Here is a 484,093-nt window from a genome sequence, read left to right on the forward strand (position 1 = left end):
ACGATTGATTTCACTCCTGAGAAAGGGAGGGAGCAGACCCTGTTAATCCTCTAAACTCCTTACCAAACCTGTTGCCTTCGAGTCGATGCTGATTCATAGTGACCCTATAGGACAGAACAGAACTGCTCCATAGGGTTTCCAAGGAGCGCCTGGTGGATTGAAACTGCCAACCTTTTGGTTAGCAGCAGTAGCACTTAACCACTTAGCCACCAGGGTTTCCATTAGGTAGTCCTTTGAGTTAGCAGCCAAGCGCTTAATTGTTTGCTCCACCAGGGTTTCTTTAAAACTCTTTACCAAGCCAAAAACCAAACCCATTGCCGTCAAGTCGATTCCAGCTCCTATCGGACAGAGCAGAACTGCCCCACAGGGTTTCCAAGGAGAGGGTGGTAGATTCGAACTGCCAGCCTTTGGGTTGGCAGCTGAGCTCTTAACCACTGCTCCGCCAGGGCTCCTTAGAACTCTCTGGAGGGCAATAAATAGAAAGCAAATAGCTAACATAAGTAGGAAGTATTATAGGATTACAGCCAGATTCTGGAAGCCCCAGAATCAAGACCTGGAGGACCAGGGGCAACCTAAGCTGCAGTCTTTTTTAAATTCTGCATTAGGTTTACAGCGTAAATTAGTTTCCCATTGGATAGTTTGTACATAAAGTGTTCCATGACATTGTTTTCACTCCCTGTAATGTGTCAGCATTCTCCTCGTTTCCATTCTAGTTATCCCGTTTCTTTTTTTACTGATTTTCTAACCCTTCCCACCTTCTTATCTTTGCTTTTGGGCAAATGTTATCCTTTTGATCTCCTACAGTTGGTTCTTCTAAAGAGCACATTACTCTCGGGTGTTATTGTTTATTTTATGTGCCTCTCTTTTTTTTTTTTTTTTCTCTATGCTTGGAACCCTGGAGACACAATGGTTAAGAGCTCAGCTGCTAACCAAAAGTTCAGCAGGTCAAATCCACCAGCAGCTCCTTGGAAACCCTCTGGGGCAGTTCTACTCTGTCCTATAGGGTTGCTGTGAGTCAGACTCGACTCAGTGGCAACGAGTTGGGTTTTTTAGGTTTGTCTGTGGTTGGTTGAAATGTAGTCTCCAGGAATGCCTTCAGTTCCAGTTCAGAAGGGCATCTCAGGGCTATACTCTCGGGGGCTCCTCCACTCTCTGTCAAACCAGTAAATCTGGCCTTTTTTGTGAGATTGGTTTTCTATTCTACAATTTTTCTCTCTCAGAGTGTTTGGTAGTGGTAACCAGGCACCATCTAGTTCTTCTGGTCTCAGGGTCATGTAGGCTGTGGTTCATGTGGTCCATTAGTCCTTTTAACTAATTACTCCTTTGACTCTTTGGTTTTCTTCACACTCCTTTGCTCCAGACAGTAAGAGACCAATAGTTGTATCTTAGATGGCCACTCACAAGCTTTTAAGACCACAGATTTTGCTTACCAAAGTAGGATGCAGAACTTTGTCTTTGTGAACTATCTTCGTGTCAATTGATGTAGATGTCCCCCAAGTATATGGTCCTTTGTCTTCGAGCCTAGGAACTTCGTCCAACAAAATGTTTCGTTATGTCTAAGAAGTTGCCCTGGCTGTGACCCTTGTGTGCTCTATTGTCTACATTAATATATAAGTAGCACCTGCAGTTATATATTTAGAAATATCCACTGCCAAGCCTATATCTGCAGGCGAGTGTGTTCCTTTACACCCTCGCACACCCCTTGGCATATCTATCTATGTATCCTTTCATAAATTAGTGTTTGTTAATACTATTGTTGCAGGACTGTCTATGCTATAGTAATTATGGTCACTGCCTTTTGTTCTTGCCTTTTTCTCAGTGTCCTACCATGCCTTGGTCATGTTTTGCCAACTTCCCCCATGTTGTCTATTGCTTTCCTTTCACCAATATTAACAAGTGTCTTCTATCTATTTGGTAATTTTCCTTCCTTCCCCCTCCCATTCTTGGGGACCATCAAATAATTTTTTTTTTCTATGTGTAAACCTTTTCTTGTTTCTTTATAATAGTGGTTTCACACAGTATTTGTCCTTCTGTGATTGACTTATTTCACTCAGTATAACGTCCTCCAAATTCACCCATGTTGTGAGCTGTTTCATGGATTCACCATTGTTCTTTGTTTTTGCGTTGTTTTCCATTCTGTGTATGCACCATAGTTTGTTAATCCATTTATCTGTTGCTGGGCGCTTTGTTGTTTCCATCTTTTTGCTATTGTGAATAATGCTGCAATGGACATGTGTGTGTATATGTCTAGGCTCTTATGTCTTTACTGTATACACCTAGGAGTGGGATTGCTGAGTCATATGGTATTTCTATTTCTAGCTTTCTAAGGAAGCACCATACCATTTTCCACAGTGGTTGTACCATTTTACATTCCCATCGGCAGTGTATAAGAGTTCCAATCTCCCCATGGCCTCTCCAGCATTTGTTATTTTTGGGTTTTTTTCTTTTTTTTTTTTTTGATTAGTACCAGTAATGTCAGGATAAGATGGTATCTCATAGGTTTGATTTGCATCTCTTTGAATGGTTAATGATCATGAGCATTTCTTCATGTGTTCGTTTTCTTTGTTTGAAGTGTCTGAATGTTTTCTTTGATGAAGTGTCTGTTCATTTTGTTTGCCTGTTTTTTAATTGGATTGTCTTTCTTTTTGTTGTTGACATGGTGAAGTTTTCTATAAATTTTAGAGATTAGAACTTTATCAGATATGTCGTAGCTAAAAACTTTTTCCCAGTCTGTAGGTTCTCTTTTACTCTTTTGTAGAAATCTTTTAATAAGAATAAATGTTTAATTTTGGGGAGCTCCCATTTATCTAGTTCATCTTCTGCTGTTTATGCATTTTGAATTATGTTTGGTATTCTATTTATGCCATATATTAAAGCCCTTAACATTGTCCCTATTTTTTTCTTTCATGATCTTTATTGTTTTAGGTTTTATATTTAGGTCTTTGAATCATTTTGAGTTATATTTTGTGTATGATGTGAGGTAAGGGTCCTGTTTCATTTTTTTTCTTACAAATGAAGACCCAGTTTTTCCAACACCATTTATTAAAGAGACTGTCTTTTCCCAATTTAACCGACTTTGGCCCTTTGTCAAAGATCAGCTGTCCATAGGTGAATAGATTTACATCTGGGCTCTCAATTCTGTTTCATTGGTCTATGTGTTTATCATTTGTTTTGACGACCATGACTAAGGTAGGTTCTGAGATCGGGGAATGTGAGGCCTAGCACTTTGTTCTTCTTCTTCAATAATGCTTTACTTATCTGGGGCCTCTTTCCTTTCCATATAAAATTGATGATTAGTTTTTCCATCTCCTTAAAGAATGCTGTTGGTATTTGAGTCGGGGTTATATCTGTAGATTGCTTTGGGTAGGACTGATACTTTCACAATGTTGAGTCTTCCTATTCATGAGCATGGTATGTTTTTCCATTTATGTAGTTCTCTTTGGGTTTCTTGCAGAAGCATTTTGTAGTTTTCTTTGTATAGGTCCTGGTTAGATTTATTCCTTTTTTTTTTTTATTTCTTTTTTGGGGGGCTATTATAAATGGTATTGTTTTACTGATTTCCATTTTGAAGTTCTCTTTGTTGGTGTAGAGGAATCCAACTGAATATTTATGTTGAACTTGTATCTTGCTACTTTGTTGAATCCTGTTAGTTCCAATAGCTTTCTTGTGGAATCTTGGAGTTTTCTATGTATAAGATCATATCGTCTGTGAATAGGATATTTTTACTTCTTTCTTACCAATTTGGATGCCCTTTATTTCTTTTTCTTGCCTTATTGCTGTAGCTAGGACTTCCAGCACAATCATGAATAAGAGTGGTGATAAAGGACATCCTTCTCTGGTTCCTGTTCTCAAGGGTAATGCTTTCAGCCTTTCTCTATGAGAATAATGTTGGCTGTTGGTTTTGTGTAAATGCCTGTTATTAAGTTCAGGAATTTCCCTCCTATTCCTATTTTGCTGAGAGTTTTTATCAGGAATGGGTGTTGGACTTTATCAAATGCCTTTTCTGTGGTGATTGAGATGATCATGTGATTGTTTTCATTTGTTTTATTTATGTGGTAGATTATGCTGATTGATTTTCTAATGATGAATCATCTTTGCATACCTAGTACGAATTTCACTTGGTCGTAGTGTATTATTATTATTTTTTGATGTGATGCTCAATTCTCTTGGCTAGAGTATTGTTAAGAATTTTTGCATCTGTATTCATGAGATATTCATCTGTAATTTTCTTTTTTTGTAGTATCTTTGCCTGGTTTTTGTATCAGGGTTATACTGGCTTCATAGAATAAATTTGGGAGCATTCCTTCCTTTCCTGTGCTCTGAAATAGTTTGAGTAGTGCTGGTGTGATCTCTTCTCTGAATGTTTGGTAGAATCCTCCAGTGACGCCACCTGGGCCAGGGCTTCTTATTGTTGGGAGTTTATTATTATTATCATTCCCTCTTTAACCTCTTCTTTTGTTATGGGTCTATTCAACTTTTCTACCTCCGTTTGTGTTAGTTTAGGTAGGTAGTCTGTTTCTGGAAATTTGTCCATTTCCTCTAGGTTTTCAAATTTGTTGGAGTACAATTTTTTCATAGAATTCTGTTATGAGCCTTAATTTTTCAGTTGGCTCTGTTGTAATGTGACCCATCTCATTTCTTACTTGTTCGGGTTGTTTGCTTCCTCTCTTGCTTTTCTTTTGTGAATTTGGCCAATGGTTTATCAACTTTATTGGCCCTTTCAAAGAAACAACTTCCGGTCTTGTTGATTCTATTGTTTTTCTGTTCTTTATTTCAATTATTTCTGCTCTAATCTTTATTATTTTCTTTCTTGTGGTGACTGTGGGCTTCTTTTGCTGCTCCCTTTCTATTTGTTCAAGTTGTAGGGTTAACTTCTTGATTTTGGTCTGTTCTTTTTTGTTGTGTGTGACTGTTGCTCTAAATTGACCTCTGAGCACAGCCTTTACCATGTCCCAAAGGTTTTGGTATGATGTGTGTCATGGAGTGGATTATGTGCCTCCAAAAATGTGTGTGTCAACTTGGTTAAGCCATGATTCCCAGTATTGTATGGTTGTCCTCCATTTTATGACTGTAATTTTATGTTGAGAGATTAGGGTGGGTTTGTAACACCATCCCCACTCAAGTCACCTCCCTGACCCAAGGTAAAGGGAGTTTCCCTGGGGTGTGGCCTGCACCACATTTTATCTCTCAAGAGATAAAAGGAAAGGGAAACAAGCAGAGAGCGGGGGACCTCATACCACCAAGTATGCAGTACCGGGGGCAGAATGTGTCCTTTAGACCTGGGACCCCTGTGCTGAGAATTCCCTAGACCAGGGGAAGATTGGGGACAAGGACCTTCCTCCAGAGCTGACAGAGAGAGAAAGCCTTTCCCTGGAGCTGACACCCTGAATTTGGACTTGTAACCTATTCAACTGTGAGAGAATAAATTTCTCTTTGTTAAAGCCATCCACTTGTGGTATTTCTGTTATGGCAGCACTAGATGACTAAGACAATGTGTTTTCATTCTCATTTAATTCTAGATTTTTTTTAATTCCATCTTTGATTTCTTCTATTATCCAGTGGTATTTAAGCAAGATATTATTCAGTTTCCAAAATATTTGATTTTTTCCTTGCTATTCCTGTTACTAATTTCTACTTTTATGGCCTTGTGATCAGAGAAAATGCTTTGTATTATTTCGATGTTTTGGATTTTGTTAAGGCTTGCTTTGTGGCCTAAAATGTGGTCTATTCTGGAGAATGTGCCTGGTTGGAGGGTGTGTCCTATCTGCTACACCATGTTGCAGGAGAGGCTGTGCAGCTGGTCCTCGGGCCCCCAGTGCAGGTGGCTATAGGGAATAGGAGGTGCTGCCAGTTCTTGGGTCCCTGGACTGCCAGCCCTCAGGCTCCTGTGTGGACGGTCAGAGGGTATAGGGAGTACTGCCAGTCTTCAGGCCACTGGTGCTGGTAGCCGGAGGGAGTGGGAGGCTGTTTTAGTACTGTCTTTCTTTCCGCTTGGTGCTCAGTTTGGTTCTTCAGCCTTGTCTTCGATGCTCAGGATTCCACAGTTGTCCTCTATATCTGATTCTCTTGTTTTCCTGGGTCTTTGTTGTAAGAGGGACTTTATGAAATGTCTGACGACTCCGCCATCTTGGACCACCTCCCCAAGCAGCAGTCTTATCTCTGCATCTCTTGTTTTTACTTTTCCTAGCACCTTTTTCTCTTTTCTACCCCTTCCCTGAGCCCCCTCCCCCAGCTTAGTCCACCCTCACCTCAACCAAATTTCTCTACTCCTCAGTGTACGTGCAGGAGCATGGTCTGGTGGAGGGATGCAGGGTAAAAAGGGGGAGTGGATGGGAGAATAGAATGGGGAGCTAGATAAAGGTTGCATGGAAAAGAGTCTGGATGTCCAAGCTGAGAACTCCTGCTCTAGGATGGGACCTCACGGAAGCCAGGCCATGAGAGCTTTCTCAGGAAGCACAATGGGGTTGACCCGCCACGCAGAACAGTGTGTCATGGCAGGCATAAGGCCAGATATGTCCAAATGAGGAGAAAGGGAAAAGGTACCTGACCTCCAGGAGGGAAGAAGATTCCAGCTGGAGAGGCCATCTGACAGGAGGAATGTTTCACAAGGCTAAGTGAAGGAGTGTGCCCTTACACCAGAAGGATGAAAAGAAGCAGAAGGTAAGCACCCCTTTTCAGAGCATCTACCTGTCACAAGCCAGTGAGTCTGGCTCAGAATGAACTACAACAGAAAAAAAAAGAAGGAAGTCCTCTGAGTATGATTTTTACAACCGTCAGCCTTGTTTTCCCAAAATCCTAGGCCCCATGGACTCTGGAGTCAAAGATTAATGGAAGGAGTCTCGTCAGCAGTCCCCTGGAGCTGCCCACGTGGGAGGGAGCTCGCTGCAGTCACCATTCCAGTTCCCAAGTGGTGGCAAAGTGTGGGCGTATCAGTGACACATAATGAACTTGTGTTAGGGGAAGGCTCGCCTTTTCTCTGGATTCCCCAAGCCAGAGGTCTGGAGGAGGATCCCAAGGGAGGTGACATCTCTGGGGTCTTTTCCACTGGGATGTCACCCCTGTCTCAATTTGTTTTACTGGTGGCCTGGATTCTGAAATCACTACCGTATCTCACATATCTCCCTCTCTCTCACACACATGCACACATACACACACGTGCGTACATGTTTCAGCCGTAGCACTTACCGGCTGATTCTCCATAATCAGGCCGAGCAAATCCACACGGTGTTCCGGAAGTTAGGAGGGCTCCCAGAGATCACTGCTGCCATCTCTTCCTACCTGAATGCTGGGGCAGGGAAAATGCTTATTCACTCTCTAGATTAGTCCAACCTCAAGGCACAGCGTTCAACTGGTTATTCAGATTTTAGTTTATTTTTGTATTTGCTTTGCAAAAGTCTTTCCATCTCTATTTGACTAGAGCAAGGGGTTGGGTAATATGGGATGGAAGAAGGTGGGATGTAAGACTACCTGGTTTCAAGAGGCTCTGAGACTACCCCACTCTCCTTTGGGGTATGTTTCTGGGAAGGTGCACTCATTTCATTTTGCCTACATATTGCATTGGCTTTGCTCTGCTCTACCACATCCCTTGGTATGGGGGAACCAAGTTTCTGATAATACCCAAAAAAAACAAACCAAACCTGTTGCTGTTGAGTCGATTTCTACTCATAGCAACACTATAGGACAGGCTAGAACAGCACCATAGGGTTTCCAAAGAACGCCTGGTGGATTTGAACTGCCGACCTTTTGGTAAGCAGCCAAGCTCTTAACCACTGCACCACCAAGTCTCCTCTGATAACTCAAGAGGAGATAAACCATCTAGAAATAGAAGACTGTGGAGCTGGTGAACTTTGAAATGAGATGTATTCAGCAGCCTTTTTCCTTTTCTTCAAGCCTGGGCTTTTGAAGGCACATGCTGGAAGCTCAGCACTCCTGAGATCCATTTGGAGAGGCAAACCCAAAGAAACCCAACATTATGGAAATTTCAAACATCTGGAAGAGGGATCAAAGCCCTGGTGGCACAATAGTTAAGCATTTGGCTGTTAACGAAAAGGTCAGTGGTTCGAATCTACCAGCTGCTCTTTGGAAACCCTACGAAGCAGCTCTATTCTGTCCTATAGGGTCATTATGAGTCAGAATCAACTCAGCAGCAATGTTTTTTTTTTGGTTTGGAAGGAGGATCTGGGTGCAGATCAGGCTAAAAAATGATTTATTGAGCACATACTTTGTGCCAGACACTGTGCTAAGCACTTTGCATGGCTTATGTCATTTAATCCTAACCCATCCATCCTGACAAATAGGAGGTATTAAAAAAACTTACCCTCATTTAAAGAAGAGCAAGCTGACGTTCGGAAAGACTAATAACCCACCCAGCGTCACATAGAATGCAAACCCAAGCAGTTTGAATTCAGGAGCAATACTTCACACTGTCTTACCACTTAGTAGCTGTGTGTTTGGGAAAAATTACTTGTCAAAGCCTCAAAATCCTTATCTAAAATATATATATATATATATATATATACATGCTTATAATAACAGTACCTACCACTCAAGGTTGCTGAGAACATTTGATGGAATAACAAGTCTGAAGCAGCCAGCACACAGTGAACAGCCCATTAGAACAATCATTACGGGATAATTTGCAAAGGACAGGTATCCCAGATATTCAACTGAATGAAATTTTCTCAAGCTCTGAGCTGGTGTCCAGGGCTGTGTGGTCCTCAGCCCTCAGGTCTCTCCAGGGAGGGTGACTCAGGATGGACCTTCACTTAGGAAGGCCTTGAATGGTGAAAACTAAAAAACCAAACCTGTTGCATTCGACTTGAATCCGACTCATAGCAACCCTATAGTACTGAGTAGAATTGCCCCATAGGGTTTCCAAGGAGCAGCTGGTGGATTCGAACTGCTGACCCTTTGGTTAGGGGAGAGCTCTTAACCACTGTGCCACCAGGGCTTCTTACTAGAAACACTGTGGGGTAGGCAGCCCTTAGTCCAGGCGGGTATCTGGATACTCCTGCTCCTTGCTCCTCCAAGCCAAGCCCTGCTGGGTTCAGAGTCTGGAGCCTCCTCTGCCCGGCATTCCGGGGAGGGCCTCATCAGATGGCCAGTGCACTGCCGGCAGCTGTGGGTGGTGGGTGGTCATTCTAGCTGGAAAGCTCCTGAGAACAGATGGTGCTTTCCGAGCTGTTTGAATGTGGCAGCTTGATACGTATTAACTGGCAGACTGTTCATTGCAGAAGGGCGGTTGGGAAGGGGGCCTGCAGTTGTGAGTGGGTGGAGGGGACCACGGGAGAAGCTGGCAAGTGGGGAGCCTTGGTGGAGGCGCAGGCAAGGGCAGAGCTGTGGGCGAGTGTTCCCTGGAGGTGCGGAGGTGAACTAGCTTGTCTCAGAGCCTGCTTGGCCCCAAGTCCTCACCAAGGAAAGCATATTGGGTAGCATTTGCTTTACTTGTCTCATAGAAACAGCGCCGTGGGAGCCTGAAATCTGAGTTTGGGGCTGTAAGAATCCTTGCAGCTTTTCCGGTCCAACCTGCAGACAAGGAGACCGAGGCCCAGAGACAGGAAGGGACTTGTCTGAGTTGCACGGTAACCTGCTTTCATCCTGGTGGACAGGTAAAGGCAGTCTCTCATAAATCCAAGTCTACTTCTTTTTATTTATTTATTAAAAAAGTTTTTCTTTTTAAATATGATGATCAACATGAGAGGAGTTTTGAAGGAAAAGGAAAAAAATCACCAAATTCCCTAATGATGATCATTTTTGTGTTTTCCTTTTCAGGCTTTTAAAAATGCCTATTTTTATGCAGTCATAGAGGAGAGACGGTTTTGTATTCTGTTTTTTCATTTAATAGTAGGATGTTTTCTCATGCTACAGTCTTCAGAGTTGTCGCAAAATGCCAGCTGAGCCACCAGCAAGTGAGTGTGCCTCAGTTTACCCAAACATACCACTTTTGGGGCAGTAGATCAGTGTTCGATGAGACAGAATTGAACTCATGGGATATGACTGGGTCTGAATTTTTTTTTTGATAATTTATTTTATTTTTGTTGTTGCCGTTGAGAATACACATAGCAGAACGTACACTAATTCAACAATTTCTCCACCTACAGTTCAGAGATGTTGATTACATTCTTTGAGTTGTGCAGCCATTCTCACCCTCCTTTTCCAGGTTGTTCCTCCCCCATTAACTCTCTGCCCCCTACCTAAGCTTTCAAGTTTCTGTTGTCAATTTGATCCCATATAAACAGATCTTAAAAGAGCTCAATGCTCAAGACATTCTTTACTAGTTATGTTAAACTATTGCTTCGTTTTAAGAAGACTTCAGGGGACATTTTTGCTTTAAGATTTAAAGATTATCTCAGGGCAAAAGTTTCAGTGGTTCATCCAGCCTCAATGGCTCCAGAAAATCTGGATTCCGTGAGAATGTGAAATTCTATTCTGCATTTTCTTGACTGGGTCTGAATTTAGTTAAGCTTCCCTGGAGACAGCTTGATACCCTGGTATCCCTCTTGTCCCATCAAAGTTGACTATATTTTACAAAAAGATAATTTGTGCCCAAAATGAGAAATAGGACATGGCAAGAAACTGCATGAGTTTGCCAGGAACCCCCAGGTGTTTGCCTGGAACCCCAGATGTTACCAGTGTTTTTGTCTTACTAGAAAAATGATTCTCTTCTCTGGTGCACATTCAAATCACCTGGGAAGCTTCTTAAGAATACTAACACCTAGACCCAATGCCCAGAGGTTCTGGTTTAATTGTTCTAGGATGAGACTCATGCAGAGGTATTTTTTTCAAAGCTTTCCAGAATCCTAACAGACAACTGGAAACCCTGGTGGTGCAGTGGTTAAGTGTTACAGCTGCTAAACAAAGGGTTGGCAGTTTGAATCCACCAGAAGCTCCTTGGAAACTTGATGGGGCAGTTCTACTCTGTCCTATAGGGTTGCTATGAATTCAAATTTGGTTTGGCTTTTGGGTTTTTAATATACAGCCAAGATGGAGAACCACTGGCCTAAACTAGGCCAAATCCTTAGAAAGATCCTCATCACATATCACACAAAGAATAAGGGAAGATTAATTAGAATCCTGGCCTATTAGAACAGAGATTTTTGTCATCTGTATAGTGTGTCATCTGCAATTTGCATAAAACTTACTTAAAATTATTTGGCAGAATACAGCTAAACACAATGGGATGGTTGTTTAATGGGAAGAGAACTAAGGTGATTAGCGTGGGGTCTGGCAGTGTTTTAAAATGGGGCAAGTGATACAGAAGACTTGTTCATGACCTACAGAGTGCCTTGTGTGGTTTTCTGACTCTGAGGATCAGCAATATTTAAAAGACCTCGGTTGGCATTGTCTGGTGAACTAAGTGTGTGCGGTATCCATCTCAGCCAAGTTTGATGCCCTGAACTAATCTCATGGACAAGAGTCCTCCAGCCCAGAACCTGCACAAGCCTTTTGGAGAGCTGGGGAAGTACGATCTTGGCAGAGAAGGCATCAGTCCACACACGTGTCTGTTGTCAGTGGGCAGGGAATGATGGTCACCTCTAGCCTCCTCCATCTCGCTTCAAATCTTGTTTTAGTTTTTCAAAATTGTCTTGAAGGTTTTCTTTCCTTCTGTTCTGGGAAGCTTTGCCAAGACTGATTTGGCACATTCAATCTCATGAGTCAATACTGTGCTCTCTGGGGTTTCCTTGATTCTCTGTGTCTTGGTCTTCTCAAGGCTGCCTGTCTGCCTGGAGGGACTGGAGAAGGGAAAGGAAATGAATTCAACTCAGCAAACATTGTCGAGCATCTACTCTGTGCCTTGAACAGTAATTGGCACTAGTGCCATATAGATGGATAAGACAAAAGCTTTGCCCTTCCTGACTATGCCGTAAGGCTGCAACAAGTTTGTCTGATAGACACAAAGAGCTGAGCAGCAAAGGGGGAGAATAATTCATTCCACCCAATGTTTAAGGATCTCTTTGCTGAGGAGGAGGTATCTGAGCTGTACTTAGAAGGAAGCTGTTCTGATGAGGTGCAATGAATTATTTAATATGGCCCTTCTAGCCATAGTCTTTGTGACTCACACACAATGATTGAGTGGAACTATGCAAATAAGGTATGTGGAACTCTAATGAAGGGATTAGTCAGCTTTGTGATTCTGCTGGGCCTAAAATGAGCCATCCCAGAAGCAGGAAGAGAGGATCTCACCACCACCAAAACAAAAAGCCAGGAGTGGAGTGTATCTTTTGGACTCAGGATCCCTGTGCTAAGAAGTTCTTAGAACCAGGAGATTGAGAGAGGAGGAGTAACATGGAAGACTGAGAGGGAGAGAGCTGTTACACTGGAGATGGTGAGAAGCAATAGCAGAGAAACGGCGGCAACAGAGCCAGGAGACTGGCAGGAAACCACAAGAGACCGCAGGAGACAGTGCAGTGGGCTAGGTTTGCCGGCCCACATAGCTGGGGCTGAGTGCCTTTGGGCCGAGGCTTACTGGCTGGAGTGGGGTGCCTCTGGGTATTTATCAGCAGAGCTAAAAAAGCTTTGTAACACTTGCCCAAGCAGGGCAAAGGTCAGGCTGAAGGGCCAAGGGGACAAGGGCCAGGGAAAGACCTGACTACTGGCATGGCTGGGGAGAGGCTGTACTGATCGAAGAACCACATATTGAGCATTTCTGAACCTGAATTGTAACCTGTTACTTCCCTAATAAACCCGGTAATCGTGGATATTGTCTATGAGTTCTGTGTGGCCATTGCAATGAATTATGGAACTCAGCAGAGAAGTAGAGTGCACTGTGGGAGGGATGGTTGGTGTCAGGATTGGTAAAAAGGGCTGGCAAGGGAGGTATGTCTGACCTCTGCCTCATAGGAATCAGCCTTGGGCTGTTGATCTTGATTCTCCTTCCCCCTTGTAAAGTTAGAGAACAGACACCTCCGCCACGCCTCCACCACGTCGTTTTTACATCTAGAAATCTACTGCTGTGTAACAAACCACTCTAAAACTTAGTGTTAAACAACAATTTGTTATATTCTCTTATAGTTCTGTGGGTTGACTGAGCTCCCTGGGTGATTCTTATTTGAGGGTCTCCCATGGGGTTGCAGTCAAGTTGCACATATGGCTAAAGTCATTCAAAGGCTCAACAGGGTTGGGCTGGACACCCAAAATGGCTTCTTTACTCACATGTTATGGCACCTCATGGGGATGCCTGGAACAACTTGACTGACCAGGCATCTTTCTTTCTACGTGGCCTCTCCACTTGGCTAGCTGAGCTTCCTCACAGCATGGCTGACTCAGGGTAGCTTGAACTTTTTACATGGTAGACGATTTTTGGCAAAGCATGTATTGCAAGAGACCAAGGTGGAAGCTGCAAGACTTTTTATGACCTAACCTTGGGAGTCATGCTACGTCACTTCTGCCACATTCTATTGGTCAACCCAGATTCAGAGTGGGAGGTGATTACACAAGGGCTTGATGACTGGGAAGTATGGTTCACTGGTGAGCCTCTTTGGAGACTAGCTACCACAGATGGATAGGACTTCAACATCCAAGATGGGAGGAGGAAAACATCCTTGGCAGAAGAGACTTCATGAGGAAACAACAGGTAGAGAACAAAAATAAGTTTGGTTTGGATTTTTAGTTTTGATAATTTTAGATCTAAATGGAAGATAATACTGGAAGAGTAGGTGGAGGTCAGATCATGGAAGAATGTGGATTTTATTCTGTAAGCAATGGGGAACCAGTGCATGCTGTGGGGTCAGGAAATCCACACACTTATATCGGTGTTTTGTTTTCAGCATTGGAGCAGCAATGTGGAGAATGACGTGGTAGGTTGGGGAGCCTAGGGGCAAAGGAACCTCCCAGAAAACTAATGCAATAGGCCAGGTGAGAGAGGAAGAGGGTTCAGCCTGGGGCATACCAGTGGGATTAAGGAGACAGGTTGGCAGCCAAAGGGAAATGATGGACACAAAGAATGGTCCAGACACAAAATTGACAAGGTTAAGCTATTGATCACATGTGGGAAATTAGGAAGAGGATGGAGTAGAAGATAAGACTGGGTGACTGGTAAGACAGTCAAGTATTCAGGACATGAGGCCTGAAAGCTGTAATAAATCTGTAGCTTTCAGACTCATCAGCCTGCAGGTGGCAAGTGGAAGCCTTGGAAGGAATGTGCCACCAGAAAAGCATTGTTGCTTTAGGAATGTAAGAACTTCCCAGAGAACTTATTAAAAACGAGGATTTCAGACTTGAGAGTCTGATTCAGCAGGTCAGGAATGGGGTCCTGGGACCTGAATTTTTAACATATACCAAAGTGATCCTGATATTGGTCTTAGAGACCCAATTTGAGAAATTATTATGTAGGTGATGAAGATTATACTGCTTAATACACTGGGAACAATCTACATTAAGTTTGTAGAAGGAAGAAGAGAAGCCAGAAGAGACAGGGAAGTTATCAGGAGAATCCAGTCTTTGACAGGTCAACAGGAGAGACGGCTCTAAGAAGGAAGGAGCAGGCAAGTGGGTCAAGTGCTGCAGGGGGGTTAAATGAGGCTAAGAAAGTTCTCCAGGTTTTATTCATGAGGTCTTTTGTGAGCTTGGAGTGGTAGAAGCCAGATTGCAAGGGACTAAGGAATAACGGTATGAAGATGAGTAGGAAGGTAAGTGTAGATGACTCTTTCCGGCAGTATAGGGAAGGAAAGAGAAGGAGAAAGAAAGCTACAAAATGCTACAAAAAGTTTGAAGGGGAGTATTATTGATCAAATTGTGTTCCCTCCAAAATATGTGCTGGAATCTTAACCTCTGGAATCTATATCTGTGGATGTAATCCTGCTTGAAAGTACAGTTTTCTTTATTATGTTAATTCGATTATACCTGAGTTGGGTGGATTCTAAATCTAATCATTCCTGACTTATAAAAAGAGCAGATTAGACAGAGATATGCACGCACTGGGGGAAGACAGACACCATGTGAAGATTGTCTACAAACTAAAGAACCAAGGAAAGCTCGGGACTACCTATAAAGAAGGAATCAACATGGCTGAGACCCTGATTTGGACTTTTAGCCTCCAGAACTGTAAGAAAATAGATTTCTGTTCTTTAAAGCCACCCACTCATGTTTGTGTGACAGGGGTACTATGAAACTAAGACAGGGAGTGTCTTTTTAAGATGAAGTGAGCCTGAAAGAGTCAGAGATGATGGAGAGGAAGAGAAAGATGAGAGAGAGACAGAGAGTAAGAGGGAACATAATAGTACAGTTTAAGATTAAGACCAAGGGCTTTTATACCTGACTTCCAGCCCTGGTGGTGTAGTGATTAAGAGCTGTGGCTGCTAACAAAATGGTCAGCAGTTCGAATCCACCAGCTGCTCCTTGGAAACTCTATGGGGCAGTTCTACTCTGTTCTGCAGGGTCTCTATGAGTTGGAATCAACTCAACAGCAATGGGTTTTAATCCTAACTGCCTTTTACTATGTGACTTTAAGCAAGTGACTTAATCTCTCCAAACTCTGGTTTTCTCATTTGTACAATGAAGACAACATCACAGACCTTACTGAATTGTAGTAAGAATTACAGCACCCAGCAGAGTTCTTGATCTCACTCAACTAGCACTAATGATACTGCTGCTGCTGATGATTGTAATGACGATGGAACCTAAGAAAATATGTAATAATACAAATAGCAATACTATTTCTGATGCAGGAAAAGCAAAGGGGTTCCTTTCCATATGTTTACTTTTTTTATAAGATTTTCAAACATACACAAAAGTAGAGAAACTAACACAATAAACACACATTTAAAAAAAAAAAACAGTTGCAGTCAAGTCGATTCTGACCCATAGTGACCCTATAGGACAGAGTAGGACTGCCCCATAGGGTTTCCAAGGAGCACCTGTTGGATATGAACTGTCGACCTTTTGGTTAGCAGCCAAATGCTTAACCACTGTGCCACCAGGACTCCATAAACACACATACATCCATGTAAAAATGGTGTAGGGGCGGCATCTGATCTCCTTTAACTTTACAAGGTGGAAGGAGAATCAAAATCAACAGTCCAAGACTGATTCCTATGAGGTGGAGGTCAGACATACCTCCACCCTCCAACCTCCTCTCTCCAACCTTTTTACTAACTCTGACACCAACCATCCCTCCCACAGCACTCTTTACTTCTCTTCTGGGTTCGATGATTTGTTGCAATGGCAACACGGAATTCACAGACAATACTCACGATTATGGGATTTATTAGGGAAGTAACAGGTTACAGTTCAGGATCAGAAACACTCAGGATACAGTTCTTCTATCAGTACAGCCTCTTCTCAGCTGTGCACACCTCTCTCTGGCCCTCGGCTTATTGACCCCGCTGCCCCCTCAGCCTCTGTCCTGCTCTGTCCTGCTCAGGCAAGTGTTACAAAGCTCTTTAGCTTTGCCAGTAAGTGCCTGGAGTCACCTCACTCTGCCAGCAAATCTCCTGCCTGAAGGTGTTCAGCTTTCTCTCTCCATGGGCCAGGAAGCCCACTGCGCCATCTCCTGCTGGTCCCCTGGTTCTGCTGCCTCTGCCACTGACATTTCTCTGCTACCGCTTCTCACCGTCTCTCGTTGTCTCCAGTGCTACAGTGCTCGCTCTCTCTTTCTCTCGTTGGTCTAGGAGGTCCTCAGAACAAGGATCTCAGGTCCAAAGGGTGCACTCTACTGCTAACTCTTCTTTTTGATGGTCATGAGGTCCCCTCTCCTGCCTCCGGGATGGCTCACTTTAACTCTAGCAGGATGGCAATTCCACTGTGCAGGGAAAGTGCCCTCTACTGCATATTTCATCTCGTCTGAAGGTCCATAATATTATTTATCCCATTCTTGGTGATCAGACTAAGACTGACTGGTGAGTTCAGGTGGTGACAACTTTATCTCTCCAAGTAGAGTCCCCATCTTTTTATTTCAGCCACTGCCAATCTTCACCTGAATCGAATGGGATTGCAAAAATATGATTTTCTCGTTCTGCATCACTTCCACATTTATTAAGTGGGGTTCTTCTATGCAAAAGAGCTTTCCTTTATCTAACTGGAATATTTGGTGACCCTGAAATATAACCCATCTAGGCCAAAAAAAAGGCCAGGCAAGATAAATGCTTAATTTTTTCCAAGAGGGTAATCTTAATCAAGAAGAATAACCACATCTTTTTCTGAGGTCATTTGAAGGAGACAAAGATTGATGATGCAAATATTCTTTGAGGTGGAGATCAGAAGAGGAAGGAGGAGGCGTGGAAGTTCACACCGGCTGGTCTTTGTTTTCTTAGGAGGTCAGGTCACCCTCAGTGAGCAGGGAGGCAGGAAGAGAAGTCTGGATTATGCGCTGTTGAGAATGTGTCAGGCAGTTAATTATCAGGGAACAAAGGATTGCTAAGTGGCCAAGGGTCCGGCTAAGAGTGCAGTGTGAATTTGTGTTGGTCTCAAATCCATTGCCTCATGGGAGCATCCAGCCTGTCCAGTGAAGTGGCCACAGGGTGGCCCCATGTCTCCAGAATAAGCCAGGGCCACTTGCAGGCTGACTGTGATTTATTAAGAAAGAAATACAATTCACTGGAGCTAGAGAAGACATTAATTTCATTCTGTGGGCTGTATGAGTCATTCGAGAACAAAACAAGAGATGTAAGTACACTTTTTCACAGCCCTCTGCATGTCACATGGCATCTGCCCAGGATTGGCCATTATTTCAGGCAGCACACGTTTTTCTCCGAGGAAATGTCGAGTTCTGGGCCCCTTTGAGCTGGAAAAGCTGAGTCCTAGGCCTTCTGGTCCATACCGATCCCAACCCCACTTTTGTAAGCCCAGAAAGGGGTGAATGGGAAAAATACACCCGCCCCCATCCATGCTGTGGTAGGATTTTGGAGACTGGCAGGTGTGCATTCTCATCTTGGTTATGTCTCTTGTCGTGTGACCTTGGGTAAGTCACATGACTTCTCAGCTCCTCAGGTTCCTCATGTGAAAATGGGGTGCAGGCACTCTAATGAGGGTGAAACGAGACAGCACAACACCCAGGATAAATACCTACAGAAAATGTGCTCAGTTAATCTCAGTTCTGTCCTTCTCAGTAGATGTGGAGTGTGGAGAAGACAGCTCTCTCCTGTTGTCCTTGCTGGAAGCCTCAAGCCAGCCCCTTCCCCTCTCTGAACTTCAGTATGGGATCTATAAGAAGAGGTGCTTGAACTTGATTATCTGTCATCCAGCACTGAGGACCTAAAGTTCTGTGATAAAGGCAAGAACACACTTGCCTTGAGGAAATGTAAGGAAAGCGTTTGTGCCCAGCTAAGTCAGAGAGTTGAATGGGTTATTAATGGTGCGTAACAGAGTAATGGTTCCCAGCAGGTGCTAAATTAATCCGGGTTATTGGTTCCGGTGGACAGGCAGAATGGTTATTTATTTAGAGTTGAATCACAGGTGGAGGCTGGAGAGGAACTAAGGTGGCCCTTCCCCCATCAGGTTCATCAGCCCCTGGAAAGAAGACAAGAGGATGTTAGCTGTGACTCCAAGCAGGCTGTTTGTTCCTGTCTAGAACTGGGGAAGCTGAAGTAATGTCCTACCCCTCAGAGCTGCCTGACAAAATATCAGCCATCTTTCAGGCTCAGGTCAGGCCCAGCCTTCTCTAAGAAGGAGGCAGCCTGGCCTCCTTGAAAAATCACACGTTTTGGACTCAGAATCTTATTCTGGTTCTATCTCTTACTGGTTATGTAACCTTGGTCAGATTATTTAACCTTTTAGAATCTCAGTTCCTTCATCTGTAAAATGGGGGTGATCATAATTCCATTCCTCACAGAATTTTTAGGCCCCATCGGTTGGAAAGATCCTTCTCTGCACTTCTATAGCAGTTGCTCAGTGCCATAGTAGAGGCTTACAACTATTTGTGGACTTGCCTTCACTGCTGAACCGTAAGTTTTGGTGTGTGTTGGCGGTGAGGTGGAGGTCCTGGGGACTGCTTCAAATTCTCATCTAATTCCCTAGTGTGCTTGGCACCAAGTAGGTGCTCTATTAAAGCACCTCCCATCAACTGGAAGACAAGCTCCGAGAGAAGAGACAGCCCATTTCTTTCCTTGCCAACCTTCCTCCCAGTCTGTCTTCTTGGTTCCTGCAGGCCTGTGGGTGCTGGAGAGTGCGTGTGAGAGTGTAGACCTGGCCCTCAGGACCAAATGTGCCACCAGGGCCCAGGCTGAAGGACTGTCTTAGTTACCTAGTGCTGCTGTAACAGAAATACCACAAGTCGATGGCTTTAACAAAGAGATATTTATTTTCCCATAGTCTAGCAGGCTCGAAGTCTAAATTCAGGGCTTCATCTCCAGGGGATAGCTTTCTCTCTCTGTCAGCTGGAGGAAGGTCCTTGTCATCAATCTTCCCCTGGACTAGGAGCTTCTCCATGTAGGAACCTCAGGTCCAAAGGACTCGCTCTGCTCCTGGTGCTTCTTTCTTGGTGGTATGAGGTCCCCCTTCCTGCTAGCTTCCCTTTCCTTTTATTTCTTGAGAGATAAAAGGTAGTGCAGGCCACACCCCAGGGAAACTCCCTTTATATTGGATCAGGGACGTAAAGGTGTTACAATCCCACCCCAGTCCTCTTTAACATAAAATGACAATCACAAAATGGAGGACAACCATAGACTACTGGGAATCATGGCCTAACCAAGTTGATACACACATTTTTGGGGGGACGTAATTCAATCCATGACAGGGACAGACTGGGCAGACGGAGGGAGGCAGACCAGCCATGACCTGCCCAGGGGCCCATCTTCCATCTCCTTGACAGTAAATTGAGAGATGGAACAATCCCGTCTGCCAGAACCTGTTTGGACCAAAGTGGCTGTTCTCATCATTTATAATGGAAGCCTCCAGCAGAACATAACGATTAATTGCAAAGAAGGGTGAGTCATGGACAGCAGCCTGAAAGAAGAGGACACTCATCGCAAAAGTAGAAAAAGACCAGAAGGCTGCGGAAAACCAGCTCTGGTGTCCAGGGAGCCACAGGCCCTTTAGGGAGGAGGGAGGGGATCATACCTACTCAGCCCCCATTATATGCTAGGGGCCATACTTAGCTGATCGTTCTTTAAATATCTTTTATTATTATTCTGATATTTAAAAAAATAGAAAGGTACAAAGAATAATAAAGCAGACATGATCATTGAATCCTTGTGACAGCACTATGGAATAAGAGTTGTAAGCCCTGTTTGCAGACATGAACACTGAGACCTAGAGATTTTGCTATTTTCCCATGGTCACAGTGTAGCTGTGTAATGTGAAACCAGAGCCATCTGCCACCAAAGCCTGTGCTCTGGGTTCTATACCGTGGTCTGGCACAATCTCCCTCCCAGCATAGGAAGGGTCTCTAGCATCCCCGACACTCGTCTTGTTGCCAAGGTTTGACCAGTTCCTACCACAAGGTGCTCACCACCTCACCATAATAATCCTAATTGATACCTAGTGCTTACGTACTAAGTGTATATAACATGCACTGTTTAATACCCTTCCCATAAATTAACTCAATTAACCCACCCACCGACACTAGTAGGTAGGTAGGTGGATGGATGGATAGATGGACTGGCCGGTTGATAGCTGCCATTGAGTTGACTCTGACTCACAGGTACCTTATATACTTCTTCAGGAGAAAGATGTGGCGGTCTGCTTCTGTAAAGATTACAGCCTTGGAAACCCTATAGGGCAGTTCTACTCTGTCCTATAGGATCGCTATGAGTAGGAATCAACTCAGCGGCAATGGGTTTGGTTTTGGGTTTGAACCTTTTGGAAGTAGGTCACCAGGCCTTTCTTCCAAGGTCCCTCTGGGTGGGTTCAAACTGCTGACCTGTTGGTTAGTAATTAAGCACTTAGCCGACTGTACTCCTCAGGAAATCTACCCTGCTCAAAATATTGAAGAGGGCTCACGAGGCCACCTGGTGGCTCCCTAACTGGTGTAATGCCTACCAACACATCTTCATTTGGGGCATCTCTCTTCTAACTTCAAAGAGATCATCCCTCTAAAGGCCTCAATACAATGCGTGCTCCATCGGCAGCTGCTCTGGCTGATAGAAAGCTCTCTCTGTACCTTCTAGCCTCTAACTCTACTTCAGCCCTGAGATGTCCCTTGATTATGGTAAATTCCTCCCTCACAGTTGGACCCTCACACAGGTAAACCCAGGTGCCCCTGAAGTTTCTTCCTTCCTGCAAAGCACCCTCTGTGCCTTAGTTAACTCCTCATAGGCAAGTTTCCCGACCCTTGAGCAGACCCTGGCCACCGCCCACAGGCCATGGCCCAGGCAGGACATGCTTAACCCTCACTGTGTCAGCAACAGTGGCCTGTCTGGCTCAGAAGCATTTGGGGTTAGAGGATCTTAGCCTTTCTTCAAGGTCCCTGGGTGGAGCAAATGGTTTGAGCTCAACTACTAACCTGAATCCACCCAGCAGTAGCACCACAGAAGAAAGGCCTGGCAATCTGGCTCTGTGTAGATTTCAGCCAAGAAAACCTTCTGGAGCACTTGTTGTCTGTAACACATGGCGTTGCCATGAGCTGTAGCAACGCGATGGCAGTGGGTTTTGTCTTCCTCCGGGGGCAGTGGTGGTTCAGCGGTAGAGTTTTCACAACCACCACCATGGCTACCACCCATCTGTCAGTGGGGGCTTGCATGTTGCTGTGATGCTGAACAGGTTTCAGCAGAGCCTCCAGACTAAGACAGACAGGGAAGAAAGGCCTGGCCATCGACTTCCAAAATGCAGCTATTGAAAGCCCTGTGGATCACAACGTTCAGATCCCAACCCATCACGGGGATGGGCCAGGACCAGGCAGCATTTCAATCAGTTGTGCACGGGGCTGCTGTGAGTGGGGGTGCGGAGTGACTGCAGCGGCTACACAGCCTTCCTTCAGTCTTAGGGAGCTGCAGGCCAGTGGTTTGACTGGCCCTGCCCTTGAGGTAGTGGCTGGACAGGACCTGCCTTGCAAGCCCCACCCTCTCAGGGCTGAGCATGGCTGGTGGGCTCCAGGATCGTCCCACTGATGGCAAACTGCTGCTGCTTGCTTTCTCCATCCTTTGATGTGCCCAGCGGCCCGCGCTGCACGACCTGGCCCAGATGCAGAAAAGGCAAGGGCGGCGTTAGCCTCTTAATCCTGTTGTTTGCCCCACACCCACCTGAGTGGGAAGGAGTCTCCCCTGAGCCCCGAGGGTGTCCTGAGGGGCTTTGCGCAGCCTCGTGCAGCTCGGCGCGGGCAGGGCTGCGGTTCTCTTTTGTCAGCGCCCCAGCAGGCCAGGAGGTGGGTAGGGGAGCCCTGTGCGTGGGGCCGGAAGCCCTGCCAAGCTGACGGGGCGAGTGTTCTTGGAGCTTAATAGGCACTTCCCACTCTCCTCTGGGCTGAGAACACAGCCCGAGGCAGAAGAAGCCCCCGGGAGGGACGGGCTTCGTTTTTCAGCTTGGGACAGCCCTCCGCTCCCACGGGCCCATTGTCCCTGGGAACCCTGGGGGGTTATCAGAGACGCTTGGAGGAGCTGCAATCTGCCTTTCATTGTATGGGTTTATATTTGCTTTGTTCATTTCCCTTTGTTTCCCCAGAGTTGCTTTTGGTGTCAATGTTTCTTTTGAATATTTTTCAATAAAAGAGAGAGGAGTCCTCCCCCACCCCTGTTCTATCTTGATAACTCCTAAGGCTCAAGAGACTAGATGGCAATACCTTCCCCCAAGCAGAGGGTAGCTGGAGCTGGGAAGGGAAGGGCTAGGATTATCAAGCCTCGTCCCTGTGCCAGGTGCTCTTGGACGCAATGCGACTGAATTCGTGCCACACCCCTCCAGGTAAAATGGGTTAGTTCTGCTTTGTTTGTTCAGATGAGGAAAACTGAGGCTCAGGGGAGTTAAGTACCTTGAATCCCCTCCAGCGGTAAATGGCAGAGCTGGTCTCAGAACAGAGGTTTGACTTCAAAGTCTTTCTCCCCTCTGTGGTGCCTCAAGGCTTAAAGGGGAAAAGCAGAGCTGATTCCCCAGTGATCTTTTCCTACATCTTGGAGGAGCACGAATTTTGTGTCTAGGGCTGATCCCTGCCCAGCTGTGGAAATGAACATCCTTGGAAGCAAGACAAGACGGTGGGAGAAAGAAGACGGTGCAAGATGTCTGAATCTGAGGGACCTGACCCACTGAGACAAACAGGCCCCTTGGCCAGGCCCCAGGCCTCTGGAAAGGCATCGTTTGGAATGGGTGCTCCCCCTGGGCCAGGGACCCAGCTCCAGGCTTGTCTGCAGGGAGAGCAGTGATGTCCAAGGAGCCGTGTGCAGGTCAGCTTGTGTGGCCCATGCCCCATCACTGTGGCTCTCAGCTCAGTCAAGCCAAGGGTGCTGAATGCATGGAACTCATCAAATGACGACACGTGGTTAGCCTGGCCACCTCTGGTTTCTGAGTCTCTCAGTGACCAACCCAGTGCTCTATCCTCTTCACAGTGGCTTCCACTGCTCCTGGGATCCGCCACTGTGAGCCTGGGCCCCCTTCTTTAGTAACATGGTTCTGCCAGGGGTCAGACAGAATCATCTGCTTCTGTTTTAGAGTCCCTAGTGTGGGCCCAGTATTAAACAAGAGACCCTCCCTAGGTAATTTTCAAGGAGTCCTGGTGCTGCAGTGGTTAAGCACTCAGCTGCTAACTGAAAGGTCAGTGGCTTGAACTCACCAGCAACTCTGGAGGAGAAAGATGTGGCAGCCTGCTTCCGTAAAGATTTCTGCCTTGGAAACCCTATGGAGCAGTTCTACTCTGTCCTATAGGGTCGCTATCAGTCAGAATTGACTCAGTGGAACGGGTTTTAGGTAATTCTCACACATTGGTGGTTTAGTGGTAGAATTCTCACCTTCTATACAAGAGATAGGAAACCTGGTGGCGTGGTAGATAAGAGCTATGGCTGCTAACTAAAAGGTCAGCAGTTCAAACCCACAAGGCGCTCCTTGGAAACCCAATTGGGCAGTTCTACTCTTTACTCTGTCCTTTAGGGTCGCTAAGAGTCGGAATGGACTCGACAGCAATAGGTTTGGGTGTTTTTTGGTTATACAAGAGATACAGGTTCAATTCCTCGCCAATGATCCTCAAAGCACAGCCACCACCCGTTTGTCAGTGGAAGCTTGTGTGGAAACTATGATGCTGAACAGATTTCGACAGACAGATAGACTAGGAAGAAAGGCCTGGCGATCTGCTTTCAAAAATCAGCCAGAGAAAATCTGTGGATCAAAACAGTCTGATCCACAACTGATCATGACACAACCAATCATGGGGATAGGGCGGGAGTGGGCAGCGTTTCCTTCAGTTGTGCTTGGGGTTGCCATGAGTCCGAGACTGACTTGATGGCAGTTAACAACAACAACAATTTTCATACACATTAAAGTTGAGCACCTTGGCTCAACCGTGCAAGTAAGGTTAAAATTCCCTAAGGAAAAAAAAAAAAGGTGCCATCAAGTCAGTTCCTACTTGCAGTGACCCTGTGTGTTTGCAGAGTAGAACTGCGCTCCAAAAGGTTTTCAAGACTGTGATCTTTTGGGAAGCAGATCACCAGACCTTTCTCTGGAGGCACCTCTGGGTAGGTTCAAACCACCAACCCTTCCATTAGTAGCCCAGTGCTTAATCATTTGCCCCATCCATGGACTCCACAAGTGAGGTTAAACACATTTCAATTACTAGGGTGTTTAAGGCAACCGAACCGAGTATAGCTAAGGGGCTGAACTTAGCCTGACTTTATCCACCCTTCTCTGGCCTCACTTGTGGGGTGCTGAGTATACAGGGAGAGTCCTGGTGGTGGATGGGCTGAGGCTGCCTGGAAGCGGCTCTCATTCCAGTCACCTGCTGCTCTGAGACCTCCAGAGCCTGGGGCAGGTAGACATTACCCTGTGAGATCTCCAGAGCCTGGGGCAGGTAGACATTACCCTGCAGACTATCTGCTTGGATCCAGAAAGTGAGGAAAGAGTGAGTAGCGGTGCTCTGGTGATCCTCAGCTGGCTGCCAGGAAAGTGTTCCTTCCCAGAAGTCTTGGAGCAAAGCAGTGGCTCTTTCCAGCTCTGTCCTTTCCCATTGCAGGAAGGGGCAAGAGGACCTGTCCAGGAGTCTGTGAGGCTCCAGTGGTGACCAGTGGAGGCCTTCCTACCCCTGGAGATCTGCACATAGAGTTGGGCTTTGGCATGACTAAGCCTGTTCCCAAAGAAGAGAGCCTAAGATCACAGTGTCTCTAACAAAGTCGTTTCCAGAGACAGGTGAGGGAGTTATCTATATCTACATCTTCTCTCCACTATACATACATGAGTACACACAGACATCTACACAAACCACTGGACCCCCTCAGGCCCACTCGACTCTCAGACCACCCTCACAATCCCTGGGCAAATGGCTAACGTCCATTTAAAGTGTAAACTTTTGTCAGGTGGCACTGGATCTGCAAGTCTCAGGTGTGAAGGGAGACCATCTGTCCCTTACTGACCCTTACTATATAAGGCTAGTGAGCACAGCAGCCCCACAAAGCCATTATTGCTACTGTTGTTGTGATTATTGACAATTGTTTTGATGAGGAAACTAAGGCTCAGAGAGATGGAGTAAGTGGTTAAACGTCATAAACCTCCATCTCTTCAATTCCCATGACTCCTCTCATCAGAGTGGGGCAGCGGGGGGGACACTGAGTGGGCATCAGTGGGGCTGAGGGCCAACCCTGTCCCTTCCTCCCTACGTGACCTTGAGTACATTCCTTAACCTCTCAGAGCCCCAGTTCTTCATCTGAAAAAGGGCGACCATGGATGATAATATGTTCGTACTGCCTGTGGCACAGGGCTGTTGACCTGGTTCAGAGCAGAGTGACGGGTTGGGCTCTCGTGAAGGTAAAGTGCATTGCAGAACACTGTTCCAGTGAATTCCTGCCTCCCCCGACCCAACCACATGGAGGGCAGTGCTGGGTCCTGTGGACCCCACCTCTGTGAGGACCCGTCTCTGTCCACAAACACCTCTGCCTTTACCCCTAAGGAATACCCACACCCAGTGAAAGATGTGGCAGCACTCCAAGACACAGCCTGTCTTTTGAGGGGAAGTAGAAGCGTGTGCACGAGGGAAGGCTGGATGAACTTTTCTTCTCGGGAACCCCAATAGCACCGAATCAGCACCTTTCTGCCTACAGTTAACCCTCCCGGCCTGGTAGCACCAACCTTTAAATGCTTGTCTCCATTCTCCCTACAACCTCTCAGGGAGAGGTTACCAAAACTCGTTGGCCAGATCTTCTCCATAGACATATTCTGTTTGGACTGCGTGACTTTTATTTATTTATTTATTTTCTAAATTTGAATTTGGTCCAAAATTTAAAGATGGAAGGATTCCTGGTTTCTCTTGCTAAAGATGCGAAGCCCTGGAAACCCCTGGCAGTGATCAGCAAGGTTTCGAAGTAGGGATCGCCTTCAGAGGGGCCTGCCCTCTCCAGTTCAACACAGCCCCTACTCAGCCCACTTTACACCTTTAGGTTACCTGGCTGGTGACCTACAGTTTGCCCCTCTGCTCTAGGTACTCTTCATGATGGGAAGGCAAAGGTCTGGTTGAAAGGGTCTGAAGAATCAGGCTCTAGGTCCAATTCGGATGCTAACTCTGGAACCCTGGAGAAACAAGACATGTCCCCACAAGGGGCCTCAGTTTCCTACCTTGTATAATGAGGGATTGGACCCCATGGTCTCCTGCCTCCTCCTGCTCTAACGTTCTGGAGCCTTATGACTTCTTGATGGTAGACACCGTCTCAATCACTAGTTGTCCTCCATCGCACCCGCGCAGGACCTGGTATGTGGTCCAAACCCAAACCTGTTACTGCCAAGTCGATTCCAACTCATAACAACCCTATAGGACAGAGTAGAACTGCCCATGGGGTTTCCAAGGAGCAGCCGGTGGATTTGAACTGCCGACCTTTTGTTTAGCAGCCTGAGTTCTTAACCACTTGGCGACCAGAGAGATTTAAGTGGGACTTGTGGGAGTTTGTTTTGGCTGGAGACTGACTCAGTATGTAGGCGTGTAGGAAAGGAAAAATGGTGTCCTGGGAGATGCGCCACACGAGTGGCCTGTTTAAAGCAGTGTCTCCTAACCTTGTTTCACCATGTGACACTTGTGCACATGTGGTGAACCAGCCAACCTGACAGGTGCTCTTGGAGCTGGGAGCGGGAGGGTGGCAAGAGGAGGTCCTCGGGGCTCCCTACGAGAATGTGGGGAGAGATGCCACAGAAGTGAGAGCTGGGAGGGAGGGACAAGGGCCGTCCAGACATAGAATTGGGGGTGGTAACTTGCCCTGAGACACACACATACACACACACACATAAACACATACACACAATACACCATACACACACGCACACAATACACACATACACACACAACACACACACGTACACACATCCATATACACAATCACACATATACACACATGCACAAATACACATATGTACACAAACACACACACAGATACACACGCATGCATGTGCTCTCACACACGGGCCAGTCCAATGTAAAAGTAGCCATTGACTTGGGGAGGGGAATAGGGTGTGAGACAACGCGCAAGGAATTATTAATTATAGCTGCTTGTGGGGAAGGGAGAGATGGCGTCCTGAAAGGATAGTTTTGATTTAAGGCAATGTTAGAAGGGAAGTTAGGGATTAATCTGGCGGCTGAGTCAGCTCTGGAGTTTTCCAAGAGAAGATAATTATTTCCTCCAGGAATGGGAGCTAATATTCCAGAGTTAGGAGCAGACCCTGGCTACATGAGAGACACTGCTAGGTAGTCAAAGGATAACCTGAGTCCCTGGAGCCTTCCCTTGGAGCGAGCGGCTGGCTCTGAGGGAAAAGAATTCCTGTTTGGTTTTAGCTAAGACTGGCTCTACATCCCCAGCTCCAGGACTGAACTGAGAGGAATCCACAAATGGCCCAATGCTACAAGGAGCTTTTCAGCTATGTTTTTGTTGTTAGTTGCCATCAAGTCGTCTCCAACTAATGGCGACCCGAAATATAACGGAAGTGTTGCTGGGACCTGTGCCACCTTCATGATCATTGATACATTTGAGTCCATGGTTGAGGCTGTTGGATCAATCCACCTCACCGAGGGCTTCCCCCATTTTCACTGATCGTCCACTTGACCAAACTTGATGTCCTTTTCTAGTGATTGATCTTTCCTGATGACTAAAGCATCTAAAGTAAACCAGACAAGGTCTCGCTATCACTTCTAAGGAGCATTCTGGTTGTATTTCTTCTAAGACTGATTTATTTTTTCTTAACACTAATGTCTATTTTCTTGTTCTTTTTTTTTTTCTTTGATGTTTCTCCAAATTCTCTACACTGAAAGTCAAGTTACCTTAGATTCAGAGAATAATCTGAATTTTAAAAAATTGAGAGTTTTTAAATGCAAAAGACCCAACTCAGGTACACCAGGTGGTTTGCCATCTATGTGATTATGGCAAATGTCAAAACAAAACAAAAAAGAATTTTCCTCCTTCCTCAGATAACCATGTTCCTTACTCCAACTATTGATTTTAAATTTGACCATAAGAAGCTCCCCACTGATGAGGCCAGCCAAGGGGCCAGCACAAGGGACCCTGCTCTCACCCTCACCCAGGCTGTGAGCCAGGCCTCACATGTCCCAGCTGTAGCACCTGTAACTAGAATGTGAAGCTAAGACCTCGCTGCCCACTGCGATCCATGGCTCCTGTCCAGAGCACCTGCAAGTGAGTGATAACAAACTGCAATCCCCTGGAGCTCACACACATCTCTGAACCCAAAGCCTTGCCAAAGCCAGGTTTCTAAAGATCCCTGTGCATAGTACAGGGAGAGCCTTGGGGTGGCACCAGCATTAAACCAGTAAGGTAGCAGTGCTGCAAACTGGTAATGATACGGGCCGAAAATCCATGATGGTTGTTAATGAAGGATTGCTCTGTGATCGAAAGCCCTGACAGTCACAGGCTCAACCAGACCAGTGCTTAAAACACTCCACATTCCCATTAAACCCATTGAGGTCAAGTCGATTTCGACTGATGGCAACTGCAAGTGTTACAGAGTAGAACCGGGCTCCGTAGGGTTTTCTTGGCTATAATCATTACCGAAGCAGATCGCTGGGCCTATCTAATGTGGTGCCACTGGGTAGGTTCAAACTGCCAAACTTTAGGTTAGTAGCTGAGTGCTACTACCCAGGGACCTGTATACTTCCTTAGAAACAAAAACAAAACAACCAAACCCATTGCCCTCAAGCTGATTCTGACTCATAGTGACCCCAGAGGACAGAGTAGAACTGCCCCATAGGGTTTCCAAGGAGCAGCCGGTGGATTCAAACTGCAGACCTTTGGGTTAGCAGCTGGACTGTTAACCACTGTGCCACCAGGGCTCCACACTTCTGGTAAATAGCCACTGCCCAGAGCCCTTGAAGTGTCCCTACAACCTACTGCCCCAGCTGCCCTGGGGCTGTCCCTTGGGACCCCTTCCACAATTCAGCAACTAGTGGGTTAACACTAGACACAGGATGGGGCCTCCCAGGCCCAGACCCTGTGCTGGGGTGAAGTCCATTCTCATTGGTTGTGTGGATCAGCTTCTTGAAAGTCCTGCTGGACATCACTTTTAGCTTCCCCAGGTATCTGGAGAATCAATCTCCCTCTTGCTTACACCTGGCCTCATGTAGCCCAAGATATGCCCCTCATGGAAGGTACTTTGGATTTCCCATGAGTCAGCAGCAGCTCTCATCCCTGTGTCACCCCTGACAAAATGGGCTGACCTGGCTCCCGGTGTCTAGCTGGTCCCTGAGGTGGGGCCGCCCAATGACAAGCCAGCGTTCCCTAGAATCCTCCTTGGGTGGCAGTTCATTCTACTGTTAGGGTTAGGGTTAGGGCTAGGGTTAGGGTTAGGCATCTGAGAGACTTGAGCTCTAAGGGAGCAGGGAAGGGGATGGGAGAGTTTTAGTTATTACCCTTGTATGTATGGGGGGCTTTTTCTATTGCAAGGCCAGAACTCAGTGAAGAGGCATTTCAACCTCCTTTTCTGAGATAGCACTTTCTTCTCCTTCTCTCCTGCCATTCCTTCCCCTCCCCTCTTCCTTTTTCCCTCATTCTTCTCTTTTCTTTTTCTTCTCCCTCTTCTTTTCTTCTTCTTCCCATAATTCCTTGCATTTCTCCTAGTCTCCATACCAAACCGGCAAATTGGTTTCCTTGCCTACTGGTGATAACAACGATAAAAATAATTTAAACTCTGTTTCTCTCTTGAAAGAGGTTTTCTCCTGTCAGCTGGAGGAAAAATGAAAGAAAACAGGTCAGCATTTCCAGCTTCTCAGGCAGCTTTTCAACGAGAAAAGAGGCAAAGAAAACTCCACAGCTGGACATGAAATGCTGTGAAGGTATTTTCTTGGAGAAAGTGGTCACTGCTTCTCTTCCTTTATTTAACCTGTTTGCTGGAGCATCTTCTCCAGTAAAAGGTTTTGAGTTACGGTGGCCCTGAAGATGGGGTCTGTGGCTTAGGGACTGGCTGTGCTAATGACAACAACGATGACGCTGAAACTTTTTACACGTGTGCACCTTGTCTTTTATGGTTTAAAGGGCAGCTTCTCATGCATTGTTGGTATGCTCCTTTTCACTCCAGGATTTCACACTTGCCCAAATGTCCTGTCTGAGTTTCCTGAGGGCATGCTGAGGGAAATCTCTGGCACCTCTGGGAGGGAAAGGATGGTGCATTCCTGATTCATCAGGATTCCTAGAATTTGAGAGACACCTGGAACCTCTACCCAGTCCCTTTGTTTTACAGATGAGGAAACTGAGGCCCGGGGAGTGGACATGCCAATATGTGCTGACCGGAAGGCGTACCTCAGGAATAACTGTCCTTTCTTTCCTGTAAAACTCTCCCCTCAGGGCTACTTTGGGGCTGACAGAGGGACATGCCTTCGATCTCCAGGGGCGGGCAGCAAGACTCTATAAAAAGAATGATCTGTGTATTTATTCTGCCTCCTGTTATCTTTGGCATGGCTTTGCATTCCAATCCTTAACCCCTCAAAGAGCTCTGGGCAGCATCTCCTCAGTGGTCAAGGGTCTTGTCGTTAGGAAAAGGGCAAGGGCGAGCTCTCAGAAGAACAGGATTTATGGAAAGTTCCTGAGTATAGAGAAGGAAACGAGCTAGAGAGGACTGTGGAGAAGGACTCGGTGGAAGGATAAGGGACCCCCCCCCAAAAGAAAACCAGTCTTTCAGGGCTCCCTCGCCAGCAGAATAGCACTTTTGAGAGATTTTCCTTATTTGTCTGTGAGGGGGATTTCAGATCATTCAAGATGGACTCAAGTGGTTGCCAAGGCAACAGTGCTACAGTCATCACTGCCATGGAAACCCTTTCTGTGGCACAATATAAATATTTTCCTTTAAGAATGAGATGGGGGCTGAGTGGATAACAAGTTGTTTTCTAACGCTCACGGGCTGTGGCCTGAGTCTGCCATGGATGGAAGGAGGGGAGGGCCAGAGTACCTCAGATTGCATATAGTTCTTGGAACAGGCTGTTTTTATTTATGTGCTTTTAGATATACAAACCAAAAACTGGAGGAAGGAGGGGAACAAAAACGTCGACTATCATAGTCAATAGTTCTGAAGTAGAAAGAAGTAAGAATTTCCCATTTTCTCTTGTTTTTTCCAGGGTTGGCCTGTGTGTTAGTTATCTAGTGCTGTTGTAACAGAAATACCACAATGGATGGCTTTAACAAAGAGAAATTTACTCTCTCACAGTCTGGGAGGCTAGAAGTCAGGATTCAGGGTGCCAGCTCCAGGGGAAGGCTTTCTCTCTCTGTTGGATCTGGGGAAAGGTCCTTGTCATCAATCTTCCCCAGTCAAAGAGCTTTTCAGCACAGGGACCCCAGGTCCAAAGGACGTGCTATTCTGCTGGCTCTGGTTTCTTAGTGGTAGGAGATCCCCATGTCTCTCAGCTGGCTTCTCTCTTTTATATCTCAGAAGATATTGGCTTAAAACAAAACCTCATCTTGTAGATTGAGTCCTACCTCATTAACATAACTGCCTCAATCCTGCCTCATTAACATCATAGAGGTAGGATTTATAACGCACAGGAAAATCATATCAGATGACAAAATGGTGGATAGTCACACAATACTGGGAATCATGGCCCAGCCAAGTTGACAGATGTTTTGGGGGACACAATTCAATCCATGACAGTATGTAAGGCTGGAGCCTCAGAAGCAGTGGTGAAAGCCTGTGAAGGCATTTTCAAAGCCTCTCCTTCCTCCTCAAACCCTCTGCAAAGGAGAGTGATGCTCCAAGAGTGTACAAGGTACCAGAGACTTCCAGATATGAGTAGGTTGCGTAGTGACCCAGAGAAGGGCTATATTTTGCCTCATGTATTACATCAGAATGGGGGCGGTGGTGGCTCAGTGGCAGAATTTTCACCTTCCATGTGGGAGACTCAGGTGTGATTTCTGGCCAGTGTACTTTATGCACAGCCACCACCCATCTCTCCGTGGAGACTTGCATGTTGCTGCGATGCTGACTATGTTTCAGTGGAGCTTCCAGACTAAGACAGACTAGGAAGAAAGGCCTGGCGAACTACTTCTGAAAATGAGCCAGTGAAAATTCCATGGATCAGGGTGATTTGATTCACAACTGATCATAGGGATGGTGCAGGACCAGGCAGCATTTCATTCTGGGGGTCAACCCCATGGCAGCAGCTGATGACAACTGTTTCATAAAGCTTCTTAGTTTTGCCACTTTGGACATGTCCATAAGGTGTTGGTGGTCACAGCACCACTGCAGTCAGCTTCCTCAGAAGAAAATACCTGTTGCTCAGGTGTGGAAACAGGACTAGGTAACCTCTGAGTTATCTTCCAATGCAGAGATTCTAGCATTCCATAGTTTCTGAGCTCAAGAGTTTATGACTCCGAGAGTTAGGGGTTCTATCTCCAGAGATGCTCTGATTTTATTCTCCGAAGACCCTGATGTTTTAATCAGGTGGCAAAACGAGGCCGGAGGGTAGTGACTGTGGGTGGCTGGGGGGCCAGGCAGTGCTTTGCTGCTGGGTCGGCCCCTGTGTCATCCCTCCCAGGGCCTGGAACCCTGATGTCAAGGCCTCTGCCTGGCTCTTCTCCAGATGGTTTTCTATTTTGGGAATTTTGCTGGCTGAGGTCACTTGTCTGGGGAGCTTATGATGAAAGAGACTCACAGAAGGCACAGGTGGGCTATAGTGATGCCTGGGGCCTGAAAACAGCCATCATCATCACTCTTGAAAGCTTGCTGACTGGCTGAGTGGCCTGCGTTTGTTTTCATGGGCTGGTGGAAGGAGAGTAATAGTGGCTCTCTGGTCAAGGGGCATTTGTGGTAGTGCCTTGTATTGGTGGAGGGGACTTGCCCTTGCAGCCCTGCTCCAGAGAAGGGCAGAGGGACAGGGTGGCATTGCGTTAATGCTTGCGCTATAGCAAGATGAAGACATTGGCCTGGGAGACTAAGAAGATTGAGAATGTTCATTCCAGTTTATCTACCAGCTCCCCGGGGCGGTGTCTGAGGGGGCTCTTGATTGTGTGAGGCTGGTAGGTGCTTTAATTTCTATCTGCCCTAGTTTCCTGCTCTGCACTGGGAGAATTGCACAATTGATGGGACAGCCAATGACCAAATCCACAAAAGGATTTCAGGTTTAGCAATGGGCAGCATTTATTTAACAATTCTCAGAGTGCCAAGTGACCCTTCTCACAGCAAGAGAGAGGGAGTGTTTGAACAGAAAAAAGAAATTCTACCACCTCCATGACATAGTGGAACGCTGGTGGCTCAGTGGTTAAGAACTCAGCTGCTAACCAAAAGGCTGGCAGTTCAAATTCACTAGCTGCTCCTAGGAAACCCTATGGGGCAGTTCTCTGTTCTATAGGGTCGCTATGAGTCGTTTTTTTTTTTAGTTCATCACATAGGAAAATAAAGGAACATGTCTGCTCCAGGACAAAGTTGGTTACTGTTTTGTTTTTAAGAAACCGGATCATCAGGTAGATTCATGGACGATGGATCCTTGACAAGTTTTTTTTTTCCTCACTGTGAGAACAGCTTTATTGTTGTTTCCATTTTATATAATCAACACATACTCTTTGGAATAATTTGAGCAATGCACAGAAGTGTAAGAAAGAACTTTAATAACCACTTAAAATCCCACCACTGTGAGAAGATCCCATCAACCATTTATTAAGAGCAATTTGCGTACACATGTTTCTGGACATATAAATACAACATATATCCTTCTGACAGCAATGAGATTATTTCATCCATGCTGTTTTTCTTTTGGGATATCTTCTCTAAGATGTAGTCTTTGTAACCTCACTTCCTTGCTTCCTTTTTACATACCTCTGCACCCGCATCAACTCTTCTTTCTATTCCAGGTAACCCATGATACCACCTTGTGGACCAGGCCAGGAGGTCAGAAATAAAAGTATATATTTCATCATATAGCTTCACGAAAAAAACACACTTGGGAATTGCCCCCAAGTCTGCTGGAATAGATCTAATTCCTTCTTTTACTGATTTGTTGTCTTTTTTTTTTTTATTTCATTTTCCTTTTGTTGGATTTTGATCGCGGTTTTGGTTGGCCACTTGGAACAAGGCTGCCATAAATATCGCCGAATATATGATCATAGTATGCCCATGGACTCTAATTTCAATTTCTATTAGATAGATTCCAAGAAGAGAGACTAATGGGTAGTAGAGTTTGTGGACTTTTAATTTTAAAAGATAGAGCTAAGTTGATCTCCAAAAGCATTACTATTCACAGTCCTCTGTACAATGAAAGAGAACATTTGGGGAAAACCTCACCCCAACATTCTCCCAAGCAGTAGCTGTTTTCATTCTCTTAAACCTTTTGCCATTCTGGTGGGGCTAAAGTGATAGCTCATAATTTTTAAATTTGCAGTTCTCTTGTTATTAGGGATGCTGGACATACCTTCATATGTTTTGGGGCCAGTTTCTTCTCTAAATTGTCTATTTATAGCTTTTGCCTTTTTTAAACTTTTCATTTTGAAATAATTTTAGACTTACAAGAAATAGCCACATGGTATCACTGAGGATGTTACCTTGGTTAAGGTGGTGTCTGCCAGCTTTCTGCATTGCAAAGTTACTATTTCCACCCCAAGTTAAGGGTTTCTCTTGACCTTGACTGAGCCATAGCACCCAGCTCTTAAGCCAAAACTAAGAATTGCAGCTGACATATGAGAATTCCTGCCAGTTGTGAACAAAGGGCAGTCATGGACAGGCAATGATTTTGCAAAGTCTGCTGGCTTCTTTGCTCATTGTTGTAATAATAATAACCATTGCCATTTGAGTGCTTACTCTGTGCCCAAGGGAGCCTATGATGTCTTTTCTGTTCTGTTTTGTTTTTGTTATTCATTGATTCCAAGCAAGTCTGTCTCAATCCTTAGCAATATCCTTTTAATTAATAATTCATTTTTTAAAAAATCCAACTAACACATGTTCAAGGTTGAGAGTCAAATGGTACTAAAAAGCCCATATTGAAAAACACCAGTCGCTTACCACATTCTGCAACCTTCCCATCCTCAAGTCCTGCTTCCTGGAAGTAACTACCCACACCTCTCTTTTCTAGTTCTTCTGGTAGTTACTTCCATATTCTGAATAGTATATTTACACTGCTAATTCTTAACCTACTGATTTTAGCTCTTTTCTATTAAGTTCCTACTGTGGTAGATAAGAACCTACTCTTATAAACCAACCTTCCATCTCATTTTCCCTCCCCCATCTCCCAAACATAGTTATATCACAATGTCTGGTTAAATCAACAATCCACATTTTATTATTTTGACTGCAAATAATATTTCACCATTGAGCCGAGTAGTGAGTTAGATCATGCTTCCATTCCTATATGATCCTTGTTTTTTCCTGGAGTTAGTAATTGTTTTGTGTTATGTTTTTCTACAATTTATTATTATTATTATTCTCCTAAATGCTCCAGCATCTCTGACTTATTCCTATCTACCAAATTTCCCATGTGCTTAGCCACATCAGTCCCGTTTATTTTTTCCTGGAGACTATTTCTTGTTCTATTATTGGTCCTTTCTCATAGCACCATGTTCTTGTTTTATGATGCAGAATAATTTCATATAGGGTTCTGGTGATGCAGAACCTCCAAATCAGCAGAGCCTCCAAATCCCAAGCTGTGGAAGAAAGACCTGTCAATCTGTTTCTGTAACGATTACAGCCAATATCATAAAAACTCATGAAAAGTTTACACACAGAAAGAAAAAATCCTTGATGGTTACAAGAGAGGGGAGGGGAGGGGTGGGGAGGGAAAAAGGCTAATTAGACAATAGATAAAAGGTAACTTTGGTGAAGGCTAAGACAGTACACAATACTGGGGAAGTCACCACGACTTGACCAAGGCAAAATCATAGACATGTCCAAACTCCCTGAGAGACCAAGTTACTGGGTTGAGGGCTGGGGACTATGGTCTCAGGGGACATCTAGCTCAACTGACATAACATAGTTTCTAAAGAAAATGTTCCATATTCTACTTTGGTGAGTAGCGACTGGGGTCTTAAAAGCTTGTGAGTAGCCACCTAAGATACATCTACTGGTCCTACCCCATCTGGAGCAAGGAAGGATGAAGAAAACCAAAGAAACAAGGGAAAGATTAGCCCAAAGGGTTAATGGGCCACAACTACCACAGCTTCCACCAGACTGAGTCCAGTACAACTAGATGGTGCCCAGCTACCACCACCGACTGCTCTGACAGGGATCACAATAGAGGGTCCCTGACAGAGCTGGAGAAAAATGTAGAACAAAATTCTAACTCACAAAAAAAAAAAAAAAAAACACAGACTTACTTGTCTAACAGAGACTGGAGAAACCCAGAGAGTATAGCCCCCAGACATCCTTTTAACTCAGTACTGAAGTCACACCTGAGGTTCACCCTTCAGCCAAAGATTAGGCAGGCCTATAAAACAAACAATGTAGTTCAACCATGTATAGGAGACTAAATGAGCACACCAGCCCAGGGGCAAGGATGAGAAGGCAGGAGGGGACAGGAAAGCCAGGCGAATGGAAATGGGAACCCAAGGTGGAGAAGGGGAGAGTGTTGACTCGTCATGGGGTTGGCAACCAATGTCAAAAAACAGTATGTGTATTAATTGCTTAACGAGAAACTAATTTGCTCTGTTTAGGAGAAACTTTCACCTAAAGCACAATAAAATAATAATAAAAAGATTATAGTCAAGAAAACCCTGTGCGGCAGTGCTACTCTGTCACATGGGGTTGCTATGAGTTGGAATCTACTTGAGAGCATCCAACAACAGCATCATTTCTTATGCTCCCTGTGTTGTCTGTTTCTTCCAGTCTCCTTTTTCTTTTTGAGACTTTTTTCTCTTTCATATTGGAAGTTTTCCTCATATGTCATATCATTAGCTATTCGTCTTAAGAGTGAGGCAACAAAAAGCTACTAGGAAGCTCTGGAGTGTGTGGATAGAGCCTGTTAACTGGTTGACTTTCTTTGGGGTTTTCAAATACTGAGCCAGCATTTCCCCTGACAGAGACCCAAGTAGGTGTTTCCTGGTTATGTGGGGTGGGGTGAGATTCCCTGCACACGATATACAGACCTTCAACCAATGGCTGTTGTTTTCAGACCAGAGTCTCATCTCTGCTTCTCAGCAGAGCCTCCAAATCCCAAGCCTTTCTGGAGGTTCTATGGGTTCTGCTTCATGCCAGAATCTTCAACTACAGACCCTTACATTATAATTTGTTCCTTTTGCAAAGTCAGCAGCCACTTCTCGGTCTACTTTCTATCCTTTTAAAATTCATTTCAATGGCTTGTCTGCGGTTGCTCTCCTGTTCCCTTTGTCCTTGTGGGTTGATGCTATCTTTTACCACCATTTTCAAAAAGTTTTGATAGGTCACGGAGATTAACACCTGTGACTACTCAACTTTTTAAAATGGAAACTTATCAGGCGAGTTCCAAAAACACTGAGCCTTAAAAAAGAAAGCCAATGGAAACCTTGATTCTATTTCTCCCGGAAAATTCCTTGCCACCTACACAATTTTTGTCCACTTCCTGGAGGAACTCACCAGGCAAGATGGGGTCTGTGGCCACACTACGTCCTGCGAGCAGCTCAGACCCCAGGGTGGCACTGCCAGCAGTGCAGCTGGTCCTGCACTCTAGCCAGCAGGGGGAGTAGCATGTAGCAGAGGGTCCCTACCAAGAAGGAGAAAGGCAAGAACATTGACTTGTTTGTTCAAATCGTTTGAGGCAGGATAATTGTGTGAGAACTTATCGTGCCTTTAGACAAAGCCACATTTCTGCCATCCCACGCAGGGGAAAGCTTCTCTTTCTTTTAATCTCTCAGAAAGAAAATGCACAGCATGTTTTGATAAAGCAGTCCAGGGTGAAATGCTAAGCTAATCAATCCTCAGTGTGTTAGAATAAATGGAGCTTTAGAGGTAAGAGCTGAGGAAATAACAAGACACAGGGAATAAGTCCAGAGACTTGCCTGAGGTAAAACCATGGATGAGTGGGGACTTCTTTTCCTGTCATTGTCTGCTCTTCCTCTCCATCAGCCTAGATCCTTCTGCCTGACATTTTTTCTTTATTAAGAGTATCTGGTCACCATTCATGTGACCTGCAATGTGCCTAGGCATTGGAATGGGGTGGGGACTGGAATAAAATCAATATCATGCACACATCCTGCTCTCAAAAGCTTTAAAATTGGGAGAGCAAGATGCAGCGGGGCGGAGCCGGGGGGGGGCATTAAGAATCAGCTCAGCACAGTGGGTGACAAAGGGCTCCCTTAGGTGGCATGGGAAAGTCTTTGAATAGAAGTCACCTTGTGGCCTGCCGTAGACAGAAAAGCAATCACTCATTTCAATTTCAGGTGTGTTATTTGGCTCCTGAAATCAAGGCCAGACTATTCCCCTAAGACATTCTCCGACACATTTCTAAAATATCAGGCCACCTCACAGAGGCCCTCAGGGCAAACCCTGGGCGTTTCTAGGGCAAGTACAGGGTCTAGAATGCAGCAAAATTCTGTGCTTCATGGTGTGTGACCGGGTGGTGTCTTAGTCATCTAGCGCTGCTTTAACAGAAATGCCACAAGTAGGTGGCTTCAACGAACAAATTCATTCTCTCACAATTTAGGAGGCTAAAAGTCCAAATTCAGGGTGTCAGCTCTAGGGAAAGGCTTTTTTTTTTTTTCTGTTGGCTCTGGAGGAAGGTCCCGTCTCTCCTGAGCTTCTGCTCCTGGGACATCTTCATGTGGTTTGACATGTGTCTTTCTCAGTCTCTACTTGCTAGCTTGCATTTAATCTCTTTTATATCTCAAAAGAGATTGACTCAAGATATACCCTACAGGAATCCTGCCTCATTAACATAGCAAAGACAACCCATTCCTAAATGGGATTACAACCATAGGTTGAGGTTAGAATTTACAACACATATCTTGGGGGACACAGTTCAAGCCATAATATTTCACCCTCTGCCCCCCCAATTCCTGTCCTTCCCATCCCAAAAGTCTTAATTCCAAATCCAAAAATCTCATCTTCTGAATCATCTAAATCAAACATGGGTGAGACTTTAGGCAAAATTCTTCTTCATCAGAGAACCTGTGAAATCTGGAATATAAGTCATCTGTTTTCAAAGTACAATGGTGGAACAGGCACAAAGTAGACATTACCATTACAAATGGGAGAAATCGGAGGAAAAAAAGGGTCAACGGGCACCAAGCAAGTCCAAAACCCAGCGGAACACATTACATTATCTTTCAAAGCTTGAAAATAATCCTCTCTTCTCTGAGAACACCTAGGAAATGGCTCTGCACTCCAGACTCGGGGTGTTTGCCTTGCTCTCTGGATTCTGAGTGGAGGCCCATCAGCCCTGGGCTTCAGCTCTGCCTTCCAGGACCAATGGAACAGCAAATCTGCTCCCTTAGCTTTGGGAAGCCCCATTCTCCTAGTCCATCTGAGTGGTAACCCCACCCCCTCAGCCCCCACTGCCCGCATTCTTCTGCCCCTTGAGCTTTGGGCAGAGGCCTCATCCTCTTGGGCAAACTGAATGGTAGCCCCACAGTCTAGAACTGAGTTGGTGAAGATCTGACTTTTTCAAACCTAGGAGGCCTTGGCTCTACCCTTTGAGACCCCAGAGGCCCTGGCCCCACTGTTTGAGACCGAGGCAGTTCTGTTTCCCATGCTCCTTCCAACAGGTCAGTTGATCTTCTAGCTGCTTCAGAGGTGGTTCTTTTCTTTTCTTGGAAGACAACAGATACAGCTCCTTTGGCTTGTTTCCTGCTTGTAGAATTCCAAGAGGCAGACAGCATTCTCTTCTTTTGCTCTTTCTCTGTCCCCTTCATTCTAAGCTGATAGGTTTTCTGCTGTGGTGGTTGGTTAGATCCATCAGTTATAGAAAAGAACTGCCCCATAGGATTTCCAAGGAGCAGCTAGTGGATTCGAACTGCTGATCTTTTGGTTAGCAGCCATAGCTCTTAACCACTATGCCATCAGGGCTCCTTACCACCCAGGGATGCCTGAAATGTAGAATAGAGCTCACCATACCTACTTCCCAGGGCAGGTGTGTGAGGGAATGGAGATGATGAATGTAAATGGGGTTGGCCAGGGTGAGGTGTATGGTAAGCAGTGGTTCTTATGAAGTAATCAGGGCCTGGGGAACCATGTGTGGGGAAAGCTAATCAATCACATCTTATTTTTATTTATTTATTTATTATTTTTTTCAATCACATTTTAAATAAAACCTCTGAACAACTGTTTAGGAAGAAAAAAAGAAGAGAAAAATTAAAAGAATATTTTTGAGCAGAGTGCAGGGGGAGGAGAAAACAAACATAATAGCTGCCCCCCGCCTGACAAGTGGTCGGTTTTGGACACTTTGCACCTTAAAAATAGGCAGTTTCATGCCCTGTGAGGGCCAGGTGGGAGCAGCAGGTGAGAGAACCACAGTGGCTAGATCTGAAGAACAACAAATGGTGCAAATCTTTGATGAGGCTGGGGACGAGAGATGGGAGGTGGCAAAGTCCTGGGGAGAAATACACAGAGATGCTTTAAAAGCCAACTTTTCTCTTGAAGATCAAAAAGCCATGGGGTTTGGGAAGGGTTTTAGAAATCACTTATCCCAACCCTCTTTGCAGAGGACACATCTGCCTGGGGGAGAGAGGGATCTTGCTCTGATTCCACAGCTGGTTAGTACAAAGGCATACAGTGTCCTAGGCTCCCCCACGGCTCGCAAGGCAAATGGAGAGAAGCAGATCTGGAGGGAAACGTTGTTTAATACCACAGACCAGGAGTTATCCTGGTTGTATCCTTCCTACTCTGCTGATCCGGATCCCACCACAGCCTGGGCGGCCTGCCTCAGGCAGGTTCCAGTCACTCTGGGTCTGCAGGGGATAGAGCCTCCAGGGAGGGTCAAGTCTACACCTCATTCCAGTCACCTGAAACCCTGGGATCTCCATGGGCCTGTGGCAAACACAGCCCCAACAGACCAACCCAGAAAATTTCCCTAGATGTTTTGGAGGTGGTCTTTAGTCTGCTGTTAGAATGTTGCCTCACTCAGACCATCTTCTTAGCAAAAGTTCAGGGGTAAGTCATTTCCCATTCCACCTCAACATGAGGAGAACAGCATCGGGTTCTTCCTGTACCTCCAGGAGGCTGTGGGATGCTGAATGTCGCTTGGTAATGTGGCCTCTGTCATATCTCCTGACCCCAGGGAATCTGTAGGCAAAGTGGGACACCTTTCCCCACCCCATTTATTCCATTTCATTCTATCAACTTTTACTGTGACACCCACCGGTGGAAGAGATAAATTAGAAATGGTCCCTGCTCTTGAGAATCATAATTCAACCAGGGGGACATGCACACCTAGATAAGCCTAGTTGTATAGCCTTTATAGACTACACAATTTCCTCTTCTGTCCTGCCATTCCATCATCCAATTCTCCACCTCTCAAACAGCAGCCCCTCCTAACCCTTCAATTCTGTAGAGACTCCCAAGTGATACCCTGGTTAGTACCCAAAGGTTCCATGTGGAGCACGAAAATGGCGAGCTGATTACAATAACAAAACATGATATGGTTGGTCCACATAGGGTGTTATTAGTTTGCCTTTTTTTTTCAATTGCAAAAGTTTTTTCGTTGTTGTTGAAAATATACACAGAAAAACACACACAAATTACACGTACAATTCAGTGACATTGATTACAGCCTTCCAGTTGTGCAACCATTCTCATCCCATTAACATAAACACATTGCTCCCCAAGCTTCTTATCTAACCTTTCCAGTTACTACTGTCAGTTTTATCCCATACAGATAGTTCTTTAAAAGAGCACTATGCTCAGGGTAGGAATTCTTTGCTAATTAAGCTTACCTAGTTTTTTTTTTTTTTTTATTGTTTGGTTTAAAGATGACTTCACGGGATACTTTTGGTTTAAGGTTTAAAGATCATCTCAGGGCAATAGTTTTGGGGATTCATCCAACCTCAATGTCTCCAGAAAGTCTGGATTCCATGAGAGTTTGAAACTCTGTTCTGAATTTTCCCCCTTTTGATCAGGATTCTTCTATAGAATCTTTGATCAAAAAGTTCAGTAATGGTAGTCAGGTACCATCTAGTTCTTCTGGTCTCATGGCAAAGTAAGCAGTTGTTCATGGAGCCAATTAGCCATGCATTCCATTTAGTTTGCTTTTAATTTGAGCTAACTTTTAAAAATTTGAGTTCCATACTCTTTCATGGCAACAATGGACTGGAGCTGAAAGAAACTTCACCCTTGGTGAAAAAACTAGCCCCTCCTGTGGGTCAGGAGTTCAAGAAAGAAAGTTTGTCTCAACAAGTTGATAGGTCTTCAACCTGCATGAACCCTGTGACCCCTTTCAAATGTATTTTATCAACAGCAGTTTCAAAGGCCCTTTGGAAGTTTGCTAACCATTGATCCCAAGGTCCCTCTAGTCTTTTCCTGAGTGTCAGGAGGTCCCTTATGATCACCTGGTGATCATCAGGCATTTCTGGGAGGAGTGATGATTTGTGTTTGTTATAAAACCTGTAATTTTGGCACATTAGGGAAATGGGATATCATGGCTGCCCCACTACTGGCTGGTGAATGCATCCTACCATCCTTCCTGGAATCCAATTCTTCTTTTTTTTTTTTAATCCAATTCTTGGACTTATTTTAAAGACTTATTTTAAATTTTGAGTCTATGGTCTTATTTTCACAACACCCTTTGGATAGGAAATAGACTTTTCAGCTTGACACCATCCCTACCTCTGTTTATTGCCTCCTCAACACTGGAGCTGAATGTAGTTTGCTTTCTATTATCATCCTTGTATTGTTAAACAATTGTAAACACTATTTTTATGATAGTGAAATGTTGTTCTTTATTCATATTGCCATAAAGGCGGTAAACAGGAAAGTTAAACTGAGAGGGCCATGTACTTAAAGAGAATTAAAACATATTTCTTTGTGGGATAAAAACTATTTTTATATGTTCATTATACTAGCGGATTTATGTTAATTTTTCTAACTGCATAATTCATTCATTTACATAATCTGCCTGACCCTCACAGACATTTGCATTTGCACTCCTAGCTAATAGCATCTTGTTTTGACCTAAGAAGATCTACTTATCTGTGAGGCAGAAAGGGAGCTACCAACTCATAAAGTTCTGTTGATGCCAGAAAAAAGGTGGGAGTGTTCCCTGCCGAGTGCACTGGGAATAGTCCAGGATTTAAACTGGTCTTTGACTTGAATCCTGGCTGTATTACTTACTATGGGATTTTAAGCAATTCCCTAACGTCTGAGCCTCAGTCTATCATCTGCAATTTATGGATGATATTGTTGTTGTTATGGAAACCCTGGTGGCATAGTGGTTAAGAGCTACAGCTGCTAACCAAAAAGTCAGCAGTTCGAATCTACCAGGTGCTCCTCTGAAACTCTACAGGATATTCTACTCTGTCCCATAGGGTGGATATGAGTTAGAATTGACTCAACAGCAACCCTCAAGGAATCTGCAGACCACACTTAAGAGAACTGCTTGTCTAAAGGGAGTTTGTGAGATGCCCCCTGAGGATTTTATGGATGCTACCGCCTATTTCTGATCACCTATTTCTTGGGTTGATGTGCAGACTAGACACAACATATGCAAAAAGTGGAGTAGAGAGTCATTTGATGGGTGAAAGTGGCTGTTCCACATTTAGTGCTGAATTGGCAGTGGTACCTCAGGCCCATGCATGCTGTCCTAGTCCGACACCTGTACATGGAGAGTCTTCTTTGACAAGTGCTCTGAGATTAGTAAGAAATTAGAACCAACAGTGAACCTTATTCTCAACAGAGAGAGATTGAAAGCATTGCCCTTGAGAACAAGAACAAGACAAAGATGCCTATTACCACTACTCTTATTCAATATTGTACTGGAAGTCCTAACCAGGGCAATAAGGCAAGAAAGAGAAATAAAGGGTATCTAAATTGGTAAAGAAGAAGTAAAACTATTCCTATTCACAGATGATAAGATCCTATACATAGAAAACCCCAGAAATTCCACAAAAAAGTTGCTGGAACTAATAGACGGGTTCAGCAAAGTGGCAGGGTACAAGATCAATGCACAGAAATCAGTTGGGTTCTTCTATACTAACAAGGAGAATTCTAAAAAGGAAATAAAAAAAAAATACCATTTACAAACTTCAACAGCTCAATCCAATTAAAAAATGGGCAAAGGACATGAACAGACGCTTCACCAAAGGGGATATTGAGGCAGCCAACAAACACATGAAGAGCTGGTCACGATCATTAGCCATTAGAGGGATGATTCATATACATATATATAATAAAGCACTTAGGGGGTACAGTTATGGATACTTTCTAGACTTATCCAAACACCTTGTAGGATTGATTTATGGGGCTTGAAGGCTCAGGGCCATAGTTTCATGGGACAACTAGGTCAATTGACATAACTTAGCTCATAACATAATGTTCTATATCCTAGTTTGGTGAGTAGTGACTGGGGTTTTAAAAGCTTGTAAGCGGCCATCTAAGTAACATACAAACATTGGTCTCTTTTCATCTGGAGCAAAGGAAAGTGAAAGACACCAAAGACTCAAGGAAGAAATTAGTCCACAGGTCTAATGGCCCACATGAACCATAGCTTCTTCTAGCCTGAAACTAGGAGAGCTAGATGGTGCCCTGCTACCACTACCAACCGTTCTGACCAAGGACACAATAGAAGGTCCTGGTTAAAATGGGAGAAAAATGTAGAACAAAACTCAAATTCACAAAAAAGACTAGACTTACTGGGCTAATAGAGACTAGAGGAACCACCAAGACAATTTCCCCAAGATACCCTGGAACTGAAGCCACTCCCAGAGGTCACCTTTCAGCCAAATAATGGATTGGCCTATAAAATAAACAACAACTGTTAGGCATGTGTTCCTTTAAACTATCAACTATACAGGACCAATTGGTCAACATTTATTCAAAAGCAAAGAGACGGAAAGAAGGGGCAGGGAAACTGGATGGATGGAACCGGGGCAGATGAGGTGGAGATGGTGAGAGTGCTGACATATTAAAAACAAACAAACTTGTTGCTGTCAAGTCAATTCCAACTTATAGCGACCCTATAAGTAGAGTAGAACTGCTTCATAGGGTTTCCAAGGAGCGGCTGGTGGATTCGAACTGCCCACCTTTTGGTTAGTAGCCAAACACTTAACCACTGGGGTTAAGTAACCAACGTAACCAACGTCGTGGAACAATTTGTGTAAGAATTATTGAATGGGAATCTAATTTGTTGTGTACACTTTCACTTAAAACACAATAAAATATTTTTTAAAAAAAAGAAATTAGAGACTTACACCGTGTCCTGCTTTTTTTCTAATATTTAGTGTTCGGGAGCAGGAGTTCTGAGTGGGTTACAGACTCAGGGATTCTCTCTGAAATAATTATTGGGGTTATTGCAGGGACAGGAAGAACAATGCTGGGATGTAGAGGCATCAAGTTTTACAGCTGCAAAGACTTTACTACAGTGGTCCTCAAACCGTAACGCACATTAGAATTGTCAGGGGAATCTGTCAGAGAAGTAGATTCCCAGGCCATACCCAGACCGACTAAATTAGAATTTCAGGGAGGGGCCAGGAATCTGCATTTTAACCCCGCTGTTTTTTTTTTTTTTTTAGGGTTTGGGTAGGTGGTTCTGAAGCAGGTGATCCTCTAGCAGCATTTTGAAAACATTCCCCTTGAGAGGACCTATTCCCATCCCCTTCCTGCATCTTCTACCCAAGGTTCTTGACCCAGAGTCATGCAATCTGTTGGAACTGATTCCGGGGCAGGGGGCTTGCTGCCTCACGAGGCGGTCCACCCCTGCTCTAGATATCTCTGACGGTTAAGGTTCTTGTTTTTCACATGGGGTAAAAGCTGTCTACCCAGTATTTACACAACTAAATATCTTCATGGGAGCTGGTCCATCTTTTCCCACCTGACGGGACTCTAATACTCAAAACAGAGATCTCATCTGCTCCCCCTAGGCCTCAGCAGCCTATGGCTACAAACAGAATCCTATGAATAATTCTAATCCAGTTTTACTGGCTCTCGCCCCTTTGTGGAGTCCCTGGGTGGTGCGGAAGGTTAAGTGCTCAGCTACTAACTGAGAGGTTAGTAATCCACCCAGAGATATGTGAGTAGAAAGGCTTGTTTATCTGCTTTTGAAAGTCACAGTCTTGGAAACCCTATGGAGCAGTTCTACTCTGCAACGTATAGTGTAGTTGTAAGTTGGAATTGACTTGATGGCAGTGGTTTAGGTTTTTGATTTTGCCTCTTTGCAGGGCGTGTCCCACACAAGCTCACAAATAGTCCTACATTGCCTTGGGCTTCTGCAGATCTTGCTCTTCTCCTGTCTGGTTCTGTCAGTGCAACCCAGGGTACCCCTCTTTGCCCACTTTTTGATTGAGTTGTCTTTTTGTTGTTGAGTTATAGGAATTTTTATGTATTCTGGATATTAACTCATTACCAGGTATATGATATGTAAATAGTTTCTCTCATTCTGTAGGTTGTCTTTTCACTTGATGATAATATCCTTTGATGCACAAAAGTTTTTTTGGGGGGGTGTGGTCCAATTTATCTATTTTTTTTTCTTTTGTTGCTCATACTTTGGGTGTAGTACCTAAGAATCCATTGCTAAATCCAAGGTCATGAAAATGTACCCCAATGTTTTCTTCTAAGAGTTTTATGTTTTAGCTCTTATATTTAGGTCATTAATCCATTTTGAGCTAATTTTTGTATATGGTGTGAGGTAGGGGTCATGTATCATGGTTTTGGAATTCTGCTACCATTCTACTACAGCTTCCACATTTGCTGTCTCTCTTTTGTGGAAGCCCTTCCTAAAGGACAGGACCTAGAACTGCCTATAAAACCCTCATGGTGTTCTGGCCAGATATGTGGACTGCTAATTCCCAACCTAAGCAGCACACTTCCATTAATGTAGCCAGACACCACATTAGCTTGTTGATAGCCTTCTCTCACTGCTGCCCCATGCTAAGTTTGCAGCCAATTAAAAAGTCTAGAAGATTTTCACCTACTCTGCTTACTGCCAAGACATGTCTCTTCCATTATTCATATGTGAGACCGTGCTTTTTGAACCCTAGTGAAGACTCCTACGTTTATCTGTTTAAGTTCTAATTTTTTTTTCTATCTTTCTGAGATTATTTTACATCCAAATTCTGTTCTATAATGCATTAGCTTTTCCTTGCAACTCTGTGGTTTCTCAGATTCATCAGTGTGCCTCCTCTGTCTTCATCTTGGTCACCAATAAAAATGGACTTGCTGGAGGAAGCTGCCTAATACGGGAGAGAGCACAGTGTCTATGCAGTATGTTGACTTGGCTGGGGCTCCTTGTTTCTGCTCCTGTCTCTCCAACCCGCTCCTGCTCCCATTAACCCAAATATGCACTTATGCCTCTCAAAGCCTTATCTTTAATCATCTTGCCCCTATTAGGCATGCTGCTCAGGATGCCTGTACTCAGGACCAGCTCTGTGCAAAACGGTGAAGTGGGCAGAGTTTGCTTTGGGCCACTGTCTCTCTTACTGTTTCTCTGATTTTCGATATTTCAAGGCTATGGGCAGGAAAGGCCACCGCAGTCTGCCGTTCCTCATTGTAGAGGATCTGAGTCTTTCCAAAACTAATGCATTGTTTTCCAAATCTGCAATGTTCCCACAGCAGGAAAAAAAAGGCAAGCCAATTGCTGAAGTCCTGGGGATTTAATTTCCCTCCTGGAAGATCTTTCTTCAGTTCAATAATGTGAGATGACAAGGCTTAGGAAAGCATTTTATCTCCCTTTTGGACCCCTGACAAGATGGCTACACACCTCACTCAGGTAATGAGAGTTACATAAAGAAAAGGTTTTGCCACTGTAGATAGACAGGGAGACTGCAGAGAGTAAGATTTAATTTCCTGGTCTTTGGACTGTATGCCCCCACCTCTTCCAAATATAAACCATTTCAAGTGAATCTCTGCTCCCAGCCTTATCTCTGGCTCACAGGACCCTCCCAGATGTGGCTCACCTATCCTACACACCTGCAGGCACTGGAGTTCCTGGGCTGGAGCTGATGAGCTTCCCCAGTTTTCACGTTACCTGTAACTCTGGTTTCTGGACCTCTGCCTGAAGCCTCAGGTCCTGTGGGCCCCTTGGCTCTTCACTGACCTCAGAACCACAGCTTTGTTTTTATGCTTTGGTTCATGGATTTCCTGGGTCTTAACTGCCTGTATGGTTCCTGCCTCAAGACCACCCTCCAGGTTCGAGCGCCGTCTCCATCTTCACAAAGGGCCTGCTTCAGGTGTCCTTGTCCTGGCTTCTCCTCCAGCCCTGCCACCCTCCGTCACCTTCGATGCCAGTATGACAGAATATCTCCTCTAGATCGTTTTATTTTTTTTTTCCTCATCTTTTTAGCCACCAACTATATTGTCATAGTTGTGATTCACTGGGACAATCTCTAAGAAAATATACTCTCTCTCTGAGAATCTCAAGGTGTCCCTAGATGGTACAAATGGTTAACACGCTCAGCTGCTAACCCAAAGGTTGGAGGTTCGAGTCCACCTACAGGCATCTCAGAAGAAAAACCTGCCAATCTAGTTCTGAAAAATCAGCCATTGAAAACCCTATGGATCACAGTTCTACTCTGACACAATTGGGGTCACCGTGAGTTGGAACCGACTTGATGGCAACTAGCCTCAGAATCTCAGGAAAACTGCTCACTCGAGTCAAAGAAACATTGTCCTTGTCATTCTCATATGAGTAGTGTAGCCAAACCAACCACTCTGCTATGACAAACATCATATGTTGTGAGCAGATGGGCTTTTTATAAATCAGGCTATATTGTAAGTAGGGGCGGATTATCCAATAGGCAAGGTAAGCACGGTCGGTACTGTGTACTTCAGAAGAAGAAATCTGAGTGTTGGCATGTACCATGCTAACATGCTGCTGTTGAGTTGCTTCCAACTCATGGCTACCCCATAGGTTTCAGAGCAGAATTGTGCTCCACAGGGTTTTCGATGTCTGATCTTTAGGAAGTAGATTACCAGGCCTTTCTTTCAAGGAGCCTCTGGGTGTATTTGAACCACCAACTTTTCAGTTGGCAGCCCAGTGCTTAACCATTTGCACCTCCCAGGCACTCCTTAGCATTCACCAAACCGAACTCCTTCCTGTCAAGTCGAATCCAACTCATAATAATAGTGGCTTCTCTACAGAATTGTTGTGAGGATTAAATGAGATAATTTGGGGAAAAGCTGTTCAGCCCAGGTATTACACATCGTAACAGTAGAACTGCCCCATGGGGTTTCCAAGGAGTGCCTGGTGGATTCGAACTGCCAACTTCTTGGTTAACAGCAGTAGCTCTTAACCACCACTCCAACACGCACAGAGGCCCTCTGTTTCTAGTCCACCTCTATTTCGGGTCTACCTTTCTATGTCTCTGCAGCAGGCAGGTTACCTGGGGAGGAGGGGGACTTTGCTGTCACCAAGCTGAGCTGCTGTGTCTGCTCTCAGACCCTGCTCTCTCTTGGGGCCTCAGACATGAGAGGAGGCTACCATAATGTAACATTCAGACAACAAAGGAGGAATTATGGAATATACCTTTTGTGGAAAATGTTGGTTTCCCCAGCAACTTTCTACCCAACTTAATGAAGCCTGGTCAAGTATTACCTTCTCTGTCGGAGGCCCGCCCATTCACTTCCATATTACTAGACTCGGATGCTCAGAGGGAAAATTAATTTGCCCAAGAAAAACAGCTAATACCCGGCAAAACCAAATTCCAACACTGATCTGCCTCCTTCTGGACCGGGCTTGGTATTCAGGGCAATCAAGGACCTTTGAAGCTGGAGTGGGAAGGGGGAACAGGGAGGTCCCTCTCTGCTTACATAGATTTGCTGAAGTTTATTTACTTACAAATTCAGAGGAAAGAAGCAGAGAAAAGACTGAGCTGGTAGCTCCTCTCCTGTACTCTCCGGGTATGCATTTCTTTCCTATTTGAGGGGGATCAGAGCTATGGCAGAGGGTGTTGGATTTCCAAAATAAAAACTGAGGGCCTCCATCCCTACAAGGTCTTTCAGGAAACCACACTGAGTTCTCCCACATATTGTAATTTTCCAGATAGGATAGCAGACCTCTTCCTTACCCCATCGCAACACACACAATACTCACGTCTCTCTTTTCCTTCTAACTCAGGCACTGTGAGCACTTGAGGGAGAGGAGGACTGGTCTACCCTGGCACTGGGCAGCCTCATTGGTGCTGTTCTTACTCCAAGAGCGAAGAATGCATGAGGTTCCAGGGAAATCCAAGCCATCAGCTACTAACTTATAGGGCAGCAAAGACCTAGGTTTCACCACTTACAAGCCCTTGACCCTGGGCAATTTACTGACATAAAAGAGGGAGAATAAAAATAATAATAGCTGCCAGGTATTAATCTCTTAAGATGTGTAATACCTGGGCTGAACAGCTTTCCCTAAATTATCTCATTTAATCCTCACAACAATTCTGTAGAGAAACCACTATTATTACTATCACTTGCTTTAAAAAAAAAATAACATTTTATTGTATTTTTGGTGGAGGTGTACACAGCAAAACAGGTTCCCATTCAATAATTTCTACATGTACTTTTTAATGGTGGTAAATGTTAAGAAATAAAAGTATATTGTAAGAGACATAAAGTATATCAATTATTGTTTTGAAATATTATTTCACCGCACATAAGTACAAATTCTATTCATGATAGTTCCCTATCCATCCTTCCTTCCATCCATCCATCTGTCTGTCCATCTGTCTACAAGCCATCCACTTAGGCTTCAAAGCCTATTGCTGCTCTGCTGCAATGCTGACCCTACCAATTAAAACCTGTTGCCATCAAGTCAATTCCAACTTACAGTGACCCTATAGGACAGAGTAGAACTGCCCCATAGGGTTTCCAAGGAGTGCTGGTGGATTCCAACTGCTGACCTTTTGGTTAGCAGCTGAGCACTTAACCACTACACCATCAGGGATCCTCCTCACCAATTCTCTTGAATTCTAGGATTTCAGGTTAATGAATAGGATCGAATGATCCAGAGACAAATTTGACATTTGCGTGGTGGCCAGGCCAATTTATGGACACAATAGTTCTCAGAGAGGGCCACGGAGAGCACTAGAGTGGCAGCTCCCCCCACATTCCACCTGATGGGCAGGAGCCATAGGAATTTGTCCACGTGCTAAGGAAAGCCACCCCTCCTGCCCTCACACAGGCCAGAGGAGCCTCCTAAGTCCTAGCCTCTATCTGTATGGTGAGCTAATTTAAAAATCACTCTGATTTTTATCTTCATCTCCCCTTAAATCTCTGGTAGGAATAGAATCAAGGTAGGCTTCAGCTAACAGCCTCACACCCTTAATTTTATTTATCTCACAAGTTTGACTCTGGGGATGCCAGCTATAAGCTTAAGCAAAAAAGCATGGAAATTACTAACTTCTCTGCCAAGAGTCCTGCTACTTTCAAAACAGACTTGCAGGGCTGATTGTAACAAAGCTGTCCTCAAGACTTTTGGGAAAAAACTCACGCAAGCCCTGCACAAGAGGCTGCCAGGGAGAACTGTGAGTTGAAATTGAATTTCCTAGAGAGGTTTTCTCCTTGGGCTTTGTTGTTGCTGTTAGGTGCCATTGAGTCAGTTCCGACTCATAGAGACCCTTGTACAACAGAACAAAACGCTGCCTGGTCTTGCACCATCCTCATAATCGCTGCTATGTTTGAGCCCATTATGGCAGCCACTGTGTCAATCCATCTCGTTGAGGGTCTCCCTCTCTTTTGTGGGCCCTCTACTTTACAAAACATGACGTCCTTCTCCAGGAACTAGCTCCTCCTGATAACATTTCCAAAGTAAGCAAGACAAAGTCTCGCCATCCTCACTTCTAAGGAGCATTCTGGCTGTATTTCTTCCAACACAGATTTATTGGTGCCCGTTCCAAAGAAAGGTGATTCAACAGAATGCGGAAATTATCAAACAATATCATTAACGCCACACATAAGCAAAATTTTGCTGAAGATAAATCACAAACAGCTGCAGCAGTACATCAACAGGGAACTGCCAGAAAGTCAAGCCTGATTGAGAAGAGGACGTGGGACAAGGGATGTCATTGCTGATGTCCGATAGGTCTTGGCTGAAAGCAGAGAATACCAGAAAGAGGCTCACCTGTGTTTTATTGACTCTGCAAAGGCTTTTGGCTGTGTGGATCACAACAAATTATGGATAGCAGGCTTTGTAGTTCTGTTTTTTTCTGACCAAAGCAGCAGCAGCCAGTGAGTTAGAGCAGGAGAAAATATCTCTTGTGTCAGTTGTGGGGGGAATGCTTACTCTGCTATTTATTAGACTTTCTGTTCTCTCCTCTGAAGCAGGAAGCAACTAGAGATGAAACTTAAATATATATATATATATATATGTATTTATATACACGGAGTTGTTGTCGTTAGTTGCCATCGAGTTAATTCTGACTCATGGCGACCCAGGTGTGAGCCATAGGGTTTTCAATGGCTGTGACCTCTTGAAACCAGGTGGCTTGTCTTGTGAGGAGCCTCTGGGTGGGTGGGAACCACCAGCCTTTCAGCAAGTGCTTAACCGTTTGTGGCACCCAAGGACTCCTGGGTGAGCGAGGGAGGGATCCTAATAGCAATAAGCAGATTCCCGTTTCCTGGGCAGGATGAAGTGCCTAGATATGAAAATGAGTGAGCCCATTATGATAGGATATTAAAGGAGCTTGGGCTTGAGACACTGATACTGACCGGGCAGGGAAGGGTTAACTACCAAAGAAGGCAAGGTGAACTAGGTGCTGGGGGAAGGGGAAGTGGGGGTGGAAGAGAAGGCAGTCAGACTCTCCCAGAGCTAGAGAGAATATGCGTCAGCAAGGGGGTGGCAGTGGGTAGGGGGAATAGTAAGTTTGTATCTTAGGAGGAGGAAGGGCCTGGTAAGAGGCCACGGGTACCTCAACAGATGGGAGGAAGGGTTGTTATGGTTAGTGGTAGCGGCCTTTGAGTCAGACCCCAACCCACGGGGACCCCAGGCACAAAAGAATGAAACGCTGCCCAGTTCCATCCCCTTAATGATTGTAGACAGTTGAGGTTGTCAGAAGTAAATCACCAGGTCTTTCTTCCTAGCCACACACAACAGATGTGGCAGCTGCACATGAGGTGCACTTGCCGGGAATTAAACCCAGATCTCCCACATGGAGGGGGAGAATTCTACCACTGAACCACCAACACCTCACGGGAGAAAGGGTAGACTAGTAGTCCCATAACAGGGGCTTGCAGCGGAGACAGGGGGATAAATGGGGCCTGGCAATGGGAGGAGCTGGGGCTGGGAAAGGAAACTGTCAAAAACCAAGACAGATGCAGGGATAAAGATGCTGGGCAGATTCCCAGAACAGAAATTCACAGGACATTCGTTAAATGTTTGTTGGATGACTTAGGCGCAGAGGACAATCCAAAATGAAGGTAGAATCAGAAGATGGTTCGCCAGAGCCAGACCACAAGGTCAGAGTGGGACCAGCAGCCAAGGACTGGATACTGGGCCATAGATGCTGCCCACAGCTCCCCAACCCAACTTTTCTTGACTGGCTCATTGGCCCAGAGCTTGGGGCCAGGGCTGAGCTAGCAGGGCGGAGGTGAGGGGGTATGGGAGTGAGCAGGTTATCGAAAGCCTTCAGCTGGGTTGGGAGTGGATGGACTTCAGGCCTGTTACCATGCCCATTTTGAAGACTTTGGGTGCAAACTACTTAGAGCTGTGGTTCTCAGCCCTCATGATGCCCTATGAAGAATAATCCTGAAGATGGCACAGGACTGGACAACGTTTCGGTGTCATTTGTTAGGTCATTGTTAGTCAGAGCAGAGTTGATGGCACTACCAATCCTGGCGGCGCAGTGGTTAAGAGCTTGGCTGCTAACCAAAAGCCTGAAGTTTGGATCCACCAGTCACTCCGTGGAAGCACTATAGGGCAGTTCTACTCTGTCCTATAGGGTTGCCATGAATTGGAATCAACTCAATGGCAACAGGTACCAACAACTATAGCAGCAACGCTTGAGAAGCTTTAAAAAATACTAATACCTACGCAAACCCAAGCCCTCCCCTCAACCACCACACACCCCAATTAAACAAGAATCTATGATGGTGGAGCTTCCAGGTAATTGCCATTTTATCCCACGTTGGAAACCACTGCCTTCCAGGCAAGAGTTGGACTATCGCTACTCGCTAAAGGAGTGCTGTGCAATACAAAAGCCACTAGCCACGTGTGACTATCAAGCACTGGAAATGTAACTGGTTAGAACTGAGATGGGCTGTAAGCATAAAATGCACTGTGAATTTTGATTACTTCATCCAAGAAAAAGTATCCACAATATCTCATTATTAATTTGCTTATGTTAATTATATGTTGAAATGATAGTATTTTTAGATATATAATAATGGATTAAATAAAGTGTATGATTAAATTGGGAGCCCTGGTGGCACAGCAGTTAAGAGCTCAGCTGCTAACCAAAAGTTGGCAGTTGGAACCCACCAGCTGTTCCTTGGAAACCCTATGGGGCAGTTCTGCTCTATTCACTAGGGTCGCTGTGAGTCAGGAATTGACTTGATGGCAGTGGGTTTGGGTTTTTGGTTGATGATTAAATTGATTTCACCTGTTTGTTTTTATCTTTCTAATGTGGCTGCTAGAAAATTTAGACTTGCATACGTGGTTTGCGTTCTGTGTCTCTCAGACAGTGCTGTGAAAGAGGCTCTGTTCCGATCCACAAACCACACAACTGATTTTCTTTTCCAGTTTTGCTGCCGCAGACGGTAATGGACTTTGGAAAAAAGCACTTACCACAGTTTGTATTTATGTATTTATTTGTGTGTTTACTTGTTTACTGTCTGATTTCCCCAGTAGGTTACTTGTTTTGTTTACCTCTATTTTCAGCACCCAGCTCAGTGTCTGGGACATAGTAACAGCTCAATAAATGTTTGTTAAATGAGTGGATTGAGGAATGAATGAATGAGTAAATGAACAGATGATGAAAATAGATCTCTTACCTGTTGCTGCAGCACCTGGACGCACAGGTGTTCATCGCGGCAGGTTGCTGCTTGGGCCTTCACAGCTCCTGCTTGAAGACTCACATGTTGCTATGATGCTGAAGAAGTTTCAGTGGAGCTTACAGACTAAGATAATATAGGAGGAAAGGCGTGGTGATCTGCTTCCAACAATCAGCCAGTGAAAACATTATGGTTCACAACACTCTGATCCCATTGTACACAGAGCCACTGTGAGTCGGCCATCTCGAAAAGCAGCCTTTTTTTGGTTCATTTGTTTTTTATTGTACTTTAAATGAAAGTTTGCAGAGCAAATTAGTTTCTCATTAAACTATTAATGCACATATTGTTTTGTGACATTGACTGCCAAACCCATGACATATCAACACTCTCCCCGACTCGGCCTTGGGTTCCCCGTTACGAGCTTTCCTGTCCCTCCTGCCTTCTTATCCTTGCCCCTGGGGTAGTGCGCCCAGTTAGTCTCGTTTAGTTTTATGGGCCTGTCTGTTCTTTGGCTGAAGGGTGAACCTCAGGAGTGGCTTCATTATTGAGCTGAAAGGGTGGGTGTCCAGGGGCCATACCCCCAGGGTTTCTCCTGTCTCTGTCAGATCGGCAAGTCTGGTCTTTCTGGTTTTTTTTTTTTTTGTAAGTTACAATTTTGTTCTACATTTTTCTCCAGCTCTGTCCAGGACCTTCTCTTGTGATCCCTGTCAGAGCAGTCGGTACTAGTAGCTGGACACCATCTAGTTTTGCTGAACTCAGTCTGGTGAAGGCTGTGGTAGAAGTGGTCCATTAGTCCTTGGGACTAATCTTTCCCTTGTGTTTTTGGTTTTCTTCATTCTCTCTTACTTCAGATGGGGTGATACCAGTAGGTGGCCACTCACAAGCTTTTAAGACCCCAGACGCTGCTCACCAAAGTAGGATGTAGAACATTTTCTTTGTAAAAAACATCATGCCAATTAAGCTAGATGTCTCCTGAGACCATGGTTCCCAGCCCTCAGCCCAGTAATTCGGTCCCTTGAGGAGTTTGGATGTGTCTATGAAGCTTCCATGAGCTTGCCTTGGTCAAGTTGTGCTGACTTCCCCAGAACTACGTACTATCTTGGAAAAGGGGCTGTTCTGCACAAACCAATTACTGTTCTGCCAACTCCGACTCATAGTGACACTATGTGTGTCAGAGTAGAACTGTGCTCCACTGAATTTTCCAATGGCTGATCTTTCGGAAATATATGTTCAGGCCTTTCTTCCAAGACGCCTCTGGGTGGACTCGAATCTCCAACTTTTCAGTTAGCTGCCAGGTGCATTAACTATTTTCAGCACCCAGGATTCCTTTGCGTAGAAGAGAAGGGCTGTAGTAGAGAGGTGAAGTGCAAGGGCTTTGGAGGCAGATAAACGTGGGTTCAAACCCAGGCTCTGCCACTGCAACTTACTTAGCCTCTTGGGCTCTGTGATTTCTCTCATAAAAAAAAAAAAAATTTTTTTTTTTTTTTTTGTAAGACAGAGATAGTATGATCTCGCAGTTCCGTTGTGTTGTGAAGTGTTTAGCACATTGTAAGGCAATCACTGGTTTAAGAGAAGAGCTGAGTGTGACTAACCTCTGGGATGAAATCTGTTCTCCATCAGAGGAGCAGCAGTTCTTTGCCTCCTGGCAAACCTGCTGCCTTCACCTTAGCTGCGTACACTTAGTTCTTCAAATCTGACTCTCAATATGCCTCTGGAAAGTTTGTGACAATGGAGGGTGTTATGAATTGAATTGTGTCTACCAAAAATATGTATCAACTTGGCTAGGCTGTGATTCCCAGTATTGTGTGGTTGTCCACCATTTTGTGATCTGACGTGATTTTCCTACGTGTTATAAATCCTGCCTCTATGATGTTAATGAAGCAGGATTAGAAGCAGTTATGTTAATGATGCAGGACCCAATCTATGAGATTAGGTTGCATTTTGAGTCAATCTCTTTTGACATCTAGAAGAGAGAATGGAGCAGAGAGGAGGGGAACTCATGCCACCAAGAAAGAAGTGCCAGGAGCAGAATGTGTCCTTTGAACCCAAGGTCCCTGTGCTGAGAAGCTCCTAGACAAGAGGAAGATTGATGACGAGGACCTTCCCCCAGAGCTGACAGAGAGAGAAAGCCTTCCCCTGGAGCTGGTACCCTGAATTCAGACTCCAAGCCCCCTAGCCTCTCAGAGAATAAATTTCTGTTTGTTAAGGCCATCTACTTGAGGAATTTCTGTTTTAGCAGCACTAGACAATTAAGACAGTGGGATTTCTGGAGAAACTAAAATTTCTAGTGAGTTTATGCTATAAGAAGATGTCAATTTTTGTCTAAAGCACAGCCAAGGTCATTGACTGTTCTCAGACTTCATCTTTCTTCTTACCTCTTCCTAAACAGTCTAAGATTTAGATCCGAACCTTTGAAGATAGGTAGGGTGTCTCTTGCACCCAGATCTTGTTTGGCACCAAAGAAATTGCCTCCTTGCCTTGCTCATGTAGCCAATGACACAGTTTGCATCAACCAAGATAGATGGGATGTTAGGAATCAGGAGGCTTGACTACTCTCCAAAATTCTCTAGTCTGGTCAAATGGTACAATAGCTGCCTTATTTATCAGGCTGAGGACAGTGGTGGTTCAGTGGTAGAATTCTCGCCTTCCACGCAGGGGAACCAAGTTAAATCCAGTCAATACACCTCACGTGTAGCCACCAACTGTCTATCAGTGAAGGCTCGATTGTTGCTCTGACGCTGAACAGGTTTCAGTGGAGCTTACAGACTAAGACAAGCTAGGAAGAAAATCCTGGTGATCTCGTCCAAAAGTCAGCCGATGAAAACCTTATGGTTCACAACACTCCAATCCCATTGTACACAGAGACGCTATGAGTCGTGGGCCAACTTGACAGCAGCTAACAGTAGTGGCAACGACAATATTTATCAGGCTCACAATTGAGGGGAGAGTGTAGGGGATTGTCAAGAAAACGAGCAACTTACTGTGTCCCTTGGGGGTTGTTTGTAATTACGATTCAAGTGAAGTTTATCCAGATAAATGAAATGGTCTCCATATGAACATGTTCTAGTAATTTATGCATCTCTTCAAGATGAGTAGAAGTATATCTATGCATTGAGGACAACACAGTGGTGACCACCAAAACACTTCTAAAAAAACACCTTCTTCTGAGATTTGGAATACCCTACAAACATGGGAATATACACTTGATAGGTCAGGTCTCAAAGAAAGCTGTAAAGCCTACAGATTCATTGTTTGCAGTCAATAGATATAGTGGAATATCAAAACAGGATTAAAAGCAATAAGCTGGTCAAAATATGTGCAGAAACTGGGTTGAAGAGGCCAGATACACTGCCCAATGGCCCTTTGGTGTATAACCATTGACTGTTGCCACAGAGTAGATTCTGAGGACTAGAACTGCCACATAGGGTTTCCAAAGAGTGGCTGGTGGATTCAAACTACTGACCTTTTGATTAGCAGCCAAGCTCTTAACCACTGCTCCACCAGGGTTCATTAGGTATATGAGATTGTCTAATAAGGAATTTGGATGAACTTTTTCCCCAATTTCTGGGAGGTAACCTCAATTTCCTGAGTAATTGGAGGGCCTTTGTTATTTCTGGTGATCTTCTGGAACCACACCTGATATTTTATAGGAGAGGACTGCCTCACCAGAAAGATTAACCATGTGATTAACGGTTAGAGCTTTGAGTCATGTGATGCTGACCTGACCTCCAAGGTGGGGAGGGGAGCTGGAGATTGAATGCAATCATGTAACTAATGATTCTATCAATCGTGTCTGCATAATGCAATAAAACTCTGGACACGGAGGCTTGGTCGAGCTTCCCCAACTAATAACATTCTGTGTTTTATCATGCATCATTATGCCAGGAGGTTGATGCATCTTGACCGCAAGGGGAGACAATAATGGAAGCTTTGAGTCTGGGACTTCCCCTATACATATCTCTCTTTGGCTGGTTCTGGTTTGTACCCTTATGCTCTAATATAACTGTAATCAAGGAATCGATTCAATGGCAACTAACAACAGCAACAATAAGTATGGCACTTTCAGTGAGTTCTGGGAGTCATTCTAGCAAATTAGCAAACCTGAGGGGGTAGCTGTTTTTGTTGATTGGTGCCGTCCAGTTGGTTCTGACTCATAATGACCCTACGTACAACAGAACGAAACGCTGCCCAGTTCCTGTGCCATCCTCACAATCACTGCTTTGTTTGAGCTCGTTGTTGCAGTCACTGAGTCAATCCATCTCATTGAGGGTCTTCCTCTCCTTTGCTGACCCTCTATATTCCCAAGCGTGATGTCCTTCTCCAGGGACTGGTCCCTCCTGATAACGTGTCCAAAGTATGTCAGACAAAGTCTCTCCATCCTTGCGTTTAAGGGGTATTCTGGCCATACTTCTTCCAAGACAGATTTGTTCATTCTTCTGGCAGTCTATAATAGTATATTCAGTATTCTTTGCCAAGACTATAATTCAAATGCATCAATTCTTTCTCCTTCCTTATGCATTGTACAGTTTCCCATACATATGAGATGATTGAAAACAACAAGACTTAGGTGAGGTTCACCTTAGTGTTCAAGGTGACACCTTTGCTTTTTTTAAACACATTTTAAAGAGGTCTTTTGCAGCAGAAAGCAGCCCTGGTGGTGTAGTGGTTAAGCACTCAGCTGCTCACCAAGATGTCTTTGGTTCCAACCCACCAGCTGCTTAACGGGAGAAAGTTGTGGCAGTCTGCTAAGGTGAAGATACACAGCCTTGGAAACACTATAGAGCAATTCTACTCTGTCCTATAGGTTCGTTATGAATCAGAATTGACTTGACAGCAACATGTTTGGGGGTGGGGGCGGGGGTTTGCAGCAGATTAGCCCAAAGCAATAAGTCACTTGATTTCTTGACTGCTGCTTCCATGGGCATTGATTGTGGATCCAAGTAAAATGAAATCCTTGACAACTTCAATATTTTCTCTGTTTATCAGGATGTTGCTTATCGGTTCAGTTGTGAGGATTTTTGTTTTCTTTATGTTAAGGTGTAATTCATACTGAAGGCTGTGGTCTTTGATCTTCATCAGTAAGTGCTTTAAGTCCTCTTACTTTCAACAAGCAAGGTTGTGTCATCTTCATATCGCAAGTCGTTAATGAGTCTTTCTCCAATCCTGATGCCGAGTTCTTCTTCATGTAGTCCAGGTTTTCGGTTTATTTGCTCAGCATACAGATTAAATAAGTATGGTGAAGGGATACAACCCTGGCACACATCTTTCCTGAATTTAAACCACACACCATCCCCTCACTCTGTTCAAACAACTGCCTCTTTGTCTATGTACAGGTTCTTCACAAGCACAATTAAGTGTTCTGGAATTCCCATTCTTCTCAATGTTATCCGTAATTTGTTATGATTTGTACAGTCCAATGCCTTTGGGTAGTCAATAAAATGCAGGTAAACATCCTTCTGATATTCTCTGCTTTCAGCCAAGATTCATCTTACATTAGCAATGATATCCCTCCTTCCACATCCTCTTCTGAATCTGGCTTGAATTTCTGGCCATTCCCTGCCTATGTACTGCTACCACCATTTCTGAATTATCTTCAGCAAAATTTGGGAACCCCAAATTTGTAACAAGTTGGTCAGAAGTGAGGGTGGCCTGAGGATCCCTGAGCTTCTGACTTATGTCTGAAGTTAGGGCAGCCTTGTGGAGGACAATGCTGTTGACCTCTGAAGTTTAGCCTTACTCTAGTAAGGCTGGTGTCAGTTAGTAGTTGGTGTCAGTTCCTGAGACTTTATTCTCATGAGATGTTAATGGATAGACCTATGGTAATCTGCTTTCTCCCTCAGCAGCTTTGACCAGCAGAACATTCCTGAGCCAAATAGCATTATGTTGTAGTCCAGGGCACTGACAAGGATGCCAAAGACCCATCCAGGGGCTCAAGAAATTCTACCATCAACCTGAAAAGATAGGACCATAATGTAAAGCCTCATGCCTGGCCAAGCCTCATGTCTGGCCAAATTTCCTCAGCAAAAATCATTGCTTAAATCTTCTTGGAAGGAGCCTTAACAAGTTCTACAAATGCAATGTCTAATGCCAAAACTTTTGTTTTGGATCCATGCCTTCCACTAAAAGAAGACATTGAACACAACCCCAAATTAGTAAACCTAATTTTTCTCAGAGATACAGAGACTGATGACTCATTTTCCAGTTGAGCCCAGACCCATCTACATTACCCACAAGGAGCTCTTGGCAGTGACCTGAAACCACGTGGGCAGCTGGCTGACCAATTCTAACCATGACCTGCTGACTAATAATTCATCCCCATGTTCCAGACTTGCCTAACAACACCAGTCAACTCTGAATTTCATCCTGCAACTCTAGAAAGTTCTAGAAAAGTTCCAATGAGACAGCATTTAGCCTCTTTGTCTGATTCCATTTCTCTCTTCCAAGTTTATTATAATTTGTTATACCATCTTAGTTACCATATTTTTTGCAAATAACACCCCCTTGTAAATAAAACACACAAGCTGATAGCTTGCTTAGGAAAATGGAGAGGAGGGTGCGAGGTTTTAACTTATAACGTGCACGTTATTTGCGTAAAAATATGGTATCTAGGGCTGCTAGAACAGAAATACCACAAGTGGGTAACTTCAACAAAGAGAAATTTATTTTATCACAGTTTAGGAGTCTACAAGTTCGAATTCAGGGTGCCAGCTTTAGGGGAAATCTTTCTGTATCTGTTGGTTCCAGAGGAACGTCCTTGTCTCTTCTGAGTTTCTGATCCTGGGCAATCTTCAGGTGGCTTGGCATCTCTCTTCCTGCCTCTCGGCTTGCTAGCTTGCATTTAATCTCTTTTATATCTCAAAAGAATTGACTCAAGATACACCTCACACTAACCTTGCCTCATTAACATAATAAAGACAACCCATTCCCAAATGGGATTATAACCACAGGCATAGAAGTTAGGATTTACAACACATATTTTGGGATTTACAACACATACATAAATGTAGACCTACATTTGTCTCAAAAAATGGTGTTTGGCCTTGATCCTCCCTTGAAGCCATAAATTTTAAAGGCAGAATCACTGTGTACTGATTTTGTATCAATCAGGGTGGGTTAGATTATGCCATAGTAATAAATAATCATTAAATCTTAATGACTTAAAACAACAAAGGTTTCCTTGCTCGTCCTATATGTCTCTGAAGGGTTAATAGGGGCTCTACTTCACATCATCCTCACCAGCACCTTTGCTAGTAAAGGTGTCTAACTTGATGAGATGACCCAGATCATCACCCTTCAGCTTCTGGTCACTAGCTTGTTCTCAGGCCATGGCTGCTGCACTTGTCGATTTATCATCAAAAGTAGACAGGAGGGTACCAAGAGATGCCCCAGTAGACCACCTGGGCATCAACCTTACTCTAACCTCCTCTTATTGTGTAACTGCAGTTCTATCTCTTCCTGAACACCAGGGTCAATCACCCCTACTAGTATGGGGACTCCTTTCCTTGCCTTCTGGTAGAAGGAGCTCAAGGTGACTGGAGCAACCAAGGCTTAGAGTTTAATTGGACACTAATTATGTTTCCCTGTGTTTCTCTTCTGGCGGTCATGACCTCTAGACCCACAGAGCCTAAAAATGCTGAGATAAAAAGTCCTAATTCCCAAAGCGGCATGCTGGCAATGATGGTTGTAAGGCCTTTCCTACTTCTGCCCCTTGGTTCCTGAACTCATATGTTCTAGCTACTGGGGATACCAAATCATACAATGGTCTTTGATTTAGGGTGTTCACTGCATCTTAGAGGATGGCACCCCATCTTCATGGGGCTTAGTATCTCTTCTATGGTGGATGTTCTCTAGTGGGAATAAACATGAAATAAAAGGTTTTCACACCATGTGCCCAGTCCCATAGGACTATCTATAGTCTCTTCCCCCAGACCTCTGCCTCATAATCTTTTTCCTTTCAGGTCCCTGGCCAACCAGCCAAGCCAATTGCCATAGTCCTGAGTCCATATATATTTATACTTCAGGCCACTTCTCTTTCCACACAAAGTGAATGACCATGTGCTCAGCCCAATGAGAGAATTTCTCCTCATCATTGTTTTTCGAGACAGGCCCTTAAGAGTACTGCAGCAGTCCATGTTTTGGTTAGCACACCAAAACCAAGCCAACGTATCCTTGAACCAATCTCAAATCATCGCTCAAGGTTTTTTCTTCCTCCATCAGCATGATTATAAGGGATCCCCCTTATGGCTACCAGTTCTATATAAGGGAGAATCACTGATACAGCAGTGATGGATGATAGTCTGGGCCATTGACTGGTGCAGTGTACATTTGCCTTCTGACTCTGCTCATACTCCTGGAGGTACCACCTCCATTATACATGGATTGCTGCTGGGTCTGCCAACCTTATGACCTGGTAGGTTAGACACAACCTAGCTCATGATGGGTAGCTCTGGCCACATGGTCACTTGTCGGGTGTTCCATCTCTATCAGGGCCAGTAGCATGCCAGGAGCTGTTTTTCAAATGGTGTATAGTTCTTCTCTGCAGATGGCATGGTCTTGCTTCAGAACCCTAGGGATTTATATTGTTAATCTCCTATTGGGGCTCACCATATATAGCTCCACATAGTGTTTTTTTTCCACCACAGATAACTCTAATACCAACAGGGTCTGTTAAATCATTTAGCCCAAACAGTGTGGTTTCTTGCATTGCATCCTAGACCTGCTGTGACTCAAAGATGACAGATTTTCATGTCAGCCAGTAAATGGGTCAGAACACTGTTACTACGTGTGGACTATGCTACCTTCCAAGAACCAAGCATTGGGCTTCTTTTTTAGGGGTGGGAGGTGTGAGATGCAATAATTTGTCCTTTATTTGCCCCTGCATTTCTAAGACCACTAGACCCCTAAATATTTCACTGATGCAACAGTGATGTTGTATTCTTCTCAGTGAATTGTATCAGGAGGTGGGTGGTATTGATATGTCTCATTACTGGGGACGTCAAATTAGACCACTTAGTTAAGGTAGAGCCTGACAGATTTCTCCTTTGTAAAGTCTGATTTTTTCCCTTGTAATTAATAAGCACATTGTAAAGAGATACTTTGAGGCTATGCAAATATCATGTTTTACATCATACTTTCACCTGCTGATTTCAGCATCCACTGATGATTCTTACAACAATCGTTACTGTGGTATTTGCCAAAAGGTGATTTTCTTTTTCCTTCCACATTTATTAATTGGTTATTAATTGGAAATCTTCCATAAGGAAGAACCATTCCTTCCGCTTCATTTATTTATGTAATCAATTATTTTATTTATATTAGTATGGATTATTGGATGTTTCCTTTTTCTATTGGTTGCAATCCATTATTGTCATTATTTACTTTGCTGTTCAGATTATCCAAATTTGGCCATTGGGAGCTCTTTCAAGTTGGTTCCTATGTCCAGTCCACATATCCCTACCATTTTCTAAGACGTTCCTTAAAAATAAAAAATTTTAAATTTATTTATTGTGCTTTAAGTGAAAGTTTACAAATCAAGTCAGTCTCTCATACAAAAACTTATTCACATCTTCCTATGTACTCCTAGCTGCTCTCCCCCAATGAGACAGCACATTCCTCCTCTCCACCTGTATTCCCCATGTCCATTCAGCCAGCTCCTGTCCCCTCTTCTTTTTCATCTCACCTCCATGTGTCTACTTGAGCCAAGAAGCTCACTCCTTACCAGTATCATTTACTTTCTTATAGTCCAGTCCAATCCCTGTCTGAAGAGTTGGCTTCGGGAATGGCTCCAGTCTTGGGCTAACGAAGGGTCCGGGACTGTGATCTCCAGGTTCCCTCTAGTCTCAGTCAGACCATTAAGTCTGGTCTAAAAGCTTTTTATTGATTGTAACTGGCTAAGTCCATTTTCACTTTCCACACAAATTTTTCCCCTATCATACCCCCACCCCTCAAGCCAGGTAGTTCTGTAGCGCCCACGCAGGTTGTGGGTATTTGACTAAGAGGAAGTTGAGTTGCGGATAGTTAATTTATTTAGTGGGAAATAATTGTGGGGTTTTAAATCACTTCCAAGGATATTAGAAATATAGGATTATTTTGCCAATATTTACTGGGAAATGATAATGTGGTTTTAAATCTCTTCCAAGTATAAACGAGTTAGCTGTCTGGTGAAGAAATGGCTTTCAGGAATACTTTGCCCAATATGTGCAGGACCAGAGGTTTTATCTCAATGTGGATTTGTCCTACAGCATGCAACACTGGATATGTTTATGTAGATAAAGCTTGGTCTGCCATTACAAAGCTGTTCAAGTTTTGCAACACGGATATACCTTTAAAAAACTAAAATATATTTTTGAAGACGCAAGAGAAGCTCAAGTACAAACAAGATACAAAATGTTTATTTAAATGTTCACAGAGCTCAATATGCCATTTTAATTCAGTCTGGGAAGACAGTTCTTGAAACATTTAGATAAACAGATGAGATAGAACAGACTCCCAGTTTTGGCATATAGGAAGGGTATGTTCTTTTGTTGTCTTTAAATATACTAACTTGAGAATTGCGAAAATTCAGAAAAAAATTAGTGAAGCAAAAAGGAGACACAATGGAATAAATAGAAATTATTCTGACATCAAGGATAGAATTATAACCAAAAAATGCTTAATTATATCAAGAGCATTAATTCAGTAAGAGGAAGAGATAACTTTCCAATAGTACAGTAGCGAATAGACCCTTGGATTGTTTGATGAGCTAGTTAATGAAGAGAAGTGAATCATATGAACACACTGGAGAAAGATTTACATTTCTTACTGATTTAATATGAAAACTGACGCCTCTGAGGGTAATATGCAACCCATGATAGCCCTCTACAATGAAGACATGGATGACTAACTGGTTAATGAATCCATGAGTAATTCTCAACTCAAAGAGTATTTAAGATTAGTCCCTGCAGAAGAAAACTTGATGTACCTTGAAGTCTTGCAATCTTATAGGAAAGAGATTTTGTCTGAAGTTTTCCCCAAACTGACAAAATCCTAAACCTTTACATGACATTTCCAATAATGAGTTGTGAAGTTGAAAGATCCTTTTCAAAACTGTGAAAAAGTAAGACAAAAAATTGGTCAGACATGCTAAGTAAAGACTGACTTCTCTCCACAGAAACTATTATAAATTTTTTGCCATTTGAAGAAGTGCTCTAAAGAGTATGTAGCCCAAAAAGAAGGAAAAAAATATCTTAGTAGAGTGTCAGGCAGTTAATTACAGGCAGTCCCTGGGTTATGAACGTCTGAATTCCGTATACGACTTGTAGTTATGAACCAACCCCCGTGAAGCTGATTACATTAAAATTTCGAAATACATGCAGTGGGTCATAACAAATGGACACTACTTTGGGATGTGCATCAAAACATTATTATTATTGTTATTACTGTATTATTATATTAAAGATGTTTTAGTGTATCTGAAGAGTTTCTTTAATTTCTTCATGCATAGAAACTACACTATATACTGTATACTAAGACGAATGTCTGACTAACTGATGTTAGATACAAGCTGTAGCTAACTGTTGTGATTCACATACAAACTCGAGGTAAAGACAGACTTAGGAACGGAACTCTTTCGTAATCCAGGGGCTGCCTGTAATCCAATATTACATTATTATTTTTCCTGGATTTTTGTGATGTTTAGGTATTTGCTTTTTTAACATTTGAAATTTGTTGTGGCTTCTTTTCTCCTTCTAAACGGTCACTTTCAAATTTCATTTTGTATTCATGATGTAGCATTATTTTTCTTAAAAAAGAAACTAAAAAAAGGACAAACCTGTTGCCGTCAAATCGATTCCAACTCGTGGTGGCCTCATTTGTTACAGAGTAGAATTGCTGCATAGAAATCCATGGGTTTTCTAAGCTGTACTCTTTATAGAAGCATATCGCCAGGATTTTCTTCCATGGCACCTCTGGGTGGGTTTGAACTGCCAACATTTAGGTTAGTAGCCAACTGCAAACCGTTTGCTCCACCAGGTGGGTGCCATATTGTATGAGTTTCAAGCCTCACAAAATCTGAATCCGCTTCTTCCATAACTGAGATCTCAGAAAGATCAGGCTCACAATTGAAGAGGGAGCACAGGAGGTGAGGGAACAATTAAGAAAAAACAGCAACTTATTCTCCACCCACTCCTTACCCCCCTTGGAGAGAGCCTTCCCCACCTGGACCAGAGTCCCAAACTTGGCTCTGATGCCCCAGGCATATCACCCGTAAAATGGAAGGAGGCAGCACACCTTGCTCACTGCTGCCAGGCCCAGGGGAGAGAGAATCTCCTGCAGTGCAGTTGCTGCCTTCACACCCTACTCATTAGGTGTGAAATGATGGCCCTGAGTGTTTTTGTGTGTTTATCCAACAGGTCTGCAGGAAGCTTGAAGCTCCGTTTGCTGCCAGCTTTATTCTTTGAATGGAAACCAGAGGTGGGGTTGATGACAGGAAATTGTACCAGGCAGAAAGATTTATTAATGCCAATATTCCTCACCATGATAAATGCATGTTCTGAGGGCTCTGCGGATCTGGCAGACTGCATTGGCTGCAGATGAAGGCCTCACAGGACTTCTGCCTTTACAGCCTGGGATGGAGTCATGGATTATGTCCCCCCAAAAATGTGTGCATCAATTTGGCTGGGCTATGATTCCCAGTATTGTGTGATTTTCCCATATGTTGTAAATCCGGCCTCTATGATGTTAATGAGGCGGGATGGGCAGCAGTTGTGTTAGTGAGGCAGGATTCAGTCTACAAGACTGGATTGTGTCTTGAGCCAGTTTCTTTTGGGACATAAAAGAGAGAAGCTAGCAGAGAGACAGGGGACCTCGTACCACCAAGAAAGCAGTGCCGGGAGCAGAGCGTGTCCTTTGGACCTGGGGTCCCTGAGCAGAGAAGCTCCTAGTCTGGGGGAAGACTGATGAGAAGGCCCACAGAGAGAGGAAGGCTTCCCCTGGAGCTGATGCCCTGAATTTGGACTTTTAGCCTACTTTACTGTGAGGAAATAAATTTCTCTTTGTTAAAGCCATCCACTTGGGGGATTTCTGTTATAGTAGCATTAGATGACTAAAACAGATGGATTTGCCACAATCACAGGCTAAGGAAGGCCTCTACAATCACGTGGTAGACATGGGATTAGACTAAACATTCCCCAGTGCGTTTCCATCTTTCCACCCCAATTGTTCTGTCTTCTATCAGGGTGAAGCCTCTTTAGTCTCATCCTAACTGTTGTGCTAGTTCTCTTCCACTAATGCTCTTCTCCCATCTCTACCTCCCCCAGTCCGACCACCCTTCACGAACCAGTTCAATCTTTGCTTATACAAAAACCCTACTCTGTTCCGCCCAGGCCCCATCTCTCTCTGTATGCCATTGCTCTATTTTTAACTCTACAAGAGGACAATTCTTATTCTCCATCTCAAAGTATAGTTGTTTATATGCCTGGATCATTCCTCCAGGACTGAAAAATTCTTGAGGGCAGAACCCAAGCCTGTTACTGCTATATCCCCATAGAGGTACCCTGGTGGGGCAGTGGTTAAAGTGCTCAGCTGCTGACCAAAAGGTCAGCAGTTGAGTCTCACCAGCCACACCACTGGAGAAAGATGTGGCAGTCTGCATCCACACAGATTATAGTCTTGGGAACCCTATGAGGCAGTTCTGCTCTGTTTTATAGGGTGGCTATGAGTTGGAATCGACTGGAACGGAAATGGGTAAACAGGTATCCCCATACCAAAAACCAAACCAAACCCGTTGCCATCGAGTTCATTCCGACTCACAGCGACCCTATGTGAAACCTTGGTGGCACAGTGATTAAGAGTTTGGCTGCTAACCAAAGTTCCACAGTTTGAATTCACCAGGCACTCCTTGAAACATGTGGGGCAATTCTACTCTGTCCTCTAGGGTTGCTATGAGTCCAGTATCCCCATAAAAAAAAAAAAAAATAGAGACCAGTAAAGTGTCTGCATTTGATAGTCAAATGTTGAATGAAAGGTCCCATTGACCACGAGCATTACATTTTCGAGTGCATGCAAAGCGCTCAGCCCAGATCCTGACACATAGCAGGTGCTCAGCAAATGGTAGCTATTATTTTTGTTTCCATAGACACTTTCAGTGCAGCCCTGAGATGAGCTAGACCCAGTAGGGAAGGCAGTGCTGCGTGGTGGTTGGGAGTATGGACTCTGATGCCAGGCTCCCTGGCTTTAAATCCTCCTGTGCCCCTTCTGGAAACACTGGTGGCACAGCGGTTAAGTGCTACAGCTGCTAACCAAGAGGTCGGCAGTTCAAATCCACCAGGCACTCCTTGGAAAATCTATGGGGCAGTAGTTCTACTCTGTCCTATGGGGTCGCTATGAGTCGGAATCGACTCGACAGCAGTGGGTTTGGTTTTTGGTTTGGTGCCCTTTACTGGAGCCCTGGTGATGCAGAGGTTAAGGGCTCAGTGGCTAATGAAAAGGTCAGCAGTTCGAATCTACCAACTAACTCCTTGGAAACCCTGTGGGGCAGTTTTACTCTGTCTTATAGAGCTGCTACGGGTTGGAATTGACTTGACAGCAACGGGTGCCCCTTGCTAGCTGTGTGACCTTGGGCAAGTTGTAACCTTTGCACCTAAGTTTTCTCATCTGTGAAAAGGGGCAATAGTAGAGAGCTCTTGTGAGGATTAAATGACTTAGCACATATAAAACACGTAGACTAGGACCTGGCACACAGAAAGTGCTATGTTAGTATTAATAATTATTATTATATTATATAATACAATTATCATATTATATTAATAATTACTATAATACAATATAATATAATTATACTATATAATATGTTGGTGTTATATGCTATTATATATAATTATTACTATATTATAGCAATAATTACTATAATACAATATAATATTATAATATGTTATAATACAATTATTAATGAGTCTAAATCACTTGATGGTGCCTAACAACAACAACAACATTATATAATCATTATTATTACCAGTACAGTTGCTGCTGAGTCCCTTCTGACTCATGGAGACCCCATGTGTGTCAGAGTAGAACTGTGCTCCATAGGCTGATATTTTGGAAGTAGGTCACCAGGCCTTTCTCCTGAGGCATCTCTGGGTAGACTTGAACCTCCAACTGTTAGGTTAGCAGCTGCTTGTGTTAACCTTTTGTACTATCCAGGGACTCTGTTATTACTATTACTGGTATTATCATTATTATCTAGTGGTGTTATCTATTTCCCAAGGCCATTCAGAATCTAGTCCCTCTTGGGCTGGTGCAGAAGAAGGACTGTGGTTTAATTCCAGACTATGTCTCTTTTCCTATGCCCCTCAAATTGTATGGCCTCCTTTCCCTTATCCCTTTAGCTAGTGGAAGAGAATACAGGTGATAATCTGAAGGGCAGTCACATGGAAGAGATGACTCACCTTTGCTTCCTAGGACACACCTTGGAACAAGAATGGGAGTTATAGGGAAGCCAAAATCAGGGCAGTGAGAGCAACACTTGATAATACAGTCATCCCTTGGTATCTGCGGAGGATTGGTTCCAGAACCCACCTTGAATACAAAAATCTGCGGACGCTGAAGTTCATTATATATATAAAAGCATAGTCTTTGCATGTAACCTACGCACATCTTCCTGCATACTTTAAATCATTTCTAGATTATTTATAATATCTAACACGATGTAAGTGGTTATGTTATATTGTTTAGGGAGTAACAACAAGACTCGAGACGAACTTCTCAAACTAGTGCTGGATAGAGGCTGAGGATCTGTGAGATGGCGTGAGGATCTGTGATATGGCAGGAGGCTACAGCAGGGTATGCCTACACATTATTTCACCCTCGTGAATTCAGCGTAGTATCTGGGGTGGCAAATTCAAGTTTTGCTTTTTGGAACTTTTTTTTTAATCGTATATTTTCTATCTGTGGTTTGTTGAATCCACGGATGTGGAATGCTCGGTATGGAGGGCTGACTGTACTCATGAGTGGTCAAGCAATGGAGAGGGCTGCCCTGTGAGGAAGCAAGCACTTCATCATGGGAGTGTTCACTCTCTGGATTATTTTTGTCAGGGTTGCTATGGAGAAGATTAACAGCCCTGTAACCACTGCAAAATACCACACAATTTAGCAGCATAAACAATGAATTTTTATTGTCTCACAAATGTTTGTGGGCCATGAATTCCAGAAAAACTTAGCTAGGTGGTTTTAGCTCAGGGTCGTTCTTGAAGCTGTAGCCAAATCTCAGCTGGAGGTGCAGTCATCTTTTAGATTGACCAGGAGTAAAGGATCTGCTTCCAAGATGGCTCCCTCCATTGGTGTTGGTAAGAGTCCTCAGTTTAAAGGTTGGTTTTGTTTAAGAGTCACATTATTGTCAACCATGGGACTGTTGGGGGAGACAGCTCAGGATGAGCCCTGGGGAGGACATGTGTATGCCGTGCAATGGCATTTGTTCATCTTACAGTCATCTTTCTCAATCTGGTGAAAGAGTGAGTATACTGCTGCTATTCTCAGGACAGGGTCAGTAGGTAGTAGAGAAAGAACTAGTAACAGAAAGTACTTCCTTAAATGACATTCAAGGATTATTGGTGTGTGTGTGCATGTGAGTGTTTTGGGGAAGGGAGAACTCGCTAATGCATATTGAGTTAGCAACAGTGTTGCCCTTCTCATATGATATCTCTAAAATTAACGCTTATAACAACTGTATAAGGTGAATATTATTACTATTTTCAGTTTACATTGATGGAACTCTGGGGATCAGCTGAAAAGAACCTACATTGCAGGTAATTATGAAGTAAATAAACAGAAGTAGTCCCCAACACCTGACTTAGACACTGCCCATCCTGCAGGTAAATTCCTCATTCTTTTTGCTGAGAACAGCTGAGGGGGAACAAAAACCTCAGAGCTTTCAAAGAACTGGAAGGTGGCAGCACAATGCATGCAAAAAGGAAGTGCTGACCAGTGAAGAAGCTTTGGTTTTCCTCCCGGTTCTGGCACAAACAGTGTGACCTACGGCATGTGGATTTCCCACTCTGGGTCACTGGGTCCTCACCTATAAAAGGAAGGTATGTGGGGTGGTGTTGGCTGAGCACAGGAGCTACCTGGGGAGCATTATAAACACACAATGTATCTATCCACCCCACCTGGGTCTGCCCTTTGACTCAGAATCTGTGGAAAGGGGGTCTGTTCTGGAAAGCAGCTCTCCAAGAGGTAGCAGTCAGCCCTCAGCACAAACCAGTGTTTGGGAACCACGGACCTGATAACCTCAAATTCCCTTCAAGCTCCAGCATTTAATTCCATTTTAGGATAGGGAAGAAGGAAGAAGCTGTGAAAAGTTGGAACAGTTTGGGGAGTGTGGATGCAGCAAAGGCTATTCTGTTCACCATCATCTCCTGGCACGTTGCCTGACCTTTCCTCTTTAGTTTCTCTAAAAACCTCAATCATGCTATTCGGAGGCATGTTTGAATTGAAAATCGACCTCACCTCTCTTTTTTTTTTTTTAATTTAATTTTTTTATTTTTGTGAAAGTATACACAGCCAAAGACACACCATTTCAACAATCTCTACATGTACAACTCAGTGACACTGGTTACATTCTTCAAGTTGTACTGCTATTCTCGCTTCCTTTTCTGCGTTATTCCACCACCGTTGCCTTAAATTAACTTCCCTTTAAGCTGCCCATACAATATTTTGTCGTCAGTTTGACCTTACATAGATAATTCCTTAAGACAGTACAATGCCTATCTTAGTTATCTAGCGCTGCTATAACAGAAATATCACAAGTGGATGGCTTCAGCAAACAGAAATTTATTCTCACAGTCTAGCAGGATGGGAGTCTGGATTCAGGGCACCAGCTCCAGGGAAATGCTTTCTTTCTTTGTCAGCTCTGGGGGAAGGCCCTTGTCATCAATCTTCTCCTGGTCTAGGAGCTTCTCAGCACAGGGACACTGGGTCCAAAGGATGCACTCTGTTCCTGGCACCACTTTTTGGTGGTATGAAGTCCTTCTGTCTCTCTGCTTGCTTCTCTCTTTCATATCTCTAAAGAGTTTGACTCAAAATACAACCTAATATTGTAGATTGAGTCCTGCCTCATTAACATAACTGCTGCTAATCCTTCCTCATTAACATCATAGAGGTAGGATTTACAACAGGTAGGAAAAGCACATCAGATGACAAAATGGTAGACAAACACACAATACTGGGAATCATGGCCTAGCTAAGTTGACACACATTTTGGGGGGGGCACAATTCAATTCATAACAATGCTCAAAGCAGACATACTTTACTAATTAAAATAAACTATTTTTTTTTTTGACTGCACCTCTTTTAGAAGTCAAATATCCCAGCCAGGTTGGAGGGGTTCTCACTGGCCAACTCTAAAATAATTTGGGCGTGAAAAGAAATAATGATACTAGTTTATTACAACCTATTGAATGAAACGGGAATCCATGAGTTCTTGTTTCTATAAGTGAATAAATAGACAAGCAAAGGAGAAGAAAAAGGTCTTCCTTACAATGGAAGGCCAACTAATAGGTATAAAAGAAATGGTAAAATTAGAAATCAGCACTTGGCGATCATAGATTCAGGCAAGGATCAGCAACAGATGCTAGAAGAAATAGGTGAAAGTTTGGTGAGGAACAGGATATGACATGGTCTCACATTGTATTGCCATAAAAATCATATTAATTTACTATCAAAATACTTACTACCTTTACAGAGAAACCTGGCAGAAACCATCTTAACCCAGCAAGAGAAGTTAGCATCACCTTTTATGGGACAAATGGACAATGTGTGCCTCCTGATGCTGAGAAGAACACACATCACTTCCATGAGGTTCCTGACGAAGATGTGGAATCTAAATCTAATTGTGAGAAAACACCAGACAAACCCAAAAGAAGTACATTCTACGAAGGAACTGGCTTGTGCTTTTTAAAAACATCAAGATAGTGAAAAGCAAGGAAAGACTGAAGAACGGTTCCAGTATGAAGCAGACTGAAGAGGCATAAGAAATGAATGCAATACGTCATCATGGATTGCACCTTGGACCAGAAAGGAAGTGGGTAAAGGAAAGATGCTGCTGTGTTTCTAAAAAAGTTATTACAGGAATAAAACAAACAAACAAAAAAAACATTGCTGTCGAGTCGATTCTAACTCATAGTGACCCTATAGGACAGAGCAGAACTGCCCAATGGGGTTTCCAAGGAGTAGCTGGTGGATTTGAACTGCCGACCTCTTGGTTAGCAGCCAAGCTCTTAACCACTGTGCCACCAGGGCTCCATTACTGGGATAACCTGAAAAATTTAAGAGGAGTATGTGGAGTAAAAAAAAAGTAAAATTTTTACTTTGGTAGTATTTATCCATGTTAATTTACTGATATCAGCCTGTGCCCTTTGGCTGTGGGTCCTTGTTCTTAGGAGATGCATACTGAAGAATTTGAGGATATGCTAAATGGTTCAGAAAAAGAAATGTGTGTACGTAGAGAGAGGGATAGAATAAAGCAAATTTAGTAAAAAAAAAAAAAAAGGACTTATCGAAAAACTTTTTACTTTTTCTTGCAACTTTTCTGTAAGTGAAATTATTTTTTTTTAAACAAGGTTAGAAAACTAAAAAAATACCCTTAGGTGAGTTAAAGGGTCATCAATCACTCACATCTTCCTGCGAATTAGTCCAATCAGGTGGCTTTGTTCTTAGTATCTATTTAACAGCAGCTGCCCTGAGGAAATGGAAGCTTATTGGGTCAGGGGAGAAAATCAGCAGTTTAAGAGCTTGAAACACTTTGGAGGATAGAATAGACAGACAAGATAGGGGTTCTCCTGGGAGGAGCCTTAAAAATAATAAAAACACGAAGAATAAGGGACAGTGACCCACAGAGGTAGAAAGGAATTCAGAAAATGAGGCAAGAGGGATCAATCATTGAAAGTTTTGCGTGGAGCTGAAAAAACATCACCCTAACTTCTCTTTCCTGGTCAGCTTCACAGTGCTTCTCTCAACTGGGGCTGAGAATTCGGATCACTTGTGGTGCCTAAACCCACTCCAGAACAATTAGGCCAGAACCTCTGTGGGGTGAGGCCTGGGCATCAGTAAGCTTTAGGAAGCATCGAGGTGACTCCAGCGTGGAGCCAGGATGGTGTCTCTGAGCTGCAGGTGGGGCAAGCAGGGCACCTGTTTATTTCAGCAGTCTTCTATCCGGCCATCCCATGTCTGGCCTCTTTCCCACTAACCCAGTCTTCACACTAGCATTAGGCTGATCTTTCTAGGGCATAGATATAACCATGTCATTCTCCCGGGTTTCTCACATCCTGAGCCCACCAGACAAGGACAAGCCTTGACCAGCCTTCTCTTCTCCTATGATCTCCCTGGTGCATAATTCCACACCTCTCTTTTCTTTTTATAATTTACAGTTACGCTATTTTAATTGTCTTTAATGATGGTCTGTGTTCGCAGTTCCCCAGACACACAAATGTACTTTCTCATGCCTCTGTGCGACCTTGAACTTGCCCCCTTCACCTGGCTTGTCCTTCTTTCTTGCTTCTAATCTCAGACCTTTAAAATCCTGCCATTCCTCAAGCTCGTCTCAAATGCCACTTCCTTCATGAAGTACCCCCTCTGTCCCCCAGATGGACTTAATTTCCTTCCCTGGTACTTTTTATATCCTTATTATACCCATTGCCATTGAGTCGATTCTGACTCATAGCGACCCTATAGGACAGAGTAGAATCGCCCCATAGGGTTTCCAAGGAGAGGCTGGTGGATTTGAACTGCAGACCTTTTGGTTAGCAGCCAAACTCTTAACCACTGTGCCAGCAGATCTCCATCCTTATTATAGCACACAATTATATTCTGCTTCGTTTTATAACGAATTGTTTTTAAGACTATGTCATCCATTAAATCATTCTATTACCAAGCGTGAAGATAGAGCCTAGAATGATGGAAAGGGTCAGGGCTTTGGAAGCCACCAGACCTGGATTTGCCACTGTGGTCTGTTTAAAATATGTCCACAGATGCGTGGGGACTCCTTCCTTCAAGAGGTGGAGCTTCGCTTCTCTCCCCTTGAGTGGGTTGGACTTGGTGGCTCGCTTCTTTCTGATAAGTAGAATCAGGCAGGAGTGTAGTTGGACTCTGAGGAGAAGTCATAAAAAATCACTGGGGCTTTCTCATTGCTCTTTCTCTTGGACATTTGGCTGTAGGCGAACCCAGCTGTCACATAATGAGGAGACTTAGGCTGCCCGGATACCCGCATGGTATGGTCTCTGGTTAACAGCTAGGGAGCAACTCCCAACAGTGCATGAATGAGCCATCTTGCAGTGGGGCCTTCATCTCCTGTAAGACTGGGACCCTGTGAACCAGGAACCAGGCCAATTTTTCTGGGAAGATTTTATAGGCATTGGCCCCCCAAGTGCCATTAAATGAGCATCACTCTCAAATACGACATTCTAGGCAAAGCCTTGGTTGCATCGTGAATTTTCCCAATTGCGTTCTGGCAAAATAGAAAAAGACAGATTTTTGTTGAAACTATATAAATAACTATACTGCCATGAAAAGTAAAACCAGTTATGTTCTAGTCAATTCTGCCTTATGGCAACCCATGTGTGTATCAGGGTATGACTGTGCTCCGTAGAGTTTTCAATGGCTGGTGTTTTGGAAGTAGATACCAGGCCTTTCTTCTGAGGCACCTGTAGGGGACTCAAATTGCCAACCTTTCATTTAGCAGCCGAGTGCTTAACTGTTGCACCACCCAGGGTCTCTGCCATGAAAAAGTAAGAAGAGCTAATGAGTTTCTGAATTCAGGGGAGATCAGTGAAAATCAGATATCACTTTAAAAATGTTTCGCTTCAGTGTATAAAAGCAGAATCTACCAAATTGTTGTGAGTTATAGAGAGCTTGATAAAGTAGAGGGTGAGTAAAGAAGAGGAAGACCCTCAGCAGGATGGATTGACACAGTGGCTGCAACAATGGGCTCAAGCATAACAACAATTGTGAGGATGGCACAGGACCCAGCAATGTTTTATTCCTTTGTCCATAGGGTCACTATCAGTTGGACTGCCTCGATGGCACCTAACGACAACAACAGTACAGAGCTTAAGAAGAAAGAGAAAGGGCTTACTTTTACAGCTGAGAAATAGAACATTTAAACATCGAAAATATTCTAAACCAATAATCACAATAAAATCCCCCTTATCAGTTCGTTCAGTCCTATGTAATTAATTCCTGCTCCACTGGGTCTTCATCTAGGAGTCTCATGAACGCATATGCTTTTCAACTGAACTGAGCTCTGGAAATCCTGACTCAACCCCCTGCTATGGTCTGAAAATTGTCTAAATAAAACATTAGCAGCCAGTACCCAAGGGTCTATTTTTTGAAGTGTCTATAGTTTGTGAGTACCTGGTTTGGTCCTTTTGTACAGGGCTCTGAGGTGGTCCTTCTTTGCTGAAAACACAAATTCAGGTCTGTGGCTAGTAACAGAGTTCAAGCAGACATCAGAATAAACAAAAACTATCTTAGATGATAGGAGAAACTGGCTGTGGTTAATTTACCACTGATAATTTAAAAATGTAAAAGATCTGATGAGAGTTCATAATAAGAATAATACAAAGGACGATGAAATCTGATCGCTTCTGTGGCGTACACCACAAGATAATAAAGCCACTCCAAAACAAATGTTTAGACAACCTGTCTCTAAGAATAAAAACTAATCCTATTGTCAGAGAAGTCATTAAACATTACATCTGATTTATAAAAATAGGTGGAAGTAATATCATGGAGAAAAAACCTTGAGGTATAACATAATAATCCTGAGACATAATATACACAATATAACAATATTAAACCAATCATATACTAAGAATGTACCAAGAATATAAAGGAAAGAGATTCAGTAAATCTGGCAGAGGTCCTGAACATCTGTGTTTCTGTAAAACTCCGCAGATAAGTCCGATGTACATCCTCAATTGAAAAGCACTGGTGTAGAAGATACTAGATGCAAATTAAAGAAGTAAGGCTGTGAAGAAGTTAACAATTTTAAGAACAACTGAAATTATGGCTAGCATCAAACCGTTCTGTGTTATATCATCAGGCTGAGCACCTCCAGAATGCTAACAGGTATAAGAAAACCCCACAAAGTTTTGATGTCAGCCTCTGAAGTTAAAAACGTACTATGAAAATGAGGGTCTCGGACTTCCCATGAAACATAATTTCTGAAATATTTATATTAATATTTTGCTTATCCAAATTTAACCTAGGGTAGGCTGAGCATCTCTTCTGTTTGACAATTCTTCCTATGAAACCTTATAATAGTAACATCAAAAAACACCAAAACTCGTTGCCGTTGAGTCAATTCCCACTCACAACGACCCTATAGGACAGAGCAGAGCTGTCCCATAGGGCTTCCAAGGAGCAGCTGGCGGATTCAACTGCCGACCTTTTGGTTAGCGGCTGAACTATGAACCACCGTGCCACCAGGGCTCCAATGTATCAAAAGATGCTAATTATTTTTAGCATGTCTCTTTTTATAAGGTGAAAGAACAAATCTGTGAGATTTTCCAGGGGCCATTTGGGAAATCTCAAAATAGTTCAGGTGTAAAAGTTATCCTTAAACATCTATTTTATTTTTTCTATATTTGGGATCCAATTCTGGGAAGGCAAAAAACAAGAAGTTGTCAGAGGAGATTTGAACACTTGATTAAGATAGAGTCATGCGTGCCTGAGAAATGATATTTAGTTATCTATTTAATCAAAGTAGCAATAAAAATTTTTAAATGGAAGATAACAGGGTTGTTAAAAAAAAATCTTGTTCTTTCATAATCAAGAAATCTTTTTTTCCCACTTAAATAATCAAGGACATAATAAAGTCAACATAATGCACAGAAAAATTGTTCTGATAAGACAGAAAATATTTTCTACCTAAGCAGATTACACAGAAAGTGAAGAATAACCGTTCAAATGGTTGACAAAGGCATTAATCAGTAAATCAAAGAAGCAAGCCCATTCAAGATGTCACAACTTTACTAAAATTTTAACACACTTTATGGCTTCCTTTAACATTCAGGTATTAAGAACCAAGGCAAGTGAAATTCATGCACCAAGCTTTGTCCTTTATTATACTCTTCCATCTTCTTGGACAAACTGATACTTTTGGATGGAGCTCAGGGTTCCATGGGATCAAAACTAATTTCGTAATTATTATGCTAAAATGTTATTTCTGTGAACATGCAGTGCGTTCCTCATTGGTATCTTTAAATGAAAGGAAGTATTTTTAAATTAAAATTCTCTCAGTTTTCCTTTCTAGTAAAGTAGGTATTTGTCTTAGTTACCTAGTGCTCCTATAACAGAAACACCACAAGTGGGTGGCTTTCATAAACAGAAATTTATTTTCTCACAGTTTAGAAGGCTGAAGTCCAAATTCAGAACACTGGCTCTAGGCGAAGGTTCTCACTCTCTGTCCAAACTGGGGGAAGGTCCTTGTCTTTTTTTAGCTTCTATTTCTAAAGGTTCCTTGGTGATCGTGTGGTATCTTCCCATTTGTGCTCACTTGCTTACTTAATCTGCTCTTTTATATCTCAAAAGAAATTGACTTATAATACAACCTACACTAATACATAACAAAGACAATCCATTCCCAAGTGGGATTATAATCACAGGTATAGGAATTAGGATTTACAACACATATTTTTGGGAGACATGATTCAATACATAACAGTTTTGATAGTGATCACCTAGATAAACAAAGGCTTTTGAGGGATCCTCAATGATTTTTAAGAGTGTGAAGGAGTCCTGAAATCAAAATTTAAAGAACATAGTTCTAAATCAACTACCATGACATGGGGCTGTTTCCTCAACAGGTAGAATTCATGGGTCCAGAAACCAAGGAAAAGAACTAGGAATTTCCCCATTTGCCATCACTCCTGTCAACCAAACCACTTACGGAATCTGTGTCTCCCATCCCTGAGCTTAATGGGTTTAGAAGTTCTGGTTCTCAAAGAAGAAATGCTTCCACCAGAGAAACCACCAAGGTTCCCATTAAATCTTTAACTATGGCTGTTCGTGGGCTACTTTTGACTCCTTGTGCCAAGGGAATAGTAGGCAAGAAAAGGAATCACCATCCTGGAAGAGGTTAATTGACTCAATTATCAGGAGGAGGTAGGACTACCGTTACACAATGGAAGCAGGGCAGAAAATGTTAAGCACCCAATTTTGAAGGTAAATGAAAGTGCAACGGTCATGGCCTGAGAGAGGCATGGTGACCAGGGCTTAGACCCCTCAGAAATAAAAGTCTGGTCACCACATAAACTAAACCCCAAGACCAACAGAGGGGCTAGTGTGAGGGTGAGTGGAATCTAGGATGAGTAGCAGAAGATGAGTATCAACTGCAATTTCTACACGAGCTGCAGTGGTAGAGTCTGTAGCTCCTCCCATTTCTTTTCTCTGGTAAGTTTCTCCAAGAAAGATGACCAACCAGGATGCTGGAAGAGCTGTTCCCAGAACTTACAAATGGATCCAAATGGCACGAAGAGTGGACTGTAGTGGATGCTGTGGTGTTCCCCCAGATTCCGCCTTTAGGATTGAGGCGCTCAACCTCCCAACTACTGATAGCTGTCTCCAATAATTGCCCTCCATTGGAGAGAGCTGCCCAGGCCAAAGTTACTTGCCATTCCTGAAGGGAGCCTGGTGATGAGGGGTATATTTGGTAAATGCCTGGTTCCATTGCCCCAAGGAAGACAACTCTGAAGAGCCACTCCAGCTCTTCACATTCACCTGTGATACAGAATGCCTTTGTCATGACTACATCACATTTCAACTTCTCCCTCTGCCCAATCCTATGTCTTAACTCCCTCACAGGTGTTGATCTTGAGGACACCGCCTAGCAAACTTCCCCCACACAAATCTCTATTTCAGACTCTGTTTCCTGGGGCCCTGATGAAGGCAGGGCATATATACTGTCTTGTTCCATTTCAGTTTTACACATTTAAAAAAATTATACATTTGACCTAAAATATACATAGATCAGGATACCCAAAAACTAGGATTTGGGAATGTATGAGGCAAAAACAAAAGCTTATCTGTGTTCATGTAAATTGGGGAAATGTTGGGTTCACTAAAATTCAAACAAATTTCTTTACAATGAAACTTGTGGGCTCTTTAAATATGCTAATTGGAGAGTGAATCTCCAAGAGGAGGCCCCTGTAGTAAACAAACTCTTCCCAAATTGTTTTGACCAGGCATTTAAAATTTCCCATTTACTTATTTATTTTTACTGTGTACCTGTTAATATTTCCTAGAAGCAGTTCCATACAGGGCACAGCTTGGGAAATACTGGTCCACATTAATAGGCACTTAATAAGCAATAATTCTGTTTGGCGATGTAAAAAGTTAGCATGGTTTCAGGGGATGCTCTTTATAAGCTTTATAACTGGTTCGAGGAAGTTAGAGCTGATGCTTGTGTTTGCTCTCAATACATTTCTCAGGAGCAGACAGAAATATTGAAAATCAATTCACTGAATTTGGAACTGCCTCAAAGTTGGAGTCATTATTTTGGAAAAGCTAGCCTCACTGAGGACTTTAGCTGTGAGGTTTTGTAGAAAAGCCCCTCAGAATGATTGTACTGAACAGGTTGAGGGGAAATTCATGAAGACTCTGTGCACCCCTGATCTGAATAGGCTCCTTCTTGCCAAGTGAATTGAGTGGCACAACCTTGATGACCTCACCCCAAATGACAGGCCATGGGTTGACTGGATACAAGCAGGGCTAAACCCTATAGGGGGATTGACATGTTGGGTGGTGGTCACCAGACCCAGTCAACATCTCTAGGTTAATATAAATGCCATGGCAGATCTCTCAAGCTAAAGTTGTAACCAGGGCTTCGAACTGGTCTGAAACATTCAGGAACAGTCCGGTGACTGCCAACGTAAACAAGGGCAGCATACATGTTGCATAGCAACCAAACCTGTTACCAGTTGATTTTAACCCGAGTAGGAAACAAACGAAGCCCTGGTGGCCAGCTGTTAAGTGAACCAAAAGGTTGGCAGTTTGAATCCACCAGCTGCTCCTTGGAAACCCTACGGGGCAGCTCTACTCTGTCCTTTAGGGTCGCTATGAGTCAGAACCAACTCGATGAACAGGTTTAATGCTGACAGCTAGTGGTGGGTATAATGCTTGCTTGTCTGGCTGACAGTAACAAGGACCCAGTTCTGCTGACACAGCACAGTATGGGAGAGCCAGGCAGCTCCCGGCTTAAGGTAGAGTAACTTTTATCAAACTGGAGTCCCTGGTTGTCTAATGCCGTGATTTAGACATCTCTTAAAATTTCTTGAGGATCCCAAAGAGCTTCTGTTTATGTGAATTATACGTATTGATATTTACCATACTAGAAATTAAAACTACGAAAAACTTTTAAATACTGATTTGTTAATTCATTTGAAATAATAATAATAAACCCATTACTTGTTAACATATATAACAAATAATAAACTCATTACTTGTTAACATAAATAACACAAATAACACGTTAACCTAAATAACAAATGCCTGTATTTTCCAGAACAAACACTCAGTGAAAAGAATGACGTTGTTTTACATTTTTGCAAATCTCTTTAATATCGGGCTTGGATCAAAGACAGGTGGATTCTCGTATCTGCTTTTTTCATTCAATTTGTACAATATGTTGCTAAGTTGACGAATGCAGAGAAAATTCAGTGGGAAAAAAGAAAAGTGTTTTAAGAGACTTTCAGATAATTTTGAATGTTCTTTGATACTACATCAAAACTCAATAAACGCCCTGATGGTCATGGTCCCCAGGTCCTTTGATAGCCCGAGATGGGAACCATTCCCAAAGCCAACTATAAGACTATAAGACTATAAGTGATGCTGGTGAGCAGTGAACTTCGTGGCTCAAGTAGACACATGAGGCTATGTGGGCAACTCCTGTCTGGTGGCGGGATGAGAAGGAAGAGGGGACAGGAGCTGGCTGAATGGACACAGGGAATACAGGGTGGAGAGGAGGAATGTGCTGTCTCATTAGGGGGAGAGCAGCTGGGAGGGCATGGTGGTGTGTGTATGGCTTTTTGTATGAGAGACTGACTTGATTTGTAAACTTTCACCTAAAGCACAATAAATAAATTAAAAAAAAAAAAAACCTCAATAAGTGGTAGTTTCTTAAAAGTTACAATATGGAGTCTGAAACCATGTCAATAATTTTTATATCCTGTTGTTGTTGGGTGCCATTACATCGATTCTGATTTATAGCCACTCCATGTGACAGAGTAGAACTGCCCCACAGGGCTTCCTTTACTGTAATTTTTACAGAAGCAGGTTGTCAGTTCTTTCTTCCACAGAGCCGCTGGGTGGGTCTGAACCCAGGGGCCCATCTGCAATTAGTTTTAAATTGCTGAATGACCTCTCACAGTTGGTGATGGAAACCGCAATGGCCAATAAACCTGCCCGTTAGCACCCGCCCTCAGGCAGCACCCAGGGCCGCGCCCTACCTGCCACCCCTTGGTTACGCCTCTGTTTGAGCCACCAGCCTTGAGGTTAGCAGTCGAGGGTTTAACAATTGCACCATCAGGGCCTTCGTTTATATTCCGCTACATTAGAATCTGTTAGTCTGTCCTGCACTTTGATAGATCTTTTACTGATGCATGATTTTATAACAAAATGCAATGGCCGTTAAAAAAAATATTCATATACTGAGTTATGCAGCTCTCCCAAATAGTGATATTCCATGAAAACAGCAGCTAGTTCAGCTCGCAACTCAATCTCACAAGTGCTTTTCCACAGGACGACATCTTCCTCCAGTATGTCACAGAAGCAGTTCACATGAGCGTCCCATTTTGTCACTGAGAATATGAAAAAGATGTGTATTTTTACTGCTTCATCATAGTAATTCTTGAGTGAAACTGCTCCTCCCGCCCTTTTACTGCAAGTACATGATGACGGAGAATATGATGCTTACTAGGACCGTTTGTTCCCAGGTTTAGACTCCATTAGTTTGACCCACTATTGGCTTTACACTCTCAGTGCAAATGTCAACACAGTGAAAAAAGCAAATAACATCTTAGTATTACGGTGACTATAGTTTCAACCTCATAGACCCCCATGGAAACCCAGGTGGCATAGTGGTTAAAAGCTACAGCTGCTAAGGGAAAGGTCGGCAGTTCAAATCCACCAAGTGCTCCTTGGAATCTCTATGGGGCAGTTCTCCTCTGTCCTATGGGGTTGCTATGAGTCGGAATCGACTCAATGGCAACAGGTTATAATGAGTCTCAGGGTCACTCAGGGGATCTGCAGGCCACACTTAGGGAACTGCTTGTCTAAGCGGAGTTCCTGAGATACCCCCTCAAGATTTATAAATTCTGCATATTCATTTTCTTTATGTATTAGAATTAAAAAAATTTTTTTTTGGTAAAAGTATACACAGCCAAAGATACACCATTTCAACAACAGCTACATGTACATTTCAGCGATATTGGTCACATTCTTCAAGTTGTGCTACCACATTATTCCACCACCCCACCATTATCTTAAACTCACTGCCCCCTAAGCTGTCCGCTCAACCTTTCTCATACAGATAATTCTTCGAAAGATCATAATGCTCAAAGCAGACATACTTTACTAATTAAAATAAACTATTTTTTGGTTCAGAGAAGACTTCAGGGAATAGTTTTGGCTTAAGGTCTAAAGTTGAAAGACGATCTCAAAGCAATAGTTTCAGGGGCTTATCTAGCCCCTGTGGCTCCAGAAAGTCTAGATTCCATTGAAAATTTGAAATTCTGTTCTGCATTTCTTTTTCACATAATATTTGATCAAAACATTCAGTAATGGTAGCTGGGCAGCATCTAGTTCTTCTGGTCTCATGGCAAAGGAGGCAGTTGTTCATGGAGGCAACCAGACACGTATTCAATTTCCTCTGCTGCTTCCTAATTCTCCTTCTTCCTCTGTCACTTCAGGTGAATGGAGAGCAGTTGTTGCGCCTTGAATGGCCGCTCGCTAGCTTTTCAGGCTCCAGTCATTACACAGAGAACTAGGAGGTATTAAGCTAGTTGATTGGGATGCGCCTCAATACAATGACTCTAAACCTCCAAACCAAAAAAACAAATTTGGTGAAGTGTTTGGTTGTGAATGCGTAGTTTTAACAGTTGCCTTTTTTGTGTGTGTAAATATATATATATAGTATTTATTTTTTTGATAACTGAAATGTGTGTGTATACAAACCCACAGTGAGTCTTCAAAAGGGCCACCACACAGTTGAGTAGTGTCACATACCTTGGGGCCCACATTTACATTGTGTCTGGTCATGCTGGCATCAGGTGTGTAGTAGTTCAAGCAGAGGAGTATGATTATAGAACTGAATCATTGCAGGCTGTAGGGAAGTATGGGCAGGTGGAATTAGCAAGAACCTGGGCCATGGCAATCAGGACCATGTTCATGACTGGGAGGGGATTTATTGCACGGATCCCAATTTATTAACCGTGAGCCTACAGCTACTAACCAAAAGGTCAGCAGTTCAAATCTACCACGTGCTCCTTGGAAACCCTATGCGACAGTTCTATTCTGTCCTATAGGGTCGCTATGAGTCAGAATTGACTCGATGGCAACGGGCTTGGAAGGGTTTCAAAAATAGTCAATAAAAAAATTTGTTTCTGAATCCAGAAATCTAATGGAATTATATGCCCATTTCCCATAGCAATGATATTGTAACATAGGCAGCACTTACCTACATATAGCCAGATAGCTAACGGAACGGGTGAGAAGCACCTCATTAAAACTGTTGCTCAAGGGCAGAGCATTAGCTAAATATGAGTTCTGATTCTCCTGAAGGAGAAACAAAGTCTATTTTAAAATAGTTTTTCACAGGGCATTCTCTGTATTAAAAAAAAAAAAAACCCAGTGCCGTCGAGTCGATTCCGACTCCTAGTGACCCTATAGGACAGAGTAGAACTGCCCCTTAGAGTTTCCAAGAAGCACCTGGCAGATTCGAACTGCTGACCCTTTGATTAGCAGCTGTAGCACTTAACCACTACACCACCAGGGTTTCTCTGTATAAAAAAAAAGAAAAAAAAATTTTTTTTTAATTTAATAATACTTATTCTCTGTATAAGTATTATTAAATTTAAAATACAGGAACACAATAAATAAAAAACTGACACTGAGAGATAGCTTCCTACTGTAAAACTCAACGTTGGCAATTTGGTTTCCACAAAATATTATCACATTAAAATAATGTTGCTGGTTTTATTTTGACTATTTTTACAATTCTATTTGTGTTCAATTTAGAAAGCTTATTGAGTCTTCTAGTTGAATAAGAACTACAGCCATAAGGAGTCAATTTTTTTTTTTTTTTGTACATATGCAAGATTACATGTAGAATAATTTAAGTCAATACTGGTAGTCTTTGGGAACTTTTTACCTTCTAAAATGGGTGCAAGGAGCCCTGGTGGCACAGTGGGTAAGAGCTCGGCTGTTAACCAAAAGATTGGCAATTCAAACCCACCAGCTGCTTCGGGGAGAAAGATGTGGCAGTCTGCTTCCATAAAGATTTACAGCCTTGGAAACCCTATGGGGCAGTTCTACTGTGTCCTGTAGTGTTACTATGGTCAAAATCGACTCAACGCCAGTGGGGGTGATAGGGCTGCGCACGTTACTCAAGTGACGTGGAGGAGATAATTAAAAGTTTGGTGGAAAAAGGAAGGGTGGTTTTAGTTACTTTGGGGATCAGCATGCTGCACTGTTGAATTCTGTTCCCTGACAGTGCCTCAGGGAGTTTCCCCTTTCACTGACAGCAAATACTCCACAGATTAAACGGTCCCCTGCCAGGTTTAAAGGTCCAGCCCATAGCTAGAAACTGGCAGCACAGGTGGTGCTTGTCAATAGGAGACATCAAGTGTGGTGGTAATCTAGAGCTTGAGGCCAGCGACCAATGTGGGGTGTCTCCACTCTCACAGGTGGACAGCTCAGGTCTGGGCAGGCCTAAGTCCAATGTTTGTGAGGCCTAGCCCAACAGTTCAAATGGAGGTCCACATATCGTACGTCTACATTTAAGAGTTATAAATCACAGATGGTTGAACAACAATCTATCCTTCCTTACAAATGTATCTTCATAACGATTAAATAAAAAAAAAAAAATATGCAAAGCTGAAGGCTTTTCATTGACTAAAAATTAACAAGATATCAAAGATGACTGGACGTAATTGTTATTATGTTTGCTGGGAGTTCTGTTGATGGGTTGGCGGTGTTTGGATGAGTAATAAATAAAGACATTTGTTTATTTATTACTTTTCCATAATATTCATGTTTTTGCTTTTCTCCAACAAAACCACAAAGAATGTAGTTGTGATGGTTAAGGTTATGTGTCAATTTGGCTAGGCCATGATTCACAGTGGTTTGGTGGATATTATATAATCATCCTCCTTTTTGTGACCTGAAGTGAGTAGCCAGTCAGTAGAAAGAGAAGTATCCTTGGGGGTGTGGCCTGATATAGAAGTTCTTTAAAGCTGCACACTTGTGGAATTTGTGTTATGGCAGTACTGAAGGAGTAGTGGTTAAGTGCGACAGCTGCTAGCCAAAAGGTAAGCAGTTTGAATCCACCAGGTACGACTTAAAGCCAATGGGCTAATGGGACTTGTCTTAGTTACCTCCGACTGACCCGTTGCTGCTGAGTCAATTCCAACTCATAGTAACCCTATAGGACAGAGTAGAACTGCCCCATAGGTTTTTCAAAACTGTAAATCTTTACAGAAGCAGATTACCACATCTTTATTCCGTGAAGTGGCTGGTGGGTTCAAACAATCAAACTTTTGGTTAGCAGCCAAGCGCTTAACCACTGTACCACCAGAGCTCCTCACTAAGACCGGTAGGTACTATTAGTATCATAATTTTACACTGAGGAAACGGAGGCACAACAAGATTAAGTAACTTGCCCCAGATCAATCAAATTGCATGTGGAGAACCCAAAATTGAAACCCAAGTAGCTCTGTTCCAGAGTTCATAATATTAACCACATTATCAATTTGTTCCTTTTTCTACAAAAAGTATCTTTCATTCTCACTTTAAAAAATTACTTTTATAAATTTTGGTAGATAATATATTTCTATAGTTTAAAAAATTCAAAATGATAAAAAAAAACTCAAAATTCATTGTATGCTGGAACAACTGTATAATCACATGCAAAAGAATGAAGTTGGACCCCTACCTCACTTTAAAATGGATACAAAAATTAACTCAAAATGGATCAAAGACCTACATATAAGAGCTAAAACTCTTAGAAGAAAACATCAGAGTAGATCTTCATGACCTTGGATTTGGCAGTGGGTTCTTAGATATGGCACCAAAAGCATAATCGACAAAAGAAAAGAAAAAAAAAGATAAATTGGAGTCCATCTAAATTAAAAACTTTTGTGCTTCAAAGGGCCTTATCAAAAAAAGTGAAGAGACAGCCTACAGAAAGGGAGAAAATATTTGAAAGTCATATATCTGATAAGGATTTAATCTCTAAAATATATTTAAAAATTCCTACAACTAAACAACTAAAATCAACAACCCAATCAAACAATAACTACAACCAACAACCCCATCAAAAAGTGGGCAATGGACTTGAATAGACATTTCTCCAAAGAATATCTACAAATGGCCAACAAGCACTTGAAAGATACTCAAATTCATTAATCATTAAAACCCAGTGCAAAATGCAAATTAAAGCCACCATGAGATTGCTGTTGTTGTTAGCTGTCACTGAGTTGGTCCTGACTCACAGTGACCTTATATACAACAGAACAAAATGCTGGTCCTGCCACATTACCACAATCATTGTTATGCTTGGGCCCATTGTTGCAGCCACTGTGTCAATCCATCTCATTGAGGGTCTTACTCTTTTTCAATGACCCTCTACTTTACAAACATGATGTTCTTCTCCAGAGACAGATCCCTCCAGATAACATGTCCAAAGTATGTGAGATGTAGTCTTGCCATCCTTGCTTCTAAGGAGCATTCTGGTTGTACTTCTTCCAAGACAGATTTGTTTATTCTTTTGGCAGTCCATGGTGTATTCACTACTCTTCATCAACACCACAATTCAAAGGCGTGGATTCTCCTTCAGTTTTCCTTATTCATTGTCCAGCTTTCACATGCATATGAGGCGATTGAAAACACCATGGTTTGGGTCAGGTGCTTTTTTTTTTTTTTGGGTCAGGTGCACCTTAGTCTTCAGGGTGACATCTTTGCTTTTTAACAAGTTAAAGAGGTCTTTTGCAGCAGATTTGCCCAATGTAATGGGTCTTTTGATTTCTTGACTGCTGCTTCCATAGGTGTTGATTGTGGATCCAAGTAAAAAGAAATCCGTGACAACTTCAATCTTTTCTCCGTTTATTATTATGTCACTTATTGCTCCAATTATGAGGACTTTTGTTTTCTTTATGTTGAGGTGCAATTCATGGTCATTTTAATAAACAAATAAATAACCGTTAGTGAGGATATGGAGAAACTAGAACCCTCGTCCATTGCTGACGGGAATGAAAAATGGTGCAACTGCCATGGAAATTACTTGACAGTTTCTCAAGAAGTTAAAGATGAAATTATCATAGGAACAAGCAATTCCACTCCTAGGTAAATACCCAAAGTTATTGAAAACAGGCACTCAAACAAATATGTGCACAGCGATGTCTATAGCAGCAGTACTCATAATAACCAAAAGGTAGAAACAATCCAAATGTCCATCCACAGATGTATGGACAAACAAAACGTGACACATATATACACACAATAGAATAGTATTGAGCCATAAAAAAATGAAGTACTGATACATGCTACAATGTAGATAAACCTTGGAACATTATGCTAAGTGATAGAAGCCAAACACAAAAGGTCATGTATTGTATGATTCAATTTATATGAAATATCCACAATAGGTAAATCCATAGAGAAGGAAAGAAGATTGGTGGTTGCCAGGGGCTAGGGAAGAGGGAATGGGGAATGACTGGTTAACGCGCATGGGTTTTCTTTTGGTATGGGATGGAAATATTTTGGAACTAGATAACTAGATAAGCAAACCATTTTCAGTACACTAAATGCCACTGAATCGTACACTCTAAAATGGTTAATTTTATGTTATGTGAATTTCACCTCATTTTTTTATTATGCATTGAGATGTAATGCTCCCACTCTTGTCCCTCATTCCTTTTCAAGGCTGGGGATGGAAAAGCATTCTTCCTTCAGGGAGAAGGGCAGGCAAAACCCCAGCAAGGGGTCCACCAAAGCCTGGCCAAGCAGGGTGAGAGTCAGGGCAAGGCTAGACAGAGAGGTCTGTCGCACTCTGTTTTAGAGTTCGCAGAATACAAAATAGTACACAAGATGGGACTCTACCAAACAGTTAAGATAGAACACCAATTCTATACAAATTATTCCAGAAGATTGGAGAAATTGTTCCCAAGTCATTCTATGAGGTCGGCATCACCCTGACACCAGAACTAAAGACATTATAAGAAAACAACTAACCAGTATCAAAATTTCTAAACAAAATTTTAGCAAATCAAACCCAACAATATAAAGAAAAGGACAACATATCATGACCAAGTGGGATTTACGCTCAGAATGTGAGACTGGCTTAACATTTAAAAAATCAAGCAGGAGGCGGGGCCACGATGGTGGACTAGGTGGACGCTACCGCGGATCCCTCTTGCAACAAAGACTCGTGAATCGATCACATACATAACAATCTACGAACTCTGAACAACAAACACAGACTTATAGACGGAAAACGAACAAATACGGGCAGACAGCAACTGTTTTCAGAACTAGGAGCCAGCGTACCAGGCAGGTGACCTTTGGAGCCCGAACGGGGGCAGAGCCCAGGGGGGCAGACGGCACAGACAAGGGGCCCAGCCCTACCCCCCCCCGAACCCATCCCGGGAGGAAGTCTAGCTGGTTGGCGCGGGCGGCGTAGCGGCACAGTCAGTGGGAGAAGCACCCGGGAGGCAGTGACTGATCTTGGAGCGGGGAGAGCAGGGTCCCAGCCGGGGAGCCGTCCCACCGGGAGTTTGGCGGGAAGCGGGCGTGGCGCGAGCGGGGGGATCAGATATATTTCCCTAAAGCTACCCCGGGGCGGGGCCCACACGTTCGTGCAGGCGACGCCCACCCAGTTCGCGCTAGCGATGCGGCACACCGAAGGGAGAAGTCCCCGGGAGGAAGTGACTGGTCTGGGAGCAGGGAAAGCAGCGTCCCAGCCAGGGAGCCGTCCCGCTGGGATTCTGCCGCCCGCGGGCAGGGCATGAGCGTGAGGTCCAGTTATATTCCTCTGAATAGACCCCGGGGCGGGGCCCACACGTTCGTGCGGGGGACGCCCACCCAGTTCGCGCGTGCGGCGTGGCGCACCGGAGGGAGAAGTCCCCGGGAGGAAGTGACTGGTCTTGGAGCGGGGAGAGCAGCGTCCCAGCCGGGAAGCCGTCCCGCTGGGATTTTGGCGGAAGGGGGCGGAGTGTGAACGCGGGGATCAGCTCTATATTCTGTGGTGCTACACTCCTAGCTCTCTGATCCCTCCCCCACCCTCCCCAGGCAGCTCCATTAACATCCGAATACCCTGAGCCAGAGGGAGAATTCAGATAGGGATCTGACTGCAGTTTTTTTTTAGCTGATTACCTGGAAAATCCAGTTTCCCAGTGATGGCTCGGAGACAGCAGTCCATATCAAACCACATAAAGAAACAGACCATGACAGCTTATCCAACCCCCCAAACAAAAGAATCAAAATCTTTCCCAAACGAAGATACAATCCTGGAATTATCGGATACAGAATATAAAAAACTAATTTACATAATGCTTAAAGATATCACAAATGAAATTAGGATAACTGCAGAAAAAGCCAAGGAACACACTGATAAAACTGTTGAAGAACTCAAAAAGATTATTCAAGAACATAGTGGAAAAATTAATAAGTTGCAAGAATCCATAGAGAGACAGCATGTAGAAATCCAAAAGATTAACAATAAAATTACAGAATTAGACAATGCAATAGAAAGTCAGAGGAGCAGACTCGAGCAATTAGAATGTAGACTGGGACATCTGGAGGACCAGGGAATCAACACCAACATAGGTGAAAAAAAAATCAGATAAAAGAATTTAAAAAAATGAAGAAACCCTAAGAATCATGTGGGGCTCTATCAAGAAGGATAACTTGCGGGTGATTGGAGTCCCAGAACAGGGAGGGGGGACAGAAAACACAGAGAAAATAGTTGAAGAACTCCTGACACAAAACTTCCTTGACATCATGAAAGACGAAAGGATATCTATCCAAGAAGCTCATCGAACCCCATTTAAGATTGATCCAAAAAGAAAAACACCAAGACATATTATCATCAAACTTGCCAAAACCAAAGACAAACAGAAAATTTTAAAAGCAGCCAGGGAGAAAAGAAAGGTTTCCTTCAAGGGAGAATCAATAAGTTCAGACTACTCAGCAGAAACCATGCAGGCAAGAAGGGAATGGGACGACGTATACAGAGCACTGAAGGAGAAAAACTGCCAACCAAGGATCATATATCCAGCAAAACTCTCTCTGAAATATGAAGGAGAAATTAAGATATTTACAGACAAACACAAGTTTAGAGAATTTGCAAAAACTAAACCAAGACTGCAAGAAATGCTAAAGGAGATTGTTTGGCCTGATGACCAATAACATCAGGCACCAGCACAATACAAGGTCACAAAACAGACCGTCCTGATATCAACGCAAATCAAATAGGGAAAGCACAAAAACAAACAAATTAAGATTAATTCTAAAAAATAAATAAACAAAATAATTCACATAACAGGAAAACATGGAAATCAATAGATAAACGATCACAATAATCAAAAAGAGGGACTAAATATAGGAGGCATTGAACTGCCAGATGGAGAGTGATACAAGGCGATATAGAATGATACAAGTTAAGTTTTTACTTAGAGAAATAGGGGTAAATAATAAGGTACCACAAAAAAGAATATCAATTTCATAACTCGAGAAAAAAGCCAAGAAAAACGTAACGACTCAACAAACATAAAGTTAAACATTATGAAAATGAGGATCTCACAAGCTACCAAGGAAAACGTCTCAGCACAAAAAAGCATGTGGAAAAATGAAATGGCCAACAACACACATGAAAAGGCATCAAAATGACAACACTAAAAACTTATTTATCTATAATTACGCTGAATGTAAATGGACTAAATGCACCAATAAAGAGACAGAGAGTCACGGACTGGATAAAGAAACACGATCCATCTATATGCTGCCTGCAAGAGACACACCTTAGACTTAGAGACACAAACAAACTAAAACTCAAAGGATGGAAAAAAATATATCAAGCAAATAATAAGCAAAAAAGAAGAGGAGTAGCAATATTAATTTCTGACAAAATAGACTTTAAACTCAAATCCGCCACAAAGGATAAAGAAAGACACTATATAATGATAAAAGGGACAATTGATCAGGAAGACATAACCATATTAAATATTTACGCACCCAATGACAGGGCGGCAAGATACATAAATCAAATTTTAACAGAATTGAAAAGTGAGATAGACACCTCCACATTTATAGTAGGAGACTTCAACACACCACTTTCGGAGAAGGACAGGACATCCAGTAAGAAGCTCAATAGAGACACGGAAGACCTACTTACAACAATCAACCAACTTGACCTCATTGACTTATACAGAACTCTCCACCCAACTGCTGCAAAATATACTTTTTTTTCTAGTGCACATGGAACATTCTCTAGAATAGACCACATATTAGGTCATAAAACAAATCTTTGCAGAATCCAAAACATCGAAATATTACAAAGCATCTTCTCAGATCACAAGGCAATGAAGCTAGAAATCAATAACAGAAAAACTAGGGAAAAGAAATCAAATACTTGGAAAATGAACAATACCCTCCTGAAAAAAGACTGGGTTATAGAAGACATCAAGGAGGGAATAAGGAAATTCTTAGAAAGCAACGAGAATGAAAATACTTCCTATCAAAACCTCTGGGACACAGCAAAAGCAGTGCTCAGAGGCCAATTTATATCGATAAATGCACACATACAAAAAGAAGAAAGAGCCAAAATCAGAGAACTGTCCCGACAACTTGAACAACTAGAAAGTGAGCAACAAAAGAACCCATCAGGCACCAGAAGAAAACAAATAATAAAAATTAGAGCTGAACTAAATGAATTAGAGAACAGAAAAACAATTGAAAGAATTAACAAAGCCAAAAGCTGGTTCTTTGAAAAAATTAACAAAATTGATAAACCATTGGCTAGACTGACTAAAGAAATACAGGAAAGGAAACAAATAACCCGAACAGGAAACGAGAAGGACCACATCACAACAGAGCCAAATGAAATTAAAAGAATCATTTCAGATTACTACGTGAAATTGTACTCTAACAAATTTGAAAACCTAGAAGAAATGGACAAATTCTTGGAAAAATACTACCTACCTAAACTAACACATTCAGAAGTAGAACAACGAAATAGACCCATAACAAAAAAAGAGATTGAAACGGTAATCAAAAAAATTCCAACAAAAAAAAAGTCCTGGCCCGGACGGCTTCACTGCAGAGTTCTACCAAACCTTCAGAGAAGACTTAACACCATTACTACTGAAGGTATTTCAAAGCATAGAAAAAGACGGAATACTACCCAACTCATTCTATGAAGCTACCATCTCCCTGATACCAAAACCAGGTAAAGACATTACAAAAAAAGAGAATTTTAGACCTATATCCCTCATGAACATAGATGCAAAAATCCTCAACAAAATTCTAGCCAATAGAATCCAACAACACATCAAAAAAATAATTCACCCTGATCAAGTGGGATTTATACCAGGTATGCAAGGCTGGTTTAATATCAGAAAAACCATTAATGTAATCCATCACATAAATAAAACAAAAGATAAAAACCACATGATCTTATCAATAGATGCAGAAAAGGCATTTGACAAAGTTCAACACCCATTTATGATAAAAACTCTCACCAAAGTAGGGATAGAAGGAAAATTCCTCAACATAATAAAGGGCATCTATGCAAAGCCAACAGCCAATATCACTCTAAATGGAGAAAACCTGAAAGCATTTCCCTTGAGAACGGGAACCAGACAAGGATGCCCTTTATCACCGCTCCTATTCAACATCGTACTTGAAGTCCTAGCCAGGGCAATTAGGCTAGACAAAGAAATAAAGGGTATCCAGATTGGCAAGGAGGAAGTAAAGCTATCACTATTTGCAGATGACATGATCGTATACATGGAAAACCCTAAGGAATCCTCCAGAAAACTACTGAAACTAATAGAAGAGTTTGGCAGAGTCTCAGGTTATAAAATAAACATACAAAAATCACTTGGATTCCTCTACATTAACAAAAAGAACACCGAAGAGGAAATAACCAAATCAATACCATTCACAGTAGCCCCCAAGAAGATAAATACTTAGGAATAAATCTTACCAAGGATGTAAAAGACCTATACAAAGAAAACTATAAAACTCTGCTACAAGAAATTCAAAAGGACATACTTAAGTGGAAAAACATACCTTACTCATGGATAGGAAGACTTAACATAGTAAAAATGTCCCTTCTACCAAAAGCCATCTATACATATAACACACTTCCAATCCAAATACCAATGTCATATTTTAAGGGGATAGAGAAACAAATCACTAATTTCATATGGAAGGGAAAGAAGCCCCGGATAAGCAAAGCATTACTGAAAAAGAAGAAGAAAGTGGGAGGCCTCACTCTACCTGATTTCAGAACCTATTATACAGCAACAGTAGTCAAAACAGCCTGGTACTGGTACAACAACAGGCACATAGACCAATGGAACAGAATTGAGAACCCAGATATAAATCCATCCACGTATGAGCAGCTGATATTTGACAAAGGACCAGTGTCAGTTAATTGGGGAAATGATAGTCTTTTTAACAAATGGTGCTGGCATAACTGGATATCCTTTTGCAAAAGAATGAAACAGGACCCATACCTCACACCATGCACAAAAACTAACTCCAAGTGGATCAAAGACCTAAACATAAAGACTAAACGATAAAGATCATGGAAGAAAAAATAGGGACAACCCTAGGAGCCCTAATACAGGGCATAAACAGAATACAAAACATTACCAAAAATGATGAAGAGAAACCAGATAACTGGGAGCTCCTAAAAATCAAACACCTATGCTCATCTAAAGACTTCACCAAAAGAGTAAAAAGACCACCTACAGACTGGGAAAGAATATTCAGCTATGACATCTCAGACCAGCGCCTGATCTCTAAAATCTACATGATTCTGTCAAAACTCAACCACAAAAAGACAAACAACCCAATCAAGAAGTGGGCAAAGGATATGAACACACATTTCACTAAAGAAGATATTCAGGCAGCCAACAGATACATGAGAAAATGCTCTCGATCATTAGCCATTAGAGAAATGCAAATTAAAACTACAATGAGATTTCATCTCACACCAACTAGACTGGCATTAATCCAAAACACACAAAATAATAAATGTTGGAGAGGCTGTGGAGAGATTGGAACTCTCATACACTGCTGGTGGGATTGTAAAATGGTACAACCACTTTGGAAATCCATCTGGCGTTATCTTAAACAGTTAGAAATAGAACTACCATACAACCCAGAAATCCCACTCCTTGGAATATACCCTAGAGATACAAGAGCCCTCACACAAACAGATATATGCACACCCATGTTTATTGCAGCTCTGTTTACAATAGCAAAAGGCTGGAAGCAACCAAGATGTCTGTCAACGGATGAATGGGTAAATAAATTGTGGTACATTCACACAATGGAATACTACGCATCGATAAAGAACAGTGAGGAATCTGTGAAACATTTCATAACGTGGAGGAATCTGGAAGGCATTATGCTGAGCGAAATGAGTCAGAGGCAAAAGGACAAATATTGTATAAGACCACTATTATAAGATCTCGAGAAATAGAAAAAACGGAGAAGAACACATACTTTTGTGGTTACAAAGGGGGGAGGGAGGGAGGGAGGGAGAGGGCTTTTTATTGATCAATCAGTAGATAAGAACTGCTTCGGGTGAAGGGAAAGACAACACTCAATACAAGGAAGGTCAGCCTAATTGGACTGGACTAAAAGCAAAGAGGTTTCCGGGATAAAATGAAAGCTTCAAAGGTCAGCGGAGCAGGGGCTGGGGTCTGGGGAACTTGGTTTGAGGGGACTTCTAAGTCAATGGGCGAAATAATTCTATTATGAAAACATTCTGCATCCCACTTTGAATTGTGGCGCCTGGGGTCCTAAAAGCCAACAAGCGGCCATCTAAGATAGATCAATTGGTCTCAACCCACCTGGAGCAAAGGCAAAGGAAGAACACCAAGATCACACGACAACTAAGAACTCAAGAGACAGAAAGGGCCACATGAACCAGAGACCTACATTATCCTGAGACCAGAAGAACTAGTTGGTGCCCAGCCACAATCGATGTCTGCCCTGTCAGGGAGCACAACAGACAACTCCTGAGGGAGCAGGAGACCAATGGGATACAGACCCCAAATTCTCATGAAAAGACCATACCTAATGGTATGACTGCGACTAGAGGAATCCCGGAGACAATGCTCCCCAGACCCTCTGATGGCACAGGACAGGAACCATCCCCGAAGACAACTCATCAGGCATGAAAAGGACTGGTCAGTGGCGGGGGGGGCGGGGGGAGATGCTGATGAAGAGTGAGCTAATTAAATCAGGTGGACACTGGAGAGTGTGTTGGCAACTCTTGACTGGAGGGGGGATGGGAAGATAGAGAGAGAGAGGGAAGATGGCAAAATTGGCACGAAACGAGGGACTGAAAGGGCTGACTCAATAGAGGGAGAGCAAGTGGGAGAAGGGAGTAAGATGTATGTAAACCTACATGTGACAGACTGATTGGAATGGTAAATGTTCACTTGAAGCTTAATAAAAATTAATTAAAAAAAAATCAAGCAATATAATTCATCTTAACAAATTAAAACAACCACCATAACAATAACATAGGATTATCTCGATAGATGCAGAAAAATCCTTTCGCAAAACTCAACATCCATTCCTGATTAAAAAAACTGTCACAAAGCTGACAGTAGAAGGGAACTTCCTCAACCTGATAAAGGGCATCTAAAAAAAACCTTACAACTATCATCATACTTAATGGTGAAAAACTGCATGTTTCCCCCCTAACATCAGGACCAAGAAAAGGATGTCATCTCTCCCAACTCCTATTCGACATTGTGTTGGAGGTTCTATCCAGAGCCATAGGGCAAGAATGGAAAGGGAGAAGTGAAACTCTTTTTATTTTGAGATTATATGATCATCCATGTAGAAATAATGGAAGCTCCAAAAGCCTATTAGAACTAATAAGTGAGTTTAGCAAGGTTGCAGGATACAACATTAACATATGAAAATTAATTTTATTTCTATATTCTAGCAATGAAAATCAGGAATTGAAATAAAAATCCCATTTATAACAGAATGAAAATATAAGAAACACTGAAGAATAAATCTGACAAAAGTTGTGCAAGACCAGTACATTGAAAACCACAAAATATTTTTGGGTGAAATTAAAGAAGACCTACCTAAATGAGAGCACTTCATGAGGAGAAGGAGCTTGGCTGCACTGGTAGTTGGGTGTCCTGGCCTCCAGGAGGCTTGCTTAATTAAATGGCAATAGCTAATCTAGTCGACCTGTCACAAACCAGGAGAAGTAGACAGATAGAGTCTTGGGAAATGAGTTTAGGCTGACGTGTTCTTCCCTTTTTATCTTGCTGATCACAGAGGGTGCTTATGAACTGATCGTATTGTTGTTGTTGCTGTTAGATGCCATGGAGTTGGTTCCGACTCATAGCAACCTTATGTACAACAGAATGAAACACTGTTCGGTCCTGCACCATCCTCACAATCATTGTTCTGCTTGAGTCCATTGTTGCGGCTACTGTGTCAATCCATCTCATTTAGGGGCATCCTCTCTTTCACTGACCCTCTACTTTACTAAGCATGATGTCATTCTCCAGGGACTGATCCTTCCTGATAACATGTCCAAAGTATGTGAGATTGTATAGGATGAGATATAGTGGAAAGAACATGGCTTTGGAGCCTGGCACATCTAAGTTCAATCCCAACTGCTGCCACTTTAGCTGTATGATTCTTAAGTTATTAACCTCTTTGAGCTTTAGTTTCTTTGTCATTAAAGAGGCTAGACTACAATAACATAGGCAGAGATTGGCCAGATGTCACTGATCTCTGCTTGGCATCAAGGAAGACTATATTTTCAACCTCCCTTGCAGTTAGGTTGGGGCCATATGACTAGTTTCAGCTAATATAATTTCAGGCCTGGCCATAAAGCCGCTATGTGATCATTCAGGTACTTTCTTCCCCTGATTGCATGGCTAGAAGTGAAGGCTTCTGAGATAGTGTAGCCATATGATGGAAGGAACCTGAATTCCTGAGTCACCATCTGGAGGAAAGCTGCTCAGGAGAGCTTCTTGACCCACAGTGGACTGTGTGACTTGAGCAAGAATTAAACCTTAATTGTGTGGTATCACTGAGACTTTGGGATTGTTTGTTGCAGCAGTTAGCGTAACAATCCACTTACCTCATAGGGTTGATGTGAGGATTGTTTACGACCTTGTCGGTCAGTTTCTTCTGGCTTTGAATGGGGCCTGGCCCATAATGATGTTCATGTGGCAATGATTACTGCTTCTACCAGTTCCCATAAGAGCTACCTCCTTCTCCCCAACCTGCTGTTGATTTCCTAATGTATTACCCAGTACGAGCATCACAGGTACTTTGCTTAAAAATCTGTTTGACATCACTTAAGAAGGTAAAGTGCAAAACGAGAGTAAAGGAGGTGATTACTGAGATAGAGCTGACTTTTTACACAGTGCAATCTCAAATGAGCAGATATATGTACAGCAGTAGAAGTTAGGGACCACCTGCAGTCACTTACAAATTTCTCCTGACAGCCTATAACCTCTTTCTCCCTGGTCTGGCTACAACAGTTTTTGCTGTAAGTAGCTCACAATCGGGACCAATAAACAACATCATAAAAAATGGAGAAAAAATTAAAATTGTCAATAATTTCATTCTTGGATCAACAATCAATGCCCATGGAAGCAGCAGTCAAGAAATCAAAGTATTGCTTTAGGCAAATCTTCTGCACGAATTTAAAGTTTTGAAAAGCAAAGGTGTCCATTTGATGACTAAGCTGTGCCTGGTCCGAGCCCTGGTCTTCTTGATCACTTCATATGTGTGAGAAAGCTGGACAATGAAAAAGGAAGACAGAAGAAGAAGTGACTCATTCAAATTGTGGTGTTGATGAAGAACATTGACCGTACTGTGGGCGGCCCGAAGAGTGACGGTCTTGAAGAAATACAGCCAAAATGCTCCTCAGAAGGGAGGATGGTGGCTTCATGCACTTACTTTGGGTACATCATCAGGAAAGACCAAATCCTTAGAGGCTGGTAGAGAATAATTCGTGGTTGGTAGAGGGTAAATGGAAAGGAAGGAAACCCTCCAGGAGAAGAATTGACACAATAGCAACAACAATGGACGCAAACATACCAATGAACGTAAAGATGGCCCCGGGCTGGGCAACGTTTCATTTTGTTATGCATAAGGTCGCCATGAGTTGAAGCCGATGCAATGGCAACCAACAACAACAACACCTCAAAACATTTTTGCTGTGATGCGTCGAGCTTTGTCATGAAAAAAACCATCGCCACTGGTTTTTTTTTTTTTAGATTGTTTTAATAAAAACAATAAATACGATGACCATAAATACCACTTTTCCTGGGACAGTTCCAATTTGTGCCTATACTGCAGTTCCAGGGTTCTGTCCTGTTTCATTCTCCAAGAGTCCTGGTTTGGATGATAAGTTATACGGTTACCCAGTTTCTAAGTAAAATATGTGCGATATATTATTTTCCTCAAGTTATTTGCTTTAAGTTAATTGGCTGTTTTTGACTTACCCTTTGAACCGTCTAATTTACTCTATAGAATGTTTTCACTTTGACCAAAGAAAAATCATGAGGGGAATAGAAATATTAAAGAAGTAGAGGCTTAATGATAAATAGGCACTGCTGAGAGCAGAGATAAGGAGTAGATTAGTACACACTGACTTCTCACCTCTCAGCATGTCTCTAGAAGCTGCCATGTCTGTATTTATTGGCAGCTTATCCAAATCCAAAAAGACAGATGAGGATTCTGTCTTTGGATGGTTGGCCCCTTCAAAAAAAAAAAAAAAAAAATGCCCTTGTGTTTTAAACTGAGTGTCAAAAGTGATATGTGAAGGGAGCCTGGAATCCCTTTTCTGTCTCTGTGGTGATAATCTGCCAAGTTCTCTCCCAAGTGAGAAGTTGGACTAAGCCAAGCCTCCTCAGACACAGTGGGGGGATATATCAGGGTTGGAAATAAGGCCGCATCAGAGGAGAGCCAGTGTCCTTGTGAGAAAGGGTGAGGTTCACAGTAAACCCCAAAGATGGGAGCTGACTGACTGTGTACCAAACCTTTTATTTTAGGATGCTGGAAACCATGTGACTTCATTCAACAAATGTTTATTGAGGATCTTCTGGGTGTACTTACTGAGGTAAGCTTTGTGGGCAACATAAAGGTGATCTCTGCCCCTCAAGGGGCTTTTGTTAGTTCAAAATTTGTCAACTCAGAACCTTGCAAGGGACGAAGCAGGTAATATGAATAAATGGAGAAGGGCTGATGTAAGACCAATGATCATGGCAACTGCCATTCAGCGTCAGAGTCCAAGAGACAGTAGGGAATGGTGGGGACTGTGGATAACTAGAGAAACCATGTCTCTTTCCAAAGGAGCAGCCACCACTCAGATCCAGCAGGCTATTGCCATGAGGGCCCAGTGTTGCCAGATTTTAGGATTTTTAAGAAAATCCAGAAATACGTACTTTTATTCAAAATGTCCCTATTTTTAAATATTGGCTAGTGAATTGATCTTTTTTTTCTTCTTTTTTTTAATTCTATGCCCTCGCAACACTGTGAGCCAAACAAAACCTCTCTGAGAGCAGGATTCAGCCCTTGGGCCTCCAGCAAGTGACCACTGGCTGGATCCTAGACGTGTAGCTGATACCACTTCAAGGTTGCAAAAGGCAGATGGGGTTTCAGGATGTGCAAACATGTTAGAAGCAGCTGTTTACATCCAACCAACTGTTATCAATCATCGAGCCAGGAGGAGCCTTGCTGTTCATCCAGCTCAGCCCTCTCGTTTTCCAGACGAGGAAGCTGAAGTCCAGACATAGAAAGTAGATAACTAAGACCTGGCACAAGGTGAGAATTTGTTAACTGGGTTAGAGCTACCATACATCATTGGGAAACACAAAATGTAGTGGAAGCACTCACAGGGCCGTCCACCTTCTCCTTGTTATGTGTTAGGGAGGCCACAGCCCAGTCCCCTTGAACGTAGTGTGTGTGCCTGGCCTGTATCTAGGTGATTCCCTGGCTCTGGGCTCTTCTCAGTCATCTTCTTCTTGTGCCTCTTACTCATCCCTGAGCCCACTAGCAATGCTTTTGCAGGCCAAGGTTAAAGGGTTTCAGTTAAAGGTGAGAAAGAAGATTTTGAGTGAAGACAAGACTGGACTATGGAGAAGGTTATGAAGGCCCTGAACAGCTCCCTCTGGAAAGTTACAGAGTTACGAAGTTATTATGTTAATATGTGTAATATATCATAATGTACTTTATAAACATATATTTCATAATTTGAAAAATTGAGGTTACCTACATATTCTTCGGTAATCCGTCTTTCACTTTGCTGTGAACATTTTTACACGTCTTGACCCTTCTATGATATATTTTTAATGGCTTTACACTATTCCATGAGAAGGAGTACCATAATTTATCTTGGTGGCTTATTCGTGGGATCGAAAACCACTTGGTAAGGAAGTTTCTCACCCTGTTTCGTTGCAAAGGTTTTGAATTTTTTCTTGACAAAAGGACTGCTTTTGATTTCCCCCAAACCTGGTTATGGTGAGTGATCTCTTAAGTTGAGAGGGGAGAGATGCAGAGAGATTTAGACCATAGCTACTTCCTGGGACACCCACCAAATAATTCTCAAAATCAATTGGGTTGGCTTATTGGGACACCTGGCCTCGAGCACTCGAAATACTCCTGGAAAATGTCTTAATCTCAGATGGCATCTCCCTGGGGCTCTGGCTTCCTCCCGCCCTGCCTGGCATGACCGTACATGGGACACTGGCCTGTTTATGTCGACACCAAAAGTGGGAATTCCCAACTCGAAAAGTCGAGGAGGATGCGCTGGTCTCGTACCCAGCAGATCCCAAGCACGCACCTCTCCCTGTGCACAGCTCCTCCCACCCCATAGCACTGCTGTGTCCAGAGGTCTAATTGGCAAAGCCCAGCTCTCTTTGTGCAGGAAAACAGTGATTATGAACCTGAGCACGGAGTGTTTCTCTTCCAACGCAGAGGCAGCCGCGTCCTCCTGGCTGCTGGTCAAAGGAGCGCACGGGGCCTTCTCCTTGAGCAGCTGGTCCTTCCCAGAAAGACCCCACCAGACCCAGACCAGAAAGGTTGTCCTCAGGCAAGAAGCATAAACCCCTCTCAGTAAACACAAGAGACCCTCCTGATTGGATTCAGACAAGACAGGATTCATTGCCTATAGTTTTCTTGCAAAAGGCCACTCATCTTCCCTTCTTCCCCTACCCCCTTCCCTGGCTGCAGAGGCTATTTTTAAATCACCCTAGCAACCTGAGGACACAGGCCCAGGCCTCCTGTGATGCTGCAGTCCAGACTGAGCACATAGGCTGCTCTGCCAGGGCAGCTGCCTGCTTCTCTCCCCTCACTCTGGCAGGAGTGATGGTCTCATCCAACAAAGATCCAAGTTCTCCGTGCTTCCTCTGCCCCCTTCCCCAACTTGGCCATCATTGGTTTGTTCTGAGACAACTTTTCAGACTTTGTTGTTGTTGTTAGGAGCCGTCAAGTCAGTTCCAACTCATAGCGACCCCAGGAACAATAAAACAAAACACTGCCCTGTCCTGCTCCATCCTCACAGGCGTTGCTGTTTGAGCCCATTGTTGCAGCCACTGCATCAATTCATCTCATTGAGGGTCTTCCTCTCTTTTGCTGACCTTCTAATTTACCAAGCACGGTCTCCTTTTCCGGGGACTGGTTCTTCCTGACAGCTTGTCCACAGTACATGAGATGAAGTCTCGCCATCCTTCCTTCTAAAGAGCATTCTGGCTGTAGTTTTTCCAAAACAGATTTGTTCATTCTTCTGGCAGTCCATGGTATATTCAATATTCTTTGCCAATGCCATAATTCAAAGGCATTAATCCTTCTTCTGTCTCCCTTATTCGTTGTCCAACTTTCACATGCATATGAGGCAATTGAAAACACCATGGCTTGTGAAAGTTGGACAACGAATAGTCCTTAAGGTGACATCTTTGCTTTTTAACACCTTAAAGAGATCTCTTGCAGCCGATTTGCCCAATGCAATATGTCGTTTGATTTCTTGACTGCTGCTTCCGTGGATGTTGATTGTGGATCCAAATATAGTGAAATTGTTAACAGCTTCAGTATTTTCTCCACATGGCAGGAAATACCGGAGGAAAGCTAATTAACGACCTGTGATACATAGATGACACAACCTTGCTCAGTGAAAGTGAAGAGGACTTGAAGCACTTATTGATGAAGATGAAAGACTACAGCCTTCAGTATGGATTACACCTCAACATAATGAAAACAAAAGTCCTCACAACTGGACCAATAAGCAACATCACGTTAAATGGAGAAAATATTGAAGTTGTCTCAGACTTTGTTGTTGTTAGGTGCTGGCAAGTTGCTTCTGACTCACACTGAGTCTACAGGACAGAGTATAACTGCTCCATAGAGTTTCCAAGGAGCGCCTAGTGAATTTGAACTGCTGACTTTTAACTCCCAGGAAAAACTGTAGTAGTTGTTTAGACAATTGAGGTAGAACTGCCCCCTCTGGTGCAGGGTGCACTGGGCCAGGGTGGGGTTGGCTGTGGGAGTAGCCCAGCCTTGGTACAATAAATGCAGCCACTGTCTGCAGAGAATTTAAAATCAGTGCTGAAACCGACTTAAAGCTGATCTGATTTTTATTATCTCAATGCCCGGCAATTCTTTTGTCAGTGATAAATACTCTTCCACGTTCCCCACTTCATTGTGCACTCAGAGGCTCTGATGCCTCTCCTTCCGCCAGTTGTTGTCAGCTGCCGTGGAGCTGGCTCCAACTCATGGCAATTCCCCGCACAACAGAACAAAACACTGCACTTACTGCGCCATCTTCGTGAGTCCATTGTGTACTGCCTTCTAACCTAGAGGCTCATCTTCCAACATTGTATCAGACAATATTCTAGTGTGATCCATAGGGTTTGCACTGGCTAATTTTAGAAATAAATCATCAGGACTTTCTTCTGAGTCTGTCTTAGTCTGGCAGGTTTGCTGAAGCCTGCCTGCCATGAGTGACCCTACTGGTATTTGAAATACTGGTGGCATAGCTTCCAGCATCATAGCAACAGGAAAGCCACCACAATATGACAAACTGACAGATGGGTGGTGGCTTTCTGCCAGTATTCCCCCTTTAATCACACCCTAAGACGACTTAGCTCCGTCAGCTCCCACTGCCAAGCATCTGGGAAGCTAAGACATTCCTCAGCTCAAATCCTATCACGACACTTGTGTGGGTGTTTGACTATGAGTAAACCCTGGTGGCGCAGTGGTTAAGAGCTACAGCTGCTAACCAAAAGTTTGGCAGTTCGACTCCACCAGCCACTGCTAGGGAACTCTATTGGGCAGTTCTACTCTGTCCTATAGGGTCACTATGAGTTGGAGTTGACTCGAGGGTAATGGGTTTGGTGTTTTTTTTGGGGGGGGGAGCTAATAGAGACCCACTGGCTGTGTGGACAACCATAACCACATTCCTGAAATGTAAAGTGCCCTTTGTCTGAGGAACCCTTCCTTCCAAGCCCAGGAGAAATAAACTACAGGGAGCTACTACCCCACCCCTGTTAATGGTGCCCCAAAACTTGCTGGAATAGATCACTTCTTTCGGTCCTGAATAGAGTTGGAACTTCAAAATTTTTCTGTAAAAGGGATTACCATTTAAGCAAAAGACCCTTGCCCCTCAGAGGGGTTAGGCTGACTTCAGGAGAACAGAGAGGTAGAAAGAGGATGTACAAAGTGGTCACAATACATTTTTATTCACTTGAAAGTTTTGCCTGGGACCTCCCTCTGCATTTTTTCAGTTCTACTTTAGACCAAATTTGTAAACACAATAAATATATGCTAAAAATTTTTTTGAAGTTGTCAAGGATTTCATGTTACTTGGATCCACAATCAACAGCCATGGAAGCAGAGATCAAAAGACACATTGCATTGGGTAAATCTGCTGCAAAGGGCCTCTTTAAACTGTTGAAAAGCAAAGATGTCACCTTGAAGACTTAAAGTGCGCCTGACCCAATCCAAGGTATTTTCAATCGCATCATATGCATGTGAAAGCTAGACAATGAATAAGGAAGACTGAAGAAGAATTGATGCCTTTGAATTGTGGTGTTGACGAAGAATATTGAATATACCACGGACTGTCAAAAGAATGAACAAATCTGTCTTGGAAGAAGCACAACCAGAATGCTCCTTAGAAGCAAGGATGGAGAGACTGCGTCTTACATACTTTGGACAAGATGTCAGGAGGGGTCAGTCCCTGGAGAAGGACATCATGTTTGGCAAAGTACAGGGTCAGTGGAAAAGAGGAAGACCCTCAACAAGATGGATTGACACAGTGGCTGCAACATGAGCTCAAGCATAACAATGATTGTAAGGATGGCAAAGGACCAGGCAGTGTTTCGTTCTGTTGTGCGTGGGGTCGCTATGAGTCAGAACCGACTTGACAGCACCTAACAACAACAACAACAAATGAATGAATGAAATCTTATTTCATGATCAAATCTCATGCCATATCCCACAGGGACATTTTGTAAGTGCGGTGAGATGAGGGCACACGCACGGGCTAAACTGGGTCTTTGGTGCATTTAATCTTTAAAGGAATTATATGTCCTTTCTACATTTTTACACTCTCCCATCTGGAACTTTTTCCTTAACTGTCCTTATATATCCCTCAATTGAGCTGAATTCCCTCTAAATCTGGCACAAGCACCATGCACATCGAGGTACGTAGGAAGTCATTCAGGACCTTGGCAATCTGAAAATACACTTGTGGTTTGGATTAATTTTTCCTTTTTCTATTTTTAACGCTCTTGCATATTTACACAGGAATTTTCTCCTCTGGGGTTCCTATTGCTCCTCAGCGGTGACCTATTCTTCCCAGCATCTCCTAGAAGCAGCAAATGGTTACTGCTTTGTCAGTCAGGACCAAGGAGAAGCCCTTCTTCATATAATCTGCCCAACGTCCCTCAGAACTAAGAGCCCCTTAGTACCCCATCTAGAGTGCTGCTCCCCACCCCCAGGGCAACCTTGGCTAGTCTCTTTTCTATCTCTACCTATATCCCTTGTCATCCTGCACGTGTGACTGTCGCAGTCACGTAGTGCTGCTGTAACAAAAAGTACCTCACGTGAATGGCTTTAAAGAACAGATATTTATTTCCCTACTGTTCTGCAGGCTAGAAGTCCTAATTCAGGGCATCAGCAGGATGTGGCTCTCTCTCTGTTGACTCTAGGGAAAGATTCTTGTCTCTCTCAGCTTCTGTAGCCCCTGGTATGTCTTAGTGTTCTTTGGTAGCTTATAGATGTATTTTTACATGGTCCCTGCCTTTCCCCTGTGTGTGTTTCTCTTGTCTGTACTCCCCTTTAAAAGACACCACTCAGAAAGGATTAAGTTTAGGACCAACCCTACTCTGGTATGACCTCCTTCGAGCCAATTAAAAACAAAAGAAAAACTATTTTCAAACAGGCTCATATTTACAGGTACAGGAGTTAGAGCTTCAACATATCATTTTTGGAGACACAATTCAACCCGTAAGAGTTACTTTTTATAACTTCCTGGTTGGGTTACCAATGTCACTTATGACCATTGCCTGAGAACAGACAGGGTAGTTGAAACATTTAACCATCAGTACAAGACAGGCATTGATCAGTCAGAATGGGCACTGCAAGACAGAGCATGGTCCTTCAGGGCCAGTCATTCATTCTTTAGGTGCTGGATTGGGCAGAGGTCTGGGGGTTCCAGTGGAGGAACTGCGCTAATGAGGCGGCTGATGGCACCCGAGACAGCTCATGGCAGAAGTTCTTTTCCAAAAGGTAAAGAAATAGTTCAATATTTTTGACAACTGGGCAGCTTTGCCTGTGTGTGTTGATTGAATATCTGCCCTGCCAAAGAATAAAGCCTGGAATTCTTATTAGATATCCTTTGAGTGAGAACCAAGATAATGAAGTCAATTGAATTCGCTGAGTTGATCCAGGTTATGAGTAAGTCAAAAGCAGTTTTGTACATTTCCCATGCAAAGAGGTTCAGAGCAGCCATTCTGCTTTCTCTGTAGCTGGGCCCCCAAATTATGCCAGTCTTCGCTGTGTTTCCTTTAGCTGCTTCCAATTTTCTGAACTCAGGTGGTATCCGCTGCCCCTGTATTTTCCTTCTCTTTTCTGGGAGCACAAGTCTCCAACTGAAGCTTAGCCTTAGAGTACAATGGTGAGGACAGACCTGGGTCTGTTATTTTGTACATACTCTGTATTTTTAGTACAGGTCAAGGATGAAGCTTCACTCCAGAAATACCCTTTGCTTCCAGAAACTTTAATTTTAGAGGAAGAAATTACATAAAAACAGCTCCCAGGATAGCTGTGTGTCTGGGTGTTGTGGTTAGCTGCCGTCGAGTCAGCCCCCGACTCGTGGAAACCCCAGGCACAATGGGATGAAATGCTGCCCAGTCCTGCACCATCCCCATGACTGGTTACAGATTGGACCACTGTGACCCACACGGTTTTCTTTGGCTGATTTGCAGAAGTAGATTCCAGGCCTTTCTTCCTAGTCTGGAAGCTCTGCCAAAACTCCTCAGCATCGTAGTAACACAGAGTCCACCGATGACATGGGTGGTGGTTACACCGGAGGTGCACTGGCCAGGAATTGAACCCGTGTCTCCTGCGTGGAAGGTGAGAACTCTACCACTGAACCAGCATTGCCTCATGTGTTCCCAGGTATTTTTTTCCAGGTATAGCACTACATAAAATCAGTGCAGTAGAGTCACAGGGCTATAACCCACCTTAGAGTGAGTTCTGCTGCCTTCTCTGCAGCCACCATCACCACTGACCACACACGGCCTGCCTTCTTCTTCCTTAAGCACTTCTGGGACCAACAGGTCTTTCATAAAAATATTCCAAAAATATTTACTATGAGCACTTAATTTTTGACTGCTCATTCTGTGGGCCTAGTTACATTAGGCACAGTTACCTTGCAAGAGCCTAAATATGTAGCAGGTTAATGTTATAAGTTTCCAGTGATTATACCACCAAACTGTTTGCATCTGGTGTTTTCTATTGTCCATGTAGCCTCACCATTCCCTCACAGTGTTTTCAAATGGTGAAATTTCAAATTTTTATTTTTTTAGTGTAACAATATATTCATTGTGAGTTGATAAGATTCAAATCAGGCAGCATCATCCAAACATGTCAGGAAGGTGCTCCAAAGAGGGGAGAGTGAAAGCAGGTATATAGGTCATTATTATATTAATTTCTCAGAAGATAACATCAAAGCACAGAGCAGATTAAACAGTCACCAAGGACATGCCATACATCCTAGAACAGCGTCCAGTCAGGCCCTGGAGTTCCCACTTCTCGAAGCTGGCTGCACATACATAATTTTCCAAAAGAATGCAATGCTTCCCCAAGCTGCTCTTACTAAGCTGTTGTTTGACCTGAAGGTGACTCCAAGGTTCCATCAAGGTTCAAAAGGGCATCTAAAGGCAGATGGCCTGTATGGGTCAATTTCATGAACCCAGAAATCTAGATTCCAGGAGAATCAAAACAATTTTGTCAGCAGTAAATTGGTGTTTCAATTTCAGATTTTGAGTGGGGGTTTCATCATCCTTTTGACAGCACGTTTGGTTTTAGCCCTGACTAAGTTTTCCAAGAGAGTTCTACTACCAATTTACAGTTCTGCCGCTAGTGTATAAGGGTTCCAGTTGCTCCACATCCTTGCCAACACTTAGTATTGTCTGTCTTTTTCATTTTAGACATTCAGGTGGTAGTCAGTGGTATTGTCTCGCGGTTTTATTCAGTCTTGAAACTTTAAAAATGTAATTGTTCTTAAAGCTGACTACCTGCATAGGTTCCCTCAGGAGTGAGTCAAGGGCAGTGGGTAGAGAGGAACTTGGGTTTAAATCCTTGCCCTGCCATTTATCCACAAGAAGATGTTGGATAAACTACTTAATCTCCCTAAGATTACTAGCGTCTGCCTCGAAGAGCTGCTCTGAGGATCAAATTAAAATAGCACAATGCCTGGCACATGCCAGGAACTCACTAAGTGGTTCCATTGTTTCTGCGATTTTTGCTTCTGCTGATGCTTCTGCCGGTTTTGCTTCTACTTCTCCTTTTCCTTCTGTTTCTTTTGGTCAGCTTCTGCTTTTTGTTTTTTTTTTTTTTACTTCTTGTTCTCATTCTGTTTTTGCTTTTACTTCTGTCTCTGCTTTCGCTTCTCCATTTGCTCCTACTGCTTCTGGTCTGCTTCTGCTTTAACTTCTGTTTCTACTTTTTCCTCTCCTTTTGTTTCTCCTTTTGGTTCTGCTTCTTTTGGTCTACTTCTGCTTTTACTTCTGCTTCTCCTTTTGCTTCTGCTTTTACTTCTGCTTCTCCTTTTACTTCTGCTTCTGCTTTTACTTCTGCTTCTCCTTTTGCTTCTACTTTTACTTCTGCTTCTGCTTTTACTTCTGCTTCTCCTTTTACTTCCGCTTCCCCTTTTACTTCCGCTTCTCCTTTTACTTCCGCTTCTGCTTTTACTTCTGCTTCTGCTCCTTCTGCTTTTGCCCATTCTTCTTCTGCTGCTTGAGCTTCTGCTTCTGCTGATTTTGCTCTTGCTGCTTCTGCTTTCTTTCTGTTTCTGCTGTAGCTTTTGTTTTTGTCCCTGCTTCTGATTTTGCTACTTCTGCTTTTGGTTTTGCCTCTTCTAAACCCACTTCTCTGGCTACTCCTGCTGCTGCTACTACCTTGGGCTCTGCTTCTGCTGCTTCTTCTGCAGCTGCTTCTTTTGTTTCTGCCTCTGTTTTGTTGCTATGGTTACTTCTCATTCCTAATACGGTGGGGACGCCACTGTGTCCCACTCAAAATCACTTCTCCCCCATACTGAGCAGCCACTGCTTGTTTACAGAGCAGATTCACCCTGATACTCACCTCAGAGTGAGTTCCTTTCCTGTCTGGGGCACCGTTGTAGAAGTTTAAGGGTCAGCCTTTGTTCTTTATCTTGACCCCTCACACCTTGTTCAAAACTCTGAGAGCTTAGGCTTAGAATAACCTACTTATACTTGATTCCTTTTCGAAGGCCCTCCAAAATCTGTCTGAACTACAGCTGTAAAGGCACCAAACCGAACCAAAACAAACTCCAAACCCGTTGCTGCTGAGTCAATTCCAATTCATAGGAAGCCTATAGGACAGAGTAGAATGCCACATGAGGTTTCCAGGGCTGTAAATCTTTATGGAAGCAGACGGCCACGTCCTTCTCCCATAGAGCAGCTGGTGGGTTCGAACTGTCAATCTTTTTGTTAGCAGCTGAGCACTTAACACTGTGCCACCAGGGCTCCTTCAGTAAAGGCACAGAAGAGGCTAATTCCATGATCTTCCGAGCCTTGGTGGCACAGTGGTTAAGAGCTCAGCTGCTAACCAAAATGTCGATAGCTTGAATCCACCAACCGCTTCTTGGAAACCCTACAGGGCAGTCTACTCTGTCCTATAGGGTCACTATGAGTCAGAATTGACTTGATGGCAATGGGCAAAGTGGGTCCTTACCTAAACAAACAAACAAACAAAAAGCTACCCAAAGCCCCCAAAGTTGCAAGACACTAGTAGCAGGCCTGTGGGTAATGAGTAGTAAGGACAGATCTGAAAGGTGTGGTAGAGAGGAAATCATTTTCAATCAGGGTGTCAGGGAAGCCTTCCTAGAGGAGGGAAGGTGTGTCCTGAGCCTCAGCTTTTTCTTCAAAATTCTATTTATTTTCTTGTTGTTGTTGTTGGGAACATACACTAAAACACACACACCAATTCAACAGTTTCTACATGTAAAATTTAGTGACATTGATTACATTCATTCAGTTGTGCAACCACTCCCACCCTCCTTTTTTGAGTTGTTCCTCCCTCATTAACATAAACTCACTACCACCTAAGGTTCCTATCTAATCTTTCGAGTTGCTGTTGTCAGTTTGATCCCATATAGATAGTTCTTAACAGAGCATAACGCTCAAGGTGGACCTTTTTTTTTTTTTTTTCACTAATTAAGCTAAACTATTGTTCAGTTTTTTTTTTTTTTTTCCCCAGGGGATATTTTTGGTTTAAGGTTAAGGATTATCTCAGGGCAATAGTTTCAGGGATTCATCTATCCTCCATGGCTCCAGAAAGTCTAGAGTTCATGAGGATTTGAGGTTCTGTTCTACATTTTCCCCCTTTCGATCAGGGTTCTTTTATGAAATCTTTGATCAAAATGTTCAGTAATGGTAGCTGGGCACCATCCAGTTCAACTGGCAAAGGAGGCAGTTGTTCACCAAGCCAATTAGCCACACATTCCATATCCTCTTTGTATTCCTGACTCTCGTTCCTCCTCTGTTTCTCCTGGTGAATATAGACCAATTGTGCCTTGGATGAGTGTTGTCAAGTTTTTAAGACCCCAGGAACTACACAACAAACTAGGAGGTAAAACAGAAGTGCTAAACACGTTATTAAGCCAATTACCTGGGATGTCGCATGAAACCATGACTCTAAACCTCCAAACCAAGGAGCAAAGTCCCATGAGGTATTTGGTTATACATAAGCAGCCTCAGCAGCTACTCTCCTTTTTTTTTTGGTCATTGTTGTAAATATGTCTAGAACACAACTTTTGCCATTTCAACCTTTTGCAGGTGTACAACTTATTGACAGCAATTATAATAATTGGCTGTGCCACCCTACCCTTAATTAATGTGATTTTTCCTTCACTGTTAACTGTCCCCTCCCTCCCTTCCCTGCTAACCACTAATAAACCTTTTTCTCTATCCATTTGCCTTTTCTTGTCTTTTTATATAAGTGAGGTAACTTTTCCCTTTTCCCTTCCATCTACAGAACTCCTACTAGTATTTTTTTGCAGGGCTCATCTGGTGAATATGAACTCTCTCAGTTTCTATTTATCTGGGAATGTTTTTATTTCACTCTCATTCTTGAAGGATAGTTTCACTGGGCACGGTATTTTTTTTTTTTAATGATTTTTATTGTGCTTTAAGTGAAAGTTTACAAATCAAGTCACTCTCTCACACAAAAACCCATATACACCTTGCTACACACTCCCTATTACTCTCCCCCTAAGCAGACAGCTTGCTCTCTCCCTCCACTGTCTCTTTTCGTGACCTTTTTGCCAGCTTCTAACCCCCTCCACCCTCATCTCCCCTCCAGGCAGGAGATGCCAACATAGCCTGCAGTGTCCACCTGATCCAAAAAGCTCAATTCTTACCAGCATCCCTCTCCAACCCATTGTCCAGTCCAATCCCTGTCTGAAGAGCTGGCTTTGGGAATGGTTCCTGTCCTGGGCCAAAAGAAGGTCTGGGGGCCACGACCACCTGGGTCCTTCTAGTCTCAGTCAGACCATTAAGTCTGGTCTTTTTATGAGAATTTGGGGTCTGCATCCCACTGCTCTCCTGCTCCCTCAGGGGTTCTCTGTTGTGCTCCCTGTCAGGGCAGTAATCAGTTGTAGCTGGGCACTATCTAATTCTTCTGGTCTCAGGATGATGTAGTCGCTGGTTCATGTGGCCCCTTCTGTCTCTTGGGCTCATAATCACCTTGTGTCCTTGGTGTTCTTCATTCTCCTTTGATCCAGGTGGGTTGAGACCAATTGATGCATCTTAGATGGCCCTTTTTTAGCATTTAAGACCCCAGACGCCACTCTTCAAAGTGGGATGCACAATATTTTCTTAATAGATTTTATTATGCCAATTCACTTAGATGTCCCCCTGAAACCATGATCCCCAGGCCCCTGCCCCTGCTACGCTGGCCTTCGAAGCATTCAGTTTATTCAGGAAACTTCATTGCTTTTGGTTTAGTCCAATTGTGCTGACCTCCCCTGTACTGTGTGCTGTCTTTCCCTTCACCTAAACTAGTTCTTATCTACTATCTAATTAGTGAATACCCCTCTCCCACCCTCCCTCCCCCATCTCGTAACCACAAAAGAACATATTCTTCTCAGTTTAAACTATTTTTCAAGTTCTTATAATAGTGGTCTTATACAATATTTGTCCTTTTGCAACTGACTAATTTCAATCGGCATAATGCCTTCCAGGTTCCTCCATGTTATAAAATGTTTGACAGATTCCTCTGTTCTTCATCGATGCATAGTATTCCATTGTGTGAATATACCATAATTTATCCATTCATCCGTTGACGAGCACCTTGCTTGCTTCCACGTTTTTGCTATTGTAAACAGTGCTGCAATAAACATGGGTGTGCACATATCTGTTCATGTAAAGGCTCTTATTTCTCTAGGATATATCCCAAGGAGTGGGATTGCTGGATTGTATGGTAGTTCTATTTCTAGCTTTTTTTAAAAAAACTAGAAGCACCAAACTGATTTCCAAAGTGGTTGTACCATTTGACATTCCCACCAGCAGTGTAGAAGTGCTCCAGTCTCTCCACAGCCTCTCCAACATTTATTCTTTTGTGTTTTTTGGGTTAATGCCAGCCTTGTTGGAGTGAGATGAAATCTCATTGTAGTTTTGATCTGCATTTCTCTAATGGCTAATGATCGAGAGCATTTTCTCATATATCTGTTAGCTACCTGAATGCCTTCTTTAGTGAAGTGTCTATTCATATCTTTTGCCCATTTTTTAATTGGGTTATTTGTCTTTTTGCAGTTGAGTTTTTGCAGTATCATGTAGATTTTAGAGATCAGGCCCTGATCAGAAATGTCATAGCTAAAAACTTTTTCCCAGTCCATAGGTAGTCTTTTTACTCTTTTGGTGAAGTCTTTGGATGAGCATAAGTGTTTGATTTGTAGGAGCTCCCAGTTATCTCGTTTTTCTTCTACGTTCTTTATAATGTTTTTTATACTGTTTAAGCTATGTATTAGGGCTCCTAACTTTGTCCCTATTTTTTCTTCCATGATCTTTATCGTTTTAGATTTTATATTTAGGTCTTTGATCCATTTTAAGTTAGTTTTTGTGCATGGAGTGAGGTATGGGTCTTGTTCCATTTTTTTGCAGATGGATATCCAGGTATGCCAGCACCATTTGTTAAAAAGACTGTCTTTTTCCCATTTAACTGTTTTGGGGCCTTTGTCAAATATCAGCTGCTCGTATGTGGATGGATTTATGTCTGGATTCTCAATTCTGTTCCATTGGTCCATGTATCTGTTGTTGTACCAGTACTAGGCTGTTTTGACTACTGTGGTGGTATAATAGGTTCTAAAATCAGGTAAAGTAAGGCCTCCTACTTTGTTCTTCTTTTTCAGTAATGCCTTATTTATCCAGGGCCTCTTTCCCTTCCGTATGAAATTGGTGGTTTGTTTCTCCATCTCATTAAAGGATGTCGTTGGGATTTGGATTGGAATTGCATTAAATGTATAGATCGCTTTTGGTAGAATAGACATTTTTATAATGTTAAGTCTTCCTATCCATTAGCAAGGTATGTTCTTCCATTTATGTAAGTATCTTTTGGTTCCTCGCAGAAGCGTACTGTAGTTTTCTTTCTATAAGTCTTTTACATCTCTGGTAAGATTTATTCCTAAGTATTTTATCTTCTTGAAATGAGGGTTACTGTAAATGGCATTGTGGGCACAGTATTCTTGGTTGACAGTTTTTTTTTCTTTCAGCACTTTAAATATATCATTCCATTGCCGTCTGGCCTCCAATCTTTCTGAGGAACGATTGGCACTTAATCTTATTGAGGATCTTTTGTATATGACTTCTTGATTCTCTCTCAGTGCTTTCAAGATTCTCTCTTTATCTTTAATTTTTGAGAGCCTAACTACGATGTGTCTTGGTGCAGATCTCTTTGAGTTTATCCTCCGTGGGGCTCTTTGAGCTTCTTGGATTCGTAGATTCATGTTCTTCATTAGATTGAGGAAATTTTCTGTCATTGTTTCTTCAAATATTCTTTCTGTCTCACGTCTCCTTCCGGAATTCCCATGATGAATATATTGGGTCTTTTGTTGTTATCCTATAATTTCATTAAACTGTATTCAGCTTTCTTGAGCCTGCATTCCTGTTGCTTTTCAGGATCTGTAATTTTAACTATTTTATCCTCTAATTTGCTGATTATTTCTTCTGTCTGATTAAATCTGTTGGTAAGTCCCTCTGTTACATTTCTCATTTCTCTTATTGCCCCTTTCAGTTTCAATATCTCTTTTTTTAGATCCTCATTTTGTTCTTGCATTGTTTTCCTTATTTGTCTTATCTCTATGTCCCTTAGATCTTTAATTATGTTTAATGTTGTTGTATTATATTATTTCATTTTTTTAATTATTTGATCATCCCTAGATGCACTTTCACCCTCTCTGTCATGTTAATTTGGATGGGTCATTGTTTCTCTGTTCTTTCTGTGTCTTGTGATTTTTTGTTGGGCCATTAGTATTTTCAAAAGTGCTAACTTTCTCAGTTTTCCCAGTATTTGGTGTTTTTGCCCACACTACTTTCTGCAAGAAACTCTTAGGTGGTCAGATCCTTCAGCCTTTGCTTATCTCCTTCTCCATCCCTGGTTTAATTGGGATTTGAAAGTTCCAGGTGTCATTTTTCACCTCTCAAGCTCTCCAGAACACACCAGAGAACACACTGTGGTCAGTCTGTCCACCAGTGGGCACCGCCACTCAGGCAAGATATCATGTACTAATCAATCTGTTTACCAGCAGGTGCAGTCCCCTTTCTCTTGTTATGACTCCCTTCCCTTTTCTTTCTGCAATCATGTTTTTAGTCAGAAAACCCACACCCAGTGAGCCCCGTTTGGGCTACGTGTTGCCTACAATTGTGCCTGAGTCTTCTTTCCCTGCTCTGTGGGGGCTGCTTATATCTGAGCTGGTATTCAGGGGAGGCAGAGGAAGGCTTTCATCCATTTCTGAAGGAGGAGGGGCTGGCACTCCCCAGAAGGACACCCAAGAGATCTGTGTTCGTTTCAGAGCCCCAGTGGCCATGTGGTGGTCAGTCCAGCAGTTGACAGTTACCGGTTAGGGGAGGGGTTGTCACACTCTGAATGAATCCCCAAGGAGGTCTGCTTTGTTGCTATCAGAGCCCTCTCCCCCCATTGTATGTTGGCTGTGGGGATAACCTCCACTAAAGATGCCTGCCTCCTTGTACAGAGCAGCCTCAGTCAGTTGTTCTCAGTGACAACTGGAAGGGGGAGTAGACAGACCTAAACTGATCCTGAGGGAGGTCTCTCCTGGTAGTTTCAGAGGCCTGAGCTATAGGGTGCACAGGGAGGCAGGTCGAGTGCTGACTATGGGAGCAGACTCCACTTCAGAGATCTTCTGTAGCAGTTTGCAGCAGCCTGGCAACCAACAATTACCAGATTGAGGAAGGGATGTCACATTCTGGTCAGATCCCCATGGAGGTCTGCCTTGGTGTTCTCAGAGTCCCCCTGGTAGATTGTTGGCTGTGAATGCAGCCTCCACTCAAGACTCCTGTTTCCTAGCACACAGCAGCCTCCATCAGCAGTCCTCAGTGTCAACCAGAAGTGGGGACAGACTAACACTAACTGACCCCCAGGGAGGTTTGTTCTGTTGGTTTCAGAGGCCAGAGCTTGGGGTGCACAGGGAGGCAGATGGAGTATTGACTATGGGAGCTGACTCCACTGCAGGAGCCTTCTGTATCAATTCACAGGCAGCTAGCAGGTGACAGTGTCTGGATAGGGGAGGGGCCGTTATGCTCCAAACAGACCCCCAGGGAGGTCTGCCTTTTTGTTATCAGAGATCCCTCACCCCTGTAGTATGTTGGCTGTGGGTGTAGCCCTCACTAACAATGCCTGCTTCTTAGTACACAGCAGCCTCAGACAGCAGTCCTTGGCACTAACCAAAAGCAAGAGCAGACAGACTCCCTGACTTCCTGGGAGGTCTGTCCTGTTGATTTCAGAGGCCTAAGCTATGGGGTGCACAGAAAGGCAGGTAGAGTGTTGACTGTGAGAGAAGACTCCACTGCATAGTTCTTCTGTAGCAAATCACAGTAGGCTTGCAGCTGACAGTGTCTGAGTGTGGGAGGTGTTGGCACACTCCAGACAGACCCCTCAGGGAGGTCTGCCTTGTTGACTTCAGAGCAGAAGTTGGGGTCCTGTCTCTTTGTATAGGCAGGGGCTGTGGTGCTTAGGGAAACAGGTTCCTTTTCTACAACCACTTTCCCAGTTCACAGCAGCTGGAGGCCCGCATGGCGGGGGGAGGCTGGTATGGTGGGAGAAGAGATTTTCCTACTGTATGCCACTCATTGTTGATTTGTTGATTCTTACCTTTTTGCAGTTCTCTGCTGCTTTCCTTTGCTTTCTGATTCAGAGTCTCTCAAAGTCGACAGTTTTCTTGTTGTATTTGTGAAAGAGGGTTGGAATGATGGCTTGTTGCACCGCCATCTTCCCAGAATCCAAATTTTACTTTCATTGTTAGTTGTCTCATGTATGACGTTCACTTAGATTCTGAGTGATACTACGATACTTCACTAGTGTGCTCGTAGCAACAATCTAAATATTTCAGTGAGGCCAAGAGGGTGATTAACACAGCAATATCCAATTAATGAACAAGACACATAAGGTTGCCCTCTTTGCACAGATAGCCAGAACCACTGCTGCAAGAGGCCAGCACCCCTTGGGAGTGGATGGCTCACTTTTTTAAGAAGTTGGCATGGGAAGAGTAAATTTGCAGAAATCCATTTCCTCCAAATGTAAATTCTAGACTTGACAAACTATAGCTGCTTTGACAGTACGAGATTACTCAGAACTCAACATAAATGTTACTATTTTCTATGATCTGGTAGAACGTGAAAGAAAATTTCTTTGGCTATTGGCTTCCTGAGACCAATATAGCAAACATCCCTTCCATGACATAATCCCGAAAACATTTTGATTCCTTTCAGTCATTGAAGGATTGAGTCCAAAAGTTTATTAGCTAATGCTCACGTGAAATTGTTTAAATTATCATTCTTTATCTTTCCTTGGGGTAAGGAGACTCATAACTTAAGAATCTATTGTGTATGCACTTTTAAACTTCACTGTATCTTCCTCTAGCTTCTGGCATTTGGCAAACAAACGCGCTCATTCTCTGCAGAATGTTAATATTTTAATAACTGATAATATTCCTTGTCAAGCCTTTTTATTTATAGATTGAGTCTTCTCCTCCCCCCCTTTTTTCTCCCTTCATCCGACCTCATGTGGCAGCATTTCACCCCCTGTATAAATCCTTCAGCTCAACTATTTTTCCTTAACATTCAGCAACCAGGATTTGGTTCATGGTTTCCTACAGGAGGCATCCATGGCTTTTATAACAAGAAGGATAATGTTTCTGGTCCATATTCCACGACCAAGGTAATCTGCATTCCATTAAGTGTAATTGATGTTGCCCAGTCTGTTTCATTCTATTTGATCATGTAAGCTCTTTAGAGTCTAGGGAGTACTATTTTTTGGGTATTCAACGACTCCTAAGTCACGGTCCCTGAACTTAAATGGCCCCTCAGCTCCGCATCACATTATAAATATAATTTGAGTTACCTAAAACACATAGCTTTATAAGATCATATAAGAGTTCTTTCCCACTGAATTGACATTCACCAATCTGAGATGTTTAATACCAGTTTGACTCTTTTCCACATGATATAAATATGTGAACTAAGGCCGAGACCTTGTTTTGGGTCCTTGCTCTTTCCAGTTCATTATATTAGATTCCTGTGAAGCATCTGGCTGCTAACCAAAAGGTCAGCAGTTCGATTCTACCAGCTGCTCCTTGGAAACCCTATGGGACAGTTCTACTCTGTCCTATAGGATTACTATGAGTCAGAATTGACTTGATGGCAACAGGTTTGGGTTTTCTTTTCTTTCTCTTTTTTTTTTTTTTTTTTTTTAGGGCTGCTGTAACAAAATAACACAAACTGGGTGGCTTGTAAAAACAGAAATGTATTGTTCTGGGGGCTAAGAGTTCAAATTCAGGATGCCGGCAGGACAATGTTCTCTCCAAAGGCTCTAGGAGACGGATGTCTCTTATCTCTTCCTGCTCTGGTGGTCCCAGGTGCTCCTTGGTTTGCTGCTGCAATGTAACTTCATGATCATATGGCTTTCTTTCTTATCTGTCTCTCTGTGTCTATTCTCCTCTTTTATAAGGACAGCACTCAGATGGGATTAAGACCCATGCTTCTCTGGTATGACCTCATGTTAACTGATAGTATCTTCAAAGAACCTATTTCCAAACAAGGTAACATTCACAGGTGTGGGGATTAGGGCTTCAGCAAACCTTTTTGAGAGACACAGTTTAATCAAGAGTGCTCATCATCCATCAAAGTGACTTTTTTGTTCATACCTTTTACTTCTTGTCTCTTGTCTGTGGACATAATGGGGAGAAACTGAATTATCAATGATGTGGGGAAATATTGTAAAATATCTATAACGTCTACTAACTTATTTTCTCACCAATGTTCTTTATCTGCCCTCCCCCAAATAAGGTGTTTAAATCTGGCTTATTTTTACTTTGTGGGTAATATTCTTTTTTTTTTTTAATAACTTTTATTAAGCTTCAAGTGAACGTTTACAAATCCAATCAGTCTGTCACATATAAGTTTACATACATCTCACTCCCTACTCCCACTTACTCTCCCCCTCTTGAGTCAGCCCTTTCAGTCTCTCCTTTCTTGACAATTTTGCCGGCTTCCCTCTCTCTCTATCCTCCCATCTCCCCTCCAGACAAGAGTTGCCAACACAATCTCAAGTGTCCACCTGATATAATTAGCTCACTCTTCATCAGCGTCTCTCTCCCACCCGCTGACCAGTCCCTTTCATTTCTGATGAGTTGTCTTCGGGGATGGTTCCTGTCCTGTGTCAACTGAAGGTCTGGGGAGCATGGCCGCCCGGATTCCTCCAGTCTCAGTCAGACCATTAAGTTTGGTCTTTTTATGAGAATTTGGGATCTGTATCCCACTGATCTCCTGCTCCCTCAGGGGTCCTCTGCTGTGCTCCCTGTCAGGGCAGTCATCGATTGTGGCCGGGCACCAACTAGTTCTTCTGGTCTCAGGATGATGTAGGTCTCTGGTTCATGTGGCCCTTTCTGTCTCTTGGGCTCTTAGTTGTCGTGTGGCCTTGGTGTTCTTCATTTTCCTTTGCTCCAGGTGGATTGAGACCAATTGCTGCATCTTAGATGGCTGCTTGTTAGCATTTAAGACCCCAGACGCCACATTTCAAAGTGGGATGCAGAATGATTTCATAATAGAATTATTTTGCCAATTGACTTAGAAGTCCCTGCAAACCATGTTCCCCAGACCCCCGCGCTTGCTCCGCTGACCTTTGAAGCATTCATTTTATCCCGGAAACTTCTTTGCTTTTGGTCCAGTCCAATTGAGCTGACCTTCCATGTATTGAGTGTTGTCTTTCCCTTCACCTAAAGCAGTTCTTATCTACTGATTAATCAATAAAAAACCCTCTCCCACCCTCCCTCCCTCCCCGCCTCGTAACCACAAAAGTATGTGTTCTTCTCAGGTTTACTATTTCTCAAGATCTTATAATAGTGGTCTTATACAATATTTGTCCTTTTGCCTCTGACTCATTTCGCTCAGCATAATGCCTTCCAGGTTCCTCCATGTTATGAAATGTTTCAGAGATTCCTCACTGTTCTTTATCGATGCATAGTATTCCATTGTGTGAATATACCACAATTTATTTACCCATTCATCCGTTGATGGACACCTTGGTTGCTTCCAGCTTTTTGCTATTGTAAACAGAGCTGCAATAAACATGGGTGTGCATATATCTGTTTGTATGAAGGCTCTTGTATCTCTAGGGTATATTCCTAGAAGTGGGATTTCTGGATTGTATGGTAGTTCTATTTCTAACTGTTTAAGATAACGCCAGATAGATTTCCAAAGTGGTTGTACCATTTTACATTCCCACCAGCAGTGTATGAGAGTTCCAATCTCTCCGCAGCCTCTCCAACATTTATTATTTTGTGTTTTTTGGATTAATGTCAGCCTTGCTGGTGTGAGATGGAATCTCATCGTAGTTTTAATTTGTATTTCTCTAATGGCTAATGATCGAGAGCATTTTCTCATGTATCTGTTGGCTGCCTGAATATCTTCTTTAGTGAAATGTGTGTTCATATCCTTTGCCCACTTCTTGATTGGGTTGTTTGTCTTTTTGTGGTTGAGTTTTGACAGAATCATGTAGATTTTAGAGATCAGGCGCTGGTCGGAGATGTCATAGCTGAATATTCTTTCCCAGTCTGTAGGTGGTCTTTTTACTCTTTTGGAGAAGTTCTAGATGAGCATAGGTGTTTGATTTTTAGGAGCTCCCAGTTATCTGGTTTCTCTTCATCATTTTTGGTAATGTTTTGTATTCTGTTTATACTTTGTATTAGGGCTCCTAGGGTTGTCCCAATTTTTTCTTCCATGATCTTTATCGTTTTAGTCTTTATGTTTAGGTCTTTGATCCACTTGGAGTTAGTTTTTGTGCATGGTGTGAGGTATGGGTCCTGTTTCATTTTTTTGCAAATGGATATCCAGTTATGCCAGCACCATTTGTTAAAAAGACTATCTTTTCCCCAGTTAATTGACACTGGTCCTTTGTCAAATATCAGCTGCTCATACGTGGATGGATCTATGTCTGGGTTCTCAGTTCTGTTCCATTGGTCTATGTGTCTGTTGTTGTACCAATAACAGGCTGTTTTGACTACTGTGGCTGTATAATAGGTTCTGAAGTCAGGTAAGGTGAGGCCTCCCACTTTCTTCTTCTTTTTCAGTAGTGCTTTGCTTATCCGGGGCTTCTTTCCCTTCCATATGAAATTGGTGATTTGTTTCTCTATCCCCTTAAAATATGACATTGGAATTTGGATTGGAAGTGCATTAAATGTATAGATGGCTTTTGGTAGAATAGACATTTTTACTATGTTAAGTCTTCCTATCCATGAGCAGGGTATGTTTTTCCACTTAAGTATGTCCTTTTGAATTTCTTGTAGTAGAGCTTTGTAGTTTTCTTTGTATAGGTCTTTTACATCCTTGGTAAGATTTATTCCTAAGTATCTTATCTTCTTGGGGGCTACTGTGAATGGTATTGATTTGGTTATTTCCTCTTCGGTGTTCTTTTTGTTGATGTAGAGGAATCCAAGTGATTTTTGTATGTTTATTTTATAACCTGAGACTCTGCCAAACTCTTCTATTAGTTTCAGTAGTTTTCTGGAGGATTCCTTAGGGTTTTCTGTGTATATAATCATGTCATCTGCAAATAGTGATAACTTTACTTCTTCCTTGCCAATCCGGATACCTTTTATTTCTTTGTCTAGCCTAATTGCCCTGGCTAAGACTTCCAACACGATGTTGAATAAGAGCGGTGATAAAGGGCATCCTTGTCTGGTTCCCGTTCTCAAGGGAAATGCTTTCAGGTTCTCTCCGTTTAGAGTGATATTGGCTGTTGGCTTTGCATAGATGCCCTTTATTATGTTGAGGAATTTTCCTTCAATTCCTATTTTGGTGAGAGTTTTTATCATGAATGGGTGTTGGACTTTGTCAAATGCCTTTTCTGCATCAATTGATAAGATCATGTGGTTTTTGTCTTTTGTTTTATTTGTGTGATGGATTACATTAATGGTTTTTCTGATATTAAACCAGCCTTGCATACCTGGTATAAATCCCACTTGATCAGGGTGAATTATTTTTTTGATGTGTTGTTGGATTCTATTGGCTAGAATTTTGTTGAGGATTTTTGCATCAATGTTCATGAGGGATATAGGTCTATAATTTTCTTTTTTTGTAATGTCTTTACCTGGTTTTGGTATCAGGGAGATGGTAGCTTCATAGAATGAGTTGGGTAGTATTCCGTCTTTTTCTATGCTTTGGAATACCTTTAGTAGTAGTGGTGTTAACTCTTCTCTGAAAGTTTGGTAGAACTCTGCAGTGAAGCCGTCCGGGCCAGGACTTTTTTTTGTTGGGAGTTTTTTGATTACCGTTTCAATCTCTTTTTTTGTTATGGGTCTATTTAGTTGTTCTACTTCTGAATGTGTTAGTTTAGGTAGGTAGTGTTTTTCCAGGAATTCATCCATTTCTTCTAGGTTTTCAAATTTGTTAGAGTACAATTTTTCATAATAATCTGAAATGATTCTTTTAATTTCATTTGGCTCTGTTGTGATGTGGTCCTTCTCATTTCTTATTCGGGTTATTTGTTTCCTTTCCTGTATTTCTTTAGTCAGTCTAGCCAATGGTTTATCAATTTTGTTAATTTTTTCCAAGAACCAGCTTTTGGCTTTGTTAATTCTTTCAATTGTTTTTCTGTTCTCTAATTCATTTAGTTCAGCTCTAATTTTTATTATTTGTTTTCTTCTGGTCCCTGATGGATTCTTTTGTTGCTCAGTTTCTATTTGTTCAAGTTGTCGGGACAGTTCTCTGATTTTGGCTCTTTCTTCTTTTTGTATGTGTGCATTTATTGATATAAATTGGCCTCTGAGCACTGCTTTTGCTGTGTCCCAGAGGTTTTGATAGGAAGTATTTTCATTCTCTTTGCTTTCTATGAATTTCCTTATTCCCTCCTTGATGTTTTCTATAACCCAGTCTTTTTTCAGGAGGGTATTGTTCAGTTTCCAAGTATTTGATTTCTTTTCCCTGGTTTTTCTGTTATTGATCTCTAGTTTTATTGCCTTGTGGTCTGAGAAGATGCTTTGTAATATTTCGATGTTTTGGACTCTGCAAAGGTTTGTTTTATGACCTAATATGTGGTCTATTCTAGAGAATGTTCCATGTGTGCTAGAAAAAAAAGTATATTTTGCAGCAGTTGGGTGGAGAGTTCTGTATAAGTCAATGAGGTCAAGTTGGTTGATTGTTGTAATTAGATCTTCCGTGTCTCTGTTGAGCTTCCTACTGGATGTCCTGTCCTTCTCCGAAAGTGGTGTGTTGAAGTCTCCTACTATAATTGTGGAGGTATCTATCTCGCTTTTCAATTCTGTTAAAATTTGATTTATGTATCTTGCAGCCCTGTCATTGGGTGCATAAATATTTAATATGGTTATGTCTTCCTGGTCAATTGTCCCTTTTATCATTATATAGTGTCCTTCTTTATCCTTTGTGGTGGATTTAAGTCTAAAGTCTATTTTGTCAGAAATTAATATTGCTACTCCTCTTCTTTTTTGCTTATTGTTTGCTTGATATATTTTTTTCCATCCTTTGAGTTTTAGTTTGTTTGTGTCTCTAAGTCTAAGGTGTGTCTCTTGCAGGCAGCATATAGATGGATCGTGTTTCTTTATCCAGTCCGAGACTCTCTGTCTCTTTATTGGTGCATTTAGTCCATTTACATTCAGGGTAATTATAGATAAATAAGTTTTTAGTGCTGTCATTTTGATGCCTTTTTATGTGTGTTGTTGACAATTTCATTTTTCCACATACTTTTTTGTGCTGAGGCATTTTTCTTAGTAAATTGTGAGATCCTCATTTTCATAGTGCTTGACTTTATGTTAGTTGAGTCGTTACGTTTTTCTTGGTTTTTATCTTGAGTTATAGAGTTGTTATACCTTTTTGTGGTTACCTTATTATTTACCCCTATTTTTCTAAGTAAAAACCTAACTTGTATTGTTCTATATCGCCTTGTATCACTCTCCATATGGCAGTTCAATGCCTCCTGTATTTAGTCCCTCTTTTTGATTATTGTGATCTTTTACCTATTGACTTCCATGATTCCCTGTTATGTGTATTTTTTTTTAATTAATCTTCATTTGTTTGTTTTTGTGATTTCCCTATTTGAGTTGATATCAGGACATTCTGTTTTGTGACCTTGTGTTGTGCTGATATCTGATATTATTGGTTCTCTGACCAAACAATATCCTTTAGTATTTTTTGTAGCTTTGGTTTGGTTTTTGTAAATTCTCTAAACTTGTGTTTGTCTGTAAGTATCTTAATTTCGCCTTCATATTTCAGAGAGAGTTTTGCTGGATATATGATCCTTGGCTGGCAGTTCTTCTCCTTCAGTATTCTGTATATGTCGTCCCATTCCCTTCTTGCCTGCATGGTTTCTGCTGAGTAGTCTGAACTTATTCTTATTGATTCTCCCTTGAAGGAAACCTTTCTTTTCTCCCTGGCTGCTTTTAAAATTTTCTGTTTATCTTTGGTTTTGGTGAGTTTGATGATAATATGTCTTGGTGTTTTTCTTTTTGGATCAGTCTTAAATGGGGTTCGATGAGCATCTTGGATAGATATCCTTTCGTCTTTCATGATGTCAGGGAAGTTTTGTGTCAGGAGTTCTTCAACTATTTTCTCTGTGTTTTCTGTCCCCCCTCCCTGTTCTGGGACTCCAATCACCCGCAGGTTATCCTTCTTGATAGAGTCCCACGTGATTCTTAGGGTTTCTTCATTTTTTTTAATTCTTTTATCTGATTTTTTTTTTCAGCTATGTTGGTGTTGATTCCCTGGTCCTCCAGATGTCCCAGTCTGCATTCTAATTGCTCAAGTCTGCTCCTCTGACTTCCTAGTGCGTTGTCTAATTCTGTTATTTTATTGTTAATCTTTTGGATTTCTACATGTTGTCTCTCTATGGATTCTTGCAACTTATTAATTTTTCCACTATGTTCTTGAATAATCTTTTTGAGTTCTTCAACAGTTTTATCAGTGTGTTCCTTGGCTTTTTCTGCAGTTATCCTAAGTTTATTTGTGATATCATTAAGCATTCTGTAAATTAGTTTTTTATATTCTGTATCTGATAATTCCAAGATTGTATCTTCATTTGGGAAAGATTTTGATTCTTTTGTTTGGGGGGTTGGAGAAGCTGTCATGGTCTGCTTCTTTAAGTGGTTTGATATGGATTGTTGTCTCCGAGCCATCACTGGGAAACTAGTTTTTCCAGAAAATCCGCTAAAAAAAAAAATACAGTCAGATCCCTATCAGAGTTCTCCCTCTGGCTCAGGCTATTCAGATGTTAACGAAGCCGCCTGGGGAGGGTGGGGGAGGGAACAGAGAGATAGGAGAGTAGCACCTCAGAATATAGCCAGAGTTGCTTGTCTTGCTTGGAATGACTATTATATCTGAGATTCCCGGGGGCGCGTCGCCTATGTGTGCTGGCTGTGTGGAGATTGCCCCCGGGGGGTCTGGCCCGCTGGAGTCACGGTCAGATCCTCCGCTTCCAGCCCCACGCCCAGTGTCAAGGCTCCCCTACTGGGACGGTGCACTCTCGACTTCAAAATCAGTCGCTGCCTCCTGGGGACTTCTCATCCCTCCAGCTGCATGGCCGTGCCGCCCCCGAAAACCAGTTGGGCCTCCTCCCGGGGTTAGTTCAGATGGGTGGAGCAGCTCCCCGTGCTTGTGCCGTGACCGAGTGTCCCGGCTGGGACGCTGTTCTCCCCGCTCCAATACCAGTTGCTGCCTCCCGGGGACTTCTCCTACTGGCTGCGTTCCACGCCGCCCGCGCGACCCGGCTGGGCCCCTTCCCGGGGTTAGTTCAGGGGGGTGGAGCAACTCTCCATGTTTATGCCGTACCTGCGTCCAGTCCAAATCCCTGCGGGACGGTTCCCCGGCTCGGACGCTGCTCTTTCTGCTCCAAGACCAGTCACTGCCTCCCGGGGACTTCTCCTACCGGCTGCGTCCCACGTCGCCCGTGGAATTGGCTGGTCCCCCTCCCGGGGTTAGTTCAGGGGGGTGGGGCAGCTCTCTGTGCTTGTGCCGTACCTGACTGGTACGCTGGCTCCAGGCTCTGGAAACAATCGCTGCTTCCCCGTATTAGTTCGTTCTCTGTCTCTAAATCTGTGTTTGTTGTTCAGGGTTCGTAGATTGTTATGTATGTGATCGATTCACTTGTTTTTCCGTGTCTTTGTTGTAAGAGGGATCCGAGGTAGCGTCTGCCTAGTCCGCCATCTTGGCTCCGCCCCCTTCTCTTTATGGGTAATATTCTTTTATCACTCAGATTATATTTGTCTAAGGGTTCAATAGGGAGCAGTGGCTATGAGCTTGGCTGCTAATCAAAAGGTCAGCAGTTCGAGTCTACCAGCTGCTCCTTGGAAGCCCTATGGGGCAGTTCTACGCTGTCTTATAGGGCCACTCTGAGTTGGAATCAACTCCACTGCAGCGGGTTTGGGTTTTTTTTTTGTCTTTTCTTTTTAGCACTACTTGTCTTCCTGCCAGGACTTTGAACTGGTTTGCTCTAGTTTTGGCTTGGTAAGGGTTCAGTAATTATATCTTTTAATCTGACATGTGTCAACTCATCTAAGGTGACTATAACTTGCCATGTTTCAGTGCTGTATCACCAAACTTCCAAATTTTTGCACTTTTCTTACAGAAAGGAACACATAGAGTACCTGGTCCAAGTTTCTCACTTTATAGATATGGAAACTGAGGCCCAGAATGCTGAAGCAATCTGAGCAAAGCCACAAAACCAGTTGTCTCTGAGATCAAGATTCTTGCTAGCTCTTCAGCATTTCAATTTGTTCATTTAGATCTTCAGGTACCTGCCATTTATAAGGAGCCCTGGTGGCACAGTGGTTAAAACCTCACCTGTTAACCAAAAGGGCCTCCGTTAGAATCCACCAGCTGCTCCTTAGGAACCCTGTGGGCAGTTCTTGCCTACTATAGGTCGCTATGAGTCAAAATCAACTCAACGGCAACAAGTTTTTCAGGTCATTTATAAGGAAACACTCAAACAAGAGAAATGAAAACTTGTGTCCACTAGGTAATCTGTACTCAAATGTTTATAGCCCCTTCATGGTCCAGCAGTTAAGAGCTTGGCTGATAACCAAAAGTTTGATTCTACCAGTGGCCCCTTGGAAACTCCATGAGGCAGTTCTACTCTGTCCTATAGGGTCATTATAAGTTGGACTCAACTCGACAGCAACAGGTTTGGTTTGGTTTTATTCATAATCGCTGCAAACTGGAAACAAGTCATATGTTCTTTTCTTGGTGAGTGAACGGATAAACAAACTGTGGTACATTCACACAATGGAACAGCCCTTAGCAATCAAAAATTACGAGCTACTGATACCTGTAACGACACTGATGAATCTCAAATGCATTATGGTAAGTGAAAGCAACATCCGGGCTCAAAATCCAAAACTCATTGACAGAAAAATGGTCAGCGGTTGACAAGACTGGGAATGGAGAGAGAGGTTGACTAGAATGGGACGTAAAGGCACATTTTGGGGTGATAGGAAAGTTATGTATCTTGATGTTGTGGTGGTTACAAGACTGTGTATAGTTGTCAAAATTCACTGAAGTGTGTACAAATTATATCTCCAAGCTTTGGTGGGACCCTGTACTGAGTCTTCCAGGTTCATGGTTATTCAAACACCTGCTAAATAATTAACACCCAGAATTTGTTTATGGTTTAGATAAGACCAGATAATCTAGTCTTATAACCAAGAATATAATAATTTTCTTAAAAACACGTATATTTTGGGAGTACTAGACCCTAAAGCAATTTCAGACCACACAGCATGCTTAGATTATAAAAACAAACCTACTGAAGTTACTCACAAAAGATGTGCTAACTTTACCCAAAGATTTTGATCTTTGTCTTTGGTTCCTGAGAGATAGCCTCTAAATTCTTGGAATTTCCTGAGTAATTGAAGTGTCTTTGCCATCCATGAGGGCGCCAGACCTCCCAGGTTATGCTAATGAGGTGACTCAGGTTGCCGCTGGCCGGGCCAGAAGGACTGAGGGCATGATAGCAGCTGACCCCAGGGACGGGGGCATGATTCAACCAATCGTGCCTACATAATGAGGCTGCAATACTGGCTCTGAACGCGTGAGAGACATGGATGCACGTGGGAGGGTACCGTGTCCTTTTTTGGAGCATGGAAACTTCACACTGGGAACCCTACCAGCCCTCATTCTATGGGTCTTTTCATTTGTGTCCTTTTTCTTATGATGAAACTGTAATCATAAGTACAGTTAGTCCCCAACTTGCGATGTATTTGAGTTATGTCCAGCTGCACTCAAGACTGCCATTTTTTGTTTGTTTGTTCCTTGTTTGTATATCTTATTGTTGGTACATCTTCCACAGAGGGCGTCATGGGAAATTGCATGCTGGAGATATGGAAAAAATTGCTGAGTTATATGAACACACTCCAAGCATTTGATCAGGATAATATAATGGAAAAGATTGGTGGAAAAATTGTCCATATGGCAATGACGCTGAATTTAGAACAGGATATCACTGGTGGCATAGTGGTTAAGTGCTATGGATGCTAACCAAAAGGTTGACTGTTCGAGTCCACCAGGAACTCCTTGGAAACTCTATGGGGCAGTTCTACTCTGTCCCACAGGGTCACCATGAGTCGGAATCCACTTGAAGGCAACTGGTTTGGCTTTTTTTTTTTTTATCACCAATGTGGAACATTTCGTAGATCAAGAAGAAGGGGAATTGATAAATCCAGGCTTAATGGTGTTTGAAGAGGAAAGAAATGCTGAAGAAGAAAGAAATAATGAGGAAGAGGAAGGGGAGAAGTTGTCAAAAAATTTTACTGTGAATGGATTAGCTGGAGCTTTTTCAAAACTAAATCAAGGGCTTCCGTTGCTTGGAAACATGGACCCAAACACTGATCACTTTGCAAAAGTCAACTGGCAGATTTGGGAGCAGTGAGATGTTACCGCGAAATGTGTGAAGAAAAAAAGAAAAGGACCATACAGACAACTCTCACTAATTTTCTGACTGGAAACATCATCTTCATTTCCAGGGATAATCCAGATGATCCAGAACCTTCCATAAGTGGAGTCATTACTGCAACTGACAAAACGCCAAAGTCGTCCAACTCTTCATCATCAGAGCAAATTCTCATGATTTATGTATTTTTATGTATGTATGTATTAAAATATCTTTAAGTTTATACGTCATGTTTCCAAACCCCCAAAGACAAAGATTGGATTTGTAAAGATGCTGTAATAAAAGGCAATAATGATGAAAAATAAAACACAAAAATGAGGTATTCAACTTACATCAGAACTGACTTTTGACGAAATTGTTGGAAGGGAACCCTATTGTTAATTGGGGGCTATACTTTCTGTGAGTTCTCTGAGCTATTCTAGAGAATCATCAAACCTGAGGGAGAAGTAGGAACCAGCAGGTCAGGAGTGAGGGGGCTGGAAACCCCTGAGTATGCAGCTGGCATCTTGAAGGAGTGATGGGAAAACCCCAAATCTGTATCCAGCAGGTTAGAAGTGATGGTATCACGGGAACACCCAAGTTTGTGACCGGCACCTGAGGTCCTGGGCAGACGTGGCAGTCTGAAGGACTGTGTCGTTTAACTTGTGAGGTCTGACCTAGCCTCAGGTGGTCAGAACCAGAGGAATACGTGCAGAAGGCAACAGAATTGATAATAAGTTGATGTAGACTGATCAACACAGTTTGATGTCAGAGAAGTGAGAAGTGGGGATTTGATGTCCCCAGCACCAGATTTGTTTAATAAGCTTTTAAAATCTGGTACGAATTTATGTTAATATATAACCAAAATCCAAAACCCATTGCCGTCAAGTTGATTCCGACTCTTAGCGACACTGTAGGCCAGAGTAGAACTGCCCCGTAGGGCTTCCAAGGAGCAGCTGGTGGATTAGAACTGTGGACCTTTTGGTTAGCAGCCCAGCTCTTAACCACTGTGCCCCCAGGACTCCCTGTTAATAAATGAGTAGGAATATTAAGCAATATCAAGATATTAATAATGTTTGTCAAAGTGTTAGAATCCAGATAATTTTTTAAACTTACAAAAAGTTTACTAGCTGCTGTTGAGCTGACTCCAACTCATGGTGACCCCATGTGTGTCAGAGTAGAACTGTGGGCCATAGGATTTTCAACAAGTGATTTTTGAGAAGTAGTTCACCAGTCCTTTCTTCCAAGGCACCTCTGGGTGGACTTGAACCTCCAACCTTTCAGTTGGCAGTCAAGTGTGTTAACCATTTGCATCACCCAGGGACGTGAAAAGTTTAAAAATACATGAAATTGTATAACGAAACTGCTAAAGCCACAAGGTCACACTTTCTGTTTTGGTCCCTTTTATTACTTTTAATTTCTAAAAAGGTGTTTTTACTTGTTTCTGAAAATAATACACATTGATCATAAAAATATGATAAAACACTGAAAAGCCCACGTGGGCACACAAGTATCACCACGTTAAACACGTGTTGCACCTAGTTGTGCTCTTTTAAAAGGCACAGTATATAAATACTATGCATGCTTGTTTACAAATACGAGCTGTTCTGAAACAAGCTCTTTTCCATTTAACAATATTTCATTACCTGAGATGCCTCCTGGTCTGCACCCGCTGAAATGAATACGGCTGCATGAGACTAAGGTTGATGCTTCAGCCTGATTTGATAAGCGGCTTGCAGGCTATGCAGACTCTTTTTCCAGTGAAAGTTTTTCAGGCTGATGCAGGGAAAATGTGTAATTGAGATGAAGGCCCTCCACTGTTCTCTCAGTGTCATCAAACTTCCCAGAGGCCTGTGGGTCTGTGCCTGGTAGGCAGGGGGAACGGCTCTTTCCCCCACAGCCTCTGACTTACCTTTGCTGGCACTGCTTGGAGCTTTGGTGGCACAGTGGTTAAGAGCTTGGCTGCTAACCAAAAGGTTGGCAGTTCGAGTCTACCAGCGGCTCCTTGGAAACCCTATGGAGCAGCTCTACTCTGTTCAATAGGGTTGCTATGAATTGGAATTGGCTCCAAGGCAATGGGTTTTTGCTTTTAGTGCTGCTTGGCTTCCTGCCAGGACTTCAAACCGGTTTGTTCCAGTTAGAACCCCCGCTGAGAATTTGCATTTCTAACAAGTTCCCAGGCCTTGCTAAAGATGCTGGTTAGGGACCAAGTCTGAGAACCACTAGTACAGCCAAACCCAAAACCAAACCCATTGCCTTTGAGTCGATTCCGACTCAAAGAGACCCTTTAGGATGAAGTAGAACTGCTCCATAAGATTTCCAAGGAGTAGTTGGTGGATTCGAACTGCCGAACTTTTGGTTAATAGCCGAGCTCTTAACCACTTCAACATCAGGGCTCCATTAGTAGAGCAGTGGTTATCAAAATTTATTATCCATAAGAATCACCTGGGGATCTTGTGAAAATGTGATTCTGATTCAGTTTATCTAAGGTGAAAATGCAAATTCTCAGCAGGGGTTTGAATCAGAATGAACAGGTTGGAAGCCCTGCTTCCTGCAGACACACAGGGGCTGATACATTTCATGTCATTTGGGAACCACCTGGGGAAGTTCAGTGTCATGAAGTGCTCCCAGGCTGTTCTCCTCTAGATCCATAACCCACTTCGGGGGCCCTGAGGTGATATGTTTGGCTCTGCTGACTGTAGTCCAAAGGAAGCTATTCATACAGCTGCCACCCTGTTGCAGCTACCCTAGGCTACAGGGCTCCTTGGTCCTCTGTCCCAGCTGCAAACTCGAGAGAGCTATTGGACAGTGACTATGGAAACCACACAGCATTCACACACCTGCCCTGGGGATTCCTGAGCTCTCCTACCTGAGAAGTGTGCCTGCTATTGTGACCAGGGAGAGTTGACTGCTTAGTTAGGAGCTGCTTCGAGCAGCTACATCATCGGATGGTCTTTTGAGCAAGCTCAAGATCTGAGCTGTGTCTTAACCTGACAGGATACATTAGAGCCAAGAGGGCTTTGAGGAAGGAGACCCTTAGGCAGCCACCAAATAGCCCAGTCATAGAATTACTACAGTGGTGGCCTGGGGAGGGAGGGAAAGAAAAGAGCCAGAAAAAAGAAATACAGAAAGGGGCCAGGGGGAGATTTATTTTTTAGAGGACCAGAAGGACAAAAGCTTAGAAATTACTTTGATTATTTTGTAGTTTTAAAAATGTAATATGTTTTCACTGGGAAAAAGGATCTAGAAAATATACACAAGAAAAGATGGAAAAGAAAAATCATTCCTAACTCTACTATTCAGACTTAAGCTCTGTTAATAGGTGTTGTTGTTGTTGTTGCTAGGTGCCGTCAAGTCATTTATGACTCACAGAGACCGTATGCACAACAGACTGAAATACTGCTCGGTCCTGCACCATCTTCACAATCATTGTCACGTTTGAGCCAATTGTTGCGGCCACTGTGTCAATCCCTATCTTCGAGGTTCTTCCTCTTTTCCTCTGACTCTATACTTTTTTTCTATACTTACCAAGCATGACGTCCTTCTGCACTGGTCCTTCCTGATCACATGTCCAAAGTACGTGAGACAAAGTCTCACCATCCTTGCTTCCAAGGAGCACTTTGGCTGTATATCTTCCAAGACAGACTTGTTCCTTCTTTTGGTAGTCCCTGGTAAATTCAATATTCTTCGCCAACACCATAATTCCAAGGCATCAATTCTTCTTCAGTCTTCTTTATTCACTGTCTAGCTTTTGCATGCACGTGAGGTGACTGAAAATATCATGGGTTAATAGGTGTTTGTTAATCTTCCTTTTCATACGGAAAAATGGTCATACTGTGTATACTATGTTACAACCTGCTTTTATTTACTTCATTATAGTGAGAATATCCTTTTGTGTCCTTAAACATCCTACCTAACTAAGGTTGGAAAAATGGATGAGTGTTGCCTTCAGCTCTTCAACAACACTCTTCTCCTCTACTCTATCTGGGTCCTACTCCCTAGGCCCCCACACTTAAACAACAGTCAGCTAGTCTCTGATAAAGCGCTACCCTTCTCACAGATGTCCATCATTTACAAAAAAAAAAAACTCTTAAAAGCAGAATAATCTTCACATACCCCAAATTAGTCACAAAGGCAGAATATCAGGGTGGGGAGATATTTTGGGTTTCTCAAAACTGTCTACTCTGTCTATCCCTGGTGGAGCAGTGATGTGAAGGTAATGTGAACACCCCATGCCTTTGGTGAGATGGGTGTAGAGGTCTCTGAACTCGTCATAGCCTAGCAAGATGGTAAAACCTAACCTATTAGTGTATTAAGATCTGCTGATTATGGAGGAAAAGCATTGGGGAGGGATTCATCCATAGTTTACCCGTTACCTACCCGTTGCTGTCAAGTTGATTCTGACTCGTAGCAGTCCTGTAGAACACAGCAGAACTGCCCCATAGCATTTCCAAGGAGCAGCTGGTGGATTCGAACTGCCTACCTTTTGGTTAGCAGCTGAGCTCTTAACCACTACACCACGAGGGTGCCGTTCAGAGTTTGGTGTAAGAGTAATAACCTACACAACACACACACCACCACAACAACAACACAGCCATGGGTTAAAATTCTGGCCCTATAAATTACTAGCTGTGTGGCCTAGGGCAAGTTACTTAACAACACTATGTCCTAGTTTCCTCATCTCCCTCACAGAGTTATTATAAGAATTAAAATGGGATAATACATGTAAAGTGTTTAAGTGGTTGCTGAGCACTCAATAAATGGTAGATGTTAATTATAAAGCAACAAAAGTAACAGTTTTTGGAAAGGTTTTGACCAGCAGAGAGCTATACATAAGAAGAAATTTTGATATATGAACATCTGAACTTGCATAACAGAGTAAGACTTGATTGTTTACACAATATAGTATAATTTGCTTTGCAAAGATAGTTAGTTAACAAATATTTATGGGGTGTCTACTACATGTGTGTGCCAGGCACAGTACTAGGTCTTAGTACACAGAGGTGAACAAGTCACAGTCTCTGTCTACAAGCTCCTCGCATTTTAGTGAGGAAGACAGATAATTAACTCATACATTCATACTTGTAGGCATAGATACAGTCATAGATATTGATAGATGTAGGCATAGATATAGATGAAGACACAGACATGAACATAGACATAGACGAAGATGTTTGCCCCCCAGTGACAAGTGCAACGAAGAAGATAAATTAGAATAGTCTAGTAGAGAATAACTGGCCTGGGGATGCTTTAGCTAGAATGCGAACATCCGAGGAGGTGACATTTGAGCTGAGACTTGAATGAGGAAGAAGTAGCCACGGAAGATCTGGGGGGAGGACAAATCATGCGATAACTACAAGTGCAAAGATGCTACAGAAGGACAGAGGTTAGTGTAGGCAAGGAAGAGAAAACAGGCCAGTGCGAGGGCAGCATTGGGAATGAGGCAGGGAGACACGGTCAGGGAAAAGGGCTGCACCCGGATCATTTAGAGCAGATGTTGAAGAATATTTTCTGCAAAGGGCCAGACAGTAAGTATTTTGGGCTTCACGGGCTGTATAGTCTCTCTGCCCTTATAGTGCGAAAGCAGTCATAGTGTAGATGTGTTCCAATAAAATTTTATTTACAAAAACAAGTAGGGGGCCAGATTTGGCCTAAGGGCCACAGTTTGTGAACCCTTGATTTAGAGTCTTGAAGGCATAGATGAGGAACCAGGACTTTATTCTAAGTATGAGATTTTAGCAAGGGAGTAGGAATCAACTTGACTGCAGTGGGTAATGATCTAAATCACTGTGAAAGGATTGCTCTGTTCTATGGAGGGTGGACCAGTGATCCAAACGTGGAAGCAGGGACCTGGGAAGGAGGCAGCTGAGCTAGCCCAGTGAGAGATGATGTTTGTCCAAAATCAGAGCAGCAAAAGTGTTGACAAGGGACCAGGTTCTGATTATATATTGGATTAGAAGCAACAAGGTTTACAGATGAATTGGATGTGGGGATGAGGAAAAGAGGAATCAAGGATGCTTCCTGGCTTTTGTCTTTAGCAACTGGATTGATGTGCTACTTACACTGAGATGGGAAGCATTAGGGAAGAAGGATATTTTGAAGGAAAAAAGCAACACTTCAATTTTGCCTGTGTTACATTTGAGACACCTGTCAGATATGCAGGTGGAGGAACCAGCACGTATCCCTGGGACTCATGGAGAAATCCAGCCAGAGACAAAAATTTGGAAGTCGTTGGGGTACAAGGACGGCGTATCCTCCAGATAATCCAGTGCAGGTCTGGCAAGTTCCGAAGACCATCCTCAGGTTCAATAATCCACTAGAAGGGCTCACAGACCTCAGAAACGCCATCACACTCATGGTTAAGGTTATGACAGCTACACACGTAGAGCACGCCAACCGGGAAACTCACCCAAGCCTTGGCGTTCAGAATTTTTGTTGAGGATGGGCCACGTAAGCACTGCTGTCCACCAGTGTGGCTGACCTTGGTCTCCAGCCCCTTCAGAGGTTGAACTGACACTGTGTGGCCCAAGGCCCCCATCATAAATCACATTGTTAGCGTAAACTATCTGGAGTGGCCCAAGGCCCCCAGATTAACAAAGACATTTTTGTCAAGCAGGACATTCCAAGGGCTTAGATGTTACCCTCTAGCAGCCGGAGGCAAAAGGTCAGATCTCTCTTTGGTTCATCCTTTACTGCACATCTAGGAAGAGGGAATTGAAGACAGGAAGACTAATGGTAGAGCAGACCCCTCTAATGCATTGAGGTCTGGTGGAGGCAACGAAGACGGCAGAGCAGGCTGAGAAGGCACGGTCAGTGATCTGGAAGGGAAGCCCAGTGAGTGTGGGGTCAGGAGTCCTGAGACTGTTTAAAGAGGTGGCCGTGGCTGATCTCACTAAATGCTGCTGAGTAATTCAGGTATCCGTTGCCATCGAGCGGACTCCGACTCATAGCGGCCCTATAGGACAGAGTAGAACTGCCCCATAGGGTTTCCAAGGCTGTAATCTTTACAGAAGCAGACTGCCACATCTTTCTCCTGCAGAGCAGCTTGTGGGTTTGTCAACATTCAGTTAGCAGCCGAGTGCTTCATCACTGAGCCACTAGGGTGCCTAGCAATTCAGGTAAGAGGAGGCTTCTTCACAGGATTCACTGGAGGAGTCCTGTAACTACTGAGCTGTCTAGGAATTTTAAACTATGGTTCAACTTACAAAAATACAAAAATTCAATTTATATACCACCCGCTATGAGTTGGAATCGACTCGACGGCACTGGGTTTTCTGGGGCTTGGTAACCTAAGGAGACCTGGGGGTACCGTGGTTAAAGTGGTCCAAACCCACCATCCGATCTGTGGAAGAAAGATGTGGCTGTCTGTTTCCATAAAGATTTAGAGTCGGAATTGATTCCATGGGGATGAGTTTGGCTGGGCTTGGTAACATAAATCAAGGTGCGCAGGTATCAAATTACTACCATGACTCACCTATTTGCTTAGAAATCATTGGAACAAAGGCAATTTCGCAAAATAAGTTAAGCACCCTACATTTTGGGAAGCAAGAAAATAATTTTTCCTTACTTCCAGAGCTATAGAGGTTAAAAAAAAAAAAAAAAAAAGCCAGCTTTTGATTATCAGTGCTAATCAGAAACAGTAGGAATAACTGGATTCAGCAACAATTCACAAAATCCGCAGGTGATCTCTTGTTAGGCAATAGTTGTCTTCTCTTCCCCCGTCTAGATCCGTCTTTAGAGAAGACTCACAGCGACCCTGTGAGACAGCGTAGAAAGGCCCCAGAGAGTTGGAATCGACTGGACGGCAACGGCTTTGGTTTTTTGGTTTTAGAGTCGACAAGAAGAAGGTGACTTCTCCGTCCTCTTTTTTCCTTACTGCTTTTAGAAGGGGGTGATAACAACAAATAAAACGGACAAAGGGCACAGGCAAGGAAAGGCAGCCAGAGGGCTTCTAGAGGGCCATCATGTCTGGTCTCCGGAGTGGACCGTGGGTACAGGCACCATCGATGCTGTGGGGGTTGGGACAGCAACCATAGGCAGCACCTGGCCTTGCCAAGGCAATTATCCACCTTTCCTGATTTGCATTCAAAGGGTTGCTCTTTCTGACCCAGTTTGGCCATTGGCACAGAGACTGGGCTGCCTCTTGCCAATCTCGACTTCCCTTTCTCGCTTCAGTTTCTCCCTCCCTCCCTGTTCCCGCTCTCCTTTTTCCTGCCCGGTGAAAAGCAGTTTGGCAGCCCAGAGTTCCTGCTCTATGAAAAGAATCATAAAGCTTTCCCCTCAAACCCTGAGCTCCGCAAGGCCCCCCGGGGAGCCATCAGCTAAAAATAACTCAGAGCTTGTAAATGAACTGGAACCATTTCTGTGGCATTCTTAGTCCTTCACAGCCCTATGTGCGGGACAGAGAGAAGGTGCAAATTCAAGCGCTGTTTATTTTTCCAGCCAAGTCTGTCAGAGGCCAGCGCGCCCACCCCCTGCTGCTTGGTGGATTAATGATGCCATTTCCATCTTCTGGCTTCCAGGCCTCTTGTGAAGGTACAACGTGTCCTGTTCTGGGAGGACACTTGGCATCCCTCCTGGAGGAAGTGGATATGGAGCTGCATTTCAAAAGAAATACAAGGCCACACTGATACACTCCAAAGTCACAGTCCGCCCAGCTGTTACCATCCGTGCCATTCCCTACAGCGTCGGCCTTCTCCCTGGGGTCTTTCTGCCCCGTAGGCATGGTGCCCCCAGGAAATAGGATTCCATCCTTCTCTCTGTCTAGTATTATTTGAACCCCTGCTAGTTGCTATGTTGTCGTTGTGTGCCATCAAGTTAATTCCGACTCATAGTGATCCTATAGGACAAAGTAGAACTGTCCCATAGGGTCTCCAAGGCTGTAACCTTTGCAGGAGCAGATCACCAGGTATCTTCTCCCTCAGAGAGGCTGGTGGGTTTGAACCGCTGATCTTTAGGTTAGCAGCCAAGCACATAAACATTGCATCACCAAGGCTCCTTATGTGCCATGTACTATGTAAAATACTGCTGGGTACTATGCCGACTGCTCAGAATTCAGACATGATGTGGTGATTTGTAATTCTTCATTTGCCCTGGGAGATGTAGAGCAGTAAAAGTGTGTCCCCAGGGTCTGTGCTCAGCCCAAGAGTAGGCAAGGTCAAGGGCACAGTGAAGAGGAAGCTGCCAAGGCCATCTCCAGGGGCTGGGAGTGGGAGAGGGTATTTTCCTTTGGGTCCAAAGCCCCTAGGGATGGCCTTGGCTGTTTCTATTTTATGCTATGTTTTGGCACCTAGTAGGCACTCAGTATAGGGATAGTGATGGTTCAGTGGAACCCTGGTGGTGCAGTGGTTAAGAGTTTGGCTGCTAACCAAAGGGTCATCAGTTCAAATCCACCAGCCACTCTTTGGAAACCCTGTGGGGCAGTTCTACTCTGTCCTATATGGTCACTATGAGTCAGAATTGACTGGACAGCAACGGGTTTGGTTTTTTGGTGGTTCACTGGTAGATTTCTCGTCTTCTATGTGGGAGATCTGGGTTCAATTCCTGACCAGTGGACCTCATACGAAGCCACCCGCCAGTGGAGACTTGCATGTTGCTATGATGCTGAGCAGGTTTCAGCAGAGCTTCCAGGCTAAGATGAACTAGGAAGCAAGGCCTGGTGATCTATTTCCAAAAATAAGCCATTGAAAACCCTATGGATCACAACAGCCTGATCCCCAACTGATCATGGGGATGCTGCAGGACAAAGCAGCGATTTGTTCCATTGTGCATGGAGTCACCATGAGTTGAGGGTTGTCATGAGTCGGGGACCAGTGTGACTCGCAGCTACCAACAACAGGTACTCAGTGAATGGTAATAGAGTATAATGGCTAAGAGTCTGGGAATCAGACCTGGGTTCAGATCCTGCCTTATGCCACTTACAGGTGATACCTGTTGGATAGGAAAATTAGTAACAGATATCTTCCTTTGATTTTCAGGTTTGTCTTATCCAAGAAACCAAATATTAACCATAAAAGGCCTGACCCAAACTGCAAATGCCTGCCAGAAACTGCTCTAAAGCGACGTAAACTTGTCGTATCCTGCTAGAAAGGATAGTTGTCAAACCATTGTCTCCTAATGTAAACCTCAAAAAGCCTCGTGTCAGCAGAAGGGCCAAATTATTAGAACACAGGCCAGAAGTAACCTGGAAGCAGTTGATTTCAGTGAAGAGGGGAAGGCAGGGCTGAATCGATCATGTTAAGACTAGCCAATGGTGATCTTCTATATTTCTACTTCCTCTCTTCTTCATAAGGAGCCCTGGTGGTGCAGTGGTTACAGCAACTGACTACTAACCAAAAGATCGGCAGTTCGAAACCACCAGCGGCCTCGTGGGAGAAAGATGTGCTAGCCTGGCTCTGTTAGAGATTTATAGCCTTGGAAACACCATGGGGTCTCTATGAGTCAGAATCGACTTGATGGCATTGGGTTTTGGGTTTTCTGTTTATAAACCTCACTATATTTAGCTTCTTGGAGCCATTTGCTTTTTCTGAAATCAAAATGGTCTCCCTATAGGCATATGGAGCCCTGGTGGCTCAGTGATTAAGAACTATGGTTGCTAACCAAAAGGTCAGCAGTTCAAACATACCAGCCGCTCCCTGGAAACCCTATGGGGCAGTTTTACTCTGTCCTATAGGGCCACTATGAGTTGGAATTGACTCGATGAGAGTGGGTTTGTTCTGTTTGTTTTTATGTGCATATAGAATAACTGCTCAGAATAAACCCAATGTTCAAATTTCAGTGAGTTTTGGTTATCTTTAACACACCTAGCCTCTCTAGAAGGATCCTTGGTTGCACAGTGGTTAAGTGCTCTGCTGCTAACCAAAAAGTCTGTGGTTTGAACCCACCAGCTGTTCTTTGGGAGAAAGATGTGGCAATCTGCCTTGGAAACCCTATGAGGCAGTTCTACTCCGTCCTAAGGGGTTTCTATGAGTTGGAATCGACTCGACCACAATGAATTTGGTTTTGGGAAACATCTCTAGGCCTCAGTTTCCCCCCATCTGTAAAACAAAGTTAATGGTAGAATCTTGCTCATAGGCTTATAAATTGCCCAGTGGCCTTTGCCAGCCATGCCTGGCCCCTCCCTTTCCTACCTCCTCTGGTGAAAACTGAATGAGACACTGTGTCTAAATTGTTGTCTTCCTGTCTGGCATAGGGTAAAAAAGCAACAAATGATATGTAGTATTTTCATGGAGTCTCTGGGTGGTGCTAACAGTTAACATACTTGGCTGCTAACCAAAAAGTCCACCCAGAGGCATCTCGGAAGAAAGGCTTGGTGATCTACTTCCGAAAAATCAGCCATTAAAACACACAGAGTGTCCATGACTCAGAATCCACTTGACAGCAACCGGTTTTTGATTGGTATTTATATGTACAGAATACGAAGCTTACTTCACAAGCTTGAGAAGTAGGGAAAGTCAGGTTTCTTTTCCTCTAAATTAAATTAAATCTGACGTGGAGACTTTGCTGGGCTGCAGAAATTTACTCTCAATTTGCATTGGGCCTCTCTCATATTGTATACATTGGATTAAATAAAGTATGTTATTAAATTGGGAGCTAGGGTATCACAGCAGTTAAGAGATTGGCTGCTAACCAAAAGGTCAACAGTTCAAATCCACCAGCTGCTCCTTGGAAACCCTACAAGGCAGATCAACTCCGTCCCATATGGTCATTATGAGTCGGAATCGACTCAACGGCAATGGGTTTTTTGGTTTTTCTTACCGCCCAAACCCCACCTCTGGGGCATACAACAATGGCTTTTGGATTCTTAAACAGACCAAATAATTCTGAGAGGCCCCCTAGCCTTCAAACCACAGTAGTTACTGCTGAGATGGCCACTGTGCAGGCCCTCTTGGTTCCTCAGGGCTGGAAAGTTCAACGGTGCTGCTGCTTCCATTTCACTTGGATGTGTGTACCACAACGACCCACAACGACCCCCACACCCATGTGAAATGGAAGCAGCAGCACCGTTGAACTTTCCAGCCCTGAGGAACCAAGAGGGCCTGCACAGTGGCCATCTCAGCAGTAACTACTGTGGTTTGAAGGCTAGGGGGCCTCTCAGAATTATTTGGTCTGTTTAAGAATCCAGAAGCCATTGTTGTATGCCCCAGAGGTGGGGTTTGGGCGGTAAGAAAAACCTAAAAACCCCACACAACCACTTCTCCAAGGCCAGGGAAACCCTATGAGGCAGTTCTACTCTGTCCTACCTGGGCTGCTGGCTGATAGGAAGCTCTCTCGAAGCAGAACTTAGATGTGGACACAAGTTCAACTCCAGACCCCATTACTCCACAATACCACCCCCCTGCTCCCATGGCCCACCCCTACTTTTTGACTTCCTCTACAGCTCCCATAGCCACTCCTCATTGTTGTTGTTTTTAGGTGCCAGCAAGTCAGTTCCGACTCACAGCGACCCTATGTACAACAGAACGAAACACTGCCCGGTTCTGTGCCATCCTCACGATTGTTATGCTTGAGACCATTGTTGCAGCCACTGTGTCAATCCAGCTCACTGAGGATCTTCCTCTTTTTCACTGGCCCTCTACTTTACCAAGCATGATGCCTTCTCCAGGGACTGGTCGTTCCTGATAACATGTCCAAAGTATATGGGACGAAGTCTCGCCATCCTCACTTCTAGGGGGCATTCTGGCTGTATTTATTCCAAGATAAATTTGCTCATTCTTCTATAGTCAGTATTCTATGCCTACACCATAATTCAAAGGCATCAATTCTTCTTCATTCTTCCGTATTCATTGTCCAGCTTTTGCATGCATATGAGGTGATTGAAAATACCTTCGCTTGGGTCAGGTGCACCTTAGTCCTCAAAGTGACATCTTTGCTTTTCAGCACTTTAAAGAGGTCTTTTGCAGCAGATTTGCCCAGTGAAATGCACCCTTTGATTTCTTGACTGTTCCTTCTATGGACGTTGATTGCAGATCCAAGTAAAATGAAATCCTTTACAACTTTGGTATTTTCTCCATTTATCACGACGTTGCTTATTGGACCAGTTGTGAGGCTTTTTGTTTTCCATACTGAAGGCTGTCGACTTTGATCTTCATCAGTAAGCGGTTCAAGTTCTCTTTGCTTTTAGCAAGCAAGTTGTGCCGTCTGCATATTGCAGGTTGTAAACGAGTCTTCCTCCAATCCTACGCGTTTTTCTTCATATAGTTCAGCTTCTCAGATTACCCATTCAGCATACAGATTGAATAAGTCACATACCTTTCCTGACTTTAAACTATGCAATATCCCTTGTTCTGTTTGAACAACTGCCTCTTGATCTATGTACAAGCTCCTCATGAGCACGATTAAGTGTTCTGGAATTCCCATTCTTCACAATGTTATCAATAATTTGTTATGATCCACACAGTCGAATGCCTTTGCAGTCAATAAAACACAGGTAAACATCTTTCTGGTATTCTCTGCTACAGCCAGGATCCATCTGTCATCAGCAAGTATATCCCTGGTTCCACGTCCTTTTCTGAATCTGGCTTGACTTTCTGGCAGTTCCCTGTTGCTGTACTGCTGCAACTGCTTTTTAATTATCTTCAGCAAAATTTTACTTGCGTGTGATATTAATGATAAAAACTCACTGCTGTCGAGTCAATTCCAACTCATAGCAACTCTACAGGACAGAGTAGAACTGCCCCATAGGGTTTCCAAGGAGGAGCTGGTGGATTTGAACTGCCGGCCTGTTGGTTAGCAGCCGATCTCTTTACTGCACCACCAGGGCTCCGATATTAATGATATTGTTTAATAATTTCCGCATTCTGTTGGATCACCTTTCTTCGGAATGGGCACATATATGGCTCTCTTCCAGTTGATTGACCAGGTAGCTGTCTTCCAAATTTCTTGGCATAGATGAGTGAGCGCTTCCAGCACTGCATCCATTTGTTGAAACATCTCAGTTGGTATTCTGCCAATTCCTCAAGCCTTGTTTTTCGTCATGCCTTTAGTTGGACTTCTTCCTTCAGTACCATCGATTCTTGATCACATGCTACCGTCTGAAATGACTGAACATTGACCAGTTCTTTTGGGGACAGTTGCTCCGTGCATTCGGTCCATCTTCTTTATTTTGCCCATAGAATCCTTCAATATTGCAACTTGAAGCATGAGTTTTTTCTTTAGTTCTTTCAGCTTGAGAAATGCCAAACGTGTTCTTCCCTTTTGGTTTTCTATCTCCAGGTCTTTACGCATTTAATTATAATACTATATTTTGTCCTCTTGTGTTGCCCTTTGAAATCTGTTCAGCTCTTTTCCATCATCATTTTTTCTGTTCAATTTAGCTACTCTCCGTTCTGATTATTAATGGACATTTGTAGCTGTTTTTTCTCATTTTCAGCCATGCCGCATCAGCAAATGAAGGATTCCAAAAGCTTGACTCCATCCACCTCGTTAAGGTCTACTGTACTTCCTCAGTCGTACCTTGAGTGTCTTTCAACCTGAGGGGCTCGTCTTTCGGCACTATATCAAGACAATGCTCTGCTGCTATTCATAAGGTTTCACTGGCTAATTTTTTTAGAAGTAGACTGCCAGGTCCTTCTTCCTAGTCTGACTTAGTCTGGAATCTCTGCTAAAACCTGTCCACCATGGATGATCCTGCTGGTATTTGAAATACTGGTGGCATGGCTTCCAGCATCACAGCAACACCCAAGCCACCACAGTATGGCAAACTGACAGATGAGTGGTGGCTCCTCATTCTAGCCCTCCTCAGTTCTTTTACCTTTCTGGGTGGCAATGATTCTTTAGCCCAGCTTGCTGTTTGCTCTCTTTGCCTATAACTCACTTTTCTCTCTTCTTTGCCCATCTAACTTGCATTCACACTTAACTAACATTTATTGAAAATTGACTAGGAGCCAGATGGCCTATGCAACTCACTTCACCTGTGTTAGCGCTATTAATTTTTACAATAACCCTACAAAATAGTGTATCCTATTGAGATCCATTTTACAAATGAGGAAAACAAGACTCAGGAACATTAAGTAATTTACTCATGGTTGTACAGCTAGCACACCCCAGCTCTATCTGGCTACAAAACTGCTATTCTGAACTAGCATTCCAGACAGCCTCAGTGCCAGCATCACCTCCTCCAAGAAGCTGCCCCAGATTTCTTCTCCAACTTTGAACTAAGAGCCTATGGAAAATGGCCAAATAGTTGCTCACCGAGTATGTTTCTTCTTTTACCTGTGTACATAGCTAAACAACATTTCCCAGCCTCCCTTGCAGTTAGATGTGGACAGGTGACTGGGTTCTAGCTAATGGAATTTTAGAACATTAGTGAAAGCATGAGACTTGGCTCATTAAAATCTCCCATATTCCTCTTTCCACATCTGCTGGCAGTATGCCTCTTGCCCAGGGCAACCTTAGGGCCCCATGTTGATGATGGCAGAGCCACTGGCAGCCTGGGCCACAGATGACCGTGAGGATACGCACACATATCTACATACATACGTACATACATATTACACTGTTATATGAGTGTAAAGCCACTGAATTTGGAGGTTTTCTCTGCTAGAGAAGGTAGTATTACCTTAACTAATATCGTTTCGTTTGACGTTTTCCTTTATCAAAATGCTTCATAATGGTTTGTTTCCATGTTCATCTCCTATGTGAGACACCAAGACACTACCATCCCTGACCTACACACACACACACACAAAAAAAAAAAAAAAACCACATAAGAGTGAACTAAATTAAGTTCCACTGAATACTAAAGGCAGATTTGAAGGGGAAAAAATCACAAAAGTCAGCCTGTAGGATATATATGGCAAGAGAAAGAGAGAGTGGAGTTTATCAGTGACTCAAACTGGTACTCTACCAACATTTGGCTTACTAATGGCCCCGTGGCCTTTGCCAGCCATAGCCTGGGCCCCTCCCATTCTCATCCTTGGTCTGCTTTGGGGGCTGTCAAGTCACTAAAATAGTAGTCTTCAAACCACTCATCTGTCAGTTTGCCATACTGTGGTGGCTTGGGTGTTGCTGTGACGCTGGAAGCCATGCCACCAGTATTTCAAATACCAGCAGGATCCCCCACGGTGGACAGGTTTTAGCAGAGATTCCAGACTAATTTTCAAATAAAATTACCTGGGCACCTTGTTACAAAACAGATTCCTGGGGTCTCCCTTCTCCCGAGATTCTAACTTTATTTCATGTACAGGGCCAGGCAGCAACATTTTTAACAATCCTTCCCCACGATCTTGAGGCAAGTGGCTCACGCATGCACAGACCGCACACTTGGGTAAACATTTCTCTGATGCCACCTCTGAGCCTCAATTCTCCATCTCCTGCCAACAAGCCTGGGGTGGCAGTCAGGGCACCCAAGGCAGAGGTTCATGGGACTCAGGGGCCTTAGACAACCATTAGGGATCTAGACAACTACTTCACGGGTGATATGGCATTTTGTGTACTGGCCTGGAATTTAATTACTGGGTATTTAAGTGTTTCTATGGGAAAATTAATTCCAAACAGTTTAATTGCAAGCTTACTCTGGAAACAAAAGCTACTCTTAGGAGTAACTACCCACAGCAATGGAGAATGTAGTTGCTGGGACCTGGAGCCTGGTGTGACATTTCCCTCAAGAACCCAAAACGTGGCAAATAAGAGGTTCCTCTGAGTGGTCACCCTAAATCAGCACACGAGAGATGGTCAGGTGGGCAACAAGAAAATCCACCTTTACGAGGCAGCCCAGCACTCGGGTCTGGAGCACTTGACTGGTAACCTAAAGGGGTGTATTAATTCACTTTTTTCACTGCTCCCCAAGCTTCCACCCTTGTCCCATCTTCTTAATTCTTGAAATACCTGCCTACCCATGTACCATTATTTACTTAATATTTCCCTTTAAATTGACTCCTTTAAAAAAAAAATTAAAACCTTGGAAAAGGAAATTCCTGTACAAGGGAGAAAATTGCATGTATGAAAATTAGTAAGGATTCTGGGCACAGAAAGAAAGTGATGCTCCCAAAGTAAGAGGGCATAAAGACCCAGAACAGGGAGGGTTGGAGCTGGTAGTTCAACAGGAGAGTGGGAAGAGGTGAGGGGGGATGGGGCAGCCTGGAGAGAAACAAAGAGCTGCAGCAGGGAAGGAAAGCTTGGTGGGAGGTCAAGGAGAAAGGCAGAGGGGCTGATGCAGGGGAGAGAGCTGAAAAGGTTATGGGTCAGCAAGGCTGCACCTGAGAAAGAGCCATGGGGCTGGAGGGTAGTGGGAGTCTGCAGGAGGGAGCGGAAGGAGGAGAGCTGTGGGCCCCCTTCACCCACCACAGCAGCACCCACCTCTGCCCCCATTCGCCCAACTCTTGTTCCTGCTAAACCTTGCTTCCCTGTGGTAGCCAAGGCCAGAGGAGGCATAGAATTAACTGAAGGCTAAGAGTTTTTTTCTTTTTTTTAAGAGTTAGGCAGGTGTGGGGTTTAGAGACTACCACTCATCTATCAGTCTGTTGCTGTGATCCTGGAAGCTATGCCACCAGTATTTCAAATACCAGCTGGGTCATTCATGGTGGACAGGTTTCCGCAGAACTTTCAGACTAAGACAGACTAGGAAGAAAGGCCTTGTGATCTCCTTCTGAGAATTAGCCAGTGAAAGCCCTATGGATCACAACAGAATAATGTCTGATAACGTGCTGGACAATGAGCCTCCTAGGTGGGAAGGCACTACACAACAGCCACAACAATGGACTCAAATACACCAGCGTCATGAAGATGGTGCAGAACTGGGCAACATCTCCTTCTGTTATACGTAACGTCGCCATGAGTTGGGTTTAGGGAAGGCGGAATAGGATGGAGTGCAGGGCTAGTTGAGGTTCAGAATAGGATGTGGCGGTGGTTGCGAAAAGGGAGGCTGAGGTGGGAGGGATGCAGAAATGAGAGGTGAGGAGGGGCTGCAGCAGGGGGAAGTGTCGTGCAGGTACAGGCGGTGTGTCCCTCACAAGTGGGGGGGCAGGGGCTGTCTTCCTGGGACTGGCCTGGATGGGGCGGTGCTACCAGCGGCCAGGGAGAGAAGACAAGGTGCGCTCATTTCATCCTCAGGGAAACACAGCATTGACATATCCAGACAAGGAATCTGTGTCACCAGAAGGAAGGCGCTGGGCATAAGCAAAGGAGAGCGAGGGGCAAATGCCAGCCTTGATCAGTTCCAAAACCATCGGGGGGAACCACCCTGTTTGACCCTAAAAAGTAGGGTCCAGGAAGGCAGGAGCCTGTCTGTCTTGTTTTCTACCGAATTGCCATTGCTAGGGCAGTGCCGAGTACCTAAAACAAAAGCCAAACTCGATTCCAACTCAAAGCACCCTACTAGGACAAAGTAGAACTGCCCCGTAGGGTTTCCAAGGAGTGCCTGGTAGATTCGAACTGCTGACCTTTGTGTTAGCAGCCCAGCTCTTAACCACTGTACCACCAAGGCTCCAGGGCTCCATACTGGGAGCTAAAGACTGTGTGTTGAATGAGTGAGTGCACGTGTGAGTGGGTGAAGACCGACACTTATCCATTCTGTGAAGATGGCTGAATCAGACAACTTCAGCTGAGGTCAACAACCTTTGGGTTCTAACTCGGAGCCTGCCTGCTTAGGGGCAAAACTTAGGAGCCAGCATTGTGTAGAACGTCGATTTCAATCTGCAGGGCGAAGCAGAGGTCACCTTGTAAAGTGCACTTCTGCGTTCTGACTTTAAATATCAGTCTTGGCTGCAGACAAATTCATTCTCAGTATCTCGGCAAACCTGGGCATTTGAGTCTGCTCAAATGACTGGTGGATGCTATACTCGGGACCATGAAAATAATAGTGATAAAATAGCTAAAATTACTGAATGTTTATTCTATACCAAGCTGTGTGCTACAGGAGTAACATATATTATATGATGTAGTTCAGACAGTCGTGGGAAATGTGTTCTATGATGACACCCTTTCAAAGGGGTTGAGCTCTTTTCCAAGGTCACAGATTAGCACTTCGCACAATGAATTCCACCCCGAGACACTTCCCCTGCAATCTGGGCTCCCCCATTAAAACTTCTGCAAGGCAATGAAGGAGCCCTGGTGGCACAGTGGTTAAGACCTACAGCTGCTAACCAAAAGGTCAGCAGTATGAATCCACCAGCTGCTCCCTGGAAACCCTATGGGGCCGTTCTACTCTGTCCTATAGCATCACTATGAGTTGGAATCAACTTGACAGCAACAGGTTTGGTTTCTGGTAGTTTTTAAGGTAATGAAGGAGTACTGGAGTGGGAGGCAGAGACCTGGGTTTGACTTTTCTTTCTAAAATTTGCTAACTGTATAGCTTTGAGCAAGTCACCCAGCTTCTCTGAGCCTCAGTTTACTCAGCTAGGAAATAGAAGTGGCGTTATTTGCTCAATAATGAATTAGCCCTCCACAGCACCCTCTTTGCCGTAGTTAAAAAGATCAAATAGATAGTGCAGACAGCAGCCCGCTACAAAATACAAACTGCCGTATTCCAGGGATTATGATTATGTAGCCTCAAGTTATTGTGATTGTTTTGGTCCAAGGTGACAGCATGGCCTCTTTTTCACTGAAGCTCTGAGCCCTAACTCAGAGTTTGCCTTTCAGAGGAGTCCCCAGGGTAGTAGCTCTGTATCAATAGGGACTCCAGGAGGGGTCTGAGCCAAGCTGCCCCAAAGAGACCAGAGAAGGGAAGCGAGGAGGAATAAGAGGTCCACCTCAGGTCATCATAGAGAAATTGAAAGTCCTCCAAGAGAAGGGAACTCCCTAATAATGCTTCAAAAGCTGAGTGTTCCTGTGGGGCCTCTCCCTCTCCTGACCTGTGGGTGTTGGCTGCCCCCAAGTCAGCCCCAACTCGTGGCATCCTCACGCACAAGGGATCGAAATGCTGCCTGGTGCTGCGCCATCCCCATGATTACTTTGGGGTCAGACGGTTGTGATGCATAGAGTTTTCACTGGCTGATGTTTAGAAGTAGACCACCAGGTCTTAGCCAGGAAGCCCCACTGAAACCTGTTCAGCATCATAGCAACATGCAAAGGGGCACTGGCTGGGAATCGAACCCAGGTCTCCCGCATGGAAGGTGAGAATTCTTCCACTGAACCACCACTGCCTCCATTCATCCGACTCTAGTTCCTGATAAACCCCACTGCCTTGTAGTGGGGCCCCTTTTCCTAGGGACAATGGGACATTCTGACTCTGACCTGCTGGGGTTACTGGCTGAATAAGAGGCCCGGGGTTGCTGCTTCCCAAATACTTCAAAGCCATCCTTGCCAGTACCATTCTCCACTGGGTTAACTATGGCTCAGAGCACCACTCTGCTCCATAGAAGTAGATTGCCAGGCCCTTTCTTTTAAGGCATCTCTGGGTGGACTCGAGCCACCAAACTTTCGGTTAGTGGTCAAGCACATTAACGGTTTGCACCACCCAGGGACCTCAGGGCTGGATCTCTGAGCCTGGCACCTTCACCCAGGTGGGGCCCAGTCCTCCCTCTAATGCCTCAAACTCCTGTCCAGCCTCTGATCACCTCCCCACTGATAATGTTGGACTTTACCTGAGCCCTGTGTTCCTGGAAACCAGCAAAGATTAATTTAAGAAATTCTCCCCACCCTTTGTGTTCCAGGAAATGGCTTTCTGCAAAGAAATAGCCTTCGCTATATGACTAGATAAGACTAATGGATGCCCCTGGAGGTCTGCTGGTTCAGTGGTTAAAGCACTTGGCTGCTTTCCCAAAGGTCCTTGGTTTGAACCCACCAGCCACTCTGCAGAACAAAGATGTGGCAGTCTGCTTCCATAAAGATTTACAGCCTTGGAACCCCTATGGGACAATTCTACTCTGTCCTATAGGGTCACTAGTCAGACTCGACGGCAATGGGTATAACGGATGCCCCTTGTTTTTCCTATGACAAGGCCAGATGACCATTCTTTGCCTCATAAGTGATTAGCTGAGCTGCTTTGTTTCCACAGATCAATCGGAGCAAAATGCTTGGCTTGGCCAAACCTTGGTCAAGCTTCTCTCCTTGCCCCAGGCCCCTGGACCTTGGCCGAGTCTCAGTCTAAGCCAGTGTTCTGCCCCTCTTGAAGGGCCACCTCCAAAACAGGCTGGCCTCAGGCAAACTTCTGTGGTCTACTATCTGATGATGTCACTCTTTCATCCCACTTCCCCAAGCCTGTTCTTTCTAGCCTTGTTTACTCCTCTCTACAAAAGAAAACCCCTTTTGCTTAATTCTTTAGATCTTATGGTCAAAGCCTTCTCCCGACCACAATAGGCACTCTCACCCTATTGTGATAGCCCTTCCCTCCTCTCCCCTCCCCTTGCAATTATCCTGGGGAATGAAGTCAGGATTTGTTTTTATTTGATGCCACACACCCATAGAGCTAGGAGAGCCAGTGCCACTCCCTGAAAAATGCCAGGTCTTGGCCCTATTCTCCAGGGAGACCATTGTCTCATGGGAGTAGACCCAGCCATCACCCCAGAGTGACACCCTATCTGCTTGGGCAGAAACTTCAGACTTCTTAGAAGCTTCATTTCAGCTCTTAACCTCTTTGATTGTTTTTCTTTTTCCACTTAAAGGGCAAAAATCTATGACCAGTCTATTTTAGGTGAACTCACTAAAAAAAAAATAAAGGCGGGGGGCACGGGGAGAAAATCAACGCTGGGACATCACAGCTATTTTTAGCTGGCTGTGCTCTCCCTCTGGGATTCAGGTTCTGTTTGGGAACCTGGAGTCTTGGTGGGCAGCCAGCCTTTTGCTTTTTCACAGAGTAATCCCTTGGCATATGGCAGGGGCTCCTGGACCTTCTCATTGTTTTTATGGAGCAGAGTCCATCAGTGACAGCCTGACCGATGTTCTGGCTCCTTGCTCACAGGCCGGGCCTCCTGCAGTTCAGCATCTTTCATACTTGGCAAAGCACTTCACAGTCGGGACCACCGTTCCACCTCTCCAGACTTCAGACACGTCACAACAGAGCAACTTCTAGCAAGATAATGAGTCTGTATCCAGGTCACATGTTGTTAGGAAGAATCATTCATTATTTGCTAGCCTAAGAGTCCTTGTTAACCTAAGAACTGAAATTGGGTGAAAATGTTGTCTGATCTGGGATCTTCGCTTTCAAATTAAAAAAAAAAAAAAACTGCTGCCGTCTGATTGTTGATTCTGACTCATAGTGACCCTATAGGGCAGACTACAACTGTCCCATTGGGTTTCCTAGGGTGTAAGTTTTACGGGGGAGCCCTGGTGGTGCAGTGGTTAAGAGCTTGGATGCTAACCAAAAGATCAGGAGTTCAAATCCACCACTGCTTGGAAACCCTATGGGGCAGTTCTACTCTGTCCTATAGGGTCGCTATGCATTACGATCAACTCCAGGGCAATTGGTTTGGTTTTTTAGTCTCACTTACTACTAAAAAGAGCTATCAAGAATGGTGATGTCCTGCTTCTCAATTCCTAGTTGGAAGCTGGTGGTGGATCTGATCTCTCTTAACCATGCGTGGGGGTCACAGATCAGAGTACTCAAGATGGTGAGTTTTTGGCCAAAAGGGAAAAGGTTTCTTGGGATATATAGACAGCTTATTTTTCTATACCAAAATGGAAGTGGCTTTTTGCTCTGAGTAACTTGTAAAGAGAGTGAAAACCATCCCAAACCCCACCACCCAGAGATAATCACTGTTACCATTTCAGGGGATAACATCCAGGTATACACTTGTTGTTAGGGGCCATCAAGTTGGTTCCTATTCATAGTTACCCTATGTCCAACAGAACAAAGCACTGCCGAGGCCTGCGCCATCCTCACAATCATTGTTATGCTTGAGCCCATTGTTGCAGCCACCGTGTCAATCCCTCTCACTGAGGGGCTTCCTTTGCTGACCGTCTACTTTACCAAGCATGATATCCTTCTCCAGGAACAGGTCCCTCCTGGTAACACGTCCAAAGTATGTGAAACGAAGTATTTCTATCCTTGCTTCTAAGAAGCATTCTGGCTGTGCTTCTTCCAAAACAGATTTGTTCTTTCTTCTGGCAGTTCACAGAATACTCAATATTCTTTGCCAACACTTAATATATAGAAATACAATTACATCTAAATAAGTTCATGCTATTCTTGGTGTATGGCCTTGTTTGACTGTGGGAAGAGCCAGTTATCTGTTTTTAGTAAAATAAGGCAGGTTGAAGGGGTCTCAGTAACCAGCAAAGCACAGGGGAATAAGTTTGTTTCTCTTGACCCCACTTACCACAGCACAGTCATGGGGAGACAAGCCTGTTCATCTGAGGGGGAGGCCACTATCCTTTGGAAAACAGTAATCCTGACTCAGGTCCCCTCTCAGTCCTGTCTTAAATGAGACCCTGCTCTTTAGCCAGATGGAAGGGGAACTTTTATCTAACTTCTTCCAATTGTAGTTTTGAAACCCACCCTTACTCAGATGCTTTAACACAACATGGGTGCCACCCCAGACCTAGCCTGAAGGGGTCAAAGTGCCACGGGCAGATGTGGGGAGAGTCTCAGTAAGAGAGGACCAGGGCTTGACCTGCAGTGGTGTGAAAGGAACATTCAAGATGAAGTCAAAAACCAACTCAAAGGTAGAAGGGACAGGTTTGGTGAGTGACCAGTTGCGGGGCATGAAGAAAGAGAAGAGTCTGAGGTGGCAGCTGGGTGGTTGGAAGAAAATGTGGAAAGGCTGTTAATCAACATGGGCACAGCAGGAGAGGAGCAGATGTCAAAGAAGAAAGCTCTGTTTTTAACCTGTCGAGTTTGAAGATGGTCAGAAATGTGAGTCTGGAATGTAAGAGCTTGGAGTTATCCGTTGCTGTCCATCAAGTTGATTCCTACTCATAGTGACCCTATACGACAGAGTGGAACTGCCCCGTAGGGTTTACCAGGCTGTAATCTTTATGGAAGCAGACTGCCATGTTTTTTTCCAGTGGAGCAGCTGGTAGGTTTGAACCACTGACCTTTCAGTTAGTAGCCAACGGCTTTAACCACTGCACCACCAAGGCTCCTGAGTTTGGAGCTAGAAAGAAAGCTTGAGGATTAGCAGTGCATTGGTGTTGAATGGAAGCTATGGACATGACTGTGATTGTCCACGTCACTAGACACCCTCCCCACTACTTCACAGGCTAGGGAGCAATGGCATGGTTCACCAGAAGGCACTCTCTTCGGTAACGGTGCGTTACAGCCTGCTGAACAGCACTGTGCAAAGAGTATCCATTCTAATACCCACTTACTATTGTAGAAACTGAGGCTCAGGAAGACAAAGTGAATTTCTTAAATTCATGTTGTAGGAATGGAAGATTAGACTGAAAACACCTTCTAGACGCAATCCCGTAGTCCTGACCAGTACAGATAACCCAAACTTCATACCCCCTGACCCTTATGTCTTCCCCTCTATTAATGAACCCAGTAAGGGCAGTGCTGAACGTAGAATGACTTGCCTGCCCTATTTTGCCCCTCTTCAGCCCTGATATCCCCCCCATTATTCTTGTTTAATTTTTTTCCATTTGAACTTCACAGTTTGTCTACATTAAAAAAAAAAACCACCAACTATTGGTATTCATACTGAGATTAAGAATTGACATCTTTAAGCTGCTGAGACTTCCTACCAAAAACTTGAAATATTTTCCTATTATTTCAAATCTACTTCTGTGACTTTTAGGATTCATCAGCTCTAATGTAAAAGCACTGCAGAAATCAGGGCTGAACCCAGAGTTGTTGGTTCAAATGAGACAGTGAGAACAAATGAGAAGAAACGCTATCAAATATTTAAAAATTAAAAAAATTATGAAACAGTAATGTTATACTATAAACCCACAGCAAGGACATTGAGAAATAGATCCAAATATATATGGAAATTTAGAATATGACAAAAGTAGCCTCTCAAACTAGTTGGGAAAGTAGTATCTATTCAATAAATGATGTTGGGATTAAAGATGTCAACTGTTAGCTATTTAGGAAAAAATGAAGTTTAATTCATATCATATAATGTATACCAGGATACATTCTAAATGGATTATGGATTTAAATTTATACATTAAAGTCATTCAAATACCAGAACAAAGTCTGGGAAAAGTCCTTTAAAACTTTGGAGTGGTGAAAGTCTTTATGATTCAAAATCCAGAAGCTATAAAAGAACAGAATGATAAGTTCAGCACCTTATGAAAACAATGACAACAAACAACAACAACAAAAATTTGCTTGGCAACAAACACCAAAGGCATATTTTTTTTAATGGAAAACTAGAAAAAGTAAATGCAACTTATATCACAAACAAAGATCTAGTCATCCTAGACAAAGTTCTAATATGCTAGAAATCAGTAAAAAGGTCAACGATTCAATAGAAAAATAAGCAAAGTTTCTAGAAAATAGTTTACGTGAAAAGAACAAACGAAGACATACTTAACTTCACTCAAACAAAGAGAAATGCAATTAAAACTACCCTGAGATATCACTTTTCACCTAATCAGTTTGATAGTACACTCTGTAGGTAAGGCTGTGGGAAAGAACTCTCAAGCATTCGTGATAGAAATGGGAGTTGTTGTGACCACTGTTGAAGACAACTTGGCAATATCTACCAAAATAAAATATTGGAGCCAGCAATTCTACATCTAAAAATTTATCTGTGGGTATACTTACACAACTGCAAAATAACATATGCACAAGGTTATTCATCACATGGATGCTTGTAATGCAAAATTTTGGAAATAAGCCAAATGTTCATCAATAGGGGATCTAGCTAAATAAATTATGATTTTAAAAGAATGACGAATTTCTCTGTGTTCTGATATAGAACAGACCTTGTGTTTGGTGCTTTATATTTGATTCTCATAATCTCAATATATATTAGGTAAAAACAATAAAACCAGAGCTTTAAGTATACTCTAAAACCTTCTATGTAAAAATGGGGAGAGAAAATAGAATTTATATTGTTTTTTGTTCATACATGCTAAGGAAACTCTGGAAGGCCATATAAGAAATTGATGACAGTGGTTATCTGGCATGGCAACTGTGTATCTGAGGGTTAGAAGCGTAAGAGACTTTTTGCTGGATACATTTCACATTCAAAAATAAATTAAATAAAATAGAAAAGAAGTAAATTAAGAAGTTAAAAAATAGAAATCCAACCCAGATTCATTCCTGGTAATTCCTCATCATTGCCAGTCTCCAGTGGAAGATAATGAGTGAAAACACTGACCTTGACAAGCAAGGGGTGATGAGCCATACAAATATAATTAAAAAAAACCAGAAAAAAAAAAAAGTTCATTGTTGTCAGCTTGATTCTGACTCATAGAGACCAAATAGGACTGAGTTGAACTGCCCCATAGGGTTTCCAAGGAGTGGCTGGTGGATTCAAACTACCAACCTTTTTGGTTAGCAGTTGTAGCTCTTAACCACTGTGCCACCAGGGTTCCATTACATATAACTAACAGAAATAAATTGTTTGTGGAAAATAATAACATAATTAAGAATTTGGGGAACCTGAGGCAGGTTTTTGCAAGGGCATGTCATAAACTCATTAATTTTCACAAGTCATTAGAGTGTTAATTAAATATCCTCCCATTGAAATACAGTTTATTTTTAATTTTGTTTTAATAATTTTTATTGAGCTTTAAATGAACGTTTACAAATCATGTCAGTCTGACACACCCAAGCTTATATACACCTTACTCCACACTCCCACTTACTCTCCCCCTAATGAGTCAGCCCTTCCAGTCTCTCCTTTCATGACAATTTTGCCTGTTTCTAACCCTCTCTATCCTCCCATCTCTCCTCCAGACAGGAGATGCCAACACAGTCTCAAGTGTCCACCTAATACAAGTAGCTCACTCTTCATCAGCATCTCTCTCCTACCCCTTGTCCAGTCCCTTCCATGTCTGATGAATTGTCTTCAGGAATGGTTCCTGTCCTGGGCCAACAGAAGGTTTGGGGACCATGACCGCCGGATTCCTCTAGTCTCAGTCAGACCATTAAGTCTGGTCTTTTTATGAGAATTTGGGGTCTGCATCCCACTGATCTCCTGCTCCCTCAGGGGTTCTCCATTGTGCTCCCAGTCAGGGCAGTCATCGGTTGTGGCTGGGCACCATCTAGTTCTTCTGGTCTCAGGATGATGTAAGTCTCTGGTTCCTGTGGCCCTTTATATCTCTTGGGCTCATAGTTATCATGTGACCTTGGTGTTCTTCATTGAAATACAGTTTATTTTTTGAAAGAAAATTGCCAAGAGGCGAATGGGAAATAGTGTTAGCCTGTGATTCCTCTCACTGAACACACTCTGTGACGAATTTCCTTTACTTTCTTGATTTCCTCCTACATTCTGATGTGCGCCAGGTAAGCCTCCAAGCCGCCCCCCTCCCCCATGGGTCAGACTCACAACAAATAGCCTACTGGACATCTCCCCCAGATAACCCACAGGCATTTCAAACTGAACTCTCCAAAGCTAAACTCAATACTCGTCTCCAAAACTTGCTCTATATGTCAGGGAGTGGCACCATCATCTACCCAGTCCCCTAATTAGGAACCTGAGTGACATCATTTATTCTTCCCTACCTCCCTCTCAATCGATCATAGAATCCTAAAGATCTTTCCTCCTCAGTGTTTCTCCACTCCTTGATAAGCTTCCTTCTTCTTCTCTTTATCCCCACCCTATCACCTCCACCCCGTTCCATCTCTCTCTTGTGCTCTTGCAACAGCCTCTTAAGTGGTCTTCCTGCCTTGAGTCTGTCCCCCTTCCAATTCATCCTGTGCATCGGGGTTTGAATGACCATTCAAAAAGCTAAGTCTATAGGTCATAGTCTCATGGAACAACTGGGTCAATTGGCATAATATAGTTCGTAAAATTTATGTTCTATATCCTAGTTTGGTGAGTAGTGTCTGGCATCTTAAAAGATTGCAAGTGGTCATCTAAGATACAACTATTAGTCTCTATTCATCTGGAGCAAAAGAGAAAGAAGGAAATTCAAGAATCAGGGAAGGAACCAGTCTACAGTTCTAATGGTCTTCATGAACCACAGCCTCCTCTATCTTGAGACCAGAAGAACTAGATGGTGCCCAGATAATACTACTGAATGGTCTATCAGGGACATAACAGATAAATCCTGATAGAATGGGAGAAAAACGTGGAAGAGAACTTCAAAATCTCAAAAAATTCAGACTTACTGGACCCGTTGAGACTGTAGCAATCCCCAAGATTATTGCCAGATGAATAGAGACTTATAGTTGTATCTTAGAGGACTGCTCTTAAGCTTTTAAGACCCCAGACACTGCTCACCAAACTAGATACAGAACATAAATTTTATGAACTTTATTATGCCAATTAATCCAGTTGTCCCATGAGACTATGACCTTATAGACATAGGCCTTTAAACCTTGAACCAAAACTATTCCCTGAAGTTACCTTTTCAACTAAATAGCAAGCTAACTTTAAGAGTAAAGAATGTCACTCTTGAGTATTAAAAAAAAAAAAAACCCATTGCCATCGCGTGAATTCTGACTCATACCCACCCTACAGTACAGAGCAGAACTGCCCCACAGGGATTCCAAGGAGCACCTGGTGGATTCCAACTCCACTTAACCACTACACCACCAGGGTTTCCTCTTGAATATTACGCTCTTTAAAAAAATTACCTACATGAGTCCAAATGGTCAGCACTTATTCTAAAGCATGGATAAGAAGGTTAGGGGGCAGTGAGACTAAATTAATGGGAATGGAACAACTAGAATGGAAATAATGAGAAAGCTGACATGATATGAAGAATGTAACCACTGTCATTGAACAATATGTGTAGAAATTGCTGAATGGGAACCTATTTTGTTGTGTATACTTTCACCAAAAATGCAATAAAATACATATTTTTTGAAAAGTTAAGTCTCATTTTGCTATCCATTCCACGTCCCCATTTAATACATTTCAGTTGCTCCCCATGGTGCATAGGCTCAAGTTTCTTAGTATGGACTCTAGCTATGAGTGACCACATATCCCAACTTCCCCAGGAGAGTTCTGGTTTATGCCCGTGGCCTTGGTGTTCCAGCTGCTAGTGCCCTCTCTCACTCTCAAGCTTCCTGGTTTGGACAATAAGTTGGTCGGTCTCTCCGCCCATAGAGTTGTTCACAGTGTAACTCTTGTCTACCTCTTCAACTGCATCTCCTACCGCTTTATGTTCCAGCAACACCAAGCTGCAGATTGCCCACTTCCTAGATACCCACTGCTTCTCACCTTTGGGCTTTTCCTGATATTATGCCCTTTGCCTGAAATGTTCTATGACCTTCCCTTACCCACACACTTGTTCTTGTTCATACCTGCTTGCTCTTTAAGACTTAGCTCAGCATCATTTATCATTAAAGTCTTCCTTGACACACGCACGCACAGTTTATTTTTCTGTCTTAGTGCCATCTTTAGTTATAATTGAATATGAGTCTGAATTGGCTCGACAGCTGTGGTTTTTTTTTTTTAATTATTGAATTTAGTAGATTGCTTTATAATTATCTATTTGTGAGTCTGCCCCCATCACTAGATGATAAATTTCTTAAGGGCTAGGCTGTGTCTTATATATCTTTACATCCACAGAACTCGAGAAGTTCCTAGCATTCCTGGCAGAGTAGACCACAAGAGAAAAAGGACAGAGGCAGAAAGAAGCTGAGCACACTTGAGGAACGGGGCAAATGTCCGCGTGGCTGAAGCATAGTCAGAGGAGAGCAAAGCACAGGATGAGGTCAGAGTGGGAAGCAATAGCCAGACCACGTAAGAAACTTAAAGAGTTGGAGGAGACGCTCTATTCACCCAGACTATCGAGCAGTATAGTAGGGTGTAGGGTGGAGTGAACGAGAGATTTGAAACCCAACAGATTTTGTTTGACAACTGGCTCTGTGAGTTACTAGTTGGGGTAACATGGAGAATTTGTTAACGTCTCAGTTTCTTCCTCTATAAAATGTACATAATGAAATCGGAAGAGGAGTAAATGAGATACGTATGTCGACCAGCTAGCCCAGTGTCTGGCGTGTCAGAGTTGTTTGCTAAATCAGAGAGTATGATTATTTTCCTGCAGAAATAGAGGGAAGGGAGACAAGTTCCAGAAGTTCTGGTGTGGAGTCAATATCCCCCAGGACTGGAGAACTTCCTATGCTCTGAGGGCTGAGAGATGGCAGCAGATGGGAGGTTAGTGAAGTGTTGTTGCAAGTTCACAAAGTCCTGCAAAAATGGTCAGCATTCCAATGCTTCAGGCACGGCCACCATCTCAAGCCCTGCCAGATCAGAGATGTGTCCTTCTGTCCATCAGCAAGCAGCTGCCTGTGGGAGTCTAATTCTGATTTTTATCATGGGAGTCAGTAAGCAAACAGGGCTTGTTTGGCAATTTCACCCTGTGGCTCTTCTTGCAGGCACACATCTTCTCTGTATAGTGAGGAACCCTTGAGCAAACCTTCACTGGTGCTGACTACCCCTCACGCTGGGAAGATACCTCATTACCCAAGAGTTATCTCTGGAAGCAGGGTGTTTTCTTACACCAGAACCCAGTGAGGCATTTCAGATACTGCTCAGCTTCCAAGAGCCTCCATTCCACAAGTTTCATTAGGCCAGGCAGCTGGTATAGCATGGGCACAGACCAATCTGAGTGGACAATTACCATAGCACTGGGGCAAGGTTCTGAGGCCCATGGTGGCCAAGGCAATACCCCTTTGGTTGCTGGATTGTGAGGAGATCCTGGCGGAGTGGCCACGGTGGCTGGGGTGCTGCAACAACACTTTTTTTTTTTAATGCCAGTTAATGTCCAATCAATTCTGACTCACAGCGACCCCATGTATGTTAGATAGAACTGTGCTCCATAGGGTTTCCAATGGCTGATTTTTTGGAAGTAGATTGCCAGACCTTTCTTCTGAGGTACCTCTGGGTGGATTTGAACTTCTAACCTTTCGGTTAGCAGTCGAGTGAGTGCATTAACCATTTGCATTAGCCAGGGACTCCTGCAAAGACACTAGAGTGGAAATGTACTAATCAGTCAACATTTTAACAGTGAGTTCACCTTGACCATTATGTATCTGCTGCACACCAGCTGGGGACAAGTTAGTTTGTTCACCTGCAGGAACTATTCAGCAGCTATCATTGGTTAATTTCCCACACACCCATGCCCTCGCCACTCAGAATGGGCAAAATGAGCCCCCAGAGCAATAGGTATGGCTGGAAGGGCTCCAGACAGAAAAGCAGGACCAGAGACCCTCTGGTCATGTGCCAGGCTTTGCTTCTTAAAGCACGTGTGACACTGGGCAGGTTACATCCTTTCATGGATTGAACTGTGTCCCCCAAACATAAGTGTTAACTTGGCTAGGCCACAATTCCCAGTATTGTGTGATTGTCCACCATTATATCATCTGATGTGATTATCCTATGTGTTGTAAATCCTACCTCTATGATGTGAATGAGGCAGGATTAGAGGCAGTTATGTTAATAAGGCAGAACTCAATCAACAAGGTTAGGTTGTATCTTAAGTCAATTTCTTTTGTGATATAAAAGAAAGAAGTGAGTAGAGAGACATGGGGACTTCATACCACCAAGAACAAGAGCCAGAAGCAGAGTGCGTCCTTTGGACTGGGGGTCCCTGCGCTGAAAAGCTTCTCAACCAGGGAAGGTTGATGACAAGGACTTTCCCCAGGTCCGACAGAGAGAAAGCCTTCCTCTGGAGCTGATACCCTGAACTCGTATTTCTAGCCTCCTAGACTATGAGAAAGTGAATTTCTGTTTGTTAAAGCCATCCACTTGTGGTATTTCTGTTATAGTAGCACTAGATGACCAAGGTACATCCTCATCTGTAAAATGGGCATGGTCATGCTCACCTAGCAGAAAGATTGTGAGAATGAATTATAAAACACTAACCACAAGGTCTGCTTTACAGTAGCTGCTCAACACTTGGAGGTGTTTATCATTATTCCTGCCAACAGCCTCAGAGAAGCTTTTCTTGAGTGACATCCACCCTCCAGAGGGAAGTGGATGCAAGGAAGCAGCCCTCAGTGACTTGCATTCTGAAAGGTTGAGTGCCATCTACCCTACAGTTGATTGCTGGGTTGTTGGTCCCAGGAGGGGACTACAGCAGCCTCCTGTGTCCTGCCCTGCCAAGACAGTGGAGGCACCCACAAGGTCTTGCTTTTGCAGTCTATTCTGAAGAGGATTTGCTAAGCAGCCGGGCAAGGGTGTCAAGGCAGCCCCAAGAGAAAGGAGGGAGAGACCGCTTGATGACTCACTGCCAAGACCAGGAGATGCTTGGAAAGCAAGGGGAGGGCTTGGGGCAGTTGGTGCCTGCCTTTCTCCCTCTTGGGTTTCTTTCTCTCCTGCTCACCACAGTGTTTAGGCAGTTTAATAAGGTTGCCATGGAAACAACCTGCGCAGTGGAAAGAACAGAAACAAGCCTTCTGAAGACCTGGGTTTGAATCCTGGCTGTGTTCATAAACATTATGGCTCATGGCCTTGGCCATGCTGCTTAACGCCCACATCCCTCCCCCTGCAACCTTTGCTCCCTGAATATTAGGATCCTGTGCCCTCCTCACCTACCTCGTAGAGTTGTTGTGAGCTTTGCAAAATATGGGCATGAAAGCAATTTATATAATGTACTATCCAAACACGATGTTCCATAATATGGTTGTGTTTGCTTTAATGGAATCTGAATTTCCCTAGACCTACCAGTCAGCCATTAGCAGCGACCATCCATGCTTTGCAGGCTGCTACCCTTGCCCATTTGTGCTGGGTCCTGACACCTGTAAGGAACCCCTTAAGGACTTCTCACTCTCCCTCGGGGCCTCCAGCAGGTACCTGGCGTGCATCTGATTGCAACAGGCACAGCTCTGCACCTCAATTTCTGCTGGGCACCCCTTGTTGCTTGCCTGCTCCAGAGCTGCCCCTGTGGGTATGCTGACAATGCCCAAGGACCTTCTCAGTTCCAGGAAGTGCTGCACCCTCCTCGCCATCCTCTCCTCACTATCTGCACCCCATATGACATACTGTCCCTTAGGTGCCAACAGAGCCCTCCATAGCAAGAGCTTCTGGAGCCCCTCTCTGCCTAGGGCTTGGATACCAGTCCTCCGGGCCAGATAGGCAACAGACGTCCATCTGCCCTCTTCATCACTGCTCTGCCTACATCAGAGCCTGCAGCGCAAACCTTTCTCCTCATCCAGCTAAAACCAAATGTTCTCAGGCAAGTTAATTCACAAAACTCAACTCTTCTCTGTCCACACATTTAACCAGACATACTTGGATAAGTTTGGATTTCATTTGGGGCTAAAGGTGCTATGCTTGCTATTGTAATATTTATTGAGTCACCATTTTAATTCTTGCAAGTGGGAGCACTCCTTCTTATTTAGTTGGAGTAGTGCTTGTGATGTGCTCCCCATGTGCTCCATGCCCAGATGTGACCAAGGAGGCAGTACTTCTTAGACAGCTCTGTAGCCAATCCAGGCCAGATAAGCTCTGGCTGAAATGAAGATGAAGGATATCTGTGTCTGATAATTTACCACAAGCAGATTTAAACTGAAATTAAACAGACTGGGATAAAAACTCACAAGAGACACACTTACCAGTATGGTTCAGTATAGGGCAGGGTTTTTCAAACTGCAGGTCACAGTTCATTAGCGTGTCATGAAATCATTTTAAAAGATGAAGTAGAAGAGAATAGAAATATTACAGGGCATTATGCCTAATAAGGGTGAGTATTGTTTCATGACATTTTTGGCTCTGTTATGCATTGTATAGGAAGTGAACTATATGAAATTGCCATTTTTTAGGTTAAAACAGACAAATAGCTGCAATTTCTTACTAACGGGATATGTGTGTACTTGGCCATAATGTAAAAATGTATTTCTATCTGTGACTCACAATAAAAAAAAAAAATGGAAAATGATGATTGAATTTGGAGTAAAACAATTTGCGTTTAGGTTCCAGCAGAGCTATTTCCTAGCTGTGTGTTCATTCAGCCTCATTCTCCAATAGGGATGATCAGCCTAGTTGATGGGATTGATGTTGAGAGAATTGTAGGAGAAGATGCATGTGCTGGCACATGGTAGGTACCCACTAAGTGTCCGTTAAGTCTGGGGAGAACAGTAGACACAAAGTGTGTTTTTGTCAGGACTCTTCAGCCACTTGTGATAATCCCAATTCAGACCAGTGCAAGCAAAAAGCAGAAGTCCAGGAGTGGGGTGGCCACAGGCATAGCTGCACGCAGGGACTCAAATGATGTCATCAGGTCTTTCTGTCTCTGTCTCCCCTGAGCCCCTCAGCTCCATTCCGCTTTAAAGATGAGGTTCTCTTATACAGCAGGAGAGGTGAGCATTGTTATCCACATCAAGGGATCTACATCACCCCACTAGTGACCTCAGAGATGCTCCCAGGGGAGGCCTCTGCTCCAGGCTGAGCCACATGCTCTCCCATAGGCCTGTCTCTGTGATGGGGAGATGGGGTGAAACTGCCTGGGTGGCTCATGCTCCCCTGCGGCTAGAGCATGCGATGTTGCAATGGATAGTCCCAGCAGAGACATGGGGGAGGGAGGTGGGCAGTTCCCAAAGGAAGAGGAAGTTGTTATGACCAGCAGCAGGAGGAGGGAAGGAACTCTGGGCAAAGCAAGCAACAGACGTGCACCACAACAAGATGACTAAGGAAATCCGCTACCCCTCCATAAAAACCAAAAACCCACTGTCACACAGTTGATTCCAACTCATCCCAGTCCTCCCAATGCCATCGAGTCAATTCCGACTCATAGCAACCCTATAGGACAGAGTAGAACTACCCCATAGAGTTTCCAAGGAATTCCTAGTGGATTCGAACTGCCAACCCTTTGGTTAGCAGCCGTAGCACTTAACCACTACACCATAGTGACCCTATAAGGCAGAGTAGAACTGCCCCATAGGGTTTCTAAGGCATGTGATCAAAAACTGATTGTACTGGAGGAAGAAGTCCAAGCTGCACTGAAGGCATTAGCAAAAAACAAGCCTCCAGGAACTGACAGAATACCAACTGAGATGTTTCCACAAACAGATGCAGTCCTGAAGGTGCTCACTATGCCAAGAAATTTGGAAGACAGTTACCTGGCCAACTGACTGGAAAAGATCTATATTTGTGCCCATTCCAAAGAAAGGTGATGCAACAGAATGCAAAAATGATCGAACAATATCATTAATATCATGTGCAAGTAAAATTTTGCAGAAGATAATTTAAAGTGATTGCGGCAGTACATTGACAGGGAATGCCAGAAATTCAAGCCGGATTCAGAATAGGATGTGAAATCAGGGATATCATTGCTGATGTCAGATGGATCTTGGCCGAAAGCAGAGAACACCAGAAAGAAGCTTACCTGTGTTTTATTGACTATACAAAGGCATTCAAGTGTGTGAATCATAACAAATTATGGATAACATTGTAGAGAATAGGAATTCCAGAACACTTAATTGTGCTCATAGGGAACCTGTACATAGACCAAGAGGCAGTCATTTGAACAGAACAAAGGGATACTTGGTAGTTCAAAATCAGGAAAGGTATGTGTCAGGGTTGTATCCTTTCACTATACTTATTCAGTCTGTATGCTAAGCAAATAATCTGAGAAGCTGGACTATATGATGGAGAATGGGGTATCAAGGAGGAAGATGCATTAACAAATTGCGATATGCAGATAACATAACCTTGCTTGTGGGAAGTGAAGAGGACTTGAAGCACTTATTGATGAAGATCAAAGACTACAGCCTTCAGTATGGATTACACCTCAACATAAAGAAAGCAAAAATCCTCACAACTGGACCAATAAGCAATAGTATGATAAATGGAGAAAAGACTGAAGTTGTCAGGGATTACATTTTACTTGGATCCGCAATCAATGCCCGTGGAAGTAGCAGTCAAGAAATCAAATGTAACAAAGACCGAAGGAGAATTGATGCCTTTGAATTATGGTGTTGGCAAAGAATATTGTATATAACATGGACTACCAGAAGAATGAACAAATCTGTCTTGGAAGAAAGACACCCAGAATACCCCTTAGAAGAGAGAATGGCAAGGCTTCATCTCATGTACTTTGGACATGTTAACAGGAGGGATAGTCCCTGGAGAAGGACATCGTGCTTGGTAAAATAGAGGGTCAGAGAAAGAGAGGAAGACCCTCAAAGAGATGGATTCACAAAGTGGCTGCAATGATGGGCTCAAGCATAGCAACAATTGTGAGGATGGCATAGGACTGGGCAGTGTTTCATTCTGTTGTGCATAGGGTCGGTATGAGTCAGAACCAACTCGATGGCACCTAACAACAATAACAACAATCTTTACAAGAGCTGACTGGTACATCTTTCTCCCATGGAGAGGTTGGTGGGTTCGAACAGTCAACCTTTTGGTTAACAGCCAAGGGCTTGCTTATTGACTACATTACCAGGAGTCCGTCGCTCTACGGGGAACCTTAATAATATCTTTGATTACAGATGTCTAAGGTGTCCATTCACACAATATGGAGAGAAGGAGCAGTGAACAAAGTGAAGTGGGTTATCCACAGGGCAGCCCGCATGTTCTCATGTAACTCTCTGAGTCACAGTGATACTAGCCTATAGGCTGGAATAAGGCAATTGAGGATAGGAGCTATTCATAAATGCATTACATGTTACCAAGAAGGCAAAGAAAAGATGAGAGTCAAGAAGATTAAGGGCTACCTGCAAATTTATAGTGTTCCCTAAGGTGGAAACATGCAGAGGGGCAAGTGAGTGACCCAAGACAGGAAGAGACACAATAGAATCTGGTCTGAGGGAGTCAATGGAGGATGCATTTCTGATCATAACATACAAATCATAACACTGGCCCAAGGAAGGAATCAGTAAAATGGGAACTCATACTATCCAGATTTGCTAGAAACGTCATTTGGCTGAAAGCAGAGTGTCCAGCACATACATAATTTCCCTGGCTGACTATTTATCTCCCAGGGAGTAGAGAAGGTGCCAGATAAACTCCTTTTCTAGATCAAAATCCTACCAACAAGAATGCTGCGATGGTGACATAGGGTAGGAGGAACTTCAGGAGAAAATAGCCAAGCCACTGCAGAGTTCACGATGACAGGGAGGGGAAGGCTGGGCAAAATCAAAGATCCACCCTGAACCTGGGACAGGCAGGTGTCAGAGGTTTGCAAAGAATAAACCTGCTGCCATTGAGTAGATTCCAACTCATAGCGACCCTATAGGACAGAGTAGAACTCCCCCATAGAGTTTCCAAGGGGCTGCTAGTGTATTCTAACTGCCTAACTTTTGGTGAACAGCTGAGCTCTTAACCATTGCGCTACTAGGGCTCCTTGCAAAGAATAGGTATGATTTTATGGCAAGAAGGAGGCTGGAGAGCTGGTAAGCTCTCAGAAACACAGTTCTGATGGTGTAATTACAAAAGGTCATCACAAGGAGAAAAGATGGTAGTACCTTAAGAAACCAGAAATCGTGGACAATTTGCTTAAGTGACTAATTACCTTTCTCTTCACAGTGTAATCAAGTTTTTATCATTTATATCTTCTTGTTAGTTCCTCAAGTGTCTGCTTACAACCAGCAATGGTGCTGATATTTATTCTCTCTCTCTCACACACATACACACACTTACACATATACCCTTCTACTCCTACACACACACGCACACACATACACACACACAACTAGAGTTCCTATTTCTCTAACTTCATCTTTCTCTACTATTGATGGGACCCTTGGGAAGTCACTAGTTCTGGGTTGACATGCAATATTTGGAACATATTTACAAGAAAAAAGTTATTTGTTGTTTCTCTGTAATTCATAATTTTTTGTCCTGTTTTTGTTTGTGTTTGATAAATCTCTCAACCCCACTGTTACAGATTGAATTGTGTCCTCTAAAAATGTGTGTCAACTTGGCTAGGCCATGATTCCCAGTACTGCGTGGTTGTCCTCCATTTTGTCATCTGATATGATTATCCTATGTGTTGTAAATTCTAACCTCTATGATGTTAACGAGGAATTAGAGGCAGTTATGTTAATGAGGCAGGACTCAAATCTACAAGATTAAGTTGTATCATGAGTCAATCTCTTTTGAGATATGGACGAGAGAAGCGAGCAGAGAGGAGGGGGACCTCTTACCACCAAGAAAGAAGAGGAGCTGGGAGCAGAGCACATCCTTTGGACTTGGGGTCCCTGTGTTGAGAAGCTCCTAGACCAGGGGAAGATTGATGACAAGGGCCTCCCCGCAGAGACAACAGAGAGAGAAAGGCTTCCCTTGGAGCTGATGCCTAGAATTCAGACTTCTAACCTCCTAAACTGTTGAGTGAATAAACTTACATTCGTTAAAGCCATCCCCTTGCAGTATTTCTGTTATAGCAGCACTAGATGACTAAGACAGACACCCCAGCCCCTCACTCTGCAAGGTTGGGATAATGGAGAGAATACTTAGGGGTGGATGGGGCCAGGCAGGGAACTGTCTTCAGGTTCCATCAAGTCCTGTCTTCCAATAAGGGGGCCGCCCTACAGCTCCCACCCTCTGCAGCCTTCCTACTCCCTCTTGCAGCTCCTCTCCCACACTCTGAGCCCAGCCACCCACAGGGCTGGGGGTTCCTCTCAGTGCTGTTCTTTTTAACTTCTCCACTCCCAGTAGACTGCTGAGTTTCCTTGTGCACACACAAATAAAAGCTGTGAGGAGGCAGTGATTTTGCTCAGCTCACAGCGCAGGAGAGAGTTGCTTTCCTCTCCTACCCCAGAGCATTATTTCTCGGACTTCCTGCCTCTCCTGTTAGTTAAAACCTCTCAGGATTCTTCTAGTCAGCCCCTTCTTCCCCTAGTTGTAAGTGGGTGTATTAATTTCCTCAAAACACCAAAACTCTTTGCTGTTAAGTCAATTCCAACTCATAGTGACCCTATAACACAGAGTAGAACTGCCCCACAGAGTTTCTAAGAAGTAGTTGGTAGATTCAAACTGTCAGCCTTTTGGTTAGCAGCCAAGCTCTTAACCACTGTGTCACTAGGGTTTCGTTAATTTCCTAGGGCTTCCATAACAAGTACCACCTGGGTGTCTTAAAACAACAGAAATTTATTCTCTCACAGAGCTGGAGGTATCAGCAAGGTGTTGGCAAGGTTGGTTCCTTCTGGAAGGCTCTGAGGGAGGGTCTGTTCTGTGTCTCTCTCCCAGCCTCCAGTGGTTTCCCACAATCCATGGCATTCCTTGGCTTGTAGATACATCACTTCGATATCAGCCTCCATCATCACATGGTGTTATTCCTTCTGTGTCTGTCTCTGTGTCTCTTCTTCTTTGTTTAAGGACACTAGTCATATTGGATTAAAGGCCCACTCTATCCCTCATCTTAACTAATTACTCCTGCAATGACCCTACTTCCAAATAAGGTCACATTCTGAGGTTCTAGGAAGAACATGAATTTGGCAGGGACACTATCCAACTCAGTAGAGAGGGTATCACCTTCCTTCTACTTTCTCCAGCTGCTGAACATGAATCTACTGTCCCATTCTCTCAGTTCTTTCTTGTAGAACCCCCCAAATGGTTATTGTAGCTTCCTTTTGGGCACACTTTAATTTGCTTATGGTTCTCCAGTAATAAGATGCATGTTACTAGACCTGTGTTCCAGGCAGGACCTCTGTGGAGGGGGTCTCCAGGCTGACACATACAGGTCTGCTGTTTACAGTGACATGTCTGCTATTTACAGAGACAGGGTAGCCTTCCTAGAAGACAAAACACCACTTCCTGGCCTTTGGTTTTAGGCTTCCCTGCCTGTCTAGCTCCCTCTTTGACCAAGTGTCTACAGAATGGAACTATTTCTTTTACACTATCTCTGTTATCCTTTGGTTGGAGTTGATGGATATAATCTTCTTCTGGATATTTATGGCATTCACATTTACAGGTTCCACATTTGCATAAACAGTTTTCCATTTCCGTCTTCAAACAAGTTTTTACTATGCAGACCTAGATAAGAATGAAGTGATCCCATGAAAAACAAATCAAGGAAATTTTACTGAAGTTGAGAAAGTCATTCACTCTTAGGGAAACATTTTGTGTATCTGAAAGAAATACTTTGATAAGCTAGATGATGGCTGAGGTCAGTGGGGAAGGGAGTTGAATATTAAAATAAAAAAAAGCCTATTCAGGAGGACAGGCGGATCCACATTGCCAGGGTCCCTTTGTTTTCCTGAGTCCCAGGATGGGTGTAAGTATGTGAAGTTAGGTACTGTGGCAAAGCTAAACTGCTCCTATAATAAAAATAAACCATTGTCGCCAAGCCAATTCCAACTTACAGCAACCTTATAGAACAGAGCAGAACCGCCCCTAGGGTTTCCAAGGAGCAGCTTGTGGATTTGTACTGCTGACCTTTTGATTAGCAGCCAAGCTCTTAACCACTACCCTACCAAGGCTCCCAAGCAGACACACAGGGGCTTAACATAAATCAGAAGTGTTTGAAGTTGTTTGTTGTAGTATATGTGATGTAAAATCTTTCTTCTATCTCCCCTGTGAAATCTTCGGAAAGAGTCTACTTTGCTTATGGTGTTTTAGAATAAACTAAATCTTCTTACAGAACTCAAAGAGATGCTGAGTTCTGCAAATGGATCATACAGGGAACAAACAAAATAGAACAGAGATGGCGTACACTTCTGACTTGCAGATTACGCTTGTAAATCTTCATTAATATGAGATTGAGGAATATTATGCCATCGTTAAAAATTAGGCTTATGAAAAATTTTTTATGATATGACAAATGGTTTATGCAAGATGTTAAATTTAGAAAATAAGGTCTGAATTGTTTACACTTTGTGATCTCAATTATGTAAAAATTATAGAAAAATGACTGGAAGAAAATGTACCAAATATTAATGACTGCCTTAGATGGTAGAATTACGGTGACTTTTTCCAATGCTTTATGCTTTTATGTACTTTCCAAAGTCTGTACAATGAGTATATATGTAAAATGTTACAATCACAGTTTCCAGGGATTAGGACCTGCTATCTTTGAGGGACGTCATTGAGCCTTCTATGCTGGGCTAGGTGCTTTCACATTACAGTAACCTCCTCTGCCTCTGGGTCACTGCTCAGTTAAGACTGGATATACTTAAGAAGAGAGAGCAGTGGTGGTTCAGTGGTAGAATTCTCACCTTCCATGAGGGAGACCCAGGTTTGATTCTCAACCAGTGTTCCTCAAGCATGGCCACCACCCATCTGTCAGTGGAGGTTGGCATGTTGCTGTGATGCTGAGCGTTTCAGTGGAGCCTCCAGACTAAAACACACTAGGACGAAAGGCTTGGTGACCTACCTCTGAAAATCAGCCAATGAAAACCCTGTGGATCACAACGGATCCTGTTGTACATGGGGTCACTATGAGTCAGGGACCAACTCGATGGCAGCTAATGACAACAATGACAACATACTTAAGGAAATGGAAATATGATATGGGGAAGGGGAACTATGATAGCCTCCTCTCTCTCCAACCAAATCTACGGAAGACGGGCTGGCCACCCAATCCTGGAACGTTAGCCCTGGAAAAGTCCCGAGAAATCACCTCGGCCACTCCTCGTCCCCCACCCCTTCACTGACGGAGATCCTGAGGTCTGAGTAAAACCAGGATTACTCAGACTTTCCCCCCAGAAACCATTACTTCAGAGAACTGAGTCTATATATATATTTTTTCTTTTTAATTTTATTGTGCTTTAGGCGAAAGTTTACTGCACAAAATAGTTTCCCATTAAAAAAAAATGTATACACAAATTGTTCTGTGGCACTGGTTGCAATCCTGGTAATGGGTCAGTGGAGCCTATACTTTTAAGGGGCCAGCATAGTATCCCCCAAGCAGACTTTCAGCCAGGAGTAACCAGAGTTGACTGAATATGTAGGACTCATCCTGGGGGAGGGAGCACAGCTGTGTGGTCCCTCCTTTGATGAACCTGCTCCCGTTCTTCCCTCTCAGCATCCCTGGGTCTCTAGGAAGGCTCCTTTCACTCTCGCACATATTTTTCTCCCTGTTTGTGTCTCCACTCCACACTCACCCTCTCCTCAATGCCTTTTGCCCAGACAGGGCTTCCTCCTCTTCCTCCTCCTCCTCCCTTCACCTTTGTCCTATCCAGCCTCACTTCTCAGCCTGCCCTATTCTTGGTCCTTTGACAAGAGGCTGTTTGTCTACTTGGGGGCCAACACAATGGAATAGAGAAGCCTGGTGATTTCTGAAAGTGAACATTTTTCTCTTTTTCATTGCGCTTTAGGTGAATGTTTACGGAGCAAATTCGTTTCTCATTAAACAATTAATACACACATTGTTTTGTGACATTGGTTCCCAACCCCATGATGTGTCAACACTCTCCCTTTCTCCACCCTGGGTTCCCCATCTCCATTTGTCCAATTTTTCTGTCCCTTCCTGCCTTCTCGTCTTTGCTTTGGGGCTGGTGTTGCCCATTTAGTCTCATATACACACTTGAACGATGAATCACGTTCCTCATGTGTGTCATTGTTTGCCCTATAGACCTGTCTAAGCTTTGGCTGAATGGTGAACCTCAGGAATGACTTCAGTACTGAGCTAAAAGGGTGTAGATTTTATTTTTGGTCCCAAACTGCAAGAGATAATGAGGAAGGAAATGGGAGTATAGGGGAGAGAGGATTTACTTTAGCTTCTCTGTTTGTGGGTTTCACGTACATGAATTTTCCTATCACCGTAACAGTGAGTAGACATCTAGGCACCCACTTACGTGATTACTAGGTTGAAGCCTGTGTACATGAGAAATGCAGGACCCCAAAGTTAGAACATCCATTCCTTCCATAATCAGATTGTTCCAAATTGCCAATGTTTATTAACCATGTGATCTTTGGACTTAAGTTTTCTCATCTTTGAAAATCACAGGGATAATAATATCTCCTCACAGAGTTTTTGCAAAGCATAAATGAGATAATGCCTGTGAAATTCTCCAGCACAGAAATTTGTGCCAGTTGATAATCAATAAACATTCGGGGGGCTGATAATCTGGGTCACTTCCTCTGTGAAGACTTTCCTGACCTCATACTCCCAGGAGAACTGACCCCCCTCTCCTTTGTACACCCTTTGCTCCCTCCTTATATCCCTGTCTTACGTACCTGTTGCCGTTGAGTCGATTCCAACTTATAGCGACCCTACAGGACAGATAGAACTGCCCCACGGGGTTTCCAAGGAGCAGCTGGTGGATTCGAACTGCCAACCTTTTGGTTAGCAGCCAAGCTCTTAACCACTGCACCACCAGGGTCCTATTCCTGTCTTAGAACCTATACAACTTTGTTCCCCTTATCTGACTCATCTGCCCACACCCCTTACCTCTCTCCCCAGGCTCTGAGCCTCTCCAGGACAGAGTGCACCAGTGCCTAACACAGTGTCATCTCACGGGAGATGTCCTGTAAATATTGGTTGAAGTGATTTTAAATGGTGAGGATTTCTTAATATGAGCCTTTCTGGCCAGTGTTCTTGATTTAGTGTTCCAGTTGCTGCCTGCTTGTATCTATTAAGATCAGTGGTGAAACTTGTTGAAAGGCATCTGGCTGTAGTAGTCCCAGGAGACTGTGCTGGTCCACCCCAGGCAGACGGGCCTTATTAAAACAGATCAAACTGTTTACTACACTGGCAGTGCCCAAACTTGTTTCTCTCTCCAAGTTGGCATGTTTTGCCATCCATGCTATCATATCTTTGAGATGGAGAGGGCTCAAGTGACAGCCATGTACCTCCCCAACATTTCTAAGTGGACTGGAAATGGGCTCATTTTCCCTGGGGATGGTCTTCTCTGGCTATGTCGTTAGTTGCAGTCAAGTCAGTGCCGACTCATGGTGACCTCATGTGCAAGAGAACAAAACACTGCCATTCTCACAATTTTTGCTGTGGCTGAGTCCATTGTTGCAGCTATTGTGTCACTCCATCTCATGCAGGATTCCCCTTGTTATCGCTGACCCTCTATTTTACCAACCCTGATGTCCTTCTCCAGTGATGGGCCCCCCTGATGATGTGTTCACGGTAAGCAAGACTAAGTTTCCCCATTCTAGCTTCCAAGGAGCATTTCGTCTCTAATTCCTCCAAGAGGGATTTGTTCCTTCTTCTGATAGTCCCTGGTGTATTCAGTATTCTTCACCAAAGCCACAATTCAAACGTGTCAATTCTCCTTCCAGCTTCTTTTTTGTGGTCTAGCTTTCACATGCATATGACACTCTGGCTACAGCCAGCATCTTTCAAGGGCTTTGGATTGTTCCTGTCTGGATGCAATGGATGGGTGTGAACCCATGGGGAGTCACATCCAGACTGGAAGAGTCCTAGCGTTGGGGCCTGGAAGTGCCAGAAGGCCATAGTCAGAAGGGAGTGCCCCCAATTTGTAACTTGGGAAAGAACAAGCTTTGTGTCATATCTGAAAGTGACATGGAGGCCCAACAAAAGAATAAGTTGTGAAGATACAGTTAAACTCATAAAACCCCAAATCCGTTGCCATTGAGTGGATTCCAACTCATAGCGACCCTATAGGAAACAGTGGAACTGCCCCATAGAGTTTCCAAGGAGCACCTGGTGGATTTGAACTGGCGACCTTTTGGTTCACAGCCGTAGCACTTAACCACTACACCACCAGTGTTCCCAAAGACACAGTTAGGAGTCTCTAAAACAGAAAGGTAAGAAGTGGGAAACTGGCTGAATGGTTATAATAACTAAAACTAAAGACCATTTATAGAGATACTACTGATATGCTAGGCACAGTTACATACTTTCTCTTTTTAATTATCATGACAATGTACATAGTAGGTTTGCACAAGAAGAAACTGAAGCTCAAAGGGACTAAGTGACTGACTTAAGTTCAGAAATAGGATTCAAACCCAGGCAGTGAGCCTTAAACTTATGCTACTATCACACTCTACTGCCAACATGGGAGCAAAGGGTGTGTGCTGGTTTCCTCCCTCTATGCTGTGCTCATCATGGCTGTAGACAGTGGGCCCAGTTGATTTGGGTCCATGCCAGGTGGACAGACATGCCCCCAACTGCATATCCTTTAAAAAAAAATTCTCTTGTCTCCTTTGTAACTAATTTCTGGCTCTTGTATCAATTTTGGTGCTACTGCTTTGTACTAGTATACAGTTTCTACTCCTTCATTATTCAATGAATATTCATTGTAGCTGCTGTGCTCTTAAATAGGGCCACTTCCTTGTGGTTGGGGAATGTTGTCTTTCCTTAGTCAATCCCTGGAAGAATAGGCAGGTCCTGACACAAGAAACTGAAAAGGTGGGAGAAAGACTCCCTGTTCTTCTTGAGGCCTCTCTCTCTCTCTCTCTGGCCCAGACTAGACATTAAAGAGCATAGATTTCTAAGGCACAACTCTTGGATGCTAGGTGGAGCCCACCATATAAAGAGCTAATTAAAACTAAAGCTACCATCTGAAGAACTAGAAGAAGTATCTAGAAGATCTGGAGAACCAGATCATCTAGTTGCAAACTATCCTCTATGCTTATTTTCCTGTTGTTACCCCTCAGCATCACAGGAAGGATTGTTTAAATACCCCCCAGACTGCTCTCTGCCCTGTCAAAAACCAAAACCAAACCTGAGGCCACTGAGTCGATTCCAACTCACAGCGACCCTATAGGATGGAGTAGAACTGCCCCAAATGGTTCCCAAGGCTGTAAATCTTCATGGAAGCAGACCGCCACATCTTTCTCCCACAGAGCAGCTGGTGAGTTTGGAACAGCTGACCTCTCGGTAGTCGGCCAAGTGCTTAAACACTGTGCCACCAGGGCTCCTCTCTGCTTTACAGGGAAGCTCTTAAGAGAGGGGAAGATGGTGGTCAGGGCATTAAAGAGGAGCTGTGCCCTCTAGGAACCCTGGTGGGGCAGTGGTTAAAAGTTTGGCTGCTAACCAAATAGTCAGCAGTTCGAATCCACTAGCTGCTCCTTGGAAACCCTATGGGGCAGTTCTACTCTACCCTATAGGATCACCATGAGTTGAAACCAAACATCGGGCTTGGTTTTTGAGTTTAGTGCCCTCTGAGGTCACCATGGAAGGTGAATTTCTAGAAATAAGAATTGGGGCTGTGTTGTTTTGCTGCCTCTCTTCACATGGAGAGTTGTCCTCCTTGGCCAGCCTTGGCGAGTGTATCACTTAGGATTCTTCTGGCTGCAAGAAACAGAACATGCTGAATCAAACTGACTTCAACAATAAGGAAATTCATTATGTGACATACCTGAAGGCCCAAGGGTAGAGCGGGCCCAGGTGTGAAGCAATCCATGTAACAATGATGGTATCGAGCACACAGGCTCTTTCTGCCTCTCCATTCGGCTTCCCTCGGTATCTGCTTCATCCCAGAACTGGTTCCCCTTGTGATTTTGAGATGGCTGCTAATGGCAATCAGGGCTATATGCTTCTTGGTCATACCAAGACGATGCTTCCTCAAGTATGGACTATAACTCATTAGTCTGAATGGACCACTGTCATGTATTGAATTGTGTCCCCCCAAAATATCTGTCAACTTGGCTAGGTCATGATTCCCAGTATTATAAAATTGTCTACCATTTTGTCATCTGTTATGATTTCCCTGTGTTTTATAAGTCCTATCACTATGATGTTAATGAGATGGATTAGCGGCAGCTATACTGATGAGATCTACAAGATTAAAAAGTGTATTAAGCCATTCTCTTTTGAGATATAAAAGAGAGAAGCAAGCAGAGGGACAGGGGACCTCACACCAACAAAAAAGCAACACCAGAAGCAGTCCACGTCCTTTGGACCTGGGGTTCCTGAGCAGGAAAGCTCCTGGACCCGAGGAAGATTGATGACAAGGACCTTCCTCCAGCACTGGTAGACAGAGAAAGCTTTCCCCTGACACCCTGAATTTGGACTTCTAGCCTCCTAGACTGCAAGAGAATAACCTTCTGTTTGTTAAAGCCATCCACTTGTGATATTTATGTTACAGCAGCACTAGATGACCAAGACAACCATGTAGTGCACATTCACATGCCTGGACCAGTAACACATGACAGGGGAATGCCCCAAGCTGGTAATGGGTGGACAAATGAATAAAATCAGGATTCAAATGGGAAGAAGGAAATGGGAAATGGATACTGGGTAGGCAACCAATAGCATCTGCTGCCGAGAGTCTGAGTATTATTTTATCAAGGAAAGTGGCAATCTCCTCAAAACTAGCTTTTTTCCCCCTGTGGTTGGCTAGAATTTGGGGGCCTCTCCTTCTCTCTAGGCTTGGAACCAGTCAGGGTGGCAGTGACATTGTTGCCAGGTGCATGCAGTACCTAAGCCCTGTGCACGCAGATGACTTGGTGTTGTTTGTGGCTGATTTCTGAGTCACTGTCCATAATTTCAAACGGCTGTAGCTGCCAAGGCCAGGCCCTGTCCTCAAGAAGCCAGGATTTAGAAGAAACCCTTCAAATGGAGTTTCTGGAGAACCATCAAATGCCCACATGAACCTTAGCTTGTGCACACCTGTCTAGGTGGGATTTGCCTGGTGGCTATCTGCACAGCCTGTGGTCCTTGGAAGTGTGTTTGGTCTAGCAATGCTGAGCTGGGCTCTCTGCTTCCTGGAGGCTGTCCAAGCTCTAGATTGGCTCTTTCCCTACACAGCAGTTAATGTGGACTTGAAAACGCTGAAGAGCTTCTACATCTATATCCCCAAGTCCTCATTCCCTTCATGAAACACACATTTTTAAAGCATATTCCAAGCACCCAGTGCCAAAGGAGGAATGGTATCCACATGCCCTTCCACCTTCTTGCCCTAGAGATTATTGCTCACCCCATGTGAGGAAGCAAAGGATTATATTAAAGACAGAATCTTCACTGTGTCACAGTGAATCTATGCTGGGAACATATGGAGTGGCAGATGGAGGGGTTCATGGAGTATGAACCTCAGATGCTTTTGTGAAGAAGGGTTACTGTGGAACATAACAGATGGCAAGAGTCATCATGGGTCAAGGGTATCCTGAAGTAGTCTTGCAAATAGCCATTTGTCAAGGGAAGACAATAAGTCATACCAGTTAATATTAGATAGCACAGAGCTGGTGTTTCCTTGATCAAATATGCCACATATCACTCCTGAAAGGTGAAAGCGTTGTTAAAACTAAACAGAAGACTAGCCTGGTGCCAATTGGAGGACCACTAACAGCTGTGTCAAGGCTACCTTTTGTGACTCTCCATTGGGTGAGTGTTCTCTCTCTTCAGAGATGTAAACAACATATTGATGTCTTCACTAGTGGTGTCTCAGTGATTGAGTCAGTGGCAAAGCTGCCAGCACCATGTAGCCAGCCAGGATCAGGACAGTGAAAGTGGGCATGTGGCATGTTAAGCAAACACCACATCCTATATCTACTGGCAAATAGCATGAGCCTGTGCAGCGTGTGTATATATGCGTGTGTGTCTGTGTGTGTTTACTCATTTCCTAGCGCTGCCTAACAGGGCATCACAAACTGGGTGGCTTAAAACAAGAGAAATTTATTTTCTCACAATTTTGGAGCCTAGGAGCCTGAAACCAATGTGTCAGCAGGGCCATGCTGTCTCTGAAGGCTCCGGACGAGGAATCCTTGATCGTCTCTTCTAGTTTCTGGTTGTCCCAGGTCGTCCTTGGCTTGAGGCAACATAAGTCCAGTTTCTGCTTCTGTCTGTACATGGCCATCTCCCTCTGTGTCTGTCTCCTCTTTTTTAAAGACACCCGTCGTATTGGATTAAGGTCCACCCCACCCCAGGCTGGCCCCATGTTAACTACTTACATCTACAAAGATTCCATTTCCAAGTAAGTGCCCAGGGTTAGGATCTGAACATACCTTTGGGGGGACACAAATCAACCCCTAACAAGCTGTTTCGGAGTATGCAACTACACAGGAATGTGTCAGAGGAAATGTGTTAGAGTGTGTGGATGTGAACCTGTTTCTATCATAAACATTTCCATAGAAGCTTAGAAAATTTTGCCCGACCTTGGAGCCCTGTCATCTGTCACTTGGGAATGGAGGACATTGGCTATTTCAGGCAAGATTCCAGAGCTGAAAAGAGCCCTGAGCCGGGCAGGTCAGGCAAGAGCTATCGACTTATGTATTCTCATCACAGGGCTGAGTTACTTGGGGCAAAATGGACAATCTTTTGGTGTCTTGGGAAGGAACTTACCCTCTGCCAACACTGGGAAGCTTTCCCCATGTGCACTGGCTCCTTAGGTTTCGGGGAGTCCAACTCACCCTAATTCCTAGAGAATAAAACATCATTCCCTCCCAGATCATCACCTCTTCTACCTTTATCACCTTTATCCCCACGTCCTCCTCTAGATCACCTCCCGCTCCTTCTCTCACCACTGTCACTACCACTACCCAACCTGTCTTAATCACCTAGTGCTGCTATAACAGAAATACCACAAATGGATGGCCTTAACAAACAGAAGTTCATTCTCTCACAGTCTAGGAGGCTAGAAGTTCGAATTCAGGGTGCCAGCTCCAGGGAAGGTTTTCTCTCTCTTTCAGCTCTGGAGAAAGGTCTTCATCATCAATGTTACCCTGGTCAAGTAGCTTCTCAGCACAGGCACCCCGGGTCCAAAGGACTCGCGTTCCTGGTAATTCTTGCTTGGTGGTAATGAGGACCCCATGTCTCTGTGCTGGCTTCTCTCTTTCATATCTCAAAAGAGATTGACTTAAAACACAATCTAATTTCGTAGATTGAGTCCTGTCGCATTAACATAACTGCCTCTAATTCCTCGTTAACATCATAGAGATTAGAATTTACAACACATAGGAAAATCACATCAGATGACAAAATGGTGGACAATCACACAATACTGGGAATCATGGCCTAGCCAAGTTGACACACATTTTGGGGGAACACAATTCAATCCATGACACCATCCTACTACCTCCGTCTCCTCCACCACCACCTTCAGCTCTGGCCACCATTACCACCTCTTCTACCATCATCACCACCATCACGCCCTCTGCCAAAATTGCTCCTACCACCTCCCTTACTGATGTCACCTTTCCTGTCACCATCACTGCCACTTCTACCTCCACTCTCACCACCAGTACCATTGCCACCATCACCACCACCTCCTCCATCACACCTGTCAACACAACCCCCATCACCACATCACTATCTCCATCACAACCTCCATCACTACTAATACCCACACCCTACCACCTCCACCACAACCACCACCGCCACACAATCCTGGCTGCTTACAGAACAAGTCTGTGTGTTGTTGGGGTCACACGTGACTTGCTGCTATATCTGATAATAATTCCTCTCCTTGTACAAAGTCTTACAAGCCTGTACATCACCAAGCACAGTCTAGAAAACTGCTTAGTTTAGCTATTGGAGCTTTAATCCCTGAATCAGGGATTTGGATTGAATGACCTATAAAGTCTTTTCCAGCTCCAGGTTCTTTGGTAGGCATGGGTGTTTGTATGAGAATGTGTGTGCGCGTGTGCACGCATTTATGCACGGAGGTGGCCAATTCAGTCTGGTATTCTAGCCTGTGTATCCATGAGCATTTCTGGTAGAACCTGGATTTAGAGCGTGTAAAAGGAATGAGACACCATGGCCCACAGCACAAGTGTAAGCCCCTCCATATTCACACCACTCCACATCGCCTTATAACCAGTGACAGGTCCCAGGAATTCTGACTGTGGCAAAGCTTCGGGGCATCAAGAGATAAAACCAAAACCAAACCCATTGCCATCAAGTCAATTCTGACTCATAGCAACCCTGTAGGACACAGTAGAACTGCCCCAGAGTCTTTCTGAGGAGAGGCTGGTGGATTCAAACTGCTGATCTTTTGATTAACAGCTATGAGTTGGAATCAACTCGACGGCTCTGGGTTTGGTTTTTTTTTTTTTTTAGGGCTCCAGGGGAGAGGCAATTGCACATAGAATTAGAGAAGACTGGTTTTAAAGAACTTTTAGGCCACTTACTGAATGAAGTCTCTGGGTGGTGCAAAGGGCTAATGCAATCAGCTGCTAACCTGAAGTTTGGAGATTCAAGTCCACCCTGAGGTACCTCAGAAGAAAAACCTGGCTATCTATTTCTGATAAATCAACCCTTGAAAATTCTATGGAACACAGCTGTACTCTGACACACATGGGGTTGCCATGAGTCAGAATCAACTCTAGGGAAACTAGAACTCACCGAATGATCTTAGGCAAGCCACTTTCTTTCTCTTACTCTCAATTTCCTCTGCCTATAAATGAGGACAATATTAGCAGCTTCCTAGTGTTATTGAGGAGATTAAATGAGAAGACAATATGTGAGAATACTTGATGCAAAGCCTGGAACACAAGGGGTGCCCGTTCCTTCTCCTGTCTCGCCAGCTGAGACCCTGCAGCCTTCGATTACTCAGGGAATGTGTGATGTCCACAGCTACCACTCTTGATCCAGTCCTGAGACAGTGGGCTTCCTGTTCCCAGTTCTATCTCAAACAGCTCTGAAGAAAGAACACAGTGATCTTGTAAAATGTCACTGAATCAGAAGCTCTGCAGCTTTGCCAACAATCCGGGAGAGCGGACTCCAGAGCAGCTACAGAGGGAAAGCAAGAGGACACAGTCCTGGGATTGGCTTCCCTGGGTGGACATGGATTCTAGGACTTGCATCCTTTCTACCTCTTTAATGTGGGGATGCACACACACGTATGCACGCATGTAGACAGCACGGCTCTGTGGCTGGGGCAGAGGACCAGGACAAGCAGAGAACGTGATCAGAGCCCCCAGAAGCCCAAAGTGGTGAACGGGAGGCCTGACTGGTTCACAACCCACATCCAAATGGCTCTGCCAGACAGTGGCTTCCACTGTAGCCCTCACCATCGGAGCGTGCAAACAAGCAGGCTGGAGGTTCCCTGCTGCCCCTCTCAGCAGGTCTCCTTGCTCTGCATATCTCCCTTCTGACTCTGTGTGAGGGTCTCTCCAGCCTTCTGTCTGGGTCTCTCTCCATCCAATTTGCCTCTGCAAATCTGGCAGGGCCTGCTAGCGGGGATTGGCTGGCCAGCACAGGCTGGGGAACCTGTTAATGACAATGGCTCTGTGACAATGACCTCACTTCTGTCCCAGTTGGTGGCACCACCCTCAGAAATCCAAGGTCACCTCCCAGAATTAGAGCCAGGGGTTAATTGGGTCTGCCTTTTCAGCCCCAAAGTGCTGCCTCTAAGGTGCCTGCCTATTCCTTTTTTATCTCAGAAGACTCTGCAAACGGGAATAAATTATGATCAAATGTTGGGGTTCACGTGTTGGTATCCACTAGAGGTGGAAACTTCAGTAATACCATGCAGCCTGGGTCTGACCCTTGTTCTGTTACTTACTAGCTGCTTGCCTTGGGACACGTTACTTAGCCTCTCTATGCCTCACTGTCTTAATCTGTAAGGTAGGTAACTAACAATATCTGTTTAAAAGGATGGCTGTGAATTTAAATGAGATTATTCCCATAAAGTGCTTAGTTATTTCCTGGCACTCGCAGACTCCAGTGTTCTACAAATGTTAGCTGATACTGTTCTCACCACAGCCACCACCACTATGACAATTGTGGTCGTATCAGCAAAGCTGAGAAAAAAAAAAAAAGCCAAACCCATTGCCATCGAGTGAATTCCAACTCATAGCGACCCTATGGACAGAGTAGAACTGCCCCCATAGGGCTTCCAAGAAGCAGCTGGTGGATTCGAACTGCCAGCCTTTTAGTTAGTAGCCATAGGTCTTAACCACTATGCCACGAGGGTTTCCAGCCATACCTTCCTGGTGAAGGCATTATTGTTCACCAGTTGCCAGAGCAAGAAACTCGGGAGTCACCTGTAATACCATCCTCTTTCATCCCTCCAATTTAATCAGACTCCAAAATTCTTTTAAATCTTCATTGAACATATCTCCTTTTCTCATCTCTACAGTCCCTTGGCTTAGTTCAGGCCACCTTTGTCACTTGCCTGGATTGTTCAATTAGTCTCCTAGCTGGTCTCCTTGCCTCCACTTCACTCCTAACTGTCCACATTATTATCAGAGTGATCTTTCTAAAAAAACCTGATCATGTTCTCCCCAAACTTAAAATTCTCATGATCTTCAGCATGAAAGCAAAATTCCTAAGCCTGAACCACAAGGTTCTTCAAGGCCTGACCTCAGTCTTCTCTCTCGTCCCTTCTCCCAAACCACATCCCATTCTGGTCCATAATTAGGGGTACTGAATAATCTGAAACAGGATGGTTTTGAGAGTAAAAGGAGGCCCTAATCATAATTACATTGGAATAAACCAGGTCTCTGAAGGGCAAACCAGATGTAGGTCATCCAATCCATAACGGCCATCCCAGCCCCTGAATCTATATGAGTCTTTCTCTTTCTTCATTAGAACTAAGGGGCAACTTCTCTCTGTGTCTTTCGGTTCAGATTTTTTAAAGACAGAGCATCTATTAGCCCCAATTCATATTTTCAAAGCAAGCCCATGTAATAGTCCCTGGCCAGCCTCCTGATTGACTGGATTGCCCTTGTGTCAGGTGATCAGAGTGGACCAATCAGGGGTGGTGGGATGGGCTGTCCCAGGGTACAGCACATGGCCACTCACAAGTTCATGGCCTCTCACTGAAGAAAGGCTATTGGGTGGGGGTAGGGCTCTTCTAGAAGGGGGCGTGATAGCAGGTGTTCTGAAATATCTCTAGAGTATTAGGAATTCAGCAAATGTATATAGAATGAGTAGATTAATAAATTTCAGCTTTCCGCTTGTAGACCACCCTCCCACCCCAACATTTCTTTGGTCACCCATTCTCCCTCCATCACTAACACTTTGAGAACTTCCTTCCTTCCGGGAGAGTGTTGACACACCGTGGGGTTGGTAACCAATGTCACAAAACATTATGTGAATTGTTTAATGAGAAACTAATTTGCTCTGTAAACCTTCATCCAAAGCACAATAAAAAAAATTACAAGAAAAAAAAATCCTCCCTTCCTTGGGTACATTTGCGTGGAGGTGATAGGCTTGGGCTGAATTGAACTGGGGAAAGAGGTGCCCCCAAGGTCCCACACAATTCCTTCTTCATAGCCCAGCCATTCAGCCTCACCTCCACCAGCACAGCCGACCCATTGGCTGGCTACGTGGGAGGATGTCCTTTCACCCCAGCTGAATTGTCTTCTCTCTCCTTTCGGATCCTGCTGTGTTGCTCTTCAGTAATGGTAACAGCAGAAATCACTTTAGAAAGGAAGCCAGCTGTTTCATTAGTCTGATTAAACTCACGCAATGGGATCCGAGCATCATTCACATGATGGATGGTGTGCCTTCTCCTTGGCCATGGTGAGTTTCGCAGTGATTTTGGATCTTGGGGCTCAGTCACTCCTCACATCTGCAAAATCATGTGGGTCAGAGAAAAAGGAGGGGGCTACAGTGAGATGACATCAGGCTTGCTGAGTAGAAATGGTTCAGTAGCCCTTCTTTCCCTCATTGCAGCCCTGGCCTACTCCACAAGGTATACCAGCCTCCCCAAGAGTCTGTCAGAGAGACCCAGTCTTCAGGGTTGGGTAGACTGTCTTTAAAAACAGATTTTGTCACTTACCAGCTGTGTGACTCCAGCCTCAGATTCCCCACCTGAAAGGGAGTGTTATGGATTGAATTGTGTCCCTCAAGAAGAAATGTTGAAGTCCTAAACCCTGGTACCTGTAAACATGGCCTTATTTGGAAATAGGAACTTTGAAGATGTTATCAGTTAAATTAACATGCAGTCATACTGGAGCAGTAGGAGTGGGGTCTTTATGAAAGAGGAAAAGAGACACAGAGAGACACACAGAGGAAGAATGGTCACGAGCCAAGGAATGCCTGGGGCTACCAGAAGCTGGGAGACAAAGGAAGGATCTTCCCCTAGAGCCTTAGGAGGGACCATGGCCCAGCCAACACATGGATTTGGACGTTTAGCCTTCAGAACTGTAAGATAATAAATTTCTCTCCTTAGAAGCCACCCAGTTTGTGGTATGTTGTCATGGCACCCCCAGGAAATTAAAGACTAGGGGGATAAAATTACATATTTTTAGGGGAATCACAGGAGTTAATAATCACTTAAAGTTCTGAATGCAGTGGTTCAGGATGTCTGGAGTGTAGGCGGAGTGGGGAGAGATGAGCAATGAGTCACAACAAGGTAAGTAGGGGCCAAATCACAAAGGGTCTTAAAGGTTAATCAAGGAGTTCAGGATTCCATGTTGAAAGTGTTCAGAGATTTTAAAAAGTTAAAATCACAGGAGAGTAATGTGATCAAATTGGCATTTTAGAAAGTTCACTTTGGCTGCAGGGCCGAAGGTATGGGTTGGACTGGCACTACGCTGGTGGCTGGGAGAATGACCAGGAAGCCAGCATGGTCATCCAGGGGAGAGAGGATGGGAGTCTAAATGAAGGCAGAAAGGGTAGCAATGAGGAATCTGTCTCTTTTGCATCAGATTCGGAAACTTTTAAGAAAGCAAAAAAAAAAAAAAAACAGTGGTTTCTGGCTTGAGTGGCTTTGCCAAGAATTGAAGCCATCTCCAAGGAAAGGAATACAAGAGAAGAAGCAAATTTGTGGGGATATGAGATGAGCTGAGTCCAGGACATGTGGAGTTTGAGGTACTATTTTCGAAGTGTCTATTTAATGGCATAGAATTGAATCTGATCAGGGAACAAAGTTAGACCCTGTCTGATGAAGTCACCTTCCAGGCCCAATTTCTGGGCCAATGAACAGCTAAACTAGCCAAAGCCAATCCTTGTTGAAAGTTTTCTTGGGAAGTCTTTTTGGAAGCTGTAGCAGAAATGTGGCTAAGTTTTCTACCAAGAAATCTTACTCGCTGTCTTAGTCATCGTCTTGGTCATCTAGTGCTGCTATAACAGAAATACCACAAGTGGATGGCTTTAATGAAGAAAAGTTTATTCTCTCACAGTCCAGTAGGCTAGACATCTGAATTCAGGGTGCTAGCTCCAAGGGTAGCCTTTCTCTCTCTGTCAGCTCTGGAGGAAGGTCCTTGTCATCAGTCTTCCTTTGGTCTGGGAGCATCTCAGCACAGGAACCTCAGGTCCAAAGATACGCTCTGCTCCTGGTGCTGTGAGGTCCCCTGTCTCTCTGCTTGCTTCTCTCTTTTATATCTCAAGAGAGATTGGCCTAAGACAATATCTAATCTTGTAGATCTCATCAATTTAACTGCCACTAATCCATCTCATTACATCATAGTGATAGGATTTACAACACATAGGGAAATCACATCAGATGACAAAATGGTAGACAATCATACAATACTGGGAATCATGACCTTGCCAAGTTGACAGATATTTTGGGGGGACACAATTCAATCCATGACACTTGCTGTGCAGAATGTCAACACCTACCATTTCTCATTTGCCTTCCTACCCCAGGTATGCCCATTGCAAATATACCTTTTCTCTGCTGGTTCTGGGTGTAGAGGTCAGCAGCTTCAACAGGAAGAAACAGCAGCCAGTTTGTACACCTACAGAAGTGGTAAGATGGCCCAAGATGATTGTTGTTACTTAGGAGAAAGTCAATGGTGGGGAGAATGTCAGGGAAAGCAGGATAACTGATAAGCAGGAACAAGAAAGAAAATCAGAAAAAAGGATGACAAATAAACTATAGACAGAGGAATCCCAAAAGAGGTCTGCAATGAGAGAGAAGCATAAAATGGACCTCAGAGTGCCCTAAAGAGGATGGCTTGGCATAATGGAAAAAGCACAGGTTTCAGAGCTCTATCGTCTTGGGTTCAAATCCCAGGTATAAGCCTGGCCGTGTGAACTTGGCCAAGTCATGTAAGCTCTCTGAGGCTCAGTTTCTTTATCTGTAAAACGTGTGTAATAATACCTTCCTTGCAGTGTTAAACCAAAAAAAAACCCAAACTCATTGTCGTCGAGTTGATTCCAACTCACAGTGATCCTACTGGACAGTGTAGAACTGCCCCATGGGATTTCCAAGGAGTGGCTGGTAGATTCAAACTGCTTACATTTTGGTTAGAAGACATAGCTTTTAACCACTGTGCCATCAGGTTAGGGTGAGAATTAGCCCAACCCGATGACCACTGCAGAGGAGGTGATGGATTAATTTCAGTATTTTACTGCTACTATGGCCTCCATTTTCCTTTCTTCCAGCTGTCCTTGGGCTGGTTCCCTCAACCACAGGAACAATTTCCCCTGCACCCTGTGGGGACCCAGACCCAAGGGACACTCTGGGAAAATGCCCACAGCTCCAGGAAGACAGTGACTGCAAAGCATCCCCTGGACACATCTTCCCACTCAAGGGGCTTTGGGGTACCCTCTTGGTTTGCAAAATAATAGGGATTGGCATCAGCTTCTCTGGATTTTAAGAACAGCTGGTGACTACAAACAGAAGCAATGAGGTAGAAAGAGACTGGGTCTTGGTCTCAGACAGAACCATGTCTGCCCCCTGCCACTGCCCAGGCTGTATGACCTTGGGCAACTCACTAACTTCCCTGAACTTTAGGGTCCTTGTCGCTCCCTTAAAGCACTATCATGAGGATGAAATGGCATAACCATGGGCAAGGGCCTGGCCCACAGTAGGCGCATGGTACATGCTTTCTTTCTTTCCCTTCCTTCCTTCTCCACATCTTTGAGATTCCAAAGAAGGCTAGAAATTAGGTATAACACTGCATAGGGCTCAACGAAGTAAATCAATTTTTGAAATTATTATTAAATGTAATTGTCAGCAGAAGAGAGCAGAAAAACAAGCATACAGAATCCAACAAAATAAGCTGATCCTGATGTTGTGGATTGATGGCAAGTTGGCTGAGTGCCTATTCCTCCTTTTCTTAATGTTGTAGAGATGAGGTAACCACCCAGGCTACAGAAGAAAACATATTTATGTTTTGAGCTTAACCCTTTCAAAGATGAGAAGCAGACAGTCATCTAGAACAAAGTACCCCAATAGTGCTTTGTGCTTATACAGCAACTCAGATTTTGGGGCTCAATTTTGGGTTCACACAGCTTTGCTTCTCCATCTCCAGTCATCGCCCAAAAGCAAGAGGATAAATATAGCATATTTCTGCATAGCATTCATCTTATTAGAATATTCAGAGGAAAACTTTTTTTTTCTGTATTAAAACAAGCATGGAAAGATCATGGAGTTGGAGTCCAAATTTCCATAAATTTTAATGATAAAATATGGGACAGTAAAGAAATCTAAAACTTACAGTAATATGCTTCAAGCTTTGCCCCAAGACTGGGGCAAGGGGACTCAAGTTTACTCTCCACTGACGGCAGTATTTCTGGGGGGAACATTTGAGGAGAAACATGTGGACAGTGGGCTCTTCCTTCAGTGCCCTCATCACCCTTAGGAGACCCTGCATCAATATCCAGCTCACTATGGTTCTCGACACAGAGACACACCCCATCACCGGACTCAAATCATTGAGGGACCCAATGAAAGGCAAAGGTCACCTGAGGGTCCTCTGGGAGTGCTTACCCAGGAGCCTGGGTGGGTGTAGGGGGTAGGAAGAGTGGGAAGACCATCCACTAGTCAAAACAAAAGCTAAGTTGTATCTCTTTCCCATCCTTGTGTTAGTGTCTACAACAGCATGAGGGGAAGGGTGGGGTGGTAGGACCAGTGTTGGGCTACTAAATATTTAATGACCAGTTCTGGTGAGGGGTGGGACGGGAGAGCCTGATTTATAGTGTTTGCAGATTCCTGTGGTGTAAATACTCCCACCACAGCTGGTTCCAAATTACCTGCATGAAGACACTGAACATGGAATTGGGAAGAGATGCCTACAGCTGTCTCCAGTACACCACTGGGCGGGACCCTGTACCACCACTGCCTACAGTTGTGAGTAGGTTCCACCATGTCAGAGAAGGGTAGAGGGAAGGCCCTGACTAGCCTTCAAGGCTCAGGCAAGGCATATCACTTGCCCCTGAGAAGTCTCCCCTCAGCCCTACTCTACCCACCCACCCCAGCTGGGTCCTCCATGTTCCCACAGCACCCTGTACAGATCCCTCTCAGAGCACATGTGAGGGCATGGTAGTATTGTCCTCTTCTCACATACCTGTCTTCCCACGTAAACACAGGGCCCCATATGTGGCCTTCATTTCCACGGCCCTAGCCCCTAGCGGTGTGCCTGAGGAAAGGAGGCATTCAAAGAAAATTTGATGACTATATGTTTATTGAATGGATGCTGGAATGAATGATAAATTGATACTTCGGGTAGGGAAGGGGAGAAAGGCTTGTAAAAGAAGGATGCCGTTTCTTCTTCGGGACACCTATGGGCAAAACCAGAACCAACAAGTAGAAGTGGCAGGGATGCGCCTTTAGGGTCTCTTTGAAAAGATAAATAGAGCTCGTAACCCCTAAAACAGTACACACCGTAGGGTCCCCGTCTTATATCCCTCAGTTAGCATCTCCTGCTGCTCACTCACTTGAAAAGTTGTTGTTACTAGTTGATGTGAGTTGGTTTCAACTCCTGGCGACCTCATGTACAATGGAACAAAGCATTGTCTGGTCCTATGCCATTTTCGCAGTCATCGGTATATTCACGTGCATTGTTGTGGCCATGTATTTTGAGTGTTTTCCAACCTAGGGAGCTCTTCTTCCAGCACTCTATCAGGTAATATTTTGTTGTGATCCATAGGGGTTTCACTGGCTAATTTTCAGAAGTAGATCACCAGGCCTTTCTTCCTAGGCCTTCTTAGTATGGAAGCTCCACTGAAACCTGCCCATCACGGGTGACCCTTCGGTGTTTGAAATACTGGTGGCATAGCTTCCAGCATCACAGCAACATACAAGCCATCACAGTATGACAAACTGAGAGATGGGTGGTCAACTTGAAAAATGACCCTAGTCTATCACCCCTGCCTCCAGCCCTGTCTCCACACTCCAGCTGAGATTGATGCTATTGCCACAAACGTTGAAGGGGCATCCACTGGTGTGCTGTGCTAGCCTAGCAGAGGCTGGGATAATTCAATCACCCCAAGTGATGAAGGCCACACTCCTGAGTGTCTCCTCCCAGGAGATAAATGAGTGAAACACACTCCTGGTGGGTGCTCAGAATAGCTTTCTCGTCTTTCCTCCAATTACTTCCTGACCCTCCTCTTTAGACCTCAACCTTACAGCACACTTATCACTGCCAACGTCTTCCCTGTGTGGTCTGTGATTTTTGCTCCACCCACTCAACTGCGAGCTTTTTGGGGACAGAGAGCAAGGCTCATGTTTGAACCCCCAGGGCCCAACACAGCATCTGGTACAAGAAAGGTGCCTGGGAAACGTTGTTAAAAAAAAAAAAAAATCACAAATGAGAAAAATAGTTCACTTCCTACACCTCTAATTTATATGCCCCGAATTGGCAGAACTCCCGGGAACACCCAGAGACAATTTACAGAATAGGAAAAGCTACGAAGATCTGTGGGAAGACAATTTGGGAAAACTCAGAGTCCCCTAATCGAGATCCTTCTAGGGCCAATTGTAAAAATCGTTTTCTCAGAGACAAACAACTACAAAGACTTAAAATACAGGCAGTTCCCCACTTAGGAACACATTGTGTTCTGAAAGTCTATTTATGAAATTGTTATTTGAAACTCGGAATACACTTTCTCATAAAGCTGTGTGAAGAAGAATAACCGATGGTGGAGCTCTAACTGGAGATATTTGCAAAGGAAAATAATAGGAAGCAACAGAGCTATAACGTAGAGTCAACTTTTTCTTTTAAATATCACGGAAATGGACAGATGGGATGTGTCGAACTACACAACAGCCTCTAGACCACGGGCAATACTGGACAGCAATGAAATGAAATTTTCAGTGGTTTCTTTCTACTTATCGTAAATAATAACACTCAAGAAAAAAGCAAGTAGCAGAGGTTAACAGGGATACCTGAGGAGTTGCTGAGCTCAGGCTGTGATGCTCAGACGTCAAGGCACAGGTGAGTCACCTGCTGGGCTTGTTTAAAATGTAGGCACCGGCCTTTCCATCAGAGAGGCTGATTTGGTGGGTTTGGGGTACAGCCCAGGGAGATGCATTTTAACAAGCACTCAGGAGAGTCTAACCCAGGTGTCTTGAGGACCTCTCCTTGAGAACCCCTGGCTCAGAAGGGAAGTCCTATCACCTTAACCTGGGCTGGAATCTCATAGTTGAGACTCTGGGTTGGTCTGGTTCAGGACCATGCCTCTCCTATGTCCTTTTCTCCTCCTGTTTCCTTCCAGTGGTGAGAGAAGGCAAGTGACCACCTGCCACTTCACAGGGAATGGATAAGGGAAGTAGGGCTAAGAGCATAAATCAGACAGACCAAAGGGACTCGTCACTCATTCAGCAAACACTGCGGGCTGAGATTCAGCAGTACACAATAGCGCAGCCATCTTGGTGGTCAAAATAATGAAACACTTTTTACGTGTTAGAAAAGAACCTCTGCATCCCATTACTTCCCTGCCACCAGCTCCCCCAGTTAAACTCTGTAGAATGGAATTCATAACATCTTTTTGTAGAATTAATGTGTATGAGGATGGTGCAGGACTGGGCAACGTTGCCTTCTGTTATACATAAGGCCGCCGTGGGTCAGAGCTATCTCAATGACAGCTAACAACGATATGTGTGTATACAGATGTACTATCTGCATATATGCTGGTAAAGTGCTAAATACGTCATAAGTGGTTAACAAATCACTATGGCTATTATTTTAAGGAGCCCCTGTAGCTTAATGGTTAAGCACTCGGCTGCTAACCTAAAGGTCGGCAGTTGGAATCCAACCAGTGGCTCCAAAGGAAAAAGACCTGGCAATCTGGTTCCATAAAAACTACAACCAAGAGAACCCTATGGCGAAGTTCTACTCTGTCATATGGGGTGACTATGAGTCAGATTCGACTCGACGGCACCCAACTTAGAGAATCAAGACAAAGGCACATCAAAAAATACAGCCAGGCAGCAATAAACCAGCTTTACATAACACAGCTCAATTTGTTCACAAGTGCTATGGAATGAAAATTACTGCAAACTCAGGGTGGGAGAGGCTTTCTTAGAGGTCGTGGAGACTGCTCATCCAGGTTTCTGCTTTCTAATACCAACCACCATTTACTGGCTGGGTAGAGTGAGGCAGCTGGTACTCTCTTCACCGGGCTGTACACTGCCTTCCCAACCGCTCAGGGTGCTTCCCCATGGGGCACACCTTCAACCATAAGGTGGACATAATAGTACCTATCATCACAGGTTTAACGGATTTCGAAGAAAAGTTTATAAAAAGTCACTTAGTAGGTGCTCAATAAATGGAATTATTGTTTTCACTGTCGTTAGAATAATGTTGTTCTTCCCTAAAATGGCATTCAAGGCCCTCCATGAAGTGGTCATTACACTTGAAGTAAGCCTGCCAAGAACTCAGGATACAAGTTGATCAGCTCTGTCTTCCAAACATGCCTCGCACCCACACCTCTCTATCCTTGCTCAGTCAGCTACCATGGCCAGGAGCCAAAAAAAGAAAAACCGATACCGTCGAGTCAATTCTGACTCATAGCGACCCTATAGGACAGAGTAGAACTGCCCCATAGGGTTTCCAAGGAGCACTTGGTGGATTCCAGCTGCTGACCTTTGGTTAGCAACCAGGCTCTTAACCACTGGGAGAGTTGTTTTTTTTTTTTTTTTAATCTCCCTCAGTCTGAAGGAGCCCCAGTGGCGCAGTGGCTAAAGTGCTTGGCTCCTAACCAAAAGGTTGGAGGTTCAAACCCACCAGCTGCTCCATAGGAGGAAGATGTGGCAGTCTGCTTCAGTAAAGATTTACAGCCTTGGAAACCCTGTGGGACAGTTCTACTCTGTCCTATAGGGTCACTATGAGTCGGAATCGACTCGATGGCAGTGGGTTTTGGCATGAAGAATCTGGGGCCTTGGAGGCTTTTTTTTTTTTTTAATTGTCATAAATATTTATGTAACAAAACATTTGCCATGTCAACCTTTTTTACAAGTTCAGTTAGTGACATTAATCACGTTCATCTTCTTGTTCAACTATCAACCACTATCCGTTTCAAAAATTTTCCATCATCCTTAACAGGCTCAGTGTCCTCTAACAATGACCTGCTTTCCCCTCCCTCTTGCCTGCCCCTGGTAACCACTAATAAACTTCAGTCTCTATACACTTCCCTATACTAGATATTTCACCTAAGTGGGATCATACAATATTTGTCCCTTGGTGTTTGACTTATTTCACTCAGCATGAGAATTTCAAAGTTCATCTGCCTCAAAGGCTCTCAAGCAAAGCGAGTGCTCTGAGGTCTATACTTTCAGAAAGCAACTCTGGCAACAACAAATGGGAAGAATAAATGAAAGAATGCCAGCTCTTAGGGGCTCCCTCAATTTCTAACATGGGGCATTCTATCCCTCCATATTGGTTAGCAAGAGGTAAAGCAGTGAACAATATTTTTAAAGATGGACTGAGCCTCTCCAAAGTTTTGTGGGTTGGGTAGGCTTTCAGGCGTACAGTCATTTATGGAATTAGAACTTTTTCCTCCCTGGAGTTCTTCCCAGGGCTCCCCATGAAGATCATCCCCTCCAGGGACCAAAACGCCAAAACCAAACCCACCGCCGTTCAGTTGATTCCAACTCATAGCGATCCTATAGGACAGAGTAGAAATGCCCCATAGAGTTCCCAAGGAGCACCTGGTGGATTCAAACTGCAGACCTTTTGGTTAGCAGCTGTAGCTCTTAACCACTATGCCACCTCCAGGGACAATGAAGAGGAATTCCCATAGCCCTGTCTCCCGACCAGGCAATGCAGGGAACAGACCCTGATTAATGCGAGCAAACCAAAATTAGCCTCTTTACAAGCTCGAAGGCTCGGCTGTTAACCAAAAGGTCAGCAGTTAGAATCCACCAGCTGCTCCTTGGAAACCCTATGGCGCAGTTCTACTCTGTACTATAGGGTTGCTACGAGTCGGAATCGACTTGAAGTCAACGGGTTCAGTTCATTTGTTTGTTTGTTTACAAGCTCATTAAAGCATAAAGTTTAGCATCCAATGCCCAAAACTTAACGGAAAGGCAAAAGATTTTTCTCTTCCTTTTTCTTCCAAATTACACCTCTTTCCCTTCTTTCTTCCATCCCTCTTTTGATAGGCAATAATCAAAGCAGGGTCTGGGACAGGAGGGTGTCTCCTTTTTTCAAGTAAACCCAATCAAAGCTCCTGAGAAATCCACAGAGTGCAACCCCAGTGACATTGCAGAATTCTGGGCAGGAGACAGATTTGCAGCCTGGTAGACACTCTTGAAGTCCACCAGCTCCTTTATTATATTTTCATATTAGTATATTACAATCCTTAGGAACATAGAGACAGAGTTGTTGGCCAGATGGTCTGTTCGTTTGCTTTTTAGGAAGCAGACAAGTGGGCAAGTAATATAATAATTGGGCTTTGTTTTGGGGTTGTTTTTGTTTTTTACAGACTGCCTTAGAGCAACAGGCTACCTTTAATAACTATATGTTTTTACATAGCATTTCTACATTTTAATAGCCCACCCAGGGATATTGTTGTTGTTGTCGTTAGGTGCGGGGTCGAGTCAGTTTCAACTCATAGCGACCCTATGTACAATAGAATGAAACACTGCCCTGTCCTGCACCAGCCTCACAACCCTTGTTATCCATGTTAAGCATGAAGTCCTTCTCCAGGGACTGATCCCTCCTGACAACATGTCCAAAGTATGTGAGACAAAGTCTCACCATTCTTGCTTCTAAGGAGCATTCCAGTTGTGCCTCCTCCAAGACAGATTTGTTCATTCTTTTGGCATTCGATGGTATATTCGATATTCTTCGCCAACACCACAATTCAAAGGTATCATTTCTTCTTCAGTCTTCGTTAATTGTTGTCTGGCTTTCATACCCAGGGATATAGGTTATTACTATCCCCATTTTGTGGGTTTTTTTTATCCCCATTTTACAGAAGAGGGAGCTGAGGCTCATGTAGGTCTTTCAACTCCAATCTAAATGGTCTATCTGTTGCTTTTTAGCCCCATGGCTTCTTTCTTGTGCGTTTTCTCAAGCTTATCAGTTGGTATTGTGGGACTCTTCCCAGCTTGCCTTGTGGAGGGTTTCACCTCGGTCACAGGGCAGTACTGAAAACTTGTTCAGTTGATGCTACTTAAAAGAATGACCTGCCTACATTCCCAGGGCTGGTTCCACAGATCTCATTCATGGTACAACCATGACCAGGTGCGGAGCCTCCTGGTTCTCTCTTCTGCTTCCCACCATCTTACCATCTCTCTCAAACACAAACTGTACAATCAAAGCAAAGAGGAAAGCTAAGGTAAGGACTTGGCTGATTTTGGTTCCCATCCTATACATGGAGCCCTGGTGGTGCAGTGGTTAAGAGGCAGGCTGCTAACTAAAAGGTTGGCAGTTCAAATCGACCAGCTGCTCTTTGGCAACCCTATGGGGCAGTTCTACTCTGTTCTGTAGGGTTGCTATGAGTCAGAATTGACTTGACAGCATCGGGTTTGGTTTTTTGGTTTATCCTATACATGTCTGAGAAAACAGAAAGATCTTTAAAATCAATGTTAGGTGGAAGAGAGCTTGGAGACAATCCAGTATAATCGTTTGATTTTTGTTTGTGAGGAAAGTGAGGCCTAGAGGGGTAAACTGAGTCCCTTAGCGCTGGGACTTGAACCCAAGTCTCCTGGCTCCCAGTCACTGGCCCCCACCTCTGTGCTTCACCTCCAACCCTGGTCTCAGCTGTGCTCAGAGCGCCCAGTGCCGTTCGCCAGGCTTGTCAGAGACTGTCCAATTTAAAAATTTCCAGACCAGGTACCTGACTCAGCCCTTGCTTAGTCTTGGCAATGGACACCAGGCATCAGCTGCTGGCTTGGATGACTTGTTCCCAGAGCAACATGGTGAGTGTGAGCTGCCAAAAGTGAACTCAGGGAATTTCAAGTGTTGAGCCAGTTAAACATCCAAAAATGCCCTGTCTCTCAGAAACAAGGATGAGTCATCAGAATGCTTGTGCTATTACTGGGAATGGCATTAGAGAGACCACGGGGGTTAAAAACCTACACACAGAAGCCTCCAGCTTCCCTGCCTCCAGCCCTTTGCTCAGAGCTCTTTCCTCCACCTAGACCCAACACCCGCTTCACTCCCAAGTCCCCACCTCCTCCTCTCTGAAGCCCTCCTGGATTCTCCAAGCCGGCGGGGGGGGCATGGTTCTTCCTTCTCACACCCTGAGAATCTGCTACAAGTTGGCCTTAGCTTCATGCTGTCTTTTATTGCTTCTTAACCATTTTAAAAGGAGCCCTGGTGAAAGAACAATTAAGCTCACGGCTGCTAACCAAAAGGCTGGTGGTTCAAACCCACTCCGCAACTCTGTGGGAAAATGACCTGATGATCTGCTCCTGTAAAGATAACAGCCAAGAAAATCCTGTGGGGCAGTTCTGCTCTGTCTCGTGGGGTCGCTATGAGTCGAAATCGACTCAAGGGCACCTAACAGCAACAACAGCCATTTTGGGATTTGCTTTACAACGGAACTAGACTGCAGATGCTCTGGGGGAAGAAGCAAACCTTCATCCTCTGGACCCCGCGGTGCGTCCTGGAAAGTCACAACAGGGCAGAGCCACGCAGGGTCACACAGCTCGTCCTGACTCCAAGGCTCTTTCCACTCGGCCTTATGTTGGGCACACAGCAGATGTCCAATAAATCCTCACTAGTTTCAATGTGCCTCTAGCCTTTTCCAGGAAAGCGTTCAGCAGCCAGGCCCTCTGGCAGCCTACGCCAAGACCCCATGCACACTAGAGAGAAGTCACCCCTTCCTCCAGGCAGACCCAACCTTGCCAGCGTGCACAGCTGGGCAAGGAGCCCGGGCTGGGTTTCAGCCCTCAGCTGGGTGCCCATTCTGTGGGCGTCTGTACCACCTGGGCAGCTTTTTGAGCAACTGTGACTCCATGCCCTGGTGGCTCAGTGGTTAAAGTGATGGACTGCTAACAAAAAGGTAAGTAGTTCAAAACCACCAGTGACTCCGAGGGAGAAAGATGTGCCAGGCTGCTTTGGTTTACAGCCTTGGAAACCCTGTGGGGTCAGTATGAGTCAGAATCAACTTAACAGTACTAAGTTTTTTGGGGTTTTTTTTGGTGACTCCATGCAGGGCTCTGGTTCCTTCTGAGGACAACAGGTCCTCCCACCCCCGAAATGTGTCCCCATGTTCCATGCCTCCCAGCCCCTCCCTGTCAAAACAAACAACAACAACCAATGCACACCTTTACTAGCTCCTTGCTCTGTGGAGCCTCAAGTCCACATTCCTGGCAGGGCATTTGGGGCTCTCTGCAATACAGTCCCAACCTTCCTGTCTTCTACAGGGAAAGTCCAGAAAACACCAGGACTGTTCCGACTTCTAGGCGTTCACTTTCCCTCAGCCCAGAGTGCCCTTGGAAGTCCCTGGGCAGTACAAATGGTTAATGTGCTCGGCTGCTAACCGAAAGTTCGGAGGTTCGAGTCTACCCAGAGGTGCCGTGGAAGAAAGGCCTGAAGGTCTACTTCTGAAAAATCAGCCACTGAAAACCCTATGGAGCACAGTGCTACTCTGACACACTTGGAGTTGCCAGGAGTCAAGGTTGCCACGAGTCAACGTCAACTCAATTACAGCTGGTTTTAGAGTGGCCTCTGTCTGCTGATCTTTGTGTCAAATTCCTCTTCCCCTTTCAAATCCCATCACAAATCCCTCCATGATGCCTCAATCAGCATTAACTGTTCTTGGTGCTTTTTCCCACCTCATCTGACTTTGCCTTCTACATTGCTTCCGCTTACTTTTCCCAAGGACATCATGATTGGTAAGATGGAGGGTCAGTGAAAAAAAGGAAGACCCTCGACAAGATGGACTGACACAGTGGCTGCAACAATGGGCTCAAGCATAGCATCGATTGTGAGCATGGCGCAGGACAGGGTGGTGTTTTATTCTGTTGTACATGGGGTTGCTATGAGTTGGAACCGACTTGCCGGCGCCCAACAACAATTAGCATGAAACCCAGAGGTCAGCCGTCTTTCAGCCTCTCCAGCCCTCTATCCACACAGCCTTCTCTACACTTATCCTTCATCAACTTAGATGTGAAACTCAGCACTACCCTGAGTTCCCCCAAGGGAATCTACTCTCCAGTAAATTGGTGGGCAATATGGACTCTGTAAGTTATTTATTTCACAGAAAAGATGGAGGGCAGGGACTTTCATAGCCACCCCACAACAAACTGTCTGCCAGTCTTAGCGAACATTTGTGTTCTCCAGATCCTTGCTTGGCAGCCCTTGGAGTTTCTCTCTCATTGTCCTTCCTCGGTGGTCTCCCAGCCAAACCAACTCTCCACGCTCTACTGCTGGGTGTCTTCCCCATTCTTCCTAACCAACTTGAATTTGCTTCCTGTTCTAATGGGCAGAATAACTCCATGTTGCCCCAGTTGCAACCTGCAAGCATGTACCTCAAATTCACAAGGACTCTCTGCCAAACACAGGCTCCTCCTCGTTGTAACCTTCCTTAGGAGTCAGCGATAGACATAGCAAGAATGTTTTTCCTGTTACCTATATGTGAGTCTGTTTTATTCCATAGAGGTGGCAGTTCAGAAGGCAAGGATTGTCTTCCTCATCCACTCAACCTTGTTGTTGTTGGATGGCGTGGAGTCGATTCGGACTCATAGTGAGCCTATAGGACAGGGGAGAACTGCCTCGTAGGGTTTCCAGGGAGCGCCTGGTGGACTCAAACTGCTTGCCTTTTGGTTAGCAGCCCAGCTCTTTAACCACTATGCCACCAGGGCTCCCCACTCGATCAAGCACAGTGAAAACATATACAGGAAACCTGTTTCCAGTGTTCTCCTCTACCAGAGACATGGACATTTCTAAGGCTTTTCTGTCTTTCGGTTCCACTTTCCTCCCGAGTAAGGCCAGGACTGGGAAAGTGACTGAAGACAAAAAAAAAAAAAAAGTTGCCATTGAGTCCATTCTGACTCATGGTGACTCCACGTGTGTGAGAGTAGAACTGTACTCCATTTTCAATCGCTGATTTCCCAGAAATAGGTCACCAGGCCTTTCTTACGAGGCACCTCTGGGTAGATCCCAACCTCCAACGTTTAGCTGAGCAGTCAAGCATGTTGGCCGTTTGTGTAGTGGGAACTTAATAAATATTTGTGGAATGAATGAGTCATGAGTGAAAGGGAAACAAGAAAAGATTAAACACAAAAACCCTTGAGAATGCCGTCCAGCTGAAGGGAACTGTGAGGGCCAGCCCGGGGGAGAGGATGAAGTGTGACTGGTGAATGGTAGAATGAAGTGTCAGCACATGGTTCTGGTACTGGGTCTGCCTTCACTGCCATGCGGGGCCTTGGGGAGGCCTCTGAACCTCAGTTCCTCATCAGTCACATCAGCCTGTCTGCAGGTGGCCCAATATGGACACCAACCATTAGGGTCCCAGAGCTATTTGACATTCATGTTTTAAGCTTCTTCTCTAAATGCCCAGACACCCAGGGCCCCTCGGTGCCTCTGCACTCGCAGAAAGCTTTTCTTGGCTGCAGTTCTGGCCCGGGGACCTTCACTGTCTGCTGGGGGAAAAGAACTCTCTGCCGTGGAAACTGGTAAACTCCACATATTTTACAGATGAGAGTCCAAACTCCCGGTAACTGGAAATGTAATGCAAAGATGGCCATAAGTCATCCTGCTGGCGTGACATGCCTGAAATAGTGTCACTACCACGACCCCCATGGACGTGCACATCAAGAGAGGAGAGGAAGCCACAAGTCAAAGTGCCTTGGCCAAGTTTGTCCCCCATCCATTACCCCTCACCTCAGTCCCTTTTAGGATTTTTTTTTTTTTAAGAAGCAGTCTGTCTGCTCTGCAGGAAAGCAGTCACTTAAAGGCAAAGGAAGGTGAGAATTACTAACCCTTGTCCTGAGACCTGACCCGGCAATCAATCGTCCCCGGCATCATGCTCCAGGAATTTCAGCTGAACGGCCACCAACCCCTGCCACTGGGGGTCAGGGCTGTCAGGAGCTTCCCCTGGACAGGGGTAGTGATTTGAAGACTAAGCCAAAACCAAACCAAACCAGTTGCCACAGAATTGCCTCCGGCTCATGGCGCCCTCATGTGTGTCAGAGTGGAACTGTGCTCCAACGGGCTTTCAAGTGCTGGTTTCTTGGAAGTAGATCACCAGGCCTTTCTTTCAAGGCACTCTGGGTGCTCTCGAACCACCAAATTTTCAGTTAGCAGTGAGTTTGTTAACTGTTTGCACCACTCAGGGGCTTTCAATTTGAAGGCTAGAACACTGTGCCAGAGACACTGAATTCCTCGAAACAGAGAGAAGTCGTTGATTTTTTAAAATGTTTGTGTTTTCTTCTGACTTGGTCGGGATAAGGTAGCGAGACCTGGTTGAGAGACGGAAACGCCCGGGGAGGCATTTTATTTGCCAAACAGTTGACCTCCAAGGACTACTCCGGCGTCAGCTGACCTCTGAGACCCCTCTGGCGTCCACCACCGTCGCAGGCTCCCCTCACTGGTCCACCTCTCAGCCCCCGACTCCTCCTTCCAAACCCAAGCGCTATCACTGAGACGCACCCTTACGCTGCTCGCGCCTAAGTTGCACCAAAGGCAAGGGTTCCCCGGAGCGGATCCGCATCTTTGCGTGTACGCGCGCGCGCGTGTGTGTGTGTGTGCGCGTGTGCGTGTGCGTGTGTGTGTGTGTGTGTGTGTGTATGCGCGCGCACGAGAGCGTGGCGGGGCGGGCTCTGCGCCCGGGGGCAGGGCTCTGCCGGGAGAGTGGCAGCTGGACCTGCCAGGCTGCGAGGGGTAGGGCGCAGAGCCGCAGTGCCGTAGTAGCCGGCAGCCCAGGCAGGCTGCTTTCGAGCTGCGAATCCCCCAGCGGGCGGAGGACCCCGACGCTGCCTGCCCCCAGCCGGGCCGCCGAGCTCCGCGGCGTCCACCGGGCCGCGGTCCCCCCCCTCCCCAGGAGGCTGCGCGGGCGGGAAGCCGCCCAGACGCCAGCTTCGGTCCCCTTCCTATCTCTCGGCTCCTCTTTGCTCCCAAGTAAGGGAATAAGCACCGAGGAGGGAGCGCTCCGGAGAGCCGAGCAACCAAGTGTTGCATGGCGAGGTAAGACTGAGGCTAGCGCGGCGGAAGGGGTCTAGGTTCCGGGGCGCGGGCGGCGGCAACTTGAAAAAAAGCAGGGCAAAGCGGCAGCCGGTCCCGTGGCCCAGAAGGGGGCTGCCGCCGAGGTCACTACGTCCATCCTGAGGTGCCACCTGCTGCAAAGGTCCTGCAGAAGGAGGTCCACCGCCCGAGGGGGTGCAGGCGCGCGGAGGGCCGCTAGGCGGGCGCCGACTCCCTCTACCCCTGGAAGGCCCTCCCCAGCCCGAAAGGTGTGCGGACCGGAGTCGGCCCACCTCGGGGCAGTTTGCTGGAGTAACTGGTCCCGTTTCTCCCCTTCTGGTCTCACCTTCCCTCCTTGGTGTACGGTTCGCCCTCCAGGTAGCATAGGGGCAACGCGGAGTGGAGGACGCTTGTCCTAATTTCTGGCCGCCAGAGCCTCTGATCTTCGCGCGAGGTTCCAGGATTTTGGCGCGCTCCACAAAGCTCTTCGGCAGCGGGGGGGGGGGGGGGGGGGTGCGGAGGGGGAGGGATTAAAGGAAGCTGAGAATACCGACACCTTGGCAAATGTAACGCGGGAAGGGAGGAGAGAGCCGGGGAGAGAATCTAAGGCTGGCCTGATTAGTCTCAGAGTCACAAGATTTGGGTCCGTGCGTGTGTGTTTGTATTTTAAGGGGCGCGCATCCACAGTCACCTGTGGGGCTTTCCCAAACTCTACCCGTCCACTTCATCCTGAGTATTCTGAGATTTGCTCTCTCTGGATGAGTAGACTAGATTTGGGGAAGGGGCTGTGGAGTTCGAAAAAGCCCTACAGGTGATTCTGAGGCGCCTCCCCTCCCCCACCACTGTGGTGGAGACAAGCCTGGGACCCGTGCCCGGAGCTATCTCCCAGATGTGAGCGATCCAGCTGAGGAAGTCAGGGTGGCGGGCGACACTCGGCTCCCCGCCGCCCCCGAGGCAGGAGGGCCTGCGGCAGCGCGCGGTGATCTGTGGCTGCGCCGCAGTGGCGCGCGGGAGCGCTGCGAACCAGCGGGCGCGCTCCTAAGGGCGGCGCTGCTATCTCCCCCGGCTTCATTAGCATACGGTGACCTCGCTGTCGGGAGGGGGGCTTGGGAAGGCTGTTTGTCATTCTTTCATTTGGAGGACTTGGGGGGACGAACCTGGGGTCTGGAGGTGCGGACCACGGGGAGTCACTGGTGAGGGGACAGCTGTCAGAACGCAGGCTAGAAACTAGCTGCCCTTGGGTCGGGATGGGGGAAATGGCTTCATTCTCTCCGTGCCTGGGATTCTGTCTCTAAAATGCAGCCCGCAGAGCCACTTGCTGGAGCACAGGGCACCTCTGGTGTCAATGAAGGACGTTAAGATCATGGGAGAAAATGTTGAGGTTTGGAGGAACGCGTGCGCGCGCACAAAACACACACACACACACACACACACACACACACACACAAAACCTTCTGTTCCTCTCATCCCAGGGGTGTGTCCTAACGTGGGAAAGTGCTTCGCTGTTAGTCGTGTTAAAAAGGGCTGTGTTTGCCAAAGATTCCGCTGGCATATAAATTATTCTCATTAAATAAAGCGGCGGTACCTGAGCTAAGTCTTCGCTAACTACCCTGAATGTTTACGTCGGTCCAGCACTACAGGCGTTATTGCAGGTTTTTTTTTCTGGGAGCGAAAGCGAGTGGATGAGTCTTTGACACCTCACAATTTTATGTCAGTGTTTGGTTTCAGCTCAACCAAGACGTCGGGGAGCGGGGAGGTGTAAGAATGACAAGCCCCAGAGCTTCTTGGAATCTAGACCCTCAGAGATGGACGAAACTACTGAACTGCTGAGGTTGTCTATTCCAGCCCCTAAACCTCCAGGCACAGAGCACCATGGACAGGTGGCTGCAGGGCTGACAACCCAGACACTCACCCAGGTCCTGGCTGTGCACGTGCGGGACTCTGTCAGGGGAAGAAGCCAGAAAGTAACAGCCCTTCCCTCTCCTTCTGCTCCCTGGGGAAGGAGGTAGTCCGCTGTGAGGCTGGCCCCCAGTTCCTCCCCTGAAAAGGGAGAGGGACCAGGGAAGGGAACTGCCGTTTTATGGTAGTAAAATGCTTTAGAAAAAAATTCTCACTGTTACAGTCTTGGAAACCCTACGGGGCAGTTCTACTCTATCCTCTCCTGTGGCTGTGAGTTGGAATGAACTTGGCCGCAGTGGGTTTGGTTTGGTGTTTGAAATGTTTATTATCTTGATGGTGGTGATGGTTTTACAGGTGTAACATATGTCAGCTTATTTTGTGTCAAATATATCTAAATAAAAGCTCCTAAAAAACACACTGTTTCAAAAAGTAAAAGATAAGCCACAGAATGGGAAAGATCTTCACAATATATATGACCATGGACTTTTGCAAGTCAATAATAGGAGGGATGACAAACCAATTTAAAAACTGGGCAAAATATTGGAACAGACATTTCTCAAAAGAAGATGTAAAAATGGTAAATAAGCACAGTACCTTAGTCACCAGGGAAATGGGTATCAAAACCATCATGCATTATCACTACATATTTATTAAAATGGCTAAAATTAAAAAGACTGACCTTATCAAATGTTTGAAAGAATGTGAAGCAACTAGCAAAAAAAAAAATCTTATTGTATTACATCATTATGATATACTCTCTTGGTATAAAAGTAACTCGTCTTTGTTGCAGAAAATTTGGGAAGTTGAAAAGTAGGCAAAGAAGCAAACGAATTCCACCACCCAGCTACTACACTGTTAATATGTTGGTATATTTCTTTTCTGTCTATTTTTATGCCTGGAAATCGTACAATCCATAGAGAGCCACCATTTATTGGGTACCTAATAAATGTGGGTGGCGCTGTGATAAGCATTTTATATTCTATATCTCACTTAGTCCTTCCGGTTCCCTCTGAGACAGGTATTATTATTTTTTTATTGCGCCTTAAGTGTAAGTTTGCAAATTAAGTCAGTCTTTCATAGAAAACCTTATGTACTCCTTGCTATATACTCCTAGTGCTGTCCCCCTAATGAGACAGCACATCCCTCCTCTCCACCGTGTGTTGCCGTGTCCATCCAGCCAGCCCAGGTCCTCCTCAGCCTTCACCCCTCCCCTCCAGAGAGGAGCTGCCCACATAGTCTCAGGCGTCTGCTTGATCCAAGCAGCCCTAATCCGTGTGTGAAGAGCTGGCTTTGGGAATGGTTCCTGAGGCAGGTATTATTATCAGTGCCCGTTTTCTGGGGTTGCAGAGAGTTCAGGTGACTTGCCCAAGTCGCATAGCTGGTAAGTGGCAGGGCCAGGATTCAAAGCCAGGCTGTCTAACTCCAAAGTGTGGTTGCTTAACCTCTGCAGCAATTGCTTCTCTGCTTTTTTCTCAATTAGCGTTGTAGCAAAAGTCCTTCATGACATCGTTCTCAGGGAGTATATTATTGCACTGTTATTTCCAGTTGTTTCCAGTCTTTAGCAACTACACGTAACTCTGCGATAACATCCCTGAGCAAAGTCTTTACCACACATTTCTAATTACTTCCTTTGGATAGATTCCCAGAAGTACAATCACTGAGCAAAGGGCATGAATGTTTTACGGTTCCCGATCCACAGGACGAGCCACTTTTAGAAATGGCTACACCAGTATACACTTCCATTCACCAGAGACAACTTCACCATGAGTCCAACCGGCTGATACCTGGGGGCTCAAATAGGCCTGGGCCTCACACGACCATGTGATCCCCTTCCTGGCCTCGCGGGAGGAGGAATCACACGTACCATTCTGCTTTATACATGTAAGTGTCATTATGGAAACTCTACAGTGTAAAGCTGTACCTATTTTTATGTGAGTGAGTGTCAGAGGCAGAATTCTCTGGCTAGACATTGTCACGTAGTAACCTTTACACAAACTATTGTGTTAAGATGTATAAATGTTCACACTGTCCCACTTCTCCACGGAAGTGATTGTAACAACCCTCTCTTATGAACGTACATCACTGTCAGGACCAGCTAGGTTCAGCAGCTCAACCAGTCAGTAACAGCTTCTTCATGTATGGCCTTTTTCACAGAGCTGTTTGTTTACACCAAAAATCCGAGTTCCACAACCAAGCCATAGTGGAAGTTGATGCCACCTTGTAAGTAACAGAATTCTTCTGCCAAAAAAAAAAAAAAAAAATCACTCAAGGTTAATGACTACTAATAAAACCACGAGGTTACACACATTGTCAAAAAATGTCCGGTGGAAGAGAAATTGAATTAAGCCACATAAAAAGACACAACGGGGAAAGTTTGGAAGAAAACAGATTGGCCCTAGCTATGAGTTTTCTCTGGGGCCATGTTTACATTGTTCCCACCTCTATCAATAGGCTTAGTAGACCTGGAATATAATTGGTTGTTATAAATAGAATAAATCTCATTTGCACCCCAATATGAGATCTATTTACCAACACTCAGCTCAGGTCTTAAAATGTCCTTCTGGGAAGCCCTTCCCAACTGCTCAGGTGGGTTAGAGACCACTTGGCTGTACCACATCACCTATGCGCACACTCACCTTGCTATGATGAAATCACCTATCTGGTATCTCCCACTAAGCTATGATCTCCCTGAGGGCAGAGACCATGCCTAATTCTTCCCTGTATCTCTAGCCCCTGAGAGAGTGCCTATGGATAGTAAACCTCGTCGCTGTTGAGTCGACTCCAACTCCTAGCAACCCTATAGGACAGAGTAGAACTGCCCCATAGGGTTTCCAAGGAGTGGCTGGTGGATTCCAACTGTCCACCTTTTGGTTAGCAGCCAAGCTCTTAACCACAGTACCACCTGAGCTAGTACCTATGGACAGTAGACACCAATTAAATGTGATGAACAAATGTTCCAGGGACTGTACTGGGGGCTTTACGTACATTTCTCTTTTGATGCATCTTCATTCTGCTTGGGTTGGCTAGTCCCAGAAATATACCTGAAAGGTGCCTAGAGTTGCAATATCTAATACAGTAGCCAATAGCCTTATGTGGTTATTCCCATTTTTATTTAAGTATTTAAAATGAAATAGAATAAAAAAAATTCACACTAGTCATTTTTAAATTGCTTAATTGCCACATTTGGCTTCTGGCTACCATATTGGAAAGTGCAGCTGTAGGATATTTCCAGCTATAGGATATTGCACAAGGTTTGATTGGTCTAGAATGTAAGCTTGGTTGCTTCTCAGCCTTTTGACTAAGACCAAGTGCAGAGCATACGCTTGGTGTAGACAAGAGGGTGTATCAATGTCCGCGTTGTTTTCCATCATGTCCTGGGCAGCTAGCACAGTGCCTGGCCCAAAGAAGGATGAGGGAGAGGAAGAAAGAAGAGGAATAGTGGTAGTAAATGCAGTAGTAATATTGTTGCTGATGGTGTTAGGTGCCATCGTGTCAGTTCCAACTCACAGCGATCCTGCGAGTGATGCTGTAACAGGCAGAACTGTACCATAGGGTTTCCAAGGAGCGGCTGGTGGGTTTGAACTGCTGACTTTTTGGTTAGCAGCTGAGCTCTTAACCACTACACCACCAGGCTCCACTAGCTAATAGTAGTATTAGCTATAGCATTTATTGAGCACCTATTCTGAGCTCCATAAAGATTTTAATATTGTTGGTATTACGTCTAGTCCAGTCAGTTTGGACTCATAGCAACCCGATGTACAACAGAACTAAACACAGCCTGGTGCTGGGACACCCTCACAATCATGGCTCTTTTTGACCCATTGTTGCAGCATGTGCCCGTGTTGTGTTACAGTTTGTGCATGCATTGTCTCAATGTTCACATCACCATACTCCTGGCATTAACCCATCCCCCAGACAAGGAAACTGAGTCTTAAAAAGTTTAAGTCACTTTCCCATTGTTGTAAAGCTAGTAGGAGAAACTTTTAGACTCAGGTCTGTATGTTTTCAAAGCCTGTGTTCTTAGGCCTTTTTTTTTTATTGCCTAGATACATGTCGTGTGTAGTGTTGTTGATGTGAATTACCATTCATCTTGGCTTCTCAGTAAGTCAGAGAAAGGGTACTTGTAAACATTCTCCAAAGGATCAAATTATGCTATAATTTACAAATGTTAATTACACTTCAGGAGTGCAAGATTTTGCTGGGAGGTGGAGAGGTGGTGCAATAGGCCTTGTCCCTGGATAGGTGAAGTAGGAACAAAGGAACCCACTCACAGTGTGACCTGGCAAGAGGACCAAAACCTGGAAGAGCAAGCCAGCCAACCACTGCCTTCTGTGCTTCTCCTCCGTAGCACCTCCTGGGAGGAATATTGACTCAGCCAGTATCTCAGAGTCCATTAATGGCATCAGGTGGCTCCTGATTCCCTGGCCACTGCCCTCTCCCCTCGTCCACACTACTTGTAGACTGTTTCCTCCAGTACCCTCACTGTCATTATCATTCATGTCCCAATTTTCTCTCATTTTTGTATTCCTAATGAATAAAATGGAAAATTTCATGGGAGGCCCATGGAGCACCAAGGAGAGTGATATTCTCACCTCCTTCATCCCAGGTTTCCTGTTTCTGTTAGAACTCTTTAAGGTCGATTTAGCTATCTATACCATTGATATCTGTTGAGTTTAGTATCAACTAAGAAAAAAAAAACTCTCTTTTAAACTTGCTCTTAAACTGTATCACTCTCTCTTATGCTTATACAGATGATCCTTGGGGCCCGAAGTACAGAGCCCTTACACTTATGCCTAACTTTATCATGTTCAGTTCAGTCTCTCTTGCCAGCTTATCCAGATACTTCTGGCTGTGTTTCTACCATCCACTGTGTCTACTGTCCTTTCCAGCCCAGCTTTCTCTCATCCCCACATTTGATGAGCGCGACTGCTTCAACTAAATCATTAATAAAAATGGTGAACATTACAAAATTCTGAAGCATTCCTAAGAGGCATGCTCCCTAAAGACTGATGTTAATTCAGTTAATTAAACAGCACTCTCAGAAAATTCATTCAATTTTTTTCTTGTACCATCTTTCAGTCCATGTTTCTCCATCTTCTTCAAAGAACTGTCAGATGAATCTTACTAAAGGCCTTCATAAAGTCCAGGTACTTTTTATCACTGATACTTCACTGACCTGCCTGCCCAATAACCATGTCAAAGAAGCAATTTTGTTAGCCTGACATAAATTACTTTCAGTGAACCCATGTTGGTTCCTAGGGATTCTGACTTCTGTCCTAAAAGCTCATTCCACATGCTAGTCCAGAATTTTTCCTGGGATTAACATCAGCTCCTCAAGTTGAGAAATTTTCCTGCATTAGGTTTTTCCCATTTTTTAAAATAGAACCATATTTCCTATGAAGGCGGTGATGGTCATGGTGCTGGTGGTGATGGTGGTGGTTATGGTGATGGTGCTGGGGGTGGGGGTAGTAATGGTGGTGCTGGCGGCGGTGGTGGTGGTGATGGTGGTTGTGGTGGTGATGGTGGTGGTTATGGTGATGGTGCTGGGGGTGGGGGTAGTAATGGTGGTGCTGGCGGCGGTGGTGGTGGTGATGGTGGTGGTTATGGTGATGGTGCTGGGGGTGGGGGTAGTAATGGTGGTGCTGGCGGCGGTGGTGGTGGTGATGGTGGTGGTTATGGTGATGGTGCTGGGGGTGGGGGTAGTAATGGTGGTGCTGGCGGCGGTGGTGGTGGTGATGGTGGTGGTTATGGTGATGGTGCTGGGGGTGGGGGTAGTAATGGTGGTGCTGGCGGCGGTGGTGGTGGTGATGGTGGTGGTTATGGTGATGGTGCTGGGGGTGGGGGTAGTAATGGTGGTGCTGGCGGCGGTGGTGGTGGTGATGGTGGTGGTTATGGTGATGGTGCTGGGGGTGGGGGTAGTAATGGTGGTGCTGGCGGCGGTGGTGGTGGTGATGGTGGTGGTTATGGTGATGGTGCTGGGGGTGGGGGTAGTAATGGTGGTGCTGGCGGCGGTGGTGGTGGTGATGGTGGTGGTTATGGTGATGGTGCTGGGGGTGGGGGTAGTAATGGTGGTGCTGGCGGCGGTGGTGGTGGTGATGGTGGTGGTTATGGTGATGGTGCTGGGGGTGGGGGTAGTAATGGTGGTGCTGGCGGCGGTGGTGGTGGTGATGGTGGTGGTTATGGTGATGGTGCTGGGGGTGGGGGTAGTAATGGTGGTGCTGGCGGCGGTGGTGGTGGTGATGGTGGTGGTTATGGTGATGGTGCTGGGGTGGGGGTAGTAATGGTGGTGCTGGCGGCGGCGGTGGTGGTGATGGTGGCTTCCTTACTCTATGATTCTGCAGGGATTAAGGTGAGTGATCTAGTGATACCAATTGCATGTTGTCTCGGCACCCTGGGATGTTATTCCTTTAGCTCAAGAGACTGCGGTTAATTTGGGGCAGCTCTAAGAGTCTCTAGAATCATAGAAAATGAGATCAGGGAAGGGTACAAGAGAGCATCTGGTCCAGGCCTTCATGCTAAAAACAAGGAACCCACATCCAATAGGGAAAGTGCCCTGCCTGGGGTCACGCCACCAGGACAGGAAGCAGGGTGTGGCCACTCTTCAGCCAGTGCTTTCCCCATGACATATCTCCTTTATTTCACCTTCTTTCTGAAGAAGCTTAAGGCTTTGTTCTCTGCAAACATGTCCATTTCTCATCTTGGAATTAACTTGTTAAGTCATTGATGCCTCAGTGAAAATTGAAATTTTTTTCCGGGGACCATGATTTAAAAGGAGAGAGCTCTGATTTTCCAAGGGAGAAATGGAGCCAGAGGGGCTCCACAGCAGGAAAGGGGCACAGAGAAAAGCAGTCCAGGTAAGAAAATCCTTCTTTTAAATAATAAGAATGGCAGCATTAGTAATAACCATCCTTTGTGTGTGTATCACACTTAGAAAACACAATGCCTTTCACTTCCATTATCTCACCTGAACCTGGATTTCACCTGATTTCAACCATAGGAGCATGAGGTGGGCAGCATGGATGTCACTGTCCCCATTTTGCTAGCGTGATTTCATGAAAGTGGAGGTTGTGGGATCTAGAGTCTACTGTGCAAGAAAAGGGATGAAAGAGAAAGACTCCATGGCCACACGGCAGCTGACCTACCCCAGACCTACCTGCCCAGCTAACCATCTGGGCCCATCCCTCCTTTCTGTGTGGTCTGCATGGGGATTTTCTCCTCTCTTAAGGGTGAACAATGTCATCTACACAGGAACCAATTTTTACTTTCCTGATGGCTAATCTGGTGTGAAAGTTCCAAGTAGCCAGAGGTCAGGGAGGCCACTTTGACCCTTAGATGCTAAAATACTTTGGATGTTTTGGCCCAAATGTTCTCATTCCTTGCTGCATTTTCCAGCCCTCTGCTCTGGGAGAGCCGCCCCCAGCACTCCACCAGCTGCACCGGTGCTGTTGCCTTTCAGCTAAAGTCAGTGAGCTAGACGAGGAGCTCTCAATTTTCCAGAGGGCCAGGGAATTCCTTCCAGAGGCTCTGAGAGCCACACAGAGTGGGTGCTCTCCATCTAGGCCCCAGGGTCTCTTCACCTATGATATACATGATTCCCAGAGCCTGGCCCCAGAACCACCACTTTTGGAAGTCAATCTCCTCCCTTTTCTCGTCCCATGATGTCCAGTAGGCTTTGGCTGATCACAGAGTGACTTTCCCAACTATCAGGAAGACATTAGCCATATGGTCCTACAGCTAGGGAAAGTCTCATCCTGCTCAAAAGCCCACGTTGTTCCTAATCTCTAAACCATGCAAATCATGGCACATGTACTCTGGAGGAGACTCACTTAATCTTTTGACCAGCATTAATTTAAATATTTGAGCACCTACACCATGTTAAGCATAGTGCTAGCTTCTGGGGAGATGGCCAGCTGGGTTTCTAGGAGCTGGGCAGAACTGGGTACAACAGAGCCAGAAACAGATATGATGTCACGTTATCTTCAGGTGAGAGTCAGAGGAGGACAGTCTAGCCAGCCTAGGTAGGGAATGGACCACGGAGGTCAAGTAATACTCCCTGGAGTAAATGAACCTGGGCTGAAATTTAAAGGGTGAGTAGAAGTTAAGTGAAGAGGTGAATGAATGCAGGTAATACATGCTATGTCGAGGGAACAGTATGAGCAAAGACTCAGAGGCAAGACACAGATTGTTGTTGCTCTCTGCATTTTCATGTTGCTGGAGGAAAATGAGTCGAGAAGTGATGGAAAATGGGTCTAGAGATGTGGATAAGAGCTGGCCCTGGAGGGTCTTGTCTGACACGTTAAAGACCGAGACTGACATGGTCAAATTTTAACATTAGAGCCATCCCTCTGGCTGCAGTATAGATGATGGAAGGGAAGAAGATGGGAAGCAGGGCTGCCCATTGAGAGGCTTTTGTGGGAGTTCAAGTAATATGAGGGCTGACTCAATGGTGGTACAGATGGAAGAAGGACAGGATCAGGAAAGAACTTGTAACTCAGTGGATGTGAGGAGGGTGTGGAGTCCCTGGTGGTGTAAATGGTTAACGCACTTGGGTGCTCACCAAAATGTTGGAGATTCAAGTCCACTCGGAGGCATTAGGACAAAAGGCCTGGTGATCTACTTCTGGAGAATCAGCCATTGAAAACCCTATGGAGCACAGTCCTACTCTGATACACGTGGGGTCACCATGAGTCAGAATCGACTGCATGGCAACTGGTGGTGGTGGTGATGAGGGGAGGCAGAGGGACCAAGGATAACTCCCAAGCTTCTACCGTGTACGCCCAGGAGTACAGTGATTCCACTAACCGAGAGAATCAAGGAACAGGTACAGGAGTGGAGTTGGTATATGAGTTTTGTTTGGGTCATGTTAAATCTGAGGTGTCCGTCCGTGAGGAATCCAGATGGAGATGTGATTGAATAGTTGAGCTATGTGGCTAGAGACCCAGATTAGGGAGTCATCAGTAAGTTGAGTGAAATCACGAAAATTGAAGAGATCATGAAAGAGTCAAGTTTTGTTTATCTTGATAAATATTGCTAGTAGCTAAAAGATCATGCCAACAAGATTTATGCCTCTTTAATAGAGAAAAGAAGCTCCTCACAACATTGAGAGTCTGGGCTTGATTCAGTGTGCCAGAAGCCATTTACTGACTCAGCTAGTCTAATTAGTCCACTTCTGCCAAGTGAATGGCCAAACATGTGGATCTTCATAGAAACACTTGTATGCCTCTTCCACAGTAGAGAGCTTCACAAATCTGTGAACATGGTCGTTCTCACTAGGTCAGTGGTTGTCGGCTCTGGTTAAACATTAAAATCACTTGGGCAGCTTTAAAAAAAAAAACAAAACACAAACCGTGTGTACCACTCAAAAAAAAAAAAAAAAAATCCATTACCGTCGAGTCAATTCCGACTCATAGCAACCCTATAGTAACCCTACAGGATAGAACAGAACTGCCCCATAGCGTTTACGGGGAGCATCTGGTGGACTTGAACTGCTGACCTTTTGGTTAGCAGCCGTAGCTCTTAACCACTACACCACTATCCACTCCAGAGATGCTAATTTGACTGGTCTAGTGTGGGGGTGTGGGCCTAAGTATTTTTTAAAGACCCCCAAGTGGCATTATTGTTCAGAAGAGTTAAGAATCGTTGCTAAACAAGAACTATTGCAAATTCCTTCAGTGGTTCCCCAAGTTACAAGGTTTTGAATTCCTGAACTCTTCTGGCAAATCGCATATGAGTGCGATACAATTTCTCTAAAAACCATTTTAAAGTGTGACAGTCTTAACTGAGCACTGCACTCCATCCGTGGCCTTTCTTGCATTGTCCCTGTCCTTGCATTCTTCATGGGAAGACTCACGGGAAACTGTGTCAAATATCCTGTGCTTAGATCCACTGTCTACCACTTTTCTCTGAGTTACATAACTAGTGCACCTGTCAAAGAGAGGCAAGAATCATCTGCTATCACTCCTTCTTGGTGAACCTTGGTTAGTTCCAAGGGATCATGGCTTTCTCTTCTAAGGGCTCACCATCATTGCTCAACCCCAGTGGTTCTCGAATTATCCTTAGCGTTAAAATTGCCTAGACACCTGTTTGTTGAAACAAAACAAAACAAAAAAAAACATAGATTCTCAGGCTTTTGCCTTAGAGATTCTGAGTCAAAGGTCTGAGATGGGGTCCCAGAGCCAGCATCTTTAACCAGCACCCAGGGTGATTCTGAAGGTATAGTACCTTCGAGAAATATTGCCTTGAAAATGGGAAATGCAGAATGCACATTTAACTCATACCTGCTCCCCCTTAATTTTTATAGAAATAATCAAATTAATACATAAATATTTGGGGGCCTTTATTGTAGAATTGACAACCAGAAAAGGATGCCGATACCATCCACATGCCAGAAACACTGGCAACATTCAATAATAAAGAGTGTAAACAAGAGCGAATTGAGGGAAAGGCCAACCAATCCATGTGTCACCACAGTGGAAGGGAAAGTTGGTTTGCAGACTAAATGGAAGGGTCCCCTAGAAGAATTCCATTAGCATTCCAAGGCTAACGTGGCAGGAACTGTAAGGGTGTCAGCTAACTTATGGGAAACACATCTCAATCATATCAGTGCCTCCTCAGACATGCCTTATGCCAGCACCCGTGGCAGAGGGCTATGGGGCTAACTTTCAGTCAACACATGGTAGAAGCTTATGAAAACAATATTTAGCAGTTACAAAGAAGGGAGACATCTAAGGATGCAAAACCAAGAACCAAGGTCTCCTTATAAAATAGACACTGTTAAAAAAAAAAAAAAAAGGAGAAAGTTTTTACAGTCTCTAAGGGGATATAGCAGAAACTGTCTAAAAGGAGCACACTGAGGCTAGGAAACTGCCTGCTCTCAAATGAAAAAACATTTTGCAGAATTAAAATTGTGCAATGGAATATGAACATGGGCATGATGCGGAAAACCGAAGATGAGTTTAAGTACTCACAGTACTGGTGGAAAACACATAAAGAAAATAATGAGTGAAAACATTAAATTTATAAGTTAAAGGATTTTTCAGAAAAGATAAGAGAAAATAGAAGATAAGTTAAAATTTAAAAATATTTTCCTGACTTCAGTTCAAAATGGTTCATTGTGTGCCAGGGTAAATTCTGGTGAAATTATGAACTATAAAAATAAAAAAATCTGTCAGCATACAATTAGAAAAACAGTATCCTATTTCCAAAGGAAAATATAGCATGTGTCAGACTTCCTGTAACACTAAATGTCAGAAGGTTGTTGAGATCTGGCTATAGAGGTTTCTTTTTTCTGTCACTTGATTTCCTTTTTCTTTTTTTTATTGTGCTTTAGGTAAAAGTTTACAGTTCAATTTCTCAGACAAAAATTTATGCACGTATTGTTTTGTGACATTAGTTGCAATCCCCACAATGTGACAGCACACTCCCCCTTTCCACCCCGGGTTCCCTATGTCCATTAGACCAATTCCTGTCCCTACCTGCCTTCTCATCCTACCTCTGGACAGGAGCCACCCATTTGGTCTCCTGTGTCTGATTGAACTAAGAAGCATACATGTATTATTTTTTGTTTTATAGTCCTGTCTAATCTTTGTCTGAAGAGTGGGCCTCGGGAATGGTTTCAGTTCTCAGTTAATAGACTGTCTGGGGGCCATAGTTTTGGAGGTTCTTCCAGTTTCTGTCAGACCATTAATCTGGTCTTTTTATGTGAATTTGAGTTCTGCTCAACACTTTTCTCCCGCTCTGTCAGTGACTCTCTGTTGTGTTCCTGTCAGGGCAGTCGTTGGTGGTAGCTGGGCACCATCAAGTTCTTCTGGCCTTATAGAGTGTTGAGGTAATAAGATTATGATCCAGAATTTGGTATTCAATAATGTGTGAGGAAAAAGGAAAGCTATTCTCAAACAAAAATGTGTCCAGAAAGTAGATTAATGAAATACTTTACAGAAAAAAAAAAAAAAGTGCTTAAATTTTTTGGTCAAAAGGGAAATTAATGAACATTAAAATTTGGGAATTGGAAAAACATGATACAAATATAGAGTTAGTGTTCAAATGTTATTACTGTGGTTATAAAACAATGCAACTGTCAAAAAGCATTATTAAAGACTTTGGTTATATAAGAAATTGAATGATAATAATCTGGATCTAAAAACTCAGATTGCTACATTAAAAAGCCCTCAAGTTGCTAAATTTCTCAACTTGTACTGTGGGAGACATTGAATATTGTTTCATTGTTGACATAGAGAAATATAGGTTTAAGTACTTTTTAAATAAGAAAAGAGGTAGATGAATAAAAACTAGAAATGCCATGTTTAACTTCAAAATTAGAAGAATTTGAAACATTATAGCCAAGATTAAAAACTATAAAAGGAAATCGCAAGGAAACATAAAAATAGAAAGTATAAATAAACAAGATGATCAAAGTGAGGGCAAACGTATCAGTTATCACATTAAGTGTGAATGGTTCAAACGTTTCTATTAAAAGACAGAGACATGGATTGGGCAAAAAATAATTCTAAATATATACTGTTTTAAATAAAATAGGACAAAAAGGAAAGGGCATAAATATATCAGGAAAATATAAACGAGAAGAAGAAAGAGCAATATTAATATTAGACAAAGTAGAATTTAACGCAGAAAACATTAAAGGATGCATTAAATGTGGCTACAAGATGTAACTCATTAGAAAACATAACATCCATGGCTTTTTAAAATTTTTTTTTTATTGTACTTTAGATGAAGGTTTGCAGAACAAACTAGTTTCTCATTAAACATTTAGTACACATATTTTTTTATGACATTGGTTAACAACCCCACGACATGTCAACAGCCTCCCTTCTCAACCTTGGGTTCCCTATTACCATCCATAGATATTTTTATTCTGAATAACAAATATATATAAAATAAGACTGCCAAAGCACAATCACAGAGGGAGACCTTAGCATACTTCTACCAATCTTTGACCGACTGAGTGACCAAAACAAGTGTGTATATAAAGAATTTTAAGGCTGTAAGGAACTCAATACAATGGACATACACTGAATTTCACATTCAAGAATGAAAAAGTATGTATCTATTTAAATGCTTATGAAATATTGAAGAATTCTGATCCCATTATAAAGAAAATTATGATATATTCCAAAAAATAGCAATTGCTCTGGCAGTAAGAGGAAATAAACTGAGGTAGAGAAGAGTTACTTTAGGATAATACACGAGGGTAAGTCAAAAAGTTTTGCTACAAAATCACGGAAACCTTTTTTGAACAAAAATATCAAAATGTGAAGCTATTGTTTCTCGATGTATCCAACATCTGGTATATATACCTTTGAAGGTGGTGTTTCCATCTCTCTAACACTTTCCAGAAAAATTCTGTGCTCTTCGATTTTCAGCAAGGCAGTTTTGAAACCTCAAATCGTGTTCCTTTTAAATGTTCTTTGAGTTTTGGGAACAAAAAGAAGTCTGAAGCGCCAAGATCGGGGCTGGCTATAGGTGGATGGGGTAAGGTTTCCCAATGAAACTCTTGTAGGACAGCCCTTGCTACCCTGGAAGAATGAGCAGCTGCATTGTCGTGATGGAAAAAAATTCCTCTGCCCAACTTCCCTGGCCTTTTTCTCACCAACACAGTTTTCAATTTTCTTAAAGGTTTTTCACAATAAGCCCCCATGATCGTCCTTTGTGCTTCGAGAAAATCTATGAAGATTATCCCTTTGGAATGCCGAAAAACTGTCACCATAACCTTCTGAACAGTCTTCCCTGTCTTGGCTCATCTTTGAAGTTTTTGCGACCTTCCTTAAAACGCTTGATCCATCTAAAAACTGTTGTTTTATGTAGGGCAGCATTTCCATAAACTTGCTGCAAAGCTTCAATGATTTGGGAAGATGTCCACTTGAAAACCCATTAAAAAAAAAAACGAAACGCATTGCCATCGAGTTGATTCCTATTCATAGCAACCCTGTAGGACAGAGGAGAACTGCCCCATAGGGTTTCCAACTGCCAACCTTTCAGTTAACACCCAGGCTCTTAAATTTTGTTAGAAATTTGATATTGGCCCTGTCCTCAAAATCGTTTTTTTCTTTGGCACAAAAAGTATCCTTTTTTTGAAGGCACTCTAACAAGACTAAGACTAATGTATTACTGAGAGAACTTGTCTGCAGCCATCCACTGATTGCAGAGACGTGTTTAAACATGTTTTGTTTGGAATAAACCCATGCATGTACGAACTGGAACCCTAGTGGCAATACTTTTTGACTTATCCTTGTATTCTAGAAACTTGCTGTTGGTCTGAGAACTGTGGACATCCACCTGCCACTGTTGAATGAGCACTCGTTGAGAACAAAGACCAAACATCTATTAGTTGACAAGCACCAAGTTTGTAAAATGCTTCCTTCTTTAAGAATGAGTAAGGAGATAAACTAGACATGAATTCACCCTCCAGCATATGGTGAATCATAGCCAGTTGCTTTCTTCTTATCCCAGTCGCCCAACTGCCAGCAGAAAGAATGCATGACGACATCATTAGTATTCCCACGTCTTCCATTGTCTTGCACAAGACTGGTAGAAGACCAGATCAGACGAGATGATGAAGAACCTCGAATGCCTAGAAAAGGAACTGGACACAATCTAATAGTAAGGAGTAATTGTTGGTTCTTGAGCAGGAAAAGAATTGAAACTAGTGGCTTTTGCCGAGTAAAGTATTCATGGGCAGGCCAGATTGATATGGAGCGGGACCACTATGAAGACTAGAAGATGCTGGGGCCAGTTAGGAGGCTGTTACCCAGAAATTGGAGGTACTGTCTCAAGGGATGAAATGAAGAGAAGGGACAGATATGATTTAGCATTGAAATGTTTAATTATGAAGCCCTATGAATGTGGAGAATGACATTTCCGTTGAAAAAGTGGTAAGTTATTTAGTTCTGGAGGTAAAGATAAGAGGAAGATAAATTTGAGAGTAGAACTGATAATATATTTAAAAATCCCACCTAGTAAATGGCTGGAGGAATGAATAAATGCGTATGACTCCATCAGCAACAGGGTATCTCTCTGACCAAACTAAACTCAACTTGTGGCTTCACACTTTGATCAAAACAATGTCAGTGAATCAAATAAACTGATTTTTTTCTCCTCTAGTGGGGGCTGGGTTTGGCTGTCTGTTTTTTGTCCAGTTCAAAGTGATTCACCCAGCGAAGTCAATCCCTCCAATCGGATGGTAATTTATTAAACACAGTCAGTCAAATGACTAACAGTGTGCTCATCTCCCTGCCCCCTCAACCAGAGTCTTAATCTAGCCCACGCATTCAGCCACTCCTAACCCCTGCAAGCAAATCTTACCACAAAGTTCCTGTGCCACAGCTTTCTGCTTTATTCATTAGTTGCTTCTAGGCGTGAAGATAAAAATTTGTACTGTTCTAGCTTTGAAAGCTGGTACAGAAAAGCTTTATTTTTCCTCTCTGTTCTCTGCTTTAAACTGAGGTTTAAGATTCTTCATTCCTAAATTTATACCTTCTCTCATCTTAAGCCCCTTCCCCACTAGATGAGGGCATTCAAGACATCGAGAAATGCTGTCGCCTATGAGCAGCCATCTAGGATACTCCACTGGTCTCACCCCTTCGGGAGCAAGGAAGAATGAAGAAAACTAAAGATTCAAAGGACTAATGGACCGCATCTACCACGGCCTCCACCAGATTTAGTCCAGTACAACTAGATGGTCCCCAGCTACCACCACTGACTGCTTTTACAGGATCACAATAGAGGGTCCTGGACAGAGCTGGAGAAAAATGTAGATCAAAATTCTAACTCAAAAAGAAAGACTAGACTTGCTGGCCTGACAGAGACTGGAGAAACCCCAAGAGTATGGCCCCTGGACACCCTTTCAGCTCAGTAATGAAGTCACTCCTGAGATTCACCCTTCAGTCAAAGATTAAACAGACCCATAAAACAAAACAAGACTAAAAGGGCACACCAGCCCAGGGGCAAGGACTAGAAGGCAGGAGGGAACAGGAAAGCTGGTAATAGGGAACCCAGGGTTGAGAAGGTAGAGTGTTGACATGTCGTGGGGTTGTTACCTAATGTCATAGCACAATACGCGTACTGTTTAATGTGAAACTAGTTTGTTCTGTAAACCTTCATCTAAAGTACAATTAAAAAAAAAAGAAATGTTGTCATGTCTACCTGTATCCAGTAAAGAAGGGAAGGGAATTAACACCTGGTGAGCTCTCTGTGCCAGGCATTGTGCTGGGAAATCTGTATTGATTATGTCTAATCTGTGTTACCAGACCTCCAGGTCTTGCTCAGTGCTACACTGAAACGCGGTCAGGTGAAAGCAAAAGAAGAAAGATTTATTTGGTTGGCCAAGCAAAGGAGCACACCCGGACTCAGGTTGCAAGGCAGCTCTTGGAACAACAGATCAAGAGGTTTATACGGGTAAAGTGAATCGGGTCTGGGATCCTCAGGAACGCCTCAAGGTGGAGTCAGCTTACTGATTGGTTTAGCCCGAAAAGGGCATTCCCAGGGTGGTCTAATCTTCTGCACCTGCTCAGTTGGAAGGGAGGGAGTCACAAAGATGGTGTTTTGCCCACGTCCTGGGTGTAGATGGTGTAGATGGGAGAGTGTTTTCCCGCCTCTGACATCAAGTAGGTCGTCTAAAGGACACGGTCATTGGTACTGCGTGTGTCAGGTGGGCCAGCTCTGGCTCAAGACTGGTTTTGACTGGTCTTGAGATACAGTCTCTTGTTTTTCTTAACTGAGCCAGAGCCAGAAGTATTCCTAAATAAGGAGATTGGTACTGCGCACGTCAGGTGGGCCAGCTCTGGCTCAAGACTGGTTTTGACTGGTCTTGAGATCCAGTCTCTTGTTTTTCTTAACTGAGCCAGAGCCAGGAGTATTCCTAAATTAGGAGATTGCTTAAGCACAGGGAGTTAGTTCCTATGTCACAGAAGATGATGGGTACAACCCCTTGCTTATTCAATATGACTGGTGCACCACCGGCCTCATCTGTATTGATTATGCCTAAATCTGTATTGAGTATGTCAAATATCACTATGGAGCCCTGGCAGCGCAATGGTTAAGCACTCGGCTGCTAACTGAAGGGTTGGTGTTCAAACCCACTAGTGGCTCCTTGGGAGAAAAGACCAGGCGACCTGCCCACGTAGAGATTACAGCCTAGGAAACCCTATGGGGCAGTTCTACTCTATGCTATAGGGTCACTGTGAGTTGGAATTGACTCGATGGCACATGACAACAACAACAGCATCACTATTCCAGTTTTCTAGATGAGGAAATTTAGGCTCAGAGAGGGATTGAGTAAGATTAAGTAATGTACCTAGGACCACAAATCAAGGAAATGTAGTGGATGAGATGTACATAGACCCAAGTTTACTGGACTCCAAGGTTACACATTTTAGTTTTCTGACAGATGAAGAGATCTGGCCGTAGGATTCTGTTGGCTCATTGTTCTCCACAATCGGAGACCAGTGGTACAAAGGAGCAGTCAAAGGGAAGACCTTTCCATCCTACAGGTCCCAGTGTTCAGGCCCCTTGGCATCTCACCTACCCCCGCCCCATACACACACTTGAGTAAACTGGACTCACTTGTTTGGAAGATTTGGGGCGGGGGGTGGGAGGGGGGAATGGCACATTTCTGATTAATTTGAACTGAGGAGTTCGTTAGCTATGTTTTTTTTAATTGAAATTGAAAATACAAGAAATAATCTCACAGAATGAAGAAATTTAAGTTAGACTCAATTTAGGAGTCTTGACAGTTTTGCTTTCATTGCTCTCCCTGCAGAGCAAGCATGTAGGGTCCATTTAGTGACAAGAGTCTTCCTCTTCTCTGCCCTGTCTTCTCAGTCAACCATATCAACATCATTGTTTGCCCAGCACTCCTTCCTCAGAGCTCCACAGTCCTTAGCACACATGGCCCAGCACTCCAGTTATCACGGGAGCTCGCTCTGGGGTCTCCTGTCTTAAGTATCTAGTGCTGCTGTATCAGAAATACGACGAGGGTGACTTTAACAAACGAGCATTTATTTTCTCACAGTTTAGGAGGCTGGAAATCTGAATTAGTGGCGCCAGCTCTAGGGGCAGGCTTTCTTTCACTGTCAGTTCCAGGGAAAGGTCCTTGTCTCTTTTGAGCATCTATTTCTTGGCTCCTTGGTGATCTTGATGTGGCATGGCATCTATCTCCCCCCGTCTGTGCTTACTCATTTAATCCCTTTTATATCTCAAAAGACATTGACTTTTCCACTCTTCAGACAAAGATTAGACTGGACTATAAAACATAAAATAATACTCGTGAAGGATGTACTTCTTAGTTATCTTAATCCAACTTGAATTTCTGGTAGCTCCGTGTCTATACACTGCTGCAGCCATTTTTGAATGATCTTCAGCAAAATTTTGCTCGCATGTGATATTAATGAACTTATCTTAGTTCAAGCAGATACAGGAGACCAAATGGGTGGCTCCTGTCTGGAGGTGAGATGAGAAGGTAGAAAGGGACAGGAGCTGGTTGAATGGACACAGGAAACCCAGGGTGGAAAGGGGAAGTATGCTGTCACATTATAGGGATGGCAGCTAGGGTCACATAACAATATGTGTATAAATTTTTGTACAGAAATTAACTTGAACTGTAAAATTTCACCTAAAGCACAATAAAAAAAAAATAGAGATTGACTTAAGAAGCACTCTACAGTAATTCTGTCTCATTAACATAACAAAGAAAACCCAGTCCCAAATGGGATTATATCCACAGGTGTAGGGGTTAGGGTTTAGAACACATTTTGGGGGGACACAATTCAACCCATAACATCTCCCCAAGGGACTGTCAGTTCACCGAGGACTGAGATCAGCTGTATTCATCCCTGCACCTCCCATAGCTCCCAACAGATATTTCACACATACCAAGAGCTTGTGTCAACGAGATGAATTGACACGATGGCTGCAACAATGGGCTCAAGCATAATAACGATCACGAGGATGCTGCAGGACTGGGCAGTGTTTCGTTCTGTTGTACATGGGGTTGCTATGAGTCAGAGCTGACTCGACTGCACCTAACAACAACAACAAGAGTGTAGCAAATGTACAGGCATAATCTCTGTTTGGCCATCATTATATTAACCAATCTTTACAGGAATAGATAGATAAATAGAAGATAGGATAGAATTTCAAGTTAGAAAAAGTTCCACTGTGATGTCCAAAATAACAATTCTGGTGTAGGAGAATTTCAGGTGCAGGTAATTCATTTATTTAACGATGGTACGTATTTATGTGTAGTTCACAAACACAAGAATTCACACATGCAAATGTTATACTCATAAACTGCAAAAGGACCTACTATGCCCATAGCTCCTACTGTAAACCAACACGCAACACACATGTTCACGTGTAATACACGTAATTCATGCTCCGCACAGTAACTGGTTACCTACCTTTGAGTCAGTGTTCTGTAAAGCTCAATCTCCAGCCAATGTAGGTAAATGTTGACAAGACTGATTTGAGTTCTGCCAGAAAAAAAAAAAAGAACAAAGCAGAACAAAATGGTGGAAATAAGAAATTTCCTTTAATTAAAAAAAAAAATTATACAAATAATTCATTTCCTTTTAAAACCCAGCCCAGTGCCATCGAGTCAATTCTGACTCATTCATTTCCTTTTAAAAGGGGATTAAAATATTACATAATGGAACCTCAACTTCTAGGCTCTATGTGTTCCTTGGAAGTAACCACTATTATATTTGATCTTCATCTTTTCACATCTCTTTCCTTTCCAGTTACACACATATATTTGTACCATTAAAAGTGTTGCATATAGGTGGGGGCCAAGATGGCAGACTAGGTAGACGCTACCTCGGATCCCTCTTGCAACAAAGACTCGGAAAAACAAGTGAATCGATCACGTACATGACAATCTACAAACCTTGAACAACAAACACAGATTTAGAGACGGAAAACAAATACGGGGAAGTAGCGATTGTTTTCAGAGCCTGGAGCCAGCGTCCCAGTCAGGTAACCTTTGGCGCCCGATTTAGGGCAGAGCCCAGGGGAGCTGATGGCGCAAACAAGGGGCCCAGCCCTACCCCCCTGAACTCACCCCGGGAGGGGGCCCAGCCGGTTCACGCGGGCGGCGTGGTGACGCAGCTGGTGGGAGAAGTCCCCGGGAGGCAGTGACTGGTCTTGGAGCTGGGAGAGCAGCGTCCCAGCCGGGGAATCATGCCGCCGGGATTTTGAGTGGGCGCTGGCACGGCACAAGCACGGAGAGCTGCTCCACTCCCCTGAACTAACCCCGGGAGGGGGCCCAACCGGTCTACGGAGGCGGCACGGCGACGCGGCTGGTGGGACGAGAAGTCCCCGGGAGGCAGCGACTGATTTTGGAGCCTGGAGTAAAGCGTCCCAGCAGGGGAACCTTGACGCTAGGAGTTGGACTGGCAGCGGGTGGCTTCAGAGGGCCAGACCCCCGGGGGCAATCTCCACACAGCCAGCACACATAGGCGACTCGCCCTGTGGGAATCTCAGATATAATAGTCATTCCAAGCAAGACAAGCAACTCTGGCTATATTCTGAGGTGCTACTCTCCTATCTCGCTGATCCCTCCCCCACTCTCCCCAGGCGGCTTCATTAACATTGGAATTGCCTGAGCCAGAGGGAGAACGGCTCCGGCTCCTCGGCGGCTTTGCTTCCCCCCGCCTTTTTTTTCTTCTTTTGGTCTTTTCCTAACCCACTCTTTCGGCCTGAGAGAAGGAACAACAACAACAAAAAAAACCCAGGGACCAAAAATCCACCCCTAATTGGACTAAAAACACAGAACCAGCTACAGCCAAGCATATATGACCCAAATCTCAGACTTTCATCCTTACAGGGAACAAGGTGGCGGTTATAATCCAAAGGCAATTCTGATAGGGATCTGACTGCATTTTTTTTTAGTGGATTTTCTGGAAAAACTAGTTTCCCAGTGATGGCTCGGAGACAGCAATCCATATCAAACCACATAAAGAAGCAGACCATGACAGGTTCTACAACCCCCCAAACAAAAGAATCAAAATCTTTCCCAAATGAAGATACAATCCTGGAATTATCAGATACAGAATATAAAAAACTAATTTACAGAATGCTTGAAGACATCACAAACGAAATAAGGCAAACTGCAGAAAAAGCCAAGGAACACACTGATAAAACTGTTGAAGAACTCAAAAAGATTATTCAAGAACATAGTGGAAAAATTAATAAGTTGCAAGAATCCATAGAGAGACAGCATGTAGAAATCCAAAAGATTAACAATAAAATTACAGAATTAGACAACGCAATAGGAAGTCAGAGGAGCAGACTCGAGCAATTAGAATGCAGACTGGGACATCTGGAGGACCAGGGAATCAACACCAACATAGCTGAAAAAAAATCAGATAAAAGAATTAAAAAAAATGAAGAAACCCTAAGAATCATGTGGGACTCTATCAAGAAGGATAACTTGCGGGTGATTGGAGTCCCAGAAGAGGGAGGGAGGACAGAAAACACAGAGAAAATAGTTGAAGAACTCCTGACACAAAACTTCCCTGACATCATGAAAGACAAAAGAATATCTATCCAAGATGCTCATCGAACCCCATTTAAGATTGATCCAAAAAGAAAAACACCAAGACGTATTATCATCGAACTTGCCAAAACCAAAGATAAACAGAAAATTTTGAAAGCAGCCAGGGAGAAAAGAAAGGTTTCCTTCAAGGGAGAATCAATAAGAATAAGTTCAGACTACTCAGCAGAAACCATGCAGGCAAGAAGGGAATGGGACAACATATACAGAGCACTGAAGGAGAAGAACTGCCAGCCAAGGATCATATATCCAGCAAAACTCTCTCTGAAATATGAAGGCGAAATTAAGATATTTACAGATAAACACAAGTTTAGAGAATTTGCAAAAACCAAACCAAAGCTACAAGAAATACTAAAGGATATTGTTTGGTCAGAAAACCAATAATATCAGATACCAGCACAACACAAGGTCACAAAACAGAACATCCTGATATCAACTCAAATAGGGAAATCACAAAAACAAATTAAGATTAATTAAAAAAAAAATACTCATAACAGGGAATCACGGAAGTCAATATGTAAAAGATCACAATAATCAAAAAGAGGGACTAAACACAGGAGGCATAGAACTGCCATATGGAGAGTGATACAAGGCAATATAGAACAATACAAGTTAGGTTTTTACTTAGACTAATAGGCGTAAATAATAAGGTAACCACAAAGAGATATAACAACTCCATAACTCAAGATAAAAACCAAGAAAAATGTAACGACTCAACAAACATAAAGTCAAACACTACGAAAATGAGGATCTCACAATTTACTAAGAAAAACGTCTCAGCACAAAAAAGTAAGTGGAAAAATGAAATTGTCAACAACACACATAAAAAGGCATCAAAATGACAACACTAAACACTTATCTATAATTATGTTGAATGTAAATGGACTAAATGCACCAATAAAGAGACAGAGAGTCTCGGACTGGATAAAGAAACACAATCCGTCTATATGCTGCCTACAAGAGACACACCTTAGACTTAGAGACACAAACAAACTAAAACTCAAAGAATGGAAAAAAATATATCAAGCAAACAATAAGGAAAAAGAAGAGGAGTAGCAATATTAATTTCTGACAAAATAGACTTTAGACTTAAATCCACCACAAAGGATAAAGAAGGACACTACATAATGATAAAAGGGACAATTGATCAGGAAGACATAACCATATTAAATATTTATGCACCCAATGACAGGGCTGCAAGATACATAAATCAAATTTTAACAGAATTGAAAAGTGAGATAGACACCTCCACAATTATAGTAGGAGACTTCAACACACCACTTTCGGAGAAGGACAGGACATCCAGTAAGAAGCTCAATAGAGACACGGAAGACCTAATTACAACAATCAACCAACTTCACCTCATTGACTTATATAGAACTCTCCACCCAACTGCTGCAAAGTATACTTTTTCTTCTAGCGCACATGGAACATTCTCTAGAATAGACCACATATTAGGTCATAAAACAAACCTTTGCAGAGTCCAAAACATCAAAATATTACAAAGCATCTTCTCAGACCACAAGGCAATAAAACTAGAAATCAATAACAGAAAAACTAGGGAAAAGAAATCAAATACTTGGAAACTGAACAATACCCTCCTGAAAAAAGACTGGGTTATAGAAGACATCAAGGAGGGAATAAGGAAATTCATAGAATGCAACGAGAATGAAAATACTTCCTATCAAAACCTCTGGGACACAGCAAAAGCAGTGCTCAGAGGCCAATTTATATCGATAAATGCACACATACAAAAAGAAGAAAGAGCCAAAATCAGAGAACTGTCCCGACAACTTGAACAAATAGAAAGTGAGCAACAAAAGAATCCATCAGGCACCAGAAGAAAGCAAATAATAAAAATTAGAGCTGAACTAAATGAATTAGAGAACAGAAAAACAATTGAAAGAATTAACAAAGCCAAAAGCTGGTTCTTTGAAAAAATTAACAAAATTGATAAACCATTGGCTAGACTGACTAAAGAAATACAGGAAAGGAAACAAATAACCCGAATAAGAAACAAGAAGGACCACATCACAACAGAACCAACTGAAATTAAAAGAATCATATCAGATTATTACGAAAAATTGTACTCTAAGAACTTTGCAAACCTAGAAGAAATGGATGAATTCCTGGAAAAACACTACCTACCTAAACTAACACATTCAGAAGTAGAACAACTAAATAGACCCATAACAAAAAAAGAGATTGAAACGGTAATCAAAAAACTCCCAACAAAAAAAAGCCCTGGCCCGGACGGCTTCACTGCAGAGTTCTACCAAACTTTCAGAGAAGAGTTAACACCACTACTACTGAAGGTATTTCAAAGCATAGAAAATGACGGAATACTACCCAACTCATTCTATGAAGCCACCATCTCCCTGATACCAAAACCAGGTAAAGACATTACAAAAAAAGAAAATTACAGACCTATATCCCTCATGAACATAGATGCAAAAATCCTCAACAAAATTCTAGCCAATAGAATTCAACAACATATCAAAAAAATAATTCACCATGATCGAGTGGGACTTATACTGGCATCGGCCTTTTTGAGCGGCATGCTTTGTTTCCTAGTAGGATAAGGCACTGACGGAGAAAGGCAGGATTATGTGTGCAGGAAAGGTGTGCGCTGAGAGGGTGACGAGGTTGAGACCAGGTTGGTATCTTTAGTCCCAGGAAAGGCCCCTGGCCGGTGTGGGTAAATGTTCTCTGCCCATCCGAGTTGGCGGGGGGAGGTTTTCACCAAACAAAGCAGCAGCGGGATTATTCGTCACCGGAGAGGTTGCATCTGCCCACAAGCTCCACCTGGCCAGGGTCTGCCCCTACTGTATTGCCCATGTCAATCAACAGAAGCTAAGACCTTCCAGAGAGACTACCTGCTATTGTCTACCCACGGGGAAGCGGTCCAGCCAGAAGCCTCCCCTGTTTGATTTCCAGGCTCTCTGTCAGGCCCCTCATACTTGTGATGTGTCTCAGGGGTAGAAGAAAGAGATTTCTCTGAATGAACACATCCAGGGAGGGGCCATAGATGCTGAGGAAGGGCGCCTTGCCTACTGATATCCTAGCGTAAGTGGCAAAGAGGTACCTGCCGGCTGTCCCAGTGTGTCGAACGTGTCCACATCAGGGGTTGGCTACTGTGAAATTATTCCCTGGTGCCCTCGATTTTGTGGCCAAAGACACAAGGGGCCGTTGTGTGTCCATGGGTACAATGGAGGGCTCTGTGGAACTGGCCTGTTAGGCTGGACTTGTCCTATTGGCTCAGTGTTTGTGACCCGTCCCCGTCAGAAGTTCCGGCCAGCCTTCCAGCGGCTGTCTCCATGGTGATTGGGAAAGAAGCCTTAGGCCCCGCACTCAGCCTTCACCTGGCCTACCTGGCCTCTTTACCCTTATCTAGACCGCTGTGTGGATGAAAGGCTGGTTTAATATCAGAAAAACCATTAATGTAATCCATCACGTAAACAAAACAAAAGACAAAAACCGCATGATCTTATCAATTGATGCAGAAAAGGCATTTGACAAAGTCCAACACCCATTTATGATAAAAACTCTCACCAAAATAGGAATTGAAGGAAAATTCCTCAACATAATAAAGGGCATTTATGCAAAGCCAACAGCCAATATCACTCTAAATGGAGAGAACCTGAAAGCATTTCCCTTGAGAACGGGAACCAGACAAGGATGCCCTTTATCACCACTCTTATTCAACATTGTGCTAGAAGTCCTAGCCAGGGCAATTAGGCTAGACAAAGAAATAAAAGGCATCCGGATTGGCAAGGAGGAAGTAAAATTATCTCTATTTGCAGGTGACATGATCTTACACAGAAAACCCTAAGGAATCCTCCAGAAAACTACTGAAACTAAGAGAAGAATTCAGCAGAGTCTCAGGTTATAAAATAAACATACAAAAATCACTTGGATTCCTCTACATCAACAAAAAGAACACCGAAGAGGAAATAACCAAATCAATACCATTCACAGTAGCCCCCAAGAAGATAAAATACTTAGGAATAAATGTTACCAAGGATGTAAAAGACCTATACAAAGAAAACTACAAAGCTCTACTACAAGAAATTAAAAAGGACATACTTAAGTGGAAAAACATACCTTGCTCATGGATAGGAAGACTTAACATAGTAAAAATGTCTATTCTACCAAAAGCCATCTATACATATAACGCACTTCCGATCCAAATTCCAATGTCATTTTTTAAGGTGATAGAGAAACAAATCACCAATTTCATATGGAAGGGAAAGAAGCCTCGGATAAGCAAAGCATTACTGAAAAAGAAGAAGAAAGTGGGAGGCCTCACTCTACCTGATTTCAGAAGCTATTATACAGCCACAGTAGTCAAAACAGCCTGGTACTGGTACAACAACAGGCACATAGACCAATGGAACAGAATTGAGAACCCAGATATAAATCCATCCACGTATGAGCAGCTGATATTTGACAAAGGACCAGTGTCAGTCAATTGGGGAAAAGATAGTCTTTTTAACAAGTGGTGCTGGCATAACTGGATATCCATTTGCAAAAAAATGAAACAGGACCCATACCTCACACCATGCACAAAAACTAACTCCAAGTGGATCAAAGACCTAAACATAAAGACTAAACGATAAAGATCATGGAAGAAAAAATCGGGACAACCCTAGGAGCCCTAATACAAGGCATAAACAGAATACAAAACATTACCAAAAATGACGAAGAGAAACCCGATAACTGGGAGCTCCTAAAAATCAAACACCTATGCTCATCTAAAGACTTCACCAAAAGAGTAAAAAGACCACCTACAGACTGGGAAAGAATTTTCAGCTATGACATCTCCGACCAGCGCCTGATCTCTAAAATCTACATGATTCTGTCAAAACTCAACCACAAAAAGACAAACAACCCAATCAAGAAGTGGGCAAAGGATATGAGCACGCACATCACTAAAGAAGATATTCAGGCAGCTAACAGATACATGAGAAAATGCTCTCGATCATTAGCCATTCGAGAAAAGCAAATTAAAACTATGATGAGATTCCATCTCACTCCAACAAGGCTGGCATTAATCCAAGAAACACAAAATAATAAATGTTGGAGAGGCTGCGGAGAGATTGGAACTCTTATACACTGCTGGTGGGAATGTAAAATGGTACAACCACTTTGGAAATCTATCTGGCATTATCTTAAACAGTTAGAAATAGAACTACCATACAACCCAGAAATCCCACTCCTCGGAATATACCCTAGAGATACAAGAGCCTTCACACAAACAGATATATGCACACCCATGTTTATTGCAGCTCTGTTTACAATAGCAAAAAGCTGGAAGCAACCAAGGTGTCCATCAACGGATGAATGGGTAAATAAATTGTGGTACATTCACACAATGGAATACTACGCATCGATAAAGAACAGTGAGGAATCTGTGAAACATTTCATAACATGGAGGAACCTGGAAGGCATTATGCTGAGCGAAATGAGTCAGAGGCAAAAGGACAAATATTGTATAAGACCACTATTATAAGATCTTGAGAAATAGTATAAACTGAGAAGAACACATACTTTTGTGGTTACGAGGGGGGGAGGGAGGGAGGGAGAGGGTTTTTCATTGATTAATTAGTAGATAAGAACTGTTTTAGGTGAAGGGAAAGACAACACTCAATACATGGAAGGTCAGCTCAATTGGACTGGACCAAAAGCAAAGAAGTTTCCGGGATAAAATGAATGCTTCAAAGGTCAGCGGAGCAAGCGCGGGGGTCTGGGGAACATGGTATGCGGGGACTTCTAAGTCAATTGGCAAAATAATTCTATTATGAAATCATTCTGCATCCCACTTTGAAATGTGGCGTCTGGGGTCTTAAATGCTAACAAGCGGCCATCTAAGATGCATCAATTGGTCTCAACCCACCTGGAGCAAAGGAAAATGAAGAACACCAAGGCCACACGACAACTAAGAGCCCAAGAGACAGAAAGGGCCACATGAACCAGAGACCTACATCATCCTGAGACCAGAAGAACTAGTTGGTGCCCGGCCACAATCGATGACTGCCCTGACAGGGAGCACAGCAGAGGACCCCTGAGGGAGCAGGAGATCAGTGGGATACAGACCCCAAATTCTCATAAAAAGACCAAACTTAATGGTCTGACTGAGACTAGAGAAATCCCGGCAGCCATGCTCCCTAGACCTTCTGTTGGCACAGGATAGGAACCATCCCCGAAGACAACTCATCAGACATGAAAGGGACTGGTCAGCGGGTGGGAGAGTGACGCTGATGAAGAGTGAGCTAATTATATCAGGTGGACACTTGAGATTGTGTTGGCAACTCTTGTCTGGAGGGGAGATGGGAGGATAGAGAGAGAGGGAAGCCGGCAAAATTGTCAAGAAAGGAGAGACTGAAAGTGCTGACTCAAGAGGGGGAGAGCAAGTGGGAGTAGGGACTGAGATGTATGTAAACTTATATGTGACAGACTGATTGGATTTGTAAACGTTCACTTGAAGCTTAATAAAAGTTATTATAAAAAAAAAAAAAAGAGCCCAAGAGACAGAAAGGGCCACATGAACCAGAGACCTACATCATCCTGAGACCATAAGAACTAGTTGGTGCCTGGCCACAATCAATGACTGCCCTGACAGGGAGCACAACAGAGAACCCCTGAGGGAGCAGGAGATCAGTGGGATGCAGACTGACTTGAATTGTAAACGTTCACTTGAAGCTCAATAAAAGTTAATAAAAAAAAAGTGTTGCATATAATTTTGAGTTTTAAAAAATCTGATTTACTTCTATTTGTTCTAATAGTCACAGTAACTCCATAAGGGAGAGTCCATTATTCTCATTTTACAAATTAGGACAACAGGGCTCAGGTACATTAACTAAGATTTTAAAAATTTCCGAAGGTCATATAGCTAATAAGTACCAGAGCTAACCTGAGCCTTCCCATCCATGAATAAGCTATATCTTCATTTACTCAGATTTTCCCTTATTTCCTCCAGTAAGCTTTTATGGATTTCTCCATAAAAGTCTTGCACATTTCTTGTTAGATTTATTAGAGGGCACATTCTACTTTTCATTGAAATTTTAAAATGAATCTTTTTTTTTTATTATGCTACATTTCCTAATTGGTTATTGCTGGTGTAAAGGAAAGTGATTTAGCTTGCTGTTGTGGTTGTAAAAACAAAAAAGTGTGTATATATGTATAACCCAATATTTACCAATTTAACATTTTTTACATGTACGCTTTAGTGACACCAATAGAAAGCGATTCATTTTTAAATACTGATTTAATATACAGCCACTGTTCTGAAATCCCTGATTAGCTTTTATTTGATTTGCTGGGTGAACCATCATATAATTTAAAAATTGTGATAGTTTAATCTTTTCCAATATGTATACCTCTTGCTTCTTTTCCTTATTTAATTGCACTGGCTACAACCTCTAGTGGATTGTTGAATAGTAGGGGGCATGAGTGCACTCACCTTTTTTTTTATTGTGCTTTAGGTGAAAGTTTCTCATTAAACAATTAATACACAAATTGTTTTGTGATATTGGTTGCCAACCTTGCAATGTGTCAACACGCTTCTCTCGTCTAGCCCGGGTTCCCTGTTTCCATTCATCTAGTTTTCCTGTCCCTTCCTCCCTTCTCATCTTTGCTTTTGGGCTGATGTGCCCATTTTGTCTCGTATACAGGATTGAACTACGAGGCACATCTCTCACGTGTATTATTGTATGCCCTATAGATCTGTCTAATCTTTGGCTGAAGGGGGTGAACCTCAGGAGTTTGACTTCAGTACTGAGTTAAAAGGGTGTCATCTCACCCTGACAGAGAACACAACAGAGAACCCCTGATGGAGCAGGAGAAAAGTAGGGTACAGAACTCAAATTCTAGTAAAAAGACCAGACGTAATAGTCTGACTGAGACTGGAGGGACCCCAGAGGTCATGGCCCCCGGACTCTCTGTTAGCTCAAAACTAAAACCATTCCCGAAGCCAACTCTTCAGACAAAGTTTAGACTGGACTCTAAGACATGAGATGATACTGGTAGGGAGTGTGCTTCTCAGCTCAAGTAGATACATGAGACTAAATGGGCAGGTCCTGTCCAGAGGCGAGATAAGAAGGCAGAGGGGGACAGGAGCTAGTTGAATGGACATGGGAAATCCGGGGTAGAAAGGAGGAGTGCTTTGTCACATCATTGGGAGAGCAACTAGGGTCACATAACAGTGTTTGTATAAATTTTTGTATGAGAAGCTAACTTGAACTGTAAACTTTTAGTTAAAGCACAGTAATAAAATAAAAACGTGTCATCTTGTTCTTGATTTTAATGGTGATTCTTCTAATACATGGCCAAAGTATGAGGTTTACTGTGGAGTTTTGACAGATAGCCATTAGGAAGTAAAGAATGTCCCATTTAACTTCTAATTTGCTTAGAGGTTTGCTTTGTTTTCTCATCAAACTTGGATATTGGATTTCATCCATTTTTTTCTGAATATACGGAGATGGTCATAGAGTTTTCTTTTTTCTGTTACCATAGTGAATTATATTAAGGTTTTGTAATGTTGCCCCATCCTTGCTTACCTACGATAAACCTAGGTATTGTTCTTTTAATACTCTACCAGGTTGTTGACTGCTGTTTCATGTGGGGGTTTTGCTGAATTTAGTATGTAAGTGAAATTGGTCTATAATTTGCTTTTACTTCTGCTTTCCTTGTTCAGTTCTTGTAACTGGGTTATACTGACCTCTTAAAATAAATTGTAACTTAAAATCTTTTTCTATGCTCTGTAATATTTATGTAAGAGGAGAATTATAAGTTCCTTGATGACTTACAACATGTCTGTTAATACTGTCTGGACCAGGAGGGTGGGACAAGCAGACCTTTAACTATGGATTCAGTTTCATCTGTTACCATTGGTCTAGTCAGGCTTTTATACTGTTAGAATCACTTTTGGTAATCTGTATTCCTGAATTTTCCCATTTCGACTAGGTTTTCAAATGTAGTGCTATAAAGTTGAATATATCATTCTCTTATAATTTGATAAAATCTCTTGGGTCTATAGGCATGTCCCCCTTTTCATTCCTAATATTTCTGTGTGTCTCTCTCTCTTTCATACTCTGCCAAAGGAATGTCCATTTTATTGGTTTTATCAACCACAATATCAACAACAAAAATGGTTTTTGGTTTTATTTAACAACTGTCTAGTTCTTGTTTTGTTTGTGTTGGGTGCTAATTCATGAATTTCCACCTTTATCCTTATTACTGCCCTCCTTGGCTATATTTGGAGCCCTGGTGGTATAGTGGTTAAGCATTCGGCTGCTAACCACAAGGTTGGCAGTTCGAATCCACCATTCACTCCTGGGAAATGCTGTGGGGGCAGTCCTACTCTGTCCTACAGGATCTCTATAAGTCAGAACCGACTCAACGGCAATGGTTTTTTTTTTTTTTTACTATGTTTATTTTAGATTTCTTTTGTGTCTCTTTTTCTAATTTCTGGAGTTGGAGGCATGGTTCATTTTTTCTGCCATCTTCCTTACTTTCTAAGAAATTCATTTAAGGCTACGCGATGCCCTTTAAGCATTGCTGTTTCCAAATTGCACATCTACTAAGTTGATGTGTAGAAAACAAAACAAAACAAAAAAGCAGTTGTTTTTGAGCTGACCCTGACTCATGGTGACCCCACATGTGTCAGAGTAGAACTGTGCTCTGTAGGGTTTTCAATGGCTGATTTCTCAGAAGCGGATCACCAGGCCGTTCTTCCAAGGACCCTCTGGGTGAACTCAAACCTCCATTCTTTGGATTAGCAGCCAAACATATTCACCATTTTCACCACCCAAGGACTCCAAGTTGATATGTAACAATTGCATATTTTTATTTTCTCTTTGAACAAAGAATTGCTTAAGAAGGTAGGGTGTTTCCTTAATTTCTGTGTTGTTGCAGACCGTGTTTCCTAGGAAGGAGATCTTGAGATGGAGGTTACAGTGTGGGGTTTTTATTAGAGGATGCTCTTGGGATCACCATTTGTGGAAGGGAAGGGATGGAAGCAAGATTTGGCCAAGGGGAAAGTTGGGCTGTGATCAGTCTCAACAAAGGTATCAGATGACCGCATGGGTAGCTGGTTGGCCAACAGAGTTGTTGCCAGTTGGGGTGAAAGGGCCCAGCCTTCATGCCCTGCCCCTTTGTATCCATCAGTCATGAGATGTGGGCTGTCCAGGAAGGGGCATGACCTTGGGCAGGGCAGCTGTTTTTGGCTAAGGCAATTCCTGAAGAGGATTTTCCAGCAGTATTCCCAGCAGCTAGGGAGTAAGCTCATTTCCTGAAGGGAATCTGGGTTGGCACAATTCAGCATATGCTACAAATATTTTAACTGCTTTTTGGTTGTTGACTTTTAATCTGAATAAGGCATTTCTCCCAAGGATTTGAATAATTTTCTGCACCATGATTTCTAGTGACTTCAGAGTATTTCATTGGCTATATAAGCCAAACTGCATTTAACAGTCTCACATTATAAGATGTTTTAAGTCAATTGGAATTTTGTCATTATAAACAACACTGCCATAAGCATCACTGTCATCAAAATCTTGTGGAAGTAGTAACATTAGTCACAGAAGTAGTCTTATTATTAGCATCCATGGTTATTTTCTTAAGATAAGTGTACAGAAGTAAAATTTCATGGAAAATGTACATTTTGAGATTATTGATTTATAGTGCTATTTTGGCTCATTTGCTTTCCTGTCGGCAATGTTTAAGAGTTCCTGTTTCCCATCTTTCCTACCAGTAAAAGCATTCCCTATTTTTTAGTTGTTAACAATTTGATAGTGGCAATAGTATCTTACTATTGCTTCTATCCTATGAAGTATGGTATAAATGAAAACAAAGACAAATGCCCCAGCCTGAGATGATATGTCTTAGTTACCTAGTGTTAATATAACAGAAATACCACAGGTAGATAGCTTCAACAGAGAGAAATTTATTCTCTCGTAGCCTAATAGGCTACAAGTTCAAATTCAGAGCATCGGCTCCAGGGAAAGGCTTTCTCTTCTTGGATCTGGAGGAAGGTCCTTGTCATCAATATTTCCCTGGTCTAGGGGCTTCTTTGCACAGGAACTTCAGGCCCAAAGATATTCTGCTCCTGGCACTACTTTCTTGGTGGTATGAGGTTCCCCCTTTCTGCTTGCTTCCCTTTCCTTTTATCTCTTGTAAGATAAAAGGTGGTGTAGGTCATAACCCAGGGAGGTTCCCTTTACACTGGATCAGGGATGTGACCTCAGTAAGGGTGTTACAATCCCAACCTAATCCTCTTTCACATAAATTTATAATCACAGAATTGAAGACACCCACACAATACTTGGAATCATAGCCTAGCCAAGAAGACATATATTTTGAGGGGACACAATTCAATCCATGACATGATGGCATCAGGTACTATGTGTCAAGAGCAAAGAGTTGACGTATACTATTTCTGGAAGGAAAATGGAATCTTACCATTAAAAAATGGTTGCCATTCTGCCCTGACAGGGAACACAGCAGAGAACCCCTGAAGGAGTAGGAGAGCAGTGGGATGCAGACCCCAAATTCTCATAAAAAGGCCAGACTTAATGGTCTGACTGAAACTAGAAGGACCCTGGTGGTCATGGCCCCCAGACCTTCTGTTGGCCCAGGACAGGAACCATTCCTGAAGCCAACTCTTCAGACATGGATTTGACTGGACAATGGGTTGGAGAGGGATGCTGGTGAGGAGTGAGCTTCTTGGATCAGGTGGACACTTGAGAGTATGTTGGCATCTCCCGCCTGGAGGGGAGATGAGAGGGTAGAGGGGATTAGAAGCTGGTGAAATGGATACGAAAAGAGAGAGTGGAGGGAGACAGCGGGCTGTCTCATTGGGGGAGAGTAATTGGGAGTATGTAGCAAGGAGTATATTAGTTTTTGTGTGAGAGACTGACTTGATTTGTAAACTTTCACTTAAAGCACAATGAACACTATTTTAAAAAATGGTTGTCATTAAGTCTATTCCAATTCATAGTGACCCTATAGGACAGAGTAGCTGCCCCATAGGGTTTCCAAGGCTGTAATCTTTGTGGAAGCAGATTGCCACATCTTTCTCCCAAGGAGTAGCTGGTGGGTTCAAACAGCCAACCTTTTGGTTAGCAGCCGAATGCTTAGCCACTGTGCCACCAGGGCTCCTTACCATGAGAAGGAACCTTAAATGTTATTTACTCCATTCTCTATAATTGTCAGAGGAGGAACCTGAGGTCTAGAGAGTGGAAGTGACTTGCCCAAAGTCACCTAGCTACTGAAGTCAGAACTGGGATTAAACCCAAGAGCTGCAGTCCACTACCTCTGATTTTTTTAGGAGCCAAATTTGTTCTTCCTTCCCAGATTCCAAAACCCCATCAAGCTACTTCTGTGGTGTTTCTGAAAATGAGATTCATTAACCCCTGTGAAATGTTTTAGATGTTGTACTTTATTCCAAATCAGAATACTTAAAAATTATTACAAATATATTTGAGTTTTCTTTAAGATAATCTTATGCCAAGTACTGCTGTCATTTCCACACCATTATTATCTTTCTGTCACATGGCATAATGTTGGAAGCAGTTTCCAGAGCCAGATGAACTGGATTTGAATCCTGAATCTATTAGCTAATAGCTACATGACCTAGGACAAGTTACTTAATCAAAAAAAAAATTTTTTTTTTCCTCATAGGGCTGTATGAGGAGTAAACCAGCTAATTCATGTAAATTGCTTAGGACAATCTGGCATGTAGTCAATGTTAGATGCTATTAATGAGATGTTTTTCAAACTGAGATCTAGGCATCTTCAGGATGGAGGGGGGCATGCAAGGATATATTGTCTGAAGTAGGAGTGAGTTTTAAGCATCCCCGAGATGCTGTTGTCCATGGTGCTGAATTATTGCATGATTGCCCTTTAAGACCTTGTAAGACATTGCTCCCCCACGTGCCTGTCAGTTTTGTCATACTGTCAGGGCTTGCGTGTTGCTGTGATGCTGGAAGTTGTGCCACCAGTATTCAGATACCAGGGTCAGGTAGCAGGGTCAGGTTTCAGCTGAGCTTCCAGACTAAGACAGACTAGGAAGAAGGACCTGGTAGTCTACTTCTGAAAAGCATTAGCCAATGAAAACCTTATGAACAGCAGTGGAACATTGTCTGATATAGTGCTGGAAGATGGGCCCCCCAGGTTGGAAGGCACTCAAAAGATGACTGGGGAAGAGCTGCCTCCTCAAAGTAGCGTCGACCTTAATGACGTGGATGGAGTAAAGCTTTCGGGACCTTCATTTGCTGATGTGACATGACTCCAAATGAGAAGAAAGAGCTTCAAACATCCATTAATAATTGGAACCTGGAATGTATGAAGTATGAATCTAGGAAAATTGAAAATCTTCAAAAATGAAATGGAATACATAAACATTGATATCCTAGGCATTAGTGAGCTGAAATGGACGGGTATTGGCCATTTTGAATCAGACTATCATATTGTCTACAATGCTGGGAATGACAACTTGAAGAGGAATGGTGTTGCATTCATCGTCAAAAAAGAACGTTTCAAGATCTATCCTGAAGTACAATGCTGTCAGTGGTAGGATAATATCCATGCGCCTACAAAGAAGACCAGTTAATACGACCATTGTTCAAATTTATACACCAACCACTAGGGCTAAAGATGAAGAGATAGAAGATTTTTATCAGCTGCTGCAGTTTGAAATTGATCAAACATGCAATCAAGATGCATCGATAATTACTGGCAATTGGAATGCGAAAGTTGGAAACGAAGAAGGATCAGAAGTTGGAAAATATGGCCTTGGTGATAGAAACAGTGCCGGAGAGTGAATGATAGAATTTTGCAAGACCAACGACTTCTTCATTGCAAATACCTTCTTTCACCAACATAAACGGTGACTATACACATGGACCTCGCCAGATGGAACACACAGAAATCAAATTGCCTACATCTGTGGAAAGAGACGATGGAAAAGCTCAATATCATCAGTCGGAGTGAGGACAGGGGCCGACCGTGGAGCAGACCATCAATTGCTCTTATGCAAATTCAGGCTGAAACTGAAGAAAATCAGAACAAGTCCATGAGAGCCAAAATATGACCTTGAGTACATCCCAAGTGAATTTAGAGACCATCAGAAGAATAGATTTGACACATTGAACACTAGTGGCAGAAGACCAGACAAGTTGTGGAATGACATCAAGGGCATCATACATGAGGAAAGCAAGAGGTCATTGAAAAGAGAGGAAAGAAAGAAAAGACCAAGATGGATGTCAGAGGAGACTCTGAAACTTGATCTCGAACATCAAGCAGCTAAAGCAAAGGGGAGAATAGATGAAGTAAAAGAACTGAACAGAAGATTTCAAAGGGCGTTTCGAGAAGACAAAGTAAAGTATTATAATGACATGTGCAAAGAGCTGGAAATGGAAAACCAAAAGGGAAGAACATGCTCAGTATTTCTCAAGCTGAAATAACTGAAGAAAAAATTCAAGCCTCGAGGTGCAATAGTGAAGGATTCTATGGGGAAAATATTAAACAACACAGGAAGCATCAAAAGAAGATGGAAGGAATATACAGAGTCATTATACCAAAAAGAATTAGTCAATATTCAACCATTTCAAATGGTGGCATATGATCAGGAACCGATGGTACTGAAAGAAGAAGTCCAAGCTGCTCTGAAGGCATTGGCAAAAAAACAAGGCTCCAGGAAGTGATGGAATATCAACTGAGATGTTTCAACAAACAGATGCAGTGCTGGAGGTGCTCACTCGTCTATGCCAAGAAATATGGAAGACAGCTTCCTGGCCAACTGACTGGAAGAGATCCATATTTACACCTATTCCCAAGAAAGGTGATCCAACCGAATGTGGAAACTATAGAACAATATCATTAATATCACACGCAACCAAAATTTTGCTGAAGATCATTCAAAAATGGCTGCAGCAGTGTATCGACAGAGAACTGCCAGAAATTCAGGCCGGTTTCAGAAGAGGACGTGGAACCAGGGATATCATTGCTGATGTCAGATGGATCCTGGCTGAAAGCAGAGAATTCCAGAAGGATGTTTACCTGTGTTTTACTGACTATGCAAAGGCGTTCGACTGTGTGGATCATAACAAACTATGGATAACATTGCAAAAAATGGGAATTCCAGAACACTTAATTGTGCTCATGAGGAACCTTTACATAGATCAAGAGGTGGTTGTTCAGACAGGACAAGGGGATACTGCATGTTTTAAAGTCAGGAAAGGTGTGCGTCAGGATTCTATTCTTTCACCATACCTATTCAATCTGTACGTTGAGCACATAATCCGAGAAGCTGGACTATATGAAGAATGGGGCATCAGGACTGGAGGAAGACTTATTAACAACCTGCGTTATGCAGATGACACAACCTTGCTTGCTGAAAGAGAAGAGGACTTGAAGCACTTACTAATGGAGATCAAAGACCACAGCCTTTAGTATGGATTGCACCTCACCATAAAAAAAACAAAAATCCTCACAAGTGGACCAATGAGCAACATCATGATAAACGGAGAAAAGATTAAAGTTGTCAAGGATTTCACAATCAACAGCCATGGAAGCAGGAGTCAAGAAATCAAAAGATGCATTGCATTGGGTAAACCTGCTGCAAAGGACCTCTTTAAAGTGTTGAAGAGAAAACATGTCACCTTGAAGACTAAGGTGCGCCTGACCCAAGCCATGGTATTTTCAATCGCATCATATGCATGTGAAAGCTGGACAATGAATAAGGAAGACCTAAGAAGAATTGACGACTTTGAATTGTGGCGTTGGTGAAGAATATTGACTATGCCATGGACTGCCAAAAGAACAAACAAATCTGTCTTGGGAGAGGTACAACCAGAATGCTCCCTAGAAGCCAGGATGGTGAGACTACGTCTTACATACTTTGGACATGTTGTCAGGAGGGATCAGTCCCTGGAGAAGGACATCCTGCTTGGCAGAGTACAGGGTCAGGGGTAAAGAGGAAGACCCTCAACGAGTAGATTGACCCAGTGGCTGCAACAGTGAGCTCAAGCATAACAACGATTTTAAGGATGGCTCAGGACTGGGCAGTGTTTCGTTCTGTTGTGCGTGGGGTCGCTATGAGTTGGAACCGACTCGACGGCACCTAACAACAACAACAAAGACATTGCTGGTACTATGGAGTTGCTGAAGAGGCACCTAGTCACCCACAACTTTCTATAAACTAAATCCAGGTTCCGGAACAAGCCATAAAATCCATCCTTAGGCAGAGATGGCATTAGCAACCTCCCCAGGTCTGAAAACCAATATAGATGCTGGGGGAGTAAGGGCTTTACATTGAGGCAGACATGGGTTTGAATGGTGGCTCAGCTGCCTGCAAGGTACTCTGGTCCTAGGTACAGTGACAAATTTTTTTGTCTTCACATGTAAAATGGGGGTAACAGTACCTACCTTGCAAGACCTTTTTTGAAGATTACATGAGTGTGGAACAGGTAGTTGTTTTGTGCCATCGAGTTTGTTCCAACAGAATGAAATGCTGCCCGGTGCCATGACATCTTCACAGTCTTTTTTATGCTTGAGCCCATTGTTGCAGCCACTATGTCAGTCCATCTCATTGAGGGTCTTCCTCTTTTTCGCTGACCCTCCACTTTACTGAGCATGATGTCCTTCTCCAGGGACTGGTCCCTCCTGATAAGATGTCCAAAGTATGTGAGATGAAGTCTCACCATCCTGGCTTCTAAGGAGCATTCTGGCTGTACTTCTTATAAGAGAGATTGGTTCTTTCTTCTGGCAGTCCATGGTAATAGACTCTCGATGACTGGCAGCTATTGTTTATATTGTTCTGGGAAGCAGGAAGTGGGAGGACGAGAAAGGAAAGGAGAATTAGAAAATGGGAAATCAGAGGACGGAGGGGAAGGAGAACGCAAGAGGTTTATGAAGTGGAAGATGGAGACGGGCTAGCTGACCCCAAGTTCCACTTGTGTACGACCAAGCTGAACATGGTTTCACATGCTGTTCCAAACTTGAATGTTATCTTTCTGGAGTGGCTTTTTTTGTAGTTATTGTGAAACACACACACACACACACACACAAGCACATACCTCACCACTACCGTATCTGGTACTTTACAGTGCCGTCTTCTTCTAGACCTGCCCGAGCCCCAGGTGGACGGTGATTCTGTACTTTCGCTTTAGGAAGGAGACTTTGCCACATCTCTTCTCTGACAGCTCTGTTTCTGACGTAGGGAGAAGCTCCTGGTGCTAATGGAGCTGTCATTTTCTCACCTTCTCAGGTGTGTTTGTTTTTTCTCATCCCTTCACTTTACGTCTGGAAACTCTTATTATCTGTTCTGTGCCCCCTCTAGATTACACATTTGGTACAAAACATCACAGGAGGGGTGGGAAAAAAACAGATCCAGGTTGGAAAGAAAGGAAAATTCTGAGGGGAATATAAGTCATAACGTGAGCATTTTAGGACTAGGCAGGATGACAGGCTTCTGGCGATCATGGCACCCTTACTTTCTTAGAATGTTTCCTGCCTCGGGAAAATGGAACTGACTTGAGAGACTCAGGATCTGGCTGTTTGAGGGGGCCCTTAAGGAGAAGCAATTGCTGCAGGCATTGTAAGTTTTTCCTCTGGTACTGTCCCTTACATTGATGTAAAGCAGTGGTTCTAAGACATTGGTATACATCAGAGTCTCCAAGGCTCCTTGAAACAAAGATTGCTGGACCAGCCCCTGAATTTCTTCAGTAAGGTCTGGGATGGAGTCTGATAATTTGTATTTATGATACATTCTCAGGGGATGCTGATGCTGCTGGTGTGGGGACCACACTTTGAGAACCACTGATAGGAAGTTTTATTTGCCATGACTCTCAGAAACATCATAAAAATAATCCTCATCACAGCCTTGTGAAATGTATTAACATTACTGGTGTTCCCACTTAAAGATGAAGAATAACTTGTTTAATGTCACACAGTTGTTAAGTGGTGGAACCAAGATTTGAACTCGGGTCTCTCTAATTCCAAGGCCAGGTTTGCACTTGATGCTTCGGGCAGAGGGAACCCTGACACTCATTATGACACATCCCCCAGGTAGAAATCTCATGCAGGTGGCTTCCATTCATAGTCCTTCACCCACATGAGCCCCTCAAGTCCAGAATCAGATGGTGCTGTTGCTGTTTACAACCCCCCCCCTTTTTTTTTTTTAACATTTCCACTGTAGTGCCCCTGTATGCTGAGCAAATAATTCGAGATGCTGGACTATATGAAGGAGAACGTGGTATCAGGATTGGAGGAAGACTCATTAACAACCTGCGATATGCAGATGGCACAACCTTGCTTGCCGAAAGTGAAGAGGACTTGAAGCACTTATTGATGAAGATCAGTGACCACAGCCTTCAGTGTGAATTACACCTCAACATTAAGAAAACAAAAATCCTCACAACTGAACCAGTAAGCAACATCATGATAAATGGAGAAAAGACTGAAGTTGTCAAGGATTTCATTTTACTTGGATCCACAATGAACACCCATGCAAGCAGCAGTCAGGAAATCAAAAGATGCATCATATTGGGCAAATCTGCTGCATCAGACCTCTTTATGTTAAAATGCAAAAATGTCACCTTGAGGACTAAGGTGCAGCTGACCCAAGCCATGGTGTTTGCAATCACATCATATGCATGTGAAAGCTGAACAACGAATAAGGAAGACCGAAGAAGAATTGATGCCTTTGAATTGTGGTGTTGCGGAAGAATATTAAATATACCATGGACTTCCAGAGGAACAAACAAATCCACCTTGGAAGAAGTACAACAAGATGCTCCTTAGAAACAAGGATGGAAACACTACGTCTCACATACTTTGGACATGTAGTCAGGAGGGACCAGTCCCTGGAGAAGGACATCATGCTTGGTAAAGTAGAAGATCATTGGTATCAACACAGTAGCTGTAACAATGGACTCAAACATAACAATTGTGAGAATGGCACAGGACCGGGCAGTGTTTCCTTCTGTTGTACGTGAGGTCTTTATGAGTTGGAATCGACGCAACGGCACCTAACAGCAACAACCGATTTACTTTCCAGTGTGAGGATGAGGGTTTAGATCTCTACCACTGGCTCATTGATGACATCAGCACCTAGCACAGGGCCTGGCACTTAGGTTCTCAATATTTATTCATCCAGAGATGTTATGGTGAAAAGGAAAGACCATGGTCTTTGAAACTAAACAGAGTTGGGTTCAAATACTAGCTTTGTCACTTAGTAGTGGGTAAACCCATCACTTGCCTGTCAGTTTATTGTACTGTGGTGGCTTGCATGTTGCTGTGATGGTTGAAGCTGTGCCAACAGTATTTGGTCATCCATGGTGGACAGGTTTCAGCTGAGTTTCCAGACTAAGGTTAGGAGGAAAGACCCAGCAATCTACTTCCATAAAAGACTGGTCAGTGAAAGCCTTATGAATAGCAGCAGAGCATTGTCTGATATGGTGCTGGACGATGAGCCCCTCAGGTTGGAATGCACTCAAAATATGACGGGGGGAAGAGCTGCCTCCTCAAAGTAGAGATGACCTTAAAGACATGTATGGAGTAAAGCTTTTGGGACTCTCATTTGCTTATGTGGCACCACTCAAAGTGATAATAAACAGCTGTAAACAGCAATTAATGATCAGAACGTGGAATGTGCACAGAGGGTCAGAGAAAAAGAGGATGGACTGACACAGTGGCTGCAACAATGGGCTCAAACATAGCAACGATTGTGAGGATGGCACAAGACCAGGCAGTGTTTCGTTTTGTTGTACACAGGGTCACCATGAGTCGGAACCAACTCGGCAGCACCTAACAACAACAACAGTGGGTGAATTCAGGAGAGTCACTCTAGGCCTCTTTCTACAGCTGTAAAATGGGCACAAAAAAATACCTTCTTCTTGGAGTCTGGTGAATATTCCAGATGAAGTATACAAAGGACAAGAAACCTTGTGGTCTATAAATGGAGGTTGCTACTATTGCCTGTTATTGCAGTGATTTATTGAATGGTTGAATAAATAAATTAACAAATGACCCACCCTCAAGCAAGGAAGTCCCTGGCTCTTAACTCTTTCCAGCCTGACCCTGCCTGCCTGTGCCTATGGCATTGCCCTTCACAGAAGGGCTCAGCCTCTCTCAAGAGCCCACATGCCTCTGCACCTGGGCAGCTCTGTTCGGCTGGACATTTCTGAACCTCCCGAGCAGGGGTTCTCATGTTCATTCCGAGGCCACCAATGAGCTGCAAAGGGCCCCTCAGATGCAGGTCCTTTCTGCCTTCTTTGGTAGCAGCACCCAACTCCAAGACTTTCACTTTTATATTTGTATAAAGACTATGTGCTGGGGAATTACTCATATTTGCTATTCATAAACTCAAGTTAGCTCATGACTAAATTTTCTGAGGGCTCTAATTTGGTCATCTGTGAAGTCAGGCTGTTTCTAAATGCTCGGCAACACTCTTTCTCCCCCGCACTCAGCCGGTTAGAATCCGATGACCTAGGAAGGTCACTTTGTCATCATCTCAAAGTCAGGCTTGCTTGGAGTTGGTCATGGTTTTTGGCTACTGCTACTCTTGCTTTTTAAATAGAAATCATAGTTCATTTCACGTCATCATTATCATATTAACTGTGAAGGATATTTAGTTAACCCTACAGGACATAATGGTACATATTTGTAGCAAAGGCACCTAGCCTTAATTTTCCAGGGAATAGATCTTAAGACATGAACAAGTTGTAGTTCCTGCATGAATCATTCATACCCTGTTTCTAAACAGACGCATACATAATCTGTGCCCAAAAGTGCTTGCGTAGTTGTTCTAGTTATCTATTACTGTGGAGCTAACTACCCCCAAACTTAGTGACTCAGCAGTCATTTTCTTATTCTGCGTGTGTCTGTGCAAGGAAGACTTCACACAGGACCGAGTAGGGACAGTATCTGTCAACTACACATCATGTCTACTAAGGCTGCAAAGTCCAAAATGTCTTCTTGTCTCACAGTGTCCAGCACAGCAGCTAGGATGGCTTGAATGACTCAGGGCTGGCTTGGCTTGATGGGGGTCTCATATCTGGAGCTTTAGTTCTTGTTGTCAGCTGGGTTGCTCAGTTCTCCTCCATATAATGCTAAAGCCACCCTCTACCCACGTGGCCTCTCATGTGGCCTCTGTGTGGTGTCTCTAGCAAGGTGGTTGAACTTCTTACATGGCAGTTCAGTGCAAAGAAGCAGAAGCTTCCAGGCTTTCTTAAGGCTTAGGTTTGAAACTGGCATAGCATTACTTCTACTGTATTCTCTTGGTTAAAGCAAGTCATATGCCCAGCCCAGGCCCAAGAAGAAAGGGCTAAAAAGGGCGTGAATATAGGGAGGTATGATTTATAGGATCACTAAGAGTCCTAATCAACTCAACAGCAATGGGTTTTGTTTGGGTTACCCATGTAACGGAGCCCTGGTGGTACAGTGGTTAAGAACTCAGCTGCTAACCAAGAGGATGGCAGCTGAAATATACCAGGTGCTCCTTAGAAATCCTGTGGGGCAGTTCAGCTCTGTCCTATGGGGTTGCTATGAGTCGGAGTCGACTTGATGGCAACGGGTTTGGTTTTTGGTTTTTGGTACCCATAATAATAACAGTTCACTGATGAATTCAAGAAATTTCAATAACATGTAACGTATTATCAGGTTAAACATAATAAAGTGACTAAGTCAGTTTATAAGTTTATAGGTCATTATTTTAATATTAAAGTGTGTGTTATTGATTCAAATGTCTTTGTTATAAAGTAAGTGACTCCTAAGTGATACTGTCAACAATTTTATTCACACTTGTTTATTTTATTCCTTTCCAATTCTTTGTTGTCACCCAGTTCTTCTTCTACTGGGAAGGGCAAACAGATGTGATAGGATCTTTTGTTCTACCCAATTGGGACTCAGTCAGAAAAGGTTGAGAACCACTTTTCTAGAGATCAAGCAATGAACCCTGAGAAATTTTCCAATAGCTGGAGCTTACAAAGCAAACAGGACACTGTTTATATACTGAAGGCACTAAAAGTCTAGTAGGGTACAGAGCTGGCAAGTACACTACACTATGTTGAGTGCCATGATGGAAGGAAGCCCAAGGTGCAAGTGGAGAACAGAGAAGATACACCCAACCCATCCGGGCAATTAAAGGGAACTTCTTGGAGTAGGTTAAGTTCCTGGGTACTGCAAATGGTTAATGCACTCAGCTGCTAATCAAAAGATTGGTGGTTCGGTCCCCCTGGACATGCCTCGGAAGAAAGGCCTGGTGATCTACTTCCAGAAAATCAGCCATTGAAAACCCTACAGAGCCCAGTTCTATTCTGACACACGTGGGGTTGCCATGAGTTGGAGTCAACTTGATGGCAACTGTCTTCTTGGAGTAGGTGATACTTGAACTGAACACTGAAGGCTGTGTGGGAGTTAGAGGGTTGAGGAAGGACAGCAGGAGTAATAGCTCAGAGATGGGACAGTTACCAGGATGTGACTCTTTACATGTCTGGGAACAGAGAAGGCTTCTTATCTTACTAGCTTTTAGTCATTCTTCCCTTATAAAAGTATACTCATTCTGAATTTGTTATAAATCTCTGGATGCATCTAAATAAGCTCCCCAATCTGATGTCATCTTCATGAATTAATGTTTTTATGAGCGCCAAGAGGAGGTGAGGAGATGTTTGTTCTTAGGTAATTGGCTGTGGCTGATTCATTGCAATGAATAGAGGGACCCGGGATGCAATTCAGGATGCATTGAATCTGCCGTCTTCTTTCTGACTTGTGATTTCCATTCTGACATCTGTAGAGAACAAATAGAGTTTGATCCCAGTATGTAAAATTGCAGAGCTAGAAAACGTGTTAGAAACCATTATTCCAACCCCCTCATTTTATAGACAAGGAAGCCGAGGCCCGGAGAGCTGCAGCCGTTGCTCAGAGTGGCAGAGCTGAAGTGAGAGAAAATACGCTTCTCCTCATCCAAGCCAGACAATATCCAATCTGAGTTTTATTTAGAAAGCCCTATTAAATACTTTTTTTTCAGTCAGGAAAGATGCTCGGGGTGGTAACAAGAAGATTGTTCACCCTGTAAAGAGCTTGTAAGAGGCGAGTGATTGGGCAGCTCCTGAAAGGGAAATGGCAAGTGAAGTGGGCTGGGCCGGGCCAGCCTCTGGTATGTTAGCTGCTGTCTTTATCAGAAGGCCAGACTCAGAGGGTGACACGCTGTGTGGAGCATAGTCAACAGAAACCATCAGGGCAGCCGGGCAATGTTTCAAGCCCCTAATTTTTCCTGATGGAAGTAGAGAACTGGTAAAGCCAAGCACTGGGCTACAATGGGATAACAATATGATGATATGAATATTTCTTGAGTTCCTACAACATATATACCTCTTTACTGCATTACCCTATTCAATGAGGACATCAGCTCCTTCACAAAGCTTCTCCTGACCCCCTGGGCTTCCACCAGACACATTAGATGGCCCCCGTAATTCACTGTACATATCTGTATCACTACTCTTGCCAGCTTGTGTGTTAGTCAACTATTTGTATGTCTGTCTCCTGTGTGGGACAGTCAGCTGCCATGATAGAGAAATATGGAGTTGTATGGAAAAGCAGTGTTTAAAAGACTGTCTGTTACGTGCTACCTTTTGTGTAAGAAAGTAGAGGAAATAAGAAAATATCTGTGTCTCTGCTCATTCGTGCAAAATAAACAAAGGAAGGATAAACTAGAAAGGAATGAGGCTCGTTGCTACGAGGGGTGGGTGGGAATGAGGTGGAAAGGGAGAGGAGGATGGCAAAGGAGTTAAGCAGTGGGGGAAAGAAAGCAATACTTCTCTGAATATGCCTTTTTGTACAGCTCTGACTTTTGTAACCACACTCAAAAGAAGTAAATGAGAATGGAGGTGTGTGTAGGGGGAACTCTTAACGTTAAATACCAACAGAAACAAATGGGAGTGGGAAGGAGCTAACCTAAGTAACTTTGGAACACCTATTTGAGGTTGTGCCCTCAGGCTAAAAACATAAGACCTGTAAACAAACAAATGTTAAACTCTAGTTTGTTTTTCACAGAAGTAAGGGTAAGCCATTCTGAAATTCCTTTCTGCGTATTCTAGGATTGAGCAAATAAGTACATTGTAGATAATGGAAGCAAGGTTTCTCACTGTTGGAGAAGAAAGTTTTTAAAAATCTGGGATGAGGGGAAGGCTAGAATTAACCCTGTAGTGTTGGGCTGGATTTGGCGGTATTAATATCAACTCAATTTTTAAGACGGACTGATGGACGGGTGGACGGAAAGAGAAGACGTGTGTATGTGTTTTCTAGTTCTGTCACTGGGAGGGTCTAGAAGCAATGACATCCCAGTAACAATAAAGCATATCTAGCACTCAAATCTTGGTTTCAAATACCATTCTACAGTAAAGGAATCAAAACATCTTGGAGAAATGACTGATTTCAGGACTAGGACTAAAAAAGTAGAAAATGAGCTAGAGACGTTTTGTAGTGCTAGAGAATAAGGACGTGCTCAAAGAATGATGGGAATATGTCCAGAGGACAAGGAACCACCTTGAATGAGCCTCCAAATCTGAGACGATCTGAGAATCAAAACAGATACTGATAGTAACAGCTTATAATCCATTGGATAAAATGGATTTATATATAACATATAAATATTTTTGTATATTAACTGGAGCCCTGGTGGCTAGTGGTTAAAGAGCTCAGCTGCTAACCAAAAGACCAATAGTTCGAATCCACCAGCTTTTACTTGGAAACCCTGTAGAGCAGTTCTACTCAGTCCTATAAGATCGCTATAAGTTGGAATTGACTTGACTGTAACAAGTTTTTTCTTTATGTTTTTTATGTAAATTAATATAAATAAGTAAAGAAGGGAAAGCCCTTCTTTACAGTAGAATTCCTAGCTTGTACTTATAGAAGGAATGATGGAATTAAAAAATACTTGTAGTAATAATTAATCCAGGCAGGAATCACCAGTGGATGCTAAAACTAGTGGATGAAATTTTGATAAGTAATTACAAAATTACATCAACCTGGAGTAGGATACAGTCAAGTCCAGAAACTTAGGGCACAATGCTAGAGACACTGCATCCAGCTACTGTCAGCTGATTGTTTAAACTATGTTGCTAAGTGTTATATTTGCAATACGAATCTCTGGGTGGTGCCAACGGTTAAGTGCTCGACCGCTAACTGAAAGATTTGTGGTTCAAACCAACCCAGAGGTGTCTTGGAAGAAAGGCCTGGCGCTCTGTTAATGAAAGGTCACAGCCTTGAAAACCCTGTGGCGCACAGGTCTACTCTGCAACACATAGGGTTGCCATGCGTTGGCAACTGGCTTGGTGGTTTTGTTTTTTGTTGGCAGTAGGATGATAACAATAATTACTTATTGAGTGCCTACCGTGTGACAGGCACGTGCTGAGTGGACTTTTGTTTTTGCATATATTAGCTTGTTTAATCCTAACAACAACCCAGTGAGGTTTTTTTATTGTTATCCCCATTTTCAAGGTAAAGAAACCAAACTTCAAGAAAAAAAAAAACAAAAAAAGCTGTCTAAGGTCAAAGAGCTAATAAGAGGCAGAACCAGGATTCAAGTTTCCTACTTTCTGGTTTCAAATTCAGTGCTTGTTCTATCATCACGAAGTGTGTCTCCGGATCATCTTAGAATTCTGTGCATCTGAAAGTATTCGGGATGATTAGATCAGAGAGGCACTCATCAACAACAGCAAGCACCAGTGGGTCCTTTTTTCTCCTCACCATATTTACTAAACACTGTACCTCAGTTTTCCCATCTGCAAAATAGGCACCAGTTGCTGTCAAGTCGGTTCTGACTCACGGCCACTGCACGTCTGTCAGAACAGACCTCTGTTCCTCTGCTCATCAGTGGATGGTTTTTCAGAGGCAGATCGCCAGGACTTTCTTCCCAGGAGCCTCTGGGTGGACTTGAACCTCCACCCTTTTGGTTAGCAGCAGGCAGGTTAACCACTTGCAATAATTTTTATGGCTGTTAGGAGGATTAAATTAGACAACTTACATAAAGCATATAAACTAAACCAAATCCCACTGCCATTGAGTCGATTCTGACTCATAGCGACCCTATAGGACAAAGCAGAACTGCCCGATTGTGTTTCCAAGACTGTCATCTTTACCACATCTTTCTCCCGAAGCTGGTGGGTTCAAACCGCCAACCTTCCGGTTTGCAGCTGAGCATTTAGCCACTGCCCCACCAGGGCTCTTTTAAAGCATATAAAACAAAAGGAAACCAAACCCATTGCCATCAAGTGGATTCCAACTCATAGCGACCCTATGGGACAGAGTAGAACTGCCCCATAGTGTTTCCAAGGAGCAGCTGGTGGATTTGAACTACCAACATTTTGGGCTAGCAGCCAAGCTCTTAATAAGTGTTCATTAAATGATAGCAACCCCAGTGGTAATAGCAGTTGTAATGTTAAAGCCGCTGCTAAGGTGGAAAATGTTTCTAAAGGACACCCCTCACTTGTGGACTGAATTAATAAGCAAGGGCAAGATTATCGAGAGCTTTGTGTATCACAAAAAGAAGATTCAACCTTCCTCTATAGGCAATAGAAACCACTGAGGAATTTTACTACAGGGAGAGATGAGATCTCACTGGCAATTTAGAAAGCCAACAAAAGGGAGGAGAGCAGGACTGGAGACTGGAAGACTGGTCAGGAGGCTGTTGGCAAAGACCAGGCCAGAGATGATAAGGGTCTGAGTTAATGAAATGGCAGGCGTAAGGAAGAGGAAAGAACACGTGACGGACAGCCAAGTCTCCAGGGTGGTGGTTGGCAGGAGAGATGGGGCAGGAGCTTAGAGTGGCCCTCAGGCCTCCGGCGTGGGTGTCTGCTTCTCCTGGGGCATGGCCAGAACACAGAAAGGGAGCAGCTTGGGGCATGGGACAGTGTTGAGCTGGGGCGGTTGGAACATACAAGGAAGTTACAGTAGACAGCTAGATATTCAGATCTGGATGGAGCAGAGTGCTCAAGGCTGGAGCAGCGTGCCTGGGAGTCACCAAAGCTGTGGAGGGGGGTGACATCCCTTAGGGAAGGGAGGTAGACTGAGGAGAGAATTTTGGAAGCACCCATATTTGGAAAATGCCAAAAGAAGGGGCTGAGGGAGACTGAGGGGGAACACTCAGAAAGCTAAGAGAAGAGTTTCAAGGGAGGAGTTTCCAGCCATGTCAAAGGCTGCAGAGAGAGCAGATGAAGCAGGGAGGCACTGAAGGGTGCCTGCTAGACTCGTCTGTTGGGTCACTGGTAACCTTGGCAGAAAGAGATGCAGAGAGCAGCATCCAGCCTGCCAGAGGACTAAAGAGAGAGTAGACTTTGTGAGGAGAGAAGCTAGCCCTTGAATGCTCCCAGAGCTCTGATTGTTGAAAGGTCTTCCTTACAAAGCCAGAATCTCTCTCTCTCCCCAGTATCCTCCATCAGCCCTAGTTCAGCCCTCCTGGTCACACACACACACACACACACACACACACACCCCATTTCTTTCTACTCAATGTTGACTCATGGTGACCCATATGTTACAGAGTAGAACTGCTTCGTGGGGTTTTCTTGGCTGTAATTTTTACAGAAGCAGATTGCCTGGCCTTTCTTCCATGGCGCCACTGGGTGGGTTCAGACCACCAACCTTTAGGTTAGCAGTCAACCGCAACCATTTGCACCATCCAGGGACCCCTCCACTGAACTGTCCAAATATGCATCTCTGCTGGGTCAGCCCTCCAACCATTCCTCATATGCCCCAGGATCCCCCATGTGCCTTGAGGTCTGAGACCCAGGCTGATCCTGTTTTGTTAAAACTAGACTTGTCCTCTGGTAACATTGAAGCCTGTGTTTCAGTTGGTCTTCATTTCTCCTTTCTTTAAGCATCAGCTGCTAACCAGGAGGTCAGTAGTTGGAATCCACCAGCTGCTCCTTGGAAACCCTATGGGGCAGTTCTACTCAGTCGTATAGGGTTGCTATGAGTTGGAATAGACTTAAAGACAATGGCTTTTTTAGGTCGATGGCTTTCCAACCTTACTTTTTAAACTTCAACCCAGAGAGAGAAGTACAATTTTGCACTGTGATTAGTATACGTACATGTGTGTAACTGAAGGAAAAGTCTCGTGAAGCAAAGCTCACCATTTCTACAGGAAACATTTTCTAATGTTGTTGGTTCCATTCTGTCCTGTTCTGTTCCATGTTGGTAAATGCGGGTCCTAGCCCACTGCATTGATTTCACAACCCTCTAGATTGCTTTAATGACTAATAGTAAGAAATAGTATTAGTCAAATGGATTGACGCAGTGGCCACAACAATAGGCTCAAGCATAACAACTATTGTGAGCACAGCACAGGACTGGGTATGAGTCGGAACTGACTCGACGACACCTAACCACAACGACAGTACGAAATATACCAAGCTAGGAGACTCTCAGGGAAAAAGATGCTAAGTGTTTGTCGAAACCCTCCTACCTACCGTCAGGCTCTCCTGCGATAGGGCCAGCATGCCTTCATCTAAGCTCCTTTTTATTTATGGCTGAGAGAAGGACGAGAGCTGATTCCTTCGCTAGGATGTTAGCCAGTCTTGGGGTGTGTATTTTCAAAGTGACTCACTAGAGGAAGGTAAGCAGCCATAGTGGTAGAACTTAGGAATCAGTGGAGGGGAGAATGGCTCACCTATGAAATCACCCCACAGAGGCCACTGTCCCTATACTTACTCATGAGACCTCCACCAGCCCAAAGCATTTTCATCCCATTGTTGATTGGAACTTATAGCGATCCTATATGATAGGCTAGAACTGCCCCATAGGGTTTTCCTGGCTGTAATCTTTACAGAAGCAGATAACCAGGTCTTTCTCCTGTGGAGCCACTGGGTGGGCTCAAACTGCTGGTGTTTCCATTCACAGCTGAGTGCTTCACCATTTCCACCACCAGGGCTCCTTTGAGGAGGCCTCCTGGCAGTCCTAATACCACCTGGCACATGAGCCCCTTAAAATTCCCCCAGAGTTTTGGAGTACGGCTCACCTATCCCCATAGGCCGTTGTTTGCCACTCTCGGCCACCCCCCAGCCGGACAACTGTCTGGAGTTGTGCTGGCCTGTTCTCAGAGGTCCTGTCAGACATCCCTAGCGGAGGACCCTCCCTTGAGAAACATTGCCCCCTTATATCTTTCTTCAAAGAACATTTGAGGATTTTTTTTTTTAAAATGAAAAAGATAACTTATGTATTTTAACATAACACTTTGGAAGAAAGTCTGGTGATCTACTTCCCAAAGGTCTCAGCCATTGAAAACCCTTTGGAGCACAGATGTACTCTGACACACATGGGGTCACAGAGTCAACTAGACAGCAACTGGTTTATGTATCTTAACACTCTTGTTCACAATGTCTTTTCTGCTTTTACCCAGGAAGAACCAGGATTTCTGGATTTACTTGGAAGACCTGAGGAACAGCACAGGTCATTTCTTGCTCTCTGAGAGGGACTTCCACTGCCATAGACACTTGGGTCCTCTGAGAAGTCTCCAGAAGGGCTTGTCCGTTGTATACCTGCGATGAGCAAGGCCTTGGGCTGGGCCTCAGCTTCACCCTGGTGAACAAAACTCCATTCCAGCCCTCAAGGTGCTCACACACAGTAGGAAGATGAGTGAACAACGGTGGGTCTCCCTCACTCCGGAAGAATTTGACCAACTCCAGAAATATTCAGAATGTGAGTAAATGGATTGACCTCCCCCTGGGGCGGGGGTTCCTCTCTGTTGGGGAGATCATTTTCTGGAGAACAGAGCAGTGCAGTCTTTGCAAAACCACGGGGAATAAGGTGAGCTCGAAAGCACAGATTTCCTTATAAACACGGAGTTAGTGTCTTTAAACAAACAAACGTAATTATTTTTAGGTTCTATGAATACTATGGAAACTCTGGTGGTGTAGTGGTGAAGTGCTACAGCTGCTAACCAAGAGGTCAACACTTCAAATCTACCAGGTGCTCCTTGGAAGCTCTGTGGAGCAGTTGAACTCTGGTCTTATAGGGTCGCTATGAGCCAGAATCGACTCGACGGCAACGGGATTCATTTTTTTTTTTTTTCTTTTCAGATGAATAATACATGCTTACCATAGAAATTTGGGATATACAGGGGAAAAAATAAAGAGCAGGTTAAAAAATCAGATAAATTCTATTAACATTTTAGAGCAGTCCTCCTCTGTATATACTGCATTACACGGTTGAGTTTACACTGAACAGACCATTTTTTTAGCCTGTGTTTTCCACCTAACATAACGTCACAAACCAAAAAACCAAACCCACCACCATCAAGTCAATTCTGACTCACAGCGACCCCATGGGGTTTTGAAAGCTGTAAATCTCTACATAAGCAGATTGCCACATCTTTCTCCCGCAGAGCCAGTGGTGGTCTCAAACCACCAACCTTTCGTAGAGCACATTAAAACATAATATCACGGGTCATGAGACTTCATAGCTGCACATCATATGGTTTTAGTGTTACTCAGTCGTTTAGTTTAACATACTTTGGGGCTTAGATCCAATGGTTTCTTTCAGTAAGATACTGAATTCTCAGATATGTCTCTTTCTTGATTTTGTTCTGGAAAGGCCTGAGCTTTCACTTGGGATCCCTGGTTTCCCACTGGTTGTCTCCAGGAACCGTTTCAGTGGTGGTGAGATCCACATTCACACGCAGGCACTCAGCTGTGCCCCACGTTGTTGCTCTTAGCAGCCATCAAGTCAGCTCCCAACTCATGGTGATCTCATGCACAGCAGATTAAAACGTTGCCTGGTCCTGTGCTCTCTCCGTGATCGGTTGCAGATTGGACCATTGTGACCCATAGGACTTTCGCTGGCTGATTTTTAGAAGTAGATGGCCAGGCCTTTCTTAGTCCATCTTAGTCTGGAAGCTCTGCTGAAACCTGTTCAACATCGTAGCACCACACAAGCCTCCACCAGCAGAAGGGTGGAGACTGTGCTTGAGGTGCATTGCCTGGGAATTCAACCTGGTGTCCTGCATGGAAGGAGAGAATTCCACCACTGAACCACCAAGCCTTCCTCCCCGCCACCCCCAGTTGCTCTTACTCATGACTGGTGACGGGAATCTCCCCAAACTGTGCCAGGGCACCCACGGCCTGCTGCACTCTGCCCACGCTTAATGACCACTATTTATTGTGCAGTGGCTCCGGCTTTCTGCATAGCTGCCTGTCTTGCAGAGCTCTCAGCCTCAGCCTGCCCCACCCCGTGTTCTCATGGCCCTCTCCCTTCATGTTAATCACAACGGCGCCTTCATGAATCACCAAGCCTGAAGTGTGTCAGCCTGCCCCACAGAGTCACACACATTCCCCACAATTGCCCTTTGGGAAGCCCCTCTGACCCTCTGACAGGGCAGGCAGCTCTCATGCGTGGTACTGGCCTGGGAACCAGGGGATCGTTCACATGCCAGCTCCAGCTCTTGCTCTCTGCACTGTGACAGCCCTTAACATCCCTGAGCCTCAGTGTCCTCTTGTGTAAAACGAGAGGGTAGGATTAGGCCATCTGTCCCTCGTGGTCCCTTCCAGGCTTAACATCCCGTGACTCCACGTGCTCCCCAGGGGCAACAGGCGCCTGTAGGATTATGGGTCAGTCTCCCTCCTGGGACCTTGGAGCCCATGGCCTCTTGTCTGATCTCAATGGATTTAGAGAAACTCTGTGAAATGTATTGACAAGGAGCAAGGAATGGCCCTCCAGGGTAAATTCAATTTAATTTAGCCTATTCTGTAGGTCAGCAAAGTACCAGGCCCTGTCAGGGATGAAAAAGAAGCAGAAAGAAAAGCCCTGCCTTGAAGAATCAGAATCTTGTTAGGGATCAGAAATGCGCTCATGACGCAAGTACAGAGAAGCTTCAAGGCAGTAGGCAAACGACTGCTGGTGGAGTTGGCAAAAGGGAACACATAACTAAGAAGGGGATTTATAATCAGATAGGGTTGGTATGGGAGGGGTTAACAGGGCGAAATTTATGAAGGAAAGAAGTCTGAAATGTGGGTAGTAGCTGGCAGAGGGAGAGAAACAATGGAAGCCCAGGTAGAGGACCACAAAGGAAGAGGGTGTGCGTGCAGTGATAGGAGAGCTTCTGGACTGGAACGGGGAGGAGGACAGAAGGAGGCAGGGAGGTAGCAGGAGGACTTGAGGCCTGGGTGTCAAGATGTGGGTTTTGGACTGAGGTGGCAAAAGCTGAGTTTAAAGTAATGAATCTGGGGGCCGTATGCAGGGTGAGCTGGCCCAGGAAGATGCCGGGTCAGGGAAGTTAGACAGGGTCCTGTGGATGAAATCTAGTGTGAGCTGAGGGACTAGGCTAAGCTGATGATGGTGGCAATGAACAAATGCTAATCTTTTGGAAAATTGTGGTGGAAGTATCATCAAAATGTATGGAACAAAAGGAAGCCATCAAAAATACCTCAAAGAGGCTATGGGGACCATGGTCTCGGGAACACCTAGCTCAACTGGCATAACATAGTTTGTAAAGAAAATGTTCTACATTCTACCTTGGTGAATGCATCTGAGGTCTTAAAAGCCTGTCAGCAGCCATCTAGGATACTCCACTGGTCTCACCCCTTCAGGAGCAAGGAAGAATGAAGAAAACTAAAGACACAAGGGAAAGATTAGTCCAAAGGACTAATGGACCACATCTACCATGGCCTCCACTAGACTGAGTCCAGTACAACTAGGTGGTGCCTGGGTACCACCACTGAGTTCTCTGACAGGGATCACAATAGAGGGTCCAGACCTGGAGAAAAATGTAGATCAAAATTCTAACTTAAAAAGAAAGATCAGATTTGCTGGCCTGGCAGAGACTGGAGAAACCCTGAGAGTATGGCCCCCGGACACCCCTTCAGCTCAGTAATGAAGTCACTCCTGAGGCTCACCCTTCAGCCAAAGACTAGATAGGCCCATAAAACAAAATGAGACTAAAGGGGCACACCAGCCCAGGGGCAAGGACTAGAAGGCAGGAGAGGACAGGAAAGCTGGTAATAGGAGCCCAAGGTTGAGAAGGGAGAGTGTCAACATGTTGTGGGGTTGTTAACCAATGTCATAAAACAATATGTGTACTAACTGTTTAATGAGAAACTAGTTTGTTCTATAAACCTCCATCTAAAGTACAATTAAAAAAAAAAAAAACCCTGAAAGACCATGACTCTGTGGGAACCGGCAGCATTAGGTTCAGGGCTGGTAAGGATGGCTTTGGAATGTGGATTTTCAGATGGTGATGACACATCCGCTTATTCATTCATTATGCTTCAGGCTCCAAGGGAGCGGCCTAGTGGGGGAAGATGGGTGGGATTCAGACGAAGATGTCACAGTATGATAGGTGCTAAGAAGGGGGGCACGGAGGAGGGGACCGAGCCCAGCCTAGTGGGAGGCCTCCTGTTGCAGATGTCGTTTCTAGACTCTAAAACCAAACCAAGCCCATGGCCGTTGAGTCGATTCTGACTCATAGCAACCCTACAGAACAGAACTGCCCCATAGGGTTTCCAAGGAGTGGCTGGTGGATTCGAACTGCTGACCTTTTGGTTAGCAGCTGTAGCTCTTAACCACTATGCCACCGGGGCTCCTTCTAGACTCTAGAAATGCTAAAAAAACGAATCTGTTGCCTTCGAGTTGATTCTGACTCAGGACAGGGTAGAACTACCCCATAGAGTTTCCAAGGAGTGGCTAGTGGATTTGAACTGCGGACGTTTATGGCTAACCGCTAAACTCTTAACCATTACACCCTCAGGGTTCCCTAGAAACACTAGTAGGAGGGGAAAGAGAGGAGGGCCTTCTAGGCAGGGGAAGTGGCTCGAGCAAGGGCAGGGAAGTGAGAAGGAGGCCAAGGTAGCCTCACAAATGATAAGCAGGTTGCAGGCTGGGAGCCTGGAGCACATGGCGTGCAAAGAGTTGGGGGAGGAACTGGGAAGGTAAGAACCCCATGGTGGGTGATCCTGCTTTCCAAGTAAGGTATCCCATGGGCCTCTGGGGGAGCATGGGGGGATGTGAATGAGAATGAGGGGTTAGCCTGGAGATCTGACTCTGGAATCAGTGTGTGCAGACAGCAAGGAAAGAAAAAAATAAGAATGGACGCAGCACTGCTGAGGGCAAGAATGTTAGGAAGGGAAGAAGAGAGGATGGAGAATGGGGCTCAAGGTATGCCCAGAACTGGGGATCAGGGAAGAAGAGGAATCAGCAGAAGACACAGAGAGAAGAACCAGAAGGACAACAAGAGTAACAAGAGTACAGAGCCAGGGGGACTAAAGGAAGGAGGGATACCAGATGTGGGAAAGCAGCTGAGGAAGCCACCAGTTGAAAAGAAAGCAGAGTGTTTAGTAGGAAGGGGTTCCTTGGTGGCTTGGATCTTTTCCCTGGCCATCGTCTTTGTCCTTCTCTGACCCTTCCTCACGTTGGCCGTGCCCCAGGACTGGGCCAGGTTCTCTGGCACTATTATTCTAACAGGAGGGGGGAGAAATACAATTCTTAGAAAATTATTAATCCTCAGAGGAAACCCTGAAAAAGCTGCTTGTACCAATTTTAGATGCATTCTGGTATTCAGTCAGATTGCATTGCCATAGCAACTGCTCTTCCATAATCACCTAAACAGGAGCTTTACAATAGCAAAATAGTGGAAGTGTACAGCCTGAGATTGAGAACTTTCTCCAGTGCAGTTACTAGGCAGTAACCCACTGCTAGCAAGTTGATTCCAACTCACAGCAACCTTACAGGGCAGAGTGGAACTGCCCCGTGGGCTTTCTAAGGCTGTAACCTTTACAACTGCCACGTCTTTCTCCTGTGGAGCTGCTGGTGGGTTCAAACTGCCAATTTTTCGGTTAGCAGGCCAGTGCTTAACACTGTGCCACCAGGGCTCCTTTACTAAGCAACAGAGACCAAAAATTTCAAGACAAGGAGTTCTTGGTGTGTTCCATTGATGTAGCATAAAACCTGCACCTTCTCTGGTTCCCTTCTATCTATGTGTCTCCAAGGACAGTTGTAAGATAAAATGTACATATATATGTCCACAACAATCAACACGATCAATAACGTAAAAACAACCAAAACCCCATTGCCATCAAGTCTGACGCATAGTGACCCTATAGGACAGAGTGAACTACCCCATAGGGTTTCCAAGGAGCATCTGGTGGATTTGAAATGCTGACCTTTTGATTAGCAGACTGAGCTCTTAACCACTACGCCACCAGGGCTCCTCAACAATGTAGCCCACCCACTGCTGTCGAGTCAATTCCGACTCATAGCAACCCTATATAGAACTGCCCCATAGAGTTTCCAAGGAGCACCTGGCAGATTCAAACTGCCGACCTTTTGGTTAGCAGCCGTAGCACCTAACCACCATGCCACCAGGGTTTCCCAACAATGTAAGTGCGCGTCAAAAAACGGTGATATTACCATACACAAAAACTAATTCAAAATGGATCAAAGATCTAAATATAAAGCCAAAAACTATAAAGTTGATGGAAGAAAAAATAGGATCAACACTAGAGGCCCTAATACACGACATTAACAGGATACAAACCATAACTAACAGCACACAAAGTCCAAAAGATAAGCTAGGTAACTGGGATCTTCTAAAAATTAAACACTTGTGCTCATCAAAAGACTTCACCAAAAGAGTAAAGAGAGCCTACAGACTGGGAAAAAAGTTTGGGGTATTACAAATCAGACAGAGGTCTAATCTCTAAAATCTACAGAAAAACCCAATATCTCTACAACAAAAAGACAAATAATCCAATTAAAAAATGGGCAAAGGAAATGAACAGACCCTTCACCGAAGAAAACATTAAAGCAGCCAACAGACGCATGAGGAAATGCTCAAGCTCACTAGCTATGTTAGTCATCTAGTGCTGCTATAACAGGGATACCACAAGAGAATGGTTTTAACAAAGATAAATTTATTCTTTCACAGTCTAGTAGGTTACAAGTCCAAATTCAGGGTGTCAGCTCCAGGGCATGGCTTTCTCTGTCTGTTGGCTCTGGAGGAAAATCCTTGTCATCAAGCTTCCCCCGGTTGAGGAGCTTTTCAGCCACAGGGACCCCAGGTCCAAAGGACACGCTCTGCTCCTGGTGCTACATTCTTGATGGTATGAGGTCCCCGACTCCCTGCTTGCTTCCCTTTCCTTTTATCTCTTGAGAAATAAAAGGTGATGCAGGCCACACCCCAGGGAAACTCTTTGCATTGGATCAGGGAGGTGACCTGAGTAAAGGTGGTGTTAAAATCCCACCCTAATTCTTTTAACATAAAATTACAATCCCAAAACAGAGAACAACCACTCAATACTGGGAAGCATGGCCTAACCAAGTTGATACACACATTTTTGGGAGGACATAATTGAATCCATGACACTAGCCATTTAAAAAAAAAAAAAAAACCCATTGCCGTTGAGTCAATTCCGACTCATAGCACTAGCCATTAGAGAAATGCAGATCAAAACCACAATGAGATACCATCTCACCCCGGCATTACTGGCATGAATCAAAAAAACAGAAAATAACAAATGTTGGAGAGGCTGTGGGGAGATCAGAACTCTTATGCACTGCTGATGGGAATGCAAAATGATACAACCATTTTGGAAAACAATATGGCGCTTCCCTAGAAAGCTAGAAATAGAAATACCACATGATCCAGCAATCACACTCCTAAGAATATATCCTAGAGAAATAAGAGTCATCACACCAATAGACATATGAACACCTATGTTCATTGTAGCATCGTTGACAGCAGCAAAAAGATAGAAACAACCTAGATGCCCATTCACAGATGAATGGATAAACAAACTATGGTACATACACACAATGGAGTATTATGCAATGATAAAGAATAGTGATGAATCTGCAAAGCATCTCATAATGTGGATGAATCTGGAGGGCATTATGCTGAGTGAAATAAGTCAGTCAAAAAAAGGCCAAGTATTGTAGGAGACCAGTACTGTAAAAACTCCTGAAAAGGTTTACACACAAAAAGAAACAATCTTTGATGGTTACAAGCAAGGGGAGGGATGGGGATGGAAAAACACTAAATAGACAGTAGATAAGTGGTAGCTTTAGTGAAGGGTAAGGCAGTACACAATCCTGGGGAAGCCAGCACAACTTGTACGAGGCAAGGTCATGGAAACTTCAGCGACACATCCAAACTCCCTGAGCAACCGAATTGCTGGACTGTGGGCTGTGAGGACCACGGTCTCGGGGAACATCTAGCTCAATTAGCACAACATAGTTTATAAAGAAAATGTTCTACATTCTACTTTGGTGAGTAGCGTCTGGGGTCTTAAAAGCTTGTGAGCAGCCATCTAAGATATTCCACTGATCTTACCCCTTCGGGAGTGAGGGAGAATGAAAAAAACTAAAGACACAAGGGAAAGATTAGTCCAAAGGACTGATGGACCACAACAACCATGGCTGCCACCAGACTGAGTCCAATACAACTAGATGGTGCCCGGGTACCACCACTGACTGCTCTGACAGGGATCACAATAGAGGGTCCCGGACAGAGCTGGAGAAAAATGTACAACAAAATTCTAACTCACAAAAGAAAAACCAAACTTACTGGCCTGAGAGAGACTGGAGAAATCCAGAGAGTATGGCCCCCGGATACCCTTTTAGCTCAGTAATGAAGCCATTCCTGAGGTTCACCCTTTAGCCAAAGATTAGACAGGTCCATAAAACAAAACAAGACTAAAGGGAGCACACCAGCCTAGGGGAAAGGACTAGAAGGCTGGAGGGGAAAGGAAAGCTGGTAATAGGAAGCCCAAGGTTGAGAAGGGAGAGTGTTGACTTGTCGTGGGGTTGTTAACCAAGGTCATAAAACAGTATGTGTACTGTTTAATGAGAAGGTAGTTTGTTCTGTAAACCTTCATCTAAAGTACAATTTTAAAAAATGGTGATATTAAGAAATTATGTTTTTTATAAAACAAGAAAGATGAAGACTAAAGCTACCAATGATACTATCTCCCAGTGACAACCACTGCTATCATGTTTATATTAGTTGTAAGTAGAAATATAAATATATGTGTGTGTATATAAAACAAACTCAGGAATACACGTGATATGCTATATTGTATGCTATTTTCTTCACCTTAACAATATATTTCAATTTTCTATTGTGTGCCAAAACTACTTCAAAACTTTGTGGGTTAAAACAGCAATCGTTTTGTTTTTTCCTGTGATTCTATGGGTCAGAAATTTAGTCAGGGAACAGCAAGTATGACTAGTTTTTGTTCCACAATGTTTGAAGCTTCAGGTAGGATGCCTCAAACAGTTGAAGGGTAGAACATCCAACATGTCTGGCACCTCATTTTTCCTCCATGGGACCTTTCTCCAAGCGCTTCCTCATCCTCTGGGGCCTCTCCACGTGGCCTCTCTTTCTGGCAGGGTAGCCTGGACTTCTTACACGGTGGCTCATGAGCATAAAAGCAGCAGCTGCCAGAACTTTTTAACACCTGGTTTGAAGTCTCAAAATGGAACTCTTTCCACTTTCTATCAGTCCAGGTTCAAAGGGCAGAGGAATAGACTGCACATGCAGATGGAAGAGTGGCTCACACAGGGAGGAAAAGGACTGATGGCAGCCATCTTTGGAACAAAGCATCAGAATTGGAGGAAAACTCATTAACAACCTGCATTATGCAGATGAAACAACCTTGCTTGCTGAAAGTGAAGAGGACTTAAAGCACTTGCTGAAGAACAAAGACCACATCCTTCAGTAGGGATTACACCTCAACATAAAGAAAACAAAAATCCTCACAACTGAACCAATAAACAACATCATGAGGAATGGAGAAAATGTTGAGGTTGTCAAGGATTTCATTTTACTTCGATCCACAATCAACAGCCATAAAAGCAGCAGTCAAGAATCAAAAGACATTGCATTGGGCAAATCGGCTGCAAAAGACCTCTTCAAAGTGTTGAAAAGCAAAGATGTCACCTTGAGGACTAAGGTACACCTGACCCAAGCCATGGTGTTTTCATTCGCCTCATATGCACGTGAAAGCTGGACAACTAATAAGGAAGACCAAAGAAGAACTGACGCCTTTGAATTGTGGTGTCGGTGAAGAATATCGAATATACCATGGACTGCCAAAAGAACAAACAAATCTGTCTTGAAAGAAGTACAACCGGAATGCTCCTTAGAAGCAAGGATGGTAATACTACGTCTCACACACCTTGGACATGTTATCAGGAGGAATCAGTCACTAGAGAAGCCATCATGCTTAGTAAAGTAGAGGGTCAGCGAAAAAGAGGAAGACCCTCAATGGGATGGATTGACACAGTGGCTGCAACGATGGGCACAAACAACATAGCAACACTTGTGAGGATGGCCCAGGGCTGGGCAGTGTTTCGTTCTGTTGTGCGTAGGGTTGCTATGAGTCAGAATCGACTCAGTGCCACCTAACAACAACATCTATGGAAGTGAGCTCCCACACGATAACTCATGAGATGTTCCCATATTCTTAACTGGCTTCAGACGCGTGGTTTCGCATGATTGCAGAGATTTGTCTTGAATAGATAGACATTATTTTATTTAACCAAACCACTAACTGCGATCTTAGGATGTATTAATAGACTTACAGTGTTCAATCAGGCAAGCAGATATCCATATTCTACTCTACCCTGAACAGATCTTCTTAGAGAATTGTGTTTATTTCTGGGTACCACAGTTTACAACGGATATGGACAAATTAGATCTGCATGTTGAGGGACTCACAGCCTGTCCTGGATGGATAGCTAAAGAAAGATACTGTGCATATTTCCTGGAGAAAGACAGGGTGGGAGAAAGGTGAGGGAAAGCTGGTTGTATTCAAATAACTAATGTGCTGTTTTGGGGGGAAAAAAAACAAACCTACTGCTGTCAAGTCGACTCCGACTCATAGCGACCCCATAGGGTTTCCGGGGCTGTAAATCTCTATAGAAGCAGACCGCCACATCTTTCTCCCGCGGAGACCTTTTGGTTAGCAGTCCATTGCTTTAGTTACTGCTCCAGAGGTGTTAAATTAATTTTGAATGGCTTCAAGAGGTAGTGCTAGGACTGATGGGAAGAAATTATAGAAAGAAAGATTTTAGCTTAAAGTAAGGAATACACGAATTCCTAATGGTCAAACCTGTCCCAGATGGAAGAGGATTGAGTTTCCTTTCCCTGGACTGTCTAGATGGGGAAGTGGACAGTTTTAGCCATCTAGTGATGCTATAACAGAAATATGACAAGTGAATTTAACAAAGAGAAATTTATTCTCTCACAGTCTAGTAGCCTACAAGTCCTAATTCAGGATGCCAGCACCAGGGGAAGTCTTTTTCTCTCTGTTGGTTCTGGAGGAAGGTCCCTGTGTCATCAATTTTCCCCTGGTCAAGGAGGAGCTTCTCAGCTCAGGGACCCCAGGTCTAAAGGATGTGCTGTTCTCCTGGCTCTTGTTCCTTGGTGGAGTGAGGTCCCCAACTCTCTGCTCGCTTCCCTCTCCTTTTATCTCTTGTAAATGAAAGGTGATTGAGGCCAAACCCCAGAGAAACTCCCTTTACATTGGATCAGGGATGTGACTTGAATAAGGTGTTACATCCAACCCTGATCCTCTTTAACATAATCTAATCTTGCCTCATTAACCACAGGCAGAGATTAGGATTTACAACACACTGGAAAATTACACCAGTCACAAAATGGAGAACAACTACACAATATTGGGAATCATGGCCTAACCAAGTTGACACATATTTTGGGGGAACACAATTCAATCCAAGACATGGACCGAGACATTGTATTAATTTCCCAGGGCATCTGTAGCATAACTATAAAAACCGTAACCTGTTGCCGTCGAGTTAATTCTGACTCATAGCGACCCAAAAGGACAGAGTAGAACTGGCCCATACAGTTTCCAAGGAGCACCTGGCAGACTCGAATTACCAACCTTTTGGTTAGCAGCCGTAGCTCTTAACCACTATGCCACCACGGTTTCCATCTGTAGCATATTACCACAAAATAGGTGACTTAACCCAACAGAAACTTACTCTCTCACAGTTATGTAAGCTAGAAACCTGCATTCAGGGTGTTAACAGGGCCATGTACTCTCTGGAGGCTCTAGGGGAAGACCTTTCTTTGTCTCTTCCAACTTCAGGAAGCCCAGGCATTCCTTGGCTGTGGCAGCACAACCCCAGTCTCTGCCTCTGTCTTCATGTGGCTGTCTTCTCCCCACGTCTCTCTGATTCTGTCTCTTCTCTTTTTATATGAACACCAGTCACATTGGATTAGGGCCCACCCTATTCCAGTATGACCTCATGTTAACTAATTTCATCTGGAAAGACCCTATTTCCAAATAAGGTCATTCTGAGGTTCTGGAAGTTAAGACTTCAACACATCTGTTTTTTGTTGTTGTGTGCTTTCAAGTTGATTTGGACTCAGTGATCCTATGTGACAGAGTAGAAGTGCCCCATAGGGTTTTCTTGGCTGTAATCTTTATGGGAGCAGATCACCAGGTCTTTCTTCTGAAGAGCCAGTGGGTAGATTTGAACCACCGACTTTTCAGTTAGCAGAAAATCCAACCCATAGTAGACACTATGTTGTGGTGGTTGTTGTTGTTGTGTGCCCTTGGGTAGATTCCAACTCATAGGGATTCTATAGGACAGAGTAGAACTACCTTATCAGGTTTCCAAGGCTGTAATCTTTATGAAAGCAGACTGCCACATTTTTCTCCCAAGGAGCAACTGGTGGGTTCAAACTGCTGACCATTCGGTTAGCAGCCAAGCTAACCACTGTGCCACCAGCGTTCCTTAATAGACACTTTTGTTGGTGTTGTTGTTGGGTGCCTTTGACTGGGTTCCAACTCATAGCGACCTCATGCACAACAGAACAAAACACTGCCCGGTCCTGCACCATCCTCGCAGTTCTTTCGGTCCAGTGTTGCAGCTACTGTGTAATCCATCTCATTGAGGGTCTTCCTCTACTTTACCAAGCATGATGTCCTTCTCCAGGGATTGGTCCCCTCTTGATAACATGTCCAAAGTATGTGAGATGAAATTTCACTATCCTGGCTTTCAAGGAGCATTCTGGCTGTACTTCTTCCAAGACAGATTTGTTCGTTCTTCTGGCAGTCCCTGGTATATTCAGTATTCTTCGCCAGTGCTATAATTCAAAAGCATCAATTATTCTTTGGTCTCCCTTATTCATTGTCTGGCTTTCACATGCATGAAGTGATCCAAAATACCATGGCTTAGGTCAAGCGCACCTTAGTCCTCAAAGTGACATCTTTGCTTTCAACTCTTTAAACAGGTCTTTTGCAGCAGATTGCCCAATACAATGCATCTTTTGACTTCTTGACTACTACTACAGAGAAGTATTCCCTTGTTTTGTTCGAATGACTGTCTCTTGGTCTGTGTACAGTTTCCACATAAGCACAATTAAGTGTTCTGGAATTTCCATTCTTTGCAATTTGTTATGATCCTCGCAGTTGAATGCCTTTGTATAGTCAATAAAACACAGGTAAGCATCTCTCTGGTACCCTCTGTTTCTGACAAGATCCATCTGGCATCAGCAATAATATCCCTCATTCCATGTCCTCTTCTGAATCCAGCTTGAATTTATGGCAGTTTCCTGTTGATGTATCGCGGCAACCACTTTTTAATGATCTTCAGCAAAATTTTACTTGCGTGTGATATTAATGATATTGTTTGATAATTTCCACATTCTGTTAGATCACCTGTCTTTGGAATGGGCACAAATATGGATCTGTTTCAGTCAGTTGACCAGGTAGCTCTTCCAAATTTCTTGGCATAGAGGAGTGGGTGCTTCCAGCGTTGCATCCATTTGTTGAAACATCTCAGTTGGCATTCTTTCAATTCACGGGACCTTGTTTTCTTACCAATGCCTTCGGTGCAGCTTGGACTTCCTCTTTTAGTACCATTGGTTCTTGATTATATTCTACCTCCTGAACATCAACCAATTCTTTTTGGTACAGTGACTCTGTATTCCTTCCATCTTCTTTTGATGGTTCCTGTGTCATTTATTATTTTACCCACAGAATCCCCCAATATTGCAACTCAAGGCTTGAATTTTTTTGTCAGTTTTTTCAGCTTGAGAAATGCCAAGCATGTTCTTCCCTTTTGGTTTTCTAACTCCAGGTCTTTGCATATTTCATTATAATACTTTGCTTTGTCTTCTCAAGCCACCCTTTGAAATTTTCTGTTCAGCTCATTTACTTAATTTCTTCCATTTCAATTTGGATTTAGAGACTATCTCAAGAATAGATTTGACAGAATAGGGGAGATTAAAGCATCAGCTATCTGGTTAATTAGATGGCCTTCATTATCCCTTCCAATTAACAGGCTTCTTTTCTACTCCAGAGAGCATGAGCATGTGAGGAGGGTCCCTCCTGACCCTCCTAACAGCTTCAGACAGAGATACAATTGACTCATTGCCCTCCAGTCCTAGTGTATGGGTGATGATCTTTTTTTTTTTAGTTTTGTTGTTCTGGTTAGTTCTTTAAAACTTCCATGATTCACTAAAGACAGACACCACCAGTTTATTCAGAAAGGAAAGAACAGGAAAAAATGATAAAGCATCAATTTGGACTTTTAATTCTCTAAGAAATTAAATCAGATATTTTCTGCATCAGGCAGTGATTGCTTGGACTTCGTAGAATCTTTAAAGCTAGGAGAGATCTTAGCCATAATCAATTCCAGCCCTCCCCATTTTACAGATGAGAACACCAAATCTAGACTAATTCAGTGACTTGCCCAAGGTCACACAGCAAGTCAGCAGCAGAGCAGGGATCAGAATGAAAGTCTCTTGAATCCAGTGCAAATTCAGTTTGTCTCAACTCAATTCTAAGAAATTAAGCAAAAAGTATTTTTAGGAACTTAACCTTCAGCCATTGGTAAAAATAAATAATGCATGTCCATTAAATTATAATAAGGTAAATTTTGGAAGTGTGTCTGAAGAGAATGAATTGGTAAATTGTGCTCTCAGGAAATACATTTGTTTAGTACCAGATTGAGGCAAAGTTTTGACTTTAAGAGGTAGCTAATCTATTGCTCAAAGTTTAAACATGTTAATTTTAATAGGGGAGCCAGAAAAAATGTTCAGGGCCAATTTTTAGAACAACGTAAGACTCTGAGTGAGCTTTATTAAAATGTTGGCACACATGTTGGCCAGTAGAGTGAGACCTAATCAAATGCTGATGGAGTCTTGAGCCGATAAAGAGGCATGTCCAGTTTCTTCCATGTTGGAAGGGACAACCACAACTGTTTCTCACCCACCTCTCTTTCAGGACAGCTGGCCTACTTTTCCATTAGTGATGCTGGGACCCTGCCCACAAGCAATCATAGAATCTGTTGGGAGAGATCTCTGTAGACCAGTGCCTCTCAACCTCTAATGTGCACATGAATCTCCCGAGATCTTGTTAACATACAGATTCTGAGTCAGTAGGTCTGGGGTAGAAGCAAGGTTCTGTATTTCTAACAAGCCCCCAGTGATGCTGATGCTGCTGGTCCAGTGACTGCACTTTTAGTCTCAAGAAGGTAGGAGTTGTTTGGTCCATTTCTCCCCCTTTACTTGAAATGTGACTAATGAGGCCCACTTATGTGAAGAGAAAGTGGGACATTTTTCTAGCAATACAAATTTATGCAGATAAGCCATACCAATCATTCAGATCATTTATGATGAATCAGAAAATGTTAGTATCTTAAAGAGAGTTTTCTTATATCAGTCAAAGCCCTCTCTTCTTCAATGTAAAGTCTTTTCCTCTTATTCTATGTGTAACTTCTGTGGCAGAGCCATCTCTTCCACAGGCTCCCTCAAGTAGTTAACTTGGTCTTCCTCAGTGGTCCTTGGCCTTGGCAACACCATGGAACCCTCTGGAAGGCTTTGAAAAAATCCCAATGCCTGGTCCATACTCCAGACCATTTAATCATAATCCGTAGGGGTGGGACCCGGGCGTCAGTGTTTCTTAAGCTCCCCAGTTGTTTCCAATCTTCAGTCAAGGTTGAGAACCACTGGTCTACCTTTTCTTCCTACACCCCGGGAGATATGTGATACACGGGACAAGCATGACCAGCTCAACTGCTTTTCTAGCCCTTATTTATTCATCCAATCTTTACTGAGCTTCTATTTTACGCTAGGCCACAGGCTGCATGTTGGGAATACAGTGACTCAGTGCTCATGGAGCTGAAGTATCTTGTGCATCCCACATCCATTCCACTTGTTTGGGGCTTATTTCTCCCAGCTGAGGAGGCAGAGTCCTTTGATGCAGTGCCCCTGGCCCTGGCATCTCTGTTAGGACGTTATCCTCCATGTCTGTAAAACCCTTAGAAAACCTTGCTCTCATTTTGTACGTTTCACCCTGTTCTTGAATCCCTGGAGGTGCTTAGAAACCTTATTCATACATCATAACCTTCATCAGAAGTAGAAAAATCTAGTTTTTTTTTTAATATGCCAACTTTCCCTTTCCTTTCCCCTTCTCTTCATGTCTCCCCCCATCCCATTTACACCTCTCCCCCTTCCCCCTCAGGTGGACAGTCACTTATGGCCTTCCCAATCTGTGGAACATGTCCGTCTATCCTCAGAGTCATGATCCTTTCTCTGTTGTGACAGACAAGCCTCACCAACCAGCCACAGATATACAGGGATGTTGTTTAGGGGCAGCTCCTCAAAAGTGAGGTCCATGGACTAGCAGCATCAGCATCATCTAGAATCTTATTGTAGCCCTGATGGCACAGAGGTTAAGAGCTCGACTGCTGACTAAAAGTTGGCAGTTCAAATCCACCAACTACTCTTTGGAAACCCTATGGGGCAGTTCTACTCTGTTCTATAGGGTCACTATGAGTCAGAACTGACTTGACAGCACCTAACAACAACAATAGAATCGTATTAGAAATCCAGAACCTTGAGCCCTGGCTCAAACCTACTCAGTCAGAATCTGCATTTTAACCAAAGCCCCGGTGACTCATATGCACACTAAAATTTGAGAGGCTCTCAGAGAACTTCAGGGAATGGAGAGTTATCAAGCACCTAAGAGCTTCATTCTCATATATGGGTTCTCAGGTCTGCGAAGTGATGATTTATGTCAAAATTTAGAGTTTAATGGTCTGACTAACCAAAAAAAAAAACCAAACCCATTGCCGTCAAGCCAATTCCAACTCATAGCAACCCTATAGGACAGAGTAGAACTGCCTCATAGGGTTTCCAAGGAGTAGCTGGTGGATTTAAACTGCTGGCTGACCTTTTGGTTAGCAGCCAAGCTCTTAACCACTGTGCCATTCTTGACTAGAAGACGGTCCCTAAACTTTGGGTTCTGGTTCCACAGCACAGCTGATGTTCTGCTCTCGGCAGTGAAGCTCCTGGTTTGTCTGCTTGTTCACATGGAGGGCATCCCTATTCCACACAAAGGGTCCTGTGAGTAGGCACATTTTCTCCTTAAAAAGTCTTTGAATTTGCTGAAACGTCAAGGACAACTGTTCGGTTAAGATCCCAGAATTCTTGGCACATAAAGTATGAAAGAGACAATTTTGGATTGAACATTTCATAAAGCACTTGTTACCACTAGCAACCTTGATCACACAGCAGAGCCCTCTAAACACCTGATCTGGGGTAAAAACACATGCTCATGGTCCTGCTAGAGTGGGTTAACTGCAAAATGCACCCCCACCTTGCAAAGAGCAGAAGAAGTTGACTTGTTGGATGGAGTCCTATAGCGTTGTCCACTTAAACAACGAAGAGTGTCTTCCAAGCACAACAATTGTAGATTCAGCAGAGTTATAAGCATTTTTTTTTTCTTTTGCAATAATTATCCAAAAAGTTCAGGTGCTCCTTAAGGTAATCTTCATTTCTAACAATAAAATCCCATCACAGAACGGCCATGCTCAACCTTGTCTGCATATTTGAATCCCCAGGAAGCCTTAAAATATACTGGTTTCTGGGTCCCCCAAGAGACGCTGACTTAATCCGTCTGCACTGAAGCATAGTTTTCAGTTTTTGGTGCTCCCTGTGAGATTCTAAGTTCAGCCAGGGTTGAGAACCACTGTCATGGAGGAAGAACTTTATCTTCTGACTTACAGATGTTCTCTCATCTGGTGAATCTAATAACTGTGTCACATTATTTAGATATGTTAAAAATATGAGTGACCCTCTCACTTGCTCTGTGCCCTTGAAAGAATCACTTAAATCCTATAAACTTCAGTTCCCTCTTCTGCAAAATAGGGATAAATATACGGTCGCTGTGAATCGGAATCGACTCGATGGCAACGGGCACAGTGGTAAAGCGTTTGGCGGCTAACCAAAAGGTCGGCAGTTTGAATCCACCAGGCGCTCCTTAGAAACCCTATAGGGCAGTTCTACTCTGTCCTTTAGGGTCGCTATGAGTCAGAATCAACTCAGTGGCAACGCGTTTGGTTTTTTGGTTTTTTTTTTTTTTATTCCTACCTTAGAGCATAGTGGTGGGGACTTAAATAACATATACAAGGTGACTGGAACAATGCCTAGCATATAAAACAAAAACCAGACCTGTTGCCGTCAAGTTGAGTCCAATTCATAATGGCCCTATAGGACAGAGTAGAACTGCCCCATAGGGTTGCCAAGGCTGTAGTCTTTAAGGAAGCAGACTGCCACATCTTTTTTCTGTGGAGTGGCTAGTGGGTTCGAACCACTGACCTTTCAGTTAGCAGCCAAGCGCTTAACCACTGCACCACCAGGGCTCCTTGCCTAGCATATGTTGTTTTGTTGTTAGGTGCTGTTGAGTTGATTTCCAACTCATAGCAACCCTATGTACAACATAATGAAGCACTGCCTGGTCCTGCACCAGCCTCACAGTCGGTATGTTTGAGCCCATTGTTGTAGCCACTGTGTCAGTCTATCTCGTTGAGGGTCTTCCTCTTTTTTGCTGATCCTCTACTTTACAAGCATGATGTCCTTCTCCAGGGACTAGTCCTTCCTGACAACATGTCCAAAGTATGTGAGACGAAGTCTTGCCATCCTGGCTTCTAAGGAGCATTCTGGTTGTACTTCTTCCAAGAAAGATTTGTTCGTTCTTCTGACAGTCCATGGTATATTCAGTATTGTTCACCAATGCCATAATTTAAAGGCATCAATTCTTGTTCAGTCTTCCTTATTCATTGTCCAGCATTCACATGCATATGAGGCAATTGAAAACACCGTGGCTTGAGTCAGGCGCACCTTAGTCCTTAAAATGATATCTTTGCTTTTTAACACTTTAAAGAGATCTTTTGCAGCAGATTGGCCCAGTGCAATGCATTTAGTAAGCACTAAATAGAAATTGTTGCAAAGAGCTGTGGACATGGCCTTACTTTGTACCACTCACAAATGGAATTCCATCTCCCCGGAGTCTAGTGGTGGTGTTATGGTGCACACTTCGACAAAGAAGTTCTCTACTAAGGCTCTACTATTGGGTCCATAGAAGGCACCTGAAGGAAGATCAGGGAATGCTTTGAAGAAGGCTCTCTGTTGCGAACTGTTTTTAAATGAAAGAATAAGACAGTGATCCATGGTGGGTTAGTTGGACATAATACCCACTTACTCGTCACATAAAAAGAACCCAGCCAGTAACCTGTTGAGAAGGAAACCGGCATAAAATATCGAAGGCCATCTAAAGAGAAAGTAATTTGAGAATTAGATCGTTTTTCTTTTTTGAAAAAGGGTTGATTCTGAGCCCATAAAAAATGGGTTGATTCTATGAGCCCATAAAAAGATGCTGATTCTAAGAGCCCATAATAAAATTGAAATAAAAATGGGGTGAGAAATGCCCCTCATGGAAAGTTAGGAGTCAGCAATCTTTTGGTCTACTCAATTTTAGGCTATCAATCAGAGATTTTAAAGTAAATGATTTCTCTGTTTTTTGTTTTTTTTCCTTTTAAAAATTCTCTGGGACTGAATTGCTAGGCTGAGGGCTGTAGGAACCATGGTCTTGGGGAACATCTAGCTTAATTGGCATAACATAGTTTATAAAGAAAATGTTCTACATTCTACTTTGGTGAGTTACATATGGGGTCTTAAGAGCCTGTGAGTGGCCATCTAGGATACTTCACTGGTTTCATCCCTTTGTGAACAAGGGAGAATGAAGAAAACTAAAGATACAAGGGAAAGATTAGTTCAAAGGACTAATGGGCCACATCTACCACGGCTTCCACCAGACTGAGTCCAGTACAATTAGTCGGTGCCCAGCTACCACCACTGACTGCTCTGACAGGGATCACAATAGAGGGCTCTGGACAGAGCTGGAGAATAATGTAGAACAAAATTCTAACTCAAAAAGAAAGCCCAGACTTGTTGGCCTGACAGAGACTGGAGAAACCCTGAGAGTATGGCCCCCGGACACCTTTTTAGTTCAGTAATGAAGTCACTCCCAAGATTCACCCTTCAGCCAAAGGTTAGACAGGCCCATAAAATAAAACAAGACTAAAGGGGCACACCAGCCTAGGGGCAAGGACTAGAAGGCAGGAGGGGACAGGAAAGCTGGTAATAGGAACCCAAGGTTGAGAAGGGAGAGTGTTGACAAGTAGTGGGGTTGTTAACCAATGTCATAAAACAATATGTGTACTAGCTGTTTAATGAGAAACTAGTTTGTTCTGTAAACCTTCACTGAAAGTATAATTTAAAAAATAAAAAAGGTGTTAAAAAGAACTCTGTTTACTTGAATGTGAATATATGATAAATAAACCAAACCAAACCCATTGCCCTCAAGCCGATTTCAGCTCATAGTAACCCTATAGGACAGAGTAAAACTGCCCAACAGGATTTCCAAGGAGCAGCTGATGGATTCAAACTGCCAACTTTTGGTTAGCAGACATAACGCTTAACCACTGCACTACCAGGGCTCCATGTGATAAATACATATATGTATACATATGCATATGTATATGTAATTAGTGCCTAAAAGAGAATCATTGTTACAGCACATACATTTAAAAATAACAGAGGGTTTGACAAACGGATCAACAGTACTTTAGAACCAAAGGGTGAACTGTGGGATCTTCAAAATGTGATAACGTCAGAAGTGGAATCATTCCCTGGGTTTTCAGTCCAAGTGCTGACCCTACACTACCCTTGCAGAAACCACACCAGAAGTCCCCACGTCCCCATGACCTCATATGTGACGTTAACTGAATTCTGAACCGATTCTGAACTCTTCCATTTTATTGCCATAATGGCCTTCAGAAAACAGAGACCTGATTATATTTTTGCACCATTTAAATAACGTTCAATGCTTTCCAATCAAAGTCCCACCTACTTCACAGGGCATCCCCAGTCCCTACCCCCACTCCTCTCTAATCTTAATTTTATTGCTTCTCCACTCTGCTTCATAGAGCTTTGTATCATTGCTGCAGCATTACTTGCACTTTTCCTTGTGTTAACAAATGTTCAGGAAGTTATAGTAAGTAATGCTTAATGGAAAAGAGTATAGACTTTTGAGCCAGACTAGATCTGGGTTCAAACTCTGGCTCTTAGACATGACACCTCATTTTTCTGAATTTCAGCTTCATCTGTAAACTGAAGAAAACATTACCAAACTTGCATAGATTGGTGGGTGGGAGTAAATGAGAATGTGCGGGAAAGTTCCACAAGAAGTGGAGTCTATTATTACCACAATTATTCAGATCCTCTCCCCCGCTGGTTCATTAACAGTACCTTGCAGTCTCTTACCCTTGGTGGTGTTTTCTGAATTGAATGTAAGCAGCCCAAATTGATGGCATCTGCTGCCTGGATCTCACGAAGCTATTCGTTTTTTGACATCTGTTTTGAATTTCAGAAAGAAATTTCCATTTTTAGACAACAGCAGCATTTTCCTGTGGCATTTCAACATGTCTCAGTCTTGAAATTATTATAACTTTTGCTTGAAGAATCCAGGTCAGCAAAGCCATGAAGAACATCACAGTCTATGAGCATGTCCACTTTACCTAGGCCAGAGAGAGCATATGGTTCTGTACAAAGAGCCTGAACATCACGGAACACTGAGTCAGCCTTTAATGGCATTGCCCTTTGCTCAGATGTTTAAATAGAAGCGGTGATGGAGTTTAGGAAGCTCTTAATTATCTACAACACTGCCCAGACAGGGAGAGCAGAGATCACAGGACCTTGGTTTTCTTTGATATCTAGAGTGGAGATAATCACACAGGATGCACTCCGAATACGTTCTTGTGCGTGTGTGTGTGTGTGTGTGTGTATGTGTGTGTGTGCGCGCTGTAGGTCAAAGTTTGCAGAGCAAATTCATTTCTCATTTAACAATTAGTACACAAATTGTTTTGTGACATTGATTGCCAGCCCCGTGATGTGTCAACAGTTTCCCCTTCTCGACCTTGGGTTCCCCATTTCCATTCTTCCAGTTTTCCTGTCCCTTCCTGCCTCCTTTTCTTTGCCTTTGGGCTGGTGTCCCCATTTAGTCTCACATACATGGTTGAACTACATGTGTTATTGTTTATTTTATAGACCTGTCTAATCTTTGGCTGGAGGATGAACTTCAGGAGTGACCAGGATGGAGTTAAAAGGGTGTCCAAGGGCCATACTCTTGGGCTCACAATGTGTTCTTAATGACAATTATTCACTCCCTTTTCTTGTCTCCCAATTTCCTTAAAACTCCAAAAAGAAGAAGCCACCATTGTCTTCAGTGGTTTCTGAATTATTTTCTGTGGAAAGCAGAATTTTCTAAAGCACCATGCTTCATAAGTTCTCTGAGTATTTCTTTGTCTCCTTCCAAGATAAGTGGAACATATGGGTAACATTCCAGGGAAAGCACGGTGTGGGAGGACTGAATTTCCAGTGGAAGAAGTTCTGGCTGTGAGAAATATGATAGAGCTGTCATAGGAACACGAAATCAGCCATGTTAATCATGAGACATCAATCAAGGTTATGCTTTTTATGTGCCAGTATGAATATCTCAATTTTCTTCATCAAAAACCAAACCTGTTGCCACTGAGTCAACTCCGACTCATAGCAACCCTATAGGACAGAGTAGAACTGCTTCATAGGGTTTCCAAGGAGCGGCTTTTTGGTGGATTTGAACTGCTGACTTTTTGTTTAGCAGCCAAACTCTTAACCACTGCAAATAATCTAGAAAAATGGGCAGAGTTGTCAGGATCCCAGAGTTAGAAGAAATCACCCTGCTCTCGCGTGCAATAATGTTTCAGGACCAAGGACAGAGCCACATAGGGCTTCGTGCCCACCCATCTCTATAACTAAGGTATTTTTAAATACGTTTTAATTTCTGCTCAGATGTTTATTGCACTCATCTAATATATTGTTCTATTGAACACTGTTTACATGTCAGGCCTTGGTATTATATACAAAGACACACCAGCTGGTGATAGCTCTCAAGGAGCCCATATTAGAACTGAAACAGGAGACAAGGAATATAGGCAAGTTAATGAATAATTATAACACTATAACAAGTGCAGGAAACCCTGGTGGCGTAGTGGTTAAGTGCTACAGCGGCTAACCAAAAGGTCAGCAGTTCAGATCCATCAGGCGCTCCTTGGAAACTCTATGGGGGCAGTTCTACTCTGTAGTATAGGGTCGCTATGAGTTGGAATCAACTCAATGGCAACGGGTTTTATAACAAGTGCTGTCATAGAGTTACGTACAGGTCATGTGGGAGCCAGGGCAGGGAATGACAATGATTAACTCTGCCTGGTACAGTCAAGGAAGGCTTTACAAAGAAGCTGACATTGAGCTGGGTGTTCAGGACTGAGTGAAGTTTGCAAGACACAGAGGGGACTCCGTGAAGGGTATACAGTGTATTCAGGGAATTCCAGAAAAGTCATTTGACGTGGCTGAAAAGTGAATGGGAGGTTAAGGTAAGAAATAAGGAATAGGCTAGGCCAGATCACCAAGGACTTATATTATATACCAAGCTAGGGGTTTAGGCTTTCTCCTGGAAAAACTGAGAGCCATAGAAGGGTTTTGATGAGGGACATGATCTGATCATATTTGTGTTTTAGAAAGATGGTTCAGACAGCAGGAGAGAGAATAGGCTCTGAGAAAGGAAAGGAGAGGGCAGAACTGCAGACAAGGGTGAAAGTTCCCCATATTGTCCCAGGAGTGAGAGGCTGCTACATCCTAACCATGGCTGGACAGGGAAGAGCTGACTTTATCATCTCCCATAGTCATTCATCAGTGTCTTCTGTGTGGATTGTGTCTCTTCAGATTCCTCCAAGAAGATCAAGGATGTCTTGACTGAATTTAATGAGGGAGGGAGCCTCAAAAAGTATGACACACATGAGGTAAGAACATTTCCATTTCAAGCCTTAAAAAAAGAAAAAAAAAAAAACCTGTTTCAGACTTTCCACAATTTGTTTCCGTCTTGGAGGTTCAGCTCACCCTGAAGAATTTCCTTCTCAACATATTTTCTCCTCCTCTCAAGAGAACCATTAGTGCTACCTGGCATCATACATTTCCTAAGTCCATGCCCTCCCACTTTACTAGAAAACTATTATGCCTTCTCCTCTGTCCTCGAATCTCTCACTCCTCTTCCTGAGCCCTCACTCTCAGTTAACAACCTTGGTTTCTACTTCGCTGAGAAAATAGAAGCAATCAGAAGAGATCTTCCACAGTTCCTTCACCTCCACCTCATCTGCCCACCTACCTGTACTTTTCTTCTGTAACTAGGAATGGACCGTCCATGCTCCGATATAAGTACAGCCTCTCCACTTGTGCACTTAATCCCATCCTCTCATGACTTTTTGAAAGTTATTGCTTCAACAGTGTGTTCCCATTCACTCTCTTACTCCTCTCTCTCTCTCTCTTACATCATCAACTTTAACCTATATAGTAGTTTTCCCCCATCAACATATAAACATGCAGTTATTTCTTTTATATTAAAAACAAAAGTTCTCTCTTGATTCCACTTTTCCCTCCAGCTACCACTCCATTTCTCTCCTGCCCTTCACAGCAAGATTTGTTTATGCTCCCTGATTGTAATTTCTCTTCTTACTTTCTTGAAAGCCCTTCCGTTAGCCTGTATCCCCATTCCTTCACTAAAACAAATGATCAAGATAACCAAGGATTTCCACATGGCTAAGCCCACTGACCATTTTACTCATCAGCACCAGGTACAGTTGATCAAATCCTCCGCCTTGAAACACTTTCATTAGATTCTCAGGACCCTGCACTCTCATGGTTTTCCTCTTACCTCTCTTCTTGATGTTTCCATTTAAAGAGGCGTCTCAAGCTTAACAGGAGCTAAACTGAGCTCCTAAACTTACCCTACAAAACCGTTTTTCCAGCAGCCTCCCCCATTTCAGGAAATGATAATTCCGTTCTTCAAGTTACTCAGCCTAAAACTTGGGAGTCATCATTTCACTTCTCTTTCTCTCACATCCCACATCTAATTCATCAGCAAACCCTGTTATTTCTACCTCCAAAATATATCCAAAATCTAGACACATTTCACCATCTGCGCTGCTTCTATCCTGACCTGAGGCAGCACTGTATTTTGCCTAGATTATTGCAGTGTCTCCTAGCTGATCTTCCTGCTTCTGCCCTTAAACTCTGAAGTCTGTTCTTCACACTCATGCTGAACAACCTGTTCAACCTTAAACCATGTCACCACTCTGCTCAACAATCTCACATGGTTTCCCCCACTTGCCACTCAGAGTAAAATTCAAGGTCATTGCAATCTGTACCACCATTCCACTCCCCAGCCACATCTCTTGGTACTCTCCCCCTCCTTGTTGTTTTCCACCCATATTAGCTTCCATGATGCTCTCAAACAAGCCATTGCTGCCCTAACCCCAGTACCTTTCTGCTTGCTGTTCCCTCTTCCTGGACTTTTTTCCCACAGGTAACCACACCTTCTTTGAGTCTTTGCTTCAAGCGTCACCTTCTCCGTGAATGTCACTTCTCTATCTAAAAAGTTCAAACCCCTTTCCTGACACTTTTCTGATACCCCCTGCTCTGCCTTCTTTTCCTCCTTAATACCTCTCACCATTTGTCACGCTCTGTAATTTACTTATTTAATTGTCTATCTCCCCGACTAGAATATTTTTATTCACTGTTGTATCCCCAATGCCCAGAACTGTGTCTGACTCAGGGCAGACACTCAATAAATATTTGTGAAGTGAATAAATGAATGCAAGGCTTCTCCCCATTTTCAAATTTAACTCATCTAACAAAAAAAAAAAAAAGAATTTTTTTTTTTTTTTAACATCCCTGGGGCATGCAAGCACTGTGCTGGACACTGTAAAAGATATAAAGATGAGGAAGCTCAGTCTCTGTCCTCAAGGAGCTTACTTCCTACTGGCAGTGTCAAGTTCAAGAGCCATGATCTCAAAGTTATAGCCTTAGGTTAGAATCCTATTTGTGCTGCCAACCAGCAATACGGCCTTGAATGTTTCACTTCTTTGAGCCTCAACTTTCTCATCTCTGAGGGTAGCAAGGAGCCTTGGTGGCCCAGTGGTTAAGAGCTTGGCACTAATCAAAAGGTCGGCAGTTGGAATCCATCCGCTGCTCCTTGGAAACCCTATGGAGCAGTTCTACTCTGTCCTGTAGGGTTGCTATGAGTCAGAATTGACTCAATGGCAACCAGCTTAGTTTTTGGCTTTGAGGATAACAAAAGCAAAAAAAACAAAAAAACCATGAAGTTTGGGCATAACTGCATTAAATGTAATTTTTGCAAAGTGCCTAACACTTTATAGAGCACTAAAAAAAATGGCACCCGTTACTTCTCTTCTGCCCCCCTCTCCCAGAATGTCTTAAACTAAATTCCCTTTTTTCTGCTCTTAGGCACAGTGATTAAAAGCTCAGCTGCTAACCAAATGGTCAGCAGTTCAACTTCACCAGCTGCTGTATGGGAGAAAGATGTGGCAGTCTGCTTCTGTAAAGATTACACCCTTGGAACCCCTATGGGGGCAGCTCTGCTCTGTCCTATAGGGTCACTACGAGTCAGAATTGAGTAGATGGCAATGGGTTTGGTTTGGGTTTTTTTTTTTTTTTTTTTTAAGGCCGTTTTATGAGGGCTAATTGCATAAAAGTGACTGACTGAGCAGGACTAACTTGGGAAGAGGCTGACTGTGTATCTATTCACATTGCCATCCATTCAACAAGCCCTGCATCAATGCCTCCTTCACTGGGCACAAGAAATGAATTCACAGAACCAGTGCCCTCAAGGTACACCTGAGAGAGGCTTCGGATAAAATGTACCAATTGCTGGAAGAATGGAACAGGAGGGAGGTTGCCTGAACAGGGGCAAGATTCAGAATGTAGCCTTTCAAACAACATTCCTGAGAAGAAGCCATGCAGAGAAGATGGCAAAGCCAGCAAAAAACTCACTGCCTTCCCCCCATCCGCTACCCCAGCACCAAGAAAACAGGAACAAAGCCAGGCGGGGGCTGCTAACAAGCCTGTCCGCCCTGGGGCTCATGAGTGGGAGGGGAGCAGTCTGGTCAGGGCTGCCGAGGGTATTAAGGCCACAGGTGCCTTCAGAAGCCAGGAGATGCGTGGCTGTTATGAGCGCGCTGCCACCCACGCCTCTGTCAGGGCTGGCCCCAACCCTTTGTATGCCTGCCAGTGCCGCGTCCCGGGGAAGCCCTGTCACTCTGATTTCCTTCTCTCACACAGAGGGGCTGGCTTCTAGCAGGTGTAATGTCATGGCACAGGGCTAGGGAAACAGCAGGGTTTAATTTCTCTCGAGCTTGATGGCTTACTGCTTGCTGCTAGAATGTCTCAACGAGAAATTAGTTAGGTATGGAAAGGGGTAGGTTGCTAGGAAAGAGAAGGCAGAATCAGAGTTTGCAGAGTAGTGGGCTTGCGTGTGGTTGTGCTGAACACAGCTTTGCCCATCAGCACCAAGCGGTTCTCTGGAGAATAGAGTGTGACTGAAGACAGCCGGAGAGTGGCCAATAACATAGTGGACAGAAAGTCCAGGTGACCTAGTGGCACCATGAGCCTGAACACAGACACACCTGAATGCAAATAAATCCCACCTCTGCCACTTGCTTTATGACTTGAGCAAGTTACTTACCTTCCCAGAATTTGTTTTATCCACACAATGGCGGTAATAGTCCCAACCCATGGAGTACCTGGGTGCCACAAACAGTTAAGCACTTGACTACTACCCAAAAGGTTGGTGGTTGGAACCCACCCAGAGGTGTCTTAAAAGACAGACCTGGTGATCTCCTTCCAAAAGGTCACAGCCACTGAAAACCCTATGGAGCAGTTCTACTCTGCACACATGGCATCACCGTGAGTCAGAATCAACTAGATGGCAAGTAACGACAAGTCCCACCCCACACTGTTGTTTGAGAATGAAGTAAATCACGTATGTAAAGTGCCTGGTGCGTGGTGAACTTCCTACCTCACTTTCCTTCCCTCTTCACCCGTGTGAGAAGCACCTGCCTCCTTTATACAGGTTGTAGCCTCAGCAATCGCTCAGCCGGTTCTTGCATGGAAGTTGCAGCTGCTGAAGGAAAACAGTGTTCCTTTGTCCTGAACGATGGGGATGTCTATGATGTTATTCCTGGGCTCAGAGAACTGCCAGCTTATCTGATTCGGGCATAGTACCCAGCCACTCCCTACCGAGTCATTGATCACTCATTTACTAAACAGTTAGTCTGTGCCTGGCCTGTGCATGTGAAGAACTTTCTCTCTCATAGCCCAGCTGTCACTTGGAGAGTAGCACACAGCCCCATTCTGAGCTTGGGGTGCTTGAAGGGAATGGCAGGGAACACCATGTCAAGCCCTGCTCAACACCTGGACCCGGAATGGGTACAGTGGCAGAGGCACTAGGCAAGGTTTTACTCTGCTGCTAGCCAGGTGGGTGACCTGGGGTAACTCTCTGAACCTCCTGAGCCTCAGGAACATGAGGAAATCTAGTTCCTTATGAGGCTCTTCTGGTTTGCATGCTCTGTGTTTTGGAGTTTATTCTGTGCCATCCCGTTCCCCAGGACAGGAACATGAATGGCTGGAAGTGTGCTCCGTCATTGTTTTCTAAGTTCTCATAACAGCTTGCCAGTTTGTTTCCTATGGTGCTTGCCACTGTTGAGCCTGTGTAGTAATTGTTTCAATACCTGTACTTCCCTTATATTACACTGAGTTTCTTGAAGGTGGGAACCCATGAATAATTTATTGAGATATTCCCTAGTGGGGCCTACCACTGTGTCTTGTACTTAGTAGCCTCCGTACACAGTGAGTGAATGGGCCCCACAGTAACTGATGACAACCAGAGACCAGACACCAGGCTTTTCCTGAGTGTACCAATTAGAACTCATCAACCATTCAGGTACCTATCCGCAAACACTGGGATAGATGGTGTGGGGGATACAAAGATGAAATAAGACCCTCTCACTACCCTCCAGGGGCTTTGAATTAGTAGAGGAGCCAAGGTATGTCACAAACAACTTTATATAATACAGAGCAGCAGACATGAGTGTCGCAAGACAGGAACCGAGGTGCAAAGGTGTAGAAAGCCAGGCAGAGAGGAGATCATACCAGGAACCTTAAAGGAGGGAGCATCCAGCTGGATCTTAAAGGATGGCTAGAGTGTTAACAGGTAGAGAAGGAAGCAGTTATGTGGAGTAACGTGCAAGGAGGCTTAGTCAGGAAAGAGCGGAGATCATCATGGGCAGAGTGTAGGTGCACGGAGGGAGTGATAGAAAAGACTAGATGCTCTTAGAGCTTGAGCAGCTACAAATCTAGGTTGGATAGGGATCGTAGGAGGGTGGTGAGTTCCAAAGGCTCAGGACCTGCACAGGATGGTACATTGAACTGTGCAAACACTACGTATTAGACTTTCCATTTACTTTCTATTTATTTTGTATTGTGCATAAAAAAAAAAAAAACCCATTGCCGTCAAGTCAATGCCAACTTATAGCTATATAAATGTAAAAGGAGCCGCAGTGGCACAGTGGTTAAAGCAATCGACTGCTAACCAAAAAGTTGGCAGTTTGAAACCGTGGGAGAAAGATGTGGCAGTCTGCTTCCGTAGAGATTTACAGCCTTGGAAACCCTAAGGGGTCACTATGAGTTGGAATTGACTCGACAGCTGGAGGTCTCATATATGTATATATAGAGACAGAGACAGCCCGGGTGACACAGTGACTAAAGCGCTCGGTTGCTAACTGGAAGGTTGGCAGTTAGAACCCATTAGCTGTTCTGCGGGAGAAAGATATGGCAGTCTGCCTCTGTAAAGATTTACAGCCTTGGAAACCCTATTGGGGGGGGGTTCTATTCTGTCCAATAAGGTTGTTGAATCAGAATCAACTCGATGACAATGGGTTTGATTTTTTTCTTCTTTTTTTGGTATATATGTGTGTGTGTGTAATTTATAAATAATTAAAGATAAACATATGGTGAGTGCATACTCAAAAATGTTGTCGATGGGGTGCATGATTATAAAAGTTTAGAGACTACTGGTCTCATCTCTCCCGTGGGCAATTAGAATGGAAAGTTTTGAGTAGAGAAGCACTCTGATCAGAGTTGTATCAAATCAATCCAGCAAGGATGGATAAGATGGATTGGAGGACCAAGAGATAGGGCTGGGGCAAGGAATCCTTTGAGAGGTATTACAATGGTCCAGGAGATCTGCATGAATCAGAAGTCTGAAGCCAGGACCTTTGGGGCTTTTGGTAGTCCCATTTCAGCGGGATGGCAGCAGGGGCCATGGACAGAGAAAAGAAGTTGTGGATGTGAGACATTATCAAGGAACAGTGGACAGAAGGAAGGAACAAGGACTAGTCTCAGATGACTAGAGTTGAAAATGAGCCTGGGATATTGGGAGAATAATGGTATTGCTGACATTAACAGAAACTGGGGAGTAAGGAAGAGGGCTGGTTTAAGGGGGAAGCTAATAGAAGTTTAGAACCTGAGATCTAGTCCAGCATTCACAATTTGCTGACGAAGAAACAGAGCTCCAAAAAAGACGGGAATAATGTGGTAGATCTGGGCCCCAACACTGGATCTCCTGAGTCTCACTCTGATCTTGTTTGATGGTCTTTCTGCTCCAGTGTTTTCGATCTTGAACAAGTTAGACTGTTTAACTGAACTTTCTTTTTTTCAATCATTGAATACTGTCTTTTTCCAGAAATATTATGTTCTAATAGTTTCCAATTTAACACAAACCAAAAAAGATGAAAAATACATTTTGGAATTCAGAACCACATTGTAAAACAGCACTTGTCAATTAGACTAGTGCAAAGCAAAAGACAATACAAAAAGAGTCTTTTGAAACAAGTTAATGAATAACAATGCCACCAGCAAATATTCAGTCAAATTGAAGTAGGGAAGGAAGAGAACCAAAATAGCACAATGACATGGAAGGTAGAATTTCAAGGAGAGGATGAAGTGTGACAGAGAAGTCAAAGATGAGAACATCTAAAAAAGAAACGATTGAATTTGTGACCTTCAAGAGAGCCGTTTCAGCAGTGATGGGCTAGATTCCAAATTGAATGGGAGTAAGGAGATGAGGAGGCTAATGTGGTCCACTTGGAGACATTTGAAGGAGAAGGGAAGAAAGATGGACTAGTAGCTCATAGGGCAGCAGTTTATATGGAATAATGGATGTTGAACATGCTTGCAGGTAGCAAAGAAGCAGACACTGAGACATGCAATCAGAGATAGGGAGGGTGGAATCAATGGCCACGCTTGGAGAGTAGGAGGATGAGATTTTGCTCTTGGGTCCTGATTGAAGGGAAGAGGATGAGTGAGGAAGGGACATCCTGAGCTGATGAGGCTGAGGAGATGTAGAAGGACAGAAAGAATGTGAAATATAGGCACATAGGAACAGAGAAGGGGCACAGAGATGGACAGCTGCTATAAGAAATGAAAGTCTATCTTGTTCTGACAGGGATCACAATAGAGGGTTCTGGACAGAGCAAGAGAAAAATGTAGAACAAAACTCAAATTCACCAAAAAAAAAAAAAAGACCATACTGGAGAAACCCCAAGAGTATGGTGCCCAGACACCCTTTTAACTCAGTACTGAAGTCACTCCCGAGGTTCACCTGTCAGCCAAAGATTAGATCTGTAGGGCAAACAATAACACACGTGAGGAACGTGCTTTCTAGTTCAATCATGTATATGAGACGAAACGGGCACACCAGTCCGAAAGCAAAGACAGGAAAGCAGGAAGGGACAGGGAAACTGGACAAATGGAAACAGGGAACCTGAGGTGGAGAAGGGGAGAGTGTTGACACGTCATGGGGTTGGCAACGTGTCACAAAACAATTTGTGTATAAATTATTTAATGAGAAACTGATTTGCTCTGTAAAGTTTCACAAAAAGCACAATTAAAAAAAAAAAGAAACGGAAGTCTACCATTTGCTTCGAGATCCTTTAATCTGGTAACAACCTGCGCTATCCATTGTCCAAACAAATCAGGCTTTCTCCGCTCTGCAAAGAAGATGTACAACACAGCCCAGCCTGGGACTGAAGTTGCTTTGTGAGCTCCTGATGGGATGGAGAGTTTCACTTGTTTTTAGGGCCATGACTTCATATCCCAATCCTGATTGTATGCATGCAAGCCAGCTGCTGATCCTGGGAAGGTATCTTAGTCATCTAGTGCTGCTATAACAGAAATACCACAAGTGGATGATTTTAACAAAGAGAAGTTTATTCTCTCACAATCTAGTGGGCCAGAAGTCCAAATTTGGGCTGTCAGCCCCAGGGGAAGGCTTTCTTTGTTGGCTCTGAAGGAAGGTCATTGTCATCAGTCTTCCCTTGTTCTGGGAGCATCTCAGTGCAGGAACCTCAGGTCCAAAGGACATGCTCTGCTCCAGGCGCTGCTTTCTTGGTGGAATGAGGTCCTCATGTCTCTCTGCTCACTTCTCTCTTTTATATCGCAAAAGAGATTGGCTTAAGACACTATCTAATCTTGTATATCTTATCAATATAACTGCTACTAATCCATCTCATTTCATCGTAGTGTTAGGATTTACAACACATAGGGAAATCACATAAAATAGTGAACAATCACACAGTACAGGGACTCCTGGCCAGCTAAGTTGACAGATATTTTGCAGGGACACACAATTCAATCCATGACAAAAGGCTTTCAAATCTTTCAGAAGAGACAAGGGATTAAATGCTCTGAACATTTTGGAGGAAAAGCTAATTAGGCTCCCCAAAAGGGTTTTTATTCTCATGACTGTTATGATTCACAAAAGCCTGCACAGCAGATCCTGGAGTGGTGCTTTCGCTGATGATTTCCAGGAGCATCTGCTGATTTGATGAAAAATCTGATGCCATCAAAGCGCAAGCCAGTGATGACTCACCGCAAACTGTTGTTGTTGTTGAGTGTTTGCTTAGTGTAGCAGCCCTTTCTGGCATGGTGGCTCCAAGCCTAGGTCCAGAAGCCACAGAGACACAGCAGGGAGAGGTTCTTGTTTTTGGCATGTCCCTTCGTCCTGCCTTCTGTTCTTGGCTTCCTGCTCTTCTCCTGGTGCCTAAAGCCTTCACAAGGACATGTTTTAAGAAGTAGCTGAGTCAGACACACATACTCTCCCGTTATCTTGGGGCTTGTCCAGGGAAAATCAAAGGTATGAAAGCAATGAGGAAAGTCGGCGCTGTCAGCTGCTGTCCAGTCAACCCAGGGGCGGATTAACCAGTAAGCACAGTATGCACCAGCTTACAGTAAGCAAAGTATTCGTGGGCTTAATTGTACCTACTTACCAATTTGTAGTGCACAATTTCACCTGGGGATGTGGTGAAAGCACAATTAAGCCCTTGTTTTTTGGGTAATCCATCCCTGAGTCCACCCCCAGCTCATGGCAACCCCACACACAATGAAACAAAGTGCTGCTTGGAACTGTGCCATCCCCACGATTGGTTGCAGATCAGACCATTGTGACCCATAGGGTTTTCATTGGCTGATTTTCATTGGTCTTTCTTCCACAATGAGGAATGGAGCCTGTTTCTTTTCTCTTCCAGGCTTTTCCTATTTTCTGAACCTCGGTACTCAGAAACACATCACACAGGGGACAAGAGAAAAACCAAGATACCACAGAAGAGCCATTTCTTTCTGCCATGTTTTCAACTACATCCTTCTTCATCTTAACTGAAACTCCAGGGCACTCACCTAACCAAAAACCAAACCCGTTGCTGTCGAGTTGATTCCAACTCATAGTGACCCTGTTGGACAGAGTAGAACTGCCCCATAGGGCTTCCGAGGAGCAGCTGGTGGATTCGAACTGTCGACCTTTTGGTTAGCAGCTGAACTCTTAACCACTGGGCCACCAGGGCTCCAGGGCACTGACCTAGTCCCTGTTAATTATAGCCAAGACCCTCACGTGGGCCTGAATGAAGCCAGAATCTCTGCTCCGATGCTCACGCTCCATCACCCCCTTTTCTTCCCAAATTTATACCACATCATATCTTGTTGAAAAAACCTTCTCTAGGTCTGTGCCCCGCCAAGCCCTCACATGTAGCCATGGTGCTTTCTCTTTCTTAAGCCTGCCGCCTGTTCCCTGTGCCTGTCATTCTGTCACCTCTCTGGCCTTTTCATCCCTGCTCTGTCCCTTCCTCCACGTCCTTCTGCTTCCCTCCCCATCCCTCTGACCTGCCTTCGCCCTGATGTCTTTTCCTTCCCTCCCTCCTCTCAGTTCCTTTAGCCTTTCTCCACTGACCTTTCCCTTTTTGTCGCTTCTCAGCCAGTTAGCTACGATGTCTTCAAGCTGTTCATGAGAGCATACCTGGAGGTGGACCTTCCTCAGCCACTGAGCACGCACCTCTTCCTAGCCTTCAGCCAGAAGCCCAGACAGGAGACCCCTCACCACCCAAGGGAGGGGACCAGCCACAGTGAGGTCAATGGCCCAGGTACGTAGACCAGCTTCCCCCAAGATGGAAGGGAAGTTCTAACCCCCTTGCCACAGGCGTACACTGCATTCCTAGAGGGCCCCTGAGCATGGTAACTTCCTTTGCTTTAGGGATGGGAATGGAGACCAAGGACCAGAATGCTTTTCCTCCCAAGGCTTCACAGGAGGCCCTGTCTGATGAATCTCTCAGTAAGAAGAGTACAGACGGGCATAATCCCTGCCACTGAGGATCAGAGGGTAGGAGGGAGGGAGGGGAGGCACTTGGCCGCGAGGAGAGAGCCTTCAGCAGAGGCTGAAGGTCCATAGATGATGGTGCACATTCACCTCATGTACCCAGGCTAGGACTGGCCTGGGAGCATCAGAGGAAGGGCCAGGCATGGTCAGCATCTTCCTGGAACTTGGACTAGAGTGGAGAAGACACAGCTATCTTTAATAGGACAGCATCCCAGAATCACAGGCACAACCCAAGTGACTCAGATCTCATGGGAAGATCTACCTGCCCCCTAAGAAACTGGAGGACATGGGCTGGTCTTTAAATCTTCTTTTTGCTCCCCAGATTCCAATACACAGAATGCAGACAATGCTGCCAAAGCAGACGAGGCCTGTGCCCCTGATACGGGTAAGTCTTTTGAGTGCCAGGGTTGAACGGGCTGCATCCTCAGGGAGAAGTGGGAATATCTCACCAGCAGCTTTGTGTCCATCTAATTGTGAGCCCTTGAGAAGATCTTGTCCTTGTGAGGCCTCCAGAGCCCTGATCTCTGGGGTCCCTGCCAGGAGAATGTTCTGGGACTCTGAGGCTAGGTGAAGGTTCTTGCTTTGCATTCCCTGAAATGGGGCAGGGCAGGACTTGGAACAGCTCTTGAGATGTTTACCTCTAACAGGTCTGCCTGCTCGGAGAGGGGGGCCATCTCAGGAGGAAGTATGGAGGGGTAGGGGAGGGTGAGTGTGGGTGTGAGTTTGAGTATGTGTGTGTGTTTGTATGTAAGTGTGATTTTAAGTATGTATATGACTATGTGAGAGATAGTGTGTGTGTGTTTAGAGGTGGGTGGCTCTAGGGCTGAGAAACAGATGATTCTACCAGTGGATTGCTGGACAGGGGTAGGGCAAGAAGGTAAGAGTGTGCTCTGTTTGACTTCTGACAACATACATGTATACCAGCTTGAATAAGTGGGAGGAGCAAGGGGGAAGTCGCTAAAAGTGTTTTCAAGACCTACTAGTTGCCAAAACCCATTGCCCTCAAGTTGATTCGGACTCATAGAAACCCTACACGACAGAATAGAACTGCCCCATAGGGTTTCCAAGGGGCGGCTCGTGGATTTGAACTGCCAATTTTTGATTAGCAGCTGAACTGTTAACCACTGTACTACCAGGGCTCCTACTATTTGCCAGGTACCTGCTTATTACATATTTCATCTAACTTTCTCAATCACACTACTTTACACATGAGAAGCTGAGGCTTTAAGAGATAATATACTCCAGATGGGGCTGCTGTCATGGTGCCTGGCTAAGAGGGGGCCCTCCTGGGCCATGACAGATGTGGATTCTTCCTGAAATATTTATCAATGAGAAGCCACTCTTCTGTGCCATTGACAGGCCCAAGGCCAAGGCCAGGTGCTTTTAGGAAACTGGTGAAGGTTGCCTCTTTGACCATTGTTCTCATATCCAGTACAAATTTCCTGGGCACTATCAACCCAAGTTGGGTTAGACAATAGAGCACATTGCTCAAGAGTCTGGGTTTGACTCCAAGCTCTACCATTATCTGTCCCTATAATCTTGGGCATGTTTGAATAATGTCTCTGTACCTCAGTTTTCTCATCTGTAAAATGGGATACTAAAAATATCAGAATGTTAAGTGAACTATATGTGAAAAATGCTTAGAATTATGTCTGGAACATAGCAAATAATAAATATTAGCAAGTATTATTCACATCACTCTCCAGAAGTACACTCTATTCTTAACTCATCAGAGTCTGACGAGATCTCCTTCAGAGCCTTTCTGCACACTCAGGATCCAAGTGTGTCAGCTGAATATTCTGTTCTTGTGAAAGGACTCTTCTCCAGAAGAGTATCTCCCGAGGTACTCCTGATGCTTCACATACAAAGACTCAGAGAGTCAGACCTTGTGTCTTGTAATTATCATTATCTGGGAAAGATTTATAGATATGAGAGGCAAATTCCAACTCTTGGGCTGTGCCCAGTGGTAAAGAATGCAGCTGATCACATGACGAATCATTGATTCAGTTACTACTTACCTCCAGAACAAAGCTGAGCTTTATTATGGTTTTAAATGGATATAAAACAGAATAGCTAAAAGAAGGAATGTAACTGAAGGAGGAGAACCAATTGTAACAGGAACCTAAGATGAGAGAGTGTCTTTAGGTAGACACTAGATGTAGCTCTAATTTCTTTTTTTTTCACTCACAGAAAAAAAGGATGGCTAGAAGGATTTTTTAGTGCTTAAGTAAAAGACTGGGGAGATCACAACTTCAATATGGGTGGAAAGCAGAGCCTGTTGGGGAAAGGAGATTTACCTCTGGACCCTAAGTTAACAAATGCCAGGCCTGCTTATGGACCTCCAAAAAGTAAGGATTAAGAGCATCAGTGCCTTCCTGATGGCTGTCCTGACAGCATCAGGACAAGACTCTACAGAAGTGTGGCTCATCCAGCATCTCACCCAGCCATGCTAGGTCCATGACCCGTTGGTGTCATAAATGGATTTAAGGCATAAATGTGTCTTAAATCTCACGTGGAATAGAGGAAGGGTGTTCTGCCATAAAACGTTCTTATGGTAGAAAGTAAAAGGTGAAACTGGGAGCTTTGAGATTTTAAACTCCCACTAAGAAAATTATGAGGGACCAGTCCCTAGAGAAGGGCATCATACTTGGTAGAGTAGAGGATCATAGAAAAAGAAGAAGACCCTTAACAAGATGGATTGACCCAGTGGCTGCAACAGTGGGCTCAAGCATAGCAACAATTGTGAGGATGGTGCAGGACCCAGAAGTGTTTCATTCTGTTGTACATAGGGGCCCTATGAGTCAGAACCAACTCAACAGCACCTAGCAATGACAACAACAAGAAAATCAGCAGTGCAAAGGGGCTGGCCCAAAATTCTTTACCCAGAGATTATCTTAGTCAATGTATCTAGAACTTCAAGAGGAACCTTGGGGAAATGATAGTTTGTTCCCTGAGGCCCCAGATTGTCTGGGCAGGGTTTTTTAGAGCGACTGAAGTTTCTGTAGTACCGAGGAAAGGCTTACTGGGAATGCTGTCGTGATGCGACATTTGAGAAAAGACAATCAATAATTATAATGAAAGTTGATTGACATAGTTGACTACTACGCTTGTTTGCAAGACCTGTATGGTTCTGGGGGGACCCTGGTGGCGCAGCAGTCAAGAGCTCGGCCGCTAACCAAAAGGTCGGCAATTCGAATCTACCAGCTGCTCCTTGGAAACCCTGTGGGGCAGCTCTACTCTGTCCTGTAGGGTCACTATGAGTCAGAATTGACTCGATGGCAATGGGTTTTTTGATAATGTGGTTCTGGAGGTGAGAGAGCAACTTCCAGAGATTTCCTCCTAGAGAAGGGATTTGTGATACACTGCTCTCCATTTCTATGGAGAAAATCAATCCCTTGTGGTCAGATCATGAAAGGTCAATTATCTGGTTGCCTTAGGAACCACAGAGAGGCTGGCAGTCGGTTGGCACAGGGAGGTGTGTAGCATCTTTTCATCTTCTTTTGTGACTTGAGATATAAAGGAAAAAACTCTTTTCCTGCAAGGCCACCTTCCAGAAATGTCTTAATTAAATGCACCTGTTCACCAGAAACAAGCAGGTAGAGCCAGGCTGACACCACAGAGATGGACCTCTGCCAGCTAGGAAGAGTCCAGACCTGGAGTCTCCTGAGATCAGACCATCTGTTGGAAATTCCAGCCTTTTCTTACTTCCCAAGCAGAAGGCCTCTGGGAGAAACTAGGTTCTCATTTGATATGGCCCGTTTAGGACCTATCAAATGGGTCTCCAAGCTCAGATCTAGTACAACCCTTCAAGTTATTCATTTACAGAACCAGGTGGATACATGATTGTGTCCATAATCACACCAGAGAGGGGCTTCCATGGAGTCCAGACATCAGCTCAGAGCCCTGAGCAGTCTGTCATTGTCTGAGTATCAGCACAGGCATGGCTGGATTTATCCTTCCCTAAATGCCCAGGACTGAGTGGAATGAACAGTGAGAACTTCAGTCTCTTGGTTTTTATGAGTTTTTCAGCTGGAGAGATAGATACTTCAGCTGAATACTTGAGGGGGACTCTCTGCTCATTACTCCGCAGGGATATTTTGAAGGTCTCTGGAGTTCGCTCCTCTGTGCAGCTCTGCTCTGTGAAGCTAGCCTCTGTGGGCTCCCTGGACTCCCACCTCCGTCTCCTCAACTCAAAGAGACTCACAGGCTTGTGCTGGGTTCCGCCTCCCTGTTCTGCAGCCTAGAAACTCTTTTCAGACAGTGAGATGTGGCAAAGGCAGGGATCACCTCAGTTGTCTCCTGTCTCTCAGAGATCACTGTTTGGCGGTCCTGATGTTCAATGTCTTGTGAACTGTTTTTTCATGTTGTTTTGTCCAATTTTTTAGTTGTTTCAGTTGGGAGGGTAATCTGGTCCCTGTGACTCCGTTTCAGCTAAAGCAGAAGTCACTGTAATAGTGTCCCATTGGATGAATAATCTGAGGATATAGCAGTAACTGGAGTCCCTGGGTGGCTCAAATGGTTAAGCACTGGGCTACTAACTGAAAAGATTGACAGTTCAAATCTACCCAGAGGCACCTCAGAAGAAAGGTCTGGCAATCTGCTTCTGAAAAGTCACAGCCTTGAAAACCCTATGGAGCACAGTTCTACTCTTGACACACACAGGGTTGCCATGAGTTGGAAGTGACGACAGCAACTGATTTTTTTGTTTGTTTCTTTCTTTCTTTGATAGCAGTAACCTGGGGAAAAATGGAATACCCAGTACAAAGACTTCTCGCCTGTGTCTTCTATATCACTAACTTGTTTTACCGCAATTTTTCCTCCAAAAAAAACCTTTGTCATCAAGTCGATTCCAACTCATAGCAACCCTATAGGACAGAGTTGAACTGTCCCAGAGGGTTTCCAAGGAGTGGTCGGTGGATTCGAACTCCTGGCCTCTTGGTTAGCAGCCGAGCTCTCACCTACTGCCCCGGCGGGGCTCCAATTTTCCCTCCAGGGAGGATTTTTAATGCTTCTGTTGCATATGGAGTTTCATTACAGTCCTCCTCTGTCTCACCAGCCTGTTTTTTCTTCATCCCGCTGTATTGTCATCTTGGCTTACTCACCCCTGAGGCTTTCTGCTCCTGTTTAATAGAGGTTATATTTTCTGGCAACCCACTGAGGTCTCATTCCAGCAGGAAATAACATTCAGAGACCTGTTCCTCTGAGAGTGCAGAATGAAGCTTCCTTTCCTGGTTCTGCCGCTCTGTTTCACAGGCTCCACCTTGGTCTTTTCACGGGGCCCATTCCAACATATGTGGAGCCCTGGTGGTGCAGTGGTTAAGAGCTATGGCTGATAACCAAAAGGTTGGCAGTTCCAATCCACCAGCAGCTCTTTGGAAACCCTGTGGGGCCGTTCTACTCTGTCCTATCGGGTCGCTATGAGTTGGAATTGGCTCAACGGCAACGGTTTTTTCAACAGTGTGTCATGGCCTTTGGTCTTGCCCGTTGTCCGTCTGTATAATGGTTAACTCCTTTCTCAGATCCATAGTCTAACCCCCAGGGACTGGCAGGCTTTCCTCAAGTACAGCTCTTCTGGCCTGAGACAGAATGTTCACTCCCTCTGCTTGGCCCTTTGGTACTCTAAAGAGAGACCGTGCTGGTAACATGACCTTGCCTGGCAGGTGTTACTCTTAGGGCTGCCTCCCACCTCTGCCCACGCCTCTAGCTCTGTTACTTGTTAGTATTAAAACACCTAAGTTAGATTTTCCGCTGCCAGTCTTCCTTTTACTCCTGGCTTAGTTGTTTTCTGTGAATTTCACACTTCTTTTGGATTTTAAGAGACTTCTTCTGAAAACCAAAGGGAAAGATCAGTCCAAAGGGCTAATGGACCACATTTACCACAGCCTCCACCAGACGGAGTCCAGTACAACTAGATGGTGCCCAGCTATAACCACCGACTGCTCTGACAAGGATCACGATAGAGGGTCCCAGACAGAGCTGGAGAAAAATGTAGAACAAAATTCTAACTCACAAAAAAAGACCAAACTTTCTAGCCTGACAGAGACTGGAGAGACCCTGAGAGTATGGCCCCTGGACACCCTTTTAAATCAGTACTGAAGTCATTCCTGAGGTTCACCCTTCAGCCAAAGATTAGACAGGCCCATGAAACAAAATGAGACTAAAGGGACATACCAGCCCAGGGGCAAGGAGGAGAGAGCAGGAGGAGACAGGAAAGCTGGTAACGGGGAACCCAAGGTCAAGAAGGGGAGAGTGTTGACATGTTGCAGGGTTAGGAACCAATGTCACAAAACAATATGTGTATTGTTTAATGAGAAACTAGTTTGTTCTATAAACCTTCATCGAAAGCACAATAAAAAAAAAAGACTATTTTTGATGGATATAGAGGTAAAGAGGCTGGGAAAGAGAGAAAGCACCCACAGTGCCTCAAAAAAAGTAGAATTCACAAAGGAGAGTGTAAGTGCTCAGTTTCTTGGTTCGTATGGACCCTGTAAGCGTCCCTAGGTGGCCTAAACGGTTCAGCACTCAACCACTAAATGGAAGGTTGCCAGTTAGAGCCCACTCAGTGGCACCTCGGAAGAAAAGCCTGGCGATATACATGCTTCTGAAAAATCGCAGCCTTGAAAACCCGGTGGAGCACTGTTCTACTCTGCACACATGGGGTCACCATGAGTCATAATCAACTCGACAGCAACTGGTTTGGTTTTTTGGTTTGATAGACCTTACATTTCTGAACAAGAGGACAAGCAGTATGGACAAGACCTAGAGAGTTTTTCTATCTGTGAGAAGGAAAACTTTAAAAGGAAAACTTACTCAATGTCTGTGGCATGATAAGCCACTTTCTGCATTTTTTTTTAAGTTCAATTGATTAGCTTGCGGTTAGTCAAGATTCTTCCTAATCTCTGGAAATGAGTTGATTGTCAATTCCAGTTTCCTATTTTGAACGTTTATCTTTTTATTTGTCTTTAAATGTATTTGAGAAGTTGTGAGAGAGTATATCATGAACTCTTGGTCATTTATGATTTCTCATTACCCCAGCCAAAATTTCTTCTACAAGTTAAATGTGTCCCAAAAACAGTAGACCAAATGACATTTGACTGTTGGCTATTGATATTACTAAGAATCACTAAAAAAAAAGAAAAAAAAACAAAAATCACTACCATACTTTCTGAAAATTCAGAGTATAGGTGAATTTCCTACAAGGAAATAAACTCTTAAAAGGGTCATATGTGGGTCCATTCAGAGAGTATGCATTCCATGAACTGGATTTCTAAAATCATTGATTTGATCATCTCTAGATAACCAACCAGAAAGTCGGCAGTTGGAATCCACCAGCCACTCCTTAGAAACCCTGTGGGGCAGTTCTGCCTTGTCCTATGGGGTTGCTATGAGTTGGAATTGACTCAACGGCAAAGGGTTTTGTTTTTTTTGGAGGTAACCAAACCTGGTGGCTTAGTGGTTAACTGTTACGCCTGCTAACCAAAAGGTTGGCAGCTTGAATCCACCAGGTGCTCCTTGGAAACTCTATGGGGGCAGTCCTACTCTGTTCTATAGGGTCGCTATGAGTTGCAATTGACTCAATGGCAGAGAGTTTGGTTTTGGTTTAAAGCTGTCATAATTAGTCATGAAGAAGATGGGGCAACAAAGGAGGTTTAATGTTTGCTAAACATCACACGTCCTTGGATGCTGTCCTTTTGTCTATGGCAGAATCAAAGATGACCGAGAAGCAAGTCCCAACGAAAGACCCAATGGCCACGACCCCACTGGGAGTACCAGCTGCTCAGCCTCCAGGCTCACAATCCCCCATAGTGTACCTGAAGGATGTCGTGTGTTATCTGTCCCTGCTGGAGACCGGGAGGCCTCAGGATAAGCTCGAATGTAAGCTCTTGCCCTGTCAAGGGGCTTCAGTATTTTTCTACAGGAAGACCCAGAGTCATGTCCACCATTCCTAAACATCCTGTAGACTGGTCTGGCGTCATGGGTAGGACTCCTTGGGGGAGATTTTCCAGTTCTGTCACCAGCAGTGATGTGGTAACATTTCCTAGAATCCACCCTGGGACACGGTTCCAGCTGTGCGTAGTATCGGCAAGACCTCTGACGCCTTGGCACTGAGAGCCCCTTGGGTCTCTGCAAGTGGTCAAGACTCCCTACCTTTGCTGACAGGACTTCCTGGAAGCCTCCAATCAAAGAGTTGTTGCCTCCTCTCAGTAAATTTTCCGAAGAAACATATTCAACCTCTGTCCATGCCCGACCAAGAAACAAAAACCTGTTGCTGTAGAGTTAATTCTGTTCATAGCAACCCTATAGGACAGAGTAGAAGTGCCCCATAGGGTTTTCAAGGAAAGGCTGGTGGATTCAAATTGCCAGCCTTTTGGTTAGCAGCTGAGCTCTTAACCACTGTGCCACCAGGGCTCCTGCCCAAGCAAATCTTTAACTATGAGGAATTAGTTTTTCTTGAGACCTGGTTAACCTCCACATTGTTTTTCCACCCTGCCCACACTCCAAGATCTTCAACCTCTAGAGAGAGAAGACTAGTTGCTTCATTGAGGGAACTGAGCTTGGTCTCACGGCACTACTAAAACTGGTTTCAAAAACACGTCTTCAGGGAAAAAGCAATAGCTGATGATGGAAAGGAGCGTCTACAGCCACTGAAACAGCCAGCAGTCTTGTAGATGGCTCCCTCCAGGCATGGGTTAGCTGGCCTCTGTCAGCCTACAGGCAAACTTGTTAAAACAGGAGATGACACAGCCTTTTTAAACAAGATGTACTGTCTTTGCTTCTCTTGGGAACTTAAAAACATATACATTATGGCAAAGGCAAAGTTCTCGTAAATAATAGGACCAGTGAACAAAACATAAACATTAACAAGGAAGGGCAGGCAAAGGTTAACTCTTGCCCAAAACAGAATGAAACCCTTCACTCAATAGCTGAGCTTAAAGCTTCGCTCATAGATTTCAGGTGTTAACAACTGTAAGACTTTAGTGCTGATTTGGTAGAAATGTAGCGAACTTCTGTTTCTTCTGGCTCATGTTAAAACTGAAATCTCAAATTATTTCCAACATTTAGCCACAATTTGAGTTTTAGGCATCATATTTGTTAATAACTTCCAGAGAGAAAGTGTGGTAAATTGTTCACATCAGTGAGTCTCAGACTCAGTCTTGTTATGGCAATAAAAAGAATTTTTTTTTTTTTTTACTTTTTATTATAGAAAATTTTGAACATAAAATAAACGGTATAATGAAATTCCGTGTACCATCACCTGGCTTCAACAATTATCAACTCATGGCCAATCTTGTTTTATTTATACCCCCACCCATCCCCTCTGCCCCAGATTACTTGAAAGCAAAATCCAGGCATCATATAATTTACTCTGTAAATATTTTAGTATATATCCCTAAAATACACAGACTCTTTGTCTTAAATATAACCACAGCCTTATTATCACATCTAAAAACATGATTGCTTACTATTATCAAATACTCAATTAGTATCCACATTTTCCCAATTATCTTATGTATTTTTTAATTGTTTGAATCAGGATCCAAGTAAGGTCCATACATTGTCAGTAGTTATTAGGGCTCTTCAGTTTCTTTTAATCTATTAGTTACCCCTCCATCTTTTGCTTAATTCTTTTTTTTTTCCCCTTGCAATTTTTTGTTACAGAAACTTGGTTGTGTGACCTGTAGAGTTTTCATTTTGGTTAGTTTTTTATCCAGCCAAATCAATCCAAATCCTGCCCTAGTTTTAACAATTGAAAACAAGTTAGGATCTTCTCCTTCAAAACCAAACATGTACCTTTTGGCCAAGAATGGTCTAAAATCCCACCTGTTGCCCATGCAATAACAATGATAGGTTCCATGAATGAACACCTCATATATACTGAGCACTTTGCACGCATTACTTCATTTTAACCTCACAACAGTCCTAGAAGGGTGATGTGATTATTCTCATTTTACATGGAAAGAAACAGAAACTCAGAAAGATTAAATGGCTTGCCCAAGGTCTTGCTGCTAAAACATAGGATGGTGACCTAGGCCTTTCTAGTTCTGCTCCTCATTCAAGGAAGGAAGGGAACAAGCCCACTAGATGAACTGGACCATCCCAAGGCCATCTGAAGGGCAGGGTGCCTCTGTGGACCAAAGAGAGCTCAGTGTCGCAGAGTTGCCTAGACCCAGCATCCTAGAGCAATGCTCTAGTCTGTTAGGGCCTCTGACCTAGACATTCTGCAGAGTCAAGAAAAGTCAAAAGACCATGACCCTCCTTTTAAAGAACTTATACTCCAACCAGGAGTATACCACTGGACAAATACAAGGTACAGAAACATTAAAACATTTAGAAAGAAACGAGGACACAAGGGCAGCTTAGCCAGAGTAGCATGATCATTTGGGTATGGGCTGAGAGACCCGCAGGGGTTGTATTAGGAAAGGATCCACCAGGTGTCTCCACAGAGAGTACGGGCCTGATGAAGGGTTTCAAAAGATAGGAGAAAAACAAAGAAATGTTTAGCTCTGCTTCCCTCCCTGCTCACTGCTGAGACCACCGACAGGATCTCTACCTTTTAGTTGAACAAAATGCAGGTTTCCAGGTCCCTTAAGTGAACATTTAATCCTTTGCCCCAATTTCTCTCCCAGACTTTCTTTATCCTACACTACTTTCCTGCATCTAGAACGTGGTAGAGCAAGTTCTGAAGAGCGTATCGACATTTTATAAAAAAAAAATGTCAAAAAAAAAATTTTATAAAAGGAGATATAAAAGCTCCTTTGATAGTAACTAGGAGCTAGTGGTTAAGAGATTGGCTGCTAACCAAAAGGTCAGCAGTTCAAATCCACCAACCGCTGCTTGGAAACCCAATGGGGCAGGTCTACTCTGTCCCATAGAGTCACTGAGATTGGGAATTGACTCGAAAGCAACGGGTTTGGTTTTTTGGTTTTGGTTATGATAGTAACTATCACATAGCATTATTGAGGACTAAATCAGTAATAACAATAAAGTACTTAAAAGAGCACCTGGTGCATATTAAATGCTATTTATACACATTGAGTGCTTTCTACATTCCAATCACTGCAGGCATGGCGTATGATTTACATGTTAGTTCTCATAACAACCCAAAGAGAAGGAAACTATTATAATCTCCATTTTACAGATGAGGAAACTGAGTCTAAAGTTAAATGGCTCGTTTGACACCCAGGGGTGGTCAGGGAGGGCCGGGCTTTGAACCCAGGTCTGCCTGACTTCACAGCCTGTGCTCCTTCCACGTGCAGCAGAGGCAGTGACCCATGTGCGTTTCTGGTGCCTCTGCCCCCACCCATGGGCGTTTGCTTTGAGTGTGGCCCAGTGACCCTGAGAGGTGTGAGTTCTGTACAGGAATTCACACTCGAGGCCTGGATCTCATCAGCCACAGTCATTGCTTAGACAGTCCTGGGAGCCAGATGGCTTGCTTCTCTTTCTTCCCACCCCCTCTGTAAGGAAGTCAGACTCTGAACCTTGGAGGGTGGGTGAACTAGTGGCCAGAACTGATCTATGTGCTTGGCAGCATCAAAACCTCAGCCTGTCGCGGTTCCTGGAAGACCCCTCAGGCCTCACTTCCTCTGTTTCTTGCAGTCATGTTCCGTCTCTATGATTCGGACGAGAACGGTCTCCTGGACCAAGCGGTAAGCTTTCTTTCCAAATATCCCTCCTGGATCTAAGAGAGGCGGGGTGAGCGGGAAGCAGGTGGAGGAAGAATCTGAAAACTCTCAGTTCCATCTTTACAGGAATAGAAACGTCCCAATAAGGGCTGCAGAAATCTGAATAAATTTCTCACCTTCTACTTCCGAAGACCCAGCCTTGAGGAGAGTCAACTCTAACTTGCCTTTTTGTTCCAGAAGCCTGGGGTCTTAAAATGTCAGAATGGGGAGATGCTTTAGCATTTCACCTAGTTTACCTTCACAATCTGTTCAGAACTTGTCTGCAGTTTCCTGCTGGAGCCTGAGGGTAGAGGGGAGGCGGATAGGGAAGCAGCAAGACCAGGGCAAGAGAAAGAAGGTTACTGCTAAAATGCTTTGGCGTCACTCTTGGCTTCCTCTCATAGCTCAGGGCACTAGCACTGGGTGTCTGGTAAGTCTTCTCTGAGCACTTAATTCCATTGCCCCTGGGAAAGCCTTGAGACTCCACTGCTCCTCAGGAAGAGGCAGGATAGGTCAGGATCATGGAGTATGAAGAAAGATGGAAAAGGAAGAAGGCAGAGAGGAAAAAAAATAGGATCAGACAGGCTCTGACTCATGGCTGGCCATGTTGGAGATGGGATCTATCAATGGGAAAGCTCTGAGGTCAAGGTGGATGGGGCTGAGTCAGAATAGAAGGAAGGAAGAAAGGGAACAAACCCACTAGATGAACTGGACCATCCCAAGGCCCTCTAAAGGGCAGGGCGCCTCTGTGGAAATTCTACCACCACACTGCAAAACTGTGGGTTGGGTCATGCTAGGGGACAACCAGAGAATCCTAGACTTTCAAGCATTTGGTCAACACATATTTATTGTCTACCATATATATATATATATTTTTTTTTACCGTATGTCAAGCACTATTCCTTTTTTTTTTTTATTATTTTATTGTACTTTAGATGAAGTTTTACAGAACAAACTAGTTTCTTATCAAACAGTTACTACACACATTGTTCTATGACATTGGTGAACAACCCCATGACATGTCAACACTCTTCCTTCTCAACCCTGGGTTCCCTGTTACCAGCTTTCCTGTTCCCTCCTGCCTTCCAGTCCCTGCCCCGAGCTGGTGTGCCCCTTTAGCCTTGTTTTGTTTTATGGGCCTGTTCAATCTTTGGCTGAAGGGTGAACCTCAGGAGTGACCTCATTACTGAGCAAATAGAGTGTCCTGGGGCCATACTCTAAGGGTTTCTCCAGTCTCTGTCAGGCCAGCAAGTCTGGTCTTTCTTTTTGAGTTAGAATTATGTTCTACATTTTTCTCCAGCTTTGTCTGATACGCTCTATTGTGATCCCTGTCAGAGCAGTCAGTGGTGGTAGCTGGGCACCATCTAGTTGTACTGGACTCAGTCTGGTGCAGGCCGTGGTAGATGTGGTCCATTAGCCCTTTGGACTAATCTTTCCCTTGTATCTTTAGTTTTCTTCATTCTTCCTTGCTCCTGAAGGGGTGAGACCAGTGGAGTGTCCTAGATGGCCACTCGCAGGCTTTTAAGACCCCAAGCGCTACTCACCAAAGTAGAATGTAGAACATATTCTTTATAAATGATGTTATGCCAATTGAGCTAGATATTCCCCCAAGATCATGGTCCCCACAGCCCTCAGCCCAGCAATTTGGTCCCTCAGGGAGTTTGGCTGTGTCTATGGAGCTACCATGACTGTGCTGTCAGGCACTATTCTAAGCACTGGGGATACATCAGTGAAGCCACTGGCAGAAACCCACACCCTCATGAAGCTTTCCTTCTAGCGCAAGCACAGACATGGTAACATACGTAAGTAAATGTGTGCAAGGTAGAGACGTCTGCTGAGGAGGATGCTAAAGGAGGAAAAGGAAGTGTTGGAGGGAGCTGCAGTGTTATCATAGGGTAGTCAATGAAGGGTGCCCTGAGGAATTCACATCTCAACTGAGACTTGAAGGAGGCGAAGGAGTGAGTCTTGGGGTTATCTAGGGGAAAGCCTTCCAGGCAGAGGGAACAGCCAGTGCAAAGGTCCTGAGGGCTGCAGGTATGTTGGAGGATTGACTAGGAGGCCAGGGGGACTGGTGGAATGACCGAACAGACGCAATCAGAGTGAGTGATGGCTATGAGATCAGAGAAGTAATGGCGCAGGGCAGTTTGCAGAGCATATCAGGCCTGTAAGGTGATTGAAAGGGTTTGCCTTTTACTCTGGAGAGATGGGGAACCTTTGGAGATTTTGAGCAGAGGAGTGGCGCAGTCAACTTAACTTGTGTTGAGAATAGACTGTAGGAATGTGAGCAGGGAAACCAGTCAGGAGGCTTTTGAAACGATCAAGGCAACATGTGATGGTAACTTGCGCCAGAGTAGAAGCACTGGAAGTGGTAAGAAGTGGTTAAATTCTGGATATATTTTAAAGGTGAGGTTGGTGGACTGAAGCGAGGCTCACAAGAGTTATCAGATTTAACTTCCACCCGGAATCCCCAGCAAATAGACTCCCAGTCTCTTTTTTGAATGTTGCCAGGGTTAGCTCATCACTACCTTAAGACAGCCATTCCGCTGCTGTGGATAACTGTTAGAAAGTGCTTCCTTCCTGCATTCAGGCCCCTTCGGTCTGCCAGCGTGATTTTCAACACAAAACCTGCTTTTGCTGTTCTCTCTCTCTTCCCAAAACCGGTAGAGCGACCAAAATAGGTAGGCCAACACTCAACTCCTCCCTTCCCTCCATCCATCGGCGTAGTTCTCCCCTCTGTTGTTGATCAGGACAAGTTGAAAACCAGTTCTACACAATAGGCAATCAGATATTTAAAGGTGCTGTCCCATGTCCCCTAAAATCTTCTCCCTGCTAAAACTTCTCAGTTCCTGCACTGTTTCTCATAAGGCTTGACTTAAATATGGACTCTGGACAAGCTCCAGTTTGTCAATGCCCTTCTTAAAATATGGCACAGAACTGAACCCATTGCTCCATGACTCTTTAAGCATTCAAATGACAAGGGTAGACATCAGGAGAATTGGTTCTCCCTAAAATCTGCCCACTCTGCCTGTATTTACACAGCCCTGGGCCGAGTCTAATTCTTGGCTCCTGAATCACATTGCTTTCTCATTGAATCGTAGACCCAATGAAGTTCCCCAGCTATTTTTGCATTGGAACTTCTGCCAAGTGCCAAGCCCTGTCCCTACCTTTCTCCCTACGTCCTTCTCCCCATCTATTGCTCCATCCTGCAATTTTGCAGTGGATTATTTTTTAATTTAAATGAAATAATTTTTGTTTTTACTCTGTTGGCTTTTACCTTGCTTGTTTTGACCCAACACTCAACCTGGTGGAGGTAACAATTTTAAGCCTATCTTTAGTCCACCAATGTGTTACCAAAACATCCTTACTATAAACATCTTAGATGGTACCCAAGAGATGCTCACTTCGACACTAAATGCCTTCTAAGCCCAGACCCAGACATGTTTCAGTGGGGCTCTCCATGTGCTGACATGTTAGCATCCGTCAATTCTACGAGGTTTTATATGGAGCCTGGCCTTGGTACCAAAGGCTCTCATCAGGCAAATATACTCCTCACAAATTTCCTACTCGTGGAGTCCTGGGCCCAGGGTTGGACCATAGGACAAAGGAAATAGGTAAGATGCCAAAATAAATCTGAATCATAGTGCCTGAGCTAGGACCAATACAGCAGCCCTTCATCCAGCTGAAACTGGCACCCAAGGGGTATAAATAGATCCCATGTTGCTAAAGCTGTGGGGATGAGGACTGATATGAAGGGGGAGGAGAGGCCTGCCTTGGTTTGTAAGTATTTGTGAGTACTACAAACACAGTGAAAGAGAAACCAGGAGTCTTCTTTCTATATTCTCGAAGTCCAGGGACAGAATAAGGGCAAGGAGGTCATTGTTCAGTGGGCTTTCCATATAACTCTGGCTTGTCCATGCTTCTTGTGAGCACCTCTCTCCACTAAGCTTTGTAGTCAAGGCAGAAGCAAAGTGCATGGGAACAAATGGTGAACTCCTAGTGAAACGATGATGTATGGCACCATCTGCTTCTCGCTCAGCCCTGCTTGTGTTCCCGTTGGGTTTGATTTTGAGTCTTGTTCTCAAAAACACACCTTCAGTTGGTTTCTCTCCCTGTTGTTTTCCAGGAGATGGATCGCATTGTCAACCAAATGCTGCACATTGCCCAGTACCTGGAATGGGATCCCACGGAGCTAAGACCTGTAAGTGTCCATAAGCATGGGGTGACTTCCAAGTGAGCAACCAACATGAGGTTGGGACGTCTTCTGGACTTGAATGCCAGCATTTACTGTGCAGGCTTTCCCAGACCTATCTTCCTACAGGCAGCTTCTCTGGGGTCTTATGCCTTGACCGCCCACTTCTTGGATAGGAAAAATTGCAGGCAGCAGGAAGAGTGTAGGCATAATTGAACTATTAATTCCCCTAACTTTTTTTCCAGAGCTAAATTTTTATAACAGGAATTTATAGGTCAGAGAATTTAAAGATAGAAATAACCAGATAATACTAGTACTGTATTTTTACACAGATAATGCATGACTTCTACATTTGTTTGCCAGCCATGCCCTCCCTCCACCTGCCTCCCGTGAGGTATTTTCCTAAGCATGCTATGCTAATTTTTTACAGCAATATGTAAAAAAAAAAAAAATTGGCATAGCAGTGCTTACAAAAATACCTCAAGGGAGGAAGGAACAGTTGGCAAACTAATGTACAAGCAGCGTGTTATTTGCATAAAAATATGGTAATAATAATAATTACATATTAGGGCTCCTAGGTATAGGGCATTGTATTAGAAATTTTATGTACATTTTCTCTAATCCTGACTTCAATACTGCAAACATAGCAGTATCATTTCCATTTTACAGATGAGCAAACCAGAACCCAAAGAATTGGGATGGCTTCCCCAAGGCCACACAGTCAGGTTGAGGCACAGCCACACCCAGAATGTTGGCTTCCTGAATCCTAGTCTGCTCCCCTATTGTTCTTGTTGACTCTCGTTCACTCAGAATCAGAGGAGAAAGGTGCAAAACACAAAACACATAATTCAGGATGAAAGACAAAGAGAGGGCAGAGGGGGACAGAAAATTCAAAGATGAAAAGAGACAGTTGTTGCTCTTTGGATTCCACAGATCTTGAAGGAGATGTTGCAAGGGATGGACTATGACCAGGACGGCTTTGTGTCTCTAAAGGAATGGGTCCACGGAGGAATGACCACCATCCCATTGCTGGTCCTCCTGGGGATGGATGACTCTGTAAGTCAGTGAGTTTGAGTTCAGAGATCTCTTGCCTTACAGGTACTTCAGGCTCCATGTGGAAGTCAATATCTACACATAGCCTTGGCTTCTACCCTGGACTTCCCAATGGAGACACCACGTACTCTAGGCCAGCTGGAAAGTCCCCTCTCTTGTCATTGCTTACCGCCTTTTGGTGTCTGAAATATACTCATTCATTCAATAGACATTTACTAAATTATTACTAAAGAAAAGTTACTGTTATAAGTGTTATAAAGGGACACAGAGATTCAGGATTTGCCCTCAAGAAGCTTATATTTGACCAGCAAAGGGCAAAAAACTTCAAGGAAGAATTCTATCTTTCCCACAAGTTAGGTTTAAAAATGCTAAGAGAGTTGGTGAAAGAAGGAAAGGAGGAAGGAAGATTAGTCTTTTGTGGGAGACTTTCATGAATGGTATCTTGTTTGACAATCAAAACCACCAGATAGGTAGGTATTTTTACCCCAGTTTATACAGATGGGAAACTGAGGTTCTATGCATAAAGAGCAAAAGGAGGAGCCAGGATTTGTACCTGACTCCCAAGATGCTACACTTTCTAACACTCCACGCTTGGGAGTGAAGCCCAGCAGGAAGGAACCTTCGAGGGTGTCAACCTGGCCCTGAAGGATGTGTGTGATTTTGATATCTCACTCTTGAGAATAAAGATCAGATGGAGGGATCCTAGGAGGATGTTTGATCTGGCTGTCAAGGATGCCTGGTAGAAGATGGTAGAAGAGAGTGTTTGCGGCTTGACCAAAGGCCCAAAGGAAAGTTCCGAACGTGTTAGGGAAATCTACCCATTTGATCAGAGAGGGGACACATGTAAAGCTTAACTTGAAATCAGTGCTCATATAATGCCTAGCATCTGACCTAGTCAGACACTGCATTTTCTGCTTATTTACCAAGCGAACTAACTTCCGTACTTGAGATAGGAAGATTAGCACTAAAAGCACAAATGGTGATGTGAAGCATTTACCAGGACAGCCTCATGGGTTTCTGAGATTACTGAAATGCCACAGAGAGGAAGAACAGGCAGGGCAGCTGGACTGGCCTCTACCTGACTGTCGTTGCCCATTTCCCATAGTGTCTCCATCTGACAGTTCTGTGGTTCAGGGTTAAAGCTGAGCCTTCAATTCCAACAACACTCAAGAACTAAGGATTCTGCAGTCATCTGCTGGCATGCTCAGCTCCTTCTAAGTGATGAGTAGAAATCAAGGAACCTGCACGACTCCCTTCTGGTTACTTAGCTCCTTAGAAAGTCAAAGCTGGAAAAGACCTTTGTGAAGCTCTAGTCTACCTCCTGTTTTACAAACTGAGGCCCAGAGAGGTAAGGAGCCCAAGGGTGCATGCCAGTTTGTAGCAGAGGCGAGCCTCCATCTTTGGTAACATCAGACCCCTCCTTCAATGATCCCTTACCAAGAAGCTACTATGTATCCACAAAGGCTCAGATCTGGGGGTGCAAAGGTAAATAAGATAACATTTTTGCTAACAATACTCATTCAAGATTATACTTGGATCAAAGATACAAGTTCTGCTTGGGTGTCATTCGAGCATACCTGTCCTTTCTCTGAAACACGCAAGTAGAGATGGAACAAGGACCCAATTTGTACTTTCCCTACTGAGGTCCAAAGTGCCACCAACTCTTTGCATGGAGGGATCTACTCTTCTACAGCTGGAGGTGGGAGAGCGAGGCTATTTCTTCAACATTCTCCCAAGTGTGCCCCCCAAATGCCAACTCAGCCTCGTAGCAAGCCATAGTTCACGTCAAGAAAGCTGCAAACAAAAATCAAATGCGAGTTTAGTTTTAATTAATCAAAAGTTGTGTACATTTGTTTTAAGTATGTACTAAAGTGTACATTTTTAACATTTAATATTTTTCCTGTCCAAGAAGTGGGAAATCAACGCATAGGACCCCAGAGAAGCTGCCTATAAGAAGGGGAGTCTGGGAGAGCCCACACAGTATGGGCTTAAAAGTTCTATTACTAGCTTGCTTTTTCAAAACCTGTGTTCGGCCACTGAAAGTCTGGGGATCTCTGAATGGCAAACGCAGGAAGCAGTCTGTCTCTGGGTGAAATTCTAGCAGTGACATGAAACCCAGCACACATAAGGAAGGGCATGACTTCCACGTTCTGCAGCCTCCAATGTGCAGAAATGAAAAAGCCACATGATGGTGCTATAACCCAAGCAGACATGTCACCTTATCCCAAGCCAAGATGCACGTGCTTCTCATCCTGTGTCTATGACAACAGTAGCCATGAAAGGGGGTGTCAGCCAACTGGTTCCCTTTGCTAATAGAGGTATTTTCAGAAAACATGACCGTCTTTTGGGCTACATGAAGAAGCTGGGTCTTCTGAAGAGTGCTGTAATTGCCCTTCAAGTCTAAGACCCTAAAGGAAAACCCTAGTTTGGGGGAGGGAGGGTTAACTATTTACATAACTTCCTGAGTCTCCATGTCTTCATTTCTAGGATAGGAGCAACTCAAATTCCTTACATGTGAGAAAACACTCTTTGGTTATTTTTGTGTTCCCAGTATTTGCCACCAAGTAAGAACATGTTTGCAACATGCCAAATACTGGATTCGGAGCTTTACTGACAGTATTTCACTTAATTCTTGCAAAAATCACTTGAGGAAATTCAAAATGGATCAAAGACCTAAATATAAAACCTAAAACGAAAAAGGTCATGGAAGGAAAAATAGGGATACTGCTAGGGACCCTAATACATGGCATAAACAGACTACAAACCATAACTAACAATGCACAAACACCACATGATAAACTAGATAACTGGGAGCTCATAAAAATTAAACACTTATGCTCATCAAAAGACTTCATCAAAAGAGTGAAAAGAGAACCTACAGACTGGGAAAAAAAACTTTGGCTGCGACATAGCTGACAAAGGTCTAATCTCTAAAATCTATAAAATACTTCAACACCTCAACAACAGAAAAACAAATAATCCAATTAAAAAATGATCAAAGGATAAGAACAGGCACTTCACCAAAGAAGACATTCAGGCGGCTAACAAACACATGAGGAAATGCTCAAGATCACTAGCCATTAGCAAAATGCAAATCAAAACTACAATGAGATACCATCTCACCCTGACATCTCTGGCACTGTTGTTGTTAGGTGCTGTTGAGTCAGTTCCGACTCATAGTGATCCTGTGTACTACAGAATGAAACACCGCCTGGTCCTGCACCATGCTCACCATCATTATGCTTGAGCCCATTGTTTCAGCCACCGTGTCAATTCATCTCGTTGAGGGTCTTCCTTTTTTTCAATGACCCTCTGCTTTACCAAGGATGATGTGCTTCTCCAGGGACTGATTCCTCCTGATAACATGTCCAAAGTATGTAAGACATAGTCTCCCCATCCTTGCTTCTAAGGAGCATTCTGGCTGTACTTCTTCCAAGACAGATTTGTTTGTTCTCTTGGCAGTCCATGGTGTATTCAATATTCTTTGCTAACACCACAACTCAAAGGCATCAATTCTTTTTTGGTCTTCCTTGTTCATTGTCCAGCTTTCACATGCGTATTATGCAATCGAAAATGCCAAGGCTTGGGTCAGGTGCACCTTAGTCTTCAAGGTCACATCTTTGCTTTTCAACACTTTAAAGAGGTCTTTTGCAGCAGATTTGCCCAATGCAATGTGTCTTTTGACTTCTTGACTGTTGTTTCAATGGGTGTTGATTGTGGATACAAGTAGATCCACTAGTAAAAACAAACAAACAAAACGTTGGAGAGGTTGCAGGGAGATTGGAACTCTTATGCTCTGATGGTGGGAATGTAAAATGGTACAACTACTATGGAAAATTATGTGGCACTTCCTTAAAAAGCTAGAAATAGAAATACCATACAATCCACTAATCCCACTCTAAGGAATGTATCCTAGAGAAATAAGAGCTGTGACACAAATAGACACATGCACACCCATGTTCATTACAGCATTATTCACAATAGCAAAAAGATGGAAACAAACTAAGTGCCCATCAACAGATGAATGGATAAACAAATTATGATACACAATGAAATACTGTGCAACGATAAAGAACAATGATGAATCTGTGAAACAGCTCACAACATGGATGAATTTGTAGGGCATTATGCTAAGTGAAATAAGTCCCTCACAAAAGGACAAGTATTCTATGAAACTACTATCATAAAAACTCAGATAATGTTTACATACAGAAAAAAATAATCTTTGATGGTCACTAGGGAGAGGAGGGGTGGGAAGGGAAGGTCACTAACTAGAGAGACAAGTGTTACCTTTGGTGAAGGGAAAGACAACACACAATGTAGGGGAAGTTAGTACAACTTGACCAAGGCAAAGTCATAGAAGCTTCCTAGACACATCCAAACACCTTGAAGGACCAAGTTACTGGGCCTGAGGGGTGGGGACCATGGTCTCAGGGAACATCTAGGTCAATTGGCATAACACAGTTCATAAAAGAAATATTCTACATCCTACTTTTGTGAGTAGTGTGTGGGGTCTTAAAAGCTATCAAGTGATCATCTAAGTGCATTTATTGGTCCCATCCCATCTGGAGCAAAGGAGAATGAAGAAAGCCAAAGACACAAGGAAAATATTAGTTCAAAGGACTAATGGATCACTAGCCTGAGCCCAGAAGAACTGGATGGTACCCAGCTACCATCACTGACCACTCTGGCAGGGATCACAGTGGAGGGTCCCCAACAGAGCAGGAGAAAAATGTAGCACAAAATTCAAATTCACACACACACACGCACAAAGGCCAGACTTACTGGTCTGACAGACATTGGAGGAATCCCTGAGATTATGGCTTCCAGACATCCTACTAACTCAGAACTGAAGCCACTCCCAAAGTCCACCTTTCAACCAAAGATTAGACAGACCTACAAAACGTGAAATAAAGTACAAGAGGAACACACTTCTTAGTTCAATCAAGTACAAGAGACCAAATGAGCAACACCTGCCCAAAAGTGAAACGAGAAGGCAGGAAGGGACAGGAAAACTGGATGAATGGACCTGAGGAACCTGGGGTGGAAAGGGGAAAAGTGCTGATACATTGTGGGAATTGCAACCAGTGTCACAAACAATTTGCATATAAATTTTTGAATGAGAAATTAATTTGCACTGTAAACTTCCACCTAAAGCACAATAAAAAATTTTTTAAAAATCACTTGAGGTAGATGTTTGTTGGCTGAATGAATGAACTGATCTTTTGATGAATCACTTAATCAGTTAGTGAGGCTAGTTACCGAAATGGAGAGTATTTTCAATCACCTCATATGCATGCATGCAAAAACTAGACAATGAATAAGGAAGACTGAAGAACAATTGATACATTTGAATTATAGTGTTGGCAAAGAATATTGAATATGCTATAGACTGCCAGAAGAACAAACAAATCTGTCTTGGAAGAAGTACAGCCAGAATGCTCCTTAGAAGCAAGGGTGTTGAGATTACATCTCACATACTTTGGACGTGTTATCAGGAGGGACCAGTCCCTGGAGAAGGAGATCACGCTTAGTAAAGTAGACATCGAAAAAGAGGAGGACTCTTGATGAGAGGGATTGACACAGTGGCTGCCACAGTGGGCTCAAACATAATAATGATTGTGAGGATGGCACAGGACCAGGCAGTGTTTTGTTCTGTTGTACATGGGGTTGCTATGAGTCGGAACCAACTTGATGGCACCTAACAACAACAACAACAACAGATAAAAAGGCTTTAATTTCATAAAACTCAAGTCTTGGAAGAAGCAAGCTTTTGGGGTAGTGAGAAGAAAAGAGCTTAACCAGGCACAGAGGAGACCAGCATTTGAAAAGAAAACATGGACTCCTCCAGAGACCTTCAGCAGAAGAGCCTGGACATAGGAATAGACCTGGTACAGTGACCAGCCCAAGCGCAGAGGTGTCCAGAAGTAAGAACTGGATTTGAAGTCCAGCACGTTAGACTCTATGCACCTAACTGCCAGTCCTCACCAGCTTACTACGGTAGTTTTTACTGCCCCTAATACCAGACCAAGAAAAGTGATCCAATCGAACATGGAAAATATCAAATAATATCATTAATATCACAAGCAAGCAAAATTTTGTTGAATATCATTCAAAAGTGGCAGGGAACTGCCAGAAATTCAGGCCGGATTCAGAAGAGGACATGGAACCAGGGATATCATTGCTGATGTCAGATGGACCCTGGGTAAAAGCATGGAATACCAAAAGGATGTTTACCTGTGTTTTACTGACTACCCAAAGGCATTTGACTGTGTGGATCATAACAAATTGTGGATAACATTGCGAAGAATGGGAATTGAATATACCGTGGACTGCCAAAAGAACGAACAAATCTGCCTTGGAAGAAGTACAACCAGAATGCTCCTTAGAAGCAAGGATGGTGAGACTGCATCTTACATACTTTGGACATGTTGTCACGAGAGATCAGTCCCTGGAGAAGGATATTATGCTTAGAAAGAGGAAGACCCTCAATGAGATGGATTGACACAGTGGCTGCAACAATGGGCTCAAGTTTAACAACGATTGTGTGCGTGGCGCAGGACTGGGCAGTGTTTCGTTCTGTGGTACATACATAGGGTGGATAAGAGTCAGAACCGATTCAATGGCACCTAACATCAACGACAACAATACCAGCCGAGAGTGTTACTCTCACGATGGAACGCATGAGGAAGGCTCAGGGACAGCATACGTGGGGAGGGGTATTCCTGAAGCCACAGCCCCACCAAGCTGAGCTCCGGGAGCTGGAAGGTGAGAGATCTGAGGTTCCAGGAAAGGTGTGTGATTGTAAGAGGTTTGATTTATCTAGTGGGTAAGGCGTATTCAGTTCTAAGCCAAGTCAGGAGAGGACGGTTTAACCCTCTCCGTGTCTTAATCGCTTTACTGTTCTGCCTGTGAGCAGGGAATGGCCTGGGAGTGTGCTCATGAGATGATGCTAACAGCATGGAAGGCTGATAACAGAAAAAAGGACATCATTTTTACTAAACTATTTTCTCTTGGTTATAGAACTAATACCTGTGCATCGTGGAAAATATAGAAGAAAGCAGATTAGGGAATAAAATGCATCCTTAGGGCTGCCAAATATATAGCTCACCTCTGTTAACAGTTTAGTGAAATTTCTTCCCGTCAAAGATCTTACTATATAAAACTGAGATCATAATATGCCATCAAATTTATATTCTGCTTTTTTCGTGCAGCATCATGTCATGAGCACATTCCCACACCATTAGATATTTTTATAAATATCATTTTGTTTGATGCTCAATATTAAATCATATGGATGTACCACCATTAAACTTTTGGTAATGTTGAGATCTTTTGGATATTTCCAGTCTTTTGTTAGTTTAGGTAATTCCAGGTTGAAGCTCTGACAGAGCACAAAAATGCTAATGTGCCTTTTAAAAATTATGACTTTAGGATAGAATCCAAGAAGCAAAATCTGTAAGTCAAAGAGTATAAACATTTAAAGGATCATTAGATTGGATTGGACTGAATTAGATTAGATTAGATTGAGAAATGATGATGGATGGACAGACTGACGGACAGACAGATCTCCAAATTATTTGCCAGAAAGCTTGTTCTGATTTATATTTCCACCAGCTTTGTAATCTGTTGCTGTGGAGTCAATTCCAACTCATAGATACCCTAGCGGACAGAGTAGAACTGCGCTACAGGATTTCCCAGGCTGTAATCTTTATGGAAATAGACTGCCACATCTCTCTCCCATGGAGCAGCTGGTTGGTTCAAACCATTGATGGTTTGGTCAGCAGCCAAGCGCTTAACCGCTGCACCCCCAAGGTTCCTTACCAGCTGTGTGGGAGAGGGCTTATTTTATCACCCCCAGTCCCCACTCCCACTCAGATATTCTTAGTTTTTATTATTTGCTAATTTGCATTTGCATTTCTTTTAAGGGAGTCCTTAAAACAGTAAGATGAATATCGTGTCTTCCACATATGAGAAGAGAGTCTTACTTAGAAAACTGCAAGAATACGCAAGAGATGACCCCAGATTTCCTCTAGCTTAGGGCTGCCCGCTCAGGGTTCCACCCTGTTATTGCTGCTGCAGGGCTCCAAGGGGGATGGGAGACATGCCTGGACCATGAAGCATTTCAAGAAACCTACCTACTGCAACTTCTGCCACGTCATGCTGATGGGCGTGCGGAAGCAAGGCCTGTGCTGCATTTGTGAGTAAACTTCCTTCAGACCCCTCTCCCTCCTGAAGCTATCTTGATCTGCCCATGGTTGAGCCATTCCAGAAAATAAATTAGCTTGGGGAGCCACCCACATTGTTCCAACACCAGGGAATAGGGCAAGACATCCACGTCCTGTTTCTATTCTCCCCAAGTCAAGGGACAAGTGTTGCCTTATTGTTGGAGTTCTACCATGGGACAGTGCCGCCCTAGGGGAAAAAAAGCTATTGAGGGTGACACGTAATTAAAGTACATCTCCCGCTAATTTCATCCAGGTTTTACTAGTGAATGTTTATTTGGGGCATGGTTAGAGGCACGTATTTTTTTTTTTCTTAGAGGCACATTTTTTTTTAATTAATAAGCAACATAAAGCTATAGTCTAAATAGAAAGGAAATTAAAACAATGCATTTGTTTTGTTTTAAAATCCGTTTCAGGAAGTCAGAGGAGAAGGGAGACAACACAAGTGAGAGAGGGGAATAAAAGAGAAAGGGAGACTGGAGAAGAGGACAGAAGAGATGGAGGGGAAGGAAGAAAGGAGGGATGATGTAGGAAAGAAGGTGGATACGGGGAACAGGAGGGGACGGGAGAGGGGCTGCAGTGAGAAGGCTTTGTAGGGGCCAGGCTGTGGGTGATAGAGTCCTAAAAGCCACCTCCCCGTACAGATGCAAACACTCAGCCTGAACCCATGAGAGACGGGGGAGCCGCTGCTGCAGGGAGGCTCCGTGGGTGTGGTCCAGGTCACCAGAGTGTCTCATCCATCACACCCGTGTGAGCTAGGCAGCAAGTGACCTCAGCCACAAAAGTCTTCTTAGCAAAGTTTTGCCCAGTGGCCACCAAGAGCAAGCATCAGCAGGCCAAAAAAAGGGTCCTCCAGTCTTTCCTGCATCCATTCAGATCCAGCTCTCACCCAATTCTTTTTGGACCCAATCTCATTCCTATCAGGCGCTAGGCCTGTGGACTTCGCTGTTTTTGCATAGTAGTAAGTAAAAAACCTATTACTGTTGAGTTGATTCTGACTCATAGCAACCCTAGAGGACAGAGCAGAACTGCCCCATAGGATTTCCAAGCAGCACCTGGTGGATTTGAACTGCCATCCTTTTGGTTAGCAGCCAAGTGCTTAACCACTGCGCTACCAGGGCTCCAGTAGTAAGTAATAGTAGTCATTATTATTATTGTTGTTATTTTGTGGAATAACTACTCTGACGCAGACACATGGTGCTTTGCACAAATTACCTCGTTACATCCTGTAAATTCCCTGCAAGAGGGGCACTTCTATTCCCACTTTACAGATGGGAACCCTGGTGCTATGAAAGGTGAAGCACTTTACCCAACATCCTGTGGGTAGTCACAAATGGCAGAGCCAGAATTCAGGCCCAGGCCTAACTCCAGAAATCCCTGCTCCTTCCATCCACTCACCAACATCCCTGTAGTGGAATGCTATGCCACTGGCATGACAAGGAGGATGACCCCTCAGGCTCTCCTTAAGTGACAAGCACCATTCTGGGGCTGTTTTTCCTGCTTGCATTCACTGTCCACAATGGAAGGCCATGTGGTGGGGGCAGGGGGAGGGGGCAGAAAGATGTCTGGGAGACATCCCTGGACTCTCCTCCCAATCAACAGCTGGAGATCATATTGAATTTCCATAGGCAAGGCCAGCTCCATGGGTCCCCTGCCCCTATCTGGCCACCCGAGGAAGGCAGAGGCCATCGCTGGGCTGGGGGGTGGCTGAACCTTTCCTAGATAGCCACTCGCAAGCGCTCTCCTTATTTTATTTTTTCCTTTTCAGACTGTAAATATACTGTCCACGAACGCTGTGTATCCAAAAACATCCCTGGGTGTGTCAAAACGTTCTCAAAAACTAAAAGGAGCGGGGAGGTTAGTGACATCCATTGCCTTTTTCTGTTGCATGCTGGGTCCCGGGCAACATGTCCATCACCGCAGACTCCTGGGCAGAAAGGGGCTGTGAGAGCTTATCCAGTCCCTTCTCGGCCTCAAGGACCACCCTGAAACCATCCCATTCATCCGTCAATCCATTCAGCATCTGTGCTATGGCACACAGGTTATGAGAGATGGTCCCTAGCCTGCTCAAGAGCTGTGTAGTCTCGTGGGAGAAACAGACAAGTCCACAAAGTCTAAAATAATGACATGCGGACCTTCATCAGGGCTCTGTGGAATATATAGCTGAGGCTTAAAGGAGGAAGTCAGGGATGATTCCACAAAGGAAGTGGCATTTGAGTTGTGTTTGAACCAAAGTCAGGAGGACTTCACCAGGTGCCACAGAGGATGAGGCACTCGTGGTAGAAGAAACCATGGAGACGTGGCTTCTTCTGGGATCCACATAGTCTGGTGTGGCTGGAACAGAGGATGCTAAAAGGGAAGTGGCAGGAGCCGTGCTCAGAGAGTGGTGAGATCCAGCCTGGGGAGGGTCTTGCAAAGCCAGCTGAGGTGTTTGCTGTGCAGCTAAGAGGGCCACTGATGAGCTTTAAGCACATAAATAGTATGATTGGGGTTTGTGAGTTAGGTTAATCACTCTGACTGTGGTGCAGAAGGGAGATTAGAGGGAAAACCTCTTCCAACAGTTCAGGCACCAGGCAGTGCAGCTCTGAGGCTCTGGCTGACTAAGGCGGGCCTCCATTCACCCACTGTGCTCTGATCCGTAGCACGGTCATGGCTGTGTCTGTGCCATTGCAGGTGTTGAGTGTTTTAGCTATCACACAGGCTGAGGTATAGGAGATGAAAGAAGAGTTTGAGCGATCATTTGGAGGTACCACCACCAGGACCTGGTGATCAGGATGCAGGCGATAAGAGAGGAGGAGAGGTTGTGATGGCACTTAAATTTCTAACTTGGCCAAGAACTAAAAAATAAACAGTTGCTGTTGAGCCAACCCCAACTCCTGGTGACCCCATGTGTGTCAGAGTAGAACTGTGCTCCATAAGGCTTTCAACGGCTGATCTTTTGGAAGTAGATCACCAGGCCTTTCTTCTGAGGTGCCTCTAGATGGATTCGAACCACCAACCTATTGTTTAGCAACCAAGTGCTCCACCATTTGTACCACTCTGGATTCCTAACCTGGCCATTAGGTGGTGCCATTCAGCATTTCTGGAAATGGACTCTCCATAAAATAAGCAGGGAAGGCACTCAGCTAGCTTCTGCAGAGGGAAGATTCCACTGAGGAGTCTTAGTTAGGAGGTCGTTAGCGAATGGGAGTGGTACCCAGTCCTCCCAAAAAGGACTCCTAAGAGAGAAGGGCGCCTCCAAAGACCCACATGCATGCCCCATTGAGACACTGCATGGCCTTTTGTCCACTCCTTCCGCACCACGCCCATACACATCCCTCCATGTTCATGCCTCTCACCAGGACACAGACACACAGTCTGGGCTCGAGCCCTAACCTGCACTCTGGCCACCTGCCTCATACAGAATGGAGGAGGACAGCAGAGGGGCCAGCAGGGCACACTTACAACATTCTGAGCCTGCCGGGCAACCCAAGTCCTTCACCATTTCTTCCAATCCCAGAAGAGGATAGAGAAGGCAATGTGGTGTCAGGAAATAACCCTAGGCCTGGAATCAGAAGGCCTGGCAATGAGTCCTTGCTTCGCCACTTAACAGCCAAGGAACCTTGGGCCAGCCACTTAACCTCTCTGAAGCCTCTTTTTTCTCTCTGTCTCTGCGTAATAATCTTGGACCAAAATCAATGCGACCATGTAGATGCCAAATTGATTGGGTTCTTTGCATGCTGAGGGGTGTGTGGTAGAAGGTTAGAAGCTACAAACTAAACATGGCACATCTAGGGCAACAATGATTTTACCAAAAACATTTGGGGGGGAGGGGAGGACATTAAGTAACTCAATTGCTATGTAACGTAACACATTTCTTTGTATTGAATGCAAGCATGGATATTATCATGCAAATATTTCATGTGATTTTAATATTGTGCTCGTAATTGGGCACTTCAGGCTTTGCTCCTAGATTCTCCCAGAGTCCCTATCCACATTCTTCTTCTGTTAGGAATTCCTTGGTAGAAATTTTGGAGAAGTGCTGTAGAATTCCTGGAGGAGGGAGCTAAGCTGAGAGCTTGTACCCCCAGACATCAGTATCGTGGATCAGCTGCTGTCAATTTCAGTCACATCTCACACATACACACACCTTCTCATGTGCTTCCCAAGTTCCTAGGCTTCCCTGGCCACAGACCAGATGGAAAGCCACCAGCCAGCCCTCACTAATAGCTTTTGGACTTTGCTTCTCAACCTTGGCTGCACATTATTGTCACTCAGGGCACTTTAAAACAACGATGGTGGGTCCTACCTCCAGGGACTCTAATTTATTGGCCTGGAGTGTGGGCTGGGCTTTAGGACTTCCATAAGTTCCCCAGGTGGTTCTACTGCACAGCCCAGGCTGAGAGCCCTTAGCCTACAGAAGATGGGAGGGGAAGGGAGTTAACCGTCAGTAGATACCTCCAAAGGGCTGGCACTATTGCAGAGAGGTCCTCCCAGAGATGGAGCCTATTATGCCAGTTTTTTCAGAGGAGGAGCCTGAGGTTCAGAGAGGCTCCGGAGCTGGTGAAAGGTCCCCACCGCCAAGTGGAAGAGCAGTGACTGAACCAGTTTGGTCTCCAGTCCAAGCCCTATGGTGTTTCCCTGCACTGCGCGGCCTTCCAGAAGAGGGCGCACGCGAGCACATCACTCTTCAAGGGGCTCCGCAAGGCAGACAGCCGGGCTGCCAGACAAGACGCAGCTCAGAGGTTTGCCTGCTGGGGTGAAGGAGCCACTCAAAGCCATGCAAAGTGGTTTCTTGTCTACCTTGATCAGCATTGTGGCAGTTAGGCAGGGAGGGACCATGTCAGTGCATTTCAGCAAAGGGACCCAGCAGTCCAATAAACGCATCCACTAAACCGGCAACAACCACCCTCTGGCCCGCCCTTCCCTGTACTCTCCCGGACCCTCCTCAGCCCAGGACCCTGGGGCGCGGTCCGTGGACTTCCCTGGTATCCTTCCCTCCCTCCCGCAGGTGATGCAGCACGCGTGGGTGGAAGGGAACTCCTCCGTCAAGTGTGACCGGTGCCACAAAAGTATCAAGTGCTACCAGAGTGTCACCGCGCGGCACTGCGTGTGGTGCCGGATGACGGTGGGTTGGCGCCCAGGGCAGCCCTGGTTCTTTTCACGTGGTCTTTGCTCAAAGCCACATCAAGGGAGCAGTGCACACTTCGCCAGAGGGCGTGAACAGAGCCAGGGGAGCAAGGCTGGGGAGGGCCCAGAGCCAGTTCAGTGCCCTGAGTATAAATAACAGTGCCTTCCAACAGACCACCAAGCTGCCCAGAGAAAAGGGCACCGACGAGAACCAGGGCAGCAAGGGCTTAAGAAGTGGCCAGTCCACTGCCTCTGTGGTGGGGCAGCTGGAAACAGCAGGCTGGACCATAAGCTTCCTTCGCCTGGTATCTTCTGGGGCTGGGAGGAGTGACAGGGAGAGGAATCAGACTCTGCTCTACAAGGCGGCAGAGGAAGGGTACCTGCCCCAAAGGCTCATTCTTTAGAGCAGCCCCACTGGCTTGGCCAGAGGCCCGTACGTGCTGCCACCATGCACAGCCAATGCTAGAGCCCAAATCTCCTCTGGAAAGCTGGAGCACCACTAAGAGCCACTGAGCAGCCCAAACTGCCGGCCAAAGCAGACTCAGTGCCGTGGCCTGGCCTGGCCTGTCCCTTCAAGCAGGTATCAGCCTCCAAAGGAGGTTTCTCCAAACCAGACTGCGGAAATCCCAAAGTGTAGAGACTGAGTCCTGAGGTTTGCTTCCAGCTCCCCATGAGCCTGCGCATCGGTCCCTTCTTCCTCCCAGAGCCTCAGAGACTGAGGCGGGCAGTCTTCAAAGGGGCTCTGAAATCCACGCAGGGGTGCCGTGCTGAAGGGCCACAGGCCTGCTCGTGGCTGTTTCCTTGCGGCAGCCATGCACAGCACCGTGGTCTCCTTTCTCTGCCCACGGCCCACTTGGCACCCCGAGCCACACACACGCACATACACAAATACACTCGGCCATACTGTCAAACCCAGCAGTGCGTCAGGATTCGGGGGAGCACTAAACAGCTTGCCTCCCCAGTAAACCTCTAAACCCTCGTACTTGACATTTCCTTGGCCGCTTTGGCTCACTCTTATCTTCACTTTTTCCTCCAGTTTCACCGCAAATGTGAGTTGTCCGCATTGTGTGATGGCGGGGAACTCAGAGACCATATTTTGCTGCCTACTGCCATATGCCCTGTCACCCGGGTAAGTGCCCCTGCTTCCACCTGGCTCCTGGCTTCTCCCAGTGTGCGTTTCAGGGGTGGACAGTGTTCAGACAGCCACTTCCCTCAGGGGGCTTCCCCAGACAACTCTTGGGGTTTTTGGACTGTGGGACCCGATTCAAGAGGTCAGTGCTGCACCAGCTGGACTGCCAGAAAAAAATGCCTCAGCTAAACTGGTTCTGGAGCCCTGGTGGCATAGTGGTTAAGAGCTTGGCTGCTAACCAAAAGGTTAGCAGTTCAAATTCACCAGCCACTCCTTGGAAACCCTATGGGGCAGTCCTACTCTGTATGGTAGGGTCTCTATGAGTCAGAATTTCCTCAACGGCAGTGGGTTTAGTTCACGTTTGAACTGGTTCCAAGAGCCAGCCACCCAGAAGTCTCTGGAATGGCCTGACCAGGAAAGCACATCCTTTCTAGAACCTTGCAGGCAGCGCACAGGCCAAGGGATGTCCGCCACCTCTGCACGTGGACAGGCCTCACCCTTGCTGGCCTCTGTGCCGTGTCCAGTCATGGAGCTCCCTCTGCTTTGAGGATTTCCCCTGGGGCATCTTGGCCCCATTTTGGAAATGAAAACATAATGAAATTAAACTTTTTTTTTCTTTTATTCCCACCTAAAACTTTCTCTGGCTCCTGCGTAGAAGACTTCTCTTTCAAACCAAGCACCAAACACTTTAACTGTTCCCCTCTTTTCAACTTAGAGATGTTGCCAGTCCCACAGACTCCTCACGCCTTGCCATTGACTTGACCAGCTGCTCCTTCCTCATGAAAAACCTAAGGGAAACTACCACATTGGAAAACCATTCAGCAGTATTTACCAAGTTGAAAATACGCAAACTCCATGACCCAACAATTCCCCTCCTGCGTACTTACCTGACAGATATGAGTATCTATTCCACCAAAAGACATATGCAAAAATTTTCATAGCAGCTTTATTCATAATAATCAAAAACCAGGGGGAAAAATTGTCTATTAACAGGAAATGGTTACATAAATTGAGCAATAATGGGATACTGTGTTACAAAGAAAAAGAGCAAACTATGCTAGACACAAAAATATGGAGAATCTCAAAGACATAATGTTAAGCAAAAGAAGCCATGTTCTACGATTCCATTTATATGAAAATTCAAAAAGCCGGCAATCCCAGTATGGTGTCAAGAGTCCAAATGGGGTTATGCTTGAAAGGGTAGTAGTTACAAGGGTGTGTGCACATGCAAAAACTCATCTAGCTGTACACTAAAGATGTGAGCGTTTTACTGTATGTGAGATAAACCTCAATAAAATAAATAATAAACACTAGAGAAAAAAAACAAACGAAACTAAAAAAATAACATGCCCAATATCACATTTTAAAACCCGCTGCTGTTGAGTTGATTCTGACTCATAGTGACCCTATAGGACAGAGTAGAACTGCCTCATAGGGTTTCCAGTGAGCAGCTGGTGGATTCGAACTGCCACCGTCTTGGTTAGCCGCCAAGCTCTTAACCACTATCGCCACCAGGGCTCCTAGGGGATTTTAGCGTGGAGCAAAGAAGCCAGATCTAAGACCTTCTTTCTCAGAGCCCAGCTTCTAAGTCAACAACTTAGGTTTCTGCTGATTTCAGTGTTTCTGCACCCCCACCCCAAGGCCCTTGCCAGTGTCCCAAAGTCAAAGTTAGACCTAGTAAAGGCAGAGATCTGGAGAACCCTAGAGAACCCACAGGAAACATTGTTTTTTTTAAATTCCAAAGTCACCATTTTGAAAAGCCTCGGCCACACTCTACTGGCCTTCTATTTTTGTTTCTGATCTCTTGCTTGAATATTAGCCATTCATTTTTCAAAACATGCTTCTGTCTCCTCTCTTCTCACAGGACAGGCAAGGCGGGAAGTCTGATGGCAACACCTCAGCCAAAGGCGAAATTGTAATGCAGGTACCTCCTCGAGCCTTGAGTGGAATCCCTCATTATAAGTTGGTCCAAGCTGTACTAGGGAGGACGGGGTTTGGAGCCTAGAATCTTTGCTTTCTCAACTGGTCATTTGTGCCACACCGGAGGACACTTTATTTCCAGCCTCTGGAATTACCTTTGACCACCATGCAGTAGACAAGGGATGAGAAGGGAAGTTGGTTGGCCCCGTTCCTGCCTCACTGGCTGTTTCACCTTCTTTAGAAACAAGTTACGTAAAACGTCAATTTGTAAACCTCTTAAATGATAACAAATGTGTGGCCTAAAAATAGACAGTGGTTTTCCAAGACTGCCAAGCTGACTGCAGAATGTGATCTGCCAAAATGAAGCTAACCAGATTCCAAATCCTTCCTAATCCTTAAATGTATATTTTAGAAACCATCGACTCTTTTTTTTTTTTTAAACTAGGGTTCACCAATGAACATCTTTTCTTTGTGCCTTCTACAAAGTTCCAGGGACTGCAAGAAAGACAGCCTGGTGAAGCACAAAGCGTTCTAGAAAAGGAAATAGAAAACTAGAACGTCCTCCCCCTCAGCCTCTGAGCCTCTATTTCTTTGTTTGGAAAGGGGCTTAACAAGCCCCATGTTGCCCACCTCATAGAGGTGCTGTAAGATTAAATGAGAACACGCCGATCAAAATGCTGTGAAACTGAAAACATAAGAGATAATGGCAGGGAAAACCTTAATATTCGGGAAAACTCTAGACACCATGACAGAAAGCCAGATGAATCACACCAGTGCAGGTACACAAGTTTACAACTGGCATCTACCTGGTTGTCCTGGCATCTGGTTTCATTGGGAAGTGCCCATGCTGGACAAGTTGTTAAATATTTTGAATACTTAACAAACCGCCGAACACAAACACAACCCGTTGCCATTGAGTTGATTCTGACTCATAGTGACCCCATAGGACAGAACAGAACTGCCCCATAGGGTTTCCAAGGAGTGCCTGGTGGGTTCGAACTGCTGACCTTTCGGTTCGCAGCCATAGCTTTTAACCACTACGCCACCAGGGTTTCCTAACAAACCCCAGAGGTAAGGAATTAGTCCTCAGGGTCTAAGATGCTTCTGGGTGCACCCTGGGCAAAAAGGAGAGAATTCTTAGAAAATCATAAAGGATGCTACTGTCTTTTCCCAAAAATACAGGACTGTGTGGCATTTTTAGTCTGAGATCTGGGAAAGCAAGCATTTCGTACTGACCACGGAGCAGAGCTATGTCTCTGTGTCAGCGGACCTGAAGCCAAATCCACAAATATCGAGCACCCACTCTTCCATCTGGTGCTGTGGGAGTCCTTGAAGAAGGCTTATACACACAGCCCCTTTCCTCAGACATTTAAAATCCAGTTGATGTTTTGAGACATTTACCTAAGAAGATAAAGTAAAACAAATGAATGAGAACCACAACAAAAACAGAAGCTCTTCCAGGTTTCAAGTGCAAACGTTTTAGTTGCCATGGTCAAGGAAAACTTCATAGAGGAAGTGGCTCTTGAACTGGACCCTGGAAGATGAGAAGGTTTTGAAGAAGATGCAAAGAAGGAATTGAGCATTTCTGGCTACTAAGCAGAAGAAAACAGGATGAGCAGAGCCAGGGGGTGGGAATGCCCAAGACAGGCTAACTGGAGGTGAGAAGACTATGTCTTGGTTGGAGCTGCCAGTGGCTGAGGGTTAGGAGTAATTAAGTGATAATGGTAACACGTGGCCAGGTAGACTGGAAAGGCTTTGGCTGCTGGACTGGGAGACTTGGATTTTATCCTCCGGACAATGAGGTGCCATTAAAGGTTTCTGAGCATGAGTGGCACGATTGACATGGCCTCATGGGAAGGAACCTTGTGGGATGGCATCCAAGACTGACCTGGGCTGGGAAAGGCCTGAGCATTGTGGGGACTGTGAAGGTGTAGTGAAGGGCTGGCTGAGATAAAGGGACATACCAGGCAAAGAATTGGCAAGACAGTATCTCTGGATAATTGGGTGGATAATAGCCCCTTTAACAGAAATAGGAAGTCCAGAGAGAAGGCCAGTTTAACAGGAAAAGAAGATAGGTCAGGTTTGGGGCATGTTGAATTTGTATTGATGATGACACGTCCAGTTCAGGGAACCCACTGGGCAGTCAAAGATGTGTAATCAAGGCTTAAGGGGAAAACTGGGGCTGAGAGTGTCAATTTTGAAGGCACTGGGCCGGAAGTGATGGTTCACTGTTTGAGAAACCACTACCATCCAGTTGATCCCGACTCATAGTGACCCTATAGGTCAGAGCAAAACTGCCCCATAGAGCTTCCAAGGAGCACCTGGTGGATTTGAACTGCCTACCTCTTGGTTAGTAGCTGAAGCACTTACCCACCAGGGTTTCCCACTCTATAAGGGGCAGTTTATTTATCCATATGGCCAGATAGTCATACCTCCTAAGATCAAATTCAGCTGCATCCCTCACAAAATCTAATATTGTGCTGTGGGTTCAGTTGCACACCCTTGTTGAAAGATTTGCAGCTACAGTGCTACTGCCCCATTTCTGATCCCAACCTTAAACTGTTGTCACTGTGGGCACCACTTAAAGGCCACTCAAGGTGGAAACACTTAGTTTAGCCACTCAGAAAATCCAGCCTGTGAACAAAGACTCACCGTGCCCAGCTTATATCTTCCATGCCTGGGACTGCTTCCCATCCATCTCTCATCTCACACACACACACATACACACACCCCCGCCCTGCCCCATTGCATGAAGCCGAGCTAATTTCTCTTTCTTTTACTTTTTAAGTATAAGATCATCCCCACCCCAGGGACCCATCCCCTGCTGGTCTTGGTGAACCCCAAGAGTGGAGGGAGACAAGGAGAAAGGTATGTTCTCTTCTTTTTCAAAGTGGAGAAGCTAGAACTGCCCCACTTGGGCCCTTTCCTCCCCTCAACTCTAACAGAGTGGGCTGTGGAGACAGGCAGACCTGAGTTCAAATCCCAGCCCTGCCACTTATTGCTTTATGACCTGGTCCGAGTAACTTAACCTCCCTGCACCTCAGTTTCCTCCTCTGTAAAATGGGGATAATAATTTCTCCTCTCTTAGGGTTTTCGTGAGGGTTAAAAAAGTCAAAGTGCTTTGCCCAGAACCTGTCACGTGAGCCACTGTTAAGGCTCCCTGGGTCAGACCCAGTATGAGATGGCCAGTTTCTTCCTAGCCTCCCAGGACTCACCTGATTGGGGACCTGCTGGCCTGTCCCCAGCCCTGAGAAGGTGGGAACCCCCTCATCAGTGGAAGAAATGCCAGTCTGCTGGGTCCTGGAGGCTCTAAGTAGACTGGGAGGCTGGGGGGAGAATGTGGCAAAGTGCTTCTGCCTCCCTGCCCTGTCCAGCTCTGGACTCAGGGACAGATAACCCAATGACCTGAAATCTGGGTTAAAAAATACAAAGTAAGGTTAAAACAAGAGCTTGGAAGACCCTACCTCCAGTCCAGGTGGCAGGATACCCCTCTGGGACTGACCAGATTGTTCTCAAGATGGAGCCTTGAAACCAAGCCTATGTGTGGTCGCTGCCCCTCAGCCCTCCCTTGCCCCGGCCCCACCCTAACTAACCCACCCCTCCTGCATTTCCTGCTGTTCCCAGGAGTGTGGGGGCCTTTCCCTAGGGGATCCTTGAAACCTTTATACAGTCCACAAAGGGCCAGATTGCATCACCTGGAACATAAGGAACATTTGAGGTGCCTCCGTGCTCTGGGTTTCTCTGCCCTGTCCTTTCTGCAGGGAGTGATGCTCATGGGGTTTGGGGCTAGAGTCATGGGATGGTGGGATGGTCTTGAACAGGGAGTGAGGACACGGGTGATGCCAGGTGAACCTGGGACTTCAGGGTCTGCAGGACCTGCTCGCAGACTTCTCCCCTCTCGGGTTGGAATGGCCCCTCATCCCCACCGTGGATGGGCTCCCAGATGTTTGCCGTACTGTGACTTCTCATGATGACATGCTCCTTCTCTGTCTCCCTCTCTCTCTCTCCTTTTCTTTTTTTTCCCCATAGAATTCTTCGGAAATTCCATTATCTGCTCAACCCCAAACAAGTTTTCAACCTGGACAGTGGGGGGCCTACTCCAGGGTATGGAGATACAATCTTTACTTCCTACTTTTTTTTTTTTTTTTCCATTACTCTCTGAAAAAGCTACCTTCTTCTTGTCTCTTTTGTCTCTGGATTTATTCTTCCTGCCATTTTACTCCCTTTCTCTCTCTCTCTCCTTTTTTTTTTTTTTTTTTCTTACATCCTAGTCCAGCTTTTCTTCTGGAGATACTCAGAAACACCCATCATGGCTAACTCTAATTGGGAAAGAGCCTCCTGTACTTTGTCCCAGAAAAGTTTATTGATCTTACAAGAGAGAAAAATTATACATACATCATTCATTTGATTGACCGGAGGGCAGGCTGGTAAATTGTTTTATTTGCAAAGCTGTGTTAGCTGGTGTCTTCATACTGAATTACGAGGAGGAAAGAGTTCTTTGATCACTGTCAGTCAGCAGTTTGGACACCTATATAACCGACTCAGAGTTATATAGGTGCTGTGTTGCATGGGGCATTTTAGGATCAAGATGATTTTCTATTCAGTGAATTTTTTCTCCTGGATCATCCAGTCTGGAGATTATACTCCCCCTGACCCCTCTGCTCTTGCCATTTGCTATTTACTTCACTGCTCCTTAGCAGACAGCTGAAGAGAGAAAGAGAGGGAGGGAGACAAGGTGGCCCCTTTGCAGCTTGACAGCAGCTTTTGGGGAGGTCTGGGGACCCTTCAGCAAGGCTGGTGCACTAGCGACACCTGCTGGCCATCCCCAAGGCTGCACCTTGTCCCTGGGGACAAGGATTTGCACAGGCTGGGCTGGGCTTTCCCACCACAAGGCCTCTTTGTCCAACCTCCTAACCCTTCATTTCCACTCTGGGCTCAGCAAGACCCTCAGAGGGGAAGAAGAAAGGGCTCTAAAAAGGGACTCTGTCACTGACCTCAGTTGGCTGCCATATTTATGGCCAGAACCCAGTTAAAGGGAAAAAGAAACAAAGTGCATGATTTACCTGGAAAATTTATTTCCAAACAGTCCACCTGTCCTGCTGGGGTGGCCACCACGGTCATCTTGACTGCCAGTTACTGCTGTGTACCATGGCCTGTGATAGCACAGCAGCCTGGAAATACGTTTACCGGCCCATCTTCTAGAGTATTTCCCTACTTGAACACAGTATACTAGCTTAATCTCCAAAAATCAAACCAAACCAGTCGCCGTTGAGTGGACTCCAACTCATGGCAACCCCATGTGTGTCAGAGTAGAACTTGCTCCACAGGGTTTTCAATGGCCGATTTTTCAGAAGTAGATCGCCAGGCTTTTCTTCCCAGGCACCTCTGGGTGGACTCAAACTGCCAATTTTTCAGTTAGCAGCAGGGCACGTTGCATCACCCAGGGACTCCAGCTTAACCTCATCCTTCCTCAACTGGTTTTGTCCTGGGTGATATGCCAGGTGACTACTTCCCAGGGTGGACATGCCCTGGGTATCTCTGATGTGAGCGTCAGTCTGTAGTAAGACAGGCTGTCTAGCTGAAGGGAGCCTCCACTGAGGATGAACTTCCTACAGAAGAGCAAGGTTTGCAAGAGAAGAAAAGGGAACACTGATGTACCCACAGAGGCGTCAGCGGCTCAGAGAGCCAGGGGTCTTGTCAGAGCACCAGCCCAGGCAGGGAGGAAGGACTGGGCTTCAACTTCCCAAGTCCTACCCCAGCGTATTCACAGGTCATTTGTCCTAAGGCAAATGGTCTAAACCTCTTTTTGTGTCTGGAGCCCCTTTGGCAGCCTGGTGAAGCCTATGGGCTCCTTCTCTTTCTCATAAAATGGAACAGATAAGACTACCAAGGAAATTATTTATACTGAAAAATAGTTATCAACACTTTAAAAACAAACGAACAAAAAAGAAGTTGGAATGTATGTTCTTTACTAACACATTAAATAACAAGATCCAGAGATAGGACTAATAAAACCAAACCAAACCCCTTGCCACTGAGTCGATTCTGATTCATACCAACCCTGTAGGACAGCGTAGAGCTGCCCCATAGGGTTTCCAAGGCTGTAATCTTTACAGAAGCAGACTGCCACATCTTTCTCCTGTGGAGCAGCTGGTGGGTTCCAACCTCTGACCTTTCAGTTAGCAGCCGAGTGCTTAACCACTGCACCACTAGGGCTCACTGATGGGACTAATAAACCAAAAACAACCAAACTCGTTGCTGTCGCATCGATTTCAACTCATAGCAACCCTATAGGACAGAATAGAACGGCCCAATCAGGTTTCCAGGGAGCAGCCGGTAGATTCAAACTGTCAGCCTTTTGGTAAGCACCCAAGCTCTTAACCACTGCACGACCAGGCTCCACGACTGGGGACTAATAATAACTACAGTAAATTCATAGTATTGATGAGCACAAATTATATTATGAGATATCTGCCACAACTGTAATAAAATATAGAAATACCTTTGATTTCAAGGGCTGATAAAGTCACAGGCATTATTAACAGCTCTGTGACTTGCTGCCTACATTTATAATGGAAGGAGGCACTAAATTTCAGGTGGAGGTTGGGGACAACAGGAATGGAATTTTTTCCCCCTCCAAATTCATGACCCTCTGAATTCTAACCCACAGGCCCCCTTGGAGGTTCATGGGCCCCAGGTTAAGAGCCCTGCTCTAAAGGGTTAAGGCTCTGTTGGGCCAAAGGGTCTCTGGGGGTCACTGGGCTCTGGGCCCACGTGAGTGGGATAAAGACTCTGGCAGTTAAGGGCATCTCACTAAATGAGAGGTTGTGAGGGCAGAGAGGCCTGGGGCCCCGGGGTGAGTCAAACATGGGCAGTTCGTAGGATCAGTGCCAAAATATGCAAACTGTGCGTTCGCCCGCACACACAGCAGAGGATTTCTAGAACAACGTTTTCTGTGTGCGCTCATGTTGAGCCAGCTTCTCCTTACACAAGGACCACTCCCTGGGATCTTCCTCGGTACTCCCCGGCATTGTGTAGTAAGTCCTAGTTTTAGAACACCAAGAGATCCTCTCAACGCCTAAAGGATCCAAGGTCCTACCTAACACACTCCTGGGGAGCAGAGGAGACTGACTCAACGGGTGTTGAATGTCACCCACAACCTGGTCAACAAGAGATTTTGGCCTTTCTTCTACTTTCCAGATTGAACTTTTTCCGTGATACCCCAGACTTCCGTGTCCTGGCCTGTGGAGGAGATGGGACTGTGGGCTGGATTTTGGATTGCATTGGTAAGAATGGGCTGGGAGGGCTTTTACGGTTTACTTACAGTAAGCGCATAAAGCCAGCAGAAGACAATAAAAAAAAGAGGGTGAAACTCTCCAGACAGGAATTGGACTGGACTATAAGACAGAAAATGATACTGGTGAGGAGTGAGTTTCTTGGCTCAAGTAGACACGTGAGGCTGTGTGGGCAGCTCCTGTCTGGAGGTGAGATGAGAAGGCAGAGGGGGACAGGAGCTGGCTAAATGGACACAGGAAATATAGGGTGGAGAGGAAGAGTGTGCTGTCTCATTGCAGGGGAGCAACTTGGAGTATATAGCAAGGTGTACATAAATTTTTTTATGAGGGACTGAACTGATTTGTAAACTTTCACTTAAAGCACAATAAAAAAAAGAAAATGAAGAACTTGGCTTGCTGGAGAAATTTTTTAAGAAAAGAGGAAGAGAAATGGAACTACATCTTGTTTATCCTTGGATGAACGCTTGACTAAGTGTGTGCTTTGGTTAAAAAAAAAAATAATAAGGAAATAAAACAATGGCATGATTCTCACAGCTACAGACATTGGAAACAGTTAAAACACTCAGCTGCTACCCAAAGGTTGAAGGTTTGCGCCTACCCAGAGATGACTAGGAAGAAAAGCCTGGCGGTCTGCTTCTGAGAAATCAACTGTTGAAGACCCTACGGAGCACAGTTCTACTCTGACATACATGGGGTCGCCATGAGTCAGATTTGACTCGACGACAACAGTAATCCAAGTGAGAAATGATGGTGGTCTGGGCCAGGGTGAAGCAGAGGAGATGGTAAGAAGTGGTTAGATCCTGGATCTCTTTTGACGATTGAGCCAACAGGGTTTTCGGACAGATTGGATGTGGGCAATGAGAGGAGCCATAGGCCAGGACTAGACCCTGAATACAGGGCGGGGCAAGGCTGGGCCTCCAGGGTAGTCAAATAGACCACCTGTAGGGCAGGGGAGAAGGCTTCCAGGACAGGCAGACCTGCCTCACTCCGCTCCCCACAGGTGCTTTGGTTTCCTTGGACGTGGCTCTGCCATGCAGCCACCCATGTGCTCCTGTCACCGCCACTCTGGGCTTGTTTGTGAGAGGAGGGAGTGTCCTTGGGAAGCAGAGGAAGGAAAGCTGCTGCCCAGAGGAAGGGTGAACCCTGTATAGGGGACTGCTGGTGGGTTCCATCTCCTTCATGAAGGCCAGGGGAGGGGAACGTAAGCAAAAACTTTATAAAATTCATCTGCAGAGGACACAGGTGATAGAAACTGCTCAAAACGGAAAGAAAAACAAGTTAGTGGCCCAGAGGGAAAACCAGCAGTGAAAGGAATGACTGTAGAATGATCATTCATTCATTCAGTAAATTACTTATTGAGCACTTGTTCAGTGCTCAGCCACATCAGTGAGCTTCCCATTGTTCTTAGGATTAAACACAAAAACCCTTCCAATTGTCCACAGGGCCCTGGGTGGTCTAGCCTCTGCCCACTTTTCCAGCTTCATTCCATTCGTCCATCCCTCTCCCTCTGGACTCCAGCCACCTGGCCCTTTCTCAGACCTGTGAAAGTACCAGTCTCCCTTCACCACAGGGTCTTTGCATGCGTTGTTCCTCCTATCTGTAATGATCCCCGAGCCTTTGCTTGATCAGCCTGTATGTCAGATCGCAGCTAAAGCATGGCCTTGCTAGGGAACCTCCTCTGACACACATCCCCAGCGTCAGTCATCTCATCACGGGACCACACTCCTCCCATTTCCAATATGAACTTGAAATTGTGCGTTCTTTGTGTGAAGACCTCGTTAACATCTGCGTCTCTCAGTAGGCAGACAGCACCATGAGAGCCTGGGCCATGGCTTTCTTGCCCAACGTTAAGGCCCCAGCACCTAGCACAGCATCTGGCACTTAGTAGGCCTTCAGTAAATATGTGTTGAATATATGAATGAAAGGGAAAGAGAGTCAGGGACTGTCTTAGGCAGTGGAAATGCTGTGGTGAAGGAGACCAAGTTCTTCCCAGGGAGGGTACAGGGCATTCAGGGAACAGACAAGGAGACAATTACAAGAGAGTATGGTGCTGAGGAAACACTCGGGAGAGGCACCTGGGGCAATCAGAGATGGTTTCTGAAAGGCGGTGTCCGAGCTGAGCAAACAAAGTGCTTTTGATGTAAAGAAACTGGAAAAATTTCAGCATGGTTGACATGCCGAGTGAGAGGTAGGAGAGTAGAAGACCGAGGCTAGAGAGAACGGCAGATGCTAGATCCTGAAGAGTATACTGCTCTGTGCTGAGAGGCAATGGGGAGCCACAGCAGAAGTGAAAGCAGAGAACCGACAGGATCAGACTTGGTTTAGGAAGGATAGCCTCCCTTGGTGGAAGTGCAGAGGACACTCCAGGAACTGGCAAAACTGGAGGCTGAGAGAGCAGAGAGAAAGCTGTTGCAGCAGTTCCAGCGGGAAGCCATCATACGTGAAGCCAGCCATGGTCACGGGGATGGAGAGAAGAGATTGCTTGGAGATCTATAAAGATTAAAAAAAAATCCAAACCCGTTGCCGTTGAGTCGATTCCAACTCATAGTGATCCTATAGGACAGAGTAGAACTGCCCCATAGGGTTTCCAAGGAGTGGCTGGTGGATTTGAACTGCTGACCTTTTGGTTAGCAGCTGAGCTTTTAGCCACTGCACTACCAGGGCTCCACAAAGAAGACAGCACATAGAAATTCATGTGTCCATTGATGTGGAATGAGGGAGAAACTGGGATGATTTCCAGGCTTCTAGGCTCAACACCGTGAGGATGGTAGAGCCACCTACGGGAATGGTGACCTCAGAAGAAAGAACAGACAAGGGAACAACGGCATTCCAAGCAGAGGGAACAGCATGTGCAAAGGCAGAGAGGCATAAATGCCGACCAGGTGTTCGGGGAACAAGGAGAGATTCCATCACCCTCCATCTCAGCTCTCTCCATGGTGCTCTTGGCCCTGCTCTCTCCCCAGCTCAGCCAGTTCTGGTGTGGGTCAGACAACCCGATGACCTGTGAACTCCTGCTTTGCCTGGGTGGCCCTGGCATGAGCCTCACCTGCTGATCCCTGCGTCGTCCCCATGGCCATAATAATGCCCAGCACCAGGGTCACCATGGGCACTGGGGTTGCCCATGGGAGTCTATGTAAATGACACCCCCTGCGCCCAGTGTGTGCCTGTGCCTTCCCCAGCAACTACTGTAGATCACACTCGCGGCCGGATTAAAACACATATGTTTCTTTCTCTGATGGTTCAATTCAATGCTCCTTTACAACTATCATCGGAGATGAGACTAAGAATCTGTGTATTTCCAAGTCTGGGAGGTAGCGGAAGAGGCAAACTGGTACCTCGGAGTCAAATAACCCCTGGAGGGTTTCCTTGTTTGAAACAATGCTGTTTTTAAACTTCTGAACCTGAATGGTTTTAGGTGAGGTGTTGTCCCTTTCCCAAATGCCACACTACTCCCAAATATCTCAGACCACTGTTTTACTCGTCTGTGTACCTGCCTAGCCCCTAAAGAGAGGAGGTGCATGGACTGAGGGCCACATGGATCTGGGTTTGGATCCTGGCTCTGGACTTACTTTCCCTCTCTAAAACTCAGTTTCTTCAGCTTTAAGAGAAGGATGATAATATCTCGGAAGAGTTGGTCTCAGGGATAAATGGGCTAAGTGCTGGTTGTCATTAAGGATTAAAATTGAGATGTATGCTGTCACCTCAAAGGACAGAATTGGGATGACGTTAGGATAAAGAGGTGCAAGTCATGGGGAGACAGATTTGCTCAGTATAAAAGAATCCTTTGTAGTGATTAAAATACTGCAAATGAGATGTATGATTTAGGAAGTAGTGTGTTCGCCGTCATGAGAGGTATTCAAACAAAGAATGCAATGGAGGAGTTCACGCATTAGATCAAGGATAACAAGGTAACTCGAACATTCTGTAATCCCATGGCATATGGTTCTCTCTTCCTCCAAATGGTTTGCAGATAAGGCTAACTTCGCAAAGCATCCACCGGTGGCTGTCCTGCCTCTTGGAACAGGAAATGACCTTGCCCGCTGTCTCCGCTGGGGAGGAGGTGAGTGCATGCTAGCAGCTCTATTCTGGGGACAGGCAGTTCGGTTTACAGCTGCTCTGCAGAGCAAGGCTGTTCCGTGGCTCTCATTCCAGAGAGTGATCCTCCCTCAGGTCTGGAGTCACATCTATTCCATGGCTCTTTCCTTGCCCTCCGTCCCACGCCGAGGCTGGTATAGGAATCTCCCTTCTGTGCTCCCAACTTACCACTGTCCCCATACTTACTGTCATCCTGAAAACATCGGCATAGAGCTCGCCTCCCTCAGTGGAATGTAGAAAATTTTAGGGTAGTGACCAGCCTCAAGGGTCTCCTCCTCAGTGCACAGGCTGTTAGGGGCTTTCTTAGACAGGTGTTTTCTGCATCAAATTGTTGTGGTTGTTAAGTCCCCTCGCATCAGTTCCAACTCATAGCAACCCTGCATTCAACAGAACAAAACGTTACCCAGTCCTGCACCATCCTCACAATCGTTATGCTTGAGTCCATTGTTGCAGCCACTGTGTCAGTCCATCTCGTTGAAGGTCGTCCTCTTTCACTGACCCTCTACTTTTTCAAGCATGATGTCCTTCTCCAGAGACTGGCCCCTCCTAATAACAAGTCCAAAGTACATGAACCAAAGTATCACCATCCTTGCTTCTAAGGAGCATTCTGAAATTAAAGAAATTACCCTCCCCTAAATCACTCATTTTCTGAATTAGGTCTCAGAATACAGACCCAAAAACCACATCACAGCTGCTTACAGTCACGAAGGACATCCAGATTATCCTAGATTCTCATGGCCATGGGCCCCCTTTTGAAATTCCTGTCTGCCTGAGGGGGACAGGGGGAGATGACCGGCTTATAGGGCCGAGGTGAAGCTAAGGAGAACTTGACAAATGGCAGCAGCACGTGGGCGCAGCATGCCCCAGAGAATGGAGAAGCTCAGGTCAGCACATAGAGCCGGCAGATGTGTCTGGCAGACAGAAGAGGAATGGGGACTGCAGATGGCCAGTCAAATCAGTAAGCAATTCAAGACCAGGCAGGGCAGTGGTCAGCGCTCAGAGATGGGCTCATGCTTCGTGGGCAGGGGCAGGAGGAGGAGCCAGCCCTAGAAGGAAGTTAGCAGACATGGGAAGAGCACCCAGGGTCATTAGCCACACACTGAGGCTGGGCAGAGCCTCTTCCTTAAAGGCGGAAGACAAGGTGCCCTGGGTCCCACACTCTGGGTATCTAGGGAACATTGTTGTTTTTAGCCACTGTCAAGTCGGCTCCAACTCACGTCGATCCCTGTACAACAGAACAAAACACTGCCTGGTCCTGCACCATATTCATTATCATTGGCATGCTCCAGTCCATTGTTATGGCCACCATGTATTCTGAGTGTCTTCCAACCTAGGGTGCTCATCTACCAGCGCTGTGTCGGACAATATCCTGTTGAGATCCACAGAGTTTCCACTGGCTAATTTTTGGAAGTAGATTGCCAGACCTTTCTTCCTGGTCTGTCATAATCTGGAATCTCTGCTGATACCTGTCCACCATGGGTGACCCTGCTGGTGTTTGAAATACCAGTGGCATAGCTTCCAGCATCACAGCGACATTGAAGCCACCACAGTACAACAGACTGACGGATGAGTGGTCACTAGGCAACATAGCTAAGCATAAATTTTGTACAGGAAACCCAGTGGTGTGCTCACAGACAGCCCCACGGCCTCAGCTACATGGTTGCTGTATAGGTTTCTTAGAGCTGCCACAAACTGACTTATAGGAGCAGATGCTTATTGTCTCATAGTTCTGGAGGTTGCAAGTCTAAATCAAAATGTTGACTGAGCCATGCTCCCTCTCAGGCCTCTGGGGGAAGGTCCTTTCTCGTCTCTCCCAGCCTCTGGTAGCCCCAGGCATTCTTTGGCTTGTAGCTGCATCTTCACAGGCCATGCTCCCTCTGTGTGTCTCTCTGAGTCTCTCTTCATCTTTTATCAAGAGGCCATTCCTGTTGGGGTAGGACCCACCCTACTCCAGTCTGACGTCACATTAACTGATAACATCTTCAAAGATCCTATTTCCAAACAAGGTCACGTTCTCAGGTACCAGGGCTTAGGACTTCAACATGTCTTTTGGGGGAGACTTCACTGAGCAAAGCGCAAAGTGGATAAATCCCACTTTCATTGCTGACTGCGTGGTAACGATCATTATGAATTCAGTTCCCAAAGTGTGGACATGGATCCAGTCCTCACCTTCCCACTTCTCTATCCTCACTGCCAGCTTCTATACAGCACGCTCTCTCTGCCCCTAGCTACCCAGAGCTGGGTCAGAGCTCACAGGTTAGAAGGACATCTTCCTTCAGACTGCCAAACAGGCAGATGCCAGCCCCTGCTGTCTCTCCCTGCCCTTGTGGGTTTGTTAATTCGCTGGAATGACCCACAGAACTCATGGAGAGTAAAATAAAACTACTGATTTATTATAGCCAGAAAAACCCCTTGCTGTGGAGTCATTTCCTATAGGACAAAGTAGAACTGCCCCACAGGGTTTCCAAGGAGTGGCTGGTGGATTCGAACTGCTGACCTTTTGAGTAGCAGGCAAGCTCTTACACACTGCGCTACCAGGGTTCCATAGCTGAAATGGATACAAATGAAGAGACACAAAGGGCATGGTCCAGAAAGAGTTACAATACATAGGCTTCGTGTCCTGAGGGAATGCACAGCAGATGTTCTCTCACCAGCCAGGAAACTCTTCTAAGCCTCAGGCATCAGGGCTCTTCTCATCCTCCCTACCTGGAGGTAATCTCAGGTGTCTCCTGAGGCTTAGTCAACATCAGTCCCCCAGGTGATCCCTATTGTTCCTTTCAGCCCCCACTCATTAGCCTCAGGTGTAGTCTGTCAGGAACCAAGACCAGAAGTCACTCTGCTTGTTGTCAGGTGAGCCAGCACCTCACAGAGACACAATTCAGTACAGAACAGTTGCTATCTTGTGAGGAATCCCCTAAGGAACTAACCAAAGCCCTGATAGTTTGAAACTACCTGGCAAGATTGCCCTAAAAGTAAACAGGAGCATAGAAGTACGATTTGAAAGAAAAAGACCACCTCTCCCACTAACCTCTCAGCACTTACAGTTCACTGCCTGTATTAGTTTCCTATTGCTGCATAACAAATTACCACAAATTTAGCACCTTACAACAACACCCATTTATTAGCTCGAGTTCCGTAGGTCAGAAGTCCTGGCACAGCATGGCTCGGTTCTCTTCTCAAGGGCTCAGGCAGAAGCCGTGAAGTTGGTCAGGCTGTGTTTTCTTCTGGAAGCTCTGGAGTAGAATTTGCCTGTGAGCTCATTCGGGTTGTTGACCAAATTCAGTTCCTTGTGGTTGTAGGACTGAGGTCCCTGTGTCTTTGCTGGTTGTCAGCTGGGGACCACATTCAGCTCCTAGAAGCCGCCCACATTCCTTGCCACATGGATCCCTCCATCTTCAAAGCCAGCAACAGAAAAATCTCCCTCACACTGAATCCCTCTCAAGCTTTGAATCTCTTTTTTAAGGAAGAGCCCAGTCCTTTTTAAGTGCTCACCTGATTAAGTCAGGTTCCCCTCCCCCTGCAATGATGTTCCTTTCCTAAAGTCAACTGCGACATATAGCATAACCTAATCACAAGTGACTATCTCATCTTACTCACAAGTCCCGGGAATTATAGAGGATGTATATGCCAGGGGACAGGAATCATGAGTGCCATCTTAAAATTCTGTCTACCGCACTGTCCATCTCTGACATGACATGGCTCTGGAACAGATCTGTCATTCTCCCATAAACAGCTTCCTAACCGTCCAGGCCATCAAAATTGGCTAGGGCTCAGCTAAACAGCCCTGTCACTTTTAGCCAGCGCCCCCTGCTCCTCCTGCTCCCAAAACACCCAGCCTCTTTTTAATTAACCCCTATTGCCCTCCCCTTCTCCTTGGCTCAAGGAACATAAGTATCTCCAGCACAAAGGTACACTGGGGAGTCTCCCAATCACAGATGCCTGCGGGGTTCCCTACCCTGACAGCTTCCTGTGCATCAGCAACCACTTAACCTCTCTGCTCTGGTGGCAAATGCAGTGTTGTGCTCCACAGGATACGAGGGGGGCAGCTTGACAAAAATCCTGAAGGACATCGAACAGAGCCCTTTGGTCATGTTGGACCGCTGGCATCTGGAAGTCATCCCCAGAGAGGAGGTGGAGAATGGGGACCAGATCCCATACAACATCATGAACAACTATTTCTCCATTGGCGTGGTGAGTTGGCTAGAAATTGGCTTCCTTCTGGAAAGAGAATGCCTGGGTGGGCAGGAAGGGTTAGAGTCTTCAGTTGTTCCACTCCGGGTCTCTACTCTTCACCTGTCCCAGCTGTCCCCAGCCCTGACTTAGGTCCAAGCATCCTCTCATCTGGCCTGGGAGTGGGCACCCTGATTGCCCCAACCCCCTCTCCTTGGTTATAAGGAAATCCCTGCCCCTCTCATTTTAACTAACATAAGTAAGAATATCAGGAATTTTTTCAAAAAATATATTTACCATTTGAGTACCATGTTTTTACACAAATAATGCGTGCCTTCTGCGTTTGTTTGCCAGCCTTGCCCTCCCTGCTCCAGGTATTTTCCTAAACGAGCTATGCTAATTTTTTTACAACAACACGCGGGAAAGGATTGGCATGTTGGCACTTAAAAGGATGCCTCTCGCGGAAGGGGGGACATGGCTAGCAAACAAACACAGAAGGCATGCATTATTTTTGTAAAAATACTGTGATTTGAAGCAATTAAAGAAAAGCAACACCAAGAAATAACTAAGGAGCGAGGCCACAAGGAGATTGTTGCTTAAGCTTCCAGAGTTGGGAATTCTGTCCTCAAGGGAGGCCCGCCTTGTTCCAAGCTGGTTTGGCTTGCTTAGCTTGTTGGACCCTTGTCTCCTGTTCTCTCCTCTCATCTCAACCCCATCACACGAGTGCTTCCCAAACCTCTAGGGGCATCCTCTCCTGGCTGACCCCTCAAGGGGGAGGTCCTTGCTCCTCATTGGTGCCAGCACAGCCCTTTGTGCTCACCCCTTAAGTGTACTGTCTGCATTAGATGGAAGGGATTGTTTTAACATACCGTCTCCCCCAACGCCTACTAGCAGAGGCAAGGACAGTGCCACATTCGTCTTCCTTCCCCTAGTCCCCAACATACCTAGGATAGCTCAGTTAGTTTGTTTCCTTGAACTCAACCTGAGGTGCAAAGAGGATTGGGGTGGACACTGCTCCCCAGGCTGTTGGAGTGAGGACAAGGAGGATGGGCAATTAATCATTTTCATAAATAGAGCTGCGCTTTGGGAGGGGAGTGCAGTGCGCTCACCACTGCGCCAGGCTTTATGTATTCTGGCCCTCATAGCAACCCTGCAAGGTAGGTATGGTTGTCCCCATTCCACAGACAAAGCCTGAGGACCGTCGACTAGGGGTAGAACGATGGCTCGCAGAGGGATGGCTCGCATGGCTCTGCGTTATTCCGATGCCAGATTCTTCCCTGGTCACTTCCCTGTTTTGGAATTACGCTTCCCAGTTTCATATGCACGTGTGTGTGTATATATATACACACACATGTATATATACATACACGCGTGTATATATACACACACACACACATATATATATTTGCACTTTAGGTAAAACTTTACGCAGCAAATTAGTTTCTTTTTCAACAATTTATACAATTTTTACACAGATTGTTTTGTGACATTGGTTGCAATCCCTGCAGTACATCAACACTCTCCCCTTCCACACCCCAATTCCTCGTTTCCATACATCCATTTTTCCTGTCTTCTTGTCTTTGCTTTTGGGCAGCTGTTGCCCTTTTGGTCTTGTGTACATGACTGAACTAAGAAACACATTCCTCACGTGCATTATTGTTTGCTGTATAGATTTCTGTAATCTTTGGCCAATGGGTGAACTTCAGGAGTGGCTTCAGTTCTGAGTTAAAAGGGTATCTGAGGGCCATTGTCTTGGGGGTCCTTCTAGTCTCTGTCAGACCAATAAGTCTGGTCTTTTTTTTGTGAATTTGTATTTTGTTCTACATTTTTCTCCTGCTCTGTCAGGGATCCTCTATTATGATCCCTGTCAGAGTGGTTGGTGGTGGTAGTTGGGCACCATCTAGCTCTTCCGGGCTTAGGCTGGTGTTGGCTGTGGTTCATGAGGTCCGTTAGTCCTTTGTGCCATGTTTTGTTGATTCTTATGACTCCACTGAAGGGCATTATTTGCTCCATTTTATTGATGAGGAAACAGAGACTCAGAGAGATTAAGAGATTTCCCTTCATTTTCTGACTCCTAATCCAGTGTTCAAGGTCATTGCATGGCACAAATGGTTTGCACCCGTCCATCAATGGGTTTTTTATTAACCTAAAGGTTAATGGTTTGAACCTACCCAGTGGTGCCATGGAAGAAAGGTCTGGCAATCTGCTTGCATGAAGATTACAGCCAAGAAAACCCTATAGAGCAGTTCTACTCTGTAACATATGGGGTTGCTGTGAGTTGGAATCAACTCAGTGGCAGTGGGTTTTGGTTTAATCCAGTGCTCTCTCTATTACTAAAACAGGAGAGGAACTATTGGACCCATGATCAGCTTCTGAGAAGATAGGGGTGGTGGACCGAGAGCAAATGTAGGGATCCCTGTGCTCCAATCTATCACCCCAGCCCCCTGGCCTCAGTTGGGGAAGACATCTTTCCCTAGACCTCTTCTGGTTCCTTCCTAAAGGGGCCTAGGCAGACTCCTTGCCTCTTGTTCTTGCTTCAAGACCCCTCTCCTTTTGGACTCCCTGCTTAGGCCCTGCATCCTCCCAGCAGGAGCATATGCGTCTTCAGCTTCTGCAAACCAGACATGACTGACAGGTCTGTAGTTCAGGCGGCTTCTAGACATGGACTTCTGTCATAATAGTTTCACAGAAGCTCAAGTGTCTTTTTCCTACGGTAGCCACAGTATAACTTGCTGACATTTACAGAGTTCTTACTGCGCAAAGGGAGAGCTTTCCTATGAGGTAGGTACAATCATTATCCTTTTTTGTTTTGTAAAAAGGACCTGTAGCTTAGAAAGATAAACAGGTCCAAGCTGATGAGTGGTCAAGCCAGAAATCACTAGTGTCTAGCTCCACGTCCTGACTGAGCTATGGACCACTGAGCCATGTGGCCTCTGCACAACCCTCTCCATCTTCATGCAGCCAACCACAGCAGCATTTGGGGAGAGGGAAGTCTCAGAATTTAGTGTGGCTGACCAGTGTCGCTTGTCAGAAATGCAGATTCTATCCCCAGGCCAGATTCTGATTCATACTCTGTTTCAGTGGGTCAGGGCCGGGTATGGGAATTTGCATTTTTAAGGATTCCCTGAGATAATTCTGATGCAGATTGTCCTAACCAAGTCCTCAGTGACAACCCATTAGAGCAGAGAACAGTGACCAAAGGAAGCAGTTCTTCACGGGAGCAGAAACCAGACGGACATAGGTGAAGCAGAGAGGGAACCTAGAAGGGAGGGGACAACCGGCTTCCAGGAGTGACCAGCCTGAGAGAGAGCTGAGTGGCAGAACTGGACTACCTTCCTGGGAGCTTCTAGATGGCAGGTTGCAGCCACAGCTGCCTTTCAAGTCTTCAGCCCCAAACATTCCCTTTCTCAACATATCCAGCTCTGGCGGCCGGAAATAACACAACAGAGACCTAGCAGTCTGCCTGTCTGTCTCTGCACACCAAACTCATTGCCGTTGAGTCAATTCCGACTCATAGCAACCCTACAGGACAGAGTAGAACTGCCCCATAGGGTTTCCAAGGAGCAGCTGATGGATTCAAACTGCTGACCTTTTGGTTAGCAGCCATAGCTCTTAACCACTGTGCCACCAGGGCTCTACACACAGCCATGTGCAAAAATGGTACACACCTAGTCACCCATTCAAGTCCCAATTGTTGTCTACTTTGAATTTTTTTTGATGATTCTGTGTGTTTTCACTAATGAAGGCATGCTGATTAAAGGACCAATCTGGAATTTTTGTGATGAATTATGGATTTTGATACCCATTACCTGGGATCCTGTGTGTCCCAGTGGACCCTGGATGATGTAAATCCTGCCAGTATGAGTCAATGATAAAATCGGGTAAAGTATGAAGGCACCTGGCAAAAATGATTGCACATACATTTTATGCTAGTCTCCTTCTTCTTAGCCTTCTTATTTTTCAAGAAATTTTTCAAAACATGGCACAATGCATTCTTCCTTACTGTAAAAGCAATACTTATAGTCCAAATAAATAAAGCCAAAGGATTTTTTAATCTCAGGAAAATTAGTGCTACAGTGCATTCTTCATTGCTGCAAAAGCAGTACTGGCCAAATAAATAAAACTAACAGAATTTGAATCTCAGGAAAATTACCACTACTATGTATTCTTCATTATAACAAAAACAGTACCAACAGCTAAGAAGCAGAAACAGCTGCCCTGGAGTACTGCAGACCTGCTCACAGTGATGCATTCCACCTGCTACATGTGGACGCGATGATTGGGCCCTAAGATTGAATGCAGGGTAAGAATAGTTTATAGGAGTTCCAGTCTCTTGAAAAGTACCACTACAAGGCATTATTCCTTATTGGAAAAGCGTTACTTACTGTTCAGAAGCTAGAAAAGAAGGGAGTCCATAATACTTGGAAATAATGAATGACGTAAAGGAGAAAATGGCCACTATGACTGAATGAAGACTGGCAATAGCTTATTCTCTCGATAAGTGCATTCTCATTAGAACGTAGTAACTGGCGAATATGGTGAGGAAGCTTATCTCACAGAAATAAAGGCAAACCTGTCAAAAGTTTAGAAAATTAGCACATCTGGAAGGCATCACCTAAAACAATGTTCAATCTACAAAATAAGGAGGCTCCAACTCACAGTTCTTGAGTTTCTAGCATCTTAAAAGGCTCCCACCTTCAGGCTAAACACGTTAAAATCAGGCTACCTCCTTTCCAAAAAACTCTGTTGTTGTTAGGTGCCATCGAGTAGGTTCAGACTCATGGCAACCCTATAGGACAGAGTAGAACTGCCCAATAGGGTTTCCAAGGAGCAGCTGGTGGATTTTTTTTTTTTACCTTTTGTTTAGCAACTGAGCTCTTAACCACTATACCACAGGCATAAAAATTGGGTGGGATACCATGTCCCACAGGCCTTAAAAGGGTAATTGCTGACCAAATGGAAAACGCACCAAGATGTAATAAACAGCTTCCCCTCAATAGATTGTTAGTTGTTAGCTGCCATAGAGTTGGCTCTAACTCATGGTACCCCCATGTACAACAGAACAAAACGTTATTGTTCAATCCTGTGCCATATTCATGGTCATTGTTATGCTCAAGTCCATTGTGTAATGCCTTCCAACCTAAAGGGCTCATTTTCCAGGACTATATCAAACAATATTCTGTTGTGATCCATAGGGTTTTCCTTAGCTATTTTTTGTAGGTAAATTGCCAGGCCTTTCTTCCTAGTCTGTCTTACTCTGAAGCTCCACTGAAACTTGTCCACCGTGGGTGACCCTGCTCGTATCTGAAGTACTGGTGGCGTAGCTTCCAGCATCACAGCAACATGCAAGCCACCACAGTAGGACAAAGTGACAGACGAGTGGTGGCTCAATTAGATAACCACCTCCTAAACCTAAGAACCAAGACTCATCACTAATCATGGTTTTAAGACATTCATGCAAATAAGAAGGGATGGAGAGAGAGAGGAAAGTTCTATGAGTTATCCCCATCTCCCACAAAGGTCAAGCTACTGATTTGCCCTGGGCTCACTTAAAATAACCCAATCTGTTCATCTTTCAAGTTATGAAGAACTTCACAATAACTTCCTAATAATTTTTTTTTATGCACCTTTAGCTTGTGCATGTTTAATATTTTATTGTAGAGAACTGAGGAACTGGGGCTATTTCTTGTTGGTCTACCCTTCACCTTCTCTCAGTAAAATATTTGCAGGGTCTATGTGCTCGCTCTTTAAAAGTTGGAAAGGGAAATTCTTGAGAAAACAAATCACCAACACGCAACCTAACAGAGTCTGGGGCTGACATTTGCAGAAGGTCTTGCTCCCTATTTGACTTCCCAAACTTGGTAAGAGGAGAAGTAGATATGTAAACCAACCCAGTTTTACTTCCTTAGGATGATTAAATAGAGTCAGACTCCTTTGGCAAAGAGAGCCGTGCAAAGTCTTTGCCTCTTTTGAAGGACCGGGAATGTCTTATTGATATCAAATATCTGCTGCCTTGCATTCATAAAAATGATGGCAATGACCACTGCCGTGGTATTCCTGGTGGTAAAGAATTTGCCCTGCTGAGTTCTCTCTGCCCTCTTGATGCTAATGGGACCCATTTAACAGACAGAAGGATAAACTAGGCAGGAGGTCCAGCTTCTGCTAGCCTAACTAATGGACCACAACTACCACAGCCTCCCCCATACTCAGTCCAGCACAACTAGATGATGCCCAGCTACCACCACCAATTGCTCTGACAGGGATCACAACAGAGGGTCCTGGACAGAGCTGGAGAAAAATGTAGAACAAAATTCTAACTCACCAAAAAAGACCAGACTTACTGGTCTGACAGAGACTAGAGAAACCCCGAGAATATGGCCCCTGGACACGCTTTTAACTCAATACTGAAGTTACTCCTGAGGTTCACCCTTCAGCAAAAGCTTAGACAGGCCCATAAAACAAACAATAATACACATAGCTCAACCATGTATTTGAGACTAAATGGGCACACCAGCCCAGGGGCAAGGTCGAGAAGGCAGGAAGGGGCAGGAAAGCTGGATGAGTGGAAAAGGGGAACCAAAGGTCGAGAAGGAGAGAGTGTTGACATGTTGCAGGGTTGGCAACCAATGTCACAAAACAATGTATATCTATTGTTTAATAAGAAACTTACTTGCTCTGTAAACCTTCATTTAAATCACAATAAAAACTTCAAACAGATTCTGCTAGCCTATCCAGGGAGTGACTACAGCCTTGGCCACCCCACCACCACATTCTAATCAACCACATGCCAGGTTCCCGTCGGTAAGGAGTTGAGAGAGTTGGCCTTATCAGTCCTTTTAACCCATGATATCCACTGGCAGAAGATTTTAAACACAGTCATTCAGGACACCACTTCCTCTGCTTTCTCTAGCCTCCTCCTCCCTGTTCTTTATTTTTGGATTTGCAGAAATGTCAGGATGGCCAGGTATCAGTGACAGGAAGTTTAGGCCTGCAAAACAGTTCCTGGGCTATGTGTAACCCTGAAGCCCTCAAAGGCTCTGCTTTCACCAAGCCTTAACAGAATGAGTGAACAGCTAATCCCTTGATTCAATGAAATCTATTTCTGATGCCAGGGGAACCCAGGGGCCAAGGGGAGGCCGAGGCCTGTCACACTAATCCACACACCACTTCCACCTTCTGTGTTGTGGTTATTAAGATTCACCAGCCAGGTTTCCTCAGTGATAAGCCTTCTGCCCATTAGCGAATGGGTCAAAAAGCATCATTTTCTCTTCAAAGTCTTGAATTCTCTTAACATAGGGTTCTTGTCCCACCCGTAAGAGCCCTGAACTTACAAAGACAGTTGGACTTATGGAAGGGGGTCCTACGCAAAGGGTCTGCATTCTTTTCCATCCCCCACTGTTTCAGACATTTTCAGAACAATCCCAATTTCAAATAATCTGTTCTGTTGCCTCCTTTCTGTCTTGTTATCTCCATAAATTGCCAAGGTAACCTGGACCTGTATTGCCCAGTATGGTAGCCACCAGCCACATATGGAGCCCTGGTGGCCTAGTGGTTAAGAGCTACAGCGAGCTACAGCTGCTAACCAAAATGTTGGCAGTTCAAATCCACCAGCCACTCCTTGGAAACTCTGTGGAGCAGTTCTACTGTGTACTATAGGGTCACTATGATTCGGAATCGACTCGACGGCAACGGGTTTGGTTTTTGGTTTTAGCCACAGGTGGCCATTAGGCACTTGAAATGTGTCTTGTTCAAATTGAGATGTGCTGTAAGTATAAAATATACAGCAGATGTTGAAAACTTCATATAAAAAAATGTAAAATATTTCATTAATATTTTTCTAGTGATTGAATGACATGTTATTAGGATAATATTTGTGGTACATTAGGTTAATTAAAATATATTATTAAAATTAACTTGATCTGGGTTTTTTGTTTTTTACTTTTTTTAATGTAGCTACTAAAGCCCTGCTGCCATTGAGTCAATTCTGACTCATAGCAACCCTATAGGACAGAGTAAAACTGCCCCATAGGGTTTCCAAGGAGCCCCCAGTAAATTCGAACTGCCAACCGCTACACCACTAGGGTTTCCAATGTAGTTACTAGAATATTTTAAATTACATATGTGACTTACATTATATTTCTATTGTAAAGTGCTGGCCTAGATATTACAACATTTCAGAGTCCAAATGACTAGAAAACCAAGTCGAACCCGTTGCCATCGATTCCAACTCATAGCGACCCTGTAGGGCAGAGTAGAACTGCCCCATAGGGTTTCCAAGGAGCAGCTGGTGGATTCAAACTGCTGACCTTTTGGTTAGCACCCAAGCTCTTTAATCACTACACCACCAGGGCTCCCAAGAATCTTTCATCCAGCCGTGTGCCTGGAGTTTGAGTTCAGGAGAGAATAGCCGGTGTCCATGTCTCTCCTTGTCTCTTCTTCACCCAACACCTTATAGAAAAGACCCCACACAGAAAGGCCATCAGGAATCCATCTTCATCACTTTCCCAGGTTTGTAACTCCCATCTTCCCTCTTCAGAAGAGAGATTTAAAGCTGAAGGAAGAAGACAAGACAGGACAGAGACACTCTCTCTCTTCTTGTGAAGACGCATTTCACTGTCATTATTACCAAGAAAGGATTTGGACCATGGTAGCACTGGTTTCCAAAATTTAAATGCAATGACTCTGGAATGTCAATACAGCCAGTTTGGTGGCTGGCACAGAGCAGCTCAATGAAGGATGAGGGTGAATCTTGACTCCCACCTTAATCCCCAGGTAGAGAAACACGATCAGAGTGTTTACCATCTTTGCCTTTTCAAGACTTTAAGAGCAAAGGAGCTGCTCGACTCTTTTACATTGTGTATTTACCAACAGACTACATTTTCAAATTCACAGTGACACCACTTTACTAATAACATTGTAAAGGCTGGTCTCTGTGAAAAGAAGCTTTGCAAAACCCTACGGGAAAAACCTTAATATAAAAAAACTGAGGACAAACAGAACAACTACACAGAGGGAGCACGCCTCTGTGCATATTCCAGATAATAAAAAAAAAAAAACAGGAGCCCGTCACAGCAGCACTGGGGGCCAGGGGCTCGGAAAGTACAGATCGTGCTGGCAGCATGTGATTCTTTTTTTCTTTTCCCCCTGACGAAAGAAAATTAGTGCTTCAAAGGAATACAAGTCGATGGAATGTTTTCTTGAATTCTTGAGAAGCAGTTGACGCATGTCACGTGAATCTTATTCACAGAAGCTCACTCAGAGAGAGGGAAGCGGCACAGCCTAGGGGCGGGAAGGTCTACTTTCTCCAGAGCTGTGCGGGCTGGATGGGCCCCTATGAGCAAGGCCACCCCAGGGTCTGCAAGCCAAGACCTTCAACTCTTGATATGTCTTAAACCAAAAAATGAAATGAAATTACAAGTCAACAGCTAAAATTTAAATGTTAAATTCCCAGGACAGTATTTCAGCAAAGAGTCTTTCCCAACCACAGATTAAACCCATCTTCTTGAATTGCTTTCCTCACTTTCAGTGCTGGCTGGAATGACTCCTGTGCCATGTGCAAATAGTACAGTAAAACCTGGAAAAGCCGGAAGCTGTTTAGGGCGGAAACCTCCAGAGAAGGAAAACTCAAAGATTTTCCACTGAAAGTGGTAAGACTGCTCCCTGTCAAAGGCAGAAAATTGACAAGACCTGGAAAAGCAAGGCAGTCCCATGGTGTTCCGGCTCTCACAGGTTTCACTATACAAAGCCTCTCCTTGCCCCCTCACCTGCCTCTGGACCTTCTGTCCCCACTGTCAGCCTGTATTCCACCCACTGCACCCAGTGGCTGCTCAAAAAAGGCTTCCTCACTGAACCTGTACCTCCCGATGTTTAAAAAAAAAAAAATCAACAGCCCTAAGTTTTCTTTTATAGCATTTCCATATCAAGGAACAGATTTAATATGCATTTGCTGAAAACTCACTGCCTGGAATTCAGGTCTCTTTTAGTTACATAGTTTAGTAATTGGGTTTCTGGATTTGTGCCTTTTGTTTGTTTGTTTGTTTTTTCCCTGCACACGTCTGAATCAGCTCCCTTGTTTCTGTGCAGCCTCATCCCTCCAGCCCAATTGGCCTGTTTATTTCCAAAGCCCAGCACCTGCATCCCAAGTGGTAGCGCTGGGGCCTGAGCACTGAAGGGGGGCGGACACACATTCTTATGCTAGAAAATGAGACGACTAACCAGGGTAGAAGGACACATTTGGGGAGGAGAGAGACACTCGGTTTTAGGTTTGAAGCATTGGCTTGGTTTTGGAGATACCCACCATGGAGGCTTCAACATCTAGAAATGAGAGTTATTGAGATGGCCCTCAAAGTGGAGTGTGAGCCACAGGGAGAAGAGAGCTCAGGGCAGCACCACTGTGTATGGCTGAGAGGGTGTGGGCAGTGGATGGAGAGCCAGAAGCACAGTGCCATGGGAGCTGTCCTGAGTTCAGAGGAGCAGGTAGTCAATAGCGCAGTAAAATGTCCATACTCAGACTCAAAACATTGCCGTGCAGTTGATCTCAGCTCATAGCTACTCATAGCAACCCTGAGCCACCAGGGCTCCAAAGTGTCCATAAAAAGAAAAAAAAACCAAACTCAGTGCAGTTGAATAGATTTCAACTCATAGCAACCCTATAGGGCAGAGTGGAACTGCCCCACAGGGTTTCCAAGGAGTGGCTGGTGGATTGGAACTGCTGACCTTCTTCATTAGCAGCCAAACTCTTAACCACTGTGCCAGCAGGGCTCCAAAGTGTCCATAGGATATGGTAATAAGACTCTTACTGATAACTGGAAAGAGTCATTTCAGTGGAGTGACAAGGAGCAGAAGCCAGAAATTAGAATACATCCTTTTTTATTATCTACCAATGAGGTATGTTCCACAGGAGAAAGATGTGGCAGTCTGCTTCGGTAAAGATTTACAGCCTTGGAGACCCTATGGGGCAGTTCTGCTCTGTCCTGTAGGGTCGCTATGAGTCTGAGTCGACTCCGCAGCAATGGGTTTGGGTTTTTGATTTTCATTGAGGTATGGAATCCCTGGGTGGTGCCAATGGTTAACGCACTTGGCTGCTAACTGCAAGGTTGGGGGTTTGAACCCACCCAGAGACACTTCAGAAGAAATACCTGGCCATCAACTTCCCAAAAACCTGCCACTGAAAACCGTATGGGACACGGTTCTACTCTGACACACGTGGGGTCGCTCGGAGTCAGAGTTTACTCAGCGGCAACTGGTCTTTGTTGTTGTTTTGAGGAGGTAACCCAATGCCACTAATTCTTTTCACTGATATGGATGGATGATTAAGAGCTAATATATAACAGCCTGGTACCAACGTTCAAGTTCCCAGTTTTGACAATGTGCGGTGGTTATGTAAGATGTTAGCACTGGGGAAAGCTCTCTATACTATTTTTGCCACTTCTTGTGAGTCTTAAAATATTTCAGAAGAAAAAGTATTTAAGAAAAAAAACAGTTAATATGACAGTGCATTTCCAAAAACTCACATTTAGCCCCCCACACAGGCTGCTGTACTGTAACTGCTCTCCCTCTTTAAAGGACCCAGGTGTCCCCTTCACTCACCCTTGAACTACCTGCTTCTCACTAGCCGGGCACAGAGTGAACATGGCAGTGGCTCTGGGGTCAGCTGAAGTGGGCTCTCAAAGCATTCCTTACACTGACTTGCAACCTTGGACATGATGTTCAGCTTCTGTCTGAGCCTTGGTGTCCTGTCTGAGATGGGGTCTGAGGTCTGGGAGGCATGGCCACTAACCCAGCATCTGCTGTCCTGTCTTGCCCTTTCAGGATGCTTCAATTGCACACAGATTCCACCTGATGAGAGAGAAACATCCTGAAAAGTTCAACAGCAGGTAAGAGGCCATGGCCCCTGCAGGCCTGGCTGCTCTGCCCTCTGCAGCCTCCCCGCCTGGCCTGGCCAGACCGAGGCCTCCCACCTGCTGTCGTGGCAAAGGACTCTGCTTTCCTGCCATGAGGCCGGAAGAAGGGTTTTCATTTCCAAGTAGAAAAAATGTCAGAAGCCTGCCATAGCCTGGCAACTGTCCCTCCCAAATGATGCCGTGCAGAGGGTGGGGTTGGAGTGAGGGAGGGGGGAGGCGTGGGGCACCCACCTGGAGGCGGATTTGCCCTTGGCTCACTGGAACCCCTCTCATGGGGCCCCCCAACCCCCAGCCCCTACAACTCTTCTAGGAAAGGAGTGGAGAGGTAGAAGGGGGTTCTCAGAGCCCCCCAGCTTCTTTGCATACCAAAGGGGAAAGGGCAGCAGCTCCTCCAGGGCCAGTACCAGAGCACCAGGAGGGCGTTGCCTCTTCCTCCCAAGACAGTGGAGGGCAGCAGCCGAGAGGCCTGTGGTGGCCCCTGCAAAACCAGGAGCCTACCAGGTCCCAACCTTGGCCTGGACAACCCTGTGTAAAGTGTGGATGTCAGGTCCAAAAATGAAAGGAAAGAGAAAGCCAGTTCGTTTACAAACAAAACAAAACCCTCCTTGCCTGGGGGAGCTAATTTGGGAGAACTGCATTGTGACAGGCATAGTTAGCCCTGGAATTGTTCAATTTCCCTTCTTCCTTCTCTCCTTTTTCTTCTCCTTGGTTAATTCCTAGCCCTTCTCTTTTCTCTTTGGGTTACCATTTCAAGATGACCACTGGACCCCATCCCCACCCTCAGGCAGGCAAGGAGGAGGGAGAATAAGAATTTAGACTCCATCTTTGAGCCTGAAGGGCTTGACTTTTATTTAGCCTGCAGGGTTCTTTTCAGAGAAAAGATCAGGAAGTTGTCTGCAGACATTCATTTAAGGCCCAGCACCCCCAAAGGAGACTTGGTGGCATAGTGGTTAAGAGCTATGGCTGCTAACCAAAAGGTTAGCAGTTCAAATCCACCAGCCACTCCTTGGGAACCCTATGGGGCATTTCTACTCTGTCCTGTAGGGTCGCTATGAGTTGGAATTGACTTGACAGCAACTATGAGTTGGAATTGACTTGACAGCAACGGGTTCCCCCAAAGAACTCCCTCATTTTCTTTTCTGCTCCTTTCTCCTGACCCCACAGCCTAGGATGTTAGCCAGTAAGAGGAAAGTCTTTGGGGGGATCAGACAGTGAAAATAATGAAGCTACCTGTGGGATGTAGTTGCCACTGAACCAGCCTTGCAGGGATTTCTGTCCGCTTTCTGTCCCAGGCGTCTTCCTTCTTGCTGTCTCACGTGCAAACCAGACACGCTCAGTAAACACCCCAAACACTCACGCTTTCAGTCCCTTCCCCTCCTGCACTAACAGATTTACGGATCAAACGATTCCCGCTCACAGACTTTCTCATTCTCATATATCCACATGATCCCTTTTTACACTCCCACTCTTCCACCCATTCCACAGACTCTTAAGGTGCTCTCGTCACACAGGTACCCATGTACGTACTCATGCACCCGTGCCTGTGACGATGCCGTATATACGCTTGCAGAAATCCATGGGGCTCTGTTCATTCATTCATTCATTCAACAGTCCGTTTTGAAAACATCTCACAGCAAGCACAGCTGTGCAGGTGTTTCAAATAGGGCTGTGTAGGGAGGTCACAGTCCAGTGGCAGCAACAGACTGGAAAGCAAATATGCCTGAGGATTTGTGTAACGTGAAGTGAACAGAAATGAGCCATAGGGACACAGGAGCCCTGGTGACATAGTGGTTAAGAGCTCTACTGCTTACCAAAAGGTCGGCAGTTCGAATCCACCAGCCGCTTCTTGGAAACCCTATGGGGCAGTTCTACTCTGTACTGTAGCATCACTATGTGTCGGAATTGACTCGTTGGCAATGGGTACAGGAATACAGGAGCTCCTAGGTGGTGCAAACAGTTAAGGCTTTCAGCTGATAACTGAAAGGTTGGAGGTTCAAGTCCACCCAGAAGCACCTCAGAAGAAAGGCCTGGTGATCTATGTCCAAAAAAATCAGCTATTGAAAACCCTATAGAGCCCTGACACACACAAGGTCACCATCAGTTGGGGTCAATGCCATGGCAACTGTTTTTTGTTTTGTGTTTTTAATGGTAACATAAAGCAAGCTATGGAATGTGCCCTTGAGGGTTTTCCAAAGACAGAGAAGTCCGAACCAAGGCACAGAAGGTAAGTATGCGTTTGCTAGGCTGAGTAAAAGGGGAGGGACAGCCCGGGCAGGAGGAACCGAGGGTAGAAAAAGATACAGAGAGGGCATGCTTGGGAAAGGGCAGGTTGTTGGGTGTGGCCGCCGACTGCGTGGTCTGCTGGCATGGGAAAGAAGAAAAGCCTCTGTTGTTTGTAGACAGCCCAGGAGCAGAGGGAGGGAGAGTTTTTCCATATTCCAAAAATCAATATACAGGTCAACGTATGATATAAGTAGAGCAATTGTCAGGTACCCACAGGTGGAATTATGCAACCTGGGCTGTCTAAGGTAGTTGGGGTGTTCGTTTTCTCTTCACCTTTCTCCTACGTGTGTTTTAACATTAGTTGGAACTAAACACAACTGGAAAAATAAACCTGTCAAGAAAAAAAAAAACTGCAGCGTGTATTTCAATGCAAGTACAAATTCACTGTGATCTGAATTACTGTTCCCATTAACAAGACTGCTCTTCAGGGGTAGGTTGGTGCCTCACCCTTCGCCTGGTTGAGGTCAAGGTGGTGTGGTCACCTGTGACGCTGGGCACGTGGATTTGCATGTTAATCCACGTGTTAGCCTAATAAGTGAAAACACTGTGGGATAAAGGGCTTCTGCCTGCTTCACAAGGTCACAGAACACTTGCTATTAATAACTTTGGGTCTTCGCTGCTTCCACCCTGCCTGCGTGCCATGTTGGAAAATACCCTGGAGTGCCCGGTGTGGCCACGGAGAGGCAGGCGAGCAGCCATTTTCTCCAGACTTCCTTATTTAGCGTTGGAGATGATTCTAAATAGGCAGGTGGTTGTTGCCATGGTTACCGCATTACACCAGCTGCTAAACTTAGGAAGGGCCACAAGGGATAGGAAGAAAGCTTGATACCCAGGATTTGGAAATGTAAACGGTATTATCAAACAAGGGTTCGTTTTACTCTGCTGAACTTAGGTTCTCTAAAGAGTAGTCACTGCTTGGCTGGAAGCCCTTAGTATTAATGCCGTGCCTGGGCCCACAGGCATGATCCTGAGGTTAAATCTAGGGAGTTGTAATTGTTTGGTTTTGTTTAGTTTTGTTTTCAGTAAGGGAGAGTGACTAGCAAGAGCTAATGTATCAAGAAACTTGAATCCTTTGAAGTGGTCATTCAGTTGCCTGTACTATTCTCACTAGAATTCTTTTTCTTTCCTTGTTGTGGTAAATATATACATAACAAACCGTTTGCCATTTCAGCATCCTTCACACACACAATTCAGTGAAGTTAAACCCATTGCTGTCGAGCGGATTCTGACTCATAGCGACTCTATAGGACAGAGTAGAACAGCCCCATAGTGTTTCCAAGGAGCAGCTGGTGGACTTGAACTGCTGACCTTTTGGTTAGCAGCCGAGCTCTTAACCACTGTGCCACCAGGGCTTCTTCAGTGGCATTAGTTATGTCTATCATGTTGTTCAGCAGTTACCATTATCCCTTCCCGGATGTTCCCATTACCTTTAAGAAGCTCAGTGTCCCCTAACCAGTAAGTCCCCCTTTTTCCCTCTCTCCCACCTGCCCCTGGAAATCACTAATAAACTTTGGTCTCTATGCATTTGCCTATTCTAGATATTTCGTGTAAGTAGGGTAATACAATATTTGTCCCGTTGTGACTGACTTATTTCACTCAGCATAACATTTTCAAGGTTCATCCATGTTGTAGCATGTATCTGCCCTTTATTTTCTGACAAGAATTCTTCACATGGAGTCCAAGGGCGTTGCAGACTCTGAAAACACCTCAAAAATTTTATGTGAAATATTGAATGTATTTTTCTGAGGAGAATGTCTGTGACTCTCCGAAAGTCCTTAGAGGAAACCATAACCCCCAAATGGCTAAAAGTCACAGTTCTGAGGTCCCTTTGAATCCAAGGAAGCATCAAGTTATGATTCCACAGTTGAGGCTTCAGGAAAGTCTTCCCTCAGTGGCTTCTTTATACAGGTTGTTGCCAGGGAAGGTGGTTGGTTACACAAAACAAAATTATGTTCCCTGATAGAATAGCTTTGTTAACAGAGCAAGAACCAGACCCAGGGATGCAGGAAGATGCACCCAGTGTGAAGGACAAGGGAAAAGCGGTCTTTAAGGGCAGAGACGGGGCTATTTTCTGCCCTTTTTCCTTTCCTCTCATTGACATGCTATCATTAATTGCTCATGTAGGTGCGCTATGAAAATGATCATCTCACTATTGGTACAAACAACAGAAGAGGTTTAATTCAATTCAGTTCCTAACATGTTAGAAAGTGTGCTAAGATACAAGGGTAAGTAAGACCTGGTCCCCGCCTTCAAGGAAGTCAAAGGCTAGCAAAAGGAAACATAGTCCCGAAGTATTTTTTAGAAAATTATTTCAATATACAAGGTTACATGTAGGCGGTCGTAACTACACACAGGAAATTGTAGCGTATACGGGAATTTATTAAGGGTTATATCCCAAAAGTCATTTGAAAATGAGTTGTTTAGAGTGCAGAAATCATGTTAAAAGGGAACCCATTCCATTGCCATCAAGTCGATTCCGACTCATAGCGACTCCAAAAGACAGAGTAGAACTGCCCCATAGAGTTTTCAAGGAGCAGTGGGTGGATTCGAACTGCTGACTTTGTGGTTAGCAGCTGAGCTCTTAACCACTGCAGCACCAGGGCTCCTATGAGGAAACCAAGGATACCAAAATAAGAACAGTTATTATGTTTTGATCTCCAATTGGATGCCAGAAATCCTGGTGGTGAAGTGCTATGGCTGCTAGCCAAAAGGCTGATAGTTCAAATCCACCAGGCGCTCCTTGGAAACTCTATGGGGCAGTTCTACTCTGTTGTATAGGGTTGCTATGAGTTGGAATGAACTTGATGGCAACAGATTTGGTTTTGGGTTTTTTGGTATTGGATGCCAGGTGGTGAACTAGGTTTGCATTAATTTCTTTATATCCCCAAACAAACAACCTTACAATAGTAGCATTTCCATTTTTCAGATAAAGGAACTGAGGCTGGGAGAAGCTAAGTCACCTAAAGGAGGTCGTACATCTTATTAAGTAATGGAGTTGATTTGATCCTAGCCTAGCTCTCAACGCAGAGTCCAAATTCAGTTGGCTGCACCTGCTATCTTCCACGGATTTTGTTTGGCGAACACCTGGTGTATACCAAATACTCTGACAGTACTTTATACATGGTCCCCCTCAATACTAACAGTAACCTGCCAGGGTAGGTGCTACTGTCCTCATTTTAAAGATGAGGAAACTGAGGCTAAGGAAGGTTGACTTCTCACGTACTCCACCCACTTGTATAAATCTTCTAAGTAGGAAAATGCCTTCTGACTTTCAAAGGAAATACCACAGGACATACCACCCACTGTCAGCCTACGTGGTATGACTCTTCTCCCTGGTTCAGTGTCCACGGCAAGGAGCAGAACCAGCTACGTGATTTTTGAGTCCCGGTACAAAATGAAAGTGTGGGGCCCTTTGTTCGAAAAGTATTAAGAAGTTGAAGACAGTGACGGCAGACAGAATAATAAACCAAGTAACAGACCCTTCTAAGCTCAGGACCCTGGGCAACCACACAGGTCTCTCTCACGTCCCTGAGCTGGCCCTGGCAAGCAAAGAGGGGTTAATAAAAAGAAAACACATTTGCCAGGGCTCAAAGAGTAAGGAGTTTGCTCTAGAGGCAGAAGAATGGAGGAAAGAGGGTTTCAGCTGGCAGCGGGGGGTGGGGGAGGAGACAAGATTATCAGCCCATCAGCCAGACACAGACAGCACTAGCAGAGGAGCTGAGAACACCTTGATGGTCTTCCAGGTACCCCCAAAACAAGTTCTCTGAGATGTTTCTGGATTAAGTCTGTGGCAATGGTCTCGTACACAAGGTGTATGTACATAAAAGCTACCTAATTCCAATGTCACTGTCAGCGAGTGTCCAGAAAGAGAGGCCTAACCATGGAATTTTTTCATTGTTGGTAGAAAACTCAGAGCACTTGAGGCATGTGTTATTCCAAACCTGCTGAGTGTCATTCACTTGAACGTGTCCCTCAGCAGTTTAGACTGAAGCGAGGTATTTCCTGTTAGGCGTTTCAAAGAGACCGCAACGGTATTTCATTCCTACCAGAAGCTGACCACCTTTCCTGAAAGCCCTTGGGGAATGAACAGACCCTGGAGTGTTAGAGTACTTGGAGCCAGGCCCACGGAGTCGCTGACAAGGGGTTCCCCAGCAGCCCTGATGTAGCTGGAGTCCTTAAGAGGTTCGAAATGTATCTTGCAGATAACTAAGCGCTTTGTTGATATTTATAGAAAGAGGCAGCTGAGTATAGACCATGTTGGCATCAAAACCTGGCTCTGCCACTTACTAGCTTTATGACCTTGGGCAAGTTCCCTAATCTCTCTAAGCCTTTGCTTCCTCCTCTGAATATTTTGCAAGTATTTAATGAAGTAATATGTAAGATCGTGGCCCATAGGAGGCTCTCAGCAATTATTTGTTTTTGAGTGTTGTTGGGTGAAAACCGTGAGGAAGGCATGCCTTTGTGACAATAAAATGCTCCTTTGAAAGACTGGCAAGTGGGATTCAATTATAGGGTCTTAGCTCCATTGACATGTTCCTTAAGCTGAGAAGCTGGAGAACTGCTACACTAAGGAGATTCCAACAGTGCATCCAGTCTGTCCAAATCTGGTCTTAGCGGGTGGATGTGCACACCAGTATGCACACCAGCTAGCCATGGGACTAGAGCTGTAGAGGAAATCCCCTTCACTGGCTCCATGGGCCTCCAAGAGACAGAGGTTTGGAATCTGAATACCAGGGATTCTAAGTGCAAATGCTAAGTCCAGGCTGGAGGCAGGATTGCAATAGGGGATCACAGAGCCCAGCTGAAATGGTAACAGGAAGGGCAGTGTGGAAGTGGGGGAGATGCAGACAGATGCTGGGTGCACCATGGATGCTTATGGCTTACCAGCTGGAACCATGGAGAGCACAGTTAGTGGGCGGGGTGTGGGTGGGCCAGGCAGTCAGGTACCTGGGTGAGTGACTGCCCTTTCTTCATTAATGCCTACTCTTCCCTCACCCATAGCGTACCTGTTCCCTGCTTTAAATGAACAGAGGCATTCAATTGGAGGCAAAATAGATACCAGTAAACCTCAATTCATGGAAGTCTGGAAAGGAAAAGGCCTCTTCTCTTTTTTTCAAATACCTGTGCTGTGCTCTGCAGGCATGAGTATAGAATGTATCACCATTTAGATAAGATTTTCATTTTCCATCTAAAAATTAAATGTAAGTAATTCTTCCCAGAAGCCCAGTGAGGTAGTCCAATGTTACAGGCCAAGTGTTTGACTTTCCTAAAGCATGCAGGGCCAGCCAGCCCCAAAAACAAAACCCATTGCCCTGGGGTCAATTCCAACTCATAGCAACTCTATAGGACAGAGTAGAACTGCCCCATAGGGTTTCCAAGGCTGTAATCTTTATGGAAGCAGAATGCCACATCTTTCTCCTGTGGAGCGGCTAGTGGGTTCGAACCACTGACCTTCTGGTCGGCAGCTGAGTGCTTAACCACTGTGCCACCAGTGCTTCTACAGGTACAACAAAACTCATTGGCATCGAGTCAATTCCAACTCATAGCGACCCTATAGGACAGGGTAGAGCTGCCCTATAGGGTTTCCAAGGAGCAGCTGATGGATTTGAACCACCGACTTTTTGGTTAGCAGTTGAGTGCTTAACCACCGTGCCACCACCAGGGCTCCTACAGGTACAACAGCAGGTTAAAATTGCATGTCATTAGAGTCTTCACTCTGTGCCCTGAGTTGATCTTTGCCTTCCTTGATCTGATTCCTGGCACCCCAAGAGAGACCTGTCCTGGGCCTCCAGAGGTCCGCCCCACTGTCAGCACCTGTTTCCCTCAATATATCAAAAGAATTTTTTGAATACTTGAGATTCAGAAAAATCCTCAAATGAAGTTGGTTGTGGCATTTTCTGTTTGTGTTCTTATCCCCAAAGGTATTTATAAAGGAAATGCAAACCTTACGTTTCCTGCTCAAGCGTCTTTGACAGAGCAGCACATTTGATTTCCTGCATGTTTATGTACGAACCCACAAAAATGTTTTATCCACCGCTGCCCCCACCCCTGTCTGGGAGAGACCCAGAGCGTAAAATTAGTGAAATATGGGTTGATGGGTTTTTTTCACCAGGCACTCAACATTACGCAATTGCAGAAGAGCAGGTTTTGTTTGGCTGGACGACTGTTTACCAGTCAGCCCTTGATTATTTGCAGAAACGAGGGAGTTACAACATCTATCATTGAAAGCTGTGGTTGATCAAAGGTTTTAGAAGGCTGTTATTAATATTTGTGTGCAGGTTTCTCTGCCCTAAGGACTCATAATATTTTAAATAATATGATGAAATCACATTGACTCTTAATAGTTCCTTCATTTTCCTTCTGGTTCCCCTTGTCGTTATCAGAAACAGACAACAAAACTTCTCAGAAAAAGCCTGTGATACCTTGGGCTTCCCATAAAGTTGCAGGTTTTCCGGAATACTTCCTTGCTTTAGCTTGAGAGGTTCTTTCTTCTAGCCCCTGGCAGGCTGGAATGAGAAAGGAATAATTTATGTCAACAAAGATGGAATCAGTTTGAGATCATATCAAAAGGGACTTGAAAAGCAAGCAATGTTTTCCAATCTTTAGACCAGATCATCCAAAAGTTATCAGTATCTATTTCTTTCTTGATTTCTAGAAATATTTTCATCAAAAAAGCTCAAGATTTAGTATATAATAAAGTTCAGAAGGATCAAGGTCAGCGTGATAACACAAATTCAAAGTAAAGGTAGGAACTGGCTGGGTCCTTAGGTGGGTATTGGCAGTCCAGAAACTTCCCAGAAGGGAGAGGTCAGGAAGGTGTCAGAACTTGAAACCATGTCTTAGGAGGAAAGAAGGGCTAAAGCAACTGGGATTATCTCACCCAAAGATGACTTGAACCAAAAAAACCAAACCTATTGCCGTCGAGTCCATTCTGACTCATAGTGACCCTACAGGACAGAATAGAACTGCCCCAGAGGGTTTCTAAGGAGCTCCTGGTGGATTTGAACTGCCAACCTTTTGGTTAGCAGCTGAGCTCATAACCATTGTGCCACCACGGCTTCACTGAAATGGTGATAGGAAAACTTAGGGAGCAATGATTATTGGCATTAAATGTTTAAAAGAATTTTCTTGTAAAGGAGGAATTAGATGATTTTCTATGATAAAGCAATGGGAAAAACAGCTCAAAAAACCAATTTGAGACCCAAATAAGTGCATCAGTTCTAACAATGAGAGCCATCTGGAGAGTAGTGGACTGTTGAAGGTGGTGGTAAGTTTTCACGTTTTGTGTTCAAGCAGGTGCTGGACAATTATTTGGGGGCTCCAATGGACCCAAGTGCCCAAGAATGCCCATTGTACCATCAGACACCACGATTCAAATCCTGGAATTGTCATTTACCACTTATGTGTGACCTTGACCGTGCTACTCTTCTTAAACTCAGTCTGCTCATCTGTAAAATAGGTACATAGTGCTGTGTTAGCTTCTCTGTGACTGTTGTAACGAATTTCCGCAAACAGTGGTTTAAAAGAACACAAGTTATTAGCTTACCGTGCTGGAAGTCTGAAGTCTGGCATGGGTCTCACTGGGCTAAAATCAGTGTGTCAGGAGGGCTGTGTCCCTTTCTGGAAGCTCTGGGAGAGAACCTATTTCTCCGTCTTTTCCAGCTTCTAGAGACTTCCCACAATTCTTGGCTCATGAACCCCTTCCTTTATCTTCAGATCCATCAATGGTCACATCAGATCATATCACTCTGAACTCTCCCTTCTGTGTCTTCCACTTGTGAGGGGTCCACTCAGATCATAGGGATTGTCTCCTCATCTCCAGGTCATTGGGCAACCTTAATTCCATCTGCTGCCTTAATTCTCTTTTGCCATGTAACCCAGCGTATTCACAGGTTCCAGGGATTAGGACACGGACATTTTGCGGGGTGGGGGGCGGTGCGCGTTATTCTGCCTACCACAAATAACTTACCTCATAGCATTATTTTAAGGATTCAATTAAACAATACATCTAAAGTACTTATGGTGGCGGGCACATACGGAAAGCAGTGCCAGCTCAGTCGACGCCGGCTCTGATTAATGTTAGTAAGATTATTAATATTACAAAGACGGATCTTACATCAGGTAATGGTCACGTTAAATGACTCAGAAGCTCTTAAAACTCTGACAGCCTCCACTTACTCCCCTATGCTTCTCTGCCTCTCTAGGATGGACAGATAAATAGCTCTTGGTCATAGGGTTTGAATTAATGTAGCAATCAATGGCATGTGCTTTACCCTTCGTTTATCTTAATTAGAAAATGGTTTTTTCAATAGCAACACATCTATCATTATATAATTTAATAACACATAATATAGTATGATTACAGAGGACATTGCAATATCCTTATAAATAATTTGGGAAGTTCAGAAAAATAAAAGTTAAAAAATCACGCATAATCCCATCACTCAGAAACACAGTATTACCATTTTGCTGCACTTGGTAGTTTACTTGATATACACACTTTGGAAATATTTATAATTTTTATGTTTTTATAAAGTGGTATGTACCAGTTTTAAAATATTTTTCTTTATGCACTAAAAGCTTATTGTAGGAAAATAGATCTCACCCCCACCCCCAAGAAATAAACACAGTTAGCATTGTAACACAATGCCTTTCAGCACGTTCATTGCATGTTTTTATTTACTTGAGATACATTATAGCATTCGCAGGTTATGGAAGGAAGAAGATACAGTGGAGTTGATTGGAGTGAGTTTATCTGCAGTGGGAGTTTTTTTTGTTTGTTTGTTTTTTGCCTTTTCCAATTAAAACAATCTCAGTGGTTGTGTTAAGTCAATTTGAGTTTTAAAGATAAAGAAAATCATTGCTCGAGTCCCTTTGCGATGAAAATAACCTTCTGGTATGTTTGCAGCTCTGCTTTTGTACAGGGTGAATACAAAGCCTGATTCCCTCAGTACATGTTCCCAGTTCTACTATATCAGAATAGTTTGTATTTTTTGTAGCCATCAAAGATAGCAAAAGTTGCCGCCTGAATGATGAAGTAGCATGGTTTTTTAAGCAAGCATGAGCATGAGGGTGTTTAGAAGGTGCTTAGAAGGATTGGGATTCCCAATCTAATAAGCACAGTTCCTGCCCCTCCTAACAGTAAAACCAAATCAGTTGCCATCCAATCAATTTCAACTCACAGCAACCCCTTGTGTTTCAGATAGAGCTTCTCCATAGGGTTTTCATGACTGTGACCTTTTGGAAGCAGATTGCCAGGCCTTTCTTCCAAGGTGCTCCTGGGTGGGCTCAAGCTGCCAACCTTTCAGTTAGTAGCCCAGTGCTTAACTGTGGCACTCAGGGACTCCATATTAGCAATATTGATCATCATTTATTGAGTGCTTTCAAACATTTCACATACATTAGTTTTAATTGGCACAACTCTCCAAGTATAAGATCATTATCTGTCTGTTTTACAAATGAGAAAATGGAGACTCAAGGAGATTATGCAACTTGCTCATGACCACATACCTAGTTTATTAGCAGGTCTGTTTGATTCCAATAGGGCTTCTAAATGGTTCATTCCAGTTCAAACCCCAGCTGAGAATTTGCATTTCCACTCCTAGATATACTGAATCAGAATCTACACTTTACAAGATCCCTAGGTGATTCTTATGTATAATAATTTTTGAGAACCACTGCTCTACTAGTGGTTCTCAGAATTGGTCACTAACCAGCAGCATCAGCATTGCCTGGGAACTTGTTGGAAATGCAAATTCTCAGCAGGGGTTTGAACCGGAGTGAATCAGTTCAGAGCCCTGGGTTCCAAAGCCTCCCCTATGTTTCCTGCCTCTGAACATTCATTTGATGCCCAGTGACCAAAAAGCAGAAAGAGACTAGAGAAGAGCCACAGAGATGATTAAAGGCCAGAAAACGAAGACCCTTGAGAAAACCTTCAATAAACCAAAATCTTTTGTCCTGGAGAGGAGAGGCCAGAGAGTGGGCCTCAAGTGTTGGAAGGATACAGAACAGGAAATAGTGACCACACCTTCTTATCCTTCATCTTGGCTCAGGAAAGAATGAGGAAAAAAATGTGCTTAAAGTGAGCAATTGCCATTTTGGACAGCGGAGGAATCCTCTGGCCTGGAGATATATTAAAGGCTGAAATGAGTTATTGAGAGAAGTGGTGGAATCACCTCCAAAGGTTTCTAAAAATAGGAGACAGCCTCATTCATCTGGGATGACGAACACACCATCTTCTCTGAGGCCTAGGACTGTGGTCTTTCCACCCACCATGCCCCCACCCCATATGGGAACCAGAGAACTGTCTGAGGTGTCCCCGACTCCTACAAGACCCCTCCCCTCTTTTGTTCCTCAGTTTCCATTTGGACCCTGTATAACAAAAAAAAAAAAAAAAATTTTTTTTTTTTTTTTGTTAACAGGGTATCACAAATTGGATGGCTCGTAAAAACAGAAATGTATTGTCTCACAGTTCTGGAGGCTAGAAATCCGGGGTTTTGGCGGGGCTGTGTTCTCTCTGAAGGCTCTAGGGGAAGATCTTTTCTGGTCTCTTCCAGCTTTTGGTAGCCCCAGGTGTTCCTAGCTTGTAGTTACAACACCACATGGCATTCTTCCCTCTGTGTGTCTCTCTGTGTCTCCTCCTCTTTTAAGGGACACCACTTATATTGGGCTAGGACCCACCCTACTCCACTATGACCTCATATGAACTGATAACATCTTCAGTGACCTTGTTACGGATTGAATTGTGTTCCCCCAAAATTATGTGTGTCAACATAACTAATCCATGATTCCCAGTATTGTGTGATTATCCACCATTTTGTCATCTGATGTGATTTTCCTGTTTTGTAAATCCTACCTCTATGATGTTAATCAGACAGGATTAGAGGCAGTTATGTTAATGAGGCAGAACTCAATCAACAACATTAAGTTGTATCTTGAGTCAATCTCTTTTGAGATATAAAAGAGAAGAGGGAGCAGAGAGACAGGGTGACCTCACATCACCAAGAAAGCAGCACCAGGAGCAGAGAGCATCCTTTGGACCTGGGGTCCCTGCACTGAGAAGCTCCTAGACCAGGGGAAGATTGATGACAAGGACCTTTCCCCAGAGTCGACAGAGAGAGAAAGCCTTCCCCTGGAGCTGGTGCCCTGAATTTAGACTTCTGGCCTCTTAGACTGTGAGAGAATAGATTTCTCTTTGTTAAAGCCATGCACTTGTGGTATTTCTGTTATAGCAGCTCTAGATAACCAAGACAGACTCTATTTCTAAACAAGATCACATCCACAGGTACCAGAGGTTAGGACTTCAACATATCTTTTTTAGGGAACACAATTCAATTCGCAACAGTGCCTAAAATATGCCAGCCTTAGGATTGCCCAGCCACCCCCCTGGCCCAGGCCTATCCCTTCCCCAGCCTCCCTTCTCAACGCTCTCCTCGTTTAGGCCCACCCTGCATGGAGCTGCCCGTTAGTCTCCTGGAGACATGGTTTTTGTCCTGTCACTGCTTTCCAAGAACCAACTGCAGTAACTAGGTCCCATTTTATAGAACTTAAACTCCGCTGCTTTCAGGAACCTTTATAAAATCTCCTTCTGAACCACCAATCCAGTCTTACCATTTACTTGCTCCACAATTCTTCCCTTCCCCACACCCTGCCCTCATGCCTTTAACTCCTCATTCTAGCATGGAGTCTCCCTCGGTGGTGCTAATCATTATCTATTACTTGTTTCAAAATTCACCCCTTGATATTCTGAACACTCCCTCCCTAACTCCAGCCCCTGGGCTCCAAGTTTGTGATCCATGTTCTCTTCGAATCAACCTATAAGGTTTTTGACACATTTTCTCCTGCTTTTATGTGTCCTTTTTGTTTTTTATAATCTGTTGTTTCGGTGCTAACCTGCTATCTCTCCAACTAGTTCAGAAGCTTTTTCACTACAAGTGTCTGAATCTTTTTGAGGATCCATTGACCTAGCACCAGAGTGGAAATCATGAGCATGTTCCTTCTTTTGGCCAAAATGTGTTGAGTAATATCTGTAGGGATAAGAGGAAAGGTGAACTACCACAGCCCTGACTTCCCAGGAGCCCATGGGCCCAGCAGGGAAGATGATGACCTACAGTAGCTATTACCAACCCTCCTCCACCAAGCCAAAAAAAAAAAAAAAAACCCGTTGCCGTCAAGTTAATTACGACTCATAGTCAACCCTATAGGACAGAGTAGAACCGCTCCAAGGCTTTCCAAAGAGGAGCTGGTGGATTCAGACTGCCAACCTTTTGGTTTACTGGCCATAGCTCCTAACCACCAGGGCTCCACCCTCCTCTAAACCCTCACGGAAGAAGGGAAGACAGAGTAATATGGTGAGCTTTGTTTTAAAGAAGGAGGCTGAATAATGAGGGTATTGTGGGAGCTCCTAACCAAGGAAGTGAGGTTAGACTTCAGAAGGAAGGAAAATTCAAGTAAGATCTTGAGAGAGAAGCAGGAGTTCACCAGGGGGAAGGGATCAGATGCATTCTAGAAGGGGGAAGCAGCCTGGCACGGGGCAGAGGTGTCAGAGGACACAGGACACAGAGGAAAGAAGAGAGTTCCCAGGTGAGGTGGAAAGGAGGTGGGAGGTGCTCTGCACAGGAGTTTTCAACTTTTCCTCTAGGTAAGTGAGTGGACGGTGATGGGAGTCAGTCAGTGAGTAAATACTTTTTCAATGGATCAAACAATTAATGAATTACCTTTCAAAGTATTTACAGAACAAACATTTCAGAGCTCTTAGAAATACTGAAGTGTTGCAATAGAAAACGGTGTTAGGTTGGACAGAGACCTCAGGCGGGGGAGGAGGGGGAAGAGGTAACAACCCTAAGGAGGGTACAAAAATAAGAGGGGACATCATGAAAGAGACAAGGGGGCCCAGCTTTCCCGACCTGGGGAAGTTAGTAGATATAAAACCAAAAACCAAACCCATTACCACTGAGTCGATTCTGACTCATAGTGACCCTATAGGACAGAGTAGAACTGCCTCAGGGAGTTTCCAAGGAGCGCCTGGCAGATTCGAACTGCCAACCTCATGGTTAGCAGCCATAGCTCTTAACCACTACGCCACCAGGGTTTCCGTTAGTACATATGGGGACCTATATGTAAACCAACCAGAGGGCTTTCTCACAAACCCTGAACTTTAAAGCATGGTGTTTAGTTGTAGAAGTAGAAATCCACAAGAAGAAAAAAATCCACGAGTCATTCTCCTTCCTCACCAACGCCATTTCAGATTCCCTCGTGCAGAAGTCCCGTAGGTGGCTTTTAAACATAGCTTAACGTGGTCGGCTATTTTGTGTGTATTTTTGTTGATGTTGCTTTGCTTTGTTGTTTTGTTTTAGCTCCAGGGAAAAGAATATCACAGTTTGTTAGCCTACTCATTAGAACTTTGGAGACTTGTTGTCCTTTTGCATAGGGACATTTTTGTGATATAACAGGGCTCATCTTTATATTTAGAGCTGATGTGATTAGCATATTGGTTCTGATATGTTTTCTTAAAACTGTTCATACTTGTACGTGTTCTATTAAAAATAAATTTAAAAACAAAGTGAATGAGGAATAGGTATTCTTAGGAAAGATTCAAGTGATTCATTTTCATTCCTCATTTAGAGAATTACTAAAGAAAATCTGTATATGCTTATTATTTGCCCAAAGAAAAATTTTAAAGGAGCCCAGGTGGCACAGCGGTTAAAATCTTGGCTGCTAACCAAAAGGTCAGCGGTTCGAATCCACCAGCCGCTCCTTGGAAACCCTGTGGGGCAGTTAGTTCTCCTCTGTCCTGTAGGGTCTCTATGAGTCAGAATCGACTCGATGGCAACAGGTTTGGTTGTTTTTTGTTTTGTTCTGTTTTTCACTGTACTTACCAGGAAACTCCATGACTCTCTTTAGTGAAATAAATGAATAATCTCTCAGGCAACACAGGCAAATGGCTGTATGAATTCATGTGTCAGGTCACCCTTACATAAAATGTAGATTCTGACCCTTGGATTTTGTTGCATCCAACATCAGAAGAACTGAGTTTCAGTCCCCACCCTGCCTCTGACTGTGTGCCCTTGGGAAATTGCCCACCTCTCGGATTACACCTCAACATAAAGGAAATAATATAAAGGAAACTTGGATTCACAGTCAACACCGTGGACGCAGCAGTCAGGAAATCAAAAGATGCAGTGCACAGGGCAAATCGGCTGCAAGAGATCTCTTTAAAGTGTTAAAAAGCAAAGATGTCCACCTTGAAGTGTAAGGCGAGACTGACCCACGCCACAGTGTTTTCAGTTGCCTCATATGCATGTGAAAGGTGGACAATGAATCAGGAAGACTGAAGAAGAACTGACGCCTTTGAATTGTGATGTTGGGGAAGAATATTGAATACACCATGGGCTGCGAACAAATCTGTCTTGGAGGAAGTACAGCTAGAATGCTTCTTAGGAACAAGGATGGTAGGACTTTGTCTCACATACTTTGGACATGTTATCAGGAGGGACCTTTCCCTGGAGAAGGACATCATGCTTGGTAAAGTAGAGGGCTAGCAAAAAAAGAGGAAGACCCTCAACGAGATGGACTGACATACAGTGGCTGCAACAATGGCCTCAAACATAGCAACAATTTTGAGGATGGCGCAGGATTGGGCAGTGTTTCGTTCTGTTGTGCATAGCGTCACTCTGAGTCGGAATCAACTTGACGGCATCTAACAACAACTGATTCTTAATTATCTGATTAGTACAATGGAAATAACAATGATCTCACACAGTGCTTCTGAGAATGAGAGTAGATAAGATATGTGAATTTGAAATTTTGCAGGAGTTGGTATGACGCTATCGAATTATGATAGGAATTTATCAGGAGAACATGCAGCAGTATACATGTGAGTACGTTGTAGACAGTCACACTGGAATGAAAGATGGTATGACTCTTACCTGTAATAATAACTTATAGAATCCTAGCTGTGGACAGGACTTTAGAATCCAGCTTCTTTCCTAGTATAAGACTCCCTGTGTAAACACCCCTCTTAGGAGGCCGTCGGATCTCTCCTTTAAAGATTGTCAGAGTGTTTAATTTTTTTTTTTGGCCTTACCACTTCACATTGTACTCAGAAAGCATTTTCCCGATACTCTAATGCTCTTCAATCAGAGAAGGGCTCTCCTTATCCCCAAAATGTACTTATACCCTCAAATTGCTAAAGCGTCAAGAACTTACATAAAGGTTGAATGTTTGTGTTTACTGAACCTACACTTGGGCTGAAATTCCTCACTGTCTAGTAACAAGACATTTTCTACTCTGTTGAATGAAGAGTCTCTTTCATGCTGAAAGTGGGCCTTTTTGGAGAGCCTTTCAAAATGCCCATCAAGCCAAGTGCCTTACCTTGCCTTTGAACTCAATGAGCTACAAGTGTGTCCATAATCTCTCCAGTTTGGGTTACCACAGGGTAAGAGGTGGTGGGAAACTCCTGGATAAATTAAAATCCCAACTGTAAGTCTTAAAACTGGTTGTCGTCAAGTCAATTCTGACTCATAGCGACCTCTAGGACAGACTGGAACACCCCAGAGGGTTTCCGAGGAGCAGCTTTTTGGTTAGCAGCGGAGCTGTTAACCGCTGTGTCACTAGGGCTCCTCTGTAAGTCTTAGTGAAACTTCTGTTGGACCTGTCAACACAGATCATTCTAATCCATCAGCTTCTACCTTTCCTCTTCTGTAACCACCTTGTTCCTTAACTCGGGTCGGCAGAGGGATGGAGGTTGCTCATCGTCAGGGTCTCTGCAGACATGTGCAAGATGCCCTCCAATTTGGGCTGATGGTCTGGTTCATAATTTGTGTTTATAATCATTTCCCCACCCACCAGGCGACAAGTGTACTAAAGAAAAATGAAATAATCAACAGTAGAAAAAAAAATTTTTTTTTTTTTTTCTTTTTAAGTCAGTCGGCTAGAAAAAAAGAAAAGACTTGAGGAACTGGACAATCCCCTAACTAGATAATCTGTCCTTTAATAATCAAGGCTTGGTAGTGCAGTGTTAACGTTCAACATAATCATTCATTTGTGCCAATTAGAAAATTCAGGGGAAAGGTAAACATTAGCTTAAGCTACTTGTCCACTAGTTAAAGGAAAAGCTACTCAGTATTCCATGATTTCTGCATAGTTGATATACCATGTTGTTTCTTGACTTATAAACACACAGCAACTAAGAATATTTTTCCCCCAGGAGAAATGGATTTGAGATATACTTTGTCTTTATGCACATGATCTTTGCAAACGTCAACAGCTTCAGATTTTAGCCGGTCAGCGCTTGAGATCAGACACATACACACATATTAGGACTTATGACCAATGGTACCAGCAGGCCAGATGAAAAGGATCAGATTGGGAAGGAAATGGGGGAGACACTTTCCAGGCAGCTTCCAGGAAAATTCTGAGAGGAAACTGCGAAGGTCTGTTTTAGGGGCCACAAATCTAAATGCCTGCAGAAGGCAGGAAGTTAATGTAAATGAGGGAAGTGGCTGGGTGTGAGGCATTAGGGAGTGGTGGGGACCCCAGCAAACTGGAGAGCATACTCCCCTGTCAAAGGGGAGCAGCCAGTCCTCAGCTCCAGGCAACTGATGCCAGATTGGAAAGCAATCTGGTATTGACATGCCTGATTTCTCAGGAGAAGCTGGGCTCCTGATATGTACGCAAGATTTTCCAATTTTAAAAACCACCGTGCTAGCCAAAAAAACACATTTCCAGGCCCCATCAGATTCTTGGGCCCCCAGGTTGTCACCTTGATGCCCAGGAAATATACTGCTAGGGATGTGATGGGGACCAACCACTTGTTTTTCTTGCTCAAGGTGGTCACAAAGTATGGGTGCTGCAACTGCAAACCATTCCCCTACCAAAGGAGAGAACGAATGGACTGTAGGAAAACTCAGGAGCTCAGTTGTATCTGCATTGATGAAGCTTTGCTAGACATCATTGAAGAAATAATCCAGAAAGAAAAGAAACTCAAGAAGTCAAAGAGAACATAAAGCAAAGCCAGAGTCTGATGAATAAATAGATACACCGTGGAGATCAAGAAGAAGTGCCCAACACCTATTTGGGGAAAAAAAAAAAAAAAAAAACTGTGAGGCTCTCCCCAGGGAGGATAGATTGGGACGTTCTGGAGATGGGGGAGTAGAGCAGTCAACAGACTCATCCTGGTGTTGAATGAGAGTCTGTGAGGTAGCTACCCAGGTTGCAATCTTTGAGCATGAATTAAAGTAGCATTGGTTAACTGCAATCCCTCTTCCTTCTAATAGGAAGTTCACAGGAGAAGGGAGGAGGGGCCAATCATCAGACACACATGGAAAATTCCCAGTTATACAGATTTTTCTCTGTACTATTTTGTAGAGTCTTTAATACAGATTCTAACCTATGAAGACCATGCAAAAGCAGAAGAAAGTATATAGTTTCCCAGATTTAGTTGACCACAGAATCTCCCACCCCCGAGCATCTTATGAGACCAATAATTTGCTGAATTCACATTGGCAAAAACCTCTACATGGGAGACAAAAAGGAGAGTGTGGACTCATAAAACGTAGAGACTGCTTTTCCTCTTCTGCCTATGGGCGTGGGTGCGAATAACATAACTGGAAGAATCATGGTGAATATCTCCAGCGACTCTGGCATCTTGGGTAGGAAACTAAAGGATGTGGGGCAGCTGCAATGCTGTTGTCTCTTCTTCAGCCACGAGTCCTACTTTAGAAGAAACAAGCACATATGGGGAGTATAGATCTGCTCTGTAGCTGACCCCAAGAACTGTCCTCTGGACTGGAGGACAAGGCGTCTAAGTAACTGTAAGACAACACTCTGAATCTGAGTGTGGCTCACAGGTTGTACCTGACTTACAGGTGGCCAGGAGGCCATTGGAAAGAGGGCAATAATAACTAATATGGATGGCTCCCTAAACATCATGTCCCTCCAATCAGGACCTGAACACATGTTAGCACACAGGAAGTAGCTTTTATTACTTACAAGAACCAGACAACGTACAAACACAGAAATTCCATAATGAGCAGCCTCCCTGGCTCAAAAGTTCTCTGGTCAGAGATGCTGACTCTTCCATGCATACCCCACTTAGTGCCATGGGTAAGGGCCTTAAATGGGACCCTACCTACTGCTGGCCTGCCCTTGGCCAGGGAGGTCCACTTAGGTGGACGGTAAGCTTATGCTATGTGTGCCCCACCTGCACCACAGCTGAGGAGACTCAGACAACTGACTCTCCCAACTATTTTATACCCCAGCCTATGTGACTAATGGTATCTTTTTAACCTGCTAATAAATACCCTACTACATCATGCTCCCTGACTTCCTGAGGAGGGAGGTCGTCCCAGAATTGTATCTTATTAACCTTGCTAACAAGCATCACCCTGGAGGGGCAGGGGTTTGTTCTGACACCTAAAGATGCCAGCAGGGAGGAGAACGGAGAAAACCATGGCCACCTGGCTTGTCCAAATGACTTACTCCTCACTTGGACCATGGATTTTGATGCTGGAACAAGAGTCCCTGGCAAGGAATCGGGAACTTGTCCCATAAACTAAGAGTAATTTTTTGGCCAGAGACTTGAAGACTAAACGGGAGAGCTTTAAAATGAGAATTAAGGGGGGATAAACTAGAATGTTCCAGTGAAACTCTAAAACCACAGCCCATGGAAGGGCAGCAGGTGTGAGCTAGAAAGAAGAGCCATGGCAGAGAGGGGGTGCCAAGCAGCTCTCCAGAGAAACTGGCAGCGGGGAGTGGAGGGGCCTCCTACAGCTGGGACTGGGATGGGTCTGCCAGCTCCGCAGTGAGAGGGGAAGACTGAACAAGACACGTTCATGAGCAGACGAACCTGACCGGGAGGGCACTGATTGTAGGGGAGAACACACAGCCAGAGCACAATGCTGGGTGGGGCTGACAAGTTAAGGTGTACCACCGCAGGTACTGAAATGGTGTCAGGAGTGGATACACAAGTATGAGAAGTCACCAACCTCAGAGTGGGAGCAAATCTGAGAGCATATGGGTGTGACTTTGAGAAAGGTGAAATAGAGAGAGTTTTGCTGGCAGAGTGAGGCTGTAGCTGATACTTTCCTGTTTGAGATTTTTAAAACTGGCACGGCACAAGAGAAAGAACAGGGATGGGAAGGGAGTATTTATCCAGGCTTCTGTCCCATCTAATGAATTTTTTACTTGCCCTGCTGACAGTTTCATGACTTAAAAGGTTGGGGAAGCAAGGAGGAAACTACTCACTCCGGACCTAATTCTGACCCACCAGTACCAGCAGACTTCAAGTTGAGTCAGACTCATGGCAACCCCACGTGTGTCAGAGTAGAGCTGTGCTCCATATGATTTCCAGTGGCTGATTTTTTTGGAAGTAGATGGAGAAGTCTTTCTATCAAAGTGCCTCTGGATGGGCTTGAACTTCCAACCTTTTGGTTAGCAGCTGAGCGCATTAACCATTTGCACCATTCATCAGCTCCGATTCTGACCAAACGGCATCTAACTGGTAGATGGTGTGGAAAGCTCGGGAAACTTAGGAGGAAGTAACCAGATCACCTTGGAGTTTTATGACAGCAAAAGAAATAAATGTGATGCATACTTAAGTGTGCACCCTTTGCTACCCTCTCTACCTCTGCTAAAATGAAAAACAAAAAACCAGACCCACTGCCATTGAGTCAATTCCAACTCACGGCAACCCTACAGGAGAGAGTAGAACTGCCCCGTAGAGTTTCTAAGGAGCAGCTGGTGGATTCAAACTGCAGACCTTTTAGTTAGCAGCTGAATGCTTAACCACTGTGCCACCAGGGCTCCTGCTTCTGCTACTTCTCACTTTTTTCTCGGACCTCTTCAGCCCCATCCTGAGACTTCAGCCTAATGAGAACTCCAGCCCAGGCTTCGGGATCACCATCATGGATTTTAGCGTGCAGAAGCCTCCACATTTCTTATCCAGGAAGTTGAGGAAAGCAAAGGTCTCCAATCCAGCTCTAACAGAAGAGAGGTCTCACTTATATTTCAAGTTGAAACTCAGAATCCATGAGGCCACAAAGCCAGTTTTATACATGGCTATGGAATTCTATTGCATGTTATTTGAGTGCATAGCCTGTGACCCATATATACATTTTCAGTTAGTGTTCCCAGCAATCCCTGCAGGGTTATCCCAATTCAGAGATGAAGAAACTAAGATACAAAGACTACATGAATTGCCCAAGGACATAGTCACTGAACTGTGGTTTTAACCCAGACCTATCTGGCTTCTACCCAGAACTCTTTCAGCTCTACCAAGCTGTCTCCAAAACTAGACGTTGTCTTTTGGGTACCAAACCAAAACCAAACTAGTTGCTGTCAAGTTGATTCTGACTCTTGGCGACCCCATATGTATCAGAGAACTGTGCTCCAAAGGATTTTCAATGACTGATTTTTCTGAAGTAGATCGACAGGCGTTTCTTCCAAGGTGCCTCTGGGCAGTGGTGCCCATAAGTGGGTGCAGGGGGGTGCAGGCCACACTGAGTGACACTGTCAGAGGGGTGACACCAAAATTTTTGTACAGCGTTTCAACAGAAATTTATTTTTTATAAAAAATATCCCAGTAGTTAGTTATAACAACAAAAACATTTTTCATAAGCCCAGCTTACACGTATCCATATACCAACAAGGCTAAAACTCCATGCTAATTTACTTTTTGTACCTTCTAATGCGCTGGTCAGAGTTGCCATTATCACCCAGTTATGATGATGTTTCGAATCATGTAGTTTTGTCTGCACGCGCTACAAGCACGTGATGTTGTTTTCTTTGCTGCCAGTGTTTTTCTAGTCCCCAATTGTGTCAAATTTTCTGGTGTTTTAGCTACAATATTGTGGTAATTAGTATTTGTGAACCTATATCAATAGCTTTTTTGAACATGAAGTAGTAATTAAAGCAAAACAAGGAGTGATATACGGGCATTACGATTTGCAAGTAACATTAGTACAAAAAACATTACTAAGGATTCTGTGTGGTCTGGTATGGGAGGAGGCCCATGGAGGTCCACCAACCCTAGTGATGCCACTGCCTCTGGGCGGACTCGAACGTCCAACCTTTTGATTGGCAGCCAAGTGCATAATGGGTCAAATAGCGTTTGTGGTTTGCCTAGGAACCCATTGTCAACATAACATTGTTTCCTATGAGGAAAAGTGCTTGGAGTTACAAACGACTGGCTTAATCAACACACGTATGTAAGCTGGCCTGTCATAGACGCTGCCATAAATCGGATACTGCCTCATTCTCAGAAAGGCCGGTTGTAGGAGAGAGAGCTGAGAGCAGGCTCCTTCAGCCTGCACCCTCTCAGACGCAGTGATTTCATTCCTGCTCAGCTTTGCATTTGCCAGGGAACAACAGTCCTAAATGCGTCAACAAAATAACTGCAGGACTGACCAGGCAGATGTAAGGGTCAAATGAGGGCGCTCTTTGGTGCATAAAGGAGCCCTGGTGGTGCAGTGGTTAAGCGTTCAGCTCCTAGCCAAAAGGTCAGCAGTTCAAGTCCACCAGGCACTCCTTGGAAACCCTGTGGGACAGTTCTGCTCTGTCCTACAAGGTTGCTATGAGTCAGAATCGACACTACAGCAGCGGGTTTGGGTTATGGTTTTTGGTGTATAAAGCAGCCAGTGTAGTTCGTGGCACACAGTAAACATTTGATAAGTGGGAACTGAGATTTTTCCCAGCACCTGGGGATGGTGGGGGATGAGCTAGAGGAGGGGGGAAGTGTCACTGTTGCTGTCCTGGGCCACCTGCATTTACACGGAGGTGCAAGTGTGGACCTGCATCCAGCATCTGCTTCGGCCCCCCGGCAGTCCCTGATTCTAGCCATAGATGGTCAAAACCCAGGAAGAGGCTCAATTCCAGGAAAGGGGGCTTCCTTCTCTAGGCTTCCAGGGTTTATGTTCTAATCAGCCGCCTTCACCCACCTGTGCCTTGGCTGCCCCACCCTCTTCCAATACCAGCTTCTGGGTCAGTGAATGTGTGACTGCTGGTGAAGCATCGTCCAGAACCAAAAAGCTACAAAGGAACTGAGTAATCACTACAGAAAGGAGCCCTGGTGGTATAGTGGTTAAGCGCTCAGCTGCTAACCGGAAAGTCAGCAGTTTGAACCCACCAGCTACTCCCCAGGAGAAAGACATAGCAGTCTGCTTCCTTAAAGATTTCAGCCTTGGAAACCCTATGGGGCAATTCTACTCTGTCTATAGGGTCACCATGAGTCGGGATTCACTCAGTGGCAACAGGTTTAATCATTACGAAAGCTCAGAAACACACAGCCCTCTCCGCCTCCCCCCTTCCCCTCCAGGCACAGGATGTCTTTTTGTCCCACCGTTTGACTTCGCTCTCTGACACCTGGTGAGAGCAAGTCGATTCCCTGGTGAGAGCAAGTTGATTCCCTGCCCTCTAGCCTCCACCAAATCTGCCTGAGGGGAATTTATTTCCCCAAATAAATCTTCAAAGGGAGAGACAATTGCTAAGCAGCAGCGAAACTCTGTGAGGATTTTGGGGGTTTTGTTTTTAAATTTTCTTTTTTTGGGGGGTGCGGTGGGAAAAGGTGCTGTTTTCTCCTGGCAAGGACAAATACTAAGTGGAAAAGTACCCTGGTGACTCAGGCCCTCAGGAGAGGGAAACCTGACAAGATGGCCTCCCCAGCTTAGCTGCCTCACCGGCTGTCTCCCCTGAGCGTCTCTCCCAGCACCGTGTGGTGGCATTCACATCACTGAGGCAGTTTCTGGAGACTGCCGAGACATCTCAGAGACCCCATGGCCTCAGAGAGGCAGTGTCTGTGAGCAGGGGTGGTATAACAGATCACGCGTGACAGATGGGCCTTCTTGTTGGGGCCTGTGTGTACCATACGTGCACACATGAATCCCCATGAGCTGCAATGGTGGTGGGTGAAGGAGGCATCCAGTTTCAGGCTTTGACAGGCCTCATGCCTGTAGTCTTGCCCTTAGAAGGAGTTATTGTCATGTGCCCGGACATGATTTCGGACAGCCTACCAAAGGAATCAACCCGACGGCAACGCGTTTGTTTTTTGGTTATCAAAGGAGAATGTGTCCCCAGTCCATGGCAACAAACTTGTTCTGGAAGAGAAGCATCACTGGTCAGAGGGAGTAGAATCTTAGGAGCTGCATTTGCCCTTGAAGGGGTGGAGAGGCTTCTCTGGGCCTGCAGCATATGGTTTGACCCTTGGTTACTTTGGGGCAGAAATGGAGACAGAGACCACTAGAGAGGCCTGGACAACAAACTCAGTGGCATGAAAGTACCACAGTGTCCCGAGCAACCAGAGCCAGCCAACCTGGAGCTGGCATCTGTGGCCATGCCCATGGACTGGGTAGCAGACGTGGGCAAATCCAGCCCTCAAGCATGAACTAGAATGGCCTGCAGCTTTGCAGTCACTAGCTCCTGTGGCCCTGGAGCTAGTGACTTTTCCGTTTCTCTCAGGTGCCTCTGGGACATAGCAACAGGAGCCAGGGAGAATGGAAAGGTCAGGGGTGAGGACTGGAAGTCAGGAGCTGGGGTTCGAATTCCAGTTCTCTGCCTCCCGCTGCATCACTGGGGACTAAACTCAGTTTTCTAATCTCTACCATGAGGAGGCTGCCATGGCCGAGAAGAGAGCAACCACCCAGCCCTGATGTGGAGAGGCAGTTCCTCACCTTTTTATTATACCTGTTGTCACTGAGTCGATTCTGACTTATAGCAACCCTACAGGACAGAGCAGAACTGCCCCATAGGGTTTCCAAGGATTTGAACTGCCGACCTTTTGGTTAGCAGCCAAGCTTTTAACCATTGCGCCACCTGCCTCCACCTTTGACTATAGAACGCTCTTTTTATTGAGTTTCACACCCCCCTATGGGTGCCATATTGAATAAGATTTTTGTCATCCATAAGGCTGTTCTAAGTAATAATTCATTTTCCTATTTTTATTATTCAGTGACATCCATTCACCGATCAGTGCTCTGATCAGCAAGAAGTAATCAACGTAATTAATTTAATTCCATTGCGCATCAAAATCGAAAACAATAACTATCAGCCTAGTTTTTTTTTTTTATGCAGCATTTATTATGATTAAATACACAAATACTATTCCACATTAAGAAATGTTGGAGCAACTCATAGGCCTCCATACCCTGGGACCTGTGATCCCCTAGCTGGGAACACTGGACCCTGAAGGCCCCTGAAATGCAGACAGTCTGTCACCTATGACTTTGCAAGTAACTTTTTACACACTTGAAAATGACTTATGAAGTGAATTCATAAAGTAGTAAGAAAGTTCCGCATTTACGCAGAAAAAGACATCCTAGTCAAGTTTCTGCTTCCTTTCTTGGCCATTTAGGTTTTTGTTTCCACCACCTCTTTGTGAGCTCTCCTCTCTCTCTTGTTCCTCACATATCTGCCTCCCTCTCTCTCCTCCTGGTCTCTGGACTCCAGTCTTCCCATCGTTCACCACTCTAGCTTTTTCTGAGTGCCATGAAAACCAGGCTTGTCCCAAGTATGGAAGAAAGCCAGGGAATACCTTGCCCCTTGAAGCTGAAAACACACGGAGCCAAGACAAATCTGTTGGCAGGAAGGGCAGGCACAAGAGTCACATTCAGAGAACAAGAACAGCTCTTTATAAAACCTCCTTCCTGATTGCTGGGTGTTCGCTTTCCCTTGAACCAAAGGGGCCACTGCCCCCTCTTGAAAAAGATTATTCTGTCCACAGCTCCGTGCCTGAGGGCCACTGAGTGCCAGTTCCAGGGAGCAGTGAGAACAGGACAGCATGAAGAGTGGATTAGATGTGGTGACAAGCTCTCTGATGGGCCAGGGCAGCTGGCCGTGTGGGGGCACAGATGGCCCCTGTACCACCTGTGCCATGATGGCCAGGGGGCCCTTGCAGGACCCGACATCCTGGCCTTAGAACCATGTCCATCTGGCTTGGCATATTTTTTTTTGTTTTTTTTTGAGCTCTTGATCTAAACTTTGGTTAACACAGTTGCTAAGAAACTTCCCAAGGCGCTTAGGATTCAAACAATGTAAAATGTTAACAGATAAAATCATTCTCAATCTTATCATCATTCGTCATTCAATTATAATTCAGCTCTATCTGTAGTTACATTTGCCCTTTCTGTGTGTCTCTTGAGCCCTGGTGTTGCAGTGGTTAAGAGCTAGGATGCTAACCAAAAGGTTGGCAGTTCGAATCCACCAGCCACTCCTTAGAAACCCTATGAGGCAGCTCTACTCTATCCTATAGGGTTGCTATGAGTCAGAATCGACTCAACGGCAACGGGTTTGTTTGGTTTTAATTATGGATCCCTGGTGGCACAGTAGCTGAGAGCTCAGTTTCTAACCAAGAGGTTGACAGTTGGAATCCACCAGTCGCTTCTTGGAAACCCTATATGGCCGTCCTACCCTATCCTATAGGGTCGCTACGAGTCAGAATCGACTCAGTGGCAAAGAGTAGAGCAATAGTGGTGTCTGTTACACCTGTTCGATTTTGCTCACCTGAAACTAGTTTACTATTTTCACGGTTGTTGTCAGCTGCCGTGGAGTCAGTTTTCACTTGTGGGAACCCCATGTGTACAGAGTACAACAGTCCCACAGGGTTTCCTAGGCTGTAATCTTCAGGGGAGCAGATTGCCAGTCTTTTCTCCCTCGGAGCTGCTAGGTGGGTTCAAACCACCAACCCTCCAGTTAGCAGCAGAGCGCTTAACCATTGCACCACCAGGGCTCCTTCCATTTTCAATGGCAGTCACAACAATACCACTGATAACTCAGCAAGCCCAAAGGGGTATTAAAAGAGATTAATTTTGTTGTGTGTTTTTAAATTGAAATGAACTATATGAAAATTTATAATAAACATACAGAAATGGCTCTAAAAAAAAAAAAAAGGTATAGCCCTCAGGAAAAATACTTTCCCTGGATATGTATTTTTTGGCCTATCCGGTGTTTTCTTTAAAAGTTGAACCACTTTGCAACTCTTAAAAATGGGGAGATTTTACAGGGAACTACGTGTTTCTGGCTTCTCTTGAAAAAATGGCAGTTCTGGCAACACTTGGGCCTGCATTCCAATATGGCGGCAGTTGTAGAGCACATGGGTCCCCCCAGCCCATCCTGTAGTGTGTTCTCTCAGGTTGTTCAGGGAGCTTGGAGAAGTCTTAGGAATCACATGGTCCAAGGCCTTCATTGTACAGATGAGGAAGCCAAGGGCTGGAGATCCTGGTGCTTTCCTGGTGTCACATGGCTGGTGTATATGAAGCCTGGGGCTGGAAGGCTGGGCTTCTGCCGGCGGGCCCAGTGCAGCCTCCACCGTATCCTCCTGCCCCTCCTCAACACAACACAGAACACCATCTTAGGGGTAGCATCTGGGATTTGGGGGTTTTATTTTGGTTTTTGGTTTGCTCTGTAAAGGGTTTTATTTTATTTTATTTTATTGTGATCAAATAAATATAACATAAATTTTCCATTTTAATCATTTTGAAGTGTACAGTTCAGTGACTTAATTACATCCATAATGTGCCACCGTTGATTGCACAAGACTTTCTGGTGCACTATTGATTTCCAAAACGTTTTCATCACACCGAACAGAATCTCAGTACCCATTAAATAACTCCTCATCCATCTGTCACCCCAACCCCCAACCCCTAGTAACCACTAATCTATTTTGGTCTGTATGCATTTGCCCATTCTTGATGTTTCATATAATAGGATCACACAATATTTGTCCTTTTATGTCTGACTTATTCACTTATCATAGTGTTTTCAAGGTTCGTCCACGCCTCAGCCTGTAGCAGAACTTCGTTTCTCTTTATTCCTGGGGTAGCATCTGCTTCATCAGGCCTCCTACCCTAATCTGGCTGACACAGAAGGTCCAACTAATTATTCGAGTCATGAGCCGCTCAAGGAGCCTGATTATCAAAGTCCAAACCACAAAAAGGCAGATCTTCACTTCAAGGGCATTTATTTATAGAAATAACTATAGCGTGCTCTGTGTAGACTTCTAAGCCCCCCCCAAAATGTTTTCATGTTTTGATAACTTCAAAAGTCCATTGCCCTTAAAACTTCCTAGAATCTCAGAAAAGGGCCACCAGGGGGTGGAGGTAGAGACAGGGTAGAAAGTTAAATGAGTTGCCTCTCCAGGCAAAAATCCACAGCAGCCAGCCTGGTTTGCTTGTGGACATCCTTGAAAACAGGCTATTTATAGCTGTCAGGATGATGACTGGATTTCAGCCCTAAGTTGCTGACAAATATGAAAGAACATTTTTAATTGTCTCCTTTTCTCCCTCGTCTGTCAAATGAAAAGTTTTGACCAACTAGTTTGCAATCAGTGTTATTTTCTTGTAAACCAGGAGAAATTAAAGGAACCCAGAAATACAGCCCATCCCTGGCTTCACTAGTGTTATTTGCCATTCCTCCAGGTTGCTGTGAGTCTCTTGGAGCCCAGAATGGGTGCACCTGGGCAGTTGACAGCCTGATAGTGGATCTAAGTGAATTTCTGGACCTGGAAATCAGGGTCAGGGCAACTGGTTAAGGATTAGTCATCTCCAACTGAAAGGTGATTATGAGAGGGAAAGAAATGACAGGCCAAAGAAAACTCAGGAAGAGAGATGCAGAAAAAGCATTCCAGAAGCCATTAAAACATTGTTAGTTTTATTTTCTTCAAAAAGTCTTGGCTGCCTGTGATAGACCCCACACCACTCCTGCCCCTACCCCTGCAGCGTTCGTGGGATGACTTTTCCAGTGACTGTGTCTCCTAGCAACAAGAAAGAACAGCATCTGAGCACTTTCCATGCACTGAATACCTGCCTGCTGCTTTAATTTGCCACAACACAACACTTTTGTTGGGTGGAGATTAGTATTCCCACTTTGTAGAAAAGGAAATAAAGCTTCAAAGAACTTAAGTAATGTGTCCAGCCAATAAATGGCAGAGCCAGGCATGAACCCTGGCCTTTCAGAGTCCAGAGGCTATGTTCTTGTACAACCAAAGGTGAAATCAATCTGTCCTCCAACAAGAGCTAAGAGTAAAGCAAACGATGAGACATCTTCAAAAGAGAAGAAGGATCATTGGTGTTCAGGCTTTCTGGTTGGCAGGGACAGTGGGCGCCATGTGCCCACAGTTATTTACCAAAACAAAACCTTTGGAAAGATGTTGGTAGAGGTGATAGTGTTGGCACTGGTGATGGTGGCGGTAGAGATGGAAAAGGAAGATGAAGACGAAGAGAGTTCACTTCAATCTGGGACATACATGACACAGAAAGTCTTTGTCTACTTCCAAATCACCAAATAACCTGTCATCACTCCATGCTACATAGATCTGCTCTGACAGTGTAGACAGAGCCGAAGGAATCCAGACTGCAGCTTCCCTGGTGTCTTGGTATGCGACGAGAGCTGGAATCTCTTCTTGATCCCGTAACAGCTGAGAAGGGACAGCCAGTAACCTGCAGGGAACCCAGCCTACCAGTGGACTCTTTGGCAAGAATACCGGAACACATACAAAGGAAGGTTTTGTCTTATCTCCTCTTCTGCCTCTTGGCCCAACGCCTGCCCCCAGCACAGGCCCACCACTAATGGCCCAGATTTCAACCATGCAGGCCCCTGGAACCATCTTTACCTGATCATCCTTTATCCCAATAGCAGTCTCTTCCTTCTCTGTACCTATCCGTGTACTGCTTGCCTTTGTTCCTTCAACCAATTTTTTGCCTGGGACAGAGGCAACCAATAATCCTTCTCCTTTGTATTACTTCAAATAAAGGCTAATGGCTGCTTTTCTGAGTAACCAGATAAATGACCTATAGAAAAAGAGTGCTTCGATTGTTGACAGGCTACCAACAACATTCAGTCAACAAACTTGTAATGAGCATAGAGGATTAGGGTCTATGAGTATAGAGGATCAGAGCTGTTCTCGTGATTTTGCACGTGTTATTTCTTTTAATCTTTATAATGCTCTGTGAGTTAACTATTAGCCAATCTTGTGAGTAATAAGGCTCAGAAAAGTCAAGTAACTTGATCAAAGCTATACTGCCCATAGGGGCAAAGCCACAATTTCAACCTAGGGTGCCTTAATTCCGTTCTGGGCTTTCTGCCTGAGGCCACACTGCCCTCTCTTATCACGAGTGGCTAAAAATGGCCCACCTTGAACCTGAAGGGAAAAGTATCTGAAGGGTAATTTGTATTTGTCTCCTGAGAATGGCACCAAGCCTTCCCTGTCCCGCTCTGTGTTGGGTATGGTTCGAAGGCAGGGCCTCTGCCCCATCCCAGTGCGAGCTAAGAGAAGAGGTGCAGGGTGTCCTGGGAGGCACCTGGCTTTGCCAACGGTCAATTCCAGGCTCCCTAACTACCTGAGGCTCTGCAGATGCCAGACCAGGAGATTCCTGTGATACATTGATTGAGACTCCTACAACTGCCCTGGCCACTGGGAGCGGGAAGAGGTGGACACTCTTCATCAGGCAGTATTTCCTAGGATGTGATGCAACCATCAACACCCCATCCCCCAGGTGCATCCATTTCACAACTTCTGGCAAAGGAAAACCACGGCAATCTAGTAAGGATAATAAATAAAGAGCACGCCACACCACAGCACACAGCATATGACTACCAAAATGCATGCCCAAGTGGGAGAGCATGGTGGCAAAACACAGGCTCTGGGGTCAGAAAGTCAGGGCTTAGCTGCCCACCCCCACCCCGCCCACCTGCTCACTAGCTCTGAGACTTTAGCCCCGGTATTTATCCTCTCAAAGTCTTAATTTCTTTATTTCTGGCAATACTATCGAGCTCATTGGGTTCTTCTGAGAATTGGAAGCAATCATGTATGTAAAATGTTTAGCAGAGTACGAAGCCAAAAAAGGCTGTGGAAGTGGAATGCATTCATGTCTAACCAAAAAGTCCCTGAGTTAGAGAAGTAGAAGTTGTTAGATTTTGAGCACATCATTTCCTATGGGTCAAATGTTAGTCTTGGTGAAGCTGTTAAAAGTATGTAAGCTCTGTGAGGCCAGAGATCCTGCCTCTCTTCTTTGTCACTTATCTCCAGGCCCTACACAGGCCCATTTTATTGTTGTTAGTTGTTGTTAAGTTGGCCCAGACTTATGGTGACTCGATGTGTCACAGAGTAGAACTGCTCCATAGGGTTTTCTTGGCTATAATCTTTATAGAAGCAGATTGCCCAGGCCTTTTCTTCTGTAGAGCCATTGAGCGGGTTCCAACCACCAATCTTTCAGTTAGGAGCTGATGGCAAATCGCATGTGCCACCCAGATTCTTTGCCTAGCCAACAGTAGGGCTTAATAGATGTTCAGTGGATGGATGGATGGATGGACGGACGGACGGACAGACGGACGGACGGACAGACGGACGGACGGATGGACGAAGAAACAAAAGCGATGTCCTTCAGTCACAAAGAAGACTGCCACTGGAGAATTGACCTCCTGTGACTCTCTGTCAGGGAATGGCACCTGCCGTCTGTCAGGCTGTCTAAGACAAACACCTGGGAGTCACCTTGATTTCTTTTTCTCACTCACTTCCCACAACAAACCAGCCCCATTGATTCCACCTCCTGAATTTTAGTTTGTGAATCTTTTCTCTTTTCCCAAACTCCACTGTCATTACCTTTGTTCAGGCCCTTCCCAATTTTCTCCTGGATTTCTATACTACCCCCAAACTAGGCTGCAAGCCTCGGATGTATACCTACCCCTTCCATTCCACTCTCCACACTTGGAACAGAGTGATCTTTAAAACCGCAAATCTGGTCAGGTCACTACTGCTTCCACCATCACAACAGCATCGCTAGTCAGCCCCACCTGGAGTCCTGTGTCCTCTCCAGCAGTGCTATGCTCTCTTTTGCCCTGTCCCATTCCCCTACTTCTTCCTCTGCCTGGAATGCTCTTCTCTGTTTCCCTTCCACATCCTTCAGAACTCACCCCTGGCATCGCCCCTCTAGGACACTTTCTCTGAGCACCCCTGGCTCCACTCCTCCTGTGTGCTTCTAGTGCTTAAACAACCGTACTGTGACCTCTTTCCTTGTCTGTCCTTTCCAGGATGCCTGGCTCGGAGTGCTGGGTTGTGTTCTTTATTGTACCTATTAAAACCCCATCCAGTCCCTGGCATATAGTGCTGCTCAATGAATGTTTGCTGAATTGATAAGTACTTTTGTCTTGCACCAAACATGTGCTTTCTCAGAAGCACATTCACAATCAACATCACATCTTTGACCAGGAGTCTGACTGCTCAAGATAATTAACCAAGGATTAGAGTGTAGCTTATGACTCTGGAAAAATTCTCCTAGATTAGGCATACAGGCAAAATGTTTTTTAACCAAAATTCAAGACACATCATTTGACAAATATGACCACACATTTTTCTATTCCAGAAAAATCTGAAGATATAATGTCTATAGCTATACAGGAAACCCTCGTGGTACAGTGGTTAAGCGCTATCTATGGCTGCTAACCAAAAAGTTGGCAGTTTGAATCCACCAGGCAGTCCTTAGAAACCCTATGGGGCAGTTCTGCTATGTCCTATAGGGTCGCTATGAGTTGGAATCGACTCGATGGCAACGGGCTTTTATAGCTATACGACACAATCTTTTGCCTTACTATATTATCCAATTATGCCAATGTAAAATACTGAAATAATTACAGGTAATAAATAGCTAACATTCTTGGTGAGCTTACTATGCACTAAGCATTGTGTGAAGTGCTTTACAATCATCTCATTTAAACTTCTCAACTACACTTTGAAATAGATTTTTTTATTACCCCCATTTTACAGATGAGGAAACTGAGGCTTCAAAAGGTTGAATAACTTGCCAATGGTTACACAATCAACAGTGGACACTCAGCCAGCAATGGATGAGAAGCTGGCTCAGCCCTCTCAGTCATTCTGCAGTATTGACCTAACCATGACCTCTTAACCTTATTAGATCATCAGAAGAGCCATTTCTGGGCAAAAATAGCTTGTGGCTTCCGGAAGTTTTTATTAAAACTCTAAATCTCCTGGCAATAACTTTCAAATGTCATGATTCAGACCAACAGTGATATTTGGAATGGAATCATAATGCAGGTCTCCTAGCTACAGTGATGCTCTTGCTTCCGGAATGAATGCCTGGAGGAATGCTCAACCTTGACATTTATGACAATCTGTTTTTCCCATTTCTTGGTCTTTTGCCATCATTGACTATTGAAAGTCACTGACCCTCATTCCCTCCTCCTTGGGGAACCCTTTCCTTCAGGTTTAACTGGCTCTGTCCTCTTCCATTGTTGTCATTTCATCAGAGTCTATAGCAATGTTTCTCCAAGTCCTAGCCACTGACTACCTGCATAATGACCATCTGGGCACTCATAAAAATGCAGATTCCTGGGCCCCATCACACAACTATCATACAGAATCTCTAGAGATTGAAGCCCAGGAAGCAGCATTTTAATCACATTCCCCAGGTAATTCTTAAGAATACTAATGTTTGAGAGGAGCCCCGGTGGTGCAGTAGTTAAGAGCTTAGGCTGCTAACCAAAAGGTTCGAATCTACCGGGTGCTCCTTGGAAATCCTATGGGGCCATTCTACTCTGTCCCATAGGGTCACTATGAGTTGGAATCAACTCGATGGCATGTAGCAGCGACAGCAATGTTCAAGAACTACTGACGTAGCCTCCAGACCCTCATGATTCAAAGTGTGGTCCCAGGACCAGAAGCATCAGCAACTTGTTAGAAAATGCAGAGTCTTCATTTTTAACAAAATCCCCAGATGATTTGTGTGCACATGGCTGTGCATACAGAGAACCACTAATCTAGAACAACGCCTCCCATCAGTTTTCGACATCATGGCACGTGTGGAACATAGAAACATTTGTTTAACACTTGAGGATAACAGATGAGAAGGCTTGCAGTGGCGCTGGGCGTTCAGGCTGCCCCAGACCTCACCTGCCCACCCTGAAGGCTAAGGGAATTGATATCTCAGGCATATATACTGACTGAGAAGCTCTGGTCTTGTTAAAGCATGCCCAGTTCTGCTAATTTCCTTCAGGGAGCATAATTCCTTAGACTTTTCTTATTCTTGCCTTCTTCATCTGTCATTTATTTTCACGCATACCAAGACGCAGAAAGCCCACTTCCTAGCTAATTCCATCAGTTGCCGTTGAGTCGACACTGACTCATGATGACCCCATGTGTGTCAGAGTAGGATTGTGTCCTGTATGGTTTTCAGTGGTTGATTTTCTGGAAGTAGATCACCAGATCTGTCTTCCAAGGCACCTCTGGGTGCACTCTAACCTCCAGAATGCATTAACCATTTGCAGTATCCAAGGATTCCTCCTAACCAACTAAGTCTTAGAAATGTTCATACAGTGGAAGAGTGCAGTCTCATCATCAGGTTCTAGGTAAACTCTTTGAGAAATACTAAAAAGCCTTGTTTCTCATTCCAAAGAGTCATCTGCTCATGGACTAAAATGAAAATCAGGGAAAAAAACAAGAGCCCTCTTCCCTCTGAGGAGTCCCCCTCTCCTCCAGGCTCACGTATCTGAGGAGGAAGGGCCAGCAACTTGCAAGGTGGCTTCCTCTCTCCTGAGTGCCATGAGGAATGTGATCCACTTAATACTTTCTCAGCAAAATCTGTCAGCTTGTAAACTGGACAGGTGTCTCTTCTCTCAGCCACCCTCTGATAATAGGGTGACAACTGGGTTGGAAGGAAGAGCATACCTTCAGAGACACTTCCTGGTGGGACTATCTGATCAAAATGACCAAGTGTTGGGACACACCATCTGACCTTACAAAGCCCAGCTACATGGGGACCCCATTGATTAATTTTTTTTTCACCGTAGGAAAATGTTGAAAAATTTTTACAGTTCAAAACAGTGAGCTCTAACTTTGAAGCAAATATGACATGGCTGACATAATGCTTGATAAAGTAGAACGTCAGCGAAAAAGAGAAGGACCCTCAATGAGATGGATTGACACAGTGGCTTCAACAATGGGTTCAAGCATAGCAATGATTGTGAGGATGGCGCAGGATGGGGCAGTGTTTCATTCTGTTGTACGTGGGGTTGCTATGAGTCGGATCCAACTCGACCGCACCTAACAACAACAACAACCCCTAGATTAAGGATTGTCATGGCCTAAGCAAATGCAATTGGGAGAGGGGGGAAAAAAAACACTGCCACCAAACAACTCACTCTTTTTCTCCTTTCCAACTTGTCTGCAAATCTGTGTCTAATTCTCTCCATGCTGTGCCCACCCCACCCCACCCCACCCCCAAATCAGATCATAGACAAAAGCAGCACATATTTTGGCTGCTTTAGTGTGGATCTATCCCTCCTCTGCCCCTGGAAGTCTTAAGTGTCAAAAGGCTGAGTAATCTTTCCTTTGTGTGCTAACCATATACCCGAGACAGGGCTTGGCCTGAAGGCCCTCTGTTATCTTCAATAGTAGAAAGGGCAATGGCCAGACCATGCTGCCATGTGCACCTTGGTTAATTTTTCATGGGCTTTTCCCTTGATTCAGATTCTTTCTCCTGCTCTGATCAGGACATTCAGAGAGCAGTTGGCAGTCCACCCAGGATAGGCATAACGTCAGTGAAAAGAATGGGCTTTTCTCTAAGTTCTTAGCAAGAACAGTTGATTAAAATTTCCATCCCTCCATGATCTCAGGGAAAATCTAGCTCAATTGGTATAACATAGTTTATAAAGAAAATGTTCTACATTCTACTTTGGTGAGTAGCATCTGGGGTCTTAAAAGCCTGTGAGTGGCCCTCTAAGATACTCCACTGGTCTCATCCCTTTGGGAGCAAGGGAGAATGAAGAAAACTAAAGACACAAGGGAAAGATTTATCCAAAGGACTAATGGACCACAGCTACCACCGCCTCCACTATACCGAGTCTAGTACAATGAGATGGTGCCTGGCTACCACCACTGACTGTTCTAATAGGGATCACAATACAGGGTCCCAGGCAGAGCTGGAGAAAAATATAGAACAAAATTTTAACTCACAAAAAAAGACCAGACTTACTGGCCGGACAGAGACTGGAAAAACCCCAAGAGATGGCACCCGGACACCCTTTTAGCTCAGTAATAGAGTCCATCCTGAGGTTCACCCTTCAGCCAAAGATTAGACAGGCCCATAAAACAAAACAAGACTAAAGAGGCACACCAGCCCAGGGGCAAGGACTAGAAGGCAGGAGGGGACAGGAAAGCTGGTAATAGGGAACCCAAAGTAGAAAAGGGAGAGTGTTGACATGTTGATTAACAAATGCTGAAAATGTAAAAATTGGGGAATGATGAGGTCTTGGACTTCTTAGTCCAAACAGCTTACCCATTCCACATGATCATTTCAAGTACAGGCAGTCCTCGGTTTACAAATGAGATCAGTTCCTGTGTCCTTAAGTCAAATTTGTAGGTAAGTCAGAACAGGTACTGTCTTAGTTATCTAGTACTGCTGTAACAAAAATACAATAAGTGGATGGCATTAACAAAGAGAAATTTATTCTCTCACAGTCTAGGAGTCTAGAAAATTGAATTCAGGGTAAGACCTCCAGGGGAAGGCTTTCTTTATCTCTCAGCTCTGGGGGAAACTCCTTGTCATCATTCTTCCCCTGGTCAAGGAGCTTCTCAGCACAGGAACCCCAGGTTCAAAGAATATGCTATGCCTCCGGTAGTATGAGGTCTCTCTGTCTCTCTGCTTGCTTCTCTCTTTATATATCTTAAAAGAAATTGGCTAAGGATACAACCTAATCTTGTAGATTGAGTCCTGCCTCATTAACATAACTGCCACTAATTTCACCTCATTAACATCATCCAGATAGGATTTACAACACATAGGAAAATAACATCAGATAACAAAATGGTGGACAGTCACACAATACTGGGAATCGTGGCCTAGCCAAGTTAATAAATATTTGGAGGAAACACAGTTCAATCCATGACAGGTACATACAGCTCTTATTTAGCCTTACTTTAGTGCAAGAACCCTGGTGGCACAGTGGTTAAAGCATTTGGCTGCTAACCAAGAGGTTGGCAGTTCAAACCCACCAGCTGCTCCTCAGGAGAAAATGTGGCGGTCTGCTTCTGTAAAGATTTACAGCCTTGGAAACCCTATGGGGTAGTTCTAATCTGTCCAGTAGGTTTGCTATGAGTCAAAATCGACTAGATGGCAGTGAGTTTTTGCTTTGGTGAGTACAAGAAAGGCTCGAAGACTTTTCACTGAATTCAAAGCTGCACATGCAGCAAGTGAAGGTGATTGTGATGAAGAATTTGTTGCGAGTAGGGGTTGGTTCAGTGGTTTCAAAGTGAGGTCTAATTTACGTAACGTTAATGGGTAAGTACAAGTTGTCCATAAGTCAGTTGTTCGTAATCCGGGAACTGCCTGTTCAGATATTGAGCCATCTCTCTGCTTCATGGTCCAGGATGAAGAACAAGCTGTGGTACTTTGAGTTCGGCACCTCGGAGACTTTTGCTGCCACCTGCAAGAAACTCCATGACCACATAGAGCTGGAGGTAAGTTACCAAGTGGGGAGAGTACCTCCTGGACTTTGGCTCTGCTCCTGGACTATCACATATGCTTTCAGTCTTTAAGAGTGACCAAGAGCAGAGCCCATTCATTGTAACTCCATCCTGTTCCCAAGCACCTCTACACTGCCCTCAGAAGTCTCCAATTGCTGGACCTGCCTTTCTTGGCCTGCCCAGAGAGTCTCAGGATTCCAGAACCCAGAGGCCAGCTCCACGGTCCATTCCTTTCCTCACCCCTTCTTGCACTGCCAAAAAAAACCCCATTGCCTCCGAGTGGATTCCGACTCACAGGGACTCTATAGGACAGAGTAGAACTGCTCCATAGGGTTTCTAAGGACCAGCTGGTGGATTTGAACTGCCAACCTTTTGGTTAGCAGCTCAACTCTTAACCACTATGCCACTAGGGCTCCTTGCTATTTCCCATTCTCAGAGAGGGGACAACTTAGCTGCCATCAGTGTTAGGGAAAGGAGCTGCTGTTGGGGTATAGTCAATGTCCCAAGCCTGGTAAAAGTCTGGGGACTGGTGGCCACAGGGCAGCAGGGGTGGGGGCATGTGAGTTAGGGCCAGAGGTGTCCAGACATCCCCAGATCATCCCTTCTGTTTTCACAGCTGCTTCCAAGAGATGACTCATAAGTACCCAGGGCTGGCTTCATTGGTGTGTGGCCTGTGCAGTCGCAGGGGCCCCATGCCCAGAACGGTCCATGCTTGGTTTTGCGATCTGCTGTCACCATCTTGAAATTGTTGTTAACTTTTGAACAAGAGGCCCAGCATTTTCACTGTGCACCCAGAAATCAGGTCACCAGTCCTGTAGGGCACTCTTGTTTGACTAAGTCTTCCGGCACTTGTAGCAGCCTGCCTGAGAGAGTTTGCCTGTGGGCTTCCCTTCCCTGATTGATAAACTGCCCACTTCCCACCCCCTCAGCTGGCTTCTGCTGTTTGCTTTCATCGAGTCCTCTCATGGCTATAAGAATTTCTCTTGGTGCCTGGCCACCTGAAAGCCCAAACTAATATGCAGACCAGCCCTGCCTCCGCTCTGCAGGACCTCAGGCTCTTCAGTTCGGTTCACTTGCCCATAGTTCGTAGCTTCCTATGGGTTTCAGTCCTGTCACCTGGTTTTCACTTGAACAAAACAAGTAAAGAGGCAGCCAGCGTGCTTAGCCAGGATGGGCCCCTCCTGGCCCACCAGCTTTGTCTCGGAACCGCCTCTCGGAGTCACGTGGGGCCGGGTATCCCCTTGAGGAGGAGCGTTTGGCCTGAAGCAGTGTGGGAAAGCCCCGCCACTCCCTGCCGGAAAACAGCCACAGCCCGCTCGCTTGGAGTTTTACAAACAAAACACAAAGCCAGAGGTTCTGTGTGGTTCTGTTTGACTCATCTACTGCCTCTCCCCATCGGTTGCTGGGTTACGGAGACACCAGGGTGGGAGGCGTGGATCCTAGCTAATCCTCTGAACTTTTGGCCAGCTTGGGCAGAGGGCAGAGAGACCCAGGAACCTGAGGCATGTGTCCATGGGTGGTGACCACCTGTACCTGTGAGAGGAGACACCCTCCTCTATTCACATGTAAACGCTGCCTGGGAGCTGCAAGGGGAAGGGGAGGCCTTGGAGAGGGGGACCCTGCGTGTGGCCAATGCAGATATGTGTGCATTTTTTCTGCTGGCACAGTCGCCTGCTGGGGTCTCTTTAAATACACCCTGAGTGAGGGACAGCCCTGGCCTAACCACGGCCAGCTGCAGGCACACAGCGACTGCTTGTTCTCCCTGCAGCTGGCCTTGAAATGGTGCCCAGAATACAGCAGCCCAGCTCCCTGGCCTCTGCAGCCTGCCCTCTGGGCTCCGAGCCCGACTGTGCCCAACAGTCCCCTCTGGGACCAAGATGGACATCTCTTCCTCAGCCGCAGAGGGGGCTGGTGGCTCGTTGCTAAGGACTCCAGGGGCCTCTGCAGGATTTGGGGTTGTTGGCTCTGGGGATGGTTGGGGGGGAGCTTTCGGGAGCACTTCCTGTTTTCCTTATCTCCCCATAATGAGTCTTTTGAGTACTTATTCATGAGGGTGAGGTGGGGAGGGTCATGTGACAGGCGGCTTCTAACAACCCACAGGATCAGGGCAGGCACCATTTTTGTATCCAGAGAACAGTGTATGGATGGCCCAGTGTGTCGTCATGGGGATAGGGAAGGGGGACTGAGAGAAGAAGGAGTGAGGTATGTGCATGACAGGTAGAAGGTGGGCTACAGAACAGCACAGGTATATGTGAGAAATCAGGGGGGCAGGTAAGAGAAGCTAGGTTATGTAACTTTTTAATAATGTGGCTACAGCAGACAACAGCCCAGGCCTGTGAGAACCAGCAACCGACTCCACAGCTTGAGGTCAGGGACCCTAAGAAGAACCCTGTAGTTATTTATACTACACTTTACCGTTTTCAAAGCCCTACCACAGCCTTTATTCCATAGTCACACAACCACTCTGTGAGCTAAGCAGACCAGGCCCCCATTTATGGATAAGCAAGGTGACCCCTGGTGGTACAGTGGTTAAGAGTTTGGCTGCTAACCAAAAGGTCAACAGTTCAAATCCACCAGCTGCTCCTTGGAAACCCCGTGGGGCAGTTCTACTCTGTCCTATAGGGTTGCTATGAGTCGGAATCAACTTGACGTCAATGGGTTAGGTTAGGTTAGTTAAGGTGAGGCACACAGGTTTAGAAGAATAAACAGAAAACTGAGAAAAGTGAAAAGGGATAGAAGAAAAAAGTCATATTTTTTGACTGCCTACCGTAGCATGTCTCCATTTGATAGAATGACCCAGGGAGGCATGTATTACCATCACATTTTTTAAATAAGAAAACTGAGGCAAAGATATGTTAAGTAACTTGACCAAGATTTCATTGCTGGTAAAAAAAAAAAAAAAAAAAAAAAAAATTTTTTTTTTTAACTGGTAAGAGAGAAGATTACAGGTCTTCTGTAGCAAGTTTGGCTTGGAACTCAATAAATAAAGATTCACCTAGTGGCACAGTGGTTGAGAGCTACAGCGAGCTACGGATGCTAACTAAGAACGTCGGCAGTTCGAGTCCACCAGCGGCTCTTTGGAAACCCTATGGGGCAGTTCTGCTCTGTCCTGTAGGGTCGCTATGAGTCAGAACCAACTGGACAACGGCCACGGAGCAAGCACTAGAAACGTAGTACATTCTTCAGCATGGATACAACGTTTCTTCCTCCTTTAATGAAGGTGCCAGTTCTGATCGCTGCCGAGTCAACTCCAACTCCAGGCGATCCAATGTGTGTCAGAGGAGAACTGTGCTCTCTGGGGTTTTCAATGGCTGATTTTTCAGAAGGAGATCACCAGGACTTTCTTCCAAGGCACCTCTCGGCGGGCTCCACCCTCCAACCTTTTGATCAGTAGCCAAGCATATTAGCCATGTGCACAACTTCAGCTCAGGCAGCTGGGAGCCTCTGTTGACAAATGATTTGCAAAGAACAGAAGACAGAATATACTTCTCGTTTTAGGAAGGAATGGATTCAGGCTGGATGGCTAGAATAGAGGGTCAGAGAGGAAACTGCCTTCAAGTTTACAAAAGGTTCTATCACACGTCATCTCATTTTACTTTGATCCAGAGGAGACGAAGGGCAAATATTATTGTCCCCACTTTACCGGTGAGAAAACTGAGGCTGAGAGGTTCAATGACTTGCGGAAAAGGAAAACCCTAAAGGACTCACAGGGAGCAGACAGCTGGGTTAATTTCTTTTTGTTTTTGTTTGCTTTCGGTCACTTTGGTAAAAAGTTGGATAGCGAAACTTAAAGCTAAAATGAGATTATGCAGGGCGGGTCTCCATTAAAAGCTTCTCACAAGGAAAAGAGCTCATTTGTCTGAGGCTAGTGGCTGATTGCCCATTGCCCTCAAGGTGATTCCGTAGGGTTTTCAAGGCTGTGACCTTTTGGAAGCAGATGCCAGGCCTGTCTTCTGAGGCACCTCTGGGTGGGTTTAAACGGCCAACCTTTCAGCTGGCAGTCAAGGACTTAACCATTTGCACCACCTAAGCACTCAACTACTAGCTGAAAGGTTGGCAGTTGACTTATGGGGTTGCCATGAGTTGGAATCAACTCGATAGCAACCAACAACAACAGTGGCTGATTAAGAAGGAGACGGGGTCCCTTCTCTGAAATGAGGTTTACATCCCAGTTGACAAAAGGAATCCTCCCTATCTCTACAGCACACACAAAGCTTGTTAATAAAGTACTCATTTAACTACTACTGAGGAAACTGGACCAGAGGGCTACTAGGGAGCTGTTTAAGTCAGATCCCCCAGGCCCTGCTTTTTAAGGGCCCAGTGACTCAGGCAGGGGAGAAGGCAATGCCAGAGCTGTTGGTCACTTGCAGTCACTTGGCCAGGGCAGCATAGTGAGTGGGCCCTGGCCCGGACCTACAAGACCTGGGGATAAGCTCTATTCTACAGTTAGGATTTTCTGAGTCTGAACCTCAGCCTTCTCACCCGTAAAATGGGGACAGGGAGGATGGCCTACCTCCCAGGGTTATTATTCTAATTAAAGCTTTCAGCTCTTTTTATGTAACTAGCAATGGCACCAGGTGCTTAGCCCCAGCCTTCAAAGCAGTACCAAGTGGCAGGTGTCATAATCACCTTTCCAGAGAAAGGGACAGAAGTGAGAAAAGGTGAAGCTGACTGGAGGTCCACAGTCTGTGAGCAGTCAGGTCAGGCTTCAAATCCAGATTTACGTGAGTACTGGGGAGTTTCAGAGTGGTGCTGGCCCTTGAAAAGCTCGGTCAGGTGCAGTCCGTCAGCCAGGTGTGGCTCCCCAGAACCCGTCTGAGCCAGTTTTCTTGGCACCAGTTAAGCGAGTACTCCATTAACTAGCTCGTGTTTGCTGTAGGGATGTGCACTCTTGCCTCTTGTCAACTGGGCTGCAAGCTTGATTTCAGAGAAAGGACATGATGTCAACCAGACCTCAGCCAGATCTGTTTTTATGCAGTCTTTTATTTATTTGGACATCTCAGATTAATATTAAAAATAGGTATGAGATACTTACGTTTATTGAAAAGGGAGCATTAAAAAATATTGTTAGAAGACACCAAAGACACAAGGTAAATATGAGCCCAAGAGACAGAAAGGGCATGTAAACCAGAAACTACATCAGCCTGAGAGCAGAACTAGATGGTGCCCAGCTACCACTGATGACTGCCCTGACAGGGAACACAACAGAGAATCCCTGATGGAGCAGGAGAGCAGTGGGATGCAGACCCCATAGTCTTGTAAAAAGACCAGACTTAATGGTCTGACTGAGACTAGAGGGACCCCAGAGGCCATGGTCCCAGGACCCTCTGCTAACCCAAGACCGGAACCATTCCCAAAGCCAACTTTTCGAACAGGGATTGGACTAGACTATAAGACAGAAAATGATACTGGTAAGGAGTGAGCTTCTTGGCTTAAGTAGACACATGAGACTATGTGGGCAGCTTCTGTCTGGAGGCGAGATGAGAAGGCAAAGGGGGCAGGAGCTGGTTGAATGGTCGCGGGGAATACAGGGTGGAGAGGAGTGTGCTGTCTCATTAGGGGGAGAACAGCTAGGAGTACATATCAAGGTGTATATATATATTTATAGCTTCAGTTGCTTCCGAAGGCCTGTGAAAGTTAGCACCCTTCCTGGAACATGGGTGCTCCATATACTATTGTTGACTCTAATTAAGGAACCAGCCTGTCACCTGTGCCCCGCTTCCACCAACCTGTCACCATCCCTGGTCTAAGGCAGCCTCTCCTGGTGCCATCTCTTCCCCTCCATCGCAGCCCTGGGTGGTCATTCTAACCTAATTTCACCTGAATAAACAGGTGGGGGATGGGTTACGGAGGGACACAGTGAGTCAGTCCCCTCCCCTCCCCCATCCCAGGCCCACAATCACTTTGCAGAGGTTCTGAGACTCTTCAGAGTTAGGTGGAGCAAACCAGGCAGGTTGCAACACGAGCCCTCACTTTACATACTATAAAAATTTTTCATTTTGTGGGCTAAAAAAATACGAGCTTGTAAGATTCCTAGATATTTAATCTAATCTTTAAAACAATGTTCCCAAGGAAAGGCTGGCCGGCTCCACTAATTTCAACCCCGATACAGGGGAAAAGGGAGTCCAAATTTGGAAGCTGATCTAAAAATATCCGCTATCCAGTATATTTTGGGAATCTCTGCATATCGGTTCTCCTTTTGAGTTTTTTTTTTTCATACAGAAAACTCTTGAGAATGGTATATCAAAGGCTCCCATTTCCCCCTCACCCTGAATTGATGTTTATCAACATTTTATCTTATTTTCTTTGAGTCTTTTTTTTTTAGTCAAATAAATAAAATATTACAGATAAGACTAAAGTTTTCCACAGTCCCTTCATGCTCCGTGTGGAGCCCTGGTGGCGTAGTGGTTAAGAGTTCAGCTGCTAGCCAAAAGGTTAGCAGTTCAAATCCACCAGGCACTCCTTGGAAACCCTATGGGGCAGTTCTACTCTGTCTGTAGGGTTGCTATGAGTCAGAATTGACTTGACGGCAACAGATTTTGGTTTGGTTTGGTTGGGTTTCCTGCTCTGTAACTTGCCTTTTTTCACTCGCCATTTTGTTCTTGGGCTCCCTCCATGTGGATGTTGATGCCTTCGCCGTGAACCTCCCACCCAGCGCTGGTGAGGGGAATGGCAGTAGAAGCTCTCATGCACGACTGGTGAAAACCCTGGTGGGTGAATAAACAGAAAATGCCTGTGTGGTCCCTGTGACTCAGCGGGTTCTTCTCCACCTACCAACTGCTGTTGAGGTGATTCTCACTCAAGGCAACCTCGTGTGTGTCAGACTAGAGCTCTTCTCCACATGGCTGTGAACTTTCAGAAGCAGATGGCCAGGACTTTCTTCTGAGGCACCTCCAAACAGGTTCAAACCTCCCACCTTTCCGTTAGTAGCCGCATACCATCTAGACCTGGAGAATCTCCTGTGCGTGAGCATGAGAGGGTTTCACGTGCGGGTGCGGTGCAGCATTTTTTTTTTTAATGACAACAAAATGGAGCCCACCTAAATTATTGTGTTTTTCCAGCACTTTATTACAACACAATGGAACCAGAATGCTCCTTAGAAGCAAGGACGGTGAGACTACGTCTCACATACTTTTGACGTGTTATTAGGAAGGATCAGTCCCTGGAGAAGGGCATCATGCTTGGTAAAGTAGAGGGTCACCGAAAAAGAGGAAGACCCTGAATGGGATGGACTGACACAGCGGCTGCAACAATGGGCTCAAGCATAACAAGGATTGTGAGGATGGCGCAGGACCAGGCAGTGTTTCGTTCTGTCGTTCATAGGGTCGCTATGAGTCAGAACCAACTCGACGGCATCTAACAGCAACAACGTGATGCTGAACAGATTTCAGTGGGGTTTCCAGACTAACATGGGCTAGGAAGAAAGGCCTGGCAATCTACTTCTGAAAATCAGCTGATGAAAATCTCCCAGATCACAACAGGCAGTATTTCATGCCATCGTGCGTGGGGTGGCTATGATTTGGAGCCAACTGGCAGCTAACCACATCAAGCCCTGGGGTTAAAAAGTCAGTCCAGAATGGCCATTAGAGGTTCTCCTTCTAGTCTATTCCTTTCTTCAATTGAGTCCAACAGGAAAAAGAAATGAAAATGCAGCATCTCCCTCATCCAGGCCTCTGTTCCAGCATGTTCCTCGCTGCAAGAGCCATCCAAGGCAGCCCTTGCCATTTCAGCTTTCTTCTTCTTGCCCATTCACTGGTTTTCTCCCTTCTACTTATTATGTATGCTAATTAATGTCTTTCCTGATTACAAAAGTAATCCAAATTTATGGTAGAGCACTTTAAACATATAGAGAGGGGAGAAGAAAAGTAACCCATAATCTCACCGCCCAGGCATAACTACTATTAAAATGTTCGCTTTGCTTTAATCCTGTAATAATATCAGGAAAGTTTAGCCCTTGTTTTATTTACATCAGGCTCTGGGGGCTCACTATGATTCTTTTAGCTTTCCTAAATCTTCCTCCATTTTTAAAGGCAGCTCATCTTCCTCATCTCTCCACCTCTTTTAGTCATTCACTGAGCACAAGTCTCCTTGGCTGATGCTTAGACTCTAAGCATCTCCTACGAAGAAAAAGTGGTTTCTGTCAATTTTCTCGTAGAAAATCCCCTTGTTTGCTTGCTATTTCTGACACATAACTTTTTCTCTCTCTGAAATGACCCTCTTTTGTTTTATTTCCTATGTGTGCGTACCCCATATTTCCCTTCAGACCTCCGTTCATCCACATGCCTTTATTTTTCCCATATTTTTCCACTTCCTTTGTATTTTGTGAATGGGTTTGATTTTGTCTTCAGACTCCTGGCTGTACATACTTTGTGTCTTCTAAGGACTTTGGAAGAGTTTTCGAAGATTAATTCTCACACCAACATTTTCACAAAGTAGTCGGATGATACGCAACACGTTTGGTAGACGAGGCCCAAGGAGGTCTCAGAAGGCCATGGTTGGGGTGACATGACTCAGCCCAGCAGGGTAGGACACACACCTGCAACAGGTTCCTGAAAGAGCCTCCAGGCTAACCTCTGCCCCAGAGAGCTTAACCTTTCTACCAGCAAGATCCCTTAGTAAAAGAGTAACTTTCCCCAAGCAATGTCTCCCACATTGCACCTTGTCAAGTCATCATGAACTGTGAGGCCCCGCCAGTGGGAAATGTATTATTTCTCTTAGACTTTTTAGAATACTGAGAAGAATTCATGGGTCTTCATTACCACACTCAGGAGATCTGGAGATCTCAGAAAAGGAAGCCATTCCAGTCCTTTCCTTCCTCTTGTTGCTGTTGCTGTTAGGTGCCATCGAGTCCATTCTGACTCATAGCGACCCCACGTACCACAGAATGAAACACTGCCTGGTCCTGTGCCATCCTCACAATTGTTGCTATGTTTGAGTCCATTGTTCAAGCCACTGTGTCAGTCCATATGGTTGAAGGTCTTCCCCTTTTTTGCTTTTCCTTCCTCTACAACTAGGCTATTAAACAGACAGTTAATGTTACACATAAATGTGTTTTGTTGACTGCAGTGGACAGGTCTTTGTTTATCTCTCTTATCCAGTGCAGTCATGAACTTGCTGGTCCTAGTCTTCACTTGAAGAGGAGTGAAGAGAATAGAAGAAATTACTCTATTAGGAAGAGCACATTATCTAACAGGAGATTGGAGAAATACCACCATGTACACATAAACGTGATATCTCAAGATATAACCAATGTCCTAGTTATCTAGTGCTGCTATAAGAGAAACCCACAAGTGGATGGCTTTAACAAAGAGAAATTTATTCTCCGACAGCCTCGGAGGCTACAAATCCAAATTCAGGATGGCAGCTGAAAGGAAGACTTTCTCTCTCGACTCTGGGAGAAGGTCCTTGTCATCAATCTTCCCCTGCTCTAGGAGCATCTCAACGCAAAGATCCCAGGTCCAAAAGACACGCTTTGCTCCTGGCTCTACTTTTTTGGTGGTATGAGGTCCGCATGTCTTTCTGCTCATTTCTCTCTTTTACATCTCAAAAGAGATTGGTTTAAGATACAACCTAATCATATAGATTGAGTCCTGCCTCATTAACATAACTACTGCTAATCCCACCTCATCAACTTCGTAGAGGTAGGATTTACAACACATAGGAAAATCACATCAGATGACAAAATGGTGGACAATCACGCAATACTAGGAATCATGGACTAGCCAAGTTGACACACATATTTTGGGAGGACACAATTCAGTCCAAAACAACAAGTTAATAACAGCAACAAACACCTACTGAGTACTTATCATGTGGCTAGTACTTCCTGGTGCTTCCATTCATTCTCTTATTTAATCCTCATAACAAGTCTATATGACATGTATTTTTCCCATTATTTACACAAGGAAACTAAGCCTTGTAAAGAGAAGTAAATCCTCCAAGATCAGATGGGTTTCAGACCTAGAGCTGTGATCCCAGGCCCATGCACTCCCCACAGTGCACAGTACCATCCTGCCCCACAGTACCCTCCTGCCCCACAGTACCCCCATGCACTCCCCACAGTGCACAGTACCCTCCTGCCCCACATCTGCACTGTGCCTCCGCTTCCCACCTAACACTTGTATCTATTTCATTGACAATGGGGTTCCCATTCAGGACTTGGCATATTTATTAGGCAGTCAGCTGTTTGAAGCAAGGACTGTGTCTTATTCATTCTCTATTCCCAGGCCTCACACAGTACCTAAATGAAATAATGGTGCAATAGTTACGTGTTTTTTGTAAAGTTGACGCAGAGTGGGGGAAAATCCCACAATTAGTGTGAACACTAATAGAAATTACTACTTCACCAGCCCCGAGTTGTCCTTTGTGTTCAGAGCCACCAGAGTAGAAGGGACCGCCTTGTTCCATCCGTAACAGAAAGGGGAGATGGCAGACATGGCAGGTTGGCACTCAGCCTGCTAACCAGTGAGTGGGAAGACCTCCCATACCCATCTCTGAGCTGTTGCTGGGACTATTGAAAGTAGCAGAGGGTCTGGGACAACTGTGAACCCGGAACAGAAAATGCCAGGGTTCTCCCACCTCTTTCCCACCGAAGAGAGTTAAGACAGTGAGTGGGCAGAACCCACATGGCAGCGAGGGTGCCAGGCAGCTGTGGGGTTGGAGGAAGTAGCCCTGCAGGGCCAAGGAAGGGGCTCTCCAATCTGAGGCCTCTCTTGTGGCCCAGAAGCCTACCTGCCCCTGAGTGCTGCCAGACACCAGCTCCCATGGCCATCAGCCCTGCTCTTTCTGAGGAAAGTTTGGCCCCTCAGAAAGCTGCGTCTGCTGCAAGTTAGCTGAGCTCCCCAGACAGACGGCAAAGCCTGTTAATCCGCATCCACGCAAGAATACCTTAACACACATCTCATCTCTTGTTTGCTGGTTTATTTTTTAACTTGGGGAGGGTGGCACAGAGGGTAGGAAACGGCTTTGTCCTCTGTCCAACTCTGAGGCAACCCACTACCGTGAGCTCTGAGAAACAGCAGTTTTGTTTTGGAAACTGGCACCCTGTGCAGGCTCACTCCTGGAAATGAATTTGGTTCCCCCCAGCTGCAGTGTTTTACTTTCAGCCTCCCTGCCAACACCCCCTCCCAGCTGCCCCTCTCAAAGGCACCATTGTGCCCGCCTGGCGTAGCAACAGAGGAGGGCTGAAGAGGAAGAAAACATTTTCTGCCCATGGGATGTCCTTCAGCAGGTTGTGTATACATGGCTTCAGAGCTGCATTCCTGGGGCCCACACAAACCTGCCAGAAGTCCATCATCCCTGTCACAGATGGCAGCTACTCTCCAGTCTAACTGCCACCATGGCTCCCTGTCAGAGGATACAGAGTGCACAGCTGGGTGGGCAAGGCTGAGAGAGAGGGGGTCACGATGACACTCTTTCAGTACAGCGCCTGCCAAAGCAGAGATGAATGTCAACCGAATCTCTGAACTGGAATGGGATTTAGGCCCCCTTACCACTCAACCCCCAGTGGCACAGTGGTTAAGCACTTGGTTACTAACCAGGAGATCAGCGGTTTGAACCCACCAGCTGCCCTGCAAGAGAAAGATGTGGCAGCCTGCTTCTGTAAAGATTACAGCCTTGGAAACCCTGTGGGGCAGTTCTACTCCGTCTTATAGGGTCACTGTAAGTCAGAATTGACTCGACAGCAGTGGGTTTGGTTTACCACTCAAAAAAAGGATTCATCCAGGTACATTCTGAGAAGTGAGCATCAAGCCTTCTCCTGAATATGCCAAAGATAGGAAGCTCACTACTTTTCAAGAAGCCTGTTCCACTGCGGTACAGCTCTGGCTTTCAGAAAGTTCTTCCCAATGTTAAACAGGGACAGAGATTGTATGTCCAGTTCATCACCATGTCCTTGCCTAGTCAGCACTTGGAACAAAAAAGATGCTCAGTAAGTGTTTGGAATGCATGACTAAATTCGTCGTCCATTCCTCAGGGGCTATACAGAGAACATGCCTACTCGTTCCTCCACATGATTACCTTTCTTGGGCTGAAGATGTATCTTCCATATTGTGATGGTTAAGGTTGTGTGTCAACTTGGCTGGGCCATGATTCTCAGTGGTTTGGCAGTTACGATGTAGTTTGGCAGCTACGCAATGATGTAATCACCACCATAATGAGATTTGATATAATGTAATCACCTCCATGATGAGATCTGTTATGAGAAGCCAATCAGTTGAAAGGGGCTTTCCTTGGGGGTGTGGCCTGCATCCAATATAGGTGGACTTTCTGGCAAAGCTCATGGGCTTTTGCTCATTCTGGATCCTGTAGCTGGCTCCTGTCCATCTGACCTTTGGTTCTTGGGACTTGAGCTAGCAGCTTACCTGCCAATCTTGGGATTTGTCAGCCTCTGCAGCCTGTGAGCCAGAGACCTGCTCTCTGGCCTGCTGATCATGTAGCTGACCCTGCAGCTACATGAATCAGGAGAAGCCTCTATCCTGCCCCATGGACTTGGGACTTTCCCACCTCTACAACCTCATGAGCCATTTCCTTGATATAAATCTCTCTTTATATGTGCTTATACACTTCGCTGCTTTTGCTTCTCTAGAGAACCCAGCCTGAGACACCTGTTGTCTCCCGTTAATCTTCTTCCCAACAGTTCCAGCTTCCTTATATGACTCAATTTATAGACCCTTAACTATCCTGACAATTCTTCTCTTGGTCGACTCCATTTTTTTTCAGTGTCCTCGTTAAACTGAAGAGTCAAATCCCCCGTATCTAGAATACTCCAAATGTGGTCTCATAGCTAACAAAGCACAGGGGTGACAGGCGTCAGGTGCAGGCTGTATAAGTTGGACTGTCTTCTTGATCTTATCATTTGCATCTCACCCAGGGATCCTGCAGGTTCATGAAGCCTACCACAGATGTTATAAGTGTGGAAAAGAAGGGATTTCTTTAGTTTAACTGACTCAGTGTTTCCTCATCTGTACAAATGAGGATACAAATACCAATACTACACAGTTGTAACAATTAGATGTGAAATATGTCAAAATATTATGTGATAATACCAATTACCCACTGCCATCAAGTAGATTCTGACTCATAGCAACCCCATAGGGTTTCCAAGGCTGTAAATCTCTATGGAAGCAGACTGCCACATCTTTCTCCCATGGAGCTGCTGGTGGTTTCAAACCACCAACCTTTTGGCTCGAAGTTGATTGCTTTAGTCACTGTACTACTGGGGCTCCTTAATATTGATATACATATATAAATAATATCTATCAATATTATCATATGTATGTATGTAGTAGTGCCAATGATAGACATCACCTTCTAAAATGATAGGGAGAAGCCACTGTCCTGTAAGTTTTGCCTACAAGCAAGCCATTTATTTTTTGCAGATACTTCTAGGCTGCCTTTCCAGTAATGCTATCACATTCATCAACCTCACTCAATTTATCACCTTTGCTTCTCTTAGGATACATATAAAATGCGCCTCATGTGCCCTATTCTTATCACCGGGTATTCAGACATAAATTCCCCTTCACTGTGATCGGAGCAAGCTTCTGCAGACTTGGATTAAGTCTTGCAGACTTCCATATTTCTCCCTATCCCGGACATTCAGTCCTCTTTATTTGGTCACTACACAGTGGTGGTTAACAGCTACAGTGAGCTACAGCTGCTAACCAAAAGGTCAGCAGTTCGAATCTACCAGCCACTCCTTGGAAGCCCTACGGGGCAGTTCTACTCTGTCCTATAGGGTTGCTGTGAGTCGGAATGGACTTGACGGCAACAAGGATATTCATCCAGGTTGTAGGAATTCATCTGGAAGGAAAAAGACCTTGTCAGGTTTCTTCAAGGAACAAAGGTTTGGGTTCTATTTTGAGATCTCCACAGATTCTTTCTTTCAATTAACAAATAGTTACATTGGACACCTGGTAGGGGTAAGATGGCCTAGGAACTATGGAGAACACAGAGCTGTGTAGGAAATGGTCCCCACCCTCTGGGAGCTTAAAGTCTGGGAGGAGGTGGGCAGGTAAATATGCATAATACACGGCAGAATATACATTCCGTGTAAGAGGGCGTCTTAGTTATTCAGTGCTGCTATAAGTGGATGGCTTTAACAAACAGAAATTTATTATCTCACAGCCTAGGAGGCTAGAAGTCCAAATTCAGGTCACAGCACTAGGGCAAGGCATTCTTTCTCTGTTGTCTCTGGGGGAAGTCCTTGCCTCCTTTCAACATATGTGGACCCAGAGTTCCTTGGAGATCTACATGTGTCTTGGCGTCAGTCTTCCCCTGGGTCTAGGAGGTTCTCAGCACAGGGACCTCAGGACCAAAGGACACACTCCATTTCTGGCTCTTCTTTCTTGGTGGTAGTCAGGTCCCTTTCTCTCTGCTCATTTCTCTTTGCTTTTATCTCTTGTAAGGCAGTGAAGAACGATGACTCAAGATACATCTGACCCTAATCCTACCTCATTAACATAAAAAACATAACCTAATCCTCATTAACATGACCTAATCCTGACTCATTAACCACAGGCAGAGGTTAGGATTTACAACACATCACAAAACGGAGGACAGTCACACAATACTGGGAATCGTGGTCTAGCCAAAACCCAGAAAACCAAACCTGTTGCCGTCGAGTCGATTCCAAGTCATAGCGACCCTATAGGACAGAGTAGAACTATCCCATAGGGTTTCCAAGGAGCAGCTGGTAGATTCGAACTGCCAACTTTTTGGTTAACAGCCGAGCTCTTAACCCCTGGCCACCAGGGCACCTAGAGTAGCCAAGTTGACACACATTTTGGGGGGACACAATTCGATCCATGACAGGGGGAAAAGCAAAGCAATGAAAATTTAGAGGAGGGAAAAATGGCTTTCTAGCTAGAGAACTGGGAAGATCTCACAGAGGAGATGGATTTTAATCTGGAAGGGGAGGACTTTAATAAGCATAAAAGAGCTGAAGGGCAATCTGGGCCGTGAGTGCAACAGAGCAAAAGTGAGCCAGCGGATGACACAGGCTTGCAGGATCCAAGCTCCTTCTTAGCCCTGTGGCCTATATGCAAACCAGTTCAGGCTACCATGACCGGGCTCTCCTAGGACGCAGCTAACTCTTCTTCTTCAGCTACTCTCCTCTTTCCAAACCAACGAGGACCTTGGACCAATGCCTAGGTTTTCCCTTGGCCAATCTGCCAAGTCAGTTTATCAAGACAACTCCCACCCCTCACCTAGCAAAGCAGAGATGCTCCAACTATAAATGAGTTCTACCACCTCCATCCTTACATGGGCCCTGCAGGACCCTGGGGCTGAAAAGGGTGCTGTATCGGTGCTTTCCCTTTGCCTAATGCCTATCAGCCACCACCTGTCTGTCAGTTTGTCCTTCTTTGGTGGCTTGCATGCGGCTATGAGGCTGGAAGCTATGCCACCAACATTTCAAATACCAGCATGGTCACCCACGGTGAACGGGCTTCAGCGGAGCTTCCAGACTAAGACAGACTAGGATGAAAGACCTGGTGATCTACTTCTGAAAATTAGCCAATGAAAACCCTATGACAGAAGATTGTCCAATATAGTGCTGGAATATGAGCACTATATTCTGTATGTATACTAAATACTATACAGTTATGAAGATGATACAGGACTGGGTGATGTTGCTGTTGTATATGTGGTTCCCATATAGGCAGAGCTGACTAGATGGCAACTGACAACAATGCCTATCAGCATCTTATTCCCTCAAAAAGGGAAGTGGGAATCTTGATATGTCAGCAACCCTTGTGCCCTTTCAGTACTTAGCAGAGGCCCTGACTTGGCACACAGGCACCAAGGAAGGCCATGTGCCTCTCTTGCTATCATCCCCTTATCAGCCCATCAGAACCCCTGTTCATGTGTGTCTGGAAGTCCTCCACCTCTTCCTCAGCCCCTCTTTTGCTCCCCACTGTAACAAAAATTCTCACAACGGGTCCAATAAGCAACATCATAATAAATGGAGAAAGATTGATGCTGTCAAGGATTTCATTTTACTTGGATCCACACTCATGAAAGTAGCAGTCAAGAAATCAAAAGACACATTGCATTGGGCAAATCGGCTGCAAGAGACCTCTTCAAAATGTTAAAAAGCAAAGATGTTACCTTGAAGACTCAGGTACCCCTGAACCAAGCCATGGTGTTTTCAATCGCCTTCTATGCATGCAAAAGCTGGACAATGAATAAGGAAGACCGAAGAAGAATTGACGCCTTTGAATTATGGTGTTGGCGAAGAATATTGAATATACCATGGACTATCAGAAGGACGGACAAATCTGTCTTGGAAGAAGTACAGCCAGAATGTTCCTTAGAAGCAAGGATGGTGAGACTTTGTCTCACATGCTTTGAAAATGTTGTCGGGAGGGACCAGTCCCTGGAGAAGGACATCATGCTTGGTAAAGTAGAGGGTCAGTGAAAAAGAGGAAGACCCTCAACAAGATGGATTGACACAGTGGCTGCAACAATGGGCTCAAGCATAGCAACGATTATGATGATGGGACAAGACCAAGCAATGTTTCATTCTGTTGACATAGGGTCACTACATAGGGTGCCATCGAAACTGACTTGATGACACCCAAGAACAACAACAGCATAACTGAAATGTAATTTTTCACTAGACATTGCCTAGCCTTTCCCTACTTCTCTCTTCAAAAGTGCTACCCCTCCCACTTCTCACTCGCTGGGAAAGGAAAGGACTCCAGGATCATCCTCCAACCAACGTTCCACCACTATCTTCAGCATCTTCTCCTCCATTCCATTTTCATGCTATTTTAGGCATCCCCAACTTCCTCTTCCTCCTCCTCTTCCCTCTGTGCAGTCTTCCAACAAATACTCACCGAGTATCTTCTCTGCTTCAAGGTCCATGAAAAATCTTTTCCTCTGGTGGCGTAGTGGTTAAGTGCTACTGCTGCTAACCGAGAGGTTGGCAGTTTGAATCTGCTAGGCGCTCCTTGGAAACTCTATGGTGCAGTTCTACTCTGTCATATAGGGTCGCTATGAGTCGGAATCGACTCAACGGCAGTGGGTTTGGTTTGGTTTTGGTTTATAACCCTCTTAGGTGCCATCTTCCTTCTCCCCTCCTGTTTGCCACCAAACCACACTGCTATCCCACCCTCACTCACCCTGGAGCCTCAGGTTACACCCAGCTGTCCCAGGAGATAGCTGTACAATCTGGGTAGGACACTTAACAACTCTAGGCCTCAGCGTTCTCATTTGGTAATCAGTTGATCTCCAATATTCTATCCGAATTTACCATTCTAAGGTTCTTTGATTTGGTGCTGGTCCAGCTGCCAAAAGTCCTCTTTATAAAGTCACCCGTGACCTCTTGGTTGCCAGTCCAGATCATCTCAGGTCTAATTCCAGATCAGCTGGCTCTGACTATATGACGGTGGGCAATTCTCTTAACATTTTCAACCTCGGTTTTTTTATCTATAAAATGAGGAGGTTGGAGTGGATGACCTTTAAACACCCTTCCAGGTCTGTGATTCTTGGGGAATACAGATACAGAGAAGAGAGAGTTTTCTGGAGAGAGAACAGGGAAGAATTCACTCATCCCTGAGTGGCACCTGGGATCTGGCCTTAGGGAGGCAGTTCCCTAGAGCAGAACCAGCCAGCAGCAGAGCTAAGAAAACAATCTGCTTTCAAAACAAAAGAACATCGACCTAACCCGTGGCACACCGAATCGAGGTTAGAAGAAGGGAGAATTTCCTAGTTTTTGCTAAAAATGGAAACAGGTCATCAAATAAATTGTGGGATCTCCTTCTGGGAGGACCTTCAGAAATAAGACCGACAGAGCTGAAATGGAGGAGGCCTGGGGGGGGGAGGGGCGGGGGCGGGGGGGGATTCAGACCCGCTGCCTTTTTCAGGTCACAGCAGCAGGCGCGCTGCAGGACGCGCGGACAGTCCGCAGCAAGGGCAGGCGAGCACCGATGCCCTCCCTGGCTCACCTCCTCCGCTCTCTGTCGTTCTCCTGGAGATGGGAGAACTGGCGGGTCCTGGTTCTGCCCAGAACGATGGGGATTTCAGGGAACCGAGAGATCCAGGGGCCTGGGGAGGAGCATAAAAATCAACTCCCAGTGCATTGCGTTTGCACACAAATACGTTTTGGCCTCCTAACCCAGTCTCTGGTTACCTACGCACCGGCCCTCTACCAAACAAACAAACCAGCCCAGGCTCAGAACTGGGGGTGCTGTCTTTGCAGGGAGGATGGGGGTGGAACGCTGCCGACAGCTGCCGGCGGGCGCCGCGGGGCCTGGGAGGAGGCGGGCGCGGGCCTCTCCAGGCCTGGGCGCAGGCAGATTCCTGAGCGGCTTCCAAGGGGGCCGGCGCAGGGCTGGCCTGCATCTCCAGTGCCCTCACCCCGAGCCCGCCCCGCCGCCCCGGGCTCCTCGGCGCCCGCCCACCGTGGGCACGCTTTCGGGCGTGTGAGCGCTCGCGGCTCGCTCGGGGACAAGAGCGCTCTGTTTCAGCTGCCCCCTCCCCGCCCCCGGCTATAAATACCTGGGTTCCGCTGCCCAGAGGTCTCCACTTGGAGCTGGGCAGCTCACTCACTCCTAGGTTAAACCCATTGCCAGCGAGTCCATTCCGACCCATAGCGACCCTGCAGGACAGAGTAGAAGTGCCCCATAGGGTTTCTAAGGCCGTAATCCTTATGGAAACAGATTCCACATCTTTCTCCCCCCGGAGCAGCTTGTGGGTTCAACTGCCGACATTTCGGTTAGCACCGGAGTGCTTTAACCACTGCGCCACCAGGGCTCCAAGGTTCGGGCCGGCTAATCGTGCCCGCGGGGACCGCTGCCCTGTTTGCAGCGCCCCAGGAGAGTAGGAGCACGAGGAGCCGGCCGGGTGACGTCATGGAAGAGTTGGAGGATTTAGCTCCTGAACCCGCCGGGGAGCGGGCGCTGGTCGGTGTTCCACTTCGGTCGACAGTGTCCCACTCTCGGCTCCACTTTCCCAGACCCAGCGCCTTCGTGGAGACCTAAGCCGGCCTGGGGTTCTGGAGGAAATGAGTGAATGACGGTTGGGGGCTGGGCGGAGAACTCTGGAGGGTGGGCATGCAGTCATACACAGGCTGCAAGACTCTCACTAGCATGGGTCGAGCCAAGAGGCAATCAGAATGCTTGTAGCAAGGTCTCAGGTACTGGGGGAATGATTCAGGCACAACTTTGCCTCATGGCCCAGAGGTGGGTGAGTTATACTAACAAGAGGAGACAGTTATGGAGTGCTGCTGCTGGTTAGAGCTAGAAATGGAAGGGGCCCAGTGCCCTTAAAACTGCAGTGGGGCAGAAAGGTGACTTTATAAAATACCACGTGCCAAAGACTGTGCTGGTGGTGTGCCCTGGTTTTTATTATAAGGCTGCCATAGAGGCAAGATATGATGGTAATACCAGCATCCAACACTGATGTTCCAGGCACTGCTCTAAGCTGGCATAGAGGCAAGATATGATGGTGATACCAACATCCAGTGCTGATGTACCAGGCACTGCTCTAAGCTAGCATAGAGGCAAGATATGATGGTAATACTAACATCCAATGCTGATGTGCCAGGCACTGCTCTAGGCACTCTGTAAGACAGAATAGTGGTAGGAGATTTCAATTATTCAAATGACAGCTGAAAGTTTCATTTTTCGGTAAGTCTAGTATCAGCATAAACCCCCGTTTGCCTCGCTGACTCTTTTGTCTCCAGAGCAGAAGCTGGCGCCTGACTGCCCGGGTTTGCATTCTAGCTCTACCACCTTGCAGAGTGCAAGTTATGTGACCTTGGCCTTAACCCCTGTGAGAGCCTGCCGGTTAGGGAGCATAATGGTGCCTCACTCATTGCACTCACATGAGAATCCCAAAAGAGAATGTAGGTGGAGGGCCAGCGCAGTGCCCCTTAACAAGGAAGCTCTCCCCAAGTGTGAGCTGTTAATATTATTTTTACCTCCCAGAAGGGAGGGGGACAACAATGAATGGATTGAGGTGATGTAGAAGTGACCATGACCACAGGGAAATTGGCCATGTTGTTTAGGAGGTGATAATAAAGAGGGGAGACGATGCTGGGTGAGGAATTGAGGTAAGCTCTTTTCAGAGAGTTTGGAGCACAGAAAAGTTTCACCCAGTGACTAACCCAAACCCACTGCCATCAAGTTAATTCCAACTCACAGCGACCCTATAGGACAGAGTAGAACTGCCCAGTAAGGTTTCCAAGGTTGTAAATCTTTTGTCTGTGTGTGTGCTTTAAGTGAAAGTTTACCAGTCAAGTCAATCTCTCATACAAAAATTCATATACACCTTGTTATATAGTCCTAGTTTCTCTCCCCCTAATGAGGCAGCACATTCCTTCTTTCCACTCTCTATTTTCATGTCCATTCAGCCAGCTTCTGACCCCCTCTGCCTTCTCATCTCGCTCCAGACAGGAGCTGCCCACATAGTCTTATGTGACTACTTGATCCAAGAAGCTCACTCCTCACCAGTATCATTTTCTATCCCATAGTCCAATCCAATCCCTGTCTGAAGAGTTGGCTTTGGGAATGGTTCCTATCTTGGGCTAACAGAAGGTCTGGGGACTGTGACCCCGAGGGTCCTTCTAGTCTCAGTCAGACCATTAAGTCTGGTCTTTATTCAAGGTTGTAAGTCTTTACGAAAGCAGGCTGCCACATCTTTTTCCTGAGGAGCAGCTGGTGGGTTCCAAACGCTGACCTTTCGGTTATCAGCTGAGCATTCTAACCACTGCGCCACCACGGCTCCTTACTCAGTGACTAGAATCTCTAAATAGGAATATGCATATGAAGAATTGAAGACATTTCAAAATAAACTTTTAACAATGCATGAATTCCATTGAGAAGAAAGGGGAAAGGGTTTTGGGTTTTTGGTTTTTTTTCAGTCACTGTGATAGCAACAGGGACCTCTGGGTTGATACCATGCTTTAAGGGAATATACACATACCCCTGTGGTTCCCTGGTAGAATTCTCACCTTCCTTGAAGGTCACCTGGAACAACTCCTGGCCAATGCACCTCATGCGCAGCCACCACCTGTCCATCCGTAGAGTCTTGTGTGTTTCTGTGATGCTGAACAGGTTTCAGCAGAGCTTCCAGACTGTCAGACTAGGAAGAAAGTGGTCTACTTCTGAAAATCAGCCAGTGAAAACTCTATGGGTCACAACAGTCTGATCCACCACAAATCACGGTGATGGCACGGGACCTAAAAGTTGGCGGTTCTAGCTTACCCAGTAGTACCATGGAAGAAAAGTCCCTGCAGTCTGCTTCTGTTAAGATTACAGCCAAGAAAACCTTATGGAACAGTTCTACTCTGTAACACTTGGGGTCACCATGAGTGAGAATTGAATCAAGGGCACCCAACAACCACAACATGTCTAAGGTGGAAAAAAAAAAAAAGGCCACAGAAGTCCAGCATGAAGAAGAGCTGGCTGAGAAGTAGATCATGGAATAAGGGTCTGTGACTGAGATGACTACCCATTCAGGCTGAAGCAGTGCTGTTACTTAGCTGCTAACAAAAAAGTTAGTATAACTTTGACTACAATTAACAATAAGAATAATAATAACGGGGAGCATGCGTTGAACCCTTACAGGGCTTCACACATTTCTGGGGCATGATAGTCTCGCGGAATCCCAGCCCCAGGAGGTGATGGTGCCATTGCCTCAGCCCCATCAGATCCCATCGCTAGAGTTGTTTTCAATGTTGGGGGCCTTATTAAGTAGAGGGGTAACAAACCGGAGTGTACACAGAAGAGGGCAGCCATGATGGGGAAAGTTCTGAAAACCAAGTCCCACAGAAGACTGAGAGGTCAGGGTGCTCAACCCAGAGGAGGCACAACCAAGAGATGGTGACCTATTGCCATCAAGTCAATTCCAACTCATAGCGACTCTATAGGACAGAGTAGAGCTGCCCCATCGAGTTTCCAAGGAGTGCCTGGTGGATTCGAACTGCTGATCTTTTGGTTAGCAGCTATAACACTTACCCACTATGTCACCAGGGTTTCCAAGATAACGGTGAGAGAGAGGTGAAATAAAGGAGTGGTTAAGACTTAGGTTCTGTCATCTGCCTTCAAATCTGCATACTTCATTTGCAAGTTGGGAGTCTTTGGGTAAGTTACTTAACCTCCTCTGTGCCTCAGTTTCCCCAAATGTGAAGAGGGAATATCAGTCCTACCCCACAGGATTATTATGAACATAATAAATAAGATAATGCACGTAAAAGTTTACCTGACAAATGGCAAGTGCTTAATACATATACACAGTGATGATGATGATGGTGATGGTTGTCATTTCATATCCCTCCACCCCCGTGACCGTGTAGAGGAAGAAGGAAAGTAATTCTGTTTGGCTTCAGAAGGGAGAATTAGGACCAATGGGTGGAAGCAGGAAGAAGAGAGAATCTGGTTTAACATAAAGAGAACTTTCACCCAAATAATAACCGGAACTTCTCAGTGAACAAATGAGCTCCCCATTACTGGAGAATCTCATACTACTCCCATTTTATAGTTGGGGAAAAAGTCATGGAGCTGTGTCATGGATTGAATTGTGTCCCCCAGAAGTATGTGTCAACTTGGCTAGGCCATGATTCCCAGTATTGTGTGGTTGCCCACCATTTTGTCCTCTGATGTGATTTTCCTATGTGTTGGAAATCTTACCTCTATGATGTTGATGAGGCAGGATTAGAGGCAGTTATGTTAATGAGGCAGAACTCAATCTACAAGATTAGGTTGTGTCTTAAATCAATCTCTTTTGAGATATAAAAGTGAGCAGAGAGACATGGAGACCTCATACCACCAAGAAACAAGAGCCAGGAAAATTGCACATCTTTTGGACCTGGGGTCCCTGCACTAAGAAACTCAACAAGGGAAGATTGATGACAAGGACATTTCCCCAGAGCCCACAGACAGAAAAGCTTCCCCTGGAGCTGGCAACCAAAATTTGGACTTCTAGCCTCCTTGACAGTGAGAGAATAGATTTCTTTTTGTTAAAGCCATCCACTTGTGGTATTTCTGTTATACCAACACTAGATGACCAAGACAGGATGGAAAGATACCATAAATTATGAGCTTTAAAGAAATCAGGTGAGTCAGCAAGAATGATAACAAGCCCCACCTTTCTCACTCCTCTGTTGACAAATCTTTGGAAATTTGAGTTTGTAGGTAGGCCTTGAGGACAGTGGATTTTTGTTGCATGGTTTTGGTCTTTCCTCCCTTACAATGAGTGAGATAGAACATTGGCTTTCTAGTCATCTTAGCTTCTTAGTGCTGCAGTAACAGAAATACCACAAGTGGGTGGCTTTAACCAACAGAAATTTATCTTCTCACAGTTAGGAGGCTAGGAGTCCAAATTCAGGGCACCAGCTATAGGGGCACTATGAGTTGGAATCAACTCAATGGCAACGCATTCGGTTTTTTGTTTTGGTGGCTCTAAGGGAAGGCTCTCTGTCTCTGAGGGCTCTGGAGGAAGGTCCTTATCTCTTTTTAGCTTCTGTTTCTAGGTTCTTGGGTGATCTTCATGTGACCTGGCATCTGTTGCCCCCCATCTGTACTTCCTCGCTTCTGTACCTTTTGAAATATAAGAAACCTACTCTTATATCTCAAAGTGATTGGCTTAAAACACATCCTGTACTAATATGGCCTCTTTAACATAACAAAGAAACCCCTATTCCCAAATAGGATTACACCCACAGGTATAGGGGTTAGGATTTACAACACTATTTGGGGGCTTACAATTCAATCAATAACAGTAGTCAGATTCCCCAAGTTTGAATCACTCCTTTGTTATTTTTCACCTAGTTGACCTTTGATAACCTAGCTCACTTCTCTGAGTCTGCTTTTTTTTTTTTGCCTCTCCTTTTTTTTTTTTTTTAACTTTAATTGAGCTTCAAGTGAACGTTTACAAATCAAGTCAGACTGTCACATATAAGTTTATATACACCTTACTCCATACTCCCACTTGCTGTCCCCCTAATGAGTCAGCCCTTCCAGTCTCTCCTTTCGTGACAATTTTGCCAGCTTCCAACTCTCTCTATCCTCCCATCCCCCCTCCAGACAGGAGATGCCAACACAGTCTCAAGTGTCCACCTGATACAAATAGCTCACTCTTCATCAGCATCTCTCTCCTACCCACTGTCCAGTCCCTTCCATGTCTGATGAGTTGTCTTCGGGATCTGAGTCTGCTTTTTCTTCTGTAAAATAAAATAAACTATCTACAACCCCTAGGAACAAGGATCAGAGCTAATACATTTCACGCGGTGTTGGCAAGCATCATACCAAAGTGGGCTGACTTTACGGATAACGTGAGACGGGCAAATTCCAGCTTTTTGGCCTTTTGTACCTCAAGGGGGATGCAGGTGGTGGAAGTTGAATTACAAAAAACTACTATATCAGCAAGCACACATGCCAAAATTGCACTTACAATACAGATGAGGGGGATGGGAAAATTCTGAAAGCCTTTCATATCCAAAAGTCTTGCTCTTCTAATGGAAGGGATAAAATAACAAGGAGAAAAGTAAAAATTTTCTATCATTTGTTGAGAATTTACTACGTGTTAGATTCTAGGCTCAGTGTCCCATCAAATCTTCACAATGGTTAGGAAAAGGCAGAATTGATGATAATAAGGTTGGGCTGGAGAACAGTTTTGCAATTGCTCTGTACTCTGACCCTAAGACACTTCTGGACCAATTGTGATCCCTGGAGGCTTGTACTGCTATCCCCAGAGCTGCCCATCTCACTACAGTGGTCAAAGCATTAGGCCTGAGCAACTTTGCCCCAGATCCAGCTTCTGATGGTGGCAGGGCTGTGACCAGTGGCTCATCATACCCTTTATGAGATCCCTCCACCACACACATATGGTACCTTGAATTGGGATAGACTGAGGACAATAATGGATGGCCTTTTCTCTCTGTCCCCCAGTGTGACGGGGTTGGAGTGGACTTAAGCAACATCTTCCTTGAAGGCATTGCCATTCTCAACATTCCCAGCATGTACGGAGGCACCAACCTCTGGGGAGAAACTAAGAAGAACCGGGCTGTGATCCGGGAAAGCAGGAAGGTCATCACCGACCCCAAGGAACTGAAATTCTGTGTCCAAGGTAAGCCAGGCACTGAGGGTAATTGCTGTAGGTCAGTGGGAGGAACATTCAGGTGGGTCTGTCAGCAAACTGTATAAGGACCTACAACAGGTTCTGTAAGACCATATTGGCCTACTAGGACTCATGCTCTGGGAATACGCTGACTCATCATCCTTGTTGTTGCAAAGTTTACAACCTAATTGAGAAGACAAAATTAACAATAAAACAATAAGGGGGCCCTAAATGACGGTCAGTAGTCAAACTGTAGGACTCCATGAGGTAAAAAGTCAAATGCTGGTCCTGTCATAGTTACAGGTGTCCTTCAAGTAACCAAATCCAATAGTCAATTCCCCACCCTCATCTCATTGCCATTCGACCCAGTTTGGTCTCTCTTCCTGGAAACACGTTCAGTCAGTGTCAGGACTCCACACTTGCCAGGTTTTTCTCCTACCTTCCTAGTCATACCTTCTCAGTCCCTTTTGCCAATTCCTCTCTTTCTGTCTGATCTCTTGATGCTGCAGGGTTTCCAGGGTCCTTGACTGTCTTCTTTTTTCAATCTGTACTTCTTGATGACCTCTTCCAGTCACAAGGCTTTATTCAAATACCTCCTGGTGCCAAGGATGCCTAAAATCATGTCTCCAGCCTCCCCTGTGCTCCAGGCTCATGTGTTCAACAGCCTGTGTAGCATTTCCTTGTATGTTTAACATTTCATACTCAATCTGTCCAAACTGACCTCCTGATGCCCCTTCCTCACAAAGACCCATAAACCTTCTCCTCCACCAATAGCCTTTTCCATCTCAGTTGATGACAACTCCAACCTTTCAGTTACTCAAGCCAAAATTTGGCACCATTCTTGGCTCCCCTTTTTAATCTCACATAGTATATCCAACTCATCGGAAAATCTGTTGGCTCTACTTAAAAAAAAAAAAAAATCATCCAAGATCCAACCACTTCTCACCACCTACATTCTTACCACCTTTGTCTGAGCTGCCATCATCTGTCCCCTGTGTTACAGCAAGTCCTCCTAACTGGGTTCCCAGCTTCTACCCCTACCCTACAGAATCTATCCTCACCACCACATCCAGAGTGCTCCTGGGGAAACATGTCCGATTATGTCACTCCTGTGCACGAAACCCTGCAGAGGCTCAGAGTAAAAGCCAAAGATCTGAATGTGGCCTACAGAGCCCTGTATGACCTGGCCTTGAGTTACCTCTGAGACCTCATCTACGTCTCTCCCTCTCCCTCAGTCTGCCTCCACCACCCTGGATCTTTTAACACAGCAGGCTGCTTCCATGGACAGACTATTCCTTCTGCCTGGAACAACTGGGTAGTTGTGTCTTAGACCATCAGCTAGACCTTCCTCTTTTAACCCACCAAAACAAAAAAAAAAAACCAAACCCAGTGCCGTCAAGTCAATTCCGACTCACAGCGACCCTATAGAACAGAGTAGAACTGCCCCATAGAGTTTCCAAGGAACGCCTGGCGGATTCGAACTGCCAACCCTTTCGTTAGCAGACATAGCACTTAACCACTACACCACCAGGGTTTCCTTTTAACCCACCAGGATACAGAATATAGCTTTCCGAAAGTGCTGCCGAGTGGAAACCCCAGGTTCTGCTTGGCATGACTCATCTCAGTCAATAAACGAGAGACTGAGGTGGGAGTGTGGAAAGGCACCTTTATTTCGTTGCGCTAAGAATGGAACAGCCAGGGCTGCTGCCACCAAGACTGCTTAGCGAGGGGAAGGGGAAAGGTTACTTTCAAGGGGTTTACAAGTAGGAAATTCACACAAGTTACATCAGCAACATTCTCAATCACACTCTGCAGGCACAATGGGGTTTACGTATAGCTTCATGCGTGGTGTGTTCAGAAAATGGTGGTTAAACTCCACTCAGAGGCAGGGAAGTTACTACGTATGAGGTGTTTAATGAGCTAAAAGGTTATCCTGAATGTCAGCATGGCACCTAAGCTGGTTTCTGCCCATTTCCTCTGGTTTGGAACAGCAATTAAGGAGAGGTGAACCAGGATTTTAATGTAAAGCTATGGGTCCTGTGAAGCAAAGGAACTAGGATTTTAATGTAAAGCCACAGGGAATGCTAAGCAAGATGCTTGAAGCAATGGAATTTTCCGCAGCCTGGGGACCTCTGTCTTAAAAGTGCCTTTATCTTCACTCCAACCCCTTACCAGCCATTTCCACCAGTGAATCAAATGGGGACTCAATTAAAGCTCCTGGAAGCTCTGATTCCTCCATGGGTTGGATGGATGGGCCCTGCTGCTCCCCAGGGGTCTCAAACAGGACTGGTGAGCTGTGGGAGAGAAGCCTCATGTAAAGGCATTGGCGAAGGAACCACACCAGGAGGTAGGAAATCTGGGTTCTAGTCCGAGTACTGCCTCCAGCCTGCTTCTTGGCACTCAGTTTTCTTTGGGGTAAAACCAGTGTCTTATATACAAGTTTTGATAACTGGATGGCTGGGCTGGACCAGATCATTGGTTCTAAACTGGGTCTGCTTATTCAAAGTGCAGATTCTTAGGCCCCAGTCCAGATCTACCTAATCAACTTCTGAATTGGTTCCTGGGAATCTAAATATTTAATGAGCTCCCCAGATGACTCTGATGGGCTGCCAAGATATCCAAAGTCTCTTCCAGGCCTAGCATTCTATAAATCTGTGTCTGTGTTCTTTGATGTCCCAGCATGTTAGCACTAAGATTGGACATAATCCCACTAGTGAAGGAGACAGAACTTGGCTGACTATCAAAGGGAGAGGTTACTTGCTTGTTTCAGATCCAGCTCTTAGACAATGTGATTGTTACATTCTAGGGCAAGGCCATCAAGAAGCGTCATCTCCAAACCTCCATCCTTTAAGGGAGGACTCAGGGAATTTTTTTTTAAAGGAGTCCCTGGGTGGCTCAAGTGGTTAAGTGCTTGACTATTACTCAAAAGATTGACTGTTCAGATCTGGTACCTCAGAAGACAGGCCAAAAAGTCACAGCCTTGAAAACCCTGTGGAGCGGTTCTGCTCTGCACGCATTGGGGCCACCATGTGGAATTGGCCCCACAGCAACTAGCAACAGCAACAGGGGTTTTTATTTCTCTGTTGCCATCTAAGCCCCCTTCATTCCACATAGCAAATTTTTCAGTTATTGAAGTGACTAATGTGTGCCCCCCTCCCTTGGCAGGGAAGTCATGGATGGGATCGTGAGTGCCAGAAGAGGGTGGGGGAAGCATTGGAGGTTGTATAAACTTCCCACAACGTTTTCCACCCTGGTTCTGCTTCCCCAGCCCCAACTCTAGCCTCCTTTCCCAGTCAGAACAGAAAACCATCAGCAGAGTAGGGCCCTCCTTCTCCTCCCCCTACCCAGGGGTTTGGGGAAGCTCTTGCTGAGGTCATGTTCTGGTTAGGATTCAAAGACAACCTTCATCTTCCTCTTTAATGTCTGACCATATATTCTCCCCTTCTCCAAGCAAGAGGGAGTGGCCCACAGTAAAGTGTCTGCTGATCATTCTTGACCACCATGTACAGCAAACCTCTTCCCCAAATTCCTCCTTTCCCACCCCAAGAATGTGCTTTTAGAGCTAAAAATTAAGCCACTTCCTGTTCTTTAGATGAGGACATGGGCCAATCAGAGGGGAGGCAGAGGAGGGGGTCCCGGCTTCTGGGTTTTGCAGAGATGCCAATATGGAGCTTTCTCCTTGAAAGGGCTGTGATCTCACAGCTGAGATCACAGCTGAGCTGTGAATGAGATAAGCTAAAGAGGCAACTTATTTTAGTGGAAAAGCTTTGGCCTGGAGGTCAGAAGACCTGGATTCCAGTCCAGATGCTGCCTCTCACTAGTTGCGTGACCTTGGGTAAATCCTGTCGCCTTCTTGGGTCTCAGTTTTCCTTATATGCAAAATAGGCAGGTATGACAATCGTATTTTGAGAGTTTGTTGTTGTTCTGTTTTTTTGTTTTCCGGCGCTACAAAATAAAGGCATAGCCAGATTTGGGTGATGTGGACTCCGTCTTGAACAGTGTGTTTGGTTCCAGGATTTATAGGCTGATGGCCAAGGAGGCAAGCTGGTTCCCACTCTTGGCAACCCCACGTATGTCAGAGTAGAACTGTGCTCCACAGGGTTTTCAATGGCTGCCTTTTTGGAAATAAATCTCCAGCCCTCTCTTCCAAGGTACTTCTGGGTGGACTCAAACCTCCAACCTTGCAGTTAGCAGCATCACAACCTGTAATTCTGGAGTTATTGATGGCACTGCACCTAAGTGCGTGTGGCTGTTGCTGCCAGTGTAGGAGTCACACCTAGCTGGCTGTCCGGTGAAGTAAGGTGAAGGTCTTGAATGCAGATGAAGCACCAAGGATGTGCCATAAAGCTGGACCAGTCCTCATGAGGTTGGGGAGCAAAACTCTGGGAAGCTCTGCCATTGTTTCCATCTGGCTCCAGCCCTAGATACGAATGTGCAGACTTCCTACACATTTTCTCAACTCTTCACTGAGCCTCACACCTGCCCTGACCCAGCTTTCCTAAGCTGCTGTGTCCTTACTTTTTTCCCTCTCAAGACCTAGACCAGCAGCATTGAGGCTGTGTTACCCACACCTGGCCCCTCTGGCTCTTTGATATGAAAAACAGTTCTGAGAGTCCTTAGAATGTTGAATATACCATGGACTGCCAAAAGAACAAACAAATCTCACTTGGAAAAAGGACAACCAGAATGCTCCTTAGAAGCAAGGATGGCAAGACTATGTCTCACATACCTTAGACATGTTATCAGGAGGGATCAGTCCCTGGAGGACACCATGCTTGGTAAAGCAGAGGGTCATCAAAAAAAGGAAGACACTTAATGAGATGAATTGACACAGTGGCTGCAACAATTGGCTCAAGCATAGCAATGGTTGTGAGGATGGCACAGGGCCGGGCAGTGTTTCACAGGTTTGCTAAGAGTTAGAACTGAGCAGACAGAACCAAACAACAACAGGAGTCCCTGGGTAGTGCAAACAAGTAACGCACTCAGTCAACTGCTAACTGAAAGGTTGGCGGTTCAAGTCCACCCAGAGGTGCTTCATGTTATCAGGAGGGATCTACTGACCTAAGAAAGGCCTGGGCGATCTACTTCTGAAAAATCAGCTGCTGAAAACTCTATTCTGACACACGTGGGGTTGCTGTGAGTTGGAATCAACTTAATGGCAACTGGTTAGACAAAATTCTGAGTAGAGAGGGCAGAATCTCTCCCGACTTTTACTAGGTAATAATTTTTGTTATTCTTGTTAAACAAAGAAAGTGAGACAGATGCCCTTAGAAGAGTGTACATTTCGAGTCATTTTCCCAGCAGTGGGGAGAGGCTCTCTGTCATTTATTCAACACATACTTACAAAGCACCTACTTTATCCCAGGTACCATGGTACAATGGTGAGCAAAAATTGACACAGTCCCTGTAGCTGTGGGGACTAAAAAAAAATTCAGTAAAATAATCAGGCAGATGGGCCTGTAATTAGGAAATGTGGTAAGTACTAAGAAGGGCTCCCCAGGACCCCAGCAAAGCCAGGCCACCGGCGTGTAGCTCACACACATGCCTGTGGCCTGATTTGTTTGCTACTCAGACCAGCTGAGCAGAACAGACACAGACAGTCTTCCAGCAATTGCATGAAGTCCTCCAATCTGCACTCCCAGATGCTGGGGTTTTGCCTGGGAAGGGGAAAGCCCATCAGTCTCAAACTCAGTTGCTACTATGTGTGGTTAAACCTGCCTGTGCACCATGTCCATGTGGCTCCTCACTAACTGTATGGGCCATGCCACGGATCCCACAGCAAGGGAATGGGACAGCATCCAGCTATGTCTTACCTTCACACGCCCAGGTGAGGAACCAGAACAATTACCTGCTCGTGAGTTCACTGTGTCCTGTGACTTTCTTTTCACTGATAGGAAGCTGTAACAGAAAGTGGCCTGCTGGGTCCAGGAGCCCCAGGGTTGTAGGTTCCAGATTTTCCCATTCGGTTGAAACTTGACCAGAAAGACGGTCATAGTGAGGGATAGTCAGTGATTTACTGCTTATTCCAACTGAGAGAAAATAGAAATGTTCCTAAAGATTATGCATTTACCAGAGGTCTCTCTGGCCAGGATCTTTCCCGTGGACTGAGCTAGAGCAAGCAAAACCAAAAAACCAAACCCACTGCCGTTGAGTGGATTCTGACTCATAGCAACCCTTTGGGACAGTGTAGAACTGCTCCATAGGGTTTCCAAGGATTGGCTGGTGGATTCCAACTGCCGACCTTTTGGTTAGCAGCCATAGCTCGCTGTAGCTCTTAACTACTGTGCCATCTCTAAAATGCCCGGAAATATTTGGGGGGTGGGTGCACTGAGGCTTCTCTCAGCTTTGGGAAGTAAGCCTGACAATATACATGGCTTTCCTGTTCAACATTTGCAGGCCTACAGAGAGACTTGCTTTTCACAGGAAGTCACAGCTTTGCCATGCTGACCTTCAAGCAGCCCATGTGGGAATCAACATGCCCCAGTCTACCCATTACCTTCCCCCTCTCCCCGCCCCTACTCTCTCTTCTAAAACCCACCACCGCCCCCCTTATGGTTCCTGCATTGCTGTTGGCTTTACCTTTTGCCCAAGCTAGAGACCCAGAGTCATGCATTTGCCCTGACACCTGGCTCCTGGAACTCCCCTGTAATTATTTATTAACAGGGCGTCTCTCCCGTGAGACTACAAGCTCCTCGGGAGAATACCAAATGTCATCTGTTCGATGGCTTGGAGTCAGTTCAGACTCATGGCGATCCCAGGTGTTACAGGGTAGAACTGCCCCATAGGATTATTTTCACGATAATCTTTACAGAAGTAGATCCCCAAGCCTTTTTCCATGGAACTGTTGAGTGGGTTCAAACCGCTAACCTTCAGGTTAGTAAAGCCCAAAACCAAACCCATTGCTGTCGAGTTGATTCCAACTCATAGCAACCCTATAGGACAGAGTGGAACTGCCCCGTAGGTTTCCAAGGAGCAGCTGGTAGATTCGAACTGCCAACCTGTTGGTTAGCAGCCAAGCTTAGTAGTTAAATGCAAATCATTTGTGCCACCCAGGGACCTCCAAATGTCATAGCGCCTTCTGTATTCACAGACTCTGAGACTTTGAAAGGGCTTCGTAGTATTGGTTGACCCAAAGCACCCAGAGTCAGGGCTTGTGGAGCTGTGGTGAGGGAACCAAGCTTGAGTTGATCTCTCAGCAAAATGGAATGTGTACGTTTGATGCTGGCAGGCAATGTTCCAAGGCCACCAGCCAGCACTGGCCTGTGAGGAGCCCAGGAGTTGTGCCTCCCACCCCAAGGTTCCCTTCTCTCCGTCCCTTTTCTATTCCCAGCTGACCCTCCACTGGGCAGTGGCTACGTTCTGTCTCTATAGACCCACCCTGGCATCTGGCAGTGACTGCCTTGCAAGAATCTGCAGGGTTAAGCCAGGTATTTTTTTTGCAACTTCCAAATGAAGGCCACACAATGTGGTTCTCAGATGCCTGTTTCTATAGAAACTCTGATGTTTTCTCTCTAGCGTTGGAATCCCAGAATCACGAGCCTCTTAGAAATCATCTTGTCCTCTAGTTCAGGAAAGTGAGAACTAGGAAGGTGAAGTAGCTTGCCCATGGCCAAGCTGGTACTGAAGTCCAGGTCTTTGAGTTCACATGAGCCGGCCCTCAGCCCACTGGAACATGCGTGGCGGACTTTTTCTGTGAAGGGTCATATAGTAACCCCCTTGGGCTTTGTGTGCTGTAAGCTTTCTGATGCAGATATTCAACTCTGCCCACTTAGCATGAAAGCAGACACAGATGATGCATGAATAAATGGACAGGGCTGTGTTCCAATAAAACTTTATTTACAAAACAAGCCAGAGGCTGGCTTTGGCCCTGGAGCCATGGTTTGCCGGCCCCTGTTCTAGAGCCTCACCTGATCCATGGACCGGCAGCACTGGCATCACCCAGATGCGTGTGAGAAACGTAGAATATCAAGCCCCAAGCCAGACTGCAGAATCAGAACCTGCACTTTAACAAGATCCCCTTGTAGTCCACAGGTTTGAGAAGCACTGCGGGAGTGGGCCAGGTTGCTGCTCCCAAGAATGCCAAAAAGGCATTTTGTAGACTAGAAAAGTGACCTATTTAAGGTCAGACCAATTGGTGGACCATGGACTAAAGCCCAGCTCCTAGTACCGTGAAACCTGTGAGAGCCGGAACGCGCCTTGTTTTTCTGAGTCTAACGAGTTTTCCACGTTTGACAGGGTACAGCCTTACCGCTTTTCTGTCGCTGTCTCTTAGTGTAAAATATTTGCATTTTCCATCTCTGACAGTTTCCGCCTTCCACAAGTTCTGGCTTTTGCAGGTTTTACTGTCTTCCAAACAGGGAATTCCTTGCACATACACCACAATGCTCTCCCTCTCGATTTCTGCTGTCTGGTTCTGACCCAATTCGAACTGACTGGAAAGTCAAATGAAGCCATCATTCATCCTTCCTCAGCTGACTCTTGAACCAGTACTCTCAGACTTCAGCGGTATCTCCTCCTCTCTTCCACTCCCCCTCCATGAGCTGGAGGGGTGGGGGGCGGCAAGCCTGCCTCGAAAGGCCGCTCAGCCTCTGCAGTGGGGAAACTTGCTCACACAGGTTCATGCCGGAGTCCAACTCCAGCTTAATTCCTGCCTCAGGAGGTTTGCTGCTCAGAATAGAACCACAGAGCCAAGGAACCTGTCATTTTTCACATACAGAAGAAATTTCTAGACTAGGCTCCTTGGTAGGACTAGACCCCTTAGCTTTTCCCCTCTTCCGTTTGCCTCCTCTTGATCCCAAACCAGCCTCTGTATCCTGTAGTGGCTCTTAAGCCATTTAATATCCGGCCCCTCCTGAGAGCCAGCCCACAGCAAAAATCCATGCTGGCCACATGCTCTGCACAGCCTGAACGTTGGTGTTCTTGTGGTCTGTTTCTAATTTGGCAAGGAGCATTTAATCTTCTTAATCAACCAGCAAACATGTATTGGCTGTTACTTGTTGAGCACCTACTGCCGGGCCAAGCCTGTTGCATGTTTAATTATTTAATCCATTTTCTGTCTGAGGACATGGAGCTCACTGGGGTTAAGTGATTGGCCCGAGATCACACAGATAATACACAGTAGGGCCTGGATGCAAACCTGCCTTCAAGTACCTGATGTACGTCAGGGGCTGTGAAGGATGCATGCAAGAATAGGATGTGGTTCCAGCCCTTGAGGATTTCACAGTCTGGTTAGGAAGATAAGAAATACATGCAGAACAATCATGTCAGTGCTGACATCATAGTCAAGCACTGTCGAGTGGAAGACAGTAAGTGTCACAGGAGTGTGGAAGGCGAGGGAAGGAGCGGCTGTCCTTCAGAACTCAATCCCCAGCTGCCAGCCCTGAGCCATGCACCTCAGAAGTGATCAATAAATATGTGATGTATGCATGGATGAGGAGCCCTGGTGGTGCAGTGGTTAAGAGTTCGGCTGCTAACCAAGAGGTCGGCAGTTCGAATCCACCAGTTGCTCCTTGGAAACCCTATGGAGCAGTTCTACTCTGTCCTATAGGGTTGCTATGAATTGGAATCGACTCAATGGCAATGGGTTGCTGTGTGAATGAGTGAATGGATGAACAGGATAGAACGCATTCTAGGACTTGAAATAAGATAGGATTTGAAAAGATGGTGAATGAGAGGGGGGAACATGGACGGGGGGTACTAGCACACAGAAGTAGCAAAAGAGAAGACCAGAAGCCTCCAGGCCCTTGAATAATACACCAAGCAGTTGGTGCACAGTCCGTTGAATAGGAAGGGATGGAGGTTTTTACACTGGGAGTGATAGGACCTGAGAGTAGTGGGCAGTTGGGATTAGAGGAAAGGGAAGGGAACCAGCAGCAAGAAGACCAGTCAGGAGGCTGATGCGGAGTGCAGGCTTACAGCTCTAAAGCCTTGAACTGGGAGGCAGCGGGGGCGGGTTAACCAGCAAGCATAGTGCGCACCAACTTGCAAGGTACACTCAGCGTTATTTACTTGCTAATCCGTGACGACACCTGGCTTTGCAGTTAGGCTGTGCTGCTGTGGCCCAGGTAAAGGGGCAGAGTCCACAGTCTTTATCATCTTACACAGATGCTCTGGTGCATGGGCCAGGCTTCCTTGCACCTATGGTGGAGTGGTTCAGAAACTCTCATGGGCTCCATCACATAGGGCTTCAGCATCTGCATTTATGCTTGCTTGGTTTCCAGCCCTCATTCTGGAAGTGGGAGTGAGCCTAGTGGCAACGGTATCCTGTTAGGCTAAGGACCTCTCCACGCCTCTCCAGGGCACCACAGGGGCAGAGCCCAAATCATGACACCCGTTTAGCTATTCTCTTGCACCTTAAATGACTGAATTTTCATTCATGTGAACCAGCAGCCAGGATGAGAATGGACATAAAACTTATGCATTAAGGGGGGAGAGGCGAAAACCAGGCTGGGCCATCATCATCTGTTACATGCAGATTTGATGAGTTAATTAGTGGAAAGTCAGGTACCAGTTCAGTGTGGACAAGTACTTATCATCATCATTATCATTAATTATTATCTTTTTCATCTTTCGAACCTGTCAAGGTCTTTGACACTAACGCATCTACTTTATTCAGTTTACTCAATAAGCATTTATCGGGAGCCTTCTATAGGCCAAGGGCTGGACTAGTTGCTAGGGATGCAGAGATAAACAAAACAAGAACAGGCCCCTGCCTTCTACTCACAGTGGAGTTGGGAGAGTGATGTGTACAGAAACCACTGGCGCTGGGTGAGATACACTATCAGAGCACTGGAAAAGGACCAAGCTGGTGCCTGGGGTGTCCCGGGAGGGGAGGCCAGAATTCTCCAGGCAGAGGGAAACCTGAGCAGTGAACAGGACCAGCTAATGGACTACTTTGCATGCCTGCTAAGGAACTTGGATATTCCTGCTTGGGCTTCCAGAGCCACCAAAGGCTCAGAGGGGGGCAGTGGACTGGTCCAAGGTGCCCCTTAGATATGAGTGCTCTGCCAGCCTGTTCTGTCAGTCATGAATTCTGACCCTTTCTCCCAACAGTGGCCAACCAAAGAAACCAAACCCGTTGCTGTCCAATCAATTCTGACTCATAGCGACCATATAGGACAGAGTAGAATTGCCCCCATAGGGTTTCCAAGGAGCAGCTGGTGGATTTGAACTGCTGACCTTTTAGTTAGCAGCCAAGCTCTTAACCACTGTACCACCAGGGTTTCCCAGCAGTGGTCAGGACTAAGGAAATAAAGGCAAAATGGGGCTGTTGAGAAAAAAAGGGAGCAGGAAAAAGAGCAGAGTGGAGAAGAGATTAACGGAGGAAGAAAACCGACTGATGGGGATTCCCACCTAATCTAAAGCTCACCTGCATGTCCAGCCTCCGTGTGGAGGTATAAACCTATGAGAACACTGAAGACTGAAAAAATGTTTCAGACCAGATAGTACAGCTTGGGGAATCTCGTACGCAATTCTGGAGCCCTGGTGGAGCAATGATTGAGCTTAACTGCTAACCAAAAGGTTGGCAGTTCGAATCCACCAACCACTCCTTGGAAACCCTATGGGGCAGTTCTGTTCTGTAGCGTCATTATGAGTCAGAATCAACTCAACAGCAACAGGTACACAATTCTAAGACAATAGATTTATGGATTGGGGCTTCAGGGTGAATGTGACAGAAAAGGAAACCGACACTAGTATTTGGGGTGTCTACTGGGTACCCAGAGCCCAGGTGGCACATTGGTTAAGAGCTACGGCTGCTAACCAAAAAAGACCGGCAGTTCAAATTCACCAGCCGCTCGCCGGAAACCTTATGGGGCAGTTCTACTCAGTCCTGTAGGGTCACTATGAGTCGGTTTGCATTTGGTTTACCAGGTACCAGGCACTTTCACATACAGCTCTGCCATTTAAACCTCACAACCACACTTTGAGGTTGGTATTATTTCTAGTTTTCAACTGAAGAAGCTCTAGATCAGAGCACTTAGGGAAGTAACTAGCTGATGTTCTTCAACTCCTGTGTACTTTTTGGGCAGTTTTATTGCCTACGGCTGAAGTTCTCAAACTTGAACACACCTCAGAATTTCACAGGGTACTTGTTAAAACACAGATTGCTGGGCTCAAACCCAGAGTTTCTGATTTAATAGGTCTGGGTGGGGCCTAAGAAATTGCATTTCTAATAAGTTCCCAGGTGGTGCTGATGCAGCTGGTCTGAGACCATATTTTGAGAACCACTGACCTATAAGGGATGATCTACCCAATAACCTAGACCAAACACCGAAAAACCACTGCCGTCCAGTCAATTCTGACTCCTAGCAACCCTACAAGACAGAGTAGAGCTGCCCCATAGGGTTTCCAAGGCTATAAATCTTTAGAGAAGCAGATTGTCACGTCCTTCTCCCGCAGAGCAGCTGGTGGATTTCAATCACCGATCTTCCCGTTAACAGCTGAGTGGTTTAATAATTGGGCCACCAAGGCTCCTTTAACCTAGACCAATGCTTCTGAAACTGTGCTGCACTTTGGAACCATCTGGGAATTAAATATATATATATATATATATATATGTGTACACACACACATTATATATATTTACATATATATACATTTACGTACACGCATATATATGTACATATATACATACTGGTGCCTACCTCCCATATCCACACATTCTGAACCAGTATAAGGTGCAACCTGGACCCCTGGTGGTGCAATAGTTGAGTGCTTAGCTCCTAACCAAAAGGTTGGCAGTTTGAACCCTCCCAGCAACTCCATGGGAGAAAGACCTGGCAGTCTGCTTCCATAAAGATTAGAGACAAGAAAACCCTACAGGGCAGTTCTACTCTGTCACATGGGGCCACTATGAGTCGAAATCAACACAGGTAACAACAAAAACAGGTTGCAATCTAACCATCATTATTTTTCAAAGCTCCCCAGACAACTCTAACATGCAGCAAAGCTTAGGAATCACCGACCTAGACTCACTTCTCCTTGACTCTAACCCCCATCTTACCCTCCACTTTAGCCATCCACCCCTGGGGCCATAGGTAGAACTTGTCATCCACCAGAGCAGCTCACAGCAGCTCTTTGCAACCCCTTCTCTCTCCCTGTGTCTCAGAACACGTGTTCCTAGAACTTGGCAAGTCCTTTCTTGCCTCTCCCTTTGTGTCCAGTCCTTCGTCTCCTTCCGTATTCAACCTAGACCCTTTTCTACCCTGCAGCCGTCTCTGGTCCACAGCCAGTAGCATCACCCACTCTGTTCTTTTCTTTAGCCACATCTCCATGGGTCGTTGGAGAAGTATCTAAATCAAACTACAGGCAGAGAATTCCAGGAAGACTTCTTGAAATTGATGCTGACACTTGAGCTGAATTTCAATGGACAAGCAAAAGTGGGGGAGGGCATTTCAGGCTGGGTTAAAGCCTGTGTAGAAGCACGGTGGGGTGGGGTGGGGTGGGGTGGGGTGGGGTGGGGTGGGGTGGGGTGGGGTGGGGTGGGGTGGGCAGTAGGGTTTACCTGGGAGACTACAGATTGTTTTGTATGTCTGGAGCGGGCACCTAGCCCTACAGCATCAGGAAATAGAGCTGCAGAGGTAGCCCTTTGCCAGATCGGGAGTGGCCTTGGGCATCAAGCCTGGAAGCTGGGGTATCTTTACCACCATGAAGAGCAGCTGATAGATTTTTAAGATGCCTTTTAAGTTATAACATCGATACATATTTATAGAAAATAGGAAACACCCAGAAAAAAACATAAAGAAGAAAATATCAGTCACCCTTAATCCAGTTGCCCAGAACTCAAAGATTTTGCTGCAATTTGTCCTTTTTCTATAAATATGCTTACCTAGTTGACAGCATGTTATATAAGCAAGTTTATATCCTGCCTTCGTGCTTAATATTATAATATAAACGTGTTTCATATTATGGAAACTTAGTAAATATGTTAGAGGCAGCATAAAATTCCATCATATGTATACCCTGTAATTTATTTAACTATCACCACTTGGGTAGACATAGCAGGGGGAAGGGAATTTCACTATTACAAATGGCGCCATAATGACCATGTTCGTATCAACTTCTGTCAACGATTTCTGATGATCGATACCCAGAAAGAAATTAGTGGTTTAGGTGGTATGACAGTTGTAAGATTCTTGTTACAATTTGCCAAATTTCCTTCCAGTTTACCGTCTCGTCATCATGTTGAAAGTATGTACATTTCATCATCTCTTTCTTCCCAAGCACCGGTACCACCACTGGGGCCACTGAAAGTTTTTTGGCATGGGGTGACACGATCAGATTTGTGTTTATAAAATAGCATTCTGAAGGCTGAACCAAGCAGACCATATTGGAGCCGCTGTTGTCTTTTCTGTTCCTCCTTTGCTTCCACAGCCTCCTTTCCATTCTCCTGTTCTTTGTCTTCTTTCTTTCCTGTAGAGTATATATTAAGTGTTTGCTGCACACAAAGTGCTTGTCTTAGGCTGGGTTCCCTAGAGAAGCAAAACCAGCAAGGTGTATAAATATAGAGAGAGAGAGATTTATATCAAGGAAATGGCTCACACGGTTGTAAAGCCTGGAATGTCCCAAGTCATTGAGTTAGGATAGAGTCTTCTCCTGATTCACATGGCCACAGGGGCTGGTGATCCCAAGATCAGCAGGTCAGAGAACAGGGCTCTTGCTCACAGGCTTCAAAAATCAGTGAATCCCAAGATGAGCTGGCAAGACTGCTGATAAGCTGCTAGCTCAAGTCCCAAGAACTGGAGGTCAGATGAAAAGGAGCCAGCTGCAGGATCCAGCACAAGCAAAAAGCACCCAAGCCTTTCCAGAATGTCCACTTATTCGATGAGGCCACATGCCCAAAGAAATTCCCTTTCAGCTGATTGACTGCTCACAGCAGATCCCATCATGAAGGTGATCACGATATCATACAGCTGCCAAACTACATCATAACTGCCAAACCACTGAGAATCATGGCCCAGCCAAGTTGACACACAACCTTAACCATCACAGTGCTATATAAGGCTTTGTTACCGAGGAATAAATAAGAACAGTACTGCAAGGCCTGACTCTGTAGCTGCAACAAGTTATGCTCATCCCAAAGACCCCCTTCCTGTAGCTCTGGCAAAAAAGATTCTCTGGACAGTAATTCTCCTTAGGGAAAAACATTTCTTATATTTTCCAATGAAATTGCCAAGTGGGTTTATTGCTAAATTAATTTCTCTCTCCATCTTGTAATTATCCAACCCTACACATGGTCATCCCTGTGCCTGGAATGCCCTCTCTCCTTCCCCTTCTCAACTTAGCAAATTACCTTGGCATTCATCCTTCAAGATCTTCCTTAAATGTCTGTGGCACCTTCCTTCCCTTCCTTGCCCAGTTAGAATCAGTCACTCAGGATTTCTCATTTCTGTAGTTTAATTACAGCATGTTTTTTATACCTAACGCTGGTTTGCCCTCTTAGCCAAGTGTCCCACATAAGTACATTTTGTATCCCCAATTCCTAAGTGGATGTCTGGCACTTGACAATTACTCAGCAATTGTTGAATGAATGAATGAGTGAATGAATTCCTGTTTTACTGAGGTACATGGACATTCCATCTTAGCTACTAATGAGTTAAAGCATGTAAAGACAACATGCAGGTAATATGAATTGCCAAAACCACTCTGAATCATTGTTGCTTAAGGTAAAACAGACACTTGGCATCTCAGTTATCTAATCCTACTGTAACAGAAATACCACAAATGGATGGCTTTAACAAAGAAAAGTTTATTCTCTCATAGTTTGGGGGGCCAGAAGTCCAAATTCAGTGTGCCAGCTCTAGGGGAAGGCTTTCTCTCTGTGTTGGCCCTGCAGAAACGTCCTTGTTATCAGTCTTCCCTTGGTCTAGGAGGTTCTCAGCGCAGGAACCCTAGATCCAAAGGACATGCTCTGTTCCCGGCTCTTCTTTCTTGGTGGTGAGAGATCTCTCTCCTCTCTGCTCGTTTCTCTCCTTTATATCTCAAAAGAGATTGGCTCAAGGTACAACCTAATCCTGTATATTGAGTCCTGCTTCATTAACATAATTGTCTCTAATCCTGCCTCATTAACATCATAACCCAAAAAAAACCCATTGCCATTGAGTCGATTCCGACTTAATAGCGACCCTATTGGACAGAGTAGAACTGCCACATATGGTTTCCGAGGAGTGCCTGGTGGATTTGAACTGCAAAACTTTTGGTTAGCAGCTGCAGCTCTTAACCACAGTGCCACCAGGGTTTCCATCATTAGCATCATAGAGGTTAGGATTTACAACACCTAGAATAATTGCATCAGGTCACAAAATGAAGGACAACCACACAATACTGGGAATCATGACCTAGCCAAGTTGACACACGTTTTTGGGGGACACAATGCAATCCATAACACTTGCTATACCAGATGTCCCCATCCTGGATTCAACATTCTAAACATTAATTTTTCTGCATGCCTGGATGCTGTCTTGCACTTTTTCCCGCTTCGTTTTCACTCCCAATTTAATTTGTGGCTAAATATCTCTGTGCTGGAAGAAGTGGATTAAATGACGCAAGAATTTTTCAAAGTTCGTTCCCAAGAACACTAATGTTTATAGATATCACACAAAAGAAGGACTTTGTGGTACAACAAGCTTGGGAAACAAAGGTAGGTAGGTTTCTTCACAACTTCTGGGTAGGCATTCTAGGAAGCTGTAGCAAAGATTAGCTAGATCACCTAGTCTTGCCTCATTAGTAGACATGAGTCTTCCTAGCCTCTGCCAGGGAAGATTCAGAGTGCAAATTCAAAGACAGAGGAACAAAATATATAGCAAGATCATAGCCCTTTCCCCTGCATTTATCTCCACAGCCCCACGGTGGATAAGCCCCTGTGCCACCCCACACCCCATACCAATGAGATCAGCCTTCATTACTTCTCTTTGAGGGCCAGGAAGCAAGGTAATGTGTGGGAAGTGGTAGCTGTAAGGTAATGTGTGGGAAGTGATAACAACTTGAGAGTTAGAGCCATTCAACAGGAAAATTTGTTAAAAGACCAAGACATTGTAAAAGCTGAAACACTTGTCTATTAAGTTCTCTGTTTCTTAGAACATTTTGTTACCAGGGAATGTTTCAAGGAGGGAAAACATTGAGCTATCACAGGGCTGTCAGATACCAAAGCCTGGTACAAAGAGCAACATTTCACAAGGCATCTGTCCCTCTGCAACTAGAGAACCTTCTCAAAAGTTTGCTTCTCTTTTCTCCTCCTCTCTCCTATAGGATTCCTGTGAGTTGAATTGACTCAATGGCAGTGCATTTTTGGGGTTTCTTTTCCTACCCTAACGTAACTCCCCCACCTTCCTCACCCTCTATATATTTCTTTCCTCCCTTCTCTTCCTTCCCCCTTCTTCTCTTCCTCTTCTTCCTCCTCCTCCTTCTTCTCTGTCCCTCCCCACCTTTCTCTGTCATAGCCCATGTTGTTTACACAGACACTTCTAGAATGACACCGTAAATTAAGACTATCCGATGGTTATTCAATCCTCTTTAGTAAGAAGAGAACTAATTAAGTGACTAGAGGTTTAGATATTCATTGTTTATTAGATCCACACTCCTTCACAGAGCCAGAGGGATTCTCCTAAACAAACATTGCCCCCTCTGTTACTTCTTGTTCCAAGTGCAAGTGAGATGGAGCATTTAAGGAGACAGTATCTTTTTATGGCTGTGAAGAAAGGAGTACCCAAGACAGAGAATGGGAGCGTCTGTGGATAGAGAGGGGAACTGCTATGTGCCTGTCACAGAAAGCCTGATGTAATTTGTGTATCTGTTGGCAGGCAATGTGCATCACTGGTGATCATTTGGTTAGACTGTGGCAATGTTGACACATTTGTGGTCAGCCCAAGGGTTTGTTTCACTGTCCTCGTTAGAAATGCATCCATCAAGAGAGTGTTTCTTAAACAATGGTTAGTCTTCTAAACAAGAATAAAGACAGACCTAAATATCCTTTTGCCAATCTTAACAAACACTGTTGCACTATACTGGGAGACACCGTAGAAGACAGAAGCCATCTGTTAAACAAACGAAAACATTTATATAAACATAATCTTCCAATTTGTTGATATTAGTTGGATGTTACATAATGGCCACCATGAGAAAGATACATTGCCTTGGGAGGGAAAGGAATTGGCGCTTTTAAAGAATTTGCCTCTTTATTTTGCTTCTGTTTTAGATAAATAAAAGTTGTGTTGTAAAAATTTGTCTTGGACCTGACAGCAAACCTTAATCCTGCCATTGCTTTCACAAGGAATAGGGGAGGCACTATCCAAGCCTCAGGAACTCGGGAAAAAAGGGGCCCTTCCCAGGTTCTGAATCAGAAGCCACTGCCACAGCTGGAGGCCATTGATCCTGTGTGCCTCTCTGAGCCTGAGACTCATATTTTCTGTCCCTCCTTTTCTGCTGTGAACCCAGAATTTTCTTTTCCTTGGCTCAGACTAGGGACCTGGTGTCCTGAAAGAGGTCACTGATTTCCCAGAGGATGTCCAAGGAGGCTGGCTTACCAGTGGCTTACCACAGGCCAAACCTGAGGTAAATTAACCGCCAGTCATCATCAGTGGGGCCAAGATATCATTCAGACATTCAGAGAAGAGAGACTTGATCCAGCTATGGGTAATGATCATCAACATTCCTTTCTATCCTGATCCCAAACCTGTGTGCTTTTCACTGCACAGGGGTTGAACATTGTTTCAGAAATAGCTGATTTATCATTTAGGTTATTCTACATTTGAAGAGGCTTCTTAATATGTCAACTTATGCATTTAATGCAAATTAATATCCTGGATCAGAGCCTTTTTCACTAGAACCGAGCTTCTGTTCCTGAAAGGTACATTTGTTGACCTTTGGGGAAATGCTCTCTTCAGAGTGAGTATGAAAAGGCTTTTTAGTGAGAGAGGAAGGGCTATTGATGGATCTGGGTTACCCATCCAGGCACCAGGCCTTCTGGCCAGAACGAGAGTGAGAAACAGAAATATGTACACATTGCTTTTGTTTGTCTCACTCTACAGACCTCAGCGACCAGCTCCTTGAAGTGGTGGGGCTGGAGGGAGCCATGGAGATGGGGCAGATCTATACTGGCCTGAAGAGTGCAGGCAGGAGGCTGGCCCAGTGCTCCTCCGTCATCATCAGGTACGTTTCCTCGCTACCCAGAAGTCTCTGAGTCTCCCCATCTCCCTTAACAGACTCCCAGGCAACAGCCAGGAAGCTGTCTTTGGATTTCAGGGCAGGAAAAGTTGTGCGGATGGAAGCTTAATAGTGTTCATAATGAACATCTTTACAGACCATTTTCCAAACCAGGCGTATTGCAGCTATCTAGGACAACAACTACTGGGTCCACCACATCCAGTTGGCTGTTCTCTTAAAATGAACTGGTGAAGTTCTCTGAACAGGAATAGAAGATTATAAAGCCCAGAGAACCAGAGATCCAACCCTTTGTCTTTATTACCTTTGCAAATTAAAAATTTAGATGTATGCCAGAGAGCACATTCCAATGAAAACCAGGTTCTCTGCTCTGCTCTTTCTTGGATAATGGCTTTGGAAATGCTGTTTCCCATATCCTTTTCTAGAGCTAAACCATCAGCATCAGCACATGTCATATTTGACTACAAAGGTGATGGCTCGTCAGCACGTGGACTGCACACATCGCCCACAGCAGGCTGCCGGAAGAGATGGGGTCTGGTGGAGGGGTCCTTTGATTTCAGTTGCCTCTGTTTAATCAATGCAACTTGTCACATTTTTATAAAACCCTGTTGGCATACTGGTAAAGAGTTCGGCTGCTAACCAAAAGGTCAGCAGTTTGAATCCACCAGGTGTGCCTTGGAAACCACTTGGGGCAGTTCTACACTGTCCTATAGGGTCGCTATGAGTCAGAATCAACTTGACGGCAGCGGGTGTGGTTTTGTTTTGTTTTGGTGGCACAGTGGTTAAAGCCCTCGGCTGCCAATGGAAAGGTTGGCGGTTCACACCCACCAGCCACTCTGCGGGAGAAAGATGGGGCAGTCTGCTCCTGTAAAGATTTACAGCCTTGGCAACCCTATAGGGCAGTTCTACTCTGTCCTATGAGTCGGAATTGACTCAACGGCAGTGAGTTTTGTCACATTTTGTCTTAGATTCTTTCCTACCCGAAAATTTCAGAAGTCTTTATTCCTTTCCTTTTTCTATTCTATTTCTATTAGTGTGCCTTGGAGATCTCATAGAGGAGAGCACAGTATGCCTGGGGTTTCACAAAGTCATTTGACCACAGAACCCTCTTCTCCCAGAACCTCTTGGGCACATGCCCTCAGAGTACATTTGAGGAAACTGTGGGCACGACCCTGCATGCCTCAGAATGGTCCCCAGATGACATGTCTTAAATGCAGACTATCCTGTTAGCCCCTGGTCTTAATTCTTCTGTCTTCTCTATCTTTTCTATTGTTCCCCAAAGCCTTGCTCCCCTTTCTTCCAGAGCTGTTGTTGTACTAAAGCCCCTGTTTTCCAGATGAATCTCTCTAGTTCCTTCCCTGTCCATTCTCCATGAATCTAATATTGAGTAGGGCTGGTGTGTTGGCCCACCTACGCCATAACTTATGTAGACTGTATAGAACATAACACCCTGATCTGAGGAATCAAAATAGCCATGTACACAAGGGAAGATTTTGTCTTCACATTCAGTAGGTCCCTTTCCAAGAGAAACAGCCCCAAGAACCAAAATGCCACTGTCTCTTCTTATTATTTGTTTTTATCATTAGATTTATTGTTTTTTTTATTATTAAAAATCTTCTACATCGTTTTTGGAGCCCTGGTGGCACAGTAGTTAAGAGCTACAGTGAGCTATAGCTGCTACCAAAAGGTCGACAGTTCGAATCCACCAGCCACTCCTTGGAAACCCTTTGGAGCAGTTCTACTCTGTCCTATAGGGTCGCTATGAGTCAGAATCGATTTGCAAAATACAGCTTCCCTCCTTCATTTTATAATTTCAAGCACAGGGCAGATGTTGAAGCCAGGTGAGGGCTCTGATCAGCGGGTGGTAACTGTTCCCTGTCCCTCCAGACTCCAAAAGGAACTGCCCTTTCTCCCAAGACAGCACAGTGCAGTTTCACAACTCTTCCACAGAAGGAAGTCAAAAGGCCCATTGTCTCTCTTTTTAAGAAGTCTATATGCCAGAGAAGCCTCGCCCCAAGCAAGAAAGCTAACATTTTTCCTTTCCTCCTGTCTACCAGGATAATATTCTCAGGTGACCCACTTACTCAGCTAAGCCAGGTCCACAGTCCATGCAACCCAAGAGTGTACAGTTGTTCAGGAGATAAGAGATGTTGGTTAGAATGGGGTACAAGGCAAGACAGATTCAAATCTGAGCTACACCTGGTATAGTCTGGAGACATTACTTCATTGACATGATGTAATCTCTCACTCAACATAGAAACCAGGCCCTTCCCCATTTCATAACCCTAGTAGTGGAGTTTTGGCATGAACTAGAGGCCCTCTGGCTAATTGTTTAACTGAGGATCTGCTCAGCAGTGGTACCACCATACTTGTTGACCACCATTTCCCAGGCCACTTCTCTGGGCTTCACTGCTCACCCAGGGCAGTGTTTCTCAAAGTGTGGTCTGAGGACCAAGACAAGAGAATTACCCATAGTGCTTATTAAAATGCAGATTCCTGGGCCTGGCTCCAGACCTGCCCAGTCAAGTCCTTAAGGTGGCTCAGAAATCTCCTCTTAACAAGATCCCCAAGAAAGTCTTAGAGAACCACTCCTAGGTGGGCAGGTAAGGTCTTCCCACTTCTGTTTCTGTGGTTGAACAACCCTGATCTTTCAGCTCCAGGAATCTCACTGCATTCTCTTGGTTTTGGGGTTCAGGACTAACAAGCTGCTGCCGATGCAAGTGGATGGAGAGCCCTGGATGCAGCCACCTTGCATGGTGAGTGTTCCCAGTCTTCGAAATGAGAATGAGGAGCTTTATTTGGGGCACTGACTTAATATGAAATCATTGAACTTCAGAGTTGCATGGGGCTTTGGGAAACCATGAGTGTACCCTCTTCCATTGTATTCATCCATCCATTTACGTGACAAACTCTGATTCAATACCTGTTATGTGCCAGGCACTGCTAGGCATTAGTTACAAAACCAAATGAGACCCAGGTCTGTCTTCCAAGAGCTCACAACTCTAGTTGGTGAATTCTGAAACTTCATCCCCAGTATCATCATCAATAGCCTCAGCTTAATCATTCCAGTGGCAGGGAGCTTACTACCTCCAAAGGAAGACTGTTCTAATTGTTAGAAAGTTCTTCTTCATCTAGAAGCCAAATCTGCACACTTACCCTAGAACTTCTACCCTGTTGCTGTGGCCACTGGCGCTCCTGGGAATTACTCCTCACAGTGCACAGACATACTTCACCACAGGTATGACCACAACTCTGAGGAAACACCACTGAAGGTCACCGAAAGGGAAACCACAAGGTAATCTATTTTGTCGACGGTGCTATCACCCGGTACCTAGCACAATCCCTGATTTGTAATAGCTACTCAATAATATATGTTGGCTGATGAATAAATGAATGAACAAATGTACAAACAAAAATAAAGGGAACCTCCCCATTCCCTGACTCCTCATACCTGCACCAGCACAATGAATAATGAAGCCCGAAGAAGAATCAATGCCTTTGAATTGTGGTGTTGGAGAAGAATACTGAATATACCATGGACTACCAGAAGAACAAACAAATCTGTCTTGGAAGAAGTACAGCCAGAATGTGCCTTAGAAGCAAGGATGGCGAGACTTCATCTCACGTACTTTGGACATGTTATCAGGAGGGACCAGTCCCTGGAAAAGGACATCATGCTTGGTAAAGTAGAGGGTCAGCGAAAAAGAGGAAGATCCTCAACAAGATGGATTGACACAGTGGCTGCAACAATGGGCTCAAGCATAGCAACGATTGTGAGGATGGTGCAGGACTGGGCAGTGTTTCGTTCTGTGGTACATGGGGTGGCTGTGAGTTGGAACTGACCCAATGCACCTAACAACAACAACACCAGCACTCCATTTAGTTCTACTATAGGAGCCATGCATCCCTCCGTAAGAGAAACCAGCTAGAAACTCCATGGCTAAAGGAAACTATTTGTTTTCAGAGCCTCTCCCGAGATATTGCTTTAGTAATATCCTCAGTACTATCGTGAATGTTCACATCTTTCAAAAGATAATTATGTTTCTAAGCTTCTTCACACTAATGGGCTATTGAGGTACCTCAATAACTTGCTATTTTGAGCCGTTCAGAACATCAAGTTGTTTTCTTGTGATTTAGGTGAAAATTTACAGAGCAAATTAGTTTTCCATTCAAAAATTTATATACTAATTCTTTCACGGCATCGGTTGCAATTCCACGTTGTGTCCAAACTCTCCCCTGTTCCTTTCCACCCCGGGTTCACCAGTTCCATTGCTCCAATTCTCCTGTCCCTTCCCACCATCCCGTCTTTGCTTTTGGACAGGTGTTGCCCACTGGTTCTCTTATACTTGATTGATCTAAGAAGCACATTCCTCACGTGTGTTATTGTTTTATTTGTTGTTGCTAGGTGCCGTCGAGTCGGTTCCAACTCATAGCGACCCTATGCACAACAGAAAGAAACACTGCCCAGTCCTGCGCCATCCTTACAATCGTTGTTATGCTTGAGCTCATTGTTGCAGCCACTGTGTCAATCCACCTTGTTGAGGGTCTTCCTCTTTTCCTCTGACCCTGTACTCTGCCAAGCATGATATCCTTCTCCAGGGACTTATCCCTCCTGATAACATGTCCAAAGTATGTAAGATGCAGTCTCGCCATCCTTGCCTCTAAGGAGCATTCTGGCCGCACTTCCTCCAAGACAGATTTGTTCGTTCTTTTGGCAGTCCATGGTATATTCAATATTCTTTGCCAACACCACAATTCAAAGGCGTCGGTTCTTCTTCGGTCTTCCTTATTCATTGTCCAGCTTTCACAGGCATGTGATGTGACTGAAAACACCATGGCTTGGGTCAGGCGCACCTTAATCTTCAGGGTCATATCTTTGCTCTTCAACACTTTGAAGAGGTCCTTTGCAGCAGATTGGCCCAATGCAATGCGTCTTTTGATTTCTTGACTGCTGCTTCCATGGCTGTTGATTGTGGATCCAAGTAAAATGAAATCCTTGACAACTTCAATCTTTTCTCCCTTTATCATGATGTTGCTCATTGGTCCAGTAGTGAGGATTTTTGTTTTCTTTATGTTGAGGTGTAATCCATGCTGAAGGCTGTGGTCTTTGATCTTCATTATTACTACATTATTACTTTATTATTATTACATTATTACTTCAAGTCCTCTTCACTTTCAGCAAGCAAGGTTGTGTCATCTGCATAACGCAGGTTGTTAATGAGTCTTCCTCCAATCCTGATGGCCCGTTCTTCTTCATATAGTCCAGCTTCTCATATTATTTGTTCAGCATACAGATTAAATAGGTATGGTGAAAGAATACAACCCTGACGCACACCTTTCCTGACTTTAAACCAATCAGTATCCCCTGGTTCTGTCCGAACAAATGCCTCTTGATCCATGTAAAGGTTCCTCATGAGCACAATTAAATGTTCTGGAATTTCCATTCTTCGCAGTGTTATATCCATAGTTTGTTATGATCCACGCAGTCAAATGCCTTTGCATAGTCAGTAAAACACAGGTAAACATCCTTCTGGTATTCTCTGCTTTCAGCCAGGATCCATCTGACATCAGTAATGATATCTCTGGTTCCCACATGTCTGTCAGTTTGTTGTACTGTGGGGGCTTGTGTGTTGCTGTGATGCTGGAAGCTATGCCACCGGTATTCAGATACCAGCAGGGTCACCCATGGAGGACAGGTTTCAGCTGAGCTTCCAGACTAAGACAGACTAGGAAGAAGGACCCAGCAGTCTACTTCTGAAAAGCATTAGCCAGTGAAAACCTTATGAATAGCAGCAGAACATTGTCTGATATAGTGCTGGAAGATGAGCCCCCCAGGTTGGAAGGCACTCAAAAGATGACTGGGGAAGAGCTACCTCCTCAAAGTAGAGTCGACCTTAATGACGTGGATGGAGTAAAGCTTCCGGGACCTTTTATTGTTTTATAGGCCTGTCTAATCTTTGGCTGAAAGATGAACTTCGGGAGAGGCTTCAATTCTGAGTTAAAAGGGTACCCAGGGACCATAGTCTCAGGAGTTACTGCTGTCAGACCAGTAAAGCTGGTCTTTTTTGTGATTTTGATCATTTGTTCTACATTTTTCTCCTGCTCTGTATGGAACTCTCTGTTGTAATCCCAGTCAGAGTGGTCAGTAGTGGTAGCCAACACCATCTAGTTATGGTCATGTGGGCTGTGGTTCATGTGGTCCATTGGTCCTTTGGACTAATTGCTCCCTTGGGTCTTTAGTTTTTTTCCCTCTCCTTTGCTCCAGACTAGAAGGGAACGACAGTTGTATCTTAGATGGCTGCTCACAAGCTTTTGAGACCCCAGACATTACTCACCAAAGTAGGATATAGAACACCATCTTTAAGAACTATGTTGCGCCAGTTGACGTAGATGTCCCCCAAGTCTATGGTCCTTTGCCTTCAAGCCTGGAAAATTCATTCCGTGAGGTGTTTCATTATGTCTAAGAGGTTTCTCTGACTGTGCCATTTGTGTGCACATCAAGTTTTTTTCTACTATTATACTGAAGAGGGGGTTTTCGGGAGACTTCTACCAGGTCTATACCTAGGTGTATTTCTGTAACTTTTTGTTTTATGTACCAAACCAGTTGCCACGGAGCTGACTCTGACTCATGGTGACCCCATTTGTGTCACAGTAGAACTGTGCCTCATAGGGTTTTCTGTAGCTGATTTTTTAAGGAGATCACCAAGCCTTTCTTCAGGGGACCCCTGGATGGAATCAGACCTCCAACGTTTAAATTTGATTCAAGTGCATTAACCATTTGCACACGCAGGAGTGCTATAAATTATAACACTTATCCCTTGAGACTCCAGAGGTGGTGTCTTCTATAAAGGTTCTCAAAGGTAGAAATTGCTGTGCAAAGTCTTTCTTCAAACTTGTGGTTTTATGAAGACTAAGAAAAAGATAAAAACACAACACAGCAAAACTAATAATAGGCTACCACCTTGCCAGAATTAGGAATAATGGAGGGAGTTTCTACTACTTATAATTTTCATGGAGCTAAATTGAGAAAATCTATCCAAGCTCCTCCCATTTCCTAAAGGCAGGCAGGAAGATAGTAAACCCTTTCCTATCTGGATCAATGACATGGTTTCTATTAAACGCCATTCCACTAAATCCAGACATTGCTTTTTGAAATAGCCAAACACTACCCTCATCCCCACCCCCACCTCCTCTCAATGCTAACCTTCAGAGATTACAACTAACCATGAAAAAAATTGTGACCCAATGACCCAATGATTTTATGGCATGGAAAAAAAAAAAAACCCTTTGGCATGGAGTCAGTTCCGACTCATAGCAACCCCTATAGGACAGAGTAGATCTGCCCCATAGGGTTTCCAAGGAACCACCAACCTTTTGGTTAGCAGTTGAATGCTTTAACCACTGCACCACCAGGGCTCCGTCAAGGTGTGAAGTTCATGGAAATACATATGCAAAGGCAAAAAGCAGCCATCCTTAAACTTGCACATGATAAAAACAAATGTACTTTTCTTGAAGTATTTTCTTGAAGGCACGTGCCGAACAAGAAGTGATTCAAAATTAAAGGCTTAATAATGGGACATCACAGCACAAAATAACTTTTGGTAATCATTGAAAGAAGTTAAATTAGAAAAATAAAAATAAAAAAAAAAAGCTGTGAAATATGCAACAGAATGCAAGGGGCAAAAATCATTCTTTGAAAGAGAAGATATACAATATAAACAATAACCTGGATCCCAAACCTAAGGTTATATTAACAAAGGCAGAAAGCACGTGGAAGACGTTGTCGAAGGAATATTAAAAATATGCTAAATTCTTCATGTTCTTGCTTTGATGATTACAAAGTATAAATCAGAAGGAAATTTTAATAACTAGGTAATCTCTAGTGGAACTAAAACTTTACAGATCCGAGGAAATTTAAAATATATGAATCCTTTATTAATATAGCACGTGACAGAAAGCAAGCAGCAAGAAGACTTTTTTAAAATTTTGAAAATGAAAGATGTTATAAATATACCAGTACTGACAATAAACATAAATGAGTTAAAATCCCCTATTAAAAGACCCATGCTCTCATTCTAGGTTAAAGATTAAAATCCAGTTGTATGCATCTCACAAGAGATATACATGAAACAAAAGGACATATATATCTCTTTAATTGTCCTTTATCAAGCATAAAGAAACTAGAAGTAAGAAGTGGTAACATCAGTTATATTAATTTTAGGCAAACTACCTTCCATCATGGCAAAAACATATGGCAAAATGAGGCAGGTCATTGTTTATTTCATAAAAAGTACACTTGATTATAAGATGTGATAGTCATAAAACGTTAGGTATATAATTAAAAATATGTATAATAGCAGAGTCAAAATATATACTGTGAAAATATATATATATTCTAAGGAAAAAAATAAATATGCAATATGAAGTTGACAGACAGTTATTGGGAGACTTTAAAGTATTTGCTTCCACCTTAGAGATCAAGTGGTCTAAAAAAAAAAAAAAAGACTTAAGATGAGATTAATAGATATGTGTTAAACTCTGTAACCTAAAAACAAATTGTCTATCTTCTTTTTTTTAATCCATAGAATGTTTACTAAAATAGATCATAAACTAATCTACAAATATAAAATCCATATGTAATCCAGAAGCAGAAATTAAAAAGGTCATTTTCTTTGACAACAAACAAGTAACACTAGTGTTATGGATCCAGTTATGTCCCCCCAAAATATGTGTTGTAAATCCTAACCTCTATGCCTATGGTTGTAATTCCATTTGGGAATGGGTTATCTTTGTTATGTTAATGAGGCAAGGTTAGTGTACAGCATGTGTGAAGGAGATGAAACAGTGAGCAGAGCAGGGATGGAGGAAGAAAGATGCCAAGCCACATGAAGATTGCCCAAGAGCAGAAGCTCAAAGAGACAAGGACCTCCCTCCAGAGCCAAGAGAGAGAAAAAGCCTTCCCCTGGAGCAGGCACCCAGAATTTGGACTTCTAGCTTCCTAAACTGTGAGAAAATAAGCTTCTGTTTGTTAAACCCACCCACTTGTGGTATTTCTGTCATAGCAACACTAGATAACTAAGACAACTAGAAATTAATAATAGAAGATTGAATGAATAGATAAAATCCAATCACTTGGAGGCGTAAAAATTCTTCTAAAGAACAGTAGATTCAAGAGGAGATCAAAACCATCATTGTGTACTATTTAAAAAATAATGAAAACTAGAAGGCTGTAGTTCAATACATAAAGAATGCAGTCTGAACTGCATTTGGAAATAAATTCAAAGCCTCATATGTTTCCATCATTTAAAACGGAAAAAAAATTAATGAATAATCCCAAATTTAGAAAAACAGTAATAAACCAAACTTAGGAGAAGCAGAAGAAGAAAATAATGAAGATAAAAGTGGAAACTAAGTAATGGGAAAACAGTAAATCTAAGTAATTGGAAAACAGTAAAAACATAAAAGCACAGAAACAAAGAATTGAAATCGGTGTATGAAAAAGTTAAGAGCAGTTACCTCTAGGGGTTCTTTGTTTCATTTTGTTTTTCTATATTTTCTAAATTCTTAGAGGTAAGCATGTATGTGTGTGTTTATACACATAAATCTAATATAGTATATGCATATAAAATATATTTTCTTGAGAAAACTTGCCTCATGCTGTCAGGACTGGAAGATGAATTCTTATGCATTAGCATCACAGTTAGGTGGCATACCGTTAGACTTAAAAATCAAGGTTTTCTTCTTGCAGAGTTAGAGGATAGTAGAATCTCCATGTTGAAAGGGATCCCAGTCATCTTGCCCAGTGAATCTCAAACTTGTGTGTGCATTCGACAGGGCCCCATCCCCAGAGATTCTGTTTCAGTAGGTCTGGGAACCTGAGAACTTGCATTTCTGACAAGACCCCAGGTGATGCTGATGCTGCTGGTCTAGGGACCACCCTTTAATAACCAATTATCTAGTCCAACTTTCCGACTTATCACTAAGTCCCAGACTTCTTCCCCCCTTCCAAGGCCTAATTGTCCAGCTATATTTGAAGGACCTCGGTGACAGGAAACGCTGTCATGAAGCAGGGCACCCTAAGATCTTGGAGAACCAGAAATAGCTAAGACCTGAAAGACTACAAAAGTCTCTTCCTTCCTCCCCCAGGCTTCCCTTAAGCAGGGATATTTACTTAACTTTTTCAAAGATCATAGAGACTATGTGAAACCTTTCAAATTTGTGCTTTTCTGTTTTCTTTTTCTCCAGCTGAAATTAGAGCAGATCTCTGGCACTTCCCAAATGATTTCAGAAGGGTCCATACATGCAGCCATTGGCCATCATACCAGGTGCCATCTAAATCATGTATCATGAGGACGTTAGAATGGAACCCCTCCATTTATTACTTAAAGTAATAAAACCGTGTTCCTTTGTGGAAAATGGCTCCCAAAACAAAGTCAACTGCAAGTACTTGTGAAGTCTTAAAATTTTACTTCGCTTTAGCGGGAAAAATTATATGCAGTAGCAGTTTTGTGAATTTTGAGCTACCACAGAAGAGTCTGTTGTATCAATGGGGCTGCTTTCCTTAGTGCTTGTTGGGTATTGTGTTAAGAAAGGTTTTTAAGAAAATCATGGAGGCCTTAGTTCATTGACTGATCTGCCCCAATACCAGAGAAGCTGGGGTTCTAGCTACAAAAACGTGGGACTCTTTCTTTCTATCAGGGATTGAAAAGGCAGGTTTACCAGTTGCCATTGAGTCAATTCTGACTCACAGTGACCTCATGTGTGCCAGAGTAGAATTCTGTCCCACTGGGTTTTCAAAGGCTGATTTTTCTAAAGTAGATCATCTGGCCTTTCTTCCCAGATTCCTTTCAGTGGAGCCGTCCACACACTCAGGGATTCCTTCTACCTCCTAAAATGCGATTTTAGCTGTTTCACCCAATAGCCCCTCCTCAAGGAGTCCCTGGGTGGCACAGATGGTTAAGTGCTCAACTACCATATTTTACAAAAATAACACGTGCCTTCTACGTTTGTTTGCCAGCCACACCCTCCCCCTAGAGGTATTTCTATAAGCATGCTATGCAAAAAAAAAATTTCTCTGCAACATGTAAAAAAAATTCATGTAGCAGCGCTTATGAAAATACCTCATAGGGCGGGGTGGTACAGCCGGCAAACAAATGTAGAAGGTGCACGGTATTCACTTAAAAATGATACTGGCTGAAAGCTTTGTGGTTCGAACCCACCCAGAGGCAGGCCTGGAGATCTGCTTCTGAGAGGTCACAGCCTTGAAAACCTTATGGAGCAGTTCTGCTCTACATACTTAGGGTCACTATGGATAGGAATCAACTCCAGGGCAACTAACAATAACAGGCCCTACTCATGGCAGGCGGTGTGTGTTAAGGAACTGAAATTGAAATCTCTTGGACTCTAAATGAAGAAATGATCTCATACTTTGTGTTCAGTTTGTGTACATACAATCAACTCTCAGTTATCTGTGATATTAAAATCCACAAACCAGACCAAAATTTCATGTTACCCAAAAAACCCAGTGCCTTCCATTGATTCCAACTCATAGCGACCCTGTGGGACAGAGTAGAACTGCCCCATAGAGTTTCCAAGGAGCAGCTTGGAACTGCTAACCGTAACTTTCACCACAACCTTAACTGCAAACCTTAACCATAGCTCTTAACCACTATGGCCACCAGGGCTGCTCATTTTACCCAGGAGCTCCAAACTCCTACCCTGTCAAAACCTTGGTCAAAACTGCTGAAATACTAAATGGGAGGGATTTGAGTTTCGCTTCCTCCTCTTTGTCCTAGAGGTGCTAGCAAATGAATAGATAGCTTAGCTAGAGGGAAAAAAAGGAGAAGCAAGGGTCTTCTATCAACTGGAAAAGTTGCCCCCATCAGCGGGAAATGTAGGCAGTGCTCCAGCTGCCACCCTCTGCCCCAAACACAGCCACTTCCACCCCCAGACATTTTCTCTTTCTTTTTGATTGTGCTACTCAGTCAGTACTTCCATGGCACACAGTCCAAGCCAGGCATTGAGCTGGTTCCGGGAATAACAAGAAGAGTAAGTGAAGTCCTTCTCCTCAAGGGTTCATGTGTTCATGGGCTCAGGAGGGAGAGAAGACTTCCCCCAAGATATTGCACCAGAAATCGCTGAGATGGTGCTAAGCTGCATGCCACAGAGAAGTGCCGTGGCCGTCCCCAGTCTGTGGCTTACTTCCATGAATTCTGGAACAAGCATAATGCCCACAGAAAGGCACGAAGCACAAAATGGCACCCAGTGTACTCTGGGTTTGCTCCTCTGCTAACTACTGCAAAACGGAAAGATTCCTTCGCCTTCTAGATCATCAGGCTGCTGGAAACCAACATCGGAGTTACTTTCAGCTCCTCTCACCAAGCTAGGTTCCTGGGCAGTACAAATGGTTTGGGCTCAATCGCTAACCCCAAGGAGCCCTGGTGGCGCAGTGGTTAAGAATTCAACTGCCAACCAGAAAGGTCAGCAGTTCAAATCCACCAGCCACTCCTTGGAAACCCTGTGGGGCAGTTCTACTCTGTACTGTAGGGTCACTATGAGTCGGAGTTGACTCAGCGGCAATGGGTTTGGTTTTTGGAACCCAAAGGCGCCAGAGAAGAAAAGCCTGGTGATCTACTTCCATAAAGATTACAGCCAAGAAAATCGTATGAAACAGTTCTACTCTATAACACATGGGGTCGTGATGAATCGTAATCAACTTGTCTGCAACAGGTTTGGTGTTTTGTTTTGTTTTGTTTTTATATCACCAGGCTATGCTAGTTATGCACAATGTCTTTGTGTTCCATCCTTTTCTTTCCATTTCCTGGGGCCTTTTAAATTTAAACCTGGCTTACAGTAGTACCCTCTTAGCCAGAATCTCCCCACTCCAGTTCACTCTGACAGCAGCTGTTGAATAATTTCCCCTCAAACTCATTTTTTCTCCAGGTTAAAAGGCCTTCTATCATGGTGGTGGTGGTTGTTGTTGTTAGGTGCCATCAAGTCAGTTCCAACTCATAGCAGCCCTACAGGATAGAGTAGAACTGCCCCATAGGGTTTCCAAGTAGCGACTGGTAGATTTGAACTGACAACCGTTTGGTTAGCAGCCATGCTGTTAACCACTACACCCCAAGGCTCCCTATCATGGTTAAAAGGCTCTATTACCTCACATTACACCTAATCCTTGTTGTTCTTCTTTAAAGCCCTGCACGCCAACTGCCTCACTTGGATCCTTGGTCTCATTTCTCAGCCTTTAGGCCACACTGAACCTGTTCATATGTGGCTCCTCAACAGTGTCTTCCCTTTCTCTGTCACCAACGTATTTCCTTCCTTCTGTCATGGACTGAATTATGTCCCCCAAAAATGTGTCAACCTGGCTAGCCCATGATTCCCAATATTGTGTGGTTGTCCACCATTTTGTCATCTGATGTGATTTTCCTATGTGTTGTAAATCCTATCTCTATGATGTTAATGAGATGGGATCAGCAGCAGTTATATTGATGAGACTCAATCTACAAGATTAGGTTGTGTCTTAAGCCAATCTCTTTTGAGATATAAAAGAGAGAAGGGAGCTTCTCTCATAGGGACCTCATACCACCAAGAAACAAGAACTATGAGAATAGCACATCCTTTGGACCTGGGGTCCCTTCGCTGAGAAGCTCCTCAACCAGGGGAAGATTGATGATGAAGACCTTCCCCCAGAGCAGATAGAGAAAGCCTTCCCCTGGAGCTGACGCCCTGAATTTGGACTTGTGGCCTACTAGACTGTGAGAGAATAGATTTCTCTTGGTTAAAGCCATCCACTTGTGGTATTTCTGTTATAGCAGCACTAGATAACTAAGACACCTTCCTTCAAATCTTAACTCTTCCCTAGCTGCTCCCCTTAGATTTTTCTGATTCCTTCACCAACGTCTTTTGACATCACTTGATTTCCCTACATTCATTTCAACTCAAGGATGGGTCTCTCTCTTCAGGAGTTCTTCTGTTGTTCTCTGTATTCACACTTGGCCATTTTAAAGAATATGGTGAAAACCGTGAGAAAGGGTTCATAGATTCTGTTTCATTTGCCATGCATCCTTCTCTTTCAATGTAAGAGAACAACTATTTAACTAAACGCTACATTTTATTTTACAGATTACAATGGATTTTCATTGTTATCCTATCACTTGATTCTCACAACTTTGTGAGAAAAATAGGACAAATATTATAATCTTCATTTTACAGTTCAGGAAGCACGGACTCTGAAGGTTAAGCAATTTGTCTAAAGGCTCACCACTATTAGTCTGTCAGTTTTTCACACTGTGGTGGCTTTTGATGCTGGAAGCTATGCCCCTGGTATTTCAAATACCAGCAGGGTCACCCATGGTGGACAGGTTTTGGCAGAGCTTCCAGACTAAGACAGACTAGGAAGAAGGACTTGGTGGCCTACTTCTGAAAAATTGGCTAGTAGAAACCTTATGGATAGCAGTGGAACATTGTCAGGCACGGTGCAGACCAAGCAGTGTTTTGTTCTGTTGTACCTAGGGTCTTTATAAGTCAGAGCCAACTCGACAGCACCCAACGACAGCAACAAAGGCTCACAGCAAAGAAGTGGGAGTGCTGAGACCCAAACCCTTGTCCTTGAATCCTAAGTGCCTCCTGTTCACACATAGTCTGCTTCTCTGAACATGTGTCCTACTTGATCAACACTGTTGCTGGGCTGATAATACAGATCATTAAGGTGGCAATGTCACCAGGACACATGCCAATAGTGAGTAAGCATTTTAAAGCCACGCCCTGAGGATAAGTTCGGGAAGAAAGGCAAAAAAAAAAAAAAAAACGAGAATTCACCAACGTCTTCCACTTCCAATTGACCTAAAGTTTGCAGAAGAAAAATAATCATGAAGCCCAAAATTAAAAAAAAAAAAAATGCTTTTAAAAGAAAGTTGGGTCTTCTCTGGAAGGTTAAGAAAAGAGGAAACATCTAAGGGACTCATTTGAAAACTTGCCACATGGCATCGATGGCATCAGAGGTCAGCCTAGAGCATCTAGTTCAACTTTGACTTACCAGTTAACTCTCTGCATTGCTTGGGCTGGAATGGCCAGGAGCAGTGGAGGCTGGGGATCTGAAGAACTGGGCTATGGCTGTTCTCCTGTCTCTTTGTAACCTCAGGTCAATCTAAGGCCCAACAGAGCCTTGGGTCTCCATTCCCCCAGCTCTTCTGCAAAGGGGTTGAATGAGAAGGTGCCTGAGGTCCCCTCCAGCTGTGACATTCTGGGAGTCTATGAATAGCAAGGACACAAGACAGGTGCGAGCTGATCACCACGTGGGAAGCTCACACCTGTCTCTCCTCAGTGTTTCCGCCCCTCACTCCCAGCAGTGCCAAGCTCTAGGCCCAGTCAGGGTCAGGTTGCCAATTCTGAATCTATTCAAGGACAGTCGTCCTTCTGCATGGGGCCCCTTCCAGGCCGAAGCTGGCCTTCCTTCCTCTCTCTGCAACTCACCCTTCCTTAGGCTCCTGGGATTTGCATGCCACTAATTCATTTCTGCCTCTTTGCTTTTAGATTAAAATTACCCACAAGAACCAAGCGCCCATGATGATGGGGCCGCCCCAGAAGAGCAGCTTCTTTTCACTGAGGAGGAAGAGCCGTTCAAAAGACTAGACAATGTACCAAACGCCAGAGAAACCAAGAGAGAAAACCAGAAACTGTAACTACACACTCACACATGTTTACACTCACACCCACACACACACACTCCTCTCTAGCCAGTGGGGCAGAGCCACCCTTCAGGAAGAAAACCTTCTCCTTGCCACACATTCTCTCTCTCTCTCAATAATGGATACACCCCTGACAGAGCCAATGCCCAAAGAAGATTCTGAATGGACTTGGAGCCCACCAGGGTCTCGTTGGCTTATACAGCAACTTCCACATTCCCAAAAGGCCTTGAGTAGGACTTTCTGAGACTGAAGGAGAAATCCCCCTTTCTTTCCACCGGCCATGCAAATTTTGTCGTGGACGCTCACAAGGAGCAGTTTCCTGCCCACAGTGAAATCGGATGTGGCCAAGGAAAGGCACGCCCATTTTAGAGAACTTGCACAAAGGTCCCTCTGTATAGAGATAAAACGGCCTCCAACGCTCGGAGCATAATCCTTAGCGGCACCCAGCGAACACCCCATTGCTTTCTCAGTTGTCTTTTGAGTGACAACTTCTCCCTCAACTTGCTGAGGAGGCAGAAAGGCTGTGGAAAGCTGTTTCCATTCTTGGTTCTTTCGCTGTCCGTGGGCACTTGCTATTTTCCTGAAGCCTCCCTCCTGGTGGTGGTGTGTTTGTTTAGACACGGCTCCAAGAGCTCCAGAGCGGCCTGCACAGCACACCTTAGATGTGGGATTTATTTTCTTAGTTCTGTGAACACCTGGGAGGGGAAGCAGAGAAACTGGGATTTATTTTTCAAATTGGTTCATAACATTATGTAAAAAGGAAAGGAAAAAAAAAAAAAAACACCCCCAGCTTCTTTCTTTTTCAAGCCAAAGTGTGTTTCCTGTTTGAGTTCCAAGCCCTGGTGGCAAACTATTCCTGAAGGCAGAGAAGATGGGCTCGATGGGACTTTTACTGGGAAGACCAGGAGACAAACGATCCAGCAGTTCCCTTTTGCTTCTTGGCACCCACCACTCCCAGAGTATGACCTGAAAGCCCTTCTGATGGTTTTATGTGTGTATGTGTATGTATGTAGCATATATATTTATATATATATACATATAAATATTTATTTACAGATGGACTTTATCTGATTGAAAAAAAAAAATGTATCAGAACAGGAAATGTGAAAGAAAAAGAAGGTTCTTACTTTTCCATTCCATTATTTCATTGTCAAGACCCACTTCCTGTTAGTGATCATAAGCCTTCAGGGAAATGAAAGTAGCTCCTTATCATGAAGAGACTGAGATCTCCTAATTCTGGATCCTCAGAACCACCATAAAAGGATGTCGTAGGCAGGAGCCACTCTCCCATTTGTCAGATAAAGAAACTGAGTCTCAGAAAAGAGACCTGTCCATGGTATCTTGGCTAATGTTGCTTGGAAATAGGTGCCACTAAGAAGATATTTAATAAAGATGAGAACTCAGACATCTTGGAATGGGGTCATATCTGGTCGCTGAGAGGTGATTCCATTTGGATCCAGGTTGCCAAGGAAGAAGAAATGAGCAGCACCTGTGTGGACGGACAGGACAGGCCCACATGAGAACACAAGGGCCTCTCCACGCTTTCCTGAAGTTCTCTGCCTTGAACTGGCAAGAAGTTGGTCAGGGGTTGAAGGCACTAGACAGAACATCACAGTGAACTCTCCACATGCCACCTTTATCACAGTCAACATAGTCTCTTAGTCTGAAAAACATCCCTGGCTGCAGGATGGCCTCAGTGGAGAGTCACAAGGAAGACGGAGACACCTGCAAGGTGCTGCTGGCCAGGACAGAGGGGTCTTGGCAGAGCTCAGTGGGTTCCAGCTGGCACCAGCATTACCCTCCTTTCCCAAGGGCAAGTCTGCCCAGAGAGTTGTTGGTAGAAAGAAACATTTACCTCGGCCCCTTTGTTTACTTGGGCCTCCATACCCCTCAGAGATTTCTCAAGAGGAAACCTGGGCCCACTTGAGGTCACTCTACTGAGCTGACTCTAACGCCTTGCATTAGGTCAGGAACTTTCAACAAGGAAGGGAAAATTAAGATGTGTGTACAAATTGAGACTAACTCTGAAGGAAGCAGTCATCCTTCCAACATCTAGGACCATCCTGATGGACCTACAGTGCAGAACACTGGGCGGGGGGAAAGTCAGGCCACATGAAGAATATCTTTAATGATGGTATCCTTGGCAATGGGACCAACAAGCTCCAGAGTGACATCAGGTACTGTCTTGGAAGCCACTTGATTCTGAAACCGAGGCAGGTTTGGGCTTGGGGTTACTGATTCTATGACATTTACAGAAGTTTTTGTGTGTGTTTCAGCCCTGATCCCTCAAGATTGAGGCTGTTGAGACATGGCGCTGTCAACAAATCTCATGAAGGGGCTGGTGTAGAGTCTGGCCTTTACCCCACTCTACCCTAGTGCTCAGGACTTGCCATGTTGCTTGAGGTACATGTCCCAAGTCCCCCTTAGAGCCACAGAGTTGAACAAACTTCAGTAGAATTGTGCATCCTGTTTGTCAGTCATCACAATCTTGTGTTGTTGCTCAATCTTTCCTTGCAATCCTTTAAACCCTGTGACTGTGATTTCTTATGTGGAGATTTCTCATTGTATCGTATTGATTCAGCATCCTCTAAGGTAGGCAGAGAAGGTATTGTTATTGTTATCTTAGTAATGAGGAAAATGAGGCTTCATGAGGTTTAGTGACTCCTCAAAGGCGCACAGTTAGGCAATCAAGGGAGAACCCAGCCCCTAACTCTTCATCTTATTCTGACTTGGAAAGTGCCACAGACATGTTCTCACCTGCCGCCACACTCCTACCCACTAGCAATAAAAAGAATGAAACAGGAATTCTTCAATACGTTGTATTATCCCTGGACGAATGGGCTAGAAGTTGCATCTTGCTATGGCGTGGTCTTTGTTGGGTAACCCCAGTGAGTTGAGACTAGAGATAATCCCATTACCAAACCCATTGCTGTCCAGTCAATTCTGACTCAGTGCGACCTTACAGGACAGAGTAGAACTGCCTCATAGGGTTTCCAAAGAGCGGCTGGTGGATTCCAACTGCCACCCTTTTAGGTTAGCAGCCAAGCTCTTAACCACTACACCACCAGGGCTCCAAGAATAGAGATCAAGTATGATTATATTTCAGTTCAGAGACCAGCTCTTCTCAAGAGAGTTCTTTCCACAGATGGAAAAGATGCATTAAAATTGCCAAATACCTTAGGAAATACTTGGCAGAATCTGGAAGAGGCTCCAGACTGGTATTACATAACACACATATACATTATACATATGCACATTATATAAGGTGACATAGTACTTAATGTGCTGTATATATTATGTAAATTACATATTTGTGAGTAATCATGATAAATATAGAGAGTCACTAATCAGTCTTTTACACATACTCAGTGACAGATTAGGAAGTTACTTTGCCAAAGAGTCTTAAAACTTACTCTCTCCTGCTGCTTTGGCTCCAACTCCTGCCAAAAATTATTGCATCAACTTTTCCTATCTCTAGCCCCCTCTCTTCTTGGCTGAAACCCTCAGTTACCTCCCATCCCAGCTAGGCTGTGCCTTCCATGGAATGCTACCACAATTGGGATCCACAAAAATAGAATCATGGGGATGGAAAGGATCTAGGCTCCCAGATTACCTGTATTACAGGCTTGCACCTCAATACCTCCAGGCAGGTGAGTGCCTAATGCTAATATTAAAGGGAGTGAGAGATAGAGGAAGGGAAAGAATGAGAAACAGAGCGAGGAAGAGTCTACCAATTCTCCAAGAAAGGGAATTCCACAGTCTTCCTTGACCACCAGTTCCAGGGTCCAACAAAAATTAGGAAGTTATTTCAAACATCTAATCTAAGTCCCCACAGCACAAACTATAAGTTCCTGAAATGTGTTCTACCAAGCACTAATATCCATGAAAAAAGGGTTCTGTGATCAAGTACTAGATCTCCTTCTAGGAGATACATACAGAAGCTTAACTCTGATAACTAACTGCAAAGAAACATTGTTCTTTTTAGTTGCCCTTGAGTCAGCGCCAACAGATGGTAGCCTTATGTGTAATAGAATGAAACGTTGCCTGGTCCTGCGCCATCTTCACGATCATTGGTATGCTAGCCTATTATTGTGGCTATTATGTATATTGAGTGCCTTCCAATCTAGGGAGCTCATCTTCCAGCACTGTATCAGGGTGTCCACAAAGTTTCATTGACTAATTTTTGGAAGTAGATTGTCCGGCCTTTCTTCCTAGTCTGTCTTAGTCTGGAAGCTCTACTGAAACCTGTCTACAATGGGTGATCCTGCCAGTATTTGAAATACCAGGGGCATAGCTTCCAGCATCATAGCAACACATAAGCCACCAGAGTACAACAAGCTGACAGACTTTTATTTATCTCTTAACATCTGTTAGGTTAGAAAACTCTACCTTAAGCCCACCATAAGAATCCCTGGGTGGTGCAAATGGTTAAGCACTAGACTACTAGCTGAAAGATTAGCAGAGGCACCTCAGAAGACCAGCCTGGAGATCTGCTTCCGAAAGGTCACAGTCTTGAAAGCCCTATGGAGCACAGTTCTCTGCACACCTGCGTTTGCCATGAGTCAGAATTGACTCTGCAGCAACAAACAACAACAACAAGCCCACCATTTTATTCTTCGTGGAGATGGGAACATGCAGGTAACCATCCTCTGCAATCGTGTTCCACAAAGTACTTTTCTAGGACAAGGAGTCTCCATTCTTAAAACATACTTTTTAATTTTTTTCTATGACACTGTTTGACTACTTTCATTGTTCTGCTCTGAATATCTTCAAGAAAGGTTCAAGGATCTGGGCTCTTTGTTCCCTGAGTGGGCAAGGGAGAGGCTTGGAAAAGGGAAAAATGGTGGGGAATACACGGGACCTGCCAGGGTCAGACTTGGTCTGTGGAGCTCTAGAACCAGTTCTAAACAGCACAGTTGTAGAGGGGTAGTTTTTTGTTTTGTTTTTCCATTGAATTGCTGCTCTTGGAGCTGGCCTAATCTGAGAGTTGCTGTCTTGTGGGGCAATAAACCTCCCACCTGCTCTTATAGAAAAATCCTTGACCTGCTGGGTGGGTAACAAGCAGCCAAAAGAGTATTGAAACTGTTTTTGTAGGCATCAGTGTTAAATAGGTCTGTCACTTGATTTCAAACAGCATACCTCGGTGTCCCTTGTTTTCTGAAGAGTGAAAAACAAGTCCCTGAGTGATAGACCAGACTTATATATGGCAGGACTGACCTGACCCACCAACAACCCTAAGCAGCCTTAAGGCAAGTTGGTGGTGATGATGATCTGTCAGCTCTAAGTTATAGCTCTGAATGAGTTACAGCATTAAAGCCAGAAGGGAATTTGCATTTTTAATGGGGTCCATATTAGCTGTCTGGAACTCTTCTCCTAGTGACAAATGTCAGACCTGCATCAGACTTGCAATAGCAAGGGGAAAAAAAAACTCATATCTTAAATACCAATCAAGTTTTGGATAAAACAAGACAGCAGGATTATATAGACTTTACATGGGGCTATTCTTTTTAGCTCAGCTTGACATTCCGCCATATTGGAGTGTATCTTCAACTTCCTACTACAGAGAGAAAGCCAGAAATGAAGCTAGGAAAGGGAATTCCCATTTGTTGCTTACTAGGTACCAAACATAGCATCAAGGTCATTTCACATGCTATCCCATTTAATCTTCAAAACAGCCCTATGATATGGGCATTTCACAGATAAGGGAACTGGTACATAGAAAGGTGAAATAATTTGTCCGAGGTCAAACAGATGGCAAGCAGTAGAGCTAGAACTTGACATGGATCTGTCTTACATCAACAATTATGTTTTTTCCAGTGTATTTTAGTGCTTTAATATTCTTATCTAATTATTTCCAACTCTACTACCATGTCGGGTGATGCGTGGCATTAACAAATTGATCTATCTGGTCAGCTTCTACAGAGCCTTGTAGTCATGTTCCTCCAAAGAACTTCCATTATTTGGTCATATTTAAACTCAACAGCCTTCATGGACAGCTGGATCCCAAAACCTCACCCTTATCTGGTCAGCTTCTACAGAGCCTTGTAGTCATGTTCCTCCAAAGAACTTCCATTATTTGGTCATATTTAAACTCAACAGCCTTCATGGACAGCTGGATCCCAAAACCTCACCCTTGCAATCAAGTTGGTAGCCATCCCTTAATCCTGAATGTCTTCAAGTTCTATCTGAATGGCACTCATTTCCAAGGACCTACCTAATATCCATTCTTTTCATCTCTATAAGTGGGAGAGCAACAGACAGCCTTCTCAGACTTAAATGCCATGGTCAACAGCGACTGGCCTACCGGGAAGGACGGCTGGGGTTGTTGAAGGGTGCCTCAGACAAGGAGGCTCTGCATGTGATCCTCATTAGTGATAGGCGTGGGCTGGGCCATCTGTGTTCCGCAGGAGAACAGAATGGCAAGCTGCCTTTCAGATGCCAAGAGATGCTATCTAATGGGCAGATCCAGAAAGCTCAAAACACAGAGAGGCGTCTTTCCTCATGGGCATCTCTGTAGGAAACCAGGGATACAGGAAACCAAGAGGTTTTGGAAATTAACTGCTGAACTTGCTGGGCATTCAACCCTTGCTACTATTTCATCCTTCGTGACCATGGTGCAGGACAGTAAGCAGAGCCCGTCAGCCTTGTCTGCTAACTCCCTCAGATGGAGCCCATGATGGACTCATATTGTCCTGAAGTCTGTGTATACGATAGCAGGTACGTTCTAGCAATGCACCAGCGTTTGAAAGTAAGCCTTTCATCTACTAAAAGTCAGGGCACATTGCAGGTAGGAGAGACCATTTACTTGGATGCTCAATGCAGATTCTAGAGATATGATCAGAAAATAGGGAAGAATGCTGTAAATGGGTCAAATTAGGAAAACGCTATTTGAAAGCAGAGAGGATAACACCTAACCCAGTACCAAGCTTGTAGTGGACCAATGAGTATTTGCTAAATGAATAAATGAATGAATCGCTAAAGTGAGCATCTGTCACAGAGCGTCATTCTTCTACCCTGCAACGGGTGGGGTGGAGGGTAAAGGGGATGAAAGCTTTTTAACTAACAGCTCAGGAACTTGAAACCACAGGATGTAGAGGGGGCTTATGGGGGCCTTTAGCTACCCAGACATCTGTTGAGTGATGGATACAGCTAAATATGGATCATCAAAGGGCTCTCTAGGTCACACGGAGGGCAGCTTCATGATTCAGAAAATATTAAATTCATCTTGGACAGAGAGACAGAAATATTTCCAATCCACTTCTTAGAGATCAGCTCAGAACTGAGAAAGAACAAAAGGGCAGCCCAGAAGTGGAGTGCCAGCATAGTAAGAGATCAGCATTTAGGTACAGATTCATGAGATGACAAGAGGTGGAGAAATGGATTCTTTTAGGGGATTTATTCGGACAAGGGAGGTGAGTGTGATGTATTGAACAATATAGAAGAAAGGCACAGAGGATTCCTTAAAAAAAAATTTTTTTTTTTAAAGCTTAAAGTTGAATCTAGTTGTAAAACAGAAATGTTCAGGCATAATGACATTGTGACTAAATAACAGCTACCACCTATCATCCAGTCTAAAGCCTATGACTTTTATGACCACTTCTAAACTCCACAGAAACCTGGTGAAGTTGGTCCTTTATGGTTCCCTGTTTAACAAGTGAGGAAACTGAGAAAGACAGCAAATCTCCCAATGGCAGATCTGGATCTGTAGGTGTGTGACTGCAAAGCGCATGTTGGTGACTGCGCTGCCATCCCTGATTCCTCTGAGCTTCTAGCATGGTGACAGGGATTTACTACCCCAGAGCCAGTCCTCTGTGTCTGACTTACTTCCTTCTCGAGATGGAAGCTCTGTCTCAAACTGGGATCCCAAGTCGTCCTCTTCCTTTTTGTGCAGAGCTGGAGTGGAAAATCACATTTGTTTGGGCACAGGGGCATGTTAAGAAGAAGGAGCTTGTCTAGGCAGCAGAAGCTCCACGTACTCCTTATCCACCCCCCCCCATCCCCTTCCCTAAGACCTCTCTCCAGGGCACCAGCTGGGCTGTATCCTAAGACACTACTCCAAGAACAGACAGCTGACAATGAACATCTGGTAAAGAACTCAACCAGATCATTCACATAATATTAAAGATCATATTAAAAGATACACCGAGACCATGTTAAAGATCAAGAGCAAGTAGAATGAGGTCAGGTAGTCACACATCAGAATTTAGCAACTGATATCTAAAGGTGGAATGGACATGAGAAGTATCTGTTTAAAATTTTGTTGGGAGAAAAATTTCTAAAGATGAATCATTTTTTTTTTGGGGGGGGGGGCCGGAAAGACTGCTTCTAGAACAATGCAAAAAACTGAACTTGCTTTTTAAAATGGCATCTTCCAAGGATTACAGAATGGGAGGATGGTAATAAAAATGGGTTTTTTTCTTTTTACCTTAATCGATACAAAAGGAAATGAATTTATAAACCCCACAATAGAAGTGACAATCCAGAAGGAGATTCCAGAAGGTCTGCTCTTCTGATGAGGGTCTAAACAAAAATACTTTCAAAGTAATTCATGAATTTTTTTTTAAAAAAAAAAGAAAACTGGTACCCGTTGGTTACTAGAAAATGGCATGGTCGCCGAAAAAAAAGGAAAAGGTTTTCTGATGACTATTTTCTCTCTTCCCAACATCATTGAGGTAAAAGGACTGAGAGTAGATCCTTAACTCAGAGAACCGTATGTGCCTGTAGGGTGTCAACAGCAGAGAATGTCACCGAGTGGCTGTTTAAGATTTGCTAGCATCGTTCTCTGCTATACACAGGCCTTGAGGTGGAGATAATAAACCTAAAAGGATTAAGCAATTCACACCTTCCATCCCTCCTGTTAGCCTCCTGAAGCCCCTCTCCCCCTCCCTCCCCCCCCCCAGTTAAATATACTTCCTGGAGTTAGAACACCTGGGAATAATTTCTTTTTATGATGAAAACTTTCCAACAGAAAAGTAGAGCCATCAATATAATAAGCACTCATATACTTATCGGAGTCCTAGTGGCGCAGTGGTTAAGAGCTCAGCTGCTAACCAAAAGATCAGCAGTTCCAATCCACCAGCCGCTCCTTGGAAACCCTATGCAGCAGTTCTACTCTGTCCTGTAGGGCCTCTATGAGTCAGAATTGACTCGACAGCAGCGGGTTTGGTTTTGGTATATACTTATCACTTAAAACCCATTGCCGTCAAGTTGATTCTGACTCATAGCAACCCTATAGGACAGAGTAGAACTGCCCCATAGGGTTTCCAAGGAGAGCCTGATGGATTCGAACTGCCGACCTTTTGGTTAGCAGCCAAGCTCTCAACCACTACACCACCAGGGTTTCCAACTTGTCACTTAGATTGAACAATTGTCAACATTTTGCCATGTTTGTTTCCAACTTTTTTTATGAAATACTTTAAAGTGAATTATAGGTATCATGACATCTCACACCAAAATACGTAAGCATACATCGTCATGGGGAATCATTTCTTAAGTGTTAAAGGTTGCACCTGTCACCCACATTGTTAGCAGAAGACTTCAGGGTGTTGTGCATTTGAGCGCTGTCATTACTTAACCAACTGAATCCAGTTGTCACCAAATGTGTTAATCAGGTCATCACTCTGTCACTCATGAAGGAGGAAGTTTTGGGTGGAACCCAAGGAAATCTTAGCTATATTCAAAATATTCTTGATTAATCTAAAAAGAGAAAGGTAAACAGCAGACTAGCTGAACTCTCAGAAGACACTAAATTGGAAAGTGTTACAGGCACTGATGATGCCAGAGAGAAAATGCAAAGCACTCAGCAGAGTTAGAAATTCAACTGAGCAATGCATGTTCTTATTTCTGAAATGACAATTGTTTAAAGCATTAGTAGCTACAGAAAGGCTAGGCACAGTCTTATTTTGAACAGGCCACACAATAGAATTTGCAGTATCTGCAAACTCATCCTTAAACTTTTTTAAAAAACATTTATTGCACCCATCATGTGAAGAATATGAAGCTAGACTGGGGGAGGAGGAGGCTACTGAGAGGTGCAGACAGAGCCTTCCCCTCCACTGAGGCATAACCAAGCTGGAAGTGTGTCAATCCCCTGAGAGAAGGTCTGGGAAGCCTGGTTGAAGAGCACTGGCTTGCTTATACAGGGCATGTGTAAATTTTCAATCGACAAAGCGTAAGGAAAGCAGGTAGCGTTCTGCTCGTTCTCTGCTGAGTGGCCGAGGATCAGAGAGGGCTGATATCTGAAGTTCTGGATGAGGCGGTGGTTGCTTAGGTCTGTGAGCTCCAGGATTCTGCAAATGAAAGGGGAGCAGATGAAATGAGTGACAGCAGATTCCAGAATTTTCAGCCCATCTCAGTCAGTGCATGAAATGAGTTTCTGTTTCAAGAAGAGCCTGGGTGGAGCCAACCACTCAACCATGACCTGATTCCCAGACTGTAGATGGTGGCCCTTACTCTGACTGACCACACATCAGAAGGCAAGTGTTCTTATCTATACCCCCCAGTGCACACCTGCCTACCTTGGACTCATTAAACGCCCCCACTGTCACTGCCCCCTTCCCCCACACTGAGGGGTTCATAAAACCAAGCATCGTCTTCCCCTTTCTTGATATTATTCCAGCCACAAGAAAATGAGAATCTTTGTTGATTGACATGGCAGTGAAATTTGCTTTCCTTATCCTGTGAGCAGGAACATGTTTTCTTCCAGAGCGCCCCCTCTTTGAAAGAACACCATCTCCTCTGTGCTCCCTCCTCCAGCCTAACCCCTGGCCCTGAAGCCCAAGATCTGCTGATCCGCGTGAAAACACATGAGCTCACTGGCGCTTATATAAGAGCTTTTGGCAGGCCCTCCAGGAGACGGATGGCGGCCGGGTCTCCACACGCTCTGGTTTCCTTGTCTAGGCAATGGGATGTTTCTTTCCTGTGTTTCCTGGGAACAGAGTGGTCTATTTGTACTGCTCATTCGTTTTTTTGTAACAGACATGAGGAAACAATGTTTCCTAGTATATCCCAATGGTTACAACTGGCACATTTTCTGAGAGAGAAAAATAAGTACTGGGAAGACAGAGCTCACTTGAAGGTGTTGAGCCCCCTAACCGTCACCCTCTCCTTCTCCCGGCTCTTTCCCTTGTCGGGGCCATATTGCTGTGGGTCACTACAGTCGGGGCCACATTGCTGTGGGTCACTACAGTCGGGGCCACATTGCTGTGGGTCACTACAGTCGGGGCCACATTGCTGTGGGTCACTACAGTCGGGGCCACATTGCTGTGGGTCACTACAGTCGGGGCCACATTGCTGTGGGTCACTACAGTCGGGGCCACATTGCTGTGGGTCACTACAGTCGGGGCCACATTGCTGTGGGTCACTACAGTCGGGGCCATATTGCTGTGGGTCACTACAGAGGAGCAACGAGAGGGTTAAAGGGGGCTTGAACGACCAGAGCCTCCTGGACTTTTCAGAAGACTTCAGCTCAAGTGTTCCTTCTAAAATGTTTGTGAGCAGGATCCGGGGCACAGGGAGAGACAAAATAGATGGGAATTCCCATCTTCCCCCGAAGCAAAAAACAAAGGAAAGACCTTTATGGGAATCTGTTATATGTTCTGAAACGCAAGCGATCTGCAGAAAATTGGTCCTGCCTCTAAATTGACTTGGTGAGAACCTCCACCTTTTCCTGGACTCCATTTTCTTGAAGGAGGAGAGAAACTTCTGGAAACTGCACTCAGGAAACTCAAAGAGAGAACGTGAGGGAAAGGCACAAGCCCCAAGAGGAGAGGGAAGGTTTTACGTCAGGAATTGGTTCTCCTGCCACTGAGGCAGGGAAAGGGAGTGGGAAGATCCGTGAGGTCCTTTGGGGGGCATGAGCTGTCTCTGCAGTTGCAGTTCCTTGGAGCATGGGTGACTCAGGGGCAGGCCAGCGAAGATGGCAGGTTTCAGCCTGTGCCCAGTCTTTTTCTCCTTTGGAGCTTCCCTGAGGGCACGTCCTAACCACACAGCATCAGGTCAGGAAACATGCTCTTCTCCCTCCACCCAGCACTGGACTCCCTTGTGGGGCCAACTGCGGTCCCTGCCTTGACACCCATTAGCATTAGGGACTCAGGCAAGTCACATGACATCCAAGCTTTCTCACATGTAAAACGGAGCTAGATAAGAGCAGTGCATTTATTCACTTACTCATCAACAAATTTCTTTTTTTTTTTTTTTAAGTACCGTCTATTTGCCAGGCAGAGCCCTGGTGGGACAGTGGTTAAGAGCTTGGCTGCTAACCAAAAGGTTGGCAGTTCAAATCCACCAGCGGCTCCTTGGAAACCCTATGGAGTTCTACTCTGTCCTGTAGGGTCACTATGAGTCAGAACCGACTTGAAGGCAATGGGTCATTTGCCAGCTGCTGTACCTAATCTCTTAACATTTTTCAATGCTGTTCTATGTTACTTTTCTCCATTTTTCCCCATGATGTTCTGCTTTTTTCAACTTCCATCCATCCCCAATGCCTGCTTCTTCTGCTTTGTCTTCTGTTCTCATGATGTTTCTCTTCATTTTTCTCCCCATCGCTCCATTTTAAGAGTGTTTGTACATAAAATCAGAGGATCAGAGGGGATCTTAAGGAGACATTGGCCCACTTTGTTATCGCCAGGCAAATGCGTGTTTAAAAGGTCCTGGAAAGAGCAGAGGACACACTTCGTAACTCAATTTCAGGAAACACTCCTCTATCTCTCAATCTCTACCATCAAGAATTTGTTCTTAATGTCTATCCTAAACCTCTCTGTTCAATACCAAACCAAAAAAACAAATCCATTGCTGTCAAGTAGATTCTGACTCATAGTGACCCTACAGGACAGTAGAACTGCCCCACAGGGTCTCCAAGGAGTGGACGGGGGAATCGAACTGCCAACCATTAGGTTAGCAGCCTGAACTCTTAACCACTGCACCACCAGTTTAATGCTACTCCCTGCTTACGCTCTTTACCTTTTGATTTACATCATCGGCATAAAGCACTTCTGCTTTATGTTGAGAAGTTTAACCAAAAATGACATAGTTAAACATCTCAAACTATAAGGATTTTAGTTTCAATGTAAAAACAACAGAATCAGGAACAAAGAAGGGACTAGAAGCCGTGGCAGCTAAGTGGGCTTGGTTCCTATAAAATCAAAGAAAACAAAACAAATAGGCAGAATTCCACAAGCATAACCCAGCTGGAGTCACAACTCCTGATAGACTATCTCAATGAAAATGAAAAGTCCACTGAGCAGGGAATTCTGGAATCATAGCCCCTCATGTTGGAAGGGCCCTCCCTTAGGTGTCATCTAGTTCAACCTTTCACCAGAGTTGGAAGCCAACATGGCATAAAGCCTATGTCCTGCTGATTGTGTTGAACAATGAATGGTGGTCATTCAGCATTGGTTCCTATGTCAACAGGTACAGAATTCCTCTCCAAAGCCATTGCCCCAGGCCCCTGGATAGGACGTAAGCCAGGACGACACTTGGATAAGACCTAATGCTCCTGATGTTGCCCTTTTTAATCTGTGCTAACTTGCCATGGTAGCCTCCAGTCTGGATAGAGCCAAGGTCTAGAGGGTAGGTCAGTTGACAAGGAGGCAGATTTCAATACCTGCAGCACGTTTTCTTTCTCCTCCAGATGGCAAGAGGCAGGAAACCCAACTAAAGAGAAGCAGCTTCCACAGCAAGTGGCTGACCCAGCTTGCTGTCTTCTTTCAGAGAATGGGAAGGAGGAACCCTTGGTGCCTCGCTTTATACTGCCATCCTCGATGCTCGGTGGGTATCTCATAGACAGTATTAGCATAAGCTAGTGATCAGTCCAAGAAACCGCCTGCCGATGGGACTCTGGTGGATGCTTTTCTCTCTCTGCAGAAAACAAGAAAGACCCTGCTATCTTGGGAACGTCTGACGAATGTTCGGAGAGGCTGCTATGGAAGGGAGCCAGCCCATATGTCATGGTGCTATGAGGGGCGAAGCCCTGCTGGGGAAAGCAAGAGCAACAAAGGGAGTCAGTGACAGTCCCGTCTCAGCCACATGGCCCTGGACGTGTCCTTCAGCCTTCTGGGACCTCTCTTTTTCCATCCATCAAACAAGGGAGCTCTAAAGACCTTCCCATTTCAACGATCTTGCAGACTTGTTGTCCCTGTGGGTCTTCCACCAGGCCCAAAGCTTCCCCTAGCTCTGCTAATCCGAGGAAGGCTACCCTTAGCCCCTCAGCCAAGATCAGAAGAGAATCTGCCCTCCTTCCCTCTTGAGGATTGAGCATGCCCAGATATCACCTGATCTGGGGTGAGAGGGGACATGAAAGAAACACTACAAAGAAACTTTTTGATAGGCCCTTCACCTATACACACAGAGAGAGAGAGAGAGAGAGAGAGAGAGAGAGACACCAACTCTGAAATGTAAGCATTTTCCCTCCTGTGTATTTTACCTTTTCTAATTGCCAGTGTGATAGGAAAGAATTCAATCCCACCAATGGAAAAGCTGCTCCCTCCTAGGGAACCCAGCTAAACCTCAGTACTGGGGGTGGCCCTGGGCATTAGGTTGAAGCTATGGGTCCCAAAATACCTCAGCTGTGGCCCATTATCGCACATGTAACCAGCCAAGCTTCAGGCAGTAACTAATTAGCACAGTTCCAGGGTTCAGAACCTTCCCTCCTTCCTCTCCCACCCCCATCACCTCCCCTGGCCTATAAACATGTTGCTCTGTAATGGTGGTTGCCTGCTCACGCCTGCCTGTCTGCCTGTCTAGAGTGCCGTGGATTTGTTCTCAATGCACTGTGAATACGTGTGTCTGACCCTGTGTTTCACTGCAAATAAAAATGACAGCAGAGGGCTGACCTCTGACCTTCGGTGGTTTCTTTTCACACCATTGCTTGAGAAATCAGGATTGTCTGATCAGCCATGGGGCACTGGAGGCGTGCATGCTCTTCTTGACTGTTCTGTGGTCTTTCCACAGTTGTCTACTGACAGGGAGGTGCCCCTGACATGCCAGGAGTGGGAGGTATTGCTAGTGTTGAAGTAAAAGGGAGAGGAAGCCAAATACTCTATTAAATAAGCCCCTGCCAGACACTTTATGGAATCCCTGGGTGGTACAAACAGTTAACATGCTTGGCTGCTAACTGAAAATTTGAAGGTTCGAGTCCACCCAGAAGTGTGCCTCAGAAGAAAATCCTGGAGATCTACTTCCAAAAAAATCACCCACTGAAACCTCTATGGAGCACAGTTCTCCTCTGACACACATGGGATCGTCATGAGTCGGAGTCAACTCAATGGCAACTGTTGGTAAACACTTTATATATCACATCTGAAAAATCCCCGTGAAGTGGCTAATGTTTTATAGACGAAGAAACCAAGGCTCAGAAATGGCAATGAACTTGCTCAATAGGTAACACAATAACCCAGCTCTGTCTTCTCATACCCCCAAAATCATACACTTGCCTCTAATCTTTCTGAAAGTGTGCCCATGGACCGTTTATATCAGAAACACCTGAGGACCTTGTGTAAGATCAGATTCTTGAGCCCCACCCAGACCTTGACTCAGGTCCCTGAGAGTGGGGGACCCTGAAATCTGATGTTTTCTACATGGGGGCTGAGATGGATCCTTGTGTCCATGAAACTTTGAGAACCACTATGCCACATCGTGCTGGGAGGGCAAGGCCTTTCTGGGAGGACAGAGACAAGCTAGGGCTTTAGAACAATCCAGAAATGCACGTGTCAAAGAGCATCCTTAGAGGGCTCTGGAGAGAAAACAGGTCTGGAACAAAAAAGCAAGTGGGAAGCAAGGCTGTGAACCCCACACCAGACGCGGCTGGCCACTCTCCCCAGAGTTTAGACCCCAGAACCAGACCGCCAGGTGGTCTCCAGGCTGGGACTGCGCTGAGCCAAAGGTTCAAGGTCACACCTGAATGAGGCTAAGCAAAGGTGTGGGCTCAACACAGCAGCTTCAGGCTCTGGGGTAGGAGGGTAAATAGACCTGCGATGGGCACCAGCCTCAGGCGATGAGGCCAGCACGAGGTTTTGCAGCTGCCTGGGGACTTCTGCTGCATTTTCAGGCCCCCACCTCCCTGCCCAGCCTGGGCTGACTGGCCAGTCCCCTGGATTTGATCTCTTTCCAGCATCTTCTTGCCACAATTCACCCCCAAAGCCCAGGGACTCACACCCTGGAGGCTCCGTCTGCTCCCTGCCGCCATTCTCAGGGCGGGGAAAGGACTCTGGTCCCAGGGAACCTAACCAAAACGTTACTCACTCCTACCCGTTCCCTCCTCCTTCCACCTAGCTCTGCCAAGAGATCTATTTTGTGCCTCTGAGTCTAGGTGGAGGTTTCTGAAATGATGGTTGGGATGTTTGAGGTGGGGCACAGGGAGACAGATGCATAATTGCTGCTTGGGGGCAGAACAAAAAACTGTAAATAGCTCAGCTGCCCACTCAGCTGAGGAGATCCAGCTGGCCTTTCCCCACCCAGCTCTAACACTATGTGTGAAAAAGTATTTCCCTAAAGAAAATGACTTTCCTGGGGTCAAGGAATCCAAAAAACACCTGCCGCACACAATTTGATGCAACCAAGTCAGCAAAGCACTTGAATTATGGATGGGAAAAGTAGTGAGACACGTGGAATCCTTAGAGTGAGCGTTGTCTTGAATATCTGCAGCTAACAACAGAATTCTGCAAACAAGGCAAACATCGGTCCATTCAAGAACAAAGACCTTTAGCGTTGTGTTTACATTTTAAACAATGGGCTGAGAAAAAACAATGACTATCCGCTAGTTGTAGCATTTATGATAATCTAATATATGTGAGCAGGTTCCTGTCCCTTCCCCCCATTCACAGATTACTTACTAGGTGTCCTTAAAAGTAACAAAGGTGCCTTTGTTTTTAAAGGTTCTTCCCTCCTAATTCCCATTAAGCCAGATTGTCAACTATTACAGAAAGATTTCTGAACCTAAAACACTGAAGAGTGGGCAGAAAGTTAGCAAAAAGCCACTTGCCATAGAGTCTATTTGTACTCATGGCGACCCCATGAGTGTCAAAGTAAAACTATGCTCCATAGGGCTTTCAGCAGCCGATTTTTCAGAAGTAGATTACTGGGTCTTTCTTCCAAGGTGCCTCTGGGTGGACTCAAACTTCCAACCTCTCAGCAGCAGAACGCGTTAAATGTTTGTACCATGCAGGGACTCTAACAAATGCACTAAAAATAGTGAAGGGAACAGATCAGAACTGAAGGAATCTCAGAGAGCACTCGGAGGCCCTGAGTGGCACAAACAGTTAAATGCTCGACTGCTAGCCAAAAGATTGGCAGTTCAAACCCACCCAGAGGCACTTCCTCAGAAGATAGGCTTGGCAATCCACTTTCAAAAGGTCAAAGCCTTGAGAACTTATGCAGCAGTTCTACTCTGCACACATGGGGTTGCCATGAGTCAGAATCAACTGGACTAACAACAACAACAGGAAACAGTCCAACTTCCCAGCCAGAGTAAGAATCCCTTATACAGTATCCTGTTACTACAGGGTCTCTATGAGTTGGAATCGACTCAATGGCAACAGGTTTGGTTTTTGGTTTTGGTCACTTGGGCAGCCACCTCTCCTTGATGACTCCCCATGGGCAGCCCACTGCCTTCCCAGGGAGTCCATTTGGGAACAGCTCTCCGAGACTCAGAAAAGTTCCCATTGGGCCCAAATCCACCTCGATTAACTCCCACCCCTGGGCCCTGGCTCTGCCACTGGCAATGCAGAATAAATCTTACCTTCCTTCTGCAGGACAGCTTTCAGCTATTCGGAAACAGCCACCTCGTCCTAGCTCAGTCTTCATTTTTCTTCCTCCAGACTAAACATCCTCCAAGTCCTTAAATCATCCCTTATATGTCATGACAGACCTAAGCTATTCTTGCAAATTTCTCTGAAACAGCAACAGTTTGCCAAGGTCTGTCTTAAAATTGTGAGTCCCGGAACTGAACATCTCATGGTGCCCCAGAAAACGATCAACAGGCACAGCACTGTGCTCCCTGCTCTGGATACCACCTTAGCTTTCTTTGGCCACCATAAACCATAAGACTAAGCCTATTGCCCTCAAGTCAATTCCGACTCTCGGCGACCCCACGTGTTACTGAGTAGAACTGCTTTATGGAAGCACTTCACCGTTGTTATTGCTAATTACTGTCAAGTTGATTCCGACTCATGGCAACCCCATGTGTGCAGAGTAGAACTGCTCCATAAGATTTTCAACGCGGTGACCTTTCAGATGCAGATTGCCCGGCCTGTCTTCTGGAGCCCCTCTGAGTAGGTTTGAACTGCCAGCCTTTCAGCTAGTAATCATTTGTGCCACCCAGGGACCTAGAGTTTGCCATTAAACCAAAACCAAACCCACTGTCGTCAGGTCGATTTCAACTCATAGCAGCCCTATAGGACAGAGTAGAACTGCTCCCTTGCATTTCCAAGGCTGTAAATCTTTAGAGAAGCAGACTACCACATCTTTCTCCCCCAAGAGTTTGCCATTAATGCCTTGCTAATTCCTCCTGCTCATTGTCAGTGAAAGCTCCTAGCCTCTTTCCAAAAATAATAACTACTGTTGGTATAGTGCTTCAGTTTACAAAGTCCTTTCAGACACACGGTCTCATTTGCTCCTCAGAACAACTCAGTGAGTTTGATGAAAGATGAGGAATCTAAGGCAGTCCCAAGGCCACACAGCTGGCCTCAAGCCTCAAGATTCCAAATCACAGCTTCCCACAAACACACCCATGTTGCTTTTTTCACGTGAACCACTGTTAAGGCCAAGAAAATTTCCCTGGCTGTTTGTTAGTGTTAAGGACCCACAATTCAAAATCCTTTTTTTTTTTTCTTTTCTTTTCTTGTTCCATTTTGTCTTGTTGATTTCTGCCCTTCCTTTAACCTGTCTAGATCTTTTTGTCCCACTTCTGTCACTTGTTATATTAAAGGGAAGACAATGGGTCAGGGAGAGAAGGTAGCAAGAGAGACACCAAATAGGAGGAGCATTGGGGGAAGAGAAGGAAAGGGAGCATCTTAGAAGAGGCAGGGTGGTGTGCAGACTCAGGGTGGTATGAGGACGCAGGGTGGTGTGCAGACACAGGGTGGTGTACAGACTCAGTGGTATGAGGATGCAGGATGGTGTGCAGATGCAGGGGGTGTGCAGGCACAGGGTGGTGTACAGAAGAAGGGTGGTGTGGAGACACAGGGTGGTGTGAGGACACAGGGTGGCGTGCAGACAAAGGGTGGTGTGCAGACCAAGGGTGGTATGCAGACACAGGGTAGTGTGAGGACGCAGGGTGTTGTGCAGACACAGTGGTATGCAAACGCAGGGTGGTGTGCAGACACAGGATGGTGTAAGGGTACAGGGTGGTGTGCAGACACAGGTTGAATGGGAGGATCAGAAGACTAGGTTCTAGTCCCAGTCCACTTTGGCTGTCCCTGTCATCCTCTGCAATCCCCTTAACCTCTCAAAGCCTCACTTTATGAGGAGGCAGTATCAGAGTGGGACTAGTCAATTCCCAAGACTATGAATTCCCCGTTCTATGAATCTAAGATTGTTGCTGTTGTTGTCATCGAGTTGGTTCTAATTCACAGCCACCTTATGTACAACAGAACGAAACACTGCCCAGTCCTGCACCATCCTCACAATCATTGTTATGTTTGAATCCATTGTTTCAGCCACTGTGTCGATCAATCCCGTGGAGGGTCTTCTTCTTTTTCGCTGACCCTCTGCTTTACCAAGTATGATGTCCTTCTCCACGGACTGATCCCTCCTGACAACATGTCCAAAGTATGTGAGAGGAAGTCTCACCATCATGGCTTCTAAGGAGCATTCTGGTTGTACTTTTTCCAAGGCAGATTTGTTCATCCTTTTGGCAGTCCATGGTACATTCAATATTCTTCGCCAATATCATAATTCAAATGTATCAATTCTTCTTCGATCTAAAATAGAAAAGGCCTTATCATTAATCCAATGGTTCCTTTTCTTTTTAAATCTAATGAAGACATTAAAAGTCAGACTTCACACAAAATATTTAACATGACTCTTTTTCATAAACAAGGAAAGCAGAAATGGCTGGGGGCCATGGCAACAAGCAACATCGATCTCATCTGACTGCCAGCCTAGTTTGTTTTTTGAGGGAGAGGGAGGATTCTAAAAGCTATGTCTCATGACTCAGGACCTGAGGAAGCCCAAAGGGGGTGGAACAAGAAGTTCTGCAGCCACGTCACCAGGTACCTTCTCTATTTTATCAGAGGGCGAAGGGCCTCACAACACACAGCCCTCACTACTGTGGCCAACTCCATGGGGAGGGAGAGGAAGTCCTATTTGTCAAGTATCACTTGCATGCCTTCCTGGGAGGTCATATGATAAGTGTTCTTTGATCCTTGTGCTAACCTTCCAAGATAGGGAATCTTGGCCACGCTTTTACTCTTCTACAGCAGAATATTGAATATACCATGGACTACCAGAAGAACGAACAAATCTGTCTCGGAAGAAGTACAACTGTGAGAAGGCACAGGACCGGGCAGTATTTCCTTCTCTTGTACGTAAGGATGCTTTGAGTTGGAACCGACTCTACGGCACCTAACAGCAACCACAGTGCAGCATTGTCCGACGGGAATATATTGTTACCTGCATATGTAAGTTTAAATTTCTTAGTAGCCACATTAAAAAAAGGTAAAAACAGATAACATTACTTCTAATATTTTCTTTAGCCCAACATATCCCAAATATTGTCATTTTAACGTGTAATTAATACAAAAAAAATTGATGAGATACTTTATATTCTTTTTTATACTAGGTTTTCAAAACCCAGTGTGTACTTGTCTTAGCTATCTAGCGCTGCTAGGACAGAAATACCACAAATAGGCGGCTTTAAGAAAGAGGAATTTATTTTCTCACAGTTTAGGAAGCTAGAAGTCTGAATTCAGGGTGCCAGCTCTAGGGGAAGGCTTTTTCTCTCTCTGTTGGCTCTGGAGGAAGGTTCCCGTCTCTTTTTAGCTCCTGCTCCTGGACTGTCTTCATGTAGCTTGGCATCTCTCTTCCCCCACCTCTGCTTCTCTTGACTGTTTAATCTCTTTTATGTCTCAAAGGAAATTGACTCAAGACAGGCCCTACAATAATTCTGCCTCATTAATATAACAAAGACAACCCATTCCCAAACGGCATTATAACCACAGGCACAGAGGTTAGGATTTACAACACATACTCTCAGGGACACAGTTCAATCCATAACAGTGTCTTACACTTACGCCGCATCTCGTTGTGGACCAATCACATTTCAGTGCTCCATAGCCACCTGTGGCTGGTGGCTCCCTATTGGACAGAGGAGCTCTAGGTGCCCCCACTGGTTCCTTCCGGTTAGAACCCCTGCTGATAACTTGCATTTCTAACAGGAAGTTATACACAAGAATCACCTGGGGATCTTGTTAAAATGTAGATTCTGAGTGTCTCTGGGTAGAAATGCAAATTCTCAGCAGAGGTTTGAACCGGAAAGAACAGGTTCAAAGCCCTGGTTGAACTAATGTCTATCTGAAGATAAACCTCAGCGTTATGAAAAGAGCCTGGCTTTTAGTATTTAACAGACTTCGGTTTGAATTTAAGCTCTAACAGTGACCGGTGATGAGGAACTCACCACAGAGGTTGTTACAGTGATTTTCTGCTAGTTATTTTACCCCACTTAACCCTAATTTCCTCATCTGTAAAATGGAAGTGATAATATCTACCTCACAGGTAACTCTGAAGATGATATGCAATGAAATGACTAATAATGCAAACTTTAGACTTTCAGTAAATGTTAATTTCCTTTCCCTGCCTAATAAAATGGAAATAAGTTAATTCTTCTCTGGCCAAGGTTTAAACATGCAACAGTTTCCACCCTAGCCAAAAGGGGGAAAGTGATAAAAAGTCAAACAAAATTTGTGAAAGGGAGCCAACTTGTACCACCTGCTTCCTTGTTTTTAAAATGCTCCCCAAAATGTAGATCTATCTAGCCAGGGTAGCCCATGAATTGTGAGGCAGCTAGAGAGCCCCTTGCCTTGCCAGTAAGTAGACAGATCACATTTGCAGTCAACTATTATCCCAACAGTTGGCAGTTTGAACCCACTCAGCAGCACCACGGAAGAGAGGCCTGACTGTAAAGATCACAGCCAAGAAAACCCTATGGAGTGATGCTAATTTAATACATGGGGTCACGATGAGTCAGAATCAACTCAATGGCAATGAGTAGATAAACGCACACTACACTTTCTTCTAAGATTCTAGCATTTAAAAGAATCTTCCTTTGCCGTTCTGAGAGCTCGGGAAGCTGGAAGCACAAAGGACTGTCCCTGGTGCACCAGCCCAGGTAGCAAAGCGGCCGGGTAAATGCTCAGAGGTTCAGTCTTGTGGCCCTTCCCCGGGGTAGAGGCCTCAGTCCTAGCTGCGGTTTTGTCATGGCTTGAACTGTGTCCCCCCCAAAATATCTGTCAACTTGGCTAGGTTATGATTCCCAGTATTGTATGATCATCTACCATTTTACCATCTGATGTGATTTCCCTGTGTTGTAAATCCTATCGCTATGATGTTAATGAGATGGATTAGCGGCAGTCATATTGATGAGGTCTACTAGATAATCTTAAACTAATCTCTTTTTAAATATAAAAGACAGAAGTGAGCAGAGAGACAGGGGGATCTCATATCACCAAGAAAGCAGTGCCAGGAGCAGAGCGCGTTCTTTGGACCTGAGGTTCCTGTGCTGAGTCTTCCCAGACCAAGGGAAGACTAATGACAAGGACCTTCCTCAAAAGCCGACAGAGAAAGCCTTCCCCTGGGGCCAGCACCCTGAATTTGGACTTCTAACCTACTAGATGGTGAGAGAATAAACTTCTCTTTGTTAGATGACCAAGGCAGGTTTGACCCTCAGAGAAGAAAACACTTCCCTCAGCCCCAGATCCTCACGTGAGTTCAGGAAGATGGACGGCCGAGGAGTGCATCACTGCCATTGTCTTGATAGGAAAGTATTTGTCAAAATTAAACACTCCTCCTCAGATTCTTCAAATAATAAATAAATAAACAAACAAGAAATCAGACCTACTGGACCGGTTGAGACTGCAGGACTCCCTGAGACTATTACCCTGAGATACTTCTCAAACTTTAAACCGAAACTAACTGCTGAGGTCACTGTGTAACTAAATAACAAATTGGCTCAAAAAATAATGAAAGTCACCTGTAAGTACCGTACTCCTTTAAAAAAAACCACCTATATGAGACCAGTCTGTCCACAATTACTTTAAAACAAAGATGAGAACATTAGGGGGCAGGGAAACTAGATTAGTGGAAATAGAACAACCAGAATGGAAATAATGACTATGCTCACTCATTGTGAAGAATGTAACCAATGTCACTGCACAACTTGTGTGGAAATTGTTGAATGGGGACCTAAACTACTGTGTAAACCTTAACCAAAAACATGATAAAGTATTATTAAAAAAAAAAAAAAAAACTCCTTTCTAGCTTCCTTCCCACCACACAGCCCCCCGCTTGCCCGTGCCCTGTAGAGCTTCCTCACCCCTATGCCTTTTAAGAGACTGTTCGTCCATCTACCTGCCCAGCCCCCTGTCCTGGTCACCACCAGTCCTATTTCTATGCATCTCTATCTGCCAATAAGCTTTCCCCCCTCATTTCTGGTGGGCAGTGGTGGTTGATAGCAAAATTCTCGCCTTCCATGTTGGAGACCCACTTTCGATTCCTGGCCAATGTACCTCATGCACAGTCACCACCCGTCTGTCCGTGGAGGCTTGCGTGTTGCTATGATGCTAAAGAGGTTTCAGCAGAGCTACCAGACTAAGATGGACTAGGAAGAAAGGCCTGGAAAAAAATCAGCCAATGGATCACAGCAGTCCAATCTGCAACCTATCACGTGGATGATGCAGGACTGGGCAGTGTTTCATTTCGTTGTGCATGGGGTTGCCATGAGCCCACCCTATTTCATGGCAGCTAACAACAACTTCATTTCTATACCACCTCACACTCCCACACATACACACTCTACCACCTCGCACTCACACACATACACACCACCACCTCACGCACACACACCACCACCTCACACCCACACACATACACACCACCACCTCACGCTCACACATACACACCACCTCCTCACACTCACACACATACACACCACTACCACCTCACACCCACACACATACACACCACCACCTCACGCTCACACATACACACCACCTCCTCACACTCACACACATACACACCACTACCACCTCACACTCACACACATACACACCACCACCTCACACACACATACACACACCACCACCTCACACTCACACACATACACACCACCACCTCACACACACATACACACACCACCACCTCACACTCACACACATACACACCACTACCACCTCACACTCACACACATACACACCACCTCACACTCACACACATACACACCACTACCACCTCACACTCACACACATACACACCACTACCACCTCACACTCACACACATACACACCACTACCACCTCACACTCACACACATACACACCACTACCACCTCACACTCACACACATACACACCACTACCACCTCACACTCACACACATACACACCACTACCACCTCACACTCACACACATACACACCACTACCACCTCACACTCACACACATACACACCACTACCACCTCACACTCACACACATACACACCACTACCACCTCACACTCACACACATACACACCACTACCTCACACTCACACACATACACACCACTACCACCTCACACTCACACACACACCACCAGCTCATACACACATATACACTACCACCATCTCACACTCACATACACACCACCTCACACTCACACACACACCACCACCTCACACACACATACACACCACCTCCTCACACTCACACACATATACACGTCACACTCACACACATACACACCACCACCTCACACACACACCACCACCTCACACACACACACCACCACCTCACACTCACACACATACACACCACCACCACCTCACACACCCACACACATACACACCACCACCACCTCAGACTTACACACATATACACCACCACCATCTCACACTCACACACATACACGCCACCACCACCTCACACACTCACACACATACACACCACCTCCTCACGCGCACACATGTACACACCACCACCACCTCACACATACATGGGGTCCCCCCCTTCCACCTCCCCACACACAAACAGGATAATTACCCACCTCAGAACACTTTGGAGTCCTGGTGGTAGGTTCAAGCTGCTTACCAAAGATTGGCAGTTCGAATTCACCAGCCGCTCCTTGGAAACCCTATGGGGCAGTTCTGCTCTGTTCTGTCCTACAGGGCCCCTACGAGTTGGAATCAGGTGTTTTTGGTTTCAAAACTCTTTACCTGGTGAGTTCTGATGACCTTTATCTTTCTCACCTCAGTTACTCATTGATAAACATTTCTTATCCCCCCTACTCGAGAAAGTGCCCTTGAGGACAGTCTGTTTCTCTTTTTATTTCTGTACCCTGCACAGTGCTTGGTACATGGTTGGGCTCCAAAAATATTTCTGAATGAATAAATGACTCAGTTAATCAATCCAGATGGGTCTATAGGGCCTAAACCAGGCGATCGGGAAGGATTAATCCTGCCCGCTGAGCCCCTGGCCCTGGGGCTGGGGGGCGGGGGGAGCGCCTTTGGTGGCTGATCCTGCCTGATCCTGCTCTGCTGCCTCGGTTTCATTCCAGCGGAAATATTTGTTCTGTGAGCAAAGAAAATGTGAATATGTTCCAATCTGTATCTGCAAAGATACACGGAGCTGCCTGATAGTTTAGATCTCCTAGGGCACTTCAAAGAGCTGCAAAAATAAATGGGGGGGGGCGGGGGGAGGCAGGAAGCCTGTAACCCTTTCCTTCTCAGAGAGGACAAGTGATGACCGGCTGGCAAGTTTCCCTTTTTCACATTTCTAAATAAAGCCTCCTGCGGGCCTGCCAGTCTTGGGGCTCTCTTTCCTAGCGTTGGACAGATTCAGAAATGCCGGAGCTGTGATTTGAAAACACACAGACACACGCACACTCGGAAGTCTTGACTTGATGTCCATGTTTAGCTGATGAGGGAGAAGTTTTGCTCTCAGAAACCTGTGTGAGTTGAACCAACACCGTCTGTTTCCTGGGCCCCCTGAAGCTAGCCTTCTGCGCCCCCCACACCACCCACCCGCCCCCAAAGCATCACGTGCTGAAGACCCCGGGTGCTGCATTTTAACAAAAGTGCAGAATTTCTGCTGGAGAAGTCGAAACAGAAGAAACAGTTTCTGTTTGGCAGAGAATTAGGAAGAGATCCTTGCATTTTGTTTGTTTCCTCCTAAGGAATTCTTAGAAGTTCAGAACGTTCCATAATAAGCCGTCATCGGATACAGTTGTTTCGAATAGGGCCTCGGATTTGATTGCAGGCTTCTGACCGAGGAAAGCAGTGTTCCAGTCTTCCCTTAGCCCAGCCCTGTCCCTTCTTACAGGCTGGGGGAAAAAAAAGTAGCTTTGAACTGTCGTTTATGGAAATCCAACGTGTGCAAATCAAACTGTTTATTAAATGCCTACAGAGATATGGTTCGGGATCCCTGCAGTGTATTCTGAAAATATAATCCGGGACTCCTTTCCCCCTTCTCTAAGTGTGAGTCTTCCCTGTTGAGCTGGCCTGAGGTCAGACACACCTATTTAGAATTCCGGGTTGAGAACAAACCTCAGCTGCCCCTTAGGGCACAGTCATAGCTGCCATTTACTGACCCCTAAACCCTTGTGGGAAACCCTGGTGGTGTAGTGGTTAAGTGCTACAGCTGCCAACCAAAAGGTCAGCAGTTCGAGTCCACCAGGTGCTCCTTGGAAACTCTATGGGGCAGTTCTACTCTGTCCTACAGGGTCACTATGAGTCGGAATTGACTCCAGGGCAACAGGTTTGGGTTTTGTTTAGTTTTTTGGCTCAGTGTTTAAGGAGTCCTGGGGGTACAATGGTTAAAGCATTCAACTACTAACCAAAAGGTCAGCGGTTGGAAAGATGTGACAGTCTGCTTCCACAGAGATTTACAGCCTTGGAAACCCTGTACAGGCAACTGGACAGCAGTGGGGTTTTGGGCTCAGTGTTTAAAGCCTCTCAAAAAGCTGCAGGTGAGATTGAGACATATCTGCGGCTCAGAGAGGCCAAGCAATTTGCCCAAGATGGCCCAGCTGGGATTGGAACTCTGGCTTGCTGACTCCAAAGCTCCTTCCGTTACAGCAGGGACTGCTTCACCAGGGAAGTCAACCTGCACAAACTTCAGGGAGCCAATGTCTGCTTACTTCTAAGCAGTAAACTAGTTGGTGTTGAGTCGATTCTGACTCATGATGACGCCATGTGTTTCAGAGAACTGACCACCATAGGGTTTTCATGACTGTGATCTCTCTAAGCAAATTGCCAGGTGTTTCTTCCAAGGCACCTCTGGGTGGGTTCAAACTGCCAACCTCTCAATAGCTGAGTGCTCAATTGCTTCTGCCACCCAGGGACTCCCGAATCAACTGCCATCAAGTTGGTTTTGACTCATGGCTTATTCCTGCTGATTTGATAGTCAAAGCAATTGCTCTTCTCTACCTCATTAGAAGGTCACTATGAGTTGGAATCAACTGGATGGCAACAGGTTTTCCTCACCTCGTTGGATGCCTTGGGTTTTTTTGTTTGTTTTAGCACATATTATTTAATTTACCTCACCTCATTGGATGCCTTGGGTTTTTTTGTTTGTTTTAGCACATATTATTTAATTTAAAAGCCACACTTTTAAATTAAAGACTTTTTGAAAGCCTTTATGTTTCCTTTGGAAACCCTGGTGGCATAGTGTTTAAGAGCTACAGCTGCTAACCTAAAGGTCGGCAGCTCAAATTTACCAGCTGCTCCCTGGAAACTCCATGGTGCAGTTCTGTAGGGTTGCTGTGCCCAGTAGGGTCACTATGAGTAAGAATCCACTCCACAGCAACGGGTTTGGTTTGGTTTTTTACATTTCCTTTGAAAATGAATTAGCTTAAGGATTTTAGGTTCTTCCATAACAAAGTGGAGCCTGCACGGCCTCTCTGATGTGTCCACAACACCCGGGGCTCTGAGTGTTCTTCTCTCTCCCAGGAGCCATACTGACAGTCTGGGGCCACCCTCCCTTTGGGTGGCAAGTGTCATTCACATGGCAAGGGGTGGTCTGACCCTAATCTGAAGTGGATAACAGGATCTGGCCAGATCTCCGATGATTGAGTTACCTATACTAAAATAATAATAATAATCAAATCTGAGATTAACACAAAAAGATGTTCACAGTAGTTTTAATGGTTAAGGTTGTGTGTCAATTTTGCTGGGCTGTGATTCTCTGTGGTTTGAGAGTCATATGATGTTGTGATCACTTCCATGATGAGATTTGTTATTACGTGTTCACCTCCATGATGGGATCTGCTGTGAGTAACCAATCAGTTGAAGGGGAGTTATCTTGGGTGTGTGGCCTGCGTCCAATATAAGTGGACATTCTGGCAAGGGCTTTTGCTACTTCTGGATCCTGCAGCTACACCCTGTTCATCTGACCTCTGGTTCTTGGGACTTGAGCTAGCAGGTTACCTGTGGCCTTGCCTGATGATCTTTGAGATTCCTCAATCTTCACAGCCTATGAGCAAGAGCCCAGCTCTCTAACCTGCTGATCTTGGGTTCTCCAGCCCCTGTGGCTACATGCATCAGGAGATGCCTCTATCCTGACCCACGGACTTGGGAAGTTCCAGCCTCTACAACCGAATGAGTCTTTTCCTTGATTTAAATCTGTCTATATGGGTTTGTGTTTTATATATATTTATACACTTTACTGGTTTGGCTTCTCTAGAGAACCCAGCCTAAGACAGTAGTGTTTTTAAACTCAAAAAACTGAAAACAACCTAATACCCACCATTAGAGAAACAATTAAAAAATGATGTTGTAGCCATAGAAGGCATATTAAACCCATTGCAGTCAAGTTGATTCCGACTCATAGCAACACTATAGGACCTAGTAGATCTGCCTGCTAGGGTTTCCAAGGAGCAGCTGGGGGATTCAAACTGCCGACCTTTTGGTTAGCAGCTGAACTCTTAACCACTACACCATCAGGGCTTTAAAGACATATTAAGCAAACCTTAAAATCAGTGTTTATGAGGAATATTTAATGCCCTGGGGACATGCCTATGATATAATGCTAAACAAAACAAGCAAAATTCAAAGTTATACTTTAAAATATATACATCTCCATTACATAAAACAGCAAAGAACCAACACTGGGAGGAAATATGTTTAAATGTTCATGATATTCATTTTTGGAATGATGAGTGCCTGTTAGTTTATTTTTAATTAGCAGTTTGTATTTTCCTAATTGTAGACAATGGAAAAAAAAATTTTTTTTTAATGAGTATGTGATAATTTTGCAATTTGAAATGTTTTAAAAACTTTTCAAAGACCAGTTAAAAACTCCCAAACCCACTGCCTTCGAGTCGATTCCAAACTCCCAGTTTTGGTAAATTAACAAGACTGGTTTAAAAAAAATAACAAAAACAAATGATTTGGGAGAAACTGCAAAAACGTGAGATTATTACTCTCTGACTGGAGTTAGGCCATCTTTTTTTTTTTTTAATTTAAGTGTTATGATAGATATGCATGCTTACCAGTTGAAAGAACAATTTTTACTTCCACTCCCACTGCCTCACAAGTAATGTACCAAATCTTTTTAAATAACAAATGTAACACGCTGGACTTGGCCTCAAAATGGCTTGAGTTGACCTCTGCCATTCATGGTGAGCCCTGATGAAGGGCACTGGGGAGAAACCCATGGTGGTAAGGATGGAGGGATGGGGGGCGGGTACAAGTAAGAGCCTTCTTCCTCTCCTGGTGTGGAGAGCTTAGTCACTTACTGAAGGAATTTAAAACTAAGAATGTTGTTCCTTTGAGAAGCCCTGGTGGTTAAGTGCTCATCTGCGAACTGAAAGGGCAGTTTGAACCTACCAGCCGCTCTGTGGGAGAAAGATCTGGCAGCCTGGTTCTATTGCCTTGGAAACCCTATGGGGCAGTTCTACTCTGGTCTACAGGGCCAACTATAAGTCAGAATCCGCTATGAGTCAGAAACAATAGCAGCGGGTTTGGTTTAGTTCTTTCTCTGTCCAAACTAGTAGCAGCAGAGAGCTGAAGCAGGAGGCTATGCTGGGCTGATTTCACTCATTCTGAGGCACTCAGAGTACAGGTAGCCCACAGCCAGCCTTCCCCATTCTTCTTGAGGACCCAATCCTGTTCATCTGTGCTTTGGGGTGCTCTGGGCCAGGGCGAGGTGGTGTCTGATGAGTGCTTTTTCTGATATCCCCATCTCTTCATTGAGATTCCGTGGAGTCTTTCTCTTGCCTCTCTGCTTTGACGTACTTCAACCCACCCGTCACACTCATTAGATTTGTCTTTCTCAGATCTCCCCTGTCCATCTGTCAGCCCCCTTTTCCAGAACCTACTGTGTGTGACTCCTGCTCATGGAGTCCAGCCCACATTCCACAAATCTCCAATATGTTACCCCAGCCAACTCCCTCCAACTCCCCTTCCTCTGCCCCGCATCTGCCCTATCCATCCTGCCCAGTCCTCCCTGTCCTGCAGAGTGCTCTTCAGCAGCCCTCAGAGGCTGCATCAGTCACAAAGAGCTGTTCTTTCACCAGAATAAAATAATGGTCATTTCTCAGGGGACACTGAGCTTCTGTTCAGGGAGATGGAAAAACCTGGAAATGGATAATGGCGATGGTTGAACAACATGGCAAACGTAATTAATGTTGCTGAACCATACATGTGAAGAATGTTGAAATGGCAAGTATTTGGTTACATATATATCTACCATAATAGAACAATAGGGTTTTGCCCAGATTACGAACAAAGAAACAATTTTCTCAATGTTAAGTTTTTCTCCCAGCAACTTGCATTACACCTCTGGTGGCAGCAATTCCGCCTGTCTCCAGTGAGAGAGAGCCCACAGATGGCAAAGCAAAGGAAACAAGTCCCGGGTGAATAATCATGGCAAAGCCCCGGGAACAGTCTATCACGTGTCCTCCAACGGCTTGTTTATTTCACAGACACGTGCTCATGGCTGTGGTTTTATATGTACACGTAAAATAAACCCCCATTTTCTAGTGATAAATGCATTCTTGGTTCACGTGATAGAATTATACACTACATGCTCTTGTGATAGACTTTTTTTTTTGAGCTTCAAGTGAATGTTTACAAATCAAGTCAGTCTGTCACATATAAGCTTGTGTACACCTTACTCCATACTCCCACTTTCTCTCCCCCTAATGAGTCAGCCCTTCCAGTCTCTCCTTTCGTGACAATTTTGCCAGCTTCCAACTCTCTCTACCCTCCCATCCCCCCTCCAGACAGGAGATGCCAACACAGTCTCAAGTGTCCACCTGATATAATTAGCTCACTCTTCATCAGCATCTCTCTCCAACCCATTGTCCAGTCCCTTCCATGTCTGATAAGTTATCTTGGGGTATGGTTCCTGTCCTGGGCCAACAGAAGGTTTGGGGACCATGACTGCTGGGATTCCTCTAGTCTCAATCAGACCATTAAGTATGGTCTTTTTGTGAGAATTTGGGGTCTGCATCCCACTGATCTCCTGCTCCCTCAGGGGTTCTCTGTTGTGCTCCCTGTCAGGGCAGTCATCGGTTGTGGCCGGGCACTCTTGTGATAGACTTTAAAAAAAAAAAAAAAAAAAAAGCATGATGCTCTAATGAGAAAATTATGGTTGCCATGAGCCAAGACACTTGGGTAAGTTTGTAAACCATTGCTTTAGACATACTGTATCCCCCTTCCCTCAGAAGGGATCCCTGGTGGTATAGTGGTTAAGAACTTGGATGCTAACCAAAAGGTCAGCCATTCAAATCCACCAGCTGCTCCTTGGAAAACCTATGGGGCAGTTCTATTCTGTCCCATAGGATTGTTAGGGCAGGGAGGGCTGGGCAGGGTTGACAGGGCAGATGCGGGGCAGAGGAAGGCGAGTCTGGAGGGAGTTGGGTAGGAGTGGCGTATTGGAGATCTGCAGAATTTGGGCGAGAGTCCATGAGCAGGAGTCACACACAGTAGAATGTCGACTCAACAGCGATGGGTCCCTCTATATACCACGCATTCACACTCCTTTATGCCTTCGCCATGCTGCTCTGTCTGCTAGCTCCACTCCCACTTCTCTGCCGAAGAATACAGAGGCATTCTGCAAGGTCCTGTCCAAATAGCAAGTCCTCCATGAAGGCTTGCTGCCCTTTCATCCTGAAATCTGATAGAATTCTTTTGGTTCTTGAGAAATAAGTGAAGAAATGGGAAACATCAGACATCAGTTAAGAAGACAATGCTAAGTGAAACCTACAAGGCAGGCAGTATTACAGGAGAAGGAAGGTGTTGGGACCCTCTGTAATTTACTCCAGGGAATATTACTGCGTAGGTTACAGAAAAGGTCAGTTGTGATAGTGACAGCACATGGTGACTGAATTGTTACAAAGAAAAGGGAGGGAGCAAGATGTATTACATGTCTGCTCTATGCCAGGCACTCTGCTAGCTGCTTTTCAAATATTCTATGTATTCCATCTTAGAAATCTTAAGGTGTGTGTTATCATTTCCATTTTACAAATGATGAAACTCAGGCTCAGAGTAGCAAGTGGCAAAGCCATGATTAGAACCCATTTCCACTGCCCACATCAGCTAGGCACTAGACATCTTCACAAATGTCTCAAAATAGTCAAAGAAGACTGTGAGCTAGGTATTATACTCCCCATCGGAAAGGTAGGAGACTGATAAAATGGCTTGCACCAATGATCACAGAGTTAGCAGCAATGGAGTTAGGATAAGGAAAGGGGCTTTGGACCCCATGTCCACTCTTTTCGACACCAGCTCCCACAGGTATAATTTAATAGCTGTGAAAGGAGGCAGTGGATCTGGGAAGGAGGAGGAGAGAGTTTAGCTCACTGAAGATCTTGTAAGAAATAGAGCTTCTTCCAGACAGCGAGTCTATACAGCTGTTACCATATTACCATATGGATTACCTTGTTACCATTTACATTTGCAAGGTGTACACACAGTTGTAAATGAATGCTACCCGCATTCCAGTCGGGAATGTGTGGGTTGGAAAGGGTAAAGCATGGATCCTGCTGTGAAAAATTATATGTTGGCTTTGAAGTCAGTTTAATGTGCAGGGAGGAAGGGGAAGACCATATTTAGCTTTTAAATTCAACTGTGGTTGAAACAGACCCTGTCAGAGCAGACCCTGAGGTCAGCTTTCAGGTTCAAGTTGAACATTCGTTCATAAGTGGGAAGGTCCAGATGAAACACAGATAAATATACAAAGCAATTAAGTTACAGAGCCAGGAGCAACAAGAACTAGGAAAGGTTTCCTAAGTGGTTCAAGTCAAAGGGCGTGTGAAATTCTCCCAACCAGGACACTACCAGGTGAAGCCAATTCCTGGATGGTCAGGCTGAAAGGGATGTTGATCTTTCTTGGCTGGCTAAAGGAAATTCCCCAGGTGCACTGAAGTCTTGTCCCAGGGAAGCTGGCGATGCTTTTCAGGAACTGGACAAGCCCAGGGTGAAGAAGACACTCTCCTTTTGCACCCTGAGTCCACCCAATCTTTCCAAGTCCGAGAAGAAATGGAAAGTGTTTCTTCCCACCTGTTCTATATTACCCAGTCCCAGTGGTTAAGGGGGCACCTGTTTGGGGGAGGACCTAGACTGTGTGAGTCAATGAGGCAGAATTCCTTCTTCTGAACGAGGCCTGGATTTCAGAAATGAGGGATGTGGCTATTTTGGTGTGGTGTGAGCTCCTCCAGGTTGCTACGGGCTGAGATAAGGCTGTAGGGTCCGACCAAGCTCCACACCATCCCAAATCTGTCTGAAAGGAAACTTGACATCCCAGAGCCCAGGTACCGCTGCGAAGGAAATGAAGCACTTCCCTAGAACACACCCTGAGTTTCTCCCTGAGCTACTGCCGAGGCCAGGTTATGGCACCTCTTTCCTCTCCTACCATGTGGGCAAGGCGGAAGCTGGGTGCGTGTAAAAATAAATCCCAAGAGAGAAGGAAATCCAGCCAGCGTCTTTCTCAGGCACGGGTGTTTTGCTGTGTGGTAGAAATGACTTACTCGTTCACATGTCCATTCATCATTTGGCGACCACCTATTAAGCACCCAGATGTTGGGGCTGGGGAACTCAGATAAGAATCTAAGAGGCCTCATTAGAGGAGCTGTTTACGTGGACAACACAGACACATGAACACTGTGATATATGCTTTAACCAAGGGGCAGAGGGAGGTGGAGGACTGAAAGAATGAAGAAAAGGTGATTGGCCATACCTGGATATTAAGGAAGGCATTGTGACTGTATTATGTTTAAAGCTCTCTTTTCTTTGGGTTGATAGTTGTTAAGCATCTATGAGATATATCCCAAGATTCCAAAATGTGACTGATCATCCCTCTAATGATTATATAAGACCCTTGACATCTTGTCTCCAAAATATCCATCAATCCCCTCTCAGTCACGTCTCTTCCTTGCCCCAGCATCCCATGGTTTAGCTACACATGAACAATTGACGTGCCCTGTCATGCCGACACCTGCCAAGCCTCTATGTCTTTGCGTGCTTGGGAAGTCCTTCCATCCTTGCTCTGCCAAGCAAATTAATCATTCAAGGGCTTGGCCAAATGTCAGTTCTCTGTGGAGCCTTCCTTGATCCTCGAAGGAAGTACACACTGCTCCTTCGTTTGTACACCAGAACCCATTTACAGGCCTCTATTATGACACCTGGAAACATTGTATAATAGCTATTTGTTCCTGTACCTTTCTCCTGCTCCCACTGCAAGCTCTTCTCGGACAAGCCCCAAGCTGAGCAGACACCAGTCACTCAACCGACGTTGTGAAAATGACATGTACTGCTGTGTAAATCCCTGTATGTCTTACCTTATTAAGGGCCTATTAAAAGTGATAGCCCAGCCTCATCCAATAGGAGCTAATG

The 484,093-nt window shown here is 44.5% G+C and overlaps 1 protein-coding gene across 2 annotated transcripts; it reads left to right on the forward strand.

Annotated features, from left to right (window-relative positions):
• Positions 1-201,969: 201,969 nt before the first annotated feature.
• On the forward strand, positions 201,970-450,324 carry DGKG (diacylglycerol kinase gamma). 2 transcript variants are annotated; one of them, XM_049880842.1, is made up of 24 exons: positions 201,970-202,244; positions 255,104-255,402; positions 278,834-278,910; positions 289,266-289,431; positions 289,987-290,049; positions 297,369-297,539; positions 301,263-301,312; positions 305,451-305,525; positions 306,450-306,572; positions 314,652-314,769; positions 316,563-316,651; positions 319,785-319,901; positions 320,940-321,032; positions 322,897-322,956; positions 325,741-325,820; positions 330,153-330,238; positions 334,218-334,307; positions 338,373-338,533; positions 350,324-350,388; positions 389,065-389,155; positions 414,058-414,235; positions 433,252-433,372; positions 436,080-436,140; positions 448,922-450,324. In XM_049880842.1, the coding sequence occupies exons 2-24, from the start codon at positions 255,336-255,338 to the stop codon at positions 449,018-449,020; spliced, it is 2,301 nt and encodes a 766-aa protein (XP_049736799.1). In that variant the 5' UTR covers positions 201,970-202,244; positions 255,104-255,335; the 3' UTR covers positions 449,021-450,324. The 2 variants fall into 2 exon arrangements, with proteins under 2 accessions (XP_049736799.1, XP_049736807.1); XM_049880850.1 differs by lacking the exons at positions 201,970-202,244; positions 255,104-255,402 and having other exon boundaries at positions 278,853-278,910; positions 289,270-289,431.
• Positions 450,325-484,093: the final 33,769 nt, after the last annotated feature.

Source organism: Elephas maximus, chromosome 1 (assembly GCF_024166365.1).
Source record: "Elephas maximus indicus isolate mEleMax1 chromosome 1, mEleMax1 primary haplotype, whole genome shotgun sequence".
Taxonomy (NCBI): domain Eukaryota; kingdom Metazoa; phylum Chordata; class Mammalia; order Proboscidea; family Elephantidae; genus Elephas; species Elephas maximus.

What these genes read in the sequence shown, in the direction of transcription:
- DGKG (XM_049880842.1), top strand. Translation starts at nt 255,336, where the DNA reads ATGAGTGAACAACGGTGGGTCTCCCTCACTCCGGAAGAATTTGACCAA. An exon ending in GCGTGTGGTGCCGGATGACG is followed by an intron (nt 319,902 to 320,939) that starts GTGGGTTGGCGC and finishes TTTTTCCTCCAG; the next exon opens with TTTCACCGCAAATGTGAGTT. An exon ending in CTGTCTCCGCTGGGGAGGAG is followed by an intron (nt 334,308 to 338,372) that starts GTGAGTGCATGC and finishes TGTGCTCCACAG; the next exon opens with GATACGAGGGGGGCAGCTTG.